General features: G+C 42.6%; 14 protein-coding genes, 1 long non-coding RNA gene and 1 other non-coding gene across 35 annotated transcripts in view; 7 read left to right on the top strand and 9 right to left on the bottom strand.

Moving 5' to 3' along the window:
- Positions 1 to 6697: 6697 nt before the first annotated feature.
- Positions 6698 to 29959, bottom strand: LOC136050103 (uncharacterized). Its single transcript, XM_065738721.1, has 7 exons — positions 29914 to 29959; positions 17741 to 18732; positions 12854 to 12905; positions 12651 to 12753; positions 11268 to 11431; positions 7891 to 8136; positions 6698 to 7432 (listed from the first exon to the last, which is right to left on the bottom strand). The coding sequence occupies exons 2-7, from the start codon at positions 18697 to 18699 to the stop codon at positions 6698 to 6700; spliced, it is 2259 nt and encodes a 752-aa protein (XP_065594793.1). The 5' UTR covers positions 18700 to 18732; positions 29914 to 29959.
- A 12238-nt stretch (positions 29960 to 42197) lies between these two features.
- GOLGA3 (golgin A3) lies at positions 42198 to 66232 on the top strand. Of its 3 annotated transcripts, none has more exons than XM_065739028.1 (24): positions 42198 to 42288; positions 43638 to 43990; positions 46891 to 47049; positions 47999 to 48111; positions 48408 to 49102; positions 50217 to 50328; positions 50852 to 51158; positions 51739 to 51941; positions 52298 to 52435; positions 53037 to 53198; positions 54258 to 54626; positions 55807 to 55884; positions 56795 to 57058; positions 57543 to 57637; positions 58241 to 58457; positions 58898 to 59041; positions 59602 to 59799; positions 60268 to 60384; positions 60881 to 61020; positions 61815 to 61947; positions 62111 to 62233; positions 62603 to 62767; positions 63630 to 63784; positions 64762 to 66232. In XM_065739028.1, the coding sequence occupies exons 2-24, from the start codon at positions 43858 to 43860 to the stop codon at positions 64967 to 64969; spliced, it is 4428 nt and encodes a 1475-aa protein (XP_065595100.1). In that variant the 5' UTR covers positions 42198 to 42288; positions 43638 to 43857; the 3' UTR covers positions 64970 to 66232. The 3 variants fall into 3 exon arrangements, with proteins under 3 accessions (XP_065595100.1, XP_065595098.1, XP_065595099.1); XM_065739026.1 differs by having other exon boundaries at positions 46891 to 47172; XM_065739027.1 differs by lacking the exon at positions 42198 to 42288 and having other exon boundaries at positions 43153 to 43990; positions 46891 to 47172.
- Positions 66233 to 69318: 3086 nt separating this feature from the next.
- ANKLE2 (ankyrin repeat and LEM domain containing 2) lies at positions 69319 to 84328 on the top strand. Its single transcript, XM_065739049.1, is given in 14 exon segments — positions 69319 to 69349; positions 69352 to 69675; positions 72542 to 73018; positions 74142 to 74333; positions 74892 to 75085; positions 76048 to 76236; positions 76510 to 76632; positions 77000 to 77066; positions 77741 to 77922; positions 79007 to 79113; positions 79922 to 80115; positions 80570 to 81296; positions 81854 to 81985; positions 83787 to 84328. Coding segments are annotated over 14 exon segments (3177 nt in total). The 3' UTR covers positions 84025 to 84328.
- Positions 84329 to 87897: 3569 nt separating this feature from the next.
- Positions 87898 to 92903, bottom strand: PGAM5 (PGAM family member 5, mitochondrial serine/threonine protein phosphatase). Of its 2 annotated transcripts, none has more exons than XM_065739062.1 (6): positions 92650 to 92903; positions 92004 to 92182; positions 91727 to 91852; positions 91241 to 91329; positions 90847 to 90980; positions 87898 to 89001 (listed from the first exon to the last, which is right to left on the bottom strand). In XM_065739062.1, the coding sequence occupies exons 1-6, from the start codon at positions 92901 to 92903 to the stop codon at positions 88851 to 88853; spliced, it is 933 nt and encodes a 310-aa protein (XP_065595134.1). In that variant the 3' UTR covers positions 87898 to 88850. The 2 variants fall into 2 exon arrangements, with proteins under 2 accessions (XP_065595134.1, XP_065595135.1); XM_065739063.1 differs by having other exon boundaries at positions 90847 to 90977.
- A 13528-nt stretch (positions 92904 to 106431) lies between these two features.
- On the bottom strand, positions 106432 to 187964 carry ZDHHC8 (zinc finger DHHC-type palmitoyltransferase 8). Of its 2 annotated transcripts, XM_065739055.1 has the most exons (12): positions 187794 to 187964; positions 126489 to 126610; positions 122118 to 122275; positions 119274 to 119446; positions 118523 to 118625; positions 114875 to 114966; positions 113524 to 113568; positions 113071 to 113203; positions 112428 to 112545; positions 111617 to 111726; positions 108174 to 109210; positions 106432 to 107209 (listed from the first exon to the last, which is right to left on the bottom strand). In XM_065739055.1, exons 1-12 carry the CDS (start codon positions 187895 to 187897, stop codon positions 107038 to 107040), a joined length of 2367 nt encoding a protein of 788 aa, XP_065595127.1. In that variant the 5' UTR covers positions 187898 to 187964; the 3' UTR covers positions 106432 to 107037. The 2 variants fall into 2 exon arrangements, with proteins under 2 accessions (XP_065595127.1, XP_065595128.1); XM_065739056.1 differs by lacking the exon at positions 113524 to 113568.
- A 2952-nt stretch (positions 187965 to 190916) lies between these two features.
- RANBP1 (RAN binding protein 1) lies at positions 190917 to 198014 on the bottom strand. Of its 2 annotated transcripts, none has more exons than XM_065739078.1 (6): positions 197899 to 198014; positions 196395 to 196531; positions 195129 to 195286; positions 193111 to 193239; positions 191953 to 192018; positions 190917 to 191053 (listed from the first exon to the last, which is right to left on the bottom strand). In XM_065739078.1, the coding sequence occupies exons 1-6, from the start codon at positions 197911 to 197913 to the stop codon at positions 190935 to 190937; spliced, it is 624 nt and encodes a 207-aa protein (XP_065595150.1). In that variant the 5' UTR covers positions 197914 to 198014; the 3' UTR covers positions 190917 to 190934. The 2 variants fall into 2 exon arrangements, with proteins under 2 accessions (XP_065595150.1, XP_065595149.1); XM_065739077.1 differs by having other exon boundaries at positions 190917 to 191056; positions 197899 to 198012.
- Positions 191760 to 191892, bottom strand: LOC136050435 (small nucleolar RNA SNORA77). The gene has a single exon (XR_010622387.1). It is a non-coding gene; the product is annotated as a small nucleolar RNA SNORA77 (small nucleolar RNA).
- Positions 198015 to 198260: 246 nt separating the features above from the next.
- On the top strand, positions 198261 to 205220 carry TRMT2A (tRNA methyltransferase 2 homolog A). The gene is made up of 11 exons (XM_065739060.1): positions 198261 to 198775; positions 199190 to 199298; positions 199804 to 199985; positions 200817 to 200931; positions 201188 to 201303; positions 201843 to 201954; positions 202553 to 202675; positions 203591 to 203666; positions 204166 to 204282; positions 204494 to 204590; positions 204804 to 205220. Exons 1-11 carry the CDS (start codon positions 198321 to 198323, stop codon positions 205090 to 205092), a joined length of 1791 nt encoding a protein of 596 aa, XP_065595132.1. The 5' UTR covers positions 198261 to 198320; the 3' UTR covers positions 205093 to 205220.
- A 3922-nt stretch (positions 205221 to 209142) lies between these two features.
- On the bottom strand, positions 209143 to 223671 carry DGCR8 (DGCR8 microprocessor complex subunit). The gene is made up of 14 exons (XM_065739057.1): positions 223566 to 223671; positions 218191 to 219202; positions 217580 to 217742; positions 216236 to 216378; positions 215210 to 215492; positions 214584 to 214781; positions 213641 to 213742; positions 212565 to 212663; positions 211253 to 211335; positions 210889 to 210989; positions 210324 to 210430; positions 209989 to 210116; positions 209461 to 209574; positions 209143 to 209235 (listed from the first exon to the last, which is right to left on the bottom strand). Exons 2-14 carry the CDS (start codon positions 218911 to 218913, stop codon positions 209152 to 209154), a joined length of 2328 nt encoding a protein of 775 aa, XP_065595129.1. The 5' UTR covers positions 218914 to 219202; positions 223566 to 223671; the 3' UTR covers positions 209143 to 209151.
- A 6372-nt stretch (positions 223672 to 230043) lies between these two features.
- TANGO2 (transport and golgi organization 2 homolog) lies at positions 230044 to 241378 on the bottom strand. Its single transcript, XM_065738675.1, has 9 exons — positions 241302 to 241378; positions 239575 to 239692; positions 238509 to 238597; positions 236693 to 236812; positions 236401 to 236515; positions 231771 to 231841; positions 230641 to 230794; positions 230432 to 230536; positions 230044 to 230339 (listed from the first exon to the last, which is right to left on the bottom strand). The coding sequence occupies exons 2-9, from the start codon at positions 239628 to 239630 to the stop codon at positions 230219 to 230221; spliced, it is 831 nt and encodes a 276-aa protein (XP_065594747.1). The 5' UTR covers positions 239631 to 239692; positions 241302 to 241378; the 3' UTR covers positions 230044 to 230218.
- An 871-nt stretch (positions 241379 to 242249) lies between these two features.
- Positions 242250 to 445836, top strand: ARVCF (ARVCF delta catenin family member). Of its 5 annotated transcripts, none has more exons than XM_065739053.1 (18): positions 242250 to 242476; positions 304121 to 304186; positions 373013 to 373171; positions 381235 to 381842; positions 388921 to 389420; positions 395887 to 396070; positions 406066 to 406183; positions 407243 to 407414; positions 413599 to 413670; positions 431029 to 431156; positions 432081 to 432231; positions 433592 to 433784; positions 434410 to 434521; positions 435108 to 435198; positions 435741 to 435791; positions 440714 to 440805; positions 443301 to 443414; positions 444703 to 445836. In XM_065739053.1, exons 3-17 carry the CDS (start codon positions 373046 to 373048, stop codon positions 443400 to 443402), a joined length of 2700 nt encoding a protein of 899 aa, XP_065595125.1. In that variant the 5' UTR covers positions 242250 to 242476; positions 304121 to 304186; positions 373013 to 373045; the 3' UTR covers positions 443403 to 443414; positions 444703 to 445836. The 5 variants fall into 5 exon arrangements, with proteins under 5 accessions (XP_065595125.1, XP_065595122.1, XP_065595123.1 ...); XM_065739052.1 differs by lacking the exons at positions 242250 to 242476; positions 304121 to 304186 and adding exons at positions 325659 to 325727; positions 325764 to 325791; XM_065739050.1 differs by lacking the exons at positions 242250 to 242476; positions 304121 to 304186 and adding an exon at positions 318383 to 318598.
- Positions 445837 to 453295: 7459 nt separating this feature from the next.
- Positions 453296 to 473356, bottom strand: COMT (catechol-O-methyltransferase). 7 transcript variants are annotated; one of them, XM_065739067.1, is made up of 5 exons: positions 473338 to 473356; positions 460040 to 460322; positions 458317 to 458510; positions 456811 to 456942; positions 453296 to 454487 (listed from the first exon to the last, which is right to left on the bottom strand). In XM_065739067.1, exons 2-5 carry the CDS (start codon positions 460320 to 460322, stop codon positions 454308 to 454310), a joined length of 789 nt encoding a protein of 262 aa, XP_065595139.1. In that variant the 5' UTR covers positions 473338 to 473356; the 3' UTR covers positions 453296 to 454307. The 7 variants fall into 7 exon arrangements, with proteins under 7 accessions (XP_065595139.1, XP_065595136.1, XP_065595140.1 ...); XM_065739064.1 differs by lacking the exon at positions 473338 to 473356 and adding an exon at positions 472596 to 472661; XM_065739068.1 differs by lacking the exon at positions 473338 to 473356 and adding an exon at positions 472596 to 472661 and having other exon boundaries at positions 460040 to 460133.
- A 414-nt stretch (positions 473357 to 473770) lies between these two features.
- TXNRD2 (thioredoxin reductase 2) lies at positions 473771 to 505167 on the top strand. Its single transcript, XM_065739061.1, has 16 exons — positions 473771 to 473846; positions 474520 to 474576; positions 474829 to 474973; positions 475269 to 475343; positions 476166 to 476244; positions 476912 to 476974; positions 477317 to 477387; positions 480741 to 480760; positions 481128 to 481219; positions 483354 to 483528; positions 492594 to 492730; positions 497958 to 498053; positions 498288 to 498380; positions 499648 to 499719; positions 501545 to 501642; positions 503679 to 505167. The coding sequence occupies exons 3-16, from the start codon at positions 474888 to 474890 to the stop codon at positions 503800 to 503802; spliced, it is 1281 nt and encodes a 426-aa protein (XP_065595133.1). The 5' UTR covers positions 473771 to 473846; positions 474520 to 474576; positions 474829 to 474887; the 3' UTR covers positions 503803 to 505167.
- A 10545-nt stretch (positions 505168 to 515712) lies between these two features.
- LOC136050057 (uncharacterized) lies at positions 515713 to 521218 on the top strand. Its single transcript, XR_010622370.1, has 3 exons — positions 515713 to 515958; positions 517836 to 518011; positions 519797 to 521218. It is a non-coding gene; the product is annotated as an uncharacterized LOC136050057 (long non-coding RNA).
- Positions 521219 to 526542: 5324 nt separating this feature from the next.
- Positions 526543 to 556720, top strand: GNB1L (G protein subunit beta 1 like). Of its 3 annotated transcripts, XM_065738673.1 has the most exons (8): positions 538606 to 538621; positions 538730 to 538834; positions 540661 to 540828; positions 541051 to 541176; positions 542920 to 543082; positions 546441 to 546539; positions 551140 to 551355; positions 556058 to 556720. In XM_065738673.1, the coding sequence occupies exons 2-8, from the start codon at positions 538803 to 538805 to the stop codon at positions 556322 to 556324; spliced, it is 1071 nt and encodes a 356-aa protein (XP_065594745.1). In that variant the 5' UTR covers positions 538606 to 538621; positions 538730 to 538802; the 3' UTR covers positions 556325 to 556720. The 3 variants fall into 3 exon arrangements, with proteins under 3 accessions (XP_065594746.1, XP_065594745.1, XP_065594744.1); XM_065738674.1 differs by lacking the exons at positions 538606 to 538621; positions 538730 to 538834 and adding an exon at positions 526543 to 526558; XM_065738672.1 differs by having other exon boundaries at positions 538611 to 538834.
- A 9932-nt stretch (positions 556721 to 566652) lies between these two features.
- The window catches only part of TBX1 (T-box transcription factor 1), an 8548-nt gene continuing 1408 nt past the window's right edge, over positions 566653 to 573792 (bottom strand). For 2 of the 3 annotated variants that reach the window (XM_065739021.1, XM_065739019.1), the window contains 7 exons: positions 572721 to 573180; positions 570134 to 570235; positions 569050 to 569221; positions 568729 to 568884; positions 567866 to 567933; positions 567660 to 567760; positions 566653 to 567378 (listed from right to left, as the gene is read on the bottom strand). In XM_065739021.1, coding sequence (XP_065595093.1) covers positions 566960 to 567378; positions 567660 to 567760; positions 567866 to 567933; positions 568729 to 568884; positions 569050 to 569221; positions 570134 to 570235; positions 572721 to 573180 — 1478 coding nt within the window. In that variant the 3' untranslated portion in view covers positions 566653 to 566959. The remainder of the gene's footprint in view (positions 567379 to 567659; positions 567761 to 567865; positions 567934 to 568728; positions 568885 to 569049; positions 569222 to 570133; positions 570236 to 572720; positions 573181 to 573792) is intronic. The other variant, XM_065739020.1, reaches the window with a different exon arrangement.

Below are 573792 nucleotides of genomic sequence, written 5' to 3'. Positions count from 1 at the left end.
AGCTCAAGTGGGACCAATTTCTCTCTTTCATTGTACTTAGAGTGAAACAGAATGAGAAGAAAGCATACCACGTTACCTCTGTAGATACCACGTTGTTTTTAAGTATGCCTTATTTTGTGAGTAGGATTTATCCTTCAATATTGAAAAGTGTACACAGCTATCTTGTGTCACAGTGGAGCACAAATGATGCAGCACATCGTGTCTACTGGTGTCAGCAAGTTACTATTTCCAGTAATGCACATCTTAATATGAATGCTAATTAGAATTATGCATTTATGTTTAGACTTTTATTTTTTAAAATAGCTGCCGCAAGGATGGGTCTGCTGACCATGCCTGTATGCTATTAAAAGTACACTTTCATGTGGACTTCTCTTCCTAATCTCTGGGCATTTCTTCCTGTGAGTAGGATTGAAATTGGATCTGGAATAATACTTGAAACTTTTTAACAACATTGCGTTTCTGTCTTTTAGTATTATTAACAATGTTCTGTTGCTTCTGTATTTGTATTTTGTGTTTAGATTTTTTTTTAATGGTTATTGTTATCTTCTCAGGACAACCATTCCCAGCTGTTTTTATCTCATTTTTCATCTCTGGCTGTGCATGTAGCAAAACGAGTGCAGTTGTGGAGATCAAGCCTTTGCACATCATATGCAGAAATGTGCTTTGCGTTCTTATTCACCACTTCCCACACCCCAGATGGGCTTTCAGCATAGGCTTGTCACTGTGCTAGTGTTCAAGTCTCTGTGCTGAGTTGGGTTTTTTAGTCCAAAATAGTGTCTGCAGTACTGTGTACAACCTCGCTTGCACTTACTCAAGTTATGTTTATATGAGAATATATTATGTGACAAAAAGAATGAAAAAGAAATTGAACTCACGTACTTAACATCTGAACTACGTGTGCATCAGAGGTTCTTCAGATTCCTTTCAAAAAACTCTTTTGTTTTTGCTGTTACAGATAACTGATCTGCCTTTCTATGCATATAGGGTTGCAGTAGTGCAATGGAATGAAGGGATTCTTTTGTCATTTATATTGTACCAGGACAAGATGAGAAACTAACTTGCAGATGGGGAGGGTGAATAAATCCTGATCTTTATATGCTCTTATGTAAGTAAGAGTATTTGTCATGGGTATTACATACTCTATACATTAGACCTTTTTAAATGTATGGTTACCAGATGATAGTTAATGTGATAAATGTATGAACTATGCTTGGTGTAATTGTTTAAATACTGTAAAGGTGCAGCATATTTTTTAACCTGTCTAAAGCACACCCCCACCTCCTTTATAAGAGATACTTGGAAGCTGAGCAGGAAATGTGGTAGAATAAGATGCTGTGGAAGCCAGGGTGGTTACGATAGGGTTTGACCTAGCAGTGAGTGAGGTATGTTGTCTCTTTGAGAGAGCTCTTTTATAAAGAAGGTGGAGCGTAGTTCTTCCAGTTCTCTTTGGGTTTTTTTTCCTGAACTAAAAAGTTATTAATTAAAAAAATATTAAAAAAAAATAACTGGAGTAATCTGTTTCTTTTGTAGCATGTTCTCTCACCATGGACATGGATGTGTGTCACTTTTTCTCATGATGGGTCCAGGGTACTTGGATCTTTTGGGTACTTAGATGTTGATATTTCACAAGGAAATACCATCTTTGAACTTGTAGTAACTGAAAATAAGGTTGTTGGTTTTTGTCCTTCACAGTAACTCTCCCAAGATTTACAGATGTCACATTGTATTGTAAAGGATCCTGAGTCTATCTGTGGGATTTATAAGGAATATTACCTCTTTAAAAGCAGTACCTCAGTATTAATAAAAACACGTTCTCTTTTTTTTTTTATTCTAATGGGTACAACTGAAATGCCTACAATACTGTAGAGACCAAAGTGACAGCATTATATAATGTGACTCATTTATCAGCAGGGTAGAGAAAATGTCATACTGGGTTAATCTTTATGCCTCCTGTATTTTCAATGATCTAATTTGTATAAATGATAAGGTTTCAAATAACTACTATTAATAGTACCTTTTCTTACAATTTTTTCCTTGCTGATAAAATAGGATTTCTCTGTACCATCATTCTGTCTGATGCTGCAGACAGTGAGGCTGGAACAGTTAACCTTCAAATTGCAGCTTAGCATTCCAGGATTTTTTGCACTGCTGCTGTTCCTGCAATTGAAGCAGGATATCCTTTACAGCTGTAGTCTCATCTGAACAGCCAGCTGTCTTTTATTCTTCAGACTAAATGTAAGAGATTAAAGGTTGTGGTTCGGTAAAACAAAAGTGAAAATGTTATACTGTTCTGCATCTCGTGACAAACCGATAGACCTTACAACTTGTAGTAGTTTGGGCTTGTCTTGCATTAATATTGGTGGATTAAAGTGCTTTATACTCCAGTATGTCACCAAACTACCTGTGACTGAGTTAGTATGAGGAAGCTGTTGATTTTTTGACTTAATGCCCCATCAGTTGTCAAAGCTCATTCATTTCAACTTGCAAGCAAAGTGCATTCATTTTACATCCATCTTTAACTTCTGGTGGAACTGTATGGTACAGATGGCTCAGGCTACAGCAAGAGCTTAAGGAAGTGATTCAAGAAAGAGTTAAGAATTTGAGAAGAGAGTACTCCATTCTAAATTATGCTCTGAATGTTTTAATGGCTTCTTACAAAATTATTTTGGGAGGGGACCTTATATTTTGTATGGTCTGCCCTAAAAACGAGTTACTGGTGGTCATAGTACTGGAAGTTAGGAGAAGGATTTCTTGATTTTAAAAGAATGTGTGGGGCTTTTGCAATTTTTCCACCTATTTTATTTAACTTTATTTCTGCAGGATGTTTGGAACTCAAATACCACTTACACAATTCCAAGGAATAACTTCTGAAGAAACTAATTATACTATTTCCCATAGCAATGCTTAATATGCAAAGATTGCTTCTAAATCTGCTTTTCAGGTCACTCTTCTTTTCTTCACACTTCACCATTTTGACTTTCAATGAGGTAATTTCACCCTTAAGCTCATTAGTTTCCATAGGAAATGAATTATAAAAAATGCTAAGTGTGCCATATGAGGTTTAACATCAAAGACATTTCTAGACAGACCATGGATATATGTTGAAGCTATATTTGGTCTCTGTTGGGTATTCTTTTCAGTCCTACTGAGTTTCAGTTGCTTTCATTAGGTGAGTGTTGGCTCAGGACTTGCATTTTTTCCTTGCAATCCAAATTAATCTTTAATGATTTAGAATAAGATCTGGTAGTTGACTGTACAGAATAGTTGAATGTTTAGTTACAGCTCACGTGCCCTTCTCATGGAGAGGGGAGAAAACTGCACAATTGAGAATCTTTTGTAACCAATTCCTTTTAAAGAAAAAGTGAACTTCTGAAAGGAAACTTCAATTTGTGTTTCTGTTAGCAAATTACAGATGTTTTTTTTCCCCTCTAATCTACATAGCAACAATAGTTCAGCTGCTACCTAAACCAGAGATGGTGCTCTGCTTTAATCAAACTTGCTCATTGCTGCTCTGTATCCTAAAAATTAGGATGCATCAGTCATTCTGGTTGTTCTCCCACTGAGCCTCTGCTCAACCATTCCAACTACCTGGCAGTCAGAAACCTAGTGCACAGGATTCTTGATGAAGCTATACAAACCAAGCTTTTATTTTGAAGCTCTGTATCCAACAATGAAATAAGCAAGGAATGCCCCTGGTCTTGTTTTGTTTCCTTTTTAATGTCCTATTCAATCTACATAACACACTGAAGGGAGTGGCCAGCATATTCCAGAATAATTATATTTTTAAGTAGTGTACATTATTCAAATCCAGTTTTACTGAGATTGCTCCTTCTTTTTGTTTTATTTTAGATCTTATAACATCTTCAGACATTTTTTCCCATGCAATAGTGATTGAAGCTTTCCTCTTCTTCAGCAAGTGTTTAGCATGCTTATCCCATTTGCTGCTTAGTTACAGTATGCAAAGGAGCACAGTAAAGTTACTGTTTCACCACAAAGGTAAAACTGAATCCGGAGTCCATGAGCTGTGGGGTTTTCTATCATGAAAAGAGTGTGATGTATCAAAATAATACAGCTGTTAGGAACAAGAGCCATAGCAGCATTTCATTTTAAGAACTAATCCTAGTTGGTATTTACAGGTGGGACTATGAGTGCACTCAGATCTTCCATTTTCAAGTTGTGAAGAATTTCAAAATGGAGGAAAATCTCTTTCAAGTTCTTTGAAGGTACAAAACAAAAGATACTGACATCTTTAGTGGTGAATTTTAGTGATCTGCATAAAAAAAAATAGAAACTTCAAAAGGCGAGTCAGGAATTCAAGCTTAAGTCTCCCATGTGCTGTGCTCCTGGCTGTTCGTGGTTGACCCGGAGGGAGGGGTTGGTCCTCTGTGCATCTGCAGCATCAGGCATTAGGCTTCACTATCTTTCAGAAGCATAAAATGTCATCTTTGAATACTTCAGTATGTCAGCTGTATGAGTTCATACTGCATACTGTTCAGGACCTCTCACCGTGTATACGGTGGTTGGGTGATACCCAGTGTAGTGTCTCATGTAATTGGCTGTGTATTGCTCAAGCAGGCAATGACAGCAGTGCTACCCATGTGAAAGGAAACCCAAATTCTTACAGAAACCATCCTCTAGCAGCACATTTGGAATTCTGCCCTTTGGTTACAAAGGTACGTAGTAGAGAAAGTCAGTGTGACAACCTTACTAGCTAGGTTACTGAGAAAACCATGCTCTAAAGCATAGATGTTTAACTGAAAGCTGTAGTAGTGGCACTGGTGTGCTGTGACACATTCTGGTGCTCTGGGACAGCATCTGTACTACCTAGTATTTCACTATTTCAATAAACTGTCATTACATTGCAGAAATTAATAGTTAAACATACTTTTATTCAAAAAAAGACACTTTTCCCAGCCCATCACATGTAGGTATTGTCAGTAATTGAACACAATTGCTTTTCCAAAGTAGATTTTAGTACTTTGATCTCTAGAAGTGTAATAAGTAGCATAGCATTGACTGTGATATACACTGTGTATGAATTGAACACAGTGGAAATCATTAGAATACTGCAGGCTTCTAAATATCTTTTTGTCATAAATATATTAATTCATCCCTCTGAATTATGTTATATTAATTAAAAACGAAGAACTTAAAGACAGACTTGTATGCTTCAAAACTATTCAGCACAGTCTGATAATAATAAATGCTGAGATTTGTCTGCTGTTTGTTTTTGAGTCAACTGGTGAAGGCATATGTTTTTTCTGCCACTGTTATTAGGTGCAAGGCTTACATCTGTGTAGGCACACAAAATATTAGGCAAAACCTACAATCTTGTTGTGTATCTCAGCTGTGGTGGCAGATGGAAGCTGTAATAGCAGGTGAAATCATAAATAATTCAGCTATATATTCCAGGAATCAGATTCAAATGCTTTAACAAAGCAGGATTAAGGTGACTCACTTCTCATGTGCTGTAGCTAATACAGGAGATTTGTATGGGAGATTTCTTCCTGGCACCTGTTGTATATAATTTGCTTTAAAGTAATATCCTGTGTCAGCTGTAAAATACAGCTTCCTATAGAATGATCCTAAGCTGTGAGTTGGATATGCAAGATTCTCTTGCAAAGACAGGAAAACATCACCAGAAGGTAATTAGAACAGTGATGGGATTATTAAAGGCAGTAGGACAAGCAAGGCTTCCCTTTGGTTCAGTGCTCCACTGAATGCCCTGGATTTGTAATCAGAGTGGCATACCTATTAATTTTCTTAAATGAAAACAAAAAAACAAAACGGAGCACTCTAAGTTTGCCAGACTTAATCTTGTCTTTGAAGTCTTGCCTGCAAAGGAAGGGGAATAGTTCTGTAGTCAGTGTGCGTTACCAGTAATAAATAGTTGGTGGATATAGGATCAGAGCAGCTGCAAATATCCAAGTGTCGGATGCTGAAGACTATTCCTAATGAGTATTTCAGTGTTTTTGTACACATGTTCCTGTTGCCAGGAGGAGTTGCTTAAAAATGTAGCAGACTGAGGCACTGTAAGCTTAAGTAGATCTAATAAAAATAAAGCCAGGTCAGACTTCAGAATTAGCATCCAGTATAGTTTTGTTCAGCTTGTCTGTATTCTTCTTTAATGAGTTAGTATATGAGATATTATTTGTAATATTAGAGATGTTAATTCTCGGTAAACTTTGTGCTAGAGTGCAGAAGTTATGAAATGTTTAGAATTGTTTACAAAACAGTATGCAAACGTGCATGATAAATTCTTACTTGTACAGGCACACCTACGAGCACAATTTAACTCATAACTTCTAACAGAAAGACTGCAGGGGTACCACAGCAACAGAGAACTGACTTACATTTCAGATATAAACCATGATGTAACCATCAAAGATAACATTCATATCTCATTCCAGAAAAGATTTCCTGCAGCGTGAAATACTTTTTTGGATGCTTTCAAGGGTATAAAGCATGTCCAAATTCCATGCAGAATAGGTTTGAGGTTAATGAGCAGGAGGGAAGATGGTATTTGTGCTGTTCTGTGGTATGCATAGCTGTAATCCCTATGGTGAGGCGAAGACCACTCTTAACAAAGTTGTGTCCATATATAGCTGTCACACAACAGTTTGGCACTGCTTCCACTCCATTCATGTGCCTGTTGCCTCTCTTTTTGTGAACTGGTGGTTCAGTCTTTCTGAAAGTATCACTGGACTGAAGCTTGACATAGTGTAGGAGCAGCTAGGGTATCAAAGTTTGGTGAGGTCTCACTAGTGTTAGCATCTACAACTGACAAGCTCTGCTGGTCCCTGGAAGAGTTAGGGACCTTCACCTGACCTTTGTATAAACCAGGAGATTTTGCCCAGAGTGGAAGATTTGCTGTTAAATTGGCAGAACTGTTACCTTCAACAGTCAGAACTGCTGGCTGTTTATCTGGCACCGCTAGAGCATACACGTTTTGTTCAGACAGATGATCTCCACATTGACTAAGATGTTCAGCTAGGACCAGAGGCTGCTGATCGTCTCCTTCTTCAGAAATGACAAAAACTGGTTTGTTTTTATCTGTTTCTCCCCCGGGGTCCTTTGTTTTTGAAGCATTGGCCAAATTGATTTTCAAGGGATTGGAGCTCTCTAGGGTACTCTTGGGGCTTTGGCTGTTAACTGGAGATGCTGCCCCTAGATGTCTTGAAGGATCCAAGGACCTCACGCGTTTATTGTCAGGGGAACCAGCTAAAAATCCAAAGTAAGGGTTTCCAAACCTGGATTTCTTCAAGTTGCAGGAGCTTAGCTTCCGCTGCCTTTGTCCAGACAGAGTGAGTGGGTATGAGGCATTGCTGGCAGATGAATCGGAGTAAACTGTCTCTGAAGCTCCCTCTATCTCAGTGGCTGAAATCACCTTTCTGGTTGGAACACCTTGGGTTCTTGCAACTGTAGGAAAACCCTGCACAAAATAATAATCAATTAGTAGACATGCTTTGAAAAGCGACTGTCTTAAGAAACATTGATCTGAAGGGAACTAATTAAAAGTTTTAATTCCTTGTTATGCTACAGGTAAGGTATTTTCTCTTGCAAAAGCCTGTTATTACCAGAGAACACAAGGAACATCCTCTATTAGCTTTGTAGCAAGCCCTAAGCCCTGATGCTTTGATGATAATGGTCAGTGAGACCTAGATATACCTCCCACACCTACAGATTCCTTGCTATGTACTAAGGAAGAATAAGTCAGAAAACGTAATGGATGCAGCTCCTTAGCACTTCAGGAAATGACAATACAGTTAGGCAAAACAATTTCCAGTACACCAAGCAAGATGAGCTAAAATGTGCTTTGCACCTGCAGATTAGAGGAGCAAAGCAGGGGCACTGAAGCTGACCACCCCATGCTCTTCTAGCAAGACTTACGCTGTTGTCAGCCAGCTTTGTGAAGGGACTATTGGTGGTCCAACTGCACCATTTTTTTTGTAGCTGTGGTATTGGAGCCAGGAAATCATGGAAAGTGCGGGCACTCCACGTGCGTTGTCTGGGATAATGATTTTCCATCTGGACATTCCTCTTCTCAACAGTATCTGCTCCTGCAGCTGTGTGACCAGAAGTCATCCAGTCCGACACAGAGCCTGGGCTTGTGACGCTTCTTTTTAGATCTTTGTCCTGAAAATAGTAAGAAAAAAAATACATATATTATTTGCAATGCCTTTTGTCAACAGGTTTTAAAAGCACTTTTAGTGGCCTTTAGTGCAAGTGACCAATTTCCTCAGGGATTCTTTTTTCAAGTCAAAGCACAGGAATGCAACTTGTATTTCTCTTTCAACATGCTGCCTGGGAGCCATTGGCTTCCCTGGCCACCAGTTTTACCTTGCTTCTTCCATTTCAGGTTTTACACTGAATTGGGAAATTGCAATTGCATAAGAAACAGAATCCTATTGCTAACTGTATGCATTGAGTAGCTAGAGCTTCATTATTTTGGATATATTTGACAGATTACAGTACTGACTTCACTGTGTAAAACATAATTCCTCCTCTCTGCTTGGCTCTTGGAAGGCTCCAGCTGCACCTCTCTAGGGAAGCAAAACACCACAGTGGGGGATTGAGACCCACTGAAAGGAACAAAACTGTGAGACTTAGAAGCCTAAAGAATGTGTGATTCAAGAAGGAAGTCTGAAGCAAGTGGTGCTCTTTCATCTCAGTTTGGGAAGAGCTGAAGGAAAAATAATAAAAAGAGGCAGTAATCTGTTCTCAGTGTCTGTGGTATAAGGTATGAGAGGCACAAGGGCCAGAGTGGAGCCAAGGGGATTTTCAGTTCACATAAGAAATGCTTCTTCAGGTGGAAAACATGCTTTAGCAGGAGCATAAGATGTCTAGACAGGTGTAAAATTGGCATCATCGGGAGCTGAGCACATGAAACCATTCTTACCAGCTCTGTGTATGAGGGGAATTGCTCTGACCTAAGAATGAACTATGGCCAACTTGTGAGGATCCCATGCATGCTTACTTTATATGTTTTTATATTGAATTTAAAATGACAATTTTTCTTCTTAATGCATATGTGGCTTTAGAAGAAGAAAAGTTAAAGATACCTCCCTGCCCTATGAATCTCCTGTGCTTGCTAACACTTCACCTGTTGTTAATATAAGCCCCTTGTTCCATAACTCTGCATGTATTTTTAATTTTCAGCTGTGCCAATACAGCTGTCATGAGAAGAATGCAAAATCCACATTCCCAGAGTTTACACATTTCTTAAAGAGAGCCTGAAATAAATCTCAGTGTCCTGGATTTAAAAGGCCCGAGAGACCAAAAGCTTGTCATTTCTTAGTTCTGATAAACAGAATCTCCTGAGTTTCCACAAATCAAAGAAACCATTTCCTTACAATGTCATGTTGGAAAAGGATGGGCAGAGAGGTGAGAAATGAGCTTCTCTCTAGGAAGCTGGAAGTGGTTCTATTCAGGCTCTGGATGAATTTGTTTTGATATTAAGTTCTTAGTCTCAGATTTGATTAAAGTAGCAATCTTTATAAATATATAGTAATCCAGCTGTCTTCTGAGAAGCCTCTTCAGGCAGTCTTAGGGATTATTATTTTGATGGTTTTGAGACAGATGTGCTGGGTGCAACTACTGAGATTAATACAGTATTTTCTAGATTAAAAAAAAAAACATTTTCATAAAAAACATGTCTCAAATGCTCTCTTATTCTTTACCCAAAACCTATTCATCTGACACTTGTCTGGATAGGAATTGGATCACAGTTATAGCTTAGCCAAAGACTGATGCTGTAGAACAGACAGGACATGTAACTAATGGAGAATGGAAGCTCAGTTGTGAACAGAGTTTTTTTTTTATGTTTTTTTTTAATGCCTAACATTTAGGAACTCTCAATTAACAGAGGCAGTCTGAGTGCAGGTGTGTAGATGTCCTGCTGGGCCCAATTTCCACCCCCTCACAGAGGATCATCTGCAGCTGTGCTGAAAGAGCCAGTGCTTCTAATGGAGCCCCTTCACCCTCCCCAGGTATGTTTTTTGACCTTTTGGGAGTGTAGTGTTGGCTCCTTGTATGCAAAAAAGGCATAACTGAGAAGGAAAAACCTTCTGAGTTAATACAGTGATTAATCACTTTCTTTGGTTATGTGGACTTAGAATAGCTTGAACACTATATCATATGTGTATATATATATACAGATAAATTTGCTATTCTTTTGTGTGGAAGGCATGGTGTAATAGAAATGTTTTGCTTTAAGCGTTTCTTCCTTCTGACTGGTGAGAGGAAGAGGAAGGAAAATGGGATTTTCTTTGTCCAGAAGTTGTATTTGTAAGTGGCTGCCACCAGGTGAAGCTCTCTCCACTGGAAACAAGGACCTTGAAGTAGAGGGGATCAAGGGTACCTGGTCTGGGTGCTGACACTGTGTGTGCCCTGCTCCTCAGAAGGCATTGTACTTGAGTCAGGCAGGGCACTAGAGCTGTTTCCCCCTATTCATTTCCTTATTTTCTGTTAATCAGTATGGTTGACTGAAGGAGGAGTTTAGCACATGTCCTGCACTAGTAAGGGAAATTTCTAATCAGTCCACCACCATGGCTAGCTTACTAAACATCTCCAGGGATACAGAATGCAGTTGCTCTGTAAAATGTGATTAGAAACATTATGTGGACTGTCTTGGGGTTGGCAAGTTCCTTACACTGGTTCTTTCTGCTCTTGTGGGAAAAAAAAAAGAGAGAGGATTTTGGGCAGTGTTGACCTGGAAAGGTTTTAACGTAGACTTGGAAAGGACTCACACTGATAATCACTAATCTGTGATGAAGAGAGAGCTCAGAAGTCTCAGATCTGGCCAAGATCGTGTACTTTTAAGTAAGTAAGTGATGAGGAGTAAAGAGGAAAGAGCTAAAATAAGGAAGGTTACTAAAATGATCTAGGTTTGTATGTGTGTATTTGAAAGGGCACCAATGTTTTCCCTTAAAGAATTTGTTTTTTAGAATAAATGTTAATTTTTTATGTGAGCTGGGGAGACAGTGACATAACTTTCTGGCAAACTGAGGAGCTGAAGAACTTCCTTTACCACAGTGGTCTGCTGTCAGGTCCAGAAGTCCACCTGATCTTATCCAAGCTGAGAAGACGCTGGCTGAGGGATCACAGCCCACGTGTTTTTGTAGCAGCTCTGCCTGATGGCTGGGAGAAATGCCTGGCTCAGTCACTACTACTCTTGCAAACTGAGCAGCAAGCATGAGTGAAGGAAGGTGACAGGTGCTGTCCAAGTGGCTTGCTATGCTTCCAGAGGTGTCCAAGAGCATTCCTACCTGTATTCTGTAGGTAGTAAAGCTCAGTCCACTGGCTCCAGGTCCAGCAGAAATAATGAACACTTCATCGCTCCCTGTCTCGGTGGTCACTGCAGAGGTGGAAGAGGGCACATCTGGGTCGGTGTCCTGAGGAGACTGTTCTGTGCTGCCTCTGCAGGAAGTGACTGAGAAAAGAAAATCCATATAGGAACAGCTGAGGAGAGCCCAAAACATCTGTTCCCAGCTCCTCCATGACAATCCCCTTTCCCTTTCTCCCCAGACAAACTAGATTGACAAAATTGTCACACCAGTCGTATCTATGCTCTGGCCAACAGTTTGCTCACCTGAATTTACAAGCTTTTAAAAATAAAACAGAAGGCAGTGAGGGGAAGAAAGGAACAACCTTGGGTCTGCTGTTTGATAAGTTGACAGACCCAAACTGAAATGCCCCATACTAAATGCACAAGGTTTTCCTGCAGATCAGAATTTTATTTTTAAAATCCGTATTTACTTATTCCTGTTAATGGTGAGCTCTGCTTTTTCCCTGAAGTGCAAGCATTTTCTGCTTGAACCCTGCCAATGCTGCTCCCACAGGCAGCCATGCACCGTAGGTGTGTGCTCCTGCTTGCATCCCCAAGGCCTGCCTCTCTGGTCCAGGCCCAGAGAGCTATGCCTGTGGCTCCTGGCTGCAATCTCCTCAACGATCTCTGGCAGCAAGTAATTACCTTTTGTGGAAGAGATCCCTGTGAAAATGGTGTGTAAAAGCTGATGGTGTAGTGGGAAACTGGTGGTGTGTAGCAGTGTACAGTGGAGTGGCTCCTTGTTGGCCTTCCCCCAAAAGGAGTGTTAATAGAATTCATTGGTTGTGACTCAAAATTGCAACAAGTGATGTTTTTATCTGCAGCTTGGCTGGGGGACTCCTGCTCTTGTTTTGGAAACACACATCTAAAGCTGTCTCACTCAAAAAGCCCTTCAGAAAGTTTGCTCCAGCAGTCAAACCTGTCCAAAGCCAAAGCAAGCATTATACAACTCATCCTTTTCCAGGCAAGGTTAGACACAGGGCAGATGAGCCATCCACAATTTATGGATGATTATAAGCTGCACTCGCAGCAGCCTGAAGCAGACACACGAGCTTTGCTAACCCAGAGTCTCTGTGTGCTATGACAGCCTCAGCTGGCAGTGTCCCGAAGCTGTGCCCGCGTGCTCCTTGCCAGGGGAACTGCCCTCCCAGGGAGGGGGGAGCGCAGCAAGGGATATTCCCACAACAAAGCCCTTCTGCTGTCAAGTAGCTCTCCAGCTGTGCATGAGAGAGGCTGGGGGGGGGGGGGGGGAAGGTGGGGGGAGAAACGGTCTGATTAGCAGGCCGGGGGCCCTGACCTGCTCCCGGGGGTGCGCCGTGCTTACCCGCCTGCTCCCGGCTGACAGAGTGGTTGTTGTTTTCATTCTCCCGACTTGGCACCACGAGCTGGAGCTCATTGATATCAACAGCGGAGTTCTGGATCCCATTCTACAACTCAGAACATGCCCCAGTAAACATAGTCAGATAAACAGTGCAACAGCCAATATGAAAGAGAGAAACAGAAATTGCTGAAGCCATTAGCACTAACCTCCTGGTCACTGCATACGTTGGATGAGCTCCTTTTGGGGCACGTTCTCTGCCTGAAAAGGAGAGACAGCAACAACAACAACAAGCCCACAAGTGAGTCAGACCCAGGGAAGGGAAGGTCTTGGCTCATGCAGTGGGAAGTCAGCTGAAGAGGAGAAGGACCTGTCTTCCTCCCGTGATCACCACAAAAGTGGGAACAGAGTTCAGACCTCTTTGACATCCTACCAGCCTTCCATCCATAGGGAATAGCACCTACTGATGTGCTTTTCCACACTTGGGAACTAAATAGCAGGACTGAAATCCTTGCTTTGCTCTGAGCAGTGGCATCATTCTTACCCTGTTATACAGAGTATTTCATCTCTGTAGTCAGGATTGCACTCTGCAAGCAAGCAAGCAGAGAACATCGAATGTTCATCTGCACGACTGTTTTATTAATGAGAATGGTTATGGCAGATGTTTACCAGCTCAATGTGCCTGTTGGACTGAAGGGAAACATATTCTTCAATTTTCGTTTATTTTTTAGTTTCAATAAACATGATATCATGAAACAACAAGAGTTATTTACATATTGGATGAATACAATGTGAAGATGTCATGAAGAATAGCCGAATGTGGTCATGACTTAACAAATGATTACTGACTCTCAATTGAATTGGGAGAGGAAAAAAGACAGCCCTGATGTGTCTCTAGGACTATTCCTAATGAATATGGAGGAGGCTACAGAAAGAGGAGAGCAAGTTCACACTGCAGAATTTAATCCAGAAGGAGCTGTCACTGTAGGAGGCATCGACTGGGCTAAACAGGGAAGGCTCTTTATTAACTCAGGGGTTGGTAGAGAGGGAGCAGAGATATTTCTAGGGAGAAGAGGTCTTTCCTCATTGGAGAACCGAATTAAGCCAAGTAGGAAATACTGCACAAGTACAGTAGAAGGATAGGAGAGAGTTCTGTACCTCTCGAAGTTTAAATGAGGATAGAAAAGGGTGACAGGTTGGAGTGTCCTCTTGTTAAATTTTTATTCCCTCATCATTGTTCAGGCATTGATTCCACTAAACAGTTTGATTTGCTGTCATTAACTACTAACTCATATACTCATGTAGTTAGTACATACATAATGGCTAAAGTTTTCTAGATTCACCCCAAAAAAATTTCCAGGGGCAACATGAGATTTGATTCCTTCTACTCCGAACTGCTGCCACAGTGTCTGGAGAGATGCTGTAGTTTGTGGGACTTGGGCTCCTGGACTTCAGCTCTCTCCAGCTGGACTGCATCTCCTATAGCATGCTGCAGTGCCTGGCTGCCAAGGAGGGCAGTGATTTATATCAGTGCATAGCTCATGCCTATGAAACACCCAATGTACAAATATTCTGGTTTCTGTCATTTAAAAAAAATGTGCAATTTAAAAACAAAAATTACTTAAACCTTCCCAAGTAAAGCAAACATTCAAGTCTGTTGAAAGCTTTGTGAAAATTGCCCTGTGCTCCCAAGCCCACTCTATCCATGTTTCCAACTAAACTACCCTCATATAGGTAGACAGAAGTGGAGAACAGCTACAAACAGGCAGATAGAGGCTTCTGGGTTGTGCCTACCATGGGGATGGCAGAGAAAAACTCTCTTTTTAGCCAAGAAGTGACTATAATCCTCTAGGAGAGCTTTATGTGAGGAAGGAGAAGATCAAGCTGCCTTGGTTGTGCCTAGCAGGGTGGCTTGTATGGAGCAAAATGGCATATGACAACTTGATGAAACAGCTGTATGTGTAAAGGGGTTGTAATTGGAAACAGGTCACTGGCAATCTATGCAGATGTAAAATGCAGTTGCAATCCACAGGTTACAGCCATCAAGCAAAAGTCTGGCTGCATTGGATGGGATTAAAATTAAATCAGGTGGACGTGTCTCTTGTTCCTGAGGCTTGGGAAAGAAAATAAAAAATACCCCATTGCTTGAGCCAGGCCTCATGGCCAAAAGTAATTAGAATTATTGGCCAACTAACAACTGAAGCTTTCATTTCCTCCCCAAACAGCAAACAAAAGCAGCAGTGTGGCAGAGACTTGGAGTTTCCCCAGAGAGCTTTGCCCTGGCTGAATGCAATGAGCCTGAGCAGACACTGCTGACGACTTGGTGCATTGGAGTGCAGCAGGTGCCAGGCTTGGCCCAGGCCATTTCTAATCCTGGCAAAGCTAGCTCCCTGCTACTTTTAGCTGAGCAAGAGCATCAGATAGAAATGGTAAAAAACACAGCTAAATGCCAATGTGGTACCAGAGGAACAAGCAAAGCAAGAAGAGGAAAAACTGGGAGGCAAATTTACAAGGCCAGGAGCTTGTAGTTTACTCCTAGCATCTTCTGGAGAGGTCTTCACTGCAGTGGCACATTCCAGCCAGGGCAAGAATTGTCATGCCTCAGAGAGCCAGTCCCATTTCTGAGTGTGCTGTGCTATTAAAACATCTTCACTTCTCCCCACAGCCCACCCCTTGCAGTCTTGGCATTTTCAGCAGAAAGGCTGTGGCTAAAACGCACACAACACATGACTTCAAGCCTGCATTTAGGGTAAGAAGTGTAAAATAGAGCTTGGTGGGCTCAAATTGAAAGTTGTTTCACTGTGCTTAATGCTCCCTGCAGCCTTATTCTCAGCTGCATTTTTGGAGAACACGGCTGGACAGTGTAGGTGAGTTCCAACCAGTGCCACTGGTGCTACAGCCAGAGAGCAATATCCTCAAAGTATCAGAGCAGGAAAGATGGAAAAAGAATTTTCCAGTGCAGCCTCAGTGAGGCTGCTCAGCACAGGGCATGGCATTGCTTCCAAGCACGTCAGATCTCACATGCCTTAAATGTGACAAGGAACAAAAGTGTAATGTAATCGAGGCCTCCCTAGAATAGTGCACAGGGAATACAGGTAGCAGGGTTAGCAAAGGACCTTTCATGGGTGAATGTCTATGGACAATCTTCTCTACATACACTCAATATCTAATATATCTCCCTACCAAAAAAATGTGGCAGAGCAGTGAAAGGGCAGGCATGAAGATGTTACAAGAAGTGAGCCTGGCCCTGGTGCTGAGCCATGGTGACTGTGGCAGGATGTCTTCAGTGAGCAGACCGCACATTTGTGCGGGGTGAAAAGGCATTCAGTTTTCTGTGTTGGTCAACAACAGCAGAACATCACTATGCTTTGTAAATATCTGAGAAGCAAAAAAGCAAAATTGTACACGCGAGCAGCATGGCCTGACTTTCTGAGCAGTCTGCACAGAGCAGCTTTCAGGCAGTGGAAGCTCAGACTGCTGTGTTCTTCAGTTTGAATAACATGCATCTTTGTGGATAAGCTGCAGTGAAATTAAATGGCAAGAACTGCCTGCTCAACGTGTGCATCAGTCCAGGATGCTGCCTTGCAAAGGCAGAGTGTCTCTGCTGCTTTATATTTTGGCGAGGGCATAAAGATAATTTAATGTCTGGAAGACATTTCCTACCAGACATTTTCCTTTAGAACTAGCAAAAAAAAAAGAGTCGTTTAAATTAGTGTTCAGCAAGGTCTTTAAAAAGGAGGAAGGTTAGTCAGATGTAGCATACAAAAGATTAACTCTTACAACTATGAAAAGCCTAGACTCTGAAAGCAGGAATTTCTTTACATAGGAGTTTTTTACAATGTAAGGTTATTAAGATTCTATTTAGGCTCCACCACCTCACTCATGTTTTCTTACTCCCAGTGCAGCGATGGCCTATATTTTGTGTTTATTCAGCACAGCTAGAATTGCAGCCACCAAAATCATCACATGGAAAACAAAAGTTCCTTTCTCAACCCAACCTCAGCTATGAGGAGTTGCTGGGACACTCTGAGAGCTTCTGGTTTGGAGGATGCAGAAAGAGGGATCAGGCCAGCTCAGTGGTGCCACTGAGAAATAAGAGCTATCACAAACAGCCAGTCACCCCTGCAGAGCCCTGCAAGGGGTGCTGGTTATTTCAGTTCTCTGATGCTCCCATTGCAGTCAAAATATTTGGAAAACACTGCTTAACAAAAACCCAGGGAGCTGCTGCATTGGTTTGAATGCGTTAGAAGGAAAAAACAAAACATTTTCACTAGAGTTACCAAGAAAAAAGCAAACATGAGCTGGGGCGTGGAGAAGCTTTCTCCTGATAGATACCTAGATACATCAGGAGAAAACAAATAAAAGCAATTGACTGGAGTATAATGCTTTTGTTACTGTCTGGTTGCAGCTGTTCAGCTAGTTAGCATCCCCCTGGGCTGACCAACCACTCACTGGGCTGAGTCCTTTCAGATGACATATGGGGACAGGCATGGATAGCACAGCACCATTCCCAGCTTTTCCCTGGAAGGGACCAGGCTCTGCAGATACCTGCTCACCTCATGAATTAAAATGTCTGCACAGCCTCTTGGGTAAACCTTGCTTCAGATTGGAAAACACTATTTAACATAGGTAACCACATCTTAATTCCAAGTGAGAGCATTTTAGTGACTTATTTTTCTGCAGACCATTAGTGATGGTTAGATTCGAAGTGAGAAGACGCAGTGACTGTCAGCTTGGCCTCCCTGGGAGACCAGGGGAAAGGTGCTCTCCACCCTGCATTTATCCATTGGCCACTATTGGCCCAAAACTGAGAAACAAGTATTGAAACCAAATAAGGACCAAAAAAGACCTCACCCTTCAGGAGTTTCTGCGGGGGGGGGGAAGTAAATTTGAGGTACCAGAGCTGTAGAACTGGGAAAGAAAACTGTGGAGCGTAGGGCAGGAATAGAAAGTGGCTTTGGTTTCCTCTGTGTCCACACTACTGCACCAAAAGGACAGCAAGAATTAGCAAAGGAAATGTATATTTGTTTTCTTGTCTTTCCTGTCCTGCACAGATAATATCACATGCTTCAAAGGCTCAGAATTCATCATCTTACCTGCAAGCTATGCAGAGGGCAGAGAGCAAAGCAAGTGCAAAGAAGACAGTCCCTGTTAAAACTGCCAGCATCATCATGTTTTCCATTCCCTCCTGCCTCCTGGCATCTATGGTGTTGGGTTCCGTGATATTCTTGTATTCAAAGAGCATTGCAAAGCCTCTTCCCCGGTTGGTGGTGGTAATTAGTTCCATGATAACCTCAACCATTTCCAGAGACGAACCAAAGACCATGGTCTTGTTTAAAGGTGAATTTGGTCCACAGAAACGAGAGGAAAATGTGATGAGATCTGAAACATACAACACATCGTGTGGACAGACATCCACTGCCGGCTGTTGGCTGGACATTTCCACTGGCAATATTGTTGTGGGAAGTGTCCAGCTCTCTCCCAGACTTTCATCTCTTTCACTAGCAGCTAGGTGTGCAAACAAAATATTGCCTTTCCAACCTTCTTTTGTTTCTTGGCTGCTAACATTTTGTCTCTGTGTTGCAGCACCATCAGACTCAGGGAATGGCTGTTCTTCTGTTTGAGTCTCCATAATTGCTTTGGGTTCCTTCATCTGTTTTGACTGTTTTCCTTCAGATGTCTGTCTGGTTTCATCTTTCTTTGAGGCTGCTCCTGGAAGTTCATCCAGGTGACCAGGAAGCTCTTTTGCCTGATCTCCTGTGCTGCTCAGATTCTGAGCTGCCTTTGACACCCAGCTCTGAAGAGATGATTTTGTAGTCTGGAGAACAAAGTCCAGGTTTTCCTCAGGAGGAGTCACGTCCTTATTTCCTGTTATTGCAGCAGCTGGAATGCCATCCCAAGGGGTTGGAGTCTCACTAGAGCTTTCAAAAATGTCAAAGTCAAAAATTTCCAAGATAAGATGTGTTCTCATGGGAATGAAAAACTGCCAAACACAGTGTGTCCCTGGGTAGTAGTTGTTTGGAAAACCCGGTGATAAAATCAGGCCTCTTTCCATTGACTCCACCACTGCACCACAGGAATAATAGACCTGGGAAATAGAACAAATACACTTACTTCTTGCCAGAGACAGTATACAGGACGCAGCATGCTGGACTTACAGAAGGTCCTAGCCCTTCCCTACTGTAAAGTAGACTTTTACAGGCTTCATGAATTCCGAGTTCTCGAGGCTATCTTCTACTTTCACATTTAGAGCCTTAATCTCTCATACAGACAGCCAGTCTTAGAGACTGTGAGAACATGTACTGAATGCACAGCTACTGCAGAAATATAATCCAGACAAGTAATTCATGAAATTCTCATTTTCTATTTCACTATTTCTATTATAATAGCGTCCCTTTCTGCTTTTGGCTAATGCACATCCCCAGCTTATTGAATCCTGAATACATTTGTTGACATACAAGTCTTCACTGCACAAATGTGTCATCCTAAACATCTTGTACTGTGATAAAAACCTTCAGCTGAAGAAAAACTATGTCACTGCAGCATCTTGAATTCTATGTTAATTTCAAAACAAAAGCACTTTTTTTAAGTGCAAAAAGGCCCTTGCCCTGATGGTTATCCATGAATCATCTGTGAGGTAAATAACTCCCAAGGACGGTACTTCACAACAAAATAGTATAGATTATAGTATATTTTGGGTAGTTCTATATAGATGGGATACAAATAATACAAAAGAGAAGATGGCTCACCTTCAGGATGACAAGGCTCACAGGGGACTCCACATAGGAGGGATCTCTGAGAAGAGAACCTTCTCTGGTGGTGGTCAGCCCTTAAATGGGGTTTGGGAGAGGTGGAGCCAGGCTCCACCCCTTCCACTCACACAGGTATATCTCCTTCACCTGTGGCCCCATGGCTGACTCGGTGCTCAGCTCAGGTGACCAATCAGTGGTTCAGGCTGTGATTCAGCAGTTCCTATACATCATCCCAACAACTCTTGGTTCCAGAGATGTTCAGCCTTATTTGCTTCAGTGACTGAGGCGGTTTTGATTGGGTACATTTTCTCTTCAAATGCAAAGCCTCTCGAAGTAGTGCCAGTAGATCCCCTCTCCCACTGGTCAGCTAGCAATCTGCATGCATTCTGCATAACAGTCATAGCCCTTTTTGAAATTCATTTCTTCCTTCTCCATAAATAGCCTTCACAATCCAAAGGGGAAGAACTCTGTACATGGTTGCACTACTGACCATTCTGCTTCTTCTCTAAAGGCATGCGAGACTGTTTTCACACATCATATTTACGACAACCTACTCCCAGAAGTATGCTCCCACAGCCCTGCTTCCTGATCCTTTCCATCAATGCAGAGGGAGCAGAGCCCTGTCTGAGCCTGGGGCAATGGTTTTTGAAGAGGAGAAAAAATGTCAGAAGTGCTGAGGCCACAAGCCTTGTCTAGGAGCACGTGTTTACTATCATTAATTGGAAAAGAAAGGGAATGCTTCAGGGCTTTGTTTTTATTTTTTATTATTATTTTTGGAAATTATTAGTCATCTCAGTCTGTTATCTATTTAAACACAAAGGAAGCTTGGCAGTAGAACAAACAAAGTTTATTAAGTCCATATAAAGCCACAAAGATCAAAATACTCCAGATCTTTTTTCTCCTGGTCCCTCCCCGTCTCATATTGAAATGGAAAGAAAAAAAGCAACACCAAATGTTAAAAGCCCATAAATAAAAACAAAAAGGCAGAATGTTCTGCAAGGCATTAGCTTTGCTTCCCAACAGGTGCTTTTCATATTCAGAGTAATGTCAGGGTGGATGGCAGGGCTGCAATAGGAAAAGACCAAAACAGTGCTGGAGTAGAAATTGTTTTCTGTACTCCAGATTGAAATCTGATCTTTGATTTTTAAAAGTGCCTCTTAAATCTCAGGTTGTGCTAATTATAGGGGAATGAACTGCAGGTTTCTCATTTAAGGCATTTGAAGTCTTGGTATTTTATGGCTTGAAGTCTTAAGTGAAAAAGAAACCATATACAGCTGCCCAAATTTTCTGTCTAATCTGTTGGTGCTGTGCAGCAAGTAATGCCAAAATGGATAAATAGAATGCTACAGATCTTTTCCCCAGGAGGTAATTTGTTGTTGCTGTTCTAGTCCAAATCAGTTCATTCAAGTAGAAATCCAAAGGAAAATGCTGTCAGTTTAGGAGGGTACAGATCCTAACTTTCATATTTACATAAGAATTATGGGTGCGTTTGTTGTCACATCATAAATGTTGCTGACAACTAGCTGGTTTCCAGCGATTACACCCTTTCTTCCCTTAAGGAGAAGGCTACTCTGTGATTTCCCTCTGTCTTGGGGTGTCCATATTGCCTTTGTTTCACAGCAGTCTCTTGAGCTCACTCTGAAGATATCAGTGTAGTGAGATGCAGCACGTAATCTCTAACTTTCCATTTAAAAGAAGCATCCAGTTTTGGAGCAAGAATGTGCACCAGAATTGTTGCTGTTGAAGGGTACTTCTCCAGTCTGTAGGAGGATTTTGTGTGGGCCCAAACTTCCTTAGTTAGCACTCACTGAAGGTTGAGGTTTTGTTTGGAGGAACATGCCAACTGATGGAGTTCTCTTTTTTTTCAGATACCAAGAAGGCAATTGGAGGTGTTCACAGCCACACCTCTCCTACCAGAAGACTCTGCGACCACCTGAAAGCAGCAGCTGTCAGCTCAGCAGCTCTTACACTGAATGGGTAAGTGCATCCCTATACATTTCTCAGCCCTACTCTCAAGTGACTTACACGTTCCTGCCTTCACCTCCACCTGAATCTGTCACCTGTATGGTGTCTGTTGAATCATGGTCTAAACCACTGATGGATCACCTGAGGTGAGCAGTGAGTCAGCTGTGGGAGCACAGGTGAAGGCAGTTCACCTGTATGACCAGAAGGGGTAGAGTCTGGCTCCTGTTCTTCTAGACCCCATTTAAGGGCTGATCTTCTGGAGATTGCTCCTTTGGAGTTTTCTGCTATGAGCTTAGGATACAGGTGAGTATTTTTCCTTATTTTTTTTTTATTGTCTGTCTCTTTCTAGAGTAATAATCTTTCTAATTATGCTATCTGTAAAGTATCTTGGTTATGATACTATTTGGCATTATTCATTTTGTTAACTATGTAGTCACTTCTTGAGCGGAGATACTGTGCAGACTCTGCATGCACCTTGAGGAGCCTCAGGTCCAGACTCAAAGGCCTTTTGCTCCTCAGGAGCCGTGTGGCTGCTAGCCATGCAGTGTTTCACTGAATCCTAACAGGTAGCTGTGCCTGCATGCGGGGATGGGGGGGTCGCACAACTTGTGCATTCCAGAAATACATCCAACAGTTCATGGCTGTAGGGTGGCTGTTCATTTGTTATGGGCTGAGAGACTGAAAGCATTCAAGAACTGCTCAGATAACAGGGAAAAAAGCACCCAAGGGATGAGAAACGTGAGACAGGTCTGAGGATGAGGGAAAAAAAGACTCCTGATAAGTTCCTAATCCTGAACTGAATGACTGACAGCACTGTGTAGTTCATTTACATCATCCATTTCATAATGGCTGAATTTCATCAATTACATGCAGATGTTCCCTTCCACAGCAAGTGGTATATTCATGGGCTTTTGACAGAGGCATGCAAGCAACTTGGCACGTTGTAATCTTTGCAAATGATATGTTGTTGTTTGTTTGGTATAAACAACAGTTTTTACACCAATTAGCTCAATTATGAGCAGGGTGGGGATTTATTTATTTTTCCTTTTTTTAATCTCTGAATAAGATGACTCCTTGAGAGTGTTGACAAGAGGCACGGTGAACTTGTGTGGGCTCTGAAGGGATCTCTTTAGAAGCACGTTGGTTTTGGAAGGCAGCAAAGGTTGCAGTTTCCAAGTATGCAAAGGGGTGGGATTTGGAATGACTATGGTAGTGAGATGTGAAATACAGTGACCTACTGTAGGAAGTCATAAGGTGTGAAGAAAGGCTAGGCATTTACCAGGCAGCAGAGGCCGTTGTTTATGGCACCTGACCCATGGGAGCTCTTCAGTGATGGGTACTGGTCTGCCCAATCACTGGAAGCAGGCAGGGCTGAGTTTTTTAGGCTTGTCTGGCCTGCCTCCAAAAAATGGAGTGCTTCTGGCACGAGGTGGGAGCCTGGAGGCAAGGTGGGGTGGGTGCTGTTGCAGGTAGCTGATAGGAGGAGGTGACATGGTATGTGGTTTGTCTTGTGAAGATGGGAAGGGCCCTTCTGAAGAGGAGACAAAGGGATGGAATGAACTGGCTAGGGAAACCCTCAGACTATTCAGGGTCACAGCTTTTGCTGCAGCCTGAAGAGTGCAATATTGATGCACTTTCTTTATTTGTGTTAATGCTGGCATGAGGAGCTGCTGTTTGCAGCACCCTGGAAGTTGCTGTCCTGCCTGTATCCCGTGCACAGTCCTGAAGGCATTTTCCTTTTGAAGTGTTTGTTTCAAAGAGAAAGGAGAACATTCTGTTTTGATGTTAGTCATTCCTCTGTGAGCACAATCTCAGATTCTCTGCCTTGGGTCCTGCCTAGTGTAGTTTGTTTTCTTTTACAGTGTAGTCACCCAAGGAATATCAAGCTGTCTTACCATGCACACACAGCCAGAGTGAAAGCCTCAGCAGAGCAAGCTGGAGGCATATAGCAGAGCCACTCAATTTCCAAGACATCCTCAGGGGCCAACCCACGTACTTAACAGAGATACCAAGTTGCAGGCACACAGGGAAAAGATGTGCAAAGATCATAACCTACTTCTCCCTCGTTCATGCATTATGCACATCTCGATTTCTGTGCATTTCTCACATGTACTTCCAGTTATAGGCGGACTTAAAAATGTCACTTCCACTTGTCTTTAGAAATGCCAGAGAAGGAATAATCAGCTACATCTCAAGCTGACTGAACATTTAAGAGCTGCTGCATTTATTAGTGTCTTAAGGAACCGATGTGTATTATCTCCTCATCCAAGTTAAAGAGCTTTTTGGTCTCTGCTTGAAGGCTGCACTAGAAAGATTTAATATTAGTGTAATGAGAGAAGATGGGGATAGAAGTTGTTTATGCAGACCTTAGGCATCACTCTTAAGTCAAAACACTGGGTTATGATCCTGTGCTTATGACCAAAAGAGCCTTTTATGTTTCGTCTTTTCTTGTAAAATGTATCCACTAAATAAATGATACTTCACTGATTATTGGGGTTTGGGAGGAGGGGCAGCAAAAAGAGAACTCTTCTGCAGGTAGGTTTTTCGCTTTGCTTTGAAAGCCTAATCCCCTGCAGCCACTGGTGCCAAAGCAGGACTCCAGGCAGTACATGGTCCTTCTATAGAAGCCTTATCTTGTCAGCCTCCAGCTGACTCCACAGCAACCATAGTGATATGCAATTAGCTTTTTGACAGAGATGGATGCGGTCTTAGAATCCAAGACTGTTCAGTCTGGGTGACTAAATTTAGCCATCTGAACTCACCGTGGTACGAGAGGAGTGAAAAGCCAGCAAGCCTTATTTAGGATCTCTCACCCTCCAAAATTAAATACATCTTATGTCCACACATGCACCCACATGTGTGTTTCTTTCAAAGAGCTGGCAATGCTTTAACACTACTTCAACAGCTCCTTCACATTTTATTCTGCCCCAGGGACCTCTTCAACAGCCTCAATCCACCAATCTCTGCCTTTGCCTGTAACATGCGGAGGGAGGTAAGGAATCTCAGTTACTTCCCCCTACAAACACAGGAGGTTCATTTTGAGTTAAACATCACTGGGACTCACTGGGGTGACTGAACAGAGCTGGCCACGTGGGATGTAATACCAAGTGTCTTGAACTATCAGCAGAGCAGGAAGAAAATGCTGAACTTCAGACTTTAGAAAGAAAAAAAGAATAGAGGGAAGAGGGGAAGTGGCCATTCCCTTATTTGAGCTTAAGGGGGGGGAACAAAATATAGACAAGCCTGTACTTGCTGACATGGCTGGAAATAGCTGCAAACTACCAGAAATACAGTTCTTGTGGTTCCCAGCAGAAGGCCCAAGTTCTCCTCTCACAGTGTTTCCAAATTACAGCAGTGTGAGCGTTTTGGATGCTCCTCAAACACAGGATCTGAGGGAAGACTATCGCAAGAGTAAGATACAAAACTCCAGTCTGGTGGTTTAAGTGACCACATTTACTTTGCTAGCTGACTGATCTAGAGATCAAAGTTGGTAGGGATTTTTTTTCCAACTGGAAGAGAAAGTTAATCGGAGGCTTTATAAAATTAGCACTCTACTTAATTTTGCACTTTCAGGTCATCCCTTCATGAAAGGTTTATTTTCTTTCATTAGAATGAACTAGATATAGCAGCAGCAAATCTAACCTATTTTTCCTCTCGGCATAATAAGAATTTGTGGAAATGCCTTGAAAGCACCATCCTCCCCACTGAATTGCCTTTGCTCCTTAAAGCAGGAGATAGCAGCAAGAGGAGAATCTTGTTCTATACCACAGCAATTCTTCAAGCAATCTTCTTAGATTTAAGGAGGGAGTTGTCCCTGTCTCCTTTTTCCAGTTCTTAACTGTGACTTTGTTCAGACTGATCCCCTAAAGAGTTCTTAATTTGGAGAGAATCTCCTCTTCTGAGGGGACTCCTCTCCCTCCCTTTCCCAACACAAACCTGTCCAGCAGCACCCACAGCCAGCACTCCTGCCTTGTGCCCTGGGGAAGCTCACAGCAATGAGCACTGTACAGGACTGGAGCGTAGGACCCTGAAACCAGACCAAGCACACATTTGCTTCTAATACAATTACAGTATTGGAGCAGTCATTCTTGTGTTTTCAAACAAAGGTCCAGAATTTATTGAAATGAGCACAACCTGCAGGACTTGAGCAAAACCAAGGCTACATTTTTTTTTAACAGATGCTTTGTTATTTCAGCAGTACTTCCACCACATGGATGTGATTATAGATGTGACATTTCCACTCTCCAAACTTTTTTTCCAGGAAAGACCCCATCTTGTCTTACATTCCTACTTGGCACACATCGGTTTTGCAGGGCCCAGTTTTCATGCCAAATCACCAAGATTTCTATTGTTCTTACTGGATCACAGGATGTTTGAAGAGAACCAGTGTGCAGGTAGGAAGGGAAGGGGATTATGAAAGCTGTAGCTGCAGGTGGTGAGAGAAAGAAGACTTGCCATGGGAACAGAGAGGGAAAGTGGGAATGCGGTGAAGAAATTAAAGCAAAGAATGCAATTTCTGAGCAAGGCATTGGGAGTTAGAGGCCTGACCATGCCTCACACTGTAGGCGTGCTATTTTCTCTTATTCTTCCCATATGTGACTTTGGTGCAGCTGAATGCTGAAAATCTGAAAAAGCTTGCTGGGAAGGTGCTGCTTTATTTCACAGGACAGCAGACAACCTTATCTTGGCTTTGTGGGGGGAAAAAACGTCAGTGAGGTTGCAAATGTTTGTGTAACCTTGGAAAAGGGCAAGTAGGCTCTGTCAGGATGAAAAGAGTCATCCTCACCTGCAGGCAGGTGTCAGCAGCCAGCTCCCAGTACCTGCCTGGGGATGCAGCTTTTCCTGCAGCACAGTGCCAAACTGCTGGGCAAGCTGTTGCCACAGCAGATCTCTGTGAATCAAATCAGCTGCAGAGTAAGTGGCAGGAGAAGGTCAGTGATCTCACTAAAGCCAGGAGGCACAGGCCCTCGACCACTGCAAGGTCCTGGCTTCACAGCTGTGGTGTTTTGATACCTGTACTCAAACAGATATAACTGCACTGTGAGGTCACCATTCCTCCTTTGTGTTCCTCTCTGAGAATGGGAGGTGGGGGAAAGGAAAATCACAAAAAAAACCAACAACAATAACCAACAAATATGGGTACTCAGGCAACCACCAGACACAGCAATGCACTCCAGTTTCTGTGGAGCACAACAGACCTCCTCATTTGACTCCAGAGATGCAAAGCCTTTTTCTGCTTACAAAAAAATGCTTGTTTGCAGAGACAAAAACAGGGGCTGTTTCCTGAACAATCACCCACGGAACAGTACAGCTTTCCATAGCATGATCAGCAGCATACACAGTCTGTGCATACATTGTAACTGACATTTTGTACTGCCTTCAGAGCTGCCCCAGAGAAGTTGATGCTCTGCTTCTTTTGAGGTTTTCAGGTGAGAAGCAAAAGTAGTTCCTCCTCATTAGGCCTGAGATTTCAACCTGCACATAGTTGCATACAGTGGGCAGAAGTATCTAAAGCTTCCCAGGTGAAAGCTGTCAGGATACTGAAAACACAGCAAAATCAATTACTGCTCCTTTTCTTAACATCATGAATGTGCAGAAGTGCTAGCTCTCCCCTTCTAGTTCTTTATTTCAGATTGATTTGGATTTCCCTTCAAGAGGTCTTTCAAGTTATAGCCATGTAAGTTGGGCAAAGCGGAGCTCTTTCTCCTTATCCAGTTCTGTATTTTGCTTTCACTTTTTTAAGGCTGGAAGTTCTTATGATTAACAGGTGTTGCTTTTGTGTTTTGTTTTTATCCTGGACTTGACAGTAACCCTGTGTTTTGTAGGTACTCATACTACTTGACTATTACCCAAGCTGAAGTTACTGCTGTAGGAGTACCCAGCATTCACTCAGTACTTGCTGGATGCCAAGGTGGAGAAATGCTCATGAAATAGATAAAGCGTTGGTAGGAACATGAAATACAGAAAGAAACTCTGGAAGAGGCCTAGATCAAGGCACTGAACACTTCTGATTGTCGTTCTTGGAACTCTTACATCCAGGCATTCTTACTGGATATGAAATGGCAGGTTTTACTCTGAACTCTCCTTCATTACCCACTGCAGACCCACACTGCAGCATTCATGTATTTCTCACCTCCACCTGAAACTGAAGGTGCTAGGACTGCTCTTCTGTGAAATTATTTGAAGAATCTGTTTGAAACATGCAAAGCCAGTTGCTTGGGAAGACCTGCTTGAATAGGCAGTCTTTCCTTGGGGGGAACAATTATACTTGTAAAGTGGAACTATATGCAGTAGAAATTTGTCATCAGTACCTCATACATTTATTGCTGTGTTCATGCAGCAAACACACCTGAAATACTATGAGAGCTGTCTGATTGCTGTTTTCCTTCTTCCATCCCAACATCTGCTTTTCTGGCTAAGGAAGCATATAACATAAGATAACATCCAGCAAGGAGTGCTAGGCCTCACATCAGCAACCAGCTTTTTCATGTAAGACATTCCAGGTGAACCCCTGGGGGCTGGAAGAGCTAACTCTTGTGACTGGATGCTCCACAGACAAATAGAGATCCTGCCATAGAGATGTGAGATGCCATATCAAATAAGATCCTACATCCATGCAAGGCTGCATTCTTGTTTTTCTTCAGAAAATACTCTCATTCAAATGTACAAAAAAAAATGTAAAGCTTTAGAAAAAGAAACAAAGGAATCATTTACAGTGTCTCCTCAGGCAAATAATCATGAATACGGTGGGAAGCATCGTCAATAAAAGTAAGGTTGTGTAACAAAGAGTTCAAGATGCCATGGCCATTTGCTTTGGGGTTTTACTAGGTCAGTAGAGGGCTTTTTTTTTTCTTATAGAGCAAGTTCTCATTAACAAAGCATACATGGTACACCATAGAAAGAATTAACAGTGAACGACAGGACTGGTGGGAACGCACAGGGGTGGCAAAGGAGTTTCCAGAAGATCAATCTGGTTTTCATTTTCTATAAACTGAACAGGCCAAAGAAGCACAAATTAAAGAGTAGAAAACATACTCAGATTATGTCTGAACTGCTTGGTAACCAGACAAAATAAAGAACAAAACAAAAGCTATAGCACTGCAGTAAAAATTTGCTTGCAGGGTTCAGTAAAAAAGTCCATTCAGCAAGTTATGCGTGCTCATAGGAATCTGTGAAACTAGTGTTCCCAAATAAACTTTATATACATATAAAAACCTCCCGGATACTTGGGAGAAATTTGAATAATGAAATCCACATGCAGCTTAGGTGCTCAAAAATGCTTTCTTTTGTTGGGAGTACCAAATACAGAAGAAGAAACTGGAAACAGTCTCAAGCAAGTTTTGCTGGTCACTTCCCAACAAACAAATTTTGATCTTTAAAAAGCCAGCAAAACCCACAGATACTTGTAAACTCGCTTTGCAAGAGAGAGCTGTTTGTGCTTGTATTTCCAGCTGCATGACCCTATTGTTTCATCCAGACACTTCAGATGTTCCACATGATGGAAGCCTATTCTACAAACATATGGAGAAGGAAACAGTCCAGATGTGAAAGCTAAAACCTGCTAGTATCTGGGGTCATTGCTAGCAAGCTAAAACACTGTGGGAGCCAGGCCAGGCTATTTCTCAACTCAATGCTACTAGCAGGCGAGGGGGCTTGTACAGAAGACTTGCACAGTGGTCTTCACAAAACAAAGCAGGAAAAACCTCCTCCTCTCTTTTGTGCAAAAACTTATAGTAAAAAAATATCTCTAAGTCTCTAAACGAGCCATTGCTACAGCTAAAGCTGGCCATTTGGAGCTCTGTTACGGTCTGAACACACGCTTGGGTTTTGGATGGTATACGAACAGCAGCGCCTTCCTCCACCTCACTGGTTCAGGATTAGTCTCCTCTTGTGTGCTCTGTGAAGGGAAATTTCCAAGAGCTGTCATCTGCCAGGATCTCAGGATGCTTGTAAATTTTACTTTACTGCCTACTCATAAGGGGAGATCATGAAGGCACAGCAGGGAGGGTGCGGGAGAACACAGGGAAAAGTATCACAAATACTGCAGCCAGAGGGAAAACTGAGCACTGGGTTTGTTGTTATAGGGTCCCAACCAGTGAGCAGTTTATTTTTCCAAATAAATCTGCTTTGCAGACATCCTTTCTTCCTCCCCATTCAAGTTTCAACCAGGAAACCTGGAATAAGTTACAGTTGATTTTAGAGGCAAATCAAAGCATTCAGCTTACTGAGCTTGCATTTAAAGTTAGCCTTTATGAGGAACTCCTTGGGGCCCTTGTATTCAAATAGTGAAGTCTGAGATTCACCTGAAGTGCCCACCCATACAGATCTATAACAAGGCAGGAAGACAAGGGGATGGGCAGAAGAGGCTTTAAGCCTCAGTTCTAACAGTAACAGCTCTATATTTTAAATCAAAACTAGAAAAAATAAAGAAAACAAAGCTTTAATAAATTCCTAAATAGTCATTCCAGACACAATACTTACTAACTGCCCAAGACCGGGTAGTCTGGATTTAGGCAGAATAAATGGGTTGGATGTCCAGCGGGCAAACCCACCTTGGAAAGGCTGAGCAATTTTCTTTCTTGGATTTGGATTAGGTTGGAATTTGAGAGGCATTTTATCCCATATCTCTTGTATTCAAGAAGCTTTCCTTATTCATCCTTGACACTTGACCCTTGTTAGTAGTCCTGCTACTACTTAACAGAGTAATGAAACACAAGCACAATGGAAATGGATTAGTAAAAAGATCAGTGAAATTCCAAAAGTCCCTTCTTCAGACCTGACAGTAGTTCTGAATGGAGGCTCTTACCAGCCCATTTTGTTGAGGTGGTTTGATGTTGCAACCTGGCTGCTAATATAAAGAAATGAGAGTAAAATAGTGGATGAAACTGAGATAGCACAGCAGGTTATGGCTTGTATGTGGCAAATTTGCTTTTGTTTTACCACTTTGAACACCACCCACCCCTGCTTACACCAGAGTGTAATGGTGCTGCCTGTACTCCCCCAGGACCAAGAATTTCATATAATTTAATAGTTTCTGTAATTAGGTATTTGTGAAACTGAAATGCTCTGATGAAAGGTGCTGTAAAACTATTACCAACTCTTGCCATGAAAGGACTCCACCCAACCTGGAATATAGATGCTGTCCTCAATGTACATCATTACTAATCCAAATCAGCAGTACTTGTGGCCTGATTTAAATCCTCCTGAAGTCCAAGATGAGTTCTGTGGGTTTCAGTAGGGCCTCAGGAATTCTAGAATGGAAATTAAGTCAAATCAGCCTTTTCTTCTCTCAAAATTAGGACCTCCTTTTCCTTGGTAATGACAGGAGCAAAACTACTTAAAGTCAGTCACCATTTGCTGTTGAGAGCTGCATGAGGAATTATCATGTTGTATGAGGAATCATCAAGTCTAAAGACTTATAGTTGTTCTGTGTATTAACACAAGACTCTGCAGGGCCCTGTCCCCACTCCACCCTCTTCCTGCTGTGGATTTCTACTAGAGGATTCTATTTTACATTTAGTGTTTCTCGTACTCAAGGAATGATCTAAAACATCTCAAAACACAGCTGTTAAGGTTATCTACATCCAGCCATCAGGCTGGATATTGATTATTTAATACTGATAGACCAGAGATATCAGCACAGATATCTAGACTGACCCCGTAACAGTGAAGAAAGGGCAGACAGCCATCAGCCTAGCTTGCTGCTGCTCAGTAGTGACTCTGGTACCAAACACGCCACGCGTTCTTTAAGAAGGGGAAGAAGGAAGAACATTCCACTGCCATTCCTGTTCTGTCCTCAAAGAAGCAAATGAAGGAGAGAAGTAATTGTTTGCTGGTTACTACAGGAAAGGTTGTTTGCTGGGTCTTTATAAACCAGTACAACAGGATTGTTTGCTTTCAGCTGCTTAGATATTAAAGAAACAAAAATGATTTCAGCGTTTTCATCTCAGGGATAGTTGGCATCTCTAGAGGTGCAGCACTCTTTCACCTGCTTCAGCACAAATGTTACGCACACCCCTCCAGAAGTCCTCTGCCACTGCCTTCTTTCTCTTTACCTTGATGGCATCTCCCATCGCTGGCCCTGGCAAACAAGAGAATGGTGTTTCAGCCATGCAAAGAGAGAGCCCCACGTGCTGTGCCACACTCAAGGCCAGCCTCATCCATCTTCTCCTTTCTCAGCCTCTTCGTTACTTCAGTAATTAGAATTATCAGGACTGAAACTCCGTGGACATTATTGCTGCTTAGTGTGAAGTTAACAAGAGAGCCAGATTTACAGCGTTCCAGCCAGACAGAGAATTAAGAAAAGTTATGAATGATTGCCCAGTTCCAGGGATATGTACTCCAGGATCTTATTTTGCCAGAGACTCCACATCAACTTTAGCCTCTAGGAGGAATCCGCCTGCATTTTTCTCATTGAAATACCAGTCAGATCAGTGGCAGGATACAAACAAACACACATGAAAAATTAAGGTTCAATGGCCCAAATCAATTATATGTTAAGGGCACTGCTCAGGACTCAGTAGGAAACACTTGAAACAGGAAAAAAAAGAACTAAATGGGATCATTCACTGAACTGACCTGAAAATAAGACAGAAATTTGGGAAATAAGTTTGATGCAAACCAGTTTTGTGTAGTGATGGTGGTGGATATAAAAAATAAAAGGGGTAGGGGAAAGAAAGAAATTTCTTTGACTCAAGTAGTGTTTCAGACTTCTGGGTACTCCTATGACCAGCACAGTAAAACAAAGCAATTCTCATGCCTTCCTTGCACACAGGTGTTGTAATGCAGTTTACTTCCAGAAATAACATAAAATTTTAGACAAGCAGTTTGTAGAAATCCTGAAACCATATCTTTATCAAAGCAGGACAACTACAGCTCTTCTGTACCAAACAAAAGCAGTCATTTAAAGCAAGAATATCTTCCAAGGACAAGGACCAGGTACTGTGACTGGACTTCTGATTTAAGCACACAGGCGTGAGGTGGGGAGAAACGGCTCCACCGCTTCAGGACATCAGAACAGAACTGCTTCCCACACTGGCTGCACACCCAAGCTCTCCTCACAGTACCCAGCTGCCAAGGTACGTTGTAAACGCAATAGGAACAGTTACAGCAATTCATCAAGGTCTAAAGAACAGAGGAAAGACCTATCATTTTTCTTCCCCAAAAGCACAGAGTACTTTTACAAACAGTGATGAACTTAATAGATAGTGAGCTTCTCGACAACAAAACTTTCAGATTATTTGAAGATCCCTTACTTCTCTTGACTGCTTTGGATTCTTGGGACAGAAACAGTGCTCTGTAGCGACCCATAAAGTGAGCTACAAACCCCGTTCATGCATTATGAAATAACCCCTACACCTGGCAGCTGAGATCAGAACCAGATGTGCAGCACATCCAGGCAGGAGCAGGGCTGCTGCTGTCAGCACTGAGCTGGCTGAGGGATGCACTTTTCCATCCCAGCGATTGTCTGGAGAGACTTCATCAAATGCATCTCTTTTGCCTCCACTCTTCTTAAGGCAGAGGTTGACCATGAACATCCTCAGACCTCCTGTGTGTCAGCTCTCAACACTTGAGCGTCTGCATGCCCTTTCCTCCCCAGTCAGAAATGCATATTTTGCTGCTCCAGTTGCATAATTCCCTGATTCAGCTGCATGCTTGGTTGGCCTGGCAGGAGCCTGGGACAGGCGTTGAGATTCTGGATACATTGCCAATTGTGCAGTGTGCTTTGTTGATGGGGGCCGTAGAATTTAATAGCTGAAATTTCATACACTTTACTAATCAGGCCACATTCTTTGCTAATTGAGGTGCATATTTTAGTAGTCGATTTTGTTGTTGTTGTTGTTTAATCCTTCACTGATCTTGGGAAGGATCCTGCTCTGCTCCCTCTGAAGCGAGGGGGAATTTTGCCATGGTCTTCCCTGGGAGTAAGATTTTCACCAGAAGGTTGGGATCATTGATTTCTTCTCTTAAAAGAAACAACAGAGACTTGAGATTTTTTTCAGCCAGCAAGTGAACAGCTGAATGCTAGGTGAGAGATGGCACTGCCATAGAGACCCCTTCCATGGGCACTGGATTAAGCAGGTAATATTTTATGGGCATACAGAGACCTGACATTTTGACTGTGTGATTCTTTCTTACATTCTTCCTTCAGGATAAACAAGCCACTTCTCCACACATCTTGTTCATCTGATACAGACATACAGGAGGAAACATCACACATCTTATCTTCAAACTCTCTCCCACTTGCTCTAACTCTTACTCTTATGTTGCTGCAGTCTTTAGTTGGGGGGTTCCAGAGTGGGCACTGTTTTGCTACAAAGCACCCACACAACCCTAGAACATCACCGTGGCCCTCAGCTCTGACTGCCACAGACCACCATCCCTCACACACACGGTGCCCATTCCAAGGAATCCGCTGTGGTTTTCATACTGCTAACTGCACGCCAGCAGAGAATTCATTTCTCATTTCTGCTAAACCGAACCAGATTTGAACCGACCATTCAGAGGAGGATTTTTTCCTAGCGTAGCAACACTATCAGAATGTAGCCAAAACAGATAAAAATAATGAAGCCTACAGAGCGCAGTGCAGACCTTGATGAGAGAGAACAAGTACAGCTTAGTCCAAAAAATAACAACATAGAGTGAGAGATGTGCACACGTGTCTACGTGCATGATTTTCACTGCCACATTTAAGCAGATAAGTGATAGAAAATGCCTAAGTTTTATTCTGCAAAAGAAACTGTCCCACATGTTTAGAGACTACAGGCAGTGCACGATCACACCAATAACTGACATGAGAATAAGTCATGCCTGGGAAAATGAGGGGGAGGCTGCTGCTTTTAGGAGGCACTTCTGCTATGGTACTCATGGCCAGTGCTTAACTGGTTCTGGTACTGCCTGCTGGGAAAGCAAACAGTCCTGGCTTCAGAACTAGAGATCGACAGGAGCTGGCTGGGAACTCAGGAAAAAGAAAAATTGAACATAACAAATCGGGTTTGCTGATGCATTCAGAGTGCCACCGTTGGAACTCACACCCAAGCAAATATTTGTTCCATCTCATGACTGTCCAGGCAAAATTAGAACAAAGATAGCCCAGGATGGATGTAACGACTTCGGGCAGCGAGCGGTTACACAGTGTAAGCATGCAGCTGGGTGCAGGAGTCGTTCACCCCCAGAAACAAGCCCAAGGGGAGGGAAAGCTTCCAGATCACATGTTGCAGGTCTGAGTTAAAAGAGAGGCAAAAGACAGAAACCAACAGCTGTACAGTTCTATAGATTAAAGCGCGCACCTTTGTGAAGTTGGTGCTTGGTACTTTAGAACCAAAATCATGGTTTAAGTAAAGTTCTCAGTAGCTGTCTTCACGCGAGTGTGATAAAACATCTTCCTTTGAGCCACGAAGTCGGTGTGTGCTGCTAAGTGCTGCGGCAGGCTGAACCACACCGTGCTGCTTTCCCCCCAGAAAAACAATCCCCCGCATTTCTTCGACTTATTTACACATAACTAAAGACGTACTTCTACACAATATTATTTTCTTATGCCATAGCGGCTCGTGTTTCATAGATGTGAGAGTCTCTACAAGAAGCAGGAAATCCTGCTCCTACCAGAGCCCACGGGGCAGGTCCCCATGAGGGCAGCGGGTCGGGGCTGTGTCCCATCTCGGAGCACCCAGCTCCCGTCGCCCCGCAGCCGCCCCGTGCTCCCGGCACTGCCCTGCGCTGCATCCTCACCTGCACCCCCCCCCCGACCGCCAGCGGAGCACCCTTCCCTGCCGCTACTCACCTGCTCTCAGTACCACAGGTGATGTGAACGAGGCAGGAGAGCAAAAGGAGGGTAACGCGACGCGAGGTGCTACCCCTCGTTTCGGCCGTCTTTGGGCAAGTGATCCGATTTCTGCCAGGAACGCCGATACATCCGTATCCACGGGACTTGCCCGCACCGAATCGCAATGACCCGCGGCGGACTCCCGCACGCGGCCCTAAGGAGCCGGCCACGGATCCACCCGCGGGCGGGGGCCGAGGGCAGCCCCGCCGCATCCCCGCGTCCCCGAGCCCCGCTCCCGGCGCAGCCGCCCGCCCGTCGGGTGTGTGCCGGCCCTGACCGCTGTCCGCGCCGCGAGCCCGCCGCGCCGTGCCGTGCCGTGCCATGCAGTGCCATGCAGTGCCGTGCCCTGCGTGCCGCCGGGGGCGGGCAGGGGCTGCCCGAGGTTACCTTACTGCCTCCCGCCCCGCCGAGGCAGAGCGCAGCGGCCGCCGCCAGGACGAGCTCTGCGCCGGTGAAGCTCCGGCCCATGGCGCGGGGCGCTGAGCGGAGCCGTGCCGAGCCGAGCCGAGCCGAGCCGAGCCGTGCTGTGCCGTGCCGAGCGGGGCTTTGCGGAGCCGTGCCCTGAGCGGGCGCCGCTGCCAGGGACCCCCCGAGCCCGGCCTCCCCGCCCCTCGCCCCCTCCCCTGGCCGCTCCCGGCCCCTGCCCTCCCCCGGGAGGCACCTGCGGCGCGGGGCGGGGGGACCTGGGCTGGAGGGGAGTGGGGCTCGCGGGGATTTGTCCTTTCCGGGCTCGGAAAGTGCCGGGCTGGAGGCGGTGCGGCCCCGCTGGCAGCGGCCGGAGCGGCTCCGGGGGAGAGGTTCCTCCTGCGGAGAGATGGGGGCGATGGGGGCTGCGTGCTGCTGGCGGGCAGGGCCGTGCCCGGAGTCCGGACAGGGTCAGAGGAGGGGGAAAGGGGAAAAGTGCTCGAGTCTTTTCCGGGAGGAAAAATCAGCCCGGCTTTGCGTGATCAAGGAGGGAAGGGAAGGAGTGCCACCGTGCATCGTAAGGGAGCCCAAAGAGAGGGAGCTGCACGAAAACCGGCAGTCTGCGTCCAGCAGCCGCTTAACTTCCCTGGAGGTGATGGGACGGCAGGGGACACTCCTCATTCCGCGGCATTTTGTGGGTTGCTAGCTGAGCTCTCCTGTCCCCGTCCTGCGACGAGCACGAGGCAGCTCTGCAGCCCCAGAGCAGAGAAGACTCTGTCCTCGCAGGTGCAGCAAACTCTAGCTACAGTTAGTTCTCATATTCTGCAACTAAGAGTAGAATTTTGGGTCAAAAGATTATGGTTTTTACAGAAGGCAGTGCCTTTACGCTTGGAGCTGTTTCCTGGAGCTCAGTTACACACACAGCCGTGAAGCAGTGAGCAGACCCACTGCCAGCAGCAGCAGCAGGTGGGTGAGGCTTTGGCACAGCTTGCCCAGAGAGCTCCTGTGCTGGCCCCTGTTGAACAAGGGGCACTGGCATGGCAGGTCCCGAAGTCCTCCTTCCCAAATACAGGCATTCACTTTGCTTTCAGGGGACAGTAATTAAAAATTCTCCCATAACACCTTCTGCTGGTTTCCAAGCAGGTGCACATACTGTATAACTGGGGACACTGGGAGAAAATAACAACGAGATAAGCCCAAGGCTCAGATGGGATCAGGAATGCACTCACTCCCCTCTGCACCAGGCCCTCCCCAGGGAGCCCTGTGTTTGCCGGGGGGAAATGTCTCTTCAAAGAAGGGTGCATGAGCAATATCTCAGTAGCTTAATTGGATTGTTTTTCCTCCTTGCACTGAGGGCAGAAGAAGATGCAAATAATTCTTCATCTGGTCAATTCTTATTTCACTCTTTTCTTTCCAGGGCAAATGTGTATGTGATGTTCCCAGGCTGTGACCCTGTTGGTTATTTGCTGTTATGGCTCATGTTCAAATTTACATTTTGCTCCTCCCGTGTAATATTCCTTCAAGTTACCTGTCAACTAAAACGGCATAGACAGCCACATGATGTCTGTTCTGAGCAGCAGGGAGCAGAGGGACTTTTCCCAGCAGAATGCTTCTGCCTGAAGGGCAGTCTGTGCTCTGTGGCACAGCACTGCACTGCTGTTCTTAACAGTGGCAGTTAAACCTCGGGGCAATGTCACCATAAATGCATGTTAAGCTTTGAAAAATCCCTGAAACAAGAAATCTACTTCTTCCTACATGAGGCTCAGCGTGACAGAAGTAAATATAGAGATCCCTTCTGCTCTTTCCTTATGTTAACACACAGACGTTGAGGACGTAAGGGCTAGCTGGCAAAAAAAAAATACTCAAAGAGTGGGTTTATTGCCACTTGGACAGGACTGGAAATACCTGTATGAAAGAAAGAGAATGTGCTCAAGTCTGGCAGTGCTGCACTCTTTTTAAGGATCTTACAACCCTGTTATTTGGATTCTTTTCCAGGGGTCATCTGAGTGCAGGCCCCCGTAATCCTTCTGAGGCAAGTGGGCAGTGCTGTGGGCTGTGCTGCTGCTCTGAGCTGGAGACCTTGAAGCGCAGTGCAGACACAAATGTATGCGGGTTCCTCACGTTTGTTTACTCCACTCTTGGCCCAGCCACTTCTGTCCGTATGTCTATGCAGATCTCTGCAGCACGACCTGCCTGCACAACACTCCATCACTATGGCTTAGCAATAACTTAGCACCCAGAATGAAGGACCAAACTGAGAGCAGTCTGCTCAGAAGGATTTTCAGCTCAGAGCTGTGACCCCTCCAAGCTGTAGCTTTTATGGAGGTTCTGCTCTATATGTGTGAGCTCCTTCTCTTGGCAGGCAGTGGGACACTGCATGGGCATGGTCAACTTGAGGTGGCACGCAGGATGAGAACCAAAAGATGTCTGGTTGCCTGCTGAAGGTGTCAGCCACGAGGCCAGGCATGCAGGCACAGCACTGAGGCCACCAGCAGTGCTTCCAACGCCTCCCAGGGAACATCTGGCTGCTGAGTCGGTTTCCCACAGTGTCTGGGGCACATCTGTGTCAGACAGCTGGGGTACAGCAGAGAGATTTACCGGAGGGATCAAGAAAGGGCAGAATGGTGGAAGGGTCTTTGCTTTCTGCCCACTCTTTATTCTCTATCTGATGCTTTCCTTCCACAGCTTCACCTCGCACATAGCTGGCACGCAGCCCTGCTGTGTTGCTGCTCATCTCCACCATGTGTTGGAAGGAGAGGTGCAGGTGTCACTTTGCATGTCCCTGAACAGGCAAGATCGAGCTTCTTCCACACTGATGAGATATCCTGAAGCATCCTGTCACACAAATTCCAGGCTTCCCTGCTCCTTCAGTGAGTCCTTCCAAGGACTGGCTCATGTTGCCTGCTGCACGGTGCCGTGTGGGGCTCTGGAGTCACGGAGGGAAGCACTACAGTGCAGTAGAACCATAACACTTATGAGTTAGTGGGTGCAGTTTCATTATTGTCTTAGCCAGGAGCCCCAGGCTGGAAAAGTCATTTGTAGGAAAGAAAATTAGAAACGTACTTCTTTCAGGCTGACAGAAAAATCATTTATTGTGGAAAAGGTAAGCTTAAAACTGCTAAACAGAAGTAATTTCCATCCCCTCCCTCCACATACACACAACACACTGATACATGGAAAGAGAACTTTCTGAATTAGTTTCCTTAAGTACATAAGGCATCCTGACTCCAGAACTAACCCTAGTCACCCAGGGGTGCAATATTGGAATATCCCATGGAAATTAATGAGCTCTTAGAAGTGCTGGTGGAGAAGCAGCTGCTGTAACCATAGGGAATCTGGCTTTAAGCAGGAGGGGAGGGCACTGGCAAGAGACTTTCAGTTACAAGGCCTTAAATCTGAGTTTATTCTGATTGCAGGAATCCTCATCTGCAAACCTTCCGGTTACACAACACTACTTTTTATATTTTCACAGTCTTTGTTTGTGTAGGATAGAGGTTGGTTCAATTCTGAGTGAAGCTGCTAAATCAGAGATGCCACAGTTATATCAGAGTCTCTCATAGGAATGAGTCAGGAAAGTAATGCTTCAAATCCTTATCACTGTTAAAATAGACATGCTAAAATTGTTTAGGCAGAGTGGTGTATAAATGTTACACACACATAAATAACAGATCAGTAAATAAAACACAAGAATAAAATATTAAAGCAGCCTTTCCTAAAGCTCATTGCTGGAGAGCTGGCAGCTAGTCACATGTTCTGTGTTTAACACGAAGCCATTTTTCCCTGGGAGGGAAGAGCTGGATGCTGGAGCCTGAGTGCAGCCTGCCAGTAACAGAGCTATTTCTGTGTGGTTAGCATAGGTTTCTTTTTTAATGAAGTTTTGCAGACTGAGTGACACCAAATAATAGAAAGATATAAGCAGAAAAGTATGCAATAAGCAGAGAATTGGAACGTGGTGTTGTCAGTGGTTAGAGAATGAGATCTCTGCTAAGGAAATATTTAGAAAAAACGTTTGTATTCTTAATAGCTGTAACTGGAAAGCTGCATGAGCAGCTCTGTGCTGTGCAGAGAGTGCCACCCACTGCTCCTGCAGAGCACAGAGCCCTTCTCTCCTACCTCAGCCCCTTTTGCTAGTTCTGGCACATCTGCTCAGGATTTGTAGACGCAGCAGCCGCTCCTCGGGATGCTTACGTTCTTCATGACGTCAGGAATAGGCTGAATTCTGCAGCTCTGTGGGGACAGGCTCACTGAGTTTAACAGAGCTGCTTGTCTCTTAAGAAGGAGAACAATGAGAGGGAAGGTGTTTTGGTTACTCAAACACCCTGATGGACAGGTAACCCTGCACGTGGTCTGTCTTACCCTAATAGTTGTCAGTTGTTTTTTGTCAGAGACAAAATCAATAAAGCTGCCTTCCCCTTTTAGGAGCAAGGCCTTGTTGGTTCCAGAAAAAGACAATTCCTATTAAGGTCTGAAGGAGCTCACTTGCAGAGAAGCAGCAGGACAGCCCTGCCTGGCTACACCAGCTGAAGCTCTGCATGTGCCTTCAGTATCTGAAGGGGAGAGGGGTGCTCGGAGAGGGGAATTTCAGTAAACTTTTGGAGACACCATTGGCTGTTTCTCTGCTAAAGACAGAGACTACAGTGCATGCAAATGTGTCTCCTGCACAGCCACAGGAACCTCTGCACTCCAAGGCCTCATGAGTTAGTGCCTGATGATGCTCCTGGCGCTTTTAGCAACTATGACGATTCCTCCCTGTCCTGACGATGGATATCTTTCAGTCCAAGGGCTCCTCCTTCTCCTTCAGGCAACCTGCTGCAGCTTCGTGCCTTTCTCGGGGGCAGCCCCTGAACCAGTGGTTATCCCTGGAAGTGGGGGTGTGGTGCTGTGTGGCAAAGTACTAAGATCAGAGATACTTTGGAGTTTTGCCCAAGCAATAAATTGTCCCAGAGACACGGCATCAAAGCCAAGAAGCAAATATAGACAAATATCCAGACTGAAAAACTACAGTAGTGACTCATCAGTTCTTAATTCGAGCTCCCTGTGGGAGGCAAAGGTCTTGCATTTACATCCTTACGATGGGCAAAATATGGAATGAAGATGAAACATTGAAGTCTTCCTCACCGTGCTGTCATTGGTGTCTCCTGCAGAGGAGTACTCAGGGAAGGAGAAGGCAGAAAAGCTGCTGTTCTCTGAATCCTAATAGACATTTTTCTAGATGGTTGTGTAAGTCCCTTACTATGACCGTGTTTGTGAATTTGTGAACAGCAAAAGGTGTTTCACTCAGAAAATTCTCTAAGACTGTGCTGAGGTGCACACTACAGAGCCCTGCTTGATCATGCTCCTCTCATCCCTGTCTTCGGCCACCTGCCTTGCCAGCGTCACTTAAACCCGTGCTTTCCTGTATTTCTGCTTGCAATAGTCCTCTTCCTCAATTCATCTATCATGTTCTCTTCCAACCCTTGCCTTAGGGGCTACCTCTGCACGAGGTGTACAGGAAAGTGCCAGGTAGTGCCCCTAGTAATGTGGCAGGAGCCTGGTTAGCAGCTTTGTAACTGAGTTCAACGATTTAGACTCTCTGATGATTTGGGTTTTATTGTCTTCCTGACTTCTATACAGTAAAATCCACCCAACCGACAAACAGCCCACCAACCTCCAAATGATTCCTGTGTAAGACAAGAGCTAATTATATTAACGAGGAAAAAATGCAGGGAAGCAAATTCCACCAGTTTAAAAAGAACGTGTTGCATGAAGCACTGCTTGGATGTGGCAGTTGGCAGTGTCCATGGAACTTCTGGCATGCCCAGCGCTAGGAGGAGACCCGAAACATGAAGAATGAGTTTATGAGGAAAAGCTCATGGGAACTGCTGCAGAACAGCAGCCCAGGGAGGTGGGTCATCATCCCCAAAGGTGTTTGAGAGCTGTGCAGATGTGGCAGGTGTGTTATCGAAGTCCTCGGTGCCTAACCCGGTCCATGCTGACATTACTGGTGAGCTCAGGATGACTTCTGTGTGCGTGCGTGAAGTCGGATGTGGGCACACCGAAGGGGCTTCTCTTAACATCACAGCAGGAAACAGCTGGAAGTCGGTCACCTCCTCCCTCCCGACCCACGGAACGCGCAAACCCACGGACAACGCAGAGCACAGCATGTGAGGGGACGTGCTTTCACCAAATTCTATACAAGTGAGCGAACCTGGAGAAGAAAAATTACCAAAAAGCTATCGAATAGGAGAGACGAAACCCAAACCCAAAGACGGACAGGACCACCCGCAGCCCAAGGCGGCCGGGCAGCCGGCAGAGGGCAGGCCGCGCACAGCCCCGCCCGGCCCGGCAGGAACGCGCCCCTGAGGGCGGCCCGGCCGCGGAGGCCGCGCCCCTTCCCCGCGCTGCCGGAAGGGTCCGTCCGGAAAAGCCGCCCCCTCTCCACCGGGCCCGGCGGTAGCGGTCGCCCCTCTGGCTCCCCCGGGCCGCCAAGCTCCCGCCCGCCTGCCGCCGAGCAGCGCCTGGCCCGGCGGGGTGGGGGGAGGGCGCGGCCGCAGGGCGGGACTCGTGCGGCCCTGTGGAGGCGGCGGCGGCGGCGGCGGCGGCGGCGGCGGCGGCGGCGGCGGCGGGGAGGGAGAAGCGCGGTGCACCGCCGCGCCCCGCCCGCCCCTTCCCGGCGGAGGCAGCGCCACGTCTCGGGCGGCAGCCGGGCGGGCGGCACCAGGTCTGCGCGGGTCCGGCCGGGCCGGGGCTGGGGGTGGCGGCGGGGGCTGGGGGTGCGCGGGGCTCCGCGGCGCTGCGCTCCGGCCCGGGCCTGCCGCCCTGCGCCCTGCCTGCCGCGCTCCGTGCTCGGAGCAGAGCGGAAAGGTTTATGCGGGGGTCACCGCCCGCTTCCCGCGGCGCGTCCGTGTGCGTGATCACGAATGGGTGCGCGGAAGGGCTCGGAAACCGTCGGCCTTCAGGTGTTTGAGGATGGGCCGCGCAGGAGGAGACGCTGAGTACGGAGAGGTGCCCGAGGAGACGGGCCCGGAGCCTCAGCGGGAGCGTCCCGCCTTTGTCTGCGGTTCCTCCGCCGCTCGGCGGTGCCCGCGTGGCGGCCGCTGTGGGCTCTGGCACGGACGGCCTTGTGAAGCCGTGACTCATTGCGGCGGAGCCGCTGTCCTCTCCCGTGCAGTTGTCCGTCCCGGAGCTGTGCCCGCAGCTCCTGCTGCCTCCCGAGGGCCGCCCTACTGCAGCGCTTACACGTCCCTTCATCCCGAGCGCAGCTACGCCGCTGTTTACAGCGTGTGTGTAGAAATGCAATGGAAGCAGGCCTGAAATCCCCTCTGCCACTTCGAAACCGGGGCTTTCTGCTGTTCGGTGTTAGGAGTTCAGCTGTCAGCGTGTGTTTGAACGTTTTGACAGCTGCAGTGATTGTTTGCACCGTCTTTTGTCAGATGGTGTCAGCAGTCGAGGCTGAGTACAGGTAGGAGCTGAATGCAGGACGTGGGATTTGCATTCTGTGTTTGGGAATCTCCTGACACCACAGAGTGCTGCTCTGTGCCCTCCCTGATGCTGTGTTGGTGGTGTTTGTGTGTGTGCTGCTCACTCCGCGGGTGAGTAAATGGCAGTGATGTCATTTCTGTAAAATAGCCCTGGTTCCCTCCTGCCTCGTGACCAAAGGATTTGACCCAGGATGGCAGCAGGTCCTTGGAATGAAATACATTATGATCATAAGTCCAGACTGTGACTCACAGAGCACAGTGCTGCTCTGAGTGCTGTCTGGCTTGTGAAAGCTGACATAAAAGAGATGTTCCCATTAAAAAGGACAGAGATCTTAGATCAGTCATCTTGCTGAATAGTATCTCGTTGCCTTATTACACTGCCCTGTTAATGCAACTGAAAAACAGAAGGTGACAAGGATGGTGTTAAATAGATCATTTCCTATTTAGAGAGGTTGGGTGGTTGGTTGTATTGCATTGTCTCGGTTACTGTCCCTTCTCCTGGTTCTGTTTGTTGAAGCTGATGGGCTGTTGGGTGATCTGAGTGCTGCTTGCTTTTTAACTGCCTTTTTCAAACTACATTTGTTTGTAGAGAATGCAGCTCCTTGCTGATCACAGCTTTGGCCCTAAGCTGTTTTCATGACCTGGAATCATCAGCTGCCTGCTGCCCACGAACAGCTGAAAGGCTCAGAACTGTGCCCCTGCATAACATCTTGATGCTGTTGTTGCTAATGGAGAGAAACTGGACTTGGTAGTTTACTTGGGAGCACATTTAGAAGAAATAATTACCTGCAATCTGGATTGTATTTACCATGGAATCCTCGGCCGTGCAGCATGATGTCCTGTTGGACAACAGGAGCAGCAGTGGGGCTCCTGGCACCTCTCAACAATGTGGAGACTGTAACACCAAGTCACCTTTGCCTGTTACAGGAGATGAAGTTAACAGTAAGTTATTTCATGTGAACTGCATCATTTCTAGGGCTTACAAGGCTTATCTGTTGTTTGGGTGGTGCTGAAGGACATCTTTGTCCTTGAGGTCAGGGATTTTTTTGTACAGCAGTATGTAGAAAGTTTGGTGAAGGCTGTGGCTCTGCACATGAAAAACTCTTCTGTTTTAAAATTCATTCTTTCAAAACAAACTCATACTACCCCGTACCATCAGCCATCAGCTGAGCAAGTGTTGCTCACAGTGTTTCTGTGTCTTCTGAAATTGTTTCCAGCAGTGTATATGTGAAGCTCTTCAGAACTAACGGTTCCAACAGGTCAGAAAGGGAGTATTTTATTCTGGTATCTGATGTTCTAAATTAAAACCGAAAAAGTCACTCTAGACTGTCTGCGTAGAAAAGAGATACTGGCATGTACTCCCCAGATTATCTCAAAATAATGTAGATGGGCACTATAGTAAAATAATCGTGGCTCCTCAGAAGAAACTGAAGAGTGTACAGATCTGAGTAGATTACAGAGTCATGGAAGAGCTGAGGTTGGAAGGGCCCTCCGTGGATCTTCTGGTCTGGTCTCATGCTCAGAGAATTCCTGTGCTGGTGCTCAGGGCTGCCCAGGGCCTCATCGTGCTGCGTTTTACAAAATCTCACATCAACAGCTTCCCTACCCATGCTGTCACTGAACTGCTTTCTCTGTGAGAATCTTTTCACTGCATTGGAGTTTCTATGTTTCCACTATAGATAACAAGGGATACGATATGAGAGGGGTCTGTGTGTTGCAGCTGCATGCACATGCCGAAGGATAGGGAGTCCTTATGTAAAAAGAACTTTCTGTTGATACAGAAGGGATCATGTGATGAAGCTGTTAGTCTTCAGCCCCTCCTATCTCAGACTTGTCGCCTTGACACCATTGGAAAGTGGAGTCCTAAGACTTCACGTGCCCTTATCGTTCTGCCCTTTATCAGAGTGGCAGTGTAGCTGTGTGCTGATTCATTCATCTTTTATGAAGCTGGATATCACAGTTTCCTGCTTCCTCCTGTCTTGGATGTCGTCCAGACAATTGGATTGTGGCTTGTAAATAGGTACTGTGACTCCAGTGTTTTCAGTTGAATTCCATCTCTTCCCACAGTGTTCTGACCATGATTGTATTGACACTATTGCCATTAAATTACTTGAGTTCCAGACAGCATTTGGATGCTGAGTGTCTCATGACCTCAGGAAATTGGCAGGAAACTATTCTTCCAGAATTTGGCTCCAGTACCTTTTTTTTTTTTTTTTTTAATCCATGTGTACCACTCACAGTTATGAAGAAAAAGACTGAGAATAAGCTCAGTGTGGTAATAGCTGCAGTTTCAGAGCTGTGGGCAGAAACTGCTTTTCTGCACGTGCAAGGAGTTGTTACTCATAGCACACACTCTCTTAAAAATTTACTTCTTACATTTCTAAGCTGCAGGTTTTAAAATATCTTCATCTGTACCTTATGTTGGTTGGTCATTTATAAAGCAGCTCCATCCTCTTTGCTCCTTTGTGACCTGGTTGTACCCATTCCCTCCATCCAACGAGCTGTGGTGGAGAAATGACTCGGGCTCAGAAGGCCTGCACATGTTCTCTGTGTGACAAAGAAGACACTGGAAAGCATTTTAATTCAAAGTGTAGGGAGCTGATACGCTCAGGCCACCTGCCATGGAAAGCTGTAGGTTTTTTCTGCACACTGTCTCCTCAGTGAGCACCGTGTGCTGGTGTGCCCTGCAAACATCCATGCTGGCTCACAGGAGTGTGCCCCGCAGATGTGGGGACAGATGAGAAGCAGTGCAGAAATCCCTGCTTTCTTTCCTCCCTCTCAGTTTGTCCCATATGGCTTGTTTGACTTCAGGTGTGCTTTCATGTTCACCGCAGACATGCACAGCTTTATTCTTTTTAATTGCTTTGCTTTCAGGAGATGGCAGTGATTCATAATGTAAGGGGTAGTAGTTCAACAGCAATATGGTGAAGGACTGATGGCTAAGTCAGTAATGGAAGTCTTTAATCAGTGTCACCAACTTCCTGTGTGAGAGTCTTAGAAACGCTTCTGTTTTGAGAGGATCTTTTCTCTGAATGTTTCTCAGTTCTCTTATTTTCACCACGTTGTATTTTTTAAAAAGAAAATGCAGGAAACTTTGTTTTCTCATTGGCAGCATGAGGGAGGGGAAATGGGAAGGGGAAACTTGATCTTTCTACTTGGAAACACTTGGTGGTCACACATGCTATTGTTCTGATCCATATTGTTCTGATAAGTTCTGGTTATCACAGCAATACACAGAGTGTGAGCAGAAAGACAGGGGCTGCTTCACTGCTCTGCTCTGACAAGGTATCCTGCAGAGATTTCATATATGTGAAGTTAGATGTATAGTTCTGCTGCAGCAGCAGTTCCTGAAATAGAAGTAACCTGTGATGGAGCAAAGTAAAAATGTGTGAGACATCCAAAATATAAACCTACATAGCATTGAGCTGGCTTTGAAGAAACATCTTCGTGATGGGAAAGGAGATGAGATAAAATTGGTACCAGGGTGGTTCCTTAATTGCCTTCTAATTGCTAGATTGTAGTGGGTTGCTGCGTGCTATGACAGAGGTTGTGTTGCTATATTGGTGTGTAGTGCATTGAAATCTAACAAGATTGTTGTGAAGTTTTGAAGATATTTTATGATTGCATTTGAGATCCTACTGCAAGGCACTGTATTCAAGGAAATGAGAGAGATTTCATTTTTATAAATGAAGAAATATCCTGTATAACGTGTTTTCCATTTGCTGTCTTAGCAATTGCTGTATCCGTGTTTGGAGGCAGTAGCCTTAGTGCTGTGTGTGGACAGAGCTGTAAGGATACATGCAGTGGATTACAGTGTAGCTCAGTGAACCTTTCTTTTCCAGCCACCAGTGATAACCTCAGCGAAGTGCCAAATGAAGAGGGAAGTCTGGAGCTAAGCAGCAAAGTGGACGCCTGCCTGAATGGGCCAGAGTTGCTCTTCCCTGACTCTCCCATATCTTTTGATCCCACCAGCAGTCCTCAGGGTCAAGAGTCATCCCCAGGTGTGCCTGGTTTCCATGACAGCCTAAGGAAGTCTCAGGGAACTAGTGCTGAGGGCATAGCTCTTAGAAAAGAAGCTTTGCAGTCTCTCAAACTAAGCCTTCCCATGCAAGAAACAGAATTGTGTAAGCATCTGTTTTTGATAGTGCCCCTGCTTTCCATTGCTGCACAAAGCTTTTTTCTCTGAGCCTGACTGTGGAAACCTCTACTATCATTTCAGCTTGGACTAAATGTCATTTTTGCAGTGAGCTTTTACTTTGAACTAAAATTCATTTTCTTTCAGTATATCACCCCCTGCTGCAGCTAAAGCACGTGCCTTAACATGTAGAAATTATTCTCACGCTGGAGGGGGATCTATGCTTTCTGGGATTGAAGCTGTTCTGATCTTCCTGCCTGATTGTGGGGAGTAACAGGTGAATTTTACAACAAAACAAAAGCAGGTCATTTTGATCAAGTAAGAAGAGGAGAAGGGAGAAGCCTTCCCTGTAAGGGATCTAACGCTGCACGACTTTTCAGGAATGTTTTTTAAAAGCATTCCTACTGGACAGACAGTGCGAGTTCACAAAGTACATGAATGTGTCTGTTGTCTTTCTCAGACCTTTAAGGAATGAGCAGACTGTAGGTCTGTGTCAGCTTTTCCATTTCAGTACTGCTCAAAGTGCAGAGCAGGTGAACAAGACTTGCTGTAGGATGTTTTGCTTTTCATATGTACTCAGAGGAACTACAGCACTTGGAAACTGGACAAACTGAAATACACAATCATTATCAATGCTTACACAACACAATGTTAGAAGAGAACTTTTTCAGGTGCATGCTATTGGGCTTCCCTTGCATTTCTTGCTTTAGCATGAAGCATGTTGCTGGTGGTAGAAGGGGCTTTTTCCTTTTGCGTTAGATTTGCCTCTCTTGCAGTTTTCCTTTTATAACTGTCAAGATGCCCTTTGCTTACAGGCTCAGTAGAGTCTTCCCTCCCACTGGAGAATGAAGAACAAATAAGACTTCAAGCAAGAAGACGGCTAGAGGAGCAGCTCAAGCAGTACAGGGTGAAGAGACATCAAGAAAGAGTGAGTAGCACACAGCATCTGTTGTAGCTCTGGTAGTTATTGGTTGGCTTGGAAACTTCACTCTTTCTGTGCTTGAAATTACATTTTCTCTGTTTTAAATATTCAGTAGCTTTTCCAAACTCTTAATAGAGTTGACTGCTGACATAGTTAATCTTGTTCATGAAGTGATGTGGAATTATAAATGTTAATGTGAAAGTTCAGAGCTTTGTGTATAAAGTTCTGCAACAAAATAAATCCTTGACAGTAGTTCAGGTGTCACATTATGGAATTTATGGGAGTCTCTTTGTTTCTTTTAGTCTAATCAGTCTACATCCAAAAGCCGTCCCTCCAGCACGCTAGATCCTGAGCTGATGTTAAATCCAGAAATCTTGCCAAGAGCTAGCACTGTAGCAATGACGAAAGAATACTCCTTTTTGCGGACCAGTGTCCCCAGGGGGCCGAAGCTGGGAAGCTTGGGACTTCCAGCATCTTCAAGAGAGAGAAAAAGTTCGAAGTCTTCAAAGTCCAGTAAGATCCGGTCCTTGGCTGACTACAGAACTGAAGATTCAGGCTCTGGAAGTTCTTCAGGGAATCTTCTGGCTACTGATTTACCTGGTGGGACTTTGAAGCAGAGCAGAAGTGGTCCAGCATCTGTTGTTTCAGAGATTAGCCTTCCCTTTGACGCAGATGATCGAATAGAGAATTCCTCCTTGGCAGGAGATAGCATTTCAGAGATTGATGGAAGTGAAGCTGGAATGAGACTGGATGGAAATGAAAGCGACAGCTCTACCTACAGCAGCGTATCAGGGAAAGGGCTGTATAACAATTTACCAAATTCAGAAAGCAAACAGAGAATTCCATATACAATAAACGGTCAGAAGATACATCCTGATGCAATAGGGCAATTTCCTTCCATCAGTGAAGTGCTACAGGCTGCAGCAGTGGAACACCAAGCCCAAGAGCAAGAATTTAATGGGGAAGTACGGAGCCGGAGAGACAGTATTTCTAGCAGGTAAGAAAGACCAATGCACAGACATGTGGTTATCAAACGTTATACTTTTATAGAATAGGCAGTCTATTGCTCTTCTACTAATGTTGAATGAAATTTGAAATTCTATTCATCACAATCAAATCAGCTTTTAACTTAGAGATTCTAAAAGAAATTGAAAGAATACTGAGTACCTACTGACTAAGTATGTTTTAGAGAAAGATAGTTTTGACACTGAAGGGGTGTTTTAAAAGTTCTGCTAGCAATTACTTCCATCTACATTTGCTTGTGGAGCATTTATTCACAGAATCCCTGATGTGGCATTGGCCATGAAGGCCTGAAAGTATTGACCCAAGCAGTGATTTTTATTGCAATCATTTATGTGGTCTTTCAGACCTCAAGTCACTGTAATGCTAGGAGTCCTTAATATTCTTACTGTCTTCAGCCCTTTAGTCTAACAGGCTTACGTGTGTGTGATCGGTGAACTGATCGTAGGCAAGCAGGAAGATGACTGCAGGAAGAAGCCCTTAGTGATGGAGTTATTTGTGTTGCTTTTGTTTTTGTTAGTCACTTCTCTGCAAATGCAGTGATAGAAACATTGCATACATAGCAATTTAGCAATTGCATCTTCCCCTTTCCCCCTCCCCTCTTCAGAGTGAAGTGTAGATCCCGAGACATTAGGGTAAAATCTGATTGTCCCATCACAGGCTTATTTCTCACATAATTGAGAGAGAAGATCTTGTCAACTTTCTCTGGTTTCCTCAGCTGTATATGGTGGAAAGAGAATAAGGAAACCCTTCTGCCAAATACCTTTTCTTCCTTCTTTAGCACTTCTTGTTGCTACTTTGCACTTACGTAAAATTAACAAATATACAGGTACCACACTAAACTATTTGCTGCAGATGTTGGGAGCTAACATAAAACTACAGTGTGAATGTAGTCTGTCTCTCTTTAGATGGTAGCAAATTTGCTCTGCTCTTTTCTGGATCCATCGGAATTGGAATGCAAGTTGCTAGGTCACATGGGAAGCATATTATCTTATGGAGTTGCATACCTCTTAATTTTAGCTGTGCTTTTGTTCAGTAGGGATAGTGCAGTATTCTAACCCTTGAACTGTGTACGTGATGTCTCTCTGCAGTGTATCTATGGAAAGCTCTGTCGCAGGAACTCATGATGAAATGTTGCAGGTGCTAAAGGAGAAGATGAGACTTGAAGGACAACTAGAGGCACTTTCAGTAGAAGCTAATCAGGTAGAAAATGAATGTCTGTATTTAGCAAATTATGTTAATGTCTTAATTAATTTTTCAAGAGGTTCCTACTCCTATGGAAGTGTGTTTTGTAAAAACATTGTTGAACCAGTTACATTACAAGTATGCTTAGGGAGATAAAGTCAGTAAAGCTGTTGAAAGGTTTAAAGAAAAGACAAAAGCAGTCTAGGGATGATCAAGATTTGTGCTGATGATTGTGTTGCCGTGTTTTCAGTTTGTATTGACTAATGGTATAATGTACATGATGCTTACTTCAAGTGTGGAAACAAACCTTATACACCAGTAACCATGTCAGGACTTTTAACCAAAACGTAGTGTGGTTTGTCTGTGCTGTCCTCTCTGTTCCCTTTGACAGTTTACTAGGTGAGATGTCACTTGAAAAAAATGACTTTTAGAAGAAAGCGGTCTTTGCCTTAGCCAAGCCATTTTGCTCTGTATCTTCTTTAGTCAGCCATTAGTGTATTTTCTGTTAAGACTTTGTATTTTATTTTTGTGGCACGTTCAGGCTCTCAAAGAGAAGGCTGAGCTACAGGCCCAACTTGCAGCTTTGAACATGAAGCTTCAGGCGCAGGTGGAGCACAGCCAAACCAGCCAGCAGAAGCAGGAATCGCTGAGCTCTGAAGTGGCCACACTAAAGCAGTCTTGCTGGGATCTGGAGCGAGCAATGGCAGACCTGCAAAACACCTTGGAAGCAAAGAATGCTAGTTTGGCTTCTTCAAATAATGATTTGCAGTTAGCAGAGGAGCAGTACCAAAGACTCATGCTGAAAGTTGAAGATATGCAAAAAAGTGTTCTCACCAGAGACAGCACAGGTGGGCTGATGTAAACTGTGATCTCTACAATATTTGTATTCTATAATCACTTTTATTTTGACATGATTCTGAAGTCCATGAGCAAGAAATATGTTAATTTGCATTTTATTGACATCATAGTAGCACAAAAGTCTGAATTTTAAGGTGATTGCTTTTTATTTTGTGTCACGAGTGCCACAATTTGCAAGATACTGCCAGCCTGGAGAGGGACCCATAAATCTTAAATACCTGTAGGACAATGAACTAATGGTTTTCAGAAAAATGTACAAACATTGACTTGTAATGATGAATCTCCATGTCAGGATACCTGATTTTCACTTCTATTTTTTAATTATTTCATGTTCTCTGCCTCTTAAGAAACATAAAAAATCACTCATTTATTTTAATTTTGTTCTGTTTATGGCCCTCATTTTTTAATTCTAGAATTTCTGCTCATTTGGAACAGCCAGTCTTTGTGTAATGAGGTGCATATGTTTTTGATCAAATAAATAAGCTGTGAGTGCGGCAATAAGCCTTGCAACCGTGTGCATGAAAATTAAACAGTGGAATTTGATAACCCCTTCTCTTTCCCTATCTCTAGTTCATGATCTGCGACAGCAGTTGGCATCCTTACAGAACCAACTTCAGAAAGTGCAGCTGGAGCGGACAACGCTGACCAATAAGCTGAAAGCATCTGAGACAGAAATCACTTCTCTCCAAAATGTGCGACAGTGGTACCAGCAGCAGCTGGTACTCGCCCAGGAGGCTCGAGTCAGGCTGCAGAGTGAGATGGCTAACATACAGGTACTGTGAGCTGCTTGTTGGCTTAGTTTTATCCAGGGGATGTTGTTTGTGAACTCTGATAAGGGAGCTGCTCTCTGTACACTTCAGATGGAGAGCAGAGTAGGGGAGCTGGTTTGGTTTTCGTTGTGGTGTGTAGGTTCATATTATTACTGACTCAGAAATTAACCAAAACACTTGTCTTATGTGGATGAAGAGCTGTAGTGCCATGTAAGTAATAGTGGATATGAGGCACAGATAGATTGTGAGGTTTCTTTGTTTTGTTGGTTTTTTGTTTTTTTCCCCTAGAACTATGACATTTGTTGGCTGAATTTTGGCTTCTCTTACTGACGTGTGTATTTCTTTTCCCCTTTGTTTAGGCTGGGCAAATGACCCAAGCAGGTGTGTTGGAACATCTCAAACTGGAGAATGTGGCGTTGTCTCAGCAGTTGACTGAAACCCAGCACAGATCTATTAAAGAAAAGGAACGTATTGCAGCACAGCTGCAGAATATTGAGGTAAGATTGTAGATGGTCTTCGTGATTTATGTTCTGCTTAACTTGTGTATTTAGGTTCTGCAAATGTAGTATTTGTAGTAAACTCAAGGACTTTGCACCAAAGCATTGAATTTTGCTGCTCTTAAGTTTCTTAAGCTAGAAAGGGTGATAAAGCAGCAGGTTAGCAGAAGCACCTCATCTCTGGTGTTGCTAATAGCGGTTGTGTCAAAGACAGGGACTTTTATTTCAGGGAGTAGCTACAGCATCTAATGAATCTTTTGGTTCAGAATTTTCTATACAGCTTAATGGTAGTTCTTGAAAGATTAATTTCATTTTCATCTTGTTTTGTCAATTCAGTTAGGATATGAAGTTATCTAGGAGGAATTCAGGTTCTCACAAGTATGCAAGATGCTTGCTGTGTTTTCTTATGTCTTACATACATGAGTGGCTAAAGATCTACAGGTTTGTAGGGCAGACATCATAGTGTTTGCTTGTCTCTTTCTTTGAGGAGTGTTCTTGATGATCTTCCCTTTTCCTTTTTATTCTCCTAACAGAGCATGTGCACACAGAGTCCCTACCAATTGAAACTATAAATGCTGACTCCTTGCTTTCTTCTATGCAGGCTGACATGTTGGACCAAGAAGCTGCCTTCATGCAGATCCAAGAGGCTAAAACTATGGTGGAAGAAGACTTGCAGAGAAAACTAGAGGAGTTTGAGGATGAGAAAGAACAGCTTCAGAAAATGGCAGACTCTGCAGCAACGCTGGAACAAGAGCTGGATCAGGTAGGCTGCTAGCTTCCCAGAGATTGTAAAGGAAGCAGTTACTTGGCTGAAAAGGCAATAATAATTAAATACTGATCTTTAAACTTTTCAAAATCTTCTGAAAGACTTCTGCAAAAATGAAGTCCATGTGAAAGTCGCTCTGTCTCAGATGAAAAACCCTCATTCTCTTTTTTTAAACAATCTCAGTAACAGTACCTTTCTGAAATTTTGGAGCTACTCTGTTAGAGGATGTTTTTGTTAGTGAATTCAGCATGTAATTATTCCAAGTATGGACAAGAAGCATAGATCAGTGTACAAAGCTGTAAGGCAGTCAGGATATTGTTGTATGAACTTAGTGTAATAAATCTGCACATTGCTGCAGGGTCCTGCTTTAACCTTGTGGCACTGAAAAGCTGGGGTGCCAAGGCCTGAAATGAGATGGAGTATATGATAGCTCAGTATTGTATTCCATATAATTATATAAAATTATATATATAGAATATACTTGTTTTTATCAGTAATATACATCTAGAATACTGAGAATTAATAAAGTTTTTGGTTTGTCATTCTGGTCATTGTTTTGGCCTGTAAGATTACACTTGCTGCATAGGGCAGTCAGTACATCAGTAGAACATGTTGAAGTGGGGGGTTGGACTAGATGGTCTCTAGAGGTCCCTTCCAACTCCTACAGTTCTGTGAAAGTAACAGCCTGGGAGCAGCGATAGCACTAGAGGGAATGGCTTCAAGTTGTGCCAGGTGAAGCTCATGTTGGATATTAGGAAATTTTCTTCTCCAGAATAGTGGTCAGGTGCTGGTGCATTATGCCCAGGGAGTGGCAGAGTCCCCATCCCTGGAGGTGTTTTAAGAAACGTGTAGATGTGGTACTAAGGGACATGGTTTAGTGAGGAAGTACTGGAGGTAGGTCAATAGTCAGACGAGGTGATCTTGGAGGTCTTTTCCAATCTTGGTGATTCTCTCCTAGAAGCCCAATGGTAGTTACAGTATTTTGTTTTTCTTGGTGTGCATTTGCACATACAAGATTCATATTGCGTGAATTTAATCTTAATATGTTTTCCTCAGGTCAAACTGACTTTGCATCAGAGAGATTTGCAGCTTGAATCTTTACAGCAAGAACACCTAGATCTAATGAAACAATTCACCGTGACCCAAGAGATGTTGCATACCAAAGAGCAGACACTGGATGACCTGCAAACACAGTATGATGAACTGAAGGCCAGATTAGAAGAGTTCCAAAGTGATGCTTCTTCTAAAGATGACATGATACAGTATTTGCAAAATGAGAAGATTGTCTTGGAAGTAGCTCTGCAGACAGCAAAAGCAAGCCAAGAGCAACTTGATAAAGGAACAAAACGCCTTGGAGAAGATACAGAAGTAACATCAGAAATATTGGAACAATTGAGGCAAGAAATGGCAATCAAGTCCAGCCAGGTAATAAATCCCTGAAAGTATCTTATTAAAAATAGGTGTTGCAATTAAGTGTTGCCACAGGCATGTGATGTTACACGTTACATGGCAGGAGATTTGTACAGGTGGGTTCGTATATATGTGTGGTTTCAACATTCAGCTAATTGGGAATGTTTTTAATAAGTCACTGATTTTTCTCTGTCAGAAGACTGATACTTTGTTTTGTTGTGTCATTAGAATGTTTACGGTTTCATACTGCATGATATCTGTGCATTTTCTTGATACAAGATGGGAAGATGAAGTTTGCATCTGTTGAAGTTTGCATCTGAAGTTCTGTTTGCATCTTTTAAAAATGTAATTATTTTAAAAAAGAAATAATTTTGAGTACGGAGTGTTTGGAAGGAACTTTTTTGTGCGCTCCTCTTCTTTGCCACCACAGGCCGAACATCTCCCAAAGGCATGTTTAAGTGTGCCTTTGTCTTGCAGCTGTGCAGCAGGGTTTGGTTTGGATGTTGCTGTATACCAACCTAGGCTTTTTTTCTGGCATTGAACTGGTTAACAAGATTAAGCCTAATGTGTATCCTTATTCTGTTTGTGGCTGTTTTAAATTATTGTGACCCATCATGTCACATCTTAGTGTCATAATCATCTAAGTTCTCTACCTTCTATGACATCCAAATTCCACAGGAAGGCTCCAGGAAGAGCCTGCTTATTGAATACAGCTTATAGTAAGTTCCTGGTAATCCGTAGAGGTTTCTTTTGAAGGTAACAGTGGAACTTATTAGAGTTATCACTAGAAGTAAAAAATAACTGTGGAAGCATGTATAATGAGGGTGAGTTTTTGTGTGTGTGTGTGTTTTTTGTTTTTCCTTTTAATTTAAAGGACTAGCTCTTTTCTTCATCGTGTATATGTGAACTGAATCCATATGGTTACCATGTGTATGGATTAGTGGCACGTACTAAAATCTTAATGTCAGAATAAGAGGCCTTTGTTTACTTCATGGTTCATTTTCAGATGTAAATTTATTTCTGTATAAAATGTTGGGTTATCTAACGGTGTCACAGACATACCTTGTCAGAAAGAGGATCCTCATTAGATTAGGCAAAATGTTCAACCATAGCAGAAGCTACTGTCAGTGCTTGAAGTAATGGAGAATGTGTGGTGTGGCATGTAAAGCAACATCTTTGGTTTTCTTTCTGGCAGGTAGAAAATCTGCAACAAGAAAACAGCAGCCTTAAAAAACAGGTTCAAAAAGTGAAGGAACAGTTCCTACAGCAGAAGGTAAGCAAAAGCAGGCTATTTCAGAGAATTAGAAAGTAAGAACAGATTTTCGCAGTCTGAGTACTTCTGAGAGCTTTTGAGGGGAAACTAGAATCCATTTTCTGTATCAGATACAAATAGTTTTGTGGCATAATTACATAGTTTGTCTATATTGTACAGTTGATTTTTTTTTTTATCTGCAGTTAAGATATAAGTAGATCTGCCAGTGAGTTTATGCTTTCATTGGACTTCAGGAAGTTTGCCAAATGGTCCATCATATAACATTTCTCTAGCTTGTGGATATCAAGTTTGCTTTTGCAAAAGCACTCAGGGATGTCTTCAATTATCATCATTTTCTTGCAGCTTTGAGAAATGGTAGCTACTTAAGTTTAACTCTTCATAGCTTTAAAAATAGTAATCTGCTATGTTATATATATTTCTTGCAAAACCAATATTATGGCACCACTGGTCTACTTTTTATTGTAATGCTAGCAGCTGGTGTAGCTTGTTTGGTTTAACTTTGAGAATGCTGTTTAAACTGTCAGCTGCAAACAGAGCCCCTTCTCGTGTCGTCAGGTTTTAGTTGTGTACACGGAACAGTCAGTTTTTTGCAATTAGTTTAAGTAGCATTTAAGAAGTACAGTTCCATAAAGAATATGAAGAAGAGTGTACCATACTGCTGTAAACATTCTTCTCTTAGTTTTTGATGAACTGTTGTTATTATTTATTTGGTCCCTGAGCTTGCATAACTCTGAATTTGTATGAGTATGTTATAGGAGATTTATTTTTTTTTGTGTTATTTTATATTCCTCCCCCCCTCCGCCCCCCACAAAAGTGGAATAACATCAGTAAATACTTAAGAGTAAATTACAGATTCACAGATTTAAGAGTTACAGGGATGATCATTTCCCCTTGAACTCTTGTGAACAAGGTGATGGTGGAAGCTTATCGAAGAGATGCGAGTTCTAAGGACCAGCTGATCAGCGAACTGAAAGCGACAAAGAAGCGTCTGGACTCAGAAATGAAAGAGCTAAAACAAGAACTGCTACAAATTCAAATGGATAAACAGTCACTTGAATCTGAACATTCAAAACTACAGAAGGAAGTGTCTGAGGTTCACCAGCAGATGGTGGAAATAGAAAATCATCTTCAGTCAGTGCAGAAAGAACGAGATGAAATGGAAACACGCCTACAGGTATGGCAGCTGTTAAGCTTTGGACATTGAGAGTATTACATACAGGATATGCTGCTGTTTCCATTGGTCCTGGCAACTGAGTGGCTACCTGCAAGTTAAGGTTCTTGATTATCTGCTTAATGCTGTATATGTAGTTGTGCTTGTGCCTTCCCCAATTCAGTAATTAATATCTCCAGTAAGTCAGTGGGGAGGAGCATGCTACAGGAGTGGCAGAGAAGTGGCACGGAAGTAGTTTACCTGGTCCCAGAGTGAGTGGTGTCTGAGAGTGAAGATCAAGACAGGACTCTGCATACGTGTTATGATGGCCACAGAGTAATTAATTTAGAAAGAAATAAAAAGGAGTTAGAAAGGAGACAGAGGACCTTGAAGTAGCTGGGTTTTTTTCTACAGTTTTTATTTAGAGTTGAAAATAATTTTGAAACTTGATATCTACTTCCTTGTAATCTGACATAAAGCAAATGTTTTTTTCTCCCTCCCTATCAAGTCTTTGCAGTTCGATAAGGAACAAATGGCATCTCTTGCTGAGGCAAATCAGACGTTAAAACTGCAAGTAGAGCAAATGCAAGAAGAAGCAAAAAAGTAAGTCTGTTCTTTTAGTACAAAGAACTACAACATTTATAATCGTGACCACCATTCTAAGCAATCAGACATTTCCTGTTCCTTAGTCTTACCTGGGTGAAAACATCTATTGCAAAATGTTGGTTGCATGCTAAGCAGGAGTTCCAGCTTCTCCTGATTCGCTTGTGTTATTAACCAAAGATATATGCCAAAAAGCATGTATATGAGAACATACTGTAACATGTTGACTGGAGTTAATCCTAGTTTTCCTTCAGTGACCTACAACCTCGGCTGGCTAGAATGCTGGCTTTAATGAGAACAGGTTTGGGTTAGTTTTTTTTTTTTTTTTACTAGTAATCATAGAAGAAAACTATAATACAGTAATGTACTCACCAAAGATCTCAGAGTAGATGAGACATTAAATTAGATTCTTACTCTAAAATCGGTGTATATTACATACTTCAGTATGAAGATTCTGACAAAGACCTCTTGACTGCTCTCAGAAGTCTTACTTGTTACCTTGCGAGGAACCAGAATCGTTCCGTATCACATTAAAATTAATCCTTCAGCAGTGTTTTAGGCAATTCTTGTCTTAATCTTGTTTTGTTTTTGCTTTTGCTCTAGGGCCATTACTGAGCAGAAACAAAAAATGAAGCATCTAGGGTCAGATCTGACAAGTGCTCAGAAAGAGATGAAAGCAAAGCATAAAGCCTATGAGAATGCAGTCAGCATTCTGAGTCGGCGGCTGCAGGAAGCCCTCACTGCAAAGGAGTCTGCTGAAGCAGAGTTGAGCAAGCTAAAAGCACAAATCACTCATGGTGAAAGCAACCAGATCGCTCAAGTATGTGGATGCCTTTAACATTGTTAATACAAAGATAGCACTGTTACATTATTAAATGTGTAAAAATACTATTTTACATTGAAATGATGAAAATACTTGGAATACAAAGCTAGGTAATAACCATGGTATCAGCGTTCTAAATTTTGGGAATTTCCTTGATTACATTTGAGAGAGATAATTTGGAAGCTTTGGTTTGTTTGTTTTTTTTAATATATTTCACTCATATTTTTATGATAACTGATGGCATTCCAAGGGTTTTGTTTTTTTTTTTAAAAGGCTTAGCATCTGAAGACTTCCCAAAATAGTAAAGCTCTGAGCAAAACCTTTAAACTGAGCACTAGCAGCTCATTTAATATTCGATAGAGGAATAAACTTTTTAACGAAAGGATTACCTCTGCAGGTGGATGATGCAATAATACGGTGTATCTCTTTGTCTTTAGGAAAGAATTCAAGCCCTGGAGACAGAGTTGCAAGCTGTTAGAAGCAGTAAGTTGATGCTGGAAAAAGAGTTGCAAGAAGTGATTTCACTTACCAGCCAGGAGCTTGAGGAATACAGAGAGAAAGTGCTGGAACTTGAGGATGAGGTGATTGTACTGTTACTTTCCCATGTGTCATGTAATTCAGGCAAAGTGCCTAGAGGCAAAGAGAAATTTTAGTATCGTCACTTTATTCCAATAGTGCAGAAAATCTGAACCTTATGCAGGAAATACTGTGTTGGTGGCACTTGCAAATTGTGCTGTCTTACACTGGCTTTTCGTGTTTTTATGAATCATTTTAGCTTAGAGGAAAAAAGAGAGAAGATCATTAGATACCAGCTGTGTGTGTGATCATGAGATAGTGACTGTGCATGGCTCACTGTCTTCTGGGAGCTGTGGATCACTTGGTATTGGAGTGCAGATTGGGAATGGTCAGTTGTAAAGTTGTCCAAAAAAAAACCCAACTACTTTTTTCTGCATCTGTGCAGTACTGAGAGGTTCAGCTTTCTAGGAGGCATCCTTGTCTTCCAAAAAACACCAATAACTGTGTCTATTTTCAACTATCTATTAAAGAAACAACCTGTGAAAGCAGAGAAACTTAATGACTTCATTTTTTGGAGGTAGTATCTGGAACTGTTTGTTTATTTTGTTTTTTTCTTTGACTGCAGCTTCAGGAATCTCGAGGGTTCAGGAGAAAGATAAAACGTTTAGAAGAAGTTAACAAGAAGTTGGCCCTTGAACTGGAACATGAACGTGGAAAGCTTACAGGCCTTAGTCAGTCTAATGCTGCTCTGCGGGAGCACAACAATGTTCTAGAAACAGCATTAGCAAAAAGAGAAGCAGATTTGGTACAACTGAATCTACAGGTATTTGACTTTTGGTATAACATCTTAAGAAAGGAGCTGGCTGATATGTCTGATAACAAGATGTAGGGGTTGTCACTTGTATGATGCAGATCTCCTGTGTGTTGCGTAACAGCAGTAACATATGAGACTCAGCAACAGATGAGAAATGAGATTTGGCACTAGGCAGAGCTGCAGGTGGAAGCAAAGTAAATCATGCTGAAAAACTTGCAGTAGTGAAAATGTGACTCGTTTAAGATTGAATCATGCAGACTGTGTCATATAAGGATTCACTGAGATTAACTGGTTTGTATGGCAATAGAATAGAAGCAAGTAGGAATATTGACAAAGAGTTGCCTGTAACGTGCTACCATTTGACTTGAAAGCAGACAGAAGCTTTGCAGTTGCTGCATTGGTTAATGTTTATATTTACTTTGTGATCTTCCAGTGTGACTGGACAAAATGTGCATTTGTCTCTGTAATGTGATGCAGGTTCAGGCAGTCCTAAAGCGGAAAGAGGAAGAGGACCAGCAAATGCAGCAACTTATTCAAGCTTTACAGGCTTCCTTGGAGAAGGAAAAATCGAAAGTGAAAGACCTTAAGGAGCAGGTGATAAGTCATCTTTCATTCATTTAAAAGATGATTTAAATGTAAAGTATTTAAAAAGTGGCTTTACAGAAAATTGATATTTTACGATACAGTACTATCTGTAGGATCTCTGATGTGATGGATGGTAGTTGAAACATCAGTTGATGTCTTTTCTGTTTTGCCCTGTTTGTTAACCATGCTCTCTGACTACCAAGAAAACTCCATTGTAACTTCCAATCTGAGCATATCCTGAAGTGAGGATGCTTCATTAGAGAACTTGCAGTGAAAAATCAGTCTAGCAGACAGGGTTCTTCATTACCAACTATTTACCACTAGTGTTAATAAGGATGACAACATTAACAGTGAACAAAAATAAGTATTAGCAGCAAATTAACACTGCTGCACAACTTTCTTCTTGTTTTATTTTGTACTCCCTTGGCCTCCATTCCCCATATGATTCTCCTACAGTGACAGAACAAAGAAAAATTGTTTTTTTTTTTTTTTATTTTTCTCACAGGTAGCAGCAGCCAAAGCAGATGCCGCACACAACCGCCGCCATTACAGAGCTGCTGCCCTTGAGCTCAATGAGGTCAAGAAAGAGCTACATGCCAAAGAACTGCTTGTCCAAGCCCTTCAGGCTGAAGTGGGCAAACTGCAGTAAGTGTGCTGTAGTAAATGCCCAAGCTTTCAAGAGTGTGAGAAATAAAATAAACCTTCTGAGAAACACATACGTTAATGACATTTGATTTCCCTGCTCTGGAATGGGTTATGCTGAAATGCACCCTAGCTGAGCTTGATGACAAAATGTATAGTTGGATGCTAGGCATGTATTTGCATCCCTTTGTCTCTTAGTGATCAAATTAGATTTGAAATGGGCTGCATATATGTTTCACAGTCTGTTTCTTTTTTTTACGCTTTCTACATGGATTTTTACTATTTCTTTTTACTAGTAAAAGTTAACAAGTTACATATCTGTTATTCTATTGCTCTTTCTTTCCAGCTCTGAAGAATTATGTAGAGGATGCGTTTGAGTTCTGAATGTATTCCACAATATATTGAAATTCAGCTTGTTTTGTTGTATAGAACATATTTTCTTAAACTGTAAGAAATTACCAGACCTATGTGAGGATGGATATAAGGTTAACTCTATTCTTCCTAGAGCAAAAGCAAAATTACTGACAGGTTTTTTGTTTTGTTCACTGCGTAATCTGTTGTTTGTAAGTGGAATGTTACCAGTGTTCGTGGAATGCAAATTTTTTGTGGCACTTAATGTGGTTATGCATCTGTCACATGTGACTTAACTCTTGCTGTGACTGTATTGGCAAAGACTTCAAAGCTGTAAGCAGTTGACATGTGCTGTCATGTCATTTATGATGACATAGCTAATACACTGATCTGCTTGGGCAGAGTGAGTAATTGCTGTGTCTGTTTCTGTTAATCCTGCTGTGTAGGGTGGAGGATGAGAAGCATTCCCAGGAAGTATCACAGTTTCAGCAAGAGTTGGCAGAAGCTAGATCTCAGCTTCAACTTCTGCAGAAAAAGCTGGATAACAAGCTTAATGAACAGCCTTTAGTAAACCAAGAGGTAAAAACTGCACGTTTACTGTGTTTGTCCTTATTTATGATGTGTTGTGTGATTGGTTTAGGAGGTTTTCTTGGAGACAGGAGGAGTTCATGAGACAGATAAAAATACATTAGATTTTGTGATTGGTTGTATACAGAATGCTAAAGGTACTTCTTTCTGTTAGGTGGAAGACCTCAAGTGGGAAGTAGAACAAAAAGAAAGAGAAATTGAAACACTTAAGCAGCAGTTGGATATGAGCGAGCAGCGCAGCCATAAGGAACTGGAAGGGATGCAAGCTGTCCTACAGGTATTTAATCCCATGGGTGGAGTAACTGCTATTGGTGTAGAGGAATAACTAAAAAAGTATATATTATAGTTTTAAGTCATATTTTCACTGATTATTTGAATAGATGTAAATTTATATTTTTTAATTGTTTTTCAGGTCTTACTCCTAATTTGGCTGTTAGCTTCTTGTTCTATTTAGAATAGGCTACTGAATTTTAATCTTATTTCTGGATTTCTGCCAAGGTTAATTAGTTTCATATAGCACTGTTAGGTTTTGCTGTTCTTTCTACTTTACCCTGGAAACTGAAGAAGGTGGTGAAGGCATTAGTTGGCTGATTTCGTACACTTTTTTTTTCATGCATCACATTTATTTTCTCATTTTCCTATTTAGAATATAAAGACTGAGTTGGAAATGGTGAGAGAAGATCTGTCGGTGACTCAGAAGGATAAATTTATGCTGCAAGCTAAAGTGAGTGAACTGAAGAACAGCATGAAGTCACTGTTGCAGCAGAACCAGCAACTGAAGATGGACCTGAAGCATGGCAAGATGAAGAAGGTATTTGAGCAGAAGGAATATGTAGTAGGGCCGTTAGATTACAGTACTAGAAAATACACTGCTGTAAGGAACCTTGGAACTTACTGATGTTCTGAGATTGAAGTAAAAAACACAGCATCAGATGTTTCTAGGCAGAAGTAGCTTGACTGGTCTTGATTTCACATCTTTTTCCTTAAAAATCTTTGTGTTTAGCATATTATCTTACATTTCCATTTTAACTTGCTGTAATAAAGCAAAAAAGGAAGTGTGGAAATAGTGACTCATGGGCAAATATTTAGTTAATATTTTCTTAATGCTTATATGTCTGTCTTCTCCATTCTGGTCTTGTCTAGTTTTCACAGTATCAGAAGCTAAGTATTTATGGTTCTTTGATCTCTTGCTCTTTTCTTCTCTCCAGTGATAAGTTTCATATAGAACTACTCTGTTTCATTCCTTTAGACATCTGTCATGGTATTTCATCCTGCAGGCCTCAGAATGTCCAGAAGGACTTCTTGGATTATACGTAACTGTTGTTTTTTTTTTTTTGTTCTTTTTTTCTCTCCTGAATTGTTATCTTTAACTATTCTGAAAGAACATCATTAATTTTTTGTTTTGAAAACTGAATTGCATTAAATCCCTGTGGTTTTTCTTCTTTCATAGGGTGATTTCTCGAGTAGTCCTACATGCTTTTTGTTTACTCATGAGCATGGTTAGAAGTTGACTTTAGCTTAGGAACTTTTGCTTGTGACCCATGAGATTTAACTGTATCAGAAGCGTGTTCATGTTCTGTACCAGAAGTGTGAGGCTTCATTTGGTACAAGTGAAACGCATGAAATGGATTAATTTATTTCTGTTTTTTTTGTTTTTCTTTCCTTTTATTCAGAGGAAAGGAGAGAATAATTCTTCAAATCCTGTGACTCCAGTCAAGATTCCAGACTGCCCGGTGCCTGCTGCTTTGCTGGAGGAACTGTTAAAACCATCGACAGCTGTGAGCAAAGAGCCTTTAAAAAATCTGAACAGCTGTCTCCGGCAATTGAAGTATGACCTGTTTTTAAAACTGTATTAAATATTTTTTAAAACATTTCCAGGAAAGCAGCTGCCAACTAAGGGAAGAAAAGGGATTTCCAAAATAAATTATTGTTTTCTTGGGGCTGCATGTAGGACAGTAGCATGTTCTGTTATCTTAAGTGTTTGCTTATATGGCAGTGGAATAAGGGAAGAACAAGTAGACAGAAAGTTCATCCTGAATTTCTCAGTGTTAGGTACACAAATAGACACAGAAACAGCTATTTTAGTTGTTCTAGCTAGTGGAGAGACTGCTGTTTGTGTCTTCTTGGCAGGGCTGATTGTGATAGGAGCCCAAGCAATGCATTAATGAGTCCCTACAGTGGAATTTTATTCTGCCAAGAGCGTGTTTTTGTATCTTTCCTCACAAAGATGTACACAAAATTCTGAGGAGGAAAGCTGCAACTTCAGAAATATGAGGATTTTGTATTCATGTGAGAGCTGGGCTACTAATACCGCCTTAGCTGTGATGTTTTAGGGCAGTGAGCCTGCAGTATCTGTGCAGTAAAGCTGTATTACCAAACTCATCTTTTTACAAAGCTGGTATGTGAGTACAAGTCACAGTGTGTTTATTTATTTTTCTCCGATGCCTTCCTCACTTCCACCTCCAGTGTTGTCTTCAGTATCTGTAAAAGAACCGTGTTTATCACATTGCAGATGCTGAGTGCCTTTCCTGAGGAAATGGTGCTGCATCTTGCCTGGCAACAAGCATGTGCAGTAAAGGAGCTGCTGCATTGCTGGCACTTTTGGATTATTGCATTTGTTTTTCTTTTAAATTAAGAACAGTTTCTAAGTTTTCTTTAGACTTCTTTCTAGCATATACAGCTGTGGCTCAGATAATGTTGAAGTAGGTATCAGAAATTAGAAAATTGTTACCTCTCGTTTAGTTGTTAGCTTTCTGCTTGATAATATTTGCGCTTTTTTTTTTTTGTTCCCAAAACTTTTTAAAGGCAAGAAATGGACAGTCTTCAGCGCCAGATGGAGGAACACACCATTACAGTGCATGAATCAATGTCTTCGTGGACTCAGATTGAGGAGCAGCTAATGGACTTTACCTCCACAAGTCCTGCAACTGCTTCAGAGCAGCAGGAGTGTCCTGCTTTAGTTGAAAAGGAACAGAATTGTGACGTTAGTGACAAGGAAGCTTTGCCACTATAACCTCCTCAGCAGTTGTCTTTCTTCCTATTGCTTTAAGTGTGTAAACAAATCTTTATCAAATTTATTTATTTATTTCATTTTTAAAATGGTGTTCAGAATTTTGCTTTTGCCTGTCAAATTAAAGGGCACGGTTTTGAGAAACCAACATAATAGTAAGTGCAGAATGTGCTGTTCCAAGGGTTTGTTTGAAATCTTACTTTAATAATTTTGCCGTACTGGGGACTGCCAAGTAAGAAATGTGGCTCATGTTTGGGTTGAATTAGAGGTTAAGTTGAAGGCTTACAATGAGCCCTAGAAGGCGTCTGCATCCAGGTCTGCATTTGTTTCATTTGGGTAACTTCATTAGCAGATGATGGTTGGTTATGCTTCATCTGTTTTTTGTTCTGTTTAGGTTTTTTCCTTTGGGTTTTGGGTCAGATTGCTGGTTTTTCTCCCCTTGTATAGAGCTGTGTCTGGAGCACAGGGAACAGGGACCTGCTCATGTCTAGCTCCAGGCAGTGGTTGAGAAATGACTACTCCTACTAGAACATCCTCTTTCCCCACACCTATATTCTCTTTCTCTTTAAATTTGAGAATGAGATGTCCATATTAGAAAGAAAAAAAGCATTTGAAGCCATTTCAAGTTATAAAGATGACAGAACTCTGGCAGTTTTGCCTCGGATGTTTTCTTAAGTGTCTCAGTTTCTCTCTTACAGTTGCAGGCCAGTAGGGAGTTTTGCTTCACTGCACAAACACTTCTTGCACCTTTTTTAGTTCAACTTTTGAAGTAGACATCCTTGATTAAAGGTATGCTTGTAATATATATTTATATATATATATAAAAGAAAAAATCATAATTTTCTGACTATCAGTTTTAATATGCTTATATACTGTAAGTCAAGGCTGACATGAGGGTGGTTCTTTTTTGTTATTGTTTGTTACTCTCATTGTTATATTATTTTAAGTTTGCTGGGTTTTGACATACTGTACAAATGGCTTAGGGAAGTTAGCTCCTAAAGCCAAAGCTTTTAGGTATTTAATTATTTTACTTTAAAAGATAGATTATAATGCCTATAAAATTATTATTTCAGTTATCTTCCCAACACACTTCACCCTCTCCCCTTTGCATCATCTGTTATAAGGTGTCCACTGTTGAGTGGTGGCACAGTGGTACTATCTCTGCTGAGGCACCTTAGTTAGGTTGTTGTTAAAGCAGTCCTCTTCCTTCGGGCCCACGGGACCGAGTGGCTCAGAGTGCATTGATATGCCCCTCAGTCAGAAACTGCTGCATCTAATGTGCTGAGACACAGGTCAAAATACACAGGACACTATTTGGAAGACTGAGAGGCAACTTGTGCCAGCATGTTTTTGTCTTGAAACAGACAGAAAACAAGTCAATTGTATTCACTGGAGGCTGGCATAAACGATACAAGAAAAATAACTAGCTGTTTAAAAAAACCTCTCTCTTCAGCAACTTCTTCATAATTAGCTATAACACAGTGGGAAGTTTTCCCTGTCAGTTGTCTAGCTTGATTATTTTTCTCAAGAGGCAGTGGTTCTCTGAGGAGGCTTCTTTCGGGTGGGTTTGGGTGTTTTGAGAGGAGATGGTTGCTGTTCGCTTTAAATAAGTCAAAACCAAACAAGGGAATGAAGATTGGGTGAGGGGAGCCATGTTCATTCAGCTTTAGAGCTTGTAATTACCTATTGAAGCCTAAGTCCAGTTGAATGTTGTGTACTTAGCATCTATACTGAATGACACTGTGCCCCTCACTCAGCTCCTGGATTTTAACTTGCATTTTATGGAGTCAGAGTCAAGTGATGCTAAAAGTCAAGGTTTTGAAGATAGCAAATGGAGAAATGCCTTAGTGTAACATTAGGTGCCCAACATACAGAATTACTGACAAATTTAAAGACAAGTTGGAAGCTTTTTTGACTAGCTTAAACACATTAACGTCTGCAAATGACTGCAGTCTACTTAGCAGAGTCAATGGTACTGATAATCTAGCTGCTGTCATGTCCTTGAAGTTGCCTGTATATTAAGCTGTAAGAAGAAAAAAAATTGCAGTATTGTTAAATAACAAAATCAAAAAGACATAGTGAATAATATATTCAGTACAAAAAGTTATCCGATGTTGAGGATTTTAAATAAAATAACACTTGTGCAGGGTTAATGTTGGTGTTTGTTTTGGTAAATATGTTGCCTACAGTTAACCCATTATGTTTTAATCTCTGAAGTTTGCCAACAGTTGTATAGGTAAAGCTTTTATCTGATCTCAAAGAAGCCAGGATTGTAAGGAACCTTCATAGGTCCTAAGGACATCTGTTATTTCCTTTTTGTATTGTGATGCATCCTGTTGTCCGTGCAGCGCTGCGTTTTCGCAGGGGCTCCTTATGAAGACAGCTGAGTTGATATAGTCAAGTAGTCTTCAGTGCATATTTTTTCTTTTAAAGATGAAAGGAGCTGTTGTGAAATTCTGAGATTAGATTTCTGCGTTGATTTTTCTCTGTGTCTGAAAGTTCCTGGCCGCTAGTTTTATTTTCACCGTGTGGTTTTCTAGAAACACAAGCACCATGCCATTTGTTTCACTGCACAGCAGAGTGAGGTGTGTGGGTCTCAGTGCAGTGCGGTACTAAGTGCTGAAGGCAGAGAAGTCACTAGGAAGCCTTCTAGAGGAAGCACTTGTCAGGTGAAAAAAGCAAGGCCTTTTCTGTGAAGCTTCTCATCCATGTATCTTTGTTATCCAGAGAAATAGGAGAGGCCTGGCCCTGAGGCTGAGCACGCTCACTCTACAGGGGGCTCAGGTCTCTTGCTGTCCAGTCAGTAAACAAAGTTGTTATTGGAATGAAAAGTGGGTCCTCAGTGCCTCATTAACACTGCTGTGCTTTTAGGAATTGAAGAGGTTGACTTTTTTTTTTTTTCCCCCCTTTCTTGAGTCTTTTTCAGTAGTTGCTGCCCACTTAGCGAGGCTCCTTGCTAAGGCAGAAACATTGCTGTAAAGTAAGAATGTTTCCCAGATGTTGAGAGTTGTTAAAGGCTGTGCTGTTGGTTTCCAAATGCTGTTGGGTTTTTTGGAAGCTCTGGAAAAACTGTGCATTAAAACAACAAAATCCTGCCATGGAAAGTTAGTTACTGCCGTTAGTTACTGTCTGTGATGTTGCTGAACATTGTGTAGTGTTCCGTTCTGTCGTCTTCCAGATGTCTTGGAGACAACGTGTGCACTGCACAGGGCTCAGGTGAGCCCTGCATCCACTCATGCAATAGTGGAACTGATCCCACGCTGTTCATTCAGGCAGTACCCTAGCTGAAATCTGGCATTGTTGTCACAGGCATAAAGGGCAGAGCATTACCCAAAATGAAAGTTGGAGTGCTTGTGTTCTCATGGATTACCTTTACCTCCTTAGAGGAGTGAAACACAGTGGCATGAGTGTCCTGATGCTGATTGTGACAGTGTCAAACATGCACTGGGGCCAAACAGTTATGATCAGTGCAGAATGAACTCGGGGCTGACAAGTTTGCTACTGGTGATGCAGGAGCTTGTCGTGTACGTTTTATTAAGTCTGCCAGGGAAGTGTGAGTGCTTTGCATGTGACCTGCTGTGACCAAAGCCTTGAAATACTTTCACAAGCAAGTAATTACAGTCCAAATTACTGATGCTCGTTAGCATCAGTCTGATCGTAGAAGTGTTATGCTTTATACACGATGTCCTGTAGCTTAATGTCTGCATACGCTGGATGTGGGAAGATGGGAGGTAATCACTTCGTGTTCTGAGGGGATAACCCAGGGGATGGTGGAGTTACACTATGTACTGTTGGCGTTTATGATCACACAAAGCATGTTGATTATAAAATAACGTGCATAGGCATTCCTTTAAAAGTTTTGTGCAATAAACTATTTTTGCTAAAGGGCTCTACGCTGTTTTTATTTACAAGGAGAAACCCATATCTCTTCTTGTTGAGCATTCAGAACTTTATGCTCTATAACTCACCTTTTTAAAAGGTATTGGGAAGGACTCCGCTATCGTCTTCCCCCTTGCGTTCCCGCTGTGTTTGCTCCCCACCCGCTGAGCCCCCGCGGCGCTCCGACGCGGAGAGCGGATCCCGGCCGGCGCTGGGCTGCAGCGCGGCGCTCCGCCAGCCGGGGGCGCGGGCGGACCCGCGAGGGCCATCACGGTACAGTCGGCGCTTTTGGCCGAGCGGACTCCGAGCGATCCCCGCAGGCGCTGCCGCAGCGCCTTCAGGTGCCGTTTTCCTTTTACACACGCCGAGAGCCGCGGGGATCGGCCCCGAAGGAGCGGAGGCCGGGGCGGTAAAGCGGCAGGGGCGGTAAAGCGGCAGGGCCGCCAGCCAGGCCGCAGCGCAGCGTTCCCGCCATGCCACGGGGCCGCGTTGCCGCGCGACGGACGGGCGCTGCCGTTCAGTCAGGCCCGGGGCGGGGCGGGGGGCCGGAAGCCGGGAGGCCGTCGTCTGCGCGCGGCGGGTCGGGCCGGACCGGGGCATGGAGCGCTGGGCCGGGGCGGCTGGTGGCTGGAGCTCGCTGTGGGACGGCGGCTGGCGCTCGTTGTGGGACGGCGGCTGGGGCCGCTGGCCGGCCTGGGAGCTGCTGGTCGCCTGCGTGCTCATCGGCGCCGTGGGCTGGCTGCTGCGGCTGCTGGACGCGCGGACGGGCGTGCGTGGGCCGCCGCAGGAGGACCTCAGCGTCCCGGCCCCGCGCGGAGAGAGCCGGCCTGGTGAGAGAGGCGCGGGGCGGGGGAGGGCCGGGGCTGTGAGCGGGAGCCCGGTGCGGGCACGGGCCGCCCGCGCTGGGGATCCCCCGCCCCGGGTTCCTCGGCCCTAATCCCGCAGCCCGTTCCCGGTTTGCCCGCCGCTGCCGCGCAGGGCGGGGCCGCTCTGAGCGGCGGTGCGGGGGGCTTGGGCCTCAGCCGGGCGTGTCCCGAGTGGGGGGCAAAAATGTATATTTCTGTGTATAGAAACACCCGTACAGCGGTGTTGTATACCTGTGCTGCTCGCATGCTGACCGCTTTGATACTGCGTCGCTGCCCTCAGTGCCGGAGGTTCATTCCTGACTGCCGTGGGGGACTCTGAACAGCTTTGCTCTGAGAAGTTGCATGTTGATTCCCAGCGGGGGAATGCGTTGCTGTGAGACACACGCGGGAGGTTTGGCGAGGTGCTGCCTCTGGCTGCTGGGTGACAGAGCCATCCACAGCACTCACCTCTGCGGTGCTCTTGGTGCACACAGGCCTTTGCTTCCCTGCCACCTGCTTTGTCAATAAAAACAACATTTTAGGCACTTATTCGACCAAAACATAAAATTCCAGAGAAATGGGTGCTGTGTTTTTCACTGAACCACACACCAGGGAGAGGGGTTTTGTGTGCCTGCACGTTTTGTGTCCAGGGTTATACATGTTCCAGCATTTGCTAGAGCGGCCCTGCTGGGTCTGAACCCTGAAACAGGAGCTCTTCCTCGCTTAATTCTCTAGGCTTTGTATAACCTTCAGTTATTTTCATTGAGGTGTTTCTGCTGTAAACTCTCCTGCTCTAAGTTTTTACTATTATTGGGGCTTTGAAGTCAGTCTCTGTAAGAAAACTATCAGAATGGCAATTTTTAATGTTCTCATGTGACATCATTTCTGGGCTTTATCCTTTAACTAAAAGACAGTAATGTCAAACTTTACAAAAAAAAACCACCACCACCACCAACAACAAACCAAACCAAACCTGAAGAAGATTAAGTGTCAAATGAAAGTGAGAAGGCATGTCAGCCCCTTCTGCATGGGCTTGGTGGGGGCAGGCAGGTGGCTCCTGAGCTGCTGGGGAGCAGGAATGGTGTGGGGCAGTGTGGCTGTATTCACTACTGCAAAAAGTTAGGCAGGCTGTTTGTTTTTCTATTAAAAAGGTTTAGTTCTTTACCAGCTAAATCTTGGACAAGTTAAGATGCCAAGTAGTTGTGTGCAGTTGATACATTCTGCAGTAACACTGTTGGCGATCCGCATGGGGGAAAAAGAAGAGTTAGCTGTGCAGCAGTGGTGTGAGGACGATGCGATCTGGGGATTTCTTCTGGGTTGGGATGCTGGCAGAAGGAAGGCTGTGCTGCTGGAGGCAGTCCCCTGGGACATTGTGCATCCGCTCTGTTCTGTGCAGTGGTTGCTGTCTCAGCTGCGTGTTGGTTTCCCAAAGGGCCTCGCATGTCTCAGTGCATCTTCTGATTGATGCTAAAGCAGGAGAATGCTTAAGCTGATGAGGTGTTTTCTTGTACCATATTCAAACATCTCCATGATGGCTTTAAACTGGAAGAGGGGAGATTTAGAGTAGATATTGTGAAGAAATCCTTTACTGTGAGGGCGGTGGGACACCAGCACAGGTTGCCTGGTGAGGCTGTGGATGCCCCTCCCTGGAGGCACTCACAGCCAGGCTGATGGGGCTGTGAGCAACCTGGTCTGGACAGAGGTGTCCCTGCCTACAGCGGGGGTTGGCATGAGATGAACTTAAAGGTCCCTTCCAATCCAAACCATTCTGTGACTCTATAAAATCCTTTGCTTTGAATAGAAAGGAACAGTCCTTGCTGTGTCTCTGTGTCCCAGTACAACCATGTAAATAACAGCCTTGTTTCTTGTTTTGAAGCAGTAGCTTGCTTGAATTGATCCTAAAAACACCCCAAGTGCCAGCACGAGGCAGGGCCTGGTGGGCTGGTGGGGGAAGGCCAGCACTGTGTGAGCACTGCACTGCCAAAGCCATCACTGCTAACGGCACAGCAGGAGGAAGGCACAGCTCTTATGGTTGTGTGGATTTAACACCTAATGAAATAACATTGAAGCTGCTTCTGTTACTGGACTCTCCAAATACTCTATTTTTAGTTGTGTTATTTTAGGGTCAGAGGTTTCTCATAGCAGGGAGTTGTGTTGGCATCGTGTTGTTTTCAGTGTCTTTGCTGCTCGTGCAGTAGCTGTGAGTGCATGGATAACATGGAAGGAGGTAAGCAGGAGCACCAAGTGTCATACTGGAGAGGAGGATTTCCCTGTGGAAATTGAGAGGTTTTTACATTTCTGCCCTATGTTGGGGAGGGAGACCTGGAAGGATCAGCTGCTCCCCTCTCCTGGCTGTTTGATCACAGAATGGGGCTGGGAAAAACCAAGTTGTGTCAATAGTTCCAGCCTTGAGTCATCACCAGAGATATAGTGCCCTGGCTGCTGCCTCACACGTGTGTTTGATGCATTTCTCAGCAAGAAGTTCTCCCTGCAGTGCAGGCAGTGCCATGCTGCAGCTGTAGGGCTGTAACCAGAGCCGCACTGCAGCCATGTGCCCTTCCACCCCATTTTACTCCTGGACTGTTGGTTTCTTGTCAGGAGTCAAATATTGTCTGCCATCTGTATTCAGACATAAATATTCTGGGTTAACTCTTCACAATGAAAGTCCTAATGAAACTTAAAAGGGGCAAAAGAAAACAAAATATATATTGCAAACGCACCAGTCTGATGGCTTAAACATGTTATTAACGAGTTGGAAAGCATTTTGCCTTCTCTGTACCTGCATTAATATAGTAGGAAAAGACTTTGTTGGTCTTTGCAGATCATCTCATCCTTTTCTCCTCTCCTCTAGGTGAGGTAACGATGGATGCGATATTATCCCGCTTGAAGCAGCTCAGCCCCGATCAGCTTAGGGAAGAAGTTGTAAGAGCAGGGCTGAAGTGTGGGCCCATCACCTTGACTACCAGGTTTATCTTTGAGAAAAAATTGGCCCAGTTTTTATTGGAGCAGCAGCGAGCATTGGAGGAAGAAGGGTCTGCATGGTCAGAGGAGGCTGCTGGGAGTTCCCCATCTGATGGCACCCGCACGGCTGTGAAAAATGCCACAGTGAATCACAGCCATCATGGAAGTGTGTCTGAAGACACCGACTTTGGGTACTGTGTCGGTCTGAACCCTCCAGAGGAAGAAGCTGTGATGCACATGGACTGTTCAGCTCCAGCCTGCGGGGCAGGGTATGTTGGTTCACAAGGCAGTGCTCAGATACCATCCAGAGATCCTCCGCTGTACTACGGCGTTTGCCCGGTCTATGATGACATACTGGCAAGAAATGGTAAGAGGCATCTGTGTGTTCCTGAGGTGCTCAAATCTGGCATGTGCTTCTCATATCAGTTAGCATGAGGAGGTACTCTTCTTTTTCTCAGTGATGCTTTCCATGGTGTTCAGTTGCATATCATTGTCGCTTGAGATATATAAGCAGGTGGAAACCAAATGTGGGCAAAAACATTTGCAAAGCATGAATGCAAATGATTTCAAGCTATCAGAATTGCTGTGACCCCATCTTTTTTTTTTTCTGTGAGGAAGTGAGAGGAAGGGCTAAGTGAATGGTAGCTGTCTTGCAAAAACGGAAATAATGTCTATTGTGCATGCTTTAATTGGCAGGAATTAATTATGGACATATCTGAATTAGCATTGAGATAGCAAACTTCAGGCTAATATTTGAAAGGACTTTATTTATTATTAACAAATGTATTTTATGGAAGTTTTCAGTAACTTTGCTGGTTCAGGTATGCCACAATTAACCTTTGGCTGCAGTTGCTGTGTGGTTGTTTGCCCTGTTAGCTAGGACACAGCCATGGCATTGCTTTGGTTTTCTTACAGTCCCATGGCTAATTCACTCAAGACTTTCTCGTTTAGGACCTACATTGAAGTTGTATTCTATGAAGTCTTCACAATCTCTGTTGTCGATCTGAGAGTTCAGTGGTGCTTGGGCACTTCAGTGAGGAGACAGATGTTTAAGAAAATGCTACAGAAGGTGATCAGTAGCATTAACAGTCATTGATTTTAGTAGCACAGTTACTGGGAGTTTAGAATTAATGCTGTCCTCTCAGCTGACTCATTTCAGTCACTCTGGAAAATGAGGATGGTGCTCTGGGGCAGTGGTTATTTGTTCTCATTGCAAGGATATTCAGATGCCTTTATCTGAATAAAGCAACTCAATGCAGGAGAGGAAGGAGGAGGGTTTGATTAATATTGAAGACTCTTTTTAGTGGTCTTAAAGTGGTGGCAGTGTGTATCTTGGGAGTTGAGCTTTTGGTACAGGGCAACATAGAAAGAAATGTGGGGTGAATAAGCTCCTTACCAAACTGTGAGGGTAGTCTGATAATTTTAGTCCATTTCCAGGAACAAATCTGAGATTATTTAAGTCCTTTGATTTTGTCTGTACTGTGTTTCAGAGAGAATACATGTGTATGAGGATAAAAAGGAAGCTCTCCAAGCTGTTAAGATGATTAAAGGTTCACGTTTTAAAGCATTTTCAAACAGAGAAGATGCTGAGAAATTTGCTAAGGGGATCTGTGATTACTTTCCATCTCCAAGCAAGTCGTCTTCGTGTTTGTCTCCAATGAAAACGGGATCATTTAACAGAGGTACGGGGGGGTGTTCCTCCGTGTACAGCAGATGCAATCAATTTACAGTGGAGAGAAGAACCAATCACTTCATTGCCAATGTGCTAATACTGTGCACAGTGTATTAAAACTGTACTTAATTGTTAAATAAGTTCTTAAGTTCGGAAATAAAAGGATAAACACTGATCAAATGTCAGTGTTCCTGGTTGCTAGATTAAAGTGACTCCAGAGTCAGTGTAACTGCAAAAGCAATTTCAAGTATTCAGAAAAATCTTCTTCCTTACTGAACTTCCATTTTAGACTTGGATGGAAGCAGAGTAGTGGTTGTGAAGCTATTTCTGACTTTAATTTGAACTAAAAAACTTTAATTGTGTCGTATTTTCTTCCCTCCCTGTTATTACTATCAGTATCTTAAAATGCCAGTAACCTTTGTTTTTTGTTTTTTGTTTTAAAAGAACTTCTTTACATTAAAGATGAAAAATTAATAGATAGTTTGGATTTAAAGCTTCTGCTGGTAATATGAAAGTAGTGATCACTGAAAAGAGTGCAGCTAGAAGCATGATGCTTGTGTTTGAATAGATGGCTTATGCTCACTCGAGATGGAAACGGCTAACAAGGAAAGGGCCAACAGTTACAAAAGCCCACGTACCCAGGATCTTACTGCCAAGCTTCGGAAAGCTGTGGAGAAAGGAGATATATCAACATTTTCAGAACTGATTTGGAGTAACCCTCGCTATCTTATTGGATCTGGAGACAATCCAACAGTTGTACAGGTAATATATATATATATATATATATATATGTATATATCTCCAAGTTCTGATCTGGTGATGTGAGTTTGAGGCCTGATAAGCATAACTGGAAGGGATGTGGTTCCCTGCTCTTATTTCAAATGAATTTCTTTCCATCTTTCCTCTGGTGCAGTTCCTCAGTGTCGATTGACACCAACTGGAAGCTGACAGGAGCGTGGCAGTTCTGTCTGTCCTAAGGCACCTCACAGTGACAGCTGAGAGTTTGCTTTGCTTCAGGAGAGCTGAGGAAATGGAGTGTGTGGTTCTCTAGGGAGAGATTTGTTATAGCCAGTAGTGAAGAGCAGTCTTCTCTTCACAGAATATTGATCTCCAAATAGCAGTGTTTATCAGTGAGGTGGTGTTGTGGAGCAGAGGAGTGTCTGTGCTGAAGCTAGCTGATCCTGCAGCACTGCCCATCCCAGCACCACCATGCTGCCATTTTCAGAGCACACAGAGCATCTCAGATCCACTCATAACCTGGCACTAGCAAACACCGACAGTCTCGCTTCAAAAAGTGACTTCCCAGACCAGCTTTGTGAGGTTGAGATGTATTGCAGCAAACTGTATTTAATATATACACACTTGTTTTCCTGCTTTTTTATATACTGAGCTTTTTATTTCCTTTTATTACTTGATATCTTAATATACCTTCATTGCTACATTTTTCCCTAAATCTAAAACCTGACTAGAGCTGAATGTAAGAATGATGTAGTTAATTTTAAGTGTAATGTGACTGTGTAGATAGATGTCTTTACAATATTGTCTCATTTATTGCATTTCTGAATGGTTACTATTTTGTAAACATATTTTCCTACGATAATATTAAGAGAGAAAAATCTCCACGTAAGACAGAGTGGGCAAACCTCTGTTTTCCCCGTGAAGTCAGCGTGTGGGTGTAAGCAAGCTGTTAGGTTTCAGTTAGTTCTCTTTTTTTTCTTTTTCAGGAAGGGTGCAGGTACAACGTCATGCACGTTGCTGCCAAGGAGAACCAGGCTGCTGTCTGCCAGCTGTTGTTGGACACTTTGGAAAATCCTGAATTTATGCGGCTGATGTATCCGGACGATGACGACACGATGCTGAAGAAACGCATCCGATACATTGTGGACCTGTACCTTAATACACCAGATAAAGTGGTAAGGCTTGGAATGTGTGAGAGCTTTGTATTAGGAAAACTGCTGAAAGGCATTAAGGAAGCATAAGGGAGAAGAAAAGAGAGAAGGGACCGTTTCCAGCAAAAATTAACTGGTTGTGGGTTCTGTGGGTTTTAACAGTTGTTACTGTACAGTACCATGGGAAAGGACCTATTTGAGTCCTGTTTACTTATCCTAGCTTCAAAATAAATAATGCAGGATTGACTTTTGTGATATTTCCAAATACATCTGAGTTTTCTCTCTTTAATGTCACAGGGATTTGATACTCCGTTGCATTTTGCCTGCAAGTTTGGGAATTTGGATGTTGTTAACGTGCTTACCTCACACCCAGCTATTGTTAAAAACCCAAGGAACAAATACGATCAAACTCCAGCAGAAGTAAGTCAGCCCTTGTCCACAACGAGGTCGTTGTGCTGAAGCAGAGTTTTTTAACTTTGGATGTTCAAACTGCTTAGTTGGCAGGCTGAGCCACCAGCATCCTGAATAGAGTGCAAATCTCCAGAAATGTTACAAAAATTTTGTGTTGATTGTATCTAGAGCAAAGTTCTAGATGTTATGATTGGCTGCTTTTTCCTTACAACCTCCCTTTTATGGACGAGTATATATTGTAGCAGTCATAGTCTGACTTGAAGGAACTGGATGAGATGGGTGGAGGCCATGATGCAGCTGTTGAGAAACACCTGGCAGTTGATTGGAAATTGATATCTTTTGTTTCATTAATAAACAACTAATGCTTTGTTAACAGGTAGTTTGTGAGAGAAGCAAGAATAAATCTGCAGAATTGAAAGAAAAACTGAGAGAGTACTTGAAAGGTCAGTATTCAGTTTGAGCTACATATCAAGCATGTAACACTGTCAGACTCTTGCTGCTTTCTGTTGTTGGTTTTCTGTAGCATTCCTGTTCATAAGTGGCACTGTACAGTACTGTAAACATAAAAAGGAAGCTCTAAAACTGCCAAACACAGAAAACTTACTGTGTCTTTTAAATTATGTGGTTGGTACTCTTAACTGTATGGATCACAAGGTTTTCCTCATAGCTCTCTGTACCGTAGGCACAGCCATCATTTTATTCAGCATGTCTAAAGCAGAAAATGTTTATCTTAAAGCAAACAAAAGGCCTCTCCAGGGCAGGAGGTTTCTTGGTCATGTTTGACATTCGTGTCATTTCCTTGACTTGAAAGTCTTCCCTGTTTTGTCCCATGCAAGTTTGGGCATCTGTAGAACAGGCTTTGAAACTGGGTGACAATCCTTCAGAAAGCATTGTGTGTATCAGTTTGTGTATTTTTGCATTTGAGACAGAAGGGAGCCTGGACTGAAATAAAGTCTGCAAGCAGCCAATAAACACTGAGACAGTGAATTTGAAATATGTAGTTTTACTAATTAAACAAGGTCAGATGGTTAAGTATACAGCTGTGTTGATATTCTAGGTGGAAAGAGCAAGCTGATGTGACATCAATTCAAGAAAACTTTGTATTATTTTATTCAAGGTCGATACTATGTACCACTTCTGAGAGCAGAAGATAATTCCTCAGCTCCTGTGATTGGTGCTCCATGGTCACCAGATCAGACAGATGACAGTCCCCAGGCAGCTCTACCTAAATACCTGGGCAGCCCCAAAGATCCAGTATTGTCTATACGAGCTTTTGCAGGCCCCATGAGTCCCTCCAAGGTAAGGATCTAACAAGACCTTCATATGACCTTCAGTGCCTGTTTAATGGAGGTGTAGCTGTGAATGGGATTAAAATAATTCTTTGTCTCATTTCTGGAGTGTTTACAACAGATTGTCAACTTTATTTACTGAATTCATGTTAACATTTTTTTTTTTAATGTAAATAGTGTCAGTCAAGTAGTAGGTATTGGAAAGTTCTGGAAGAGTTGTGTTTGCATAGTAGAAAAACAGTTTTTAGGAGGAATACTGGAGTACCAGTTATGTGTGCTATAAATTAGCAGGCATTTCTTTGACTCATCTGCTTAATATGAGCATGCTGGCAGCAGCACAGCTGTGGGTACAGTGGGTATGTGAGATGTCATGTGATGTTTGAGCTCTTCCAGGACTGAGTTTCACCACAATGCTGGGTGTGTTCCTTTCTCCTGAAGATGCTCTTTGGTCAATTTTCTGTTCACCTGTGAGGAATGTAAATATATTTTATACTCTGAAAAAAATTATGTTGTGTAAGTAATGCACTTTTTTGTTTGCTGGCAGATACTTCTAGTGTCTGAATATAAAGGCATGAAGTTTGGGAGTTTACAAAAATCTATTAGTTCATTCCTTTTAGGAGTTCAAATTCAAACAGCAGGGGTATGTTAGGATTACTGATACCAGTCTGTGGAACCATTGATACATGTATACAGACACCTCCTTTGCATCGTGGAAAGTGTGTGTGTCATGAATTAAAAGTACGGTGTTGTAAGACGTGCCTCTTACTTCCCACTGCACGCAAGTGAAAACCAGTCAGACTTCATGTCTGGCCAGGTTACTTCGAGGTGGTTATATACCATCATCATTCTTTCATTAAGCAGTTATGAGACCAAGTGAGGTAAGGATGTACCAGTAAACGTACGGGGAGGAGTATCTGTCTTCACATCCCAAGTGAGATTTTTCATAGTGAGAGCTGAACAGTACTGATGGCAGAAGCTGTTAGACTGAGCACACCAGAATGTTTTCTAGACCTGCAGGGAGACATTTAGACTGAGATACTTCTGTGTTTGGGTGGAGTTGGGTGGGTTTTTAAAAATGATTTCTTTTCTTAAAGGCTGAAGAATTTCGCAGGCTGTGGAAGACACCGCCCCGAGAGAGAGCTGGCTTCTTTCACAATGTCAGGAAATCTGATCTGGAAAGAGGTGTTGAAAGAGTTGGAAGGTATCTAATGGAGTATCAGTATGGCAAACTAACAATAGAGTAATTAAAAGCAGAACACTTGTATTGAGTTGCATAGTAAATGTACTCTTTAGGCAAAAATTAATTGTCGGAAATATTTTTGGTTAAACTGTCTAGAAACGTGGGACCTGGCATTCCAGCACTGGAAATAAAAAGATATTTTAATTGTTAGTGATGATATATATAGGATGTTTTTTTCTCAAATTCAGCTAATTTGCCAAGAGATTTGAAACTATGCACAGAGTACTTGCTCTGTAAAAAGAGAGCAGAATGGAAAGGTCCCAATACAGATTCCTGCTTTGCCTATTGGTGTTGTTGTGTCCTTGCTGTTGAAATACTTTGTCTCAGCAGCACATGTAGAAAACATGCCTTGCTACAAGTGCCTTGCATTTCTTCTTCTAAGGTCAGCCCTTCCTCCTACCTTCTCCCATTCCCAATTAAAAAAAGCTGGTGAATGGAGTATTGTTCAAATCACACGTTAGCGTGGATTAATCTCTGTCTGATGTCTGGATGCAGTCAGATTAAATGTGGCAATATGTACACTGCTAAATGTGAAAACAGTAGAAAAAAAATTGTGAAATATCCTGGAAAAAATAGATTATACTGTGCTTGCTAACAGTGTGAATGTCAGCAATGTGTTTTTGCAGACTGTTGATTGTTGCAGAATTGTGTTGCCTAGTTGCACATTTATTTTCCTGCTAATAGCTGATAAAATGTGTTCAGAAAAAAGTTATTGTTGAAATAATATTCATGTCTTCACAAATGATTCGTTTTATTTTATTTATTGCAGGGAGTTAGCTCATGAACTGGGGTTCCCGTGGGTTGAATACTGGGAATTTCTGGGCTGTTTTGTTGATCTGTCTTCCCAGGAGGGGCTGCGAAAATTAGAAGAGTACCTGAGTCATCAGGAAATGAGCGAAAAGGCTCAGCAAGGAACAGGGGAAAATGAAACCTGCAACAGACACAGAGCACCACATCCTTCTGGTGAGAAGAGGGCAAATGTTACAAACAACAGCATGTACCTAGGGAGAAGAGGGAGGGGGAAAAGCACGGTGTCCTGGGAAATTGTGTTCACCTGTTGTGGCTGCTATTGTTGATCAGTAATCCAAACAGTCTGACTGTATTGAAAAAGTAGCTAGTGACAGCATTGGATGTAGGGCAGTATGGACAGCTCTCAGTAGATGTTCTTTATGTGGTTGTAGCCCCGACATGGAATTCCCATAAAAGCTCTACTTGCAGTATACTTTTATTCAGAGCATTTGGCAATTCCTTGGGAGAATATGGAATTCTGTAATCTACAGATGCAGAATAAGTAGCTTCTTAAAATAGAATAGTTCTTTACGCTTCATGGTGGAAGGTGTATATTTATTCCTAGTTTATTTGATGGGAGTTCTATTGCAAGTCTTCTTACATGTCACTCTTATTAAATTCTTTACAGGCAAGAGTAAAAAGTGCTGCAATTCTATTTCTGTTGGAGCGTTTTTGGATGAGGATGATGATGACATGAGCTTAGAAGAAATTAAAAACAGGCAAAATGCAGCACGGAATAACAGCCCAGCTGTTGTGTTGAAAGAACCCAGCATTAACACTATTGGGGACTCTGAGTGTGAGATCTTGTCAATGGAGCATAGCAGAAACATCATAGAAACATCTGCTCAGCCCAGGCACTACGAGAAGGGGGGTTCTTCCAGCAAAAATGGATTTTGTAATCCTGTGGCCACTGAAAGGATAATTGGTGACAGAAAGCATGTGCGTGATGGAGGAGATTGCCTTGTATCACCTGTTTGCAGTTTAATGTCAGAGTTTGAGAGCTTAACGTTCCGACCACAAGCAGATGCAGGAGAATCAAATAACATCAGTGAAAAAATCAGGAATGAGAGAATTCTGCCTGAAAGAACAAGCCAGGGTAGAATGCCCAAGGGCCGCCAGGATAAGACCTGCTATGCAGCATCACTGACAAGTTCTTCTGAGCCGAGTGTTACAGGTAGACCTCGAGAGACCAAGCTAAGGACAGAACATAAAATGCCATCAGAAAGGGAGAGATTGTCCATGGAATCTGGAATCCAGACTAATGAGGCACTGCAGTGTCAAGAACCTCCTTCCCAGAAATTTCTTTTGAAGACTTCACCCACGAATGACAACTCTAAGAAATTATTTCTGCTTGGGTATGAATTGTCTTTTATTTGTCCTTTGTTCCATATATTGAAAATGATATGATTTTTGTAATGTCGTTGCCAGCATGAGTATTATTATGTGATACTAAGCAACAGTTAATCTAAGTACTCCAGTGCTCTTACAGTAGCCATATAGTTCTCTTGCAGTTAATTACCTAACCCTAGCTAAAACAGGAGGAGCAGAAGAAATCTTTGTTCCCCAGTCACAGTTTCAGAGGACTGTGCTGTGTACCATTCACCTGACAGGCTTGGAAGCTGTGCTGAGCCTACCTTAGGTTAATGTAGTGTTCACTACACTCCTGGGATGTCTTCAGATTACACATTCAGAACTTTTTGTGTTTCTTTTTTTTAATGAGGCTGCTGCATAATGACAGGCAGTCATTTACAGCTGGGCCCGCTGGGAAAAGGTCATGGGAAAGCTGAGGAAGTGCAGAGAGTATCACAGCTGATTTGTTTGCTTTGCCAAAATAAGCAGTGTTTTGGAATTGGGGTGTCACTGCCTGGCTGATGTGCAGTTCTCCTTTCATCTGGTTTTGTGTTGATTCTAGGGAGCGTCCATCAAAGCTGGACAGTGATGTCTTAGCAGCTATCGAAGCAGTACAGATTGATCCTCAGAAGTACCCTGCTGTTTACGGATGGAAACACGAGGTGCAGTCCTACTCTTCATCTGACAGGCAAAGGTATTTCTGCAAAGTCAAACAAATGAGCTGAAATGTTGTTTTTAGTGGGTTAACTGCAGGATGGCTCCAACAGGATTTCAGGCCTCGCTACTCACAAAAAATTCATTTAGAATACTCAACTATAGTAACTATTAGTGTGCTTCAGTAATTAGTCACCAAATGTTTTTGGCTGTTATCTGTTAGTAAGGGAAGTTTGCTGGTTCAGTCAAAATCCTTCAGAGTACGCTGCAGATCCATAACTTCAGCATCTCTGTCCAGGCTGTGCAGACAGAAGGCAATGCTCTCAGTAGCACAAGTGTTTTCTAGTTGGCAAAGGTGCCAAGTTGCTGATTTATTACTTAGGTCCATGCATTAATGGTGTTGGTAATTCACTCCATTGTGGATGCAATGCAATAATGTTTTGTTTTCGGGGTCTGACACGCAGTGGGGATGTTCATTTAGTATTTTCACACATCTTATTTCCATATTCTATTGCCCTAGTCCAAATGAATTAATATCAACTACAGAATGTGCTCAGGTTTTAGAGAGAATGTCACTCTAAGCTACACAAATAGTGGTAAAAATAGTTGGCATGTCTGAGTAGGTCCTGTGCACATCTATACATTTTATTTTGAATGCAGTGGCTTTGGGGTGCAGATGAGGAGCAGGAGGAGCTGCCTGTGTGCCGGGCTCGTGGAGATGAGCAGCAGGGCTTTGGCTGTGTTTCAAGCAGCGTGCTGAAATGGGAGCCACTAAGTATTGATAGGAAAAACCATCAGACTAGCCAAGATTCTTCTGTGATTTACTGTGGAGTACAGATAGGCCTAGCAAAATAACTGCCTGGGTGATGCATTGTCCTCGTATCACTCCTTCACTTTTCAAAGTCAAATTCTCTTGTTCCCCACCTGCTGTGATTAATTTTTTTGAAGTAGGCTAATTAATAGGCTGCTTTTCCATTCTTACTCTACTGGTTGAGAGATTCAAAGTGTCCTCCTAAGTGCTAAAATCACACACAAGATTTTTAGGTGTAATCACTGTTCTGTCACATGACAATGTTTAAAAACGATACCTTAATTATTGGCAGTGCCAAAGCTCTCTGTCAGCCTCCTTCATTGTACAGCAGTACCTCTGCCTAAAGCACAACACAAAGACAGCAGAGCTGTCAGATTAAAAAAAAATACTTCAGTAGGTTTTAAAGTAGCTGTGTTTGTGCAAATTATAAACCTTCATGTATTTTCCATAGTTATCTTAAGAAATTGCCCCACATGGCAAAGAAATTCAGCAGTGCTGGAAACAGTCTTTGGTCACCGTGCCTCACTGCTTAACACTAACATGATAGAAAAAGGGTTTTTTAATCTAAGAAAGAAAATATTTAGCTCTACTTGCAAAGAAATGTCAAAAACTAGTTCTTATTCATTTAAGAAGACATCTGGCTTTCTCTTACATTGGCTGTGTGGCAGCCACAAGGATAACTTGACAAAAGTAGGCGGGGAGAGATTGATATATGGTACCATGCTGGTAGCTCCAGTGCTAAGGGAGCCAAGGTCAGCACTGATCCTGAGGCCCTTGAGCTGCTTCACAAACACACACCTATTTCTTAATTTGCTTTGGAGCAAATTACTTCTCGTTAGTTAAGCAATGTCTAAGTAAATGTCACGTACCGTGCTGTCGCTTTCTCTTCTCAAACCCATCTACTACCAGTTGTGATTGCTTTCTGTGTACATGTTGTTTCTAAGATCTTCACAAGGGATTCTGAGGGATGTTACTGCTCTTCTCTTTGCCACTCTTAATGAAATGCAAAATGACTTTGTCTTTCTTTCAGTTGGCCCAGTCCAGCATTGAAGGGAAGATTCAGGTCCCAAAGCACAGCTGCTGGTCCTCCAACTGCTTCAGTGTATTCTAGTCCAGGAAGAAACAGTCCCATGCCAGGAAGTCCAGGGAAACATGGCAGTGCTGCCTCCTTCTCTCCAGACCCTGGGAGCCCTGGCCGCTACAGTCCTGCCTCTGTCAACCACTCTATGTTAAAACTGCGTTACTTCTCAGAGCCTCCTGCCCCCTAAACTATGGTTCATTTTCCTGAAACTTCTTTTAATTAAATTATCTTTGTTAGAGTGAAGGAAAAAAAGTTACAATATTACTCAAGTGACACGAGGTTTGCACTTGGCTATTTATTTTTCCTCAATTGAGGACAAATGTACGTTACAAAAACTGAATATATGTCTTTATGTCATATAGGAGATGACAGATTCCTGGTGATATGCAAGAAGTAGATGAGGGCAGTGCAGTTGTCCAGTGGCTGTGGATTCTCCCTTCTTGCCCATAGGGCAGCGAGCTGAACCTTTCCTTAGAGCTGGTGCTATTACTAGCAGCAGTTAGCACAGGGCTCTCGTTAGCACAGTTAGCCCTCAGCAACTTTTCTTTGCTTGGATAGGCTGTAGGAAGCACATCACCAGTAAAACCTTATAAGAAGAAATTAATGGCAAGATGTAAAATGTTCTTCCACTCACAGGGGGGATGTGCAGCTGGAAAAGCCTACAGCAAAGCCTGTAGTGACAGCATTCCAGGGCAGGGTACTGATATGCAACCCTTCAGAACCAGAAGGGTTGTGTTACAGGCTGCTCGAGACAGTGGGATGCACACACAGGTATGCACACATACTTCTAGAAGTACACATTTACACAGCAAACCTTGAGTCTTAACCTGAGACTGTTAACTAACACCATGATGTCGTGAGTGTTTTAGTCAAAGGGCACTGTAGAAATACTGGTAATCCTTTCAGTGGTAGTTAGTTTGAAGATATAAGAAAACCAATAAAATGAGTTGCTTTTTGCCCACAAAAGCTTTTATCATAATGGCTAGCTATTAGAAGCACATCAGCAATAATTTCAGCAAGTTTACCAGCAACCTCCCTTAATGGTCAGTCTGTAATACACTGCTGTGCTCCCCTGACTTGGGATATGGTTCTGGTAAGAGAGGGCAGTGAGCCTGCAGCTCTGAGCTGTCACTGGCTCCAGTCAGGAGTTACAGCACTCAGGAGCATTATTCCTTCTTTCTCCTTCCAAGGGAATCACTCTGACTGTACACTGCTCATGTTTCAAAACTCAAAGAGAGCTTTCTGCATCAAGCATGATGTTTGTAATGCTGCCTGAAAGAAGGCCTCCAGGAAGAGCTCTCTGCTGCTGGCAGTTGTTAACATTTATAAACTGATGGAAAAAAGAAATCCTCACAATGTAAAGCGGATTAGCAAAAATTAATTAAAACCTGCCAGGGGTGTGATTGATAGTTAAAAGGATGTGTTAGGATTCACTGGTGCCACCGAGTAAAAGCAAGCAAGCATCTATAACCTTGGACTCTGCAACCTGAACACACAGCTGAGGGTGCAGCAGCTCACTGCAGGCAGCCACACACACACAGGGCTGAGCCACACACTGCCAGCTGCAAGGGGCAGCAGTGCTGCAGCGACTGCTCCGTGTACCCTAAAACAAGCTCCTCATTTGGTAGAGCCCTGAACGATGCACTTAATGCTCTTGCAAGCTTAATTGTGCCTTTTGTAACATATGTTTTTAATTACACGTTTGTTCTTTTAAAATCAAAGCTGTGTTGTCCACTTCCTTATGGTGAGGCACACTAAGTAGCTTTCCTTCTGGAATTTCTGAATTGAAGATAGATATTTTAACATCTCTTTCTAAGTTTATTTGGTGCAACACTGTGGAAGAACATTCCTCTTTTAGAAATTAACCGTGTTAAGAAAATGCTTTAGAGATTGTTCTTCATCATCTCAGTCTTCACCCAGTGACGTGGACATGAGGAAGAGCCCTCAGCTCAGTGGTGCTCTCAGCACACAGCGTGGCTGGAGGGGCACTCTCAAGCAGACCATACTGCAGTGCGTGGCTGAGTGAGTTCACTGACTTTCTCCCCATTTTTGTGTTGTTTGATGGCTCTGCACACACTCCTACAGTTTTAGTTTAAAAAAATGTTTGGGATGGGGTTGGTTTGAGAATGAATTCAACATGAATGTCACTCATCATGGAGGAATTTCTGAGATGCTAAAGGGAAATGATCACAGGACACCGTGGCTGAGCCCTGCCCTGCAGAGCCCTGCACCATCTCCATTCCTCAGAGGGCAACACTGCCTGTGTGAAGGTGGTCAGAGCCAGGAGACCAAACACAGCAGCACTTCCTCCTTTCTGTCCTTTTTACATTTTTTATGCCTTTTCTTTTTTAAATACTTTTAGATGTTTTCCAATGTCTATCACTGCAGTGTGCGTACACCAAACCAGGGAGAGGCACACCCCTCCCCCTGCCTTCCACTTTGCCATTATGTTCAGTTCAGCCCAGAGAATATTTTTTACCCTTCTGCAGTCTGCACTGCTCCAGGTGCACTGCATTTTAAGAGGCAGTTTTTCTAACCAACGATGTATTTAATTCAGCTCTTTTTTAAAGTAGCAGATTATGTAGCGACCGATCACTCACAGTTGTGATGAATGGAGACACTGAATCACATTGGAGTTGCTTCAGTTCACTTCTAAAGGTGCAAGAGATGAGGGCTTTCTGTTTGTTCATTGGAATTAGCCAAGTGTTGTGTTAAAGGTACAGCTACCTTGCTTTCTATTCAGAAATAAATGTGTGCTCAAAGCATCCGACTGTGCCTGCTCCATGGGATGAGACCATGTCCTGGCAGCTGCAGCTGTCCAGGGCTCACTGACATGGCCCACGTGTGTGTGTGTGTGTGTGTGTGTGTGTGCGTGCACATGTGACTGTGTCACTGTGTAATATCAAAATGCTTAAGGAAATCTAAATACATTAAAAACTAGGCACTGAGATGTAACACACTCCCCCCCAACACCTCAGCCAAAAAGAAAAGCTGCTTACCTTCAGGAGGGCTCAGGTATGCAGGGCTCCCCAGGAAGATGAATTCACCTCCACTGCCAGCCCTTAAATGAGGCTGGGAAGGGGTGGATCCCTGCTCCAGCCCTTACAATCACTGGGGTACATCGCATGCAGCTGAGCTCCTGGGCTGGCCCTGCCTTCCCACCAGGTGCTCCAGCACTGCTTCAGGCTGGGACACAGCACTTCCACTGCAGTGTCTGATTTCTGTAGGCTGTGCAGCCTGTCCAGGCACCACTGAGGGCTGGGAAGTGGGGAGGACACCTGTCCCACAAGGCTGGAGCAAATAGAGAAGTGCCCAAACTTAGCACTGACCCTGAGGAGACTCTTTAGCACCTCTGCAACGTTTACGGGTTTGGTGCTCCTGATCCAGGCAGCAGTAACTGACACAACACTTCGCTATTCAACCGGAGGGACAAGGAAGAAAGACAGACCAGTTCTTTTATTCAAAACTTTTAAAAAGTTAATAGACAAAAAAAACTGATAAATTATTCTCATTGCATCAATGAGACAAACAGCACAAGGGTTTCCTGCTCCCCACCCAAGCTGCACCACAACCATCACTGATTCCCCGCCAGCCCCAGCTTCCCTCAAATCATTCTGCAGCAGCAGTCCTGTAGGAGACAAGATGCTAAGCCCTGCCTGGCCGGGTGCCTGCCACAGTCACACTTCACACAGCTGTGACAGAGGCCAGCCTGGGGTTCCTTGAAGTTTTCTGGAGATAAGAACAATCTACAGACACGTAACGCCTTATTTACACCCACCGTACTGCAATGTGTGCACAACCAATCACCACAGCAGACCATGCATGCGGAACTTCTCAGTATCACAGGCATCGTGAGCTAAGCAAACACTGCTACGATGAAACGCTTCCCAGCCCTCCTCAAAAATGCTACCTACCTCTCAGCCACCTGTGTGCTTCCTACACGAGCCCAGCTGTGCCAAAGCCACTGAAAGGAGCACTTAAAGCATCTCCCTGGTGGTTGCAGGAGGCCTGGAGAAGCCAGCCCAGAGATGCCCTATCGCTATTTGGGCAACTGCAGTTGTGAGCAGCAGCTTGCTCCAATCCTGCAAATTTGTGACCTGAAGTACTACTGCCCTGAGTTCAGCACTATTTCTCTACACCAAATGCAAGGTAACCTCAAAGAGAAATCCATGGGAGAAAGCAGAAGGAAACAAAATACTCCAAGTACCGAGAAGTACGTGCAGATAAAACTGCTCTACATTGCTTTTGTCTTACTGCTACAAATCCCATCCCTGCATCCTTCTACAGATCAAGTTTTAATGGAAGGCTTTATGAGACTGAAAAAATAACATTCAGAACAGCCTAAAGTACTTCCTGAGGATGGAGAACACTCAATGTAAGCAGCAGTTAACTCTAGCACCACAGCTCTGAGGTTTTCTCACCCTCTTTCTGCCTACAACCTACACCCTCCAGGCACTGTTCACATGAGCTTCACACGGCAGAGTGGAACAGTGACACAACAGAACATCCTCAACAGCTTACAAACACAAAAGCCTTAACCCTTTCTCCCTTTAACAGCAGAATACCCTCAGTTTGTCACTTCCTCAGTAACAGCTGAAGCAAGCTGGCACATCTTCAGCTGCAGTGTGCGATACAAGACTCGTACAGTTCCCACAGCAATTATTTTCCTGCACGAGAAGAATATCCATGGGAGCAAGCTTTGGTTATAGGAATTCACAGGGGAATAAAAAGTTGGTGCTCTTGCAGCTGCTGAGCACACAGACATTCACTGTTGTTGTATTCCACAGCTCAGCTTTGAGCTCTGAGGAATACCTGAGGACAGGACAGCTTCAGGCTCAGAGTTCTTCTCTGGACTGGAAGGCAAATATGAGTGCGCATGAAGGAGGTAAGGGGCTGAAGGACATTTTAAGACAGCATCACAACGAAACAGATAAAAATCTAGTGGTACTGTAGCTGAATGTACTAGTGCAAAGAGTGCAGAGGCAGCTCAGGGGCAGAAAGCACCTCCCCTCCTCAGGTGCGTGTGATTTTCTCTGGAGGCATGAACCCTGTGTCACCCAGCGTTCGAAGGGCCACTCTCCCATTTGGCCGTATCACCAAGTGAGTGATGCTGCCATTGTTCAGAGACATCCGCAGCCAGCCTTCAGGGGGGAACTGCAGCGCTCTGTTGTGAAGGGGAACAAGAAGGAAAGGAAAACATCGTTACATATCAAAGCACTGCTGATACTGCTACACTGACTGCGTTGTGACAGCATCACTGTCTGATCCAGGTAAGAAAAAAACCCGTTGGCCGTTCTGCAGTTTGTGTGGAAATGCTCCTACAGAGCCACATTTGGAAAAAAAAATAATTCCTGCAATTAATTAATACGTGCAGCTCTGGTAGCTGGACCAGCACCAACCATGTACTTTCATAAGCAGATTCCAGCAGATGGATGCGATTAATGTAGACAGGATTAATTCCAATTGACAGAAGGTAGAAGGTGTAATGTAGTCCGGATGCTGGGAGTGCTCTGAGCAGCCTGGGAACAGATAGGATGGCTGATGCCACAGGTTCAGCTCAGGTGGTCACTCAGCCAAACCACAGCACACCACTGCTCAGGGCAGGTAGAGAAGATACCTCACTTCTCCACAGTAGGTCTTCCTCGCAGGCCAAAGGCATAAGCAGCACTACTTCTGGTGATAAGACTAAATCAATGTAAGAAAATACACCAGAGAAGAGGTAGCGATGCCTAATCCATAGCTACCAGCATGTGCTGATGGAAGCCATTCACTACAACTACTTCCCATCAGCTGCTGTTCCCCAGATGTGGAGAGGACCTTGTGCTTCCTGCAGGAACGCAGCCTCGCACACCTGCCCATCTCCAGCTGTCCCGAAATCCCAAACTGAACGGCCTCGGGAGTTCAACCAATCACAGTGAACAGCTCAAGAAAACATGAAGTTGACTCAAACATTACAATCCAGTGCCAAGGAATAACCTGGCCTTGAGTCTACAACAGTCTTTTAGAAAGGCTAAGAAAAGAGATAATAGTTACAGTTGAGCTGGACTCAGAAGGAACACTGGATTGTATTCAATTGCTATGAGATGCTCTGAAATGGCAGATACAGAAAGCAAGGTGAAAAGAAGATGGAAGAAATAGCAATGAGAAAAAGCATGCAAGTATTTCAGAAGGCGCCTAGGGAGCAGAAAGACAATCCCTTTTGCCACAGAAAAGAATATTCTGTGTACCTGATCAATAACTTTAAGTACAGCAATTTCCAAGGGCTCAAAGCAGTCTGCTGAACAGACAGGGCAGCACATAACGAGCTCAGACAAAAAAAAAAATTAACTGAAATTGTTGTAGCTATTGATCAGATTAAAGTTTAATCACCTCTGTCCTGCTCAAAACACATTATCTCACAGAAAGCGTTTTGCTGATGAGAAAGAGGAATCAGACTGGGGTGACTGGATGTGGAGAGAGCCAAAGATGCAGAGCTAGTTTCTCCTTCACAGGCCACGCTGTCGTCAGCTGAAAGATGCCCTTTCCCATCCAACCCTACACTTGATGTTATTGCAAAAAGTACACTAATACCACTTGTACATAATGCAGAAACAACCAGTAAGGGATTCCCCAAACTACATCAATCTTTCTTTAAATAAGACAGAATTCATATCTCCCCAAAAAGAGACAGCCAGGCAGAGGCTCTCTCTGCTGTCTTTCCCAGCAGCATACACAGGTATGGTCCTCAGGCTGCTGTGAAGCAGAGGCACGCAGTGCTAAAGACACTGCTGAGACACACCAGAGGGCACCAGGTCTCACCAATTTCACTTGGAAGTGTTCTCATTTTAAAGTGCTTCCTGCATCTCCAAATTCACCCTGTGGTGACAGGACCAGCTGCTCCCCCTGCCCTCCTCCAGCCACCCCTAACACAGCCAACAAAGGCCTCCCAGCTCAGCAATAAATACACCAACTAATTCAGCAGAACTCCACCTTACAGAGAACACAGGTGAGCACGCAGCCCCCCACGCACCTGCAGACGATGTAGCGGATCACGTTGGCGTGGCAGACAAAGATCTCATAGCTGTCCTCCTCCTGCTTCACATCAGCACGATGAATGAAGTTTCGAAATGCGGCCTCAATTCGAGCTCCATCTTCGTAATACTGCTAATGGCACAGAGTTCAGATTTAAACGCAGCTCAGGGCAGCACGTTGGCTACATCTTCTAAAGATTTCCTCTTTACACAGATGCACGCTCGAGGCTCAATTAGCACACAGAGAATTTAAGTTATTTTAGGGCCTCAGTACATTTAGCGAGGAGGAAAAAGTACACATTTATCTAAGGTCTAAGATGAAAAGCATCAGCTCACCACAACTTATTGCCATTGTCCACATAAAGGATGAAAAAAGTGTAAGTGAAAGGTTACCACAGCTTCTGGTTTCCAGTGGGAGACGGGAGGGTCTGGTTCTATAGGTGCTCCCTCTCTCAGCAGATCAGTGCTAATTTTTTTGACACCTGAAATATTAAACACGTGTTCAGAAGGGAGATGTCATGTCACATGCTCCTGCAAACAGGCCCTCAACTCTACGGCTGACACATTGTTCGTGTTTTTTTCCTGATGATCTGCAGATTTATGGATTGCATAAGGGAAGCACAACCAGCAGAGCTGCCCTATGCAGCAGTGTCTCACCCAGAGGGGTAGCTCTGCCTTCATTTTTGAAGGAGGAAGTGGAACCAAGCAGAAGAAGGGCTGCCAGCTTTACTGACATATTCACACAGGTCTACCAGTCAATTACAAACAGCTCTGCTAATTATATATATATAAATAACCATTACTCAAGGACAAGCTCAGAATCCTACTGGAAGCAGTTTGAAGGATCAGACGGTACTGAGAAATTAACAAGTCACTTACCTGGGAGGTATTTGCTTATGATTTCAGTTGTTTCAGTTGCTCTGGTCATGGAGGAGTGGATGATCTGATTAAACTTTAACCCCAAGCTTGCCAGCCTGTGTCCCGTCAGCTCAGCCTGCTCTCGACCTGAAGGACATAAACCAGCAAATCAACAAACACAACCCATTGGTGAATGAGAACTCTGCCTCAAAGGCTGTCACAGAGCTCTGTTTAAGACAAAAGCCACAGCCAAGGGAAGGTGCACCGAGCAGGACCTACTGCTTCCAGGTGGACGTACCGAGCGGGGTCAGAGTTCTGTCCTTATCAGCACGGCCGTCCAGGTTGTACTGCGAGTGGCGGATGAGGAAGATGTGTCGCGTGGCCCTGGCCCTGCAGTGCTCCAGGCGGGAGCTCAGCTCCTCCTCCCCCGTCTCCTCGTTCTTCTTTTTGAGGTTGATGAGAGCCAGAGGTTCGCGCCTGGAAGGGCACATCAGCATCAGCAAGTTTTACTTTTGGCTCGGCCTGCCGTAGTTACACGCATCTAAAGCACCAAAACGGACTATTTAACCAATTACACCGCCGAACGGATTGAAACCACAGTGCCGGAGCTGTCAATAAAATCCCGCGATAAAAAAAAAACAACACATTCGTCCCACAGCTCACGGTACATAAGCGGCAGGTAAATCCAATACGTGAGGCGACAGCCACCGCTAAACGCATTCCCCGGCGCAGCTCCGGCCCGGGCCTGCAGCGCTCGCTGGGGGATGTGCGCGGGCTCCGGGCCCCGCTCCGGCAATGGGCGCTGCGCAGCACTCGCGAGGAGCTCCGACCGGAGGGCGCTCCGCGCTCCCCCCCCCCACAGCCAACCCCTCCTCCGCCCCGGCCGCGCCGCTTCCTCCTCCCCCCGCCCGGCCCCGTGCATTCCCTCGCGGAGCCGCCCGCACCGGTCCCAGTTGCTGTCCCAGAAGCCGCCGCTGCCCGCGGGCCGCTCGATCCAACCCGGGCCCGGCGGGCAGGAGGCGGCGGGCGGCAGCAGCAGCAAACCCTGCGGCGCGGCGGGAGCGGCGGCGGCGGAGCTCCCCGGGCGCGGCTCGGAGTCCCCGCGGGCCGGCTGCTTGCCCACGGCCACGGCGGAAAAGAGCACGGAGCCGCCGGCCAGCCCGCAGGCGGCCACAGCCAGGGCGCGGCGGAACGACATGGCGCGGGCGGCCGCCGCGTGCCTCGCTCCCACGCACCGCCCGCCCCGCGCCGCACCGCCCCGCCCCGGACGGAGCGCCGAGTGGGGCAACATTCCCCGGCACGGCACGGCGCGGCACGGCGCGGCACGGCACGGCGCGGCACGGCACGGCACGGCACGGCACGGGCCCCGCAGCCTCCAGGCCGCCCCGCCAGCGCTGTGTCCCGCACGGCTCTAAGGAGACGTCCCGCGTAGGTCAAAGGAAAAGATGCTCGCTAACGGCTGGGCACGGCGGAGCATCTGTAACACCACCGCATGATGTACCTCGCTCCTTCTTCAGGCTTCCTGCTTGCTGCTTTCCCGATCAAGAAGGAAAACGAACTGTCTGTCATCCCTGTTCTCCAACCGATGCGCTCCTCCTGTATGACTTTATCAACATCTCACCTTTAGGCCCCACGCCAGAAATACCTCTGACACAGCAGCAGAAGAGCAGCTCTGCGGAGCCCACCTGCACAGACACTGCACCGTCACTGATGGCTGCACACCCCCAGGAGCCATAGCGCTGTCCAACCTCATCACTCGGTTCTCATCAAGAGATGAGAAGAAGAAAAGTTTATTTTCAAAACCTCGCATCCAAATCTCCACTGAGAGCACTCTTCTCTTTCCCCAGCAGCTGACGGAGGTGTCTGTGTGCCCCGTGCCATCCCCTGCCTGGGGTCAGCCTGATGCCAGATGGGACAAACACTGCAGTTCCTTAAAAAATATCTCCCAATTGCTTGAAGTCTGAAACCATATGATCCAGGTCACAGTGTTGGTGTTATCACAGGCGTATGGATTGCACAAAATCCCCAATGCGAGACCAAAATCCCCATTCCCACAGAGGGAACTCCTCCAGGAGCGCCTCAGCCTCACACCAGGGCTGTGCTCACCCCCCAGCAGAGCTGGGACACCGCCTGATCACCGTTGAAAGCAGCAATCAGAACTGTTTTCTCAGCAAAAATGTGTACTGCTGAACACCTGGTAAATCTCACTGCGCTAGAAAAGAAAATGGGTAATAGGATTGCTCAGCACCGTGCTGCATTTTGGACATCACTCTTCATTGTAACACTTCACCATCAGAAATCTGCTCTGCAGATGCTCACACTGTGGTTCATTTTTGGTTGCTTTAGGGACTATCGCACGCTTTATGTGCAAAAATCTTTTGAAGTTATCTTTGAGAGTATTATTTTGCTCAGTAAATCCAAAAATACTATATTTAATTTGAATTAAGTTTACCGTTTTGTGAAGCTTGAGTTCAACTAGGTTGAAAAAACTCATCCAACTTGTTGCAGTGACAGCACAGCTCGGACATACCATCCCGCGTGGCATCAGTAGCTCCTTCTCTCCATGCTCTCCATTTGTGTCTTTGTTTTAATATTCACGTGACCACAATTCTAATCCCATTTCATTGTGTTGTGTTTCATCTGTGAGCAGAAAATCCCCCTAAGAGGATAACAATGTCCTGACGGTACCCACTAATGGCATTATTCTGTTAGTCCAACTGCAGCACGCTTGTGCTACTGATACCCGCAGTGTGCTACACAGGGATGACCCTGGTGGGGCCATCCCACTTCTGTGAGATGCAGAGCTACTCCACACCGGGTGCTGAGGGTCGGCTGCTCTCTGGGCTCTGCTGCAGCCAGAACAACCACCAGAAGTCAGAAGCTGCTGTGGCTGTTAGAAAAGCTGGCACAGATGCTGTCTGACAAGTCATAGAATCACCAAGGGTAGAAAAGATCTACAAGATCATCCAGTCCAACCGTCCACCTATCACCAGTAGCTCTCATTAAACCATGTTCCTCAACACAACATCTGTATGTTCCTTGAACCCCTCTGGGGCCGGTGACCCCACTCCTCCCGGTGCAGCCCATTCCAGCACCTGACCACTCCCTCAGAGCAGCACCGTTTCCTAACATCCAGTCTGAATCTCCCCTGGAGCAACTTGAGGCCATTCCCTCTCAGTTACATGAGAGAAGAGGCCGACCGCCAGCTCAACCTGCCTTCAGTTAGCTTTAGAGAGCAATAAGGACTCCCCTGAGCCTCCTCTTCAACAGGCTGAGCAATCCCAGCTCCCTCAGCCCCCAGACACAGCACTCATGGTGCTGCTTTCTCCTGGCAGGAAGCAAAACCTGATGGCAACAGTGGGAGCAACGGCAGCTCTCGGTGTTAACTTCACTGCATAAGGAGCACAAAGAACTCCCGTTTCCTGCAGCACTACAGAGATGAGTCAGTGTTTGGATGTTTACCATTAGCTACAGGGAGAGCAGGTCTGCAGCCTACAGCTGGCACAAAAAACTATGAACTTTCAGGCTTTTTTTTTTTTTTTAAACAGAACCATTAGAGAAGTGAAAGGACATTTGAAATGAAAAAAATGTCTTTGAAAAGCCTTTTCTACCACCCCAGAAACGTTTACTCACAAAATATCATCTCCTGTGGTACAATATACAGCTGTAAATTTATTAGCAAAAGAGGAAAGAAAGAAAAGGAAACATGAGGTCATTGGGTCCACACGCACTCAGGCACACGCTTACTGCTGGCCTTCAAGAAGGAAACACTGATGTCATCTTGGCTTGCTTCAGGCCCAGCACAATTTAAATGATTCTCCAGTTTAAACTATTGGGTTATAAAATGATGTCTACTTCAGCTCATTTAATATGTGCTTTAAAGAGCAAGAAAATACTGCTTTTAAGCATCACTGCTTTGTATGATTTGACAAGCTGAAAGAAAAAAAAAGATTTGGAAGCTGTGTTATTGGCTTTCTGACCACATCTGACTGCTCACTGAAGAGTTTAACACAACCATGCAAGTACTGCGTTGGTTAAATACAACATACAATCTGGGGAGATTTTGGCATGAAAGGAAGTCTACACAAATCCATGCCAGAACTGATTCAGATCTTGAATTTAATGCAGGTATTGTGAGTCGTGCACTCAAGGATCCTTCAGCTTTCCTTTGGCCATAAAAATGAGAGAGAAGCTGACGTAGGATGAACGACTTGCCCTCTTCCCCAGAAACCCTCTCCATAAACATACTTAAAGTGAGGTTTCACCTTATCTAGGGCAGAGAAAGTCAACCATGAAACACTAACCCACTTCTGAATCCGGAGCTCACAGTCACCATCTTCCTGGCTGAAGTAGACTGGAAGGAAATGTTTTAGCAGTGCTACCACTGGTAAAGAGAAGTATCTCAAATGGAGCTGTGAGCAACCGAGTGAGGCTCTCTTTCCTTTCTCCCTTAATAAGGAGAACCTCTTCACTAAATTGAACCAGCTCTTCACTAAAGCGTGGCTGATGTCTCATTGAGCTGTCTCACTGCAACTCTGAGAATTAAAAGTGAGAACTTCCCTGGGTCTCGTACTCCTCAGATCATCCCCAAATGGATGAGACTACAACAGCAGGACAGCTCCAGCATGGAAGTGTGTCTCTGATGGAAACCATCAGGAAAGAGTTGCAACACGGGGCAAAAACAAAAACTTGGCAAAAACTTCTTGGGAGTTACCTGCCAGTTCTTCAACTGCTCTCAAATCACATCGCTGAGTGCCTTCAACACTACAGTGCATTGCACATCTATGAGAACAGATTCACTCCCATCACACAGAGAAACAAAGGACCCTTTCCTGCAAGGAAAGCTGAGCAGGCACATTTGTGTTTTCAGATGTAGGCACTGAGCAGTTTCTTATCAGCTGGTCCTTCTCAGCATTTGGCCATTTAAAACTCGAATGTTTGTGTTTACACACAAGCAGGCAGAGTCACAAATCAACAAGCCACACCAAAAATGTTGGTTGTGAAAGACTAAAAAGAACATTTCTGAACTGGTGAATTAATTATACTGATACATTCTCTATCCCTTTCATTAAGGAAAGGCATCCAGTTCTGCCCCTGAAGTCACACTCACGAAATAAGGGTTTATAACAAACAGTAACGCTGCGTTACCTAATGCAATGCTCTAATAAATAATGATGCATCATGCCAGAAGGGTTTCATTGGAAACAGATGGTCTAAGGAATGGAAACATAAGCAGAGTACTTTGCTGTAATCACTACCCAGGAAACAAAAAGGGATTTGATATTACTGCCCCAAGAACAGCTCCTTCCCAATCCTTTTGTCTTAGGTATCAGTAAACTTTGATTTTGTTAACAAACCATCAGCACTGCGGATATCTCACAGCCACAGAACACGGCTCAGGCATTCCTCTCAACCCTGATTAGCAAAGTGGGACTCTGGTTCTGCAGAGTTCAGCTGATCCCTCTTTACAATCACTTCTTTTTCTTGGCTTACAAAACAAAATGGATTTGGTGTTGTGGTGAATTTCCCAGGGTTGCATTTGATAAAGCTGCTACAGAGCCGTCTGTATTTAGGTCCTAACCCTAGCTCTGAGTTCAGGTGTGTGAGTAAACCACTGCAAGACTTGAGATGTGACATCAGCATTAGAATGGGAGCACTCTGCTTGCAAAACCATTTTAGGTGCTGAGACGTACAGAATTACACCGTTTAGGGGATTTCTAGTTTTAACAATCCATTAATACTTAACAAAAACTACACAGGCAGAACTCCAGTAACCCCAGGTGCACGTTCTTTCCTACCTCTCTGTCCAGAGCTGGTTCACAGCATCCCTGCTTCCCTTCATGACAAAGGTCAGGTCTGAGAGCCTCATCAGCTACAAGTCCAGAGTAGCTGAGCTGAATCCTGTGGAATTATTTCAAACTTAACTCAATATAGCTGAGATCTGTCTGTCCTACAGCATAACAACCCACCACAGCCCAGATCTCCCACCCGGCAGCAGCACGTATTGATGCTATTTCAGTGGAGGTGCACTGTTCTTGTTGCATCAACAAGGAGAAAATCACAGAGAGCAGAAGTACCACTCCACATCATTCTTCTGTCTCCTTCCCAACTCTAATAAGTGCAGGACCTCATTATTCCAATTTATAAATAACTTTCCTCATCCTATCTCTGTCCAGCAGAGTTCTGGCAGGCCCCCTCAGCAGGGGATTTGAATCATGTCCCTGCCAAAAGCTCTTGCTGCTGATGAATCACAGCACACACAATTATGAGGCTGTGGTTCTTATTATGCACATCCGCACACACACATATATATGTACATTTGTGCACGTGTGTGTGTGCAGTGACTCGGAAACTCTATACAGCATTTGCCAAATACAGCCAGCATCAGAAGGAGCCATCTGGCTTCAAACTGAAGGTGTTCCCATCCATCTTTGCTGGAATTACTTTACTTGAGGAATTCATTTTACAGTGTATAACTGTGGGATTTTTACGGTGCAGGTGACACGTGGAATTGTTGGACTGGTTGCTGCTTCAAATCAACACATGCATTTTATACAAAATGCCTCTCTCAAAGTAATCTGAATTGTCAAAAACAAACAGCTCTCCTGTGAGGACAGAGCTTCACTGGAACTCTCCCCTGCTGGCTTGTCTTCTACCCCAGACAAATGCTTTACAGGGCTCTGAAGATTTATGTTATTACGCTGCCTCACAGCCCTGCCCTGGTTAAGGCCCTGCCTACGTTATAACCTTCTGACACTCTGAAATATAACAATGGGAATCCATCTGGAGAGGAAGAAGAGACCTTCTATGTACTTAACAGCGTGCTGCCTGACCCAGCCAATCCTTCACGCTGATAGAAACTGGAGGAAACTTTTCTTGCCAGCAATAAAACCAACTACCCTTTGCTCTCTGCTGATACTGTATATTCCCTTTCATGTCAGCTGAAGGTATTTCTTTTCTCTTTTCTATTACCTCTTTTTCCAGCTCTTGCTCTGTGTTGTGTGCCATCACAGCACACTGCAACAGCTCCACACTATTTTACTGTATTTCTGCTCAGCAATTTCCATTATTATTATTATTATTATTGTATTTATGTACAGCTATTGCAACAAGCAGGCAGGGAAAAGCTGAGTTGCTTGAGGCAATCAAGTACCTGATCCCTTGGAATGAAGACAGTGCTGTGGAGGGTTATGAAGAGGGTTTGGATTCTAAGGATTATAGAGAAATATGCAAGAGGTCAAGGGAATGATCACAGCAAGCATTTCTATCATACCTTTACTAAAACTGCCCTTCAAAGTCAGCACTAAAGAGCAAGGCTCTGTCAGCAACACCCATCACACAAACACCCAAAGACTTCTTCCCAAGAATATGTCCTGAAATGATACTTTGAGGTTAAATATGCCCCCAGTCCCCAATCTGCCCTTTTGCTCCTGTGTACCTGTGGGATGCACCTGCTTGGCTCCAGCCACACAGGCTGCAGGATGATGGGATTTGAACCTCTCACAAACACAACACATCTGTGAGGCCAGGAAGTCACATCCCCATCTGACACAGAGCAAAGAGGCACAGAAAGACGTGCAAGGTCAGCAGCAGTTGCCGTGGAGCCAGGAACTGGTGCCAAACTGCCTGGTGCCCATTCCCATGCCTTAAGTGCAGGCAGTGCTTCCCACTGAACACCTGCCTGCTGTGGCTGGTCCTGCAGATCACAGCTCAACACCGGGAAAGCAGCAGCAAGGCAGCAGCACAATGTGTGTGCCTCTTGCTACGGAAGATTGTGGCCAACAACAAAACCACCAAACAACAGCGACAGAAAAAAACCTTTCAGCACCTGTTGAAACAACTGCACAGGAGGGAAAGCTGAGAGCAGAGCTGTGCTCCTGCTGAACCACCCGTGCACAGGATAAGAAGCAGGTGATAATGTTGTTTCATGCATTTCCACAGATTTCTCACATCCAAAGATCCCCACGCGCTCTGCATCCTCATGGCTCAAAGAGGTTTTTGAAACATATGCTCCAAGAGAGGTGTGCTTTGCAAATGGCAACAGGATCCTTCCAGCTCAGATCCATGCAGGAAGAAACCACTGCCCAGGAGACACTTACCTGCACGTGTGGGAAAGGACAAGCCAGAAGTACACCCACATTGCTCCTTGCTGGCTGGCACTCAAAAACACATGCACGAAGACATCAAGGTTCTGTTAGCAGGGAGAGAGGCTGCTTTAAAAATAGAGCTGGCCAAAACATTGGATTGTGTTTGGGAAATACTGGGAAAGCTCAGCACAGCCCACACTACTCAGATGCTGTCCTCCTCAGGCCAAAATTTTTATGATCCAATACCGTAAGGGTAGAACATGTCAGTCCTTTACATTCCCCGCAAATAAATGGCCACACTACTGTATGAAATTCCACCGGAAACAAAATGCACGTCTAAAGGGCGAACAGGATGGCAACAAAGCATTACATAATTTGTATGAAAAAAGCAGACTTTTCCTTATTCCCCTTACCCTTAAATTCCCCTTAAATTCCCCTTACATTGATGAGATGCATCTCCGCCTCAGAAGAGACTTCTCTCTCCCTCGATAAGATGCACTGTCTGAAGCTTTGCCAAAGTTCCCATTCTACATCTAGCCTGTATCAGTCACAGAATCAGAGTACCACGTGCCTGCTGGGAGTAAAAGCACTCAGCAGGAAGGAACTATTTTGCCCATCTGAAAGAACTGGTGGATCAATGCCAGTGAGGCTGAAGGCTTCTTGCTGCCAAAGCTGGCTTTCCCAAGGCCGCTTGTTTCAGGCAGTTTCTGACAGTTCATCTGAGCTCTCAGCTTCCCCTGGAAGACAGCCCACCCCCCACTTGAGCTCTCTTTTACAGCTCTCAGCTCTGGGGTGCTCACAGGGATCCCTCACGCTCTTACAGTCCCCACGGACAGGCCCAGCTCCAGGAACACGCAGGGTCACCATCTGAGGCAGCTACATGGCACACAGTGAGTGTGGGGATAGCAGCAGCAGGTCAGGGCACCACGGTCTTCAGGTCCCACAACTGAACTGATGCACAGCTTCAGGAGAAAAAGCAGAATTCATCACACAGAGGGCAAATTCTCATCACAGAGCGCAGATATTAAAAGAGGGGCACAGTGCCAGGGTGAAAGGAAAGCTCTCCGTTGTTATCCACATTCTCCAAGCTTCCAGCAGAGATTTCTCCTCTCTGAATATGCCTTAAATTAGTGGGCATACCTACCAGTCTTCCACAGCATGGAACATAACCACTGGCAGAAACACTGTTTTCAGTCTGTTTTATTTGCTAACGCTTTAATAAGTATTTTTGGTTTTGTATTTTGGTGCTGATACAACCATTTCTTTTTTCTATCAACACAGATCAGTTCCATTTAAAATACACCAGACTGGGACACCTATAACTAGTTTTACTTGAATATATGTACAGTTATGTATACATTATATACACATAGGCATTATATATATATACATATATATATATACACATATATATAAGGCACTGTAAAATGTACCATCGCTTCTCTGAGACTCATTTATTTGCAGAAGTAGATCATATTTCTTTATATAATTTGAAATGTCTAACCAAGGAATCTTTCAAATGTTTCAGGGTTATACAGATATCAGCTGTGAAATAAGCCTTACTTTAGAACTCAAGTTATTGTGACAAGATGAACAAAACCTATTTTGACAGTAACCCTAATCCACTTATTATATAACTGCTTCTCTCTTAAAAGATAGAATCACCTGTATAAATAGTTTCCTTTGTCTCTCCTTATTATGTTCCAAAATGTGAACCGAAACTCATCCTGCATAATAATAATAATAGAAAAAAAAATAACAATGATGGAGAATTGAATACAAACGTGGATAATTTATCCATTACTTAGAGAGAGGAAAGCCAAGATCTCTGTAAGCCAACATGTCATTAAATAAAATGTACTAAAACAGATCATGACCTTACATAAATCTATTTGACTCAGTCAATGTCAACGGAGCCTGCTGATTAACTTTTTGGACACGCAATAAGGTAACCTCTGCCTCTACAGCACACACATATGATTGGCATTTATAATGAACACATTTGAATGAGTTCCTGCTCAATATAATTAGTCCACATATGCAAATTATAGCATCAGAAATCCTGAAGCAGCTGCTATTAGGAGAGTTTGGCAATTGTGTGAATTATAAGCCAATCTTACACATCAAATGGATGTATTTCCAAAGAGTAGAAACAGATGAAGACACATAGATGAAAAGTCATACATCTTTGGGATGTATAAATCCAGATATCCTGGATAGAACATTATTTTCCCACACTACTCTGTAGCAACAATTCCCAATTGTGCTGGACCACAGGATTCCTATTAAGTCCCACAACTTTAACAACAGACACGAGGAGAAGCTTCATTTCGTGTTGTCCCTGCACTACCTGCTGTGGCCCCAGAAGCACGATCTATTGGTCACAACTAGGAGGCACTTTTTAAAAGGTTCTTATTTTCTACTCAAAGCACCTTGAAGATGAGCACCTGCAATTACTTGGTTTAATATTCTGACACCCATGGGTTCTGCACTGGAACTGGCCTGCCCAGTTCAGCTGTTTCAGTTCATATTTTGCACAAGCAGAAATGAAAAGGGGCAGCACCCCACGAACTGACTCCGCACACGAGGGGATGTCAGGCACAATGCACCAGGGACACCGGACACTTTAAAATACTGAAGTGACTCAAAGGTTTAAAAATATATATGTATTACGAGAGCCACAAAAAAGGTTACAGACAGAGCTCCACAAAGCCTGCACGGATACATTCCAACAATTCAAGGTGGCAGAACAGGTGAAATACAGACCATAGAAACGGTTCAGCATTAACTTTCCAGGCTGTCAGGGACAGCAATCTTAACCTCATCTTTCCCACATAAAAATAAAAATCGAATATATATATATATATATCTAGTCTGGACCACAGATATAGTCCAAAGAAAACCACATTGCAATTTCCACATTAGGCTTGTAGAACAGGCATTACCCCAGGAGCACCACGGTAACGCCCAATGGGTGATTATCTCAGGCCAAGCTGATGTGACGTTATGCCTCGTTAGCAATTTCAGAACAGCAACACAACACAGTTCATTTGCTGCACATGGCTACTAACACAGCTCTGTGCAACCCTTGGAGCTTTTGCCAAACTGCAATTACATCTGTTTAAATTTAAAAAAGAAAATGCAAATGCAAGATATCGGGCAGTTCCTCCTATCACCTTTCTTTAAGATTCGGGACTTGAGGACTTCTTTAGTGTGCTTACTTACAGACACAGCACTCAGACTGTTCTAATGACCTCCAGGAAAAGATGCCACCCTGAGGTTTTTTCCCTTGTTACCTTCAGGTTATGTCTGCGTCCAGTTTTGACACGGAGGCCAAATGCGTATCAGTGCAGTATTTGGCCCAAAGTTTCAAAGTCTTTGTTATTCAGACTTTCCTATGAGGTCAACAAACAAAGCAGTAAAAAAAAAGAAAATATTAAGGCTTCAAGTAAAAATATTTCCTCTCTCTCCCACCCACATAGTAAGGTACATTTAATTTCATAATGCTCAATAGATTATACAATTAAAGATACAGAGATCCAACTTCTCAAGGCAGACTGCACTACAATGGAAACCTGGAGGCTAAATGGAAGTGTATGAACAGGGAATGAACAGCTAATGAGATGCAATATGCAATGAACATTGATGCATAAACTAAACAAAAACTATTGCTGTTTTTTTTTTAAAGTAATACAATCCACAGCTAAAAATAAAAACACGTTGAAAAATTTTAAGACTTCTGAACATGAAATAAACATGACAAAATTGAGAAGCTACTTTATAATATGTGTTAAGTTGTGCTGGATTTTCATAGCTGATCTCATCTACTGTAAATCAGCATCACTTACTTAGCTTCAATGGAGCCACAGCAGTGTACACCACCTGAAGATTTGGCTGTAGCGTCTGTAAAAACTGAGGATTTGGGCAGAAGAAGAACTTGGTTGTAAATCTGTAAACAGTTTGAGGGACAATATTTTAACGAATTCTGCCCCTGAATCAGATGCAGAAAGTAGGCCCCCATTCGTGCAATAGGAGCTACAGACACAGGAGCTCACGTCTAAGAGAACGGCTGTAGGTTCAGGGTGGGGAGGAGGCTGGATTGGCTGCATGCAATCTCCTGTCAACAGTTCTGCTCAGCTTATTCAGCCAGAAGGTTTGAATGATTTACTCCAGGCAATGAGCACTGACTTATATGCAAAACTCAAATTAAAAAAAAAAAAAAAAAAAAGACTTTGGTACCATTGTAAACCTGTTACCAAATCCAATGCGTCTTAACTGTGGCCTAAACTACTCACAAAATACATAATCCTACATCTGAACCTGTACTGACACAGTGCATTCACCCTTTCCTCCCTTGCCCCTTCTTCCAAAAAGAACCCTGGATATTAGTGCTTTATACATGCACCGTGTTCAGTCTTACTCTCATGAACTAAAGCAGTTAACTTCAAAGGCTCTTTGGCCCTTCAAGATCCTCAGTAGCATTTTCTTTTATAAATGCAGGAGAAAGAAGGATCAGAGCAGAGCATCACTGGGATGCAAATCTCAAATACAACACTGCTGCACATTCTCAGCTTTGCTTGGGCGTATTTCATGTACATATTCATAGGTACATAACACGTGCCATCATCTAGATGACCAGCCCAAACTCTCTGTCCCCATCCCCTCTTTCTGGCTTATGAGTGGCAGACACGACACTAACAAACTGGTAGTCTCACTTTATTCTATGCCCCAGACTGAATTCCAGTCCTTGAGGAAGTTCTGCACCTTCCTGAGGAGCCAACATCAACGTAGAGTTGCAGATCAGTAACAGAAACAGAAGAAATCTGTGAGGCCATGGGGTGTAGACCTCGGCCCCTGCAGCTTCACCTTAAACAGAAACTTCCTCTCATCATGTGTCTGAATAAGGTCTGACTGCCTTCAATCAGCAATCTCCAGTATTCTGCCTTGGAAGATTACTCCCCTTCCCTTTCATTATCATCTTGTCTCCTCCCTCTGAATGTAGACAGGTCACTGGCTGCTGGGAACGACCCCTTGATTCACCTTTGGTTTTACCTATTTAAACTAACATATCTGAAAAATTATCATACTCAAGTTCCACATCATCGCTTGGCCAGTGATTTAGCTCCTTAAATCTTCCTGTCAGACAGCTTGTCCAGTCTTCTACCATATACTGCTCCCTCTGTACCTGATCCAGTCTGCCAGCATTTTTCTGGCACCGCAGTGCCTCCAACTAAAAAAGATATTCTCCATGCCAGCAAACAAATCTGCACAGAAGGACTACGGCTCCCCTGCTCTGCAATGCCCTCACAGCAGTCATTTAAATATCACCGAGGCCATAACATGCACACTGATTTCTAGTAACTCATAACTTTGGCTTATTTCAGCTGCTCTGCTCTCTAGATTTCTCCCCTCAGACAATACAGAGCTTGATGCATAATTACGTTCTCTTCAGAGAACATATGCAATACAAAAAGGAACACATAGTAACCGTGTATTGCAGTAATGTCAACATTTATCAAATCAAAAGATCAATTTTAACCAGGCAAAACTGAGGTCAATATTTGCCTTCTGGAGTAATTAATCTCGACATATATGACCACAAGTAAAATGTTATTGACACATTCTGAATTGCTACCAATTAGCAGGAGAATTCTCCATTATAGTCAAGGACTGGAAAGGGTTTAGCCCCTTGAAAGAAATATCCTGCAGAACAAGGAATTCAGCTCTCTAGTCAAAATTATTTACCAGGAGAATGAGGTGGGAAGTCGAGGTTTTTCTATGCTGCCTGGCTCAGTGATAAATAATGATTTTTACTGACTTTGGCAACAGTCACTCAGGATATCCTTAACAGAACACATGATCTGGCTACCTGGCATTGTTTGGACCTCCGTACTTTTGATAGCAAACGAGAAGGAAAAGGAGATCGGGAATGGAGAGAAAAAAAAAAAAGAAATAAGTATTTGTCCCAAAATTAGAGTTAGCAGAGTTCTGATTTCTGAGACAAAAAATAACGTAACTCTTTCTTACGTTTTCTGTTTGTTTTTAAACAGCAAAGTTGTCTTTAAATCCAACAAAGCAAATGTAGTTTTCTGGAGAAAGGGAAAGGAAACCTCAGAATGTTAAATACATTTGATTGATACTATTTTAAAAAGTTGTTCCCCAAGGGAAAGAAAATTCAAAAGCCAAACAGAAAAACCCTTCGTTTAACAGTACTGAAGACCAGAGGGAATGTGCCAGTCATTAGGCAGACACCAAATTTATATCCTATGGACTTACACTTGGCTCAGTTACACACTGTAAATTCAACAGCTCGTGCTAACACTGCTGCAGGGCTGCACAGGCACCGTGCTGCCCAGATCCAACAGGGAACAGGGAGGGAGGGTGCAGGGAAAGCAGCTGACGACTCTTTAGAATGTGTTCCCATCTGAACACTTCATTCGTGTCCACACAGTTTTATTTCTGAGTCAGAGAAGCCTTTAAAAAACTGGGATGAGAGGTGAGAGTGGAAGCTCCTCACTGGTGGTGCGGTCCTTTCCATGACACAGATGTGCGGGTGCACACACGTTTTCACACGTGGGAGAACAGCAGAGCAGGAGAAGCTGCTGCTGCCCTTTCTCCTGCTCCCAGCTGGGGTGGGAGAGCAGGGAGCCTTTGGAAGATGACACAGTGTCCATGGCACAGGGGGCCCTGCTCCACTCCTGCCTAGGAGAACCTGATCTGCAACGCCCAGGAGATGCAGGGCAGCTCTCACACCTGTAGACCGCCCAGCACAGGGAGCATGCTCTCCTCGCCAGCAGAAAAGCAGCAGCTGGACCTCTGCCTCCTGCTGAACACGTGGCTGGCCAGAAGAACTGGGAAAGGGCACAGGAGAACAGAACGATCCTGGACTGACCATTTTTTCACTGCACTACTGGTACACAATGTTGGACAGACAGACGCACAATGGCTTTAGCACTCTCCTGCATTAAAAAAACCCGCTCTGTGGTTGTGGTGGTGGGTGGCAGCCAGTTCCTGTCTGTTGGTTAAGACGAATCTGATGGACTGTACAATTTTATTCCGTTGAGCATAAGGCTGCAGCTGTTTATCTGGCCAAAAGATAGAGATGAAAACAGAACGAATCCAAAACAAGAAAAAGAGAGTGGCCGGCTGCTGCTGCTCCTTCTTTGTTGTTAACTGAGTCTTCACAGTGCTCCTAGCTTCATGGCTGGCTGAGTGGATGGCTCTTTGTTTTCATTTAACTTTGTTTTACACTGAAATTTCATAGGTTGTTCCACCAACTCCAGACACCTTCTTAACATTTGAGTGTCTAGCAGGGCTGACGGGTGTTCCTTGGGAACTTGATGTTGAGCCCAGCCTGGATATTCCTTTTGGCTGTCCATTTATTTTACTGTGCGGTGTCTTCATCTGTATGTCATCCCTGCATCAAAAGAAATAACAAGGTGTAATGCTAGTGAGCAAAGTGTGATAACGGAATGACTTTATTCAGGATGAACAACCACCCCTGTCAGTCTGAATCCCTCTGATGCCAAATATATGAACGTGGGAGCAACTTGGTTGAAGCCAATGTACTTGATGAAAAGCCACTGAAATGACAGAATTCACTTGGCCATTAGATGAGTGGATCAGACTGCAATAATATTTGTTAAAATGTTCATTTAATTACTTGTTTAGATGCTTTGTTGAACCAAACTGATCACAGAGCATCTGCAGGAGAGTTTAACAGTTTTCACTGTTGACTTTAACCCAAACTGTGATTACTTACAGAATGCCCTGAAACAACACTTCCTAGTTAAATGTTCGAAGTTAAACAAAATTATGTTGCTCATCTCTGAAAGACATAGGAAAACTGGAGTGTAGAACTTCTTAATCATAGAAGACACAAACTGAATCAAGTCAGGAAGCACACTATGATGCCTGCTAATTAAAGACCGTATTTCTGATCACCTCATTCAAAGAACTTCCTTTCTTATGACCTACTGCCAGGCTGAACTGACAACGGGCTTTTCTCAAAAGACCTTTTAAAACTATACCACTATGCTAAAACTTATCGTGTCTCATCCCCAGGACTCACCAAGCAATGGGAGAAAAGACCTCATGTATGTGCTGGAAGTGCCAGATTAAGAAAAGACAAAGAGCTTTTCACATTAGCATCTTTCCTGTAGCAGCAGCTGGCACATTCAGGGCTCAGAGAGCAGAGAAGCAAGGGAAAGACAGTAGGTCTTCTTTCACTGTAAGAAACTCACTTAATGCATGTAAGGAGAGGATAGCTGTCCACCTGCTAAATGCTAGCTCTTCTACCAGTGGACAAACCATAACAACTGTAACTCACTTGAAGCTCACTTGTGCTCTCACTTCTAAGCAGCACCATAAGCAGTACTTACCTTTGTGCTCCCACTGATTGCACCTCTGTAATTTCCACAGTGTTTACAAATGAGACAGCCTTCGGGCCTCCATAAGAGGGTGACCTAGGCATTCCTGTGGGGGACGATGGGACCTGGTGGCCTGGTGATTTGTAGGAGCCGTTGCTCACCCTGCCTTGTAGTGCTTGATGTGTCTGGACATTGTTATTGGCTAAATCAGCTTGCAGAGAGGTTGTGGAAGTCCTTGGTGCTCTAGTCATTGCACTTGAGAGCGAAGACACTGAGGACTGCAGTATAGGGTTCCTTGTGCTAAAACTGGTAGCAGCCATCAGATTGTCTCTAGATCCATATCTCATTGCCATGCTGCGTGGGTCTTCAGAGAGCGTGCTGACTTGCTGTAGGCTGTAAGAGCTGGGGGTGTCATAGACACCTGAGTCTGCAAACACGGAATCAGGGTGCGAGTGGAGGAGCTTCTCTCTCTCTTCCATCTCCTTCCTCTCCTGAATGGATGCCATAATGGTTTTGGAGAGGTTGTCATAGCGGACTGGAGAGGGGTCTCGCTGATGTGGAGCTGGGCCCCCCAGCACTGGGCTGAAGCTCTGAGGTGGTTGGCGTTGCAGCTCACTGCCCCGCAGATGGCACATTTTGGCTGATAAATATGGTGAGTGGTACCCGACAGAGCTGACTGCAGAATGGGTGACACATTTCCTCCCCGAGGGTGACATGGGGTTTAGCAAACTGTCATATGATAGACTCCCATTTCTGTTTGACAGGGAATTGGGAGAAAAGATGCTTTTATATGGAGTGGAAGCTGCCCCTTCAGACTTCATTGGATGAAGGGGCACCTTGTCGGTCCCTCTCCTGCCAGCAGATTTCAGGCTCAGGGATCGTGAATTGATGGCAAAGGAATCTATCTGGAGTGGGGAAGACTGGTAGGTCTTGTGAAGGGAGCTCTTCCGGTAGCTGGGGATGTCCAGGCTGGGTTCAGACTGGTAATCAAGGCTCCTGCCATCCTCTTCTATCAGAGCCCCCTGGCTGTGTCCCTCCTGCAGGGTGATCTAGAACAGAGGTGAATATGAGAAACAGAAGCCTATAATAGACATGTACAGATTTGCTCTTTGTGGGGGAGGAGATAAAGATAGGAGGAAATGAAGTTGGACATCTCTCAGAGTCACAGCCTATAACAAAGGTTTATTATGAAGAATCTCTTAATTCTTGCTCAGCACATGGACAGCACCTCAGAATCAAAGAGTCAGTCACAGTAAGTGCTAAAAAATATTGACTAATAACTACGTCAATACATGGACACAATGAGATAACTTCTAAACTGAAACTCTGTCAAGGTAAGTCAGATTGTAATCAGGTAATAATGCCCTTGGAAAAGCACTCTGCTTCAACTTTTCCACAAATAGCTCTCGAGTTGAGTGATGTCTGGTTTTGAGTGCTGAGTCAGACATCCTTCAGGCTTCATTTCAGCACACTGGGGACCAGCACACTCTTATTCACTTTACTCAGAGATATAAATATTCAACAATTCTGAATATCAGGTCACAGGTCTTCAAAATCAAGCATCTAAGATTAATTAAAGCAGAGAGGCTCCCTCCCACCATTTAAACAGCAAAGTAAAGTATCTACCTCAGAGAACGAAGCACGGGCCAGTATTTATTTATCTGCATTGAAAACATACAGGGCTTCCCTGTGTTTTTATTCTATGAAAGATTGCTTACAGTTCTGTTCACTTAAAAGACCATTATGTGCTAAGAAATTTGTTTTGGCTTCTTCTTTCAGCGTTTGTCATGAAGCATAATAAATTGGCTACACCATCTCAGCAAAGAGTGATTATCAGCCACACGTTTAACCACAAATGCAGTCAATGCACTTTATTCTATATCTAATTTATTTTAAAAAGCAAATTATAAAAACAGCTTAACTAGCAAAAACATGTTTCATTCCAAATGTTTCTTCAGGTTTTGGTCTTTGAGCTATTAGACAGGAAACTATGCAAAACAGCTCACTACCTCTAGAGCATGGTGCTAAATTTGTCCTTCTCTGGAAAAAGTAGACCAAGTGACAGCGTGTAAAGGAGGAGGAGAGAGAAACGATGCAGCTTGTAAGAGTACTTGTGGTACTTATCCTTGTGCTCTGATCCTTCTTCCTTACCAGCTTCCACTGCTCAAAAGCAGAATTACATCAACAGGCTGAAGAACTGATACAGAAGAGATAACATGACTCACACAAGCTACTCTCTTTGTACATTATACGTAGGTATGGCTTGGCAGACAAATACATGTAATCTTCTCAGCTTGCCAAATGAACTCTTTTTTTTTAAATATTTCCACTACAAGTCTACAAAACCCTTTGTATGTTTACCAGTCAGCCTATACTCACATCACCCTTTGAGGCTGAACTGAAAGAGCAACCCTCAGGGTGAACATGCTGAAGCCAGTTACCAATTCATAACACTACCTGGTGTCCTGGCTTAGTCAGAAACTGTCCTGGATCCACACTGCATCTGTGGCTACGCACCTGATTGAATACCACAAGCCTGTCTTCCTGGCTCTCTGACTTTCTGCATCACGATCCAAATATCATCTATTGCTTACACAGCTCAAAATTGCTAGATGATGCCTGTAAATACAGTATTTTGAATTGGATAGCAAGTCATTTTTCACATAATAAATTGAAGAAATAGGATACTACACTTTTTGCATACAGTGAACACACTGTTGCTTGCATATTCCCTTTCATATAGCAATCTTTGCTTCATTCAGTGGACAGATCCAGCAAGTAAGGCTTATGATTATTGCAGTAAGGCTGAAACCTTAAAGTTTTGGTATGTGGAATTCCATCATTCCACCTGTGTTTTCAAAATGAAGAGGATACTAGAAGAGTTTTCCTCATCATTTAAGGAACATTCTGTCTTTTTCTCCAACCCAAATGCTCTCAGGAGGTGCTAAAGTAAGTCAAACATAAGGAATTTTTCATTAATTTTGATTTTCTCTAACACATCTTTTGGGATGCTATTCTTTTTTTTCTGTTTTTCAAGCTAACATATTAAGGAACCACTGAGCATGCAATCTCGTGGCTAAAGGGTCTGATCCAGAAAAGCACTAAGCACACCCAGCTTCTACTGAAGCAAATGGGAGTTGGCAGTATGTCAGGAGAAGCCAATGGGAGGTGACACTTCTCAGCACCTCAGGATTGGGTCAAAACACTGGCAAAGCAGCAGTGCATGCCTGTCAGCAAGGCAGATGCATCAAGCTCAACAAAGGAATGCTGCAAGAGTTGACATTTCCATAAGAAGCATAGTGAAAATCTACACTGTCACAAATGCTGTTGTTTGTTTTCACACTGTTTTCGCACTGTGACATTCACAAGACCCCCGTAATGAATTTTTTCCTCAGCCTCAAGCTGTCTGGAATTAACTGGGAGTAGATTCTGGCAGGCTACAGCAGCTCACTCACCTGCTCAGCTGCAGCATGGTAGTGGACTTTGGGATTGTTGCTATAAGCCGGCCGGTACTTGTACATGGCAGGTGTGGGAGGGCTGATCAATTTGGGTGAAAGGCCACTTTCTGGATAAAGAAAAAAAATAGACATTATCTTGGAATGTGTGGACAGCATACTATCATTCCTAAGTTCTTGCCATCCATGCTGCTCTGCAAAGTGAGCTCCATTCTATAAAGAATGGAACTTGTGCTATTTTTGCGATGAATTCCACCAAAATCAACCAGGCCCCATTGTAGAAATAACAGTGCCTGTGTCCAGAACAATAATCTAAAGAGAAGAAGAAAGAGTATGCTATATAAAGTGGTGTGACATATTTTGGTGAGTAGTGTTTTTGCTGTACATCAGATTACTGGCTATTTGGGTTCAATTCAGCAAGTAGTTCTGTCAGAAGAACGGAGATTTCTTAAACAGTCTCGAAGCTTTCATCTTTTCATAAATGAAATATTTGTTTCTTATGACTAAGCATTTTATGCTAATATTTCCGATTCCTTACTTCAAAATGACATTTTTCATTATTAAACTGATCAAAAATTTAAGAGGGCGTTTAAAAGAGTTTTAAAACTCTGCAAAACTGAAATATCCATTTGAAAGAGGTACTGAAATTTTCTTTTCCTTTCCTGCTGTTTATTGCTCTAGCTCACAACTCTTGTAAAAACAGAACCCTTCACCCAGATCCCCTTAGTGTTCTGAAAGAATACTATAATATTTTAAAGATGCTAACATATTTTCATATTACTACAGATAAAGACTGATCATGCAACTATACCTTCACTTGTCCCCAGCTGTCCTTTTAACTCAGAGTATTTGCTTTGATCTCCTTTGGGTGGGAGTGGTGGTTGCACATCCATACCTTTATCCTCCAGACCTTCCAGGCTAATTTTGGACTGCAAATGACCAAAGAATCAGTCACTACCCACAACAAAAACACAAAAAAGCCCCACAAGAGAAATAAAACAGAGAAGAACTCAACTTCAGAACTCATCAAGTTCTGAAATTTATCTTCTGCAGTCCTTTCACTGGGCCACAAACCTTTCTGTCATCCGGAAGTTCATAACTTTCCTCAAAGTACAACAGTCAATCTGGTGGTCCAAGGGTTCCCACAGTATAAGATAGTTAAAATTAATTCAAACACAGATGTGGAAACTCTTGGGACAAAAAATAATGAACTATTGCAAAGAATGACCTCTTCCAAAAGACGCCCATTGATCTGCTAATAGATCAAAAGCTGCTGCTACTGAACCTGGGTTACTTTCAGAAGATAAAGTATAGGACGAGGACTCAATCTCCATCAGTTTCTCTGAGTGATGCATTATCTCAAGGAGATTTTCTATGACAAAATTATTTGCAGGCATCAGTTCCATAACGCTCAGGACATCCTCTTCAGAAGAAGCGCCTTAAGAGTGCCTCACCTTGCTCCGGTTGAGGTTGGCTTGGATCCCATTGTCACTGATCTTCACAGTGATCTGTCGTTCAGATAAATCAGGTCGGAGGAAAGGAGGCTTCACACTCACAGCTAGCTTCTTCTTGGGCTCAACTATGTACCTGGTTAATTGTTCAATAGTTATCGTTAAAATAAAATATAACCTAAAAATTAGACATAGAGACAAGACAATCTTCCTACTTGAGGCATGATTTAGGGATGTGGTAGAATCTACATAAGTAAGCTCCATTTATTTCAGTGGATGTCAGCCCAAGTAATAATTAAAAAGCAATAAAAAGATCACTGGGGTTTTTAGTGAGCAAACCAAGAGGATGTATTAAAAAAATAAAAGTAATTTCGGAAGCACTGATGAACAAGAGCACAAATCATGTGAAGAGAAGGAGAGGCCTACCACCAAAGGAAGCAAGTTACTAGAGCTTACCTAGTTATCATGAAACAGCTTCCCTGCAGTGGAAGGTGGAGGAGACTGGGGGAATAAGACCCAGCAAGTGGGGAATTAATGTGGAGAAGAAGATGCACTGACAGTTATAGCATACCACATGGTGACTTGTTTCTGTAGTGTGTTTAGTGTTAACATAAATGGAAGTAAAAGAAACAGGCCTGCAGCAAACAACAAATCTAAAGGGAAATGATGACTTTAGATGCTTAGTTACTTTCCAGTGGACCATGATTCTCTAAGTGCAATCTGGTAATGGCTATACAGCACATAAATAGCACAATACATGAGCTTTCTCCATTTTATCTAGTGAAAAGGACATTCTAGTAGTGATGGCTCAGTGTCTTTCAGTATTCACGAAACACAAAAACATGGCTTGCTGAAAATCTGAGAACAGCAATGGTGACTTTGCTCATACACCTCCCTTAACTGGAGTACCTCCCAGCTTCTAAAGTCCAGCTCACTTAAAATATCTTGACCTGATTTTTAAGTTTTGGTAAGCTTCAAGCAGCTGTTCCAGTGTCTCCATTTTAATAAAGGTAACATTACTAGAACCTATTTGTTGTACAGCAAATTAAAAAAAATAAAAATAGACAAATTACAGTACTGAAGTCTGGGATTGGTCAGCATCCTGAAAAGGCCCAAATAAATCTCCTGGTAGTGATATTATTAATGTGTATATAGGCAAGACAGCTCAGAATCTGGGATATTTATACTCCACCCAATCTAATGCATTAAAATCCTGATTTCAAAATGTGAAGGGATAAATCAATTTCTGCAAAAATAGAAAGTCATAAATAAAATCCAAGGCTCTATGATGTAGACGTGGTTGAAAATCTGTTTTATGATAATGAAAGTGACAGTGAGATTAAAAACTACAACTGCCTTAAATTAGATTCAAGTGTCAAGGGGAAATGCTGATTTTAGATTCCTTCTTCATTTCCAGTAGGCTACAATCCCTCACCTATACTTGGACATTGACTGTACAGCATAAAAAGTCATGCTGGAAGTATGATAACATACTGAAAGTTATTACTGAAAGCTGCTGGATAAACAAGTTGGTGAGAGAAAGCTATCAGCTCTTGATATATGTTGACTTGCTCATTTCAAATACCTGTTTCTGGCATGGGGATTATGAATTATATGAAGAAAACAAATTGCTTGGGCAGGTTACAGCTATGCAACAGTGAAGCTGCTACCATAGTGCCTTCTGGAATGTTTTGTTTTAGTTCCCTGTTATTTCGCCAACGGTTTTTCTCTTGTGAACCCAACCAAGCACATTTTTTCCCCCTCTTTACCAGCAACTCCTCCACTTCCCTCACTCCCTTTCTCTTACCTGGGAGCCAAAGGACTGCAGAGCACATGTTCCACATTTCCGCAGCATCCACGGGTAAAAGGATTCACTCCCCCTCGAAATTTACCTGTCACCTGGAAACATTCAGGACAGTGCTCAACATCTGGTTTTGTAAAAGTCATTGCCCATCCCTTAGAAAGGCAAGGACAGTGCTTTGTTCTAACAGTACTGTCTTGCCCAAACAGAAGACCACTGTTGTTTGAATGCCACTCTTTCCCCCGCTGCTCTAATACACCCCTTCCACCAGCTACCATACACAGCAGCAAACAAGCCTTTCCCATGAGCACCATCAGCTCAATATGAGTGCATTTCAAAGCTGCCATGTCCACCTCTCCATGCTGTTCCTGCATGAGTTGTGCCTACTGTCAGCCAGACATCCTGTTTTGATCTCTTTCCTTCCCTGGTAATCTCCACTCCTCTACCCTGGTTAAGTCCCCTCCAAACAAAAAGGAATGATAGTTCTTAATGCTGGATGAGATCAGTGTTTCTTCTGAATCCTCCTCCTGCCCCTAGCAGCGATCAGCATGAGCCACTGCCTCCTGGGGAGGGTGCCAGGAACTCCCCAGTGATTACCATGCTTACTTGGAAATCAGCTACTTTAATAAAAGTCAAGTCTTATTAGACTGGCAGGATGTAGTCAAAGCTTCAAAAACATTATAAAGGGTTTGTACTTAGCAGGCAGATACTTGAAAGTAACCATGTGGGGATAAATACCAATAAAGCCAGAGAGATTAATAGTGGTTGCCAATAAAAGCATTATGTTGCTTTTTGCAAGCAATGCATTTTAATCAACTCACAGTCCTGATCTAGCACCAAGAGTTTAAAGAGTACCAGAAATACATTAATTACTTGGACATAAAATAACAACGATTAAATGATTTTGCAGTATATTATGCTGGCCTATTTGTTATTACATAAAACTCTTTAAAAGGCCAAGAGAGACATGTTGGCAGTTCTGAGTGTTGGAAGAGTAACCTGACAACTACAGCACGGACCTGGGACATTTGGCACATCTGCATTCATTCTGGGGCTTAAAACTAAAAAGCTGCCAGATACTGGCAAAGCACTTCATATCTCTCTTTCCAGCTTCTCAAACACAACATGAAAATAACATTTCCCTAACTCACAAATCACATTGCTAATTACAGCCATTTGGTTTCCAAAGAAGAAGGGCTGCTCTGAAAGTAACGCCTCCTATTTTACAATGTCGGCCAATGACATCAGAGGTGAATGTTGGTGATATGGCAGCAGAGGTTGAACCTTCCCACCAATATCCCACTATGTTTTGTTGCTGTGTGACAGATGGCAGCAGAGGGGCACTCTGACAGAATGGCACCTGACGTGAGAGTGTGCGTGGAGCAAAGGTGCATCACTGAACTCCTCCATGCAGAAAAAATGGCACACACTGACATTCATCAGTGCTTACTGAATATTGATGGAGACCCAACAGTGGACATGAGTACAGTAAGGAGTGGGTGGTGAACTTCAGCAGTGGTGACAGCAACAGTGGGTCACCTCCATTAGTGCAGACTTTTATGAGTGCAGTATGATGGCTCTTGTCCATTGCAGGCAAAAACGCATAGCTAATCTTAGTGATTGTGTTCAAAAGGAGATTTGGAGCTAAGAATTTGGTAGAGCAAATGATGTTATCATGCAGTTTGTACCTGTTGCAATTTCCATGGAAATAAATAGGAGGCATTACTTTCAGAGCAACCAACACAGTCTGAGATACAGATTGAAAGCAGTCTCAGAAGGAAAGGTATTTATTTACTCCATCCAGGAACTAAAAATACCAGGCTATGAGCAGATGTTGGTTATTTTGGTTCCATAAAATACTTTCAGAGGCACTCAGAAAGCTCACAAGCATCTGCATTAAGCCACCATGCACTCCTAAATCACAATCTGCCTTCTATGAATGCCCAAAACCTATGAGCTCTGGAATGAACAAACCCCAAGAGTGTACAGTAAAACACCACACGTCTGCACCACTGGCCTACAAAAATGTCATGGGAAAAGGGGACAAGTGTGCTGAGCGTATTGCAGCTGGAAACTTGACTGCAGATAACAAATAGTGTCAGAAAAGAAAATCAATACTAAGACTACAGGAGAAAAGGGGACATTTTAAAAAGCAGATCTCTTATCTATCAGTGCTGGTCTGTTGTCCTAATTACTTAGATAAGAGTGGTACCTGAAGACTGGGAATGCCCATCCTCTGGTTACAGCTATGCAGTACATAGGACTACACACAAATTGAGACATTATTGCATTTCATTTTCAGAAAGTAGCATGGAAAGACAAGTTAATCTCAAGTGGTTTGGTAGCTCAAGAAACTAAACCAACCTAGGATGTCTTTTTCAACAGTTATTTCAGTCAGGTTAAATGCAAAATTCTCAATTTATCTGAATGTCAATGTAGCCAAAAACAGAATAAGATTTTTGTTTGTTTTCTGATTGTTTAAAAATGTTCTCCTTCTTCCTCAGCCTCAATTTTTTGTGGACAATTTTAACCCCTGCACAGAAACAAGACTCAGACAGAACATGATTTCTGCTAAGAGACTAAAATGCCTTGGGTTTCATGTTACTATTGTTAGCACTATTAAACTTAATACTTGGCCAAAATCAATTTTAAAATTAAGACCAGCTGACTCCCAGCAAGACTAAGATAGGCACAGCAAAGCATTTAAGGATTTTCAGCTACAGTAAGTAAGCCTGCTTTGTTCAAAGGCCATGTTAGGCAATGAGTCAGGATGACTTCAGATTCTTTGCCTATGTTAACTTCTCATACTATTCATGGATTTTATGCATGGTTTTATTGTCTCTTGCAGGATAGGAGACAATCTCATCCCAGTTTACAAAGACCTAGCTTCAGACAGCTTACTGGCAAGCTGCATGCTCCAGCTGAGCCACCCCTTACAAATGGCAGAGGCATGCTATTGATCCAGTGACTAGATGTCTATCAGCTGTTTCATGCCATCAGTGTATGTGTGCATGTATATATGCAGACCCCACACAGGGTCTGAACATTGTACATATGTGAGTAACCTCAAGGAAACTAAAGTTTTACAGGTTTTTTGGCACAAGATGCTGTGTCAGCACTTGGTTTGGTAAAGAAAAACAAGTTAGGTCCAATAGTCTGTGTGTGTGTGTGTGTGTGTGTGTGTGTGTGTGTGTGTGTGTGCATATGCACATGAGAACAAAGGAGACAAAGAGAGAGAGACAAAGCTAGCTCAGACCTTATTAAGAGCATGTGGGTTGGCTGGGGGAGTTCAAAATATCAGGAGATAGGGCAAAGACTTGATTTAATCTTTTCTTTCTTTCTTTTGTTCACTCTCATGATTTGTTCAGTCTGACTCATAAGGTTTGAACTTCTGGAGCTGACAGTACTATTTCAAGGACATGAGTAGATTTTAAATGGTAAATAAGTTTTTGTGGTTAGGAGAAGGGGGACATCTGTGCTTGTAGTACATTCAAGAAAAAAAAAAAAGAAAATGCAAAATGAGGCAATCTTCCTAGACTCTAACAAAACCCTCAAGAAGAGCGTTAGTTTTTTAATTTGTCCAGGCTGACTTGCTGACTTTTCTTTCCAAATCAACATCTTAGCTACAAACACAGAGAAAAGACTGCTTCTTACCTGCTCATTGGTTGTGCGTCCTCGTGCCACTAGAACAATATGGAAACCAGTGAGACCAATGACTGGAATAAAGAATAACCCAGCCACACACATGACAGCCATTCTGTACCCAGGAGTTAAAGAAACTGAAGTGAGAGAAGGGAAAATTAAACTATGAAGAATGAAGAAAGGAAAAGGAGAAAAAATCTGGAAATACGGAGCATATTCCTCATCATCAGTTAGGCTAATTAAATTCTACCTTAAGTCCATCTATTCCTAGCAACAGTCCTTATCATTGAGATTGTCCAAAAATAAAGTGAACTCACTGATCCTGACTCCAACCATCTTGTAAAGACTGTTCTGCACTAAACTATCAAAGGGAGTAGCAATCCTCAGAGCCAGGGGTTAGTGTATTACACTGCCATGAAGATGAAATACCTCCAGGGCAAACACTGCTGTATCATACATTTAAATACAGAAAAAAATACTCAACAGTGTAGAGTCACACCAAACTGGAAGTAAAATTCAAGAAGGCACTGTATATTTCTGCTGTGTGCCTTAGCAATGACTGAGATAGACAAAAGACCAGGCACAGTTTTGGGGGCAACCAAAGTTCAGATGAGTAAGGAGGAAAACCTGTCCTAAGCATTTACAGGGGAGGAGCAATGGGAATCAGCAGAGGAGTAAACCTGCACCAGTTCTAGGAATTCATATCCACTCTTTCATATTTTCCTCTAGGCCACCTTGTGTCTCCGAAGACCAAGAAGGATACGTGATGGTGGTGTGAGCTGCTCCCAGCTTTTCCATGTGGTTCAATACGAAAATCAGGCCAAAGGTGAATACTCCAACCATGTGCGTACTTAAGGACAGCAAGAAGAGAAAAAAATAGCGATAGTTCCTCCGTCCTATGCAATTGTTGACCCATGGGCAGTGATGGTCAAAATCCTTGTAAAGAAAGGGAGAGACAGGGAACAACATCCAAACAGTGAAAGGAAATAGCTTTTCTTAGAGATAAATCTGACCACTGTCATGTAAAATCACATCAAGCTAGTTCTGAGGCTTTACAAACCAGGCAGTTCTCTTTATAAAGCCCTTCTTAGCACCAAATGGTTTCTTTATATATGAATGAAGAAGTATTTGAGAGTTTACAGAGTTAAGAGAACACACTGCAACATAAAACAGGCTATTTATCTGCTGGCAGCTGATGCACTGATTTCTTTTAATCATCGATCACGTAAGGAGTCAATTACAATGAAGCTATCACAGCCTATAATATTCTGAAGATGCAGTATTAGCCGTAGATTTCTTTCCCCCATGTTTCTGTATTTATATGTAGCTGAACTTTAAATAGTGAGCCCCAAGAAAAATACTTTTCTACCAAGCAGGTCCCCACAAATTGTTATATTTGTAAGTTCTGCCCAATGTATTTACCAAAACTTTACTAAATAGAAGAAATTGATTTGTTTTCTCAAAGCACATCAGAAAATGCCAGAGGTGATTTAATAAAGATCATTTCAGGCTATGCTTGAAATGCTGACATAGCACATGTCTGTGATGGGAATCTGGTTGTACACTGCCTAAAATATCTACAAATTATGAAACTATATAAATGCCCACTGTGAACACTTCAGTAAAGAAAAAGATCTTTCCAGTTTTGTCATGGATCTATTTTTTAGTCCATCTGGTCACAGCAGGCTTCGGGTTTCAACTGATTTTATTTCTGCAAGCGTTGTCATTTTTTGTTGTTAGGTTATTTTTTACCAAACTGGCCCAGAAGTGTTATATTCAGGCTAAGAACTTTCATAGCACATTCTAGACTGAAAGAGCAAAGAAGTGAATTCCAACTCTGAATGGGTCCCACACTGAAAAGCCAGCAGAGCCACTCATCACTGTCTTCAAGCTTTTGTAGAATGGACAGGTGAATAGAAATAAGCATACAAGAATCGATAAAGTATGCTGTTTAAGATCACTGTTTATTGATTCATAAGTTATTAATGCTCTCTCCCTACATTTCTTCACAGCAATCGTTATTTAATTATATGAGCAGAGTTTCATTCTTGCCCACCAGAACAGTAAGAAGCACTGAGCTGACTATCAGTAAACCCCCTTGAGAAGAGGGCAGTCAGTCACCTTGCGTTCTGCTGGTTTATTTGGGTTACTTTTGGATTCTCTCCCACTTTCATTTCTGCTGCAGATCTGCCTCCCCTGGAGGCCCTATGGCAGCATGAAATCACAAGTGTTTATACCACTGAGTTTTGGGCAACCTTTTTCTGAGAAAACTTCATTTCTCAAAAATGAATTTTCATGCTAAGCCACTGGGGAGAAGAGAAGAAAGAAATTCCATGGGATAATTGAGAACTGACCATCATCTAAACAATCCTTGGAATCTAGAAATAGTGAAAACATTGGTTTTAAAACTAGGAATATATGACTCAGATTTTCTCCAAAAAATCCAGCTCTATTTAATAATACACAGCAGTCTAACGAAACTGTGTGATAATGAATGAATAATTGTGGCTATTCTCCTCCACCCAGGGACTTCAGTAGCTCCTTACTCTCCATCTTCTGAGATCCAGCATCCTCCCTAAGGATTTCCTTCTGAAGGAGAAAATGACTGACAACAAGATAAACCCTGTCAGCCTTTCCCACACAAGCAACTGTGCTGCTTTCTTTGGGACTATTCCCTTGTTTTTGGCAAGGAGGATTAGGACAAAGAGGGTGTACACAGCATTCTAGCTGATACCAGTATTTTTTGCTTTCTGATTAGCAATTCCTTTCATTTTAATGGCACAGATGAATATATTTTAGACACATTGAAAAAAAAATCCTCTTTCTATTTTGGAAAAAAAAAAAAGACCTTGCAATCAGAAATGATCCTTAACAAGTGGAATTTTTAGCTTAGCAATAAAAACTCCCCCCAGGCAACACAAGTACTGTGGATACAGCACTCTGTACTCAGAATTTTAGGAGATGTCTGTAGCCCAAAAGCATGCTTTAATGTTTGGGGGTTATTTTTAAATATCCTGTGTGCTTTACTAAGACCTCAGGGTTATTAAGAAATATGAAAGCCCATAATTCAGAGGGACTAACATTAGAAGCATGACTGAGTTCATGCTCTAAGCTGAGGTGTTGACGTAAATGGAGAGCCCTTCCACTGAGTGGAGAGCTACATACAGAATTCTGATTTGGATTTCCACGCATCCCCTCACTTAATTTCAAACAAACTGGTGCCTACATTAGTGGACAAACACATAAGCGAGAATAGTTCATCTGGGATTTCCTGCTCTCTTGAACTGTCCATAAACTCTCCCATCCACCTTTTTTTATATTCGTGATCCCTTAGCTACTTCCAGGAAGACATAGCCAGGATTATAAACTTTTCACCCTAATTATCATCGGCAACAAAGCTGGAATCAAACAATATTGCATATGTAATATGCATCATAACAGAAGGCTGTGATTCAAATGGTACTAATCAGCAGAAGGCCATCACCAAGGTTAGAGCTGAGAACTTCCAAGAATTGACACACTGGGGGAAGGATCCAATTGCACATTTCCTATGGTACATGCATCTCCATCACTGGGCCAAAGCCAATACAATCAGCAGCACTGTTACCTCAACACAGTTGTCACAGACACTGCAGTGAGAGCAGCGTGGAGGACGGTAGAAGTGGCAGGTGGCACACCATTTCATCCGTACTTGGATTCCTTTAATCTCCACGTTCTTGTAGAGCGGAGCTCGGAAGTCATCGTCTTTATCTTCATCTTCATCTGCTGCTCAATGCAAAACTAAAAGTTATTGGAAATAACAGAGGGTAATGATAAAATATCTAACCCAGTCCGTGCCTTGGATACAGGGGCACTGCATGTGCTCTTGGGCTTGTCAAAGAAAGAGAGCAGTGGAAGTGATGGACTGTCAGAACAGGTTGTCCTGGCTGCAGAACACAGCAGTGATCTGAACTTGTTTCTGAACCTGAGGCAACACTCCCTTGGGAACACCAGGCAGCCAGTCCAGAGCCTGGACAAAGAGAAGTGTTTGAGTCTTATCTTAGCCAGCAGTTACAGACAGAACAGATGGGGTGAGATGCAGACTAGAGTCAAAAAGGAGATGGAAATAAAAAAATCATCCAAGCCCCTGTTGCGATACATTCTGCTGCATGCATTTCAGATGAAATCAGTGCTAGCCTACCAGCACACAAACCACAAGAAATTACATTAAGAGAAATTAAAATAAGGTTTTGTTAGCTCAAACCCCCAAATCAAGCCAGATGACCTTGTGATAATTTGTCCAGCACTTCAGTGCCAGCCCACCACCATCCCAAAGTCCTTTGCTCCTGGGAACTTGATGGCATAGTGAGAAGCAATTTGTGTGCTTGCTATGAGCCCTGGCACCAGTGTCTGCTTCCTTATAGCATATCTCCTGTTCACTTTTCCATAGCATATCCTGAATATTCTTACTTTAAGAGCAGTATGTAACTGGGATGATCTCACTTCTCTAAAAGGCAGTATAATCTAGTGATTTGAGCATGGGACTGGAAGTCAGCAAGTCCTATATTCTGATTTTCTTACTCTGGGACACTGGGGTAAGTTGTTTAGCCTCTCTTTGCCATTAGTAAGATGGGGAGGACAGTATGGCAGAATCATCTCACTAATGACAACCCCGTGGGTGGATGGCTTTTTTTCTCAACCAGGTGCTGCCCTGTTTAAAATAAAAAGGCCATTTAAAAAAAATGCAAAAAATAAAAGCCAGTCTAGAATGGACAAATGTACCTCGGGAAGAAAAGGAAAGAATGAGAATGGTGCACACAAAAACTCGTCTTTTGTTCTAGATTCCTGTAATCTTTATTTGTTTCCTTTTGATAGAGAATATGTAAGTAGTTAACATCTACTTAACACCTGGTTAAACAGTGCAGTGCAGCTGGCATTGACAGACTCCAAATTAGGTGGAAATTGATGATATTATCCCAGTGGGGCATCAATAACTGTCATGTTATTCTATATTAAATCTTCTCTACATGTGTTGGTCCTACTAAAATGATCTAATTTCCACTGACTTCAGAAGGAGCTTTTCCCTTCACTTAGATGAGTCTGGGATCTGGCTCAGCTACAATATTTACCTTGCAAGAATATTCTCTGGATTAATGTTTGTGCATGGAAGCAGACTGCTGTACTGGCACCACTCCCTACAGTTTTCCTTCATACATGATCAGTGACAGTCAGTGGGAGCCAGACTCTAAATCCCTTAGGGCATTTCTATTAATACAATCTTTGGGGTCCTTCAACACTTCAAATTAGTCCATGCTGTACAATACATTGTGGGCATAGGACAGTAAGACACTGGAGCGGCCAAACCATTTAAGCTCTTGTAAAAATACTGACTATGCAGTCAAAAAGTCAGTGTTGTATATACTTACATACACTGGTATATGCTTGCATAAACACATTTGTCTGGCAGAATTGACAGACAATTGAAGAGTATCTATCAAATATTCACATTAAAAAATACTGGAAGTCAGCTTGTAGTTGGTGTTTATAATTAGCCAGCAACAAACATTGGTGAACTCAATTCAGATTGTAAATTAGATTTGTCAGTTTCAGTGACTTAACACTTCCCTTTTTTCTCATTCATTTTAGTGTATTACTGGCAGCTCACTTGCACAGAGCAAGTCCTGATTCATACCAGGATCATTCAGAGAGACAGAAATGAAAAAAAAGAATCAATAAATGAGCAACAGATTTGGGAAGTTAATTCAGGCCCTGTTCAATAATACAAGAATAAGGTGGGTTTACTTCCCCCATGTCACAGAACCTGTAAGCTGATATGATACAGAAAAATCCTTATCACCAACTGTAGGTGATCGGAGCACACGAAAACATTGTTAGAGGTGGTACCTTACCACTCAGATTCTCTCAATATTATTTGCTGGCACATGACAACCAAATCTCCTGGTTTATAACATTGCATGATTTTTGGCAGTTTCCTTAAAGAAACTCTGAGCTTTCTTAAGACTCCGTTTCTGTTTTTTGCCTTTCTGTTGTTTTGTTTTTAAAGTAAATTTGTAACTATCAGAAATGTGCTAAAAAGCTCGAAAATGAAGAAGATTAAATCTGTAATTTCAACAGCAGAAACCAAAGAGACCCATTTTATATCATTTTAAATCACTCCTACAGGTTTTGAACTCGTTGGGTTGCAGCTCTGTGGGTGGCGTGGGGTGGTGATAGCTTTTTTAGCGTGCACTGTGATCTGAAGTAACATCTGCTCCCCTTTCCTCCCAGCACTGGTATTTATAGTCTTCTCCATCTTTTCCTTATCAGATTGCTTCCTTCACACATCTACACTTTTACCCCCTCACTTTCTCAAAGTATGACTCCTATCTCTTCTTGCATTTTCCCCACTCCCAATCTCTTCCATACCAAATACACGCACGGCACAGAGACATAAGCCTATGGTCACAAGTGAACAGAAAGGCAAGGTGAGCTATGGGACACTCCTCTTTGCTTTGCTCCTGATTCCTTTGAGTGAATGGAAAGAAATTGATGAGAATTAACTGATGGTCTTAGCAGTCTTTCCCAACCTTAATGATGCTATGAATGTTTCAAAGTTTCCATTTGATCTCCATATCCTTTTCTCCTTTAAATGCAAAGTCCAAACTAAAGAGCTTGCTGGCAAGAGGAAGTTGAAGAAGTTTAAAGGAAGGCATGAATTTACAGAATGCTCCATCCTGATCACACTCAGGGCTGCAAGCGTCCATCAGCAAGCCTTTCTTTGAGGAAACCACACTGCACAAACATATTAAATTCCCAAAGTGAGATGTTCAAAACTGAACAACATTGTGACAGCTCCCCTCCTACTGAAGGCAAAGAGCATGGATGCCATCAATAACCTCACACTCACAGCATATTCAAAGCATGGTTATCTCTGATGAGAGGGAGGAATAGGAAAATGTAGGAAACTAGATAAAAGCTCTATGTGCTCACCTCTTTTGATAATCTCACCAGCATGCATTTGTACCTTTATGCACATCATTCTGCAAAAATGACTGAATACTGCCTCTGCACACAATTATTTCCTTAACTGAAGTGCTGCAGTACTTGCTCAGGGGTTCAAAAGGCTCAGCTGGAGTGAAGGGCAGACAGATGCTCATCATTATGCCCCACTACCTGGAGAAATCTGGCACTCGCTATTCAGGGAAGCTGGCAGGACAGGTACCTTGTTCTTGTCAGGTGCGATGGCAATTCAAAACAGCTTTTATATTCACAGAATAGAGGTGGGCAGGAACACATTGCAAAGAGCACAGATCCATCGGTTCAGCAAGACTGACTAGAGCAGTCTCTGATGCAAACTGCATGTGAATAATTACTGGAAGACAGATAAAACGAGGTGATAATTCTCTCATTAGATTGTGTTAAAAGAGAGAGCTCCACCATCGTTCCTATGAAGTGAGCCATGAGCAGAATGATCTTTATCCTATTTAATCAGCTGTGTATCTATGCTAACTTAAGCAGGGATATCTTTGAAATGTATGCATTTTAGATGCTCTAAAGCAAGACTTAATCATTACCCTTTCTAGCACTCAATGCTTACGCATTTGTTTTAAAGCTTTTTGGAAGGAAAGTAGGCTATGATTAAGACGTTTCAGACAGTTCAGCCTCTCCCTTCCACCACGTTCAACTTTCTACTGTGAAGAGAGCAACTTAAATCCAAAGTGCCAGCATGACACAGGGGATGGCAACTGGAATCACATCAGTGAGGAGAGCTGCACAAAGGAGAATGATTCTGTGCAGCTCTGTACCCTCAACTGCCAGCCCCAGCAAGTGCAAGGGCAACCGACACTGCCCAGCTCAGAAGCTCTTCACTACTAAATCATATCTACTGCCAGCTGAGGGTAAAAGATAATTCATGAACAAATTAAAGTCTACAAGAAAGATAATCAGAATAATAAGGAGGGGGGAGGGCGGGGCACCCACCAGTCCCATTTTCTGTTACCTCGTGGAAAAACTCCAGGGTCCATGAAAGTTGCCATGCTGAAGTTTGCCAGCACAAACAAGAACACGAGCCCATTGTACACCGGGATGGCTGGGGAGATGGCTTTTGTCAGCCAGGGGCACCTGTGGAGGAGAAAAGTTATAGGTGAGGGCTCTTTAGGCTGTATCAAGCAGTTTCTTCCCATTCACCAATGTCATAAAAGTAGTTGCATCTGCTCTCCACCAACCATTCAGCAAGGCTGAATTCACAATTTAACATCAGAAATGTCAACTGCCAGTTTCACAGTACACTGCAGTTTTACAGTACACTGCAGCCACCCTTTGTAAAGACACACAGCACAGAAAATACCAGCTGCTCACGTGGATTTGTGATCCTATTGCTTTATTTGCAACCTGGCACTTTGCTTCTCTGCATAAAAGCTGCATTCTATTGTTGCACTTCTGTTTGCTGAGTATACTGCCTTGTTACAGCTGGTGCTCAGCTCTCTCTGGCAGAAAGCAGAACAAGATTCTTACATCCTTGATCAACACAGCAGGTACACTGTGAAGGACATTCACCTCCCACAGCACATTCCCAAATGGTTTTCAAGTCTAAAACAGCCAAATCCAACACTGCAAAACCTCTCCCCAGCAGAAATTTGTTCAGGGCATGAGCTCTGCAGGTGGCTACAGCATCTGGGAATGCTGAAAAGAAAGTGAATGGCAGCTGCCAAGTGAGTACTGTTCCAAAATGCTGAAAGATGCAGCACATGTAACTGGAGGGGACAAAAGGACAAGGAAATAAACAAGGGGACTTTGGAAAGAGCGTGGACAAATGCCTGTTAGTTACAGGACAGATGCTCTAGCTGCAGAGATTATTTCCCATTGCAGAGGAGAGCAGGACCAAGACAGATAGTCAATTCAATAAAGTGCAGCATTTACCCACTCATCCATTTACAGCCTCTCTAAAGCTCACCTCGAAGCATTGCACTAAACTTATTACTCTTTCAGTTGCCACCTGCCCTGCCAGCAGGCACCCCAGCAAACTGCTCAGCCAGTCAGCAGCAGCACCTTGCTACTGCATGCACAAACCAAGCATGAACCCACGCATTCTGGATCACATTTTGCCCAAGTTTCATCTACAGCCGAATCAGGCTGTCTGCCAGGCTGAAGCCTGCAGAGAGCAAAAAAAAAACAATGCACACCCAACCTTCTCCCAGATCTAATTCGTGCTGCTTGTGCTACTGATGCACTGTTTTGAACAGCTGAGAATGGTGTTACTGACCTTGAAGGGACACTGTTGAACACGTGTGCTCTTGTGGCCAGCACTAGAAGGACACTGCATTTTCTTCCATTTCTTTGTGAGCAGGCAGGAAGACATTTTTTCTTAAAGACAGCTGCTAATTCACAGAAAGATTACATGAGACTCCCTCAGATGATTAATGTAAGGAGGAGTTAATGTTCTCATTTGTTATCTCCTTTGCATCAAAATACTACAAAAAATTTGAGCCATAAGCTAAACTAAACAGCTCATTTAATGGGTAAATAGTATGTCTGAAAATACTTCATGGAAGCTGAAACAAAGGATAGAGTGAGTCACTGTATGTACTAGCCAGAAGGTCTGTGCCCCATCCTTCCACTTTTCTTTCCCACAGTGTTTATGTAGTATTAGATACTGCCTCAAATGTTAGATGGGTCAGAAGAGGCCTTATTTGTAAACTGGGCTGACTGATAAAAACAGATGTGAGATCAAGTCCTGACTCATAACTGTAAAACGGTCTGAAAATCAAACCACTAACAGGACTCAAAAAACATGACACATCCTCCCTATCTCTCTTCTCTAATGCACACAGATTTAGCCAAAAGCAACAGAAATTGAAGTCCAAGTCCGGCAGGCTGGTTCTGCCACTAACCCATCCAAAATGGATCCTGAACTTCTGTACTCTGCCCCGAGAAGGAAGCTGCAGGAACATGCAGCCAGCCCTACAGTGAGCTTACGTTGAATACTTCCTCCCTCCTGGAGAGCTGCTTCCAGCAGCAACAACACTCATCTCTGGGACAAATCTCGATGAACCTTTCATAGGCGTTTCTTAACAGAAGCTGTTATGAATTCAGATAAACATCGCATGGATTCAAAGCTTTCTTTGTGTGGCTGGCACATCCAAGGTTTCAAGAGGCTATGTTTTTGTGTCATCAATGCATCTCATCATGGGACCACACAGCACAGAGGGTGCCAAAAACTTTACAGAGCCAACTAAAGAGCCAAGAGCAGTGTGCAGTCCCCTCACTGAGTGTATGCACCTCATTTTTGAGGGAAAAACAACTCCGGGTAACCACGTTAGCTCTCCTCAAAGGAACTGCATCATCATTCTAAGTTAATTTAGACCCTTCAATGGAACCAGGAGCCCTGATGGACAATACTGCGATCTGTGGGGGCACGAGCCACGCTGCTCTGTGCTACTTATGTAAGCACACAGGAGAGGAACCTTCCATGTTTTTGTTTGCTGCAGAAATGAAGAGCCAGCACGCGCTGCCCTGGCACGTTGCAGATAATTACAGATCTCAAATTCTTCTGAATGAAGCACACAATTACACAGGCAGCTTTTTCCTCATAATTATACTTCTTCGACAGAGTGAATCTGCTCATAACTCAGAGGAGAGTAATTCAGGGTGACAGACTTAATCTCATTTATCCTATTTACTCTTGAAACTCTATTCTAATAAAACAGAAAGTTAAAAAGATTAACAAATAAGATCACAAAACTTGCTGGGTGTCCGACCAACTCATGCATCATCAACTGCCTTACTCTGCTAAATTAAACAACAAATAATTCTTTCTGCTCTTTTGCTTGGTGCTCTGGAGCAGGACATATCTGTGTGTTACAATTACAGTTCACCTACAATTAAGTAACTGAATGGGACATTTTTCTTGAATCCCGCTGCAAATTATGGTTTGGGTATTTTTTCATTACAACAGCTGAGCAACTACTAATGCTCAGAGAAGTGTTAGGACACAGAGGATGGAGCTTGGGATTTCAAGAACTGGGTTTCAGCCTTGACACTGACACTGCCTTGCAGAGGGATGGAAATCCATCTGCTTCTCCTCCCCACCCTGGTTCAGCCTTTTGCAAATGAGACACCAACTACCAACAGCTCATCTTCCTAATGCATGAGAGAGAAGGGATCACATCTGATTTTGCAAACCTCAAAATGTGCCTCGTACAGCAAAGACGCCAGCCCTGCTTGGCATCCTATGAGCCCAGTGTAAGGCTCACTGTGTGAGGACGTCCATGACTCACACAGGGGATGAGGCAACAGTCTGTTTTATACAGATATTTGTGCACACAGGGCTTCCAGGGTCCTCCTGAGCAGCCAGAGACACGAAGCAGAATGTGCAGCTCCTCTTCATAGCAGAGAGATGGTAAGATCTGCCTGCACAGGGGATGAGGAAGACATGGGAACCTCAAAAGTACAGACATCCAAACTTGGAATACTTACTCACACTTAATAAGAAGACTCCAAGGACTGCTCATTTAATCACTCAGCAGCATCTGATACTGACTTCAGTATGCTGGTACGCAACAAAACTATGTCCACTCAAATCACAAGGCGTGGGCTTATAGCATGAAAAATAAAGCACCTTTTAACTCAGATCATCTTCTTGTACTATTAGGTAGTTACAACGGTAATATGAACTTACTGATTCAGCACATGCAAGAAGAAGTGGAAACTAATTAGGTATGAGCAGACAACAAGCAAATATCTGTCTAAGCGCTGGTATCAATGTCACTGAGAACTTTCTGTGTTTTTATGTCTGTAGCTGCCTGCTCTTGCTTGATACCTCTCCAGGTCAGGTTTACATAAAGAGGCATCACTAGAGACTGTCAGGAGAGAATGCATATGAGTGTCATAACCGACATGAAAGAGATTGGCAGGTCCTGGGAAAGCAGAGGAAGGCTCAGGCCACCAGGTCATTTCTCAGTTCTGCCACAGCAGATTTTGATAAATCATATGATTTCGCACTGCGTCTTACTCATTGGCAAGATCACAGCTAATACTGTTGCCATAGCACTACACCCTCACTGTGACTACAGCAGTTGTACTGATAGAAAATGATATTAAAGTAAAGGATAATAACTCCAAATGTTACATAAAAAAAGGAAGAGGAGAAATAAATACTGCAGAATTTACCACTGAGAAACAGAAACTGATGAGAGAGGAGTGCCACATGGAGCAGCTCATGCTGGTAATGCATGGGAGATGGAAAAACATTCACCCTAGGTTGCCAGATGCAGTTATCCATCACAGGAGGCCAGAAGAAGACCCATAAAAAAGCCAGTGAATTTCATGAGCCCATTCCTCGTGAAATATAGCTGAACACTGGAGCCAGAGGTTCAAATCCATCACCTGCTTAACTGTGTTTAATTATTCACAAGAAATGTGCTGGGCTGAAATTCACTCAGGTTTAACAAAAGCTGATGAGGTTTCAGTGAACTTTCCATTACACCCTGGACTTGGTCCAAAGGTGAGTGGTTCGTGTCTGGCAAAGTACAGATCAGAGGAGCTAAATCAATTAAGAATTCAACCTGAGATATAATGGCTTTTGGTGAAAAGTCTTATCTGGGCTATATATCACTCCCAGAATAAAATATAGCTTTTCCACAAAAGGTTGAAAGCTCTTAAGTGTGTTCCTTTCCTCCCTTCTTGAATGTCTCTAAATATCTAAGAAAGGCCACTAATATCATGTGAACTGCTGAGGGAGAATTATGGAATAGGAACAATACCAATAACCAACACTGAGTGACATGACCACAGGGACAACTAAACCACCACCATCTTCAAGTCCGGAAGCTATCCAGTCATCCCAGGCCTACAGTGGAGGCAGATGGACCTAGCAGCCAGCTGGATGGACATGTTCTAATAAGCTACACATCCAAAGCGACTTTACAGCACAAAGCTGCTCTGTGCAATGCTGAATCTATTAAAGAGCCTTGTACAAAGGAGGGAAAGGAGAATCCTGTGAGGCAGTTACATTTCTTTCATGACTTGAGAGAGCTGTTCAGGAAATCTGCAGCTAATTTAGACCAGAGGTTCTTGCAGACTTGTCTGGATCATGTATTGCCATTGAAATCTGGAAACAATACCTGCCCGTGGCCTGAGTAACATGTTTCAGAGCTGCAGTGCAAGCTCTTTTATCTGTACAACAGCTTGCTTGTGCAGGGAAGGAAGCCAGTCCTATTCTGAGATCTCATCTGAAAATTTCTAGACACACATGGCAGAATTACAGCAGGTATTGAAAGGTTTCCCTGTATGAACTAGAAAGATTAGAGACTTCATATTCTACAGAAGAGGTGAACAAAACCAAAGACATAGAGGTATCTCTACAGCGAAAAGATAAAGAAGATAGGGTAAAGAGTGTAAACATTCTCATATATCAAATACAGGAACAGACAAGTAACAATAAAACAAAAGTCTCTCATAGAACCTCATCGGTAACTTCTCTCTGGGATGCCTTCCCAAAGCACTTTTATGGAAACATGAACTGGGAGCACGACATTTATACACTTTATTCTCACTACACTGAAAAACAGTATTTACATGGTTGGTATAAAGTGGCCTTAAGAAATGAAGAATTCAAGAAAAAAATTACCTGAGCAGAGATTTAATAAAATAAAAATTAAAGACAACTTCTATGTTTTAGCCTAGAAAAGAAACTATTGTGGGGAAGGAAGCTCCCTGTGGCTACCTGCTTTGGGGTGATTTACTCCTTCCCAGGCCAGCAGCTGGTACCAGCCACCTTTCCAGGCAGGACATCAGAGCAGAACCATCAGTGAGTCAGTCTATTTTGGCAACACCTTTAATCCTCAAATCCACAGACCTAACAACGGTGGTCAAGGTAACAAAACAGAACAGGACAAGTCATCCAGTTCAGCACCCTGCTATCACAGACCCCGTGCTCACCATCTTGCCTGGCCATGCACTGTCCTGAAACTAAGCAGCATTTTATAGACCAAACCTCCATACACCACTTATTTTTTTTTCCTGCCAAATGGATGCCAGTAACAGCAGGGCAGAACTGGGCCGCTTTCATACCAGTACACAGCTCCTTCCATCTGCAGACTCAGGCTGCCTGGGGGCATGAAGAAAAATCCTTGCTCCTTCCAGCAGAGGGTGATGGGACACACAAGCCAGCAAGCAAACATACAGGAATATACTGAAAGCAACAGATCTGTGTTAAAACAAAAAAAAACCTCAGAGGTTAAAGCTGAAACCGAGGGTTCAATACCAGTAAAGAAACAAAGCAACACTGCTCACTGCAGTGGAACAGTTACAAAATTAAATGCATTCTTCCATCTGTATTCACCAAGATGAAGAAACATGATATATCAGCTGTTCTTGTTATCTTTACCCTTTCCCAGTAATATCATCAACTTTATTCCACTTTCTAGTTTTGGGAAGGGAGCAGCAGTGTCTGAACAGCCTTTGTCTGCACCTCTCTATTAGAGGTCTGCCTTCTCTTTAAGAGAGCTGCTCCCCTTCTCTGAGTCTCCCAAGAAGTCACAATATCTTTCAGGCTCTATTTCTTCGTTTCTCCCTCCCATTATCCTGCAGCAGATTAAGAAGCTGAGCAGCAAAATAAGCTTCTCTGTGTAGCAGAAGTCCCCAGTGCAACTGTTACTGGATGCAGGAGGTTCACAGCTGCTCCCAGGCACTTTTGCAACAGCAACCAAAGAGCCACTGAGGTAGAAGCAGAGCCTTCACAAATTATTACACAACTGTGTCCCTTAGTTTAGATTACAGATTTCCAGTTTCAGCAGCACAAGCTGAGCCTGAGCCTGGAGCTTCCCCTGTCCACGCATGCAGCAAGGCCCCTGCTCACCTAACAGCATTAGGGCAGGCTTCTGGCAGCTTCTCCTGCAGGTAAAACCTTATTACAGCACCTGGCAAAGACAGAAATGCTTTGGAGGAGCAATAAAAAACTAACATACATAGTATTTGTCATATTAACTGTCTTTTTTTATTCTAAATGATGAAACACAGCAGCAGCATCTGAGGCCTAAATGCTTCTGGCAGCATGAGAAAGACATAAAGGGAGTCTTCCAATATTTGGTTTGGTGCACAGGTATTCAATTCAGGTTGACAGGAAACAAAATTACTTGGCTTGAAAAACATCCTAAAAGATATAATCTTGATTACAAAGACAGGGGAATGGGATTCAGCCTGGAATACAGATTTGTTTCTTGACAATGCATTTTGAAGTGCACCGATGTAGGGAATTTCAGCAGCAGCCACAGATGAGAAAATAATTTGCGCATTATTTTCTCTATCCTAAGCTCCATCATCTCCAGTGACAGAGGAACACACTGTCACACGCTGCAGTGGACACTGGGTAGCTGTTCTGTCATTTTCCCTGGTAATACTTCAGTTTTCACTAAAAGCCTTTGTGTTTGTGATCTGGGGGAATGTTTATCCCAAAGAAGCACAGAATTATCAGAAGAGGTGACCTGAATGCACTAAAAATGTTCCAACTACGTTGCCATCATTCAGCAACACAAGTCAGGATTACAATTACCTGAGATGCATTAGTGTCACTTAATATACTCCTGAGCCAAAATAGGACAATTAGCAGCTCCTGTACCAAAATAGAAAAGTATGTAAATGGCATATGTGTCACCATCTGCTAACAGTATGCTGCAGACAGACCAATTGAGGAAAAAGAAAAAAAAAAAAAAGGAAAAGAAAAGATAAAACTTGTTCCTATTTCCAAGAATCAAATTGAATACTCAGCTTAAGCATTATACTTTCCAGATTCCCAGCTGGGACCAGAATGAGAAGCGTCAAGCATCTTATGATTTAACTGTTGAGAAATTTCCAGGCCAAACTGTTAAGCAAAAGGTTTGGATACAGATCTGAATTATCAGATGATGTTGTGTCTGTGGAGTTCTTCCACCACTTCCAATAGCAATAGCATTTGTATGTGTACTTTATAAAAAACCCCTTGTTCCTGAACTTTGTTCAAGTTCATCCACTTGTTTTTTGTTGGTGTATTTTTTTTCCCCCTTGATTTAATTTAAAGAGTAGGATACATCATTTAACTCTTCAGGAAAATACGAACATTTACTTCTTGCTAAACAGCTAACACAGCAGAATGGAAATAATGAACTGTTTGGGCTGTTCTGAATTAACCCCTAATTCCTCCTCCTCTTCCTCCCTCCTTCCAGTATTTCCTGAAAAACACATGCCCCAAGCAAAGTGGTTCTAGCTTATACCAGAGAATGCCCACAGCTCTGGGATAGTTTGACATTCCTCTTCAGCAGCGGAGTACACCATACAGACCAGGGGAAGCATCAAGCTGCAGATCACAGGAGAGCAGCCACAGGGACATCTGTTTACATTTCACAGTACTTACTTAGACTTTTGAAATAGTTTGGATTCTTCCTTTTTCTCCTCAAAACGGAGTGCTGCCCACACAGGCACTTTAACCCTGAACTGCCTCTTTAAAGCATGAAGCAGGTCTCACTGCCTTGTCTCCCACCCCAGAGCCACCGAGCTGCTGTGGTCTGAAAGTGTCCCTTCCAGCCATGAACAGAAGCCATCATCTTCGCTGAGTTAAAAGACACTTAAGACTTGTTAGTATTTCTGAATTGCAAAACTCACCAAATGCAAACAGCCCTCCTTCAAAAGGTTACTGAAAAGAAAAGCAGAAGTGCCAGATTGTACCAGATGAGGAAGTACATCTGCTTGTGGTCTTTGGTAATTGATATGCAGCACCTCCTTCAGCGTTTCCTGCTCCTCTCAAATTCATGTAACCATGGCTTTCCTTTCTCAAGGACTTTTTGTGAATGTCATGGAAAAAAAAAAAAGGCTTGAGATAATGAGATGGTTATCCTAAAGATACAGCGCACACAGCTGAAGAGAAAATGCAAGTATTCCCACTCTGAACAACAGATGTCAATAGAGCAAAAGCCCGCCATGAACTTCACCATTCGTGCCAGCACAACATGGGGTTCATGTGAATGAAGAGCATTACAACAGCTCCAGAAACAGCCCCAGGCCTGTGCAGGGAGCAGGCTGCCTGCAGCCCGCAGGCTGGACCTGCTGGGGTGCCTGGCATCACCCATCTCTGCAGGCCATGGCTGTGCTGGTGACACGGGGAGGGCCGAGCAGCAACTCAGGAAGAACAGATCTGCTTTCCACCAGGATTTTGTTCTCTGCACGTTCGACTCAATTCCAAACACGCCTTCACAAACATGCAGGCATTGAGTTCTTCAGATTACGTATCATCTCATGTTGCTCATTTACAACAGCACAAACAGTGACAAAGAAAAGCACTTCCAGTGCTCAGCTCCCTTCAAACAGAAGAAAGCCCACAGTGAGAGGCTAGAGGACTGGTGATGGGCGTTTCCCCCACCCCAGCACGCACACACGCTTCCAGGAGCACAGCACACAGCTCTAAGCAGCCTGCAATACAGCGAAAGCTCAGCCCCCCACCCTGAGCACAGATCACGAAAGGCAGAACCACTCTGAAACATCTCTCCTGCAAATTGCTGTAATTTCCCATCTGTCTTCAGCTCGGTTGACTTCGCCGGGTCCACACGGGATGATTTACAGCATTCGTTTTGGATTAAGGGTTCCTAAGGATTAAGGGTGACTCGGGCAGCAGAGTAAGTGATCACAGTTCTCCCACAAAGGCACACCATGCAGTGATACCATCCCACTGTGGTTGTGCTAGTGGTCCCAAACCAGCCTGACCCCCTAGCACCACCTACTCCAAGCACTGAGGAATCAGTGACTGAGCCACACTGGTTTGCAAGCAGAGAGAAACAAGATTTGTTCTCCAACCTCTGTCTGACAAGGACATTTCTTGTTCAAGTGTTCGAATGCAGTGAATTTGCTGGCTGAACAAAGCAACAGAACACTGTTTAATTACTGTCGGTCATTTGCTTTTGTGTTGGGAGATACCTGTAATGCAGTGTGTGCAGACGTTATCACACAGAGGTGCATCTGCCCTCACATCCGTTGCAGCCGCAGCATGACTGCACAAAAACTGGCACAGGCAAACAGGCAAGATGAGAGCTGCGTCTGGATCTGAAGGGTTTATCAGGAATGACACTTATTTGCTCATTATTTCTCTGGCGAATTCTGAGTTTCAGAAATTTCTGTATTTTTCAATGAGCACTTTTTTTCCCCAATTAAATAGTAAAGGCATATTTTACTTCTTTTTTTTTTCTCCTTTCTTTCAATAATGATGGCATTCTCTGTGTATTCAGTGAAAGGCAAAGAAACAGCACTGTACCTTCCCTCCATTTTCAGTTTCTGTACATTTTTGGCAGTCAGTTATCACGGCTACGCTGTCTTCAGAGCTGAAAGAACCTTTCTGTATCTGCAGCACAGATCCATTCACCTATTCAGCCAAATACATGCAAGTATTTTCATATCAATCACAGATAGCAACCATTCCAGTAAACTGCTGCTCACCTTCTGCTCTTTGGAAGGTTCCTCACAATCTCCCCTAACTCCCCTAAAACTCCCAACAGAGCTGAATGGCTTGGGTCCCCGCTCTGGGACAGCTGGCAAATTCTGTTCAGAAACCCAGTAAATGCGTTAAGCAAGATTTTGGGCTCTTGGATATCAAGAAGACTTCCTTGTGTAATTCATCTAACTTTTGCTTTGAATTTTCCTCCTTCAGCAGAGCTGCCTATTAACTCTGCATACTACTGATGCATAAGAAACATTCCCCATGCATGGAGAACGTACATGCTGTCCAACAGGAATCTTTTAAAATCATTCCCTTTGGCCCAGAAAGCAAGCTGAGGACGAACCCCCATGGGGCATAAGTGGCAGTGATGGTAAAGCAGGTGTGAAACACTGCAGCCATGAAAAAGAAGTGAGCTGGACACCGAAGGTGTTTGGAACATACATCAGGGCCGGATCAGAACAACCAGTTGTTGCTGTTACCTGCTTAATTTTCTCTTGTGTGGAAAAGGCAGTGAGGGAATTCTTTTCAGCCAACGCAACTGTCTAAGCCAATGTGACCATTTAAGCCAATGCCCAAGGCAAGTAATACTCTAAACAATAAGGCATTTTAACTCTGCTATGAATACTGTATTTGCAAAGACAGCTGTTTGCAAGCAGTTTCTTTCTGCAATCTCTATTCAATACTTTATATTTACATAAATGCACAACCATATCTGGTCCCACCCCTCCCAGGTCTGTTAGGCCTCTGAGGCAGGTGGGGAGAACTGGTGGCTTTACATTTCAATCCTTGAGACATACAACAAGGCTGCTTCCTTGGGAGCTGCCACACGGTGTCAGTTTGAAAAGTGACACACAACCAAGGCATCACAGTGTATGAGATGCACTTGTCCACTTCACTCTTGAGTTCCTGTAATCTTTTCTCAAGAGTATCAACCATAGCACAGTTTCCCTGCAGATGGATCTTTAGCAGAAAATAACGACAGAAGCAACTCCTGAAAAATGGGTATTAAAGCCAACTGCAAGCCAAGACAGCAACCTGAAATGGCTTTCAAGGGAATCCAGCCTTGACAAAACAGCACCAGCATCAGGCTGTTCCATACAATGGCTCTTGATGTTTTAGCCGACACATTATTCATACTTTAGATTAACTGATCATTGCTTACCCCATCTACTGACAGTAAAAAGCTGATAAAACGCAACTTCGACTGAAAACAGCACGCACAAATCTGTACCTCTAAGGTGAAGATACCAGTATAACTATTCCAACTCACAAACAAATCTTAATCTAAGGAAACATTGCCCTGAGGGCACACTTATCTTTCTCCATACACTGTAAAGTTCTATCATTTATCTTTAGCAGCAGTGACCTTAAAGAGCACAAAATTCATAGTGTATGGTACAGATTGTAGATAGATGAGAGTATATCTGAAGTTTCAATATAAGTAATAATCCCCCAAGCAGCAGGTTCTGGAATTTCACATACCTTACCCTGCCAAGCAGAACCATCCGTTCTTACACCGAGACCAAACTGCTATACTGCCTGCACTGCCTTGAACAAAGATGAACAAACATGGTTGCTTGCTGATATTTTTCTTCCACACAAGTCCTCATACCTATGATCAGATTCCTGCATAGTGGCAGAGAACACTGGGATGCTCATCCAGTCACAGCTGCACACTGTCTCAATCAATCACCATCCTTCTAGGAAAAAAAAAAAAACCCTGCAATTTTTCTTACACAATTCAGTGCAAAGCACATCCTCTTGCAGTCACTGTGTCCGGAAGGATGAGTACACGTCTTCAACTTGATCTTGATCAACTGCCATCTCCTTTTATAAACTAACTTGCATACAGCCTGCCAAGCACTAAGACATCTGAGAGAACCACAGACCATTAACAGATTGGACCTAGAACTTGAGAACTCAGGTATCTGACATGCTGTTGAAACAGTCAGTGTCGAAAACATGGAAGAAAGAAAGAATATGATCCCCAACTGCAGATCTTACACCCGGGTGCCTCTTGATTTCCCTTTACCAGGCACATGGCCCATTCATTGACAAGTGTGTTTTCCCACTTTGGTTTCCTGGGAGCCCCTATTGGCTGTGGATCCAGCCAAATGTTCTTTTTTTGCTATCAACATAGCCAGGGGGCTCAGAGATGCTAGCCAACCCTTGTTCAACTGGTGTTACTGTTTTACAACATGTCACGCTTGGTGATACTGAAAGGAAAAGACAATAAAAAGAAAAATTAATCTTGTGATTAAACACAGCACTTTGGATTGCTGGCTGCTGCTGCTGGCACCATGCCTCCGTCTCTGAGGACAGAAAAGAACCTGTCTGCTGTCTTCAACAAAAGGATTTTCATACAGCAAGGGTCTCTTGCTACAACTGATCAAAATGGGCAGCTTGGCAGGAAGACTTGGCCAACCATCAGTTACAGCTTCGTTATACCCCAACTTGCTGTCCAGCTCCAGACTGAGATGACCATACAGAATGTTCACATGCTGCGTAATATACCGCCACATTCACAGCATATAGAATTTAGAGCAAATTTATAAGAGTTAGAATATTTGATTTTAAGATATTTGCGTATGTCCACTCAGAGTACAGACTGTTTTGAAAACTGAATCCTCAGGGCTTGCTAAGCACCTGCTCTCTCAAAAGCAGGCTTATGTGCCATTGAAAGATCTGCAATGGCTCTTTGGAAAAAGATTAATTGCTTTTCCGCTATGAATATTTGCATAGGAGACTGTGTTAGTTATGCCAAAGTCTCTGATACTTGCACTCTAGCATATAGTTTTTGTGATCAGTTACACAATGTTTACTTTTATAAATGTTGAATGCTGAAGTTTCAACTAAACTCTGCTTACAAAGTTTCCCTCAGGAAAATTCAGATACAGAAGTCTACCCAGCTAAAACAAGAAAGCTCATAAACATGGTCAAATCAGAATGCATTTCTAAACCATTTCTTAGCATCACATGCATGGTTTGTTAAAGGAACGTGGCAGAAAGTGCATACTTTAAGCAGGAGGATCTGCTTTCTATGTTATCTCCAAATGGATCCCATCACTCTTTCCACACATTCTGTAGCTCAACCACAAAATATCATCACTTCAGATATGCAGTATATTCATAGAGCTTAACAGTGTAAGTAATGAATGGTCCTCCCTGTTCCAAAATGCTACTACCTGTGGCATAACATGTGAACGACCAACTTAACTACTGTCACCAGCAAAACCACCACCAAGATCTTTGTACAACGATATTTAATGAAAAAAATGCAAACCCGAAAGATTCTAATGTCTCTGATCCCTTATTTTGGTTTGGTTGCTGATGGCCCACACATCAAATCTGGTAGTGTCAAGGCCTCTCAGTGCATCAGTGTGATGGATTAAGCTGCTTATAAAATAGCTTTTAGAAAGAAACAGCTCTGTGCACCCATTGTATTTGGACATCTCCTGATAAGTGCAATGCTAAAGATACCACTGCTTCCCAAAACACACGATCTCTATGAAAACCTCTCCATTTGTATATGTGTCATCACTTCTAGCCATTCCTAAACTGCATCAAAGGACTCACTGGGAAGTCGCACTGAGATTGTTGTGAAGACAAATATTTTGATCAGAAGAAACCTTTGACCAAACCTTTGATGATGGATACTAAAATAGCAGTTTCTGAAATCAACAACTCAGGCTTAAAATGGTTGTGGCAGACAAACACAAAAGCGGTTCTGAGATATAAATCACATCATCCCAAACAGAGTATGACAAGACTGTTTGTGCACTTTCGTGATGAAGTAATTGTGCAGAGCTGTTCTTCAGCTCCCCAGGCAGGCAAAAATGTGTATTGATAGAAAGGGTGTGTTACCTAATGCGACGAAGTGATGAATAACCCTCATGCTGATGCAGCCAGTGAGGAGATGCTGTCAGACCATCGAGCACAGCCAGGAGACTTGTCAGTGCTCAAAGACGTTGAATTTCTACCTTCCGCTTCCAGCCTCAGGCTCCTGGCACACACACCTCCTCCAAAGCCACTTTTCATTACAGCCTGAAGAGCACATTTTTCTCTCCCTTCTCCTATTCACCTTAAAAGTCCTCCAAGTTTCCAGGGATGTTTTCTAGCTCCATCTCTCCTTTTTCAGAGGCTAGCTTCATGCACATCCATTTATTAGAATGTTTAAGTTAACGTTCTGGACCGTGATTACCATGTTCCTCTTTCTTGGGAAATTCTTTGCAGCTGCAGTGACTGATTTGCAGCCATCCTGCATGTGGATTTAATCTTTTTCGCTTGCTTGCTTCCTCTTGTGAATATAGACCACAAAATACTGCATATACATGTTTTATATGGATCAGCAGGTTGGCACTGGATTAAATCCTGTTTTATCAGATTAGTTCCATGAGCTCAGATTTCATCTCTGTTCTGCAACACCTGTGAAAAATCTCCAGCTTAGTTCTGGGAGAAAAGCAGCAACTTACAGAGTCATATAATCATGAACTTGTGAAATAGATGAACAAAACTAAACAAAAAGGCAGAAGTGAGGAGCACTAAGGCCATGACAAATGGAAATAATAAAAGCACAGAGAAGCATCAGGAAAGCTATGCTATAGTCTCCTATGGCCGCTGTGCTATGACTTTGTTAAGTAGGATTGCAAGTTCACACTGATGTTTTTACTAACACAAGCAATTCTGCTTGAGCTATTAAGTCTGTGCATATTAGCAACCTGGCAGTGGTGTTTTCAGCTGACAGTTCATGGTCTAATCCCTCAGATACAAGCAAGAGAGTAATCGAAGCATTGTTTGTATTGTTCACAGGGTAAGAGCTCTTCTGATCCATCTCTGATGCTTGAACTGGTCCATCTCTCAGGAGACGAGGGAAAGACACCAAGATTATAGTGTGGGTAAAGGGCCTTCAAAGCCACAATAGATAGAAAGGATTTTTTGCACCTTGAGCAACTAAGCTCACTTCTGTTGAAAAAATCCACTTCTAACAGCTAACATTTTGCATACAGAAAATACAAACCTGAATAGGATCTCCTATGACACACAGAAAATCAGAAACCCTTCAGTTCTCAAGCAAAGCCAGCTTTGTGCCTGCTCTGGGGAGGGGTGGAGACTGAGCTACCCCATTTTTAATCTCAAGTGTTTGCTTTCCTGTAATTTATCAGCACCTCTACACTGTGTTCATATCACTTTGCCAATGCTCCACAACACAGATTGGCCAGGCTTTAGGACAGTCGAGAAAGCTAAAGTGCAAACTGCCTAGATATGCTTGACACCTTGTTTTCAGGCTGCCTGTCATGTTGGTATTAACAATGCAATGGCAGTTCTACTGTGGAACAAATCCCTTATAAATATGGATTTATCAAACTGAAATGTCTAGGTAATAAAAATGGCTGAGAGACACAAAACCCACAAGCAGAATTATATTTAGGATATTGCAAAATACAGCCATTCTGATAGAATATAACATTTTAACATCTTCATAAATCTCAAACATGAAAAATAAGTATTTAAATAATAAGGCAGAGGACAAAAGAAACATTAAGAAGATGCAAATGAATGAGAGTCGCAGATACATGAGCACTGCATTTTATTACTGCGCTACATTTTCAGGTTGCATAAATAATTGTACACAAATTCTGTGGCTGCACTAAGCCACTGTGACAACTCTGACCTTATTGTGGCAACAAAATGACAAGAAATCCCCAGAGATCTAGCAATATTTTGACACCACAATCCTGCAGCTATCTCCACAAGCAATTAAATGAAAATGCTGCCCTGCATCCTGCTACATCCCAGAGAGCTGCAGCCAGCAGCTCATCCTGCCTAAGAAAACATTGAACATGTATAACCAGTGGCTGACAGCTGCCAATCAGACCCAACTTACTCTGTGCAGCTTCTTGAAGCAGTCCAGATAGCTTTGCAAGAAAAAAATCTATACTGTATTACTCCAAAGGTGTTAAAAAAATTCTCCCACATGGGTTAATTTTCCTGAAATGGACATTTATATTCTTTCATGTGAAAAAAAAACAACAAAACAAAACAAGGTGGAGCTGCGGAAGATGGCAGATTGCTTTCTACGTCAGCCCTTCTTGTAACCCCACTGCACGCACAGAAACTGGGACACACTGCACTGAACATGGCAGCAACCACCAAGAACGTCCCAAAGGGGAAACACGCAGGTGAGGCTGGCTGGCCTGCTGCTCACTGTGACTGCTTGGCTGGCAGCACTGGGAGGCGTGCAGCCTGCTAAAACCTGTTGGTGATGCCATCTAAAAAAGCTCTGGGAAGAGAACAAGAAGAACGTAGATGTTTCCCAGGGAGTAAAGGAAAAAAAAACCAAAGTTATTGTGGGTTTTGCCTCTTTTCATCGTGCTTTTCTACTACAAGCAGAATCACTTTCCGAAAGTATTCAGTATGCAGTATGATTTATGCAGGCACCAAATAAAGCAGTGCCTCATATTCCTGTCTGGAGGGCCTATGCTATAGCATTTATAGACTCAATCAAAAGGTAAAGTGCGCTGATTGACAGCCAGCCTTTTAAATTTCATTTGCTCAGACCATACCAGAAACATCCAGCGTTAATACAATTCTAGCTAACATAGCAATTATTTGTTTTGCTTTACAAAGGTCACCAGACATCAGTTTATATCTCCCACTGCTGCCTGTTTGCCAAATTCCACTTTCAGAAGACTCACTTCAAAATGTGCTGGGCCTAATTTTTTAGAATGAGCTGTCAGGAACTTTACATCTTTCTTCTACTCTAGGAAAGTACACTAAAAAGGTATAAGCTTTTAGATAAACACTGAGCTGTGCTCCTTTACTACATCAGAATATCAACTTGCTCTTATCTTGCAGCAGTAGTTACGAGGTAACAGCAGTGATACCTTGTCTAATTCAACAAGGGCAGAGAGATGTGTATTGTGTCTCATTTATACATGGACATTTCCAGCTTTCAAAGGGGAAAATGTGATTTAAGTATGCGATCAACTGCGAAATTCCTCAAACGATTACAGATGTTTCTTACATGTCTGACCTAAGAAGACGGACTGTTGAAACTGACTTAACCTAACCACCACAATTTCCTCTACAAGCCGTCCATCCCATAGTAGAAGGACAAGAGGACATTTAGTTTTATGGGTTATGACACGAAATTATAAATCATTGGTCTTGTTTTACATTTTGGAAAACATTCAAGCATGGAGTTTGTCAGACCAAGTAGTACTTCAATCATGTGCTCCACTTTAATGGAGCAGAAGCAACAATTGTGTTTCCCTGCCTTAATGTATGCTTATCTCCTTTGCTCAGTGCCAGCAGCTGCAGCAACAAAGCATGTAGCCAAATTTGCAAAACACTGAAAAGCAGTGCTTGCAGCTGCTAGCACTGTAAGACAGAACAGCCCAAATGAAGTACCCTTTCCTCTTCACTTTAGCTGCAAAGCTCCCAGCACAGTTCCACTCTGGAACATTAACTTCTGCTTCTGCATTCTCAGCAGGGGAGCACCTTGCATGGCAGCAAGAGGATGGCTATTCACACCCCACCTGCAAGACACACAAGGCCTGTACTTTGTAGCAGCATCAGTCAGAGTAGAGAATGGGAATCAGTTTTTACCCTTGTTGTCTGGACGGTGTGCTCCGATGTTCAATTTCTTATTCAGGATCAAATTGCCCCAAACTTGCTTGACAATTCCAAGACAAAGAACCTACCCTCTATTTCATATAAATTAACCAAAACTGTACCATTTTGAATGACTGCTCTGAACATGATTTTCAAACTTTGTCATAAATTTATCCAGTATTAAAAAAAAAAAAAGGAAAATACTTCTCATTCAATTAAATTCCAGTACCCTCATTACACTAATGCTGATAATGTTTTGCGCCTAAACTTCAGAAGGGTGTTGCCACTGACATTTCTTCAGACCCAAACTTTTCATCACATATTATCCCAATTTTTTAAAAATAGCTCTAGCTTGTTCAAAATGCCACTTTTTCAGTGAATGAGCTATTCAAAAATCCTAATCAGGGATCCATTTTGTGAGGAGCTGCATAAACACAGCTGCTAGGAAGGGTCCAGCACAGACAGCAACATAATGGTTTCAGCTCTGTTCGGAGAAGAACCTTGCACTGACCACTTAAACACACCAAACATGCTTCTCTGACCCCAAAATGATATGCAATGTGGTTGCATTAAGAATAAAATGAAATGTAACACTCAAATGCAAAAAGTGCAACTGTGATTTAAAAGTTAGGGTTTTTACATGGAAGGGTGATGGCACCCGAGTCAGTGGGGATTAGCAGCCGAGGAGGAATGACAGGTCTGAGGAAAGAGGAGTGAAAATAATCTGAGACAAAACCAGAGCCAAGGAGTCCAGCTCTGCATACCGGGGCGCTGAAGTAACTATGGAACCACAAATGCTGAAAGGAGGCTCCCAGCATTCAGCAGCTCCACACGGAGGGCTCTTCAAATTGTACTCTGCTTCAGTTGTGTCATTTTCCTTCAAAATTATTCACTGCTTTCAGGGTTCGGCAGAAATCCAGCGTGGAGCCAGAAACAGATGGGAGAACATTTAACAACAAGCAGATTGACTCAGGGCGAGGAGAAAGCCCAAAGGCAGTGGTGATTCAGAGATAAGGCACGCAAGGCTACAGTCTGAAAGTGCTGAGAGGACTGCTTCAGGTGGCTGCTTCAACAGGCTCCTATGGATGCTGTAGGAAAAGACCAAATAATGGTTATATACAGTTTGCAGTGCATTTAACAGTGGTGAGGGGGAGGAGGCAGCAGGGGAAGACAGGCTGATTTAAGTGCTCAACTATAAAATACTTCACTGTTCCATTTACAGACAGTTATAATCCTAGCAAACATTTTGGTGCATCACAAAAATATATATCTGAGATAGTATGGCTTCAATTTAATCAGTATATACAAAAGTGGTAAGAAGTCTTCAGAAGAGTTGGAGGTTGGACTGATGGACGTGTAACCATTTTGGTAAGTGAAATGAATTCCTCAAAATAGTGGGGCAAACCAAAATGAATTCCCCTTAGCCAGGGAGACAAAAGAGCACCCCAAACTTTTTGGAATGCTGTAGCTAAATAAGCTGCTTACCTTCTTGCTGGATGCTGAATTCGCATTCCTAGAAAAGAAGAGGAATACATCAGTGCTGTACTGTCAGACTGAGGCCTCAGGAGCTGCTAAAAGAATTTGCCAAAATAACTACTCACCCAACTCTGTTCCTCTCAGCTGAAGGTCACTGTGCTTGTGGTGCCATGCAATCTGAGGAACTGGTGCTGGCTGCTGCAATTGAAATTGGTTATGGCACAGTAAATCTTCTTGCATGGCAGATGACTTGTATCCATTGTCAGTTCCTACACAAAAGAGGGCAACATTCACCCAATAACCAGGTTAGCTTGTTTGACTGGAAGTTTTTCTTGGCACATTTCTGTTGCTTTCTCAAACTCCTGGTTCTGTAAACCAGAAAATGTTGTGCAAATCTCACAACAGACTATAGCCTTTTCCCTCCAACATTCTACTTCCATTAAAATTTGCAGTCTTCTCTTGACTTTCCTTGCTGGCAATCCAACAAACCACTGACTCTTCTTTGGATCCTTTTTTGCTTTCTTCATTACAAAAAAAAAAAAAAAGAGTAGTCTGGTCTTTCTAATCAGTTGCACCTGCGTGAGATTTTTCCCAAGCAGCAAAATCATTTCCAGGGAACTATTCTTTTGTAACCACACTCCTCAAGCATGATCTCCAGGATACACTGACCAGGCTGTGGTTGTTAGCATGTTGCAGATTGACAAAATCCTTCCATGAAATCGAACCTCTAAGTCTTGTTATGAGGATCCTTCTCCACGGGACTGACTTCTGTGTTAATTTTCTTATTGTAGAGATTGCTGTTTCGGAGGCAGAGATCACAGAAGCTGAGGAGAACAGCCGGGATCAAGTCCAGGTCAGGGGCCACGTCACTTGGTATGGCAATGAGGGACACCCGTGTTTTGCAGTAGTACACGATTGGTACATCATGCATTGCATTAAAAAAATAAACCATAAGAGCCACAAACTGTGTATTGTGTTCCATTCTGGCAAGTTAAGTGGGCTCCAAAACCCAAACTTATTAAGAGGAAGCTTACACCCTATGTCTGACCTATCTTTGTTCATACACAGCCTCTCTTTGTAGCCTTACCCACACACTCTGGATTTCAATTATGTGGCTCACTTTCAGATCCCAGTTTTAGCAGGAACTACCAGTTCTGACAGAGGATATCTTATTCCTGTGCAAACAGTTATCCCAGTTCTACTGACATGAGTCTGGGAATTCCATAAACAATGACAACAGTTTACTTTGCAGCTTTGCTAAGAAACAATCAATGGATTTCTGACTTCTTATCACGCACAGCTGAAATTACTCTGGATCTTTAAGCAAAGTAAGTTTCAATTGCAGTAATAGTTGTGAATCAAGAAATCGTTTTTGGTAATCTTACAGGATTGCTTACAAGTCAACTAAATGTCTATAATTACTGATAAATGCATATCTGAGATTAAACTTAATTAAGATTTCAGTTGATTATCCAAAGCCTTGGAGACTTCTTAACTATGCAGAATGTGTTTATTACAGCTACTGACAGAAATCAGTTTATCTTGAGCCTATTTCACATAATTAAATCCTCCTATGACAGATGTTGCATTTGTCAGAAGTGTCTGATGCACAGTTCTGGAAGATCTGTTTTCTTCAGTGCAGTTAAAACAGCCCTACGTCCAAGTTCCTCTGCTGTGAGAATGGATGTTTGTCCTTTCTCTATCATTTTTCTCTCTTGAAGAGCCTTTGCATGCATTCTCTACCTCTGCCAATTAAGGCAGTTCTTAGCTTAACTGACAACAGTCCAAGTAAAATTCAAGGCAGTAGCTTAGCTGTGATGAGACTGCCCTGCAAGAAGGGTTTTCAGGAGGATAATGAAGCTGTTTGCTCCAAGATCCACCACTGATTGCTGAAAGCATGGAAGCTTTCTGGACTCAGCCGCTGACACAGCATATCCAAAAGCTCTGGGGCTGTGTGAGCCTTTGGTGAAACTGGAGAAGACAAGCTTAAATCTCTTTTCTGATGTACATCTTATAATTGATCTTCTATTTTGATTACAATCAATAAAGCTATGGTGAAGAAAATGTACACTTCCAAATAAGGAAGATGAAAAAGGTTTCTTCTAAGAAAGCTGATTTCCCTATCAAAATTAAAGAAAAATTCTTGAATGAACCCTTCCATCATGACTCCAGCAGTACCTGAGCTTTGTCACAGCACAGACAACAGCAAGTCTCAAGATTCATCAAATCTCAGTTTTGTAGCATCCACACCATCTTACCACCTTGGCTCATAAACTGAGAAAGGGTGCACTGAGGGTTCATTGTAAAAATGCTTTCCAGGTATGAAGGTAGAAGGCATAAATCTAGCTTAAAATGGTTGTAAGCTGACTCCCAACCCTGAGATTTATGTTTTGATGCTGAAAGACCTCAGTTCAAATCCACAAACTTTTTTGGTGTCATTGAAGAAGTGATTTACATTTTCAAAAGGCAAGAAAAGTAAAACATTAGGTCCAATGATGTGTTCTGGCTTTAATAAATTACAATACTCAAAATCTATGAATCACTCTCCCCTTCCTGAGTCAAAGCTTCCCAGAATCATCCCAAATCTCCTGCCTTACTCTAACAGAAACCCCTGGCAAAATGAACAGAGGAAACTCAGTGCTTGTTTGCAAGAAGTCTTCCCTCCCACAGTGTTTTTCCACCCTTTGAAAAATACTATTTCCCTTCCCTGGATGGGGCGCCACATTACACAGATACCCCTCCATCTGAACAGGCAGAGGCAGGAATTGTTCTGGGGAGCAGGACAGCCTCGTGGCATGGTAATAGAGCCTGACACAGCAGCAGGAGAGCGTTACCTGGGGAAATCATCAACTGTGAATGGACATTTAGTGATACACGTGCTGGAGCTGTGCAGTACTCTGCAAGGTAATTGTGCAGACCGTTTCCCCGGGAAGTGTGTTCCGCACAAGCACACACAGTCATCTCCTGGGAAACCTTGTTCTGCTTCATTTCTGATTGCATCTGAAATCCTTAACAGAGTATGTGACCCAGCCGTAAGACAATGAGACGAATCAGGTGAAAACATAGAAAATGGTTACCAGAAACGTATCCTTTTCAGCCCTTCTCTGGCAGAGGACTAGGCAGAAACAACAATAAGCTTTAATAAGTTTGAAGATGTCAGGGAAAATCATCCCCAAGGATTGGAGAGGAGCTGGAGTCATAAAGGAATACAGATGGTAGAGGATCAGAAAACCCTTTGCTGGGTTCAAACTCCTTAATTAACAGTATATTCTGATGCACATTAGAAAGAGACAGTGCTAAGATAATCTAGCTGTTCCCTTCATGAGCCAGAAACGATCTCTCAACCTTGTTCAACCTTTCATAATAATCACCTGAGGAATCACTCAGGTCCATCACAGAAGGAGTATGACACCAGCCCCGCTGGGCTGCACATGATGGATTTTTCCCACCACTGCTCTCTCTTTGCTCCAAAAGCCAGCCCATAGCATTACAGCTCAGTACCGAGTTCCTACAGGGGTTGCAGTGGATTTACAAGGCATACACTGTGGTAAGTCTGAAACTATCTGCAGGATTTTTTTTTTGTTAAATTTTAATTAATTCTTGGGAAAGATTTTCGCAATAACTGAGAAGGCACAAAGCCCTCCATGCATCTCCAGGTCATTGTGCTAAGGATCTGTCTCGACATTTGGGCATCGCTCCAGAGATGTAGCCAAAAAAAATGAAGCCAGGAGACCAAGGTTGTCTTTTGACAGTAGTAAAGAAATGCAAATTTAGCATATGCTGCCAAGCAGATGTGAGCATCGAAGATAAGGAAAACACCTACAGCATTTCAAATTAGGGCTTAAAGAGAAAGAGCTTAAACTAATTTCCAATTAAGTCACCAGACGCAGTGAATTAATGCTGGCTCTGACACTATGACTAAAGGTATGTGTGCAAAATCAGCTGGGAAGAGAAGCAGGGTTACACAGGTTAGCACAAGTTAGATTACTTCTGCAATCTACAATTAATCTTCAGGCAGCACGATCAGTGCCAAGGCTCCACGTGGCCAGTCTGAACTGGGGAAAGAAGCCAATAAGGGAGGACAGCTGTCCAAAGGGAGCACGAAAGTGGATTCCAGCAGCTTTGCTTGCGGGCTCTGTTCACGCTGCTCAACTCCACACAATGCAGCCTGGCAGCACTTGCCTGACTGAATTAGCAGCGTGTCCCTAATGAGCCAGGCTGACAGTTCAGTATGCTGCCATTAACCAAGCAGTCAATGAGACCTCATAGGCTTCTCCCCACCGCATGCTCAAGTGACACACTTGTCCCTCTCTCTGCTGTTTCCTTATGGACAGATTAGTGACCCATCACAGACGCTTGTGGCTTTCTTTTTGTGAATGTTTCCAGAGGAACTACAGCTTTAAAATGAGGGGTAGGGAAGGGAAAAGTTCCCAAATGCTCCTAGATTTGCCACAAGTAATTCTCATTACTTCTGTCTGAAGAACTGTGCTGAAAAGGGCATAGAAGGGGAATACCACAGAATTCTGCAGTCTACCTCAGTGCAGCTCTTTCCTCATCCACGGGTGCTGGAGTGCTCTTGAAAGCAGTGCTTTCATGAAAACCAAACCATCAGCCTAAATGCCATTCCAACATCTACACTTCCAAATCTCCCTGAAAGTGTAACTAAAATGCACAACACAGCATGGGAAGCTTTCTTCCGTAAATGAGAAATCACTCGGGTTGATCTCCAAAGAAGTTCCAACACAGAGTGCAACCTGAGGTTTTCACTGGGTTTCATTTGGAAAGGAGAAGCACAGTCAGTGCTGTGACCTTTGGTTGCTTGAGGGAGAGAAAATAAGATATACCCCACAAGACACCCTAATGAAACCTTTCTGAATTAAGAATTCAGATAGAAAGATGACTTGTTTAGCTTTCTGTTTTGCATGTAGCCAAGCTTGCTTTAATTCCTGTCCATTTTACTAACTCTTGCAAAATGTACAACTCAGCCCAGTGTGGCTAATCACAGTGCACTCAAAACAAACCACTACCTGAAGTTATGGCCAAATTTACAGCTCTGCTGTCCAGTTTAGTTAAGTTCAGCGCTGCTATGAAGAAGCACAATTAAGCCCTGGAGAAAATCCAGACTTTAGGACATAATTCCCACACGGAGACTTTGGAGAAAGACTGAGTATTTTTCCTCCAATACACGAAGGAATTCCAGTGACAGAGCATAGTATTTTTTCCCCTTCAACCTGATACAGCTTAAAATGGAACACTGCTATTGACCGATGGGAACCACCCCTTCCTCCGGGTATTTTATGTATAATGTTTTGGAATTTATCCAGCTCCAATGTAAGAAAGCATACAGAAATAAAGAAAGGAAAAGAGTATGAGGAGCTCCAGACAAAAGTGAATAGCACCTTACACTTGTTTTTTAAAATTCATCCCATTTACCACCACACAGCTGGAAAACCTCTTCCTTCCCAAGCCCCAGATTCTCCCTGTCCCATTGCAGGTTGCCATTCAAGGCCAACGACTCAACACTTCAACAGGGAACACAGTCCAGGCTGAAATTCATACCCAACAGGATGGGAGAATGTTGAGCTCGTAGCAAGGAGGAAGGAAGGCAAACCCATTAACAGGCAGAAAGGAAGCACATTTCAATGAGGCTCTTTTGTCTTTAGAAAAGGGAAAGCAAGCAGAGAAACACATTCTCCCTTCTACACTGTTGTGTTTACGTAGCCTTCTTGCTCGGAAAAAATCTTTAATTTCTGTAAGAAAACTATACAAAGGCAGAAAAATACGTAACTGCTTAAGAAAATAAACCTCCAAATAAGAAAAATAACTCAGATCTGTTCTGGAAGAGATCTAAATATTTGCACCTTTCAAGCAAACAAGAGGAGTCCAATAAACAATATAGAGACACATTGTTTTAGTGCATCTCTTGAGCAATGACTGCGCATCAGACTCTGCACGAGTGGCTGGACACAGCTTGGCTGCAGATCCTCTTTTCTGTTCCCAGCACGTAAGAGCGGTATCCCAGAGGTTTCTCTGGCTGCCTCCATCAGCTCACAAGACCCCTTTGTTATGCAGCTGGTCCAGCTTGCAAAGGAGAACTCAACAGAGAGTAAGAGGGTGCATCTGGAGAGGATGCAAAGGGAAGCTCACCAGGATAGGGTCCTCAATGTGCTGCACAAACACAAGACTTAGTCTTTGATGCATTTGCTTTCCCCAGATTTTAACACCACTCCAGCAAGCCGGCACACAGCCCCAGGAGGTGTATGCAGTGCCAGTGGTTCCTCTCAGCAGCACCGTGGGCTGTGGGGCCACGCGCCCGTCCACACCTTGCAGATCATCACTGCTGTGCTGACATCCCTGCACACGCAGGCCTGGAGAGTTCTTCAATATGGCAGCACCTCCTGCAGCTGTGCCCATCCATCTGTTCCCTGCTTTCGCTGAACACTCAGCAGCTTGGCTGCATGGGATTTGAACCTGAACAGTATTTCTTTTCCTCTCTGCCCCACTCTATAAGAAATTGGGCATTTAAGCGCAGCTATCGAGCAAGATCACAGAAGACAAAGTATTACGGGTTATCTCAGATTAGCTCCCTTCCACCTGACAGCTCCAGGAATAGGAGCATGATGCAGCCAACACTGAACAAAAGCCGTGGTGCTCTGTGCTTCCATTCATAGGTTTGAGGCAAGGAGGCCGTGCACGAGCACCAAGCAGCCACACCGGGTGTCCTGCAGAGCACCTCCGAGCACACTGCGAAGGCAGCTCAGCCACCGGACACAATGCACCCTTCAGAAGAGCACCAAACAAAAGGAGATTTGTGAGATAATGCAGTGGAGCAGAGCTGAATACTTAACATTTTGAGAAAGGCAAGGGCCAGCGAGTGGAGCAGGGGCACATGCTGAACAAAACCTTTCAGGACAGCCTGAAGCTGCCCACATTACCAGCTACAGGCCTCCACCGCCAGCATGAACTGAGGCTTGATTGTGCAGCACAGATCAGAGGCTTTTGCCAGAGCCTGGCAAACTGAAAAGCTTTTTAAGTTCACAGCAGCATGAGTGTTCACTCCTATGACCTCCACAGCCTCCCCTGGAACAAGGATCTTCAGGAAGAAAAGTGGCAGCCTGAAAATGCAATGAACAGTGGGACCAGCACTCCTCCAGGACCAAAACAGCTCCTAACAGCACTTATTTAGCCTGACTACAATCATTATTTTTATATTAGAGTCATCCCCTTTCAATTAACCCTAAAACATATTATTGCTTGAGCTCAGAGAAGCAAATTCTCCTCCCAGCCTGATGCTGCAGACTCAGCCCTGGCAGAAGCCCTGCGTGTCTGCCATCCTTGGGTGATAAGGATATCACTGATTTTGGAGCACTCTGGACCACTGTCACAGGAAGCAAGGAGAATATTTTGGCCAGCATCCTCTCTGGCTTATTGCAACACTGCTCTCCAGGCAACTGCTACTGGCCACAGGCTGAGACAGGATATAGGGCTACATGGACCCGGTACAGCTGATAGGACAGTAGAGAAAAGCACTACAAAAGGAAGTATAAATAATCACCGAATCTTTTATTTGTTTATTTTGGTATCATGTTGAGAATCATTTGGGTTGCAGAAGGTTGGCAATGAGGGCAGAGGTGAAGCATGCCCAGCTTCCAGATCTGCACTGTGCAGTGGAAAGCAGTTCTCACCAACAGTCTCTCACCAAAGCTACACGCACTGCTCTTCGGTCATTCAACGTTAAATATTCTGCTCAGAAGTTAAACCATTTTCAAGCTGAAGTGGAGCTTTTTAAATTGAAAATTATTTCTAAACCTAATGCAGTTTGGCTTAAAGCAGTAAGCAGACAAAGTTCCATCTGTATTAATAGATCAGATTAGTTCCTCACCATTCACATATCCATCTGCTTAAAAGGTGCACTTCTCATTGATACCTTTGTAGAGAAGAAAAGAAACTTTTAATTTCTCCAAAGACTTAAAATGAGTATAAACTAAAATTAACAGCACTCACTTGCGTATGACTTCACTCGATTACCTGGCATACAAACCTCCATTCTGTGAGCAAATTAACTTGGATGACAATAAGAATGATGGAATTATGCAGAAGGGTAAAGAAGAGGAACAGGAAGCCTAGGGTTGAATTTGGGCCATCTGATTCTGAACAGCTGGAGCCCAGCACACACCTGCAGCCACTCCTGCCATTGTGCTGTGTGCTCCCTCCCACCTCTCCAGCCCTTCTGTGTGCATTACCACCAGGGCCCAGGCTGGAGAACTGAGAAACAACGAAAGGCTGAGGCCCCACCTTAACACTGAGGTGCTCATCAGGCTGGGCACAGCTACATGTGTGAATTTTAAGGGTGGTTTTAAAGTTATTTTTAACTTAAAGCTTTCCCTCTGGATGCAGAGCCAGCTCCAACTTGAGCTACTGCTATTCCCTCTTAACCAGTCAGATTAAAAATAATACCAGCATCAAGAAAAACATTTACTTAATGCTGTAATCTTCTCAAGGGCAGCTAGGAAAGACAGGCAACGAGGATGCATGGGGGACTGCAAGCAAGCAACTGCTCTCCTGAGCCTCCTTGCAACGCACCCGCAGCCCTGGGCACACTGCCGGCTGCAGCACTTGGTCACCCCCTCGATGCAGCAAACAAGCCTGCAGCCACCTCTGTGCCTGCCAGCAGTGTCATCTGCAAACTTACAGATGTGCCTGCTTAAAAGCATGCTATAACAGCGGCTCCTCAGAACACTGAGCTGCTTTACACCTTCTAAGTAATTCCAGCTGCCTGTACAGCAGAGATGCTATTTGTTATCCCATCCTTAGGGATTACAGTTGAATTACTATGCAGTATATCATCCTCCACCCAAATATTCAGAATCACGCTGCCTGCTTGTCTGTGCAGGAAATAAGAGCTTCAGCTGTACCAAAGAGGAGGGAAATGCAAGCTGTGTGGAGGCTGACCCTCCTGCAGCTCCGCTCCCCCCACCCTGAACTGCGCCATCTCCACGTCAGCGCTGCTGCAGCTCAACCAGACACCCAAAGCCTGCTTAAAAACCGAGCAACGGAGATTAGAGATGGAGTGGCTTAAAACTGAAGTTCAGCAAAAACCTTTATGCATTTATCATAAAAGGATAGGCTTCGTGGTCTGTGAGGATATTACTTGGAAAACAATCTGCAACTGTGATGGATTTCCTTAAGCTTCTGCAAGCACAGGTCTGTACAAAATGGGATTAATTCAAAACCTTATCAGCAAAAATTCACGCGGCCCACTTTTTGGATTCTGCTTTACAGGGTTAAAATTTAAGCTGTTTGGCATACATGGAGGAAAACATTGTTTTTATAACCACCATTATGATCCCCAGCATGCAATTCTACCCTTAAGCAAGCTTGTTATTTCATTGTTAATAATGAAGTCCTAAAGGAAAAGTCAAAGGAAACAAAAAGGGGAAAAAAAGGAAACCTCAAACTATTTTTGGTATTTATCTTTTCTGCTGACATTTCCAATTCACCAAATAAATATTTATTACATTCCTTAAGCAAAATGATATTTAATCTATGGTTCAATTTTTGAGATACTGTGGATCTGAGTTCCACCCCTCTCTTTTAGCCACAGGCAAGAATACCCTGAACAAGTGTTAATTTTGTTGCTGGTGGAGGAAACAAAAAGATCCCCACGGAGGCCCAAGCAGCAAAGCCCAGCAAAGCCCAGCAAAGCCCAGCAGGCCATGTCCCCCTGCCTCAGTGCCATGGGCGGGCACAACGAGCAGCGCTCACAGCATCGCTTGGCTTAACCCCGCCGGGAGCAGATGGCTGTCCCTCCCTGTGCATGGCTGCTCTGACAAAGACATCAGTGACAAGTAATTCCAGTTCTCTGAAGCTCCACCAGAAGCATATAAAGGGCACTGAGCGCTTCTGAAATTACAATTCAGTGCCGTAAATTTTCTAAGAGAAAAACCCTGGAATATTCTGGGTCCTCTTCAGTATTATTACCTGCATTCATTCAAAAGAACACGGCAAGGCACTTTTTATGGCTACCCTACTTCACCTTACATTTCCATTATGAAGTTTCAGTTCATAATTCAAGAGCCAACGCGAGCAGTCAGGTTTTGCCTGGGGACGAGCTAATTCTCAGCCTTCCCTTGGATGAGACCCAAGCTCTAAAAAGGGTAAAAAGGCATTTGTTCTATTCAGGAGTTTTGAAGGCCTGTGAACATCACAGATCATCACATCCTCTCTTCACAAGGTCCATTCACATGATCCACTGAGGGGTAATGGAAAAGGCTAAAGCTCAAGCCTACTAAGTTCAAACATTTATGAAGAGAAGAATTCAAGTTTAATTGAACAATAATCCCATAAGTATAATAATCTATAATCCATAGTACCAAGCTTAACTGTAAGAACAATTTCAGATATTCAAACTGGACATTTACACAAGTGAAATCTAAAGACCATTTGGAAACTTAGATTGTAGACTTAGCTGTTCACAGTCCTAAATATGGTACGCATAAATCTCGCTCCAACCTTCTTCCATAACCAGTCACGGTTATGTATCTCTGATTAATACAATTGTTTTCCAGAGTTAAAGTTAAGAATGAGCACTGTGCTTCAGAAGGTGCTGTGCTCTGAACACAACCCCTTTTTCTGCAGTTCACAGTTCTTATTGAAAATACAGCATGACTGATTTGCCTCTCATTTTCATGGACATTCCTCAGTACACAAGCATGATAAAGGATGAAAACATTTGCCAAAGCTGCCTGCCTTCCTGAAGGAGAACAAGAAGAAGTGGTACATGGCAGACAGGAATGATGTGCAGACAGCCACCAAACCTTTGGTCAAGGGAGACAACACAAATGTTTTGCTTACAAGACACAGTCCTTCTCCTTGGCTCGTGCAGGATGCATTACAGCAATCCTGCCATGTGGGGCTCCCCTTTCTACCTCCCCTCTGCTTCAATGGGAGAGGAATTTCAGAATTCCTAAGCAAATAACATTTGTATTAAACCAAAGCACGAGTGCAGCAGGCTCGGCTTGCTGTCCCTAACAGCAGCCAACAGCAGATGCTTATAGAAAAGTAAGGATACTCATTCATCACATTTTATCTGTTCTGTCACTCTTACGTCACTGATGGTAAGGCTCAGGGCAGACATCTATCAAGATCATAATTTAGAACCAACTATAAAATTTTCCATTCACATTCACAGGAAGTCTATAAGAAATTCAAAGCAAGACATAAGAAGAAGGGCAGGTACATCTATCAACTGTGCTTTTGGTTGAATGCACTTTTTTCATAAGGCTGGATTTGATGACCCATGAAGTTCCTCAGTGCAATAATATCAAATCACAGAGTGCCTCATTTTCTTTAAGTTCAAGCAGTGAGACATGCCCAAAGAAAAACAACCCAGGGGTCAGAGCTATATTTCAGAGGAAATTTTCTTCACGTTTGAGGGAGCCTCTTCACTTTGTCACTTAGTTCCACCTGACATCCTCAATTATTTTTAATATCTCTTAGTATACATTGTTTTAAATACATATGTGTGTGTGTGCATATTTCATGAATAAAGAGAAAATATGACAAGCGTTGCAGGAAAATGATACTGTATGTCTCCTAGCAAGCTGAAGCTGTATGAACTAGAAAATGATACTGCTAACGAATCAATAATCAATCATACTTGTAGAGATTCATCTACTCATGGGTGGACAGAAGTGAGCTGACTAAAAGCTAGCACTGAAAGAAGTGTGATACAACTTCTGACTCAGAAAATGACACACACATACACACACACACACACACACAAAGAAAATCACTTCCACATGCAGCGAAGGGAAGATAAGTGAGTGCTGTTAGCAACCTCATTTCATAATCACACTCTAGTAGATTACACAGACCAGAACCGAGTTATTTACTCAAACAGGGAAAATGAAAAAAACAAAACTAAAAATGCCTTCACAGGCACAAAAGTGAATAACTTCCTATTTTGCATCCCTTATCCCCTCAATGTGTTCACCCCTTCCTTCCAACAGCTGCACTCCCCCCTGAGCACTGGCAGCAGTGCATGCTGCAGGTGGCCCCGAGCCCCATGGATGGAGATGACCCCAGTTCACACTGCCCAGCCCGCTGGTCAGCTGCTGCCAAGCAATGTGTAACAGCTGGGTGCTGCCCGCTCACTGCCTTCCTCTGAGCAGAGGCATTAATTTATGTTACCTTATTTCAATGCTTTTTCAGGCTTCTAGCTCTCTTTTTGAACATAGTTAAAGCTGACCAGTGAATTCAGAAGTTATTCAGCTGACAGAGCAGTCACAGAAGCCTGGCATTTTCTTGGGAAGCAGTCTAAAAAGGGCAAAGAGCCATACACAGTACTTAGATTCAATCTGGGTATCTCTTGTTTGAATACCAAAAGCAATAAAGGCAGATAAAAAGTTGCCCAACACACATGATTTTATGTCATCTTCTTTGTATGCTACTAATCAGGCAACTTTATCATTCCATTGCACTTTCTGTAAGGTCTACTCCTACCACGCATCAGAACTAAAAGCTCACTGTTTGCAGGCAGGAAGGCAACGCAAAGACTGCAGCAGATGAGGCCAAGCCCTCCAGTGCTGGCTGCCACTGACCAAGCACTGCTGCTTCCAACACCTGAAACAGTGCAGTGTTGTCTGGAAAAGGCCCTCCTGAAGGAAACTGCAGGGAGTTCACACTGACGGCTCTGCTCTTGGTTCATCACTTCAGCAGATGCTATTTGTACTCTTTTCACTGAAATGGAAGCAATGGGAGTCACTGCTAAAGCTTAGAAACATTTAGAACAACCACAGGCCCCTGTGCCAAGGTTCACTTAGGTCATTTGCAGAGGCTTCAAATACCCACTGATACCGAGCACTCAGTGTTGCCTTTCACTGCCTTCCTACCAAGAGGGTGGACAATGAATACCAGATGTGACCTCCAGTCCTGCTGCTTGCTATATCAGTTTTGCATAACAGAAGGGAGAAGCTTTCACAATTAGTTCCATACTTAGTTCCCCACTGCAAAACTGAAGGCACATCCTCACTCATCTGAGTATCCCTGCTGGGAAGCCTTGGATGACACATCCACTTTGTAGAGCTTTCTACAGAGAGTAGGAAATGAAATAATCACCATGTGATTAAACTTAGTCATTAACAATCTTTCCCGTCTCCCACCAAATCAACATCCCAAGCATCACTATCAGTTGTATTTCAGACTCAGTCTCCTAGCAGCAACATTGATAGAATCAATTTAGAATAATCTTCAGTTTTGTTCTCACCAAATGCCACAGACTGAACTTCCAAAGCTAGCGTCACACAGCCACCTATACTGGACCTTCCTCCCAAGAGTTCAGCAGCCAGCATAAGAGATATCAGAATTAGCTCAAGGAGCAGCATTCCCATGAAGTCGTACAAAAGATGGGAGTAGGAATGTTTCACCTTGATTACAAGCTGAGTACCCAAAAGAGGCACGTATTTTTGACAGTGAGCCTATGCAACTGTAGAGATGTTCAGGGATTGCCTGGTTTTACAGAGCTGCATCTAGAATTAAAGCATCTAATGCTTTAAATCTAATGCTAGCGTGACGCCTTTGAAATTAAAAATATACAAATGCTGACATATTTTCAAACTTGTCACATCCCATCTGGAGCAGCACTCACTCATCTCTACCTCCAGCTTTTAAAAGCTGCTCTCCTAATGGAGGAGCACAATGTACACAACCTTGAGCCACAGCCCAGGGATGGGATACATCCAAAAAGGTCAGCAGAGACAGCAACTACATCTGCATTACATTTAGATACACCATGCAGAGAGTGATCAAGAGGGACCTGAGCTTCTCCTGAGCAGGTCTGCAATACTGTCTTCCAACGGATCTCTCACACTAACTCCCAATGATGTATGCTCCAAGCTCTATAGACTTTAAGTCTTCAGGAAGCAGTGTACAACTGGGATACTCATAATTACAGGCACTTGCTAATTAGACAATTATAAAAGACTTGCAGAGCTGCTTCCTTCCCTCATAGCTTTTAAAGTACCCAAGCCACTACAATACTGTCTTTCCTCACAACCTAAGCATCTTTCCCATAGTCTTAACCATCTACGCTTGCTCAAAACCAGCATCCCTTCCTTTCAGCACCTTCCTTTCAGCCTGATCCCCTCCAGTTCTACCACACTTGCAGACCATTTATGGCAGCTAAAAGCATACAAAGACCTTACTGTTCTCTGAAGCAGTCTCTGAGCTGCCTTTCACCTGCAGTTAAGCATACAGGAACTTGGTTTCCAGAGACTCACTCAATTTCCAAACCCCCCACATGTGGCAAAGTTCCCTTCTTCTCTATGTAATGAAATATTTGGAGGACACAGTAGCCAAACTATGGGGTTTGAGAACAACCGACCTGTAAGCCACACAGAAACTCCAATTACCCAACACCACCAACTCTGATAATATGGCTTTGACCTTTACAACTGGACATTACTCCTACATGGAGAGACACGATATGCAACAACCATGACTAAAAGGTTTACACTTTGCAGGCAAACTTCTTGGGAAGAGAAACAAGGAATTGGGTCTACCATGTCCCCACCATGCTGCCCCGGAAAGGAAATGGTGGGGTAAGATATAGCTAGGCATACTGCACTGATCATAGCTGAAACTGGGTGGTTCCTTAAAAACCAAAACTATTGTGATTAGGGAGATGGGAACTGCAGGTTCAGGATGTAGGCCAAGCTTTCAGTTCTTGAATGCTAAAACAAGCCACTCTGTTCTATATTGGTTCAGGTATAAACTCCCAAAGTAGAATATTCAATTACGCCAATGACTGATCCTTAGTGTCAAAGAAAGCCCATCAGGCACTGTGTGGCTTTCAAAAGCAAATTTACAGTCAGTTAGAAATGAAGAGTTGAGATACAGATCCTCTCTGCAGAAACAGATGAATCCTCTGAATCCTCTGAAGACTGAGGCACAGAGTTCAGGACATGGTTTCGCAGTGCCCAAGACCAATGGTTAACAGCATTTATTTAGCCCTTTTCTGGAGCTGAAGTCCATTGTGCGGGGAATACAAAAACACAAGTTTTTTTATGGGTCAGCTTCACCCAAACGCACAAAGAATATTACGTAGTATTTTGCCCAGACATCCTGAGAAATGGAAGTTTTGGAAAACATTCTAAAAGCTCCCTCTGAGTTGCTTTCAAAGCTTAAATCTCTTTATTTAAATATGCTGCTAGCTAAACAAGTGCTAATCTGGGAGTTATCCATTCAGCTCTGTACCACCTGAGATCTCTCACCACAGTCTCTGTTTCTGCAGTTGAACAGCAGAGTCAGAGCCTTTAGTCTGACTGCATTGCTGTGCCTGCAGGATAGCAGCTCAGCACCTGGATCTAAGTGCTTGAAAGAGACCTGAACAACCCCACTTGGCCCAGCAGTTCAGATTGCATCATTTCCATTCAGGGAAAAGGTTTAAATCTGCAGTGTTTGCAATGGTTTACAAAGACAAAATAATTACCGAGTCCTCAAAGGACCAGAATCACTGCAGAGGCCCAGAAACCTATGCAAGATTTTAGTTTGCTCAACTGTATTAAACAACAGATTGCACTATTCTGTTTCTTGGATGAGATTTTCAAGCGTTAGTTCTGAGTCGGCCAAAACATGCAACAGGACTCTTCCTAGGAACTTCAGCAGCAGAAAGCCTGCCACACCTCTGGGAGCACTGCCACCCACCCCAGCATGAGATGTACAATAACCCCTCTGGCTTTCCAGACATCCAGGCAGTGAGAGCTGTACACTGAAATCACCGTATAACCAGAATGTGATTGCTAACACCACTCCTCCCCAGCCAGGAAGTAATTCTCACAGTAAAACTAAATGCTAGCAACGAAGCTTCAAGGTTACAGTGATGAGCTTGTTAAATCCCACCAGAGTTAATGGCTCTAATGCATGCCAAAAACCTGAGCAAACTGAAGCCAGAGGTTACCAGAAGCACGAGTATTGCAAGGGCCTTTCTATAATGCAGTTTTTTCTCAGGGTGCTGTCAGCCTTCCAGGGCAACCTTAGCACACTGACTACAGAACAAGATCTGCCTCAAACCCCACCAGCAGAATTGAAGACTTCAGTTCAAAGCCTTGGCTACATCAGGGATTTACAAGAGAGAATACATGGAGTTTCTGAGCTGTTTCCAACGAAATCTGCCTTTTCCCCAATTGATCTCAAGTACTTCACATCTGCTTGAAACTGTTTCAGCTATTGCTTGAATAAAAGTACTCTTGTGAAAGCAGAAGTGATAAGTCAATTTTGTATTTTTCTCTAGCTACAACTTCTCCTGCTATAACCATTTCCCTAGTAGTGCCACCTAAAATTACCACTCATGCAGCAATACTCTGGAAAAAGGCACTGTAAAAACATACACAGTCTTGAAGTGTTTTAGGACTCATTATAAACAATTCGAAGCTCAGTCAAGAGTGATTCTCTTCAGCATTCCCTTGCTTACTTGTACTGTAGCATCTCGCATGCATGGACTCTCCTCACAAGCATCAGGGGAATTCTGTCACCAACCAAATACTGAACGTGGGCACAAAGCTCAGTGCAGCCTGAGAAGCAGCCTGGAACAGCGAGCTATCTGCTGGAAAGTGTTAAGGCTCCTCAACCAGAGCAGGGAAAGAGGAAACTGAAGCTTTTTTGTACTGCATCTGCATTTGCTTTGCTGCCAAGACTTCATCATGGCTGAGTTTGGGTTTTGTTTTTCTCTTTGGAAGATTAGTGTCCAAGCACACAAATATATGTTATATCTTTTGCTGTCCAAACACAAATATCATGTGTTTCATCAAGCAACACAGTGCATTTCAAAATTCATCAGAAATGGAAGGCATAATGCAAGCTAAACTACACGTTGAGTAGGCAGCAGTCTGGGGCAGAATTTCTGACTTTCAGCTCCATTTCTAAAAACGATGTATACGTTTTAGACCCAGCCAGAAAGTACTGATACATTTTTTTGCTCCACTGTTGTTTGAGATCCACTCAAAGTCTCCTAATGCACGTTTTCTTTAAAATTTTATCCCCATCCATATTAACAACTTTCCCAAAGGGAAATGACAATGTGAAGAGGCCCCTATATTTGCTCAGCTTATAGCCTTTTATTAGCTCCCCATGTGCATGATGCCAAAGGCTCTTTTTTTGCCAAGTCTCTTCAGCCCCAGCTTAAAGCAGAAACAGATGATGTACACTGTCAGCACAGAAAAAACATGCTCTGATTTAAGCCACCCTACCCTGTTATTTATAGGTAATTTCAGTTCTTGCAAAAGAGGACAAGAATTGCCTGGGAGTCCAAGCTGCCTTGGTGCCATGTCCCCACCTCACCATGAAATATTCCCTCCAAACCTACATGGCTGCCCCAAACCAAGCCCTCCCAATCTGAGAGTAGAGCTGGGTAAATCGTTCATCAGGGCAGAAGAGGATTTCCCCTGCTAGTCCTGCCCAGACTAATTCACTTCTTCCTGCACTTCTGTTAAATGTTTGGCTAAAACCCTGTCTTTATACCAAATATTGCATAATTAAAACAGAAGGATGTTGCAGATAAGGATTGATTGGAGGGCAATAAGATCTACCAGACGAAGAATACCACTAACACATATTTCAGACCCATGCTTTCCTCTGCTCTTTCTTTCACGTATACTTTGTTCATGCATGCTAAAAATTCCTAAGTGTAGGAACTCTTTCTCCTCCTTCCAAAGTGATTTCTCAGTCTTTGTGCTGCCCAGCCACGATAAACAGCATGCGTCACTCCTCAAGGACACAAGAAGAGCAAGGACCATTCTTTTTCAAATGCTTCAAAATCCTGTTGCCAAGAAAAGCCTGGAGCTCCCAAGCCAGCTGCTGCAGCCCCTGGATTAGCAGTTAACCAGCTCCCAGCCGCGGGCAGACAGCTCCATGCATATACTGCCCCTGAACCTTTCTTCAGCCAGACAGCGTGTTCACAGCACATGCTCACTTGTATTTTACATTATTTCTTCTTACTTCCTATACGGCTCTCATTCCATGATGCTATTAGCTAAACTCTTAGAGAATGAGTATTTTAATGGCAGCATGATCTCTAACAAGAACAGTTAAGAAACATATTAAAAGCAGTTATTGGCTATGCCCAATAACATCATGACTGCTAGAAGGAAAACTGTTTGCTTGTCTGAGTCTCCTACCCTGAATATTGTTCCAGCATCCACCAAAATCCACATCATCTTGTACTCCTCTGGACCAAAGTCAAACAGTATGGTACAAAGCAAGAGCCCTTTACACACCTGTAGAACAAGCATGGCCTCACTCAAATGTTTGCCACAGAATCAACTGCAGCGTTTCAGTTGCCTTAGCATAAATCTCAGATACACAAGTTTGATGCCCAGGTCCAGAAAAGAGAGAAAAATACAAATGCCCTTTTCCAAATCACAGTTCTAGAGTAATTTCAGTACTATAGTCAAATACACATAAAGTTCAAAGCACATCTCCTGTTTGGACATGGCTTTCAGTCACATCCCCGAGTTACTTAAATGACCAACTGGCTGCAGTGAGAGAAGTGAACAATAAGCTGTGCAGAATTAACTAGTCATGGAAAAAAACAAGAGCAGAGAGCAACAGCAGCTCCGTGCATAATGGGTTTACACTGTACACAAGATGAGGAAGAGATATTAAATTGCTGACTCTTTTGGACAAGGTACAGTTGTCCTATCTTGTTATGGGTTTCCTCTGCATTTATTTACACCAACACGTGTATGTACATGCTAGTGGAGCACAAACCATTGAAAACACTAGAGAGGGAAACTGAATTTCCTGCTTCGCATCCCAGCCACCTTAAAGCCTTACTCAAGTGTCTTACAACCTCCAGAAACCCAAAATAGTATTTTTTCAAGGGCTGTGATTCCAGAAATGCTAATGCAAGAAACTGGGTTCTACTCATGCCTGTTTTAACTCACATCAAGGGGTCTAGCACTATTCTTTAAGTGATATATGCCACAGTGAGAGACAGGATCACTCCTTATCTCTTAGAGATACTGAGGTTGCTCTGCAGCAGCTTATTTCAGCTGATGCTTTATTGGCACAGCAAGCTATTTAAAGGTTTTGATGCTTACAAATTTTGCAGTAATTTTTCCCTGCAGTATTTTCCAATATCTGTAATCTTTCCCCTTCCTTCCTACCTCCATCCTCCAAACATCCCAGCACCTGAACTGCAAGTGGATCACAAAATCACACACTTCTTACACCTACCTAAGGGACTCCCCTGCGAGTTACTGAGAACACAGAGAGGCACAGACAATCACCTTCAGCCACATAGGGCAGTGGTGCTTATGCAACAGTTTCCCCCCCTTGAGAGCCATACATAAACCCACATTCACCAACTCTCAGCACTCAGTGCCTGTCAGCAGTTCTTGGTTCCCCAGTCCAACAACACATCTATAAGCTAATTTTACACCCGTGCCTGCTTAAGTCAAGTGCTGTGACACGAATGGCAACAGACACTGGTGTTCCAGCACCGCCTCTGATACCTTGTGAAATTCCAATTTTCAGATGCATTTTGAAGACAAGCACTAACTCAGACCCAAGCCATCAGACCCATGCAAAGAAACTGCTGGGAGTATGAAATTGCCCTGGCTAATCAGTCCTACGCAGATAAGAAAACATTTTCCTAAAACATGTCCTAAAAACATACTCCCATTTACGACATACTTGCAAAACAATCTGATATGAAGGAAAAGGATGAATAATTCCCTCAACATAGCAACTGGGCAGACTGTTTCATAGCTTTCTTCCCAGCAAGCAAGTAAATTGCCAGTTTTGTAGCTACATCTGTGGTGCTCTTTGTTAGAAACACTCCTCCACTATCTCAGAAAAACAGCAATAATCTGAGACACAGGAGGCAGATGTTGGCAAAGACCTCTCACAAATTTAATAGAAGATAAACATACAAAGAAATCCACAACAGGCAAGTTCTGGCAGGCCTTGTTTTATACACTGGTACTCTGTCCTGTTTATTTAATGATGACTGTTAAAGAAGGGAAGGATGCGAGTAAGAAAAACACCAAAAGCCTGGCCACAAGGAGCAAGACTCAAATCTGAAATGAAGGAGGGGCAAGCTACAAGAAGACAGATGCTTAACTGCTGCCTTTCAGCGCTGTCTGTTTGCTAACAATACGTGCCAGACCCTTAAAAAATGGCTGGAATCCATTCAATTAAATTCAATAGGCTTTGGATCAGATCTTTAATGGGCCAAAAGCAAGCTCAGGATTCACTGATCAATGCCAAAGCACAAGATGTGAGAATTCGTACTTGGGAGGGGCACATGTTCCGAACGTCTTTTGAGTTCCTACTGAAGAAGCACCAACCAAAGCACACAAAAGAACTTTGTGTACCTTTTCTTTAAGTGTATTTATTCTACTCTCATTAAATTGAACCACTGAATAAGAACTAAGGCAAGTAATATTTCTGTAAAAACCTTTTTGATTAGTAACACTTGGGATTGTGAAACATTTTACCAATTGGTAACTTTGACAAACGTTCCACTTTTAGCACGCAGCGTTGTTATTTGTTTAGAAGGTCTGCCAGAGATCCCGGACGGAACAGCCTCCCCAGAATGCACTATTCACTCCATTTACTTTCTTTTGCACCCGTGCCCTCTGTGCTCCCGTATCTAAATAATAAGGTATTCCTGTAGGTCGTGAGCGCCCTAGGAAGGAACTGCTTTATTTCCAATGCAAAATAAAGTGCCAAAGACTAGACAAAATATCCTCCCAGAAAAGAAAATACCATTTAACTCCCCTAAGAATGCAGAGTGAACTTTGTTACCAACCAGCTGACAAAGATGGACACAGTGCTACTAACACAGAGTCCTCAGTATGAAAGTTCAGCTCGCTCTTCCAGTGGATACTGAACAGCAAAGCACTGCACAATCTCTACTCCTTTCCCTGGAAGATAAATAAATGTTTATGTAAAATTTCATTCCATTCTTTTTTTTTTTTTTAAATACACTTTAAGAATGGAATCTTAAACTGTCTTACTGCTACAGCTCTGCAAGAGCAGCTGCAAAAGCACATCCTATCGGCAGAAACAAAGTGAAACAAGCTGCCAACTCAATGCATCTCCTATAGGAAGCACGTCTAGTAGAAGGAATTGCCTTCAACACTAACTTCAAGCTCAAAAAGGCAATTGTGCCAGTGTACTTCAGCCAGCTTCTAAAAGCCACCATCAAACCCTTTCCACACTTACTTTATTGAACAGCAGTACAAAGCAAGACACATCATTCTCTGGCCCTTTATGAAGCCCTTCACTAGAGATACACTGGAAAGAAGTAAAGAAAACTGCATGGCATTCCTTTTGACCAAGAAAATATTTTGTGTTTCTCTAGACAAAAGGGTCACCAGAAATGGCCCGAAGTCTGTCACACACCTCTATAAAATGGTCCAGCTGCCTTCTAGTAAGGCAAATCCTAAGTGGAAGGAAAAGATGAGCTCGCTTCGGCCCACAGAGCTTTTGGTTAAAGAAAAAGTTGCATCAGTTAATCTACAGAGCAGAAAGAAGCTGGAGAAGGGGTAGGGGGTGGATGGTCCATGAAGCATAGCCCTGCCAAGTTTAACTTTTCCCTAGTTCCAAAATACAACATTCTCCAGAGTTGTTATAAGAATAATTCATTTCAGATGAAGAATTGCATTGAAGCATTTTACAGTCACACCTGCACACCCACTTAGGGGGGCCATTTTCTGCCTGTCTACAAGCACTGTATGGCTCCTCTTTTTTTTTATTGCTCTACAGATAGTATTTTTACACTGACGGTGAAATGAGAAGGAAAAGATGATTTTAAAAATAAGAATAAATTAATATAAAGCTTTCAGGTTGTTTTTTATCTTAAATAGTAGGTTGGGAGATTTCTGTGATTTACAGTTAGGTAGCACAAATGCTTAATGCAAAGTGTCATCTTTGCCAAGGGTTAATTTTATGGTCAAGCTGCTCCAAGCTTAGGCATCTACAGAACATGCAGCATTACAGAAGTGACAGCCATCATCCAAAATACTACACAGCACCCATCAGAAGCTACCTTCCAGGTATGCACAAGCATCTTTTGCTTAATTGCCCCAGCGCCCGCATACATCACCAGCCTACATTGCCAGCCACTCATAGCTCTTGAAAAGGAAAGTGGAGGGAATCCACAGCTGTGCTGGGACACTGCCTCTGCCCAGCAAGTGCCTCTGCTGAGCGGGCAGGAGCCCGGAGTCCAACTGCTTCTGGACAGAGCAAGCATGGTTGGGAGCTGTACGTTGCCTTACGGCTGGAAGTCTGGAGAGAAGATCTGGGCTTCTTTTACACTTTCATCATGGGAAAAGGGATTTCTCATGGACACGGATGCATGAAACGGCTTGGCTGCTGGAAACAACTGATAGAAGGATGGGCACTTAGCAGCAATGGAGGCCCCCACTCCCTTGATTTTAATGTAGAGAGATGGTAACCACAGTCAGATCAATGCCATACAATTGCACTTAACCTCAAAGCAGTTGCACTGTTTCTGACTCTCTATTTCAATCACGATTTTTTAATTCTCTGCTTAAAATAAAAAAGTGGCTTAAATTAGCCTTCTAAAAATGCCAAATGGACATAGCAAACATAGCTGGCTTCTACATTTCATTTTATCTACAACGAATGAGGAAATGGGGCTGATCCACTACGAACAGCAAGAAAGTCCATGCTAGCATGTTCTCTCTCCTGTGCAAATTTTGCAGGGAAAGGATTTTAGAGGTGTAAGGATTTGGTAGGTGATATCAGCATAGTCAGCAGAACTGAAATTTTGGCAAAAGCAATAAATTTCATGAACGATCTCCCCATTAACGCTATGCTAAAACAGTTATTTATCAATTCTACCAGCTCCTTCTGAAAATTATTACAAAGAAAGAAAATGCCACAGGAAGACCTTCACCACAACACAGCTTTGTGCAATGCTGTCATTCTCTCCTCCTTCCCCTTCCACAAACACGGGACTCTCAAGTTGATCAAATTCTATCAGACGTGGCTCTACATCAGGTTATCTGTCCATCATGGTTTAAGCTGAGTTAAGGCACAGATCTGGAAAGCTTTCTTCAGGGAGATTCTCCTGCAGCTCAGCTTCCCTGGGATCTCGGCATCGACTCACCAACCAGATGGGCTGAAGCCCAGAGCAATAGATGTAGGAAAAGCACATTCCACAGGTGGCGGAACAATGCACAGTCAATACAAGCACCCTCTCACAAGCCAACTTCAAGTTGGATTTTATATCCTTTCCTACTTACTCCAGCTGGTTAGTATTAGCTGCCTTCCCTAGCTATAACCAAAGGAAACCATTTCAGTAACCTCACTGCCTTCACAATAAAATCTGGCATGTCTTAATACGGTTCATCCCTTATGCTGCTCAAAGGTCTTTCCTCCTAACTCCATTACTTGGAAGTGCCTCCAAACCCAGCTCCCTTCAACCAGTCTGAGTTGAAAAATACCTCAGCTCAAAATCTGGGCATAAATCAACCACACTTTGGACCCTTTGCAAAGTACGACAGCTTTTATTATCATTTTTTATTAAGTTGGAGGCTTCTTTAAACAGCAGGCAGAAAAGCGTTATACGTCAAGCTGGTATTTGAGACCCAGCTCATATTGTTTTGAGCAGAAACACACACAGTTTCTTTTTATTCTTACCCTCCAGCATTGCTCTGTGGCACGAACAACTTCTCAGCCAAAAAGTTAAACATTTCCATTTCCAAAGCTGCACAGTTTCCCCTCTGGATGGCCCACAAAGAAGTTCACAGAATAAAAAGCCTTTCTATATGCCAGAGGAAGTGAAACACGAGCCCTCCCTTCAGCCATTCTACACAAAATTCAATAAAAGTTCACTACTACACACACCAAGACAGTTATTTTAAAACACAGGGGTATGCCGTTGTGCAGTGGAAAAAGCCACGCCATCCTTTGTGCATTCAGTAGAAGCTCAATGATTATTCCAGGCCATGGCATTTTTACACTAGGCGTCCTGGAACGAGCACTTCTTGGAAGCAGAAATTTGCCATTTTTTTCCCCTCAAGAAAAGTGATGTTTCCCTCAGCTGAACCACTGCAGGACTGCAATAAAACACTGGGGCGTGGTGGCAAGCTGCCTCATCAGCACCGCACCTACGAATGAATGAAGTCAGTGGGTCCCAGCAGAGGTTGGGTGTGGCCAGATCGGACATCATCATCATATCCTGCTGTGAACGCTCTCTTAATAATTAAAAAGGCACAAAAAGGGGTCAGGGTGGTTTAAGCACTGCCAAACTTCAACAGAGCTCTGCGCGTGCTGTACACAAGGCAGGAAGCGAAGGAAGCAGGCAGAGGTTCACCTGCACGCCTGCATTTGCTTGAGAATGTTAAACCTTTCTCAGAGAATCCTTTCCAAAACAAAAAGCATGCCGACTTCTTTCCCCTTCTACTCTTCCCCTGTCAAAAGAAGTCAGTATGTTTTCTTTGATGAGATGATACAACAGATACTGGACTTTTACACTGTGTAAATTACATTAGGGAGAGGACAGCAAGCAATAAATACAATAAACTATTCTGAGTCTTTTTGAAGTTAAGGCAATGCTTCGTTTAGTTCAGTTTGGTATTGAAGATGAGGACAGTAACCAATTCTAGTTTGGTTGTTTTTGCTGAAGCAAAAAGAGGTTTGAACTTTGTGACTCGTATGAAGACTGAGCCCCAGACGTGCAGGAGGAAAGCCAGAAAGTCCCATGTCTATCTGAACAGGGCCTTGGCTTCTTACAGTATTTGGTGTTTCATTTGGGAAGTCCTCTTTCCAAGAGAACAAAAACAAATTTCAGTACATTCAGAGTTGTCTCATGGTAGAATATCCTGTCCTGCTGCACATTGACCTTAAAGACTTCAGACTCAAAATTCAAACACTTTACCCATATTCACACAAAGAGGAGACCCATAAGAGCGAGTGTGATTTAAAATTCAGGGCTGCTTCACAACAGATATTCTTAGTCTAAATGCTCTTTTTCAGCATCATAACAATTTTCAGATGTTTACATTCAAGTCAATGGAATAGTGTCAGTTTTTGAGGGGTTCCTTACAGCAGTAATTATCTTTCAAACCAAATGATCACAGCATTTTCTTCTGTTCTCTGGAGAATTAATAAAGCACATGGTTTGTTGTTCATGCAACTAGGAGACTTGGAAGCAACAACCATCAATCCAGGCAGAAACCCACAAGCCTCTTAATGCAAACCAACAGATGCTGGGATACACACAGCTCTGAGTATCAAACAAGTCCATTTCTTGGCATGCAGACTCTTTCTTGCAACAGAAGAAAGAAATGTTGATCACACTATTCTAGATGGGCACAGTAACCATGCTCCCAGCAGCATGTCCTCCTGCCATGCTCCAGCCCTCTGCTCCCACTGCTGCCAGCAGTGCCCAGTTAAAGCTCCTGCAGGAGGAACACACCGTTCCACGTCGATTTTTAACAGATTTGAATTTCATCAAAACCAAAATCTGGGTCATTTTTAAACCCATTTAGCCTTTTCACACGCAGTACTTTTTTAATTTATTTATTCAAAACACCTTCCTGAAGTTATTTTTCAAAACATAGGATATTATATTAAGTCAAAAAACGTAATTTTATCACACAGTCTGAGAGAAATAGAGCTTTGGCTATACACACACATATATACATTATACATATACAGGGTTTTCTTTGTTGTTGTTGTTGTTTTGTTTTTGCTAATCTTAGTGAAAAAGATGAGAAGGGAAAGAAAGACATCGGCACACCAGGACTTCTAAGGCACAATGCCCTCCTTGCTTTATTGTGCCACAAGAACATGGTGATTGCTTCCTCCCCCCTCCTCCATCAGGGACTGATTTATTTAGCTGATGAATAGCTGTGCATGCAAGAATTTGAAATCTCAGTTATTTCTGTCTCAAATAGTTGCTATGCTTGTAATTATTTCAAAGGAATAATAATTACTTTCACTCAATCTATTTGAAGATATAAAAAACCAGCATCAATTTTTGAACTCAATTCTATAAAAACACAACTTTATAAAGGCATAAAGGATTAAAAAAATAGTCAAGCTTGTAAAATATTAAACATTCATAGAGAATGCATGGAAGCCTACGGTTCTGTTCCTAAAATATACGTCTGGTGAATTTATGATACTGCCTCTACATCACATGATCCCCTTTTTTGGAAGCAAGAGATGGAACTGCCCAAGTTAGCCTTGCAGAAATGTGACCACAACAAACCAAAACCTATAATTCTATTTGCAAAAATAGGCTGTGTACTGAGATGAATAGACTTCACTGTAATTCCTGGGGAAGCAAGCATTTTTCCTAATATTTCTGCATGGAGTAACGTCACTTACTCAGACTCAGATGAGCAGTAATGACTTGGAAAAGAAAGTGAAAAAATGCACTGAAACAACTTAAATCAATCTGAGGCAGCCCAAGCCGCTGAATAACCTTTATGTTTTCCCATTTTGCAGATATAGCATTGGATTTTTCACCTTCCTCAAACTAATAATTGACTGAGAAAAAATTATGAGCAGTATGGCCCTAAGCTCTGGGTTTATTTTTGCAATGTGACACTGCAAGTTCATAGTTGTCATATTTTTTGATATATTAAAGTGACAACCCTGACAACTGCTCATAAAATTGGACTGCCACAATAAAATTGTCCGTGAATCTTTAAAGTCACTTGTGTATAACAAGAGGACCAAATTTAATCTCTTTATTGCCATATCCCCTGTAGGACTGCTGCTGCTTTAAGCACTGATGATGCTTGCTGAGCAGGTAGCTATTAAATATTTCTTTTCATTGTACCCAGTCAACGTGTGGCCTCAGGCCATATATGTTGCATGCTATGCACATTCTGTTCTCAGTATAGAACCGTTTTCCTTCTGGGATGTTCTGTTATAATTAACTTCATATGAATGCTTTGCTAACATTAGCATTTATCATTATGACACCCCTAGGAGTTGCAATCTCTCCATCTTAGTCTGATTTTGCAGATATGAACCCAAAGTTTCACATGCCCCTTAGAACCCAACTCCTTGGGGATCTTGGCATTTTGCAGTTCATGCAAGCTGCACTGCAAACAACATGAAGCTGACAAATCCCAAGTACACGACATCCCAAAAAACGAGACTGCAACCACTACAAGATGAACTAAAAACAGCTTTCCTGGCTTTTTTCTGGCTTTTCTCTTTCCCCACATTGTGCTCCCTAACTGCACTGAGAAAACGCTTCTGCTTTTGTTTCTGGAGCTGATAACATCCAAAGCCCGAGAAAAGGGCCTAAGAGAAGTGTACCCCAACTGGGGAGGAGTCCCTGGGGTACTCTCCCTGAACATGAAGTTTCCTGTAAACAAAACATTATTCCCTAATATCAATCTGTTTTCACCTAAGCACACAGAATCCCCCAGGACAAAGGAGACTACCTGACCCAAATGGCTAGTTTCACCAAATTAAAAAGTGAGGTCTTATAATGGAAATGTTGTGGATAATTGTGATTAAGGTAGCTTGTCACTGCAACCTATAATTTAAACCACAAAATACAGTGCCATGCTGCACATGGAAAACTCAGGACACAGTCTGACAAAAGCCTGATCCCAACATCAGTGGCAGCTACAGAGAGAGTGGTCCAACACTCTTCGTTCCCCAACATACAGCATATTGGATCAGGGAACACAGCTGGATAGAAACCAGCACCACCGTGCCACAGAAGGACTAGTGCCAGCAGAGGAAAGGGCTGCAACAAGGAAAAAGGTATAATACCTTTCTCAGAAGCACTCAGGGTAAAGACCACTCTATGCCATTACCTGGGGATCTGTTGCTGTCACCAGAGCCAGCTCTAGATTCTTAGCTGTGGAGAGCAGAACACTGGATCATGTTTGCATGCCACATGCACTGAGAGTGCTCTTCCTAATGATGACTTCTAAGGAAGAGTTAGGTGAGTTCAGAGTTAGGAGAGACAGAGTTCCGATGCTATGAACAGATGAATATTTAGACTTCCTTGTTACAGAAAGGTTGTAATGGATATAAATTTGAGAAGTTTCTCAAATGTTAAAATCCCATTTTTCAACATCCTAAGCACTGTGTGCTATAACAACACGGCCAATACCTGCAGACAACATAAAGCAGTACTGCCAGAGAGATACTGCTGCCCTGTTCCCTTCATCTCCAAAATGCCAGCCCAGCATTCTGCACATCCATGCAGCGTGCAGGAAAGCTGACTGCCAGTCAGGCTGTTTGTGGGGTTAGTTTTAGAGCAGGTCCCAGGTACTGCTAAACCAATGCCTGCCAATGAAGCTGCTCTGTAGTGTACAATGGCAACTGGTGAAGTCCTACCCAAAATGGTGAGTGAGGATCCAAGGTTTCATGAAAATTGCAAGCTCTTTATTTTAATTAAAAACATGCAGATCGATAGTCACTCTTCTAGGTATACATAGCATCTACTTAATTAAAACAGTTGGTTCTTTTCAGCAATCAATTAAAATCAGTTTCATTGATTAAACCAAAAGCATCCTGGCTCTTAAGATTTTACTATACCATGAAAGCTCTAAGGGACAAGAAAGGCTCAGATGAAAGGTCAGATTGACCTTTTTGCTCTCTCTTCCTAAGCAGGTTTGCTCTATTGACAGCAAAAACAACTTAGATGAGTAATAGCCCCAACCAGACAGTTGTTCTGTTACAGAAATCCAGCCAACACGAACAAGGACACCTTCCCCCCTCACTCTCCAATGAAACCTCTTAAACAATCTTCAGCCTGTTAATAAAGAACTGAAATGCTCTCCAAAAGCAAAAGATGAGTTTGCTCCAATAGGATTTTTATGCCTTGCTAACAAATTATTCCATAAGCCAACTAGACTAAATATAATCAATTTGGGCTTCAGATATTCAGTATATCCCTGGCAGCCACTTTCCTACATACCAAAAGAGCTACTACTCCACTTCCAGCTGTAATTCAAAAAAGTAGTTGTCTAGAACACTGTCACAGCATGATACCAGTGTTTTCAAAAACTGTGAATCATTTAAAATGCCTACACTGTGTTGAAATTCAGAAGGATTTAGCTACTACTCACATTAAGCAGAGCTGGCCAAAGTTTGGACAGAGAAGTTGTCCCAGACCCTAAATCAGTTCTCTTCTCCAGCAAGCCTAAAGAGATCATAACTAATAGGGGCTTTTTTTTTTTGTCTGCATAACATTTAAAAGTAAGCATGAGATTTTGGAGACACACTGAAAAACACTCAGTTCCTTCTAAAATGCACTGAAGCTGCCTTCTCCTTACTCTGCCTACACAAGCTGCACCAACAGCAAAAAAAAAAAGTTAGAATAAGGCTTCTGCAGTGGTTTTCAGACTTGAGAGTGCAAGGGAAGAGAATGTTAAACCTGTCAGTATCATCCAATTTCAGGGAGAAAAGCTGGCAAGTTCAATGGTCTGAGCCTGGAGAAAAAGCAAGAGTGAGCACTGACCCCTGGCAACCCAAGGACAACTGGATCAAGGGGATGTTCCAAATGGCAGAGAGAGCAGATGCTGCAGCACAACTCTCACAAACATTTGGGAACCAACTGTGAACAACAGGAAGCAAGGATGATACAAACAACTCCACGGTTGCACTGCTCAATGATCAGCACAGTTGCTGTGTTTCAAAATACACTTCTATCTCATGGTAGACTGGAATACCATCCCCATTTAAAGGGGCAAGAAAACCTGCTGGCATGCTGAAGAGCAGCTCACTCTCACCTCACATACATTTGGTCCAGGAAGGCTTGTAACTCTATTCCAATGGAAATAACACTATTTTCATATAACTATGTTTCTTGCATCTAAAATATTAGCCAGCCTCAAGGCTGACCTGGAATTGGTAATTCACAGGTAGACTGCAAACTGAAACATGTTCTCATTGTGAAGTCATCAAGCTTAAATACCAGTGACCTAATATTAGTAGTGATGTTCACAACACAGAGAAAACAGAGCAGCTGTTAATGAATCTAACTGCTGCAGAAGTCAATGAATGCTGCATTAACTAGGATCATTCTCTATCATATGTTCAGGAACAATTGTTGCTCAAACTCTTAGTTTAGGTGGCGATAGGCAGCTCCTTACAGCATTAACTGTTAGTGCAAGCCAGCATCTGACATTAATACATATTCAGAGAGCATCAGCTTTTTCTATCCAGCTATGAGGCAGTGGAATATTAGAGACAAGCCTCAGCTCATTAGACTGTGCTGTAAACATATTTCCAGAAGTCTGTACACTGTACCAAAATAAATACAAGCATTAAAACAGTTCTTCTGTATTTTTAAAGGGGCCCAAAAAGGACACTCAACTGGGTTTACACGATTCTTCTCACTATACAAGCAGGAGATCTGTGAACTTGTCTATATTAAGATGAAACAACATATTTCATGCACAGATGAACAAATGTCTCTCTCAGATATGCTTCCTGTGTCCTTGTGTAACACCATCCCAACCCCCACTGCAATCACTGCTCATGGTTTTATGACGTTTTCCTTCATTTATTTCTTCTGTATGTATATATACATGTTATATCCTCTATCAGAATATTATCTATTACTCCTGAAGAAACTCTTCTTCCAGTTTCCCTTCATGTCCCCCTAGCAGCTCAACAAGGAAGAACACAGCAGAGGTCTGGCTGAACAGTCTTTCAACAAGGATGGCAAACTTGAAGATATGCCCAGATTTATGGAAATGGAATGGAGAAAAGAAACTATTAATTATTAATATTAATTATTGCCCTATGTTCAGGGATCAAATTTCTTTATAATCTTAATGATTTCGGTGCTATTACTGAATTTGAAAAAAATAGGCAATGGATTTACAATTTTAGAACAGAAGAAATGGGCAGACAAACTTGGATAACGAAGTCTCATTTCCTTAGAAACCAGGTTAAAAAAAAGTAAAAACAGTGTTCAAAAAAGGTCCAGAATGCCACAGCAGGCTTTCCCTACTTTCCAGAACGTTTGTGAAGAAGTAGGTATTTTCAAGAGGTATATAGGTACACGAGGTGAATCTGGCTATAGACAACAGTCGTATTTACAGAAGTAAATCCTGATGAACTTCAGAGCAATAGGATCCCTGCATATGTTTTCCAGTGAAAACCAGCTGAGTAACTATCATTAAAGAGATGTTCAGAGCAAGCCTGCAAATGCCTTTCTCTAATAGTTGCTTTTTCTTGGTACCACATAAACTCACCTCAAGCAAGGATAAGCTGTCTACAATCAGTCCAGCTTGTGCCTACATACAGACCATAGGTTTTACAGACAAGTGTGCCCATTGATTTCTACCCCTGCCCAGAACATTCACACCAGAAGGCTCTGGGCAGTCCCACCAAGTCTCCTGGCATCCAAGAAGACTTGCTCACATACCTATGCCAGGAATGCAGAAATCATTTACAACCTCATCATGGGGGAGATCAGCCAAAGGGAAAACAGTTAAAATACAGTTTGGCATTATCTCTACACTGGGAAGAAAAAAAATCTGGCAGGCTGGGACGAGTACGAGAGAATGGACACGTGCCACCTCCACTTTGACAGGGTGGAACACACCGCTGTCACACCTACCCAGTTTGGAGCCCAACAGTGTCAGCTCCTGACAGGTGTAGTATGAGCAGAGGCAATTATGATGGAGTGCCTCAGGGTAGGAAAAAAGAAAACAAAAAAAAACAACCCTACAGACTAAGCTGAAGCTTTAGTATTTCTGCTCTGGAAATTCAGTTTTTCACAGAATTTTTGAGCTAGCCAGTTTTCCTGACATTAACTGATTACTACTCCTCCTTGTGCATTCCTCTACACTCTCCAACAGCAGGTTAGAGCTGCCAAAGCTACTCAAACACACCCCCAGAAAATGTGTTAATTATTTCACATTTTGTCCCTCCACCCACACGGACTCTGCTGCTCAGAGCCTCCCAGCTTTCAGCATCGTGCCCTTGTCCCCAGAAGGGAGACAGACGTTCTCTGGGAGGTTTGTTTTCCAGAGTTCAGCCTTGCCATTGAAACCCAGCATTCAGCAGGCACTAAGAAGAGAGAACAGACATCTGGTTACGTCTTGCTCCTGAAGGAAACGGCCAGCTTGGATGACAGCAGCCCCCAGCCCAAAACAGAGCAGTGACTCGGGAACCCAGGCACAAGGAGGACACTTGAGTCACATCTGAAGAAGTCACATTTACATGACTCACTGAATCACAGTGTTAGTGCTGAGGAACTTCAGAGAGCTGTGAGCCATCCCTGCACAATCACATTAGACAGTTGCTCTGAGGAGAGTGTTAAGAGCTACCAAAGAAAAAGGTTAATTTACAGAAAGAATTAAGAAAATTTGGTTTCCTCCTTGTTTGACTGACCTGTATGACTCCACTGAGGATGAAGAATGCCAGAAGGGCTTTGTTTTGTTCTGCCACTCCCATTGCCTTGCTGTCTCCTTCTGCAGATAAAAATTCTTACAAAAATAGAACTATATTACCTACAGTTAACTTCACATCCCTAGTGCTCTTCTCTACAAAGGACTCTGAGCCTTATTCTGTATGTTAGAAAAAAGCCCACACAGGAGCAAATTCTCCCGACAGGAACTGCAGCCTGAGAGAGCCCACAGCAGAGCAGGGGAAGGTGTGAGAAGCAATGGAGATGAACTGCTGCGGATTGACTGCAACCCCTACTCCCCTTCCTCTTGTGCTCCTCAGGGGGAAAGGAGGAGGCAGAGGTGTTGGGAATGAAGGAATCAAGTAGAGTGTACAAAAAGAAAAAAAAAGAGGGATTTGAGGAACAGCACGAAGCCCTGACACCTGCATTACACCGATGGCCCCAGCACCTGGCACAATCCAACTGCAGAAAACACATCAAGAATCTGAGGCCATGAACTAGTAAGTCTACAGGAAACATTAAAACCTGAGCAAAGGTGCAGGTCTCAGGCTGCTGTCATCAACAGCTCTGACCTTCCAAGCTTTCATCCTGCCATGTATCTTCCTTGCAGTGCCATACTGAAGGTCAGGACGGAGCAGTAACACACATAGCACTGAGGAAGTAGAAATTCAAAAGCTTGATGCTTAAGAACAACAAAAAAACCCAATATATATGATCTTACCAGAACTTAGCCAGACAGATTCTACTAATCCTCACAAGATTTATGAAGAACTGCTACTGTGCTTCCTTGCATAGCTGTTGCCAATCACTGGCTTAAAACAGAGAAGCCTCATAGAAAGCAGTGTTACAGAAAAAAAGCAGTTAAAAAGAAGTCTAATTGTTTTTCACTGGCTTTAAATTCGTTAAGATGCTACTTTTAAAAATAATTTGGGGAAAAAAAGGATTTAAGAAGAAAAAACAAAAAAATGCAAAAACTTGAATTTTCTTTGAAGACTATTTACAGTATTTCAAAGTGTCAGTGACCGTAAAGTGAACAAAAGTGACAAAAAATAACATCGCTGTATTCAAGCACCATGCTCCTATGGGAATACAGAACAGCATCATCTGTTGCAATGAAATGCTTTAGTTGATCATTTCTTCTTCTTGGCACTCTGCTGACACACTTTTTAAAGCTTTAATTAAAAAAAAGAATCGAGACAACACTACAAATTGGATAGACTCGTGCCCTACAGTCGCTTCTGACCACTAATTTGTGGAGCTGGGGCTCAGCCAACTTCCATTGAATCTGTGGAGAGTTTCCAACAAACTATCATCGCAGCGGGTGCAGCTCCTGATGGGTGATCATCCACAGCAAGGGGAGCGATGCTGAACTGCCACCAAACAAGCCTGCTCCAGGGTGCCTGAATTCTGAAATAAGTTGTGAAAGTTAGAAAGTCCAAACTGAAAACTGAGGAACAAAGAGAAGCATCTGAAGACTACCAGCCACTGGAAGAACTGATGAGAGTATGTCCAGGCATCTGTTAGTGGCACAGCGTGCAGATCTATAGCAATGTTGTATGATATATTCCATCCTGAATCACTTTGCTGAATTAACTATTGGACTGAAGTCTTCCAGTTAGCTCTCTCCTCCAAGCAAAATGTTTCTTTCTCTTTAAGGTTTTAACCACAATGATTCAGTTATTTCCAAGAGCAAAATTCAAAAATCTTATTTTATTTTCTGTTGAAAAGTTCATCATCCTGTTATGGACCTTGGGCAAGAAAGAGTTCAGTCCTCTTTCAGAAGGGTAAAGCTCAGGAGGAGCAGGATGACAGGAGCAGACGAAGCAATGTGGTCAGCTGGGACAGTCAGCAGCCTTCACAGAGATTTAAAGCATCTGAATATCCAGGAATAATCCCTTTGCAGTGAGATTTTAAGTGGCATGTCAGGAGATCAGAAGCAGGTTTTAATCCCATCTTTTTAATTCTTTTAATACACTGAGTGTCTAAACAGGTATGGTAAGAAAGAGCAAGTAAGGGAGAAATATGAATTAGAAGCAGTGTTTAATTAACTAGCTCAGTATAAACTCATTTTTTATTATGTTATAAAAATCCTGGTACATCACGACTTGTTCCATAGAAAGGTCTTACAAAAGATGAGGCCAAACTGCGCCTAAATGACAGACATTAAAACCTGAAGTTTTGTAACTGAAGCACTGGCAGGACTCACAAACATCAATGCCTCATCAGACATGCAGGAATCCACCCACTGTGCACGCACAGTACGCTGTTCTGGAGGCATATTACAACATATACCATGGCAGAGCAGCCCAACAGAACAGTAGTTCTATAGGAACCAAGAAGAAAACTGGCAAGATGAGATGCTTTTTCTCAAATCAAGTAGGTTTATACTAAAATAACTTTTCCTTATTTGCAAAGCAGTTAAAGCAAGAAAAATAAATAACATCACTCTGAAAGAAGCAAACAAAAGAACAAGCACGTTCATCATTAAAAAAAAACTGCATCACTCCACTGAACAGGGCTCCTTTGCATTCAAGGAGGACAATTACTTGGCAAATGGATAGACCTCTCTTTCTCTACTCACCAGAACAAATTCCTCTTGCTTTTCTGGATCATGTGAATTTGGACTAAGAACACAGAATTTAGTGGAGAGGAAGATAGAAGCCTTGGTCAGTCCCTTTGGAAAAGGCAGTTTCAACACGGAAAAGCTGTTACATCAACCCACACAAACCATCCCAGCTCAACAGAGAGGATCAGATGTGTAATTGTATTTCATGACCCTGAATCCTCTACTCTCAAAATAACAGTAAAAATCAAGGGTCACGGCAGCCATGTGCTACAACAGCCAAGCAGTTTGAAGCCAGATATCACAGGGAAAAAAAGCTCAAAAGATAATGACAGATGACAAAAATGTGGGTTGGGCAACCTCCTCCTCCATCAAGCAGCACTCGATGGCTCAGGATTCACACCCCAACATCCTCCCAGGGATGAATTAAAAACAGCACCACCACAAACACCCAGCTAGTAAATGGAGAGACAATGGCTAGATCAAAAGTCCATTTCTCATTTTACCAGATATGAATTATAGAACAAATACAGCAGGCTAGAAAAGAAATCATTAATTTTTCAGTTCTAGTAGGACAGATTTAGCTGTATCCCACTAGAACACAGCCTTTGGAACACGGTGCAAGAACTACTTTTTGGCAAAAGGAATTACCCATGTGGAATGACATACAAATGAAAGTTAAAGCAGGACAATGTAACCATTAAGCTTTTAAAAGAGAGCCAACCAAGCTTCAGCACAACTACCTCCACCTCCTGCAGCCCAGCAGCTGCTAGCCCAGTGCTGGGTGTGAGCCCTGCTATGGCACGGGGCGGGCTGGCTGCTGGGGAGAGAAGCATTACCTACAGGTGCTCAGCACTCCTACATCACAGCACACCTACTGCCTACTGCGAGGGCACACAACCCTCAGAGAAAGCTAAGCATGCAAAATGAGATCCCGCTCGTGAGAAAAAAAAATTAATGATAAATAGCTTATATACCATTAAAATAATCCCAAATAACTTCTGATACTAAGAAGGAAAGGAAATGTTTTTCCAGAAGAAAACACCTGCCTTGCCCCCTGACAAATGGGATCAGAAGTTCTAAGTTGAACCTTCCCATTTCAAAGCATTTCTATGATTGATCTGAATTTAAATTAAAATGATAGTTGTTTATAAAAATATCCAGGCATTCTGTATTCCCAGCACTGTACTTAAGTTGTGTTGATACAGATATTGCATTGGATTATTTCCTTGAAGACATGAAAGAGAGCTCATGTAAATGCCAATTCAGTTTTGAGAACTCTGGGAGAGAAAGGCTTTGTCTGACTTTATTTGTGAAAGCCCTTATAATTTTAAGCGGTTTCGAGTTTCCTTTGTTAGGCTCCAACTTACACATTAATTTGTTCACTTAAGACCATTCTGCTATTAATTTAGTCTGAATCTGTGCAGAGGTTTCCTGGAGAGCAGTCACTGCAGAGTGGCAAACATGGACCTTCTTTTCAAGACACTCACTGACTGGTCAGCTTCTATGAGCTCTTCCCCTCAAGAACTAAGGACATTTCATATACAGCTTGAGAAAAATCTCTTTTTCTCATATTCTCATATTAGTATTGCTACCTTGCTCCACAGAACTTGCTATCCAGTTGCCCAAAGGGCAGCACTTCCGAATTACGTGACTTCCTACAGGATTAAAGAACATTAAAAAAATGGGACACGTGTACACTGGCTTTGGCTTTAGATGTAAAATTCAACCGTTCCTGTGCTCTGCACAAGGCTCCACCACCCCTTGTTACTGGAACATATCAAAACACAGCAGCATGTGTTCATGAAAGGTATTTCATACTGCTTTCACATTTGAAGACAACAAATTCTGTGCTTACAGGTTCACAAACAGAAAACCATGGTAACCACTGTGATATCTGCATTACTGTACTGTTTATTCCATAATATCCACTCTGAGAAAGAGTCAAGTACCCACTACTGCTTGTGTGATGGGCTGAGAGCTCAGAAGTTTGTGAATTTTGCACAGTTTTGAAGCAAATATAGCTAAACTACATTAGTAACTGCAGAAGAACAATCAGAGATTAAGAAACTGTCTTTCTGGATGTAGATTACTTGTTGAAGATTAATGCAGCATACACTGCGTTGTGGTGTACTCACTTCAATGACAAACAGCCATCACCAAGCTAGGATCCTCAAAACTGCCTTTTCTAAAGCAAAACAGGATCCAGACTGACTACAGTTTTCCAGACTATAGCATTCTCTGCAAAAGAATACAGAGTTTCCACTAAAAGCAGCAGCATGACTATTTCAGTCCCTGTGCCTCTTACTTCCATCTTCATTAGCACTCCCATTGACATGATAATTGATGGCAGCTCTCTGGTGGCACAGCACAACTGGACATTACCTGTAGCTGAGTGAGGAAGCAGTCTTCTATCTGCTGGCTCAACTCAAAGGACAGTAAATCAATGTTTCGCTTTTGTAGCATTTACACAAGTGTACCTGTTTCAGCTATGAAGGTGCTTCTCCCCATTCCAGCACACACCTGTTCCATGCCTTTGACCAGACCACACCACCGTATTATTTACTCCAGACATCTTCCGCTGCAAGCTAAACAAAATCCATGTTCTCTCTTTTAGGTCTCGTTCTGCTCATCCATCACACATCCCATGAAAACAAGTACAGAGATCCCAATGCCACAGGGTCCTGGAGTTGATTTCAGCTAAGAAGCACTTCCTAACAGAATAAGTTGTCAACAAAAAAAGATAAGTGTAAAATTAGCAACCGCCTCAGGTAACGAACCTGAAAAATCACAAGTCCAAGGTCACAAAATGTGTCTGTGTTTCCATTTCTATTTGTATTTGGAAGAGTAGCATCTCTCAGTTTACACTAACAGCCAAGTAAGCTCCCATACCATCTGAACAATTTTGTGTATCCTTGTATAAATAGAAGCAGTCTCTACATGCGGCATATTTGGATAAACACGGGCAGCATTTAAAGCAGCATCTCAAAAAAGACCTTAAAGCAAAACAGAAAACCTGGTTGCACGTTCATGTACAAAGGCTGAAAGGCCTGCCCTGGTCTAACAGAGGCAGCCTCTCATCGCTATGTCCATACACCCACATCCTCCATTTCTGCTCAGCAGGAAAACCAGACAGGACGTTGCTACGTCACACACACTGACCGCAGCCGTGGGCAGCACAGGAGCAGCTTTCCCTGCATTACCTATTCGGGCTTCAAATCTCGATCTGCACTCAGTGTTCAAACAGCACTGAGTCTGCAGAGCACACAGAGTGCTGCCCTGCTGCAGGCACCCAGCCACGCACCGCCCGCAGCGACACGGTGCTCCTCTCCCACCCAGACTGCAAGGGGAGAGAATATTCCTGTTGAACACAAACATTACTTCTTCCTCCCTTGAGGAACAAATTTTATTAGCTTTCAGAAGTGTCCTGTATTGTCAGCTCTGCTACTCCCCACGGAAGCGAAGATAACAGATTCTCCCAGCTATAGCCAGAAAACCAAACTCTCTTCCAGCATTAGGAATGATTAAAAAAAGGCTTTTCACACATCAGTTAAATGCATTTTCCCATTGAAATTGCCTGTTTTTTGTGTTGTCTTTTTTTTTTAATCTTTCATGACAAGTTTTAGATACAATATAGAATAAAATTATATATCATGATTAAATTGCCACAGTCTAAAAGGCCATTTCTTTGTCACTGGAAGAATAAACATCCTTTCAGCAGCTGATAGAATGGCAGCTGAGACAGCTCAGGTCAGCCAGTAAATCCTTATCTCTTCCAACTTGCAAAGATGATGGGAAAAGTTAAAATATCTCAGGAAGCCAAAACCCCTCCGTAGTTTTACGTTTTAAAAAAATAATAAATAAAATTATTTTAAAAATAAGCCACAGTTTTTCCTTAAAATCTTAGGCACCTACACATGCAGGTATTGCAACTAAGCCAAAATGGAGTGGTTGCTGGAAAGGGAAACAGCAGCAAGTAGAACAATTTGAACAAGTGAAGGGTACCACTGGCTCCATAATCACCGTTCATCAGGTGAAGTTAGGCTTTATAGCACGATGCTCACATACAATTAAGTTGCAATCTGCTAATACTGCAGTTACCAACCTAAAGTTGGAAAGCAAAGTTGGAAAGCTGACAAGACATGCTTCTGTGGATGAACACACCAACGCTTACATCACAGCAGCCAGCGGTCCCAGGCAGAAGAGCCCAGACTGGGTTACACTATTATCCTTACTGAAGATACAAAGGAAAAAGGGTTTTAGAAGAAATAAGCTCAATGTGCTGCAGCTGAATCACTCTGGATTCTGGTAACGTTCAGCAGAATTGTTCTTCCTTCATTATGCCATCTGATTTGTTCCTGTAAGTAAATTAACCTAATTATTATATATAGCGTTATTTATACATTCATTTGCAATGCTTACAGTTAATGCACATTTGCTCCCCTGCTGTGACAAACCAGACCACCTACTCACACAGCTCTGTTTATTATTAGAGGAACGCACATGGGGAGCTGAGGGCCCACAGCACACCCGCTCTCAGACACTTTTCCAGGCAATGCTGTGATAGCTAAGTAGCTTAGTTCCCCCTCACAGAACCAGAAGGAATACCACAGAGGTACAGTGAATGCTAAATAGTCAGCTGAGGAAAAAGAATAGAGAAGCATCCCTTGTGGAACCCTCCCAAACTAATGCATGAGTACCACTGGTCAACACTGCAGTGACATCACAGAGCACACCACATATTTCAAACACCCTTTAGTGTTACTGTTTAGCAAAGTTGTTTGGACCACAGCTAAAAATAAAGATTACGCTGCCTAAAAGCCACCCCTGGCCTCGAGGAGCTTCCCACCCAACACAAGGCCCTCACGGAGCATGGCTGAGCCCACCGGCAGGCCTAGGGAGAGCACTGAGCTAAGACAGCTACTGAGAAACGTGCTCAGTGCCCACAGAGCACGTTGTTTCCTCCTCAGTAAGCAGTTTTTGAAATCATTATTCACTTTTTCCACATATATTAACATCCATTACTCAGTTCCACACGCTGAATTTGGCCGAGTCCATGACATCCCACGGAGCTGATCTGCACCAGAATCTGCTGCAAGAATCCCATCCGTTGCCTGTTTCATGCACTTACACACAGATAAGGTCCTCAACAGACAGAGCAGCCTCAGAGCTCAACGACGCAAACAAGAAACAAATAGAAACTCAAGCAAATCATCACCTGGTAAAGTTCCCAAGCTGCAGCCAGCAAGCTGGCTCGTACGAGCAGCAAAGCTTGAAGCAGCAGCAGGCAGAGCCTCCTCTGCTGCACCACTCATCTGTGTACCTACAGGAGCAGCACACGTTGGCACCCAGGAAAGTGCAGCCTTGAGTAACAGATGACAACAAAAGGAAAGACCCACCACGAACAGATGCTACCGGTACTGCGTGCTCTGCTCACAAAGACAGACACGGCTAAAACTGCTCATGACAATAAAAAACCAACAACAAAACAAAACAGAAAATCTGTGCAGATCTGTCCAAGTATTTCTGAATGGACAGGACATCAGAGACTGCCTGACAGCAGTTGCTCAATTAAGTGTAATTTTCATCACAGACGCAACTTGGCAGCAGCACGGAGAACGCGTCTGGGACGGTCCCCGACACTGTACTAACACTCTGAGATGCACAGGCCAAGTTACAATATGGAGAGATTCTAAAAATATCTCATTTTGCATGTAATTATTCACTGCTAACAGAGTGTGGAGTTAAGCTTGAGATTTGGTAACAGACTACAGACAAACTCTTCCCCTGTGCAGTGACACGTTCTGGCAGGGACATGCCCGCTGGCATCCCGCTGAGCCGGAGCACGGTGTTCCAGCCCCGGTGCTGCACAGCAGCACGGGTCTGCAGCTGCACGCTCAGAGCATCACGTGAAAAGCGACATGCAGCTCCTGAGACAACCTCAGTGCGCACCCATCCATCTCTCCGGGTGCAGGAGAATCAAAACGCCGGCATGAAGGTCCCTTTTTTTTGATTGTGAAACCACGTGAACAAAATAAATGCAGCACGGTGTGAGCCAAGTTCAGGACAGAAGGCAACTTGTGTGCTGTATGTGCCAGAGCGGCCCCAGCCATGATGAGAAGCCCAGCGACGAAGGATGGGTTTATACACGTACCAGCTCCTCGTGCAGAAACGCTGCGATATCCTCAAGGGACTCAGCGGTCCCTTCGCATCCAAGGCGTCCAAGCCAGCAGTCAGCAATCACACCACGCTAAGCCACGAGCACTGCTCAGTGTCAATCGCCGCTCCGATTTAAGAAACCGTTCGGCCAAACGACATCTGCATTTCGCTCTGAACGCTGAGCTGCGGCACCCTCGTACCAGCAAGCAGCGTCTTGAATTACGTTACGGCGGAACTTAAAAAGCTAAAAAACACGGACACACCGCCGCGGAGCCCTCGGCTCCTCCAGCCCAGCGCCGGCCCCGCACCCCACGCACCCCACGGCCCTGCGCGGGGCGGCACTGCGCAGCGCCGCCGGACCACCGCCCCACGGCCACGGGGCGCTGCGCTTTGCGACGAGGGGACGGGGGGAGCGACGGAAAACGGGGGCAACAAAAAGTTTCGCCCCCAGCCCCCCCACACCGCAGCCATTCCCTCGCTCCTTCCCACGAGCGAAATCTCAGCGCGCCCGTCGGCACCTCGGGCTCCGGGGGTTGGTTACATAAAAAAACGCACCGAGCGATCCGCGCCGTGACCCGGCCGAGCAGCGACGGAAAGGGTGGGCGGGGGGGTAGGGAAGGGGGGGGACGGTCCACCCCGCCGCGGTACTTACGTGAAAACAAAAAATAAAGTCGTCGAACCCACTAACAAGGCGGCCGCTGTGGAGACGGGGATGTATTTGGTCGGTTTAAACCTCTTGCCGGTGCTGCTGGGCATCCTGTGGCTTACACATCACTGAGTGAGTCCGAGCCGGGAGGAGCGGCCGGGAGGACGCGGGCACGGCGGGGCCGGGCGGCAGCAGCGAGGGCCGGGCCGCGGCTGACCTCCGGCACAGGAAATCCCACCCCCGGCGCGGCCCACCCGGCGGATGTCGGCCGCCCCTTCAGGCGGCGCGGGAGGAGCGCGGCGCGGCCGCTCCCTGTGCCGGGGCCGCTCCCCGGGCACCGCGCGGGGCGGCGCTGACGGCCGCTCCGAGATCCGCACCGACGGCGGCGCCGCGCGGGGTCGGGCCCTCTGCGCTCCGTAGCGCCGGGGGAGGGCGCTGCGCTCGGCCCGGAACGGCCGCGCAGCTCCGCGCCGGCTGACAGAGCGGGGCCGGGGATAGCGGTGCTTCGCCCCGCGCTGAACAGGTCCGGCGGCTTGAGGCTGAGCCGAGCCGGAGCAGGGCTGTGCTCGGGCAGCGCTTCCCGCCGCGGCTGCACGCCGCTCTCGTGGAGAATGTGCGGTACCGCCTTTTAGGAGCGCGTCGTGGACAGCCCCTCCGCGAGTCGGTTCTGAATGAACGTCCCCAGAACAGTTTGAAGGTTTGCGCTGCGTGACATAACGTCTGCCGCAGAGCTGGGCCAGGACCCGCTCTGCCCAAACAAGGCTTTCATTTCAGTGAGCAGTGTCCACTGGGAAGGAAGCGGACGAAGATACTCCGTGCTTAAATTCACATATTGAAAAATCACACGAAAAATTGCTCCCCTCATCTCCCAGCTCTGACAACGGTACATGGTCAAAGATTTCAGCAGCATAAGGGAAGGACTGGATTTTTTCCCTCCCTTCTATTTTGAAGCAAGAGTAATTTTAGCTAAGCCCCACTTTGAAGAACTTTGTAAACCCACCAGACCATTGACTAGCCACTTTCAGGTTAGAAGACCAGAACATTCTTCAGCCAAATGCTACCTAGAGAAATCGTTTAACCCTGGGGTCCTTGTCACTTGGCTTCTGGAAGCTGCAGACTCAAATTAACGACGCTAGTGATCCATGAACAGTTAACATGGACCAGTTAACATCAGCAGGAAGGGAAACACTTTGAAATCAAAGATATATGCGCAAATAAAAAGGGGGAAAAGAGAAAGTAATGAAATTAAGCAGACTGTCAACATTAAGATATTAAGACAAGAGCACTTAGACTACTAAGGCAAAGGAAGTTTCCTCCATCCTCTGCACATGGCAGTGAAGCCAAGCCCGCCGTGCTGCCCCCTTCACTGCAGTTTACCCCACAGACTAAAAACACGTTCCCAGTGAGTTAGCTCAATGAAAAACAAATCCTTTAAATGAAAATTTACATTTATTTTGAAATCTTTATATGTCATTTCTATCGATTTAGACACAGTTTGACATCATCAGATCAAAGAATTTACAGTGACTCATGGATAACAATTTGGCTTTTACATTCAAATGCTAAGTACTTCAAAAGAGCTTTGCTCGGTTATTTCCAAACCAGAAACACTAAAACACTGCATTTTGCCTTTCGACCATCTTTGTTAATTAACAGGCCTTTGATATCTGCTGCACTTGAAGGGGAAATGTGTACAACACTAAAGGAAATACTTTGTTCGAATGAAGTGAGTACCTTAGTGACAGTGCCACAGTTTGGACTACTGGTTGATGGTAGCATCAAAAGGCAGCACTAAGTAGAAATACAAGTCGCCCTCTTTTGAGAACACATTTTCCTCAGGCAGGTCGCAGAGCCCCATCTACTTAGCAAGCCTTTTTATGGAGATAGAGGTCTCACTATCCAATATTAACACCATACAAAGTTTAGCAAGTTTTGTTCAGTTTTCATACTTTTGAGAACAGTAATATAGAATCCCATTGCTATCTAACACTAACCTTGTATTAGTGGTTAACAACAAAATTCAATTAATCTATCCAACTTAAATTGTGTTGATTTTAGCACTTAATATATATTTTCTCCTACTCTCTAGCAGTAACTTGAAACCAGGCAAGCAATAAATGCTTGTAGGAAAGAGATTTTATCAATTTGCCCATTACTGGCAAGAATAGTGCCCCCTTCAGTGTGTACATCATTAACTGACCTAAGAGAATATCTGAATTTCTCCCTTCAAGAGGGACAGACTCCCAGCACTCATCCTGTAAGGTCACCACCTCTCCAATTCTTAAAAGCAATGTTAAGCTCCAAGGCCCTGAAAACAAAAATGCTTAGAGAGTATAACTGTTACAAATGCTGACTTGGTACTCCAACATTTAAGACTCCTTTGAACACATCTTAATATAAGAGACCAATACTGCCTTCAGTCAGCAAGAAGCACGTTGTGGAAGATCTGGGACCACAGCTACAACTTTGTGCCAGGCTCAAGCATTTCTAACATTAATAACTTTCGTAAGCAGTAGGGCTGAGATTTTGTTTTCTAAAAGGAAAGTAATACTCAGGTCTCTCATAATACATCTCCTCCCCACCTTTATTTCCTCTGGAACATAGAACATCATTAGTAGTGTGCCCAGAATGTTCTACTGCCTGATATCCCAAGTGTGCTGTACTTCAAGAATCACAGGCGTGCTTCCCCCCTCTCAGGAACAAAGAGCAGGGAAGAACATGAAAGGATTGTTACATTAGTTTTCATAAGCCATTAAAAGACAAGTATGCCATCCTAATCTTCCCTGTTCATAAAGTCTGCTCCTCTAGTTAGCCTGGACAGGACTATATGCATGTCAGCACCCAATGAAACAACTCTATTCATAAGCATCTAAAGCACATAGAAAACTCAGTTCTATCCTCTGATGCTGTTTCAAGTTTGTTTTATTCACTCTTTTGGATGACCATAAATAAGTGTTTCCACTATGGAAAAGAAAGTTAGCAACAGTACATTTTCGTGACTGGGGAATGGATTTTCTGAAGATATCTTCAAAAGGGCAAAAGCTTAGAAAAAACAACCTGAACATTGAATTCAGTTCCTTATAAAGTCCCTTGTAAAAATAAAAAAAGAAAAAAAATATAAAGAAAAACTGCAAGGCCCAGGATGATTTATTGCTTTTCTTCATTTTCCTTGGTCTCTTTCTTCTCAGCTTCTTTGCTCTCTTCCTTTACAGAAAGCTCTTCTAGTTTTTCAGCAACTTTATCGGCACTATCATTTTTGTCTGTGCCTGCTAAGAGATGGATGAGGGGAAAAAAAGTTACACACAGGAAGTAGTCAACTCTCCTGTAATGGGGGAACAGGGAAGGCAGAAGGTGAAGAGGATAGGGAGGAGAGACAACCTGCGTTTAGAATAAGAGCAAAAGAAATCCTCCACTGAGCATTGGAGCGACTCATTCTATTTCTAATTTGAAAATTCCTTCCAGTGTCAAAATTGAAGAAACACCACTTGAATATTTTAATCACTAGATGAGCATCTAATCATACTGATGGAGAAATACATCACATTTGACCAGTTTTCACACTACCAGTAACAGACTCCATACAGTCAAGTAAATCTCTCAAGTCAACAGCTCCTTGTCTATCTCAAATGAAAGCCACCCTTCCCAAGACCCCACCTCCCCAGTTTGAAATTGGGACAGACAAGAAGTTTTTAAGACTGAAGGATTTTGACCTAAATATCAAGATTGTTTACTGCCAACTACTTGTAATCTGTACTTTTGGAAGACAGAAGTGCTTATTTCACAAGATATGCTATCTTGTAATAGACAATAAAACAAGGTAATGCATTAAGCTATTCAATAAAGACATGGGAAGAAATGCTACCACTTTAAATATATTAACAACTCTTAGAATTGAACATTCTATTACATGATTATGTATTTGTGAAATTTGGGATGGGAAACTGGAAAGAGGAAATATCACTGCAGTTCGAGTGCAATGTCCCAGTAGCAATTGTAACAGCCTTCCACAAGGAAGACGGCATTCATCATGCCTGTGAGTGATTACTCTCGCAGACAGAAAAAGCACCTGAACTGAAGAGTGCAGTTCGGTACAGAGTGAGCCTGCTCAAGCACAGCAATACACTGTGGGCTACAACCACTCCAACATTTAAGACTTAATCCTTACCTTTTTTTGCTCTCTTGTCTACTTCGTTTCTGCATTCTTCAAACTTTGCCTTGAATTTCTGTGCATCTGTTTTGATAGAATATTTTTTCATTAACTTTACCTCCTTGCAACACTGCAAGTATCTCAAGTATCTTCCCTCAAAAATCAGATGTATAAACAAAACTTGAAGGTACTAATAAAGTCATCAAGTTTAAGAACATACAGAATGCGAACATTTTTTGTCCATTCATTTGTGCAGATCTCAAGCAGCACATCTAAGAAAGCCTCCTCACACTTACAAAATATTTGAAACAAGATTCCAGAAGGAACTACTCTGTGGTGAGTCCAACTTCTGCCTGTCCCTGCCCCACAAAAATAAGAATACAACAGTATTCTAACAAGACTAGATGCAGAAGACTGAGGATTAGCTATGAATTACAGTCCTTCTCCACTATATTACACCCCAGAAGGACTCATAACCATACCACAGCTTAGGGTATCAGCATCAAGTGCTAAAGATAAAGTTTGCCTCACTAGTACAGTATCCAAAGACCTAAACTCAAGCTTATCTTGACTACAAAAGCTAAGGAAATATGATCTTTCTTACGTGTTACCATAAATAATGTTGATACATGAATAATACAAGAAACAATAGATTTCTAATCTAATCAGTCAAGGTAACTTCTTAACTCTAGAACCATAGAAGCAGCAATCTGATACATCAGCCTGGTATGACTGACCACACGAGGTCACTGTCGCCCCATAGGAAATTCAGAAGCCACTGAGGAGCTAGTTCAAGAAATATTAAGTCCTTTTCAAGCATCTCATAAAAGATAAATGAAGGGCTAACTTGTGCCTGCTCACCCATCATCCGCTTAGTCAGTACTGCAAAGGGTAAGCAGGATTTTTTTTCATGCAAGTGTAGCACCAAAGTTTTAAAAGTTCCTAGGGCACAAAGCTCCATAAATATTACTGAAGACCTAGCTATTGCACAGGGCATCATGACATCCAGTAAAACACTTAACTGATTTCACTAAGTTAACTTAACTGATTTCACTAACTTTTCACTAAGTGAAATCAGTTATCAGCTAATGCTTCCAGGCAGCAGCATGATACCTTTACACACAGAGTATGACACACAGTGTATGATCAACACAAGTTCAGCAGCAGTCCACTCACTTTCCGCGTTTAAAAACCGGATTGCCAGCAGCTCAGGCTTGGGGCACTCATCTGCAAAGTCAGCATGTGTGTTCCAGACCCATGCCCTGTCGCTCCCAGCATTAGGCCTCAGCTCCATTAAGGGCGTGACTGAAAAGCAAGCATTAAAGAGATACAGAGCACAGCACTACATTTCCCACACCAGCCTTCATAAACCTGAAGGACTTGATGCTTACATAAAGCATTTTATAGAGAATTACTGATGGATAAATTAAAAAAAAAACAAAAACAGTGGTGTCCAAATATATTTTTCTTTTCACCCTCCAATAAAATGATGCAATACCATTACTGTATAAGACTGCTAGATTCACTAAGGTGAATCTTAACTCTGCTTCCAAACAAATGACTTCTACACTTACCCTGAGAGATGCAAGCATTAAGCACAATCCTAAGGAGCAGTCAAATGGTTTAGGAAGAAAAAGCACTCAGAGAGGAAAAGACCATTCTGCTACACACTGAAAATATTGTATATTATAAGAAACTACTCAAAAACTAGAAAAAATATTTATTCCTACAATTAGTCATCTAATCAGGCTCAGTACTCTCTCACTTAAAGCTCTACTACAAGGGATTAAGACATTTTGCAATGCCATAAAACGTGTCCAGCAAATTTTTAGCCCATTTGCCCCATCCCAGAAATAGAGCCCTTTCCTTCCAAGGCACTAAAATTACTTAACCCAACTGACTGGGGGAGTTGGAATGTTCCTGCTCACACCACTCAGCCTTCTTCCACTGCACGCAAAGTCTGAGCATGCATATTCCTTGCTTCTGTCCAAATGCCTGGCTCTTGAGTTTTGATCAGAAGAACACTAAAGACAGTCAACTCACTTTGCTTCTTTTTTTCCTCTCGAATTTAGAGATGGGATTATTTCATATAATGCTTGCAAAAATGAAAAGGATCCTTCTGTCTGCCTGCTCGGCACCCAAAATTCAGTCAAGAAATCTATATTGCAAGCGGTTTTTCCAGGATAAAATATCTGTTTATGTGGATATTTTCCTAAAGAAAAGGTTGATTACTGTTACTGGACAGTGACTGTGCTACTTTTGTATTTGCCATTCCTTCTACCCAAAGCTAGTAACACCTGCATTCTGATTGTTTGACCTTCTGTAAAGATTTGCCCATAGAAAAATAAACACTATTGCTTCTGTTCTCAGATTTGTGTTGTTACTTTAACAAAGTATTCCAAACAACCTACACATAGCTTAACTCCATAGATACTATGTATTCCATAAATAACAACTAAAGTACCACCAAAGGCACCAAGTAGACTAATGTGGCATCACTTCATGTTGTTAGTTACACTGACTTTCAAATTTTCTCATCCTTTCATGTTTCATTTAAAAAGCAAAGGAGCAACCCCTGTTGTTCAGGTCTCACCACACCTTCTTTTGAAGAAGTTAGCTGAACATACCTCTTTCCTATATGTTTCTTCCAGAAGCAGAGAAACGCAGCCAGACTAGCTCAGCATCTCAGTATCTGCTTTCTAATGGTTAAACAATTGCTTTTACAACTCAGCCATTTAAGTAATAACTATTTAGCACTCTGCAGTATTTTCTCATTCTTTTATGAAAAATGTCAGCAGACGTTCCTTATAATGAACAGGATTAAGGCCTACGTTTTCTGCAATCATTAAAAAACAAAACTGAGGTAGATGGATACAGTGAAATTTCAAGGTGTCTCCAGAATATCATCAGTCTTAAAAGCAAAAAACTTTCAGACACTACGTTACAAGCTACCATCAAAACTACAGCCTCCCCGAGTTCACAAAAACGAGCACTCATGTTCTGATACATGTACTTTTGTGCACAGAGCAAGAAATGAACACATCTACAGTCTCCTGTGAGTTGGACGCTTGTTTCAAGAGGCAGCAATTCTGCAGCTACTGCTAAAAGCCACTGGGCTCTTAACTTCTAATGTATAAAGCTCCATCAAGCTTAATAAAAAGCCACAACAGCAAGGACAGCAATGCATGACGTACTGTAATGGTTCGCGCAGATTTTTAAAGTTTTGTCCCTCCTCATGAGGAGGCGAATTGTTCCCTTCTCCTTGTGCTTCAGGAGTTTTACATCACCAGTTCCTCGTTCTTTCCACTCTGGAAGGTCATTCTCAGAAGCAAACCGGAACAGCTTTGCTCGCCTTCAAGAAGGAAGAACATCAGAAGTTAGCCTGCATGTAACAGTTTACTGAAACAACACACCACCTGTATGGTACAGCAGATGCTTTTTAAGCCAAAGAAAGATGTTTTAAAAGAACCTTGGGCAGTCTTGTGTGGAGCCAGGGGTTGGACTCCATGACTCTTGTGGGTCCTTTCCAGCTCGGGATATTGTGTGTGACTCTGTGACCTCTGCTTTATTCAGCACGCAGTGTTACAAACTGATACATAACTCAAGGGTCCTACCAAGCTATGAGGAATTCTTTAACACCTATCCTCGAGTTCACTTTATTCTGGACACACTTTGGAAAGGGAATGCACCTGGCATTTTAAATTAATGTATAAATAACAGGTTTTGCTATTCATCAGATTCCTATACTAGCAATAAAACTGCTACAGCCAGCAGTAATTTTAATTCCTGAAACTACTCTTGTATAATTCCAAGCTGTGTCTGATCTACTGTTAAGGAAGTCCTTCACCCTGTAGTACCACTCAGTTCCTTCTAACTCCCAAACCCTTGTTATTGCTGCTCTTCAGTTAGGTACAAAGGAAGCATAGTGCTGCACTGCAGTGTTCTTTAGTTTTTCAAGGTACCAGTGTACCAAAGGAGAAAAACAGGAATAGTATGGGAGATTAGTCAACACTCATCACAGAGGTAGCTTGAAGAGCTTAAGACACTGCTAAAGGAAAGGAACCATCTGCTCAAGAGATACTAATTCCAAATAGGCACATCCCAGACAAAACCTTAACTTCTGTGCTGGTCTTCCATAACTTCTGTGGTTTGCGTTTTGGAATGCTACTGCACACCTTCAAACCTCTACTTACTACCCAAGTTAATGTTTTCTTTCAGGCTAAAAGAGGCAATATTAAAACCAAATTATTGATGATGTCAGCTCCTTCATGCTGTTCCAGACCTTAACCAGTTCCTCAGGGGCAGTGCTGTCAGCCCTCCCCAACTCAACCTCTGGCTCTACAGCAAACACCAGTCAACTTACACTGCCACTTCATACAGAGATTCCTAACAAGTTACCCAGCTTCCTCAAGCTTAAGCATAACAAATGGTTAGAGAACGTGTAGAAGAGTTCTACTTACATCTTAAAGAGCTCTTCCTCATCCTCTTCCAGAGTTTTTATTTCTTGCTCAGGAAGGGAAACTATGGGCTCAAACTGAGGATCATGGTTGGAATCGTCTGCATTTTCAGTAGAGGTATCATGCTCCTCGTGTGCTTCCTGGAAGGGGTGAAAAGCAAAAAAGAGATAAATTTGCTGTGCACTTAATTCACAACTATTCAGTAATTGAATCTCAGCAACTGAAACATGCTGTAAAAATAATTTTCAGCTGTGAATTTGGTTTAATTGCTTTATGTTAATGTGCATTAAGACTAAGAAAGAAGCAGCCTCGCACTGGTTTTGTTCTACTGTACAACTTTTGGCTGCTGAAAATTCATTTCTCCAATCAACTTTCCTTCACAATGTGTTTGATAATAACATGCTACTTCTTTGTGGCTAACAGCCTGTAGATAATGGGGGGAAAAAAACAGCACGAAAGAAAACACCTCCAGCAGCCTAAGGACATCAAGACAGGCAACAGAAGTTCATTGTTCTCATCCTACGTGACAGAACTCCCCACAGTTACAGAGATTTTCAAAGTACAGTTACAATGCTCATTATTTAAGTTCCCTTCCTTCAATGCTATGCTCTTTGAGGAACCTCGCTTTTTAATTGGAAGGTAAATGATCAAGGTAAGACCTCCTATACAGGGCTCAGGGGTCTGCTTGCACAGTTGCTAGGCCCAGGAAGGCTCCAGCCAGCAGCTGGCGGGGAGAGCACCGCACCATCACCGCATGGCACGCAGGTGTGCTGGCAGGAAGCGCTCGGTAAAACAGACTTCAAGGGAGAGCAATCTGCAAGCTTAATGAGGCCACAAACAGCGGTCCCAGGTGGAGAAAACCGATTCGCGTCTTTCTGTTGCTGCTACTTGAATAACACAAAGGCGGAACGCATCCGCACGGTGCAGACACGGCGCTCCGTGCTGGCGGGGCCTGGCTCGGGGCGAAACGGAGCGCTCTCATTTCGCGGAAAGGCGAGAACGGGAAAAAAAAAAAAAAAAAGCTGCAAAAAACTTTCGGTTCATCAACGACCGCAGCGCTACGGCCCACGCGCGTCCCCGACGGAGCGGTACATCCGATAGAAGTGGGCCGCGATGCGGAGCGCCGTTCAGGACAGAGAGGAGCGGAACGGCCCCGCCGCCATCCCGCAGCTCCGCCCCGCGGCACGCCGGGCCCCGCCGCCACGTGCGGGAGCGGGCAGGCCGGGATCGGAGCAGGCCGGGACCGAGACACGCGGGCACGTGGGCTGCTGCGGGCCGCGCCGCGCAGGAAAGACGGAGACGGCCATGAGGAGCGGGAACGACCACAGAGCTCCGCCCGAGCGCGGCCCCCACCCCCGGGCAGCGCTGCCCAGGCCACCCCAAGCAGGCCTCGGCCTCAACCCCGCGCGGCCCCCACCTGCTTCCGTTACCCTCCCATCCCCCACCCCGGCCCGCTCCACCGCCGTTATCCCCACCGCCCGCCGCTCCCCCGCTCGGCGCCGTTCACCTTGGTGTCCGCCATGGGGCCGAGGCTCTCCGCGCTCCACTCGTTGCTGTGCGCTTCCTGCCGCGCTCCCCCGCCCCTCCCGCCTTTACCTCATTCCCGCAGCCCGCGCCGCCGCGGGGCACGATGGGAAACGCGCCCTTCCCCTCCGCCCCGCCCCTCCGCCTCACGCGGGGCTCCGTGCAGCCCCGGCCCCGCGTCTCCGCCCAGCAGCGCTCAGCCCCGGCCGCGCCGCTCTCCTCTCCCCTCGGCCGCGCCGTTCCGCCCCGCACCGCGGCGGTCGGGCCTAAGATGGCGGCGCTGAGGGAGCGCTGAGGCCGCACGGCGGTCACTGCTTTATTTCGTCTCGCAGTTCTGCGGGGTGTCCTCCAGAAAAAGCGCATCGCGGGCGATCGCTTTTGCTCCGTTTCTCCGAGCGCGGCACTATGGAGGCGGCCGAAGGCGGTCCCGACGCGTACGGGTACACCCGGGCGGACCTCTTCACCTCCGAGATCTACAAAGTGGAGATCCGCAACCTCCCGAAGTACATCGGCTTTAACGACGTGAAGAAATTCCTTGCCAAGCACGGCCTGAGCCCTCACAAGATAAAGCTGCTGGGCAAGCAGACGTTCGCCTTCGTGACGTTCAAGAGCGAGGAGCAGCGGGACGAGGCCGTCAGGCTCCTCCACGGCGCCGCGTGGAAAGGCCGCGCCCTCAGCGTCCGTCCGGCCCAGCCCAGGGCCGACCCCATGGCGAGGAAGCGGCGGCACGAGCCCGGGGCCGCCGAGCCCCTCGGGAAACGCATCGCCGACGTGGTCACCCCGCTGTGGGCAGTGCCCTACGAGCAGCAGCTGGCCGGGAAGCGGCGGGACTGCGAGCAGGTGCTGCAGAAGCTGGCCAAGTAATGCCGGGGGGAACGCTGCCCTCGGCCTCCAGCCCCGGGGCTGCCGCTCCCGGCTGGGGCTGTGCCGGCCCCGCTGGGCTCTTCTTAGGGATAATCCCGTCGGGTTTGAAGTTTGGGCTTTGCGGATCAAAGCGTGTATAGCGTAGTTTCCCTTAGTCTTGTAGATAAAAGTGCTGCCCGCGCATTGGGGATGTATGGCACATAGCGTTGCATCAAGTCGTGTCTTGGGGCTGCAGGTCTCAGGTTTGTGTGAAACCGTGGGTTTCCTCCAGAAGAAGAGGTTTTCCTTTGACCGAGCACTATCTCGTCATACCTTCTGTAGGCCACAAAAGGGGAAAAAAGAAAAAAGTCTCACATAACCTCGCTTTCTCCAAACGTGTACTTTTAAATTGTTGTTTCTGATCTGGGCAGGGAAATTGGGAATACCAACAGAGCACTGCTGCCCTGGCTGTTCCTGCAGAAGCAGAAGTACGACAGAATGTGTTGCCCGGTGGAGGGAGTGAAGGCCTCACCGCTGCAGGTAAGGGAGCACGGGGCTGGATTGGCTCAGGGAGCTCAGCCTTTAGGAGGGCGTCATAAGAGTCACTGCAAAGACAGAGGGTTTTTCTTCCGCTCACAGTTCATCATGAAGCATATGCGTTGTTGTCTATTGTCTAAATGCTGCCTGGAAAAGTTGGCAAGGAGGAGAACAGTTAATGGGCTAATCTACCTTTATGAAGAGCATGCTGTCCCCAGAAGCGTGTTGTAGGCTAACATAAACGTGGTGCAGTAAGCACAGCAGTTTCCTCTTGGAACAGCAAGTAAGCACAGCAGTTTCCTCTTGGAACAGCAAGTCCTGTTTGTGCTTTTTCATTTTGGCCGTTTGTTCCCATCCACCAAAGCCCGGGAGTACCTTCCATGGGAACTGAAATGTCCCTCTGCCCCTTATGAGCACGTGTAGCCATATTGGAGCTGCTTCAGGATGAACTTGGCATATACATTTAGGTGCTGTATAACTCTCTTACTTAACTTTATTTTCAATATAGACCGAATATCGCAACAAATGTGAGTTCTTGATTGGGATTGGTGTAAATCAAGAAGACAAAACTGTGGGTTGTCGTCTGGGCAAATACAAGGGCGGGACGTGTGCTGTGGTGGAGCCGTTTGATACCATTCACATTCCTGCTGCTGCCAAAAAGGTCGTAAAAGCTTTTCAAGACTACATAAGGTGAGCAAAAGTAAAATGAGTTATCTGTGGAAGTTTCGATGTCTCAGATACTCAAGAATACGCTTAAAATTAACTATGATCAGCTTTCTGTGTTTGTGTATAAATCTGAGGTGTATCAGTCTCATTCTTCAGCAGCTCTCCGACATTTGTTGTGTGTAGGTCGCTGGGTGTGTGTTGCTTCCTCAGCTGTTCTGAGGTGGAGAGGCAGACACTGGCCTAAGCCAGCCTCGCTGCAGGCTCTGAGATGTGTAAGTGCTGGTGCTGCTTCCTCAAATAACTGTGGGACAGCTTCACCCAGAAGAATCTGTTAAATCCCAGTAACAAAAAGCAGCTGCTTGCTTGGCTGATTTGGAGAAGAATCACTCTGCAAGACAACTGCAAAATGTTAACTGGTGAGCAGTAAGGCTTTCTTAAAAAGGAGCCATTTCTTTACAAAGCACTTAAATCGTCAGCAATTGAAACCTCTGAGTAACTGTGAAGATGGAAAGTTTCAACTTGCCATGGAGCCCTGAGGGCACTTAAGAAAAGTTGTTTCATTTTCTGAATGTGGTGAGAGGCTGCCTGTACTCTGTAACTTTGGATGATTGAGGAGCATGAGGATTGTGGAATAAACTGGGGCAGATTGTTTTGCAGGGGCAGATAGAATCTACTTCATCAGCCTTTCTTTTTTCCTTAAGGAAATAATTTTCTTGACAAATCAGCGTAGCTTCTGCTTGTATTTAACACTTTTTATCACTTTGTCTGCTGAGCTGCTTTTATTTCAATAAACTATTAAATGTTACTTCCCCAGAACAGTCCTTTGTTAATTAACTGAGCTTCTGAACGTGGCAGGTCAACCCCTTACTCAGTTTACAGCCCAGAAACCTACGAAGGTCACTGGAAGCAGCTCACGGTGCGCACCAGCAGGAAGGGCCACATCATGGCAATCGTTTACTTCAATCCTCAGGTATTTGAGATGTATAACATGCAGGCATGACACACAGCTTTCGTTTTATTTTCTGAACAGTGCATGTCAAAGAGAAATGGGATAGTTACTCGGTACTACTTTTCCATTTAAAATGATCCGATCCATGTAAACGAACGATTAATTTACATCACTAAATGATCACTGTTATATATTGGTACAGTGCAGATGGCATGTAGTGAATCGTTTCTTTTAAGTCACAAAGATTATTCTCCCTCCTTCCCAATGAAACCTTTAGAAACTGAGTAGAGAAGAGCTAGCTGAGCTGAAAGGCGCTCTGGCCAAACACTTCACGGAAGGGGCAGGGAAGGAGAGCGGCATTACCTCTCTGTACTTCGTGGAGGAAGGCCAGAGGTATGGGACTCAGCTTTGGGGAATTGGGGTGGGGGTGGAGCTTTGTTGTCTTCAACAGTAAAGTAGGTGGCACTTCCACACCCTTAATTTATCTGTTTCTAATTCCTGAAGGTGCCAGCAGCATTACTAATGTGCTGAACAGTTACTTACCTTTTCCACAAAGCTCCTCAAACTCCCATGTTCCTGTAGTGGTGCCTGTGTAGAAGGAGCTGGTGTTCCTATGGGTGAACCCACTGCTAGTTGGTAGCTGTCACACTGGGATGTGTGTGCTGCAGGAGATGGCTGTTTGCTCTCAACAATTAAGTTCTGCCTCTTTTTAGGTACAACTGTGTATAAATGGAACAAGAATTATAAGCAAAAAAAAAAACCCAACCAACCCTCCAAGAAGACAGTCTCTAAGTGAACACAGTTGATGTTGCACACTATAAATTCCAATCTAGTATGTAGCAGTGTAGTTTTTAAGATGACTTCAGTTTGGGGAGGAATTGCAACAAATGTGCTTGTCTGCTTTTATTTCTTTGTTTCTCCCTTTCCCCCAGGAAATCTCCCAACCTAGAAGACTTGCCTTTGGAGCACGTGGCTGGTGATAAGTACATATATGAAGAACTTCTTGGCTTAAAATTTAGAATTTCTCCTCATGCATTTTTTCAAGTAAGGATATTACTGAGCTGCTGATGTTACTGGATTTGGATTATTACCTTCAAAATGGGCTGCAGCTGTGTACCAAGATAATATATACGTAGGAGATGCATAAAAAGTTACGTTTGCTGTGATTAAATACATTTGAGTATTATGTTCTGCTGTAAAAGCTCAATAAATGAGCACAATGTCAAAGGTAGCTTTTATTTTTCTGCTTCAGGATTTTGCTATCGTTTGCTTCCTGGTGAGTGGCATTGTACAGAATGTGCAGTAGCAGTTCCATGATCTTTGTAGTTCTTGGTTCCTTTTCCCAGAGGTGATTCTTCCCCCAATACTTTTAATCCTGACCGAGTAGTGTGTGCTTTTGAAATGGAACGTAAGTGCTGAAGCAGAAGGAACATAGAAACCAAAAATTACTTCTCTGAACTGAATGAAACTTTTGTAATGGTGTCATGACTTGGGAGTCAGCACGTGTGACTTTTAAGTTACACATAAACATGACTTGTTTCTTAGAAATGAGGAAAAACAGAACAAAAATAAACAAAACCTGTTCTCATTAAAACACGTTTAACTCTTCATGAAGTAGACCAGTTTGATGTTAATTTCCCAGGTAAACACTCAGGCTGCAGAAGTTCTGTATGCTGCCATTAGGGAGTGGGCACAGCTGAGCCAAGAGAGCACCGTGCTCGACGTTTGCTGTGGTACTGGAACTATTGGGATTTCTTTGGCCAAGGTAAGTAACGTCTCTTCCTGGATATAATCTTTCAACAGTCAGATGTAGTGGTCTGTGTGGAGAGAGAGGAAGAGGGATGTGTATTGTAGGGAAATACAATGGCAGATAACCAGTTCTGAATGACCCAAAAAAGGTTGGTGGTCGCTGTCCAGCTAAAAAAAGAAAGACATGCTTACCCATCCCAAGGATCAGGGCCCAGCAAATGCTCCAGGAGGGATCTCCAGGTAGGGATGCTTCCCTTGTGCCTAGCAGTCCTTCAGTGCAGCTTAGGGAGGGCTGGAGCCAGGGTCCACCCCCTTCTGGTCACAGCTGAATTGCTTCCACCTGTGCTCCCGGGGTGGGCTGTGTGCCTTCAAGTGCTCACTCATTGGTTCAGGCTGTGACTTAGCAATTCCCACACACATATATATATATAATGGATTTCTAATTAAATTCTTTTCAGCTACTAATGAAAGCTCACTCTTGTGTTGAGTGCCCTGAATTATCTTGAAACTAAGAGTCAAAAGAGGCCCTAATTCTGTAGGATATCTAAACTCAGTAAAAAAAAAAGTATCCATTGAACTTGTCAGAAATCTTTGGGTGTGAATAACCAATATTTCTTCTACTTGCATCGTTGTTTTAGGGTAGAACTTGCAGGAGTGTTTGAAGAAGTCTGCAGCCTCCCCCAAAAAATCAAACCCCAGCATAAGCAGAGTCTGTTGCATACAGGCTGAGATAAATGCTATTCAACCCCCAGTTTTAATGTTAGAAAGCCCCCATTATTTGCACAGGTTTCTCCTCAGCCTTTTCAGGCTGCAGGGCAGTAGCTCTCTAGCCAGGTATTACTCCAAGTTCCCGTTAGTTAGTGATGCTATGGATAACTGCTGCGTTTATGTATCATAGGCTGATCCTGATCCTTTTCCCTTTGTTTTGTAGAAAGTGAAGAAAGTGATTGGAATTGAACTGTGCCAAGAAGCTGTGCAGGATGCCAAAGCCAATGCCCAGATTAACGGTTAGTTAAGCTAAAAGGTAAAGTCCTTGTTTCCTAGGAAGCAGAGGAGTTACTCAGCCAGTGCATTGTGTCCAGGAAGCTCATCATTACGTATTGCCCATAATAAGCTTGTCCATTTTAACTGTACCATCTCTCCTGAAGACAGGAGTGCACAATGGTCTGTATGATCAGTTTTCCTGCTGGCTGACAGCTAGCTCTGGTGTGTTTTTTCACAAATACAACACTTCACTGCAAATGTGACGTGAAGCCACAGTTACCCTTACAAACTAAACATTAACAGAGCTATTTTTCGTGGGCTTTTGCTGTAGTTTAGATAATGACACAGGAGTAAGTTACTGCCATTTAAACAATTTGATGTACCAGTCAGCAATGAATTAAGTTTCTGGTTGATGAAACAATTTGTAGTTGTAGGGCATAAGGCCTGAACGTTTCCAGGGTTGAAACTTGGGAGTACTGAAAGGTGCTGTGACTAATAACGTGTATTTAATTGTTTTTATAGAACTGAGTAATACTGAATTTCACTGTGGGAAGGCTGAAGATCTCGTTCCTTCCTTAATTAACATGTTAGCTCCCCAGAACCTGATTACTATTGTAGATCCACCTCGAGCAGGACTGCGTAAGTTCACCTCCTCTGAGTTTTAAGAGCATCGTCCCAGTTGGTTTTTGGTGGGGTGCCTGAGAAAAACAACAGAATAAATAAAGTGGGGAAACTGTGGGTGTGACTGGAAGCAGTGGAGCACTGCACAGCTTTTGTTTGTGACAGTGCGTGCTGCAGTCTTTGTGGTTTGCTGACACACACCTCCTGTCTCTTGCTTTTCATCATCTAGATTCCAAGGTAATTCTCGCAATTAGAAGAGCTGAACAGCTGAAGAAGCTTATCTATGTGTCCTGCAATCCTAGAGCTGCGATGAATAACTTTGTGGAGTGAGTAGTGCCTGTGTTAAGTAGAATAAGTGAACATGGGAAGAAGAATAAGCTGTGCTGCTGGGGAGGGGGGCGAGGTGTTACTTTTGGAGCAACCTATGTACAGGCATGCTGACAGCCCAGCACAGCACGAGGCTCGGGGAAGAAAAGCAGTGATAAACAGCACAGTAAAATATTAATACAGTTCCTCCTCCTCCATCTTCCCCCGTCAAGTCTTTGCCGGGCGCCTTCCAACCGAGTGAAAGGAGCCGCCTTCCGTCCCGTCAGAGCGATGGCTGTGGATCTCTTCCCCCAGACCAAGCACTGTGAGTTACTGATACTCTTTGAAAGGGTTGAATATGCAAACGGAAGCTCTGCGGAAGCAAAGCCTGATGCTGCACCAGGCACTGCAGAAGGCAGTGAGTCAGAGCACTTAGATGGTACCAACCCAGCTAACACTGGTGCAAACCAGGAGGCTTCTGTAGCTACAGAGGCAGCGTGCAAAGAGCAGGAATCAGCTTAACACCTGGGAGAGACTTTCCAGAAACTACTTTTGTGTGTTAACTGCTTCAATAGTATTACTGCTGTAAGACCTAGGTAATAAATCCTTACAACAGAGTGGTTGCAAGGCTTCCACTTATTTAATCATAATGCTAACTTGAATTTAGTTTAATTATATCCCATTAGGCCAAATCCAGGTTCTCTCAGCCTGCCCTTGGTAGGGGAAACAGAGGTGGGTGAATTAAGAGTGGTCTCTCACTGAGAGGTGCTGTTCCACAGGACGTGGAAGTAGCTGACAGCTGGCTGGCTGTGTGTCAAGAGTGGGTGCTGCTGAACCACAGTGACTGAAGAATCCAGGTTCTGTTTTAAAATACCCTGAGGAAGCGGGGGAGCAACGCTCCCTTTCCTGAACGTGCTTAAGTTGCCACAATACTGATCACACTGCAGCATTTTATAATATCAAACTTTATTGCTCAAAACTAATTGTCTGAAAAATACACATGTAGTACTCAAAGACCAAACACAGAGGCTTATATGATTGTGCAGAAAAAAGCAAGCAGAGGCTCATTGAAAATGAGGCTTTATAGTTGTACCAGTTTAGCACTGGCATCAAGCAACTGCACCCACTACAATTCATACAGCAACCTTTGTTACCTACTGGGCAATAAGGACAATTTGCTTTTTCCCCCGCTTCCCCTTCTCGGATACACATCAGAATACTGTAACTGAACATTTTATTTGGTTAAGAACAGCATGGCTTCTTGCACTTCACCTTTCTTCCTGTGGAAAGTTAGGCTGCTACCACTTCCTGGATTTACTCCAGAACCAAAGTACAGTCTAGAGAATTATTAAGGTAATCATGCTTTTAAATACGTGGATGTTAAAAGTATATTTGTATAAAGCCTTAACAGCAGCACAGGGAAGTTCACATACAATAGTTAGGTTTATGCATAATAGTCTTTCCAAACATCTGAGCACCCAACTGCTGGGTCAGTTTTGTTTCCAATAAATACTGAAGAGCTGAACGCCGGTGCTGGGATGGGAAGCATCTGTCTGCTCAGCGCAGTCACAGTTTTCCATCGGTACCATAATGAGCTCTAACCCTTACAGTCCGTACAGCACATCACGTGCACAGCAACAACTGCAACTCCCAGAGGGAACAGTTCTTAAAAATACACTCCGTTCCTACAAAAATACCCATCCTCCTCTGTATAGAAGGGATAAAGAACAAACATCAGTGACAAAAGCAGCAGTTTATGCATTCGTACAATCAAGATCTAAACCTGCACAGCTGATTAGCTAGGAGACACACAAGTTACGATACAAATTTAGGATACATCTTGAACCACGCTGTAAGTGTTCATGCAGAAGCTGAAGTTAATGCAGTGATCTATCCTCTATCAAAGCAGCTCGTGCTTATGTGCAAATGCAAGACTGTTACACTCCAAACAATAGTAAACATTAAAACACAAGAATACTTCACAATGACGATTAACAGCAGTTAAGTTGTTTGTTCCAGCAGTTATTGCGCTATTTTCTGGACATCTCTCCAGTCAGGCTGCAGCAAGGTCTAACACCACCTTTTTTGTTTTTCGTTTAGAATGCATAATATACGTTGTAGGCTTTGGTTCACAATGAAATCTCTGGATGTTTTAATTAAGGGCGACGGTCACCGTGTGATCTGATAGTGGCAGACTGAGGTAATACAGCAGTCCTCTTCAAAGTAACAAAATCAAATCTGAGTGAGGCATCTACGGATATTCTGCAGGTGACCTGCAAAGACACTGACATTCTCAGAACAAAGGATCTGTGAGGGTGATTTGTCTGACAGTGCTGTCCACGTCCAGGTATTCTGCTGAGAACACGCCGAAGTAAAGCCCACCTAACGCAGAAACACACTGAGGCAGAGAAGAGAGAAGCCCTGTCGTTATGAGAAAACAGACATGACATGAATCAGAGACAAACAGCAAGCCCTGCTTGTCACTGCTGCACCGATGTCACCTTCCAAAGAAAGACAGAGATGGGTCAAAGCTATGCTGCTAAAAATAATCAAAAGCAGCAGAGGCAGTACTTTCTGTTTTTTGTTTTAAGATAGGCCACTTCTTTAAACCATAGTTTCTGTATAGTCCTCCAACTACCCGTATCCTGACAGCACAGCCTTCAGCCTGCGGGGCAGAGCCAAGCGGGATCAGCACAGCGAGCACATCCGTACTTAAAGAGCTCTGAGTGCACCACGGGGACAGAAAGAGGCGCAGCTCCAAAGCTCCTGTTCAACCCCAGCCACTGGAAGCCACGTCGAGAGAACGAGAGCTTCAGATCAAAACTCCAGTCCTTGTAATTCCAAAATAACAGGTGTGATGGTCTGACAATACCAATGACACAACATTAAAATCCAGTAGGCACGATATTCATTACACTGCAGCATTCTATACGTAACGCAGTGTTAAACAATAAAATAAAGGAAAAAAGCACCAACAATCCAAGAACATTCCACCCCTCCCTGCCCCAAACCCCAGACCACTGTCCAGAGAAGTACCAGGAGCTGCAGCAGTCACAAAACTGACCTCTCCACTCCGGCAGGAGCGTAAAGCAGAGCAGGACAACTCCCGGGGAAGCAGCTGAAGCCCTACCCCCATTTTCTATTCTTTAAGAGCAATCCAAAGAACCCACAGAAATGGTTCTAAGAGAAGAGACTGCAATCATCCAGCAAAGAGCACCAAAGGAAAACACCTCACACAGCAGTACGTGCACTGCAGCCAAAACTGAACCCCGTGCTAAATGCCAGCAAGCCTCAGCAGGCAGTGAGCAGCTGGGGCTGCTCTGCGTACTAGTTGCATATTTGTGGTTTTCCTATCCATCCATACAACTCTTATGGTCTCACATTCTACTCATCACTGTGTCATATTTTGAACCTACATTCTAATTTTCATTGCAGAAGTTACACTTTCTCCTCAAAAACTAAAAACGCAATTAAGAAAGTAAAAACAAAGCTTCTTAAAACAACTAAATTGCTGCAGTTAGTTCAGATTTCTCAGGGTTTTCTTCAGTCTTTTTTTTTTTCTCTGTGACTTGAAGCTGCAAATTAAGACTTAATTTGTCAAGTCAGATGTATTCCGACTCCAAACAAATGAGACTTCTTTCTTGCCACGAGAAGGAAGTGGGACATCTTCAAACACCGCACTGGTGAAGTATTTTCAGACTGTCAGCCACCTTCAGTTACAATTTGGCTCCAAGCTTTGCAAACAGCCTTTCACATTCCTGTTTTCACTTTAATCCTATAAGAAGGGCCTCATTTTTCCCTTTCAACAATCTGTAAACTAACATTGGCTCTTTTTCAATTAACGTAAAAGACAATTTTGAATATCCAGCCTGTTGCTCTTAACACTACCAGGTATACTTGTTCTTTTCAAGTAGTTAAAAAAAAATGAAAGAAAGAAAAGGTCTGCATACTGTGATCTTGAATAACTAAGCCTGGCAGGAGACAAAATAAAACAGAAGAAACAGCATTACTGGCCTAATCCTATGGCATTAGGAACATTGCTCACCATTTTCATCTATTTGTCACCAAAGTGTCTTATCAGTGCATATTATTATGTGCTGAAATGCAACAAGACTTTACACACAAACAGTTCTAGGCATGTTCATACAAGACGTGTACATATGTTTCTTGTATATATACATATATATGTGTATATATATATGTAGTGTCAGCTTTAACCTGTATATAGATATTCTGAATTTCATCCTCAGAACGCATCCATTTCAAACAACACGGATGGTTTTCAGGGAAAAAGTGCTTGCTTGACCATGTCCTGTGTGAACATGCCTGTCCTCTGTGCATGCTGCCCAAGCAGAGATCTTTATGATCAAACCTTGACACAGACGTATCGTATCTCAGAGGTATTAAAAAAAAGGAAATAAAAGTAATATTGCCCTGATGATGCAAAAAGAACAATGCATAACTGAAGCAGCTTGGATTTTAGAAGTTATCTTGCATTCTGCAGCAAACACATTTCTAAACAGCTGTTGGAAATGCAGCTCCTCCTTTTGTGTTATTGCTCCCCACTCGGAAATCCTCCCGCTATACATCCACAGTGCACAGCGGCTCGCTGCCGGGCTGCGCCGACTCCACGATGGTCATCTTGGGTTTCTTCCGCGTCTCCTCCTGAGGAAAACAACACGAAGAAAACAGATGAAAACCTCTCTAAAAGCAGCCCTGTAAAAAAAAGGAAATCGGGTTTTGAACAACTCCCCTTCCATGGGATGCTGAGGAAAGAAGCAGGAATTGGAAGACCCGTCAGGAAGCCTGACCTGCAGCATCTTCTCATCTGTAAATCCAATCCAGTGAGAACAGAGAGAGGAGGAAATCAAAACGAGGGCATGTACTCACTCTTTCTTGTGCCAGTTTTTTCATTTCTTCCTGTAACTTGTTCAGGATGTGCAGATTTGGCTTGTTCTTTTTGGCATACTGCTGCAGCTCTATCACACTTTTATCAGAGGTTTCCTATGCAACAAGAGCAGAAGCAACAACACGTGAGCTGTTCTGATTTCAAAATAGATACACACACAACAGCAGAACTTTCATGGCTGACAGCTGAATTTTCTTAAGTAATAAGACAGATTTACATGAAGTAGCTCCATATTACAGAGGTTAGATGGTTTCTGTCTGGCAAATAAAAGATTAACAGAACTGTCAGTGAGAGCATCACACTGTGGCAGCAGCGTGCTATGAGAATCACCAATTCAGGAGAATTGAGAGTTGCTCAGCAGAGGCACACTGCCCTTCCTGTGACAGGAGCAAAAAGGTTACGCTGAAATAAATGCCACCACAGTTTTGTTCTGAAGAAAATAAAAACCAACAACAAAACACAAAAATACAATTGCAGTGTAGATCACGATTAAACGAAATCATCTTCACCTGTTTGACCATCTTGCTACTCTCTCTACCATACATACGCAAAAGAGAGCCCCAGTTTTTCACATGTGGATGCAGTAGCTGTAGGATTTTCTGTGAAGCTAATTGCTTCCCCACTCTTTTGTTTTTGCCTGTAAAAACAATCATGAAAACGTGTCACAGCAGCACTTCACATCGTTAAACACCAAGTTTACTTGTGTCATTCAGAGCTGAGATATCAGAAAAGAGTAGAACAATAATAAAACAAGCTAGGAAACTGAACAAATGCCTGCAGAACTGTTAATAGAGGACAGGAAGAAAAGGAAGGTATCAGAGGTCACACTAGGTGCTCTACTTACACCAGCCTCGCACTGTGTGCTTGCCACAAGTCATGACATATTCACTCTTCTGATTTTTACCAGGAATCACTTCAAATTTTATGGATGTGTCACCCATTCCATGGTTTCTTGAGCACAATGAATAAATAAACCAACATCATATGCTAAGTACAATTGCAAATAAACAAAGTAATTACAGTTTCTTTGTCAGTAACTGCTGTGATACTAGACACAGCAATAATAAGTTTTAAGGCATTAGTTGTTAGGGAGTTATTCCTTACATCAGTGACTTGAACAAGAAAGGAACCCCACATAAAGGAAAAACAAATCTATGTCCCATGATTATATCCTAATCTGGGAATTTTTCTTCTGAGAAGCAAAACCACAAAATATTAGCTAATGAACCATGACACTATGAACCAGTTCAGACTGGGCCAGCTCTTACAGGCAGTGAGTGCAGTAAGCTTGGCCAGCCTGCAACCATCCTTAAGTTACTGAGGAACACTGTGGGCAGCAGCATCCCAGCAACCCCTGTGCCCTGACTGAGACACACGTACACAACAGAATCCTCGTGCTGTGGCCTTACCTTTTAAGGCACTCATGGAGAATCTGATATGGAGACAAGAGCCCAGCTTTGCTGGTCAGTTCATATACCCGTGAGTCCTCAATACTGATATGGTTAAAATACTACAAAGAAATTGAAAGAGGTATAAAAGCTTTTGTGCAAATGAAACTCAAATACTGTTCTCAGTGCTCATCTCTCCTGCATAACATTAAACAAGTCCTGTTACTCTGCACCAAAAAACACCAAAACCTTACCAACATTGTTAAATTGCCACCCAACTTAGAAAACAAGGCTATGGAGTTACAGCACTTTTTTCACATTGAAAACATAACGTATTTAGAAACTGGACTCCAATAATCACAGCCATCAGGCAAGAAGTTGGTACCTCAAGTTCTTCACTGTCTTTGGGCTTCTCTTCAGAGGTTTGTTTAACAAAGTCAGGAATAAGGATTTCCAGTGTAGCTCGAGCTGCAGAAAATTATTTAATGTCTTGATTAGCTATATTAAAAATGACAACTGTAAACAGCAGCAGAATGAAAGCACCACACATCTAAGAGAGCAACTGAACAGGTAAGATGAGCATCTCACTCATCCTACTGCATCGAGCATACCTGCTTGAACATTGTTTTTGTTAAAGAGCACTTGTTGATAAGAAACACCTCACAACTACTGCACCAAGAAATGGCTTTTGTCACATGCTTATAAAAGCAGAAAAGTAAAAATCTCACTGTCAAATCAAGCAGTGTCTCTTTAGGACCTAAAGTCAGAAATATGTCATCATCCCTTCATTGTAAAGGTACAACCTTAAAATTGTACCATTAGGGCACTCACAATTGCTTCAGTTATCCCAACAAAATACCTTTTTTCCCTGAACAAACAGTTGTGTGATGGCTTTTTACATTTGAGCCACATTAACAAATTCCAGCAAAGCACCAAGAGCCACACCACATGTACATTACACACCTCCAAATACTGAGATATCATTTCCCCCCCAGTGCCTGTGCTGAACACATTCCAGTCTGGAGATCGGTGAAGAAGTTCCAACATGCAAAACATTATTCTCTAGTTATTCATTATGAGCACATTAATGCCAGACAGTTACAACTCTTGACTAATTTTGTTTAATCCGTTAATAGAGATAATTACTTGGAAATCAGTGTAAGTAATAATATAATTCAGTGCCATTTTTTGTCACCAGAAACGGGACCAGCTCAACCAAAAGCTCAGAGGTTTTGTTCTTCGCTTTGTTCAGTTTTGTTTTGGTGGTGTTCTGATTGTTGTTGTTCTTAGAGAGGGGTTAAGAATAAACTGTAGTACAACTCGTGGGGATGGCACTCATGCAGCAGGGGACAGCAGCAGGAGCTGGACTAGATGGCCTTTAAAGGTCCCTTCCAACTCTATGGATTTTACGATTCTCAGCATTATAGAAAAACCTCAGCATGTACACATTGGTGTGATAACTGAAGCAGATGTTTTTACAGCACAAATCAGAAATTAACTTCTAAAGCTTCTCCATGGCTTTCTATCCCAGCACACTGTTGAACTTTGGTACTTTTATAAGACTACACGAGTGCATGTTTTGTAAGCGATTATCAAAATTATTCCTACTTACTATTGCAAATATGGTCATCTTCAAAGCAGAAATGAAAACAGACAAACAATTCAGCAGTTGGCATTAAGAAAGGAAGAACCATTACCAGCTTTATTCTTGGCAAGCTTTTTGCTGCTGGCAGTTCCTGCCCCGTAAGTTACTCCATCAATAATCACAGAGGCTCCAAAAGGCTCACTTGGGTTCTCTGAAAATGGACGTGAGAAAAAGAAACCTTCAGAGAAGTCCCCATGAAATACCACTAGTATCAGTATTTGTTTTCTTCATTTCAGCTTCGTGTAGGATGGATATTGCACATTCTTCACAAAGACTGAATACTCCAGCACATGAACTCCTAATGGCTTTCACTGCCAGACACGTTTTAAGAGATCATTTAGGATCTGCCAGAATTCAAATGTTAATTCCAAAGGCTTTCTGCATCTCTGCTATGGTGCCAATACAACATGCTGGTGTTAAACACTCAGTCACATTACGTAATGCATTTATAAGAACAGGAACTATAGCTTCCACACTAACATAAGGCACCTGACTTAACTCTTTGGATGCTGACTGCAGGGTGCAAAACTGCTGCAATGGTACCACGCTTCTTCTATCATTTTCCAGAGAATGAAGAGATACTGGCCAACCAAATGCCTCAATACTTTAAGTTCTGTTGCTGTGAAGCAAAAACCACAACGAACATGCACCATGTAAAGCAGAATAGAATAAGCCCACAAAAATATTGCAGCTTTCAGAGAGAGTACATACATCTCTGCAGAAATCTTTCAAATCCTTAAATCCTTCCTACAACTAACAATTCCATCGCTTGTCTTCAATCAGATTTTTCAGGACATCATTGGCCAGAAAGTAAAGCAAATACTCATTGTGCATAACCAGAACAAGTATAATCGCCCACACCTCAGTGTCACACCCTTTTAAATGTAAGTAAGTTACTTCAATGCATTTTCACTTAGGCACATTTTTCCAAGCAAAAATCTACGCTGTTATTTTAACTACAAAAGGTCCCTGTCTGAGATGTGCAGAAAACATTTCCTAAGTAGAACCTGGCTCCCAGCACTTTCAAGACATCCCCTAGGAAAAACGCCCATTGCTTGGTTTTATTTCACTGTGAGAGGAGCTCTTCACAACAGCACTGTGCTCAGTTTAAAACCAGGACAGACTTACCACATTCAAAGAAATTGTAAACAGGGCGAACCTTTAGGACCCGTTGCATATACTCATGCAATATGCAAACTTCAGATTTCCCATTGGGATTAATGACGAATTCTACAAAAGAGAGGGGAGGGAAAACAACAGCTAGTTTTGGTCTTAAGAGAAAACTGCTATGAAAAACAAAGTCATAAATGGCTGCTCAAATCATATGCAAAGAGTTTTAAGATTACCTGCAATAAATAATACACGTCATGTTCTACTCATCTCATTTATGTGTTTCAAAAACAGAAGCAAGAGCTCTCAGCTTTTACGGCTCATCGGTAATTCCAGTCCACAAAACACTTCAGTTTTACAACTGATTCCTTACTTGACAGTTTAGGAAAATAGTTCCACTAGATCACCTTCTAAGCACCACTTCTTCTACAACTACTCTTAACAGGCTTACATCCAATTCTCACTAACAGGCAGAGATAAAGAAGCCACTTTTACAATAGAAAGGTTTTCATTTTAGTATTGAAAGCACCATGTCTGTCTATTCTTTCACCACCATGTAAAAAATGTACTAATAGGATTATAATATATATGTTAAAGTAGTTTAGATTTGCATTTTAATTTACAGGCTTTAATCTGGATCAATCTGGCATTTGTAACCAGTCCCTAACGTGGGACAGGTTAGAACTGGTGTAGAACTAAGAAGGCAGCAGCAACCAGAGGTGGGCTAGGAGGGTTCTCCATAAAGACCAACAGTAACAAATAGGCAATGGCAGTCACTGCTACCAGGACTAAAGCCTTAAACCAAAATTCTTCTTGCGTAGTATTTTTCCTTTACTGCGTTGTATGGTGGATTCAGGAACACGGAACCCATGGATTCATTATTTTTTCTTCCCCTAAACAAGCTTAGAACTGTAACAAGCCTTCCACGTCAAATATTTCACCTCTCAGTACACAAACTCACCTTTCTTTGTAGGTGCATCTTGCACAGACAAGGTAATGAGTTTCTGGTTGGCAGGCAGAATGGGTCGCTCAGATTCCGCCTGCTTCCGCTTCATCTCACGATTGAACTGCCGTCTCTCAGCCCAGGTTCTGAACTTTTTTACAGTAACTTGTTCAAAGTCAAAACGCTTCTCAAGGTAGCGTCTAAAATCTTCCAGATCTAGGAAGCAAGCAAGTTACTCACTGCAGCTGACTATACAGTAAAAGCACTTAATGCAAAAGCAGCACAAAAATTCACAGCAATAGTGACTCAGACTGACAGAACTGATTCTTGGACTGACATACAACTTTATTGATCACCCAAATTTTCCAGATTTTTGTGTGTAAAGTTTGCATATCAACTCTCACACATCTCCAGCAGGAATTCCTACTCTATGTTTCCCTTCATGTTACAACCAAAACTGATGTTTTAAAACTGGTTCTATTTTTTCAGATCTCTCCATAAGAAAAAACTGCACAAAACAATAACTTACCAATGCATCTCAGGTCGGGTATGACTCAGTTGTCAAGTCAGCAATAATAGAAAAGCATTCCAAATGCCATTAACCCAACTCCAGCCAAGAAAAGAGTCCCAGTTCCCATACCTACCTACAGATTCATCTTTACATACTTCAACTTTGGCCTTAACTTGTCCTAAGGCTCCTTGTGCTGCATCTCCCCCTGAGGTCTCTTTTTCATCTAAAGGCCCAGAATCAGCAGCAGTGGAATCTGGTTCTTCTGTTTGGCAGTCCAGTTCTGAAGACTTATCTATGTGCTTTATGGGTGATACTTCCCCGTTTGGGGTTATGTCATTATTTTGTTCCCTCTCCTCATTTTCCTTCATTTTTTTATAATGCAAGCAGGGAATGCTACTAAGGGGAGGATCATGTTTCTGCAAATATAAAATAATATATATATATTATAAAATAATATATATTATATATAGAATAAAGTTTCAGTACCCCAAGGTAACCAAAAAGCAAATCCAAAACTCACAAGATGTCATCAAGTTGGAAGCTACTGTTACTTAGCCTGACCTCAAGTTGCTCTTAGGTTAGCAATCTTACTCTATTCCAATCTAAGCACATTCATTCGTACAACATCCTGGCACTGTGTTAACACTGACAGTAACCTTCAAAGTGTGTTTCCCATTTTAAGTCCAAACGATATTCTGACTGACTGCAAACAAATATTACGTGCTTTCATAAAAATCCCATGAGCATTCTTGGGGTTTAAGTCCACAATATTAAACCCAGACTCTGCAGATTCCTCTGGTTTATGAATGCCACACATCTCCTGTAAATGTGGACCATGAACCACACCTCAGGTTAGGTTATGGCTACAAATAAACAATCTGATTGTATTTCATGGCAAAATAAACTTAATGTTTTGCAGTAGTATTCTAGAAAAAGAAGGCACAACACAAGTCCACCTCATTTGCTTTAACTGCCCAAACTCATTAATGAACAATTGAAAAACAAAGCACTGCAAGAAAAATTATATCACACTTCAGAAATAGAGTAGTTTATTTCCCAAGTGCTGTAATAATCCTGCTCAAGCAGAAAAATATTCAACCTTTTAAAGGAATACATCCAATTCTTAAATACCAGCATAAAAATAATTGACCATATTTACCCTTATGCTTCCTGTTCCCAAGAAATAAGGTCTAGACCAGGTAACAACTCTAGATTCTCTGTGCAGATATACAGGAATGCCTGAGTTATGGAATGTCATGATCCATCCATCTGGTAAAGGTTCTGTAGGAGGGCGGCCACGACCTTTAAAGCAAAGAATGGCTTTAGATCTGGAATAGTCAAGGGTTCAACAGATGCTGAATTGTAGCCTACTCCTAAACTCCATGTCACCAAGTATTGTCTGTACCCAGACCACCTTCAGTGCTGTCTTCTGCTTTCTCAAATAGTCAAGGATGGGATAGGTGGTCACTGATTCCTTTGTTTTGTACAGCTGGTGAAGATTTCTTGTGATTTCAGTCTCTCACTGCTCTATTTCAATGCAGCTTTTTCTCTAATAGGAAGTCAGTTTCAAATAAAAACGTTTATTATATTTTTCAAATGAAGTATAATACAAACCAGAATCAAGTCTGCAAGTCCTCGTACTTCAACATCTTAGCCATCAAAAATACTGCACTTCCACAAAACGTGAAATTACAAACAGTAAGCCAATATTGGTAAAAGGAATAATACTTCAGTATCATGCTTGTGCTCACATTCAAAGCAATACATGGCTTTACTTATTTCTACTCTTGACACTAGAGTAGTGTCGCTCCCTCCTACATCAGAAATCACCAAAACAAACTCCTTTTAGCCAAGACCTCTGTGGGAATCCCGTGGTAGCATGAAGCTCTGGAGGGAAGAAGCATTTGATTTCTTACTTCAGAACAGAGCAAAGCTGTCAAACGCTCTTCCAGAACAGGATTAAGGCTTGATTCTGATACAAACTGCTTGCACTTATGCTTTTCTCGACTGGGTCACATTCTCAGCTCTTTTCTACTAGTAGTTCATAAGTATGAACACCTTGATAAACGCAAGTCATGGGCTTCACTAATAGTTTGCCTGGTACTGCATACATTAAGACTTTACATATAAATTTCAACAAAGCAAGTTATTTAACTTAAGAAGGAAGAATTCCACAACCAGTCTTCACCTATTTCACAGTATCAGAGAGAAAAAACAAACCCTTGTTCACCTACCCTCTACTGAGGTAAAATTCTTCCTCATATCCATGCACCAAAACACTCTCTCATCCCATGCAACAGATGTAGACAAAAAAGCACTCCCAAACATAGTCTAGCAATATGGAAAAAAAAAAAATCATATTTGATACTAAGAAGCCTTCACACAGGATTCTGTAACAGATCCACTGTTTGACCAAAACTGTGACATGACCTGCTCACAGACCTGCATTCAACGTACCTACGTCACACAAAGATTTAGAAATATTTAACAAGTGTTGACTTACTTTTAAGAACAGTTTTAATTTTGGTCATCATTGGCTGCACACTTGTTTCTCCATCAGACTGGTGATCACTTTCACCACCGTATTTCTCATTTTCTACTCTCCTTGTTTTGGGTGCACGAAGACCCTCTTCCAGCAGAGCATCCACATCGTTATCAAAGTCATCCTGAAAGAGATGTCATCAGATACTATCCTCCTGGGGTCTGCTAACTTCCCTTTCCCCTCGGAAAGAAGAAGTACACATTATCTCTATGTACTTCCACACAGAGGGAAACTAGACATTTCCAATGATTCCAGTAAAATGACTGAAAAACAAGACAAGTTTCCATAAGTGAACATGGGCATTTTTCAAGACAAAGCGAGCTTTATTGTGTAAGGAGCCTTTTTCATGTTATTTTTAAACTAAATTACAAAAGGTACCACACAACTCAGAATTTTCACCAAAATAACTGTGAAAGTTTTCAGCCAAAGTCCATCTTCAAACACTCTGCATTTTTACCTCCAGTACTGCAAATTTCTAGGAGAGACTGTGTTTAACAAACAGCTTTGTTGTTTTGTTGTTTTCTAACTACTTGGAATCCTCTCGCCCACCAAAAATCTCAGCATTTACTTACCTCGTAGGAGTAATTCATGGTTTCTTCATCCACTTTATCCCTTTGAACGATTGCTTTAGATGTGAACCCTCCTCCTTCTTCATCTATTTCCATCAAGTTGTCGGCAAAGTCTTCTAGCTCATCCAGAACTGCATATTCCACTCTCTTTTCCTGATCAACATCATTCTCATCATCCTTTTTGTCATCATTTTCACCCCCTATTCCTACAGCTTTACCATTGCTACCACCAAAAGGACAAGCATGCAAATCCCCATTGACATTATTAATACCAAAATCTGCATCTGCCTTATAATCCTGCTCAATTCCAGTGTACAGAACTTTCCTATCTTTGCTTTTGCAGCTTTCTGTAAAGCTAACACTAATCTTTACATCTTTCAGTAACTTAAGATCTGGGGTGAACTTTCGAACTGAAGGTGCATGACGAGCAGTTCTTGGGCTTTGGTCACTATTGTTAGGGTCTATTATAAGACGACTTTTGTAGCAGGCAGATCCCTTTGTGAGAAGCTGTGTTCTGCAGATACTGTGCGTGTCCCCAGCAGGGGTATCTGACTGTCCATCACCACCAGAGCCAACGTCCATTACCTCTGCGTCACTGGACGTTTGCAGGGGAGGTGGTGGAGGCTGTTCGTTAGGCGGCAGAGGTGGGGGACAAGTGTGATTCTCCACATTCATTTCTCTTGCAGGTTCTTTAGGGAGGGGTGGTACATTTTCGTATTTCTCCATTTTTTAAACTGCAAAACTACTGTTTTAAAAAAAACCACAATGCTTTCAGTTACTGCTTATATCTCTATTCCTAACATGCGTAAGTCCATCAAGATTGGGTTATCATGTCCTATTCAATATGCAACACTGATGATTCAGTTAAGCTGACTACATTGTTCTTTTCATTAATGTAGACAGCTTTCAGAATCACTGTCTCAATTATTGGAAATCACAATGCATTCAGCTTAAATAGCTGAAGACTAAGACTGCATCTTCACTGGACAAGCAGGTCTCCTTTTCTTCTTTCAATCTACAAGAAAAAAATATATACATATGTCACAGAAAAAAAATGGAAAATGTTATCTGAGGCAAAAAGAAAAATAAGTTACTCCTTCCCACAATACATTTCAGGTAGAAAAAAGAATTACATTTTACAGGGAAAAAAACAGATTGTCTCAATACTGTTCTGCAGACTGAGATGAGGCTGTTGTCACAACTCACTGGTCTGGATGTCAAGGTACAAGAACTTGCTAACACGTTTACCTGCTCAGTTTATTGACTATCCCCACTCGTTTGTGAGCAGGGCATTAAGCACAGGTATTTAGGGGGTCTCTTCCACCACTTAAAATAACCTGGTATTCAAGCAGTACTTACCTACAAGGCAGATAATTAGCTGATACATGCAATGCTAGCATGCTTTTAACATCTACGCTTCTAGAAAACACGTGTCCTTTTGAAACTTACAGGTGTTCTTACATCTCACTGGAAGTTTTAACAGGAAACTTAACCTGATAAAAATGCATGCAAAAAAATATCTAGATAGCCAGATATAAAGCATTTGGTCCTGTATTCCATGCTGTTATGGGACCACACACTTGTTATGCCTGAGGAATTTGGGTCTAGGTATGGTGTTAAACACAATTCTGGAAGGCATTTAGCAGCCAATGTTTAATATAATTAATCCTGGCAAAAATAAATAAATAAATAAAATAATAATAAGAATATATAATATATATTGAGAAAAATCAAATATATATAAGAATATATATATATATAAAATATGTATAAATTAACCTATAAATATATATATTTATTTAAGCCTCCAGGCTTAAATCCTCCTACCAGCTAAGAATAAGGTAGAGTTGCTGTGCCAGAAACAAGTGTCTCAGTCTGCCCTGTTCCAACTATTTCCAGGTGGCACAGATAGTCTACCCAAACACTCTGGAAAGTTTCAAGTCCTTATGGTCACAGCGTAATATTTGAAGGCACCCTACTGAATGGAATAATGAGTTTGCCATGAGGGACTTAGAGAAGCCAAATGTAATTCTCCAGCATATCTCTACGCCTGCCCAGCCAGAACAAACATCAGTTCAAACACCAGCTGGGGCAAGGCAGGGAGCTGGGAACCAGCAGTTATAAAGGATTATAATAGATTGAAACTCTGCATCATACGGGAACCACCTACCTGGAAGCTGGAAGAACACAAAGCATACACGAGCTCAAACTCTATTTTAGTCATTTGCCAGTAAGAAGAGTTTTGCTGAGGTGGTAGAATTGTTCTTTTTTGGAGGGGTAGGAGAGTAACAGACCCTCATGTTAAAATATGTAAAACATTGAGCCTGTCACGTGTAGCAGGATTACTGAGGAAAAAGACTATTTTGATAAAAGCTCTAAAATCACCCAATCTTCCTTGATATCAAGATACCTCTTTCCACAATGACAACCAGCTCATTCACTGCTAAGACAAGCATTTCTATAAACTTAAATCCATTCCATTCTAAAAGATACAATCATTACAAGAGTGATCAATTCGTTTTTTTAACAGGGTCTGAAACATTTCACGTTATACAGGTTGCTTCTAGAAAGATATTTATAGCTAAGATTCTTCAAGGTAAATACCTTCAATTAACAAAAAAAAGGCAAATGACAAATTATTAGGTTCTTCATAATTAACCGTTAGCATCTTTGTTAATTCTGAACAAGGGTCAAATGTCAGAGTACCAACTCAAATCCTAGACACTGAGTGCAGGTAATGGTCACATTCATTCTTAAAGAACAAACTGAGGTAACTTAACACCGGAGTGTGATCTTGATGCTGTATTTTAGTACCTGACTGAAAAGTACATCCCACGTAATAAATGAGCTACCACATCCAACTGGAGAGACTTGTTATGAGCAGCCAGAAGACAGGATCACAGACAGTCTGCTCACCCCCAGTCCTGCTCCTACTCAAGAGATCATTTTAACATCTGCAAATCAATCTTAAAACACAAGAAAATAATCTTTACCTAGCCAGCCAGCTCTGGCAGTCTCTGACAGTACCACTGTGCTCTCTGCAGAAAATGAATCTCATTATTACATTCAAGCACTATTAACAATAACATTCTTACTGTCTTTTCCTTCTTGCTGGCCTTGAAGTTATGAATAGCATACCAAATCACTGCCAGGGATCATGTGCCAGCCCATACACACACTGCAGCCAGAGGAAGTACCAAACCAAGGCTGGTTTAAACTTGCTTTTGGCCACAAACCTGCCCCATCCCTAGGGTAACGTAACAGAGTCGAGCAGCTCTACTGTTACAGAAGGCTACAACACAATTTGGTACAAAAGAAAGCCCCCTAAAAGTAGGAAGAAGCAGAATAAGAGAGATCCGATTCCCATCTGCTTTGCTGCAAACTGATATTTACAACGTGCCCTTTATGTTAGAGCCCGAAGAAAAAAAAAAAAAGGAAAAGGAAGATTTTTTGATGAAAAAGGAGCAAAAACAAAAAGGAGGAGTTGCATGACCCTGTAGGTTAAAAACAGCCATGTGGAGCTCAGACAGGACAATCAGAAAGCCATTTACGGAAACAGACTTAGCATAATAGGTTACATAGTACCAGAAGACAACAGGAGCTAGCTCACCTACTGCCATGCTTAACTAACTCACCCTGAAAAAACACCTTTTATTCACCAAGGCCCCATGACAGTTCCCATACAGTCCACTTACAGAGATAAGGAGCATTATGGAGAGCTGCAACAGGCAGTACAAAACATTGAAGGAACTCTGGGTGAACTGCAGAAAATAAGAATTTTAAATGAAGTTCTGCAGATCACCAATGAATGGAAACACCACACTTTTCACTTACATTTATTCTCACTCTAGGGCATCATTTGTAAAGGCTTCACAGAAAAAGTAAACACAAAGATACATATGTGGTGGATATTATATAGCAAACTGCAAAGCAGAGTGCTGCAGGACTTCCTCTTGGCTTGGTTGTGTTACAGATGTTCTTTGAAGACAGAAAGAAGAACATCACAAGAGCAAATGACACCCACCCCCTCAATCAGTACTGCAAGATCGTGGAAAAAACACACAGAGAAAACAGCAACTCTTTTCAGAGGGAAAACCAGAACGTTAGCATTTGTAACCAGCAGTGCTCAAAGACAGACTGCCTTCCAGAACAGCACTGACGCAGCCTCACAAACAGGTTCAGCAAACACGTGAATACCTGTAGCTGCAAGTCATCAAGGCAGTGAAAGAAAAGTCAGGTGCTTGATAGTTACCACCAATGCCAAATCCAGGCAAGAATAAAGAACCTCTCCAATAGTGTCCCATCTCAGAGCTAGCAGAACGATGTAAATTGGGATAAGTACCATCAGAAATGGCAAACAAGCACTGCTTTGATAGCTTGCCCAGTTTTCTGGGAGTTTACACGGTTACAGTTAATGGTGTGACACTGGAGGTATATTAGTTCTTAAATCTGCAATTTAGGGCCTAGGAAGGAAGAAAAAAAGAAATATCCTTCCAATCACATCATCAGAGAATTCTTAGAAAGTAAACCAACACAATTATGAACCAAATTCACACCCTTTAACATAAAAGCAGTCCTGGCAACAATCAGAAGACAATGCTACAGAGAACACGGGTGCAAACTTTACAGTCTGAATGCAAAACGGGAATAAACATGTTTAATCATCTCAACAGAAGGATAAAGAGGATCGCTCACAGAGGAAAAGTCAAGGGCCTAACTCCACCACCTGTGTCCTGCCGAGGGGACTGAAGGGGCGGGATGGGCTCACCCCACTTCAGTAGGGCGTAATTGGCTCCCGGACGTTAGCGGCCCATCCCTTCAGCAGCTGAACACTGCAGAAATAACCGCGAAGCCTCGGGAAAAACGAGGAGCAAAACAGAAAGATTCACTTCCCCAGGAGAAGAGGGAAGTAAGAAGAAAGTTTAAAAGTTCTGGAGCCTAAACCTTCCAGAGACCGAATGAGAGAAAAACCGTAACAACACAGAGCAGGAACGCGTGCAGCGGAGCACGGAGAGCGTCGGAAGGACGCGCGGCCTCATCCCCACCGCCGCACACATCGGCGGAGGCGGCCGTGCGCGCAGCACGTGCTGCCCCGGCGCGGCCCACGACGAGGAGCCGTGGCAGACGCGGCGCTGCCCCTCCTCGTGCTGCAATGAGCGCGACCCGCAACCACAGCGAGCAGGGGGAGAGTAAACGCTGACGCAGCTGCGGGAGAAGGCACCTGAAGGCGGTGCCCGCCCGAACGGACGGCGGTGCTGCAGTCCCCACGCTCGGCCGGGCCGGGGCCGCCCCGCGGCCTGGAGGGACCGAGGGGTTACAGCCCCGTGCGGGGCCCGCTCCCGCACGCGCTCCCCGTTCCCCGCGGGGCTCGCACCCACCTGGGCCATCCCCGGCGTCCCGGCCTCTCCTCCACGAGGGGGTGGGGGGTTGGGGGGGGAGGGCGAGCTCGGCCGCCTCACGAATGCCGCCCCCCGCTCCGAGCAGCATTCGCCTCCGCCGCCATCTTTAAACTCCTGCTCCGAGCGGCTCCGCGAGGGCGGGACTCTCCCCTCTGCCAGCCAATGATGCCTCCCGTCTCACTCGTGACGAATTTGAAATGTTGGTTACCATTGGCAGATTTGCGAGCACGTTAAGTGGTTCGACCAATAACGACGCAAGGGGCGCACGCTCTTACCAAATCTGACCAATGAGAGAGAACAGGGGGCGGGACTGATGCGGCAGGCGGGCGCGGCCGGCCGTGACGGGAGCGGGGCCTGCGCGGGTTCCTTTGTCTGCAGCCCGAGGAGCCGCGCTGTGCGCGCCCTACGGCCCCGAGCCGGAGCGCCGCGCCGTCTCCATGGCAACCACGGCGGGAAGGAGCGCCGGCAGCGCCCGGCGGTGCTGGAAGACCCCGGCCAGGGCCCTGAAAGGCGACCCTCCTACTAACAGTTCCTATTTTAAGATCCCTGATAAAAGCCCACTGCCGTTGGAGCCCTTATTCGAGAGCAGCTTCTGAGTTATGACTGCTCTGATGAATTTTAAAACAAACCGCTCTAGAATCAATACTTAATAGACACCCAGTAGTTTGCTGAACAGCCATTTAAATCGTGTTTCAGCCTCCAAACCACATGAAAAATAAAAATCTGATGATCAAGTACAGAATTTGTTGTTGGCACTTGCTGTAAATGAGCTCCATGGCACCGCCTCCCCCATAGCTAACATTGCGGCAAGACTGCCCCTTTCAAACCTGCCAGGAAAATACATGCATCATGACTTATTTGCATCCAATTTCCATATCCATGTACAGGAAGCACTGAAAAGAGTATTGCTTTCTTTTTTCTTTTCTTTTTTTAAGGTACAGCAACATTTCATTTCCTCCAGATCAGAGGAAACAAATAGGTTTTGGTGTTGAGAACAAAGAATGTTTTGGTTTGAAAGTCAAAAAACAACTGGTACATTAGTTTTCATTGTGCATCTGTTTTCAGGGAACCATAGCACTATGAATTACAGCAAAAATGCAACAGCTGATGCTTTGAGACACTGCTAAAACAAGGAGCTGTACCTCTCACTTATCATAAGTGAAAGTTTAAACAATCCAAAAGCAAAACAATGATTTTATCAAAAACAATTTTATCCATGATTTTAACATTGTTAACAGATCATAACCTTTGAGACAGAAAAAATAATAACAGTCAACAGTAAAGCTGCTTTAAGAGAAGACAAATTGTTTCTACCAACACTTCTACAATCCCAATACTTCCAGAGACAACGTGGAGAAACTTACCACTCGAGGAAGGGTTGGCCTCTGCCTCTACAAGGCCTACTTGCTGCCTTCCTACAGTCCATCCCCCCTCTGCTGGGAGTAACATAAAATCCCTGTCAGGTACAGCATGCTCACGCAGGTCATCTGTACACAACTAGGTTTCCAACTTCAATTCTCTGCACAGCAGAAGCAACTGAAGCACAGTGACCTCTTGCTTCTCTGGGGTGACTGTGCTGCCTAGGGGAGATTTCAGTCCTGATCAGACAGGATAAACAATTGCTGTCAGGACTAGACACTGACAACTATGATGAAAATCATAATGAAAATTACTGCCAGCTTCCTAAAAAATTTAATAGGCTGCACTCATTGCAATGAAAATTAGGTGGAGTCAATGTCCCATTCTCTGAATGAGTGTCAGTAACTGCAGCACATACTGCGCAGTTTTAGCAGTTAAATCTACCATAACATTCTTTTTTAAACTCAGCCTACATTACTTTTATTGTAGTAAAAAAGGTATTTACTTCCAAAGATACTCATTATAGAAAAATTAGTATGGCTTATCTTTAAAAATGCACTTTAAACACTAATCAGAGGCATAAAAGAAATTTAAGGTATAAAACAGATGTATTTTACAATATGTGTTTTTAAGCAGATGGAAACTATAATGACCAGATTAATGGAGCTGAGTCACTCTAGCTACAGCCTACAGCATGCTGTTTTACACTCAAAGATCTGTAGTTTCTTTAAAAAAGATATCCTTAGTAATGATACTAAGATGTTACAAATGTTATCTGTGCACTACTCGGTGATCATATACAGTATTCACATTTCAGCTACATTGGACAGTGAGGGGGAAGCAAGTTGATTCAAGATTAGCTGCAGCTCTGTAAAAATTAACCTTTGAACTTCAGCATAAAGATGCTTCCATGCAGACCGTTGCCCTGGCACCTGGGCCAGAGTGCAAATGACTGAGGCTTTTCTACTTCCAAGTAACACTCCAACTGCAGCTACATAAATTGGAAGCCTGGAACAGCTCTCAAGCATGGAAAGTTAAATATAGTGAAATTAAGAATATAATCCACAAACCAAAAATAATTAATTCCTATGAAATTATTTTTGTACAAATGTAAGAACTTAAAACTATATACATATGCATATATACACACTTGTACTAGGGGCAATTTGTAATATATCAGTATCTAATAGGATTCACTGCACTGAGTTCAGTTAGATTTCTCTCGGGGACCAAAGATGAATCTGAGGAATAATTTATGTGCCACAGAGGCATCTAAACTAACACAGTTGAGTTTTATTTCTAGTTTGGATCTGGTCTGAATACAGCCTGTGCCAGATCAAGCATCCAGTTCCCAAAGGAAACAGTGCAGACTTCATCTAAAAATCTTCAGAAGGTTCACACTACATAGCTTCAGACATCTAATTTAGTTTGCCTATAAAGAGAGAAGCAGCTGCTCCAGTGCTCAGAGAAGTAGGTAAGGCTCCAACTTTGATTCCAATAAGAGTTAGCCAAGTGAGCAATCTGAGCTCTAAGTTACATTCTCAAAACTGAAGAGGTGGCATCACAGGACTATGATTTTCTCCATGTTTTAAGAAAAGTTGTCCCGTTTGCTGTAGAACCATAAATCCATTAGCTTAAAAATGGAGACAGCAAATGTCACACAGGAAAATGGGAAGCACCAATACATATTAGCTAAGACAGAATTAGGTGTGAGGGAGAAAAAAAGCCACCCAAACAGCTATACCTGCTTGCACTATATATTTTGTCTTAACTTTTGCTGAAAGCTGAATTCCTTAATCTAACCTCTATCAATCATCACATGACAGCTATGGAAAGGTGTCAAGTGGGCTCCATGAGTAAGCTTCAATAGTCATCTACTGAGAAAATAGGCAGTTATTTGCTACAGAAGATAATCTCAATAGACATGCTCTCTCCAGTTCCACTTGGACTGAAAAGTCTAGTCCCTGAAATCTGAGGTTGCCCTGTAATCTGAAGTTCAGTCAATAGGGACTACCAGAAACAGTATGTTAGAAGTGTACTTCTATTCCAAACTGAGTTACTGATGTAGTCCCTCTCTAACTGAAAGGGCAGTTCCAAACGGAAGACATTCAGATGAGATGGGACAATCAGGACACAAATGCACTTGGCTAAGACCTTGGCTCTCATGTTATGTCTAACAACCATTCACAACTGAGCTAGTGTACCAAGAGAAAATATTGTTTTCCCACTAACTTTACTTCTTGGAAGAGCACATTCTCATAAGGAGAGGTAAAAGCCTGTTATTGAATACTGGTTATAATGTTGTACTACACAAAGTGACACTCTTAGCTCCACATACTCTCAGCTTATTATTTAATCTATCTTAACACCTGAAAAGTGATGTGGTTTTCTTCACTGAACGGAAGAAATCAATATGTTTACACCATCTGATAAGTTACTGACTACTGCTGGCTTCGTGCCTGTCAGGGCTGAAATATCAGATGAGATATGAATACACTTCCTCTGCCACTAGAGGACAGGCTTGTAAAGCACCTTACTGCTACCCGAACGTACTGCCTTCCTCAGAAAGCACAAAGCACAAGCTCAAAAATAAGGTTTAGAGAAGTAGATCCAGAAGGTTTTACTGAAAAGATTTGATAATCAGCATGTTCTTAAAGGTATGGTGAAGTCCCATCAATTCAGATTATATTAAATAAAGACTAAAATGCTTAAGAGCTTATTTAAAGGCCAGCTTATATATATTGCCAGAACTGTTTTCGAAAGTTGCAGTTACATAACCATATCTGCAGAGACCAGGTATACAGTATCATTGCATTTCATATTAATTTTCATAGACAACCATGTATACTGAACAAATTACTTTCATAATTATTTTTATGCTATCAAAATTATCTAGTGAAGTTCAAATTGCATAAATAACTAGTAATCACATCCTCAGTAGACATTTTAAATCTGTGTCCAAGGCTTTTCTTTAGATTTAAAAGCAAACAAAAACCACTAAATACAACATCACCAAATGCCACTTCTGGCTTAAACTCTTCAGGAGAGAGATCAGAGGTTCACATGGACTTCTATAATGCTTGAATATAAATCAAAGTCTTCCTGGGAGAATTATGTATTTAATAAGGCAAATGAAGCAGTTTTAGTAAGTACTGTGATAATTCATACTCGTATTTAGTAAAGAATATCAATCACAGAATGAGATGGAAACACAACGTGTGCTGAAAGAAATGGCACTTTATCAAAGCTACTCAAAATACGGTGGTTATGCTTTTTTGCTTGCCTGTTAATCCTACAGCTTCCACTGAAGACACTATCAAGGATCCTTTAATTTCAGTCCCATTTGTGGGGATTTTGCCTGTTTGATCCCCTCCCTTACCCTATGTTGTGACCACTTTAAAAATAAACACTCCTAAGTAAGACATTACATGAAGAATTCTGTAGAGTGACCTTTTCAGCCTGGTTGAAACAAGTTACACTGCAACAGATGCTCCATTCTAAAGGTGGTTCTGAATTCTCTGTCACTTTCTGTTACAAACTTCACCTCCACTGCAAAGTCCAGGTATCCAGACCACTACAGTTGTCTCAAGTTCATGTAACCCCACTGATACTGAGAAATCAGACATAGTGACTTGACACAGCAATATGTCAAACAGATATTCCCTTTATTACAGCGCTGGGTGCATGGGGGATCTCTCCACCAAACATGCACACCAAAGAGAGAAACAACTACACATTTAAAGGCATAGCACATTAATATTCAGATTAATAATCAGATTCCAAAGATGGACAGAAATTCCAAAGTAAGTGATATCTCTGGTGGAGATAGGATTAAAGCTAAAAGTAAATTTCCAGATGTTAAGGGGATTACGTTATGTCACCAGCAAGTCTGCCTCCTTATCTTCACAGACTTCCCCACTGAGTTACAAACAGTAATTCCACTTATCTTCTCTGGACCATCCATTGTGTTGTAAACAACCACCCTACACACCATCGTGTTGTCCTTACCTTCATAGGACCACCCTTGTATTGAGTTGCAAACAGCAGCTCTCTTCGGCAATACCTGTATTTCTATGGTCCCTGAGTTTCTTCCTAAAGTTTCCTGTTTGCTCAAGCTATGATGCCTAGTCTAGATTCAATCCAATTCAATTCCTTGATTCACCATATTCAGTTTCTGTTTGCAAGCACAATTATTCCTTATCTGTCTGCTGGGGAAAGAAAAAAACCACAATATTGCTAGTGAGATTATCAGGAAACTAGATGTCATAGTTCGTATAGCTGTACTCCTTTCAAAGATAACTCTAAACTTCTGAGTAAAACTGAGTAGTGAGAACTTAATTCCTTCATTGTAAAACTAGATTTGAGAGCATTGAAGATCTATTGCTGTACTGTTTACAAGTAAGCAAAACAAAGAATTCTCCCCTTCCCACCCTCTCCAGGCAGAACAGTGCACCATAGCACAGTGAAAAGTTTGATTATTAAAGCAGTAAAGCTACAAAGAAAAGCTACATTCATTTAATATACATAATCATCCACACAATCTTAAAATTATATACTGAAGGGAGAACAGTCTTGTAAAAAACAAAAGCAGCAATTCTCCTACGAATCAAAAGTAAGTTTAATATTTCTTTAAAACATATTTAAAAGGAAAAAAAAAGCAATGATTTGTGTGTTGGGCAAAGACAGCCTTGCCCTGGAAGCAGGTGCTATACCAGGTGGCCTCATGATCCCTCTGAACTATGTCCTATGACTTCAAGACATTGGTTTCAGGCATCATACAGTATGGCTGTATCTGAGCAAAAAGAAATTAGAGGAACCTGCAAAAGGAAATGGAACTGCAGCTGATTTCCTTTTTTTCCATTTGCAAATATAATAGAAAATTTTTTTTTTTGATGGTAAAAGTTACCTGAAGATAGATTCTCCAAGAAGCAACATATTTTTATTTCAGCCAGAGCTGAGAATATAAGTTCTATGTGAGTCACAGTATCCTGCTGGTACTTTCCATTGGAATTTACAGTGCTTTAAGCTTAGATGATAAAACAAAGCCACATGGTCAGAAACTTTTTTTTTCCAGGCTGCAACTTAATGTAAAAACAGTAAGAAACTTGGTTTTAAGCAAAGGATTTGTGAGACTGATAGGTCATATGAGCTAGTCAAAACAACTTTTGCTTCTCTTGCTATTTTTGGCTTTTAGAGGCTGGCAGAAAACATTTCCCAGAGCTTAACAGCTTGCTTTCATTGCTTTTATTACAATGCATTCAAATGGAAAGTTGTTAGGTGTGCAGTTTGAATTCATAGGTGCTTGTTTTCCACTGGCTGACATCCTCATTGATCATGGTGCGCTCCGTGAAAGTAACATTTCCTTCTGAATCAATGAGAAGGACTGTGTTTGCCCTGAAACAATACAAAGGCAGAAAAAAGCATAAAAATATAAAATAGAGTTAACATTTATGACAACATCCATTTCAACTGAGATACACTTTTACCTTGTTCCATAACCTGGGCAACGAACACACACAGCTGCATACTTGTCCAATATAGGACGTATGTACTCCTTCCCTTGGTTTTCAATTGCAGGGTCAGGCAATTGACTGAAAAAGTTGTAGAAGAAATTATTTTTTTTAATTCTCCATCATATTATCTCTTGCACTAAGCTGCTTTCTGTGAGGTTGGTCTCTCAGTATTGTTTTCTTACGGTTCTTGATTATTCATCACTGTAAGGAGCTCCTGCACCAAGTCTTCTTTGGCAAGGTCTTGACTTCTGTTGATTACTTCTGTGAAAAGCTGTTTCCCATACTTAAGTTTCTTCCACGGTGTATCCAACAAACAATTACTCAGTCCATATATTCCTATACATGAAAAAAAAAAGACATGCAACAATAATAGAACAACTTAACCTTTTCCCAGCCTGCTGTGGAATGCCAGAGATTCCCCTCCCAGAGTGCAACACTAACAAACAAGGGTATTGCAAGTCTCAACACAAAATAACTCAATCCACTAGAGTATTGCATAGTCTAAACACAAAGTAACTCTCAATCATTACATTGTTGGCTTTATTTCTGTAAAGCAATTCCAATCCTCCAAGCTTCATATGTTAAGGAATTAATAAAACTCAGACTCGTACAGCGGCAACATGATCAAGAAGTGACCAGATTTTTGTTTGTGTTAAGATCTGTTCTGTGCTTGTAGTTGTACAAAAATTTAACAGCTATTTCCAAGAATTTATGGTATAACTGGTAGAGTAACTATGTGCCTATTGGCAGTAAGACCTGACTGTTTTAAGCAAGCAAAAGAAGCCTTTATATAATAACACACCCTTCTTCACAACTGCTATCAACCAGCTAAGGCATTCTGCATGTCCCAGTCCATTTCCCTTGCTTTCATGGTGATGAATACTGGAGTCTCCTATATCTCTGGCTAACAGAGGACTGGATTTTAAATCAGTCCACTTAATTTCAAGATAAAAGTTCACTATTTTTTAAAGCCAACTCTGTCCCTAGGGGGACACAGTCAGATTACTTTCTTAACTCTGCAAGATAAGAAAAGTTACCCCCGACTTTGAAAATCCCATTCCTCAAGACAGACCTTTGTCCCCTGATCATAATTAAGTAATATTCCAGTAAGTGCAGTGGAGATTGGAATACTGATAAGGACAGAAGCTGTTATAAGCTATTGACATGTATTACTAAATACTTGAATGAATTTAAGCATTTATTTTTAAGAATGCAAGGAAAGTTAGCAAAGATGATGCTTAACCAGCCAAAATACTGAAGCTATATGGTTATATTCTGATCCCATTAAAGTAACAGTAATATTCCAACCCACCAGGATTTAAGAAAACAGGTTCTGTTTCTCCTTTGTTTCCATAGTAGCAAATTACGTCTCCTTTGGTGGTACTGAAAAATACAAACAAGAATTTCTCCTTGAAAAACTACCAGCTTCTACAGTTGATTACATGCAAATTTCACAGTCTTCAAACACAGCAAGACATTTCTGTCACTGTTACTACTCTGATACCACAGCCCAGAGATTAACTGATGAATTTCATTACTCTCCTCCTCTGAAATAACGTATCACACCACAGTCAAATCATAAAATCATACGGGTTGGAAGGGACCTCAAGAGATTGAGTCCAACCCCCCAACCAAAGCAGGTTCCCTACACCAGGTAAATGATGTTACCATCATTTTTAAACACAGTGGTAATGCCATCCAGTAAAACCCAGAACTGCTGCATGGAAAGCAGGCAGGTATACTGTAAATAAGAGCAAGCTCCACCTCCTGAGACAATAAATATTCTTTGAATTAAAAAGAAAACATTGCAGAACTTGCAGTTAAGGTTAAAATTGGATTGAGTACGATAAAACATAATAGCAGAGATACCATTTCCAGCTTCTTATTTTTTCATGAGCTAGAAGATCCATCTTTGCCTTGATGCAAATAAGAATGTATAGATACAGTTAATGATGTAATAAAAGCTAAACTGATGTCCTTGTTAGCACCCACTACACAAACCATATTAACTGTAAAACCATTCTGAAAGACATCCTACAGCAACACTCACAAGACAGTCAAATGAAGAGGGAAATATTAACTTATATAATTAATAAGTAAGGTAAGGCAAGAAAAGAAAAAAAAATCACTGTTCCTCTTCCCAGATTTTAGACTCCTGGTGCCATGCAAAAGATGTCCAATTTTTTCAGCATATTTATAAGACAGTACTATTAACAGATAGGATTTACATATTGCTTCTTCCTAAGAAGCTCTAAGTAACCTAGTTTTGCAGTTTATCTAATCTTTTTCTTCTGTTAAGATAAGTAGTACAGACCCTTTCATTTTCTGAACTTTCCTCTAATGGCTTAAAGGCATTTGCTTTCCATATCCCTGTTTTCTTTTCAGCACTGAGGTCCTTGCCCAAATTTACCTTATAGTGATCTCAGCACTGCTTCCTAACCCCTTTATAGAAAATTGCCTAGGTCAGAATCGTGACAACTAGCATGCTTTAGTTTCAGCCAGGCACTGAATACTGATCATTCCTTTCCTGTAATGGTCTTAATTCATAGGAAGACTTAGTCCCTAAATTCTACGCTTCTCATTCTACTATATTACATAAAATAATCTAAAACGCAAAATAAAGCTAAATCAGCCTTACTCTAGTCCAATTCCAGTTTCTCTCTTTCCTTAAAAATTTTCTAGGAAACTTTCTGGGCAGGATGGACATCAGTAGTAATAAACACTTCAAAGCAACCTATAAGCCAAGCAGAGTTGCCAGAATTATTTCTCAACATGAATCAAATATGAACAATGGCCTTCCACACCTTTGCCCTGCTTTAATTTCAGTGCAGCTCCAAGGCACATTCAACAAAAAAAATAAAGAAAAATGAAAAGGGAAAAGTAATGTGACAGTAAAGGTCTGCAGTGTATGAGCTCTGATCTTCCAGCAGGTGAATTTTTTTTGTTTTTAACCAACAAGGACATTTGGTTATTTTTATGAATAACCTTTGCACGTATTTTATTTTTCTGCAAGTGGAAAAGATGAAGTTAGCAGCTTGAAATGCATGAAGAGCAGTTTAAACTGAGTGTCATGGTTAACAGATCAATTTTCTTCAGTGTTAGTGAGCTAATCTGAACACTTTCTGTTCTGAAAATTGGAGGAAAAAAGCCAAACCACCAACTATAAAGCTCAAACACTTCTATATTTTCCACCCATCTTCACATAAAGTGGTGAGAAGTCTACAGGTGGATCCTCAAGTAGGCAGCTTGAGAAGTCTGCCTTATAACAGTATTGAGATTTTGACATCAGCAAGCAAACTTACAGAACACTGTGACAACTTATCCATTTACAGTCTTTACACCACAGCAATCTGAGCGTGTCGCACTCTTCACAGGAAAGGCTCCTGTGTCACATAGCTCAAGAGCAACCAATCCCTCCCACATACTCTCATTCTGATAACCATGCTAGAAAGGTCACATTGCTGAAGTCTGGCAGCACTGTTGAGGTACTATAGTCTTATGAGGCCCTGCAACATTGATGGTTCAATTCACTCTCTTCCCCAAATCCTCAATTTGCACTCTTTAGAATTATTATTTAAGAAGAAAAGGATCTTCTTCTGCACCACCCTATAGCTGACTTGAGGAATAGATGAATTGTCCTTTATAAGTCATGTGGAAAGTGATTCGCTGCTATTACACAGTGACCTTACTGCACTAAAATAATATAGGCTCCACCTAACTACCTGTCAAAGATTTTAAATTTGCTAAAAGAGCAACAAGAAGCTGTCATTGCAGCTTCTCCTTCAGGACAGTCTGCATTACACTTGGCTACAACTCATTCATGTTCAATATTCCACAACTCTAGACATAACTCTCTCAGAGATAGCCACAGACACCTAAACAAGTGCAGCAAACAGATTTGCTGGACAAAAGCACAAGTTTAAAAAAAATCGTTTTCCTCATCATCAAATTAAGCAGTTCACCAAAAGTTCAGATATTACAAAAGGAAAAAGAAGGAAAATTGCTCTGAATTCTAAGTGGACTTGTTTTAGAGATCCAGTTCAGCCCCCAATACCCTTATTCCTTTTTAATCTGATCCACTGATTGCCAGAATTAGAGGAGCAGCAGTACTGCCTTCTTCAAAGCTGATTTTGCAGCCACAAAAGTCCCCAAATAGACTCCGTCTGCCATACATGCAGCACACAAGTACACTGAGCCTACTGGGGTAAGTATTCATGACTCTCAGCATGTAAAGCAAGGTGATAAACTGAAGGAGAGGAGAAGAAGAAAAATACTGTTTTTTTTTCTTTTAAAGATGTGTTCTGACTATAAAAATAAATCAATAGTATGAGAAGCCATAGAGCAAATGAATTACACTACAAGCACCGAAGAACATGGTTGTTAAAAAAAAATCAGTCATCCAAAGCTGTGGAAATAAATGACCAGATTTCACAACCCTTATGCTGGTTTCCAGCTCTGTTTCTCACATCACTGTACCTGTATCACATGACTGTCATCATAGTAATACTGAGAGAAAATAATCTGTTTTCTTGAATACCTGAGAACTCAAACATTGCAAACCTCTTCAAACATGCCACCTACAGACAGCAATATCATATACTGATATATTCCTTCCCAACAGTGCTTCATATACACTTTCAATTTGAGTTCCCTCTCCATTTCATGCCACTGTAACAGAGTCAATCACTGTTGTTACACAATAGATGAATACATTAAGAATAGGCTTCAGCCTCTTCTTTGAACAGTAACATGGTTCAACAAAATAACATCAGCTACCATAACATTTTTTCTATTTACACAGAACTTGCATTTACACACCACATTTCTCTCAGGATTATTTCTAATTTCCTAAGATGACAGGTTTATATATTTTATAGAAATTGCTTCGCATCATTAGCTCACTAAGAATTTTATTTCACAGGAGTATCCAAGGCTGAGGATGTCACAATGGAGAATTAATCAACACATACAGCTTGCCAAGTGATGCCCAGCATGAAATCATGACCAACATCACCACAAAAAGGACCACTGAACTGAGCAGACAATTCCCTAAATTCCCTATCACCTTAGCACAGAAGAAAAAAAAGTCAAGCAAACTACACAGTAACACATGAATCATTGTTTTAGTAAGTAATGTCACCCAAAGCTACTTCAATATCATTATACTAATGGACTTTACAACTGTTACACATACCTAAATTAAAATGAAGGAAATCAAAACTATTTACTGCTTACTACATCAAACATCCCAAGTATCATGCTTTCTTAAAAACATAGAAAAAATATATTAGAAGAATTACTCTAAGTTAGAGACAGCCTTTCAACATATGAAAGGCAGCCAGGCAGTAACATGTGGCAGAGAGTACAAGAAGTCCTCTGACCATGATAAAAATTAACATATAGAAAAAGAAAAATTATTGTGAAGTCTCTGGTAGGAAAAAACTTCGTAAAGGAGAGCAGCAAACACTAACTGCCTGACAAGCTGATAGATTAACATTCTGGAAGCACCACCTATATGCTTGTTTTAATGCAGGAAAAAACAGAAATATATGCAACCTCCAGAGATAAGAATATCTGCCATTATAAATCCAGTTTAGTCTTCAGTTATCTGTGAGTTTCATTTCACTTTCCCACCATAATACAGTAAATTCAAAGAAGAAAAAAAGTCAGGCAGAATTTGAAATAAAAGCCTTTCTTAAGGAGACAAAGCCACACAAAACATTAGAGAAGCAGCAGCAACCAACTGAAAATAAATAAGATGAAAAAACAAAGGAAATTTCAACTAGGGTAAATCTAGGCTCTTATCTGCCAACTAGCAAAAGAAACTGAAGTGAGAGCTCTTCTTGTGACAGGCTTCTATATTACTATACTCTCGTGCTAATAAATACATGTACTTCACTACTACTATCTTTCTCCCATGACACTGAAGTTTGTAGACTTACTTTAAGTCAGCTGCAATTAAATTAAATCCATTATAAAGATGTCCTTCTACTGATACTTTCTTCAGGTAAGAGTAACAGTCCAGATCTGAAGTCAAGAAGGTTGTAACAAGAGCACCTAAGAAAGAAGAACAGAGCAACTTGACCACCTGAACTTACCTGAAAGGCTCAAGTAAAACAAACAGTAATACAGAAGGAATCTTCCAACAACAGGATGTAACAGTAAGCAAAAAAGAAACATTCTTTCATAAAAGGATAAATAAAAATATCATATAAATAAAATATCCCTTCATACCTCTTCCTTTTGCATTTTTGTCAGTTGTCGGTTGCAGATAGTTTGTCAGGGCTGCCATCCTGCCTTTCTTACTGATTCCCAGCCATGTCCCTCCTTCTTTTCCCTCCTCCATATCCAGACCTAATGAAGTAAACAAGAATTAGGCTATTACATTCATCTTCAAAAATCTCAAGGTTAAGTGATTTCTTAACACAGACACTGAATAAAATGCAGTAAGTACTGTCTTTTTGAAGAAGTATGCACGAGGGCAAGTGCACTTCTATTACCCATCCACAATTCTGAACTAACAAGTTACTGCAATAACATATGATGGAGAATGATGAAGTTAGGTGTAAAAGTGAAATTATACACTATGCCTGTAAGTAGGTTCATAATGCATTTTGGCCTAGCATTCTATGTTTGTTAGTTCAAGAGCAAAATCTCAGAAGATCAGCATGATTTGCAAGTTTGACTTTAAAAGGAACCAGGAGAATTCAGAGTTATTTAGGTAACTGCAGAATTCTATATTCTGGGAACAGTAACTTGCCTTGGAGGTGTGGTGTGATGGTTGTCAGCAGCTACAAGAAGGAAGCCATAGCCAAGCCTTTTCTATGCAATATAACATGCATACAGTTGGAAACCTTTCAGCTCCAGATCTCAGAGAACTTTCATTAGAGGATAAAAACAAGTCTTGAATACTCATTCAAAAACTCCTTCCTTCCGTCTCTAAAATTTCAGTATCAAGTTGAGCTTTGTCACATCCTCACACAACACTTCATTAACACTCTGAACTAAAAGGTACACAGACCAAAACATACAGCTACACCAATATGATAAACAAATGAAGGAAAACAGGAACTGCATGAAGTGCAAAAGATGTTCCTTAAGTCATATAAAGTATGAATTTAATGTTTTTGTCCTCTGAACTGCTGCTTTTAACAATTTTAACTCAATGGGTGTGTGTTGATGGGCTCTCCACAGACAGACCCACTGAATTGAGATATGTGTTACATCTAAGTGAGATAGCAGGCTTGAAATACAAATACAGTCAGAGATGAAGGTGTAAAAGAAAGTTGAGAGCTCTTCAGTTTTCAGGGTAATTATTTGTTTTTAAAATGCTATGTCACAAGGGAAGCAGCATCCAGAATGTCTGGCACAGCAGTAGAATGTCAGCCAGAACTTGAGCAGTACAGGAGCTGCAGTGCAGTGGGAGTCATTTATCCTCACAGCTCTCCCTGCCAACGACAATAACACACAATGTGTGACAGTAACATCTGTGACTTTGCAAACACTGTTCACTGTCTTGGATCTAAGCATTGCTTTGTCTACCTAAGCTTCATTGCTGTTTCTGAAAAAAGGGAGAAATACTGATCATAGAAAAAAAAAGACTGTAGATAGATTCCCTACAAAGGAAAACTAGGCAACTGAATAACTACATTTTACTGAACTGATTGTAGACAAAACCTAATAAACTAATGGATCAATAACTAAAACCACTATGTAGCCTATGAATTACTGATAAGTCTGATAAGAAGACAGAAATTCACTTCCATGAGGCTTGTTTTAATGATTTCCAGGCACTAGTACAGACAATAAGTCTGTAGAGTAACTAACTCCATCTATTTAAGAAAGCACTTCAGCAGATCTGCCAAAGCTGAAGCAATTGTTTGTGGTGGACAAACATGTTAAAATATTTCCATTGCAGTGCTTGGAATAAAGTCAGTTATAAACACAAATGGGAGGAAAACCACTACACTATATTAAAACACAAATAAGACAATAACAGCACAACTCACCTTCTAGACAGGACAATAAGAAATACAAGAACATTACATACCACTAAGGATTTCATTGCTGCTGTCCCAAAAATCTGCTGATTTGGATGGTCTGCTGTAAAATTCATCTCTATTAGCTGCTAGAATAAGTCTGTAGAACACAAGAGTAGCAAGGTACATACTTAGAAACATGAATTTTATAATACAGAAAAAAACAATGTTTTTTGCCACAGCAACATGTCACTGTAAGTATTAAACTACTCCTCATCTTAGCATCTCACTCCTCAAACAGCATAGAGAAGTTGAATGGCAACTAACCACAGCTTTCTCTCACGTTGTCCTGAGACATTTAACAACTCCATCCTATGCAAACAAAGCTCAAGTACAACATCACACGCAGGAGCTGTCAGGAAAAATACACTTAGCAGTAAACCAGTACAGAGAGGTCTCACAGCTAAATACTGTTCATAGAACTGGGAAGATTGGGCAACACTTCCAGCTGATATTTATGTTCTTCAGAAAGAAGAGACAAAGGTTAAGAAACTATAGTAAAAAAAAATAAAAGGAAAACAAGTACTTAAACTTTCCTCCAAAGAAAAAGATTTTGCTAAGAAAAAAAAAAATGGGACTGAAGTTAATCTTATTTCTTTAATCAAATGTATAAGATCAGCCATCAAGAACAACACAGTGCAGTGCTTACTGCTGACAAGCAAGGCTGAATAATTTATTACAGAAGTAGGGAGTAAGACTCTACTTAAAAAGTAATGAGAAAATTGAAATTAATTAAGCAATTGATGGTTCATCAACAACTCCCCTTGGTTTTAGGGATACAAGTGAAGACAGGATTTTGGAACTCAAGACTGCAACTTCTGAAGGATGCATCCTACACCACATGATAGATCACCATCCAGAGGTCCATAACTAGAGGCTGAGCCTTCAAACAGAGGTGCAAAACAGCATACGTAAGTAACCCTTTGAGAGCTTTTCAAGTACTCACATGGAGAAAATTTAAGTTACACAAGTATAACTGAACACCAAATACTGACTTTCGAGTTCGTAATTCAATCACAGGCTACAAGAAATTGTATTAAAAAGTAACAGGAACAGATCTCTTTCAACCATCTTTACCTGTATGCATTTTTTGAGACTGGCCGAGGATCAAATTTGAATAGAATGATACACATTGAAGAATGATTAAGTCTTGTTTTTTCTACAAGGGCTCAGTGCAAGGTCATTCTGTAATAACCTACGAAGAAAACACAGATCATCTGTTAAGCCACAAATAATAAGATAACCTTGCCTCTAGGGTGGAGCTTACACATTGCAATGCTCACAGCCACACTTACTGAAAAAACTGGTCATCAACAGACAGAAGAACAAACAAACACAAGACAGAAGCTGAAGAGCCATTCTTGGATTTTGATGAACTACATCACCTTTGGGCTTTGCTACTTTTAAAGTCCTCTAACATACTATAAAACATAATAAAAAAAGTTTTCTACAGGATTGTTACTCCAATAAAGACAAAACAGTAATGAATAGAGCACAGTCTCACTGTTCATGCTGTGATGTTATGAGTTCAGAAGAAATAACAATTTTATGCCACAAATCCTACAGAGCAGGAAGATTGTTCTAAATGATCCCTGTGTACTTCTCATTGTTCTGCATTTCTCTTTTCTTAATATAACTCCAATTTTTTCATCACAGTGTTTTACCTTATATGAAGCTTAGACAAGACTGCTATTAACAGCTATTGTTAGTTGCAGGAGACAAAGCAGTAAGAAATGATGATTAGAGACACTTAATTGAATGCCTTCATACATGTGTCATTCTTTCAAGCCTACACTCACACGAAAGAAGGTGCTGCAATCACTGCAAAAACTTACTGCCTTTCTAATAATGGGCTTTCAACACATCTAGTTTTATTATTCCTAATCAACAGGCCAAGAATTTTCAAGCATGAAATGATAGCAATGACCTCTATTTCTTTATTTCAAGCCTGCTATCTCACTTAGATGTAACACACAAACCAACTTGTCAACAATCAACAAGCATCCTGTAATTAAGCAGCAGTTAGAGGAGGTAACAGGAGACCAAATCATGATAGATCATACAAGTTCTTCTCATAGGGCTCTGCTATCACCTGGTTGATTAGAAGCAATTAATCAACAATAAAACCACTTTACCCTTAAGATCTCCCAATAGCAGCCTTTGGAAAAAAAAAGTGATTTGTTATGTATTTTCTTTTCTCAAATAAAGTGCCATAAATAACACATCAGTTACCACAGCAATCTCAAACACCTCTCAGCTGATCCAGAGCTGTTCTTTAGGCAAGCCTAAAAGACAGCCTGAAGATCATTAATCACTTGGTCCCGACAGGTTACATACCACAACATGAATTCCCAGTCAGAGCCTACAACTGGTTTACTGCTGCTTTTCAGTTTGCTACAGGAAAGTGAGTACTCAAATCCTCAAAAGCTCACGAACAAAAAAAAACAGGATGGATATTCTTTCGGCATTACACTGAGTTTCTCAGGCTGAACCATAAGAGACATTGAAAATAAGGTAAGTTTCACTGCTTTTTAAAAGAAACGATTCTTTTTTTTTTATTGCAGCCAGTGAAACATCACGTCAGCTCCACAGCACAGGGTAGCAGCGACAGCTCAAACACCAACACACGTATAACTACAGCCAAGCCGAGGCACAGCCACAGCTCTGCCCCACCCCGGTCCCACTCAGCCGAGCGCCCGCCAGGCCCTGCGGGAACACCCACCGCTCCTGAGCTCCCGCAGCCCCCGGGAGCAGCGGGTCCGGGGCGGCACCGCCCGAGGCCGCGGACGGAGCCCCGCACTCACCCAGCGCCCGCCGAGAGCACCTCCACATCCCCACCGGGCCGTTTCCGGGGGCACGGCGAGTTTAAAGCGACACCCGCCCCGATTGTCTGCGGGAGCCCCGCCCCCAGCCGGCTATTGGATAACGGGTGCCCCGCCTCTCCTATTCGTGCTGCCATTGGCTGGCTCCTGCGCCGCTCAGTGCGCGCGCTGAGGGCTGTTGCCGCGCAGGTGCTCCCGCTGCTCCCTCCGCGCGATTTCTGACTCCTTCGCAGGTGGTAAAGGGCGGTGTGAACTCGGAATGCTTTGTGCTTACGCCGCCAAAGGAACAGCAGAAAGGCCGCGACTGCTCTCCTCTGAGAGTAATAAGTTCTGCGTGTACTAGACAACGTTAATGGAAAACAGAAACCTTCCGTAGGTGTATGAGTACATAACGCGGCTTCTGAGGCAAAACCTCTCATCCCGACAGCACAAGACTTGCGGTCAGCTGTCAGCACCGCCCGCGGCCTCGTGGCGTTAAGCGCATCATCCCTGCAGCCCTGCGCTGCTTCCGTTCGCTGTCTCCATCCATAGGTGGTGACACGAGATCTTCAGTGAAGCAGCGGCTGAGCGGGCAGTTCACGTGGCGGATTTACCGACACAACCACCTGACGCGGCGTTAAATCACCGCAGCCCAATGAAATCCGACAAGCCCACGGGACGACGGCTCGCCGCTCTTCCCCCCCCCCCACAGCGCGGGGCTCCGCCGCTCGGATGACGTCACGCAGCTCGGACGGACGGCCCCGTTATCCAACGGCGGTTCGGAGCGGTCGGGCAGCGAGCGGAGAGCGCCAATGAGATTGCGGTTGCTGGTTGGGATCGCGGAGGAAGCGGCCAATAGGAAAATTCGCGGCGGCGGCGGAGGGGCGGGGCGAGGCGGGGCCGGCGGCGGGCGCGCGGGCGCGGGGCCGCCCCATCAGAGCCGCGCACGGGGCGGGAGGGAGTGCTGCTTCCCTCCGCCCCCCCCAACGCGAACCCCGCGGAATGATAATGCCCCGATTAAAAGAATAAAGAGTTGAGGGGTCCGCGTCAGGGGCCGCGGTCGGAGGAGCTCCGCGGGCGGTCGCTTCTTTTCAATGCGGCTTCGGAAGGGCCCCGGCGGCAGCGAGCGGCAGAAACGCCCCGAGCCGCAAACGTCAGCCTAAATCCGAACAGCTGAGGTACACGCGAGCAAAGGGTTAAAGATCCCCTCCGCCTCCCCTGGGGGTAACGATGGTCCCGGGTACCCTTCGTAGGCAGGAGCGGGGCGGGGGGAGGCGGCGGGGGCCGCGGTCCCGGGGGATCGTGGAGCTGCGCTGCCCGGCGCTCCGCTCAGCACTTGGCGTGTCTTCTCCTTTCCCCCGCACACCCGCGGCACCGCCGGGTCTGCAGCGGCCGGGGGAAGCGGCCCAGGGCGGGAGATGGTGAGCGGAGCAGCGCACGGATGGGGCTCCTGGACAGCTCCCGGGGGGGGGGGTGCGGCGTCCGGGGAGGGTTTCACATCGCGGTTGCGGTGCAGCCGCCTTTGTTCGCCGAGCGTCGAAGCGCGGGGTACGCAGGGAGGGGTTGATGTATGCGAATGGTAAAACTGCGTCTGCTGGCAGCCCCTGCGCGAAGCGGCGCCGCGATGTGCTGCTCGTGTCATGGAGGGCAGTCGTGGCCCGGGTTGTTTGTGGCATGCGTGCGAGGTGGCTGTGGCACAGAGCGAACAAGAACATAGCGCTTCGCAGACCTGAAACCCATCGCCAACTTAGCAGCCGAACTTAGCTGCTTGCTTTCTTTTCTTTCCCTTTATTTTTTTCCTTTCTTTCATTTCCCTGCGATGCTGCCATGCATGATTAAGATGTAATGCTTGCCGAACTTGAATGCAACTCTTCACAGTGCTCGTTTCGAGAATATGTACAGTGAAGACTGTTTTTATCCTTTTATTTTTTAGATGCATGCACTTGCACGTGTGGAAGGGGTAATTCTTACATACCCTCTGCTTGGTACTGCTGTGCCTTAGGCAGGTCACAGTACAGCGTGTGGTTCTTAGCATGTAATAAAATCCTTGGCTGGCAGATTTAAGTCAGGTGAGGACTTGCTTCAGTGCTGGTCATATCAGGTACAAGTTAGTGTGCATTAACAGCACCGCTTGTGTTAATGAGAATATTTATAGTAAAAATCGTGATTCTGGATGGTGGAATATTGACATTGCTTATTGCATCTTCCTGTGGGTGAAGTGCTGCAGTCTGCCCTAAGTGCACCGCCCCTTTAAGTATCCGTAATTTTCAGCATATTTTGTTTACACAATTGAGGGCTGCATGGTGCAGCGTGGAGCAGTGGCTGTAGAAATGTAATGAAGGACTGCAACAGAGAAAACTGCAGCTTCACATTAAATCTGCTTGGGAAAAGATGTTTTGTTATATTCCATATAACGGTGTGTACCCGGTGGTTGAAGGGACTGAAAAGGGCTGGGTAGCTCGAGTTGATGCAGAAAAAATAAGTTGTGAACTATGCAATGCTTTCCATCATGCATGCTGCTTGGATGGATGGCTGTTAAATTTATTTAAGCAACCTCTCTGTAAACGCTTGTCTAAAATATTTAAATTACGTGCTCCATTAGGCAAATGGGTTTATCTTGCCTTTGCTTGGCTGAAGGAATGTGTTAGGAGTGCGAGGTTCAGAGGAACAGTGCTGTTACACTGCATACTTTCACTGCGTAGTTTATCCTCGTGTATTGTCCAGAGGTGCTCAGAATGCATTTTATTTGACATGTGGTCTTTACGAAGCTGACTTTGATTGTATTTTCTCTGCCATAGTTGTGGTCAATGTGGGTAACTGAAATTCCATTAATGTAACCTGCTATCAGATTTGACCTGGCATTCAGCTCGGATTGATGACAGTTCTTTACCTCTGATTTTCATCTGTTCATTCTAAATCCCTGCAGTGGATTTTAGCCTCAGCAATTCTTTAACATGGGAAGGACTGGTAAGAGTTGCAAAGGGAGATACGTTTCCAGTACATTCAGTTAGGATGTTGCAGAGAAAGGGCAACATTCCTGCACACAAACATATCCTTGGTACAAACATATCTTGTGCACCACGGTTTAGAGTAGGTGTCTTATCATGAAGACCATCTGCATGCACGTCAGTTATATAAAACTAAACTTTTATTTTTATTTGGTTTTATGCAACACAACACGTGATTTCTGCAGTGCTTTTGGAGGGCTTTTGTTACTGGCAGAATTGATGCGCTGTGAGGGAAACCTGTTGAGAACTCTTGTGGTACCAGGTTTATAATTTGTTGCTCTGAATATTTTATTACTTGAGTATGAAGCACTGACACAAACGTTGTAAACAAATGCTGAAGCAGCCAAGTGTGGGATTTACAAGCATTTAGCTTTAGTCTTTACACTTGAACCAAAGCGTGTCAGTGTCTTGGCCAGTCTGAATGTGTTTCCTTTAATGGCCATCAGAGGAATCATCAAAGGTGAAAGGTGAGGTGAAATTTTGTGCTTTCTTGCTGGAGTCTGTGGAAGAGAGAGGATAAAAACCACCTCAAGCTGAATCAGTACAGATTGGAGAAGGATTTATCGATTCAGTAAGATTAGTTGGACATTGAGTCACCTGAAACTGGAGGGTTTCTTTTTACTTCTTTTTTTTTTTTTAAGAATTAAACTCCCCACATCTTTTCAAAGAGGTGTTCTTCCCGTAATGAAACATTTAGGATATGCATGCAACTTGATAAATTAAACTTAATGAAATATTTTTTTCTCTTGTCTAATTGGTGTCAAATAAACAAGGCCACCAACCTGTGGTGAGGGTTTTTCACTCACTGTTGGTGCTTTGTGCTCCTGCCTACTTCTGCTTTCCTTGCCATCCAGAACATGCTAAGGACTGCTGTTGGTCCTTTGCGTTGATGTTCCAGAACTCTACATCTTCTGCATTAGCTTAAGTCACTTTAAGTGTTATTCCATTTAAATAATATGCAAGGCAGATAAGTTGCCTCATTGTTTTTATGGTTCTTTTATGTTGTAAGAATAGGAGGCTCAATAAGGTAATAGCCAATCTTTTGAAATGCTGGACGCCAGGCTTAGGGCAGCCATGTGTTCAAGGAGCAGCATTTTTGGCATATGCACATGGAATCATTTAATAGTAAGTGGACAGCATCTATTATTCATCATTAATTTGTACACACTACATCAAACAAAATGGCATTTGAAAGTAGTGATTAAACTCATTGATTGCCATGGTGTTTTGGAATACTCTGATGTTTTGACCTATCATAATACATGCTTCTCTGCATCATCAGTAACTTGGGAATAGGAAATGTACAGGAGACCCACTGGAAATATATGCATGGGTGGTGCTATAAAATATTGCACCTACTCACTGCTCTGTCCTTCTGAGAACACGGCCGAATGCATCCTAAAATAGTTGCCATGACTGGGAGCATGCCACCATTGAAACAAATAGCCTCTTTGTGAAAATTATGGCTCTTAACTGAACAAAGCACTGTAATTCTCCTAAAACAACTGGATTTACGTATTTCCACTGATTTGTATATTCAAATTCTTTAAAAATTGATACTGTTCTTTTACTTTTTTTTTTGCTATCAAGTTGTATTTTTGTCATCTGGTCTACATAAAGCTGATTAGTGCATAAAGTTGCACATAAAAGCCATCTGAGGTTGGTTTTAGGAGGTTAGCCACCATGTGTGTAAACGAATCTGCTCAATTATATGTTCCAAAATCCCTGAGGAGTTAACATAGGAGAATCAGTGGGAGCTTTGGTGGATACGTGAATCTGTGTTTTCTCAAGTGTAGACGTCTTGCACAAGCTAGAAATGCTTAGCAGGAATGACACATTGAGGAATGAACCTGTGAACCAGAACATGGGCAGTTTTGCACCTCTCTGAATACCTCATTGAAGGATCTATTAGTCGGATTTGGCAAGTCTTAATCCTGTGCAGTCAGCTGATATCAGTTACAGTGAAAAAAGTAATTTTGAATGTTGAGTGTATTTGGAAAGACCAATGTTGTAGTGCTTAGATCACAGGTTCCAGGCTGGGGAGCCCAATGAAGTAGTTTTGTCCCAACACTTGCTTAATGGCTGTTACTGCTGTAGGGAGCTGTTAGGTCAGGGCTTGAAGTGGTGATGGAGCACCTGCTGAAGGGGTGCGTCTGGCACAGTGAGCTCAGGCAAATGGATTGCACATGTGCTCCCCACCTGAGCAGAAGTGGTGGAGTCACCCTGGGCTCTTGCTAGAGCCAACTGCTGAAGGGAGAGCAGTGCTTGGATGTGGACTGCTTCCTGAGAAGGAGTGCTGCGTACCTGGAGAGCTCCTTCACCCATCGGGTGAGTTCAGCTCTGCTTTCTGTGCACAGCTCTTGGTTTACTCGCTTTACCTGATATTGCCTGGAACCTTTCTGAAGTAATTCTGCTTCTTTGTGGGTAGAACAGCTGCTATTCCATGTGGAGATGTGGACTGTGGAGACATCAATATTGGAAGGATCTGGAAATAATTACAAGGTATTTGGTTAGGGAAACATTCATCAGAGGGAAATGTTATTTCTAAATGGAACATCTTTAGTTCTTCTTAGTGATGGCACTGTGGTTTTGTTTTCATTTTTCACAGAAGTTGTGATTATGAACAGTAGTGGCAGAAATCTTGTTAGTGCTGATGGTTGTTGGTTATTGCAGGCTGATTTGTGTCTGGGGGGTTTGCAACGGGAAACTAACTTTGGTCCTAGTGCTGGTGGTGATATTGTGTGATACCAATAACACATTGCAGGTTGTTCTAGGCTGCTTCGCTCTTCAGTTTGTGTTGCCTCAGGAAGAACTCGCTGTGTTTCTCACATGGCTGCAGTCTGTTGTCTGTGGATAGGACAGCTTTCTTGGTCAATTTGCAGTTTTTGTTTCATAAGGTCCTTGGCTGCAGTCTTTTGTGCGTGCTTCATTTGATGTTATTTTACATTGTTGTTTTCCTGCATCTCTGGACTTGAGTTTTACTTCAGAAGCTGCAGCTGGATTTCCATGAGCAGCAATGTGGAGGTGTGCTAGTGGCACTCCTAATCTATTACCTTATGGTTTGTAGGTCAGGGAGAAATTGAGATTTTGCTATCTAAGCAGTATCATCTCTTTGCTGCTTCAGTGCTTACATGACATCTCAAGCTTACTGAAGATTAAAAGGATGCTATCAAGGTATCTTACACCATTTAATTTTTGTTATTTGTTTGCCTTCTTATTACTTTCTTAAGCCCTTGGGAGATTGAAGTCTAGAGGTTTGCCAAGAGGTTTTTGTCCTCCAGAACAATGACTGTTTAGCTATATAGAGTTTAAGAGTTGTGAGGTATTTTCTGTCTTCTGAAATACATTACTGAAGAGTTACACCTCTTACATTACAAGTGAGAAAGAAAAAGTAAACTGGTTTGGGACCAGACCTGACATTGTGTAGTTATAGTGAACTCGAAGTATTTCTTTTCCTTATTTCTTTCAGGATTTAGTAATCTGCCTGTGTCGAATTAGACACCTGTGCTTCTTTTGCACAGGACTTCCCAGGGGGCAGTACCAAGATGTCTCATGCTCAGCTGGGTGTTTTTTGACTCAAAGTACTCTTTGTAAGGGTTCTTACAGGTGTGTTTGCACTGACTTTGAAGTACTGGCCAGAGAAATCAGGATTTGTACTGGGTATCATTATTTTCTAAGCATATATGCATTTTTTTTCTTATTTTGGCTGTCGTGGAAACAATGATTCTTTAATTCCAAAGAAAAAGTTATCTTAATTATTTGCTGTAACAAAGTCAAAACTGAGCTGCCTTTGTTGCAGTGCGGAGTTTATGAAAGCAGAGTTATTCCTGACAGTAATTTATTGCTTATATTTCATATGCTCTGGTGGTGTAATTTCTACTTGAGTCCGAAGTGTTGAAGTATAGTTCCTGCATTGCAGTAAACTTGCTGTATTCAATTTACGTAGTGATAAAAAGCCAAGTAACTGCTTTTCAGGACTGTCATGGAGGTATTCGCTCAGGTTTTCTATGGATTATTTCCATAGCTAAGAGACTGTATTACATTGCTTAATCTGCAGTGGATGCTGGATTTGATAACGTTTTGATTCAGTTTAGGATGCCAGTAAGTGTACCCAGTAACGGTCCTGAGGTATGAAAAGCACAGGTTTGTTATATGTAGTGGTTCTGAATTTAAGAATTTTCCAGTATGCCTAATCCAATCTCTTCTGCCTGAATAAATCTTCCATTTGACTTTATTTTATCGAAGTAGTGTCTAGTGAAGTATCAAAAATGAATCCTAACTTAAACTGGCAGTATTCTGCTGCTTTGTGCCACAGGCTGGGTTGTACCGTGCTGGTATAACTTCTCCATGTACTTTTAGCTTGGTAGTCCTTTAATTCAATGTGACAGTACAAATGGTGGGTTATTGATAACAGCTGAAGTGAGACCATTATGACTGTAATCAATAACATACCTACATGGACTAGCAACTACTTACCAGGGTTGTATTTCGTGTTGATTCAGGAATTTATGCTGTTTGCACTACCCCCAGACTGCTACTTCCATAATTTATGTCATAAAAATCTCTACTTTAGAGGAGCTGTTAGTAAGTTAAATACCAAGAAATGATGACATGATGAATTCAAGATGTAAATTACATATTGAAGATTTTACTATAAGCAGAAATAGTGCTTGCTAAGTTCCTGTGGGTTCTGATTCAGGACCAAGGCACTTCCTTACTGCAGGCTGAAAGATAATGGAAGGAAAAAACAATTTTCCTTCTTCTGAGGCAGTATTTAGAGGTGGAGGTAAGATGTTCTTAATGTGATTTAACAGTGGAATTCTATGGAGTTGTCATCTGTAAGTTTGAAGCCTTGGTAGAAGTTCTTTACCAGTAACAGTTATCCTTACTGCAGTTTTTAAACTGGAATGTAATTGTCTCTTAACATATTCCTGTCTCTCGCTAATCGAGGAGTGTATTTTAAAAGATTGATTCTATCCCCTGATTTTCTGAGCCTAAAGTTGGTAAAAATGGAAGAGAGAGTGCAGATTATTATCAGAAAATTGGTAATGAGAACATTCCTTAAAAGTAATACCTGGCTTTGTGAGGATTCTTGCTGAATCTCTTTCTTACTACATCGCTGTACATTTTGTTGATTAGATGATTAGCTGCGAGTCCAGTGGAGAATTACTGTATATGTATGTTGATTAAAACCTTTATTAGGTTTTAAGTACTGTAAGAAAACTTTAACAGTATGTCACAAATAATCTTGGCATGTGGAGCCTATATAAATCTTTCAGTGTAATTACTTATGCAGGCTGTAAATCTTGATTTGAATGACAGACAAATGTAAAATGTGCAAGTACTGTGTGCTCTAGCTACCCAGATATGCAGCCTTCTATTTCTGATGGTGTTACCATCTTTATAGCCAAATTTATCTACAGTTTGTCAACAGGTGTAATATCAGTGTAGTCAAAAGAAATATGAATGTCTTCAAATTTACTGTTGTTCAGATTATTACATGAAGTCATAATACTTGATTAACTTGTGGGTTTTTATCTATTGTCATTATACAATTTTAGTGGTGTTACGTTTGGATATCAAAAGTTGTCTAGAACGAAGTACTTGTGTACTTTTGTGATACCTCATTAACTACTGAAATCATATGATCCAAAATCTTTCAAATCTTAAGGTGAGCATGGACATTCTGTGGCCTTTTTCAGCATGCATGTTTAAAACTGCACTCAGTTTTGAAGGCATTTAGTACATTCCCAAACTGAGTAGAGTAATTCAGGGGTACTTGAAATGCAAGAATTTTGGAACATGAAGTTTCCATTTATACTGTTGTAAAACTGCATAACTAAGCCCAATCTCCAGTAATTCAGAGAATATTGAACATCCATGCTTGCTTCAGGCTGTGTAGTGGGCTATATTGCCCACAATTAAACAGATGAATGCACAAATAAGGACAGGCATCCTCTAAACAGTTCTGTCTGTATTTAGCAAATTCTTCTCATTTCCCTCTCTGTTGGAGGGTACTGATGTTGGTAACTTTAACATTGGCTGATGGAACTGTGAGTGTTTTGAGCTCTGTCTGATATATTTTACTTTCCTATATTATTTTGTCCTTGTATTCTCTCTGTTTCTTTTGGATGAAGTCTCTTTATGTCTGAAGTGAGAGGCTTGCTTTGCATCCTGTCAGATTATATAAATAAGGGGAAGCCAGCTCTTTGCACTGTGGAGGAGTGGGAAGAACTTGGGATTTTCTCAGGATAAATGTTTTGGAATTTGAGGAATATAACCGAGGCAGAGAATGATGCAAAATCTCATTTTCCTGAAAACCAAAGCTATAGGATCTGTAACTTCTTACCTTGTTTTAGACACTGATACTTGAAGGACTTCAGTTTGTGTTGTCATCAGGAAGTTGTTTAACACTCATTTTATAGTGATTAATTTTTCCTTGAACTTGCATCTTATTTTGACATCAGTGAACAATGTGGTAAGAAATTCTTGCTGCAGTGAACCTTGTAGAGATGGCTCAGAGAAGAGAAACTATGGAACTGAAGTGATGGAAGACAAATCGGGGAAGTCATACAGTAAAGATTTGTTAGGTCATCTAGTCCATTCTTTGCAACCTTTGTCCATAAAACATACAAACTCTCTTCTTCCAAGTGGGATGTTGTACAGAAATCCACAGTCTCATTCTCAGTCATAATTTTCTCTTTGCCTCATTTTCATGTCCCTGATTTCTCAAGGTTTCAGTGTGCTGAAGGCAGAGGCTGTCAGGAACTGCTCTTGAGTCGATGAACTAAGTGCATTACTTGGTGATGTACTCCTTCCTTACCATAGCATGTGTGAGTGACTGAGTTATGCATCTGAGCTTAGTGGGTCTGGGACAGTAGGCTGAGTGTAACACTTCCTTCTCCTTCTTACACTTAGGGAAAGTAGCATTTCATTTTCTTTCAAATGTGTATCTGTACAAAAACCATAACCTCTGTGTTTCTATACCTGAGTACCACTCTTTAGTTATGAGAGGAACATAATACATATGCAATACATAATAGTTACATCTGAAAGAATCATCCTCTGAACTGTGAGGATGTTACAGCGTTTGTTTTTCAGTTTAGAAACCTGAGCTGTACAGTAAAGCAAATTATTTCACTGTTTTAACTGTGTGGACTTTTCTCTGGACATCCTGCTGCTCATCTGCCTTCACAGGCATCCTGCTTGTAAGTCTGTTTCTCAAAACCTCATTGTTCTGATGGTCAAAAATGTATCTGTACTTCAATTTATTTTTATTAGAATGTTGTTTATTATTAGAAGCACAAAAAATTGGCAGTTTGTGCATGAATAAAACTGGCTATTGTCTTTTTATTGTATTTGAGCTACAGGCTCAATACTTGTGGAATAATGAATAATTACTACTCTGTTTTGGGAGTGCTGTGTTTTACTTTATTAAACAAATTGACTACTGATCCCTGCAGTGAAAGAACTTCCAGGTGCCAAATGCAGTTCTGTCTGCTGCAATAAAACAGCTGGGAAAAGGAGGCTGTGTGCTGGAGATTTAGTGTGTTGTGTGACTGTGCTGCATGGGTCCAGCAGTGATGCAGAAAGCCAGGCCTGTGAGAAAGCTCTGCTGTCTTTAGTGTAGTTTGTCAGGGTACCACAAAGGCAGGGGAAGACTAATGAGGACTGCAGGACAAACACAGCTATTTCCTGTTAATCTATGGGAAAGCAGCTGCTTGAGCAAGGGAGAGATTTCTTTTAATTTTTGTTCCGAGTCCAACGTTGTATCTTGGTATCTTCAAGGATGTATTTTAAAGAACAGTGTGATTGTTCCAGAAGGATTGTGTCTTCAAGGGGTTTTTGACTTTGGTTAGATTCATAAGTATGAGTGATGTAGAGGTTTCAGAAGCTTTGCTGACAGTGTAGTAGCTCAGTTAAGAAAACTAGAATTTCCATGTCTGATTTAAATCAGAGCTTTTTGCTGTCTGTAGATCTAATAAGGGTATCTGCATGTAGACATGAGAATACTGCACAGAGAATATAGTTGTTTACCATTTCGAGATTGTTGTGAATGGAATCAATACCCGTTACTTTTCATTACTGAAAGCATCTGAAATGTTGACCAACTTTTTATCTTACTTGTGTCAAAGGGATCACAAAGCCCTTATATACACACCATTTGACTTAGCAGGACATCCTTCAAAGAGCTGTCAGGCTTAGACTGTCACTTGCTTTCTGACTTGAGGAACTGAAATCTAATTAGGAGGATCCTACAATACAGATCACAGGTGCACACAGTGTGGGCAGTCCAGAATGGAAAGAAAGGTTTTAAAAAGAATCCCAGAATAGGCTTCCTTATTTTAGGAAGGCTGATTATTTAGTGACTGTAGGAGCTGTGCAGATGAAAATATTGATTGTGAGTTGGCAAATGCTAATGGGGAAAAGAAACCTCTCCAGATATGAATGTAAAATAGGGAAGGAATTATGCAGAAATTGAACAATTGCTTCGTTTTAATATTAGTGATTAACGACTGGATGCTCTTTTCTCTTTTTTACACCAGAGCAGCTTGACTCAATATACCTGAATTACTGTGTTTTAAGAGGGGAACTGTGGATGGAATTGATGGTTCCTTAGGAAGTATATGGCATTTCTCTGCCTGTTAATGTAGTCCTTCTTACAGCAGACATCACTTGGGGCTTTTCTAATGAAGAAGGAAAAACAGAAAAAAATCCAACACTGAACTTGTGTATTCTTATCATTTCACATCAACTCAAGTGACTAATTTCTGCTTCATCAAGTTTATACAGATTTCTCCCACTTCAATCTCATATTGTTCTCTCACTGTGTTTTGGAGGCAAGACAAACAAATTGTAGCTTCTTCATGAGAAGTTAGGTATTTACATGTCTTTGATATTATGAACTTGAAAGGAACTTGCAAGGCATGCGGAACACCAAGACAAAATCCAACTGTTTGAGAGTAGGTGTAATATCCAGGAGAAAAGATTATGTGCATGTTTTGTGTGTCCTTGGCTGACTGGGGAGTTGGAGCAGTTGCTGGAAGATGAAGGAATCCAGCTCTCTGCATTATTGGACCCAGAGGCCATACTGTGTCATTACTAATGCATGCAGGCGTGTTCAATAAAATTCATGGTTATACATCTCATTGTCATTTTCAGAGCTCATTGATTTAAGTAGCTCTCACCAATACAGAATACTGCAACAGGCATCACAGCAAAATATGCCAGTAGGTACTGAGTGAAGAGCTGTGTTTCAATTGGAAAAAAACAATTAAGGGTGAACCAAGTGTTGGAATGGGTTGTCCAGAGAGGCTGTGGAGGTTTCATTCTTTGAGGTTTTCAAAACCTGCCTGGAGGAGATTGTAACTTGCTTAGATTGACTCCGATTTTAGGAGGGAGCTTGGATTAGAGGGTTTTCTCTATTCTGAGATGGGACCTTTCCTATCTCAATCATCCTGTGATTCTGTCAAAAGGAGGCATTTATTAATTGAATGTTCTTATAATTATTTTGTCTTTTGCCAGAGGAAATAAAGTTGCAGTGATCTGGATGGTGCAAGAGGCAGTCTCCAGCAGATGTAACCCGTCTGTGAATCTCTGAGCAGGGGCAAGGAGTGTAAGGGGAGAGCAGGATGAATAGACCTGTGCAGTCAGATGGGGATGTGGCTGTGGTTCTGCCATAGCTTCACTAGCATCAGCATTTACACAGCCCCATTGCAGGGACCAAAGCAGCTGTCTTTATTTTATTAATTGCTGTTTTTACATACGTATTTTTAATCAGTGTAATTGTACCTGCAGAGATTATACCTTAAGCTCCAACTTTTAGTTGGAGTTTTAAAGAAGTTAAAAACCTTTAAATGTAAAGGCTTCTGCCCTCTCTGCGTGCAGCTAGTTTCAAAGCAGATTGGATACAATCTTGATGAGGTTTGGGCTTTATGATGAGATGTGCTTTTCTTCTGTGGTTTCTTTGTTTTTATTTGGTATTTTGTACTTTGAGTAATATTTGCAGCGACTTTTCTACAGAAGCATGTTAGTATCAGCAGCAGGAAGCCACAGTTAGCTCAGCTGGAATGTCTTTGTCTCTAGAGTTCTCATTATTGCATTGAGAGTAAGAAATATGCCTGCTTATCTTAGCAGCATTTTGATACTATTCTTCCTCTCATCCCCCTTTCTTGTTCAGTGTTGTTTTATTGGTTAGATTTAAGACAGATGCTAGGAATAGTAAATCCAAGTTGATTATAACAGATACTGTCTGGCATTGGCATGTTTGTAACTAGGAAGATGAAAACAATGAGTGGTAAATATTTTGGACAAGCTGAAAGAAGTTGCTAAAATCATTCATCATTATCTTGTCTGCGAGGCTGTATAAACCAAACAAATCATTTCCTTCCATTTGTGCACGTTTCTGAATAGCCTCAGAGCTGTTCTGGTGGTGGTTGGAGTTATTTCTGCTCAGCACTCACTGCTTTCTGTTGATGTATTTCACGTTCCCATCCCTGAACTTGGTAAGTGCAGTCCTCTTATAGAGGATGTGGTGCTGTGACAGTCCTGGGATTCTCTGTGCTTCTCATCTCTACAACTGGATTGCATGGAAGCACCTCAAGGACATATCTGTAACGCTGAATAACAGTGCTTAGCCTTTGCTCAAAATCCTGTATCTGTGGGACCGGGTTACAAGATGAGCATGTTTTACTCATCTCATGGGGATGAGACCCAAGTTGTTAAATCTGTGGCAGCAAAATGAAACAGTTTTGGAACCAGGTCATCATTTTCAGCATCGATAGAAGGTCATGCTCTTGTCAGGCAGCATTGGTTCAGTGTAATATTCCAGTCAGAATTGCCTGTGATGCCTGCAGTTGTTCTCTAAGAGTCCTTCACCTTTTGTTTGGCGCTGCTGATGTGGTGAGACTGAATATTTATAAGAGATGTATTAAGAGGGACTTCCTGCAGTCATTGTGTGTGCTCGTTGGCTCTTAATAAGGGGTGTGGCAGAAAGAAGCTTCTAGAAGCTCATTATAAGCTCCTAGATCAAGTGCTCTTTTCCCATGATTTTTCACTCTCCTTGGTGGTGTTTAAGCTGTGATAGTACTTTGGCAATTTCAAAATACAGTTCTACTTTTCCTACTTTTGTAGTTCATGTGCTGGTTTGGTTCCTGGTTAAGTTCAGATCTCTAGAGATGTGGAGATTGACTAAACTTTTCTAATAGTGTAATGCAGCAAGCCTAGCTTTCACTTATGGCATTGTGTTCCCTTGGTTGACTTGCTGAGTGTTTTGCTCAGCTCCATTGCACAAGGATTTCTGAAATGCATTGCATCTACACCACTTGCAGCTTGAAGGACATGTGATTTGGAGAGGTTGGGGGCATGCTTTAACAGCACGTGACTGTCCTTGTAAGTCATGCTAGTCTTTTCACAGTGTGTGCTTCATAAGCTTGAATTTCTCTTCTTGACAGCAAAATGCTGAATGGTGGTTACTTTTTAATCAGGTGGAAATCACCAGCATGTAGAATGTTCCTCTTGAACTATATGGCTCAAAAAAATTGAGAAAACTGTAGATAAAAGATGTATAGTGGAGTTACATCAAGATTCCAGGAAGAATTAATAATTTAGGTGATGTCACTTGAGTTGCACATCTGGGTACTCTGCCTGCATCTTGAGTTCCATAGTGAGAACATGAATTAAAATGACTTGCCATTCAGCTTTTATTTTTCTTAATCACTGAGATTCTTAGTGATGATTTTAATTTTTTAAATAGGCTGTTATTTTTAACTTTTTCCCCTCTCTGGGAGCAGGATCTTTTAAAATGGGTCATGTAGAATTGCTGTGCTTAATTATAAAATAATAATTTTAGAAGAATAGTCCAAGTAGTTCTTGACTTTTTTGAATTTGTAATGTTATGCCCCCTATATCAGCTTAATGCTATTTCTGCGTGGTTTTGGTTATGGCTGAATGTAAAAAATTACTTTTTAATGGAGTAAACAACAGCAAAATTCTGCTTCTGAGCTCCTGATTAAGTGGGTCAGCAGGTGAAGTCTGAATTGCTGCTAACAGTTCTTCCTCAGTGTCATTTTTGGGTTGGTACCTGTTCAACGCTCTTCTGACTCTGCTGTCCCTCTCAGTGCTGCTTCTGGAACAACATGACTCCTTTATTGGAATTGTATTTTGTGACAAACTCAATTTCCATGCCTGTGCTACTTGGTAGTATGCTTTGTATCTGTGATGGGATTTCTCCTTTGTTCTGCCGTACTCCAAATCATTTTCCTTATTGGAATTGAAGGTAAATAAAGCATCGTGTTTACCAATTAGATAAGCTTTCATCAGATGTTCTCTTGTAGGCACTGTAATTGTTGTAATGACAGCAGGCTTTGCCTTGGAACTTTTAAGTTATGAAATAATGTTTAAAATTTACTGTGGAAGGTGAAGGTGCACAATGGAAGTCACATGGTTTTGTAAGGCAGCCAAATGCTGACTGCTGGACCAGAACGGGGGAGAGTAAAGTCTCCTTTCTTGTGCAAACCCAATCCTGCACACTCATCATGTCCTGTGCTGGGCAGAGGCTTAATTGCTGCTTTGCAACAGAAGTGTAGAATTGGATGGATTCCTGATTTAGAGACAACGGCAGGTGAAATACTTGGTGGTGTGTGGTCTCTGGTGTCAACACAGATGTGCACAAAGAACAGTTGATCAAGATTTTGTCAAGTGTAGTCTGAAACGGTGCTTGTGTTCCCTGGAAATGATTTGGTAGGGCTTGATTTGAGGAGCTGTTCAGCTTCCTTTTAACTTCTGAGAATGTATGTTTTGTATGGAGAATATCACTGTATGTACAGAGCAAGTAAACTGAACCACTGTCATCTCATTTATATTGATCAGAAAATTACAGACTGTCTTCCTTTTAAAAAACAATTGCTAACCATGTAGGTGTGAGTAGAGACTATATGATGTTTACTGGGATCTTGCAGCATTCTATATTGTGGCACTGACCAGTGATAAAGAAGACACTGCCATTTTGTTTCATCCATGATTTGTTCATGCATTTTGTTTCAGAGATGCTGATTTATCTCTCCTGTAATAAATTGACCTTAATATAATGAAGCATGTCAAAAAGATTGGATTACTCATAACATAAAGTTAAACCTTTATCGATCTAAGACCTTTGTAAATATGGCCAGAGTTCATATACTAAATATTTATGCAATCTTTGACAAATGAAAACAATTTTGCTTGTGCCTTCTATTCTGTGTCTGTTGCCCAGCTCTTCTAATGTGCTACAAAGAAATGGATTCTAGTTACTAAGAATCACCACTTTGTTTTCAGTTTACCTGTAATACAAATACTTAGCTATTGAAATAAAACGTGATCCAGAATGGTTTTATTGAAGCAAAGAGATTGTAAGGAGAAACATTTTAGCTGTTGTACTTTTTGTTACTGTAGACTTAAAGCAAATGATTTTGTGAGCGGAGGCTTTCAGTAGAAACGTGTTCCCTTACGGGAGCATTGAAACCAGGTAAGGGACTTCTGGTGTGAATGTGGTCCCCCAGAAGCAGCAACTTTGGAGGGTAATGAGTCTTGTCTTAGCTATTAGGACCTAGGGATAGCAGTGCAGAATTGAGAAGCTGCTCACAGTGGTGTCCCACCATTCAGGTCAACACGCTGTGAGTCACTTAGATCTGTAGGTTTTAGGCAGTTTGATCAGTTTCTCATGTTTTTCTGAAATATCTGTAACTTTGATTTCTGCTTTATGAACAAGAGAAGGGACTTAGCAACTCACTGAGAAGAGTGGTAAGAACTAGGATTTCATTACATTGACTTCTTTTATTAGCAGCATATACTCACGACTAAAAAATCTGGAGGGCATAATGGTGACTAATTCAGTTCTTGCTGTTTACTGTTCTAGACAGTCTCACGATTGTCACTCTTCAGGCACAGTAAAATGATGAAAGACTCATTCATTTTTTAGTAATTGTCTTTAATAGCTTTTGTCAAACAGTGGGGTTATTGAACTGAATATGCCTAGCACAGGCAGGAGTTTTAATTAGTCCGTTTTGAATAGCTAACTATCCTACAAAAACAATTGTCTATATAGTCACAATGGAGAATAATTAACTGTATAACTGTATATAATATAGCCTCCCAAACTTCATAAATGGACTTCTGCAGAATGTTTTGTTCTACTGCTGTCCTGCTCTTAAGGCAGGAGGTCTGGCTTCCAGTGCATGTACTGCCAGTACAGTTAAAGACCCAGTAATGTATAAATTTGTATGACCTGGGATGTCATGAGAAGCTGCTCCTGAGAAAATAAACCAGACAGATTTTTTCATACAAGGAAAAAAGCACCTACAGTGAGATTAATGGATATGGTATATAAAAAGCCTTTAAAATTACTATAAACCAGAAGATGACTGACTGCATTTGCTTTGATTATTTGAAATCAAATAATCTAAACTTTTCCAAGCTTCAATTTTTTCCAATTTAATTTCTTAGTATTCTCTTTATAACTTTGTTTTAGATAATGTAAATTTTGATTGAAATATTGGAATTATGTTAACAGAGTGCAAGAGATATTAAAAGTTGCTGGTTGTTTCTTTTCTAAACAATAAAGAAGATATGGAAAATATCTTCGGAGAATTTTCACTGTAATGGTCATCCAGAGGTGGAATTTGTAGTATTTAGAACAAAGGAAAATAACTGCAGAGGTGGAAGTGAATGAAGTGACAGGAATTATCACTCCATAGTTAACCAAACAGTGTGTCTGTTCAAAACTAGGCAGGCTCCATCCACTGGCAGTTGACTTAGATGCTTTGTGTGGAAACAGGAGCAACCTATTTTGATTGTTCTTCAGCATATTTGTGATGCGCAGCTCTGAAAATGTTCCTGCTCCTTCCACATTGAAGAAACAGTAGTAATTGTGCTATCGTTATCAAAGACCTTTTCTGTGGAGTTTGTGACTGAGACTGATTTGCTTGATTCAGAAGGGAGGTGGCCTCTGTACTCATTTTAAGAATATGTCACCTTTAATCAGATGTGCCATACGTTTTCAGAGTGATGGTGCTCTCAATTTAATGCTCATCAGCCATGGAGATTGCTGGATAATTCCTTTACAAGTGCAACTTGTGGGCTCAGATTGCTTGTATGTATTTTTAGGCTTGTTTTGGTTAACTATTTGTTCATGATTTATAATAGAACTGTGTATTTCTCAAGCCATAGACATCTCTGGAAAGCTGGGGCTGTTTGGAACTATTCTTATTCTCACAAAAGTCAGCAGTAGAATTTGTGGCTTTCAGTGAGGGTAACGTTATACTGAGTGGGAAGAATTTTCCCCTTCCCTCTGAAATAGCTTATAATCATTTCTTAGGGTAGAGTTACATGAAATCTAAGTAACTGTTGTACTGTTTGATTATGAAATCTTCTGGGAAGTGCAAGATATAACACAAAAATAGCATTTTGACTTATAAACATTTGCAGTACAAAGAAGCATGTCCTGAGTAATTTTAGAAAGGAATTTCCCTTTCATGTAGTGCATATCTTATGTGGATGTTAATTAGTGACTTCCATGGGTAGCTCTCAGAAACTATTTTTGTCTGGTAAATCTTACACCAGATTTATTTATTTTGAATTTAAACTAATACTGTTTCTGTACAACGTAACTTGCAAATTGTCTGACTTGTTCCATGTTGGATGTTTGGGTGTTTATCTCTTTACGTGATTGTCTTGCTGAAGATCATATAAGCTTCTCAGATTTGCAGCTGAGTCCTAATTTTACCTCGATTATTATCCATGAGTCTCATACCCTTGGTGATGCTGAATGGATGTAAGGACTGTTGAATACTGCTGTACAACATCTGAGTGTTTAATTTCATTTCACTTATTTGTGACGGAATTATTTTGAATGATTTTGTAACTCCTAATTAGAAGTGGTTACTTGGTGAAAACGCGGGGGGATTTACTTTGCTGCTTATGACCTAGCACAGGTTATTGATGACTTTGTGGTGCAGACAGCTTTAGAGTTGAACTAGTGTTAACCTGGATGAGGCAGTGGCAAGGCACTGCATTTGTGGACACTATGCCTGTGTTCACATGTGCCTTCTCTGAACCTTCTGTCTGTGCTGTGAGCTGTCTGACTGGGACTCAGTGAAGCAGAGAGCGTGGGGGGGATTCCAAGTGTGTCATACAGTTCCCATTGCTACAGGAGCATTGTGACTCATGCAATTGTGAATTAGTCCGTTTATTGTTAAATGGAACTAGAGTTTGAAATATGTCAAAGCAGTCTGTTGTAGTTCATGCAAACAAAGGAGTTACTACAGACAGAAATATAGCAGCAGCCTTCTCGTGTCTCACGCTAAAAGGAAAACATACCTGGAGCTAGGTACTGCAATAATTTGAGAAACAGAAAACATTTCAATGCATAAATCATGCATTTTCACCAAAGGGGGTGGGGTTGAGGTTGGGGAATCAAAACCTGATGTGGGGTCCTGGGATTTGGGAAGACATGGAGAGTTGGCCTTACAGTTTTTGGAAGAATATGTGATTATGAATCCCCAAGGACCTGTTGGAAGATGCTACTCTGTGTTTTGATGTCATAGCAAAGATGACAGCAGCAAGAGCTATCCTGCAGCAGTAGTACAATGGGCAGGAGGCTGTGGCTATTCTGTTTCTTTCAGTTCATTGTTTGTGGGGCTAGCTGTGAGATAGCACAGGATAGGGTGTATTGTCAGAAATATTAAAGTTTGATAATGTGGCATTTTAATGAGTCATAATTAACTTAAGGGAGCATCAACATCTGCAATACTGATTAGCAGTACAGGTGGGTGTTATTTTTAGTTGTGCTGTTTAACTGATTTATTGGAGTGGTGTCTGGCTTGTCAGCAGTGTCTTGCAAAAGTTCTTAATCGGTGTGAAGTAGTTTCATGGAATCATATAGGTAAGGCTGGCCTTAGAAGTGGAGTTTCATGTGCCGAAAGCTGTGTGACACTTCATGACGTGCCTTCTTGCTTTCTACTTTGTGGTTTAGAGAAAACTTGCTTCATCTAAAATGCATTGGTCTTCAAAAATTGCTGTTTTGGACCTGACAGGTGCAGTCTGTAGGCACTGTGTGCATGTGGGTGTGCACTACTGTGGGTCTGTCAAAAAGTCACACACTTGTGTATGCTGGTATTGAAAATAAACATGGGACTTCTCACCCTCACACAGTGTGAGTGCTTCCATTTTAGTTAAACATGCAGTTTAACTCCTCTGGGTTATCCTTTGCTGGCATATCCTTCGTACCCACACTGGATTTCATCATGTTGATTAAACTGAGAGATTAAAAGTATAGGATTTAATCTGCGCTTCTGTAGCAGGAGTCATGGTGGTCCTTTTTAGTATTTGTTCCATGCTGTTGGAAGCATCTCTCTGGTAATGCTGGAGTAAAATTGGTCTGGTCTGTTAAAACTACAATGAATAAAACTTTAAGACCCAATTTCTTGACTTATGTTTCTTACAGCAATATATGATTGAATTAGCGAGACATAAATGCTAGATGAATTTTCTCTTTATTTAGCTCCATTAAAATCACTTCCAAGCAGATAAAGAGATTTAATTGATGAGAAGAAAATTAAACAATAAGTACAAGGCATTATTTAGAAATGGCTTTGAAAAATATCAGATTATCTCCCACTTCAGAGACATATCCTCTTCAATTAACTTTAAATTCCAGAACTGATACAGATGGAGGTGCAGCCATTTTTCCCCAGCTAAACCATGCACTACGTAAGTCTTTTAAATTTATTTATTTTTTTGCCAGGTATTGCAAAGTGTGCATCACAAAAAGTGGCAGGCAGTGATATTTGTCTTTGCTACTGTCTTGATGTTTTGCAGTTGTTGTATTATTTTTGTTGTAAATATTTTGAAATTATCCTGGAGAAAAAAAGCCTTGTGTTAAGTGTTGTTTGTATGTTGCCTTGTATTTTTTTTCTCCTCCACTTAAAGCTATCTGGTGACGGTGAGGTGGTGATTGTCCTCTTGCAGGTGACTAATGACAGAAAAAGAGCCCACCAGTGGCCCCAAGCTGTGCCAGGTTGGATACTAAGAAAAAACTATCCTTGAAAAGAGTGGTAATACTTTACAACACAGAACTTAGCTAGATATTTGTGGTTTTGAATTCAGAACTAGTTAGGTCATGCTGGCACAGTAAGAGTAATCTAATTGAAGGCAACTTTGGTTATGGAAGCAATGTTTGCTGAAGATCAGAAATGAATCCTGCCATTTAGTTTGAAATTGAAGCTTTCATACAATCTGCATTATTATGTAATTATTGTAAACAGCTAGTCCTGTTTATTGTATGGGAAGTATGATGGAGCTCACCTTTTTCAGTCCATCAGAGAGATGTGAAAAATTCAGCTTGGCAGGGTGGTACATGAGATAATAAAAGCTGCATGGTCCTTGACAAAGTCAAGAGCAGGAGAAGCTGACTGACAGCTGTGATGCTCATATCATTCAGCTTGTATTGAAGCTGTGTTGGAAAAGGACAAATACTGAAAACATTCATTGTCTTTAATCTCAGCAGATATACCAGTGGGAGTTCTCAAATTTGGGAGAGCTTGCAGTAGATGTGTCATGTCAGCTGGTGTTCAGGCTGAGCGAGTTACTGTACTCAATGGGGTGCAGAATTTTTCATGGAGGGAAAGAGTTATGTACAAACTAGAGACAATGAGAAAAACGACTTTGGTCACAATGGAATTTGTCAGGCAGACGTGTGCGTGCCGTGGAATTGTTTGTGCCCATAAATGGCTAATTGGCTTCCTTGCAGCTCAGCTTAGATAAGGAAGCTTCTGCCTTATTTTCCAGTGTAAAACACAGAAGAGAGAGTGCTGCTGCCTCATGTGGTGTGCTTGGTGTCTCACTTAGTGAGCTGCTCCTACCCTGCTTAGGTTGTGAGAACAGATGACTTGCAGTGTAGCACTGTTTATCTTTCTGCTGGTGGAGGGACCCAAAGAGCTTATTTCCTAGTGTACAGCAATTAGAGGGGAAAAGGCTACTTGGCCTTCTGAAGATACTCATCAAAAAATAGAATGCTTTTGCTTTTTTTCCCTTGAATAATGTGCACAAATTACATTTTGTATCTTGGTCTTGCAGCGATCAACTCTTTATTATGCAGAAATTAGCAGAAGTTCACATATAATGCAACTCCTCGCCTCTTTCAGAAGGCAGCAATGGAATCCATAGCAGTGGCTATAGATTTTGAATATTTTTTAATACATATTATCTTGGTGTAGAGACTGATCAGAAACTGTTGATCAAATGTGAAATAAGTAATCAGACTACATTAAAATGTGACTAAAATTGTTAATTCTTTATATTCATCTAATACTGTAAGTGTAAAATAGTAGAAGTAATTTTATTTTGGTCCACTGAAGTAAAATTAATTGGAAGAGCAGCAGTGCAGGAGAGAGTGGCATTTTATTTGTTATACTGTGACTACAATGTACTTTGGAATAGTATGGGTTTGTTAAGAGGCAGTTCTTGCTGGAAGGGATAAATGTGGGATTGTATATGTCAATTTATAATAGGAAAGGAATTTCATTAGCACTACTACTCATTTGTGTTGTGGGAGGAAGAGTAAAATAGATTCCCATTGACTTAAAATGTCACTGTCAATTCTGGCTGCTGGAATTCTCAGCAGTTCGGTGGTTGAATATGTGGAAGAAAATAGGACTGTGGATCAGCCCTGTTCTCTCTAATTAGGGTCCTTGGGGTTTTATGTGGGCTTACATGTTTGTTGAATAACATTGTTTTCTCATTTTCTCCTTATACTCAGGTACTCTTTGATTTCTGATAGTGCTTTGTTTTTATTTCTGTAATGCAAACTGCACTCTCAGCTGCAAAAATACAGTTCTAGTGCCTATATTCCATACCTTCCTCTTTCTGTTCTCCTGGAAAGTCCTTGACATTTCTTTGCTTGCTCTTTCCTGCATAATGTTTGTTATTGTCTTCTCTGGCTGCTGATTGCCCGTTCTTTAATATTTCTCTCCAGCTTTTGCTTATTGTATGTTTCCATGAGCTGTACAACAAATGTATTTTTTTTCACCGTTCCATCTTTTGCTCCATTTCTTTTTCTTCCTCAGAGTTTTAGTGTAGCCCTTATCTGGCATTGTTGGAAATTGAAGTCTGTGTACTCTATCAGTTCCAAAGGCATGGAATTACAATCTGGTATAGCATACAGTAGGTATAAACAATTAAAGGTATTTGATCTTGCTAATTTCTGATTACTTTGTAATAGCAAAGTCTTAACACCTTAACACTTTCCATTTTAAATATGGCTTTAGATTCTCAAAATATTTCCACTTATCTCTGAAGTCATAATTACAACATTCATTGTGTTTGAATATAATTTCTGCACTTAGCAGTCTCTTCATGTGTTGAACTTGAGCAAGGCATTCCTCTCAGCTATTGCTTTCCCCCCCCCCCCCCCCCCTTTACTGGAATCTGCAATTTTGAACCCCATCTCCTTTATCAGTTAAACTGTAGTGTTTCTAATGAGACTCTCCCATATGTGTAGAGCAGCTCTATTCGTTTAGAACTATATGATAACATCAGTCTGTGCCTTTTTTTGAGTGTGTGACCCATTGATGGGAATGAGTTGAACATCTTCGTTCTAAAGTAGGTGTCTTTAATTTTGTCTTGATTAAAAAAAAAGAGTTGCTAAGCCTTTTCTGTCACAGCCATGATGCTTAATGTAATTACAATTTCATGCTTACTCCTAAGAATACTTTTTATGTTGTTTTTATGGTATTTGTGTCTTGCTTTGTTGTTATGAGTTGGAGATGGCTTCCAAATGCTATACCCCTGATGGGTAGGTAGAGTCCTTTTTCTGATTTCCACCAAAACTAATAGCAAAGATAGTCACTGTTTCCAAAATAGAGACTTTCATACAAGAAAATTAGTTAGGAACAAGATCATAAGGTTCCATTAAAATTCTTCCATCTTTTCTTGGTCTCTGTTGAAAAGAAATTGACTTTTGGATGAACTTGCCTTCTCTTCTGTTACTTCCTTACATGACATGCAGGATTGAGAACATTGCGTTGATGCTGGTGAGCCATCTCTGGGGCTGCCTGCTTTGCTCTTCAGTGAAGCTCTTACTGCAAGAAGTGAAGAATGTGCAAATGAAAGATGGTGTGGCAGAAGGGGCCTGAGGCATTTGTGGAGCTTTTCCCTCTAGCTATCCATGCGAACTGGATGGATGCAGTGTGTTGTTGAGTACAGTGCTCTTTAGGGCTCTTTTAATTCTATTTTTTTTCTTTTCCTCTTTATCAGTCTTTCTACTGGGGCACTCTGAAGTTTCTTAATGTTTGGAAACTATTTTATATTCACCTGAGGAAGCATTTCTTTTCTGAAAGAGTGGTCAGGCACTGGAATGGCCTGCCTAGGGAGGTGGTTGAGGCACCATCCCTAGCGCTGTTCAAGAAGCGTTTAGATGAGGTGCTAAAGGACTTAATTTAGTAGTTGGGTAGAGATAGTGATAGGAGGATGGTTGGACTAGATGATCTTATAGGTCCTTTCCAACCTTATGAACTTATGAACTTATGAACCTTATGAACTTATTTCCACCTGCAGCCTTGCTGCTGAGCAATTGTGGTAATGCCAGTCCAATTTAGCAATATTTCTAAGAGCTTTGGTCCTTGATTGACTTGGAGAGCACAAATTCAAAGAGCATTTGCAAATTGGCATCTGTGTTTTTAGATCTAGCAGCTTTTCCTCTTGGCTGTGTTGCAGATTATAACTTCAGAAGGGGGGGGGGGGGAGAGGAGGGTAGATGGTCCATAAGCCTTAAAAATATTTGAATACTTAAATTCTGGTTTGAGTATTCATATCTATGGGTGTGGGTGTTTAAGACTTTTAAGTGCTCAGCAATAATCATTTTCCTTAATAATCTTAGGTAATGCTTTTAGGTAGTGCTGAAATGACAAGTGAGTAGCAAGGATTTTGTGTTCTCTTCATGTGTCCCTACAATTTTCTTACAATTATTTCATCACAGAACCTGTTTTGGATTAATTTTATTAAGCACAGTAACGAGTGGTTGTTTTGTGAGTAAAACTTGGGCCTGCTCAAGTAATGATCCGAAGAAGTGGAAAGCATCAGTTCTGTCAGGTCAGAGTATATCTGAGCAAAATGGTAACATAACGTAGGATCTGTATGTTGTAGTGAGAATCTGTGCCTTGACACATCAAATAGTTGAACAGATTTGACTGGTGCTGTCTGTGCTATTCATTTGTCTAATATTTGGTATAATGTCCATGTGTTCATGAAAAATAAAAGGTAGCTGCAAGTCAACATTTGCACTCCTCTTTGAGAATAGCTGTGGGAAACCTAGAGGAACAGCAGAATGGAGAATTTTAAGTGCCAGTATCTGAAGACCTGTTTGAGCATTAATCCTGTCTTCTGTAATAAAAAAACGTGTATGAAATGTTACGACTCATAAATTGGCAAGCAGCAAGCAAAGAGACTTGCAGAGTGATGAATGGATGACATGGTGCAAGACTGAAACTGTGTTTTATTCATGGATTGTGAGGTCAAGAAGAAGAGCTGCTGGGAAGGGGATGGCAGTCAAAGGAGGGGCAGAACCCAGGAGCTGGAGAATCCAATGAATGACAGTTACAATGAATGACAGTTCTTTTTGACAGTTACAACTCTGGCTAATAGCTTTTACATGTATTTCATTTTCATGAATTGTATCAAAAAGCCAAATAAAAATGCTTGTGGAAGTAGGTATCTTTTGTGTTTTGACCCACATGGAAAGATTTGTATAATCCTTGTTACTGATATACTGTAGGAAGTTTAATAATTGAACAGTTTTATTACTGCGTGTATCTTGGTTATGGCAATATAAATCTCCTATGACAAACCTGAGACAAAATCCTATTAATTGTGTCCTTCTTTTGGGTTCAGATGAGTCATGTCCAAGTTCTCTGACAAAATTAAATATGAAGGAATGGAAAGAGGCTGCTTGTCATGAGTGTCTGTAGAGACAGAGCTAAAATAATTCAAAATTGGGGTTAAATATACTGATGCTTACTGCAGAGAAACAGAGGTGAATAGGTATCGATTCATTTGACTTTTTTATGATTATAGAGTAGACAACACTTCACATATAATTAGCTTTAATGCTAAAATAAAATAACATAGTATATTACTTGCAGTAACTGAGCTTAGCATCACGTAGCAGGGAATCCTGTCAAGATGACCTGGAAGGCAGAGGAAAAACAACCTTTATTTCTGGTAGCATCAGCTCATGGAGATGAGTGTGGATCTCTGCTCGGTGTAGGTGACTGCGGAATGCCAACACGGTTGCCTTGTGATGCAAATGGCAGGCACTAATATGAAGCTTTGGATAGTTGATTTGTTTCTGACCGCCAATGGCTTACCCGTGCTGCACTATAATGAGCTTACTTTCCATAGTGATTGTATGCAGGTGGGGACAGCACTGAGAAAAGAGCAGGAAGGATTATAAAGAAAGCAAGGGAGGTGATTTAAAGTCCTTCCTGTGGAAAGAGGGGCTTAGAGATGGCTCTTTCCTCTTTTTTTTTTTTGCAGCATGCTTTCTTAAATTTGGGAGTGTGCAATTAACTAGCTGTGTTCCAGTGTCCTCCAGGAGACAAGCAGGAAATGGCACCAACTGAGAAATGTCACTCACAAAGATTAAAATTTGGCTTCTGCACCATCTGGTTATTTTGCTGTTAGTGTGGTAATCATCCTCCCTGTGTAAATCACTACATGCTCTGATGTGAACTGAAAGCTCACAGGACAGCTATTTTTAACAGCAGTATTAAAAGTTACAGTAAATTATTAATAAATTCAATATCTAATTTGGCGAAAGCTGATAGTACTCGCATTAAGTGTTCATCAGCTACATAGCTGGCTGTTGAGGGAATTAAAGGAAACAATAATAATCAGAAGTAGTAGTTTTCCTTCAATAAACTGTTATTTACTGTCCTGAGCACTGCTATTAGGGTGTAGATAATCATCTGGAGCATCTTGAATGAAAACTTGGGGTGAGTGTGGAATAGCTCTTAGTTTTAATTTTCCATTTGCCACTGCTCATTAGGAATAGCTCCTTTGCTTCCATACACTGCCACTCGTGAGAGTATCTGCAAGTTCCTGTGGTGCTCAGGGGTGTGGTTTCGTGGTGGGTTGTTTTAGGTTGAGGTTGGATGTGATGATCTTGAAGGTCTTTTCCAAGCTGAGTTCTTTACGAATTCTATGATTAATAAAGATAATGTTTAACGCACTGCAGAGGTTGGACCTTGTGGCAGGCAGATCTCAAATGGGATGGGGCAGCTCTGGGTTGCAGGACTCATGGCTCTGTAACAGCCTTGTACATATGATGCTTCTGACTGCTGCCTTCTGTGTCTTGTTTTGGGAAAGCTGAAACCTCGAGTTCCCGCTGGGAGGGTTCACCTTCAGATTTGCAGTGCTAACAGTCACAATTACTGTTGTGTGTAATGTGATGTCAGAAGGCACAGACTGTGACCATGATGGTGCCACAGTAAATCTTTGCAGTCAACCAGGGTGGACTGTCTGTGTCCTCCTGAAGACGTCTCCTGTATGGAGATGGAACTGTCTTTGTTGTATTCATTTGGTGACCCCAGGCCAGCATGTGTGTTGAACTCTTGCAGCAATTTAGGACTGTGGCTTCAAGCTATTTATAGTGGGATAGGAGGGAGTCAGCTATTCATAGCTGAATACAACTGGAGAGAGATGTAGGGAGGCAGAAATGGCATTTGGATTAGGATCTTATTGGTAGGCAGTGACTTTCTAGCTTTCTTGCTCGCAGTACTCATGTTTATAATAGGCTTTTCATTTCCCTGTATCTTAACTAGGATTTGTCATCCTGTCAGCAGTCCCTTTGTGAATTTTCTGTTCTAGTTTTACTTTAAGAGTCTTCTCCCTGCCTGTCTTATTCCAGCTTGGTCATTACTTTCTAGGTTTATGCCTATTCCTGTTTCTAGTTCAATCCCGCAACTTCACTCTGTGTTTTGTGGTCAAGGACTTTTTGACAGCTCAACATGTCACAGGCTCTGAAACATGCAATATGTTCCTAGTTAGAGGATGTGTTTTTCTGTTGTTGTTTGCCTTAGGTTGATCTTTTTTGTGAGGAAGGGAAGGTTTAGGTGATAGCAAGCCTTTCTCTCCCCATCCCCTTTTCCCCGAGTGATGATGCTTTTGTTGTGCATCATCAGATGCATCTGCCTCCATCCCTTCTAAGTACTTACATTGAGATTTCTAATCTGTGGGGAAGGAGGAGTATTATACTTTTCCATGGAGCTCCCATAACTATCCTGAATGGAGCTGAGAGCTTAATTAAAGCAGTAAATGCTGAGAAAACTGTCCTCTGTGGAAGCTGGGCTTTATGCTCTGTTGCTATTTGTGCTGTTGCATAAAGCTCTGATATAACGTTGCCATATAAGATGATAACATTCCTTTACAGATGCAGCTGGGAGATGCAGCCAAATAAGAGCCTTGTAAAGCTTTCTGTTCTGATTTCATTTCTAGGGTCAACTTAATAATTGAGATCTTTCTAGTGGAATATTTCATTTAACTGAGTAGGAATTCTGGAACAATTTCAAACCTATTTGAATAATTTAATAGAGCATACTTCTGTACATAAAATTTCACAGATTTGATGGGGGCAATTCATAAGTGTGGCCTTATTCTCTTAAATTCTGTTTTTTTTTTCTTTTTTCCTCCCATGAGAAGTGTTTTCTTTTCACTTTGGTTTTCTCACTCTGTTACTACTCATAGGAATTGTTAACATTCCTGGCATGGAAGAGGTCTAAAAATTTTATCTAAAGCACTGGAAACAGTCTTCAGTCTTCCTTGTGCTTTATCTATTTACATGAAAAAGACTGTGTTATTGACACTGTATCATATTTATTGTAGGCTCCTGGATCTTGTTGCCATAGTTACATCTGGTAGTCAGGAAGAGTTTTGCTGGGTTCAAAGTTATGCTAATTGACAGTTTCTTAAGGAGAGAGTAATCCTCATATTTCAGACAATAATTGCTCTTTCTTGCTCTAAAACTTGAGAAACTTTTCGTTTCCTTCCGTGAGCCCTCCTAAAACAAAATCTACCAAAAGAGTGTGGTACTGTGAGTATTTAATTTGTCTCATAGAATTTTTTTGCTTCAATGCCTTTTGCTGTTTGATCCATTCTCCTCTTGCCTTTTTCTAACCTTCCCCCAGCTCAGAGCAGCCGTTTTCTGATGCTCATACAGATTCTGCTGGAAAAATGACAGTAACGAAATGTCCCTCCAACTCTTGTGTGTGTGTAATGTAACTCATAGTCCAAAGGAAGATATACAGGTTGAAGATGTGGGAATCCAAGATTATTTATGCTGGACTATTAATCTTGTGTGTGTTCTTGAAGTAAATGGACTTGCTCTTAGAACAAACAGAAACCCAAAAGTACTAGGAACTTAATGTTTGTCTCAAGCTTTTTCTAACGTGATTATCAAGAAAAGAGAATCCACATTGGTTTAACCCAGCAGAGATTTTGTATTGAAGATTTATTGTAAGCAACCTCCATGTGTAAGTGGAGCCTAAAAGGAAAGCTGGATCTACAAGATTATTGCAAATGCAGAAGACAGGTTAAGCTTAGAACTTGTTTATTTAAACTATTTGGAGATGCAATCAAGACACATCTACTGTGGGTTTCATCTGATCTCAAGCAAGGACAAATTATGCCTCTGCAATTTCTCCCAATTGTGTGAAGTTAAAATCCTTTTAGGGCAAAGGCTTTGATGGAGCAGATGAATTTTATAACGCTAGTTTGTATGCCTTGAACTGGTGTTCCTTGGTAGCTAGAATAGAGAGAAGAAACTGCTGGAACTGTTGGTATGAGGGACAACCAGAACCAGAGAGGTGACTGAAAGAGCCTGAGATGTTTTCAGGAAATGATGGATGGGCTGCGTAAATCTTGTTTGATTAATTTTATCTTTCCTTTAAATATTAGTAGGGATTCTAGGAGGGTACTAATGTTCTTAGGAGATTTCCTTTGCCAGTGACTGATCTGCTCTCTAGGCATTCCTGGGTTGTGCGTTTTCTGCATTGAGTCCACCCCGTAGCTCCTGCAATCCGAGTCCTCCCTGGTAACCTTTTGTTCTTACAGGATGCTCATTGGGTACTCCTGACAGCTTTGGAATTTGCCTCAGAGGAACCCAGAGAATGCACAAAAGGTTGGTTTTTTAATTTAGGGCTTAGTGTTTAGCTAGGACTATAAAATGCAACTTACTGAAAGCAGAGACATGGTCTAATGAGTGAGATAAAGGATTTTACAACTTTACTACTTGGAGGTCTGTTTTCTATGCCTAATTTTTACATGGATGTGCTGTAATGTTGCACAGTTTATCTTCATGCTGCATGAGCCTCTAATTATGCTTTTTTTTTTTAAATAAAGGGTGTGCAGGGATGGCAGTAATAAGTGCCATGTTTAATAATGGCTTTTGTTTTTTTTAAAGTGTTTAAGTTCTTAGGAAACCGACAATCCTCATCAGTGGAATTGCTATATCATAAATACTGTTCTTGTTACATTTCTGTGATGGAAAGTGATACACAAGTGCTATCTTTAATTTCCATGTTCTGAGTTTGAACTCAAAATATAGTGTCTCTATTGTGCCCAAAAGCTACGGTTGATTTTTTGCTGTTGTTAGCAGCTGTTGTATGCTTGTCTCCTCTCATCACAATCTCTGACAGGCTGCTTTTTGAAAGTAGATGAGATATTCTTAAATGGAGTGGATTATCAACTTAAACCATGTGGCTTAGTTCTGATCTGTGTGAATTTACATTTAAAATAACAAAATATCAGGCATTACTTTTGGAGCAGTCCTTGTGGGTGCTCTGGCTTCCTGCTTTGAGCCCTCCTTCTCTGGTACCTGCAGGATCAACAGCAAAGAAACATGAAGTGCTACAGCCATTAACATAACAATGCAAGGAGCAAAATTATTTGACAATAGTTTCAATATTTGTATATTGCAATATGTGGCTTGATTTTCAGAACTTTGTTATTGTATGTAAATACTTAAGACTGCTTTTTTCCCCATCTCCTTTTTATTTTCTTCAAGAATGCATGTGTATTTATTCCTTTATTGCAGAGGAATAGAAAGCAAATCAAAACATTAATCTGTCTTACCAAATAAAGATGTCGTGCTAATAATGTTCTTAAGATAGTGTTTGTGCATGGTTTACTACCTGGATTTACAGCTCTGTTTCTTGCTGATGGTTTTGTAACCCTGCAGTGAAGCTTGTGCTGCCTGCTGGAACGGGGCTTTGCTGCCTGCAGAACTGTGGCCTAAGTTTGAATTACAAGATTTTGATTCACGATGGTGTGGTTATGCCATAAGGTACAGAGTAATTATGGGGTCCCATTCTGCAGCACCTATGATGATACCGAATGTGGTACTGTGACAGTGACATTATCTGTTTTGACTTCCAAAGCCAATTTTTAATCATCTTAAAATATTACCAGTGTATCGTGACTGATACTGAGAACCTGACTTGCCCTTAAGTTGAAATTTAAGCTTAGGTTTTGGGATCACAGTGTTGGTCTGAAAAGGCGCATGCTGAGGTGCAGGGCAGTACTGCTGGCTGCTGCTGCATGCTCACCTCTGGGCTTACAAGTTGTATGAGGTTTCTGTGCACGACTGTTTGATACTTTCTGTCTAGCTAGTAAGTGAACTAATGCCATAAATACTGGAGGACGTAGCATCACAAAGTGTTCCATGGGCTATTTATCTTCACAAGTGTAATTTAATTTTAATTATTTATGATTCTTCTTGTATGCTGTGGTATTCTGTAGAAGTAATGAAATCTTCATAGTAGTAGACCTTTCTGCAACTAAACCATTAATTTTTTTGAGAGCTATGGTAAGAGTGCCAGGTTATTAGTGAGAGTTATTTTCTGTTATGCGAATTGCATGGCTCTGAACAGTGGTCTGCTTTTATTCTGCACGCCTTCCAGAACGTCACCACTTCTGGTTGGCTGGCTGTCATCTGCCACTATACTTAATGGAATTTAAGGTACGTGCCCAGCTTGAGTGGGAATGGACTCCTCTGAAAGAGTGCACAGAGGAAAAGGACTGTGTACTGTCCTGCTGGGGTGATATGCAAGCTCATGATAATGCAAGATTGCCTTCAAGTTCTAGTAAAACCTTGCAATACAACTCCATTGCTTCATGATGTCTGTTATTACTGCTGCCCTTAATACTCATTTAGCACTTTTCTTTGGAAAAAAAAACAACACAGTAACTATACTGGGCTTTCTTTTAACTTAGACTGCATTGAGAGCTGTGGAAGTTGAAAGTAGACATACTGGCTTTAAATGGAAGATTGTATTGCGTGGTGCTTGGGGAGAGCCACCAAAAGGTGTTTTGTTGTGGTTGCTTAGTGAGTGTGACACATGCACACAGTGAAGATTTAGAGGTCAAACAAATACAGTTTTTTACTGTTCTTTCTTGTATAGCCATAGCTTTAGAACTAAAAAATAATGCCCCAATTATTTCCTTGTCAAATGTGATGTGTAATACAAGTATACACATAGATAGTCAGAAGTTTCTTGTCTCTAATGTGGTATTTTTATGAGCATGTGCATGCTTCAAGGAAACACAACTTGAGTCGCATTCAGCAATGTTAAATGTATTGGTGTTTAAGGATGAAACTCTCATTTGGAAAGCAAAAAGTGTTCTAGCTATATAGCACCAAACTAAATGGTTGTTTTTTCTACTTGTCGCTTCCAGGAGTATTTTTTGACATTGTGAATGTGTGTGTACACATCTGCTTACTTCATACCCTTGGTTATCTATGTACCAAATAACATAGCTGGCTGCATGCTTCAGGCATTTGTAAGTCACTAAAGGTGAGGATCTTTTTCATTGAATTTGTTAGTCACACATAGTACATATGTGCATGTTTACAGGGGTAAATGATCTGATTCTACATCAGATGTAGAAACAAGCTGAAAGCAGGGATTTTAGAAAGTAGAGTTTGAGCAAAAGCAGGAATATATTTAAAAGTAATCATAATTTGAAGGTGAAAGGGCAGTGCATTATTTTAAATAAATCCACATGTAAGAAGAAAAATGTTTAGCCGGGTTTTGTAAATGTTAAGTGTGCAGTTATGTGGAAAAATATGCATAGCTAATGTGATTGGGATTTAGGGATTTGTTATGTAATAGAACTTGGGGATCTGTTATGCAATATGTGAATTGGATGTGCTCACTGCTGAGAAGAAGGTGGTATTTTTAAACAAGGCACACAAAAGCACATGTTTTCCATTCTTTTCTTTGGTAATCATTTCCAAACAAAATTGCTGACGATCAATGAAGCCAAATAAATTTTTTTTTATAATTTCACATAGTTCAGTTTTATCATAATAACCTACGTGACTATAGGGTGCGTGCTTTTATTTATAGTTCAAACAAAATTAACTTAGGCTACACTGACCCTGAAGCAGTAGGTTGTAAACACAAGTTGTTCAGAAATGCACTGACTGTGCCTTGTAAGTAGATACCAGACTTTAGAAAGACAACTTCAGCCTTTGTGTTAACTTTCACTGGAACAAACCTACCCCAAGAATGGCCATGTCAACCTATGGATGTGCAGCCTGCACAGTTCAGTATGTGTTGTCTCATGGTGTGAGTTGAAATCTCAGGTTAGTTGTTTCTCATTTGTTATACTGAGGATGTATTGCTACAGAAAAGGTCTTGGGTTGGTTTTAACTCAATGGGATTTAGGTTTATAGGAGAACTTACTGAATTTCAAATGAATGAGTTTTGTCTACTGTATTTGTTTCCCATCCTTGCACAGTGTCCACGTGTTATTGGTTTGATATGATTACACTCCTGTCAGATTGTTTCCTAATTTTGGAAGCAGCTGTAATCCAATACAGGTATGAGCATTTGGGTTGTTTTCTGTGCAATTAAATTCAAATAGATCACATCTGGCTTTCTTTAACTCTTCAGTGCAGAAAGTTCTGCAGTGTTGGAGTCCCAGGGCTTCTCATGCTGGTTAGGTGTTCTAAGTTGTAGCTTATCTGGACAGTCCACAGTTACACCTGGCCAGGGGCAAGTGAGAGTTTTCCATTTGCTCTTGATTCCAAACAAGTGTGGGGTTACTGGGACTGCTTATTTGCTCACCAGAATTCAGTGGCAGTTGGTGCTAATGAGGGGAATGCAGCTCTGAACTACCATGGAATCCCCTGCAGTTCCCCTTAGGGTATTAATTACTCGCTATACAGAACTTGCTCTTGCTCGTGGCACGGTGCTGGGAACAGAGCCTTAGGGTGTGTTTGTACCAGCAATTAGACCTTCCCTCCCTCTGAACAGGAGCAAGCTGTGTGGCTGCTTCCACCTGGAGAGCACTTCTCTGCCATCCATTCTGACTGTGCTGGGGAAGGTTATGGCAGAGAAATGCTGGAAGAGCATTAGTCTGTTTCCTAACTGTCGTGCTTACCTCTGTCCCAGCTGAGCAGCAGAAGTTGCTGGTATGCTTGCAAGCCCAACCTTGAGCAAGTGTACAGACATCCAAATAGGAAGTGAAAATGTGATTATTTGTTAGGTAGGGAAAAAAAGATAAGATGTGAAGTAATCTGTTTTTATGGGATAGTTGGCAGGAAAACAAAAGATTCTGATTCTGCCAAAGTACTTGACTTTGTTAGTCCATAGTGGAAAACAGCAGTGAAGTACATACTACTTTAAGTTAGAGTTACTTTATTATTAATCTCTCTTCTGCTTCTTATCTGCATAGTTTTATTTCTGGAAAAAACATCTCATGCCACTGAGCAGTGGATTAATTTAAAATAAATGGAGCATGCTTTTGTTTAATGTCCAGAACTTACTTAATACAGCCTACTGTTCTTGGAAAGCATAACTCAAAGTATTCATTCCAGTTCCCTTTCAAATATACTAAAGCATTTAGAGGGTAAACAAAACAGCTCTGTGTATTCTTTTATTGTTGTGTACTACAGCCATCATTAAATCTTGTGCATCAAATACTAGTGTTACTGGAATAAAGATGTTTACTGTGTTTTCCATTTTGGCGTGTTGACTTATGACCTGTGTTGAAGTGGAATCATTAGGCTGCACTCATGACAAGCTGTGTATCAGTGTTGTACTGACATGGCTTCGTTTCTATTTGTATAGAGAGAGCAAGAGTACTAAGTGTGATAAGGAGCTGCAAACATCTGCAGTAGAACCTGTTCACTTGTCTGGGTTTTTTAGATTCCAGAGAAGTAATCCAGCTGTTTGCAACCTCCAAACTTGTAGATAGATCTGATAGAAAAATTCAGTATGATATTGCTGCAAGCTGCATCATGGATTTTGTGGCCGCCTGGCTGCAGGTTAATCATAGCAGTGCTGCTTTTCTTCCTACTGATGCTTCATCAGGTAGAGAGCAAGCTTCAGTTCTGATGTTCTGAACTCATGATTGCTTCTGATCAAGAATTAAGATAACAAGTAAAATTAACTTCCTCTAATAGAAGTATTTATCATTAAAGAACAGTGCACTTGTTTTCTTATCATTTTTGTTTGATTCTGCAGAATCACAGATAATTAGCTAAAATGAAGGTGAGTTTCCATGCAGTACAAACTGTTTGACATCTGACATTGTTCTCAGCATACAAATACCAAATAATAGGGTGCTTCATCTGACCTAGTTTGTTGGCTCTGTTGACAGAAGATCTCAGCTGAAAATTTTTTTTCCTTATTGGCTGCTTAGCCATTCTTTTTAACCAGCTCAGATGTGTGTTTCAGGATACTTAAGTAAAATGAATCTCACTTTTTCTGTCTTTGATTGTAGAAAACTAGTATCAGAGCATTATTATATTATAGGAAAGTAGTGTCACAAAAGATATGTGAAGTTTTACCAGGGAGGCAGTATTACATGAGGATCTGAACTTGCATCCTGAGCCAATGCTTTTGGACTCGAGGTATTTCTACTAATAGCAAATCATAAGTAGCTTTCCCTTGTAGGTAAGTAATATTTTCTTACTTTGCAGCATCTCATGAATAGGACTCTGATTCTTTAGTCTTGAATTATTATTTCAAAAGTTAATATTGTTTGTCAGATGCTTTGCTTGAGCAGCACTAATGAAGAACTTTGCCTCTATTTCTTTTTTTAGTCTGGTAATTGAAAAACAGTGCAGGAGAGGTAGTATGAAGTCAAGGTACTCAGCTGCTTGAGCAGATGGGAAATTACCTTTTTGAAATGAAGAGCTGACCTCAAATACCTGACTGCATTTGATATAGACAAAGTAGTTGTTAAGAGGCAGGTAGACATTTCAGGCAGATACAGGGTACAGCACATCTCATAGCCATCTGGCAGTCAACATTAGGGCTTTTTTCCATCCTTAGCACTCAAGTAAGGATCCTAAGCATAAAATTATTCCAATTCTTCATTAATGTACATCAGTTAGATATGAAAGCTTTCTCTCTATGTGGTTAAGCCAGTCTAAATTTGACTGTACTCTCACTTAGCCACTTAGATGTCTTTGCAGCTCCATCTTTTTTGTGTGTTCAGTAATGTGAAGGTGAATTACCTAAGCTAGAAACTCGAGATGATTTCTTCAGAAGCATTTTCCATTCCTTAGCAGACGTGCCTTACTAGAGGTTTCCTGATTTAAAGTATGGCTTTATAAAGCTTAAAGAAAAACAAAAGCTAAATTTGCTTGATTATGGCTGTTGGTTTGCTGTTTTAAGTACAAAGAATAAACCTATGGTACTCTTCACTTATTTTTTTCCAGACATGTTAGAAACTTCATTTTCCTGATGACAGCTATGGTACTTCCAGGTCCTTCTTGTTCTTGACTGCTGAGTGTAAATCTTGCCTGATGGTTTCAGGCAAGTTCTGAAGCTGTACTCAGGCAGTCTGCTCAAAATGGAACGAGCAAATTTAAGAAGGCAATCCAATGAGTTCCTCTGCACAGCTAATGAAGAGGGCAGTGCTTAACAGGAAGAGAAGGTTGTGCCAAGTGCTTGTCTATTGTGGGGTTAAAACTGTATGGGAGCTGGTGAAAGTAGAACCAGTGTAGTTTTGCTGGAAATGTAATTCTATGCCGTGTATGCCTGGAAGAAATTCCATCTAGACAGTGGAGTGAGTGCTCTGGAATACTTGTCTATTAGGTAGTAGAGGAGGAAGAACATGCTTTTTTCTACTTGGCAGAAGGCTTTGGGCAAAGCACTTTACAGTGACTTTGAGCAGGGAGGATGTTGGAGCACTGACACATTCATGTAGCAATGGCAAGGTCAGTGGTGAGATCTGCAGTGTGGCACAATCAAAAGATTAGAATTGTATGATTATTTTTAACATGAAGATAGGATAATTTTAACTGGCTGTGGAATATGGTAATAAAGATTATGAAATTATAGGGCTTGGTTATCTGTCAAGTTTTTAATGAGAGATCACATTTAACTGATAAACAGATTAAGTCTTGTGGAAAATAACCTTTTTTAATTGTAAAGATTTTAATCAGAATAGGTATTCCATATGAAAAATTAAAAATTAAGCTATCCTTGTCCTGAATAGTTCTATATTTAGAAATATTTATCTTAATTTTTTCCTAACTTGTAGAAATGTGTCATGGTAAGTGTACCTAACTTTGGACAGCCTGTCATTCTTGTTCTGCTGCTGTTAATTTCTTTATGGGCATATATGTGGTATCTGCAAACAGTACTGCACTTTTGCTCTGTAATTGAGTTTTTGTCATAAAACCAATATCAATAAACAAAAATTAAGCCACAGAATCAGTATATTCCTGACAAAATTTAAACTTTTTTTGCACAGTATTGTTCTTAAGACCAGCTTGTCTCGTTTTACAGGACTGTGTTTCCCCCTTAACCACAAACTAATGCATGCCTGGTTGATGTTAGATTCTCTGGGACATTGATCAGTCCTTCAGGAATCCAAGTTGGTCTCTTCTGCTTCTGAAAGCATGTCATGACCTCAGACTGCCCTCAGGCTGGCATAGGCAAACATACACTAATGTAGCTATGCTTTATCATTTGGTATTTTACCTGGAGTGCTGTTCCTTGATATGCATCCCAACAGCTGCTTAACAAAAGACTAAGCAGTGAGATGCAATGCTTGTCTAACATAGTTTTTTGAGGTAGAAATTCATTATCACTTACGTTGACCACAAATGAAATACAATTCCAAACCAGCCAACCTAGACAGTATTGTTCAAAAAGATGCTGGAGGAAGTCTTTTAAGGCTGGAGCTCTGAAGTGTACAGCTAAACCATGGCATAGAGAGAGAAGGGTCCTATGTAGGAGGCAGTATGGTTTTTGTTGTGGTTCTTAAAGAGCAGCTGTGCACTCCAGAGGAGATTTCTGATGATGTGCTGGTGGCTGTTCTTCTCCCCTTGTTTTGTACTTAAATAATTCAGAAGTAGTTGCCCTATATGTTGTAGAAGCTGAGGGTCGGGCTGATAGAAGATGAACTGTTTGCAGTGAGGAGCCCAGTGGTGCTGCTTAAGCTAATTGTCTGCCGTGTAATGGACTAGGATGTGGCTGCTGTTCATACCTGCCTATGGAAGCTGCTGCTCTGAAACACCTTCAAGAGTGCACGGAGATAAGCTCCCCTCCCTTCTACTGCAGAAGGGACAGCAGGAGGCCTCTGCTTGGTTCCAGAATGTGGATCTGTGACACATAAGGGCTCTGCCATTCTGGCTTTTATGGTGTAATTCCTTAGGAGGAATATGTGATCACCAGCGTAACAAATATGCAACCCGAGGAGTATTTTTAGCAGTACTAACATGGAATTCCAATTTAAAGAAGCATACAATTTCTATAACAGTCATAATTAATGGCTGCAAGCTAGGGTAAGTCTAAATATTTGACTGCAGAATGGGATGCAAGGGAGTGAATGCATACCAAATTGTTCTGGTGAACAGAAATTCCTTTCTGAAGTGGCGTGAACTTGAGATGACTTCTTACTGTTTGTGTTTTGCTCTATAACAGATGCCTCCTTTGAATTGTAGCAAGAAAAGGGGGGAAAATGATGATTTTCAGTGAAGCCTGGTTTGTTAGGAGGTGTGAGCATTGGGATAAAGCATTTAGCTTTGTAAATGCTGAGAGAAGTGGAATCAAACTCACTTCTCACCTGCTGTCTGCTTCATGAGCACTGTGACTTTGGAGGAAACTCCAATTTCTGTGGTTGTGTTTTGTATCTGAAACTGCACATGTGCTATATCAGATATTCTGCATCTATTTTAGAGCAGGTTATTTGATTTGAACCAGCTGAAGAAATTTTTTCTCCTGCAAAGCTAAGCACGTTGCTATAGCTACAGAGCTTGTTGGTTTGGTGAGATTTTTTCATCAGTTTCTAAATGTAATTGTTAAAGACGGCTGATACCATGCCTGGAACATTCTGATGTTGATTCAGTCTGCTTTTTTTTTTTTTTTCTAGTTATCTTTTTAAATTTAATTCTACTGGTATTGAGAAACAGGCACATAGGATTTTATACAAACATGCAAAGACATTACATGAGGAAGTGAGCACGTGGGTTTTCTAAGACTGCTCATTTCAGAAAGGTTTTCTATTCCTCTTCTGCTCTTCAGCACTTAGCACAGGATGAGGTAGTGCTGAACATGCTGGCTGCATGAGCCGTGTGCTGGAACTTCCTTCTTGAAAACGATCTTTACTTTCTGGTGTACTACATCCAAAACAGATGCTCTAGTAAAAGAGCTACTGCTAAGAATGCTTTGCAGATATTAAGCGTGGATTTTAAACATGTAGAGAGATCTTTCAAACAAGATTTACCCTGTCCTCTCATTTGCTTAAGCTGCTGCCCGTTCTTGAACAGTTGTTTGGATTCTCTGGGATGAAATTACAGCTGTTAAGAATGTTATCATTCGTTTAAGTTACCATATGTCCTATCATTTTTAATTCTCAGATTTTTCCTCCATACTTTTTTTGACATTACTTCTGAGAGGAGATCTCCAGTCCCCCGACATACACGTATTTGGAACCTCCTTGCAGGGCCCGGCCTCTACTTTGTTCCCTTGATCAGCCTGGCTTGTGACTTGTCTGCATTTACAGTACAGCCGGAATTTAGTAGCATACTGATGTTCTACCAAAACAAGCATGGGGCTCAAAGTTGACATGGCTTTTATGTGTAACTTGTTTTGTGCAGTGTCATAATCCATAATGTTACTGGTGTACTGCTTGCTATGTGGGTGTCTGAAGGCAAATCTATATGGTGCTTTGATAGGGGAGGCAGCTGGATGGTACAGGTTCCTAGCTAGAATCCTGGCAGCCAAGGTTTGCAAGGCACAGAGCCTTGCCTATGTAACCTGAGCTTTGCTGATAGAGCTTTTGGTCAGGATTTCTTGCTGTTGTCTGTTTAATAATGGAATGAAATGTAGTTCCCTGTATTCTGATTTTTAGGATCTTCCTTTACTCTTCTTCATAGGATGCATGGTATATTCAGCAGCCTTTACTGCTGGAAGCACTTAATCCTTTTTGTGGAGTGTGAGGATATACACCAATGTGCTTATAGAGGCTAGATGTGACCTAGAAGTATAATTGAAACTCTGCTTTTGAAACTTGTACTGATGTTGTAGTGTTTCAGTTTAATGAGTGAGAGAGGTTTATAAGGCAGCTGTGTATATAAAAGCTAGCATGAATAGGGTGACTACAGAGTTACTGGGCAATAAGCATACTGCACTTTGAAGGGGACATCTACCGGAGGGTTGAAGGAGTTACACAGCAAAATTTTTTAATTGGAGATTTAGAACCCAGAGGAAATTTAAATGGAAGATGCAGATGGAAGATTTTTAATGAAAGATGCAGGGAATTTGTCAAGAAGGAAATAATCCCTACAGGTAGGGTTTATTTTCCCACTCTTAACTGTAATTCCGCTTTTCAAGTACCTGTTACTGCTACTGATTGTCACACCTGTGTGCACAGCCACCTTTACTGCATTTCAGGTACAGTGTATATTCTGGAGGTCACACGTGAAAATGAATGATTTCATAGAATTAAGTGTAAGCAGAACGATAAGCGTAATGTTCACTAAGGATTGGGTTTAATATGCAGAGTTTTAATTTTGAATTGGTGACAACTGCTGCTGATGAAACCTGGCACTTCATCTTGGACATAGAAGAGTTGCAATGTCCCTTATTGATTTTCCTTTTTTTTTATTTCCTCTAACTCAAGGTTTCATTACAGTAAAAGCTGATGTGTGACAAAGAAAATTATAGCAATAGATGCTTCTGGGGCTCACATACCAAGCATGCGATAATTCTGTGCCTCGCTGAAATAGTTGCCTAACTCCAGATATAATGATACACCAGAGAAAGAAATCAAATCCTGGTCAAATCAGTACCAATGTGTTTCTTGTAATCAAAAGATTATATTCTTGCTGCAGAGCCAGTTGCTAGCCCCAAGAAAAGCTGGGAACTCCTGCCTGGCCCTCAGAAGCATTTCCATGCAGGCCTGGTTTTGCTGGATGCATGAAGAGAATATCATCTGCCTTGGGATGGTGGAGGGACCGTGTAGCACAGGGTTCCCAATGGGCTGCAGAGCTGTCTGGCACTTAGAAGTGCTGGAAGCCTTTTCTGCTGAGAAGTAGGCTATTGAAGCAAGATGCCGATGCAATTTGTCATCTGTATTTGCTATCATCTCAGTACATCCTGGCTATTGCCTCTGAGGATTGTTACCAGACTATCTTCTTCCTATCCCCATAAGTCATTAATGACTTGTAATATAGCATTCTTTACAGCCTCCACAGGCTTAGCTGGGATTTCGATCACTGTATGAAGATGATAATTGGCTGCTTTCTCTTGTTGTCGCTTACAGACTCTGTAGATGTCCTTGTCTTTCCTCCTTCCTGAGTTGCATGGTTCAACAGCCTTAAAGGCAGGCATTTGTGAAGGCTCGGACATGGTCTTAGAATGTCTCATCATGTACTGTGTTATTTAGCTTGGTCTCCTGGCCAGTAGCTAAATTTCCCACTGTTAGAGTAGGACTGAGACAGGTGGAAATGGGAATGGTTGTGCCTGGGAGGTGGCTATAAGAAAAAAATTGCTTATTTGAAAGCATGGAGTCACTATGTGAAGGTTCACAACCTGAAAAGTTGTGGAGCATCTGGGGAAACGTTGTGCTGTGAGGCTCTGGTGGAGCAGTTTCCTCCATCCTTCTGTATGTGCTGTTACTGTGAAAGTACTGTGAACGATACTGGAGCTTAATAAATCATGGTGATGTTTGTAGGTAAGAGTATCTATTCCCTTAAGACTTAAAACCAAGTAACAGAAAAAGGACTTTACCTTTCCTGCAGTGCTGGATGAAGTCAAGAGCAAGACTGTTACTTCACATACAAAATAACAGTAACGTTTAACTCATGATCAGATCCTTCATTCTCTAAGTTTTTTGTTTTGTTACAGTATTTTCCCTTTCAGTGTTGTCACAGTATATCCCAGCTATGCAGGAAGTCCTCTACACCATTAATTATGCAGTGAAAATACAAAGAAAAATGTCTTGTTTATCCGAGATGTATAGTGTAGCTTTACAATTTTTTTGTATTATAAGATGACAGGTTTTGAAAACTTGTTTCAAAGTATGTAGGACTTTTTCCTTCTCATAAATAGAGCCCATAAAAGAGTGACCATACACTGTCACTGGACATTGTTTAGGCAATTATTTCCTAGGCTTCCTTTCCTGTAAACGACACAGTGACGTTTTGTTTGTCCATTGAGGGAGCTGTTAAAAATCAGCAAAGGAAGCCCTCTTCTTAGGTGTTTTGTAATAAAGAACATAATGTTTCAAAGGAATGAGAGCTAGCAGTTCCCAGTGCTTCCTAAAGAACAAGCTTGCTACATGAAATACAGTTCTGAGCCAATAAGCAGCCCTTAAGTGGGAGCCAGGGATTAGCTTTCTCCTGTAGAGTTTGCAGAGCAGCAACATCTTTCACAGTGATTGGTCTGAGAGGCTGGAAGCATACTCCTCATCTCAGTGACATGGGTCCTAGCAAGTCCAGAAAGAGGATCCCTTGTTGCATGGATTGATGCTAGAATCATTTAGAATAGACATCTCCCAGTTACTCTTCGTCCCCATTCCTTGCAGCTACACACAGCACTACCCATGGAGGCATTGTGTTGGAGGCAGCAGGGAGAATTTGTTGCTCACTGGGCGTAATTTCCATACAGAAACCTGATAAAAGGATGGCAGTGTAAATTGAAATGAAACATGCTGTTTGTGCACTGAGATTGCAAAAGCACCTTCAAAATGCACACTGTGCATTAAAGATTTAGTTAATTAGATATAGATATCAGTTAAAGGTTATCAGGAAGGACTCTTCCTGCTTGAGGTGTTTTGTGTAGGTAGGCAGGGTCTTGGAGTGATGTTGAGGTAAGGTGGCCAGCCCTTAAGCATGCCTGTATTATTGTGTTCTGATTCTGTTGGTCAGCAGTAAAAAAAAAAAAAAAGTGCTTTTTATAAAGCCACTGAAGGGATGAGAGGCTGTAATTTCCTTTGACTTCACCAGGAATTGCCAGTGCCCAATTTCTGACAGCATTTGACGCCCTGAAAATTCAGAGGAATAAAGCCTGAGGGTGTACATCCTTTTTTGAAGGTTGTTGTCTTGCTACATAGTGCATGCTGTCGCAAGCCAGAGTGGTTTTAGTCTTCGAATCACTGAATAATTTATGTTGGAAGGGACTTTTGGAGGTCATCTTGTCCAAGCCCTGCTCATAGCAGGGTCTTCAAACCTTTGATGACATCCTTGTAAGACTGTGGGTGCATGCAGGTAGTTGGAAGCTTTGTTAGGGATGACTCAGGGATAAACCTGAAGCCATAACCATTTTAGCTTTAGCTAAACAGTGGGTGGAAAAACTCACCTTGGAATTCTGCACTTGATCTCTAATTATGCAGAACGATGGGGATCTCTAGCAAGTTAAATCCTAAGTTATGTAAATGTAAAGAAAAGGAAACAAATGGCACTCTTAGATGACTATCTTTGTTTAACATTACCTTCACTTTATTTATATGCGCTGGTCAGATAGATAGCACTGTGTAAGCTCATTCAGGTTCAGTGACTGATAGTGCATTTGTTTCCTCTGAACTGTCATGCCAAGAAGAGAATGTGAGCATCTAAATAACTGGAGTCAGGAATTTGTGCTTAGCCCTCACTGGGTAATCAGTCTCACAGGCTCAATAGGAGGCATGCTACAGAAATAGCAGGCAAGAGAGTCTGAAAAGATGTAGGATGATTTCTTTAGCATAAATATGGTTTCGTGTCACTTTATTTCCATGACTCACTATATCTAATATAAACAATACAAGGCAGAAGAGGACTGGCTTTCTGAGGGTGGAATCAAATATGAATAAATTTAACAGGGCTCTAAGCTGCAGAGAGCTCCAGTGGAACTTTTTTTAGTCTGACACTTCTCTTGTCATTAGTAGCTGAAAAAAGAATGTTTCAGTCTTTTTATTCAGCAGTGAGTAGCAACAAAAAGATTTTAACCCTCCAGCCCACTTAATGTTGTTCTTATTTTATGGTATTCCTGGGGTGTGCTAAGCACCTGTCAGAACAAATAATAAATGTAAATTCTATCCCCAGTGTTACACAGAGGGGTAACAGATGCAGGAGAGAGAATGGAGGATTAAGCAGTAAAAATCGAGCTTAATTTTAAAAGTTAATCAAGTCATGCTTGGTGCTGTTAAAGTGATTTATCTTTGCATCTTTCAAGCTGCTTGCTAAAACTGGGGAGTTCACACTGAGCACGTCACCTTGCTCATCTGGTGACTGGGTTGTGCTGGAGCCTGGGGGCCTCAGCTGGGATTGAGACCATACTGTGCTTGGCACAGTACAAATGAGGAAAATTAAGTCAGTCCTTTCCCAAGCTACTCAGCTGCAAAAAATCTTGCTGTGATGATAGTTGTGGTTCAGTCTCTGTGGATGCATATTAAACTGAAAAAAAAAAAAAGAATCAGCTCCTGTTATTGAGAATATACAGTGCAAACAGTCATTTCTGGTTTTTTTCTGCAATTGTCTTTATATTGATGTAGGACAGAAAGACAGCAAAGTAATCTACTGCAAAATATCCACACACAGAACATGCTTATTTTATTGTTTGGCTTATTGATAGTGATTGTAATTGGATTTGTTTTTATCTGGCACTTACTACAGTCAATTCTCTACGCATGTATTTTGTGGGTTTATCTGGCGAGGCCTGAAACTCAGGAATGTGTGTGGGCTTTTTTATTTGCCTCATCCTCAGCATTTGATGGGAGAGGCAACTGCAGTATTTTTTGACTGTTGAATCAGTCAATGCAGGCAAAGTTATTCCTCTTGATATTTGGCTCTGAAATCCCACTGGACGCCATCTCAGCAGTGCTTTAACTTCTGAATATTGAAACCAGCCAGTATGATGAAAATGAAATATTTTAAACAGGAGAATTCTGGCTCTGTGTGTGTTACATGCAAGAGAATAGCTCTTTGAGAGCCACTCTGGGTTACAGCCATTCCTGGAGAAGGAACTGGGACTTGTTTTGTAGTTTCCACATGCCCTACAGGATGGTGCCCAGTGGTGGAAGAAAGCAAACTGAATGATGTCTGGGTTGATAATTGCACTATTAAGATGGGATGGATCTACTAGGGTTGCCTCAAAAGTAGCACCTCCTACTTTATTATGTTGGCCCACAACATCAGAGGTGGATGTTAGTGGTATGGCAGCAGAGGTTGAACCTTCCCACCAATATCCCGTTACATTTTGTTGCTGTGTGACAGATGGCAGCAGAAGGGGCACTATGACAGAATGGCACCTGACATGAGAGTGTGCATGGAGCAAAGGTGTGTCACTGAGCTTCTCCATGCAGAAAGAGCTGCACGCATTGACATTCACTGATGCTTGCTGAATGTTGGTGGAGGCTGAGCAGTGGATGTGAGCACAGTGTGGGGTGGGTGGTGCATTTCTGCAGCAGTGACAGTGGGTCACCTCTGCTGGTGCAGATTTTTAAGAGTGGCATGCATGTCTTGTTCATAGCAGGCAAAAATACACAGCTAATGGTGGTGACTGTGTTGAGAAACAGCATGTTGTGGCTGAGAATTTGTTAGTGTGAATAATGTTGTAGTGCTCTTTATATCTGTTGCAGTTTCCATGGAAATAAATGGGAGGCATTAGTTTCAGAGCAGCCTCCATAAGTAATGTGGTTTGGCTTGACAAGGGTGTAAGACAAGAGGCATTACTCAAAGGTGGCAGTTATGGGTAGAGAGTCATATTTTAGTGCTGTATGCTGTATAATGTGGAGATGATTATGCTAAATGTGCATCCTGTTAGACAAAGTTGCTGGCTATAATATGATCTTTATTACATCGAAAGGTTTTTTTGTAAGTAAGTGTGACATTCAGACAAAAAGAAAAAAGATAGAAATGGCATGAGCATATAAGTAGGTTTGTGTAGGTCAGGAAGGCAGCAAGGTGTCTGATCCTGGGCTCACGGATGAGGCAAAGTCCCTGAATAACAGCCATGCATTATGCATGTTGTAAAAGAGAAATGGATTGTGCAGTCCAGAAATGAGGAACAAGGTGTATCCTTTATTTTTTGATAGAAAAATGGTAGAAATTGCTGAGTAGTATCTTTTCTGCACAGTCAGGAGAGGCCACCTTGGACGTAGGGTCTCTATGGGGAACAATGCGAAATGTGATATGGAAAGTAGCAGCTATGATTTTTTTTTTAAGGGCTGTGTTTCTCTTCCATAGGTGGGCTGTTGAAATAGGCTTTCTTGAGCAGAGGAAAAACCAAGCACAGCCTAGTAATGTTAGCAACACTCTTCTTCTGAAACATCTTTGCCAGCTGTCTTAATGAACAGAGAAACTCTTGTTCTGCCAATAGAAGCTGTTTCCTTGCTGCGTCTTCTTTGCTATGTGTTATTTCTCTGCATATTTACCTTGAACTTGGAAATAGGTTTCTGATGTTTGTCTCAGTGGCCTCTTGTTGCTTTATTTTCTTTTAAATTGATTTATAAGCTTTCACTTGTTTCCTTTTTGCATGAAGATGTGTGGGGATAAAGGGATTGAATCTCTCCTTCCTTTGCTTCCTCCCCTCCTGATCCTGAGCATGTCTCATGCAACACTGACCTCATCAGCTGTGTTTTTTAATACTGCAAATGGAGGAGTCCTCTAATGGGAGTTGAAAAGCAATACAGTTTGCCTGAATGACTCATCAGCTAGATAAAGAATCCTGACTACAGAGCAGCAGTGCCTTGGTGCTTGATTGGTGCTAACAGCAGCCATGAGACTTGCTGCTCTTCCTGCTCGCATCCCCCGCGCTATTGGAGAGGATTTCCAGTGCAGTTCAGTAGATTTGACCTAGTAAGCATAGTGCTGGGTTTTGTAGTGCTTGACATCAAAACCAAAAGAAGAACAGGTCAACATGGATGCTTCCCTGAATGTACGTGGAGGGTGGGGGATGGGGAAGCCTGGAGCATGTACTTGCTCATCCCCTACCTGTGTGCTGCCTGCCAGAAGTGGCTTAGTCTCTGTACTCAGCACAGTCTAAAGAGTGTCTCTTCCTAATGACTTTTACTGTGGAGCTTATTTTCCTTTGGGAAATCTCAGACTGTAGGCAGGGCTGATTTCTTTGGTTAGTAAAAGCTATTCTCTTCGAGTCAGGGCTCATGGAACTGGTGTTACATGCATGCCTAGAATATATGGAGTGAGATAACATCTTTAATGGAGTTCAGAAGAAAGGAGAAAAATATTCCTTTGTTTAGTGTAATTATATCTTTTATATTATTATTATATATTATGTCATACAAGATGTAAGTTGCTTTGAGAAAATCTTACTGGCAACACTGTTGTTTGTATTCTTCCCCCCCCATGTGTAGTGATGTAGATTCTGCTGCCTCAAAGCCATGAGTTATACTACATATGTAGAAGCTGTAAACAATGGGTCGAGGTAGAACTTTCTTTTGCAGAGAGAAAGTTTGAGACTTTCCTGGATGAAATTAAAATCTGTTCATGAATCTCAGGGGAATGATTCTACTCTCCTGTTTTAAGGAAATCTCCATATTCTTGGCTCTTTAATGCATGCACGTGGTAATACATCTTATGGACACAGAACTTGTCTGAGTCCTAGATCATGGACTGAAGGATGCTAGTGGATTGATTACATTCTCTGTTATAGCAGAAATTTAGCTTTATGGTTTTTCTTTTAGATATCATTGTGATGATTTACTAAAACAGTGACAAAAGACACCTAAAGTTAAATCCATTGGATGCTTGATTTAGTTTGATGTAGATCGTGTCTGGAACAGAACTCCACGGAGTTCATAAGATAATATTTAAAATACAAAGGTCATCAGACATCACTTTCCAAAATGGGATACGTACTCTGATTTACTGTCTGAACAAAGAAGTTCAGCTCCAAAAAGCTGGTAATGCTGTTGGTCTGGAATGTGAGCTTTGTTTGACTTCATACCTGGGAGATTGCTATTAAGCTGCGGTACTGATTTTAATTTAAGTTAAATGCTGAAAATTCCTCGTGGATTTTCACATCAGGGGACTTATGTAAAGAACTAAATTAGAAGGTTTCAATTTTTTTTATATTGACAGACTAAATTACCTCAGCAAATAGTTAAGTTTTTGTTATGTTACCCATTTATTGATGGTGGTCCCTCCTTTCTGGGTCCATTATTAATAAAAAAAGATTACAGTATAAAATAAAAAAAGATTACAGTAAAACTGTACTGTTAACCTTCTCTTCCTGCCTGCTTCATTCCATGTCATTGCAATCTGTACCACAGAAACATAATTATAATATTGGATGACTGGAATTTGAGATGATTTAGCTTTGGGAAGTGAATTTGTTGTTTAAAATATGGGGAGCCACGTGAGTGGCTGAGAGCTGCATACCTGTGGCATATGGTGAGACAGCCCTTCCCTGGGGGCTTTGCTGGGGAACGTGGCTGATTGTGCTGCAGTGCATGGTGTCTGATGGTTGCATCTCTTAAGCTGCTGCGTTAATGTTTTGTATTTATGTACGTGCATTACCCAAAAAGGTGCAAACTGTTCAATTGGAAAATAAAGTCTACAGTGTCTACTATGAAATGTGTCTGCAGAATCTATTTATAGGCAAGGTTTGAACTGATGAACTTGCCTTACGCTGCGCCTCCCAAACAGATGCTGGAGACAGTCAGTGCAGTTATAGAGATGTTATAAAGCTGGTGCAGTTTGAGGTGTTGTACATTTTGTGTTCTTTTAAGTCAATAGCTTTAAAAGCGTTCAATGCATTGTGCTCAACTTGGGTGGCAGAAAAATCTAGATTTAAAGCCTGGATGGATTAAGGGGTATTCTGGATTTGTGACCATTATGAAGATGAAACTTTAAGCCATTTTTTGTTCAACGGAAGAAATGTCATACTCACACTTCATACTTTCTATATTTTTCAGGTTAATATGTCTTACAGACAGCTCTGAATAGCTAATTAATTTAAGTTTAATCTTTTGAGGTTGACTTGGTTTCCTATGTCTATAAGTCAAAACAATTGATGTCTGACTTGTTTTGAAGTTCAGACATGGTTCTGATGAGCATTATGGCTATGGAGCTCTGCAACAATGTGAAATGGGTGAGGTGAAAAAGATTTCTTCGTTTTCATGTTTCCTTGGGGAAGAGAAGATGGAAATAGGTTTATAATCCTCACTTGATTTGGTGAAATGGATGGGTGGTATGGATCCTGAGAACCATCTGGAATGAGACATCTCTAACCATGGTGGTGACCTAATTCCATGCTGTCTTGGAAGTAGTGGGAGGAAAGGAGGGACAGAGAACAAGAAGCACACAAGTTGGAAGCAGAAATGACACTCCAGTAACACTTAATGATGCATTATTGTCTGTTAACTGCAGTGTTTGCAGCGTGTCAAGTTAATAGTAGTCCAGCATCCGCCGGAACCAGTCCTTGCCGTGCTGATTCTCAGAGCAGTATGTCCCCGCAGGAGTGGATTCATTTTTCATTTATGTTTACTTGCTGTAATTCCATATTGGGGAAATGTGCAAACATGAGAGATGTCCTTGAGGAAAATACAGAAAGGCTGTAGGAGAGGGGAAGTATGAAAAACTGTAGTGTGTCTGAGATTGTGCCTTCTATCTCACAGATCCTACACAAGGCATGGCAGTAATCCAACCAGGAGGGAAGGTGATGCATTTTTTTCTTCTATACTTAAAATTTGTTTCATATTTTGCCCATTTCCACTGTAATTCCACTTTCAGAGATCTTTAAAAATCTTTGCTTGGATCTCTTTGGCAAAGTGTGTACTTTAATCTTTGGAGAGATCTTAAACCAAAAAGCCTTTCCTTCCTGGTCAGTCCTGGCAGGTTTTTTTCCTGTTGAAGTCTTACTTCCTGAATCAAACAGTGTTATTAGTTTTTGGATTTCCTTATCGGATTAGAGTAGACTTGCGATGTTTTTGGCAGTGAATCACATTTATCCACCAGTGAAATGAGGAGGTGCAAAGGCCTCTGTCCTCTGACAGTTCATCCCTTTATTTCTTCTAGGGAACATCTCCATACTATTGTCTCAAAGTCCAGCACTTCACGTGTCAGTTTGATCTCTCTGCTTTAGGTGTTAGCAGCTCTGTAAGCCCAGTCCTCGAAGGGGGGGGTGGTTTCAAAGTGGATCTCCCTGGGTTTATCAGGTTGCCTGGTAGAACCTACTTCAAGGCATTAACCAATGGACCTGTGCTGTTCAGTGTTAAACAGCAGCTTTTCTGTCCTGTCCTAACCTTTTCTGCTTTGTCTGTCTGCTTGTGAGTGACAGTTAGGTAAAGAAAAAAATGTAGCATGATTTTCATGGAGGAAGTCCTTCAGTTTAGCTGAATGAATACTGAATTCAAGAGTAAGAAATCTGATGGAAATCTAAGGTCTGTGAACCCTTTGAAATAATACCTGTTGTTAATTAAAAGTATCAGAACTGAGACAAATCTTTCTGTGATTCTTCATTTACTTATTCTGTGTTCCCCCACACTCCTTTCTTGGTTGCTAATGGATATTGTGATGACTAAGACTTTTTCATAGCCTTGGATTTCCCTGTCTGTCCTGTAAGGCCGGACCTGCAATGAAAACACCAGGGTTATTTGAAGCACAAGTATTTGGTATGTTTGCTATAGCATCAAGAAAGGTGAATGGTACATGAAAGCTTAATGAAAAGGTTGTAACAAAAGCACTGGAGTAGAATGCGTTGGTACTAGGGGCAGGAAGGCTGTGTTTTCCTCATCCTGGCATGCACTAACCATGCTGAACAGTGCTTGGATCTGCCAGGGGAGGGCACGTGTTCTCCAGAGGAGGACAGGCTCCCTCCATTGTCCCACATGCCTTGGGGAGCCAGGGCTGGAGCCGTCTTGGGCATTCACTCAAAGGAAGATTGAGATTTTTGTTATTCTCTAAAGTAGGCCGTTTGATCTTCAGGGCTAACGTTCTCGTGGCAGTTTGCCCAGGAGATGTTAAGTGGCCTCCATAGAAGTGAGGCCTTAAGATTTGCTGTGATAGTTTAATTTTCATCCTCCTCTGTTTTAACAGGCTTCCTGGCAGTTCTGTTTCATTTACTTTGTGTGGGGTTAATGGCTTGATAGGTACTGGGATATTAGAAAATGATTCTTAATTACAAGCCATGAAATGCCGAAAAAAAAGTGCACAATATTTTATGAAGAGACAACACAGCTAGCCTACTAAATCAAAAGGGATACAGTACTAATTTGCACAGTAAGATATTTTGAAGCTACAGGGGCAGGTAACAAGATTTGAACATCACTGATTTGTGTGTGAGCAGAACTGAAATACACGCAGTGAGTTCAGTGAAGTAACCTGCTGGTGTGCCAGTCAGACCTACCCAGTAACCGACCCAAACAAGTGCAGTTCTGCTTTTGGCATTCAGTGCCTCTTTCTGTAGCAGTAGCTCACTTCTACTAGACAGTTCTCATGACTAAAGTGTACAGGGAGAGTTGTGTTATGTGCCTTGATGATCTCAGTTTTAGAGAAGGAATAAGCAACTAGCAATCAGTTTTAAATGAGGGGCACAAACAGAACAGAAGTTCATAGATTGGGGTATGCGTTAACCTGCCTGAACCATAACATCTTGAACACTGCCTGTGATGAATGTGTTGTATGTGTATTTGTGTATATAGATATAAAAACAGGTGATTTCATGCACAACAATCATGTGTTTTTTTAATCCTCCTTCATTTTGTTTATCAAAATAGGTATGAAGTCCTCAGATAGATAAGCACTCCTCCTGCCCTGTCATGGACCAGAACTGCACTTCGATTGTCAAGGCAGGGGTTTATCACTGAATGCTTAATATTATGAAGTTATTGTGAATGATGAAAGTTGAGATCCAAACATAATCTGTCAGTGTAATTAAATTAAATCCTTCTGTCTTCCTAGAAACAGGACTTAACAATACTGAGATACTGCTACAGGAGAGTTTTTTGATTTTAGCCGTGGTGAAGCGTGCAGCAGTTGGGCTTATGCTTAGAACTTGGATTCTAGTGCCTTATGAAAATCCCAAGTGATGTTTGCAGATGATGGCTGTGAATCCTGGATGACTTCCAGAACGAATTAACAACTGTGGTTGCAGGCAAAACAGACACTTATAGGAGATGCATCTGAAGTGCGAAACACAGAAAAAACAAGAACTGTCTTGGGTTGTTTAAAAGAAGAAAAGATAGCATTGTGTTCAAACATCAGGGCCATGTGGCTTAGGCCTGCTTTGCTTACTTAAAATATGGAATACTTCAAAATCTGCCTCAGATTTCTCTTCCCAATCTCTGCGCTTCTCTCACTGTCATGGAGGCTTATGACAATACTGAGAAGATTACAAAGATAGAAACGAGAGCTCTTGGCTGAACGCTGTGGAATGGAGGAAGGATGAATTCAAAGACACTTGGCCAATTTCTCACTGAGAAACCTAATATCACATATTATAGGAAATACACAGAAAATTAATGCCTTCAGTGCTCAAAAGCGTTCAGTAGCATTCCCATGTTTCATAATTTCCAGTCCACTGTGGCTTCTTTAGTTCCCTGCCATCCCTTTTCAGAAGGGATCTCTGGGTGGAAAGATTTAGCATTCGAAGATCTCACTGCAATTGTGTGGAGTTCAGCAATCACTTGCTGTGCTGTTCTGTATTATTTGGCCTTTGCTGTAGATGCCTTCCACCACTGTAGCAAAACATCTAGCTGAGTTGTTCAGGGTAGAAGCCCACATTCCTTCTGTGTGTAATGTTATCCTGAGAAAGAAGCACTGTAGTTTTGTCTGTGTTTTTCCTTGGCATTGGTACTGGCTGCCATTCAAGTAGAAGTCTGGAGTACTAGAGTAGCTGGAGTAGTTAAGGGCAGTCTGAAGTTGAATTTGTTCCAATTTCTATGTATTTTTAGATACTGTAGCATGAAATTTCATGCCCTCCCAGCCATGGCCTGAGGGCAGCAGCACTGGCATGGCAGTTTCCTTTACTCCTGTGGATCTAATAGTGTGAATACAGAGCACGATTCTGCATCGGTTCTTTTCTTTAATGAAACTCATTAACTATCACAGCTAGTTCTTCAAAGTAAATGTTGTCACAGTTTATACACTTATGCATAAATTTTACACAGATGGGAATTTTTCTGTGTAATGAGAGTCTGCAGTGTAGTACCTGTGTTCCTGGGCAGTATGTTTATTAATAGAGTGGGGAAATTTAAGTCTGGGGGCTGCCTATGGTGAACAATTCTGAGTGAATGGGTACAATAAACGGGAAGGAAAACACAGCACTTAGTGACATTTTCAGCTTTGTTCATGTGTTTCTGTATAAAGAGGATTTTTTTTAATGATCTGATTTCTTTCTCAGTTGGACTCAGAAGAGCAGTTTTATGTGCAGGAGGAACCAGGTGGATGTTTCAGACTGTTACAGTGGATGTAAAGACTCAGTAGAGCTGAGTGGTGGGGGAATGGACTCTCAAGGTTATGGCTGGGTAACTTATATTGCCAGATATTATTCAAGATGAACACTGTGTGGTTTACGCTATTTGATTTAATCACCTCCTCTCTAATGACATGGAAGCATAAAATGATTGTGCTTTCAACTGAGGGCATTCTTCTCCAGGCAGTGAAGAAGTATTCCTCTGCCCCCTAAAATTAGTTTAATGTTTTCCATTGAACTGTGATTTTTAAAAGTCACACATATTTGGGGATGGCTTGGCAGTTGTGGTTGCTTTTATTTTGCTCTAATTTCCCACTTCCCTGAGTAAGATTGTGACCGTATTTCATTCTACCCCTTCTCACCTCTGTGCTTAATTCTGTATGTGGGTATTTGTCCTCACAGCCTTACCTCTGTGTGAAAGTGGGGACGAAAAGATGACCGTGTGCATGTACCCCTACCCAAATAACCACCTGCCCATGCCTGTTTCTGTACTAGATAGCATTCCATCTATTTGTGTGCTGCTGTCACATTGCTTTGGTACACAAAATGTTAATCCATTTCTTACATTTTCAGTTTTCCAGAGTTAGCCTGTATAGTTTCTTCAACCTAATTGGTTTATAGCCAGTTAACAGTCTTAATTTCTTAACAGAATGAGTTGATGCGATCTTGCTGTTTTATGTTAGTGCATAAATTAAAAAGAATATTGTGTAAATTAAAATGGAGTAGCTGAATTTAAAGGTATGTAGACATCTTTCTCTTCTAAAATTACATATGGATTCTGCATTCCTGTTGAAGTTTGAAGTGCAGTCATTAATGTAAGCCTGTGTCTGACTGCAGTTGTTACTCTAGATACAAAGAAGTTGAAGCCTTCGTGCTGTTCCTGTAGTGCTGTGACTGCAGTCAGTTTTCACAGCTTTATAAATCACTATAAGGGTGTGGGAACACACCCGGTTGTGTGTGTGTAGGAAATCATTAATCCATCACACGTTCCATTATCTCCAGGTTTTGAATTTTAATGGATGCTTTTCAGTTTTCTTTTGAGCTACTTTGGCTCTTAGGATACACACGAGGATCAAAGCATAGCAGCATGGGTACTGAAGTACAAAAATTACTTCTAATTCCAGGTTTTGTGTGTGCTTTACACTTGACACATTACAGCATGTTGTCTGTTACAATTTCTGATGGTAACTTCACTTAACCTTGTAAAATACCTTGCAGTTACTTGTTGAGAAAGCTGCTTAAATATGCAGTATTTGCGTTGTGATGTTAATGGTGAGTTCTTACTGCTGATTGGATGTCTGAAAACAAAAATTGCTTCTTCTGTATTCAGATTTTTAGAGCGATGGCAGCTAAGCGTGTGTTCCTTGATTTGGGAAAGCAATCATGACCAAACCACTGGGACTGTTTTTCAAAATCACCTCTCAAACGTAGCAATAATCACTGTGATTACCCTGTAGGAATCTGCAGAACTTGTCAAAGCAGTGCACGAAGCCTGAGTGGTCTTGCTTATGCCTTAAATTCTCAGTTAACTCAATTAACCCACCTAGTTGTGTCTGTAGGCAGAAAGTATGCTGGGAAAAACAGACAAAAAGTATAGGAGTCTCCCAGGATGAAGCACACCCTGTAAAATCATACTGTCTTAGATACAATGAGAATAATACTTTTTTCCCACACGAAAAACTAAATCCATTTAAAGTCTTGGCAGTGCACAGTGTCCAGCAGCGTGGCCATTGCTGTCATTCCACTCAGCTTGATGAATGCAAACCAGGCAGCTTCACTAAATTGCAGCAATAAAACTTGTGTTTCAGCAGCTGAGTTAGTCTGACTGTTCGTTGGGATGACTGCTTCTGTGGCAATTGGATGGAGCTTACGATTGGCACACGCACAATTAAAATCTGCCCTTCAAAAGTGTAAATCACAGAGACTTAATGAAAGCTCAATCATATTCTTAAACAACCTCCCTAAAAAGTGACTGTGAATTGTACCAGCAAAGATAGTGCAGTTTTCAGTCTCAACACCAGTGAATGCAATGGAGTACTATTTCAATTGATTCTGGCCTCAGCCATAGATTGATTCTTCCTGAATGTGAGCTTTGAATCTGTTTGCAGTTTAAATTTGCATAGGATCGTTGATTTCTTTTAATTAACATCTAGCCTGGAATCATGCAGTTCTTGGACAATCTGATTGCTCACTGCTGTCATGTGGAGCATGGTTAACAGTTGGAAAGATTACTGTGTTTTGTAATAATGCATATAACAGCTTTAGGAGAACATAGCACAAAGCTATTGCTTTACAAAAGTATATGGACAGTAGTATTCAAACTTTAGTGCTGTGAATTAAGTGTGTTAATAACATAGAGTGGAGGGTGGAGACTCAGTGTTTGGACAGATGGAAAAGGCTGTCTTCCTTTCTGAGGACTGCTACGACCCATCAGAGGGCTGGAGGGAATGGCAGCTTGTTAGGTTTTGTCATGGGGACGTGTTAGCCTTCAGTGGGCAGCTTAATGCTCAGCAGCTTTGCAAAGTTCTTTCAGCCTGCTAAGGATGGTTACCTCTTGCTGGCAGTGAGCAAAACACTGTTCCTTGATTACAATAATTCTAATGAGTTACTGCCATAAGTTTGTGTGCAATTTTGCGTGGCTGATTCAGTGTCACATCTGATGTGGTATTTGTAGGATCTGTTTCATATCTGTACGTTTTCAGTCCTGAGAAGCACTTACAACCTGTTGTGGCTGGCAAGCAAAATATCTTGAATATTTCCAAGACACCTTCATTTATCATTTTCTAGTAATGCGTCAAACTAAGGATTTTTGAGCCTAGAATTTTGGCCTCAGCTTTTTCGCTGCTTTTTTTTAATGCTACAGAAAATGGAGATGTCTCTGAATCATTCAGAAAGATTAATATAATTAGAGAGGAGAAAATGAGCATCTGAGCAGTACTGGTCTGCCACAGTCTTCTGATGCTGGAGTCAGACTGGGAGCTGGCTTCCAAGTCCCCCAGAACTGCTGTGGCTCTGTTGTGTTTGCAGTCACTTAGCTGCCTGTATTAAAAGGCCTGCATTCAGACTAACAGCAGATGTACAGCCATACTCTCTCTTAAATCTGAGGATTATAAACATTTAAAACGCAAATAAGACGTGTGTGGTAGAGCTATTGTTTTTGTATTTTTGTCAGTCCTTGGTTCCTGTTCCTTGGTTTCTTACATTTCCCGCTTGTTAGGAGAAGGCTGTCCAGGCTGGCGGAGATGAAGTGAGGTCTGCCAGCTTGTGGTTACCCATGTCATCTTGCTTTCCTTTTTGCCTGCTCTGTTCTGTTGTGTGGAGGGGGAATTAGAACTGCAAGCAGTGTGCTTTGACAGAAAGGTTCTGCAGGACTCAGTACCTCGATGACATCTGAGGTCATGAGGACAGAGGGCATTGTGCATCCACGGTTTGGGACGCATCTTGTGCCCCTTTTGTCCCTCTGATTTATTTTGTTCTTGTTTTATTTCTCTTTGTTTCGGGAGCAAGAGTAGACGCAGCATGATTCGCATTTTTGCAAGTTGTTCACCTGTTTCTTTCTTATATTGATGTATTAATTACATTATGTATTAATTGCATATTTCCCTTGTCTTTTGTAGGTATGGACTTAGTGTGTGCCTCCCCTTATGACCGTACTTTCCTTGTTTCTCTGCTTCCGTGTGTGTTTTCTTGGTTGTTTTCCCCCTTCTGAGGAACAAAAGTTCTCTGCAGTCTCTATATCAGAAATATTAATCTCAGATGTCTGTTATTACCTCCATGCCTTCTAGTATTTATGTAAGCAGCCACCACAAGATGAGTATGCTGAGAGTGAGAAACGTAATTATCCAGGCGCTTTCTGAAGCTCCTGGCTGTAGCTCCAAATGCATTTTGGCATGTGCCTCTATCACCAGTTTGCAATTGGCACTGCTGCAGCTGATTGCACTGGATGTGTTCATCTCTCAAGTGCCTTTTTCGCTGGTTCTTGTATTCTTCCCACTCACCAATTTATTTGGGGTCAGCATGTTTCACTGCTAGGCTTTCTTGAGTGTGCCATACTCTTCCATTTTGTGGCCACTATATTTAGTGGGTTACTGACCCACCGACATCTTTTATCTCTCGTCCCCACTATTAACAAAATGCATTATTTGGAACTGCGTAAGGTCAAGCTGTCACTGAACTATAGATTAACTGATTTATTGTAATAGCCAAATTTCCAGTGATCAGTCTGCCCTCTCCTTCCTCTCCTTTCTTTTCTTCTGGCTTGTGTTTTCTCTGAATGTTTCTTGTTCAGGCTTTTTCTCATACTCCACACCACAACATTTCTTAGAAAAAGCAACAGGGAAAACTGTTCACAATTAGAAAGATGATTACTTGCCAGTGTTTTAGAATATAGTTTAATCTCCCTTCGTTGACCTTAATGATAAATATAAAACTGTGCATTAGGAAATGGCTTCAATGTCTTTACAGCAGAATCATAGTAATTTTTTCTATATTAGCAGAGAGAAAGCAGTATGTGAGGGGGAAAAAAAGATGAGAGCAGTCATAAAAATGGAAATAGCATGGCAAATGAGATAACTGCTCAAGTACTGCCAGGATAACCAGATTCCCACTGCTGTCACCCCTGGGCCTTTTTAAAGTAAGAGCCAGAAATCTTTTTTTACTGTTTAAAACACAGATAATAGCCAACAAACACAACTCCACCGTTCTTATACCTATTGAATGGAAAGCACCAGGGAACGAGACATGTTAATCAATGTGTTTGGCGTGCATCAGCTGACTTAAAATTATAGGTACTTGCATAATCTTTTTGTGAATATGGAGACATGCATTTCTGTGAGTTAACACTACTGTATAACTGCTTTTTCTTGTTCTGGAAATTGGGGGAAAAAAACCCAAACAATTTTGCTTGACAGAATGTCTGGTAACTGTCCTTCGCTCAGCACTGAGACCTTGGAAGATCAGTTGCTGAAGCAGAGGACGTTAACCTCTGGCAGCTGGAGCAGTGTTGTTCACCTTCTAGAAGGATGTGGGACGGACCCAGAGATGTCTGGCGATGTTGGCTGCAGAGTGCTTCTGGTTCTTGTAATTGCAATGGAACTGTTACTGCCCTGTGCTGTTCTATCGCAGCTACTCAGATCGTTCTCGTACAGTACTGCAATAATTGTAATTTCAGTTTTCATTTTTGAATTAAAATTGCCCACAAAGATTGACTTTTTAGAAAGTCAGTGGAAAGTGAGTGAGTTTAAAACCTGTTAGAGTGACACACATGCATTAAACTTATCTTTTTCTTTAGGCAACACTTTTCTTCCTTACATCAAAACGTTTTCAAATAGGGGCCAGATGGGAAAGCTTAATTTCTCTTTGTTTTGGTCTACTATTTCAATTAAACATAGCAGTGAATTGAATAGCTTGCCTGAAGAAATGTAAGTACAAACCTTTAGCTAAATTCACAGCTGGAATCTGCTGAATTTTTTTCTCTTGAAGACAGTATAGAACTTATCTACTTACAAATTAAACTATTTTCTTCCTTTTCTTGTCTCTTCCTTCTGAGATCCATCCTTCCTTATTTTTTCTCAATCTCCTTCAGGATCTTATCACTCTTCTCTGTCTAGCTTGTCCCCTGTGCAAAGGCAATGACCTGGAGTTAAGAAATGAAGCTCTGAGTCCGTTTCCCTCACTCTAAGTCTTCACTGGACTCTTTGATGGGTTGGGAAGAGCTGTGTAAAGCTCAAGTCTTCAGTAAGCAAAGATCACTTGGCTTTCTGTGATGTCTGGGTTGGGGTTGACTGGGCTGAATATCCACACTTCTTAAACATTCTAATGGTGTTTACATCATTCTGAAATGTTAAAATTAAATCTGGTTACGGTAAATAAATGGTGTAGATGTAATTAACAGGAACAGTTATTTTCTGCAAAGCACCTACTTTTCAAATCCAAAGTAATTTTTAACCTGACATGCAAGCTTAAGTATAATATTATAACTTGCATTTGGAGTTGTTTATACAAGTTGGTAAATGTAATGCTGGAAAGAAAAAAGTGTTAGCTGTTAAAGGAAGTGAAACCTAGCTTGTATCTTACATAATAGTAAATTAATCTTAAAGACTGACTTTGTGTCAGAATCTGTATTGACTGCAGTATTCTTCAGCAAATGCATTTGAAAGAAGTCCTGATTTTTTTTCATGGCCAAAGATGAATTTGGTTACCCCCATGAAAAGCTGTGTTCAATAGGGATATCCTTACTATGCTGGAGAACAGCATCAGGTGAATTCAAACTGTGTGTTAGCATGTTATGTAATAAGCTTCCTTTTTCAGATTTGCATAAAGTGATCAAGTGTTGCATTTTAATTTAATTGGATGTGATGATTCTTATGCATATTAAGCTGTAAAATTTTAAATTGAATTTTTTAAGAGGCATTCTGCTATTTTTAGCAATGTTACTGCAATGTACTTGAGACCACGTCGAGCAGTTCTTGTTCTTTACACGTCATGTAGAGTACAGCAGCCTGTGTGCTGTTGTTTTGTGCATTCCTACCTGTCCTTTGCTTCCTCCATGTCCGGTGAGAGTGGTATGATGCTGTCAGCAGCATCGTGGTAGGGAGATTAAATACTGTTAGCAGTGTGTAATTCATGGCTACCTGGTGGATTTTGCTCATCTCACCAGTTGTGCACGTTCACTAATCTGTATGACCTAAATCTTGAAAGTATCATCCTTTAGATTTTTGACAATTGAGAAATTGTAGTTTTAATGCAACTCTGTTCAGAAGAAATCCTAGTCTTATATTAAATGTTGTCTGGGCTTCTCATAAATACTAATGTTCCAAATGCACAAAGGTTTATGACACGTCCTCCAGTGAAGGATCGTACCATGCTGAAGTGGTCACCTGTTGGCTTCTGCTGTGTGTGTTAAATCTTTGCTATTAAAGATGTGGCACATTTAAAGCAATGTACTGCAGGAGATAGGTGCAGATAGTTTGCCAAAGCTAGTTCGACCATCGTTACCCTAGTAAATAATTTACACCACTGTTTCGCATGTCACCATTTGAGTGATGCTTCACAGCCTGTGGTGGTTTCAGTTCTGACACTTTAAAAATGCCACAGATAAGAGCTGGGGCTGTCCGTGTACTGATCCATGGGCTTTTTACCTCTTTTGCAGTATTTATGTACAGCCTGCTGGCAGCGACTGTTATTACCCAGAGCATCTGTTTTGAAAGGTCTGTGTATCTATCTGTGTTGACTGAGCTGCTAAGAGGTTTTTTTCTGCCATTCTGGGCATTTTGCCACTGCTTCCGTCCAAACTTTGTGTTTTTATCAGCTGATTTAGTTAATGGTTGCTTGCTTGATGTTGATCCACTGATTTACATTATAATTAAGAATGTGTAGGAGTTCATAAAGGAACTCCATGCTCGTATGTAACACAGAAATAAGGCTGTTTTAAATGAATTTCTAAAGACAACTGAGTGTAAATATTGGAATATCAAGGAGTTGGTCATTCACCTCTTTGAGTGGAAAGACTTAGACTGGGTGTTGAGTTTTGCTTTGTTAAATGTGGCACCGTAGCTGTGTTTGTGTCACATCTCCCAGCACAGAGCTCATGCTTCCATGGGTGTTTGATATGTCTGATGCAAGCTGTGGCAGACGGCGTGCCCACACGGAGCCGTGTGGTGGAGGTTCCTCGTGTTTCCTGTCTGGCAATTCTATATAAGCAGAGCTATGTTGTCAGTCAGAGTCATCTACGTTTCCCAGAGAAACAAAACAGCAGTTTGTTAAAGGAGGATGGAAGGTGAAAGGAAGAAGGGGATTAGGCAGGAAATTCCTTCTGCTCGTCCCCCTGTCCCTTGGTTAAGAAAAGCAATTCACAACAGGTGTGGAATACAGCACAAGGAATGCAGCTCAGCTCTGCCTGTACTCCCAGTGATGAAGTCCTTGCTGAGGCAAATGCAGCTGGAGGGCTTCTTGCGATCAATACAGTCAAGACATTGACAAGTTTAACTCTGAACCAAGTGACTTCTTTTCCTCTGGTCTCATTTCCATCTGTGTAACTGCTGTTAACCAAAATTATGCTGTCTGCATAATTATTACTTTAAGTAAGGGAAATACCAGATTCTGGGCTGTATGTTTGCAGTGAAGGTGTGGGAACAATGATTCTGCAGGTAGATTGTTTTACCATGTACCCACATCAACCACATTCTGTATTCTGTCACTCAGGAGAGGAGAGAACCTTTCACAAGTGGTTTTGTGCAAAGCTGTCAGTAAGCAAACTGAGGACAGCAGGGAGCTCTACCTGTCCAGAGAGTGCACCTGGAGCTCAAACAGAAGAAGAGGTCTTGAGAAGTGTTGAGTTCTTACTGGTGAATTTCCTCCTGTCCTTATTTTTCACATTTCCTACTGCTAAAATGTCAAGCAGTATGAGATGTATTTATGTACCCACAGTTGACATTTTTAGAGTCACTAATTGGTATTTAGGCCTGAATGACTGAAAGTGCTGTGGTGTGTGTTTATGAAGGAAACATTTTTTGCTTTTGAATCTATGAATCAGTGGCGAATTAAATGCACTTTGAATTAAGTGCTATGTTTAGAACTATTTGATGCATGGAATGTTGGTGGTACGGGGACAGAGATCAAGAGGATTGGAAGGGTATCTTAGCTAAAAGCACTTCCTATTGAGCTTATGTTCTGTACTCCAGTTGTGTGGGATCTTTGAGGCTCTCGGGTGATGGTGGGATAGATACCTGAAGAAACACAGGAGTCTTGTACACCAGCATGACTCAGGGAATGGAAATCAAGTGAAGCCAAAACTAACAGATTTCCCCTGTACACTGTGAATAGTATCATTTATCTAAATATACTCCCTCCCTCCTACTCTCCCCAGATTTAATAAGTGTCTCTTTTCCTTTCTTTGTTTCTCTGACAGAATTATCATCAAATCAAGGGAGAATTTCCATTGTATAGCTGCTGCAAGAAAAGAACGCTATAAAAGGTATCGTGTTCTTTCAGTTGCTTACCCAGTGTCTCTTCAGTAATTTGCTGCTTAGTTTCTATGAATGTTATTAAGACATCACACTTTTGGTTTTTTGGATTATCTTTACACTTGTTGGAAATACAGTAGTTTGTAGGCAATTAAAGGCCAACTAAAACTGGCTTTCAAGTAGTGGTAGGATGGCAAATGTTAAAAATATGAAGCTGAGGCTGGAACCTTTATAGTTCTGTTTTGTGTTCAGGGCTCAGGCACTGAGAGTAAAATTCAAGTGCTAGGTAAGAAAATATCTTTGATTAATGGCGAGATGGATGGCTATGGTTTGTTTATTTGGCTTCACACTGTCTCTGATCCTTGTTTCTCCTCTCTTTCTACCATCAAAATTCTCATTTAGTTTCATTCTAACCCTCACAACACAGGAAGCATCTCCTACTATGGGACTTCCTCCTACAGCTGCTTTTACAGTGAGTGGACTTGAAGCATTCCTTTCCTGACCTGCTACTTGCTGCTTGTTCTCCTACTTTCCTGAGGTGTTTCTGTATCTGAACAAGCCAGACTGATGTCTATGACTGTTTGCACCCCTCCTCTTTTTGCAGTAGGGGTCACACTTGTGAGATGTCTTCCTCACTATTTTCACACCCTGCCAACTATGTCGAAGCCTTTCTTGAGATCAGAAGGCCTGTCCTGTGGTTGCTTAGAGGATGACTACAAACATTTATGGCTGCTGTGGATTCACATCTATACTTTGTGTCTGTTTTAAACCTGGGGCTTCCTTGGTGAATAATAGGATTAAATATTGCAGTTCTCTTTTGTTTGCTTTCCTGAAATATCACTCCTTTCTGTGTAGCATTTGATTTTTCTCAGTATAGGTAGATTGTGGTTTTTGCCAAGCATTCTTTTAAAATAGACCTTTGAACTAGAAGTATCATGTTTCTGATTTTTTTAATAAAGTTTTTTATTCTCTTTTAATTACTCTTACATTAAATGTTGTCATGCTTATAAATGTCAAAACTGAAGGTGTGTACTATTTCTAGTCTCTGTGGGAGGAAGGTTTCTGGGCAGAGATTACATTGCCCTTGGTGTTTGAACTGTTTGCTACTTATCTCTTGCCTCTAGAATTTTAATAAAGTTGGAAGTGTTATAGCTGGAAGGCATTTCTACTTGGTGCAGGATTTTGATATAATAGAAGGAACTTGTTTAAACTTTTGAAGTGGGCAGACAGTTAAAGCAAAACTATTACTTTTCCCATCAGCAGAATGTTTATTAAAAAGGGATGTTTGAATAGAAAGTTGTTTCTTGGAGCAGATATTTAATGATCTGGAAGTATTTCTGCATCCAAATAACTGTAATTAGGCAATTGTAATAAGTGCATTCCTGGAAAGAGGAAATAGTACTGATTGGCAACATAAACTACAAAAAGCATGAAGATTTCTTCAAAGATACTGAAGTAGAATTGCCTTGACAGGAATTAAGACAATATCTAACTTATAGCTCTCTGGAAGAAAATAACCTTTCCAAATGACAATTGATATTGATGCAGTACTTTTCCCAGTTCCTACTGTTTTTTGGATCAGGGTCAACCTCATGCCAGGATTCAGTCATACCGAATGCTTGCTTGAGTCTGTGTGTCACCAGGCCACAAACAGAAGGACCTTCAAGTGCAGCACTTGAATGCACTTGAAAGGCTTTGAAGCCAAGGTGCACAACTGTTTCTGCTATTTTAAAGAAGAATCAAATGCAGAGATTTCTACCGCCTCTACTATCAATATTTTCCCATGTCTGGTGCCGGAGTGTTCAGTTGTAACTACTGGATTTCTTGTCTTGAATTAGGAGAACAGAAAGAAAATCTTTACTTATTCAGTGTGCCATTAAGGAAGTTATCTGTATCACTTCTTCCTGTGACTGATTGTTTTTAAAGCTCTTTGGTTCTTTTTTTGCTATGATAGAGAAGAATCTAGTGATAAAGATATTTGGAATCTCAATGTTCAGAAATATAGGATATGCCTGTAGTTAGGGCTATCTGTAAGACTTCAATTTATCTTCTGAGGGGCTAGTTATTCCATTATATTACATTACCTTTCATCTTCTCCCTGTCTCAGAAACTCACTTTTGTTTTGCTTGGATGCCAACAGCAAAAGCATGAAGCTTCCTCCTGGATCTGCAGTTCAGAACAACCGAAGTGTCAGCACTGCAGTAGTAGTCTAGATGGAGTCTTATGATGAGGTAGATTTTTATAGGGAGGGAAGGAGGATTAGGAAAGAGGGAGATCCTTTGAGGTTCAGTGTGGTGTTAAAATGTTGGTGGTTGCAAGGTTGTGGTGACCTCTGCAGCCTCTGAGCTGCATGCAAAGCTGAACAGAGGCAGCATCCAACACCTCTGCACTGTGCTGGCAGCTGTGGGGTTGCTGATAGCAAGTTGCTTGACCCTGTCTTCTGAGCCATTACTGGAAGAAGCACGTGCTTATTTTTTTCTTAGTCAAATGAGAGACAGTCAAATAACTCTAGCTAAAGCTCTCTTAAAAGAGGAAGTGAGCCTGAGAGAAAGATCTGTCAGGGAAAACTTCGGATGTTCAAATGATGGTAGTTATAAGCCAAGGTGTTTTTGTTTTACTATGTTTTAATTTAAGAAAGATAATCAAATCTTAGTTGTGAGAACTGTTACTTGCAGTGCTGTCATCTTTTTTGATAAACAGATGAATGTAACAAACACTATGCTGTGTAAGAGCAGAACTGCATTTCTGTTCCATGCAAGTGAAAGCACGAAATGATTAAAGAACATTAGAATGTGCACAAGTCAATGAGGTTACTATGGCTTCTTGATCTACTCAGCAATATGAACATGTCATGTCCTGAATGTTACTCTCTGAAGGCTATTTTGGCTGCTGGTATAACCCTGAAGAAGACAACATGCTTGGCTGAAAGAACAGAAAATGCTTGTGGGTGATAAAAGATTCCTGCTTTGAAGATGAAACAATGCCTTGCACCTGAATGCTGAGAAGTAAATCAGCAGTTCTCGTGGTGGTGTTTTTGCCCCTCAGACACAAGGCTGTGGAGGAAGATGTTTTGCAATGTGTAACAAAGACTGTTCTGTTGGCAGTGTTAGTGATGTTATGTGCCAAAATCCATCATATGGAATGATGAGAGTCTCTTTGAGACTGTCATTAAAATGTATCTGTTTTTCCTGCCCTTACATGTTTATGCATTAACTGAATGACAATTCAAGACATAAGGTGAGCTCAATACTTCTATTTTGCTCAGATATTATTCATCAATTCTCATATGCGTGCTTGTCTTGTAGCACTGAAACATCTGTGGTGCTAACCATGACAAACTTGAATTTCAACCTAAACTTATGGGGGTAAAATGAACTTAGATTGCATTTTAAACTTACTGATATGAAACAGCAGAGGGTCTATCTGAACCATCTTTATCTGCGCATCCAACTGCAGAAAACAGATCTTCAGTTCTTGTCTGAGTGGGCTTACTTAGTGCCTCAGGCTTCCATATTTAGCTTGGTGGAAAAAAAAACCTCACTTGATTTAGGATGAGACAGATGTTACTGGAGAGAATTAGAGCTAGTGGGCCTCGTTCTGTTTCTTCCCTCTTTCATATTGCTTTAATCTCCTTTTCATTGATACTGGTCCCGATTTAAAGCAGTGCAAGGTCTAAATCTGGCTGCTTTTAATGAGAGGTTGAAATGTGAGTGAGTAATGCAGTAGCATTCATTGGTAAGCACCTAATAATATTCATTTGATTTACCAGCTTCAAAAATTAAACACGAATGTTGGCACTTTCTTTCCTGTCTGTACAAATATTTTCAGTTTCCTTCTGGGGGGATACAGAAGCCACACAACCCACCAGACATAACAGTGAGAGTTAAACAAGATGCACGCTCAGAAGCAAGACAGGAAAGGTTTGCTGTTTGTTTTTCCTCCTGAAAGCCATAAGAAAAGAAAGATGCTTGCTTTGAACACAAGGCCTGTGAGTTTTTTTCACTAGCAATGACAGATTATCGGAGTAAAATGTGATGTGTTTGATTCTGATGGGTTAAAAGATGTTTCTTTTTTATGCATTTATTTGCATTAATCTTAAAAGCATTAATGGGAAATGCCTTTATAAACCTTGGGACTGGAGCCCTGGATTGCTGAACATTGGTTATTACCCAGGAATGTAGCTGTGCAGTTCTATTAGCCTTTCTTCTACTGTAATCTACAGATCTCATTTAGCTGCTTGCAGCCCCGTTCTTCCGAAGCATGGAAGAAAGGAAATCTTTCAGTAGCCTGAAATCAAATTATCTCTGTGTTAATCTACATGTAAAGCACCCAAGCCCACTTTTTAAAGGGAAATAGTTCCAAAGCGAAGCTGTACAGTGTGTTTTGGATGCAAGAATGATCTGTTTGGGAGGTGTTTTTTTTTGTGGCTTTGGCCTTTTTTTTCCTTTTTTTTTTTTCTTCAGAGCACTATTTATAACATCAATTAATTCCTCCTGGTTGGGATAAGTCATTTGACACATCTGTTGCTGAGCTTAAAGTACTCCCTGCTTTGTGGGGCCACGCTTTCATTTTTTCCTCTTCCTTTTCTTCTAGTGGAAGAACCGTTTTCCAGTGTCAGCTGATTGCAGTGTGCTGTCTGCTGCTACTGTAGCGTTTGGAAGCGATAAAGCAGCCTGCTATTCAGCTTAACTGCAGAGCTGACCCGATCTTTGTTGCTTGCCATTTTGTTATTTTATCTTTGTTAGAAGATACCACAGTAATATCTTTTATGAAATGATGATCATAACCATCTGCAGGATTTTCCAGCCTTACTGTAACATTTCAGTTGTTCCACTTTATCAATGAGAAACTGGTCTGCCTATGGAAATTGCTGCCTACCACTGCCTCTGTGCTCTTGCACTTCAGAAAATGGGGATTTGCTGGTTGTAAACACGGCTGTTCCAGCTGCAGGAGGCATGCAGACAGCTCCAGGTAGCACTGCTGTCCATAGCATTTCTTTTAAAATGGGAGTGCTTTTACCAAAGTGCAAAACATCTGAAGGCCAGGAAAGAGGAGGGTAGGATTGTATTGTGTAGTGAAATCTTTTAAACGTTCTGTGTAAAAAGAACTGCGTAATGTTATCACAGTTTGTTCATGTGATTATTTATGGCCAAACATGATTTTACATGAATGGAGGCAAACCCTAATGTGCTAACAGAAGGCCTGGAGAGTGAAGTTATGAAATGCACTGCTTTTGATCTAGTTATCTCTCTTTCTCATTGAAATAGCTCTATTCTAAGAATAGACCTATTGATTTTTGGTGACATTGTTTGCAAGTGTAGTGTGGCAAGGCAACACAGCATGGTAAGGAAGTATTTCTGTTAAAAATGGATGAGAGCAGGTCTGTCAATACAGTCCAGTGCTGATAGCAGTGCTAGTGCACTGATAGTTAATGTGACATGGAACTATCTTATTCACATAGGCTTCATTGCTGGAGAGCTTTGTCCTGGTTGTGTGGAAAGCAGTACTGCAGTGAATTGGTAATCTACTGGAATTTTCTGCTTTCTGGTGGAGCTTTTTGCTAGGTATAAGTTGATGCAGATAGCTGCAGAGGGGCTAATGCATCCTGCTTCAGCGAGAGCCAGGCTGGGGTCAGGGCAGTGCTGCAGCTCAGTACCTATAGCTTCTGCTAGCAGCAGCTATAAGAATACTTAGGAACCTGAATATACATGAATGAGAGGGGCCACAAAGTGCAATCCATTTTCTAAGTAGAGCTACTTATTGATTTCAGTGGGGGAGAGCTTTGAAAAATCAATGGTATGCAGCAGTTTTAGGATGCACTGGCATGTGTTATAGGGTGTTAAAGTGATTGCCCTGTGAACTAATCAAGCCAGCAGCAATCATACTTGCAGAACTTCAAGCCACTAAGAAAGTGCGTCAGAGGTTTGAGAAGTAGCAGATATGCTTTTTTGTTTCACAGAATTGGCTTCTTGATGTGGGGAGGAAATAGTGCTCTCTCTCAAACGCTACCCAAGTTAAGTAGATAAATAGAAATTAAGTTCTACAGACCAGTGATTGTTTCTATGGTGGGAATGAAAAAATGGATAATGCTAGTGTGTTTTCATGGTCTTGATTGAGTTTGGTGGAATTAGCAGTCACTGAGGTGGAACAATAGCCGGGGATTTGAGCTGTCACATTAACGCTCTGCAGACTTGTACTGAAGTCAGAATCCAACCATCTCTGCACAGTTCCATCTTTTGATACATACGTGGTTTCTAAAAAAGTGTTTCACCTGAATCCTCATTTACAATACAGGGGGAGGATGTGTTTGTGCAGAGAATTTACAGCACGCAGTGTGAGCTCAGAGTCCATCACATACTCCATTAAACCTTAGTGTGGACACTTAGTGTGAGTGAACACGATGCCACTTTGCTGTGCTGTTTTATGCTTAATTAACACTAACGCTGATCTTTGAGGGAAGTGTGGCATAACGAATGCTCTGTGATTGAAGACTTGAGTGTACTGAGTGCAGACAAGTTCTTAGGGCCCGAGGAGCAAGGGCTGTGCTTCAGGAAGGTGCTCTCATGCTCTTCTGGTCTGTGAGTGATAAATTTCAGAATGAAACGGAACTTTGGGGTAGAACTACTCATAAGCTGAATCTACTTCATATTTGAGATATCCTTACAAGGGTGATTTTTGTATAATGCTCTTCTAAATTATTTATGTTATGATATGCATGTGGTTGTAGAGGTGTTTTGTATTGCTCTAATTTATTTTCCTCCCCCTTTGGGAGTACGCTGTAGCAACAGAAGCGTATCTTAGCAGGGAGACAGAGTGGCACTATAATTAAAGCTGTGTGGGCCTGCTGTGTCACCAAGCCCTGAAAACACTGTGTGGGATTCTGGAAGAAAATCCAGAAGAATTCCAAGTAGCACATTCCTATGAAGTGAGGAGTCATTTTCCAAGGGAGTCCATGGAAAGACCATGGCTGGTGTCATTTAAATGTGCACCGATGAATCAGGAGAGATTAGGTAGAAGATCTGTATTTAGATGACAGATGAAGGTGGAAGTCTCACTGCAGATTTCTGCTGACAGTGGGAGGCATTGGTAGAATTGTAGGATTTGCTTTGTTTTGTGAACTTGAAGTTGTGATTGAAAACGCAGCTTTGCCAGCAGGCTGTATCCATGCTGGGAGTCAGTGTGCTGTTTTTATATATGAGGTCCCAAGTACAGGCATGATGATGCAAGAAATGCTTTGAATTAGTATAATTATTATATGTGTCCTACATTTACATATATTTGTATATTAGTATAATACTATATATTATTAATATTATATACTTATATAAAATACATCAATATATATGTGCTTAAGTATGTATAGAAGTACTACTCAACAGCTTTTTGACTGAGGCCGTGATGTTGCTTTCCAAACATGAATACTTGTCACATGAATTATTGTCCCTATAGAAACCATTCTGTGTTATCACATATGTGTGCAAAAGGTTTGTGTACAACAGTTCTCTCTCTCTCTGCCCAAAAAGAACTAAAATCTGAATGCCCCCTCCGCTGTCCCACACACACGAGGTGAATGCTCCTTTATGAAGATGTTTGATGCTGTGATTATGAATTAAACTCTGTTTTGCTGGGAACTGTACCCTTTGTAAGGCAATAAAATGTGGTTTCAGTCATTTTAATTAAGTTAATTTGAGTATTTTTTTTTAAATGGCTGGGGAAATGTAAGATTAAGACCTGAGACTGGCCCTGCTCAGAAGTATGAGACTGTTCTGTAGTCAGTGGGAAGCCAGAACAGCACAGAGCATGCAGCAATGTCTGTGTGCCCGATTGGTTTTGTGCACGTTGCCAAACCCTGAGTGGAGTTGGTTCTGTAACTCTGCAGTTTGTTTCTGTGAAATGGTTCCTGCTAGATGATGGTGAAATCTCTTAGTGATGTGATTCTCAAATACTTTACACTCGCATTTTTCTGCAGCGATGGAACTGGCGAGCTGTAGTGTTGGTTGCTGTGCTTTCAGATGCAAAGTTCCTTCTGAAGGAGGTGTAGCATCTCTCTCCTCTTGCCTTCTCCCTGGTGGAAGCCTTGTTTCACACACTGCTTCTGTCCAAAGAATAATAATAATAATAATAAAAGCCCTGACCAGCTTTTTTGTTTCTTTTGATGCCAACACAACGTGTCTGCCTGTGCCTATGAGGGAACTATATTGAAATAGCTTTCTTTGTGAATTCCTCATTGCTATTCATCGGTGCAGATTGTCACGTGAGGGTCAAATTAGAACTCACTCAACCAGAGCAGCAGTGAGAGGAGCCATGCAAAGAGAAATTTTGCCATCTGAGAAGCAGTTTATTTGGAGTTTGTTACATGCAACATGCATTTGTTTTTGCAAAGTATTGCTCTTTTGTCTGTAGAAACTGTATTATGATTAATTTATTTCCCCTGGTCATTTACTTCAGCATTAGTGTTTCTCTCACTCTGCCTCTTTCCCTTCGTGTTCGGGCATATCCTTGCAAGTTTTGTTATATCTAGTCAGCCTTGAGCACAGCATTTACTGCTGTTAGTTTAAGGAAAATTAATTGTTTCTCTTTCACATGGCAATTCCTTGCCCTGTGAGACTGAATCAATGCAAAGGAAGGATCCTGTTTCTGGTAGTTTGGCAGGAAGATATGAAATAGCGTTTATTCTGGCTTCAGGAAGGCAGGCGTTACCTGGTCGAGCATGAAGTCTGCTGGGGCAGAATTACTCTTTGAAAGTGTTCTGAAATATCTGAACTGGAAAAGTAAGTTTGTACTGGCGCTGCGCTTCATGCCGTGTGGTTGCTGCATTTCTGCATGGTGGTAGCTTGAAACTGGATATGCTGCTTCATGGAACCGTGCCTTTGTGGAATGGATTCTGTTCTCTACATTTTCCAGCAAAAAAACGGACCACAGCAACCAATGACCCAGAGAAGTGTGGTGCTAAATGTTTTATGTCAAAACAGGTCAGATTGACCAAGCTACATAAAAAATCTAACAGCCAAGAGCTTTCACTTGGGTTTCCTATAGGATTAGGTTACAAACGGAGTAAAGAAAGTGACTGTAAACTATTGTGCTGCATGCATCTTCTAGAAAGGAATCTGCCCTCTCTGATGGGTATCCATGAAACAATCCTGAGCTGTTTGGGGTCTCATACCTTAAAAATGAGACCCAGAGTTGTGTACCTAAATAATCCCTATTAATTAAAGGGTGTGACATTAAATTACTGATGTAAAACGTATTGTCTACAACATCCAGTTCTGTAATGTTCAAACTCAGTGCTCCAGTTCAGACTTCCCCAGTTTAGCAGACTCTCAGGATCTGCAAGTATTGACTGCTGATGACAAATCACATGAACTTTTTTATTATTATTATTTTGTAGTCTTTTGCAGTCTCAAGATTTCTTCCTTTGAATGTTGTTTGTTTCTTTTTCTTCCAAGTTAGAAGCAAAACAGCATTATAAATAATTTATTCAACATTCTAAAAAGAACTTAGGGAGTGACTGTATGCAGAAGAGGCTGTAATACTTCATTAACTAACTCTTTCTTTTCTTTCCTCTCTTATAGCTGGTTCTGCTTGAGGCTGCTGTCCTACTTTGTCTGTACTTTTCTTGTCTTAGCGAGTGATGTCACAGCATCTTTGACATTCAGACCCCAGTAATCCACTAGGTGTGTATCTTGCTTGTTTTTTTCTGCATGCTTTGTGATATGGCATGGGGGATAACAATCATTTTGAGCTGCTCATTTCTTGTAGCACTTCAGGGTGAAAACATAATTAGCATGCACTCTGCTTCAGTTTTACAAATTATTTTAGCTCTGCTTTGCTTTTATGCTGACAGTTTTCCTCCCTGTAGAAGCACACAGCAGCTGTTTCCATGCATGCTCACAGGCTTTCATGTTTGCTATTACAGCTGTCAATTTGCTGTATGTACAACCTTCTCATTTCTCATCATAGTACCATTTCTTGCTAGCAGGAGCTAGAGGACTTAAACTGGGCTGGGAGAAGAGCTATAGCAGTGCTCAGTACTCTGAAGCTGAGACATTTCCTGTGTGCTCTGAGTGGCACTTCCCCTCTTCCCAAGAGAGGGTTCTGTGATGCTCTGTGCTGCCCCCATCATGCACAGCTCATTCAAGAATGCAATTGCTTTAGAAAATCAGAGCATTTTGAGAAATATTGGGATTTGAGCTTTTCCAGGACTGTTCAATTTAGGTGCTCAAATATCACACAAACTGATACCCTTTATCAAGGGCTCTGGCAATTCTTGACCATTAGCTACATCCTGCATTACCAAAATGAATGTGCAGAAGACCAAGTGACCCTAGGCTTGCCAGTGTCTCCAAGATCCTTCAAACATGAGCACGAGCTGGGGCATTAGCAGTGTATGGGCCCCCCATTTTTGCTTCTCTGCACAGGAGTGATCTTTGTCCCTACTAAACGCTTAAGCTGTATTGACTCATAGGTGGCCACTGGGTGCGCTAATTCTTTACGTGAACAGTCAGAAAAAATAGATCCTCTTACTTGGCTTCAACTCTTAACACAGTGATGTATTTTGAGTCATATAGGCAGGTGGCAGAAGATTTGCTGCTGTCAGCATAGCCTTTGACACCTTGTAGGAAAGTGTTTGCTGTTTTTAGAAGTGCAGCCTAAGGAATAAACTTCACCTGGCTGCTATAGGTCTAATATTTTCATTTAGTCATAGGCTCTTCAGTGCACTTTAATTTAGCCACGAATTGCAGCAAATTGCAAGTGGTGGCCTGAGTAACTCATGAGTCAGTACTTCTATTTTCCTCCTCCAGTCTATAGCCTAGACTGCTGATAATGTAAATTGTTGAAGCCCCGAGTAAATAATTGGGAGTGCAATCAAAGGTAAACAAGTATTTATCTGCTAATAAATCATTAGAAATGCAGAAGTCAGTCTTTGTCCAACTGTTCTTAAAGGCAGTTACTGGTCCTGCTGCTGTTTCTGCATAGCAATTAGGAATTTTATGGTCACTAATTGTACATCTGAAAAGACGTTGTTTATTTTCAGCCTTATGTTTTTCTTTGTGCAGAGAAAAGAAGCACTATATTTATGGCTGGAAGGAAGTTAATGTTATATTTTCTGCATGGAGATCTCTACAGCTCTCTAGAGATTTGTACCATTTGGAGAACCCAGAGTTTCTGGGATCTCTCATGTGTAGCATCAAGTTCTTACAGCTCATTAAGAATTTTCAGGATGGGATCTTTGTCACGTTCTTTGAATGTGACTTGAAAGTTATGTCAGCAAAGTTATCAGATGTAGCTTCAAGTATTCAAGCTATTACTGCTTCAGAATGTGTAGCAGAGGAGGTGCTTCACAGTTTTATGTGCTGCTCTTGCTAATGCCATTCTTTAGAACAGACACTTTCAGTACATATTTTAAAGGGAGCATGCTTTCTGAATTTAGTTACTGTAGTTTACATCTTGTTGTCTTCTTCCCTTGGTCCTAATTGGTTCATGTTTTGAAGTTAGCTCATAGACCTGTCCAGCTCATGGGGCTCCAAAAGAGAATGAATATCCTATATCATGGTCATATGTGAGGAAAAGGTGGTTTTAGCTGCAGACAGTGAATTCCGTGAGTAATCTGATGGTTTTACAAAGGAGTTTTGCAGTTACATATTCTCAGATGAGGTTCAGGTGTTGTTTTTTTTTTTTTTAGTAGAGAGTCTTTTAAACCCAACCTCAGGTTAAGCTTCATTTTGAGGATAATTTTTAGTGCATTTTCTGCTTTAAAGATGAAACTCCTGTCTCCGTGAAGAAAAGCAGTGAATTGTTACAGCACGTATGATTAGCTCTACAGTGATTGCTTTCTATTAGAGCTCACTTCTGACCTTCTCCTGCAGAAAAACCTAGAGGAATGCTTAGGACTCCTATAGTTTGATTCTCCTTCCTTCTGTTGTGTACCTGTGGGCTTACCATTATAACATGTAAGCCAGATTTTGAACCTGGAACAGAAATGTTACATCCTGAATCAGATTTTTGTTGTTTCATCTGGGATGGATACATCCAGGTTAAAACTCTGAGGAGTCTGTGAGCATGTCTGTACTGCTGGGGGCACAGCCATCTCCATCTGTGCAAAGGAGGGAAGCACAGAAGTAGATGTATACAAGTGGCTGCACATGAAACAGCTTGGGTCTGGAAAGTATGGCTGTGTGTATGTGTAGGCTGTGCTGGGGCTCAGTCTTGCTGAGGTGTAGCAAATGAGCCCTGTAGTGCTGTCCTGCCTTGCATGGGCTTCCTGTGAGTTCACTGTCCTGTTGGATGGAGATTCTCCTTTGCAGAAACCTTAATGCCCCCGATGGTTTTATGGCCTTTTAATAAACAAACATTGTAAAATAAGATTCTTAGTGGAAGCTCTCTGAAGTTGACAGCATGGTGTGTGTTTGACCAGTATGTGGCATCTGGAAACCATTTGGTGGTTTTTGGTTTTCCTTCAGAATATCAACAGGAGTTAAATCAATGCATAAGTAAGAACAGTCTTTCTATTATGTTACATTTCTGCCTACTGATCTGAAAGCATGAGAAGCTGAAATCATGATGGTAAACTTTGTGAAATTAATACATCGTAGTCCTTACATTTTCCAACATGATTTCTTGATGCTGAGATTCTGTTCAAAAGCAACTTTTTAGGAACTAATGTTGAACCACAGAGCTATTGACAGATTGATTCCTATGAAATCAAGGTGTATCTGCTGTTGACTTTTAGTCAGCTACTTCTGCTCCAGTGTTTTGTGGGCCTTTTGGATGGGTTCAGGAGAAGAGAGAACTGAAGGTTATTTATAAGTTCCCAGCAAACTTGTGTGATAATGTGCAATGTAATATCTGCTAATACCTCTCTTTTGGGAGTACCACAGAATGTTGATGTTAACTGCTGTAGATTCAGCACAGGAAAAAGACCTGATAAATGTACCCGACATGGAAAAAGCATCGATTTCAAATCATGCACAGAGCAATGAAATGCTCAGTTTCTGGAAGCCAAGCTTTGTAATCACTAGTGCTCATGTTAACTGTTGTTGATAGGTGGGGAAAGCAAATTATCCCTCTGGTTGGAGGAAGTATTGCCTCTGATACACATGAAGGAACCATTTCTAGACAGTGTAACTCTTGGCACAGAGTTATGAACTTCACTTGGCTTATAGGACCTGAAGTGTGCTCTGCTCCAAAGTGCAGCAGGTAGTGACTAGGACACAGTACTAAACTAGTAATGGTTTAGCCTTAGTGAAAAGGATTCCATTGAGGCCACCACTTAAGCTTATGTTCTGTTGCTGATTTTATATTGTTATGAAAACAACTGATGTTCAAATGATAGATCTGTGGAATCGAGGGGGAGTTTTACAGGTGGAAATAGGGTTTAAGTGAAATTTGTCACAACTCCAATACTGAAGACAGAAGGCAGGATGTATAGCACAAACATCTAGTTCATCTCTGAATTCTTTCTCCTGCACTGAGGGAGAAGCAATCCTGTGTGTTTTCCATTGAAGATGTTTGATTTAAGCTTTTTCATTTACATTATTAGCAAGCAGCTGCATGAAGGACTGCTCCATTGGCTTCATTGGCTCCCATGCTGAAATCATCAAGCACGTTTCAACTGCAATTGTGCTGTCTGTATTTAAATATTTGTGTTACAGCATACTCCTGTAATTTAAAATGGAAGGCTATTTTCAGCTGCTGTCTGCTAAATTTGAGGGGCTTCCATTCACTTGGAGAAATGAATGCAATTGTTTTTCTTGTACTTTAAAGACATTAGACTTGTCATTTGTTGTTCAAGTCAAACATTCCAGGTGTCTGTGGTGAGGAAGGTGGTATTCCTCACCCCTCCCAATCGTGTCTTTTTAAGTCTGCTACTATTTGCATAGTGAAATTAGTTCAGTAAGAGGGAGGAATATCCCTGTCAAGTAATTTTAGTGAAAAGATCAAAGGAATTAAATATCAAGTCTCACCTTGGAAAGCGTATATTTTTTCTTCACAGAGAAGCACTGGATTAATTACTTTTGATTGAAATTTGAATCAGTGAAAAGGAAAGAAGCTTTTTCAAAGAGTAGTAGAATGAACGCAATTTTGGTACAGTTACTAACAATGTGCATTTTTATTCTTAACCTCTGACCCATGTCCTCCCCACCCCTTTACCTAACCCTCTCCATTTGCCCGTGTCAGTTAACAGGCAGGAGCATTTGAAAACAATCATGGATGACTATGATATCAGGTCTGCTGCCAGCATTTTAGCATCTGTTAAGGAGCAAGAAGCTCGTTTTGAGCGGCTTACCCGTGCACTTGAGGAAGAGCGGCGCAATGTCTCCTTGCAACTTGAGCGTGCCAATCAGCCAGCAGACCGAATGAGCATTTGCAACATTGGCAATGGTCAGCCACTGGCAACCGCCTGGCAGCAGCTTGTACTGCAGGTAACAGCCTGCTCATTTCACCTGTTGCTAGAGTTCACCTACTGCAGAATTTTCCATTCCAGAAAGTTGGGTGCATCTTGTTTGTCATCAGCATTTCATTCCATAGGTTGTCTTCTGATGTCCCAGAGCTGATATGTTTCATTGCTTGTTTTGATAGCTCAGATTTCAGAGCCTTGGCATAGATGGTGCTCCTGCTTCCACTTAGCTCGTGGGATGTTGGTAAAATGTGTGCGTCCTAAAGTGAGATCCTCTCAGCTTTCTTTAAATCTGTGCCCTTGCTGTAAGTATGGCAATGGTCTGGTGACTGCAAAACATGGCTGAATCATGATCTCAATAGCAAAGAAAATTTCCATTAGAAATAGTTGGGCTCTGAATAGGGAGGACAGCATGAAAAGCAGGAATTTCCCTCCTGTAAAGTCTCATTGTGTAAGGAGCACTTCATAATTTTTCTGTGTTTATTGGAATGGTGGACATTTTTTTTAATGGTGCAAACTTAAGCTTTGTCATAGCTTTAGTTTTCCAGATACTGTTTTGTCTGATTTGTGTTCTTTAACTGCAGCTATAAACTACTTGCATCTTCAGATTACTTAAACTAGCAAATTACTCTGACGTGCAAGGTAAGTCATGCAAAAGCATTAGCACAATTTGTGAAGGTCTTTTTCCTGAGAAAACACTGTTCAGTTCAGAGTGACTCGAGGCTACGGGCGTTGTAACGGTGGTTTCTCAGTAGTGCCAGGCTACAGCTGTGCCTGCACTGAGCTGCATTCAGGCCAGCACTGACATTGTGTGCATTAGCATAATGTTCCTATTAATAGCTGCCATGCCTCTGTACGCATAGGTGCTTGAGTATGGGACTTCACTTGGAAGGAGTAGCTGCAGTGGTTAAGCTAAAAGTGTGACAATAGCTGGTAGAAGCTGGAGGGGTTGTTATCCTCTTGATTAGGAGGGATGGTGGGAGTTGTGCCTTATTTTTCCTTATAGGAAAGGAAAGCTCACCTTCATTTATTTACTTATTTTTTGGAATGCCTTTGTGCAAGGTGCCTGATTAATAGCTTCAGAATGCAATTCCTCAACCACAGAACTGATGAAGCATGAGTTTTCTGCAGCTAAGGCTTAAGGCCTATAACTACTTCCTAGAAAACTTGAAAGAGTTGAAGTTACTGAGGTCTATGTGACTCTTAGGGTGACGCAGCTCCTGGAAGTGACACCAACCTGCAAGTCCCCTGCTTCCAGTACTGCAGGAGGAATGTGAGAGTGCAAGGCTAAAAAAGAAAAATTTCAGCTACAACTAAGAAGATTTGACCAAATGCATCAGAACCTGTGAAGTTCCTTCCAGGAGGGATTGGACAGGGAAACACCTAACCCCTGCTTAGGGTTATTTGAGACTCAAATCTGTTGGCGTGCAGCAGAATCCACTGAAAATCTGAGACATTATCTGAGAAATGTTTAAAAACTATGTCAGCAAGTGTAGTTTGAAAAGCCAATCTCAAATGAATCCCCTATTTTTAAAAAGAGAACTGTGTGGCTGAGGTAGATCCTGTCTGGTAAAGGAGGAGTTATCTTCCTCTTTCCAACAAAATGATATGTTTGTTCAGAACATAATTACATACCATTTTATATTTTCATATGGGCAGGCTGGGAATGCGCCTCTTAGCCCCAAGATGCCTTTGCAGAATATCTCATCTTTATGGTCAGCAGTACCTCACCTTCCTGGTTCATGCTTCTCCAAAGTACGTGCTCTGTGACTCTGTATGGCAACTGCTGAATTCCAAAGTGCCATCTAATGTCTGTCAGCAGGAGAGCAGCTGAGTGTGCGGAGGACTATAAAAAACAATGACTGCATTTTCCCTAATGGTTTCAGAAATATTTCTGTGGTTTCATTGGACTTGGAAAGTTTCAGCTTCCTTTGTTTTGGGGGATTTTTTTTTTTATTGAATGAGGTTTTGGAAGCGATTGAAAGGCAAGGGCATTATTTTGTTTGCCAAGATGTGTGAAAGTGAGAATAATTTGCTGCAACTGTTAATCTTTTTTTGGCTTAGGATGTTGCCAGATTTAATTTAAGATTTTATTGGAATGAGGAATTCAGTTTCATAATAATTTCCCTTAATTTTCCATTACTTCATTTCTCTTTGCTGATAGAAATGTTTTCTTCTAGAACTGCATAGAAGAGGACCACTAAAAACGCATTCAGCTTGCAGTGAGCACCGATTCTTTGCGTGATGTGTGAGGTCGGTCAGTCCGGCTTCTGAGTGATTATTAAATGGTCTTTAGAATGTGAACATTAAAACAACATTATCAGGTTTGACAGCATTTCCTAAACAGATTTTTAGTCACGTTTGCCACGTGTGCTTTTCGTAATTAACATGAAATCGTTACCTTTTAAAGTTTTGCTTTTTGTTTTCTGCCACTGGTTTATTTCTTCACTCAGCAGAATGTGATTAATTGTACTCACTATTCAAGATCTGTATTTCTTCCATGTGATCGTTCCCGAGCACAGTTGTGTACTAGGATGGGTCCTCCTCTCAATTCTTTGACAGGACTTTGCTGCTGGTGTGAGCTGTGATGTGTGCACGTGCTCTCATCCCCACCAGGCAGCACAGCCAGGGCAGCTGGTCCCTTGTGGATCCCCGTGTTGCAGCAGGGGTGCTTTGTGCAAACCATAGGAATAACATGCAAGCAGAGTTGAGGTTTCCTCCTCCCCTGAGCTTTGGACCTGAAGGCTTTTAAAACCAAAGGTTTCCTTCAGTTCCAATTCTGCTGTCTCTGGGTGTCTGTACACGTGATAATTTACACTGAGAAAGGGCAGCAGTTGGGTTATGATGCTGCTGATGGCTGTGCCTTTTGCTATGTTAGGCCATCCTGTTGTTGGCTCCATCATGAGGTCCTGCTTTGTTGTGGCTGTGGAGTCGCTGAAGTCATCAGAGTGACTGAGAGCAGAGCGGTCGGAGATGGCCGTGGGCAGCCCGAGGCTAAGTGCCAGCTGTAATTATAGCCTTCATCTAAATGAATGTCAGAGTTTATGCTTGAGGTGTGTGTGTATATATAGATATATAGAGATGTGTATTGAAAAAAGGCTGCTTCCTGTTTCTAAGCTACCAAATTACAAGCTGAAGAGGTTATTTTTTAGCCACAGTTGTGGTGACTGGGAGTGCTATAGGTTACTGCCTGAGCTCGTTTTAGGCACTGAAGCTAAAATGTGCCTTTAGCTGCTGGCAGAGGAGCGTTCTTAGAATTCTGTAGTTAAAAGACTGAAAAGATCTCCTGTCTCCTTGTTTTTAAACCGGCTTGATTGGCTCTTTTTCCTACTTTACTCTATACATGCAAGAATTTCAAATGCAAGAATCTTCCCCTGGAAGAAAATGTACACAAAGACCATACTTCTCTCTTCAGGAAAAAAACACCCAAATGTGTTCAAGTTTTGGCTTGAGGAAGGCAGTAATTAGTTTGAAAAGGATCGTAAAAATGAGTTGATTGTATTGACATCTATTGGTCCTGTACATTAATGAGAAAGCAGGTCTTTTTTTTCCCCCTCTAAATGAGAGAATGCTGTGCGTTGATCCTGCATCCTCTGAGCAAGTGACTGTAATGTTCAGCCTGAAATACGGCACAATTCATCTGGAAAATCTGAGGGCAGGGAGGGGAGGAATAAAGCTAAGTCTCGGGAACAGAAGATGGTCAGCTCTGGGTCTTCTATGCTTTCCAGTGTCTTTGTTTTCCTTTCCAATAACTACAGTATGAAATTATGGCCACAGTCCCAACCTTAAATCTGATTTTTTTTCCTTGCTGTTGTCATTCCATTATAAATGGAATGCTATCTTAACTGCTTTCTTAAAATTGGATGTTATCCTTTTCTATTTGTAATCCTGTAGGATGTAGTTGATTGTGAAGCTGCTAGGCAGAAACATAGGTCATTCATTTGACTGCGACCTATATGCGGTGACATGTAGCTTCCTTTGTCCTTTACTTCTCATGTAAGCAGCGCTGTCGCCAGACCGTCCTTGTTCTCATGCTGTCATATGACAACTTGGATGAAATGGAGTTGACTGATTAGATGTAGCAAGATGGAAGCAGTTTGTTGTCAAGTGATGATGCTTTGAACTTACTGCAGTAGCTCATGTTGCCCTTTACAGAATGTGGCTGTTGCTTCTCTGTCATATTGGTCTCCAGCTCTGTGATGTTTTAGATCTTCTCTTTAGCACTGGCTTCCTGAAGCAGAACAGTGTGTGGAAGTGTCCTCCATCTGAACACAGCCTCCTCCCTGACGAAGGCTGTCTGGTGTCATCTCCATTTCCAACCTTGCAATATAAAAGGAAAAGCATTCTCAACAGTACATTGATGAAAATGTTACAAGTGTTGTGGTGGATCTGTCTTGGTAGAGGCACGCAGCAATTCTGGACCAAGTGCTTCAAAGGGATTAATGTAGTTTTTCAAACATTAAACAGTGATGGAAATAACAGTGAGAGGTTCCAAAATGTATGTTGGAAGTATAATTTCTTGTTTTTGTTTGCCCACATAAAAGTAATCACAGTGTAGCTCAGTGACACATCATGGTGTCCTGTACTTCAGTACTCTCACTTACCTTGTCTGTTTGTGGCGTGGAATTCCTGGAGAAGCAATAAATGTAACTTGGTGTATAAGGAGCCCATGTGAACATGAGCTGTCTGATGCTGAGAGCTGCAGTGGGTGCTTTTGTGCCTCTATGGTTAGCTGGGATTGTTGTGATGTCTCGCTCAGTTGGGTTTATGGAGGTTGCATATCACCAGAGCCATATGTTATGTTTCCAGGCAGAGCTGTAAACCATTTTGATTTCAGTGCCTCTGAGAGCAGATCCATCTGCAGTGCAGCACTGCTGAGTTAAATTTCTGTAAGGGTAATGGGAGGAAATAAAAAGAACTTGGCCCAGGTACTGTGCCTGTCCATCTTCCAGAGCATTAAAGCTCTTCCTATTTGTGTGTTTAAAAAAGGGAGTGAGGAGAGAGGGGATAGCTTAGGGGTGTAGTCAGCAGTTTGACACTGATGGAGGATGTTTGTTGCCAAAATTTGGGAATTCAGCATCACCTTAGGGATCTAAGCCATAACTCTGATTTAGGTAATTAGTTACTTTGCTTCAGTATTGCCAAATCCCAGCATTCAGAAGCATCTGAGCTCCAAAATATTGCAAGCTCCTAAGAGATAAGGGGACTTGAAATGTGCTTTGCTTTAAAATCTTTGTTTTTGAGTGGGAATGTTTTAAAAATTCATGTGATAAGGCCTCCCAGCTTCTGTTGTACGTTTGAGAGGAAGTTACCATTCTTGAATTTAGAAGGCAGGACTTGAAAATTCAGTGCTGCTAATCTTGCAGGGCTTGCAGAAATAGTGGTGGGTTTATAGTGTGAGAATTGGCACATCCATGCAGGAAGGTCTTCAGCTTCATGCTTCTGCATTCGAGAGGAGCTGCCATAGTGCCCTATGGATATGGACTTGGTAATGTTTTATTCTTTGACAGTGTAAGGAGGTCTGGCACATGTCCACGTACATGCCTGAATTCAATGGTGCTTTTCTGTGCCAGTGTGGCCTCAACAAAAGTTGAGCTCTGTTAGTTAACTGAAGAATAGCTGGGGAGCGGAGGGGGAGAGCTGAACAACTGCAGGGCACTTGGGCAAAACGCATTCCTTTTGCTTTGCCTTTTAAGTATTTTATTAAGGGTTGCTACCAGTTGCTTGTCAATTATTTGTTTTTAGGTAGGCTTGGATGATTTTCCATCCATTATAGCAAATACTTCATTTCAGCTAAACCTCACGGGACGCCTACCGTTGCTTTTGTCAGTCTTTGTAGCATTGGAGCAGATCAGGTTTGGGGTTGAGGTAATGCAGTTCTGCCGTCTTTTGCCTCTAAAATACAAAACCTTGGCTCCAATGTTGAGCTGGAACTTTGTCATGGGCTGCAGCAGGAAGGCTGAAATGAGGATTAAATGGGTCTGACGCATTCCTGCCCATGTTAAACACCACTTTTTTCATGTTTATCTTGTGAGATTTGTATTAATTGACACGGTAATTGCACTGACACTGGAAGCACGCTTTAGAATTCTCAGGGAAGCCGATGCTTGGATGAAAAAACTCTTTTATGCTAAGGTGCCTCTTGTGGGAGTTAGAGAACTCCCTCGCGCTCCGCCTTCCTTTCATTCTCATGGCTCTGACCAGCCCTGTTTTCCAGGGACAGCCTCTAATTTGATTCCAGTAGCTTTCAGTCCCCGATTACCCTTGTTCAGCCGCCAGCTGTTGCGGGCTTGGATTTATTTATTGCTTTGATTTGCTGCTGGAGCTCGGTATAATAGGAATGAAAACCAGCCCTACCTGCGCTGTCCCTCCGCTCGGGTCCGGCTGAGCTCGCCTGCCCCGCTCTCGTTCGTGCACCGCTCGATGTCTCCGTGTATTTATCAGTACATCTCCTCTCCGCGGTTTCTCAGGAAAGGCAGAACGAAGGGCTCCGGCCCAGGGCTGGGCGCTGGGGACGGCTCTCTTCCATCTCCGGGCTGGGAGCTGCGGGCAGTTGGGCGTGGGGCACAACGGGGCGGGGGGGGAAGGTGCAGCACCTCTGGCATTCATTACGCTAATGAACGTGGGGCAGGTCTGCGCTCAGGTGAACCATTCTAAAGAACGAGGCTGGCTGTACTTGGAGCTGTCGGCCTCGCTTTCTGTGCAAGACCCCGGAGGGAGGACGCTGTGATTGCAGATGACCTTTCTGTGCCGCCGATGCATTGGGAATGAACGGCGTTAATCTCCAAGCGAGGTACGAGGAGCGAACAAGCCGCAGACTTTCCGTTCTTGCGCTTCCCTGTCGTGGAAGAGCCGCTGCTCTCCGAGCAAGGAGCTCGCCTCGTGCAGACGCTGCTCCCTTTCCCCTTTGTCTCGCTCGCACAGTAGCGGAGATCCCCGGCGGCGGGGCGGGCCCGGGGGACGCGGTCGAGCTGGGGGCCGCCCCGCTCCCCACGGCCGGGCGCGGCTCGGTCCCGCCCCCGGGGCCCGGGCTGCGGAGCGGAGCCGTGTGAGAGGGGTTCCCTCCCCTCGGGGCGGCGGCGGCAGCGCTTCTCCGCGGGGCTGTTCGCGCCGGATGGGCTCGGGCCGCGGGGACGCAGCCGCGGGAGGAGCGGGGCGCGTCTGTGGCAGGGGCGGTGCAGCCGGCGCCGCGCATCCATGCCTGCGGAACTCGGGCAGGTTAGTGCGGGGCTGCCCGGCGCGATCCGGAGGGGTTTGGGTTCTGCTGCTGGCTCTGTTGTGCTCGCTGGTGAAACGCTCGGAATAGCCAACTGTTGTGGTGGGTTTTGTTGGTTTTTATTTTTTATTTTTGCCCTTCTCGTTCTGCTCAGTAAATCTGGGGGAACTCTTTGACGTAGAGCGGCTAGAAATAGCGCTTTTGAAAAAGGAAAGCTTGGCTATTGTGCTTGTGCCAAGTGTTTGCTTTTCCCAGACAGCGTGCTGCGTTCTCTTTGATTCCCTTGCTGAATGTAGCAAGGAAACAACTTCAATTTCTTACTCTAAACGTTACCTTAAACAGAAAGTCTTCTGTAGTGCTCTGCTGTGGTAATAATGAACTTACAGCTTGGCAGGAGGAGATTTCGCATGTGTTCTTTGCCTTGGGTTGTCGTCTGGCCCTGCAGAGTGAGGCTGTGGCAGGTTGATGGGAGCCCAGCAGGCTCCTGTGCACTCGCTGTGCTGACCCCACACCTCCCTGCTGGCCCCAGGCTGCACTGTGAGCTGGAGGTGGCTGCTGCAGGCTTCTTTAAATATCCTTTTCTTCACCCCTTTTTTTTTTGTCCTTAAAATAGCATGTTTTGGGAGAGGAGTGAAAAACACAGTTAGTGCTTCTCTGCATTTAAGTTCACTTCAGTGGTGAAGTGAGGTGTTTGAGCTCGGTGTAAGCATGCTGCTCGTCCGTCCCAGCAGCAGAAGGCTGAATTGTTTCTTGATGCAAATGGGGTATGAGTTTCTCTTCAGGGAGAAAGCAGCCCTTTCAGACGGGCCTGTGTGCTCACTCCCTTGTGGATATAGTGGTGGTGGCTGCCCTGCCTGCTTGGTCAGCCACAGTGCATCCTATGTCCCTGTGCCCTTTGGGGCAGAAGGCCCTGAGTTGTGCAGGGCCTGCTGCTGCTGCCTGCCCTGAGCTGTGCAGGGATGTGCCACGAGCTGTTCATTTGGTGTACCTGGATGGATGGCAGCTTTGGTGCTTTTTTATTCTCTGAATAAAAGAAAAGAAGTGAAGTAGGGAGCAGAATGCTGGCAGTATGTTTAATGCCTTGTGCTCTGTGCATGGAGCTGTGTTCTCATCTTCTGGGCTTCCTGTTTGGATAGGAGGAGAAGCTTGAGTGAGTGGAAGATTACTGTTAATCACTTTTGGTCATGCATTGCAGTTAATTTGTAAATTCTTCTTCCACATCAAAACAACCAAAAAAATGCCCATGGTTTTAATTTTCATGCTGCTTTTGCAGCTGAGGGTGAGACAGAGATGTGTTAGTTTATCTTTTCTGGTGGAGGATGGGCTCTTGATTTATTCTGAGGCCTTTCTGCAGCATAACTGATCGAGTTGATGCTGCAACAGCATATTAGAGAATGGTTTGCTTAATGAAAGGCAGCGCTTCTGAACTGCGTTGTCAGAGAAATTTATTGTGTAGTTACAGAGCCTTTAGAAAGTAATTTTTTAACTTTAACTATCACAATTAAGTGAAATTAAGCCAAATGGATAAATGGTTAAGGTGAATGGCAGTCCTACGCAATCCCTATGCACAAAGGCTGAAGCGATTTCCGTCACATCAACTGAAGACTCAGTGCCTTTAGGGACTCCTCACATCTAAAACACACACCAAGATGATGGTTGAATTGTGATTAAAGAGGACCAGGGGTGACTTCCAGCTCTGTTCTGTATTTCTGCTGGGAACAGCCATACTTCCTGAAGTTCTAGGCTGCCAGAGCAGCACTGTGCCTTGGAAGGCTGGTGGAGCTAATGCACGTGGGTAAGCCAGTTCTCGTGGCCATGCTGTGAGGGCTGGTGTGTCCTGTGCTCTGCCTTGGCTCTTCCCTCTGCTGCTGAGCTGACTGTGGATGGAGACGGCTGAAGCTTGCCCTTAGTACATGCATGCTTGAAATTTCTCGGTTTATCAGTGCGGAGTTCGTGAATTTGGAATTTTTTTGGAATCTGCATCTGCTAAAATGTGCTTGGAGTACTGTACCAAGTGTGGTTTTGATCCTGAAACTTCAAATGCTGGCTTACCTTGGGGCTATGGAGTTGTGAAGGGGAAAGGAGTCACCTAGTGACTTTTGCTGAAAACTGTTCAGTTCTGTTATTTCTACTTCAGAAAATACTTGGCAAACATGACTAATTCATGCCCTGAGTGCGGGCGGCTGCCCTTCCCCAGCTCCTGTCCCTGGAGTGTTCAGCTGGAGGATGATGCTGATGTGAGCAAGTGTGGATGAAAAATGGAGCAGCGTGTTGATGACTGACCTGATGGGCTCTGTATCAGCCATGGAAGTCTTATGGAAGATGTGTTCTTAGAGGCACGGTTCATGGCAGCATTGTCACTCTGGGAGATGGGAACTTAACTTTTACTACGCATCGGTACTGATTTCTTTGAAACGTGCTGATGTGAGCTGTAGGCACACAGGGTTTATCACGCCTGGTTTGTGTACGTGTGTGAATGCAGCTTGTAGCAGCAGAGCACTGGTGCTGCCTCCTGGGGCTGTCACTGAACCACCTGTCCCAGGGGCCATGCGGGGCTGACCATGAGTTTTGCTTTGGATGTGCTGCAGCTGCTAAAAATAAAAGATTAAGGAGAATAAAAAAAAAAGTATGTGCATGAATTGTCATTCATGACTAAGGAATGTCTGCTGTTAGAGATGGAATGGGCAAAATGTGGTGGTCATGGGAAGCTGCCTGTGCAGGCTGTGTGTAACCTGTGCAGTGCCAGGAGCTTCTCTGGGGGTCTGGCTCTGCCATGGAGCGTGTTGGGGCACTGGCTGTGACGGCAGCACACTGGCTGGTTCCTGCAAAGCGAGTGGAGAACGAATGGCCATTGCAGTGCCTTTAGTAACAGAGCTCACATAGAAGGAGGTGGTGTTTGGTTTACATTGAAAGGTTTTGTTTTCAGTGAAATGACTACTGTGAATGTAGAATTTTGTTCGTAGGTTTTCTTTGGTTTTGTTTTGCCTTTTAAGGATGTGGGGAGCTGCTGATTCCTCCCCATGTCCCAGCTGCGGAGTAAAGAGCAAGAGTAGCAGTTTAAGAGTGATTGGAGTCCCCTGAGTTAAATCCAGAGCTTAGACAGTGCTTTGAATTACTAGTTAAAGAAAAACTGGAACTCAGATAATTCTGAATTTCACAGTGTCCTTTGTGTCTCACGTATTTCGTTAGGTTGTGGCCCAGCTTTGTTTTTCTTTTATTCGTTTGTCTGCATGCCTGAGCAGTGAGCAAATGTAACTGTACCTGGGAGAAGCTTTATGAGCACATAGGAGCTAAAGCCTTGCTTTCTCTGCACAATTGTAATCTTGTATCTACAAATGGGCAGGCGTGATCTCTTCTGTCCTACTGAGGGTGGTGTTTGCATGGACTCGGTGCTCCCTGTGCACTGCAGCAACGTGAAAATTCATTACTTCCAGTGGTGTTGTCTGCCCCTCTGATGAGTCAAACCCACACCTGCCTACAGGAGGAAACTGAAACGCCTGAGTTCTCCCCTTTGGATAATCCCACGCATCTCTCCTTCTCATCGCAGTCTCCACTTTGGTGTTCAGAAAATAAAGTGAATGCTCTTCTGAGTAGACGTGGGGAGTATTTGAGCTTGGGAGTTTCTGCCTCTGTAAGCTAAATCACTTGGCACAGCTCTGAACTTTTATTTTTAGTAAAACTTCCACAGCCGAACTATTGTTCAGGGAAGGAGACGTTCCTGAAAGCCTGAGATGGGACCAGAATGCAAGGGCTTTCTTTTGTACTGCAGAGAATGTGTTTGCTTGCAAAGCTGTGCCTACAGCAATGCAATTTGATTTAAGCAGCATTGCTTTAAATGCACCTAGTGTAATGGTGCTCAGAATCACGCTGAACATTCAGAACGTTTTTCAGCTTACACAGCACCGTGTGGACCTGAGCTGGTTTGTTTTGTGATGTGTTGAACAAAGCACACTAGTGTTTTCTGTTACTGGCATCATACTGGTTATTGGCTCATCTGGAAAATAGTGGCAGCATGTTCTGGGACACCAGTGCTGCCCAGTTGGGCTGTTTTGGTGATGTCTTTGCTGTTTCTGATGGCTCCTAACGTAGGGATTTTGCTAGTTTAATAGTGCAGCTCCTTGTAGATCGTTTTGATGCCCTTAAGAGGCAATAATTAGACGTAATCTTTTTCTGGGTTGTGAAAGATTTCAACTTAAATGCTAAATGCTGTGGATGTCAGGAGTGGCTTTGTAAGTGGTAGTTCTTATTCCTAAAAGTACTGGTACTGCTTATGGATGTTGAGTATAGTTCTCACTGATTCCACAGCATTTGGCTGTGGGATGTCCCTTTGAACTGCTAGATTGCTGGTAGACATTTTTTTTTAAGAGTAGCTAATAATATTAAGAGTTGCCTTTAATTAAAAGGGAATGGTTATTTTGTGCTTGTAACTCAAAAGCTGTGTGGTTTTATTACTTCTTCTAAATGCTGCCTGAGTGTTGCCATGCCTTGGTTGTTTGCTGTTGTGTTGGTAATATTTTGAAATGATCTGGTGTGCTGCAAAAGAAATTCTTTACTGCCTGGTTGCTTTTTCCTTTTATTGCTGCTAGACCTTATAAGTACAGCTATATATCAGTACCGGAGGAGAGATTGTCCTCGAATCCTATGAGTATTTGTGTTCTCTGGTGACAGTGACAGGACCTGAGGGAGCAGCATGGAGCTGTGCTGGGAGCATCAGGGTGGTGTTAGGAAGGGGCTGCTCCCCAGAGGGAGGTCAGGCCCTGGAGCAGTGCTGGTACCAGGCCGCCATAGTTCAAACAGCATTTGGACATTGCTGTCAGACAGCCTCATTTTTGGGTGGGCCTGTGAGGAGCCAGAAGTTGGGTTCAGTGATCCTTATGGGTCCCTTCCAGCTCAGGAGACACCCTGATTCTTGAATGCTGGTGAGAGAGGTCTTCAGGCATCATGGGTGAGGTGTTTCCTTGTTGGTATTCTGATATGGGTAAAGAAAGTAAGCAGAGGAAACCAGAAACCATTGTCTAACACAGCAGCTGAACGCTCTGCTTCTGAGCAGCAAGTTTGTAGCCTTCCCGCTTCCTCGAGGCAGCATCACAGCAGTTCTTGAAGCATTCCCAAAACTTAAATGTATGAGATATGCTATGAGCATGCCTTGGTTTGTGTGTGCGTGAGACCTAAGTTGCCGCAGTGAGGCTGTTGAAAGCACTCACTCACTTTGCCTGCTGTTGACAGAAGGAATGGTGCCCAGCCAGAGAAGTGGAATAGAGGGGATCAGGAGAGAAAGTGGAGTTGTGTTTTGCTGTGGGAAGGGGAGGCAGTGAGCAGGGTTGTTGGGAGCAGGTTCTGGATAATGCTGCCTGGCTAGGGGAGTTCAGTACGTGCATTTCTGGATGAAATTTCAATGAGTTTGCTATGCAGAAAACTTGTCCTTGCTTTCTCAGCTGGCAGCTAAGTCGCTAGGTATTTAATAAAATATACAGGATCTTTCTGAGGTCTTCTAGTTATGGCATTAATTCACTTCTGCAAGGTGACTGTGCCCTAGCAATAGCACTGTATCAGAACCGGAGCTTCATTCCCCATCTCGATTCCTTTTTGTCATGGTTTCAACAGGGAGACTGAACTTTCTGGCTCCTAATTCTGCTCTTTGACCAAAAGGAGTGGACTATGATATATTTACAAGGCTTCTAATAAACTGAATTCCACATGTTAGCATATGTAAATATAACCAAATTTATGTAAACATATGTATGCCTGATGAGGAACACTTCATGTTTGTCCTTAGCAATTTCATCTTATCTGGGTCATTCTTTCTATCACACGTGATGTGATGTTGTTGTTACCTGAGGTTGGAATGAATCTTGGTCACAGCAGCACATTTGTCTTGTATTTTATGGCATGATTTTATCACTTCCCATTTCTCCTCTTTTTATTCAGCTTTTCAGCCATCAGCAGCAGTCGTGCCACCCGCTAGTGGCACAGCAATGCTGGGGCTGCACACTAATGTGCACCTTCAGCAGTTTTGAAAGCATAATGTTGTGCTTCTGGGGTGCAATATTCTTCTTAGCAGAGGATTTCTGGAGGGAAGAGACGTTTGTTATTACATAAAAAGCGGCAGCCATAGCTCATTTTAGATGTAGGCAATGAGGAAAAAGGGCTTCTTTGAGGAACATCCACTAAATAAGGAGCAGAAAGGAGGTGATACTAAGTTCTCTTTGTCCACAGCAGTGGGTGCGAAGAGGCACTGATTTGTTTTTTGTGTAATAGTGACAGAAAGAGCTTTGCATTGGCAGCTGCAGCTTCTATTTAATCTACGGAAAGTATTTTCCATCAGTTTTATGAAAATGCAGAAACGGAGAGTGTTGTTCAGATCAATTGTTGGAAATGCTTTCACTCTTTCTAACGGATTGGATTTTAAAGTATATAAGCTACTCCGAAAGCAGTGCCTCCTGTTTGTTTCCACAGCAATGGCAATAGATGCAGAGAGCACAGTAACACTGTTTGGTGGAGCTGAAACACCTGACTGCAAGGTGCTTTTAATTCTAACCTCCTGAGCTGTTCTGCTGCTTGGTTTTGGGACTCGGGTCAAAATCATCTTTCTGCTTCCACTGCATGGGATTCGTTGATTTTTATTTTACTTTCTTTTACTATTCTGACATATTACAATCTCAGCTTTTAATAATGCTGAAGCAAAGTTTTCATAGCTCAAAATGTGAGTTTTCTCCCCATGCTGCATTCAGTGTGAGGTGTGGCAAACTGTGCCGTGTCTGCAGGATGCTGAGGGAAGGGCTGTGCCTGTGGCAGCTGGAGCAATGTGTGTGTTGTATAAATATGCTGTAGATGTGTGGGTGTGTTTTGTGAGCTGTTGTCCTTTGGATTTTCTTGTTTTCAAAGAATCTTGGTGGAGGTGTGTCATGGGGATACTGTTTTGGCAAGTGGAGTTGCACACATTTTTGAAGTCTATTGGGTTCTTCGCCCATGCGCTTATTCTTCTCTTGCATTTAAAACTCCCTGAAATTCTGTTCGTTGACATCCCAGCTTTTCTTTTAAAGGGACAGAGAAAAAATTGCTTTTTCCTGTGGATTAAAATACAGAGAAGTGCTTTTTTAAAACGTCTTTTAAAATCGGCGTTGGAGGTGTGCCTCTGCAACACGTGTGCTCTTTAAATACATGATGTGGATCCTGATGGCTACTTTAGGTAGACAACAAGGTGGGAAAGGGCACTTCTGTTCTTCCTGAAGACTGCACTCCGTGTTGTGCTGAGGAAGTAGCAGCAGTTCAGGCCCAAAGGGCTCTGCCATCCTTTGGGGCTGGGTGAGCACTGCCTGTTGTGAGCTGGTCACTTGCACTGGAAATGAAAGAGTTAAGAATCTGATTGTAGGGCTGAAATCTATTTGAACTTGTGGTCTCTTGAAAGAAAATGCCATTCAGCACCGTTGCACAGAGTTATTTCATTCTTAATTTTAATTGACGTGTCCCAGAATGCAACCTGCTGTTATGAATCCTTACAGTACAGAGATGGTTTGTGAGTCTGCGTGTCCATAAAGTGTCATTAATTCCTCTTTTGGTGCTGGCATTCTTTTTAGTTAACTTACTCAGAAGATGTATAAAGTTGGAATGAATAAATAAGGTGTTTGCCACTTGCAGGGATTGTGGCTTGGTGACCTGGGGTGCTTTTCCTCTCCCATCCCTGTGTGCCCTCAGGGTCCCCAGCTGGTGGTGATGGCTCCTTCTGTCCAGGTGTTGCCACTGTCTTGAGGCGGGGGATCCTGTGGAGCAGCAGTAACAGGAATGGAATTGTTTTATTCGTGGTTGTAAAAATGGTATTAACGTGTCACCTTTATTAGGAGGAGGAAAAAAAAATTAAGCAGAAACTTGTGCTGGTGTAGCATCAATTTTTCATTCGTCTTCTGGGTTTAATTAAAATCCAATTATTTCTGAAGCCAGTGATAGCAGCAGAGCTGTGCAGCTCCGTCTTTATATAGTTGTGGAGAGCAGAGACACTTCCATGAAACATTTCTGAATATTTTATATCTGCAGGATTGATAACATACTTAAAATAAATTGTACCACAGTCCCGTATTGGGTTTATCCCAGAAATTAATGACTGCCTAGGCTGATGCTGACCTCATAAGTTCTTATCTAGATCCTCATCACATCTCTCCATCACTAGTAAGCAAGCGAATTTCACTTCTGGTGTGCTGTAGAGTGTGTGTGTGTGTCTGTGGAGCAGTATGTGGTGTTGGTCATCTGTGACCAGGTGGTTCTCAGTTGGAGGTACTGCTGCTGGCTTCTGGAGGATGAGCACAGCAGCAGTGTCTGCCTGGCCCAGCTGTGTCCCTGGGTCAGTTTGGGAATAGCTGCTCATATCTGAGGGAGTGTGTGATTCAGAAGGTCTAAAATTCTGGTTTGTCTGTTTCCACTTACACCTAGTTTGTAGGGTAGGTGGGCTTGAAATGTGTAAGCTTTTAGCAGATGCTTGATTTTAGACACGCTTTGCTCTGAAAGTTCTCTTTCGTTGTGCTCAAATGACAGAGCTTTGAGTATTAAGAACCTTTTCTTTCCTTGTGTTCTGATATCTTGTAGCTGTGGGAAGGTTTCCTTGTCCCCTAGCACCTCCAGCATGGTGCAGAAGCAATGGTAGGATAAAAGATGAGGGCAGACCTTAAACACTGCTTCAGTGCAAAGTTCTATTAGAGTTAGGTGGGGAGATCCTGGGAAATCCAAGTCTGCATAGAGTACAGTAGTAATGTTTTGGGCACATGTCCCCAGAATTGAAGATTCTGGTGCTCAACAGTAACAAAGAAACCTGTAAGAAATTAGGGAAGGGAACTGGGCTGTTGCTGCACCTGCTCCTTGAGCAACACCATCAGCAGCAAGATACTGTCACCTCCATAGCTTGCTGTGGGGGCCAAGCAGGTGCTGGGAGCTGTGGGCACCTTGTTCTGCGCAGGAAAGGAGAAGCACCTGTGGTGCCATTCACATTCCAGTAAAACCAGTGGCTGCTCTTCCACCTGATGTGCTTTCAGTATGACTGCTGGCTTGGATTTTTAAGGTGCTGAGGTTGGCTCACTTTCATGCTGTGTTCCTGGGAGTTAGGATCACTGCCCCTCTATGAGCAGCTCTCACACTAGGGCAGAGTCCAAGGAAAAACAAGGAACTGTTGGAAATTCTTCCAGTCTCAGGGAGGACAAAGGCTTGTGCTTTCTTTTTCTGATCCTGTGCACTGCGGAATACAGTTGTGAAGTATCATATTCTGTTCTGACACAGAGTGGGAGTTACTCGACATCTCTGCTGATGCTTTGCTTGCCACTTCTCTGATGAAGTTCCCAATCGAGTATTACAGAAATTTGTAGGAGCTTTGTCACTAATCATGACAGAAATGTGTGTCTGGACCATTTGTGGCTCAGTAGACCTTAAGACTCCTGGGTACCAGCTCCCAGTTGTCACTAGTAGTGATTATCTCTGGATTTTTTTGTCTGCATTGCACTTTGTTCTTATTTGGGCTAGTGAAGAGCTAGTACTTGTTATTATGGTAGGGTCACTCTGAGGGTAAGAGAAAGCAGCTCATTGTTCAGGTTTGAACTCCAGACTTCTACAAGTCACTGGAGACAGTGGTTTTCACTTTTCTCCTTTCTACCCATCCAGTCGCGTTCAATGGAATGGATTGTTTCTTGGCATAGTCAAAGTTCTTCTAGGAATGTCATTATCTCTGAAGGCAATTTAATTTGCAGGAAATGCATTCAGCTTCTTGAAGCGGGTGCATCAAGAAAATTTGAGTAGATAATTAATCCAAGGAATGGAGAATTAATTGAGAGGGAAATTGTTGCTTTAAAGATGTGCTAAATAATCACCATTTTACTATATTTAGTTGTCTATTAAGATTTAGAGGAGATAAACCTCTCTGTCTGGTACTCCATATTTTGGAAGAGCAGTGCAACACAAACAGCCAAACACTGGATTTTCTAAGTGCAGACTGTTAGCTGTTGGTTATCAGGAATGTGTGAGAGTTGTTGGATGCCTGCCTTCTAGCATGCTTTTTAGAATGTCATTTTTCATTACGACTTTCCAGCATTGGCAGTCATCCATGTGAGCACCCAAGTACTTGGGGGCTGTGGGGCCAGCCTGGAGGTTCTGCTGTCCTCAGGTTCAGCAGTGGGGTCTGAGGAACGAGCTGAGGTAGTGTGACCCTTCAGGAAAGTCAGAGGTATCCCTCTGTACTGTTATTGGGAAGCAAAAGAATTGGCAGCCTCTGTTTCTGGGCTCACACCTAAGGGGTAGAATATAACGGGAATCATTTGAAGGTTTCCTTAGCATTGGACATAGAAATGGATGCTGGTGGTAAGCACCTCTGGGTGTGCTTTGCAGCCTGAATGGCAGTTACTGTTAGAAGCATGCATGGTATGGTAGTGCTGTTTAAGGCTTTTTGAGGAATTAAATCGTTTGAAAACACTTTTTTTTTTTTTTGGTGTTGCATCATCCTAACAGTCCAAAAGGCCCTGTAGGCAGCTTACATGCTACAAGGCATTAGAGTAGATCCAGGCTCTGTGTTATCTCAGAGGAGCAGTGAGCTGCTGCCAAAACAATACCAGCAGACTGTTGAGAGGAAGGTGTTGATAGCTCAGCAAGTTATTTTTACTGGCGCTGAGTTGAACTTTCAGCCAGCCCAAATTCAGTCCTTCCTTATTAGCAAAATTGAATTGAAATGTGATGAATGAAGATTGTGTGTCAGTTGCATTTTTGTGTCTGATGATGTCAAGGATCAGTTTAGTGAGAAGCACATTAAGGTATACAGTGACTTCTGATTTAAAATGTAGTTGAAGACCTTTTTCCTCATGAAGTGGCTGTGAACATCAACATATGAGATGTAATAATATGGGGCAATGTGTTAATACCACGGAGAGAACCTACTGGAAATAATTGTGGAAAAGGATGATGTAAAGATTAAAAGTGAAGAAATGTGTTGGAACAAGTATTAGTTACATTCTCCAGAATATATTGCAGACTTAAGAGCATATAGGTGAGAACAGCCCCTTAGCCCACAGGTGGGACCATGTGGTTCACGGTACCAGATTTAAGGGTTTGGTTGGTAGGACTGAGGCATCTGAAACTTGTCAGAATAACAGAATGGTTTGGGTTGGAATAGACCTCAGAGCCCACTCCAGTTCCAACTCCTGTGCCGTGGTCTGGCTGCCCATCCCCCAGCTCAGGCTGCCCAGGGCCCAGCCATGGCCTCGGGTACCTCCAGGGATGGGGCACCCACAGCTCTGGGCAGTGCTGGGACCTCACCACCCTCTGAGTAAAGAATTTCCTCCTTGCATCTGATCTAAATCTTCCCCCATACTAGTTTCAAAATCATTCCCCTTGTCTTATCGCCATCCACGTAGGTAAAAAGCCAGTCTCCATCTTCTAAGTTCTCTTCAAGTACTGAAAGGTGCCCGCATAAGCAGTAAGTCAGGTCACATAGGCAGAGAATGGAGAAGGTTTGAAATGATGATTGATGAAGAGATGGATTCTAAGGAGCTTTTTGAAAGAAGGATTGCAGAGTGTCTGTTTGCATGCTTTGGCTTCTTAAAGCAATCGTGTTAGCAGGATGTGAAGGCGTGCAGAGGCAGCTTCTGCTGGGCCACCCAAAACTGACGGGGAGAGTGGAGAGGGAGCGGGCACGTGTGGGGGAATCTCAGCTCCACTGGTTTCCTGCTGAAGGTGACTTAGGAAAAATCCTTCTGCTCTTTCACCCAGAGGAATGCACTCTACAGGCATTGCCTACACTTGGTTAGTAACAGCAAGGCAGTTTCTGGGTACTGTGCTGGGAAGAAATCAAGGAGTGTAACTTCAGGATTATCTGAGGGAAAATTGGATGTTTATGGCATTTGAGAAATTGAACTTTCAGAGCGTACCTGGAGGTGTATTGAAAGAATTGGGATATGCTTTAATGTGAAATGTATTCAGGTGAATTCCATGTTTTAGTCCATTACACTTCAGATTGTGGCATGTTGATGTAGCTATTTGGACAGACGTGTTGTGGGTTGAGTAGATATCTGAAAGACAAGCCTTTACAGAGAGTGTTCCAGCCTTATTTTTAAATCCGTACCTGTCTATCTGGTGGGCAGAAGGAGACTCATGGTCTTTTTCTGTCTCAGTCAGGGAAGCAACACTTGCCTTATTTAGCCCCCAGTAGAGATGCTAATTACTGCGCGAGCATTTATAGCTGCTGCGGTTTCAGTGTGGGGGAGGCAATTCAGAAAGCCTTTGAGGTGGTGGTTTTTTTTCCTGTTGCTTTGCCTTAGGGTGGAGAGTGTCTCGAGAGGAACTGAAACGCAGATTTGCACTTTCAAAAATAGTGGGATGTATTTTGGTGGCTAAAACAGGATTGCAGCTTGGAAGAATTGCAGGAAGTAACATGGGCACTGCTGAGAAGAGCCTGGCTCTGTCCAATTCTCACTGTCCCTTCAGGTGGCTGTAGGTGAGGATGACCTGCTTGGTGAGGCTCCTCCAAGCTGAGCAGCCTCAGCTCCCTCAGCCCTCGCTGCCAGGCAGTGCTGTGTGTGCAGTGCCTTTGCCCTCAGCTGGACCCGGGTGGGAAGCTTGCTGAGCTTCTAGTGGAAGTTCCTCAGTGTACTGCTTGGAAACTGTATTTGCCAGTTTGAAACAGTTGAAAAACAATGCCCCGAGCATGCCAGAAGAGCTGAAACATTTCAGACATGGCCTATTTAAAAAACAATACACAGACCTTTTTTTTTTTTAAGCTTGACTGACATTGTTAGAAACAATCAGCTGTTTTTTTAGAAGGATGCTTGTTTATTTCATGCCACTGGAGGCAAACAGTACTGAGTTTTGTAGGGGTCTGTTAGTTTCCAATATAACTCATTCAGTGACACCTCAGTAACTTTGCTGCTGTGTGGAAGAGCAGTGAGATAGGAAGGTTCAGTTGCTAAACTGAGAAAACAGTGTGGTTTGTTTTAATTCTTACTTCTTGTGGGATGCTGATAATTCTTTCTTCTCCGTCACAGTTCAAAATAAGTACTTTGAACGCTGTCCTTTTAGACTTCAGGAGAAAGGTGCCAGTGAGTGAAGATGCAAAATGCAGACACCTGCCAGCTCCTTGCACGTTGGCGGCTCATAGAGCTGCATATCAAAGCTTGGGCTTCATTCTTTATTGGTTAGTTTTATGGCTGATGCCACTTCCATCAAGGTGACGTATAATTTAATGTGGAATATTTTTCTCACTTTGCGTACAGGACACCAGTGTGTGTATTTTATCAGTTTTCCCATCCTCCCAATTTAGGGATGAATGTTTATGTACTCTTTTAGAGAATGATAAAAAGAATTTTAATTGGGGTTTGCTACTACCGAAGTGAGCTGGAAAACAGCATTGAGATGTTGCAGTTGGAAGCAAAGGCAGAAATCCCATCAGAATCCTGCATCTGTTTTTAGTGGCAGCAAGAACTGAGAGGAGAGGGGCCTTGAGTTTTCAGCTCTCAAGCAGTGTTACTGACTTCAGAGTTTGATTTAAATCCGTGCTCAGAAGTGTCTTGATTAAATGAATTGGTGCTGAAACTGGATCAGAATTGCTGTAGGTTTACAGAGGCAAACTTACAACGTTTAGTAAACTGTTTTAGTTCATAATGTGTTGCACTGAGTTACAGCTCTTGCAGGCTTCCTCCCTTGCATCTGGTGAATGCAGCAGTGGAGGAGCATCTGTGCAGAGGGAGTTGTTGAACAGTAACTGGAGAGCAAACATTTGGTAGCTGAGCAGTGAAGCTGAGTGCAAGCCAGCTTTTAATTGTGGTGTGTGGATCCTGCTGCTGTTTCCAGAGGTGTTTGGAATGGCAGCAAGTAAGTTAGCCAAGTGCAGGAGGATCCTTGCTGTGGGAATGCTCCTGGTGAGTGCTCCAGAGCTTAAGGGAGTGACAGGTGCTTTGTCTGCCTTTAAAAAGTGACAGATGTTGATCAGGTGGAGAGATGCTGGGCTTCTTTTGTTTGTTCCTTGAACTGAGGTGAGATTTCCCTTCTGGAAGCAATGAATAATTCCAGCTCCACGTTTCTCATCTGATGTGACAAGTTTGCAGTGTGATGCTGATATATCAGTAAGGTAACCTGAGTGCACCATGGCTTTGGAATGCAGTCGTTGACATTGTTACCGCCCGGGTTCGTGTCCTTGATTGTCTTTGCTGTACTTGGAAGGTCTACAAAGCACATTCAGAACTTCCTGTGCCATAGAGCTCCCCGGTTTTATTTATTATTCTAGAGAAATAGTTGGAAATTTTTCCAGGGCTGTCTGGTTTGTTCTCCTGCTCTCTTTCTACCCTCCATGTTGCATGTCTTCTTTCTTTTTCTTGCTTTTAGAGCGATTTTTGCTGCTGAGAGTTACTGGGAAGCAAAAGGGTTTGGTCTTGGTTCTCATCTTGGGGAACCCTGCTCTGCTGTGCTGCTTGCAGAAGAGTCTTGTAAGGTGGCAGTGGGGAACGAATTCTATATATTTGTTGACCAAGAGAATATCAGGAAAATGCTACCTTCAGGAGTGTGGGATAAATTAAAAAACGTTGTGCTCTTCTTTCCCCAAGCAGCATGATTTTCACAGCATTGGCAAAGGCCTAAGTGTGCTGGCTTAAATTCCAGATAACATTCTAGAATCCTTAGGTAACACAAAGAAATATGAAGAGAGGGTATATTTAGGTATCCCATGAGGTCCCCTTCAGGGACCTGGCTTGTCACTTGGTCACATTGGTAAACATTGCCCACAGAGCACCAGCGTATGAGCTTTGCTTGCACGAATGGGTGTCACATTTATTCCCCAGGCAGCTTGGAGTCCTGGCTACCACAAACATGCAGTCGGAAGGAGCAGGCAGGAATGAGACAGAAACAGTAGGGACAGGAGTGAACCTGGTGAGCAGAACCTGGCAGTTCCTCTGTGGTTGTTAAGGAGCTTTTGCATTGCAGCTTCTCTTGCCAGGCTGATAGAAGACAACTTCCCCTTTGAACACGATTGCTTCTCCTGTCAGGGTCTCAGCCCTCTTTCTCTGCTGACTGCGAAGGGAAAATGTGACCGTATGTGACATGCTAAGGGAACTGGCAGAGAGGTTATGCATCTTGGATAAGATTCTTGCCCCTTAATGCTCTTTGCTACCAAAAACCTGATGGCAGCCCATGTGAGAGAGGGGACTTGTCTGGCGCTGTGCAGTTCAGTTATTGGAGGATGCTCTGGAGCTGTGAGAAGGGGTCATGTTTCTGGAGATCTTAGCTATGATGAGTTGTAATTTAGAAGTAATGGAAGGGAGGATGAGGGGAAGCTCTTAGCAAATGCTCTCAGCTTGTTGCAAACAGAGAAGAAACTATTTATTTTACGTGAGACTTTTTCATCCTGTTGCATAATTTCTGTCATTTTTGTGTACTTAATTTGAAGGAAAACAAGCAAATTTGGTAAGCAGTTTTCTCCCTGTGGTGGCATTCCAGATTGTTTCAAAGATGTGTCCTCGATGTTTTATTTCTGGTACATGTAGTAAACTTTGCTGACTGTTGGGTGGGTCAGGGTGCTGCTCTCTGGGTAGTGGCAGGTCAGCACAGTACGCTCTGCAGAGCTCTTGAGTGGGACTGAATGGAAGTTACCCGAGTGAGAATTTCCTGATGACACCAGAGCTTGAACATCAGCATTGTGCAATGTGTGTGGTTACAGTGAAGCAGCTTTACTGGAATACAACAAAAAGTCCCTTCCAGCCCAAACCATTCTGTGACTCTTAGTAAGAAATACAAAATGAAGAGAAGTAGACTTGCCTGTTTTCCTTAGGTGATCTAGAAAGCTGAGTTTTCATGTAGAGGCTATTAAAGCATCTTTTTGAAATCATTGTAACGCGTAATTCTTGTGCTGTGTTAATAGTCATCTCAGGGAGTGCACACAAACTAAAAAGCATTTTGAAATGTCTGCATCAGTGCTATTTTTGCAGTAATGAGAGAGCCTGGGTTTGCTGGAATGGACAGACTTATCTGTACAGCACATAAATGGCTGCCAGAGGAAAAGCTAGGAAGAGCCTTTAATAAGATGGCTGAGACACAGGAAGAAAAGATGGAATGATTTCCGAGTCTGACTTTTTTTGTGATCAAAACCACGTAGGAGGAAGAAGCAAATCAGAATCCCTGGACAATGCAACAGTTGGGATGAAGGGATGAAGTTGGTGCAATGTTTTAAATAAATGAAATGGGAATAGTTTATGGGAAGTACATATAAACCATTGTATCTCCATCTAGCCTAAGGGCGAAGAGGTGGGATTCAATAACCAGTCTCTGTGGGGATGCATGTTATTGTAGAGGACAAGTCCTGCTAAATTGGGATGTGTTTGATGTGGAAGAGTCAATGGCTGCTTGCATACTCTGTCTCTGAGAGAATAATGATATGTATGATACCTCCCCATCTTTATAGATACGTTTGTGTGTATGTATATAGTTGTTGAATCAGCTTAAATGTAGCAAACCACTGGGCATGGCTTTGTTTCACAGGAATGCACCTACCTTTACATCTGTTGGGCTTTGTTTTGGAAGCACTGTTGTGGTTTGTTTAATCATAATGTGAACAACAGCAGTTTTAATTTTGTGTGGTGGTGTAATGGGATAGTGTGCATGCAGTTGGTACGCCTTACACTGGCTGTTGCACTGGGTAAGGTCCATGGTACTCAACGGGGCTGTCAGGTTATGGGGTCTGGGCCCTTCCCTGTGTTAAATGTCTCCTAGTTCTGTTGGCGTCGTTTACCATTTTTATATGTTCTTGAGAAATTTGCTTGCTTCCTTGTCTTCCAGATTTGTCTTTGACATTGTAGTTGTTTGCAGACTTTAAATAGCTCAAGCTTAAGACTGAAACAGTGTCACAATTCCCAAAAAGACTGGATGACTTAAAAGGAAGCTGGAAGCTTTTCTTTCATCAGAATGATCAGTGGTTTTGAAAATTCAGTGTTCTTTTGTCTATATGTGGAAATAAAACAGAAACCTTCTATTGGAGAGGTGATCTTACATGGCCCTTGAATTCCTGGCTTGTTCTGTGAGATGGGCAGAAAATGTCAGTCCTTGCTGCTTTGTTGGGTAGCTCTGTGTGGAACAGCAGAGTGCCTGAGATGGAAAGGAGCAGATGTCTGAACCCGATCTCTTCCAGCAGGCTTGGCTCTTGCCTCACATCTGTCTAAGGAAAATGAACATCAGAATTTATATGATTTGGTTCTCCTCATTTATTCCTCTTTAAGATCCCTTTGAGTAGATATAAACTGTGCCTTTGGGGACAGTGATGTCAAGAATTGGGAGAAGTCTGGAAGTCTTTGTGTTTGGTAGACTCTTGCAGATGCTAAAACATTAAATCCTGATGAAGGTCCAAGGGGCTTGTTAGCTGACAGTGCATTCGGGTTTCAATCCTTATGCTTAGAAATGGATTGGTATGTGCAATCCTGTAGCTTGCTCAGGTTGGAATGCTCTGCTCATATTTTTATATATAGGTGCATGTAAGCTGCTAGTGATCTTAGAAGAGGAAAGAGACCATAAATAACTTGGGTTTTGAAATATACATGCGTGGTTTGCAATAGAACTGTGCTTGGGGAGCAGCAGCAGTGTACTGTGCCATAAGAATGTAAACTATCAACAGTTTATGGTTTGTTGGGACTTTTTCTGTTTAATTTTTCTTTTTTAGCATAATGAAGAACTGTATTCGTTTGGGACTCAGTGGGCTGTTGCCAGGCCCTCCACATTTTTGATGACGTTAATTTCTGTATGTGTTTTAATTTGGTTTATTTCTTATTCTCTTGACATGCTGATTGATTCTTGTATTTTCCTGCAACTAGCTCTCATTACTGAGTAGGCACGAAGGACAACAGGATTCCCTGCTGCCAACAGGCTTTCTTCTAGCAAGCTGCTTTTTTTTCTCTTGGAGCAGATGCATCTTCTTTGCTATGTCAGGGAAAGCTTTGCAAGACCTCTTCTGCTGCTTTGACCAAGCAACTTCCACTGCTGAAATCTGGAAACCAGCCAGTGATCTTATGAGCATCAGTGTTTTCATGAATTCAGATGCCACTATGAATTTCACAATTCAAGCAACAGTGAAGCTAAGCCCTGGAGTTGGTGACCCATCTGGAATTATGTGCTCGGGGGATTGTTGTTGTCATTAGCTTGATGATTTGGTGTTTGCCTCACTCGGAGGCCTGACTCTGTTCTTGTTCTCACAGATCAAGTGAGAACTGGCTTGGGCTGGTGAGGAAGTGCTGCGTTTTCTTGAGCTCCAGGAGACTGTTGGAAAACAGCTCACTGCCCCATGGGACTGCAGGAGGAATTCCTCTGACAGTTCTGTTGGGGTGCAGAGCTTCCATGGAAAAGTATGGATTTCTTTCCAAAACAGAATGGGTATCTCTAGGGCTGAAGCAATGTGTCCTACTCTGCTGGAGCAGAAGGGCTATCACTGCTGTGCCCTGGTAGTAGGGAGACAAGGCTGTCTTCATTTTCTGATGTTTAGCTGAGCTGTACATCTGCAGCTCATTGCTGTGCCTGTGTAATACAAGTTCCTTCAGCAGGCAGCTTGCAGAAATGCTACCCTCTGCTTCTGAGACTTCTTGTAAAGGAATAGGACCCACTTTAAGTTAAACTCCTTAACTTTTAAACATGTTTTTATTCCCTTTTGCTTTCTGTCTTCCTTTCCCAGAGGTGGCCCAAGTGTTTTAGAAACAACATAGTCAACTGGAGTTTGTTGAATAATTCAACTGTTGCCTGAAGTGATAGTAAAAAGAGGACGACCCATTTAATAAATCAACCAGAGCTAAAAGCTCTGTGGTTTGTAAAAATGTTCATCTGCCCTGCCTGTGAACTGTCTGTATTTCTCTTCAGAAGCTGTTTTTTTTTTAACTTCCCTGTTCCAGAGGAGTGCCTTCCCACCTGAGCCACCCATGGCCTATCCATGTAAGTTGTTTCTGTTCAACAGATCTATTTCAGAGAGCACCAGGGGCTGTAGCTTCAGCAGCATGGAATACTGTGACCCCTCCTCTCCATCCACACGGTGCAGCTGTCCTCTCCTGTCATTGCTGTATAGTGCTCCCTGGTAAGGGCCTATGAGGTCTCCTTGTATCAAAGCCACTGCTGCAGCAGGAACTCCTCCAGATGTTGCTTGGGGGGCTCCTTGACCACTCTTACTGCGAAATGAAGCTATCTTTTGAGCTACCAAGGCATGCCTTGTGGAGTGAAGGGAAGCATCCTTTTTTTCTCTTTAGAAGAGAGAAATTCCTAAGTGCTCTTTGCTTCTTACTTGTTCGTGTTCAAATGCAGAATGCTATCTGTAAGGGAATTGCACAGAAATATGAGTATCTAGTTAGTAAACCTCTTCTGCAGAAGACACTTTTGTCTGTGTCAGCCTTTTCGTTTAATCTCTTTGGACAGGGGCTTGGCAGTACTTCAGTGCATTGCTGTCTAAGTTGCTCTTTTCATTGTTACTGTAATTGTTAAACAATCCCACTGTCATAGTCACCCAGCGATGACAGTGTTATTTTTCTGCTGGGGTGCAGCATTTCATGGGGTGCTCTTGATCCCGTCCCAGGTGATAAATGAGCTTCTCAGTTGTGGCTTGGTTGAAACACTAGCAAAGTGTTCACTTAGAGTCTTGCTATGTGCCTTGAAACATCATGTGCACTGTGATTTATTGGTTTTTTCCCCCTTTTTTAGTGGTCCCTCCTTCAGTCTCTGTGTCTGGGCTTGCACTAGCCACGTTAGCCCTCTGAGCATTGTGCTTCAGAGGCTGCTGGGGATGAGTGTGTGAATGCTGATGTGTGTAACTAAATGATTGTAGGTCTGAAATCAAGGTCTAGGGATAAATGTGACCCATTTGTATCCCTTGCTTGTTTTGACTGCAGACTTGAATTCCCAACTACAGTGTGTGCTGCAGTGTGTTAAACAGCACTGGATGGGAGGCCGCAGTAAGGCCCTGGGCCAGGCTGCTGGGCTTAGTGCCTTTCAGCTCTGAGCCTGGGGCAGGCTTTGCTGGTCCTGCTGTAAGCAATGGGCTGGTGCCTTTTGCAGTAACGTTTTGTGCCTTTTGGAGCATCCCAACCCTCTTCCTTAATCAAGAGAGAGCAAGGAAGCATTGTGCCTGGTGGTTTTCAAGAGCTTTTGGCTATGTTTGTACTCTGCTGTGTATATTTTTTGTAAGCAATTTGATTGCTTTCTCTCTAGCTGTAAGGCAGAGAGTTTCCTATTGCAACACAGGGCTCCTTCCCCACCTCCTTCTAGCATGTTTATTCACAATTAATAAAAAATAAACACTGGCTATTCTCATTTGTTTCTCATGACGTGCAATTGAATTCAGAGGGACATATTCCAGACTTAAGCTGGAGAGCAGCGTGTCTGGGTTTTATTGTGCTGTCCCCTCCTCTCCATGCTGAGTTCTCCCGTTGTGTGTTGGTTCATGTGTCTTGAGAGTTCAGAAATGCACCAGGTCGAGTAGGAGCACATCATAAGAGTTACGTGCTTAAGCCTTTGAGAGTTGATACATGTTCTGTTTTTGAAGCTCTCACATCCCATCAGGGTTTCATATAATTCAAGAGTATATAACCTTCCAGTTGCAGTGAATCACTTGGGCTCTGACCGTGTGAAACCCTGACTGCACAAGATGTCCTTGTGGAAAAGCTGCTGGCTTCCAGGCTGTGTGATGGGAGGGATTGGGGAAAGCACAAATAGCTGCACAGTAGAAAGCCAATGATTGCACGTCTGGGGTTTGAACAGACTTCTTTTGGCTTACATGTGCCCACCTTGCAAATAAATCAGCATCTGCCCTCACTCCTTATCACCACATCATGGCTTTGTGCACGGAGGCAATAAATGAGACAAATTGACGTGGGAGGCAGTGCAGTTCTGTCAGTGGGTGGTTCTGAGTCCTTCTCCTTTTGCTGATCACCTTGAAATGTCTGAGAAAAGAGCAAGAGTACAGCTCTTTAGCACTCCTCCTTGTGCCTACCACTGGTCATGGTTTGGAGCCCAATTCTCATTTAAGAAATTCTGTTGAAGTAAACATGGCTGATTTGGAGGAGTTTCAGAGCGTATTTTTCTAAGAGAGATCAAGGGTTTAATTTGTTTTTAAGCTTCATTTAAAGATAACCTGTCAGTTTTTACTGATCAGTGTTAATTTAATTTTTCCCACTTGCATACTGGGAATGAGATATCTTATCTACTTGTATGCCCAGGCCAAGTCAGTAAATTCTAAACGAGTCCTCAATTATTTTCTATCTTGCACATTCTTATGAGGTTATGGAAGAGCTCATTTGATGCACACTCAGATGAGCAGAGGAAATTAAACTGTTTTTCCCTTCTTCCCTCCCCATAATATGATTTGACTTGAAATCACAGAACACTCTTTTAAGATCTCTGAAGTAGACAGTGGAATTGCTCTCAACTATCTTTTTTCCCAAGTACAGGTGCTAAAAGTGTGTTTTTTTCCTCATTTATAAATTGCTCTGTTTATTCATTTGGAATCTTGCTGTGCTGCTAAGATTGTCCTGTCCTAATGTGAAGGAGTGCTTCATGCTACTACACAACGAAGTTGCCAGGGTGTGATTTTCCATACTGCGTCATCTTCATGCAACCACGTTGAAGTCACTGTCCTCCCTACTGTTTTTGCATAATCATATTGAGGAATCTGGTCGCTGCAAGGCTGAGAGCAACAAAAGATGACTGTGTTTAGTAAGTGCTCTGCTGTTGTATGTGTTCATACACAGGTTGGCTCAAGCTCGAGCCATCCTTACGCTGCTGCTCCTGGGTGCCAGCCACATTTCTTTGTGCATGTGAATCACTGAGGGCTGCTGCTGTGGAAGCTGACTCCAAAACTCTGCTCCATCTCTTATCAGTTCCTGAGGCTGTGGTTGCCTTGTTCATACCCTGTGTCCCGTGTGTAGGAGACAAAATCTCTTGTTCCTGTAGGGTTTCTTCAGTTACTTGTTGCAAGCAGATTAACCCTTTTGTATTGAAAAAAACAGTATTCCTTACAGATGTGTGTCTACCAGCACTACTGGGAGAAACAGTGGGCATCAGCAGGACTTGTAAGGAGCTTGGAGCTTGTAAAAAATGTTTCCTGACAGATTAGAAGATGGGCTGGTAAAACCAGAGCTACCTACCTAGTGACTATTACATCTGTGTCACATTAGTAGCAAATCAGAGAAGTTTTGTGTGCATATTCATTTCTCCATGCTGAAATAGCAGAGTGATTTGAATGGCTCAGTTGGTGACCAGCTGCCCTGTTTTTGTGGAAGAAGGAGGTAGTGTCTTTAATGGAGGGCTGATGATGGGCCAGCAGCTCCTTGGCTGCCCACTGTGCATCCTACCAGCAGTGCCTGTGCAGGAGCCAGCCCCATCGGTGCAGCAGATGGCAGGACCAGCACTGTGCTGAGATGCTTAATAACAGAGATTGCTTGTTATGAGCCCTGGCTATTGATTAATGAATACAGAAATCAGCAGTGAGGATGCAAGGAGGAAAAAAAGCTTCCCCCAGAAGGATTAGTGTAAAGGAAGGGCAGCAGTGAGCTGGTGAGCTACAAAATTAGCCAGAAGAGTCTTTCTTAGGAGCAGTGTATGATTGCAGTATACAGCTTGCAGGCAAAAAAACTTAAGTAGTGCTGTGTTTTCCAGCTGTTTGTCTGAGCAAGGTTCGTGTTCACGTGACTGGAGGAATTATCCAGGCTTGGTATTCGTTATGACAGCCCCACTTTTCTTCATGTCCGTGTGAAGAAATAGCATTTGAGATTTGACCTATGGGAGTGTAGAGTTGGCTTCGGTTTGGAGACTAGAGAACTGTTTGTAGTTTTGGAGGAAAAGATTTTTGTAAATGCACATAGATGGGTCTGCAAGAGGAGAAAATACTTCAGAAATTCATCACAGTGTGGAGATGGAACTGCGGGATTTTGATCCGATGGAAAGATTTCTCTTAGTACGTGGGAATAAGAAAACTGGGGCAGGGAGTGTTTCTGAAATACCTGATCTACTGTTGTAGAAGCAGTTTTCATTTGCTTGCCAACTAAAAGTGGAGAACTTTTCTAAAGCTTCTCTGAATTATGCTGTTGTTTCCTTTGTTGTTCATTTGCCTTGTTGTGAGCTCGTATTAAAGCATCTTAAGAGATGATTGTGTTGATGCTTCCCAGGAGGAAAGAAGCTGTTATTAATAGAAATGAGTTTTAGCAAAAATTGAGGTTGGGCTTTGTGGAAGTAAGACTGCAGATTGCTGAAACTTGATCTTACAAAGAAGATAGGCATGTACATTTTTCTTTATAAATGCCAGTCCTTTTCTCCAGGCTGTTTTACCGCTGGTTGAGTCTGGTGTCCTGCTTCAGCTTCCTGTTCCATATGGTTCCTAGTGAGCAGTAGCTACAGTACAGTGGAAGGAAGACCTGGGTACATTAAGAGTTGTTGTGATGGGCAGCAGTTCTGTAGGAGTAAGTGGCATGGTTTACTTTGGCCCGGTGCCTTAGATTGAATGTGGGACCATTAATAACTGTGCAGCAGTGCTCCTTTTGAGTTGTATTTGATGTTTATAAAAGGTTATTCTGAAAGGGGATGAAGGGATGGCTCATGTTGGTGTATTAGTCAGGCAGCTGGCTTTTCAGAGATACTAAATGGGAAGCTTCAGGCGCGTTCTGGAGGAGGTAGATGCTGAGCATCAGTTACTAAGGTGGGATGGACAGTAAAGAAGCAAAGAGAATGGTGTTTGAAAACATTGAGGGAGATTAAAAGTGCTGTTCTCCAGAAAGGGTAGTTCATTGAGGATTTAAGAAAATCAGCTCAGTATGAAGGACAGCAAGTGCTTTGGTGTGGGGAATGCTTAGGAGAAGTAGCAAAACTGCCTGAATTGTAGCTAAATGGAAGGGGGTGTAGTGTGAGGGGAAGAGAATGAGATAACAAAAGTTTGGGGGCCCTAGGAAGCATGTCCTGCCAGACTGCGGAGGACCTTAGAGTTCTGTGCTTTGGGTGTTTTGTTACATGCTGGTACGTTCTCATTGCTGTGTGAGGGAATTGTGGCCAATGTTCACGGGAGTTCTGCAGTTTAAAGCCCTGCCTAGTAAATCCTTTGTATTGTAATCCAGCAAAGTTTTGCGTTATGGCAGCAGCCTAAAATGATAAGCAACATCTGTGTACAGCATTGCTGAAATTCCTAATAAATGAGTTCCAGAGACAACCTTCCATTTGTGGGGTGTTTTGCAAAATCTGCCGTGCAAAAGGAATGCAACCAACCTAACTCTTCAGTGACCTGAAAAGCTGCAGAACTGGAGTCTAGATTTGGAAGATAAGAGAGGGCAGAGGCGGCCTCTGCCGTGAGTCCTGCTGCCAAGAGCTGATGTGTCGTGTAAGCTCCATGTAACCAGGGGAAAATCCATCACCAGGAGGTGCCTCAGTTTCCTCTTCTGTGGAGTATGTACCCTTTGAAAAGAGTACTTTTTGAAATTTTGAAATTGGAAATGCGGAGAAGGTGGTGATTGCAAACTGTAAAATGCTGGCAAGTTGTTGAATTATTACAGGTTGCACAATATGAATAAAAGCAGGGCCTTTGTTTGCCTGGGACGTCTCCCGCAGTACCAGAGAGCTGTTGCTGTCCCTGCTTTGTAGCAAGGTCACTTCTGTCAATACCATCCAGATGTGTATCCTCAGGGTTTGTCTAAACATGGTTTTCACTGCATGGCGTTAATAGCTCTTACGCCGGCAGCCAGCAGGGTCCCACCCTCCTGCTTTCACCTCCATGTTTATCCACTTTTACTACCCTCCCACTGCGTTCTGGCTTTTTCCCTCTCTTCAGCTGTCTTGCTTAAGAAGTTTCGGGGTCGGGGGGCAGTAAGTCTTCTTTCCTCTTATAGGAAAGAAAAAGATTTTCTTTTTTCCTTACAAAAAAGAGAAGCCAGCCCATTACAGCAAAACGATGCATTGGAACAGATGTGAATGCTTCTCTCCCTGAGAATATTCCTAGTAGCAGAGGAGTGTTGTGAAATTTGGAACAGGTAAATCAGTTCAAGGTTAACCATACTTTAGCTATCTCATGCTAAAGTACTTGTGGACTGATGGAGATGATTAGCAAAGTGTTCTGGCAACAAATGGGAAGCCAGGGCCCAACTATGCCTGCTGCGTGGTGCAGCCTGGGCAAGCTCCTGCAGTGTGGGAGAGAGGATCGGAGTCAGAGCAGGCACGTGCTTGCTCTGAGATGGCACTGCTGTGCTCTGCTCTTGCTCCTGTTGACAGCTACCAGGTGATTTCTGGTCCAGCTCAGGAAAAGGTTATGAAAGATTTCTTCTCTTTGCTGGCGGGTGAGTCAAGGATGCTGTGCATGTGCAAACGAGAAGGGATGAAACCAAGCACATCCCGTTCAAAATGTGGAACGCGATAGTGTCATTGCTCAAGGCAGTTAGTACTGAAGTCAGCGCAGGAGATAACTGCTTCAAGCCAGTGTGGACATAATCCAATCAAAACTTCATTTATTTTTTATTTATTTATTTTTTGCCTGATTGTGTTGGCCCGAGCAAGTCAAATGTTACCCAATTTTCTGACCCAGTTCTGTTTTGTGCCTCCAGGACAAACTGTGATATGCTTCTGTCTTTTCAAATATGTTTTTCAATGTGTTTGTGTGAGTTCCTGAACCAAGCTGGAGTTCCTGAACCATTCCAGGATTAGAAAGAAATGCAGTGCTAAAGAAAAAAATAAAAGCATCCAGTTAAATGTAGTGTTTTTTTTCCCCTGATTTTTATTTTCTTCTAATGGATTTTATCCCCAGCAGAAACATTGTGCTCCTGCAGCTGTACTGTTGTGATGATAGAGATGCAGTGGAGCTGTGCCTGGTGTAGGTAAAAGCTCAATTACTGTCTTGCATCACTGTGCTTTCTGCTCAGGCTTTTCATCCCAGGACATCTGTGGTGATACTGCCCTTAGTTGGGCTGTCTGAAGTTGCCAAAGGACCTTTTTAAGCAAAATGTTCAGAAATACAATGAGTTCCTGAGAGGAAAACATTGTCACGGATTTAACTGTGCCAGTTGTGCAGTTGGACCCACGTGGCTGTGTCAGCGTGGGTTTGCCTCCTGTGTAAATCCCCAGGCTAATGTCCGAGGTGCCTGGTAGAAAGAATGGTCTGCGTCATTCCAGGCACTGAGTAAACAGTCAAGAACTGTTTACTGCTGATCGCTTCCTTTGCTGTTGCTAAATGGAAGATGTGGTCTCACTGCTTTTTCATGCTCTATTTCATTATTACCTTCAGAAGTTATTGTTTCCAAAATGAAAGAGTGGCACAGGTAACTGCACTGTAATTGTGATCCCAGTGGTATGTATTCACCCCTTCCTAGAGCACAAGTGATTCCGTGGCTTAAAACTGCTACGTGAGGAAGGACAATTAAAAGGAGTCTGTTCAAATAAACAGCCAGTACTCGAGGCTTGGGCTGCCCCTGCCCTGACTGCTGCTTGGAATCGCTTCCTGAAAGCACCACTCCCTCAGCAGGAACTCAAGCATGAGTTGGGCTTTGTTCCCATCGGTTTCAGTTGTGTTTTCCCATTTGGAGTGAAAGCCAATGTGGATTTGTCCACTAAAAGGCTCGTAGTTGCTTCACTTCTGTTTTTCTCCATGCTCCGGGTGCTGCACTCTGCCTGAAGATCAGGTTGCTCCTCAGCAGTGGGAGAGGATGGTGAGCTGCTCGTGCAGCCTTAGAGCACAGCATTTACAAACTTGAACTTCCATCTCCAGGAGAGGATTAAGTGCCCTTCAAACTGGGGCACTTTCCCATATGTGAAGATACCGAGAAATGAAGTAGTTGTCCTCTGAGCCTACATGAATGCCAGATGGAAGTGAAGCGCAGGAAGGTGAAATGAACCTTTATTGTTTGTCTGGAGGAAATCACAAGTACTGTGCCCTGTGGAAGGGATGGGTGGTGGATGTAGCGGAGAGCAGGCGGGAGTGCCATTGCAATGCCTTGTTCGCTCTTGAAAGTGTTCTGCACTTGTTCCCCAACTGAGCTCTGTGATGTATGTTTAGAAACCCTTTTTTTCAGATGATTTCTTGCTGTTGTGGCTGTATGCAAAATACTGAGCTCAAAAGCAGTGGGTGAGGGGAAGGAAAGTGGATTGATAATTGGCAAGTTTTCTCCTTCGGGTAATGGTGTCTTTCATGATAGAAGGCAGCTCGTTACCCTGAAATGAAATAGGTTTATCAGGGTGACCTACCCAAAAGCACACACAGAGACTGTGAAGGAGCTGATGGTAGAGCAGGAAGAGGGGTCTTCCTAATGCTGGGTGGTGTGTAGCTGCAGCCCCGTGGATCAGACCGAGGGACAGACAGCAGTGAGGCTGTGGTGGAGCAGGTGCCTTCAGTTCCTCTGATCCAGCATGCAATGAGTGAGTTAGTTTAGATGGTCATAATGAATGAGATAAACAGGGAAATAATTAACAAAGTAGACACTTAAAATGGTTATTGCAGGTTTTGGAGCTGATGTTATTGAGACAAATGAGGTAGTTAATTCTACTATTGGCTACATACTAGCAAATAGGGTGAGTTATTTATTTATTTTAAACGAATGAACGCCACCAATGCAGAAAAATAGAGTGGCATTTACTGGAAAGACAGCAGAGTGTTCTGCTTCCCATGGGCAGAGAACATTGGAGACTCTTCGTGACTTGCATGCCATTTGTGAAAATAATTTCTTGGTGTTTTAGATGCAGAAAATTTTCTTGTACCTTGATACAATAGCAGGGATGTATCGTGTGTCGGTATGTAACATCTGGACAGTTGGTGCCAATAGAACAGGTTTACTAGGTGCTGCTTCAGAGTACTGGTGCAGGTATGTGACCAGTTGTGTCATTCTCTGAGCTCTTATCTGTGTTCCCTGGAGCTCCAGCTCCTGCTGGAGCGGTCAGTCTGCAGAGCTGCCTACACCTGGATGCAGCTGGGGCCTGGCTGCTGAGCTGGGAGTCTTCGTGCTGGGATCAGAGCAGTGCTTTAATGGGTCTGCCTCATCAGGTCTGTGTTAGTTGACATAACCAAACCTAATCGTCAGCCCCATTGTGCACTGAGTAACTTTCATGATTCCTAACTCAGTACAGGTAACACTTGAGAGCCACTTAGTTTAACTTTCATTCTTTTACATGCACCACTTGTAGCCCACTGACTTTCCCAATGAAAAATAACAGCAGCAGTGGTGAAAGCTTCCAATCTGACCCCAGTTCTGCAGCTTGTTTCTTTATTTGCTGCAGTACAGCGTGCTTCCTACCTGTGCAAGATCTATGCATTGTGCAGTAATGCAAGGGAGTTCAGAGGAGTAGCTCAGGTTACCGCAAAGCGGACTCACTTTCTGACACTTTAAGGTATGCAGCAAATGTGATCTTTTCCCTTTTTAGAAAGTTTTCGAAAGAACAAGGGGACCAAAGAGTAAAGAAATTGACTGCAGGAGCAGATGCTGCTGCATGTGCTCTGCTTGTGGTTTGGTTTTCTTTGTAAAGGTGCTGTGACATGAAGCCTGTCTTGGGAAAAACAGTACTGGTAGATCCTTGACTGCAAATTGCTTTTGAGCTGTGTTAAATCAGATTAATCAAGGTGATCTTATTTCTGTCTCTAATTGCATGCCATGTGTACATGTTCAACTGACTCCTTACTGAAACAGTCCTAGTATGCTCTCCAGCCTTTGCTGTTCAATATTCCCTACACATGCAGCTACTTTTTCCTAAGATTATCTCACTCTGTTCCCAGAATGTCTTGGGAAAGCAAAATGGCAGCTGGAGGAGTGGAGCTCTGTGTCAACTCATTCTTATGGGCTGTTGCATCAGGAGGCAAACTTCAGGCAGGAAACAAAGCATTGAAGCGCATTCAGTGGCATTGCTGTTTGATCTTTTTTGTCTTCTGATTTTGGTGTTGATACCATCTGTTGTCTCTAAGTCAGTGTTTTCATAGACAGAACACATGTGGAGCTGTGGAAGGTTATCTTGTCTTCTCCAGGATTCACCAGGATATTGCAAGTCTTTCTCTGCAGGCTTGTCCTTCTGCTGTTGCATTTGGGGAATGCTTTATACTAAGGAAATATTCTGTGAATTTGATGAAGACAAACAATGGGATGGCTCTGCTCATCTTTGTAGACCATGTCAGCATAAATGTTATACGTTACAGGTGTCCTTGCATGGATTTTGTTATCATTAAAAGTGGCTTCATTCCAGAATAATTGCTCTGTTTTACCAGTGGTTTAATTTTATTCCAGAAGGGCTCTGTTTTTCCTTCAGAACAGAGCATTTGCCTCAGGAGTTACTCTGAGAATCCGTAGATGTTTCTTTCCTTACAGACAGCTTCTAGGTAATGCACAGCTACAAAAGAAATCAATCCTCTGACAGCCTGTACTGTGAAGGAAAAGCTGGAGTCGGAAACTTTCTGAGAGTTGTTGGTTTATTTATATCTTGCAGTAAGTCAGTTGCTTTTTGTCTAGGTAGATCTCTAAGGGAAGTTCTTTTTACCTCTGTCTTGAAAAGTCTGAACAATATTTTTCTTCTTCAGAGCAGAGACAGATGGAGGTAAATCTAAATCAAATGTCTTGGTTCCACTGACTGCACAAATCATGGATTTATAGAGAAATGGAATTATAACTGTGGCTGTCTCCTTTTTCCCTAATTGGTATTCCTTCCCCACCCCTGCCTGCTTTGTTGGATGCTTTCATGCTTTGGCAGTTGCAATGCGTTAGCTTCTCACAGACTGCTTGGGTTGGTTTCTCTGAAATTCCTTTAGAGCAAGAGCTGTGTATTAGGGGCTGCGCTGGCTCCTCGCACAGTGAGCGTTACTTCTGTTGTCAGTTGCTTTTTGGACTATATTTAGCAGTTCCCTGGAGCTGCGTTGCAGACATGAGAGAATGAATTTGACGTTTTGTGAAGGACTGGGCAAGGAGTCATGCTGGATGTCATCTTTCACCACCACCTGGTTGGTGTCGGGGTGCAGAGCCTCCTTCAGCACGGACCTCGAGGCCCTGCACTCCCTCCTTTGTGCTTCTAGGGGTGAGTTTGGTGGTACAAATCACTGCTTCACATCTTTTATCTACTCTGATTCCTTTAAAACCCATATAAAGGCATGTTTGCAGTTTAATCCACTGTATGGTGGTAAACTTGTATGATAGAGGATGAGAAGTTGGAAGGAACCATCTTCTGTGATTTGAGCTGGCGCATGCTTTGTGTATGCAAAGTCATTTGTCCTCACCCACAGTTCTTGTTGAGAAACATTGACTCCTCAGCTGTTGTACTGCAAATGAGAAACACTGCTGTTTTTGAGTGACTCCAGCTGGATCTTACACCATGTTTCTATTCCTTTTACTTCAAAGAAAAAAAAACAGTGAAATGGTAAATTCCAAGAACAGAGGGTATTTGATTTGCTTGGAAATTAATCCTTGGTGAGCTCCAGGTGGACGGTGTGTTACAAAGCATTCCCTGCTTGCACAAGAGGTAATGACACAAAGCGTAGTGATCTGCATGGAGGGGATCCCATGGATCCCAGGTCCTCGCAGAGCAGCACGTAGTTACCCAAGGAACAGCTCAGGCTGTATGCAAGGGGTTGCTGCAGTTACCCTGACTTAGTGTTGTGGGTTCTGTGGTTGCCACTTCAGTGCTCTGTGTGGGCTTGTGCTGTAACAGAGCGGCTGGAAACCAAACATTTATCATTTCTCTTGTCTTCCGCTTTCTACTAGCACCTGAAATAGAAATACATGCTCTTAAATGAAATGTCAAAGGATTTAATCATTGGATGGGGCAGATACTTTGACGTGAAGAGGAGCAGCTCATAGCTTTGGGGAAGATATGCCAGCTTTTGAAAAGATGAAGTGCTGCTCCCAGTTCCATATGGCGTGTTGCAAATCTTTCTGAAGCTCCTCTCTCAGACAGGAGGAAGCATCCCACCTTGTTATTTGCTGCATTACTATCCACTGCATTGCACCTTGATGTTTTATACTGATTGCTTCACAGGTCTTGCTTGTCATAGGCTCAGGATAAAATGTTGATATGCTTGTTGGCCAGGTCACACGGATCCTGCTGACTCTAATTTGCAGCCTGCTTCAGAGCAAAAGTTATCTGCTGAAGCCAACTTTAATTATATAGGCATATGATGGCTATAAAAAATAAAGAAACAGTTATTAGCAAGGGCTTTTACTGAGGTGATTTTAAGCTTCTACAGCCCCTTCTGTTTCTCACCAGCATGACCCAGTGGCAGCTTCCTCCATAGCAGTGGTAACCACAACTCTGTTTGGGTAAATGGTTTGTGGTGGGCTTTAAGCTCCTTGTTGGAGCACCTGCCGTGCTGGGCCGTGCAGTGAGCGAGGTGGGCCATCCCCACACTTGGCTCCTTTCAGCAGCATCTGTAGGGCTGCGGTCTTAGAAACATGGCAGAGCATATGGAAACCCACTAATGGAACAGATATTAATTAATAATCAGTCGTCCTCTGGGGAAAAGCCTTTTTGCATGTCTGCTCCTTGCCCCAAGACTGCATACATGTGTGCATGGATGATGGTAAATGTGCCTTCCCGGGCTGTCACTGTTTCTCTCACAGCCTGGGAGTGCCTTCTCTAGACTGCTGCTGCCAGCTCCTAGAAGAGCAGGCTGCCCTGAGTGCAGAAGCTGCCTCAGGCACCAGCTTTATTGCATGGAACTGTTGTTAACACATGCTGGTTTTTCACTGTTGCCTTATGGACTGCTTAAGCTGAGGTTGACTGCTTCCTGGCAGTCTGTGGCCTCTTTGAGGACTATGCTTCTCCTATTCACCTGGAATTGCCAGCTCTGAATAGAACTATTTTATGTGTTAAAGCACACACATATGCTTGCAGTAAGGAGCTCCTCTGTGTACGTGTGCCTTCCTGTTGATACCAGACAGCATTGTTTGCATCTCAGTGTGGTGCTGTTCTGATATGAGCATTGCAGACTGAGTGGATAACAGACATGTAAGGCAATTGAGCCAAGTTACAAACCTCCATTTAATTAATCTTCTTTTAGGAGAAAAATGCATTTATCTATCACTGACATCATACAGCTCTAGTAGAGAGAACAACAGAGTAACACTTGTGTTGTGGTGTGTGATTGGCATACCTGGTCCTAATTAGTTCTCTTGTGAATCTTAGCAGTCACAAGATGTTAAATGGTTTACAGAATGTTTACTGCTGACCATTTGAACTTGCTTGATTGGTGAAACTGCAGATGCTACGAGCAGTGGATTTCAGTGGTCGTCCTGATGTTGCTGCAGGTGCAGTTTATTGTGCTTGAAGCAATTTCTTCAGTGATTTGTTCTGAAGGTGTTTTTTTAACCATGTGAAATTCTATTAAAATAATTATGTGGTTTCCTATCAGTATTTACTTATCTTCTGCTTTGAGTAAGGATGGAAACCTATTATTGGGATGCAGATATCCTGTGGGAGAAGACTGCCTTCATTGTAATATACAGCAGTGCTTCAGATCCGGTGATGTTCTGGAGGTGTGACCTGACTGGCAGGGGATCTCTGCCAGAAATGGTGAAGGTGATCTTCCATTTTGGCTCCTTGTGTTCTTTTCATTACATGAAATACTGTCTTCTTTTTTTAAAAAAACATCATGTTTCTTCTGTACAACTCTGTAAAGGAGGAGGGGTTCTTCATGAAAAACTGCAAGGAATGCAGCGGTCTGCTGCATGCTCTCCCTCCTACTTGATGAAGCTGTGGTTAAAACATTAATGATAACAAACCTATCTTATCAAATGTGTCTTTTAAAGAGCAGTAACGTTTCAAAAAGATTAAAATATCCTGTTTGAACTTTGTGTGTACTCACTCATGCGTGCACTTATATGGCTTTTGTTGTAAGCTTTTTTTTTCAGAACTTCCATGCTTGTTTAGCACTGCACAGCCCGCTCTCCTATCACAGGTCCAATGAGTTGTGATTCTGACTGTTCTCCTGTATGGCAGCGAGTGGCAGAGTGGATGGTGGCAGATGGGAAGAGGCTGATTTCCAGTATCAGCCTGATGTGAGCCTGCTCCAGCACACGTTTGGAGCTGCTGAGTGACCTGAGCTCATGAGTACAGTGGGTTGGAGAAAGCAGGGAGCTCTGAGTTAAATCGTCTCCTGAGGGGCAGCAGGCATCTGGGTTGGAGAAGGGCTTACTTCAGCAGCTTGTCAAAAAGTTTGAAATCTATGAAATTAATCAGTTGAGAATAAAACATCTTTTGTTAATGTTTGAGTATCTGCATTTGTGTATAAATCAGTATGGTAGAACAGCTGCTGCATGTCCCATTTCTCAAGCAAAAGCTCTGAATGCACTTACAGTGAATAGTAAATAAAGAATGATCTGGTTATTTCAGAATGTGATTCTAAGCAGTGCTGTGCAGTTCAGTCACTTCTGGGTTGTTCGTCTGCTTTTCACTTTTTAATGGAGGACCCTGGTTTTCATTAGTATAATTTAGTTATAGTGTCTTTATGGATATAGTCAAATACCACCTATTAAAATATCACCAGTTTGTCAGACATGTGTATAACCTTTCCTGCTTAATATTTGCAGCCTGGGTTCTTAGTAGGGAAAATCATTAAGCCCTGATGAATGCGGCTGAAATGATACATGAAGTCAGCAGAAATCTTTCTAACCAGTGAGCCAGCAGAGCGTGTTTGTAAGCCAGCAAACTGCAGTGCTTTGCGAAATATTAGGAATTCAAAAGCGCAGGGAGTTGTGTCTACAAGGTTTACAATGCTAGAATTAAGAATAGCTGTTAACATCTACTGCTGAGTGTGTATGGAGCAGTTATCTGATGTATTCTCCAAACACATTTTAGATGTACACTTGAGAGCAGACTAAAATATGTTGAGTGACTTCTGTTTAGTGAACGATACAGTTGTCCTTAGGTTTTCACATTCTAAATGGAGCTGTACTGGATTTAAATGTCTTGGTATTTGCACTGCTGTATTTAATTTGCATGATCTGAGCTGTTGTTAATCAATTTTTCCTTCAGAGCTAGTTGATGTAATTTAGGCACCTAAGAACCAGTAACTGATGGGAAGATGTGAATACTGATGTGTTCGGTCCCTAGTAGTTGACTTTTTGTATTGTTCTCTTTCCCGGGGTGCCTCTGGATCCCAGCATTGCTTTTGGATCTATTTTCTGCCAAACTTGTTTCCACTTATGAGCTTCTTTTATCTCTTGGTAACTGTGCTGCCCCTGATCGATCAGCTCAAGCTGTGGAATATTATGGATTTCTGTCAGACTGTTACTGAAGATGTCTTCATTTTTTAAGATCATAGGGACAGTGGGTTAGTCCAAATGAAACAGATCTGGCTCATTGGTTCAGCAGTACCTATTGGAGTGCCTATTGTCCTGCTGGGGACTCTAGGAACACAGCGAAGGGCACTGCACTTCTCTCAGAGCAAATCCAAAAGCTAGAAAAATTATAGCAAGCCATGCTGACGTGTGTTTGTTGAGAAACTTCATGGCTCAGAGTGAGTCTTGGAGGCAGGAACCGCGTTCATGGCCGAGTGTTCATCGCTGCTCTGTGTTCACCACTGAATTGGTACTGAGTGGATCTGTCCAACTGTCCTGTAAGGGTGGGTGGGATGGCTGTTTACTTTCTGATTGCTTGTAAAGTGTTGAAAGGAAAGTGAAACTATTTTGTTTAACTCAAAGAGACAGCTGTGTGTAAAGCTGGTGTCAGAACTGCTCGTGCTTTCCAGAGGCTTTTCCTTTCTGATTTGCTTCTTTCAGCCAAAATATTAGTGGTGGAGGTGGGCTGTAGGGGCACATCCTTTTATTTAATACAAAGAAAGCAAGGCACCTGAATGCTGTGTATTCTGCAAGAACAGATGAAAACAGCGTATCCTGTACCATCCTGGGTAACAGAAAAAACATAACAGAGTAAGCTTATTGGCGCTGAGGCAAGGCAGTCCCTGCTGCCAGCTTGTGCATAGGGAATTATGCACTTTGAACAGTTCTGGCCAGCGTATGAGCAAGCTGGCTAGGATGCTAACACTCTGTATCCTGTTTGCAGCCCCAGCTTTATAGGGTTGCTCCAGTAAATTAAAGATTCTCTTTCCTGGCACAAAACCACAACATGGAGTGGGAGTAGAGTGCAGCTGGCCTGTTCCCGGGTTGTAACAGCAGCGCTGCAGCTTGTCTGGCCAAGGGAGTGCAGCCTGCAGAGTGAGTCTGGCTTTCTGATGCCAGTTATTAGCAAGTCCTTTATTTCATCTAGTATCATCCCCTGTTGTTATCTGTGTGTTTCATGGAGAAATAAATCTCTGAACTGTTTGAAACAAGTGACTTAGATCGCTGGCTCTGTATTTTGTCCTGATCTTTGTCATATTTGAATTCCATTGTGAAGTGCCAAATGTACACACAACAGAAATAATGGTTAAAAAAAACCAGCAGACATAGTGCATATAATTGCATGGTTGGCTAACGTGATTGGATTTGACAGTTAAATGCTTCAATCCCAATCCAGGAGTGTTTCCCATGTACACAGTTCAGGTAGGAGTGGCCCCATTGGCAGAAAGCATGAGGAGCACCCTAACCAACCCACCCGGCAGACCCCGTGGCGTAGGCGTTGCCAGGGAAACGGCGGGGGGGATTTAAAACGATCAGAACCCGGAAGTACCACTCAGTCCTCGTGATCAACTGCTTTGAAGTCGGCACAGCCGGAGCTGCAGTGGCTGATTGAGGTACAGGGTGGGTTTTCGGGAGGTTCCAGTCTCTCACTCAGTCCTAACGGCTGTTCTCGCGTTAACGAAGCGTTTCACTAACAGGGAAGGACTAGTAGGGGATGTGAAGGTTGGAGATTGTCTTGGCCAGAGTGACCATGAAATGGTGGAGTTTGCTATTCTGGGTGACGTCAAGAGGGTGACTAGCAAAACTATTACCTTGGACTTCCGGAGGGCAGACTTTGACCTGTTCAGGACACTTGTTGCAAGGGTCCCTTGGGACTTGCTCCTGAGGGGTAGAGGGGTCCAGGAAGCCTGGATGCTCCTCAAGATGGAAATCTTAAAGGCACAGGAGCAGGCAGTCCCGGAGTCCCGTAAGTCAAGCCGGAGGAGAAAAAGGCCAAGTGTGGATGAACTGGGATCTTTTGTTGAGACTCCGAGAGAAAAAGAGAGTCTATGTCCTCTGGAAGATGGGTCAGGCTACTTGGGGTGACTACAGAGAACTGGCCAAGATCTGCAGGCAGAAAATTAGAAATGCTAAAGCCCAGCTTGAACTTAGACTGGCTACTGCTGTAAAGGAGAACAGGAAACCCTTTTACAAATATATTAACAGCAGGAGAAAAACTAAGGAAAATTTCCCTCCTTTACTCAACGAGGCAGGGAATGTAACCACAGATGATAAGGAAAAGGCTGAGGTTCTCAATGCCTTCTTCACATCTGTCTTTAATAGACAGAACAGTTGTCCACACGGTACTTGCCCTGACCTGGAAGTCCGGGACGAGGCGCATAATGCACCCCCTGTGATCCAAGCAGAGACGGTCAGAGATCTCCATCTGAACTGCCACAAGTCCATGGGGCCGGATGGGATCCACCCAAGGGTGCTGAGGGAGTTGGCAGAGGTGATTGCTGAGCCACTTTCTGCCATCTATCAGCATTCCTGGTTATGTGGAGAGGTCCCACAAGATTGGAGGCTTGCCGATGTGACTCCCATCTACAAGAAAGGCCGTAAGGAAGACCCGGGGAACTACAGGCCTGTCAGCCTGACCTCGGTATCAGGGAAAGTTATGGAGCAGATGATCTTGAGGGAGATCACACGACACGTCCATGGCAATAAAGGGATCAGACCCAGCCAGCACGGGTTCACCAGGGGCAGGTCGTGCTTGTCCAACATCATCTCCTTCTATGACTGGGTGACCAGACAGGTAGATGAGGGAAAGGCTGTTGATGTAGTCTACCTGGACTTCAGCAAGGCCTTTGACACGGTCTCCCACAGTATTCTCCTAAGGAAACTGGCAGCCTGTGGTGTGGACAGGTTCACTCTTCTCTGGGTGGAGAACTGGCTGGAGGGCCGTGCCCAGAGGGTAGTGGTTAATGGAGTTAAGTCCAGCTGGCGTCCTGTAACGAGTGATGTCCCCCAAGGGTCAGTTTTGGGGCCCATCTTGTTTAATATCTTTATTGATGACCTAGACGAGGGAATTGAGTGTACCCTCAGTAAGTTTGCAGATGACACAAAGTTGGGAGGATTTGCACTCTACCACTTCCTGAAGGGGGGTTGTGGTGAGGAGGGGGTGGGCCTCTTCTCCCTGATAAATAACGACAGGACGAGAGGGAATGGCCACAAGTTGCGCCGGGGAAGATTTAGATTAGACCTGAGGAAGCATTTATTTTCTGAAAGAGTGGTCAGGCACTGGAATGGCCTGCCTAGGGAGGTGGTTGAGGCACCGTCCCTAGCGCTGTTCAAGAAGCGTTTAGATGAGGTGCTAAAGGATTTGATTTAGTAGTTGGGTAGGGATAGTGATAGGAGGATGGTTGGACTAGATGATCTTGTAGGTCCTTTCCAACCTTATGAACTTATGAACTTATGAACCAAAACTTATAGAAGCAACCCCAACCCACATTTAACCAAAAAATAATTGGGAGCTAATATACTAATAATCCAGAGAAAGTATTTACTTTGGAAAATGTGACTTTCACCTTAGCTTATATGACTCACATTCATCATGCAGTAATACCAGTCTGTGCTAAATTACCCAACTGCAAATATTCAGTGTTCTTATTTTGCTGCTTGAGTATTGCCCATGGATTTCCTTGGTGGCAGTGTCTCAGGTAAATAGTCCACTTTTCTTCTTGGCAGTTATCCATTCCTGCTGCTCTGCAGTCATCTCAGTTACAATGGAGCAACAGGTTTGGGGAGCTGTGTTGTAGCCAGCAAAAAAGGCTGGGGAATGGGATGGACATCATGCCTTGGTGACTTCCATTTCTCAGCTGAGTTTCTGCAGTGCTCTGGTTTGGTGCTTGACCTTATTTGCAGTGCTGCTGGCGTGGCTGAGATGGTAGTTCCCTGCCTCACTGGTGAGAGGAGAGGAAAAACCAGTGTTGACTGGGACCTTCTGCTTGGCTGGCTGATAGCAGTCTCTTTATTGCATTTTAAGTATGATTTTTCTGAGGGTGAGGGGGAGGAATCCTTAACCAGCTGTGAATAATTTGCTATTAGGCTGAATAATCTTCAGAAGGGTGTAACAATCAGGTGTGCTTGTGTGCATACACCTGAGCACCTCTCCATTGTCAAGTTTCTGATTAAATAGGAACTAGTTTTTTAATCCTTAAGTAGCGAAGATAATACTAGCATGACAGTATCTCTTCCTTGCACTGCTCACTCTTGCTTTCTACAGCATGAAACAAAAAGTATCCTGCAAGCCTGCAGCTTCCTGACAGTGGGACTAATTGAACCTTTACCTGTGAGACTGAAGGGTTCTCTTTGAGCTTTGTCTCAGTCCTTGTTGTGGTTTAACCCAGCAGGTCCCAGCTGAAGCTAAGATACTCCTTTAGGCACTTGAACTGTACTCAGATCATCCCTTGACCTTCTCTGTACAGTGAATTGCTTGGACCTTAGGGCTGGACAAGAGCCTTTTCTGATCTCAGAGCTGTTCTGTTCTGATCTCTCGTTCCTCTTCTGTCAGCTGTGTTTTGGAGCTCTTGCACTGTCTTTGCATCCTTCCTGACTGTGGATGCAGGAGCTGAACAGCCTTTTCCAGCAGTGGCTATGCAAATAAATGCTAAATAGCATTTACAGTGATGAAATGTTCTTAGCATTCCCCCCGCCCCCCTTGTTTCTTTCTTTATCTACTGTTTGCTGCTAGTTTAGCACTCACTTAGCAAGCCTCTGCCACTTTCCCAGTCTGTGTGAAGACAGTCCATGTACAGTTAAGGCTGTAAGCTCAGTCCTAAGAAACACAGAGAATGTGTGAAGTAAACAGGCTACTGAAAAAAGCCATCGGAGAGCTCTCCTGGGCAGCTGAAATAATGCAGCAATGCACTGCACTCGGAAAGCTTGCCTTTCTGCTGGAATCTCTTCCATTTAGAAGATTTACAGCAGATGCACTGGCCTCTGGCTTTGTTGGTTTGTTTGTCTCCTGGTGTTCAAATGGACTTGTAGTCATAACAGGACCTCCCGCAGAGTTTCTTTCCTGCTGTCACATTTTTGGTCTCTGGAGATGCATAATACCGAGAGCCAGACCTGTGCCAGAAAGCAGTTTGCAGATCTCCTGCTGTGTTTTGGTCAGACCACAGCCTATGATGTGGGGCTGGAAGGGAGGGAGGAAGATGCCAAGGGAAGTGGAACGTGATTTGAAGTAGATAAGCCTCCTGGGAGCTGTTTGGACTGAGGCAGTCTTGATGCCAGGCAAACCTGCTTTGATGCCTCTTAGTAGGAGACATTGACAAGCGTGTTCCTATGAGATGGGTGATGAGATTTACCGTCAATCACTTTGTATTCCCTAGAGTGAGGAATAATTTATTTAAGAAATGACTTCCTTGGAATTCAAGCTTTGTCATCTCTGACCCATTTGTAACTTCCGTCTCCCTTAAGTTTATGAAAGTAGTTTTTTTTTGTTTTTTTTTTGTGTTGTGGCCATGTGTTTTGCCACAAAAGCAGCTTTCTTGTTGTGTAGTCCAGTTCTACAGATAGAATTATGGTAGATGAGGAGATTAGTTAAATTTAATACTGATCACATATGGCAGCTAGGACACTAAAACAGTGTTCCAGTCCTGGTCATAATTTAGGTAGGGAATGCAGAGAGAAATTACATCTGCCTGGAAGGTTAAAATGCAGTTCTGGAAGGTATTGCTGTAGCAGTGCTGAAGCTGGCAGGCTGCATCTGGCAGATCTTGGTTTAACACAGTGGTGGTGTGTTTAGGTGGCTGGGGTAAAGTCTGGGACACACGGAGTGTGGAGAGAAACTTACTGTACCCTGATGAACTGACAGTTCTTTTTTCTGTTGTAGATGAAGGGCCTAGCTTGTACTTCTGATTCCTGTGTGCATGTAAGTTTGTGGTCTTGGTATCCAGTAATACATGCACCGGTTTAATTTATGACCAAAACTGTGTGGGGTCAAGGAGAAATGAGAGCTGAATGCCTGTCTTGCAGAAAGGAATGTACAAATGAGTCATCCCACACCACTGTTAATGCCAGCATTGTAGAGGCAGCAGGTGGAGATGGAGGAAAAAGCTTACTGGAAAATTGTAATCCGTGATGTAACTTCATCCCACTAAAAATCTCCCTAATTTAGACTTGGTTAGTTCATCTGAAAGACTCCAGAGAGGAAGCAAGTCAGTGCTGTTCTGAGTTTGGTCAAAGATTAGACACATAGATTTGCATTTTCCCTGTCTTTGGGCGGCGGATTGACCTAAAAAACTACAGATCTAAATTACAGCAAATTGCATTGAATTCTCTCTTGGTGAAAAACAGTCATTACCCCCTCATTTAGTATGGTTTCCTGCTGAGAAAGCTGTCCAGATGAGCGGTGTTGACAGCTAAGAAAAATAAGGCTAACCCCAACACTGTATGTTCCAGGTGTGTGTTTATTTTATTTATTTTGACTGTGTTCATATTAAAAGTGTGGCTTCCTTCTGTTTTACTGCATGGTCTTGCCAAGAGACCAGGGATGCTCTCATCCAATTTTGGGTTTCACTATGTGTACTCTGAGGCCTGGGTTCTGTCCTCAGCTTTAGTGCTTGTCAAAACACCACAGGTTTGATGCGGTTCAACAGGTAATTGGTGTCAAGAGCTGGATGTGTACAAGATGACTCAGTCTGTGAGATCTGAATTGTTCTCTGAAACTCCAATTCTTTTTTTACTAGAGAGGAAGGAATCAAGTTGCCTTGCGTTTCAGTACCTCGTTAAGCTGCTTGAAGATAGCTGCTGCAGGTTTGAACCTATTGTGTATCCCTTTCCCTACCTGCAGGATGTCTTCAGTGTTCCCTCCTGGGAACTGTTGAGGTCAGCAGACTGCTCTGTCAGAGTGAAGTAGGACTGTCCTTCTGCAGTGCATGAGCTATTAGTGATTGCTTTGTTCTGAAAATCAGTTGGCATTCTCGATTTGCTGAGCATTACTTTTATTGTAGTGGGATTGTTAACATGTAATTTTAAGTATATATTATCACATCTATTGAGGTTGATGTCATTGGTTAACACCCAGTCAATCTGAAGCAGGGCAAAGCAATACAGAGCCCTGAGAGATGCCTTACTTGTCAAAGTGACAAATTGCCCTTCCTGACTCAAAGGACCAGCTTGCAATTCAGAGCTATGTAGCTACAGGGGAAAGGGGAGGGGAGCATGGGAAAAATACCCTATTAGTTTAGGTCTTCCCCAGTGTTTTTTGTTGCATGTTGCGCTGAGTTGAACGTCTTTGTTTTCCTCAGTCTAAAACAACTTCTCAGCAGGTTGAGAGGAGCAAGGCCCCTGGGACTCTGCATCTACCACTTCTCATTCTCGTAAACTGTTTACAATCTCCCTCAGTTTTCTAGCTTTGTATGGAAGAGTTCAGTGGGTCAGCTTTCCCTTTAGCTTCATCCATCATTCCAGTCAATTAGAAATAGTTGAGGGCCAATTGCCCGGTCTTCCATTAACTGAGACACTTCAGATTGTTTAGAATAGCATAAAAGCTCTCTTTGTTGACCGTTGGGCTAGCACTGTGCTGATGGGCAGTTACCGTGTGGCTGAACAGAACCCTAGTGTATTTGGCACTGTTTGGGGGATGAATATTACTACTGCAGGCCTTGTTTGGGTTTGACTCCTTCTCCTTCACCTCCGCCTCTTGCCTTCCCTGAAAGGTGTGATGCCTTCAGATGCTGAGTTGCCAGCCCTGCTTGCAAAAAAAGCTGCATTGTGATTTTTCACAACTGCTGTAGTAGGGGGAGGTGTTTTTCAGCTGCTGAAAAGTTCCTTTCTAACCTCGGTGCTTAAAAAGCTCTTGGCATTACTTGTTAGTTACTTGTTGTGTGTGTTTCTGAAGGACAAAAGAAGTGTGTAAGCGTTCAGGAAACAGCTCAGGCTGAGTTCACTCTGGTACCCGTGCCAGGGCAGCCTGCTTTCAAGTAGAGCTGACGTTTTCCTGCAGAGGCTTGAAGCTTGCTACAGGTTGATGTATTTGGGTTCACGTTGAAGCCGATACATCGTTTTGTTTCATATTATGTTTAAGCAGAGAAGTACGTGTACCAAGAGGAGATTAGCAGCGAAGTAAATACTTAAGCATTCTCATTTTGAAATCATTGCCTGTCTTGCAAACTCTTTCCAATGTCATACACTGCTGAGGTTTCCGTATGGCCCAGTCCATGTGCTTTTTGTTGTTCCAGAGCTCGAGCAGCATATTGTCAGTAGGTCCTGGCTGTACAGTAGTAGTCCTTTGATTGTGAAGAGTCCTGAGAGCTGTGAACACATGGCCATGCTTGGGGCTGATGGCCTGGATGCTGCTGTGTCTCTTGGAGCTGGAGGAATGCAGTGCATGGCAGCCCTCAATTGAACATAAGGCCTCTGTGTTCTTCCAGAAGGTGCCCTGCCCCAGAACTGGTGGGGCTTACATGTTCCTTTGTCTTCTCATTCTGTTCCAGTCGTGTTCCAGGAGCAGTCTCCTCTGTGGCTGCTGCTCAGATGATAGAGGCTGAGCCATGAGTATGTGCTGCCAGGCTTGGATTTCAGCTCTTGAACTGTAGAAGTCCACAAAAGGCTCTCTGGACAAATCGGGACTGAGGGCATGGTAGGAATGTTTGGTTGGAAAAAAGAAACAACAGAGCTTGACAGACAGGAGAATATGATTATCAATTCAGATTCTCAATCCAGGAACGTGGTGATGTTGTTGCTTTTCTTCCTTCTTTATTCCTCCACGTACCCTCAGCAAATAACAGCCCGAGAACGTCAGAGCTGGAATTGCAGACCTGAGTTAGATGGGGAGCAGTGGGACTGGAGCATTAGTCTGAGACCCAGCTCTGACAAAACCAATGTTTCCCTGCTTTGCTCTTATAAGTTGTCTAATGCTTTGCAGAAAGGGAAGCTTTGATAAGCGATTTAAGCAAAGTATAAGAAGAGTAGAAGAGAGACTCCCTATTTGATTCAATTAGTGCTCGTGTCCAGTGCCATTAATTATGAGCAGCCTTCTGATGTTTTTCAGAGGAGCTGATACACTTGAGCTTTGTCTGTGCTGGGGCCAACCAAGGACAAGTATGTCCACTGATGTAGAATCCAGCTTTTGTGCTTTGCAAAACCCTTCATATTTGGTATCTAACAGTAGCCTGGAGTAAGCAGTAGCCTGAATAGTCTGCATTGCAGTCTGCTGAACAAAGGACACGTCTGGGAGAATGACGATTCAATGTACATGTTTTCCTTGTTTTTGAAGAGGGACTGTTTTAGTGGAAGTAATAATCTCCTGCAATTTAATATTATTTCCAGACTCTCTTAAATGGTCTCATAGGCAGAGAATAAAGAACTTCGCTTACTGTTTTAAAGTCGAATGTCTGTTCCTCCTAGGGGAGGTTATTCTTTTATTAAGGAAAGATAGAAAGCAGCTGCTTTGATGGCAGTGTAACTCCAGGAATTGAGATGGTGATGATTATAGAAGCTGTAGTATTCTAATGCAAAATAAGCCCTAGGAGATATGTGCCCTAAATGGTAAATCACTCTGTTTTTTAACAAAGCAAGAATTACTATTATTTTGTTTCTTGCTTATTTTACAAGGTCTTTAGCTGTTTCATCTGCACTTAACTTTTACAGGCTGGGGAAAATTTGGTGGTTGATGTTGTTTTGCTATTTAAATAGCTTGGCATTTTTAAAGTGTGCTAGAGATGTAAGCAAAGGATGGGATTCATGTGGCACTCCGAAAAGCAAGGAAAAAAGCCAAGAGTGCTGGTATCCAGTGCTCTAACTGCATTAGAGTCTGATGTTATAACTTAATGTTCCATGGTTTTCATGGATGGAGACAAACACCATTATTTCTAGGGGACCTCATGGGTAATGCTTATAAATTTTTGAGTGTAGCACCTTGGTATATGTTTGTTTATTGCAAGAGGACTCCTGCTGCCATTTTAGAGGCACAGAGAGGTCCTTCAGGGCAGGTAGGGTGCTGATAAGCTGTAGGGTCGTGTCTGCAGGAGGGAAGGGGGATCACTGTTTTGTTTTCACTTTGTAAACCCCAGCGAGCTGAACGAAGGAGAGTGTTTTCTAAACTGGAATTATGTGCCTTTGGCAGGAAGGGAGTTACCAGTAGGATTATTCATTAGGGGTGTTGTATTCCAGTTCTAATTTATGCTTTATTTTGAATAATTAGGCTTAGCTGCCAAATGTTTGGAATGTGAGGTGCTGAGATGTGTTTAACAGGAGCGCCCTAGATACAGGCTTAGAAGCTGAGCGCTGAAGGTGGATGAGAGGGCTAATGTGTCCCAGTTTTAGCAATTTGTGATGACCTAAAATCCATAATGGAGGAAAGTAAAAAACAGAGAAAGTCTTTGCATCTTTTTCTGTGTTAGTGCTGTTTTGTGACAGCTGTGCTTTCGTGGTGAGGAACAAGTACTGGTTGTGGAGATCAAAGAGCTGCCTCCTTAAGCTAATTCAGAGAAGAGCAAGTTGGATGGTGTTCTGTCCTCTTTGCTCACTGCTTTTTTCAGTAGCTCACACATACTAAGAGGGAAGTGCAAGAAAATGCAGACTGGTTAGTTATCTGTGTTAGGATGTCTACCTTGAACTTTGGAAGCTTTTGTTTCTGACGCCTAGGACAGTCTCATGCTAACACTGCTCTTCTCCTGTAGGAGTGCAGATCTGTACCTGAAACTTCATTTTATAAGCAGCCTTGGGATGAAATCTGTCTTGTTTAAAGTCAATATGCTCTAGTTTGCAATTCACTCATGTTTAAGTGCCCAGCTTTAAACTATTTCTTTGCCCACAGGCAGTCTGAATACAAAGGGAGATGTTTTTTTATAAAGTTTTGCAGAAGCACAAGGAGCAAAATAGGGAAGGTAGTCTGAAATATCTTCAGATTTGTTATTACAAAGCAGAATTTTCCTCTGAAGAACACAGAAGAAAAACAGATGAATTCATGGCATCACCTCAGTGTGCAGCTAGAAATGATCAAGATGGGTACATCTATGCACATATACGTGCAAAAGGAGTAAGTCACACCTTGAATCAGGTCTGGTATTTGATGCCACATAAATGGCAAGGAGATTTACTAGGACAAAGTGTAAAGGAAGAAATGTATGTGTTAACTGATGTCTTTGGTTGTGGTCAAACTTGGATTGTACAAAGAAAAGAGAAAGTTTTAGGCTCTACCATATTGCAGCACTGTGGAAGTTCTTTTATTTGAAGGGAAGCTTTGCAGTGGGCTGGTGAGAGCTGAACTGCAGCTGTAATTTCATAGCTTTGGGATAAAGAACAGATTCATGTATTTGTCCCAGGAGTTCGTTTGCCTCTAGAAGCTATGGGCAGAAGGCAGAATCTGGCGTCTGAACTCTACCATGAGATGCTAAGTGTGTATCCTGAGTTGCTGGATGTTGAATGGGGTGATTTTTGGTATGATTTCAGAAGCCTTACTCCGGCTGGTTATTTCCGTTGCTCGGGTTATTTTTGGGTTTTGATAGAAATGGGAGTGGTGTCCGCTTATCTCATCTCTGATGGTGCAGCACACGCTCCATTGAAGGTTGTCTGTTCTGCATCTCCACCGAGATGGCTGCCTGAAGCTTATTGCCATGGTTAGGGGTTATCATCATTACTTACCTGGAATTGAAAACAACTGCCTTACTCAAGTCCAAATTTTGGAATGTAAGAACATAGCTGTAAATAATGGAAACTGATCAAGGGCATTGTGGCTTGTGTCAAAGGGAATTACTGCTCGCACAAGGATTAAATGGTACATTTTCCCTTAATGAGACCTCATTGCATTGCTCGTGCTCAGCAGCAAAAAGTTGCTTTGAAGGATACTGTCCTTCGTGGCTGACACTGAACACAGCACAGCCAGGTGGAGGGCAGGCCAAAGCCACGTCAGGACAAAATGCATTTCTGTACCATTTCATTTAGAAAATAGCATGTTACAGCTTTCTGGTGCAGAGGCTTTCTCAAATTGAGAATATTTAAACATTGGTGCAATTAGATTTGGCTCCTGCATGACAACAGTTTCTTCCCAGTCATTTTGTTTTCCTGTGATGTGGAAAGGTACATGGGATTTGCCTATGGAGTTTTCTTTAGAAAAAATGCATTAACTTTGTAAATTAAGGTCCTGTGTCATTCTTCTTCATTATTAAAATATACGTACACACATACACATATATAAATGCGTATATTCCTTAATGAGAGCTTTTCTATGTCTGCCTGTTTGACAGGATGTGCAAAGCTTTGAGGTCTGAGTAGCACGATAGCTTCAGGGATTACAGCGAAATGAACAGTCTGCCATTCCGTCTCGCGTAGCTGAGGATTCCTCGTGCTGGAGAAAAGGCTTGTTGCTCAGTATGGAAGCCAATTCTTTATTGGCCACTTGCTGTGAAACTTCTAAAACACGTTCATATACCAAAGGGGGAGTTTCTGATTGCTGTGCTGAGACACAATTGCATAAGAGAAAGGAAAGTTCAGATGTTTGTGCTGTGAGAGACAGGAACGCTCGCTTTGTGCAGCAGCATCCTCGCAACAACTGACCTTTGCTCTCATTTCTTTCTGTGCACTGTTTCTGTACGTTGTCTGTTAACACATTTTAAAGAGCTTATAGCTGTGTAGATCTGCACTTAGCAAGAGGAGATGTCGGAAGAGCAACAGTCCACGTAATTCAGCAGTTAATTTTCAGCTATCCTTTTTAGATTATCATTGTGTTGGACATTTCCAGGCAGGTGTCTGTTTGATAGTAGGTCTTGATGTTTTACAGCCTCCTGTAGTCTGAAACGGAGTGTATATTATCAAATGGAATTAAACTTTGAATGTTGCATAAGATAAACTGCTCTCTAAGCCAATGGTCTCATTCAGTGCAGAGCAGAAAGGATGTTTTATGTACAAAAATTCCACTCCTCCTACACTGGGCGTTGGAGAGGAAGCTTAAGACAGGCTTAAATATGAGGCAGTAGTCTGTAGTGGGTTGCCCATAAATACAAAGGTCATTACAGCACACTCGTGATTTCCATTTACTAAGTTGTGCTCAGCCATACTTGCTTAGTTGGGTTTTTTTTTTTTTGAGACTCTGGATTCTTCTTTCTCTGACTCTCTATTTGCAAGTTGTTGGGTAAAACATATTCCATTGAAAAAGATGGGATCAGTAAGATATGTATGCCGTGATGGTAGAAGGGAGAAATTAATTTTTTGCTTGCTTCTTTAGGAACAAAGCCCCAGTAACCAGACATCTATAGCAATGATGCAAGAACCTCAGGAAATGGTGGAAGAAACAGTCACTGTTGAGGAAGACCCAGGCACTCCCACTTCCCACGTGTCTATTGTCACTTCTGAGGATGGAACAACGAGGAGAACTGAAACCAAGGTGAGAGGTTAATAACCAACAAAGAAAATGGGAAAATGACAGTTACTCAGGAAGAGAAAGAAAGCAGTGTGAGTGGTGAGAATTGTGGTACTGTGATTTTTCATGTGCTCCTTGGCAGCAAAGCTGAGGGGTTTTTTTGTCAGTTTGTCTGGTTTGCTCCCAGTCAGTGCTGATACAGCTGTTCTTGGAGCTGGGAACTGAGCAGGAACAATTACCTAGGTTAACAAAAAAAACCACTAGCACCCATTCCCAGATTGCTAATTATTTTAAGGTTTGCTTTATCTTACTGATACAGTTCACAGCATTGCCATGCAATCACATACAGAACTATGGGAGTTGGATGAGATGGAAGGGCATGGAGTAAAAGATTTCTGCTCCTGGGGAAAATGTGCTTGGAAACATGTCTTCAAATTAATTACGATTTGTAATGATAATATGCAGTTATACTTTATCTTCAGAACCAGGAACATCATATTTAAATAAAGCTACAGTGTTTACCTTCTACAACATTCCTGTGAGTGGGATTTTTCTCCTGATGCATAGGGAAAGTTAGTTGTGCTCTCAAGTGACCTGTACCTCAGATCACAGATCTGCGTATCTTCTCCTCACACATTTTTTGCTCCCTTTTCTAGCCTCCATGTAAGGTAATTTTTTTATTTCTGCTGAGCAGATAGATGATGTACATTTGTGATTGCTTGTGGTATTTCTGCAACAGTATTACAACTTGACGTTTGGGCCTTGGAGGTTGAGCTGACCCCTTTGTTAGGTTTTGGTCCCCTGGAAGATGGAGGACGAATGCTTACTGAAAAACTTCTGAACAATGGTGATTTAAAGAGAGACCTTCCAGCTGCTGCTCGTGGTAGGAGGTGCACAGAGGTTGTTGCATAAATCAGTGTTCGTTTTTCTGGCATTCTGGAATTGCAGCCATCTGAGGTATCTGTTGAGGACATCAGAGTCTCAGGTCACAGTGAGTGACCGTTGGTGTTCTGAGCTCAGTGAGTTTGCACATACTGGTATACACTGAGCATCTGTTTAAAAGGTGTTCATTCAGTGATGTAAGTGGAAATTTTCTGTTTGTCAGAAGGAAATGGTAGTCTTAAGAAACAAACAAACAAAAAACACATTTTAATTAGTCCTTTCAGATGTGACTTACTTGAACTAAATTCTGCTTTCTTTCTAATGGCAGCAACTGTTACCTGCAGGAAGGAGGTGGTAAAATTACATATTTTTAGGATGCTGTTAGTGCAGCTATGCAAAGGAATAAGATAGAGTGGAGGCCATGTAGCGTTCCCTAGATAACAGAACTGCATGAAATAGTTTGAAATAGTTATGCTACTGATAAATCTGTGTGCTTGTCATAACAGAAAAGGTGCAATTTTCTCCTGTGCAATATTCCTGCTGTTTTCCATCTTCCCAGAGGCGTAGCTCCAAAACAAGCCATTGCATCTGAATGTGGGGAAAACATGGAGGAATGGCTAATCCCTACAGTGTCCTCTCCATCTCAGAGAGCAGCGTTTTCCTCTCTTAATTGTAGTTGGTTCCAGGCCCTGAAGTGCTCTAAGAACAGGGAGAGAGTGCATGGCTGTCTTACTCTGCTTCTGTGTGGTTTCAAATAATTCTGCTGACCCCTACATACACAGAGGGCTGCTCCAGAAGTGGTGCCTCGTGCTGTTGTGTGGGCCCATGTTGTCAGAGGCACTCACCAGTGCTGACTGAACTTTGGTGGAGACCAAGCAGCAGCTGTGAGCATAGTGAGCCGTGGTTGGTGCAGCAGTGGTGACTGTGGGTCGTCTCCACTGGTACAGATTTTTAGGAGTCTGGCATGCAGCTCTTGCTTGTTGCACAGCTGATGGTGGTATCTGCTGCCTGGAGCTGTTCCCTAGTATTTCGTTGCTACAAAGACCAACTCTATATAAATACAGATTTATGCATCTGTATATCCAGCTGTTGAGATATCCTCTGAAATGTCAAAGCATAAATGGGGTTGGCTTAGCCCTAACTGTTGAAAGAGGCCCTGAGTCTTTGCTGAAGATGTTGCTGTTTCTGAATGGTTTTGTTGTGACTTTTCCTTGCTGTGATAATATGACATAGTTTTAATGGCTCTTAGATATGAAAACAAGATCATGTTTTCTTCATATTTTTATTTAATCACGTGCTTTTCAACTTGTGTTCAATGTTGGTAGCAAATGTGAAAATGCAAACTGTTGTCGTTGGGAGAACATAGCATTGGTTAAGTGTCCTGGAGTTAATTGGCATTGACTTACTATCACTTTTAATAGGTGTCATCGTGGTGTGTTTTATAGGTCATGCTATTATGTGTTAGTGCCTTGCAGGGAAAATGAAACTTTTTGCACCTTCTCTGTGGTGACAAAATTCTGACCTTGCTGTTCAGGTGAGGACAGTGAACGAGAGTTTCTGTGCAATGTGATACAAATCCGTCCCCTGGGCACAGTGTGCTGCAGGAGCAGTACTCCTCCTCTGATGAATATAGGTGGGGCAGGGGCTCAGCCTGGTCAGTACTGTGCAGTGTGGCACTTGCAGGGGTACTCGAGCAGCTTCCATCTCCTGGGCCATCTGTTTCTTGTCTGAAGCAGCACAGCAGTCAGGGTGTACCCACTAGCTCTGCACTGGGACCTGCTGAAATGATGACCTTGAAGCTTGGCTGTCAGGTGTATTAAGTCAGTAAAATACATCCTTAAGGCAGAGATTTCATCCTTCCTGGTTTAGTATCTGCCCAGTAGAGCAGGTAATTGCTGTTACAATTGCTGCCTTTTAGGACTTAATGATGGTTCATTTGTGTGGCTGTATGCATAATGGAGCTCAGTAACAGGTGGGACAAGTTGTGGCCTTGCTTGTGACATCCGTGCTTTTTATCTCTGTAGAGGAGCAGCCTTTCCTATGACGGGAATCCTCACGCCTGCTTTCAGCAGTAACTGTATCTGTTACTTCATGAGGGGGATAGTTTATTTGAGCTTAGTTACATTTGTGCTTATGTGTTTGCCTTAGTAAAAGTTTTGTGCTTCACTGTTGCACTTGCTCTATGCATCTTCGGAGGAAGGTTTAGAACCTGCCTTTGTTATCTCTGTAATTAGGAGCTTCTCCTGGACAGTGGCAGTCACATTTTCCAACCTTGTTTTACAAAGGAGGTGGGTACCACATGTTGCTTCCTCTGCCAGAGTTAATAGGCCATCTTTTTAAGAGACAGGAGGAATTGCCCAGGTATGTGCTTTCCTTGCTGCATACCCTGTGTGCAGGTTAGTTAACTCCATGTGGTTTGATGTGTATTTTTGGACCCTGTCAAAGAAAGCTATTGTTTGTTTCTGCTGCACTGTACACAGTAATGCCTATAAACGATTCCCCTTGAGCTGTAGCGTGGCAAAAGCTATAGATGTGTATGATCCTTTATGCTGATGTTCTTTGTTTTTCTTTTACAAATCCCCCCACGTTGTTTGGAAACCATAATGTACAGAGGTTCCTTTCTCCAATAATACATGCAGTAAACCACTAGAATGCAGAAGCATTGATAGTTTGTGCTTTCCCCCCAAATCACTGATGCCTGCAGCAGGGAAGCGAGAAGAAGCATAACAGAATGTAATATTTGACATATTTTAAATAGAGAACATCTGCCTTCTCAAAAATGAGATATCTGAGTAATTTTCCCCAAACTGTTATTATCTTACTACTGTGCTGGCTAAGTCCCTACATAACATTCACTGCACAAAAGATGTATCACATAATGCTTCATTTCAGCTCTATAATCTCACTGGAAGCCAAATACCTATCATGCTGAAACAGTGAAAGTCACCTTGGGGAGAGGGCTGCTGCTGCTCGTCGGGGCTGGGAGGCTGACGTGTCGGAGGAGCTGAAGGTTTAGAAGCAGCTGAAGAGAAATGGAGTAAAACAAACAGGATTTGTGTGCTCCTGTTAATGCTTGCTTTTTTCTTTCTTTAGGCACCTTTTATATTTATTGTTGTTGAAATGCAAAAAGATTTGAGAGCTCTGGGTCACTTTTATTCATTGAAAATGATGTTTTTATGGTGGCAAACTGTAAAATCAATCAGTATACAGAGTTGTTTCATTTCCAGGCCGTCCACTTGCCTTGTCTTCTCTAATACTCAAGAAGTCCAGGTCTTTCCCAGCAGTGATTACTGCTGCTCTCCCTTCCTAGCAGCAGTAACTGGAAGGCACTTGTGACTTGAAATCCTCTGTTGTGTTGGTGCCAGCTACACTGAAGTGCAGCTCTTTGAAACTTTGCAGAAAATTGGAGGGGAATGAGGTAATGGAGCTGGAATGGATTTCTGCCCAAGTTGAGGGTCCTTTGCAAAAGTGAAGCACTAAGCTTAAAATTGAAGAGCAAAAACCTGAGCTGTTGTTTTGAAAACCTATGGGGTGAGTTCTTGCACAGTGTTTAATAGAAGGGTAATATCTTACAGCCTGCTTGGGGTGATGAATTTTTACAGTCCGTAGTTGAAAAATGAGCTCTTGAAAAAACATCAGAACACCTTTATCCTTTCACATTCTTTCTCATCTGCTTTTGTTTTACGGCAGAGTTTCAACAAAATTTTTAGCCCGGTCAGGTTTTATGAAGTACTTAATTCATCAAAGAAAGGGGAGCGGTGCTGGGGGGGATACAGAAGTAAAAACAAAAGCCCTCCAGAAGGAGATGGAAGGTGGGAAGTACAAGTGCTTGTTAAGATGATGGCATTTGATGGTGTCAGCACACTTCCACTGGAAACTCAGTACTCTTTCCCCCTCTGTCTCAGCACGGTGCACTGGGAGGAGTATATATATGTGTGCCACTTGTTCACGTGAGCAGGAAGCCCAGTCCTGGGTTTCCTCAGCTCTGTTTCCCTGTCACTTTAAGACAAATAAAAGGTCAAGTAACAGAAAAATACAGAAACAGTTTAAAATGTATATTTCCCTTGTATCCTGTAGACAGATGTCTTTCCAGGAACAAAACTAATGACAACATTATCGTGAGGCTTGTAGGGGTATTATTTAATGAGCAAAATTATTGCCATGTGAGGTTGTGGGGAAACTGTGGCACAGTCAGTGAGCTCTCAGTGTGCTTGTATTCCTGGCTGGGGGCAGAGGAAAGTGCTGAAGGCATGCGACTGCTCTCTCTTTAACAAGATGAGTGATGGCTGTAGGATTTGGGCTCCAGAGGGCTTTAGAAACTTGGAATATTGGAACTTGTTCTTTTTTTTTTCCTGTGGTTGAAACCTCTATTTAGTTTGCAGGAAATAGAGAATTGCATATATGTATTTTAAACACACTCAGGTAACCTTTCTGTAGAGGTGGTTGGGGGCTCATGTCTGGCAGTGTGGTGGACTGTAGCACTGAAGCAGCTGAGCACCCTTTGATTTGTAATCAGCTGAAAAAAAACTCTTCGGATGGATTGTCTGCAGGTAAATGGAGGAAGGCAGTTTGCGGTATCTCTGAGTAACTTGTATCTCTAAATTGTTTGCTGCAGCATGTCTACAGAGCAGAGTTCATGCTAATAAATTGGATGCATCTGGAGGATCAGGTGGCAGATAAGACAGCCTGCTGGGTCTCCCATTTGGAATTGCTTTGTTTTCTCTGGCTAATGTATTAGTATTAAGGAAACCACAGAAATGTTGGGAGAGAAGATTACTGTGCTGTCAGCTATCCAAGACTGCCTCTCCTTTTAAGAAATATAATTGAAACATTCCCTTGAGCTGGATTTCCTGAAATAAAGGTTTATTGTTTTCTTTTGCTTGGAAGTCTAATAAATGGACCTTCCTCTGTGTGCTGACTAATTGCTTCCTAAAAGCTCCCCTTTATTGTCCTGTAGGCAGCAACGTCTGTTTATCACATGATAAATCTTCTGTTTCGGTGCCTAACCCTGACAAATGAGGCATAGTGCAAATACTCCCTCTCTCAAAATGTGAACAGACTCGATTTGACACCGTTCTCCCCCACCCCCCAATGCCTTTAGCATTATTTGATGCTTTTGTGCTGTGAGAGTTGTGTATTTTGGTGCTAAGGTGAAATGTTCCTTTTTCTGATGAGGGTTTCTTGATTGTGCTGATCCCTTCTGCTGTTAATTGTGGGAACACTCAGCAGTGTTAGCTGTGCTGACGTTGTCAACTTGTTCTTGTGTCTGCTGGCTGATGCCAGGGCTGTCTGACTAGCACAGCTGCTGAAAACTTGTCTGCCCTCAAATATGCAAAAAGGAGGCAAACTGGGGGAAAAAGTGCAAATGAACCTTGCATTCTGTGTTCTCTGCACTCTGTAGGGTACTGGAGCATGGTGGGAGAACTCTCCAGTTTGATTAAATGTGAATGTGAAGTCACAAATCCTGTAGGAACAGATTTTCCAAATGTTCAGGTTTTCTATGTAGTCGTTTTTGTATGTGTACCAAATATCAGTAGACAGCTGTCCTTGCCATGACATGACCATGGTGTGTTACCCCATCCTGCTTTCTGGAGAACTGTTGTTTTTATCAAAGGGAAACAGGTCAGAGTGAGCAAGTGTCCGAACTGGCAGCAGAGGTGGTGGCTGAAGACGTGCTGCAGTGACAGCTCCCTGCAGAGCTCTTCTCCAGGGATTGGGAAGGTCAAAGCTTGTTCCTTTTGTGCTGTTGCTGCAAGTGTTCATAGTGTATAGAGTATCTTGCATTATCTGGTCTGGAAAATCTTGTGAAAAATGGCACGTGACAAACTGTGCATGCGTTGCAGCATATGCCTTGAGGAGGAAAGCTTGGAATTCAATTTAACGTGTCTGGCTTCTGTTGAGTAGTGCTGAAAGAAAGAGCTTTGTGTGGTTACACAAGCACTCTCCTTGGCAGAGAAAGCTGTTTTTTTGTTCCTTATTGTGCAAAAGTATCAGTTTCTGATTCATCCAACTGTTGAATTCATGCAACCTTTCTTCCTGTTATTCACCTTAATAGTTCACAACCTCAGGAATGTTGAAGCCCAGCACTCTGTATCCAGTTTTGTCACTCTTTTGCAAAGCTCACATGTTTCAGGGCTGAGAATGTTGCCTTTTCTCCTATTAGAAGATCACTTCTGAGCATCCTACTTTGAATAAAACTTCTGTTTCAAACTCAGTAGGAGAATGCTGAGCTGTGTTCCATTTGTTTATGTCCACATTACAAAGAGCTACTGTAAGCTGCCCCAAATCTTTTTCATCCCTAAATGTCCAATTTCATAATTGCCATGGCAGCAGTCATGCTGGTGTTGAATGGAGAGTGGGAGTACAGTGCTCAGGTAATGAGCAGAAGCCATTTTTGGTTTCTGTGTCAAAAATGGATTGGCTTATAGCTCTTAATTCCTTTATTTTGGATACTACAATATGCACTTTTAATTAAAAGATGGTAGGGGTGGAAACTAGCATCTTTTCTGAAGCTTACTTACTGAGGAAATCCCTTTGAGATAAAGAGGAAAATTTTCAGCTGTGGCCCAAATTAGACACTGAGGTTGCGTTGGTACCTGGCTATGCTTTGTTCAGCATTGTGATGCTGCTTAATTATGCTGTTGGTGGAGAGCCATTTGTGCTGCTTGCCATCTCAAGGCAAGCCTTTCATTAACTCATTAGCGTGAAGTTTCATTTGCTCACAGATGTCTCTAGGAATAGAGATGTCTCTAGGAAAAGAAATACTGTTTGGGTGAATTTCTCATGTTTGGAGTTTCCTTTCACCACAGAGATGTCTGGAGCTGCTTCAAGAGGTGTGCTCTGATGGTTTTGTCTAGTAGCAGATTGTCCAATCTGGTGCCAGCCTCTGCATTTGAATTGGAGGCTACAGGTTGCAATGTCTACTTGGGCTCCGGAGCCACTGAGCAACCCAGGAATACATGGTGTTACTGTTGCTCTTGGTGTACATGTTTCACTCTTCAGTTTCTGTGAAGATGAGCATTATTTACATATGCCTATTTCTCTCTCGTACTTGCATTGAAAACCCAGAATTGCCAACCTTTCTGTTGTGTGTTCTTCCCAGTGTGTAATCCACTTACATGTATTTGTTTACTGTTCTAGCTCCCTTAGTCTCATTACATTGTTCATCAAAGAGAAAATTAACATCTTTATTTAATACTTCACAGGTTACCAAAATGGTCAAAACAGTCACCACTAGAACAGTACGTCAGGTCCCGCTTGGACCCGATGGCCTGCCATCCATGGATGGCTCATCTCCCATGGGCAGCTACACAGATTCAATAGACAGAAGGTATATGAAGAATGGGGAGCGGTACATCACACCACAGGCATCGTCCACGTTAACCAGATCTTACAACAGCTACAACGATTCCTACCCTGACAGCCACGAAGGCCAGTATCGTCCTTACATCAGTCACGATGGTTATGGAGATCTAGCAGATAACTATGGCAGCTTGTCACGTGGTGTCAACTACCGTCCTCGCTACGCCTATGTGCCAGGAAACAGTTACCGGCCGGACGATGGGAGCTTCACTTTGCCAAGCAGAAGGGATAACTATGGTCCTGTTGCCCAGCCTCAGGTCCCAGTGGGCAGCAGTGTTGACTTGAACCGCTCTCAGCCAGAACGTTTCCAGCCAGAGCCCTATGGGCTGGAGGATGATAACCGCAGTCTTGGAGTGGATGATGAAGGATATGAACTGGATCCTGATTATTCTACTGTGAACCGAAGGACATCTGCAGGTGTGCCTGAGAGAGGAAGACCTCACAAAGGAAGGTAAGAATTCACTTGTTGCTTACAATGCTATCTGTGGCTGTTTTCCTGAGTTGAATGTCTGAGCCCTTAATGATCTGGTTAGGTCACAATTATTTGTCAGAAAAAAAACCAAAAACCAACAGCCCAACCACTGGGTTGTGGTCAGCGTAATTGTTAGAATGAAATAAACATCTTAAAATCACATAAGTGGGGAAAGTTGAGGGATGGAGGGAGAAAAATCTTACATAAGAGACAAAAAATAAACCAGTTTGGGATTGCTGTGTACTTGTGATTTTGGCTAGATCAGCATTTCTCAAAAGCAACTGTAGGCAAAGCCAGCATGTCCTAAATATAGGACTGGGAAGAGAGAGAGTTCACCTGCATGGAGAAGAGGGGAGCTGCCCTACTGTGGTGTGAACAAGGTAGAATGCATCACTTCATTAGCCAATAAATAACTAAAATGCATATGAAATGCAACAGAGAATGATTATAGTGCTCAAAATCCTTCTCAGTGTGTTTCTGGACCACTTCATTTAAGCTGAATTAGCAAGGATGAGATAATTTCCTGGAAGAGGGATGGTTTTTGTCTTCCTCAAGAAGAGGTGTGACTGCTCTGACTTTTCCTGGTGCTATCTCATGCTGGCAAGGTGAAAAAGGATCTTGTAATCTTAGAGACTTCAGGTGGGTCTGGTTGTGTGCACATCTGCCAAACAGTAATTTTGAACAGCTGGTTGGCTGCAGATGAGCTGATAGCTGGTGATGAAGGGATGCCATGTTATCGAGAAGCTGTCTGGTGAGGTTCCTGACAGCCTCAGCTCCTGGACCTGTGCTTATCGTACACCCTCAGCTGTGCGACAAGGTTGTGCTGAACCTCAGTAAAGTACTTCAGCATTTGTAAGATCAGATTGTTATTTTGTCCTGTCAGCCTAAATAAAGGGGAGATAAGAGCATCCGTGTTGAACTAAATGTAACTGAAGAGACCAATCACAAATTACTTCTGGTTCAGTCCCCTTCCAGGAGACGTGCTATTTTGTGCCATTAGTTGTTCGTGCTGTGCTGTCAGCTCTTGTGTTGGGGCTTGTGCCTGGGGCCTCCTGCACGGGAAGGACGTGGAGCTTTGGGAACAGGTTCAGATGGAGCTCTGCTGCTTGGAGAAGTGACAGTGCTCATGGTTTCATTCATTCTTCTGTAGCTCTGTTTCCCTTCATGTTTCTGGAAGTTCATTTCAAAAGGAACCAAGCACCTGCAAACTAATCTACGCTTAAAAAAAATAGTAATAAAGAACAGAATGACAAGGCCTATCTGCCAGAACACTTTTGAGGTCCCTTCTGGCATCTTTTCCTGACAGCTTACAAACCATTGGGACCACGTCGAGGTTTCATGGGGCTAAAGTGAATACCACCAGGTGCTGAGACACTGATCCCTTTATCAGACTGCTGTATCTGCTCCTCTGCATCTGAGCAAAGTTTGCAGTTCTAGTTGAAGCAGTCAGGCAGCAGTGCTTGTAAAGTTTTATTCACATTCTTCAAGCTATATTCATGATAAATAATTGAATGCATTCTTAGAACCTGTCCATTTGCATTTTTAAAGTATAGTTTTTAAGCATCCCTTTGATTTATTGTTCCTTGCAGTTTAGATAGGACCAGTTTACAGTTTTTGTTTTACATTTCTTTTGTTGTGAGTTTTTCCATATTTAATATGATCAAGAGGATTTGACAAGCAATTAGCCTGACTGCAGCAGCAACCCTTAGCTTTGAGAACGTAAGGTTGTATGAGGGCCTCTTCAGATGTACTGCTTTCTGACATTTCAAAGAAATACTTGAGCAATTCAGTATACCTGTGTTTCAGAAATGCTACTGATCTGCCAGAGACTAGTGATAACAAGTAGTGCATTGTACTAGATGAGGGTAATTACTGCTTGATTATCTCTCTCTAGTTTTTGTTTGGTTTCTTTTGAACAAGGTTATTACTTGAGGATGTGATGAAACTAATGTGGTAAATTGATGGCACCTTTGTTTTCAATACGTTGGTATGTGTGGAGTAGGCCTGGTAGCTGCAGGAACAACTACTCCTTCTTCCCTCAGAGATGTTTTCCTCCCAGTATGCTGCTCTCATTTTCTCATGGATTAAAACAGGATGAGTGCCCTTCCTGTCAGTTACTAGTGCTGGTGATGCTCTGTCTCAGAGGACAGAATGGCCTTTTCTTATCCAAATCTGAGGTAGTGAATTCTGGACCCGAGTGTGATAGGCGTTGTCTGTAGGGGATCCTAGTTGAGTGAGTTACAGCTGTGAATTGTTCTGCCCAATCTGTTGTGCTCTGTCTGACTGGTCACAGAGATGCCTTTCTGTTGTGCTCCTCAATTTAAGCTACCTGTGTTTTGTTTTGAGCTGGGAAAAATTGGGCATCTCCACACACAGCTGCAGTCCAGACAAGTGCAAATGCTGCAACCGTTTGGTCTTCCGTGCCTGTGGTGGCTGGGTTTATTTCTCATTTTCTTTTGCATTGAGTCTCTGCTGTAACATTTTCTTCTGAAAGAGAACGACAAATTTTGGTAAGGAAAAGGCATTTGAGTGTATTATATTGATCTGATAGTACTCAGATTTATTTGTGAGTGTTGTTGCATAGCTTTAATTAGCTTTTTCTTCATTGAGTAGGTTGTCTTCATTAAATGATGGTTATTTTTATTATTGTTTTTAAAGATACATAGTCCTATGGTTTTGCTGGGCTTTTTGTATATTGCCCTTTTTAAAAGAGAAGCAGGAATTATGGGATATTTTCAATTCACAAAAGGCATCCCAAGTATTATCTCTATGGTTTGTACTTGTACTAGCATTCGTGGGATTTGTTTTTCCCTAAAAACTCGGGAGCAGCTATTGCTGCTGTGTATTCCAGACTAGACAGGATGTGAATTTTTAATTTTAATGGAATTAGCAACAAGAAGGCTTTCTGCTGCTCAATTTTCTATGGCAGAAGCCTGATTTAAGAGACCAATGCTACATGTTGCTGGTTATTTCATGATCTAAGCAGCTGTCGCTGGGAAATGGGCCAGGTTGTAGGTGGAGTAGTTGTAGCATGAGGTCTCCCTTGCTTTGTTATGTAGAGACAGCATGGGAATATTGGTATCACACATTTCTTTTTCACATTCTACTTCTGTTTGCAGACTAGCTTTCAGTTGGCACTTCTGGCCTAACCACCTGCATCGAGTCTGGTCTCCCAGCAGCACATATGCAGGGATCCTTAGAGCTGGGGAAAGGTCTGTCCCTGGAAATCAGCCTCTTTGATTTAGCAGCCAGATGTAAATGTAGTGCCATGGTGTAGTTAGAACTGGGATGCTGGGCAGTTCAGGGCAGGAGTGTACAGATGTACCTGAGCAGAATGGAGTGAGGCCAAAATGCCATCAGTTTGGAAAGCATTTGTTGTTGTTTATTCATAGGCTTCTCTGTAGAGTGAATTGAGTTGTTATGGGTTAGTTGATGTGGATGCAGTTAGCAGAAGACTGATGTGTGGCTGAGTTTTTGGTGGCAGTTTGCAGCCCAGGTTAGCTCATCCATTCGTAGCTGTTAAGTGGATCCAGATGAGGTGATTTCAAGTGCTTTAACCACACAGCCATGAGAGCAGACTTACCTGAAGAGGGAATTCAGTCCAGTTTTTGAACCCCCATGCATATCTTCCCATCAGGGAACAGGGGCGGTCAAAAGTAGGACCTCATTCTGCAAAGTCTTTGCATCTCCTCTTCTTTGGCACAGAGCTCCCTCCTGAAATCCCAAGCCTTTCTGGTCTTGTATCCTAAGCAGACACCAGCTGCAAGCTGTGATGAGTGTAGCTGTTGTGTAAATTGATGGGGATTAAATGTGGAAATCCTTCACCTGTTTACTCAAACGTGCCTGTGCTGAAGCCACAAGATGATAAATCCATAAGCACTTTCCCAGATTTTATCTGTGCTGGGATACGTTTTGATCAATTCCCTGAGGCAGGTGATTAGTGAGACCTACAGCATCCCAAAATCTCAGCTGACTTGCTGCAGCAGATGGAAGGCAAGATGCTGGCAGTCAGCAGCCCTGGCACACCTCCAGTCCTGAGAGTGAAGAGCCTGTGGCCTTGTGAGCATGGTGGGCTGTTCCTGGTGAAGTTCTCGTCGCTCCTCCTCTCGTGCCAGGCAGCTTGCCTTTCCCAGAGAGCACTCAGCTGGGGTGCAAGTGAAAAAGCTTGCCTGGCCCTCCCAGTTGTGAATGTTTCTGATTTTTTGATTTCAGAAGCTGGATGTGTTTAACCCCTGCTAATACTTGTGTGTAGCTTCTTTCCCATTGTCCATTTCTCTGGCCTCAGCTCCTTTGCTACAGGAGAGGAGATGAGGCTTAACCAGAGCCAGAGCTTCTCACCAGCACTAGGAGCAGGGATCCCTTTGTGTCAGGTCAGCCCAAGGCTTTGTGTTCATTCACATGATGCTGCTATGCCAGGTACTTCGTTCTTTGCCTACAGCCTGCGTTGGTAACCTGCTTCCTTCCCTTCAAGGCTACTGAGCAATGGCAGAGTTGGCGTACAGTCCTTCTCTTGCAAAATACTTCAGGATTCTTCAGTTTGGATTGGGTGGTGGTAGTGTTTTATCCTCTCCAGACTTGATTGCTGTATTTAGTCACGTGAATCTGAATTGGTGTGGTACTTGCTTCACCAAACTTTCTGTTCAGCCATCTGTTTCTAGATACTTCTTTCTGGTGTTGAAGGGCCAGGTATCCACGTGTTCACTTTGCTGCCTCATGAAGCTGTTGGGCTTGTAGTGTACACTTTGACCAGTGCTTGGTGAGCTCTTAACACTGTATTCGTACAGAGGTAGTTGGAACCTGACGTGTGCAGGCATGTTTTAGCCACAGTGTTTCCTACATTAGACCTTTCTATAAAAATGTTTGAGAGACACTGTCCATCCTGTTTGAAAGTAGTTGTGTGGGTGAGCTAAAAAGCTCCCATTAGAAGTGTTCCTTACAGATGAGATGGTCCTGCAGAATCAGGCTGAGATTGGCAGAAGAGCTGTGTATGTGAGCAGTCCGTGGGGAACTGGAACTGGGTGAGAACTTTGTTACTGCTGCTACAGGAGTTACATTACACTCTTCTGTCTTAGCAGCATTTAAAGTCCTAACGTGAAGTTTTGCTTTAGCAAAAGTAATGGAACCAGAGAGCTTTGAGTGGTTCAGGGGAGAACAACATAGGAGAGTTGGGCTCAGCTGTGCACTTCTGCTTGTCAGGCTTTGTATGGCAGTAATGGAAGTGAACTGCATCCCAAGACAATAATCATCTTTGTGTATTGCGTGGATTTGAAGGAGAGGGAGCCCTAATTACGCAGGTGTAATTGAGGTAGCAGACAGTTACTGTGCAGGCAGCTCCGAGGGCTGAGAAGTGCAGTACTGTTGGGTACCGAATCAAGCAGCAGCTGTGCACAGGACAGTTATTAATCTACTTTTATGCAGTTGCAAAGACTTTAATATAAGGCTGAGCATGAGAAAAGTTTGCTTTTGTTATAGTGTTAATGCTGGTTGTCCCAAATTTGTACGTGTATAAACAAAAGATAGCGCAGGGGCTTTGTTACTACTTCTGCCCTATGTATGTGCACAAAAGTAAATATTTTCAAGTTGTTTATTTGTTCTTCTATGTCCAGACGTGGCAAACCACTGTGCAGAGCAGGTAATGAATTATACATACACAAATAACTGCATCAGTAGAAGGGCTCCTCCAGATGCATTCTGAGTTCTGGATACCAGCCCATTTTATCCCCTCGTTCAGCTCATTGCATTTAACATCAGAAGCATTAATGGTCCGATACTGAGTTCAGTCTCCTCCTCCAATCATGCTTCTCCCCGGGGTCCAGTTTAAGTAGCAGTCCCTTTAGAGTTACAGTGAGCTCTGTTTTCTTTGAGTTCTGGTGCTCTGTATTTCATTCTACATGACATCTGTGACTTCAGTAGCATCAGCCAGTGCTTAAAACAGAAGTCTGTAAAAATGTTTGTGTAGCAATTGAAGGTATGTACCTGACTGAGGTAACTGCAGTGCTGCAGTAGGAGCTGTCTGCCCAGGTTAACTCCTGCTGGTCAGGAGAAAGGCAAATAACTGTGCTTGCAGCTGGGAGTACGTGTGCTGTGCTCATGTTTAAAACCTGTTGGAAAGGATGAGCTCTTCTCTTCTGTAGGGCTTTTCTAAATAGTTATTAATTCTTCCCATCTGTTAGCTTTCCTGAGCAGCAAAAGAAGACATAAACCTAACATGGGAGAAGTCAACTTACCTTAGCATAGGATGAGAGCAATGGGACGGGAGGAGGAAAATAAGAATCTTCTGGGCTTGAGGTTTATAACTGTTGAGTGAATGGGAAGTTTGACTCAGACCCATAGCTGCACTCAATGTTCCCCGTCCTCTGGTGGGGGCTGAGCCTCGAGGCCAGGCCTGGGGGCATGGGACTGGGGCTGCCCCTCACTGCCAGCGGTGGTCGCTTTGCTGCCCTCAGGGACACGTAACAGAGACAAAGCAGCAGTTTTCTGAGGACCAAGAGGTCACTGTCAGCCAGCTGCAGGCTTCCTCTGCTCCATCTCCTGAGCTTAGGTGGCAGCTCACAGTGGGTGCACCCCACATGCAGTGCATTTGTGTGAGCACTGAGTCTTAATGAAGTGTGGTGGATCTTCTCTGACTCACTGAGAACTGTCTGTGGTCCCTTTCTGCCCGGCCCGGAGCACCTTCAATTAACGTTTTGGTTTGTTGCAGAAGTGGTGCATTAATGAAGCTCAGTGTTTCCTACTAGATGTAATCCAATGCTAACATAATTGCTTTGCTAAGTGACCAAAATGAAAGCAATCTGTTTGATGTGCAGCTCCTGTCATCGTTTCACTGCTCACCAAACAAACACCGTGCTGCAATCCCATTGCTGAGTGCTCAGCTATGATTAATTTTCCAGTTTCTAGAAATAAATAATTTGAAAATGTAAATATGTTGTCCCTGATGATGTTCGTGATATTAAAGGGTTTGATCACAGCTGAAATCTCCATATTGACTCAGAGGCACAGAGTGTTTAAATTATATATATTTTTTCTTTCTTTCTCTCGGGGCTGTTGCTTCTTACAGGGGCTACGATGACCCCATTGAGACAGAGATGGTGGAAGAGAGGATCCCATACCTCCATGGTGGCTACGCGGCACCGCTGGCACAGCCGGAGCGAGGGAGCATGGCCAGCATCGACCGCCTGGGCAAGCGCTCCCCCTCTATTGACAGCATTCGCAAGGACCCCAGGTGGAGGGACCCTGACCTCCCTGAAGTCATTGCCATGCTCAGCCACCCTATCGATCCGGTCAAGTCCAACGCCGCGGCCTACCTGCAGCACTTGTGCTACGAGAATGATAAAATCAAAAAGGACGTGAGGCACCTGAAAGGGATCCCGATCTTGGTGGGTCTGCTCGATCATCCAAAGCCAGAGGTCCATCGCAAAGCCTGCGGGGCCCTCAGGAACATCTCCTACGGGAAAGATAATGAAAACAAGGTGGCTATAAAGAACTGTGATGGGATCCCTGCTTTGATCAGACTCTTGCGAAAAACAAATGACATGGAAGTCAGAGAGTTAATTACAGGTCAGTGTCTCTATTTTCTTTAATAAATTACTCTTTAGAGGAGTTCTTCTAGTTTCAAGAACAAGAATTTCTGGAGAAGAGGAGGTTGGATTTAGATCACTGGTTGAGATGTGAGGAAGCCTAAGGCTTATGCCTCCTTTAGGAAGAAATCACAATCATCTGTATATGTAGCACACTGTTTTTCCCGAGTGCTTCGTGGATGTAGCATGTGGTTGAACAACTGAAGCTTAAAGGAGCTATAGCAATGCCACTGACAGATAATTTGTACTGCCCTTGGCTTCAGTGCGCATTACTCATGAGGTAAGATATGCTAATCTAAAACTTTCTACCTTAATCTTTTCTGAAACAATCCTGCTGCCATATCTCAGCTACTTTGTATTGATAGGTCGGTCTCAGCAGTGTGTTCTGCCCTGGTGTGCCCATCTGAGGCTATGTATAAACCACAACACAGCAGAGTGAGGAGATGCTCTGGTGGATGTGTGGGTTGTTCATTACAATTGGGAAAAGGGAGAATTATATTTTTAAGATACTGGGATCTTGCACGCTTTCCAGGGATTTTTCAGTCACTTAGGACTCCATTATTCAGCCTATTTTTATTTGAACTTAGTCTTGGATGTGGTCCAAAAGGAGTTATAAAGTATATGCCAAGTTTCAAAGTTCAACCATTAAGTGGAGGAAGGTGGAAAAGTATGTCAGCTCTTAAACTGAGGAGAAATATATGGTTCTTCAGTCTCCCATAACTCGTGAGGATTGAAATGGGTTTCTCTTTCTTCTCTAAGAAGCAGCAGGGGAAACCTGGACAGCTGCAGTGGATTTCAGTGCCAGAATTGAACGTTTTGCCACTAAAAATGTGCCCAGGACTGAAACTGTTCAGCTACCTTATCAATGTAGGACTGTCCAAGCAGACCCTATTGCAGATGTGGATTAAACCATTTGAAGTAAACATCATAATTCTATAATCACCTCAAAAACATGGCAGCTGTCCAGGTTTTTACTGGTAATCGTAATTCTCTGAGATGAACAGTGGCTTTGGGTGTTCCAACTGTTCTTCCCCTACCATTTATAACATATAAATACAGTGCAGGCTTTTTCTCCCGGTCCTTTTCCAGAAGCAGTGAGAGGAGAGCTCTCAGTAGCATGTGTTGCTTTGATTGCTCTGTGTGCTTTGTCTCTTAAGGTGGAAACTCTGTAGGTAGCATTTATATACCATTGGTTGCACTCATTCAGTATGATGACTTTATTTAAATTTAAAAACAAAACAGTTTCTGTTTATGTACTGTTCTAGTTTACTGAAAACTCATTTGTGGAGTGCTGGGAAGGAATGCATTTATTTCTTCAGATTTGAGAAAGGAGAAACCGGTCTGTAATTTACTCTGAAGGAACATCATTATAGTGCTAAGTGGTAATCAGTCACTTTTGAGACAGCAGAAACAAACTGGTCGTTTTCCCTTTTTATTCTAAATGGCGATTGCCTCAATTTCCAGTTGATTTATTACATCTACAATTTGAATAAATTTGGTTTGACAGCACCTCCTGCTAATTAAGTATAGGACTTTTGTCCCCCTCCTTTTTTGCTATTTAAAACTTTTTATTTCCATTTCCTGACAAGCACCAGGAATATTGAGGGCCTTAACCTGAACAGATGTCCAGCAGCAGATGATACGTATTTAATCTCCACCTAACCAGGAATGGCTTCAGTTCACTTCTAAAATGACATCACCAGATCCGGTGTGAGACATTCAAGCATCAGTATAGAAGAGAAAAGTATTCCAACAATGCCTCTGTAACTGATGCTGGAGTGCCTTGCAGTCAGCATTCGAACCCCAGCTGATAGCGTGGAACCATCCGCTCAGAAACCAGCTCCAAGAGGCAGCATGTCCAGGCTTGGCGTGGGCACACTGACTTCTCCGTGTTTTGCTATTTCTCTAACCCAACGCTGGCTGCTTTTTGAAAGCTGAATTAGCAGCAGCAAGTTATCCCAGATATGGACGACTGATGAAATAATTCTCTTTTCTGAAGAGATGTAAATAATTCATAAGCCCGAATGCAGAGCTCTTCCATCCAGTCTTGAGGTTTTGGTTCTCTGGGCGCTGCCTGCAGGACTGGAGGCACATGGCAGTTTACCACGGGGCTCATTCTCTGCAGCTGAGGAGGATGATTTCTGGCTGAAGCGTGTGTCACTCTCTGATCTGTGAGTCCCTGCTTTTTCTGCAGCTCCAGAACCTCTCATTAACACGGTGGTCTGATGCAGCAGCCACAGCTGCGCAGAGCAGTGTGAGTGGTGGCAGCAGCTGGGGCTGCTCACCAGCTAACGGGCAGAGAGCCAGAGCAGCACAGTGCTGGCAGGAGAGGTAGAGGAGTTACAGGGCAGTCTGAGGAAGGAGTCGTGTGTGTGCTGCTCACTGCACGGTGCATGAGACTTAGTGTGTCAGAGGTGTGTTTGCTTGACTACCCAGAGTATGCTTTTTGGAGAACATAAATATATTGATGTGCGAGTTTGAAAGCAGACTGAGTATAATGATATGGCACTGCTGTCAGGTTAAGCACGTCTGCAGCACTTCTTTCTTTCAGATAATACACTTCTCAGTGGAGGTGAAATGTCTAGGTTAATGCCACAGCTGTTTTACCAACTGTTCTTGATATATCTGCAAATGGCACTGAACCATGATGTCCATCCAGATCACACAAATACGTGAAGCATTTGAAAGTGCCCACAGAACTCAAGATAGAATCATAAAGTACCATAGGTCTCACTTGGCTCCATCTACTGCCCTGAGGAAAGCTTGTGTCTGCGTCCAGAAGTAAATCATGACTTGTGTTGTGATGAGAAATGTTCTGCAGAGTGATGCCATGCTGTCCCTCTCTTATTTTGGCACTATGCTGCTGAATTCTCAGTGGATCATTTTTGTGATAACTGGAGGAAAATGAGGATTAAGCTGATAAGGAATGAAATCTGTTCTGATTGGGAAAGCTGTAAGCGTTTTTTATCTTGAGTGATAAGGGATTTTTTTTCCTGTGGAACAAATGTTCCTATCAGATATGCAAGACCAGAATTCTATTAAGTTGTTTGAAAAGCGATCAGAGGTTGGTGGCATTAATGAATAATTTTGTTCTTTGTGAGAAAGTTGAAAGTAATTTTGTTGTTTAATGACATTGCACAGATTTTAAGTGGTGCAGAACATGATTTTCCTGATGCTTTGTGTTGCCAAGCTGGTTTTAATTGACAAATGATCGACCTTTGAAATGCCGTGTGAAGGGTATGTTTTGGTCTAATACTATAATAGCATCTTTCAGATGGCTTGGCTCACACAGCACTCACACCTGATGGCTGCTCCTGTGTTAAGGTCCTGGTAGCTGATATGATGTTAGTTTGTTTTTGAAGTACTGTGTTGTCTTGAACACGAATATCACATTTTCTGTCAGGAGAATGCCCCATTAGCTCATGTTGAGGTTCTCCCTTGCCCAGTATTTAGCTCCAAGAAGTATTTAGCTCCACCCTTCAGCACTTGGAATGACACAGGCAGGTCTGTGTGTGCTCAGTAACCACTTACAGAACCATCGTGCAGGTCTGTGCTGAGTGTAATGGAGGGTGCTGCTTTTCCCACAAATGATAAATGATTCAGTATAGACCATAAGGTGTTTTAACTCTTCAGTTGAGCTAATTTCATGGTGACATTGGATTTTTGCAAGTAAGCAAGCCCAGCAGTATGAGATTTGCTTTGGATTTTGGAAGGTAATAGCATCATTGGTACTCTGGCACAATGTCTTTAGAAATCTTCTTTGCACAGTTAGCTCCAAGGAGGCAGAGATTTAGGAAATTGCCTATGGCCCTAATCACTCCTAATATGACATGAATTGTATAGCTGTGTTTATAGCTTATAGTACTTTTGAGATGTTTTTATTAAAAAAAAATATATATCAGAAAAATGTGTAGCTGTTGTGCCTGCTTGGCATGCTGAAAAAGTAGAGGTAATGATTGCAGATAGAAATATGGAAGTATTCTGCAAATAGTGCTTAAGAATATAATAAAGGCTTTATCGTGATTGTGATCATCTTCTGAAAAGCAGTAATTCACTATCAAGTCCTAAAATTCTTCCAGTCTCTGGTCAAAAAAGACAGATCCTCATGAAAGCATATGGAAAATTTGATAACGTTCTTTCCCTTATGCTGCTTTGTTAAGTGACTTCATTGCTTTTGAATGCTATTTGCTTGAATTGATTAAACTTTGGGTTTTAAAAACAGTGCTTCTAGCTTGTTAGCTCATTAGTATGTTATACGAACAGAGGCAGGGAAGGATTCTTACATGGCGGATGTCAAATTTACAGTTGGGTTTTTTTTGTTACACTGATTTTTCTTACACTATTAAAATGGACAGTGTGATCAGATGTACTGTCTGTTGTAAGTTTCCGTGGCTGTCCCTGTCTTCACCATGTGATTTGTTACCTGGAAGGACACTGGGATTTACACCTCTTTGTTCCATAACTGAATCACAAAATCTGTACCCCTTCTTGTGGAATGTTTTCCCCGTAGTCAGCCTCAGATCTGACTTCTTTCCCATCTCTGGATCCTCAAGGCTCCCTGGTCACTGTTGTTTATCTTGGGCTATCTTTCTCTCAAGTGCAGTACGTTTTCCTTCACATTTTTCATAAGATGGCATTCGGTTGTTCTTAGTTTGTTGGTATTTTCTGTGAAATGATTGAGAGGTGGGTGAGGAAATGGCAAACTGTGATTGTGTCTTTGGAGGGGGCTTCCTTGGGAGGAAAGGCTTTCTGGGTGACTTCAGCCCCCGTAGCCCTTTGAGGACAATGAGATTGACAGCCAAAATGCATCTGCTTCTGACTGTTCTATTGCGTCAATTGTATCCAAACTTTTAGTAAGAGTTCTGGGTGAGTATATATAGGAGATGCTTTCATAGATATGTGGGGTCTGGATGGTGTCAGTAACATCAGTGGGATTCAGTCATGTGGTTGTAGGTTGGCACTGTTGTGGTGTTTCAGTTTTACAGTGCATGAGAATGCTGCTGGAACACAGTTGGATTTTGGGTCTTTGAATAATTAATGGAGAATGAGAGTACAGAAGAGAGGGAATACAGAGATGACAACTTTATTGTATAGGTTTGGGTTGGAGGTACTAGCACTGAGATATGAATCTCTAAGTGTGAAAGTGAACCAAAGATTTGAGCATGGAAAAACTCCTGAATAGTTTCTATAATCAGAGCTTGTGGGAAGCTTTGTAGGTATTTCTGCCTTTTTAAGTATGTATCTGCTTGATAGTTCTTAGGCACTGAAATCTGCTTTTGTAGTCTCATGATAAAGACAACAAATTTTGTCACTTCTTCAGGGAATAGGAAAGGGCAGAATCCCATTTCAGATGTAGGAGAAATGTGTGCGTTTAAGGACGGAGCACTTAAGTACAAAGAGCTGTCGGTTTTTAAAACTTTTGCATAAATAGATGAACTTGAATCTTCACGTTGCTTCCAGTTGAAATGTGCTCTGTTTCAAAAGAAAAGAAACACCGGTGTCCTTGTGAGCGCTGCACTGGTTCCTCAGTTACTGCCATCTTCTGCTGCTGCCATTTCCAGAGCATTGCAAATACCAAATGCTTCATCCACCACCCACCAGAGGATCCCTCGTTCATCCTCTATAACTTTCTGGGACATATCTGTCTCATTCAGTGCTGGATGGTCTCATTTTGACCGCTGTCAGTCCTAACTTCGTAAGCCTTAACAGTCTGCACAGCAGTGCATGTCTGCTGGAAATTTGCATCCTGTATCTAAAATGGGATGTTTTTACAGTTGTAAGGCTGTTGTGTCATTTCTGTGCTTGACATCTGTCTTGAGCTCTGAAGTGAGGTAGGAATGGGAAGGCAGCAGAGCAGCTGTGATTATCAGCTCCAAGGAATTTTGTGCCTATGGCACGTGGTGATTCAAACGCAGATATTGCCTCTGACAGCAAGATGTGAAAGCAAATAATAGAGAGGAGACTTGAGTGAAATAGTGTCTTGTGCAGCGAATAAGTGTAAGATCAATGACCCTCCATAAATTCAGCTGTATTTAAGATGTACTTTTAAGACCTGTCTGCTTCACTGGATCAATTTTTGCTTTTTGAGGTATAGCTAGACTTAACAATATCAAAATCTGTGTATTGCAGAAATGCCCCATTAATCTCCAATAGCACATCATGTTTATGTACTCTGTAGTAGGACTTAATAAATTGAAAAATATCCATGTCTTGATAAGTGCTTCCTCATCTTTGGAAATTCTTCCATTGCAGCAGCTGGGCAATGTTCTCTAAGCTGTATGCTTCATCTGGCCTCTCATCAGGTGCTTCTTCCAAATATCTTTATTAGTTTTATCATAGAGTTTTCTAGCGATTCTCTGTAAACTTGGTGGTTCTATTTAATCTAGAAATTTAAAATCATTATTATTTTCTTGTTATCTGTTTAATAATCACTTTTTCTCCTGAAGGCACTCTATGGAATTTGTCTTCCTACGAGCCCCTGAAGATGGTCATCATCAACCACGGCCTGCAGACACTCACCAACGAGGTGATTATACCCCATTCTGGCTGGGAGAGTGAGCCCAACGAGGACTCCAAGCCTCGTGATGCTGAGTGGACAACTGTCTTCAAGAACACTTCTGGTTGCTTACGGTGAGCTAGAACTCTGGAGTATTAATCTGTTGTTCATCATATCCTGTGTATAGGATTTTCTTTATTTTAGATGGAGCTATAATTCTGCTGAGTGCAGAGTAAGCACCTTCCAAGGCAAAAACTGTACCATAAGTACAGACAATCACACCTTCATTTAATTATTGTATGGGACTGCCTAATGTTTGTACAAACTTTGAGCATGTTCTTTGTTTCCCCTGATGGTGGTGGTGTTATTTATTTTGTGTGCTTTCAGACCAATCCCTTTTTCTTCCTGAACTACTGAATGTTTCTAATACTTCAGGTATTTCCTGGAAAGGAACTTTTTCTGATTAGAAATGTTATTTGAATTTCTGAGAGCACCATGAGACTCATACAGTACATGCTGGTTGCTGTGGTCTGGAGGAGTCCTGATGCAGTCAGAAAAGCCTGGAGAACCAACATTCCCTAAATACCAACTCTTGCACTTGGTTTTTCTCTAAGATAAAATAGTGGAGATGTCCTGTTGCATTTTTTTCAGCTTCATGCTCGAGTCGGTCATTTTGAATGCAGCTAATGAAGATTTGGCATTGTTCCTTCTGTTGCTCTGAAGTATTCTTCTGTTAGATTTATACTGATTAATGCATCTTCAGAAGTTGGTTCATATATGTTTCTTGGCCTTCAGTTCTCTGAATTGCAATAACTGTTCCCCTGAGTAACTTCACAAATGAGGAAGAGTAATGAATGTGTTCTGCAAGGGCCCATTACTGAAATAATTTGCCATCCTACTAGAGTCCTTTAAAGGAGGTCCTTTAAGGAGGTTCCAGACAACACAGCAGCAGCCTGTAGTCTCTGCTGTTGTAACCGTGTGGGATGAAGCACTTCCTGGTGGAAGAGTTGAAGGTTCATTCAGATGATGGGCAAAGTTGTTTCATACCTGAAAGTAACTGCTCAACTTAAATGGGAACTTGATGGCAGGTTAGCAGGGGAAGATAATCTGTAAAAGGTGGTTTATTTGCTATGCGGTGGAGAGAGAACCCCTTCTGTATGGGAAGAATGGCTTTGTTGTTTCCTCGTTATAAGAGAAAGTAAGATTAAATGAGTCTGGGACAGCAGACAACGATGTGGAAGAAGGGGAGAGATGAGCTGCCTTTCACTTGACTATATTTCTTATTACATTATGGGTGGTATTACATAGCTTTTGCAGAACCACTTCCAGGTATAGGGATAAAAAGGAACATATCACCAATAATAATCATTATTACTGTTGTTGGAAATAATTTAGCATTGTTTGGAAACCTGCAGCTCACCCTTAAGAGTATCAGCAAGAGAAGATGACTAATGCCAGCGGAGAATATATTTTTGCAGCCATCTCTCAAACAGACAGTGTTCAGCAGACCCTCTGCCTGCTCCTGTCTTTTTCAAACAATAGCAACTCTGAGGAATTCAGTTTCCACCAGTTGCACCATTCAGTTTGCTCACCAGTTTGGTATTTAGTTGGGAGGTTTTTCCTCCTGATGTGCCAGCCTGCTTTGTCCCTTTTGTGAGCAGTCCAAAAACGTGCTACGTTGTCATCCTATAGAACTGACAGCGTCTTTGAACTCGTGAGTTTTCAGATGTCCTTACGGATTGGATATCTGAACATGAGAAAGGCGTTATGTGTGGGATTGCTTTCATTTCAGTTTACTTTTTGCAGTAACTTTATTGAAGTTTATCAACAGCTGCAGCTGTGTTGGCTTCAAACTCGTTGGCTCACAGTGTGAACTTCTGCTTAATCATTTGTCTGCAGGTATTTAACATTGCTTTCTGATTTTTGCCTTGCTCTTCATATAGGTCTCTCATTTGATAATATAGAGTCTTGGGAACACTTGTTTCAAAATAATTGAAAACAATCTTTTAAAAAATAAATGAGAAATTACCCTTAGCATGGCATCATCCAGAGTGCCATTCAAATGCTGTCTCTTCCAAATAACTCTTGGATTACGTTTACGCTGTCTTTGGAGCTCAGCTATTATTCTGCAGGATGCTCTTAGTCAGGTCCTCTGCCAAGACAGTGGCTGTGGTAGAGATGGTCTGATCGTGGTATCATGTGGAAGCTGACAGGTGGGTTCTGTTTGCGATCCCACTCTGCACCTCACATGTCAAAACTGTATTTAGACAAATATTTTTGGAGTTCTGTATCCTCTGAAGAATGGACTTGGCAGCAGGACACATTTGAAAAGTACGATCTAGTAATGAAATTCATTGTATGCTTTGTCTGTAATCCTTACACAATGCTGACGTTTTCGGAGTAGTGTAGATGGTCTTAATTTTGTCTCCATTCTCATCCCCAGATCTAAAAACAATATTTCCTTTTTCAGTGCTCTGTTTCTTTTATAGGGGCAGACCTAATGCGGTCAATGGGTCCGCAGTGCTCTTAGTAATTTTAGTACATAAAATGGTCATGTGTTTTGGGGTGGATGCTACCTTGGGGCTACCTTGGGGTAACTGTATAAAATAAAAGCATTCTTACATTCCACTGAAGCTGTTGAGAGAACTAGGTATGCAGGGAACCTGGAGCGGAACAGAGAGGGAGGGAAAGGGGGAAGAGAAGCAACCACTTCCACCCCAAAAAAAGCAATTCCATGGATAAAATCATTGAAATCAAGTGGGGTTTTGCTGATGGAAAAGTAGGAGTAGAGAAGAAGTGAGGAAGACATTTGCTAGAAGAATAGTTCACTGTACACAGATGTTTCTTTATCTTATTTGGAGTACAAATGTCATAGGATTTTTATTATTGTAATTTTAGATAAGTAGGGAATGTATCTTCCAGTTACTTTTTTTTTCTTCTTGATTTAATCTTTAAGCCCCTGAATCTCTTTTGGGGTTTGCAATCTAGAAGCATTCACGTGTGCTGGTTGCTCCTGGTGTTCCACTCTGCTTCAGTGCTGGTCCGTGGGCTGGGGAGCACTGCTGCAGTCACATAACTTTTTTGTTTTCTGTGTATGTCCACCATAATTCTTAGTTTTCTGGAAGCAGTGAAGATTTAACGATTGAAAAGTTAAATTCATTTTGGGCTTAATTGCTTCTTCTGCCTAATTAATTTCAATTCAGTTAGATTTTTTTCAGTTCTAAGAGGACAGAGTAGAACTTAGGCTAGAAAGCTGGCAATTTAGGAACTGATTCCTGCTCCAAACTGACCTGCTGTCAACAAATGTTGAATGAATTAATTTGCATAGTAAACAGATGCAAAGTATTCTTTTTTTTCCAGGGTACCATCTGTGGTTGCAGCATTTCTTGTCAGTTCTCCAAGTACACAGAAATTCACGTTCACGAGTAGCCCCGAGGTTCCGAGACCTGGCTGTGCGTGTACAAACACAGCCTGCACCCACTTGACTTCCACTGAACACACATTCTTCAGGTTGAAGTTGCAGGTAGCAGCTTGCTTGACATCAGCTCCTGGGAAGAGAGGGGTGACCTGTGCTTAGGGGAGTAACAGGGGACTTGGAGAAAGGTGGATTTAATTGCTGTTCTGACATAACTTCAGCAGGATCAGCTGTATAGACGTTTTTGTGGTCTGATTCTTAGTATTGCTGCTGCCTTCTAATTTGGGTGACATTTTGGACCCCAAAGCACCTGAGTTGGAGCAGTTTTCTTTGCTTTTCTTCCCTTGGCTTGAGATTTGCTCTTCAGCCTCAGCATCCCACAAAGGTGGTAAATAGCAGGAGTTCAAATATTGTCAGGTGCTTGGTCCTGGAGACAATAATGGGGAATGAAAACCTCCAGTAGACACAAATAAAAATGCTGTTCTGTGAAAACAGGCTGAGAGCTGTGGCAAGTGTGAAATGGTGTTTGCTGGCATGAAGTAAGGAATCAGTAGATCGGGAGCAGAAAACAGGAATCCTCACTCTAATGTGGGAAGTGGTGTGTAAGTATGTGCAGTTTCTAGTTACGCACATTTTACTTCAGGGGAAATAGGGCCACAGGTGCTTGGTGGTAAATGGTTAATGTATCGAATGTAGTGTTTTTATCTGAGGATGCTATAAAGCTTTTCTGAAGAAGACAATGTTTAATATATATGCATGTGCTTTTTTTTTAATTCTCAGAAATTGTGAACAGAAACTGGGATCGGATTTCTGTATTTCTATGGTGTTTGATATTTGCTGATAGACACCGAAGAGGTGAAGAATGCATTCGGTGCAGGCTGCTTTGGAAGTATGATCCATTTAATTATTTACTTAAACTTGTCTTTGTTGGGTAGAGAACAAGAATCCGCCTTGGCCTGCCAGGGACAGCAATAGGAAGGCAGCCAAGCACAGCCTGGTTCTGAGCAGGAGTGAACTAGGGGATGCCTTGTGCCAGGCAGCCCTTCCTTGGTACCCAGAGGCCTTCCTGGGACCTAGTACAGCCTCCCCACATGAGGGATGGGAGCAGATGCTGCTGTGTTCCCACTCCCTGTGACTGCTGCACTGGTGTCTGTCACACGTGTGTGCCAGCTCTGGGCACCTGCTGGAGCTGGTGGGGCTGTTGGTGTTCTGTGGTGTAGGCACTTTTGAACTGGGATTTCAGCAAAAGAATAGTTATCAAAGAGATAAAAACAAACAAAACAAAAAAGTAAAAAAAAAAATTGCCCATGAATTTGCATTCTGCAGCACAGAAGAGGAGAAGCTTATCTGCCTGACCCAGAGTGGAGAAAAACAACCTGAATTCAAAACCCACACCTCTTGGTAGTGAGAAGCAAGCGAAGGCGGTTTCTTAATTAGCTTACTGATGCTGTGCAGGATCACAGCATATGGCTGTCCTGGGGCTTATATGCTGAGCAGAGCGTTTAATTCGTGCTAGTAAGGAGCTGTTAGGTTTCCTCCTGACAGTTCCTGATGTTTAGCTGGTAATATAAATAAATTATGCATAGATTTTAGCAGCAGAGACATAACCTACTTACATGCAACCTTAATGCTTTACAGTGAAATCTGAGGTATAAATTCAAAGTTGTGCATTTGCTTATTGCTTTCTGTCATTCCTCAGGAATGAATGTAGGTCCCTTCCCCCTGGGCTGCCAATGAGGGGAACCTACAGAAATGTCTATTGCTGTAGTGTGATGAAGAGATGGAAACGGAGCTCCCTGCAGAGAGTGTGGTGACCATAGTTTGCTTTGGAAGGCACATGAGCTGTGATCCTTTGTTAGATAAATAATACCTCACTTTTGTTATTTTTGAAATTCTGTTAGCATTGCAGCAAGTGTATGTGATGAAGCAAGCAGAGCCTCTTAGCCTTCCTTCCAAGCAGAGTCGGGAATAATTTGAAAGCTAAGTAGCTGCTGGGTATTGTGGAATTCTTCTGTCATGCATTTCTGCATGGTTTTGCATTACAGGAGAGCGAGAGAAGGCCCTCCAAGTAGGTCACGCTGGAGGTAACCAGTCAGTGTTTTACTAAAACAGCATTACATGGCACCTTGGGTGTAGAAAGCCCCTAATAACAGAAGCTGGGATACATGTCTGTGTCATTCAGCTGTACTGCTGGTGTCTGAGCCCTCACTTATTGCTGGGGGATCTTAGAAACATCTGTGGTGATTCTCGGTCATGATAGTGTTCCTTAGACCTAGTGCTCCACACTGATGCTTTCTTGGGCAACATCTCTAGCTCATGAATTTGGTTTTCAAGGGTGGCGTTTATGTCCTCTTAGAGACATCTGGGCAATTGAACAAATCCAGTCTCTCTATTCAAGTAGCTGGAAGGGGGGGGGTTGTATGCAAGGCAGTGAGAGCTTCTGCACTTCTTACTTGGATCTCACTGGTAAGTAGATACTTAAATAGAGCAGAAATGGCAGTGAGATCACCCAGATGCGATACACAGCTGCTCCTGCCAGCATCACCATCAGGAAAACTCCCCACCTTTTTCTTCCACTCATTTTGCTGGGACTTTGTCCCTCTCTTTAATTACTGTATGCTTTGCTTGATGTCTGACTCAGCTGTCTGCTGCCAAGCTCTGTTCTGTTGTCTAGGTCTCTTTCAGCAGTCAGGCCTGGATTAGGTTATCTTTGTGTCACAGGCAGCTTCTTGCTTTTACCTCTCTTATTTTCAGAACAATGAACTTAATACCAATTAAACTTTTTGGTATTTCATGTGAACTGAAGTATGGAATTCATTGTGTTTCTGCATGAAATGATGGAGTGATTTTAAACCTCTCTATATTCCCCCTTTGGGACATTCAGTAACTCAAAATGCACTTGGAGATAGAGTACGTTTGCTGCAGCTGTGACTTATCGATCTCCTTTGGCTGACATCCGAATAAAAAATTCCTAATAGTGAAGCAAAGCGTGGGTGTGGAGGGGATTTTCTGAAGCAAGGATTTGGGTTGCCAGAGAAGGTGGATGTAACAAGTGAAATATTTAAATTAGACATGTGAAAACTCTTCCTTTTTTATTCCAGGAGTAATGTTGGTTTGGCTGAGGCAGCTGAAGTGGGGTTGGTATCAGGGCTTAGTGCTGTGTGTGCTGCGCCAGCTGCCCCTGAACCTGCTGGGGAACGCTGGTGGTTGGCACTGCAGTGCTGTGATGGAGGGCATCCTCTCCTGTGACAGTGCTGAGGGGGCTGTGGAGCCAGTGTTACTTGGCTTAGCAATGGAAAAATCACTCTTCGTTTGTTTACAGTTGTAAAAAAAAAGTGGGGTTACTTTGGGCTGAGGCCCTGTAGTGCAGAGAGGCTGCTGAGAAGAGCTTATCACTGACCCCAGCCACAGCTTGTCTGCATCTCCATGCTTCTTCCAGGGAAAGCTGGAGATCCTACTGGAAAGATATCTAAAAAATTTCCGTTTTAGCTTTCTATTTATGTAAAAAACAAAGTTAAAAACAAAGTTCCCTCAGTCCTCAACCTGTTGTCTTTATCCCCAGCTGGGTTTCTAAAGAGTGCTTTTTACTCCTGCAGATCTGAAGTGTGTTGGTAATGCTGTAACCTCTGGCCTTCGGTTGGTGTGCAGCAGTGACAGCAGCAGGCTCTTCACAGCCCAGTGTTACACAGCACTGAGCTCAGAAATGCTGCCTTAAGTGTCCAGAGGAAAAAACCCTCTCTCACTCTTTGTGTTTTGGAGTTTCTCTTTGTTGTGTTTATTTGGTTTTGGGTTTTTTTGCTCATTGCTAGCTTTTGGGTTTTTAGAGAGAGCTCAGAGGGGGCATGATTCGTATTAAGTCCTGCAAATTAAGCACCTTGCATTTAGTTACTTCTAAATCTTTTCTCTTGAGAATTACTTTGGTGTGTGGCACCGATAATAGCAGTGTCTCACCTGTCCTGGGGGTGAATACCAACTCTGTTCTGCAGATGTAAATGCTGCATTCAGACTTGCATTAGGAGGACTACTTGGTAGTAACCTTATCCAGAGTATGAACAGATTTCTCACGTTTCCCATCATTTTCTATAGTCCTTAATGCTGATTGGATTCCTGGTCTGATATGTTTCCCTGCTGGTAGATATTTGCTTTCATTTAACATTTACTTAGCAGCCCTCTGTTTTGTTTTCCCAGGGAAAGCATACATTTAATCATCCTTGCAAATCCTCTTTCCTTAGTGCTGTCTACAGGCCGGACTGCAGGAATTTGAGGAATCACTGTGTGAATGTTTTCGGATCCCTGGCTGAGCTGTGTGTTCACTCATGCAGTTGCTTTCCATCCTACGCCCTTAGAGTATTGCAGGCAGTAACTTGGTGGATTGTGCCTAGAATTGCTCTTTAGGGTGCATTGTGTATATTAATGGCACTCACACTGGGAAGCTTTTTGTTACCCTTTGCAGAATGATGCAAGAGAGATACTATTCTTGTTTTTAACGTGGCTTTCTCATTCAGTGGACTCATGGGATGTATTCAGAAGCAGGTGTCAGGGAAAGCAGAGCAAGTTTCTCCTGGTGAGCACACCCCAGGGGTGAAAGTTCCCCCAAAAACTATGAGGGGATTCATTTTGAAGACCAAAGGAGGCCATCAGGGGATCTGCTCTGAGCCCTTTATCCTTTGTAATGCAAGGAGTCCTGCAGGAAGGGTTCTGCTCCCGTCTGTGGGTGCAGCAGGAGGTGTGCAGTCAGCATGGCAATGCTCACAGGGCCTTCCTGCACAGCTCTGCTCTAGGGACTGCCAGGTGACTGCTTATCAAAGCCCACCTTTCCTTGGCACTTAAGGGCAAACTTGTGCATGTATGTGAAATGCACGTGTTCCCGTGGGAGCTGTGTGCACTCAGAGCAGCAGCAGGAGCTGTTCTCTGTGCTCTCAGCCTCCCCAGGGTTTCTGTTGCCCCGACTGCAGTGGAGGTGAGGGATGTGAGCTGAGCTCTGCAGCATGTCTGTGTTGCAGTGACAGACAGGGAAGTGGATTCTGTTGTTGCCAGGTAAATCCCCAGGAGGACTAGCAAAATCCTGAAAGCATTGGGCATTTGCAGAGCAGATGGTTCTGCGTGAGGTACTCATAGAGATATGTTTCCTAGCATGAGTTATAACATTACTGCTGTAAAGTTTGATGCCTTACAACTTGGCCAGAATATTAATTAGCTATTTATTTGACCCTGCAGAATTCTCACGCTTATTTATATTTGATACAGGTGTGACTATTTTCTTGTGACATCAATTTTCAGTAAGTTTTTCCATAGGTTAAGATAGAGCAAGAGAGATCAACAAGCTGCGCTTACTAATGCACTGTAAAATATCTTTTCTGTTATATCAGTGTGTACCTTAATGTTAATCCTATGATAGAAGAAGAAATAAGTAGGGTACAAAGTCCTGTAGTGCTGTTGATAACCAAAGGTGTAAAAGCACATGAAGTTCAGTGACACAAATCAGACCACAGAAAAATGTCATGAGTGGGCTGCAGCGGCAAGAAAGGTTAAGGGGTATTTTCTGAAAGATTTGATGGATTTATCTTTCAAAGTCTGCAGTCATTCCTCGTGTATTTTAGTTTGCTATTTCTAAGAATTAATGAGGGAATAGCAGGTGTGATGTGCAGCTCCAACAGACGCTTTTTAGAGCGTTTCTGTCACTCTCAAGCGCAGTAATGTTCTGCTTCCAATAAATGCACTTAGAGGTGGAGCATCAGTTGTTTATTAGTCCAGTACTGGACAAATACTTTAGAGAATTTGTATTCTACTTCCAGTTTGATAAAAACTTTATATTAAAATTCACATTTAGGCTTTTAGTACTAAAGCAATAGAGCTGGAGATGAAGAAACCAGCACATGTTCTCACTTCTGAATATCCTGTGGAGTCGTATTTGAACCAACACTTACCGTGCCCTGTGTCAGCCGGTGCCAGAGCTGAGACTGTGGTAGGTGTGGAGGAAAGGACCTGTTCATCTGTTGTTTCTTATGTGTTTTTAATTACAGGTGTACGTGCTGTAGCAGTGCTCAGTTAAGTGTCTTTGGGTTTTGAGAGGTCTCTGAGAAAGTGTTTCTTCTGTAGTGATTTGTATTGACATGGCAGCCTGTCTGCGTGGTGAGAGTACGGACTACGACTGAGCTGTTAATTACTTTGAGATTGGCAGTTCCCTCAGTGAGAGAAAAATTGGCCTCACTGTCCTGGTAGCAGAAGTTAATGGTTGCATCCTGAGCTTCAGAAAGGTGACCTTATGTGGGTCTGCAGAGCTCAAGGACCCTGAAAGCTGAAGTGATAACTGTGGTGGTGTTTAAATCAGTGTGTTTCAGGTGGGAGATAATGTCCATGTAGGCTTGCTGATGAACGCGCTTGGGAATTGTTTTGTCACTTCATTCTCTCCCAAAAAATGGGTTATGATGCATTGATCGTACAAGGACTGCTCCAAAAGTAATGCCTCCTATTTCATCACGCTGGCCCATCAGAGGTGGATGTTGGTGGTATGGCAGCAGAGGTTGAACCTTCCCACCAATATCCCGTTACATTTTGTTGCTGTGTGATGGATGGCAGCAGAGGGGCACTGTGACAGAATGGCACCTGACATGAGTGTGTGTGGAGCAGAGGTGTGTCATTCAGCTCCTCAAGCCTTCAGCCTTGTGGTTGAAGATCAGAGGGCTGAAGTTTCTTTTAAACCTCTCTTGTTAGGAATGTAAGTTCAGATGGAGCAGAAGCACGCAGAAGACTAAGAGAGTGTGATGGCTTGGTGGATGCCCTCCTTCATGCCCTACAGTCTGCAGTTGGCAAGAAAGATACAGACAATAAGGTGAGCTTGAGCATTAAAACTTGAATGGTGTTTCCATTCTTTTAGTCTGAAGTGTTACACTTGATCTAACGTTTATTTTGCTAGTTTTAGCATGGGGCTGTGCTTGCTTCTTTAAACACAATAATTGCCTTCCTCTCATCTCTGTCATGATACTCACGATAGTGCTGACAGAGAATCAGTGTGCTGCATCGTTACCTTGCATGGCTGTTGAGGTGAGCAAAGAAGGGGCTGTGATGGGTGAGGAGAGTAGTCCTTTCCAATCCTGGTGGCATTATTGCTGTGGTTCCGCATTATTTAATTAAATTCTGGAAGTGCGGTTTCCAAATCAGACTTGAGTCCAGTTGCATTGTGCTTTGCACAACATCAGCAAAGGGGTTAGTTCTCATTTTGAAGAGTATTTTCAGTTTTACTTTATTGTTTTTTTTCGTCCTTCCATGTGATAAGAGTGTACAAGGGAATTCTAAGGCCCTGTCACTTAATCAGGTATCTTGGAAGTGGATTTTGTAACCACCTGGTGGCTTCCATTGCGACCTACAGAGCATTGCTCATGTCAAATCCTGATGTGCTGTGTGTTCTGAATCAGCTGTTACTATAGAGCAATGTGTGTTCTCATTGAACTCCTCACACAGCCTTCATTTTGACTCAGACGAAATTTAATAAATGGAATCTCCTGGGGATTGTAGAGCTTGGATGTGTGTGAGAGACCCTGCATTAAAATGAGAACCTTAAATGATGGCTTTCTGCTGTGCATTTGATCTTCTGGTGTATTTGTATTCTTTGTGCACGATCAGACTGTATTCTTGAACAGAGAGTTTTCATGTTGAATGAGTACTGTTTATCAAATACTTCACTTTTGAAGAAAAAAAATGATTTAGAACAATGATTAAGAACCTGAAATTAGTTTGGCTTTTTGTACTAATTCTGTTCAGTGTGCCATTCTTTTCCTGGGGTGGGTGGCCTTTTTTTTTTTTAATTTCTTCACACTTTCCACTGTGTAATATAATAGTTTGCAGATAGAGGGATACAGTGCTTGTTTTTAATAATTTTTTTTTGTCACAGTCCGTGGAGAATTGTGTGTGCATCATGAGGAACCTTTCCTATCACGTCCACAAAGAGGTCCCTGGAGCTGATAAGTATCAAGAACTTGATGCTGGTCAGACTACGGGCACAGGAGGCTCTCAGAAAAAGAAGAAAGATGATGCTGGTTGTTTTGGTGGAAAGAAAGCTAAAGGTATGTCTGTCACAGATATCCAAAAACTGGAAATGTACTGGGGTGAATTGTGCTGTTTAGTTCTGCTCTTGCGAGCCCTTTCTTCATGCTAGAGTGATGCTGTTTGCAGAGGTACGTGTCTGTAGTGGCGTGGCACGTGGTCATCTCTCTTGCTGCGTTACTGCTCTGTATCTGAGACCTTATTCCACAATTGCTATGCTTCTGTTTGGCTTTATATAGGAGTGCTGCATGCTGCTGTATGATGCTGCTGCTGGATAATGGTGGATATGCTCTCCCTATCCTTTTCTTGGCTGTGTTCTTGCATCTGTCGGATCTGTGCTTATTCTGCTTGCTTGGCTGCAGAGCATGTGCTGCTGTCTCTGGAAGCCAGCACGTGTCCATCTCCATGCATGGGAGTCCTGTCTGTGTTCTGTGCCTTCAGTCTCCCACACGTGAAAACAAACTGGAAGACTGTCCTCTCACCTGCAGCCAAGGCATGGGGCCTCCCAGTTCTGTCACTCACTAATTTAAATTGCAGACACGATTTTGTAGCTTTTAATTGTCAGTCACTTTCAAACCTGCTCTTTCCTCTGGGGCATGAAAGTTGCAAATGAATTTCATTTCAAGTAAAGATTAATAGTCTCAGTAACCCTGCTTCCATCTTCCTCTTAAAAAGAGACAGTGAAGTGCATTTGAGTATAAAAGAAACTTGTGTTTCCTTTGGTGTTTTTGAGAAATGGCTCTTGTAGACTGAATTCAGAGGTAATGAACTCGGGTTCCTGCCTGGGCTCTGTTCTCCACGTTGGTGCACAATTGCATCCTGGTTTACTGCTCGTGGTCAGGATCTAAGGAAGGTTTTGGTACTGAAAGGGATACATGGAATTGTTTGAACTTGAGAGGCTTGTGTTCTGCACAGGGGTCTTCCTTCCACGTGACCTGTACATGTTATGAAAACGTTTCGTATTTCTGTATGTGTTAAAAGAAGTCACGGGGTGAAGGCACATTTATAGAGCAGTCTGTGAGCAGAGATGGTCTGTGCTTGAAAAAAACAAAACAAAAAATGAATTGATGGGAGCCTTCTAATGACTTGGGGGAAAAGTGAAAAAACAAACTGAGTCTGTTCTCATAGTGAATGACTAAAACTTCACTGTGATATCCTCTAGAATCCTGGGTGCGTGTTGACTTGAGCCTGTTTCCTGCCACTTGTCACCGTGTTGTTTGGCCGCTTGAAAGCGACGGTCGGTGGGAGCGCTTTATGTATGTCACAGTGTGCGTGGTGGAGGAGGGGAGCGTAGGGAAGAGCTGTCGTCATCTTCTTGACGACTGTGAAAGGAGAGCGCTCTCAGGTGGCTGTGCTCTGCCCGGTGCCCGCCCGGCCCGCATGTGTGTGCTGCGTCAGTCTGCCTGGACAGCTTCTGTTCGTCAGACGCGGAACCTGGCCGTGTCTTTTTGGATTAATTGCTCCCAAAATCATGTGGCACGAGGACGATCCACGGGCTGCAGCAGGGGGTGCTGGCGCTCAGGGACAGCTTGGGCTCGGCCATGCGTGTGGATGTGCTTTAAAAGTCAGAAGTAGAAAATTCCTTTTCCTGCTGTTAAATTTATGTGAATACCTAGGATGAAACTCTCTTAATTGTGTTGGCCGAGGGCTGGAAAATAGGTCGCTTCAGTTCCCTCCCTCTTTTGCTCACTTAATCTTGCAGTGTTTCCATATTTATTTTACTTCAGTTCATGGTCATCGATCATAGCATTTCAGAGCCATCTGCCAAGGGCACCGTCCCCACAGTGCACTGAGCCCCTTCCCATGGGGGGAGGAAGATCTGCAGGGAAGGACTTTTCTCAGCAGGAACAAAGGGAAGACATTGGAAAATCCTGTTCTTTTTTGTTTGTTTGCTTTTTGTTTTTGCGGGTTTACTTACGTTTTGTTTTTAATCAATGAAAACTCGTAGTGCTCTTGTAAGACTCAGGTTTTAAACCTGTTTTGTGAGACTCTGCCTCTTTGTGACTGTTCCTTTGTATTTTCTTCCTTCCTGTAAATTCTTGTTTTTCTTTTGCTGCTTTTCTGGTAATTAGAGGAGTGGTTCAATCAAGGTGAGTCGTTGCAATACTTTCTTTTCATCATCACCATAAACTACATTGTTCAGCTTTTACATGCAAGGCAGAGAGCTGAGATTAAGGTCCTGTTCGTTCACCTTCTCTGCTCCCCCCCATGCTCTGCTCCCTCCTCTTCATTCCAGCAGGCATAGAAATCCACTGTGTAATTGAGAGAGTGTTTTCAGTTTGTTCTCACACTAAGAGAAGAAGAAATGACACATTTTTATTCAGTCCTGGTATAATTGATTTGCAACTGGCCTAACAGTCCCATGAGGGAGGGCACAGGTAAGTGTGCAAGTTGCCTTGCTAAGCCTGTCATATCATAGTGTAGCTTTGCTAGCTGACCTGGGTAGCAATAATTGTAAAGGCTCAGCAGTTTGGAATTGTACTCTTAGAGCTCATTTTGACAGCTTGGGAATGCGTGCCTGGGCTTCTGCATCTTCATTACTGACATTCAGGCTAGCTGGATGAAGATAGCTCTTACTCCTCAGCTGGGAGTTTGGTTTGGCTGTGCAGTGCCCTGGAGATTTCCACTGATACTGACTGGGGAATAAAGACAGGGTCATTTTTCAGTCTGTGACACTTCAGATCAGTGGGTCCTGGGAAAGTCAAGCCAAAATAAAAATGTTGAAAAAATTGCTCCACCCAGCAAATGGTGCTCATGAGCATTCTGGGAGATGCTGTTTGCAGGCTGGCTCATGACCTCTGGAGGTGGGCATGCAGTGAGGCAGAGCTCAGCCCTGCCAACACCGAGGGAACTGAGTGGCAATGGAGTGTATTAACAAAACTAATAAGCACAGTATTGACTGTTGTGGGGTGTCATGAAGAATCTCTTTGCTATCGTTTTTATTTTTAACCAGAAGTATATGGGAATTAATCTTCCAGCAAGAGTGGTCTAGCTGAATAGCTGTATTGATTATCCAAGAAAACAAAATGATATTTGAGGAAGATGGTAAACAGCACTATTGGTTAATAACACTGGGTTATATCTCACAGTCCTTATTAAGTTTCTGACAGTGAGGATGCCAGAGGTCATGTTTTGGTTGTTTTTTACATGAAAGTAGTGGGGGGAGAGGGAAAGAATTTTAATCCTACTGTTTCAGAGACTGTAAATTGCTTCTTGTACAATCAAGTCTCATGTCAGGCTGTTTTCCCAAAGCAGATTGCTGTGCCAATTCCTTCAGCCAGGTCTCATAAAACAGACCTGTCAGCAGGCACATTCAAAGCTGTCTGTCTCTTGGCCAAGTCTGGAGCTGTGCTTTCCATCCAACAGCATAATCTTTTCTTTACTGTTCTTAGTGCTGTAAAACTTGGGGAGGAGGGAGATGTATAGAAGGACAAGAATTGAGATGTCCAAAACACATGCATTAAGCTCCTAGCACAGTCATTTAAACATCCCTGTGTGCTAACAAAGCTGCAGGCTTGAGTGATATTCAGAGCTGCAGTGGCTGTCAGCGAAGCTGGTTTTCTCATGATGTCATTCAGGGTAGGTGATGGCTGAGAGGTCTGTAATTCATAGGCTCTTGAAATTGCTGAATGCTGTCACCTTGTTAGAAAATCCAAATCAATATTGTGGGTCTCATGGAAATCAGATGGGAACAGGAGCAGCTGCACCACCTTTGCCTTCTGGATGGATTTATTTTGGAGTCTTCTTACAGCTTAGTTCTCGTGTTCCTCATCTCCTTCCTATAGGAAAGCCTTGGAAATGGGAGGTGCTTTGGGTATTTCTGAACCTGGCCCTTGCTGAATTGGATTAAAAAAGCAGAGATCCCGTTGGTCAGAGATCTGTCTCCTGCATTTCTTCCACTAGTAAGCAGCTGGCAGCTTCTGTTTTAAAGAGTTGTGGTTTTGCCTGACGGCCTTATTAGTTTCTCTGAGGGACAAAACCAGTAAAGGCTTCCTAAAAGATAGCTAGTACATGCAGTCTGACCCAGAAATTGAGACTGTGACTTAGGATCAGAGAACACAGGGTGGAAAGATGGCTTAATAAATAGCTGCTTCCACATTGCCAGCCCAAAAGATGCAGCAGCCTGTGCTGCTGTCCTGGACTGTCTCTTCTTTAACTGGTTGTGCATGAGTACGTACAGCTTACTGAACAGGGCACTAGGCTGAAGGGATCCTACTTCTTTCTGAACCATCTCAGTTCTGCAGGGCTAATAGAAATAGCAAACTCATATCTTTATAGAGGGAACTACTGAAATGAGTGGTTACACTGATTAAAGTTTGTCTCGCTGCAGTTATTCTGAGGCTTTTAAACTAGCTAATGCCAGACTTGAAATTTGGGGGTGTGTGAAAGGAGTTAGTCATACTTGTAGATAGGATGGAGTCCCATTTCTTGGTCTGTTCCAAGTCTGTAATCTTTCATAAACAGTGACTTCCTCTTCAGTCCTTCTGCTCAGACAGTGCACGAGGGTTTGCAGCCACCAGCAGGGTTCAGCTGTCATTATGAAATGTAGTGTCCTTTGCTGTTTGTTTTTTTCTAGTATTTAGTTCTCCAAGCAACATGTTTTTGCTCCATGAAAGAACCTGAAACTAGATGGAGAGCTGCAGTGTTAGAGCCGAGTCCTGTCCTTTCCTCTGGGAAGGATGCCTTTCAGAAGTCTGGCATGCTGTATATTGTTCCATGACTTCGGGGCAGTTGAGAAAGATGGTCTTTGCCATACTTCAGTCAAATGACTTCAGATGAGCAGAACTTCCAGATGAGTGTTGTGTTTTGTATGGCCGTTGGCTGATGCTGTGTTGACACTTCAAAACTAAAGAAAAAAAGGATGGGGATGTAATGCTGTCTATCCTGAGGGCTCTTTTCTCTTACTGTTGTTTCTAAGTGTTCATGGTGGTATTTAGAAGCACAGTTTCTCCTCTGTACTGTGTATGTTTATTCATTCATCAAGAAGGCTCATGGAATTCATGGTGAGAAACTTCCAGCTTCCTGCTATAACAGGACAGAGATTGGCCTCTCCCATTTTGTGACCTGTTCCAGTCAAGAGCCAGACCAGTTTCTGTGTTGTATTTTTCAAGCACTGTTGTTCCTGTTTGCTGTTAAGCATCCTGACTAGTGGAGCTTTCAGCCCTTCCTGCAGACCTCCCTGAATAGTCGGGTAGGGTCTCTTCAGAAGCCACCCCTGCTAGATAAACTGAATGTGAATTCAGTCCATCATTTACAGCTGCAGTTTCTTCCTATGTTCTTGAGGGAGAAGGACTAAATGATCCCCTAAAGTAATTTGGGATGGCTAAATTGTATAGTGCTGCCCTCAGAGGCCATGTAGATTCCTGCTCTTCCTTCAGAATCTCTTATTTCTATTCCAGGACTTCCAGTGGCAAGGTACTTGGTTATCCTGTGGGGTTCATGTGTGCTTACCCAAGGCAGAGTGTCTCCGTGATATGGGAGGAGAAAATTACCACTTCTGTCCCCAGCTGCACACATTAAATTGAATCCCTAGCCTAAAACTGAAGTCAAGGCGCTGTTTCACTTTTCTGTGTAGGACTGTTTAAATTAAAGGTTACGTAATGGTTTAGAGCTCTCTCTCTTAGCAAAAATACAAAATTGTTTCCATTAGTTGCCAATAAATAGCTGAAATCGCACTGTTGATTGGAAGGCAATTCAAGGTTAAGCTCTTGGCTGCTGTCTGTAGGATGTATTAAAGCTAGGGCTTCCTACTGGGTGGTTGCAGTGAGGACAGATGCTGGGAAGCAAGCCTGTTGTATTTTGCTCTGCTGCTCTGCTTAAGTGATGCTTCAGGTCAAAACTTCTCTGTTGAAATAACAAGGAAATAATGGGCATCCAAGGGAGGGCAACAGCTTTGCAAAGAAGAGGAATGGCTTCACTGTGAAGATTTTAAGCACTCCTAAGGCCTACGGAATTGCTCGTGCTGAGCATACTAGCAAATCAACCTTTCAGTTGCACAACTTTTTTTTGGCCCTAAATTGCTCAAGCTAACTCCACAGCTATGCAGCTGGACTGTAGGTCACATATGTACAATTATTCAAATACTGGTAATAGTCTGTGATTTATATTGAGTTTATATCTTCTTTTGTAGGTGCAAATGACTGTAACTTACCTGACAGCATGCTGATTGTCTTCACCATCTGTTGTCTTATTTTGTTTGCACAGGAAAGAAGAATGGAGATTTGGACAGGAATTTTGATACACTTGATTTGCCTAAGAGGTCTGAGACAGCAAAAGGTAATGTTAATTGAGGTGCTAAGGGATTTGATTTAGTAGTTTAGTGGGTAGGGATGGTGACAGGAGGATGGTTGGACTAGATGATCTTGTAGGTCCTTTCCAACCTAATGTATCTATGAATCTATGAATGTCTGTGCTTTTGGAATTATCAAGTAGCATGAGAGTTGGAGGCTCTTCCAGGGGCTTGAGACATGAACCTATCAGATTGACCTTTATTTTGTAACTGGTTAATTGGAATAATACATTTGTCAGTGCCTTTTTTTACCCAGTAACACTTAACACAAGCAGCTTTTGTATTAAGCTGCTAAACGCTTGGAGTCTCGTAGAAGCATGCCTGAAATAAGGGTTGCCAAAAATCAGGGAAGAAGTAACTACTAAATCTGAAGGCTGTGGAAGACTTGTTATATTTTGAATTCAAAAAATTGCTTAGAATTTTCTGGTTTCTAATACCATATAATTTTCATCACACCTTTAATAAGGCATTATACCAGAGAGCTGGGAGTAGAGAATTCTGTTCTGCCCGTTGGTTTATTTCCATCCTGAATATGTAGTGCTATCTTTAATCGAATGCTAGATTATCTGGGTCTTGTACTACTTACAGCATTGGACACAGTGTTTTGAAACTTGTACAAGTTTTTGTTTGAAGTATGTGCGGTATCACTGCAGTTCTATTGTCATAGCAACTGCTGTGGTGCTACTCTGTTCACTTGGCCTTGCAGAAAAGCTCTCCTGCAGCACCCTCACCTTCATGATCTGTAAATAGAACTGAGCATTCTTCAGAATGTGAAGTTGAAATTACAGGCACCTTTTACAGTGGTTACAGTTTCCAGGCTGTTACTGTTTCTAGGATGTTATCTAAACAGTGGTTTTCATTTGGTGCATTATTACACTGATACTAATGCACTCCCTAGAGGGTACAATACCATCATATCTTGGGAGTTGCTGGTCATACCTCATAACCAGCTTTTGCTTTAATGTCATCAGTTCAGTGCCAGGCACTGACATTTCAGAGGAAGATGACTTTTTAAGGATGATAAAAAAAAATAAAAATAAAGAAAGGCAAAATATAGCAAGGACCTCAACTCTTACATTCCAGTCATATTTAGACAACAATAAAGGTGCCAGTGAGGTTTAGGGGAAAAAAGAGATCAAGGTTTTCTACAAGGAAATGTATCCTGCATAACTTTCTTTAAGATTAAACTCTTTGATGTGCCTTTTTCTAATTGTAGAGGTGTGGCATTTTTAGTGGGAGCTACATCTGTCTGAGCTTATACAGCTCATTAATACATTCAGTATCTAGAATTCACACACTTGGAGGTATTATTTGACAATTCTGAGTTGCTCTCATTTAATCTAAATGGAATAGATTATAATCTAATGACATATCTCATGCTAGATTGATTAATTCCACAGTATTTTGGAAGAAGCCCATTGGCAAGAGAACTATACATTAATGGATTCAAAGAGGTGGAAGAAAAACACACTTAGGATGCTTTTCTGTTCTTTTTTTTTTTTTGCCAGCAGTTTCCTGCAGGACATCTAGTTTAAGTGAGAGTTGCTGAATGTCATAAGATCACTAGGAATTTGAATTGTACAGTAAGATAAATAAAATTGCAGTCCTAAAACCTTTACAAGCCTGGGTCAGATCTGTGCTGTAGAGGATAATTGGCTCTGATGAGATCAGCTCTCAGCTGAAAGAGATCCTCATAACCAAGGCTGGAAAATCAGGCAAGTTTTAATGATCAAAGGCTCTCAGTTTGAGTGACACAATTAAGTGCTATTTCAAAAATCAACAATTATAGATTAATCTCTTTCATGTATTATTAAAGTCTTATTAAAGTGAGTTTTCAACTAGAATCTTTCTAGGCAAGTGAAAGTGCAGTAATAAGTTTTTTTTCATGCCGTGCAGCGACTGAACATGGATGTAGTTAATGGAACGTTGGGGTGCAGTGTTGCAAGTTCCATGTAGTCCTGAGTCAGCATCTGTGGTGCTTACCTCGTTGGTCTGATGAGTGGCTTTGGGAAAATGCCAACGAGATTTCTTTCAAAAATAATCTTAGACTGAGCTTCTTTGGTGCTCTGTTTCTGATCCTCCAAACTAGAGTCTGCGAACCAGTTCAGGTTTGATGGGAAGAATCATCTTTGAGAATTTTGTTTAGTCTCAGAATTATTTTAGCTACAAAAATTGTCATGGAAACCAAAATGAATGGTGACGCTATCACTTAACTGAATGTAGAAAAGCAGAAGCTTCCAGTTGGAGGGGAAGGAGGTGGGTGTGTTTGTGTCGGTTTTGGTGGCCAAGGCTTTTTCAGTCTCTGTTCAGGATGGGCCACGGACACATTCACATCCTGAACAGAACAAAGGGAACGTGGGCTTGTTACCATGTTGAAAATACTGAAATTCAAGTGATTTTTCTCCCATTTGTTTTCTTCAGATAGGAAGGAATGAATGAAAGGAGATCCTTTATTTTTTCAAATGGGTGCTTTAAATGATCCCTTTTCTTCTGGTTTCTCTTGCTGTTTTGTTTCCTGTTGCTTTTATTGGATATTGGGTTTTGCTGCAGCGTGGCATTTGAGCAGCCCTGAAACCATCTATGCCTTTAGTAATTTCACGTGCTAGGCATTCTGGCAGGAGAATGCTTCCAGTTCAGGGTTATCATCTGTAGCAAACTGGATAATGTCAGATGAGAGATCTTGCAGTGCTTTCAGAACCTGTCTCATCTGATATTAAAAAACAAAGTATACATGCTCTGGCAGCATCCAGAGTACTGCTGTCCTCGTGAGGAAGGACTGTGAAAGAGAAGCATCTTGTTTCTGCTTTGTTGAAAGGGTATATTTTTGACAGGGAGAAAGGATAAATTTGGGGGAAATAGGAGCTTGCAGAGAGCCATATGAGAAGGGAACAGCACTAACAAGGAATTACGAATGCTGTCCTTCGGACCTCACTATATTTAGTACTTTCAAAAATTCCTTCTTCGGTGAGAAAAAGCAGCCTTGCTGAAATCCCTTTCCCTGTGTAAAGTAGGTCAGTGGCAGTGGTGTTGGCTCTCTCTTTTGCAGCCTGTATTTCTGCACTACCTTGGTGTGAATGTTGATTTCTCCTGTGTGCACATTAAATACGTAGCATAGCACAATTCCTTGGCTTTGTTAGCAGAGTCCTTATTCCTGAGCAAGAGCAGTTAACAGGAGACCCATGGAGTAGGGGGAAGGACAGGGATTAATCATATCTGTGCAGTGGAAAGCAGTGTCTCAGGTGGTAGATTATGAGATAAGGTTTTCTGAAAAGAATCAGCATTGATATGTGCCAGCCCTCTGAAGGCGTAACCAAGGTTGTAATGTTTAATCCTCCTGATAGGAGGGTGCAGGATTGTTCACCTCTGTTCATCAGTGCTACAATGGGGAAGAAAAAAGAAGAGCAAAACTGCATTTTGTGTGTAATTGGTCAGTTATTCCTAATTAAATCCAAGGCTGTGCGGTATTTGGTTTAGACAAATCCCTTGACTTCTTGTGTATGCATGCAGACATCCTATGGCATAAAAGAGGATACTCTTAAGATGCTTTGAGTGTTGAACTTCAGCTCTGGTTTCAGTTCATCTCATTCAGAAGTTGAGTATTTTCAGCCATGAGGTATTGTGTTCAGGTACATTTCAGCCCAGTGGGTGAGCTAACTCATTTTCTCCTTTAAATCAGTTACTACAGTGTTCATTAATTTTTCCTTTCGGTTTTGATTATTTAAGCTCACTTGCATTTTGATGGGGACATAAGCAGAGGAGAGAGTAGTGCAGAAATACTGCACTGGCAGTAGAGCTGCTCATAGCTGAACAAATCCATTTTGTTGTAGCAGGGACCTGACAGAAAACCTCAGCCTTGTGGATACACTTACCCTGATCTTGCCCTGATCAGTATCCTGTGTAGGTAGGGAACTTGTCAGGGGGTGAATTTCTTCTGTTATCTCAAGTACTCAGCCACTTTTCATGTAGCCCAATGCCGATGATAGATTTCCTATTCCAGAAGGTGAGTGTTTAAATTCAGTTATAAATCTTTGTGTTACTGCTCCAGGAAATTAGACTTCCTGGCACTGTCAGGATAATGACTTTAACTTAGCAGATTACAAAAATGCTAGCAATTTGTCTTCAGCTAAAGGCAGTGCTGTAGTGGGAGAGAGACTTCACCGAAGCTTCTGACTTTGTTTGTAATTAAGATTAGCTTCTGTTCTTATTTCACTGCCATTTTTATTTGCTTTCTTAAAACTTTACAAGTTGACTCTAGTGCTTCAATCATTAATTATGATTGCTGTATTGTGAGTGAGTAGGATTGATTGGTAAATGGCACCATCCCACCCCTCCTGTGTGTGCTCGCCGAGATTGAGAGACTGACGTCTGTGGGAGCAGGTAATGTGATCTTGTATTAAGGTGTTTTAAGTATCTCATGCATGGTGTTCAGAATTAAGTATCTCTGATACCTTTTCCTATACTGAGTGTTCTTCTTGGTCCCATGTGTTCTTTCTTGATTTGCAGAGCAGTTGAAAGAACTCTCATCTGTCTTCTAATGCTTTGAATCGGAGCAGTTACCATCTTGGATAGGAAAATTCCCTGACGTGGCCTGCCCTTGCAGACCTTTCTCCAGCCTCACACCTGTAAATTCTTTTTCCCTACATCTGCTAGGAATTCATAGTGGACACCAGTGGGTTTCTTCTTTTCTTGCATGCTCACTCTTTCTGTAGTTTCTGTTTGCAGAGCAGAAGTCCAGTTATTCTGGAACGCTGTGCTCTGATTTTCATCATGTTTTACAGTTCTTATGTTGAGCCACTTGTTTGTTCAGTGCTCGTGGACTGCTTCCTGGTCTTCTGAGATGTACTCTACAGATGGAATCACTTATTTGTGATCTCTATGGATCTATCAAATTAAATTGTACAGAACATAAGCTTTAGGTGTAGGGCTGAAACTGAAGGGTTTGAAAAATTGCATGGGGAGGTGCAGCTGGAACGTGGGTTGGAGCTCCAGGAGTGCTGCAACATTACTGTGTTTCACCTTGTTTCTGCCCTGACACATCTTTCACCAGTGCAAAGAATGAGTCTGAAGTAACTTATTTTCTGGACATGAACAGCTCAGGGAACTTTTAACTAATACAAAGTGTTTAATTTTAATTACCTTAAGTACCCTGTCTGCAGCCTTTAAAAGCTGTAATGCTCATCAATGCACATTCAGGGTTTAGTGGCTACTTTCTTAGCATGGATTTTCATATTCTCCTCACAACCCTTTTTGTGCATAGTTTTCTATGTGTCTCATTTAACATTCCTGTTCTATAAGCAGTTCTAATTCTAAACTCTGAAACGGAACGTCTGTTACTACAGAGCACAGCTCATTATACAGATGCTTCTCAGGGACTATTAATAAAATGAAAATATGCCATGCAAATGTGCCAGGATTAAAAGCAGAAGTTGGTGAGGAGGTGCTTACCCCATGTGGCTGGAACCGCTTCAATTTGGGATTTAGTCATTTCAGTGGAAAAATTCTATCTGTATGCCCGTTCCAAACTGCTGCATTATGTCAGATTTGTGCCATATCACTTCTTCAGTTTCGGTTAAGAAACAACAACAAAGAAAGCTCACAGACTTTTTCTCCCTTCTGGCATAAGTGCAGAAGATGAGATGTTATACTTTGAAGTGGAGTACAAGTCAGAAGGTTATCCTGATTGCCTCCGCCGTCTTATTATGAAAAGCAAGAAAGAAGAATCCAGCTTTGGTCAGAACTTAGAAATGAGATTTCATGTAAAAATCATTCACAGAAACCTAGTTGCACAAAGTTACAGTTGTTTCTGGTGTCCATCAAAAGTACCGGAGCAAGGTTCTGCTGACGAAGCTCCTTAACAAGTTAAGGGAACAGCAGGAAGTTTCAGAACAGCTGAGGCAGAAAAATTGTATAACGTGGATTTAAATCCCCTGCCAGACTTCCAGAAATAGTGTGTGTGCAAGGAAAGGAGGTCATTACAGCTCCACGATAGTGTTGTGAGGGCAGTGCTGTAAGGAGTAACAGGCACGTGGATGGCTTTCTTAGAGGACTGCATGACTCAGATGCTTTCTGAACTCAGTGTTAGACTGATAACTCTCAAATCTTGCTTAACAATCTGTCTTGGATGGACTGGCCACCTGCTGTAGTACTCTTGCACACAGAAATGCAGGTTAAGCATTGGAACAGGTTGACAGAGGCTTTGAAGAAGGCTCTGCCATTACTGGAACTCAGGACCTGGCTGGACAAAGTTGGAAATAACTTGATCCAAATTCAGTGCTGAGCCCACTTGGAGCAGGAGGCTGCCCCGGGGACCTCCCACTCTCAGCCTAATTTTTCTCTGACGCTTTTTTTGTAAGCGATGATAATGTCAGCCAAAAGAAGTCTGCATGCAAAGAAACAGCAGATTTTTCTTTTTATGAGAAACAGGAGGCTTTTTTTGTTTGTTTTTTTCAAAATGTCTTCATCCAGGACAGCTAGCTAGGCAGCTCAGGAGGGAAGAATGTGAGAGTTCATTTGACCAACGAAAATGAGCAACGAAAATGAAATACTGAAGTAATTCTGAACTAACTGCAAATTGAGGTACTTGAGATCTATGAAGGTTCTCATAGAGTCATAGAATGGCTAATAATAACACAGCCCATACAGGAGAAATACAGGAAGTCTCTATTATTTTTCCTCCTTTGCTTGAACAGTACTTATTAGAGTTAATGGAGAGCGTTAATCATGGAGTTAATCTCAAGATTAAAATAAACTAGAATGTCATACACTCTGTGCATTCTAAATTACAGAAGTGACTGGTGCTGAAGCTGCAGATGTGCTTTGCAGATAGGCAAATAAAGAAACTCAAAAAATTAAAAATTCTCTTTTCTCAGCATTAATTTCCAGCACGTTTACCTACACAGCTGCTGCAGTCATGTTATTGGACTCATTACTTTATAAACCACTTAGAGATCTTGAACGTGAAAGCTGTGCTACAAAGCCATATTTATTTCTATAACCCTGAGTGCTCTATGCAGGCTTAAAAGCTCTCCCATCTCCACCGTGACAGGGGAATGATGTGACTTAATGTGCCAAATACATCTAGCTGTGGAATGAAGAAAAATGACCTTGAACTGTGAGGCAGGCATTTTACATTGTACAGTAGACACTTAAATTTACCTGTCAGCCTAGGATGAGTGGGGGAGAAGGATCTTACCCCTGCATGGTCTGGAAAGCAATGTCAATCTAGCTGTTATTTGCTCTGAACCTATGGAGAGCTTGGTCGCTGACCCCCACATTTTCAGATGATCAGTGTGAATGTTGATCAGTATGTGGAAGGAGAACATTTTTATTTCAGTTTCTCAGGCAATTTCTTTGAGCCCTGAATTGTCTCTCTTAATGATGTTTTAAAAACTGGAAGTCTACAATAGCATGAAATCTTGTTTGTCTGTTTAGGAATACACTGTGGTTCAGGCTTATCTGCAACGAGGACACAAAGCAATCCTTCCATCTCGTGTCCACTTTAGCCATTCTTTACATGTCTTGAGATCTTTGTTACTCAATGTATCATTGCTTTTGTAGGAGACAGAGCAACTTCATAGTCTCTAGCCACCTGGCATTCACAGTCTGTTTTGACAGGCCGGCTCTTGATAGACAAGACGGTGTGGAAATGTAAGGAGAACAGACTGCTGAAGTGAACTGTGCTAAGTTACGGAGCATTTCAGTGGCAGAGATCATAAGAGTGCTGAAGTTATTGGATTCCTAAAGCAGTGTATTTTCTGCTGGCTCATGCTAACAAGCCAGGTAGGCAAAGCCACTCCATTTGGAAATATCAGGTTTCATGTCCATCTCATACAAAGTCAGGAAGAACATTTATGCCAATGAATTCTGTTTAGAGATTTCCAAAATTACAACCAGGAAATCTGTAATCATAATTGCATCTTGTTCTGCAGATAGCTTAAAAATGTTGAGCAAGAAAAGCATCTCTGAAGGTCCTCTTCAGAATGATCCATGGAGATAGAGTTTGGCTGAAGGGAGAACAGTATCCCCTCAGTCTGCAACTTGGTGTTGTGCATCCTGGCCCAGCTGAGGGAGGAGCAGCGACATCTGCTCTTGCCTCTCACCACCTGTAACCCCACACTGGAAACGGATGAGGTTCTTTGAGGATTGTTGGAAAATCTTTGTTCCTGTAGGCATTAAGGCTTCCATTTTACGCCAGATTTGTAAGAATGAACTGCCCAAATACGGTACCTTGAAAACTTGGGCTTCAGCGTAATTTTTTTATTAGAGAACATGGGGGAAAAAAATTCCTACTGCTGCCACTCTGGCCTGACATTTAGTCGACACTGAAAGAATGGAATTCTTCTTCTTGGATGCTTGGGAGATGTTTGAATTGCCTGGCAGTGTAGTGACTATAATTGAGACAGATTATTGGAGGCACTGGGCTTCCTTTGGGTGCATGTGGCAGCTTTCATGAAGTGGAGAGAGAAATTGAAACACATTTTTGACTTCAGAAGCTGCAGCAGGAACTAATTAGCAATTTCAGAACACAAACAGGATTGAAGGATGTCTGTGTTTGCGTATAATAAATTATTTAATAATATGAGTGTGTCTTTCCATCTGGTAGTTGCCTCTAACGTGCTTATAAAGAAAAGATTGTAGGACTCTGCCTGTAATGGACTGAACAGGCTTCCAGTATCAGTCCTGATGATGAAGAATCACTGACATTTCATTTCTCTTGGCTGAGATTGGGTCTCCAAGCTTCTTCTCAGCTTGGATACTGTTAACCTTTTCCCAAGAAAGGTTGGCTGTTTAGATCCAAATATTGTCTTACTGGAGAGTATTTTGAAGTAGTTGGTATTTCTGTGAGGGTAGATACACTGGAGAATAAACAGATTTTATTCTTCTTTCTTATTAGAATAAGTTGAGCCAGACAGTTCTTCTGCCCTCACTGCCTTAAGCAGACAGCCCTCTAGCAAGCAACCAAACTGATAAGAATAACCAAATACTTGTGTAATGGCTTATGACCATTTATGAGATCTTTATATAAAAATCATGATGAGAAGTGAAATTATAAGTAGACCTAGTGAAGCATGAGTAACGCAGAAGTAAAGCTTTCAAATTGCCTTCTAAATGTAGTTCAGTGTGTGAGCTCTGAAATATATACATACACATCTTTCTTTGATTTTTCTTTCCCCTTGGCACTGAAGATTAAGCTCAGACTGTGAAAGGGAGAACCTGACAGGTACCAGCCCAAGTGGAAATAGGGTCTGTCAATCCCTGTCTGTTGCAGCTCTGAAGCAGCACCCAGTGCTGATGCATCCAGCCACTAGTGTGTCAGCAGCATGTGTGCTTTCAAACCAGAGCAGCAAGTCCCTCGGCAGCAGGATGGTGTTTTGAAGTGCAGTCACTGGAAACCTCTGTAGTCCCATATCTGACAAAGTAGTCTCATTTCTGTAAATTCCGTGGTGATGGAGGATTTGTTTTTGCCTTGCTGCTCAAGATCCGATGCCAGCATCCACCGTGCTTAAAGGAAGAGAAGACCTGATTGCCCCGCATGCTCTGGGCTGCCCCACACCCTGACCTGCCATGGGCCTGGAAGAGTGAGTCAGGGCTTTGATGTCTGTGGCATTCCTGTATGTTCTTGATTTGTGTGTAAAACTTTAAGGACTTATATGTTTTCTGCTCATGTAAACTGGCCCAAATGCCAGAAACCAATCTGACTGGGCAGTGTTCTAATTTATAGCTTGATTGTGCAGTCCTTGTAATTGCTATCTATGACAGAATAGAAGGGAGACAAAATAAAGCTGTTTGGTACCACACACAAGGAGATTACCCTCAGGACATGTGAGCAGTCTCCAAGCACTACCATCTGGGTCCTTTCAGGGAGGAAAAACTTAACAAGTCGGTCAGGTGCAATTCTGGATGTCAATGGAGACAGGAACAGACTCATCAGGAGCACCCGTGGTCAATCATGGCAGCATCTCTGAGATCTGGAAGTATAAGCCTGGACGTTTGACCTTGTCCACTGTTGTTCTGATATTTCTGTTATGCAGCAGATAGTGTCTGGAAATTCAAGTTTTCCCTCTAAGAGAAACATAATGTGATCGATGGTCTGCTTTGTATTGATCTTGTATGCACAGGCCAAATTGCTGTCTGATTAAGAAGTCCCCAGTGCCATGTGCATCAACCCTGTGCCCTCTGTCCTTTTGGTATCAGCTGTTAGAGGCATTTGTCCAACCTGGTAGCTTAAGGAGGAAGCTTCCCTGGAGGCAGCAATGAGGATTGTTTGCATCCAGGAGTATTTGCATTTCTGTTTTCCTACAGTATTGATCTGCTGTCAGTGAGATCCCCAGCGTGATAAGCCTAATCTGTCTTGTCTTCAAATGCTGTAGCATTTGAGGCAGGAGTAAACTGCAGCCCATAAAACTACCATAATACACAGAATTTCTCCAAGCAAGAGCATTCACTTATAGCTTAGAGTCCCAGGTGTGCCTGAGCTACCATGAGTATGGTACCCTTGCAAGAGTAGTGGCTTCATGCTGTGAAACGTGGCAGACCTTTGCTGAGAATTCTGTTCTTATTCTCTTGCGTGTGTGAGCCAGGATTTTGATCCACATCTCAGTTTGAGATTTGGAGGGCTTACAAACACCGTGGTAAGCAGGTTGTGGAACAAGGGGAACCTGTGCTTTCAAACAGATTGCTTTTGATGTGTAGCTCATACAGAAAAGACTCCCAACATTTGCGCTGTGCATGAGAGAGAGATTGGTGTTCAGTGTGTGATTTTAGGGAATAAAGTATCTGTCCTGTTCGCTTCAAATGAAAATGCACTCTATTATCACTGAGAAGTAAATAACAAATAACTTTGGATCAGCTGAGCACCTAAAGCAGTGTTAACATGGCCTGTGCCATACTTAATTCTTCAAGGACAGATACAAGTCCTCGAGGGCTGGGGTAAAGGAAGCTATTTATAGGAGCCATCCATTTTAATCATTCAGCAAAAGGGTTTAACGTTTACTTTGGATCCACACCATTGTAGCTTGTAATAATGGTGTTTCTCAAAAATACCACTAAAGGTGACCCACAAAAGCTGAAATGTGCCACAGTTCAGCATCATGCCTGCTACTGCCTCCAGTGGAGACCTTTAGCAATTCACTGTTCTCTGCATCAGACTTGCTGCCAGGTGTTTCCTGCCCTTTAGCAACAGCTTTTGGGGGCATCATATTCTTCTTCTGAACTGGTGGCTTGGGTAGTGCTCTAGTTATCTGCAGCAGCGTTCAGATCCTTATTAAGCATTGGTTCTCCAGAGCTTTCTCAACTGAGTAGAGAACTGAGAAAAGAGAGCTGTTAACTGAACCATCTCCTGTTGCCAAGAGACTTAGCTGCACAGGCTTGAAAAAAGCCTTTGTTATTGGGCAGTGCATCAGATGCTGATGGGAGGAACTGCTCGCAGGTCCTTTGGAAAGGGAGAGCTGTTTTAGTCTTAAAATATTAGCTCACAGAAAGCAGAAGCCCTGGAAGTCACACAAGGTCAAAACAGGTTGGGTTTTATTGAGCCATCTCTTTGTTAAATTGCATATTCTTTGATATGAAATGAAACACAATCGGTTTTATACAAAGTAATCTCTGTAAGAGGAAATACCCTGACAGCTTGTGGAGCTTGAGAAATGTGAAGAATAATAGAAATAGCAAAAGACAATTTTCTTAGGGCTCCTTGTTTTTCCTGTACTGCCTTGTACTCCCGTTCTCTTTCCTTGCTGCTTTTGTGCAGCCTATAGCTCGTTGTTGTTTTTTTTTTGCATACCCCCATGTTTTGTAGTACCAGGGATGTCCTTGCTACATCCTTGCAGTGTGAGGGGGCTGCTTCCCCTTTTAGCAAGCGAGCTATTGCTTTTTGCACTGTTGGAGTAGGTGGTGAACTGGGAAGCATTTATGTAATTGCAGAACTGGTGTGTGACTTGGATCAGTTGGGGAGGTCGCACATTACAGTGTTCCTTTTCTAAACAGAAAATCTCTTAAACATTCCCTCAAGCCTGATTTGAGTCTCATGTGTCCCATATTATTCTGGTTGTTCTTTTCAACACTGTCCGCTGTCGGAGCTCCTGCTCGGTGCTGGATGCTGCATTCTTGACTGATCTCTGCAGTAACAAAACCCATCCTGCCTTGCACTGTACGTTAAAGTGAAAGCTACAAGGACTGCTCAAAACCTTCTAACTATTCTTGCTTCCATTGAACAAGTTTATGCCTCTGTTGTGTGACATTCAGTATGCTTATATGCATCCGTATCAAGCTGCATTCTCCATCGATTATTGTGAGCATTTGGCTCTGTTGGAGCTGGCTGTGCTTTCACTATTGTTAAGCCATTCAATTAGAAGAATCTTGCAAGTTGACGTTGGCATTCAAGCTGTGCACCGGGTGCTGAAACGCAGCATACAGATGGAGTGGAGCTGATGGGCGTTATTGTTTGTTTGTTTTAATATCATTGTTTTCAGGATCTGATTGCTGTTTTCACAACACTAACCAGCTGCCTTCCCCACTCCTCCTATCTTTTAAGCGTCCTGCTGGGTGAGGCATTCCTGGAATGGGAGGTGTTGAAGTGATAGACTGATGGGGCTGCTTACGTTCTGGAAATATTTCTGTAGAAAAAGATTCTGAACTCTGGCTCTCAACTGTTTAACTTGCAAACAGTGAACTGCACGGTTTGTAACGAGGTTACAGCCTGCTAGCAACAGGGGGCAGGAGCCCAAGATCTGTGAAGCATTTCTTTCACAATCAACTTGTTAGTTTCTTTTAGAGACACGATTCTTCACTTCTTTTGGCTCGTAGCTTCCTACTTGCTTAGGCAGCTGTTTTCCTTTTTTTGTACAGACTCTATATTAGTGTGTGACCTTGCAGAGAAGTTGCGGTTTGGGCTCTCGCTCCATCTGCTGGTAACTGTCACATCCTGTGCTGAGTTGGCCAGCACAGTGAGTGAGCACATCAGCAAGTAGTAGCTCTTGAACTTGCTCTCATTCCTTGTTAGCACACCCTCGATGCTGTCCTGGAGTGCATCTGTTGGTTTAGTTTCATCCCAAGATGTGTCCAGATGGTGCTGCGAGTGCTGTGTGCTGGAGCTAAAGCACAGCGAGTACAGGCAATAGGGAAATTTGCTTCAGAAGTGGGCTGAATCAAAACAGTAATGTAAGCATCACAGTAAACACTGCTAGAACAAGTAACTGTCAGAGTTCATTTAAGTGACTTTTGTTTTTTTTGATCCTTGGCAGCTATGCTGTTTTGTTTTGTATTTCCTATGGTGGTCCCTGTATCTTTCTAGCTTACATGGAAATTGTTTTGAAACAGCAAGCCAGAAGCATCACATCTGCTCCAGCAGTAGGACTCTAATGTGACCAATATATATCCCATGCCTGTAGGGTGATAATAAATCCTAAATCGTATGAGTTGTTAAGGGGGGGTAAATTTAGTGACCTTGCTCCAAAGAGAGATGCCTAAATGTGGGATTAGGTTAGTGTGTCAGAGACAGGAACCTGATGAAATAGTTTGTTATTGCCAGAATGTACCTAAATATAGGCACAGTGTCATCATTGCTAAAATTAAAGCGAGTGAATTTGTGAGTGAGGAGATCCAGGAACTGCTGCATCTCTCTGCGCAGTGGCTGAGAGTTGAATGGCTTGGGCTGGCTCTTCAGTTCATTCCTCAGGTCTTCTACCTTCAGGATTAAAATTGCAGTCTGTGCTGTTACTGTTCTGTGGGCAAACAAAGGATGCTCCAGTTGGTAGCACTTGGCAAGGTGGACATGACACAGAACTAATCCCATTGCCAATTTTGAGCAACTTGGATGCAGAGAAGTCCATCTTCCTTTTGTCTTAAGGTTGAGACCACAGCATGTCGGTGAAGGTGTGTTTAATGTGAAAGATCTTTCTTTGTATACACATTTATGCCAGTGGCTGAGGAGAATGCTTAGATGCTGTAAAACATCCAACACAGTGACATCAGTGTCTGAGGCATTTTCCATTTATCTAAAAGGGAAAAGTTAATACAGCCAAATGGGTTGCTTTGCATTTTACAGCGGAGTCAGGGAGGGAAGCAATAAAAGGTTTATCCCCATGCTTTTACAGAAGGAAACAGTATAGATTGCAACTCAGCACAAATCTGTAACTTAAGGAAAAAGTCTCATTTATTCTGGGAGAAATGATCTTTTGTAGGGCAGTGCTGAATCTGGGCTATAACCGTAACACTTTCTTAAAGGAAAAGCATCTCCTATTTTTTCTCATTTGATATATTGCCTATTTCTAACAACCCTCCTTTTCTCTTTTAAAACATGGATATAAGCAGTTAGCTATATATTGCACAAAAGCAGCGTTACCTGAAAAAAATAATTAAGATGATCCTGAAATTAAGGAAATCAGTTTAGAAGAGAAGCAGGTGTTTAATGGAGGTGAGACCAGCTGTGCTTCCCAGGAACATGCTTGAAGCGCTTTGTGGAAAGATGTGTGAGGCCTCCAGTGCTGGAAGGAAATTTAGAATAATTCAGACAAATTGCATCCTATAAATAGCAGAGCTGGACTCATTAGGGCAGGAGGCAGATGGAGAAAATGCAAAACTTGTTTGTTTCTTTTTAAGGGAGTGTAATGCTTATGAAAAGTGCCAGCTTGTTGCCAATGAGGGAAGAACCCTCTGGTGGAGAAGTACCTTTATTGCTGTTAGATCCTCATCTCTGCTAATGAGCAGTTATCCATGAGAGTCGTTGCTCATACTTTGGTTTAGCACTCCTGCCTGCAGTTTTCTGGCACGGTTTATGCAGTGCTGGAAGCGTGCAGCAGGTGGGGGGCCCCCGAGGTGGGGAATGACACAAGGGAGGAGAAGGTCTCACCTATGGTGTATAGCACTTATTAACTCCTCTTAGAACAGATGTTTAATGGAGCAGTGTAGATGTAGTTAGAAAATGGGGTTGTATGGAATGAAGTGGGAATCACTCACAGCAAGAGCTAAGGGATTACAGCCCAAAGCAGAAATGCATTGGAGATTGGTAGAAGAAATGTTATGTGCTATTGAACAGGGGTGGGGGACATTTTTGAGATGCTCTTACATTAGTAAGTTGGAAAAAGGAGAGGCTTTCATGCATGAAGAGAAGTAATGACAGAAAGTGAGCAAGAGGTGCGTGATGGGAATGCAGCTCTGTCCAAGTGGAGGTGAGATGGTTATTGCTCCTGTGTGCATCTCAGCATTCATACCCAGAGAAGGAAGGAAGGAAGGATGCCCAACCAAAAGGGTAAAGAAAGGGCAAATTTTAGACTGCAACTGTTCATGCTTCGTGTATACATGACTGCAGTTTTTCTAAGCATTCAATACGGAGGCAGTGATTGCAGTACAAGAGAAGGACAGGGGAGAAGAGGAGAGAAAGTGGTATGGATTGGCAGGATGCCTTTGGGGATTGCCAGCTGTTGCAGCTTGCACTTATCTGTAGGTGTCATGTAACAAGCAAGTGGTGGCAAAGCAGTCACAGGCCCACGTGGAGCAGTCGACTATCCAGCAGTTCAAAAAGAATGCAGCTGTGAAGCTGGACAGGGAAAGTGCAAGACAGCACAGTGGAGCTCGTGGATGCTCATGCATAGCTCAGTTTTCTGCTATGGAGCAAAGAAACCCTTGGCTAATGATGTGTGATTTCAGTGGGGTATATAAGTCCTCTACATCCAAGGCTGTTAACACGGCCTTGTGTTTATGGTTAATATTAGACTAGGCTTAGAGTTGTGAGCCCACAGCTACAAGTACAGCAAAAAACAGAGAAAAGTAGAGCTGAAATGTAAGGCTTTCATTTGAGAAGGCTTTTCAATCTTCAGCAGCAGAGGATTTCTAAAAGAAAGTTTTTGACGGTATATCCATTTGATGGAATAGCATTGTTCAGTTTTCTTGTTTCTAGGTTTCATTTGAGATGTCCAAAATACGATAAAAATCTATATTTGAGTAATAATTGATTTGTGAAGAGGCAGTATTGAAGAGAGGGTGTGATTTGTGTTTGTAGGTTTGCTGTCTTGCTAGTGGAAAACTTGCTTTGAGTTACAGTATGCTCATGGGATAGCATCTTGTTATGTGAGAAACATTCTTTTTATCTGTACAAACAATAAAAAAATCTTCTATTCAAGACAAGCTTTACATTTCCTGCTTCCCAAGCTCATTCATACCTTCATGCTTGCTTTCATGCCTTTATTTTTTTTCAGAAATGTTTTCACAAGTAACACCTGCTTATTGCAAACTCCTCAGAAGCCATCGACTCAGAAATGTCTTACAGCTGCAGTCACTGTAGCTGTGTCTCTGTAGGTGGTTTGTGCCTTCCTGCACTCATCAGAACAATTCTAGGGAAGTTATTTTGTTGTTGCTGAAATGCTCTGAACAGCATTATGATCTCCTGGATCCTGTTTTTCTGGGAAGTGCTCTAACTGGATGCTTGCATGTTCTTCCTTCATCAGTTCAGTGTTGTAAGACACTTAGTGATGAAAGATAAGTAAAATTGCTTGAAAATATGCAACGATTTGCTACTAAATTGGAACTATGAGACCTTGTCTAAAGCATTGCCCCACTGTACTGTGGTTAGATGGATAAACCCTAATCCTTTGAGAAGAGGAAATTGAGACATGGATGCTACTATCAGTTACTCAGCATCACAAAAGGAAATGTGTGGCAGAGCTGCAAATAGTTCCCATTCCTGACATGCTTAAATTGCAAGGCTGCAGCAGTGACACTGGGGATACTTAGTTGATAGTGTCTGCTGCAGTCTTCCAGTGTCACATGATGCTAGTGTACTTCTTTGCCTAATATTTGAACTGGAGGCAGTATTTCTCCCTGCTCCTGCCAGTTTGGAATTCTAGTCATTTTGACATCTTTCATCTTTCTTTCCTCACATAGATGTGAGAAGGGGGTGGATGATGGAGTTGCAGCTTGCTCTCTTTGACCCTGGTATTGGTATCTGAGACAAATTGAATGGAAGAAAAAAAGGCGTGCAAGTTGACTTTACGGTCCAATTTACAGATGCAAAATAAGAATCACTGCAGACAGCCATTGTCTCATGCCACCTTGTTGCTACATGCACTACACACACTCAACTTGCTAGACAGTTATATGGCATAGCACAGACTTCAGTGATCAACGTACCGACAAGCACAGACACCTTCATTCCAGCTGAATGTCCTGTAGATGAGTTCCCACATGCACTGCATTCAAGAGTGAAAAAAAATAGCCTGAATATGGCAGAAGCTCTTCTTTCTGTGGCACAGCTTTTTCTTGACTCTTCTGTAATGTAATTAAATAAAGGTATGTTTGTTCACACGTGCCTTCTCTACTTCTTTTGTTTCCATTGTCCTCTTCCCTACCTGCAGGCTTCGAATTACTGTACCAGCCAGATGTGGTCCGACTGTACCTCTCCATCCTCACCGAAAGTCAGAATTTTAACACCCTGGAAGCTGCAGCAGGGGCTTTGCAGAATCTCAGTGCTGGCAACTGGACAGTGAGTGCAATCTTCTCTTTAGTCTCTTCTTGGTGTAAGTAACAAGCAAAGCTACATCCACTGTACGTGCACTGTTACCTTGGGCATTTACATGCCCTTTAAAAAGGAAGAAGGTGAAAAAGTTATTTCCAATTTATTTGCCCACTTAACATGCTTTGCATCTTCTGAGCAGATGGTGTTTATGTGCAAATGTCACTGAGCTTATGACAATTTAACCATGAGCTGGTTTTACTACTTAAACTACTTAACTGTTGCCACATCCCTTCAGGAAAGCTTGTTGTTTTACATGGTCGTGTTGTGAATACTTAATTCATTAGGCTGTCAGATTGCTCAAGAAACTGTACTCTGAAGTGACCTCTGATTGTCTTTCTGAGCCATCCCTAGTACTAATCAGGTAATTCTCAAAGATATACCTGAACACTTCTAGAACTGTATGGCAAACCTGGGGCGAGCAGGAGCCTGAAGATCAGCAGGGTGGTGTTTTGCAACTGTCCTGAATACTTACTTTAAAATCAATCGTGAGACAGAGTAATAGCATAAAATTGAAGGTGGAGGAAGATAACATGCTTTAGATGCCTTACTGTTCCCTCCAAATGACCTATTTTTCCTAATCCAGGGGAATGTGTTTTCACACTGTAATATGTACAGAACAGATGCTGGCTGGGAGATGAAATTCCTTCCATTTCTGTCCTCTTTCTCCATCAGCTTACTAAGCTGCAGGCTGAACCTCCACATTGGTTTTTCTTTGGTGCTTAATGAACGTGAGTGATAGGTGAGGTTACAGATGCATCAGCACACACAACTTTGTGTTTGGAGAAGACAAGAATGAATTACAGCACTGAAAGAATTTCCAAAGGAAAGAAAGAATGGGTGTACGAGCTCACAATACTTTGTGTTGTTTCTTTTTCCTTGTGTTTTGATCAGTGGTCCACATACATTCGTGCAACTGTGCGGAAGGAGAGAGGCCTGCCAGTGCTTGTGGAGCTACTCCAGTCTGACTCTGACAAGGTTGTAAGGGCTGTGTCAATTGCCTTGAGAAACCTTTCCATGGATCGCCGCAATAAAGACCTCATAGGTATCATCTGAACTTCTCTTAGCAGGCTGGAATATTGGATGCTCTTTTAGAGACATCTCATCTTTGTCACTTGTGCTGAGGAATCATTTTGTATGCAGTTTCTATCAGTGCTATCCAAGATTCACTTGGTGGCTACACAGAATAAAGGTTTTCATCTCAGAATATATTTTCAGCCCATTCAAACAAGCCATGGTTTAAGGGAGATCCCTAAGGACTAAAAATAAATTTAGATTTTTGCAGGAGTGGAGAGCATGTGTATGTGCCCAGACAACTGGTTAGGTTAACAAACTGCTCGTCTCTTTGTTAGCTCTAGCTGGCACACTGGGCTGCTAGTTGCCTTACTAATAGGCTGCTAGAGGTTACTGATAGGTGTGTTCCTCCTTAGGCCCACTGTTGAGATTAGAGTGGCAGTCCTGAGCTTGGTGTGCTGAGCGTGCCTGGGGACATGAAGGAGAATCTAAAGTTGTCCCTTTTTTTCCTCTCATGTCCTCCTTCCCTGTGGTAGTTACTGTAGAAGCAGCATGACAAACAACTTACCGGAGATGTAGCCTTCAAATTGTTTTTGTAGTAATGCTCACTAGCTCCTTTCCAATGGGGTAAATATGTGTTTGTGTGCACGTAATCAGGAAGGTTCAGCTGTGAGTTGAGTTTTCCTCTGGATGCCTCTGTGTTTAACTGATGTCTGTTTAAACTATGACCTTGTTAGGCTAGGAAGTATTCAGCATTTGTTCAGGGCTATCATTCATTGATAGCCAAGTGGAATTCTGCCCTAACACATCAAGTTTCTCCTTTAATAGTTCAGAGGTGTTGCTAGGCGAATGGTGCAGACAGACACCTGAGAGTGATAAACTCCTGGCTCCTTGGTTTTTCTCCAGTACTATATGGTGTGAAGGCTAACTGGACCCAGGAGGAAACACTTTATCTTTGTTGGAGGAAGGTAAAAAAAAAAAAATGCATGGCTGCACACCTTGCCCCAGAAGGCCTATTAAAAAGCTATGCTGAGTAAACCATGTGCATATATTAGCACGAATGTGTGGCTATAGCAGCAGCTACTGGATGCTTTTTGCCTCAGGCATTGTGAAGTATGATAGATGCTGGCTGTAAAATCACAATAAAGTCTGCATTTTTTCCTTCTCTGCCTTCTAGTATTCACGATGAAGGAGTTTTGTTCTGGATATCAACTCTTAATCACCTTGAAATAATAATAAATGATAAATATGCTATAAAGTTAGTCTTATTGTTTAAAACACTTGCATTATTAAGTTTTTTGACCTGGCAAGCACCCTTGAATTTTTCATTCAGGATGTGAAGCTGAAAGGATTACTAGGGCTGAGCAGTCCTATCTCTTCCACTTTTCCAGGTAGTTATGCCATGGGTGAGCTGGTTAGAAATTTGCCCACGAGGCAGCAGAGATCTGCAAAGAACCTGGAAGAGGATACAGTGGTTGCAGTGTTAAATACAATTCATGAAATCATTACTGACAGCTCAGAAAATGCAAGGTCTCTGATCCAGACACAGGGCATCCAGAAGCTGGTAGCTATCAGCAAGTCAAGGTAAGTAACAGTTGAAAGCAAAATGTATGAGAACCCACTGCAAGCTTGAAAATACCACAGTGCACAGTAGGCTTTTTTTGTTTCTGGTTTTTTGCCATTCTCGCCTTTCAGAAGCTGAATGAATACATACACAATGAAATGTCACACTTTCAGAAGATCTGTAACTTCAAAGAAACAATACTGAGTGAAAGCCTGTTAGGATTTGACATCTTAAAGTATGTCACTGATCCCTTAAAGGATTGCTATTGATGAAATCTTGTTTTAAATAAAATGGTTAAGGATGTGCAGTAACTGCTTTGGCTAAAGGCAGCTCGGAACTTTGTGTGTGTGTGTGTGTTCGTTGTTTTTTGGGTTTTTTTCTCTAAATAAATCCAAGCAGAATGGAATCCATCTCTTCTCTGTTAGTGACAAGTACAAAAAGAAAGGAGTGCCCTGGCCTCTGTGCTCACCCAGGAATGCAGTGTGAAAACAAAAATCTGCAGTTTGACTTCTTGGATTCTTTTGTCAGCAAATACCCATTTACATGAAGAAGTCACTAAATTATTTCACATACATCTTAAAACTCATGCATGAGTAGTTGTATACTGCTTGATATTTAACATTCTAATTTTATTTTGCAAATCAGCCAGTCTCCTCGAGAAACAAAAGCAGCATCTCATGTTCTTCAGATGATCTGGAGCTACAAGGAGTTACGAAATGCTCTGCAGAAAGATGGCTGGAACAAATCACACTTCCAGGTAAAGATGCTGGGTCTCAGATTGAGTGTAGTTATGGAAATATCTGAGTGGAAGGTGTCCTCAATTAGTGTAATATTAATGTTTGGTAGATTACAGGCTTTGATTCTGTTCTTGTAGGAAATAGAGCTATTCAGTCATAGCATCATGCACTCCTTCATGGATGAGGTTTTCCACTGGTCTATGAAACGTAGCTTTTTAGCTTTTGGAAGCATGCCATGTTGTGTAGGCCAAATGTGTGTGCTTTGCTCAGAGAAGAATTAGCATGTCATTTCTCAACTGTTTTTTTTTTTTTCCTCTCATATAACATTTATTTCAGGCAGCAGCCCAGGGCAGCTGTTAGTTCTTGACTGCAGCCTCCCTACCTTCCCTTCCGAAAAGGCTGAATTCCTTTTACATACCAACAGTGCAGCCATCTAGATATTTCCCCTAACAAGTCTATATGAAAATGAAAAAAAACCCTCCTCAGCCATTCTATCAACAAGAGGGGGATTTAGAAGCAATATGTGATCTTACTTCATACTGTTTATTTTACTTGTTTGATTTCCCAGAGCAGCAGTTTCATATTTACTTAATTCTTGTTTTGAAGTCTGTTTCTGCAACTCCAAAGAGTTCCAAGGGTACTGCAGGCCGGGCTGGCTACGATGACAGCACTTTGCCACTGGTGGATAAAAGTCAAGGTCAGTTCTGCTAGTTACCACTTGTTGTATGGTGCTTTGCTTGCTTGCTGTATCTGCCACAACTTTGTTACAGGAAGTGAAAAGGAGGGCAAGATATGAAGGGGTAAATGTATTATTTATATAGTGCTTTTTAACCCACAGTAACAAAGTGATCAGTCCATTTGTCTGGATATGGGTAGTTTTCCTTCTCTTGCAAAATGTGCACTGCCAATACTGCATACAAGTCAAGAAAGCAACCATCAGTTAAAATAATCTGGGAAAATTTGGGATAGGTGTGAGATGGAGCTTAAGAGAAGCTTGTCCAGGGGTACTTAGTCCAAAGCACAAAATAAAGATTTTGTGTGCTGCCTGGAGAGCTTAAATTAAACTTTCCTTTCTGAGTGGATAGCAGTTGAATACTTTTTTTGTTTTTTTTTACTGTAGGTCTGCATCTAGTACTGTAAGGACCTCTCTGGTTCTGTGACTAATTTAAAAGTACCAGATACTGAGAAAAGCAAATGTAACTCAAGTAGTTACGCTTCCATGCTTCTGTTTTACAGATAATGAGAAAACTGGGAGTCGTGATATGATTCCTATGGATGAACTTGGCCCAGGTAAACTCATAGATCAAACCTTCTGCCTGTTTCAGTAAAGCATGGTCTCACTTACAGGAAAGTTCAGCTATTTCTTTCAGTGGTGCTCTCCCAAATGGATAAAGCTGACGTTGTTACCTTACAAAAGGTTGGCTGTTGCCATTATTTTTCTATTTTTTTCCTCTTAAATGACTGTGCAGCACACACACACTAATTTATTCACTACTTTAAGCGTAGTACAGATACATTTTCATTCTAGCCTCTGTCCCTTGAGGCAGCTGCATTCTGTGTTACAGATTTGGAAACAGGAAAAAGAGTTGAGAAGTTACTTCAGTATGAACTTTTAAATCTGTTCTTTGTTTTCTGTAGGTTACAGCCAAATGTTAGTACATACAATATTCCCAACTACTTTTCATTTACCTTCATCTAACTGAGCCAGACTTGTCCTTCACATGGAGAACTCTCAGCTACTGCCAGTGTCATGTTTTGAGACTGATAAACTCTACAATTTCTGGCTTGCAGAATTGTGGGGTTTTTTTCCTTTACTGAGGTAGATAAAGGTACTGCCTGCTCTCTTGGGAATTTTTAGTTCTTCCAGTTGGTAGTATTTTTTTTTGTAATATTTATATTAATGCCTCCAGATCAACCTGTTAAATACACTGCTATTTGTGATTGTAGCTGAAAAGTTAAGTTAGAACCAAGGTGAATAACAGATACTGATTACCTTTCATATTCTTGGGAAAAGGAGATACCACCTGCCTTGAATCACCTGTCCATATGTATTTTGCCTAAGGGAACACTGAAACATTTGTTCTCACAATGGAAGAAAATTGAGAAGAGAAGATTGCATGGCAGGATAACTGTGTGCAGGCAGGTGCTGCACTGTGTGCAGTGCTGAATGTTTGTAGTCTCAGGATTGTTTCCTCGTGCTTTCAGGAGTTACTGGTATATATCTCAGTACCAAGAGAAATGCAGATTAACAGCATATATGTGATACAGGCAGATGGCCTGGGCCATTCTGTTCTGCAGTTCTTTCATCACTGTTAGAAGATGAAATATGTTGAAGTTTTCCTGAGTACTTTCATCTCCAGTATGGCTATAACTTTCTCTGGTTTCAGCGGTCAGCTGAGAAGGGAGGGAGTACATGAATTTGTCTACTGTCCTTAGTTTCAGGACACTAGAAAAACAATACTTCATCTCTCTCCTTCATGCTCTTACAGATGCTACTTGTTACATATCTTATGGGCATATTTACAGGAGGAAATGATCTAGAATATATGTTATGATTTTAACTTCGTTGTGGATATTGTTACATTCTGGAGGATTTTTTGTTCTGTTTTCCACTCTGGAGTAAACTTGCAGGTATCAGGAACAGAACATCATTAAGCACGTTCCTGGGTTATTGCCTCCAGTGAACATTGTTTGTTGGCATCTCCACACGTTCCTTACCGAAGTTCTGATCCTCCAGGAGATACTGAATTCACTTACATTTACCAAGAAAATGTATGACCAAATATCAGACCGTTTTTCAGCATCCCAGCTCATGTCTTTTCAGTTTTATTGCTGAAAAGTCCTGTGCCCTGGTTTTGGTGGTGGTTTTTTTTTTCACTTGTCTTTCTCTCTTTCTGACTTCATTTGCCTTAAGATCTTTCTACTGTATATTTCTACTGTAATTATCAGCTTCCAACTTTGTGATGTTCATTTCATTTAATTCAGATGCCCCCATGTTTCATAATTACCATGCTGGTGTACCACTTTGAGGCAATGTAGTTTGGTACCATACATGTCAGAATGTGTCACATTCAGTGTGTTTCTATGCTGCACACATTAGAGCTGCCCATCCATTGAGCCCAAAGTGTTCATCCTTCTCCTCTTTAGTTTAGAAGACCTTGCTTGTTCCAGAACATCATTATCTTTTGACTGCTCCATTATTGCCTCTTTCATCAGGGCTAAGCCCTCTGGGTACCTGTCCCTTTACTGCTAAATCCATGTTGTCTCTTTTCTAAGTCTGCAGAAAGAAGCATGCTGTTGTTATCTGTTTGCCAGTGCTGGGAAGTTATCCTTCTCAGTAAAGGAAATTAATTCATTGTTAATGTGTCTAGAGATGCAGAAGGATATGTTCCTCATTGATACTGCTATAGTACTGGACAAGTCAGCTTCCTATTGTGTGGGGCAATGAGAGCACCTAGGCAGAGCTTAGTTATCCTGGGAAATGGAAAAACACATTTTATAAGTTACTATGGGATGCACTATGCAGCCTTGTGCAAAGGGAGCTCTGCTGTCAGACTTCATCAGCTCCAAACAAGAGACTGCACAGAGTCATCTGAAGATGGTTGATGCTTACAGTCACAGTGCTGCCTCAGGGTGGGTGTGACCCTGAGCTGCCTGCAGAAGCAGCACAACTATGATCTCAAGGCTGTGTGTGAAATTTGAGTTCTCCAGAACTGTACCTGTGCCTTAGTTAAGCTGCAGTCAATCTGCCAAGAGCATTAGAGAGCTGAGAATTGTTGAAAACAAAGATGCATGGTTCAGAAGTTCCTTTTATACCTGCGTATCTTTAGGCATAACTTCTCCTTTTTCTTCCTTTCCTTCTTTGTGGTCTTTGTAAGTTGAGAGATGTATGAGGGCATAGATGGATTGACACTCAGAAGGCATTTGGTTTTGTCATTTGTGATGACATAAAAATGTTGCTGCAGAATGAATGGCAGATACTTGGTAAAGCAATACAGAAGACAAGGAGAAAGGTGAGAGAGGAATAAACAAGCCAAGAATGCTGAGTGCCTCTACTAACCAACAGTACTGTCTATAAACTGGGTATGGTCCTTCAGACTGAGGTATTACTTTTCTGATGCAGCCTTCTTCAAGACATCACTCATTTTATTAGGTCCAGTCATGAACTTCCCATCTCTGCTGTGTATCTTGACTGAGTTGTAGCACAGTGCTTGGTTCTCAGAAGCACATACACCATTAGCACTGATGTGTGTGACACCATTCATGTGTGGGCCACACAGCAGTGGGTTGGACATCTTGGAGTTTGGATACAAAAACCAAAGTTCTTGCCCGTTCTTTGTTGTCAGATTCCTGTCGAGCATGGGGTTTTACTTTTTTTTTTTCTTTTAAAGTATTGAAGAACTGTCTACTTGAAGTTTTTCATGATTAATGTCTTTATTCTGACCTTGTTATCTGGAAAATATTACAGCTGCCATACTTCACCTTAATGGCTGTTGCTTTCTGGGGGTGGGCTAAAGGTTTCCCTCTGTGTCTGAGGAATTGATTTGAAAATATTTGGGGGGTCACCCTTGATACCAGTAAAGAAACACAGAGAGATCTGTTACACCATTGTGAGTACAATTAAAATCTGACTGTGAAGAGCCACTTCAGTTGAGTGTTTAAATTACTGGGAGTCAGCCTGTTTCCATCATTCCATCACGTATACCCAAGTGAACAATTTACTCCTAAATGAATGATAAATCTTGAATATATAACTTAACTAATAGTATTCATGGTCGATGTTCAGGAGATAGTTATTGATTATGCATTATGATTATGCACAAATGCTGGCTGGGTGACTGGGTGCAACTGGAAGGCTTTGGGCTTTACTATCTTCAAAAGCAATAGCCAGTGATGTTAACTTCTTCGTTGGCAGCAAATGCTTGTGAGTGAAGTTCTGTGTAGCAGTGCTGTAAAATCTCTGTACTAAATGTGTAACGTTTAGAAATTCTTTAGTTATCTTTAGCAGTGTGGTGAAGTAATGTTACTACCCATGGTGTCATGGATGCTAGCTCAGGTCTGTCTGCACATGAGACGTGTAGAAAACTGGAGCTCTTTTAAAATCAACTTCACTGTGACCAGAATAAACATCATTTAGAACTGTGCTGTGACTGTTTGGTACAGGCCACTCCAGCTGCTTTGTCATGGGGGCAAACAGAGCCTCTTTGTGCCAAGGCAGCCCCACAAAAAACTTTTTTCTCAGTGATGTTTTGCAGGCAAGTGATATGCCAAGAGATGAGCATTTTGTGTAGTTCCCTAAGAACTTTTGTGGTCCTCTAAGAGCCCGGTTTGTCAGGATGTGAAAACATTAAGAATCCCTCAATTACACAGGTAAAAAAAAAAAAAAAAAAAAGCCTATAGGAGTTACAGGTATTTGAGTGTCATTTACTCCAGATTATGATGCCACTGAAGCAGAGCAGGAGATGATTTATTTGTAACTGATAATGAGGGAGATCTAATGCATCAGGAAAATAAATTCAGATTTGTGTTGGCTGAACTGATTCAAAGGAGAGGTTCTGAAATATTTAAAGCTATTTCTTTGTAATACTCTCTCGCACTGTTCCTCTGTGTGCTAATCATAGTTTCTTAGTTGTCAGGAGAAAAAGCACTATCAAGTGTTGTTTTGGAATGAAAGGCAGTCCTAGCACAGCAGGGTTTGCATCAAGATTTCTTCCAGCTCAACAGTCTTCCTTCCTCAATCTGCTGAAAGGGGCTATTTCAAATTACTGTTATGTCCTGTTAATAGTCAGGCTCAGGAAGAGTGGGAACATGCTGCAGAGCATTCAGGGAATGAACACAGCCAATTAATCAGGCTGCTAAGCAAGGAACACAGGATTTGAGCTGAATTTGGAGCTCATTAGCCACAGGACTTGAGATGACAACTTGCTGCTTTCCTTAGGCACACTACAGAACTGCAGTAGGTTGGGATGAAAACAGTTCTGCTTGCTAATGAGTGCCAGCATCTGGCAGTGACACACACACACACAAAAAGAGCTTTTCTATTTTAAACTGGTAAAATTTCAGAGCTGGAGCATATGTGAGAAGCAGGCTGCCAGCGTCTTTGGATTTTGATGGTTTATTTTCCTGTTCCTTTGCTGAAGAATACTGCTAGCATCAGCTCTGTTTTGCTCTCAGTTTGCTTCGTGCCTAACTGCCATATTGTTCCTCCTTAGATGGGTACTCCACCATCGATCACCGGGACAAGGAGCGCAAATACAAGACCAGCGATAACACAGCGGACGCCTCAGAGAAAGAACCCTTAAAAGTGAGATTCCCCTTATGGCTGAATGCTAGTTAGTGCCTTTAGAAGAAACAGCCTTGTGTTCTCAGCAGGAACAGGGTAGTTACTCACTAGAGGGCTGTGAAGTTTTTTTGGTGCCTGTTTTTCACTTGTCTGATATTAAGATGAAAGCATCATTTCCTAACCTAGCATTGGCTGACTAGAAATAGAAACAAAACGCTGCTTTCCAGTGCAGAAGTAAATGCAGGCAATTGATATATTCTTGTAAATGAATGAGGTTGTAAGAAAATAAAGGTTTTGTTCTGTCATCTTTGTGCAGGCAGCATTCTCTTGCCCTAAAGTGAATAACTGCATTCAGTCTTCATTCTGAGAACAGTCACTTCAAAACATCACACTGCTTTATTGTTTTCACTGTGAGAAGTACGTGTCAGCTTGTGCATCTGTCCAGAGCAGTGTGGTGAGCAGCATTCATTTCACCAGCACTCACTCAGAGTCCTGACTGCAGACAATGGGTGTGGGTCAAGGAGGTGGAGAGGGAGAGATGTGCATTCTTCTGAGTGTGTCCCTCCTAAAAACAAATTCAGACCATTTTCTAATTTAACAGCAACAACAACAGCTATCTTTCTTGACAAAGCGTTTTGCCTTGGGGGCTGTGTGCAAATGTGTCTTAGTGGGTTCTGTTAATTTCTGTTTCATTGCTATGCCATTTCAGTAGATCTTTTTATTTAAAAGTTGCTTAATGCTTCTAACAATGCTGTGGCCATAACTTCTCCCTGGCCTCAAAACGAGCTCGTATTTTCCCCTGGATAGGTCATTTCTGAGGGGGAAAAAAGATTCAGTGAACCAAGAATCAGTGACAGGAAATACTATTGTTAGTCTGTAAATAGCTGTCTTTAATAACCTTCAGCATGTTGCTGGTGATGTCAGAAAGTCCAGGGGATTTGTGTTCTTTGGAAACAATTAAACCTGAGTCAATTGAAAGAAAAACACTATATTGAAGAGAAATTAAAATGCGATTTGCAGAAAAAGCTTCCTGTTTTTTGTGGACCAGGAAAATATCCTTCTCTATCAGTCTGCCTATGTTAACTTGTCTGCTTATGCATTCCCTACTGTGCCCTCTTTTTCTCTGAAGGTATACTGTGGATAATGGCTTAAATCCAGCTGCAGTTTTAAGCACCGTTCATTTTGATTTGTCAGTTCTGGGCATCTTGTTGGGGGCTGCCCAGTTAAAGTTTTTAATGTAATCAGTCATTGCCTTGTGACAACACTACAGTGCCAAGAGAACCAGTGAGCCCTGAGTAAATGGTCTAGAGTAATGTGGTTAATCTGAAACACTGATCTCTTAGATTCAGCAGGTAGCTCACTTCCCACCCCTTTTCTCTTTCAAACAGTTCTAGAAATAAGTGAATATGATGGCTGTAGATTGTTTAGGAAACCTCTGTCATTCAGAAGGCTCTTAAAAGAGAACAATCATTACAGTTTTCCTGTTCAGTCACCCTGCAGCTTCTTTGCTAAGCCCAGACGTGTGGTGACACCTATTAAAGTAATCCACTAGTGATCACCTTTATGTCTAAACCTTCCTACATTTCTGCTTGACAGGGTCTGGTGAAGACAGGAAAGCACAATCTCACCTTGTCCTTTGGAGGTGATTGTGCTCTTTCATTCATTTTTTGCAACTGATATAACCTGATCACTGAATTCACAGTGTGCTCCCTCCTCCAGTGCTGTTCTGAAGGGATAAGAGATGGCCCAGCTTGAACCAGCATTAATGGTATAAACTTTCTAGTCTCCTCATAACACTTCTGATGTGCATTATGAGGATGCAGTGAGAACAGGTGCATTAAGTGACATCAGTATTTTGATCAACACAAACTTTACAGAAAATGTCTTTCCAAAGAAAAAAGGGTCAGGCAGAAAATTTAACAAATATTTCTTAATTCTGCCACTCGGAATTCATGTAAGTGATCTTCTAAATCATGTAACTCAGCCCAAATTCCCAGTGTATGTCTGAGATGAAGCACAACCCAGAGTTCCAGCTGCTTTGCTTTTATAGGAACAGGATAAAAAATATTCCACCTCAGAAATGTGCACACTGCAGTCTATGCTACCTCCTGGTTTTAAGGATAAAGGGTTTCTTGAATTCAGCCTGCTATATGCCTCAAAAGCAGTCTCTGGTGCATTCTCAGTTGGAGCAAAGTCTGTCTAGCTGCTACTTTTCCTTTTCCCTATCCTGTGAAAAAGAACTCTGGGGTCTTCTAGTTTGTAAACTGTTCAGTAACCATTGAAGACTGTAAATAACCCTTTGAGGCTCAAGAGTGGCCAAGCATTTTGAATAATGATGGCAGGGAAGTGCAGCCTTTGGCTGCTGCAAGTGCTCTTGTTGGTATTGTGCCTTTGCTGATCTTGTTTCCTTCTCCACAACTAATTTTCCCTTGTGCTCCTTCGAGCTGACTTGTTTGGTGGTTTTGTTTTGATTAATCCGCTCTGTTTTGCTTTTAACTCCTCACCCTGTGCTGCAGAATGACACAAATAGGAAAAACATTAACAGGAGTAACAGGGCTTCGGTGAATCTGGTGGATGCTCGTGACATTAAACCCCAGCCTGTTGACTCCTGGGTCTAATTTGCATGCATGGTAGGTCATTTTAATGGTAATTGGTGCTAGTGATTAACTTATCTTGTGCATGGTCTGTATAGCTGTGGAATCTCTTCAAGGCTAACTGCTGAGTCCTTTCAGAGACACGAAAATACATTTGGAAACATGGCATTTATATTATTTATTGTGTCTTTAATGGAACGTAATCAAGCATTCCTGTTTGATTAAAAAATAATCTGTCAAATAACTACACAGCAAAGTAGTATCTTGAATGATTGGTTGTCAGCAAAAATGTGAAAGATTTCTCCTGGTAGACCATGGGAATGAATTTAAATAGTGTGTTCCTACTTGCAACCTTTTTTTTTCCCCTTCAGATTCATTATAAGGATTAGCCTGAGACTTAAAGGAAAAGCGTATCCTTCTATTCATGAACATCCCTGGAGGTTCCCTACAATTACATGGCCCTGCCCATCTGCAGTAAAGCTGCTGCCTGTACACAGTTAACTTTGGCAAGGGAGATGATTCTGATTACACAATAAATGTTACACCACAACTCCCACTTCCCAATTCTTTACTGTTGTTAAAGAAAGGCACCTCTTTTTGTTGCATTCTAGCTCTCTGCCTTTGCCACCAGCCAAGTTCCTTAGTAATGTCACTAGCTGTTCTTTACTCCTGCCACTGCCAGTCTGTCTCCCACTGTCTTGCTAAACAGTCCTCTACCCTGGTTATACCATCCATCACTGGCAGATTTGATGCCCCATTTGGAATGGCAGATTTTGTGGCCCTGGCTGACTGAAGGAACACCTAAGAAATGATTGAGAAGGCACTGGACAGCTTTCCCATCAGTATGGATAATAGGCCTTTTAGGCCCAAACTCCAAAATGTGGAGCTTTATCCCCTGTCATAATTAGGCTTTTTAAGATTCTAGTATAAGTGCTGTAGATTGTTTCTCTTCCCGGGTTGGAAGTGCTTGGCCAGAGCAGTCTTTAACCCCCCCCTGGTACCCTGTGTAGCCACGCAGCAGGCCCCAGCGCCGTTGGATTCATGCACTGACACACTGCTGTGTAGTCAGCCTTGTTGGCCCAGACAGAGGGCAAGGATAAACGTGTGCCTGTATGCCTCCAGTCCTGCACTCTTTTTAGCAGTGAATGCGTATGGGTGGGATTTTGAACGAAGTCTGTATTTATCTTCTCCAGTCAGACCTTCCCACAAACCCTACTGGGGATAGATTGGGATTTCCATTCATTGTCGTAGCACTAGGTGATGGAGATCACCACCAGTGTCATGTTGCTTGTTGGTATTAATCAGTTCTGGCTTTATTTTGCAGGGCTAGAATCCAACCACATTTTTTTTTTAATTGAGGGGGAGAAAAAAAAACCATGGAATTGACACCAAGGATTTCATCAGTCACCACTGCCATTCCGACCTGGAGGGCGCTGCATCACTGACAACGCTGCGGATTCTAAGAGAATGCAGGGAGAAAACACAACTGGCTCCATTGCCAACCCCAGAGCACCATGCCTTACAGCAAGACAGTTTTTGTAAATCAGTTACATTCCCACCAGACATAGCCGCCCCCTGCTCCCTCCCACTCCTGCAAGAATAAAGCAAGCAAGGGAAGAGAATCCAATTTCCATCTGGTTGGCCGTATTTGTAGGTGACTCTTACGTGCAGAAGGTGCCAAGAATGAGAAGCGAAGGTCGTGCAGCAGCAAAGAGGACAGCTTCACAAGTGAAACTGCAGAATATTTGAAACGATACCTTAGGTGTAGTCATGAAGATAATAGCACTTTTCTGGTTTGGGTCCCATTGTTTCCTTTTGTTTTTGTTTTGGGGGATTTATTTTGAACTGTGAATCTAACATTTTTAAAGGGTTTTTGAAAAATGTTGAGGTTTTCTTCATTATTTCAACAGGAATTGCAGGAACGTTGAGTGGGTTTATTGAATTTCAACGAAGAGAGAAAATACAGAACAAAAAATATAAAATGCTGGTCAAACGAACTGGAGAGTAGATAACAAAGTTGATGCAAGCTGTATAAATCTGCTTTTAGAAGAGTAAGCTGTATCAATCACAGTGCTATATTACCGTTATAATCTGATGTACAGTCCTTCTGCCTTTTGAATTCTGTAATGGCTCTGCTTTTATTTCCACGTGAAGGTTTTAGTGTCCCCAGTTCAGAAATGTATGCTGAGAAATGGAGGTGGCTGGCTTTTTATTTTCTTATTCTCAAAGATTACAGTAAGGAGCTTTTACGCTTTAATTGTACCAGTGATGACAGTTAACAATTTCTTTTGCCTTAGCTGTTAACGTGTTGGAATAGAAGCTTCACCACAGGATGTCTTATTTTGAACATACTGTACATCTTAGATGGGTCTGTCATTTATGTTTGATGGTTAATTTGTCACTGTTATCCATGTTTGCTTTGGGCTGTAGATTGCGATGAAAAATGCCATAAAGGGTAATGGGTTTTGTTTTGGGATTACATTATTTTAGGTGGTGTAAAAATCATCCATGTGCAAACGTTCTCCTCTTAGATGCCGTGGCGTGCTCTGGATAAGGCCGAATTTTTACCTCATGAGGACAGAGAATATGCGCCGCATATACAGAATCTGATAATGCCATGAAGTGACTTCAGATCACTGATTTTCTCCAGGCATTGGTCAAGGGAGGGCAGCAGAAAAGAATAGGAACCAAATATCTCACTAGTAGCATCAGAGGGCTTGTGCTGATTTTGTTTGGTTGCCACATTTAATTCTAAGTAAGCTCCTAAAAATGGTGTGACTGGAAAGCGCGTTTTTGAGCTTAGCAAACATCATTTGGGGTTTTCAGTGCCTGCTGTTTCCTTTGTAATTTAAAAGGGGAAATATCCAACAACCTTGCCTCACCCAAAATATTACTGTAATAGTAAATGTCTGAAGTTTTTGTTAAAAAAAGAAAAATTAAAAAAAATACACACAAAAAAAAAAGCAAGTACCAAGAGCTTTCTATCTTCATGAGTATATTAAAGAATTGACATGAGTACATATATATAAATAAATAAATCTATATATCTATATATATATTGTTGTGCAGAGGATAGGTTAATAACCATGTAAAGTAGTTTGCAGGAGAGGGAAGCATTTGTTGATTCAGGGAAAGACTGATGCCAGAAGCTGTCAGTGATTTGGATGATACATATGCTCCTTCACCCTCCTCCCTTTTGACCCTCATCTTCTATGTACATTGCAGTAGTCACTTCTGGATCATAGACAAGGTGAAGTTGCTCAGAGCAAATTAAGATAGCAAATATTTATGGGGTTTTCACCTGCATGAGAGTCCTGTTGGACCAAAGATGCTCAGCAGATCAAGGGAAGCAGAGATGCATCTGTGATTATCAACACTTGTGTCAGGGGCAGTGTCTCTCTATGTGTAGACATAAAGTGTGGCAATGAAACCAGATACATAGTCTGACTGTATATTATATCAATGGTGCTCTTTTCATACTTGTTCTGCCAATACGCGGAGACCCTTTTAACCAAGCTACACAGAAACGTTTTATATCACTTTTGGTTATGTACTTGGTGTATTCTTTTTGTATATGAAAGGATTTTTTTAAAAACGTTCAGTAATTAGCAATGGAACCTGCTTTGTAGCTAATTAGAACAGTGTAAGAGAAGGGCCATGCTGTCAGTCTGTCCCTGATCTACTTCATATATTTACCAAAGGAGTCTGAGCAAAAGTTCATTTAAAATAAAGACCTGACTGTTGAGTCTCTGCTAAGACTTTGTGATTTAGTTGTTGTACAGATATTTCGAAGCCAGCAAGAGGTTAACAGAGAAAACTGCAGGAAGGGGGAAGTGATATGACCAGGGGCCAGTTATGTCCGTGAACTCCTGTGCCAGATATTGTATGGCTCTCAATGGGGTGCTACCAGGACACTGAAAATCAGGATGGCTATCTACTTTGGTCTTTGTCATCAGTGAATCAAGCTAAAAACACTAAGGAAAACTTGAGAAGCAAATTCAGACCCTGTCCAACTTCCCCCCCTCCCCCCAAAGACCTTTTCATATTTATACTGCATCCTCTGTCAAGCAAACCTCCCTGTCAGGTTAGGTGGAATTGGCTGCCCAGGCGCATTGTAGCAAACTGTTCTTCTTCCTTTTCCCTGGGATAAAGTGTTCTTGGCAGCCCCGATACTTTAGAGTTGAGAACATGGTTTATTGCAACAAAAAAGCAAAGGGTAGTACAGTAAAAGGTGAAATACCAAGTCCATGTGCCAAGACATACCCCTAGGAAATGACATCTTACTTTTGCCCTTCTCATGCCTTACAGTAATGATGAATTCCTAGGTATGTAGCAATAACCAATAATGCATCATTTACATTACTGAGTTTATTCTTTTTCTTCTCACCAAGCTGTTGTTTGGATGATGAGGAAGGAAAATGGATTGAGAATGACTTGCATATGAGACTGTCACCTTGTACTATCAGGTCACGAGCCAAAATCTCTAGCAAGATGCTTTGAACTTAGCTTGGTGATTTATCCAATGTCCTTTTAATCTGTGGCCATGTGATAACTTCTGGGATGCATTGGTGGGATGTGTGTCCACACCTGCCCTTACCTCTCCTTGTTGATGTGTGTCTGGGCTGGTTGAGCCGTTCTGGAATGTGGGTAAATAAACTAGTAATTGTTTAGTTTGTTTTGGCAGCAGGGACAGTACGTTAAGAAGGGAAAGTGGCAGTGTGTGTAACTAATGTTGCAGTATGGTCTAGAGGCTCCTGCTCAAAGGCAGGCAGTGCTTTTTAGGGCTCAGGTATGTGATCTTCTCTTTTCCTGTTGGCTCCGCTGTGAAAACTGGAGGCACTCTGCAAAGAGCTGGGCTAGAAGAGATGTATACCTGCAGAAATTTAAGTGTGAGGGGTGGTTCTGGAAGGAAAAGATGGTGTTGCAAGACTCCTAATAAAGAGGAGGAAGAAATCTGATGGCCCAGTAAGAGCTGAGATAACAGGGGATGGAAGAGATTTCTGATGACAAATAATTACTGAATTCTCATCCCAGGGAGATGGCTTGCTCACCGCCCAGGCACATTCAGTAGGCTGTGGAGATTAAACAAAACTGAAAAACAAAAAACAACACCGTTGGGGTCACTTAACATTGTGTGTCAGGACTGCCAGATAAGCATCAAGTTGGGCTGTTGAGTGGATGAGCAATTAATCCTTCCAACTCTAACGACTGTGACTCTGTTTGTGCAGCATTCAGCAGAAAGGCAAGACATGAGGACACTTTGTTTCTGCATTGGAGCATAAAAACAATTTAGCTGTAAGTGTAACTTGACAAATCAAAGATGGTTGCCAGCTTGAAATGTTACCCAGGGAGCAGCTTGGGCAGCCAGAAGTCCGGATCTCCAGAGTCTTATGGGCAGAACACCTGAGTGTCCTGGTTTTACACTTGAGCACTCAGACCTACAGATTCTAAATGTGTATATTAGGAAAGTAAAATCTTGTCTCCTTTGCCAAGACTTCATAAAAGGGATTGACTTGGGGACTAGGAACTGACTTGTTAAGTGATGCATTAAGGAAGTGGGGGTGGCATGTTTGCTAGAGCCAATTAGTAAGCTCTTGCCAACTCAGAGGAATAGTATTCAGTGATGATTTCTAATGCGCACGGTTTATGCTGGGCAAAGCAGTTTTTACTCTTAGAGCAGTTTTGTTAGTTTGAAGGTGGTGAGTTACTTTCTGTTACTTGCCTTAAAGTTGAGCTTATAGGCTCAGCTACTTAGAAGAGTAAACACGTGGAGTAAATAAAGCTTCAAGAGCCACGTGAGCACATTACAGACTGGTTACAGTCCCTTCTGCTGTCTAGCTGCTCACTCAGTGTAAACTATAGTGTGCCAGTAAGCTCAGCCAGAAGTTCTGTGCTGTTGGGGTTGGATTATGCTCTCACAGTTTTTGAAGGTGTTTATATAGGCATAGTTTCTCACAGTGTCTTTGTTTTAATGCCCATAAAATCTGGTGTTTCCTTATCTTTGTCAGAGAAATCCTCTGATTTACTGGTACAGTAACTAATCTAGTGTATTTAAAGGAAAGTTGTTATGAATCTCTTTTATTCTGTCTTAAGTTTTACATCGGGGTAGGATGTTAGGAAGTCCATTTGCAAATGAGGAGGAAGATAGTGCAGATACTACAAGGCCTGCCAATCTGGTTCTTACTTTTCAGAAAAACAAAGTAACTAGACTAAGAAGCTTACTGGTAATTAGTAGCTAATGTGTTTGTAACTATCATGTGCCTTAAAATTTTCATGGTAGGAGAATAAAAAACAAAAATAAATCAACAATGTGTTTTCTGTAATACTGCTCAACATTCTCTCTGTAGTTTAGACTGGTGGGGTTTTGCATTGTATTTACACTGTACTATAAACTGAAACACTTAGAATGGTTTGATTTTACCAGTATGGAGAGGAAAAAAAGGTGGATTATGCTTTTCATGGAACAAATGTTACCGTGACAGAATGTATTATTATTATAGGATCTTTCCATAATGCAGACAAGTAGAATGCTTGTTAGAAACCAGGTATGTAGGATAACAATTTGGTGTGTTTTCAATAAACCATGCCTGGAAAGAATACATGTGCCATTGGTCATCTTTTTGTCATATCAGGTATCTCAAATATTCTTTTGGCTTCACAACAGCGATTTTCTGTGGCAGGGAATTATTCAATACTAGCTCAGGTCAGCACTCTGTGTTAGTAAAAGGTCAGTGGTAATGAGGGCAATTGGAGTATCCTTTAAAATAGTATGCCTGAAAATGTTTGATTTATTGCCATGTGCTGTAGTTGTAACATGAAGTCCTGTAAGGGCCTTGGACTGTAGGTCATGGGTTTTTTTTCCCCTTTTTAATGTACAAGCCTATTTCTCTGAGGAAGATATCTCAATCACTATTCAGAGAACTGCACGTTTGGAACCATGAACCTAACCTGCTGATGTCTTTTCCATTTGAGAAGCTATTTAACCTCTCCCAATCTGGTTGTAAAATTCATGTAAATTTAAAGAGATTTCCTATCTCTGAAATGTCTGCAAGTATTCTTAAAAATATAAGTGCAAAAGAACAGAAAATCTTTACGTTCATCATAGCTACGCGTGAGATTTGATTTCATTGTAGACATGTTATTTTGGAGATGACCCAAACAATTTACATTTGTTACTGTGTTGGGGGGAAAACACCCTATACTAAAAGTCAGTATTTCAAGTAACAGCCAGTTACTGACACATTTTTTGGGGGTAATTCTCCTGAGGACTGCCTCTCTGTGGAACATTCAGCTGTACTGAGTCAGTAGGGGCAACACCTAAACACATCATACTTACTGACACTCGTGGAATGTGACAAAACCCTGTGAGTCTTGATGTGAAAGTTATGCAGGGTCTTAGAGCTCAGGTGAGATTTTCTGTGAGTTAAAGGTTGATGAACCATTGCTGACCACAAGAGTTTGCTCTATGTTAATGCCTGATTGTACCATTCACAGCACTGTAAGGATCTGTTTACTTGTGGATGCTCACTGACAGCATTGGGCAGGTCTTCTTCAGCTCACCTTCCCTCCTTATTTCAGGTGTAATGCATGCATCCCCAGGAATTTTGTCATCTTCAGATTCTGTTTGTGACAGGAGGACCTGTTTTCAAATGTGCTGTGGTAAGATGTGAGCTCCTGAGCTTACCATCTTCCTCCAAAGTACCATCGGTGTTGTACTGAAATGCAAAATCTGATGATTTTCTTTTTCCTCTGGATGCAGTAGTATGATAACAAATAGCAGATGTTGTAGGTAAGATACTGAGCTAAAACAAATATGTTGTTCCTACAACTGACCTTTTATTGCTGTCAAAGTGATTTCATTTTCAGCTTATCACAGGTTGGGCAAATGGAAGCGAGTCCTGCAGGTGAAAGGTTAACCTGGTAACAACAGGCAGGAAATATCACAGCCCTCATCTGGTTCAGGTTTTGTTGACAGTGTCCTGGGGGAACACTGTGTCCTTAATGCTCTCTTCCTCAGTGTCTTACTGTAAAGACCTCTGTATAATTAAAGAGCAATGGTAGAACCTCATTGTGGTACAGGCTGATGGCGGGTGACCTGTTACAGTGGGAAGTACAAACATATAACTGCTATTTTCTCTGGTGGGTAATTTCTTCCGTAAGGATTGCTACATGGGTGCTGTTATGCTCAATTTGGTATTAAAGTAGAAACCAAAAAGAACCACAGCTGGGTTTGACTTCCTCATGAATTCTCCACTTGAATATGGATTTAAAGAATCAGTTCAATATTTCGAAAGACATCCTGACCCTTTGGGGTAACAGAGGTTGCAGCAGAAACCAGGCCTCAATTTAATGTCTTGCCTCAATCACTAAGACAACCTGAGAGCAGCTGTTATTTGCAGAATAAATTAATTAACAGCACTTGGTGACAGGAGTTGTGAGAATTGGTTAATGGCTGTGTGTGTTAGGAGAGTTCTGTCAAGTGGAACTTTTGTGGTTGGTATGCTCACAGCAGTCTTTAAAGACATTTCCAGGTGCACCATTCCACATACTGCTCATCAAGAACAGGCTGTGTCTTCAACAATAGGTTGATATTGCAGGAACACTATGACTTTATTTTACAAAGTAACCCTTCTCCCTGGAATATCTCACGTTTTTAATACTGTGGCTTGAGATCATATTTGCTTAACTGACCAAAAGCCTTTTTCCTAATTGCCAGTCCATCTAATCAGGCATTTTCCTTTTCATCCTTTGTCACCAATAATTACTAGCATTTCAGAAGTGCTGTCAAGCAGAAAAAATGATCCTGGATGTAAAATTTTGTAAATAATCTGATGATGCACTGTTTGTTTTCTTTTTACAGCTTGTCATGTGGGGAGTATCTTTACACTACACAGTGGCTGTTACGTTTGCACACATACTGCACATTCCTTGTCTACTGATGCATTTTCTGAAATATCCAAGCTAACTCTAGAAGATCCCTCCTTCCCTAATTTTCTTGATGGACTCTTAGACAGTTATTTGGGCCTAACTAGCAGTAGGAATATATTTTTTGGATTCTCTGTTGTGAAAGTGCAGAAGCAGTCTATCCCTACGTAGGTACCCATCAGCATGCATCTCTGAGACTTTGGTTTGCTTACCATTATGTGTTCAGCACCCTGGTTTGGCAGGCGTGTCTGTTTAGGTGCAGAAATGAAAGAAGAATCTTTGAATACATGAGCTTAGGTGCACAGAAAAAGAAATTTGGTCGTTTGGAATCACCTGAAAGACTTTGACCCATTGATGTTGAACTGACCCTCAGTGACAAGAGGACCTGCTGATAAGCACATTTACAGAATAAACCACTGACTTGTTTCATAATGTGAAATACCATAGAGGTTTCAGAACTTGGGGCCTGCTCCTTAGCAGAATAAATAAGTTACAAGGAGGTGCTTCTGTATTAACTCAGTAAATCTTGTATCCTTCCCAAGTGTGATAGTGTAAATTATTAAGAAATTCTGATCATGTTGTTTTCTCTTAACCCTGTAAAATTTGCACATTATATGCTGTCTGGGTCACCATGGCTTTCTTGGTCCACTTCTGAACTGTGTCAGGCCCTCCTGTTAATTTTTTTCCTTTTATTCTGTGGGGTACTTTGCTACAGTGTTCATTACTGATGTCCTCAGGATGGATCTTCTGTAGCACCCAGGCCAGGGCAGATACCACTTCAGTAAGGTGAGCTGTAAAAGTCTGATGAAATTGACAAGAGATTACCCCTGATTTTGAACTGTTGAGTGTTTCTGTGGTTGTTCCAAAGCTGGAAATCCCAAGTGCAGTGCAGAATCCGTGGAAGACAGAGGAATTCACCTGTCTTCTCTGCAGTTGTTCAGTTTTTATTCATAAATGCAACCACTGACTCATCATTTAATCACAGCAGGACATAGAAGGAAATGACAGTGGATTTTTTTATTGTTCAGGTGAGTTAAGAAATTTCAGATTTGGTTTTATAAATCTTCTCAAGAATAAACCTTGCCATTCAGTGCTAACTACAACAAACAGGATCACCAAGGTATGCAGGGCCCACCTTGTAAGACCCATTCTCACTAAACATATGCAACACCTACAAGTAAGCAATTTTTCCTGCCTCTCAAATGCACACACTATGTATATACAATATAATAAGGGAATTGAGTAATTGTGCTGAAGGGACAAGTAGTATTTTCTCATGATCTCAGTAATTTTGTCATTTTGGTATTCTGTTAGAAAGATCCTGTTTTTTGTTATGTCTATTGTGTTCATTTTAATAAGCTTCCTTCTTCAATTATCTCTGCATGTGCAGATATAGTATTTTTTCCTTTGTCTAATGCATAATTCTTACATTTTCCCATCACTGTGTAGCTCTTCCTTCTTTCAGTATGTGCCCTTCTCTTCAGCATGGAGATAATTAACATTTGCAGCCATGCAAAAATGCATCTGACATTATTATTATAGGAACCTTCACTGCTTGAAGTGGCATGATAATAACTCAGCATAACCAGGGTTTCTGAAAAGTTCTTTTCTTGCAGCATGCATGCTTTTTTCACACTTGAGAATGATAAAGACTTAATAGCTTTAGAACGTAAGTTTTAAGAAATTGAGTGATTTTTCCCATGTTACCCTAACCTTACCAACTGTGGTTGTTCAAGTTTGAGCTCAAAGTTACAGACCATGTTGTTCAACAGTATGTTGATTACCTTGGGTTTGCTGAATAGCATGAAGCAGTGGAATGGGCCTTCGAGTGGATGCCCTACTTACTCCAAATCTTGGTTCCTATCTGGTAAAAAATGATTCCCATCAGAGCTTGTTTTAATGATAGGCACCGAAATACAAAAAGCAAAATATAAAGCACAGTCAAGTTGACCTGTGTAGTTGCATTTATGTCATTTGAAACAGACTGAGTATGAATGGCTGTCTTCATCCCAAAAACACAGCCTTTTCCATAGCATCCTGCACTTTCATATATTCCAGATGAGATGGGTAGGTACTGCACTGGAAACGGGGATTGTTGCGGATATATTTAACAAATTCGGGAGCTCCTGGGAAGATGATATTGTCAGCCAGAAGAACTGAGCCTTTCCGCAGCAAGCTGCATTCCTAAAAAGAAGAGAAATTGCTTCATGGTGGCTGTTAAGCTGATGCTGGCTTGAATGCAACTTGCTTTGGTATTAACCACGTCATGTTAAAGTACATGCATCAAAAAAATCCATTGATTTGGAAGGAAGGAAGGAAGGAAGGAAGGAAGAAAAGACATAGGAGAAGCTGAACAATTCTCTATCCAGTCCTTTGTTGTCATGTTTAAAATTCTGATTTACTTCTGCTAAAACAATTGGTGGAATGTTAGAGATGCTGATAACGTTGGGTCATTTGGGTTCTGAGATAACAAATCACATGCAGTGGAGGAGTGCAGTTTGCTGCTGGTATCATTTCCAACCACATCTACATGATTAATAGGACGGTTCTGTTTTGGTTTTCATGCCTAAAGTTTGACACCTTTTTTAAATATGGCATTAAAATGTAGTAGCTCTTGAGCTCATCTGAGAGATTGGCTTGTCCTGGTAAAACTCCAAACCCATTAACACAATAAATGAGATGTTCTGAGCTTGTTTTCCTTTCACCTTGTACAGCTTTCTGCTGCTTTGTTCAGGAGCTGGGTGTGAAGCACAATTTGTGCACAAGGAAGATCACTGACAGATTTCCACAAGACTTAATTATCTTGCAATATTCACTTCAGGTTTATCCTTGTTAAACCTACAAACCTGATTTTTACAGGTATTTTTGTCTAGTAGAAATTGCTTACTGGAGATTAGCAGCTCTTTTAGAAGAGGCAGTCTGCAGTTTATCAGGCCAGTTACTATCCTGTGGTAACAGGCACCAGTTGTAGCTGAAACATAGGGTGTTTTTGTTACTCCCAGCATATTAGACAAGTCCTGGTGATGAGTGTGCTGCTGAGGCTGTTTAGTTTACTGCTTGTGTCCCTGATGACTGAACACCAGTCAGCACACAGAAGAGATTTGGCAAACATCCTCTGGCCTGTTTCTATTGTGCAGCTCTCAGAAGCCTGCAAGTGGCAGTGTGTAGTATTTCCCACTGGCACCAGGACCTATTAATATGTTTGTGTCAGTCTTTTCTGGACGTGCATGAAGAGGAATGCTGTCTGGGCCATCCGAGATAGATGATAAAAGTGAGAGTTAGAAAGCTTTTAACATCTGAGAAAGACTGGGGATTTTTTCTTCATCTTTCTCCAATGAATTTTCTAAGTTTTTAAGCAAAGCAACTTTGTCTCACCAATGCACCAGACAAAATCACAGATCTGGAGGTAAATTTTGTTTTGGTTGTGTTGTGAAGGTTAAGTTCTGATAAGGACGCAGCTATCCCCTCCCAGTGGGAAGACCTCAGTTATCATCACACAGCCGGTTTAAAAGAAAACATTCCCTGGATACAAAATAACTGAAGAGAGGAACGATTTCTTCAGCTACTGGTAAATTCAATACTGGCAGTTCATAACACCAAATTTCCTTTCCAAGCAGCTATCAGGAAAACAGGGATGAAACTGAAAAACAGGAGAGCAATGACACTTCCATTCAAATAAGCAGTTCTAGGAAGTTTTATCAGTCTGCAGTGCCAAAGCTAGGAGTGTCTGTGTATGCTGTGTTCGTCAATACAAATGTGAATCTTAGTTGAACACCTGAAAACATCTTTCCATCCATAAGCACTCTAGTATGTAGTTACCTCACTTCCAGTGTTACCTATTAATGCCTACTGCTGTTAGAGCCAACCTGGTAATGCTAATGGCTTTTTTAACATAATTTTTCCACATTCAGGGCTGCAGATAAAAGTTTGGCAGAACTACCCTAGCAAGTGCTAGGGGGCAGTCTACATTCTTCTCAAGGTAGCTTTAAAATCAAATAACTAGGTGTAAAAAAGGCTCCCAGAAAGATGATATCCAGATGTGCTAACAAAATAGTATTTTGTCAGAAGATCCTGCTGGCACCACAATCCTAAGCAGAAAAACATGTACTGAGGAAATCAGAGAGGTAAGTTAGAGCATCAGTATGCAGGTCCTGAGTCTCACCTGCTCCCATGACTGGGATGTTTTTGGATCATGTGTTTCATTTAGAGACCACACAGATATCCAGGGTGCACAGGATCCACTCCCTGTACTCCTCCAGTTGAGATTTCTAATGCAGACCCACTTTTTGTGAAATGAAATGACTCAACAGTATTTGGCAAGTTCTGAGCTGTGTTTTGTGAGATGATGTCCAAGATAAAAGTTTAAGATACTGTCCCCAATACTCATTTTTCAAACAGTTGCTATTTTGGCTGTCATTCATTTTATAGGGGAAGTTAGAATACATGTCTCACAAACATTTAGGCATTTGGTACTTTACTTTTTAAGACTGGAATTGCGTGAACTGACCTGAAGCAGGATGGTATCTGGTGCATATCTGTCTTTCCAGTGGTCCAGGAAGACAAAATCCAGAGTATCCACTTCATATTTTTTCTTCAGCTGGGGGATGATTACCTCTGAAGGGCCTTGTAGGAGTTTTACCTGAAATGCAAATCAATCTGATAAACTGCAAACCATTAAGAACATGACTCTACTTCATTTTAAATTGTGGCTGAACATCAGTGATCCTGCTTATCGTTCAGTATAGCTTCAGATGCACTATTTGGTAGAGTTGGGTCATGTGGACTTTTTTTTTTTTTGACAATTCAATTCACTTATGTTCCAAAATATTTTTCTTCTTTATTATTAAAATAGGATAAAATAGGGGGATAAAAAAAAAAGTGATCTGTAATTTTTGTTGGATAACATGGTTCTTTAGTGGAAAGACAGGAATATTCTGTTGAAGACAATACTTTTATTACTTTTTTTGTTGTATTTCAGTTGAATCATGTACTTCAAAATGAAGCGGAAAATACAAATACGATTCTTTAGAATACATCTGGAAGCTACTGTATATAAAATAGATGTAGCCAGGAAAGGAGGAAGGACAGAGCCTATTGTACCTCCCTTACAAGTTTATAGGTGTAAGTACTGTGAAGCTGGAAGAAGTTGCTGCACACTGATCTGTTAAGCATATTCTGTAAGTGGAAGAAAAAAGTAGTAAGGAAATCTGTCTGATTTATGACTCATGGTTCATCAGGAGATAAAATCAGATGGGGGAAAATGCAATTTTAAATGTCAATATTACTTCAGGTTCTCATCAGGAAGTTTTAAGAAACACCTCTGAAGATCTAATCTTCAAGGTGGGATTTATTTCCAATACTTTTATCATCTCTGTTGAAGTTGTTGGCTAGTTGACAGAGTGACACTTCTTGGGTGTGAATCCTGTGATGTGCTGTACATGTCTGCCTGGGGCTGAGGTGGATTACAGGGATGAATGTATCATATCTGAAGTATGTTCACATGTCCTTTGTGAACATTTGTAAAAGAACAGGCTATGGTTTAAGTTCTCTTGATGCTGGCCTGAACCTTGTTTTTTTATACAGAAAACCGATAGTCTAGCTTTTGGGAGGTAATATTCTGAAGTCCTCAGTTGTACTTCTGTGAGAGATCAGGGATTAGTTAGGCACAGAACTGCATTTAGGATCTGTTGATATAACAGTAAAGGAAAACAAAATGTCTATGAATAAATGTGGGATAGAAATTCTAGAAAGGTTCCTGGTTATCAAGAGGAGGAGTCTGTGGGCAGTCTAGCATTGCAGTATAGCTTGCCATTTTGCAACAGTGGTTGATAATGTTATGAAAAGGACTATGTGTGGTGCTGATACCTTGTGACTATAATAAATGAAGTAACTGACTGAGGAGCCTCTTTCCAGGCCCACGTTCTTATAGTCACCACTTAAACCCATTAATTCTATTTCTGTGAATAAGTTCCCACTCTCTATCTATTGTTTCCCATGGACAAGTGGTATTTACCTTATCTTGTACTCCAGCAAACTCAATCATCTGTTTAGCTATAGCAGCAAACTCGGGGTTGAACTCCACAGTGAGAAGACGAGCACCTGCTTTGAGCAGCCGAGCAATCCTAACTGCTGAGTAGCCGCAGTATGTTCCCAGCTCCAGTGCAACTGAAGGATTGATCTCTTCCACTGTCTTGTCTAGAATTACACCTGAATAAAATGGAAGCAGGTTTTGAAAAAATGGCCACTGGAAGATTCAAAATGCAAACTTTCATTAAAAAAAAAAATCTTAGTTTCACAACATGCTTTTGAGTGAGGAAGTACTTGAGTTAACTGAAGTATTTTTAGTGTTACATGGGAAAAATGCAGTGTGTTTTTCCAGAACTTGTTGCCGAAATTGGAGATATGTGAAATACTAAATCCTGACTCCTGAGTGCGTATTTGTTGCAACTGCTACATGCAGTAGCCTGATACAAAACATCTCAATCTAAACAGCTGTTTTTAAAAGGAAAAAGAAGTCTCGTCATAAGTTGCAAAATATGTGAATTTACTAAATGAATTTGTGGGATGGAAAACAGTCAACTGTAAATTAAAAAAAAGTTGCTATCAGAAAGAAGTGATGGTGTACTGCCACTATACATTCAGACCTTTTGAAAAACTGAATTTGTTTTTTAAAAACTGTCTCCTGTTAGTTACATGGCTAGAAACTAGATAGCTAATCCTAGAAAGTGTCTGAAAGGATCTTACTCTGAGCCACGGACTGCCTGAATGGCAGTTAATGGCAGGGTACACATTTCATTTTCTGATTTCTTTCCTAACTGTAATTTGTTTATGAGTAGTGTGGTGATAATACTTGGATCCTGAAATCACGTGCTCATTCTGAAAATCTTCAGAACTGAAGATACAGTAACTTTGATGGCTCTGATGGAGAAGCCATTTTCTCAGAGCAGAACTGGAGTGAGATATTTAAGAATGTAATCCCAAATAGTTCTGAGAATTCCTACCCAGCCACTGCCTACTGTTCTGTTGCCATAACCACCCTGCCTGGTATGCAGAGGAGCTACTTTCACAAAATGTACCCCTTACTGAGAAGCATTTTTATTACAGTGCTTACAGTTGTACTCTGTAGGTTATGTTAATCCCAGACTCAGCAGATTTTCACTGCAATTCCTCAGTAAGAGGTGTTTTTGTGTCTAACTCACAAGGGAATGTGTTAACATTTTACCATCACAGTTTTTGGAATAAACTGTAATTTTCCTGCAGCTTAGAAAAAGAAATCTTTTGTCCACATAGCTTAGGAGACAAGAACAGGATTATTTACTTGGTCAGTAGCAACAATGTCTGATAGCTACTTTTGTGTATTCTGTGATCTTTTGTGATCTCCCTTCAATTTTATGCTTGCAGATATAAAACTTAGTTTAAAATACTTCCCTCTTTTTTTTCTTTTCTTCCAGATCCAGTATCTTTCAGTTAAGGATATGAAAGTGCTCAGTGTAAGTAATGATGCTTCTACCCTAGATTTCTCCCATCTCTTGTCACCCTCTTCTTACACACTCGCGCACAAAACTACACTTGATTCTTTGACATCCTGGATTACTCACTAGATCCTCCTCCTCTAAGATGTTTACAGAACTACTCTGCTGACCACGAGGCTGTGGTGGGATTTTTCTGTAGCAGAGGGATGTGACTGTGTTGTGTTAGTCCTGAAGGAGCTCCGTGCCGATCCCCGCTTCAATTACCTTTTACATCGCCCACATTCATAGCCCACTCTTTCTCGGAGCAGTATTTATCTATAGTTTCCATCACACTACAGGGGTCCCCTCGGACTGCATTCTGCAACACAAAATTTAAAATCCTCTGTTCTTTGCTCTGATTCATGATGAAATTGGTTATTTTCTCCTTGATTATTTCATGCCAGATCAGGGCAGCTGTGCCATTTGTCCTGATGAGTACCACAAAGAGCAACAAAATGAAAAGCAGAACGAAGACAATGAACAAAAGGACTGAAGAGCTCTCCAGCATCTGGAAAGAAAGAGGAGAAAAAAAAAAGCCCAGAGTTAAGGTGGTCCGTGAGAAGAGCTATAATTTCTTACAAATACTGACCCAAATCATGCACATATTAATCATGTTAAACAGCAGCACACACAGTTTAGTTATGATACTGTATTGAGTTGCTGGAAATCACTCTGTCACTTGGTAATGGATGGTGTTCTGTGGCACTCCCTTTAGAAGCCAATTTTACATGCAGTCAACAAGTAGCTTTATTTAATGCTCTGGTCCCTTCCCCCACACAGCTGCTCAGTCCTTCCTCCAAGCATGCCGCTGCATGAGAAGCCTCTCTGCATTGAATGTGTTCTGACTGGTTTTTAAAGGATTTAAAATCTTAATTAGAGTCTGCATGTGATCTCACTTCACTGATTTCTGAACACTGGGAAACTTCTAAGCTTTAGTAAGAAAATATGAAACTTTTCGCCCTTTAATTTTGAGCCAAGGATCAGCAGACACTGGGCAAAGGTACTATTCTGTTTGAAATCAGTCCCCAGGTCAAGTTACTGGGCACACAGACCTTGCAAGCACTGCCCTGTGTGCACACTCTGCAGAGAAGCTGAGCTGAACGTTTCTGAAGGACTTCATCTGGCTCCTTCACTTCAGAGGCTGCAGCAGAGGGAGCCAGGAGGGGTGGCTCACAGTCGATGTAACCTTTTTCTTACTTAAGAAACTTCTGATGTGAACCAACAATGTGACCCTTTTGAGAACTATATGTATATATTTAATAGCAGAGATGCTGAGTTGCTTTCTCACTGGTTGTAAAAATGTAATTCTAAATCCCTGAAACAGTGAAGAGTCTAGGTTCATGGAGAATTAAAAAAAAAAGTAGTAAAAGGGCATATGCTATTGCTGTGATGGGCCAGCTAAAATTACCTGATGGGTCTGTGCCTGTTCTTCCCCTGATATTCACTGCCAGCTGCAAGTGCCCATGTGTGCACAGCATGGGCAAAGTATGTGTTTCTGTTTGTGAGTTTAGGACATGAGGCTGAACATGAAGCTCAACAGATGGGATTCACATCACCCTGTACAGCTCAAGCAATAAATCCCATCAAAGCCATTTATTGATGGATTTCAGACAAGCCAGTATAAGAGAAGTGGCATTTATTTCCATGCAGGAGCCACGGAACAAAGGATCTGGTGAATGTTCTTTAAGCACTGATTTAGCCTTTCAAACGGTGCCAAACTAAGGACTGTGATTTGCCTGAGGCTTCTCTGCATAAGAAGCTCCTCACACACCCCAAAGCACACCTCATCTCTCAGGACATAGCTTAGAACAACACTGCTGCCCACAAGCAGAAGTTAACTAACAGTTTTACCAGGAGGCAGCACAGGACAGCAAGGTGCAGCAGTGAGCATTAGGATGACTGAATGCCAAGTTCCTTGCTCTTGAAGTCTGATTTCACATTCAAGCACAGGTTAAAAGGATTTAGAAACTATTTTTTAACAATGGCATGCTCACTTAAGTTGTGCTTTTTCTTTAGCTGTTATTTTTAAAACACTCAGCTGTTGTTAGTCTCTGCTTCTATTATGTTTCTTCCAGCTTGCTAAAAATCGTTACAAGCTTCCACTTCCAAATGCATTAATGCAGCAAACCACTACTGCATCAGAACTGCAACATCCTCAAAGAATTTGCCTAAATTGTCCAAGACCAGAAGGTGTTACAGGACTAGCCAAACATTCCCCTAGATATACTTGTTCTCGCTTCCCCTGGAACTGTCTCACAAAAGTCCTAAATGTTATGGGTGGTCAGACCGCTGTTCTGCTGTGGTTTTCAGCACACATACATTACACATGGGAAAAATCCACACCACTGCATTAAATTTTGAGTCACCATGCAGAACGCATTTTGAGTTCAGAAGCTGACTGAGTTGCTATGGAGACGTGCTCAACGTACAATACAGCTGATGTTTGTTCACCCATTTACTTATCTTAGTTGCACTGTGAGTATAATTTGGAGCAGCTGAGGGTGTTTATTTCAGGTAGTCACCAATACTAAAGTTTTCCTTTACAGTGCTTTCCTTGCAAAGACTGACCTGAGATGCTTCCATTCAGGGCTCACCAGCACCATTAGCACACCAACACCTCCCTTCTCAGGCTTTGAGTTTTGCTTCCTAGCTAACAGGAAGGTTCTTTTTCTTAACAGGATCACAAAGACTTGAATGTCAAATTTTCTTTTTTCCCTTCTATGCACTAGCAGTTTTGCTGACCAGCCCTAATTGTGCTGTGCCTTCAAATAGAATTGCTATTCAGGAAGGATAGGGCTACAAAGATAGGAAAGGGTCTAGAGGGCAAGATGCATTAGGAGCAACTAAGATCACTTGGTTTAACACTGTCACTGAAGACATGCTTGAAGGTAAAAACCTGGCCCTTAACGTCCATATTATGATTTAATGAGTTTCCAAGTACATAAGCTAGCACTGCAACCTCTTATGCACATTAGAAACACCCTGATAATGCGATCCATCTGTTTGAAAACTAAAATCAGAAGTGGAAAATAGCAGGCAATATGAAAAATGGTGGAAGGAACAGAAAACTGGATGGATAACATCATGGAAAAGGATGAATAACACTTACAGCTAAATCTATTTTCACAAAGACAGAGTTTAAAAGAAAGAGTATTAAAATTTCACGCCCAGACCTGCCAAACTACTGGCAAGTCTTTCAAGGCACTGGGTTACTTTCTTATGCATCCTAATCTCCCTCATTTCATTGGCTTCATTAAATCAAATCCCAACTTAATCAAGTGGTTCAGTAGCTTTCCTTGCCAACTGTAATCAAACTATTAGCATTTAAATGGGAGTACCTGTTTCACACTACAGAGATTTAAAAGCACACTTTCACATAAAGAAGCATACAGAAATGGCAAGAATTTGCTATTTCAACTTAGCTGCCTATTATAATATATCAGTCATTTCAGTGGCTATGAAACAAGCCTCAGGAGGGTGGCTCAAACCTAGGCATTTATTACTATGGCAATAGTTGTTAAGTTAGAGGATTCCTACCCATGTTACATTACTTCTATAGCATCTCCAATTTCTCTAAAAATATATACGTCATGTGATAGAGCACAAAACAATGCATCCTGCTTTATACCTGAACAATCCTGTACAGCTGACTCCAGACATTTCACCACAGTAAAGGCCTTTCAGTAAAAAAATCTCTTCTACAAAGACATTTGACTACCATTCTCCAACACTGTAATGAGAGTAAACTTTGTGACACCGAGTCAAAGAATTTAGGTTTGAGTCTATTTTTGGCAATAGTTATCTGATCTGACCTTGTGTGAGTTGTCTTACCTACATCTTCACTGCCATAAAAAAGTTAGCATTATTGTAAGTATTGGGAAGCTGAATTAATTTTTATCAGAAAAGTCCTTGCTATGGAAGAACAAAGTGATTTTATCTGTGTTAGACAGATGGATCCATTCCGGGATATGGAGATAACAAATACCTACATGAAACCACTAGTCCTGAGTTTATGAAAAACAAAAACAATGTAGAAACAAAGACTGCTTCAAATACTTTGCGTGATTTCAGCCGCCTTATTCATTAGACCTCTGAGGAGGGAGGATGTTACATTCAACTCTGCCTTAATTTTTCATGCATTTGATCTAACTGCCAAGTGCTGGCTGGTTGTTCAAGAGTTTATTATGAGTCTCCAAGAACCCACACAGTACTTCAACATTCTGATGCTAAGGGGCTTAGAATCTAATTTAGACTTGATTAGCTCACACAACCTGGTGAATGGGAAGCACTTGATAAATGTATACCCTTTCACTTTTTTTTCCACAAAAGAACCTCTCTATCAGTCTGATCATGTTGATGGGAATCAAAATGGATTACAACGGTGGAGTGCCTGGGGACAGCGGGGCCTGAACTCCTTGCTGAGGTGATACTGCTAAGTCTGTAATAACAATTTTCTAGAGGTGTTCTAAAAGGCCATATAAATTAACATTAAACCCTCCAACACACATCTATGTGAAGGATGTATTGTACCCCCTACCTTTAGAAAAAGATTGAAACTTAAAAACTCGGGCTGGAATTATGTCTTTAAGTATCTCATACATTAAAGTACATGGAGGACTTGCCTCCCATTAAGGCCGTATTAGCTGCTTAAGAAGCACTGAGAAAACAGTGCAGAAGAGTTGGCACATTTCTAGGCACACGTGGAAGAACATCTGCTTCCTGCAGGAGGGCAGAGATCTGTGCCATGACTGGGACAAAACTCCTGACTCTCTGTCCTAAGCTCTCTTGACTGAGGCAATCACTGTTTTGTGACATTTTGCTTTTCTTGATCTCTTTCCAGAACACAAGAGGCAGAGTATTTTGATCTGAAAGTTTCAACTAACTTCTGCCAAACATATTGTGTTCTGTTGCTGTAGGGAAAACAACTGAGCAGCTTCATATTTTAGAACTTAAGTAAAAAAACAGTAATCTTTTTACCTCTTATTCTTTCATTATTGTTTACTTGCTTTCAATTGAGTGCAACACTGTGAAGAATAATGACAATATTGCCAAAAGTAAATAGCTTGTTCCTCAGTGGAAACAGTCTGGGCATTAGACATTCAGATTTTCCACTGACATCACAAAAGCAAGCTGAACACATTTTATATGATTTTCACTAGGTATTTCTTGCATGAAATCCAAATTTCCTCTCTTCTTAAGCTTTTCCAAACTACTCCATCTTAGCGACAGCAACTACAAAAAATTCAGACTTCTATAAGTGCAAAATTCTGGCCTTTTTTCTACCCTAGCCCTTTCACCTTCATTTTCCTCCTTCTTAGGTTGAAAGGCAAACAAATACAAGTTTCTTTTTACTCAACAAAAGTAAAAGAACAGAAAAGTAATCGCTGCCTACCAAGGAGCCCCAGCACCTCAGCCTCATTGGAGTATTTAAGTCCATTCTCCCTGCATAGATTTCAATTAGGGTAATTGCTACGCACTTAAAACTTCCTTTGCAGTAACTGTGGTATGAATGATAATCAGTACTGTCACCCAAAGGGAAAGGTTTACATAATGGTTGTGTGGCTGGCCTCACAGACAGGCATCTCTATGCAGCAGGCAGGTCCATGTGGATCTGTAGAACTGTAATTCAGCCTGCCCTGATAAACACTGCACAACTAAATCAAAGCTTGGGGAAAGAGAATTCTTTAAGGATAAGACAGGCACTTTACTTTTCAGGACTGAGACCCTTTCAGGTACCCCTAGGAAGCATTTTTTTCTGCTAGTCCTCACTCCCACTCTAGAATCCTAGATGTGTTTGTACTACTTGCCCAAGTGTTTGAAGCCAGCTGATTAGCACAGCTCAGCTGACCTGCACAATTCCCACCTGGCAGGCAGTGAACCCTGGAAAGTTCAGAGTGCTCTGTCCTGCCCTGTCAGCCTGGGAAAAGTTTTCCAGCTGAGGTTTTCACGTTCCCCAGGGGATTAAACAAGCTCCTTTTGAATGACTCTACCCCCAAAATGGCAGTAGAGAGAAAAGGCTGAAGGAGAAAAGTCTAAACGGTTGCCCTAAGATTCATTACCTGTGACAGACTGCTATCATGCTCTCTCTTTGTATCACAGAGACCAAGGGCTGAACCCCTAGTATCCCAAATCACCACTGTGTGGTCCTGACACACTTCCAAGGTTGCAAGCTAATCTACTGCAAATCTGTCTCTCTCCCAGCACAGCTCTCCACTCTGCACAAGCTGCTCTTTGGGCCAGAGAGAGTGAATGATGGAAACGTGGTAGCAAAGACATTCACCAAAGGCTCTGAATGAACATGAAGGAAATCTCTGCTGAACTGAACATTTATCTCTACGAATATAAACTGCTCCAACAGGCCAGGCAAGGTGGGAACTGCCACAGCACAGCAGGTAACCAGAGTGCTGCGTGGAAAGCAGCAGCCTGATTCAAATCCTCGGGAAATGCCCTCCCCAGAAAAATAGCTGAAGTGGGTGTAGAGTTTCTTATGTTTTAGCTAAACTGCTTTTTGAGAAATCCCTCCTGAAAGTTTTAGCAAAACTGGTTGGATGGCCTTGCACAGTAAGTTTTGGTTTCAACGACCCCTGCCAAAATCATGTTTTTTTCAGAAAATTCCCCATCAGTTCTAATTCCAGTGATCCTGAAGGAATGCTTTAAACATTGGGGACTGGCAGAGATAAAGATGATGGCAGCTCCGGGCTGCTAGGAAGTATTGTTCAACTTGAGTGACAAGTAAATTGTTTGCCGTGTTAATGTGGATAAGCACTTTAGCAAACTAAAGCTGTACATAGGTAATTTTTCCTCTACAGTTAAACACTGCAATGCTGTGCAAACGTAGGAGATTTTGAATCTGAGCCGAGGGCTTTGTTAGAGCAGTCTACGGCTGAGTAAGCAGTAAGCTTATGTGCAGAAATTGTTACAGCTGATTATAAAGATCACCAGTCTGATGTGCAGCTAATAGTGTAAGCAAATCAGAGTTTGTCTTTTAAAAACAGAAAGTAAGGGGTGCCCATAAAGGGCATCAGAGAGATACTCCATAAGCAGCAATAGGGCTAGCAGGCACAAGTACTGCCTGCTGTCATTATATTTCTTCATGGATGTTTTGCTGAAACAAAATTCCTGATTGAAAATGAAAATTCCATGAAATACAGCTGCAGCGCCACGTTTATAAAAGCAGCTATTCATAGTCAATTATGAACAAACTGAAGCTTGACTTGCATTCAGCTTTTTCTCAAGTACAAATGAGTAGCAAATTCTAGCAAACTTACAGCCATAAATTACTCTTCCAATTTAGGCAGGGTTATCTCACCTCCTTCCTTTCAACTATCAAGGTTTGCAATGCAGTAGAAATGCACTACCCACAAGCATGTCCTAGTCCTCCTCTGTGAAAGACAGCTGCCTGACACTGAGTACCAGACAGAACGTGGAAAATGCTGCTTCTTTCATATTCAGTACAGTTTAAAACAGTGGTATTATCTAACAAAACAAATTGTGTCAAGTCTGAGAAATAATATATATATATATATATGTACCTTTCTCAGTGCAGCAGAAGCTGTTCTCTCCAATCTTTTCCTGTGCTGTTCTGATGTGTGCTTTACAGAGTAAGAGTCCACAAGCCCGCAGCACTCAGTCACATTCAATCACATCAGAGGAAGAGCTTATCAGTTCTGTTACACGGACTCTAAAAGGAGCGGCGTCCTTTTTCCCAACTCCTCCTTTCACAGATTTCCGCACTCCTTAAAGGTGCTCAGTGCTCTAATAATCCCAGAGAAAGCTATTATCTGTTCTCGATGACAGGGTTCTGTTACTTAGTTACAGCACAGCCAATGCCGACAGAGGCAGGTATGAGCCAAATCTGCGCTCAGTGGAACTGCGCTGTGCTCAATCAAGCAACTCCAGGAATGAATGTGGCCCAAGGGATTTAAGTATGCACGGCCAGTGCAGAAGTGGTAGAAACAAGACCCAAGCACAGGGGTTAAACAGAGTACTGCTGAAGGGGAGGGGACATACACATAGCAAACTGCTTAACAGCACTTACAGAAGGAAGGGTAATCAAGATAATTAGTACACCTGAATTTCTAGTTGGAAAAATATTCTGCAGTAAACAGCTCTTCTAAAAAGAGACCCATTCAAATAAACTTTGTACTGGGCTTGACTGTCTATATTGTTACCTTTACAGTGGAAACAATACAATCAAGCTGGAAATAAATCAAACCATAAATAAATAAATGACACATAACTAAACCCAGCACTACATGATCAAAGCTCTCCACTGTATTCTCACTACAACTGGGACCAAGTCAGCAAGTCTAGAAATCTTTAAAGAATTCAAATAAAGGGTAATAACGGCAGAAGCTGCAGCTCAAGAATTAAAAACAGGTTTTGTAGTATGAGGACAAAGGTCCTTGAAAGAATTTAGGGGCTACTCCAGAGCATAGAACAGAAGAATAATAGGAAGTGGATGAAGTGAATAGAGATTTATAATGCTAAGAAACAAGTGAGGCTCAAGGTGTTTTTAGTCACCCTAAACAAAACTTAATTAAGACCCTGCAAAATAGCACAGCACCTGGCGTCAATACAGAACAATTTGAAACATCTCTTCCACATATAACAGAGCTACAGATCAACAAATATTTTCTTATAATCCAGACATCAAGCAGAACAAAGAATGAAGAAAGCAACAGTGCTCTGCAGCTCCACCAACAGTACTTTACTGTCTGGCCAAAGCTAGCTTGAAAAACATAACAGGTTGCCTCTGCAAAACCCCTGATGCCACCCACAGTTAATTTTCACTGAGAAGTTCTTTTACTGATGGGCTGTGGTGAAAAAAGCTTAAAGCAGAAAAAATTATTCTGTATACTGACCTAGCCCAGCAATCGTACAGCTTTTTTGGGGAGATGTCTTTAAAATAACTCTAGCTAGTTGCGAACTGGTGAATGGCACAAGCCCATCCTCTGATTTGCAGCATAAATAAGTGCCAAAACTTACCAGACTGAGCAGTGTCCCATGGCAACACTTCTAACGAACTTTTAGCTTTGAGCTGAATAATCTTTTTCAGCCTAGGAGCATGGGTGGAGCAAACGTGCTTCTGCCAGTCCACAACTGTTTACTTGCACAATAAAGTATGCCTGCAAAGTAACCCTTTCTACAGCAGACATTCCATTACATTAGTAAAAATTGTGAATGGACAGAACTGCAAAACTAGACAAAGCTATCAGTTCAGTTAGTTATGCCACACAAATAATGTCCATAATCTGCTTCCAAGCAGCCTTTAACAGAAAGCAGAAATCTTGTCACAGGTCACTACAGGATGATGTTTTCTATAAGAGAATTTTCTTTGATATGCTGTTTGGACATTGGCTTATGCCTTTAATTTACCTTTTTGCCCTAGGCATGGCCAGTACAGAAACTATGAGTTTTGGTAACTTTTTTTGCTAACAGAGTAACAACACTACAAACCCTAGAGTGCATAGCTACACACTATATGACAAACTTCTATAGACCGTAAAAAAATGTACCCTGATATAAATACATTGAAATTAGAGAACTGCAGAGAACTATAAGAATTGTATTATTCTGATGAAATCATGTAGGGGCAAGACTTTTTTAAAAGACAGAATTGGTATCGTAGAACATTAGGATTCCTGACTGACAGGACGTAACTATGAGAAGATGTAGACCCAGACGCAGCGACACATGAATGCAGCAGGTAAGAATAACTGGCTTGCTCAGAGAGACAGAGATGAGCTCAGACCTGTCTGCACAAACCTGCCTGGACTTGCTCATGAACACACTTCACAGCCTCTAAGGGAGGCTATATGGTTGCAATCACATGATGCATTGTGGCAGCATTATTCCCGCGTGCAAAGCATGGAGATAAAGCTTTTCCAGCAAATCCATGCCTGGCATAGCAACAAATGGCATTCCCTTCTTCTAATAACCCTGGCCAAAGATCTTTTTGTAAGCTGAGACAAAAGGTGACAGGGGAGTTAGCACATCACAAGCCCCAGAGATCATGTGAAACACTGAGCGGAAGAAAATTGTTCTGAGCTTGCATTTTCAGAATAGCAGGATGGATTTGCTTTTATGTGCATTTGTTGTTTTCCACAGTCAAATAAGTTGCATGTTTCTCAGCAAGATTAAAAGAGGAATTTTGAGAAAGGAAGCACTGTTGTTGTATGAATCATGAAACTGCCTGGAGATATGCAAAATAAGAAACAACTAACAGAAGAAAGAGGGCCAGAAAAGTTACAGTCTAGAGTGACAGATAGGACAAGCAGTTGGACTATTCTGCTTCTTAAGGAGTTATCACAGACTGAAAAAGCCTCTTGCTTTCAGCAGCTTTATAACTCCTCATAAAAGCTTCAGTGCTCTGTTAATTTTACCACAATTCTGTATTTTCTCCCTATACTTTTTTTGTAATATACACTGAAGCATTTGAATGAAGTCAAGAACTTAAAACTGTATCTCATCCTGCTGTTTCGGTTTTGTTTCTTTTGTTGCTTGCAGTGAATTAGTTGTTTAGGACAAACTATAGATGTAGGACTCTGTGGGGTTAAGGAAGGAGGAAAATGGCAGAGTTGAACCTCAAACAAGAAGTCCTACTCTAAGTAAACTCCTGAAAATAAAAACAGAAAGGTAAAATAGCAACAAAGCTGAAATGTTAAACCAATTTTGTTGGTCTATGCACAAATGCTTCCAGCAGTGGAAGCACTGGAAGCTGAAGGATGTGTTATTTGACACAAAATGTCCTTTGGGGGTACTTAGTATATATCAAAATGCTTAGTTTTCTTTTAGAACATAATTTTAAAGAGCAGTTTACATTATGACCTGAATTAGAGTAACTTTTCTCAGCTTTCTTCTTAATGTATTTGTTTTATATATATATGTACATCTTACATAAAAGAAAAAAAATAGCTAATGAGACATGATACTGTCACATCTTAGCAAAATGCTGGAACCTCTGCAGACTTTGTATGGTCACCTGATCATCACCTTTCTTTCCACTTTAAATTCCCTGCAAATTGATTTGTCCAAACTCTTAAAAGCAGAATCTCAATGAAAGATATCCAGGCTTTTTTATTTTCTTCAAGTACAGTGGAGCTTGAATTCAGGAAACACCAGATTCCTCTTGCCAGGAACCAAACAAACTAAAATTCAACTAAAAATAGTATTGAAAAACCCTTGCTACATGAGTCAGGTAAGAGAGGACATAATTGTGGCAGTTGTGCTTGTTGTTTACCCAGGATCTGTGTCTTCAGACACATCCTCACTTGTCAGCACAAAACCCATGTAAGTTTATTTTCCATTTACGTAGCAATTTGACTTGTGCAAAGGTCCAACCTGGCTTTGGACAAAGTCAGGGGACAGCTAACCACCCCTCCTGTGCCCCCATGTGTTGTGTCTTTTTTGTAGCACTATCATACGGTTCTCTCATTTGCCTGAGGCTACGCCACCATTTCCACATCTCTAACCACGTGCCATGCCTTTCTTCCTCTGCGCTCTCCCTTCCCTGCCAGGACCACATTAACAATAAATGCACCACATCACAAACCAGCAGAGGATAAACAGAAAAAAAAAATGGGGTAAAGGCAATCACAAGATACGGAAAGAAACCAGAAAGTCCTACCTTGCTGTGGAGGCCTCTCAGTTCAAACAGTGCTCCAGTACAATTCACTGACACTACTGTAAATGATTCATTAGTTCACGCCACAAGATGAAGCCTCAGATATAAATTATTTTCTACTCCACCCACTAAAAATGAAAAAAAAGTGGTGACTTTCAAAGATGGTATCTGCAACCTCTCACTTTCTTTCCCAACCTCTAATGTGGGAACATTAAGCAAAAAGAAAACCACTCCAGTGAAAGATGAAAGACAATGCATTTGAGAAGTCCACGTTTCTGTAGTGTTAGGTAGCTGTTTTATCCTGGTTGTCTTCATGTCATGACTTCTTCTTCATGAGGAGCAATTAAAAGAAACCATGGGTAAGCATAACAAAATTTACTTCTTACGAAGAAAAATAGAGAAGTTGAGAAGTTCAAGCTTTTCTTAAAAGAAATTCAAAAACCTTTTTCAAAAACCTTCCAAACCCTTTAACAATTGAACTTGGGATAACGTGTGAGAGCAGAGCAAGAGCATGGAAACGTTATAGTTTCCTGATGGGGAAATCTTTGTCTGTGGAAATCCAGAATGCTTTATCATGATCTGAGATGCAGTCAGAGATGCATGCTGACAGCAGCAAGCATCAGCTATGGATAGCTCTGTTTCTTAGACAACTTATGGATGCTAAGTGGCAGCAGCTGACTCACATCAAGCTAGAAATGAGTGGATGTGATTGGGAAAAGATATACACCTGAAGGAAGCTAGACTCCCACCACCGCTGCGTAGGCTGTGGTTCAGGGAGACTGAGCTCTAAAGCAATGAAAGAAGCAGCTGTGCTAAGATATGACGTGGTTGTTGTACAGGGCACTTGGCCGAGATTCCTTCCTTCAACAGTTTAGAAGCAGTACTCAAAATCTATCAGCGTTCCCTTCCCAAATTTCCTCTGATGCCGCTGCTTTAATCAGCATTAATCAACAGCTGTGCCACACCTGAGGCCTCCCCTTATTAGTAAGGTAAAGCTGCAGGAACACTCCTCCGTAAAAGCTTGCTTGGTGTTAGGGGTGATTTAACTCTACCCTTCGCACATCCAAACCAAACGCTGTGCAATGAGCGCGTGCTCGGCACCGCCCCGCCGGATAGCGGCAAACTGAACAGCAGCCTCAACCCACGTGTGCTTACCTGAAGAGCTTAAGTGATTGCTACGTGAACGCGCTCGAGCTGCCTTTCACGTACAGGTCCGGCAGCGTGCGCTGCACGCGGCTGCGGTGACATTTACCACCGCAAGCAGCAAGAAGCGGCCGCACCCCCTCAGCACCGCGCGTCCTCGCCCCCTCAGGCGCTCAGCCACGCGGCACCGCCGCGCTCCGCTCAGGCGCTGCTCGGCCGCCTCGCAGGGGTCCTGGCGGGCGCGGAAGCCCTTTGCCGTACAGCATGGCGGCGCTGTGGCGGCGGGGAGAGCGCTTCCTGAGGGTGCCGGGGCTGCGCCGTACGGCGCGAGCCCTCTCAGGTACGGGGCGGCCGCCGGGCTCGGGCCGAGCCTCTGCCGTACCTCGCGGGAAGCGGGCCGCCCTCTCCTCCTCCTCCCACCGCGCGGAACTGCGGCGTTTCCCGAAGCGTTGCCGCGAGGCCTGTGGGGGCCCTACGCGAGCTGCCACTGTCCCTCAGCGCCCGGCGTGCAGCGGCTGTCGGAGCCGCGGTCGCGGCGTTCCTGAGGAGAAGGGCCGCAGGTGGCGGCACGAGAGGCGGCCGGGCCTGTGCTAATCCCCTACGTGACAAGGGCTGTCAGCCCTCCCAGCCTGAGTGCCCGCGCGGATCCGCTGCGCGAAGTCCCTGTCCCAGGGCAGCAGGGTGGCTTGGCTGCCTTGCTGCTCTGCTAAAGCCCTTCTGCCCCCGCTGTTAAAAACAAAAAGTGATTCCCCACCTTTGCTTGCACCTCGGTTCTCTTCGGCCGCTCCGAGCCTCTCTGTGGCAACGTGCTGAGCGGCGGGGAGGTGAGCAGTGGAACAGGGCTGCGGGCCCCGCACAGCTGGGGCTTGGTGGCCCCGATAAGGGGGTGGAAAATCACTCGCAGCTGTGTGAGCAGTGCAGGAAGAGCTATTGGGGTTGCTGCACAAAATGTAGTTTTTTTCCACTTGTTTTGGATGGCTTTATTTCCTGTGTTTCGTTCGCAGAGCTGGACTTGTTCCTACAGTGATTTTTTTGTAGAATGCATTGGAACAGTGGAGAAACACAGTACTTTATTAGGAAATCCAAATCAGCAATAATCAGTTGTAAAAAATAGCATTCCTTTTTATATTTGCCTGTAACATACCTCTCCTGTCTTTCCTGCCTGTTTCTTTTCCTTTTTTTCCCACAACCTCTCCACAGGAAAGGACTATGACCTGCTGGTCATTGGTGGTGGATCTGGAGGCCTTGCTTGTGCAAAGGAAGGTTGGTATACCCAGATAATAAAAGCTTTGTGTTAGCTTAGGTGGTATGTATGGAATCTAGGAGAAGCAATACAGAAAACATTAAACAGCTCTAAGATACTGCACACAATCACCTGCATGTTAATCATTAACTCATGTCCATCAAGAGAATCTGAAAATTAATTCACGCCCTCAGGTGTGATGATCTTGTCTGGCTTTCTTGATATTCTTATTAAAAAAACATTTCTTCTGTTGCCTCCAGAAAGTTTCATGTTTATTTCATTGTTTCTCAGTGCTTCTGTGGATGATGCATTTGTCTTTATTATGCTTTTCCTATGTATCAGTTAAAACAGCAGTTCATTCATGCTATTTCTAGGACCTGTCTAACTTCTGTAGAGAATCTTCTGCCTTTTGTAGCATATTACCTCTGTGTGTTCAGTAACCCACAAGGTCCTTAAATATCTAATTTGGCATCAAACTATTGTGTTTATGGACCCTAGTCTGGGCTATTAAGTGCCTTCTGGAGAATATTCTGACCACATCGGCAGCCTGAGCTCTTAGTCTGATGTCCTGAATTAGAATAAACCACCAATTGTCATCTCATGTACTCTTCACCTGTGCTTCTGCTACTAAATATGTATAGGTTTCTGTGTTTCTCAATCCTCTAAATGGGTTTTCCTGCTTTTTGTTTAAAGCTGCTCAGTTTGGGAAGAAAGTGGCTGTTTTGGATTATGTCGAACCTTCTCCACGAGGTATGGAAGAGAAATACTAGCATGGTATTTGGACATGTGTGTGAAACCTGGTTAGGTGAGCAGGCTGATGCAGGCAGCAAAGCAGCCAAAGCCAAGCTGCATGCTTTGCTTGTAACAAAAGATAGTAAGCTCTCTGTTGTTTCAGAACTGTTAAAACTAATCACATGAATAAATAATTCTCTAAATAACCCAGTTGCATTGTTAAACGAAACTGAGGTGGGTTTTTTGTTTTGTTTGTTTGTCTGTTTTCAGGAACGAAGTGGGGACTTGGTGGAACTTGTGTAAATGTTGGCTGCATTCCTAAAAAGCTTATGCATCAGGCAGCCCTCTTGGGTGGTGCTCTTAAAGATGCCCAGCACTACGGCTGGAGTACAGCTCACCCCGTTCAACACAACTGGTAAAGAATATTGCCCCTGTTCTCTCCTACGTTCTGCAAATGTGTAAGAAACCATGCTGTTGATGTCGTACAAAATGATTTTCACATAAAGCTTTTTAGACTACCCCTCGTTTAAAACAGAACTGCAATCGCTAGTTTATGAGGGCAGCTGTTGTGTTGATTTGGATTTTAATTCACTTTCGTAACAAAGTATTGTAGAACTTTAATAATTTCTAGCAGTTACCTGGATGTTAGAGCTATATTGTCTGAGTTTGTAATTCAGTGATCTCATGTTCAGTTTCTTGCTTTGTGATAGGTCCGTGATGGCTCAAGCTGTTCAGAATTATGTGAAATCCCTGAACTGGGGACACAGAGTGCAGCTCCAAGACAAGTAAATATGACTTTGAAGTTCATATTTCATCCCATAATCAGGGAGCTCTTCTTGTAAAATCGATTAATTGCCTTTGGAATTTCTCATTTGAGCTAATATTTTGACTTTTTATGCCCTTTCTGCTCCGGACTGTAGATGCCCTTGCCAGTGTGAGATATTCTTTTCCCTTCTTTTTCTTTTCTGGAAAGTAGCGGTTGAAAGTGATCGTGGCTGAAGGGTTTCTAACAGCGTAGGAATATTCTTTTGGATCTGGAGAGGTTTTGCTTTAATAAGTTTTTTATCAAAAATACAGGTTTTATCAAAATAATTTCAGGCTTGTGCACCAAGACTTATGTGGCATACTTAAAGGCCCACAGGTAACACTGTACTAGAGCAGCTGAATTTTTTGCTTTCTGAGCAGAAATTATTTATCTAACATATCCAAGTTTTTTAGCACGTGGTTCCTTTTGTAGAGTAATATTAACTTAACAGGTACTAGTCTTATGACTACTGCTGAGTCACTTGTGTGTGCTCTCAAAAGGGGATTCTATTAGTAATGTTCTAAATAGCAGTGCTATGCATAGTGGAATGTATCATTTGAGATCAATAGCCTGATACCAAAGCATGTCAGAGCATTGGGGGCTGTATAGAGAACTACGATAAAAGAATTAAGTGACAGTTGTAGCAGAGCTGCAAACAATTTGATGATATAAGATGCTTCCTTTTTTTTCTTCTATTCTTGATTGCCTTTTCTAGTGCTTCAAACAGGGGAAAAATAGCTGGTTTTCATCCCTATTCTCCTTCACCAAATGGGCATTTTTGTTGTTGCTTTCTCCCAAACAGGAAGGTGAAATATTTCAACATGAAAGGACGTTTTTCAGATTCCCATACAGTCTGTGGTTTAGCAAAAGGAGGTAAAGAGGTGAGCTGCTCTACTGATTTCTGCAGTGTAGTTCACTTCAAGCATTTCAGATTTTGATGTGTCCAACATCTACTTTCTGCTCTAGATATTAAACCATCTGAGATGTTTCAGAAGAACTAGCTTTCTAATAGAAAATTGTGTGTGGGAAGCAATTATTTGAATTTGACTTCAAACAGATGGGTTAGTTAACAAAATAGTAGCTATTTCTGCTTATTTAACAAAAGACTGAATGTGCATTTTTAATGCTTTTTTTGAGGGCAATTGTATAATATTACTGGTTAATACTAACCTGAGAGAACAAAAGTTCTCAGGGGGTGAATGCCTAGCATTGTCTGAAACTGTGCCTCTGTTGAAATATTTTAACTCTAGGCCTTAGAGATGAGAGTCACTTGGTGTGATCTCTCTGTTGTGTCATAAGCTACCATTTGTGCACAACTGTTTTTCCAAGTAGTCATCGGAATCTTATCCAGCATCATAACAATTGTATGGTGAGTGTTAGTGACAGAAATGTACAGGAGAAGCCTTCTGCCCGTATCAATTTATTTTACCTCTGACCTTTTTTTAACATTTTGCTGGTTATTATGTCAGATAAATAATAGATGAGAGTGCCAGCTTTGTCTCATGTTGCTCATTTCAAATGCTTGATTTTTGTGTTTTTTGCTTGTAGACTACTCTTACTGCAGAAAAAATTGTCATTGCTACTGGAGGAAGACCAAAATATCCTACACATGTAAGTTATACTTGCCATTTTGCAACTGCAATGACTTCACTGTCTTTGTCTTAGGTAATAATGAATGAGACATTTCTTTACTTTTGCTATGTGTCTGCACTTAGAAGTACTTCTGTACTTATGCCACTGACCATCTTCAAGGCCCTCTGCTGTGCTGTATTGGGAGGAACAGAACTGGATCCACTGTTTTCAGCGTGGTTTAACTAGTGCTAAGTAGATGAGAGTAATTGTTCCCCTTGATCTACTGGCTGAGCATCTGCTAATTCAGACCAAGGTGGTATTTGCTTTCTTTGCTGCTAACAGTTGCGTTACAAATTCAGGATCTTCCCTTTGTGTTTGTAGATTGCAGGTGCACTGGAGTATGGAATCACAAGTGATGATCTGTTCTGGTTAAAAGACTCTCCCGGGAAGACGTAAGATACTCTAAAATGCTTTAATATGTCCTGGCATTTGTACTTTTTCTGTACAGTAAAGTGAGAAATGTTCAAAATTGCCTCTTATATTCCAGTTTTTTCTCTCATGTTTTCCTTCTGAGAATTTTACTATGCAGCAATATCCCAATATCAGCTCTCATAAGTAAATAACACAGATTATTTTTTTTTTCCATGCTACTCCCTTCTAAAATGAGATTAAATATGAATTTTCATCATAGATTTAGGTGACTTACTTGCTGTGGCAAACTTCCCCATAGAAGCCACAAGAGGGCAGCATGAACTTAAACGAAGGCTGTGCCGTACCAATTCTTTGCGATGGGTTTTTGTGACGCTGGTTCTCAGTTAGGTAGAAACTCCAACGTAATTTTATGCTCTATCCACACAGCACTCCAAAACAATTTTGTGACTCAAATAGCTGTGGTAAGAAATGTACATTTGCTGGCATGTAAGTCAGCTGGTACTATTTTTGCTCATGTTATGGTTGTGCCTGAGTCCCCTGTTCAACATCTTCACATAATTCTGAGCAGGGAAACTATATATTAGGAAGATATTTGTAACAAATATAATATTAGTGGTTTCAAAGGACATAGAGTTGCTGTTTGGATTGTGACTTTCTAATGCAAAAATGCAGTGTATGTTAAGCTAAGCATCAACTAGATAATTGGGTCATTGGTACAGTTTAAAAACAACTAAATGTGTGATTCTTTGCATTATATCAGTCATTTCTCAAACTTTGAGAAGGAAATTACAAAAAAGAAGAAAGGGGGGAGAAAAAATAGAACCCCTAAACATAAGGCTTATTCTTGCAAGATGTTTCTTTGAAAATGTGGCTTTTGTCCAGTTGCTTCAAATACGTGTTGTAACAGTGTAATATGGGAGTCTAGTGTTTATATGTTGCATTCCTAAGATTTAGTCAAAATAAGCCCTCAGGGACTACAGTAGCATTTCTGTACTTTATCAGGCTCTGTCCTAGCAAATGAAGAAGGGAGTTGCTGAAGGTTTGTTTCTGATGGATTTGTTTCTTTTATAAATACTCCCAAGGTTCAGTTTAACACTTTTTTGGTTTTTTGACTGAGCTGTGTTTTACTTATTCTTTCTTTTTTCCTCCTCCAAATGCACATATCCAAGCTGCAAATGAGTATGGCTGGGAGTTGTAGAACTGTTAGTCCTGTAGTTCGTTTTTTTTTTGGTTTTTTTTCTGAATGCAAACTGTTAACTAAATTAAAAGTCCCTTAGATAGACAGACAAGAAATTCTTGCACTGAGATGAAAGACTTTGACAGAGAGAATTAGAAAAGGTGGCTTGAAATATGTTCAGAATGATTGAGAGATTGAACAGGTGTGGCAAAGGTTAGGTTCTGCTTTTGAAACTTCAGTTTTGATACTGACAGTGCCCAGAAACCCTCTGGTTTGTAGAAGAGATGGTGACTAATGTGTGGATGCCAGCTGCCAGATATTTTTCATTTGATGAAAAAGAACAAATGCGTGCATAAATTGCAGATATTCCTACTCTATTCCCTGTCAATCTCCTCAGATATTTCTTTATGTGCAGTGTGTGGCTTTTTGCAGCACTTCCCTGAAGCTACAGGCTGAAAAGAGGGGATGTTCATCTATCCACAGATTAATCAGATAGTGTAATGCTAGAAAAAATTATTTCTCTCTGTGTTAGATTATTTGCCAAACTTAAAACCTAGACTGGTAGATTTCAATCTGTTGGATATAGGTAAAAAGATGTGGTAAGGTTCTGTTTTAAATGCTTGTACTTTGTTGCTTTTGCTCTTATAATTAAATAGCCTACTTAAAATCTGTGATAACGTGAGCTTGTGGTTCAAGATCAAGTAAATTTCTGAATTTAAGTAAATTTCCAAAATCTCTAGCTTTCCAAAATGCAATTAGCCTACTTCTTTCATACCCAGAAACTCCCAGCTGTTTTTAAACTTTGTACTATGGCAGGGAGAGACCTGCATTATAAAAACAAACAAACCCAGAAGAACTCTGCCAGTCATTCCTGTGGATTCTGATTCACAGTGTGTTTTTCTCTGCCAAGTGGTTGAAATTCTTTATAAAGCATGTGCTTCTGTAGATGAAGATCACAGTCAGGAAGAGTCTTAACATTCTGCATAGTCCTTGTAGTGGTAATTAGAAATTTTGATCCTTAATGATGCTTTTTTCCTAATTGAAAAATGCAAGAAAGAGCTTTGTTGTAAGTAGAAGTGTTATTTGGAACACGTCTCTAACCTGTGAGATTTTTACAAACCTGCATATTGTGTGAGTAACAAAGAAATGTGAGTACAGCTTGCCCAGAAGCTGCAAGTCAGTGACCAGATAGACTCACTTCAACCCCCAGAACAGTGACTGAACTCTGTCTGCTGGGTACCCAGCAGATGTGGGGAACTGCAGGTATGGTCGAAAGAGAGTGGTGATATTTGTGGTTGGAAGAGTGTAAAGTACAGGGAGACATGGGAACTGGAATCTTATTGAAGATCTAGAACGGATGTGTTTGATTCATAGTAATCCTGTTAAATCTATAGTTTGAACTAGATCAACTGTAGATTTAACCAGATCACCTATAGCTGTGTGCATGAGCTTTTAAAGACGAGAAAGACAAAATATTTATTTGTCATTTGGATAAATAAGATGATGAAAAAGTAGATGCCTTCAAATCAAATTGAAATTTAGCAGTTAGTAAAATCTCCAGTTCTCCTTTTGGGAACTGTAATCTACTTGATAAAAAGATAATGAATTTACTAAGTCAATCAGAAGCACATACTAATCAGGATATCTCTAGAGATTTTGAAAAATACTTGAATTCTCATAAGACTGTTGATTCATTTATGTGTTGTGTACTGTCTCAGAAGCAGTGGTGCTAGGAGACCCTGAAAACGTGAGCTGTCAGTAGCAACAGACATTGTGTGTTTGGGGGAAAAAGTGTCGGTTTCCACTCCAGATGCTTCCAACTGAGGAGTACCACAGAGCACAGATGAAATATTTGCGATACCTCTTAACCATGTTAGCTGTTCTGATTTTTTTTCTGTGGCTTTCTTCCCTTTGTCTTTTAGAATATATGTTTAAATATCTCTTTACAATACAAAAACACTTCCATGTGTCTTGTATGCCTGCTATATTTGAAATTCTTAAGAAAGTGACCTCACTTGTGTTAGTGTTGTCTGCGTTGGAGTTGATGTGCCACGCTTTCTTACCACCTAATGATATCAGATTCACTGCTCAAATCTGTGATCTTGTAACCATACATGCTTCAAAAATAATTGTTGTTCATGCAGAAGTATGCACAAGTTCATTCCACAGCTTCCTTTTTTCTTTTTTGTATAACAGGTTGGTTGTTGGAGCCAGTTGTATCCTTTGAAAATCAGTGATAATTTGTGGCTATAAGCAGTGTAGTTGCCTTTCTATGAAAGCTTAATTTCCCAAATTCTTTTGCCTGTGTTTGATATAATAGGAATAATTTTCCTATTATTGCAGTAGTGTCATGGGAACAAAGGTCAGTTGGGGATGAACTCTCAGGATCTGGAACACAATCTTATCTCTGAGGAAAGTATTCCAAGGCTTTGGATTTTTATACTGTACAAAAAAAAGGAAGCTAAAGATGAGTGAGGAGAACTAGGTATCTCTAAGTAGAAACACCCACCTGTATGCTATCTTTTCCTCTGTTACACTGATACGAAATTATTGTTTACATTTCTTTAATTGATACTTCATCAGATGTTTCACTTGAATGTGCTGGTTTTCTAACTGGTGTTGGATTGGACACTACAGTCATAATGAGAAGTATCCCGCTTCGTGGATTTGATCAGGTCAGTGCAGAACATCTTGCATCTCCTTGTTTATCAAATACAAGATGTACTTTATTATTTTTGTCTCCATAAGAAAAGGTGACATTGGCTTTTCTAAACCTCCTTGATACATGCTTTCTGAAGAGTAGTTAAATAAATATTAGCTATGTTTTACTATCATATCACTTGATATGATTCAGAAAAAATCATTTTTTTTTCCTGCTTAATTGAAAACAGGATTGAAAAGATTGGGATTTAGAGGAGGGATATGGATTACGCCGCTGCTGAAAGTATTAGATGATCTCTTTAAAATAATCTCGAGATGCTAAGCATTGCAGATAATGATTTTTAAAATAAGTTACTGGACTTAACATGAAGTAGTTCAGTGTGGAGTTCATTACGAAGAATGCAAATAAATCACAAAGCTAAAAACTTAATGATATGAGAACTGGAAATCATGACTTCATGACTTTCATAATGGTGACAATTACAACTAGATTAAAAAATAAAGCGTATGTATTACATGGAGAGAGAGAGTGATTTCAGTGGAACCATCAACCATAAGATGGAGAAAGTTATAAGCAAAAGAGAAGTTTAAAGTGAAGAAACTGTATTTTAAGATTGGGAAAAAGTGGGAGTGATCACATCTGCACTGACAAAACAAAAAACAGTTTTAGCCATAATTCCCTTCCTGTTTAAAAAGAATAGAAATACAGTTGAGAGGGGGAAAAAAGTCAAGGGGGGATTTATACAGACATCATAAATACAGATTTATTTGCTTAAAGGAGCAGTAGTGGTAGTGCAGTGGGTTTAGGTTAAAGACAAGTTCTTGGACCTTGTAAAGGCACTAATTGAATGTGGTTTTGTAGTGCCTGCAGGGAGAGTAATTTAAAGGTAATTGGAGATCTTCTGTCTCTGCAAGATTTGATGCTAGCATTATCTTGAAGGTAGTTTGTGTAGTGTTCTTAAAACAGTAAGAGAATTCTAGGTTTTCACTCACACTTGCACTGATTTTTTTTAAAATGTGTAACAGCACAGTTTCTATGAAAGGAAGGTTGTTAGAAGAAGCAGTGATAAGTACCTCTGCAGGTAATGACAGCTTCTGTTTGTACACCAGCCATCCTTACTTCAAAGTCTTTTCCTTAAAACTTGTGGAGCAGAGTTTGCAAAACATTGTATAAGGATGTGTCTTGGGAATTGCACTCATAATGGAAGAAATCTGCTCTAGGAATGACATCAGATCTGAGTGAGCAGGGAATATTATTGAACGTATGTGTGTGGCACTTTATAAAATACAGCAGGACTTTCTGAGAACTTGATTGTCTGTAGGCAGCAAGACGCAATGGAAATTTCAGAGTTAAGTAGGAACAGATATAAAACGATTACATTCAATCTGTAGCCACACTAAGTCTGATGGAAACTGATTAGTGAGCTGTCATGTCTTTAAAGTGATATAACGCTGTTGTTGCTTTCCTCTTCATTAACTAACTTCAAAAATAAAGTTTTCTAAGTCAAGACCCTGCATGTAGGTCTTCTGTGTGAGTGGTTTTGCTTTAAGTAATAAATATATCCTTTGACAAAGTGCAACCTGAATTACTGCAGTCAGAGCAGTGACATCTTGGATAAACTTGTCAATGTTATGCTTTACTCATTAGCTGTGGTGTGGCATTATTTCAAACAAGCTCTTAGGACAAATGCATTATTTCCTTTTTGTAGTAGAACTTTTCAGGAAATTTTAGTGATTTGTAATTATTGCAGAGAAATGACAGGTGTCATGGCAAAGGGAAGTATTTTTCATAAGTAGCATTACCAAAGTGTTTAATTTCTGCCAGAAAGCAGCAATTGTGGTAATGTTATACTGAATTTGCTCTAGATGCTATTTTTGTATAAAAATCAAATTATTTACTAACAGGCAACTTTCTACTCTCGTTTTAAAAGGCAATCTGAATATTCAGATGCAGGTCCCTCTTGGAGCAGAGCTGCAGGTCATATTAGCTCAACAAATCATCACGTGTTGACAACACACAGTAGCGGAGTGACAGAATGTTTGAAACGTGTGGTGTATTTATTGGATTTCATAAAGGCAGCTGAAGGGGAAGTTATACATTAAAAAGGTCATATCTAAGAATAAATGTTTTTTCCCCTTACTCAACAGCAAATGGCATCTTTAGTAACTGAACACATGGAATCTTATGGCACAAAATTTTTAAAGAAATGTGTCCCAACGAAAGTTGAAAAATTGGAAAGCAGCAAGTTACAAGTCACCTGGAAAAATACCACCCTGGGCACAGAAGAATCGGATTCCTTTGACACAGTGATGTGGGCAGTAGGTAAATTGATCATCTTTATGTTTATTTGTAATGCTTTGCTTTCTGAAAAGAAAACTTCTTGTTCTATGGGGCCAAACCTCTTTTTAAGATTTAGCATCCTAAAGGTTGATCATTTTCAAATTCATTTCTTCCACACCTGACTTGTTCACTTACAGTCTAAAGCCACATGAAGGTTACAGTGAATGAAACAAATCCATAGTAATTACTTACGTATGGGAGGCAGTGAATGGGATAGTTTAGTCATCACACATTCCCAGAAGGTGAGAGCATGAATGGCAGCAACCTCTGTGGTGTAGTTGATGTTCTCTTAAGTACATACTCAGACTTATTTGTGGAGCTACTCACTCTAAGTTTGTTTTGTTCCTGCCTTAGAGGCTGTGTTTCTTCTAGAGATTTCTTGTTAATACAGCTGTCATCCTATCAGAGAAGTAGAAATAATTATCTCTTAAGTAAAATCCAAGCTCATTGCAGAGAGCCTTGTTACTTTGGAGATTTTTGCAATCTGTTTCAGGTCCTTCATATGTCTCAGGCTCCTTGGAACTGATACACAATGCCAAAATCAGAGCAAATAATTTTTAAATAATTTTGTGACAAATAGCTCTAGGGGTAATCACCAAACACAGGAATTAGATCTATTTTCTGCCTCCTTTGAGTCAAATATTACTTCTTGTAAGTGTTAATATGCTAAATGATGTATGTTACGAGATTCAACAGGAACAAACACTCTTGTTCCTCCTTGCTTCTCCAAGCTGTTTGTTTCTTGCTCTTATGAGATGGCTCTCAGTTCCTGTGTTAGTTCTGATGGATTTGTAAGCCAGTTGGAATAGGATACGTCTTGTTTTCTCTTCTTACGTGGCCCCCTGAATATCTGGGATACTAGATATATAACGAATGGCTGAAGGTAGTAGTGGTATTTAGAAAACAGATGGTGAGCATAGTGAATAAGCTTAAACTTGCTGCCCAAAAAATCTGTTTTGATGCAGAATGATCAGTTTTACTAACAGCTGTAGGAACTCCTTTTTAACTATTCAATTTTTATGCTATCCTTTTTCTCTAACATGACTGTTTTATAGAAACAGGGGAAGCATTACTTGTTCCCTTGTTAAACAGATTTAGTGAACTCACAGAATAGATCGATTTATAGGGTTTTGTGTTTTGCCCAATGGACTAAATCTGTTCTCCTGTTGGCCCTTTCCCCTGGTTATGTCTGCTTTGGATCTTCCTAATACTCCAAAGAGAGAGCAGGTTGTGTGTTATGACCAACATCTTCTTTGGATTACTTTGATTACTGTTTTCTTAGAAGTGTAATGGGCTTATATACTACAGAAACAACATTTGATAGTGAATTATACTCACCAGAACAAAAGATGCTTCCACTTCTGAGAGCAAAAAATCTTGCTGATGAGCAAAAAACATCATGCTGTCTGGGATGCAGAAAACTGAAGAACAGCATTTCTAAGCTGAAATGAAGCCTTTTTATCCTTTTCTATTTTTTCCCCCCCAAAAATCCTGTTTCTAAATGCTATCTCTGACTCTCATGCAGAGCCCAACATGTGAAATTTCATGTCAATTTATGCACTTTTGTCAAGGATGTAAAAATGAGCATTTAAATTGATACCATTAAAAAAAATCTTGGTTTAATATTAATTATAATAAAGTTGTATTCTCTGCTATTACAACTCTAGTTGCAATGTTGCTCCACTTGCCATTTTAATACAAAAGAACTATATGTATTGTAATTTCTGTCATAGATCTGAGTTATGATCCACATGTAGAAACTGAAGAATGAACAGTTTGGGCTTTTTGTGGTTCTTCTGGTGTTTTTGTGGGTTTGGGCTTTTTTTTTTCTTTGTTGTTGTTGTTGTTGTTGTTCAATTTGTTTAAAGTGTTCCAGTTGGCACTCCACCCTTAAGGATTAAAAACATTACATTACAAAACATTAAAAACAGTTAAAACTGTTTAATTGATGTGCAGTCAGTATGATTCATTGTTTTTCTCTGTATCAACACACCCACACCAGGTGTCTCAGATAATAGACTGGGAAACTTGGTGGTGTTGAGGATTTCCTGTCTGCAGATGTGCCACTTACAATACTGATTGAAGAAAGTCAGCTTGTAGAGTTAGTTCAAAAGCAGCCACTGTGGTTAACTAATTGTAGCCTGAATTAGAGTTGATCTTTCCTTGATTTTTGTGAACGTATCTTGGAATGTTACATAGATTGTTATGATTAATAGGATTCATGAAAAGTGTTTACTGACAGTGGGATAATTTGGGTTTGGTAAGCTACAGTTTTGGTGTCTTAACATGTAGCCTTGGGGGAGGAGAAAAATTACGTTGTTTCTACAAAAAGTTTTGTTTCTGTCTTATTGGAATGTTTAATTCCCTTCTAGTATGAATAAGCCATTAAAATCAGACTTGACTTTACTTTTATAGCAGCTTTTTTGAACCAGTCCAAATTTTTGAGGCAAATAATATTTTGATAGATTTTTAATGTAATCTAAAGATTTCAGTCTCAAGCTTTTGTGGGCTACTACTACAAGCTTGTGTTACTTTGCGCAGCGACTGTACTCAGCAAGGAAGCAGATCACTGGAACAGCTCTTGCTTGGCCTTTATTTCATTCTGTCATGTAGTGTCCTTCTGTTTTGCACTAGTGCTCTGTCTACTTCTGTGAGAATTAGCCTGAAAAGCTTCTAAGATATTGTTTTTGTATTGAAATATTATGTCATATTAAAAGTTAGATATATATATTACATCTGCTGATAAGGACACCAAAAAAACTTTTTATGATGAGTACCTGATGTACCTGAGCTACAAAACAACAGTATGTTTGTGCTCGTACAGATGGAACATTGGGTATTTGTCCAAAGAAAAGGGTAAAGACTGACACATTTAATAAAAGATGCAACTGCTGATCTGCAGGGCCAAGCTGCAGGAGATGAAGCTCTGTACAGTGCACTTTTTTAAGCTGTCGGAGGAATGAAACCTGTGTTTTGAGTTCTGCAGATGCAACATAGCTAATATATAACAGGAAAGGACAAGTTGTATTTCAATTTTAATTTGCAGTTGATGGCAAAACATTACTGCCATAACTGGCATTTGTCCAGATGATTCATAAAGACCTTGGAAAAGATACTGAATTACTGTGTAACTGATGGGAATCTTATTCTGTGGAGGAGCAGCTCTGAACTGATAATTAAACTAAGCAGGTGTTTATCAAATATCCTGGAGTTAGTTCAACAGGGAAAGTGGGATAGTGTACCAGTAAATTGTTATTAGAAAGAGTGATGACCAGCAGCAGCTTTGGTGTCTAGCTTTACAAAAGAGAGTTGTCTCCCTGGTGAGCACAATGGAACAACCGTCCTCAAGTGCCTTTGCATTCATAGGTGTGCTCAGAGGAAAGCCACTGTGTCTTTGAAATAATATCATCTTTTCTATAAAAACAAATTATGCTTTTAGCTCAGTGATAAGTTGAACAGGGATCTGGTGTTGCACATCACATATGAGTGAAGTGTATTGTTCTGTGTGTAGTATTGAATGCTTGACAGATTGATTTTGTAGCACAGTAAAATAAGATTATCTCTTTTGAATGAAGGGAGTTAAGCGTGTGTGTGTGTATATATGTGTATATTTATTTTAATTAATATATACTTTTTTTTCAAGTTTTATAGCCAAATCTGTTTGGATTAATTAAAAAAACAGAAATGATTGGAGATGTTCTTTGAAAAGTACCATTGTTGTGATTTAAAGTGAGTACACCTTAGCCAGCCCCAAAAGGAAGAGGAGGGGCTTTAGGTTCCTCTTTGTGAACAAAACTTGGCCTTCCAAACCTCTGAACTGTTCAGTGAAAAATACCACACCTTGGTTGACCTCTGAAAACTGTTAGTGCCAATGTGGTGTGGTTTACTTCTGGGTCTCTGTTCTGAACTCCATGTGCCTCTTTCTCATTAATTTTAATCCATTACTATCTTAATAAGATGTGATTTCTGCATTCCTTATGAGAATAGTCTCTCTTGTTACATCAGACAGCGCTTTTAGTTTTTTTTCCCAGTGTATAGTTTTTATGGCATTCAGTCAGACTTAACTTCTACAAAGCTATTTTTAATGTGCTGGTAATATGTTTGCATTAAAAGGGATGCAAATGTGCGTTTTGCTTAACTCACTCATAAACTTTTAATGTAACTCTGTGTTTTGTGCTGCTCAGCTCATAAATACAAAATTAGCTGCTTCATTCTGAGGAAAAACTAAGTACTAAACTATGCCTCTAACTTGCATGTTCAAAAACGTTTTGGAATCTGAACTATAAGATGACAGTTGATCTGATAAGTGATGTCTGGGCCTGGGCAGTGGTATAAAGAAACAAAAAAATGTCAGAAAATGCTCCAAAGTAATTTCGTGTAACCAGTGTAGTTAGTGTGACTTTTTCTGCTGAATGTGGGTTTTGTTCACCTGTAAGTGTGTAGGAGATGGAAGCTGATGACCTTGCTTGGCAGTGGTTGGTGGGTTCTGGTTTTTGAGACTGCAGCACCAGCCTTGAAGGGTGCAGAAAGCTTTGGTTGCAGGAAGCTCAATGTGGGAGAACTGATGTAAAGGTGAACTATGGCTTTCTTCTCAGGAGGTGTTTCCAGCACACTTTTCCTTGCACTAGACCTTGAGAACAAAGCAAATAACAATTGTTAGAAGTCAGCCCTGTGCTGTAAGGTTTACCTTGGTTGCACAGCATTTGGAGCAGGCTTTTTTTATTGCAGTTCAGTTAGGACCAAAGTGACACGGCCTTGGCATTTTGTTGCCAGGTGCAAGTAAGTTCAGATGTATGCTGGATGGCAATGCCCAGCCAATGACTGGATGCACTGTGGCTGCTAGAGACTTTCTTCTCTGCATAATCATTATTACTAATCAATGCTATTAGAAATGGTACAGCCAGATGGACTTAGCAAAGAACCTAACTGCCCCAGTGCTGCCTAAGAGATGCTTGGGTGTTTTGTCACCCAATTCTGTCAGGCTTGGTGAAAATCTATCACTATGAAATGTCCAAAAATGTCCTTGTAATATTGGTGTACTCTGCTGTCAATGTGTAGCCAATATTTTCTTGCAATCTGAATATAGCTTCTGCTTTGTTGGTCTGTATTAATCATTATCAGCTGGCTGTGGTCTATTTAGGTATACTTTTAATCTGTACAGTTTTTAGGAGGGTTTCAAAGGAGGAGAGAGCAAGGATCTTGAGAGTGTTCTGGAGACTGAGTCAGGCACCCAGAACAAGATGAAAGAGAATACCAAGACTGGGAAGACAGATGAGATTTTCACTCAGGTTAAACCCTGGTTGGGTTTGCTAAGGTTATGAAATGATGTGTAAAAATGCAAATATATAAGTAAGAAGTGGAGAAGACTTGGGCTTAGGTTTTATGCCAGAAAATCCATCCGGCCACACTGCAATATCCTGACAGCGGCCATCTGCATGAAAATGATTGGTTGGCTCAACTTGGAATTTTTCAAATGCTAGGGGCAAAGTGACATTCCAATTTCTGTGATTAAGAAACTGCAAAAGACCTATTATAAAACTTTAGAGTTGCTGTCAGCTGCACCTTTATCACCCTGGGAAATCTTAGTGTGTGCAAGAGTATGCTGTCACTCAATTACTGCTCATACTTGACTATGGTTTCTGCTCAGTTTAGCTGCTTCAAGTTCTACCATTGTAGATTCTGCACCTGGAGGTCGCAGCAGCGTGGCATTGCCTTCAGCTTATTCTGTGTCTAAGTTCAATTACCAGAGCCACTCCAGCTATGGCTTTCTTCTCAGGAGGTGTCATAAATGCTGCATCAAATATTGCCAGCCTGGTATGTGTCTGAGATGTGCTTTGATGAGTCTCTTATCACCCGCTGAAGCTGAGCTGACTGAAGCCTCCCAGAAGCCATGTTGTTATACTCTGTAAAACCATTTCAAAAGGCTGTTGGTGAATGAGGGCAGACCCTGTTAACTGGGATGTGTGTGATTTTCACAGCTGTGTGGTTGTTGTGTTAGTCTATTAAAGATGAGATTATGATTTGATATTAGAAGTGCAGGAGGTGAGTAACCTTCTTCAAGGGTCAGAGTTGAATTTACATCATTATTACATTCTCCCAGATGTCTGTCATAAAACTTGCCGTTTTGAATAGAAGATAAAGCTAATTGTATGTCTTGCAAAATCAGACACTCTTTATTTGGGAGTTTCAGGACAGTGAGCATCTTCAAACTGAAACTGCAAACTGGATTCAGAAACAAAAAGAGCCATCTCTGTTGCCATCTGGATCTTAAGAAAGAGCTGCAAACTTAGCTTTCTTGAAGCTATGAGTATAAATAAATGTAAGAGTAAATAAATGTAATAAATGTAAGTATAAATAAATGTAATAAATGTGAAGCAAATCTTATTTTCTTCCAGTATTACTGAAGAGTGCTGAGAGCTGATTCTATAATACCACGTAACTGAATGTTGGGAAATCTCTGAATTTCCTGAATTTGGCATTAAAAGTTACCAAGCCACTTCAGCTTGTCATGAAGCTACAGCAGTAGATTTGAGATGAAGCAAGATCAGGATGTCTAATTTTTTTTTTTTATGGAGGTGATCCAGCATGGGGCTGATAAAGGCTTGGTTTAGTTTTTAGTATTCTATTATATCTTTCAGAAATAATATTTAGGCCGTCAAGTTCAGAGAGAAATTTCACTGAGTAGCAACACACTTTACCTTGTAGCTATTTATACCAAACGGTACACATGTTAAAATAGATTGGAATTGAAAGGTTAAATGTTATCCTGCAGGTTTGATAAACCCAGCCGTTGTTGTCACAAGTCTTTAAATGACTTTATTGACAGTTTTTCTTTTTTTTCCCCTTTCAGTGCTTACCATTGCGTGCTAAGAGTTCTCTTGGCTCTGCCTGGCAGGAAAAAGGGGAAACTAGAAAACCCCCATTAGCTGTCCATTTGCAGAATATCCAGGCTTTACTCTCAATTCACAGAGAAATACAACGGTAGGAAGTTGTTTCACATCCGAGCCAAGATAAGGTCCTGGAGGTTTATTATTTTTGTTGCCTGATAACATCAGGACTGGGGAGCAGGGGGCAGAGAAGGAACAGCAGATCAACATCCCATGGGGACAACAGAAGGGAAGACAGACAGATAGCCAAGTGCCGACAGCTTCAGTCAGTACTCCCAGAGGAAGTGTTGGTTTCACCAGATGAAATTAATACACAGAAGTCTTTACAGAGGCATTCAGATGTGACATTGTTTGGGGGGCCTGGCTATGTGACAGATGTATAAAGCAGTGAATCATATGTTTACATATAATTAGGTCTGTATTGACAAGCCAGGTTTTCCTTTTGTTTAATAATTTCCTACATTAACATCAAAGAGCTTGTTTTTATAATGAAAACACATTTCCCTTTTTGTTTTGCTTTGCTACAGCTCTATATTAACTTCAAACGCAAAATCGTGACTCACACAGGAGAGAGATATATGTAGATATGTCCACATCCATTTATAGCTTCTAAAAATGTATGTGATGTTATAAAACTTCCTTCATTTGGATATAATCAAGTAATCTCTTCTGTATGATACTGTGTCCCTAACAACTCGTGAGAGTATCTGATAATTTCACTATGCTTATTAACCTTGAAATATGTTTGAAATACCTGTTAGGTTTTAGGATTCCACTTCTGGATCAGGAATAGCTTTGCTAGATACTCTGTACACCGCTCAGCAGAGCTTGCATCAAGACATTTTTGGTAACTTAATGCAGAAAGCACTACAAAAATGTTTTTAAAGATGAAAGGTTGAAAAGTCTGAGGGCTGCTCCAGAAGTAATGCCTCCTATTTCATTATGCTGGCCCACAACATCAGAGGTGGATGTTGGTGGTATTGCAGCAGAGGTTAAACCTTCCCACCAATATCCCACTATGTTTTGTTGCTGTGTGACAGATGGCAGCAGAGGGGCACTGTGACAGAATGACACCTGACGTGAGAGTGTGTGTGGAGCAAAGGTGTGTCACTGAACTCTACCATGTAGAACAAAAAATGGCATCCTCTGACACTCATTGACACTTACTGAATGTTGATGGGGACCCAGCAGTGGCTGTGAGCACAGTGAGGGGTGGGTGGTGCATTTCGGTGGAGGTGACTGTTGCCTTTGCACCACCTCCACTGGTGCAAAAGTTTATGAGCGCTGCATGCAGCTCTTCTTGGTCAGTAGTGAAAATACATAGCTAATGGTGGTGATTATGCTCAAAAATAGTGCTTTGTAGCTGCAAATTTTCTCCATCAAATTTTGCACTTTGTATCTGTTTTAGTTTACATGAAAATAAATAGAAGGCGTTACATTTGGAGTGACCTATATTTAGAGAGATAAGAATCATATGGAAGAGGTGTAATTTGGAAGAGGAAACTAATAAAATCTAGGCTCTGTATAATTTGCCTCGTTTGTTTTTAAATCCATCAAAACAATAGTTGTCAATTCTACAGAATTGGTTTTACAGAGTTTGAGCCAAATGTTAAATGATTCAGCACAAAGGGGTTGAGAGCAGAGTTGATAAACTTTATTGTCCAAGCTGAGGGAACTAAGGAGGTTTTAATGTAAGTAGTTTTAAAGGAGGAATCCTCAAGTGCACTTCAGGCTGATTGTTAGTACTGAGTGCCATTCAGTTACTGTTTGTTGGAAATCTTCGGTGTAAAAGTTGCTTTGTTATTATGTGTATATGTTCATTTTACATTAGTAAGCTAATTTAGGATGTGAAATACATTTTAAACCATTTGACTTCAGCTTTTTTTTGCAGTGGATGATGTTCTGCATATTTTTTGAAGGATAACTTTCTTTCAAATATTCTGAACAAAGGCAATGGTAATAGAGCTGCTTTCACAACAATTTATAGCTATGTCTGCTCTTACAGATTTGTCAGTATCGGATGTGTCTCATCTTCTTTCTACTTGGACTATTAAATAACACAAAGCTGTTGAAACTCTGCAGTGAAGAATGCCAGCTTTTTAGATTAATGCTACTAAAGGTTTCCAATAGTTTTTACCTAAATTCATTCTTTTTCTTTAGGCCGGGCCCCTGACACTGAAGCTCTCAATTTGGAGGCTGTTGGAGTGAAAACTAATTCTGAAACTGGAAAGATCATTGTTGATGCCAGCGAAGCTACTTCTGTTCCTCACATTTATGCAATTGGAGACATAACAGAGGTACTGAGTCTACATAAACTGTTGTACAATAACAGGAAGCCAGCTTTGTTCCTGACTAATAACTTGTCCCCAGATGTCGTCATGTTCTAGCATATATCTTAGTGTTTTGCTCTTTTTCATTTTGTACAGCTGTACTGTTCATGCTTGCCACCTGGTTGAGTAATTTCCTTCATATGGATCTTGTGAAGTGTCTCAGCATTGGTGATTATTACTGATGTTTATCAGGGAATTTATCATTGGTCAGAGACTAATAATAATGTCTTTATCTCTTTAATTATCTTTCTAATCATGTCTATATCACTTCAGATGTATGACTTCATGCTCCCTGTGAAGCTGAGTGAAAGTATTTCTTACCTTCTGGAGTTGAATACACTTTTGGGGAATGACTACAACAGTTTCGTTGAGGTTTATCGTATGATAGCATTTCTGCTTCCTGGCATAAAATATTGCTGACTAAAATATATGCCTCTGAAACAAGAAAAGAAAAGCAACATTTCTCCAAATACTAAAGCCATTTGACTTCTTTAAACGATTCACATGATTTGTGAACGTTTTGACCAAATATAAGTGCATATTTTTATTTTTATTTTTATTTTAAAGATTTTTTTATTTTAAAGAAGGAAAAATTAATAACTTCAGAAAACATTTCTTGCTATAGGTGCAAAACCAGAATTTTGTGCTGTTGTTAATGTACAGTTAACTGTGATGAGAATCTTTCCTGATCAGAGTGCACTCAAATGCTTTTAATACCTCTGTTTTTAGTTCACAGAGGAACTCAGAATATCTCCTCTAAGCTGGGCACCTTCAAATATGCTATCTTCACAAAACACAATGTGTATCATTCTGAGCTGTACACTTACAAGAGGATGTCTTCCTCGACTGCTTGCCGTTCCTGAAGAACTTAGGCAGTAATGCAGAATATAAAAAGTGGGCATTGCAAGATACTGAATTTTCTTTCCTCCCATTGAACTTAATGGAAACAAGCACATCCCTTCCTATGAAGGTTGTTTTTGATAGTTGAAGGCTCTTCATCTTTATGAAAATACTGTAGTGATCTCCAAATGCCATATATGGTGTAATTTGAGATGTCTTTTAAATATTTCTCATTCTGCCATCTGTAAGCCCTACAGATGCTTCTGAGGTTTTGAAGAGGTGACACATGTCTTGGAATTGCCTGCGTGTCCCTGACTGGACACCAGAACAGTCAAAGGCACTGAAATCTTACGAATCTGTTAGTCATTCCTGACCTCTTTCTCTCTATGTAGATATCTGTTTCTTCCTGTCTACCTCCATCTTCATGCAAAAGAGTCACCATTTCCTTTTAAATTGTGTGAAGACTCTTTCTTCCTTAATTATTCCACTTTTTTTTCTTTTTTTTTTTATTACTCTCCATGATTTCAGTCACTCAGAGATTTGGAATTATGGACAACTCTTTTCTTCTCTCTTCAAACAGAAACTCCTCTCTGTGCTGCTTACTTCTTGCTCTGGAGTATTTCCTGTAGTCCTATTGCTACTCACAGTGACCTCTAATCTCTGCTTGCCCTTGATACATGTCTTGGTTAGGCCTCCTGCTTTCCGAGCTATTCTTTTTAATTTTGTCCAAGAAGCAGTTGTTAGAGGCAGTGCTGCCAAGGCCTTCAATCCTGTTGCTCATTTTTGCAGCCAGTCTGACATGTTATTTTAGGCAAGTCATTTCCTTTTGGGTGCTTTTTGTCTCCTGCCCTTTGAGGATTTTGTTAAGCAAGAAATAGAAAGTTGGAGGCAGGATGCTCTCATCTTTCCTACTGTGGATCTAGAAAATCAAGTCTTCATTTACTGTCATTTTCATTTTGTTGTTAAAACTTGGATTCCCTTTTCCTGTTTTGTCCTTATTAGTACAGATTTTTGAATGTGAGTTGTGTAATATGCACTTATAAATGTGTGAAGAACAGCAACACAGTTTTGTGCGGTGTCCAGTGTACTGATGGGAAGCACTGGACAATTAAATCAGTTCACTGTAGAAATAGTGTCTCAAACTTTTATCTAAGTATGGGCTAAATATAGGAAATATGAGTACTATACTGTGATTACTTCTATGTTTATAATAGAGTTTAGAGATAGGAGTTCTTCTCTGATGCCATTACAATCTGAGACATAATTTCACTTGCTGAGCATTACAGTTCTTTTGTTTGAATATACAAACTTTTGTTCTTCCCTTTTTCTTTTATTTTTTAAGCAAAATGAATTTAGATAATAAATATTACGTGGGAATCATCAGTGTAACAAAGTTCCCGATGCTGCATTGGTGCGCAGCTTGGCAGGATGCAGGATTCTCTTTAAGAATCATGAAGCTGTGTAGCTTGGTGTGTGATATCATCTGTGTGAGACTTTTCAAGGAGCAGGAAGGGGAAGCTTGTACCATGTGAACGAATATCAATGACCCCTAATATTGTTTATAAAAATAGGATTTTGTCTCCAGTGTCCCTGATCAGGATTTCTCTTTGTTTTTCTCTCTACCTGTTAGATTTTCCTTGGTACCATGACATGTTAGTGCTTATACTTCTGTGAGTAGTTCTCAGCCCATCCTCCCCCCTCCTTTACTAGGCCACACTGAATAGATACTAACTTGCTACCAAATAGCAAGATCTGTTTTTTAAATTCCGTAAGCTGATTGGAAGGGAGTGAGATGGGAAATGGGAGCTTCCTGGTATGGTCAGAATGAGTGTTTTCATTTGGGAATCATACCCATCTGGCATAAGTGGGAAACTATGTGTGCATGGGTGTCCTGTTGCACCCTTGTATGAAGAACAGAATCCTAATGTTATGCAAGCTGTTCATTTGGAGAAAGGGAGGAAAAGAAAACTCCAGAGGTCGGTCAGTTTGTCTATCATTTAAAGAGTTTTTCAGGCTTTGGCAAAATGATGTTTTCAACTGATGGGTAAAACTGCTTTTAGGCATTTTTATTTTCAGTAAAATAAAATGAAGGTGAAGATTACCAGGCTGAAATTTTAATATGAATCTTTTTTTTTTTTCAGTGCTGATATGAGCCCTGCCTGTTAATATCCATCCTCCAGTGGTATTCTTGTTGAAAAGCATGGCACACAGTATAAAGAAATTCTCTTAGTAGGAGATTTATCCTATAGGCACTCCAGTGTACATCTGATGTTTTTAAAAGGGTGTTATAACAAAGATGTGTAGAGAAGATCTACAATATGTTGCTTTGAATAGAAATCAGACTGAAAAAAAGAGCCGTGTTAGAACAAATACACAGTACTTCAAAGCTTTTTAAACCCTCTTAGGAGACATCTTGTTTGAACATATAATACACTGGAGGATTCTTATGAACAATTTGTATCCATAATAGTCATCAGGGTAGTTCTACACATGACTGCAAAGTGAGTGTTCATTTCAAATATTTACCAGGGAAGGTCTTTAAGCTATTGTTTATGAGAAATAGGGCTTTATCTGCATGGATGTTTTAGTAATTAGTTGGGTTTTATGGAATGCATAGCAGCGTTTTCACAATTTTATCTTTAGTTCCAATCTTCTATTCTTTTCTGGAATGCCAAAACAACATCTGTATTTCCTGCTACAGAAATGATTGGCAGCCATGTTTCAGGCAAATGTGTGTAAGAAAAAACAAATGGCAAATTTCATCTGGTAAATGACATTCACAGCCTTGAAAGTCAAATTGCTGGTTTTGAAAAAACATGACCTGATGGATCTTAGGGGGGAGAAGGGATATATGTTCAGTTTTGTGATTTGCCATGGGCTATGGGGAAAAATTAGTTTTTGTCTTTGCAAATGAAACAGTATTATCTGTTAACAGCTTAGACACAGCATTGTTTCGATTTATTTTTGCAATAGAAGTGTAACATAAAGAGGATATTAGTACATAGAAAAACATAAATTCATATTAATATGCAGATAATTGCTTGGGGCGTGTAATGAGGTAAATGGGTAGCTAACACTGCACAGAACTTGTGTGACGTACAGAAAAGAAGCTGGAAAAGAGGATGACTTCCAGTAAACATTCAAAAAATGTTAGGATAATGAAGAAACAGTGGAAAAACTCCAGTGTGTGTGTGGGAAAATCCTTATTTTCTGCTGAAGACTGTTTCCAAGGACTTCCAGCCTGACTGGCACCCCCAAATGGGGCTTTACAGGAATATGGCAAGAGTTGGGTTGAGACAGAAGCTGTATGAAGCAGGATCTCAGTTCTTGTAAAGCATTCTACAGTGTCCCACAAAGGTGTTGATTATCAGTTGTGGCAGTTTCCACATCTTTCCCTCTAGATTTCTGACTTCAGACAGGCATCCTGATGATGCAGTTTTGAATGTTCTTAAGTAAGCTTTTTTTACTGGAATGATGAAGTCTTTTTAGATATTATTAATTTAAATAGACTGTTCTTCCTCAAACTTTAAAGGAAAAAAAAATCCTTTGAAATTACCTTCAGTGTGCAAAAACTTCTGGCTTCTTAAAATTAGCATTGGAGCTCTAGTGCAAATACCCAGTGGTATGTGTCACAGTTGGAGTTACAATTCTAGCCTATTATTTGTCCTGTTTGGATATAAAAAGTACTTAGCACTTGTAACTTAAACTGGAGCGTATCTTGGTCTCCTGTTATGTCATTTCTCAGTTGCAGGAAGTTAACTTTTGCTAGCAGCAGTTCTTTTCATGCCCCTCTCAGAGCCTGAGATTAAGACCAACTCTTCCACTAGGTGGTTGCAGTGCTGGGAGAGCAGTGTTTCATTTCTTCAGTCCCGGGCCAACACAGAAAGTCAGTGCCTGCAAATAGCAAAGTTTGCACCTGTTGAGTCTGTGTTCTGTAAAACTATCGGACAACTTTCAAAAAAGTTCTGGTGGGTTTGAAAGCAGTATTTCTTTATACTGTTCTTTTCTGCTGTAAAAACGCCATTCAGAAAACTTACTGATAACTTTCTATGGAAAGAAGGGGTGAAACAGATGGTGAATGTGTGAATATCCTCTGCTTTTGAGGGAATGACATAAGATGTAAAGGGTTTTTTTTACACATTCACTACATTTCTTCCCCCATCAAGACAGATACTAAGCTGAGCGACTTAAGAGCATGTTTGGACTGAAATTATTACTGCCTTATCCATTTGGAGCATTAGCTGCTAGACTGGAATTCCAAAGATTTGGCCTTCCTCTGCCCATTGTCCCAGGAGAAGATGTTGGATGCCACTTCTCTTTTAGTTAAAACAAAGCTTTGTGCTCTTTTTCTCAGGGCCGTCCTGAACTGACACCCACGGCAATAGCTGCAGGGAAACTGCTGGCTCGGCGTCTTTTTGGCCAGTCTTCAGAATTGATGGACTATGACAATGTGAGTTGTCGTTTCTTCTTTCTATAATAAAACCAAATATTTCTCTCTTTTCTATTTTTTTTTATTTTTTAAGAATATTTAAGTAAATAGTGTTTTTCCATTTGGAGTCTAGTTTTGACAGCAGCCTAAGTGTGGTGGCCAGTGTGTGACATGGCTATCCTCCCCTGAAGTCACATCTACCCTACAGATACTTGATGTGTTTCACAGTCACACTTTCTGTTTCCTCACAAACAGGTACCTACTACAGTTTTTACTCCCTTGGAATATGGTTGTGTTGGACTGTCAGAAGAAAAGGCTGTGCAGTGTTATGGATCAGATAATGTTGAGGTATGAAAACATTTTTATTTATAGCTGTATCAGAGTTGTGCTATGAAAAGATAAGTTTGACTGTGGTATTGGACTGACATTTTTGGTCCCCAAAATACTGTATTTGGTATTTGCAGCTAGATGAGAGCTGTTCAGAGGAGCTCAGACTTCAAAAATATTGCAGCATGTCACAATGGAAACCATTCCATCGTGGGTTTAAAATTATTGATAGTCTGACAGTTTCAAACTAGCTGCCATTTTAAGAAATTATATTGCACAACAATATATGGTTATATTGCCTTTAAGTGTCAGAATTACTGGTCAGGTTCCTTAATCTAAGTTTTTGGGATATCCATGGAAATATTCACACAAGCTATTCAGTGTTTTCTTTGTGGCTGAAGTAACTTGATGTGATATGCCTGGGCACTGCTTGGTGAAGAAATCTATTAGAGTACATATTCACAACCTTCTGATAAGAGGGATGACATTAAGGTACTTTATGATGAAGAAATTCACAATCATTATCTAATCAGACAAAATTCAAACAACTCACCCTTGAAAAGGTTTATTTTTATTTTTCTTTATTCTCTTGTCAGAATGTCTGTCAGTATATGACTCAGTAAACTATGGAAATAAAAAGTGCAGTACTCCATGTTCAGTCAGTTATCAGTTCTGAGTTTTCATGATTCCAAGATACACTTTATACTTCCTCAACTGTTCTAGAGTTATCTCAGTTCCTGGGTGTTGGTGCCTGTTAGAATGACAGAAATTACTGTAAAACAAAATTCTTGCCTGCTCTAAGGCAGGCATGTGAGGCATAGAATGATGATGTTCTGTACATATGGAAGTTCAGCTGATGATGATTTTCTTGGATTCTCAGGCAAAGTCATTAAAGAAAATAAAAATGTTTCTATTCATACTGCAAAAATGGTTTGTCTTGTATACATAGTTATAAACATGGAAAGCTTCTTGGATTTCGTATTCAGGATAAATAAGTTATTACTTCAACTATTGGGAGAAATTTGAAGAAACAAAACAAATGTAATTTTGAATTTGTGGCATTGATTTGAGTAGCGTGTTCTGTGGGGTTTTTTCAGTTTTTTTTAAAGAACCATTAGGTGAAAGTTTTGTGTTCAACTGTTTGCTCTCCCTATTTTTGTTTATAGTAATGAACATGAGTGATTTTTTTTCATAGCATTATATATGTATAGTACTGTTAGAGATAATTATATAAAATAGCATTTTTTAATATAGTAGTGCATTCTAACAAATACTATTTCTTTTCCAGGTATATCATGCTTATTATAAACCCTTGGAGTTTACAGTGGCTGAAAGAGATGCAGCTCAGTGTTATGTGAAAGTGAGTGTTGTGAGCTTTTAACGTGCTTTTAACTTAATACAAGATACACAGTGCATCCAACTTCAGGGAGGTGTATTTAGTGGGGAAAAAAAACTGTAGATGGTTGTGATCTTTCCTTGGTGACAGTCTGTTTCTCTAGAGTATCTTAAAAATGTTTAATATTCATTACATATCCTGCTGCATCCTGAAAGTGTTTTGCAGGTAATAGCATTTCTCAGAGGTGGCATTGTACTGATTGGTACCATCTATGGACTTCTGTTATAAGGTTCAAGGAAATATTCTAGATTCCATAGAGGTCAATTTCTGCTTCCCTCAGCAAACTTCTTAACTAGTTACTATGCTGTACTATACTGTGTATTATTAGTTATTAGTTGAGCATCCTTCTCTTGGGAAAGTATACTGCTGTCAAAAAAAACAAAACAAAAGTAACCATAAAGCTTACAAAACTGTTCTCTGTTTTAAGCATGAAAACAATAACCTCTCAGTTTAGACCAAAACGTTAAATTTGAAGTACTTCTTGTCCCAGAGCAGTCCAGTTGCTTCACTCTTATAAAGTTTTGTGATACACTTGCCAATAGTAGAAAATCTTAGGTAAGGTAAATGTAACTATGATTGGTAGAATATATCACAGTTTTCATTCCTTTTTTCCCAAATATCTCATTGGAATAAATGTAACAACTTCTGTAGGTCCATCACAAATTAATATGCTATTATTATTGCATTATGTAAAGAATATCCGTTGTCATAATTGTAACCAGTATTTCTAACTATATTATGTCACTTCTGACTCACGTAAATAGTTTAGCAGCTTTGCCTTAGTAATCCCAAGCACTACTGCAGCTAAGGTGATGCTAATTTTTGTTAGCTATTCCCCTTAAATTGTGTCAGTGAAAGTGAATATTTGAAGACAAAATAGTAATGTCATAGTAACTGTTGATTGGTGTTGAGTATAGTTGATATGAAACACTCAAACCGTGTGAACAAACATTAAACTTACAGTTTAATACTGTAGTGCCAGAGGGGTTTTTCTTTAAATTTGTTTTTACAGTATCATGTTGGAATTGCTGCTGTTCTTTGAATTCCTAAAGAAAAATCCAAGCCTTTACTGAGTAGAGGATCCTAATAGATTGGTGACAGTGATGGGTGCACAAGGATAGACTGGATTTCTTTTCACAGTGATAAGCATCACGTCCTTAAAGAAGCAGAAAAAGTTCTCTATACATTCTCTAATGGAACTGAAGTGTATGTTCACTCAGGTCCTTACAGATGCTTTGTTGCCTTTATTGTTGACTACTTCCAAGACTTGACTCCTATTTAAGTTTCATGGTTCATGTGCTAAATGGATCTCATTAAACAGGCTTCTGTAAGTGTAAGGAATTACAGAGTCACAAAATGTACTATGATTGGTAGTGATCTTTGGAAATACTGCTGATTAGGTGCCAAGAATACCTGCAAAAGCTTGGAGGATTGTTAAGGTGTTCCTTCAGTGTCAAAATGTCTCTAGTCTACCATTCAGACTAATGAAGGTATTTTTAAGATGTTATACAAACGACAAACAAGAAAGTATTCAGTATATCACAAACTGTGGTCAGTGGCTCCCTGAAGTCTGAAAGAAATACACTAATAAAGCTTTGGTTCAGGGAAGTGCTCAAGGACAAACGTGGGGTCTATTGAAGTCAGCAAGATTTAAGCAAGTGTGTAAGTTCTTGGCACAGTGGGATTCGACAGCTGAACTAGGATCTTGGGGCACTGCAGTTTCATTTAATTCAGCTCCATGCCTTATCTTCAGATGTTCTAAGATTGCTATGTAATGTATTGTTTTCAGATGGTGTGCTTACGAGAGAGAGAGCAACGAATCCTCGGCCTTCATTTCATTGGACCAAATGCTGGGGAAGTTATTCAAGGATTTGCTCTTGGAATCAAGTAAGTACAAAAGAATGTCTCTAGCTTCTAAAGCCTGCTTTTAAAGTTATTGTAAGATTATAAAAGATAGCTGCCTATTTTTGGCAACACTATAAAGAATCCATGCTTTTTGTTACTTTTATGTAGTATTGCACATATTTTTACTAAAAATACTGCAGTTTTTCATTAAGATATACTGGATTTAGTTATTGTAATACTGGATACAGTTAAAAAACAACTGAGGAATATATACTGTTGGCTTGATATCATTAAAACAAAAGAAATAATTGTGTATTACCTTAGCAATCTTCGCTTTCTCAGAGTGAAGCTGCTTTTGCTCTCTATACACAGGATAGGAAATCACTATACTGTTTTGCAAGTCCTTTTAAAAGGATGTTGGTGCTTTCCATAAGAAACTTTCTTTCACCTGCTAATCATTTCCTTTCGAATCTCATGTTTAAATGTGCAGTCATTGCTCCTTAGAAGCTCAGCAGGGACATACATAAATTTTAAGCTTCTAGGTATAAACTAAACAGTACAATGGTGAGGAAGCAGTGTCTCTGTGATGGTGAGAGAGCAAGCAGTCTGATGATTGCAATAATGAATTTACCCAAGTAGGTAAACTTTTGCTTTCTGTGTGTGTTCAGATTCGAATAGTAGTGCATTTTCCTTGGCTTGTATTTTCTTTGTCCTCCCTTAAAAAGTGTAAGAAATGATTCTAGATCCTCTCTGGTTAAATGGAGCGTTTCTGCTATCATACTTGTGTGATGGATTTGCTTGTTTTTCATTTGCTTTTTTATTGCTTGTTCATGTTGTCAGAAATATCGATTTCTAAATCATTCCATTGCTAAATTACAGTACTTTAAAGACTTTTAAGTAATCTTGCAACACAGATTACTTAAAAGTCCTCCCAATTAGGGTGCTAGCTTATTGTTATAGATATCATCGCTATTCTTTTGCAGTTTTAGCTTTACTAGCAAAAATTAAATGCAGAATGATCAAGAAGACAGGACCTCGATTTCACATGAGGAGTATCTTGGAAATCACTGATTGCAGTGTACCCTGAGTACACATTTTCAACATGTGTTTGTAGTCCATTAATTGCCAGCAGTATAGACTAGAACTACATTTTTTAGGATGTTGTTTTGAAGTTTTATCCAAAATAACCAGTGAAAAAGCAGCATATGAAACTGGAGTGCTTTTCTGCCCTGCCTGAGGGAAATTAAAACTTTAGCCACAGTAAGAGGTTTTCAGCAGGTCAGACCCTTGTATTGGTTTCTATTGTATTTCATAAATCCTGAGTTTTCAGTGTACAACTCCCACTCTAAAAGTTGCTGTTCTCCATTCTCAAATATTAGTTCTTACTTCAGTCTCTCCACAGGTGTTTTTTTTCCATCATCCATCTCCACTTAGTGCTCTAGTAGCACAGCAGTGGTTTTTGCTTTGGGTGCCTCCCTGGGTTGTGTAGATGGGACACCAGAAGACTCCTGTAGCTCTTTTTGTTATATTTTGTGCAGAGATAGAATGCTATGCCATAGAGAATTTGAAGTAATTTTTATGTTTAGGCCTATTTGAGCTATTTTAACAGCGTGACCTACCAGAGATAGCTGCACAAAGGAAAGTGATCAAATCTCAGAATGTTACTGGACAAGAGATTAGGCTAGCGGGACTTTTAGCTCAACTTTTTTTTCTTTTCTTTCTCTCAAATGGCAGTTTTTTTTTTCCCAATGCTTATAACATTGGTAATTTCAGTGCAAGCATTAGATTGTGGAAAAATATCCTGTTATTGCTTCCTTCAGCAGATTCTTGCTTGCAGTCCTAATTAAGATCATCTTCCTCTGTGTGTGTGCATGTGTTTCCATCTGGAGTTGCTGAAACACATGTATGTACACAAAAAAAAAAAAAAAAAGCTGAAAGCTGCAGTTATTCTAGTGGTTTTTGCAGGTTTTTTTCTTTTTTTCTTTTTTTTCCACAGGTTCAGTTGTGACTTGGGATAAATTCCTTAATTCTCTCTGTCTCAACTCTTAGGACAATTCTTTTTTTCTTTCTTTTGGTAGATGTGGTGCTACATATCCTCAGCTAATGAAGACAATTGGCATTCACCCTACCTGTGCTGAGGAAATTACCAAGTTGCATATTACAAAACGTTCCGGCCTGGATGCAACAGTCACAGGTTGCTGAGGTTAAATACCATCCCTGGAAAGGAGGAAAAAAAGCACAAAAAATATCTGGAAAGAAAAGGGGCACTTGAAGTTAAAACAGCTTTGATAGTTTGAGTTCCAGAAACCTTTTTCATTCCCCCCATGCTTTTGTAGTTCACACTGTAACAAACACTCTCTTTGAAACTGGATATAGCTCTTTTTCTTTCTGAGAGCTAAGGAGTAATTGCAGCTTTCTGTACAAAAATATATAAAAAGTCACTAACATCTTAGCCTTCTTAAATTTAACTAGTTCCCGTTTGACTGCCAACAGAAGTGTCCTGCACTGCTTTCGTACAGATGCCGGTCACCAGACAGAGCCTTCCTTAGAATTTTGGTAGTTGTACTTTCTCTTAAGTGCTTGAATGGTTCACTACTGATCCTAATACTGAACGTTAAGATTTGTGCTCACTGGTAGAAGATTCCTAACAGCAGGTACACAGTCACCCCTTCTTCTGCCCCGCCCCTCCCCTTTAAAATTTAATACGTAATTACTTGCAAACTTTTGGAGTGTTGACCAGAGTAATAATTAAGCTATTGGAAGTTTCTTGTAGTTTTCCTTCTGTCCACGAGAGGGAGATGCTGGCTAATTTGTGGCAATGGAGAATCATTAGAAATGTGATTAAAGTTCTTTTGCAGAAGGAATAAGTTAAATATGTGTAAGTAGCTTGACAAAGGCACAGTACAAGGCATGTAGAATTTCAAGCCAAGTTGCAGTTGCCAACGTTTTGATATGCACAGTCACTTAATTTCTTGCAGCCTTTACATTAGAGTTGCATTTGTAGAAAAGGGAGAGATCAACTTCAGGTAAAACAAAATGCATCCTTTTTGTAATTAATCTGTACAAGTGTTTTTGCATGTGTAATCTGATATTTTCATAGCTGTCCTACGTTCCACCTGTTACACGTTTTGGAAGAGCAGTCTGGTGATCATGTACACCTTTTGTTATTTTTTCTCTGACTGTTTTGCTGCTGTAGCCTGCAACATGGATGAAGATTGTTGGGTTTTTTTCAAGTATGAAATGTTTCCCTATCATGAGAACTGTACTTGTCAGAGAAACTATTAGGCAAAAATGGATCAGATGTGGTAAAATAGTCAGTATTGATCACAGTTGTTTACACTTGAATACTCTGGTTTCAAGGATTTGTTCTGGCTTAAAAAACAACAAAAGAAATACTAAATCCTTTCTCTTCAAAGCTTTTTGATTCAAGAAGGTGTGATGCAGTTTGACTGTGAGTGGTTATTCCCTTTCAGATCTGCTGATGTAATTTTTCATCTTTGAAATCGTCAGTAACCTTGTACAGAAATATTTTGAGTGGTAATGTAGTCATAATACTGCTTGAATATTGCAACTTTTAGAGGAACTGGTATCAAAATGTTATATCTGCACATGTGTACCTGCACCTTCAGAAATTTGTTTCCTTTCATTGAGGCCCGGTGAGAATGATAGAGCCAAAAACCCTACTGGATTTTCTCAGCTGTAAAATATTTGCAATAAATTAGGATTTGTAAGATATTTTACTTACTATTTCAAAACCCTGAGGTACAGATCATCTCAGTCTGCAGAGATTTTGCTGAGAACATCCCACCTCTGACTGCACCGTAATGTGATGTGTGCAAGATCTTTTCCCCAGTGATTACTTATTACAGTTCATTTTGCTTCCATGAGTGAAATCATCAGTGTTCACTCATGTGAAATGGCTTCTCCCCTCCGTCATAGTAATGCATCCAGCAGATTGAACTGCCTGTCTCTATCAGTGAAAGTTTAATTTCATTCACTGCAAAATCAAAAATTATTTGGGACAGCCAATGAAGAGATCTCAAGGAAATGTGTCCTGAATATATTTAGTGTTTGAAACTGAGGCCTGTAAGTGTCCTTCAAATTATAGAAATCTCTTGGTTTTACAATTGCTGTGTGGACTTCATGAAAATGGATCCTGTATTATGTACCACAGCCTAGTTCTACTCCCCATTTAATGGAAAGTGTTGCCACCTGAAGTAAAACTTCATTCACACCCACAAAAACCTAATCCTGGTATAGACTGCAAGGTAGAATAAGGAAAGTAGTGCGATTTGTGCTTTTTTTCCTGCAAGATTCTGAAAGTAACTTTCCGGGATGGTCCTTAAGAACTGTTTTTAAAAGCCTGACTGATGTCAGCTGAGATGGGCTGATGTATGCCACAAACCACTGACTATGTGTGAAAGTTAAAAATAATTGAGTTCTTTTCTCTGGATGCCAGCTGATGACGGCTTGTTTGTCAAACCACACCGTGGTGCAGACAAGTCTGAGCATTGCTGGGTCCCTCATGTATTATCTGATATTTATTGCGTTGTGAATGAACAAAGTAATAAAGAATGTATTTTTTAGTAAATGTTTTTTGTTGTTGTTAATTTTGCACAGATCTTCAGCTCATGTATTTACGTTTTTTAATGCTGCTTCTTATGATAGAAATATATGTGAAGGAAACTAGACAGATTGATAAGGAATGTTGGTACCTGGCTGCCTCTGATGCATAAACTGAACAGCCATTATTCCAGGCTGGGCAACCTTCTAAATTGTTTTAAATTTAAAACAACTCTAGATGAAGTACGTATGGTCTCAAATACACCCTGATGTTAATTGCTGCTAATGAGGTCTAACAGCTGTGTTCACAGTCCATGTGTGTTGACATGCTGCATGAGGACTCCTCGAGACCTAACTCAGAAACTTATTGAAATACAGTGCAGAGTATTGTGCAGGCTAAACTATTCCATATTTAGCTATTTGGGTTTTAGAATGGAAAATATGGTGGAAAAAATACCTTACTACAAGACCATCTGGTAGCTGTGGTTGTGGCTGATAGGTAAAAATATTTTAAAGAAGTTAATTAAGAAATGCTAGCAACGTGTTTAAAAATACTGAGAAATTTCTATCAGAAAAGGAGGGAACTGCATTGATAGAGTTAATCTCAGTTTATTTCTTTACCTTCACTTCTTCTGACGAGAAGTTCCCATTAAGTTGAGTGATACTGAGCTTCTGGAACAGGCTGTTTTAACATTACCTCGGTACCTTTGCTGGGTTTGATATTGGAGAGGAAATATTGACTTAATTGCAATTAAAGTTATTTTTTAACAGTTCCAGTTTTTTAACAGTTCCAGTTTCCTGGAATATTTCACTTCAGGTTCTAATTAGAATAGCTGGGAACACTGGCTAAAAAGCGAAAAAGGTAAGCATTGCTCTTCTTTTTTCCTCTTTGTTTTCATACACCTTTTAATCGTGCTGTCAACAAGAATAACAGACAAGTGTATAGACAATCTATAAAATTGGGAATTGAATATACTGTTTAACTTCTAGCTAATGATAGCTTGTTTTTAATGATGAGTTACTGTCTATGTTAAGTTTTGCATTTTCTCATGTAAGCATGTACTGCTTTCTGTGAACACCTCTTATAAAATGTTTCTGCAGCTGTTATTATTCCTCCAGACAATGGGTCTGTTTTCATCAGAATAACTGTGCTAGCAAAAAGGTGCATTTCTAACCAAAACATTTAAATATTGTGCAGTTCCACGTTTGCAGCTTTCTCTCTTCAGAGGCTGAAGCTTATCCAGTGAAGTCGGCAACTTTGTGCCCATCTATGCTGCTGTTTGTCTGAACCCCAATGGAATCAATGTTAGCCATTAATTTCAGTGGGTTGCAAGCATGTGTCTTAAGTGCTTTGTTAAAGTGGAATCAGTATAAGCATATGCCAAAATGTCTTTCATTATTACTGTTGGGGAACAGACTGCTATTACGACTCAAAACAAAATAGATACAATAGACATATATGATTAGGCAATGAAATATGCCTTTAATAAGCATAGTGCAGACAGTTTGTTTTGCAATAAGTAAACTTATATAAAATTCATTGACCTTTTCATTCTTTCAGATCTATACACTCCCTTTTAAGATAAGTTCTTTAGTTTTATACACAAAGTTTTCCTGATGTTCTTCCAGGAGAAAGGCTGGAGTTGCATGCATTTATTCTAGTGCCAAACATGAATTTTACTAGGAAAGGAGGAAGCAGAAGAGCAGACTTTTTTGTGTTGTGGAGATGATGGAGTGGGGTAGGGCTTTTGTTTTTGTTTTGTGGGGCAGCATGAAACAGATTTGGTTTAATTACTCTGATTTAAAAAAAAACAAAAAAAAAAAGGAATATTTCTGTCCACTGCATGTCAAAGAGATAATTATGTTTCTGTTGTGGCACTCAAAGTCAATATTGTCAGCTCTTCTTAGTTCTAATCCTTTACATTGAATTTTGATGGGCTGAGTGAAATGTTCTCTTCAGCACCTTATTGCAATTCTTGTCAATCATCCTGCCATGAATATTGCAAAGACTTTGGCAACATTGCAACTGATTTCAGTCTTTAATCTTTTATATACCTTAAAAAAACACCATCCCAACTGCTGATGTTCTATTTGGGATGTGAATGGGATTCTATTTGCTATGGAGAAACAAAAGAAAATGATAAAATCTTTAAAGAATAAAATGTGACTCTTAGGCTATTGTAGCATGAAGGCTTAATATTGTACCACTGATCCAGGAAGAAAATAACGAGGATGATGAATTAGTGCAAAAGTTAAGCAAAAGATTTTGTGTGATTAAAAGAAAATGCAGGTGTCTATTCATGACGTGGATGTAAAATGTCTCCTTTCAAGCACTACTGGAGTGAGGAAGTTTGTCTTATTTTACCTGTAGATTTTCTCTGCAAGGAGTGCTGTTAACTAATGTCCGTTTCCAAACATGGTTTGAGTTACTTGTCTATGCCATTTTCTTTGGTGTCATTTCTTACATACTAGACCTAGCACACCTAGAATGTTCTGGTTCTACAATGGAAAATTAGCATCATCCCTAACGAGCTGGAATAGAAACTAATAAGGCTTATTTCCAGAATCCAATTGCATCAGTCAGATTGGTATAGTATGAAGAGAAAAGTGAATATTCCCTGGGGGGATTGTGTGGAGACCAGTCTTGTTTGAACAAGGTGCTCTGCATTGTTAGCTAGGTAGAGGTGTTGGGAGCTGCAGCCTGTCAGAACCAGCATCTCCAAGGAGGGGGGTGGGGAACATTTTTTCCAGGCAAAAATCTCAGCATTTTGTGATCGAGTGCATCCGATGTATTAATACTTTAATTTAGGGAAACCCCCAGTGCTCCATAATAGATGAACACACTTACCCTTTTGGTGCCTCTTCCCCCTTTTATTTCAGAGTACACAAAGACCAGAAGGACTTTTGCAGGATTTTTTTTCCTATCCTTCTTACCCTTTCCATAACAAAACATGGGAACCAGGCTTGTTATTCCTTGTTTTGGCAGAAAATAGGAGAACAGCAAGATTATTCTTCTTAAATCTTTCTCAAGGGGACTCCTTTTTCCCAAGGCCATGTTAGGAGTTTGTACGAGATAGATGGTAATGACTCTAAATAGGATTATGGATACCTGCTCAATCTATGTCCCTTAAAATATTATTTATATAACTGTAGAAACATAAGCAAATAGCTAGCTAACATTTTCTAAGATAACAAGGGGAAGAAAACAGTAGAAAAAAAGACAGCTTTTAGGCTTTACAATTGGAGGGGGAAAAAAAAGAAAGAAAATACATAAATACTTTTTTTCTTTGCAGTGTCCCTGTGAGACAAGGCTCATATACATTATTAAACTGTGTACATCTATGGAAACAGAACCAGAACTGAATGCAACCACACAAGATTTTATTTGCAGTGTCAGAACAGCAGGTTTTCTAGCACCTTTAGCTTTATGCAGGAGCTTGAGCTATCTTGCATGATATCATTCCTTGTGTTTCCAACACAATCAGTGATACACAGAAATCTTTATTTAAACACTTGTTAAATGGGGATTGAGCTTTGGCATTTTTATTAAATGCTGATAATCTTCCTTTGTCTCAGAGGATGAAGAGGGAAGTACATCAATTTTAATTCAGTTTCACCTGAAGGCAAGTTGTACAAACAGCTGAAAACATCCAAAGAAATGGGCATTTTCCTTAGAGAAATGGAGTCAGTGAATGTTCTACTGAAAAGACTCCTAAACAGTTGGGAAGATGTTGTTAGGCACAGCAGTGTGGGCAGCAGTGCACTCATAGCACTGATAAGTTTGGCTACCTTAGGTGAATGATTCCAGATTGCAGTAATGTGGAAAGCAGAGGTTTACTAACTGCAGGCAATTTAAAGAACACAGGCTGTTTGGAGTCTTAAGAATTGGTTCTCAGAGTATCAAAGGATTTATTTAATTTGCATCAGACTGGGATCCAATTAAATCATGATAGACCTTTTGATTTTTGCCTCTTTGGGTTCTCACTGAATTTATTTCATAGGAATATTTCAAATGCAGGAAAATTAGGGAGGATTTTCTCAACACTTTATTTGCATTGATTCTTAGCCTTGTTCTTTCTGCATATATCTGGGATACCATCGAGTTTTTGGTCAAGATTTTGATTTTGTCCTTAATTAGAGTTTTAATTGTGTTCCTCTCAACTTTTTTCACGTCTGCTTTTCTGCAGTAACCTCATTCAATTGTACTTAGTTACATTTTGCCCTGTGCAAGTGTTAATGAGTGAATTCCCTTTAGGTGGGGTAAGAGTCCAAGGTATTCCTGAAGGAGCATTTCAGGGCTTTCTGTGTGCCTTTTTGTTTGACTCACTCGTGCTTTCCAAATCTGGAAATGCCACAGCACCACAGAAGGCAGTTCTAAATAAGATTTCTCCTAAGCTGTGGCGTAATCTCTATCGAAGAATAAGAGATCAGATATTTGAGTGTTTATGTGAGGCCTTTCTGAAGGGCATCACCTTTCCTTAATGGCAAAATACATCAGATTCATGGTTCGTGACAAGAGTGCCTCGGGATTTGCATGGCAGTGGTAGAATGGAGTATCAGATGAAATTTGCTTGTGAAATGCAAGGCTGTCTTCACTGTCACTGTGCTTACTCAGAGCTCTGAGGTCTTGCTTTTTTTTTTTTTTTTTTTTTTTTTGCATAACGTAGCAAATTGTCAAAGCACAAAAGCTACTGGACTGTCATAGGATTGTGTTTGGGGCTTAAACATCCTTCTGAGCCCACCTCATTGCCTTGCTCTCTAGTTCTGGAAGTCCTAATATTTCTGAAGTTCATAAGCTGGATGCACGTTTGCTTTAAGCTATCGAGTTGATATGTAAGAACAACGGAAGAGGGTTCTCGCTTGGGTCTGCGTTATTGATTGAAGCGCTCTCCCTCACTGTACTTCAGTGAAGTGTAGCCAAGAACAACAAGATAAGAATTAATAAAAGTGACAAGGGAGTTTCTCAGACGGTGCTGGTGCGCATTAGCCTGGATGAAGAGAAAAAGAAGCTGATACTTGAGTCTTTTGAGTCGTGAAGGGTCTGGTCAGTCCTTGAAGGGGAAGTACATGAATGGCCCAGTTGTCATCGCATTTTATTTTTCCTCCAACTTTGACTAATGGTGCATTTCCTCTGGCCTCCCACAGGCTGTCCATGGCTGACTTGCTTTGTCACTCTTCACATCTAGTCCACTGCCTTTACTGTCCACCCTGTTCCCATGGCAGGGACCCAGTGTCCTCAAAAAAAACGCACAGGCACAAAACATCTGTCATTCTTCCCACTCCTCTTTCAAGCAACCACTTCCCATATTGTGTGGCCTTGCAAGCTGAAAGCAGTCTGCCTCCCCTCTGCGTGCCTGGAGTACGTGGTTACTCTCTCCACTTGATAAGAGAACGCCAGCGTTCTGCCTGTAAAAATAGTAATGGGCATCTCCCTGTTGATAAACAGCTCTGCCTTTATTGTGTTCACGGGGTGATAAGTTGTCTGGATCAACAACCTGTTGTCCGTTTTACTTCTTTGCAGCCAAAGTTATTAGGGTCAAATTAGGTGTGAGCTGTGAAATTAATCATTACAAGCACAAGCAACATAGTGTGCTATGGACAAAGGAAAAAAAATAGCTTAGAAGTGGAAAATATTGTAAGGCATGAAGAACCAAAGCAGTCAGGAAGGGGAGGAAAAGAACAGCTGGTAATGCTGAACAAGGTTGCTTATCTACGCCTATAGGCTGTGCTGGATTTGTTCTCCTGCACCTGTGGACCATGAAATCCCAGAACAAGGTAGTTCTTTAATGTCGTTTGAGAGTCTCAATTAATCCACATGTGATGCCTCATAGAGAGAGGAAGATGCCTGCCTTTTCTTTGCACAAAAGTACTATTTATGGTGCATTAATTAGTCGATGGTGTTCCTTGCACATATCCAATGTGGCCTCACCAGAAGCGTATATTTATTCATTATTTGTTCCAGGAGAATCTGCATTGCTACTGGTGCAGACTGAGTTGTGCCCAAGCTGCATCTGACAAGAGGGCAATGCGCACTGTTTAGTTAGATATACATTTGTTTTCAAATACTAACTCAAAATAACCAAATTCATTTCCAAATGTTTAATACAAAAAAAAATTTTTTTTTTAGGGACTGGTTTTTGAAGGTAGAATCTAAATCACTAATCTGAATTGTGTGGATCTAGTTCTCATTGGAAATGAAGTCCAACAGATCCAAGTTCTCAGGTGGAATTTCTAAGATGACAATCCAGTCCATTCTTCTGAGGCAGCACTTGACAATTTGCATATAACCTATACCTAGGAATTGTGTCCTATGAATCATGCTCTTTCCTTAGCAATTGCTAGGAAAGAAATCATGGTATTGACTGGCAACAAAAGAGATTATGTGAGAGTATGTGTCGTGGTTTTGTGTTGGTTTTTTTTTTTTGTGGCAACCATGACAGTATGTTATGTTTCTGTACCGAATTCTACCAAATTCTACAGAGCCTGGTACAGTGGGAAAAAAATAGCATTCAGAGCAGCGATGGCCTTCATCTTTGCCCTAGTACAACCACTGCTCAACAGCTTTCTCAAAGAGCACTTTTTCAGACAAGCCCATATTCTTGCGTTTCAACCCCATGTAGTTGTGTGCAGGGTCAGTCCCAAAGACTTCAGCCCAGTGAAGCATCCATAGGAGCTTCTCTGCATCACCAAGTGGAGTCATGCTGCAGCTGGCTTAGGTGGCTGCTGTGTTGTCTGACCCAGGTGTCATACATCAGAGCAGAGGCTGTGCTAAACAGCATAGTTCCAGTGGGTTCTCTTGAGCTTTTGGACAGTGAGATTCCACCTAGTTTGCCCAGATACAACAAAGAGCACCGTGTGGACTCACTGTGTGGGGACACAGCTGCTCAGCTGGGTCGTTGCCAGGGCTGCACACACAGCAGTATTTAAGCAAGTTGATTAGAAGCAAGCAATGGTTCGGGTTATGCTTATAGACAACACTACTGGCATGATCTTTCTAATCTTAGTTTCTATTTCAATTTTTCCAGATCCGTTAACCGAGCTTGGAAGAAGGAGTATGCGGTTCAGAGGTCAAATGTATTAAAGTAAAGCCTACTTGATACAGCAAGAGCTCTTTGTAAATTTGATTCTAACTTGAATTCAATTCTAACCTGAGAAGTTAGAGAGCTGTGAAGGAGCAAAGGGCAGAGGAGATAATGCAGCACCCACTGAAACACTTCAATTTTGTTTTCTGAGGTGAGAAGCCTGAATTTTGTATTTCAAATATAAGCTGAAGGTGTGCTGGATTTGCTTGGAAGTGCTGCAAAGCTGTTCTCATTTCCTGTAACTGTTGTAAGGTTGGCTTTTTTCCATAGCTAAACCTTGGTTCTTAGCTAGCCGGAATGAAATGGCAAAAGAAATTCCCTCTCTCTTTCATCTTATAATATATCTAGCAAGGCAAGAATCAAGACTTTGAACATTAATTCCTAAGTCTGTGGCTTGATTTCCTGCAGTAGAAACTGTTTTAAGTGTTTTGTCTTCTCTTACCAAAGCTAATTGTTAATTGCATCTTCTTTTCTTTAGCTATTGCCACAAGGAAGGACTGCCTTCTGTGCCGATGACAGATCTGCCCTTCTGTTATCAGACACTGCTCTTTTGCTATCTCAGTTCCATAACAATTACCTCTGCCTGAGAGCTAGTGGATCAGCCACATTGGGCAAAGCAGTCCTCTGAGAAAGAGAATGATGGATGATAGTGATTCCCTTCAATATGGCTGGAGCACTGAGGTTGTGTTGATCTTTTTTTTTTCCTCTGTCCTTATATCCCCCCCATCTTTCCCTGCTCTGCATTCTTAATATTATCAATCACAATATTTCTGCATGAACAGCATGCATGAATGTAACTTAAAAAAAAATTTATGGCACCGTTGTGTGTCACTTTTATTGAAATTGTCAGGAAAATAATGATTGCTACATGTGGCAGAGGCTGCTGGATGAACATCATGAGGTATATAAAGGGAAAAATAGACTGCCTTGCCAATTTTCTAGTATTTACACCAGCAGTACTGCTTCCTTTCTTCCCCATGATGCTCACATATCATTTGCTATAGCTCATGTACTGGCCTCCCTCATCTGCCCAGAAAGGGAGAGGGCCTGGTGTTCATACTGTGCTGTGTTTCTGCTTGACCCTAACATTGAGTCTGCAGTGATGCGATTTTACTAGCACGGAACTTGGAAGATGTTGTACCGGAGCAAAACAAAGAGTGTCTGGAAGCGTCTTGCCCTAAAAAACATCTGTAGGCAGTACGGGTTTCCTCATGGAGATTGGTTCTCATGACTGGATCTCAGCTGTACTGAGTATCAGCTTTGTATTCACATCCTTCCCTGAAACACTCTCTAATAGTTGATTTAGGCAGTCTTTAGCTGAGATCATATTTCTAGTTTGGGATTCCCTTTATACATCTTTCATTAATACAGGGATTCTCTGCAATCAGAGACCAGCACCGCAGAACAGCTGGATCCATTTTGTCTTGACAAGGGGCATTGGGCATTTTTTTTTTGTACATTTATATACTTATGGCTCTCATGAATGTTCAGAATGCTTTTTATATATATTAAAAATAATCAAGGGTTCTGGAAAGAATTCATACTGCATTGCCATCATCTGCAAGAGTTCTTCCATCTTCCTCTAGAATATGTATTACTAGTTGACACTAGGAACTAACTGGTCCAGTCTGTGAATTTCTAGCTGCAGCTAGAGGAAAGGGAGGCTACAAAGGGAATTGCTATCTCTTGATCATCAGAGAGAGCAAATATAATACAGGCGGCAGTCTGGCTGCCCCTGGAGCAAGTCAGAAGCAAGAAGCTTTCAAACAGGCACCTCGGAAAGTTCCCCAGAGTTTTGCTCTGCCTGCTGCACCCGCTGTGGTTATTTGGTAGGTTACTTGCCCTGCTTGTCTTGAGGTGGCTGGAGTTGAAGCATATGTTTTCTATTTAGAGCTTGGAGGATGCCCAGGTCTGACTTGGCATGCAGTCTGCACTGGGCATCAGCAGTACAGATGTGGAAACCACAAACCCGATTAATATGAGCCTAGGGTAAAAACTCAAATAAGCTTATAAATAAAACCAGACTTGCAGATTATTTGTTTCCATATTAGTCTATAATAGACCCTACTTGATATGTTTGTTTGGTTTGGTTTGGTGACCGACATAGGTATTTATATTTCCAATAAAAATTTAAATCAGAATAAAACAGACCAAGTAAGCTTAAATTATTTGTGCAGAAGATGATTGCAACTGTCTGAAGCGTGTAATTACTTACATGAAACGTTAGCCTGCTTTGAACAGAGATGTGACAAATTCCTCACCATTTAATTTACTGTTCCTTCATGGCTCCAAATCCTACATTTAGATATAAAAATGGACTCCTGAACACAGTCTAATCCTCAGTGAACAATCCTGAGGTGTCAGATGGCTTGGTGGGTCAAATTATTGATGCAAACACCATCTGTGTGATCTTGGGCGAGTCACCAAACAATGCCCGTATCTTAGCTTGAAGTAGTGATCATGTGTTAATGGCAGAAGGTGTACAAGTACCTACTGAAACTGGCGCTGTTTTTAATCCTGCCAGCCTCCTGCTCGGCTCTGGATGCACTAGAGAGAGAGCCCCCGTTGCTCCTTCCCACTGCAACTTCAGCTGCTGCACTGGAGCTAATGAAACTGTTCAAAGTGTTCCAAGGAACCATCTGAGGAGGTTCTTCAGCAGTGCTGGTGGGTGTTTCACTAAAAGGCCCTGGGAGCTCCTGGCCCTTTATCCAAGGTGAGATTGACTTGATTCAGCTCCACTGAAGCATGCACAGTTCTAAAGAAAAATCTATGGTTTGGCAGGAGCAGGACAATGTAGTGTATTCTGCCTTACTAAGGCACTTAGAATGGGACGTCTAACCCAAACGTAACAAGTCTCTGAAATTAGACTTGTTGTACCAAGGCTTTGTATGCATCTACGGTTGTAGTACCTACCAGTGACTGGCTTTCAGACTGTATCAAGGGGATGTAATTGGAATTATGCTTCTGTCTCCCAGACCTCCTTAACAGACATCTGAGGGAAATAAGCACTTCCACATGCTGTTTTGGATCTCATGTAAGCTATCAGGGGAGCATGTAGTTCTTGCATCCCAGACCTGAGCCTTGTATGAGTATTTGTGGTGGCTTTTTAATGCTAGTATGGCCTTAAGACAAACAAATAGTGCTTTCTTCCTATCTTCACATTACAAAAAATAAGGGGAAAAAGCTCTCACACCATTTGTTAGGTTGTCGATGCCAGAGAAAAGACACCAGCAGATATTCCATTCAAATCTCCAGTTTTTGTTTCCAATTGTTTCTCTGGATCCCTTTTTATTTTTCTCCTCTTGTAATAGTTGAATGATGTCCTCTTTTTAGGAAACAAGTTTTCAGCTTTACAACGGTCTTGACTTCTCATTGTTTGAAAGTCAAGAGGGTCACTCAAAGTAAACTGTGTTGTGCTGGGAAATGTTTTTCCACATGGAAATATTGGAGGGTCACTCTGTGCTCTGCCTGGAAAGGCCAGAAGATGCCTTCAGGTTCCCCAGGTGCATCTGTGTTTGCTTTCTAATGTTATTGCACAACAATATAATTAGTATTATGTCTAAACGTTGTCTTTTTAAACAGAGCGAACACATCTAAACTAATAGGCAGGGAGAAAAGGAGTGGATTAGTCATCACAGTAAGGAATTAACTCTTTCTGTTGCCCAAAGATGGTAGAGGTGATATCACCTTCCTAAACTGCAGAAGGACATTATTGTTTTTGTTCTCACAAAGGAGTAGAAATGATTTCTGTCACTTAGGCAGTCAGAAGGAAATGCAAGGGTCTGTGTCACGTGAGAATCAGACAAGACTGGTGAATTTCAAGATACAGTTCTCTTTCCTGTAGCACGTGCCATTGAAGGGCAGGAAGTTTCCCTCCTGCTCACCTTTTTCTTTGTTAAAACCTCCTTTTCCCTGTAGGCTGTCTCAGGTACTGTGCTAGGCTTGGCACGTAGACACAACTAGAAACGCAGGCGAGACTCCGTGGAGCAAAGTGTCCAAGTGCTGAGCGAGCGCCCAATGGGCCGTAGCAAAACGCACAACCAAGTCAAAGAAAAATGGAAAATACTGCATAAAATTCATCTTTGCATCCCTTTTTCCTCTCTTGATATACGGCCTCTTATTCACAGCTGCCCGGGCCCCGGCCTGTGTGTAAATATGTCAGAGCAGCAATGAGACGGAACGCGGGCACAGAACCGCCGGCGGCTGCTCCAGATAAAACGCCGAGCTGAAGCCGAGGCGTTCATTGTAAATAAAGATCAAGGCAAAGCAGCAACGTTTCTGTTTGACTTCAGCCTGCCAAGGTTACTAGTCCAACTCCTTTCACGACTACCATATGTCCACATGCATTTCCCCCTCCAGAAAGTGACATGTTCCTCTTATGACAGCTCTGCAGCCATTGCAAGTTCCTCGATACTTTCCACGTGTTGTTTTGCAATAACCTGGAAACGCTGTTGGCAGATGGGCCAGTGGGTGCATGTGTATACATGCACAGGAGAGAGACTGCCAGCCATTCAAGTCTGATACTGCTGTACCTTAGCAGCAACTTTGCAGGGCCTGGGAAACATTAATGGTCTTTTTTGTTCTTCTCAGTAGAGGGCACTGGATCCTGTAAACAGGCATTGGTACTGCGCAGCTCAAAGGGCCTAACAGCTTTAGCAGATGGACTGATTTTTTTTCCCTCTGGATCCTGGTGATGTGGAAGAGAAGCCTGGCTCTGTCTGCTGTACGCCCACTGACAGAGAGACATCCAATGGTGTGTGTTGCAGGTGATGTACAAGAGAAAGACACAACTTTGTTTTGTTTTAATTAAAGTGGCAGCTAAAAAAAATTCGTTCACTTGGAAACCAGGCTGGTTGAAGCACTTGCCATCTGGCATCCTTCTGAGCAGCAACACCAGCCAGCTGGCACAACTGGGGAAGATACAAGCACCTACAAACTACAGCCTGAACAGCACAGGCTGGCATGAAAACTGCTTGAACTGTACAGGCTTGTTCCTACAGTCCATAGAGGAACTGCAGGAGTAGTCTGTGAGGAGTTGTCTTAACCAGGGAATGTAACCTCTGACATAGCCCTTCATCCAAAATGCCCACATTTTCAGTACATCATTTCTTCCAATGAATGCTTTGTTCTCAGTAATACCCAACATGTACTGTCAATATGCTGCACCCTCTCCTTCTCGTCCCTCTGTGCTGGGGTTTGTACTTTCCTAAGTGGTGGCTCAGATGATCTGCAAGCTGAAGGGACTGAGGAAAATATTAGAAACCTTGCATTTTTGGGTGACTTTTAAAATTGATTTCACACATGTATGTTGTAACTTAATTATTTCAGTAATGAAAGTTTTAATGCTAATCAAGAACATACATAAAAAAACTTCCTAGACCTTCATCTGGCACTAGGCTAATATCTTGAAAATTTGGCACAATTAACTCATATAATTCAAGAATAAGAAATTATTCATTTTCCATACTTAACAGGCACTGACCTATGTTCTTGAGCTGACATAGAATGCTTCACTGTAAGTGACAGCTCCAAATGCTCTGTTAGGCAAGAAAATTGATTGCTATCACAATACATGCTTTACCTCAGCTGAAGAAAACTGGAAGGCCATGGTTTTTCCAATGAAGCAGCTGGTTAGTTATTGAGGGGTTCATGCTTCAATAGCTGCACATCTCACCACACCCTAGCAATTGCCAGACATGAGCTGGAACTTAAACGTGCTTGAAAATGTGGCTGTATCTTACAGCATTTACTGATTCCTGAGCTTAGTGGGACTCAGGCATGCCTGGTCTCAGAGCAGGGAGAAAGGGGCAGCTTTCCTTTCCCATATTCTCACAAGTCTGAGCTTTTGCCCTAGCAATGCAATATGATTCCAGAACTGCCCACACGCCAAGGCTGGCCCATGGCTTGTAGTGCCGTGTGCTGTTGTTCTCACTTAAATCAGGTAGAAGTGATTGCTTAGGGTTCTAGGTTTGTTCTCTTATTAAATAGCAGGCCATAACAACTGCTAGTGATCTCCAGTCTAGAAGAAGAGTGACGAAAGGCCATATTATGTCAAGCACTGTTGTATCTTTTCATCTGTCCTGCTTGGTACGGCATGTTCCAGGTGGAGTCTGGCAGGATGCTAGTGCTAAAACTTGCCCTCTGGTTGAAATAGAAGTGTCCTAGCTCCTCGTGCCATGTTCAGATCTCAGCTCCCTTTGACTGCCCTAGAATGTACTGTTCCCATCAAAATCCTTTGATGTGTGGGTGCCCCCTGACTTGAGCACTTCACTATTCTGAGAAGGAAGATCAGTATCTTCAAACTTCTTTACAAATATATCTGCTCTCCTTATAGTCTGTGTTAGGCTGGATCAGATCTGTATTTGTACCCAACTTCACTTCCTGCTACAGAAGGATGCTGATACTGCATCTTCATTTCTGGTACTGTAAATCGTTATTCCTCTACACCACACAATACAGAAACAGGTAGATGATAAACTTGGCCATAACTTGGTTTGGTAGTAACTTTCCTTAGCAGTTCAAAAATGTGATTATTAATTTTTTTTTTCCAGGTTAATGAGGTGTATGGATGGGAGACTTCAGCTTAATCCCTTGGAACCATGACAGTCTGAGGTGTTGCCTGGCTCAGCCTTTAGATGGGAAAGGAAAGAATAACTTGAACCTCTCTCCAGTCATTTCCGGATATTTGCTGTTAGAGAGCAGATGTGATTCATTCCAGAGGACTGCTGAGTGCTCCCATGTATCTGATCTACTAAGCAAGGTTGGTAGCACCAGCTCTCCATGAGATTTCCCTCTCCTGAGGAGAGGCTGGTGTCAGCCCAGCTAACTCTCAGGGGCCTGACATCAAACTGGTTGGAGTTCTGTTAGAAGCCAACTGAAAACGTGTTGCTGTTATTATCTGACACTGGCTGAAACAAAAGCCAAATGTTGATGAATGTCTGATCCTAAAAGTAAACAGTTTGATTTTTTTTCTCTTTGCAAGTCAGGGGCCCTCTAGGGTTTTATCTGATTTTGGCAATCTGTTGCACGTTTTGGGGCCTGGAGCATGGTTTTAATTGTTACATCACAGAAGTTGCCAAATAATGTTGAATGCTCCTTAAAAACTCTCAATTTTATGGAACTTCTCAACGGCTTGACTAATACAATAATTGCTGGAACTCTGCTATGTTGCCTAGTGGCAAATGGAATTTTTTCATAATGATACTGTCTGTCATTAATAGCAGGATTTGTTCTTTCTCTCAGTGGGAGAGAGGCCAGAAACCAGAGGTATCTGTCTTTTTTAATGACAGCCAACAGCAAACGGATAAAATAATCAATTACATCTACAGCTAGGTAGATAAAGTATAATTTATCATGTCAAAAACAAAAATGTTTTTAATTGGGCTGTTAATCATTTTGTAATTTTAACTAAAGAGATGAGAGCGCTATTTTATGCTCAGACATCACTAATATTTCATACAATATTAACTGATCTTATTATAGTTTTAATAACAGTGTTTACTACTAACTGACAAAATAAGAAATACCATTTCTGCTGTCATTAGCTGCAGCCTTTGCAGTTACAAAGGACTGCCATTCTCTTTTCTTTTTCTCCCACTGGAAGGATCCAGGAGAATAAAAAGGTCCAGCTGACTAACTAGCTCTAACAGTTTCTAAACTACTCTGGTCTGTTTGATTAGGAGTGTGCATACTTGTTACCACCAAACATGTTACTGAAATGGTAATTATTTTTTTAACAGGAAAACATAAAAGCAGATTAGTATAACAGCAAAGGCTGCAAGTGAGGAGTTTTGATTTCTAGCCACACCTGTGTTGTCGTGTGGGAAGCTGGGCAGATCACTTAATCCCTCCTAACTTGTTCTCCCTGTCTGTAACATAAGCATTAGGTGCTTCATCATGCTTCTGTGGAGGACGTTAATGGTGCAAGATTCCTAAAAATTTGATTCAAAAATGGCAAACATCCGGGGAGCTGGGGGCCAAAGGAAGGAGAGGAAGGAGATAGGAGCCAAATCTTCCCCATACTATAACTGAAAATCTCCTCGTGATGCTCATTTCAGGATCACTGGGAAATCATCTACCAGAAAAACCTCCCAGCACCAGAGTACTTTGGCTGCCTACTCTTTTGTTATTACTCATATCAGTCTCATGACTAGATAACACTGTTTAGGACAAGATCTCTTATTTTACCTATAAAGTCCACATTTACAAAATTCCAGACATGCAAGGAAGAAAAATGTGATTCTTGAGAGCCCTTTTATTTGATGAGTTTAAATTTATATCCACAGCATCTCTCAGTGTTGCACGTGTCACATACAGGTAGGACTGCCCTTCTGCTAACTGGATCTTCCCTGAGAGTGGGGGGAAGTATCAGGCACTGGGTTTTTTATAGGTCTAATGGCAGTACCAAGGCAGTATTTAGACTGGGAAACAGGGAGGACAGACTCTGGGGCTGAATTCCCTGAGCATAAATAAATTGGAGGTACGTGAACATTCAAAAAATTCCCAGAGAGTCACATTGCACGAGTTAATGGGCCTGGTGCCCTCACCTGTGCCAATTTTATGTGACTCTTAACTCTGGCATTAAACAAAAACGAGACTTGCACTAATGACATCCACAGCCCATGGTGAAGAAAATATGTTGCTACTTTGATACAGATCCCCTTTTAAGGAGGACACAATAGACAGCCAAGGCTTTTTCCCATCTGTTAGGTGAATGTTACAGTTCCTTGCCCAGAAATGTGCTCTCAGCAACACCCCTCCACTTTCAGTGTTACACTAGATAATTTTTAATAAGAAAATGGTTATCTGCTGCCCCTGTGTCTGACACCTTGATTTTACCCTCCTTCTCCATTACTTGAAAGGAGGGAAAAGGAGGACCTGAGTTGGCTGGGGGAGGGGAAGCAAATAGCGTGGGGAGGGTGTTAAACAGACCAGCTGCTATGTGCGAAGTATCTGCTTTCTAATTGCTTCTGTTGGAATTTAGGGGATAAAGGCACTGGCTACACTTAATTAATAAGGCAGGACTCACATAAACTCCAGCTGTGAGCACAGGACTGGTCTTTAAAGGATAAGCTCAGGAGGTGAGGCAGAGAGTTTGATTTCCTTGCATGAAATCCCACCGCACGCTGCTGGTACTGTGTGTGTGTGTCTGTCCACTTCAGCCTTTTGGGCTGAACTAGACATGAGGTATCTGTTGCTGTCTGTGCCCCATCCCAAAGAAAACTGATCTGTCCTCACCAGGAATTTCCCTGAGATACAGACAAGGCCCCTAAAACTCATATGAAAATGTGAATGCCACACTATTCCCCATTTGTTCCATTATCGCTGCCATGGGACACCCCCACAGCAGTGCAGGGCCCTCCCAGACAGATCACAGCAGCACTGGGGTCTGTGCTGAAGCCAAAGGTTTCTTCTACTTCTGTGGAGTGGCACCTCTGAATTTCAGAGCTAGTTGTTTAAGTGTGTTACACTAGGAAACAGTGGAATCAGAAACAAAGGTGGAGGGGATGTTCCCATGTAGTTGAGAGCCTGTTTTTCCTCACTGGTTGCATAGGGAAATGAGCTTCCTGCTTAAGGTGAGGTGTCATTTGCTGTCCTGAAACCTTTGTGTCCTGGCTGGCCTGCTCCTTGGGGTGCCAGCAGCCAGGGCAGGTCTGTTCCATGTGTGACTGCTCTCCCTCCCAGGCCCTCTCCTTTCCTGCCCTGTGCTCCTCAGGTGAGTGCTGGGATCAGCACTAGAGGGAACACGGCCACATGGCTGCAAACAGGCTGGGGAAGGAGAAGTGCTCTTTTGGCATGGAGAGCCCCTGGGTGGGCCCCGCTGCTTGTTCTCACACACCCTGCATCCTTAGGCTGCTCTTCAGTGAAAAGCTTCCCCCTGACATTTAATCTAAATCTTTGCTGCTTTAGTTTTAAGCTATTCCCCCTTGTCCTATCACTATCTACCGATGTAAAAAGTTGATTTCCCTCATGTTGATAATCTCCCTGCTCTCTCTGAGCATCTTTGTGGCTCTCCTCCAGACCTTCTCCAAGATCTCCACATCTTTCCTGTATTGAGCACCCCAGACCAAGATGTAGAACTCCAGATGGGGCCTCATGAGGGCAGAGCAGACGGGGCCAATCATCTCCCTGTCCTTGCTGGCCACCTCTCTTCTGATGAAGCCCAGGATACCGTTGGCCATCCAGGCTGCTGGCTCATGTTCAGTTTTTCATCAGTTGGGACCCTTAAATCCTTCTCTGCAGGACCACTCTCAAGTTCTTCTCCCAGTCTGTATACATATCTGGGATTACCACAACTCAAGCACAAAACCTTGCACTTTGCAATGTTATTATGTTCACATGGCCCCACTTTCTGAGTTTATTAAGGTCCCTCTGGATGGCATCCCTTCCTTCTGCTGTATCAACTGCACTCCATCACAGAAGGCCACCAGATTGGTCAGGCACGACCTTCCCTTGGTGAAGCCATGCTGGCTGTCTCAGCTCACCTGCTTGTCCCTCATGTGCCCTAACATGTCTTCCAGGAGGATCTGTGCCATGATCTTCCCACGCACAGAGGTGAGGCTCACCCACCTGTGGTTCCTCCTTCCTCCCTTTCTTGAAAATGACAGTGATATTTCCCTTTTTCCAGACCCCCAGGACTTAGCCTGACAGCCGTGACTTTTCAAATATGATGGAGTGAGACTTGGCACCCATATCAGCCAGGTCCCTTAGGTCCCTGGGATCTGTGTCATGTGGCCCCACAGACTTGCACACATTCAGCTTCATGAGGCAATCTTGGACTTTCTCTGCTCCTTCAGCGCTGGGGAGTTCCTCCAGTTCCCACCTAGAGGTCCAGGGATGTGAGAAATACGAGAATCCTGGCTGCTATCTCATTTAAGGATGAGGAAGGGTGTCTTTTTTTCTTTTATTTTTAAGTATGGATCAATCATTCATGTATGAAGATGAACTCCCACTCAGCCTCCCTTGTTCCCTAATACTTTCACTCTTCTGCTCCTCATTATTTTATGGTTTTGTCCTTGACTGGTAACATCTCTCTCTTGTTCTTCCTTACATGCATCATTAAGAATGGGAAGAACTTATATTAAAAGCTCAAGCCTCATGTAGATCTTAAGCTGTAAATAATGTTTTATACAGATTCTGAGATTATTAAATCCTTCCAGTTTGCCTCCCTCCTACTTTTACAGTTCATTTGATTAGAGTACAGATATTCTTTTGAAAATTAACTATTTCTGTTTTGATTTTGCAGGCAGCCTTGAGAAGGTACCGTCTGGCTGTATGCACTGTTAATCAGAAGATTTGCCATAGGAATCCAGAAACACTGCCTTCAAGAGAACTGACTGTTGGCAAAGAAAAAAAACACCAGAGAAACCCTGGAATTCTGAGGCAGTTGACTTTCTAAACCCAGGCAAGTTGCAATTGAAATCCAGTTATCTGGGGAGAGAAATGCATTCAAAGCATAGTTCTTTGGAGGGGTCTGGCAGGCACATCACGAGTGAAAGAAGTTAGTAATGTGAGGAGATAGTCATGCTCAAGGATCAACTCATTTTGGACAGCTGTAGGAGCATTGCCTCACTGTAGTTGTTTGTCCTCTTTACCTTGATACCGAGGCCAGGCATCACAGCACCAGGCCACTGAAGCATAGCTTCTCCCTACAAGTGCAACCAAACCAGCTGCCACGTTTTGCGGAGATGCTGACACTATAGTGCTGAGCTGCTCTTCGTTCCACTCGATGAAATCTGCTCACATCAGCCTGTGTATTAGGGGTACGGCCGTCAGTCAGGCTGTGCTGGTATGGAGCTGAGCAAGGAGAAATATCCTTACCAGAGGTATTTACTGAAAAGCCTCACAGTAGACAGCCTACACAAGGAAACTATCTCCTCCAATTAGTCCATGGTCATCAATGAGGTAAATGTCTCTGCCTTCTGACCCAGACAGGGTGGAGTTTTAATAACAGACATAAATCTGTTGTGCTTCTCTCCTCATGACCTAACATACGCTGTCAAGGCAATGCATGCCTCAGAGAAGGAGTAGAATTTATGTGTACAATAAAACAATAGAGCCTCAGTGCTATCAGCTGTTTGATGAACTTTAATATACATTTGCTATAAAACAAGCAGCAAGTACCAGAATGTGATACCCAAATAAAAGCCCTTGATCCATTTGCATGACAGATCTTCAGCTTACTCACATTCACGTGAGAGACACACATAAAAACTATATTCACGCTTAAATTCTCTTAGAAGCTGTCTGAAATACCCCCCAGTTGCAAGTGATACTGCAGTACTTAGCTGATGCTCATGTTTCGATGGCTTTGCCTTCATGATTCTTCCAGTGGTTCCTTTATGTTTTCTGGTATTTTGCCAAACACCTGTGTATCGGTGCACAACAAGTATTCTTGCCATTTAATTTAGACTTGCACAGAGAGCTGCAGACCTAATCCCAGACCTCTAAAGAGGTTTACGGCACTCTGGTTTCACCTAATCCCGAAACCTAAACCAGAATCATTGAAAACCTCCATGACACCATAGGAATGGGCAAATAAAGGGCTTCCACTATGGAATTATTAAGGGGACACGGTGTATCTTTTGGATTTGCGACCCAAGGCTTTACCTCGGAGCCCACAATACGGCGTTTGTTTTGAAGACAGGAGGTTGAAAGCTTTCCTTAACCGGAGGGCCGGATCCCTCCCCACACCCAGAAAGAAGAGGGGCGATCCCTGGGAGGAGTGGGGGATGGGAGGAAGGAGGACCCCGCGAGCCGCGGCGGCAGCGGGCAGCAGTGCCGGGCAGTGCAGCAGGAGCGCGGTGCTGTGCGGTGCTGTGCGGTGCTGTGCGGTGCTGTGCGGTGCTGTGCGGTGCTGTGCGGTGCTGTGCGGTGCTGCTGGGACAGACATCGTTTCTGAGAGCTCCAAAGGGGGCGGTAACGCGACTTCGAGTGACAAATACTGTTATGGCACTTAGATCTGGTATTAATCCGCGTTCAGTTCATCGGATTCCGTCCTCCCTGACTTCCGCTTTGCCCCGCTCGCTGGCATTGCCTCTGGCAGCGATCGCCGCGCGCGCTCACGCACGCGTCCCGAGCGCGTGCACGCGGCTCTCCCTCACGATCCTCTCAGCGCATGCGCAACGCAGCCGCAACATTTCCACCCCTCTCCCCCCCCCACCTCGCCGGTGCCACGAGCGGCCCGCGGGCATCGCGGGGGTTGGGTTCGCTGCCGCGGCGCTGCCGGGACCCCGGGAAGCGGCTCTGGGAACAGCCGGGGAGCGCCGTGTCACCGCCGTCCCCACCCCCACCCCGAGGCGGAGCGGCGCTCGGTGAGAGACAGCGGGCGGAGGGCGGGAAGCGCCGCTCAGCGGCGGCGGTGAGGGGGGGGGGGGTGAGGGAGGCGGGGAGTGCGCCTGCGCGGGGCGGTGCCGCGGCCGCTGTGGAGTGCGCGTGCGTCGGTCCGCGCGCCGCACGAGCCCCCCGTCAGTCCCGAGGGCTGCGGGGCCGCCCCGATGAGACGGGAGCGGACGAGCTCCCGTAACAGCCGCGCGGATCCGGTGGGCGCGGAACCGAATCCCGAATTTCGGGGCCGGGTCTCCCCCCGCCCCGTGCGCAGCGCTGCGGGCGAATAGCGCGGCCCGCACCGAGCGCTCGGAGCCGGAGCCCCCAGCGCCCCCTGGCGGCACCACCGCCACCAGCGGCGGCCGCGGCCCCGCGCTCCTCCGCAGCGCTCGGGGTACAATAAGACGGTGTGAGCGGCCGCAGCCATCCACTGATGGGCGCGCTGCCTTTGGGGCCGCTTTGCAGAGCATTTCAGGGCGGTTTCTTTGCAGCCAGGTCCGCGTGCGGCCCCGCAGTGCCCCGTGCTGTCACTGAGTGTGACTCAGAGGGAGCAGAGATCGCTTACTTATTTTTAACTATTACCGCGTTTTAAAACAACCGCTGCCGTCATTTATTTCTTTTCATTAACTGTTTTGACCCGTTTTTGTACTGATTTCTATTACCGTTTTAAGTGCTCCGCAGGCAGATTTGTTTTGTTCCCATTACTGCAGCTGTGATCAGATCTGACCGGGTTCATCCCAGCTCAGATGTGCCGTCACTGATCATGGCAGTTACATCTGTGCACACACTGGGGCAGCCAGCAGCGTCTGGTTTGGAGCAGACACCGCGGCCTTGGTCTTGGTTGATGGGCTGAGATGCTTTCAAGCGTTAGAACTTATCGCAGCAGAGGCGGATCTGCTGTCTGCATGCAGCGTGCCTTTCAGAACCCGTTGGTGATTTTGCAGTGAGAGCCGTGAACCAGCACGTCGCTGCTAATCACCAGGTATGGGAATTTAGTGCTGGAAATGGTCACTTCCCAGCGCGTTAGCTCGGATGCATTGTCTTCACTGTGGAAAGCAGCTGCTCTGTGTCACACGTGGTGCTGTGGGACGTAGGTTGGATTAGAGGCACATTTACATTTCTGGGGTTGAGAAGACAAACGTAGTGATTAAAAAAGCAGTTGTGCTTCAGTGTTTGAATGCCTTTTCTCAGCTGTGGGACACTGTGGAGTCTGTTGCTTTAGTGCAGGGTTGAAGCTTGGTGCAGTGCTGCGTGGCTGTGAGCATCTTCACACAGGAGTTCATAGCAGTAGCAGCACTTTGATCCGAAGAAAATCAGTGTGGATGGATTTGTTTCCTTTCTGTGAGTGCAGTTTGACTCTCTGCAGTGTGCTTCGTAGTACGAACAATGGGTTTCAAACCAGCAGCGGCTTGGAAACTTAAGAACTGCTGCTCTGTGGGATTTGCTTTTATTTGTCTCATAAGGAGTGCTCACAGGGCCAGAGAAACACATCTACAGAAATACCTGCGTGTTCTCTGCTTCCTTCTGAGCCTCGTGCTGGCACTGCGGTGTGCTAAATGGAAGTGGGCTCTGCTCTTCCTAAGCACAGTACGTGTGTGTGTGTGTGTGTGTGTATGATTCACGACTTCCCGTGGCTCATTCTGTGCATGTGCAGCTATGGCATCGCTCATCCTTCCTAAAGCAGTTTCAGTGCTGCTCATGGGTTGCTGTTCGTGTCCTTACGTTGAGTGGCTGTTGGAAAGAACTGCAGCTTTGTGCACATCAGGTTTGCTGTGCTGTGAAAAGCAGCTCATTTAAGAGGAGGTGCTAATGATCAGGAGCAGACGCTAGGTCGAGGATAGGTGGCAAGCATTGCAGGTTGGCTTAAAGGCGGAGGCATTGGGGGGTACTGCTTTGAAAAGCACCCTCGGCCTCAGCTGATGTCAGAGCACTCAGCTGGAGCGGTTCGGAAGCGTCTCAAACATGAGTCCGTCTGTTCTGCGTCTCAGAAGTGGAGCGTGCAGGGCAGCCCCGTTCCTGCGGGCAGCGCTGGGTTTGCTCTCACCACTCCTGGGAGGGGCGTAGCATCGGAAGGTCGCAGTGAGCGCCGAGGAGTCCCGGCACTGCAGTCCCTCCAGCCTGCAAATCCTCTCTCTCCTGATTTGTTTTTAAAGGTTAAAATGTTACAGTAAAAAAAAAAAAAAAGTAATTTGTACGCGAAGACCTCTTCAGGTGACACTGAGCCCTGAGCTCTGCCTTTGCATTCCCGGGGCTGCGGGCTGGCTGCTGGCTGTGAGGTGAAGCTGGGCAGGAGCTGCTTGCAGAGAAGTGCGGGACAATGTTCCACCTTCACGTTCTCGTTTTATTATTATTATTTTAAGTTACTCCATGATTTTTTAGTGGAAGTTAAACTTGTTTGGGAAGGATTCTGCTTTAAAACATAGCGGGTCGGAACGTTAGGACGGGCTTTTCGCACCCGGACAGCTGGAGCAGCTGCGTTCCCCCCTGAGATGAGAATGCTGCACTTTGAGATTTGGAGAGGTACGAAGTGTGACCGGAGCACTCAATGGGACAGCCACATGACACCAAAAATCAGCCCTGTGTTTGCTGTAAGGAAAATCCGAGTTGTGGAAGGGAAGAAATGAACTTGTTCCACCACTTTCTTTTTTTCCTCGGGAGAAAACACAGTATATATCCTAGGTAATAAATCTGTTTTATGGCTCACATGAGAAAGGGTGGAGAAACTCCCATTATTTTCTTCCCAGAAATTGAAATGCACATGAGCTAACGTGGAGACACTGGGATTTTCATCCAGCGAACGCACAGCTGCCTCCTGCTTTTATTATTTTTCTAAGCCTAATAATTTTTCATGTGATTAGCTGGTGGCTGACAAAGCTATCGCTCGCTCAGTGTGTTGTATGTTTAGCAGAGTAGGTGTAATGCAAAAAAGATCATGTAATACATACCCAGAAGCATAGCTCGGCACGTTCTTCTGGTGAAGTTTCTGCTTCCCTGTCTTTGAGATGCCAGTTTCTGTAGTCAGGTGTTGTCTCTGAGAGTCAGAGCAGTAACTGTGTGCAGACCAGAGGAGGACTGTGTAAGCATCCAAGAAGTCACGTTTTTACATTTGCATTATGGAATTGTTACACGTTCACATGATGCTCTGTAGAAGGGACGGGCAGCAGTCCGGCGGAGGTGTGTGGGTCAGCCCCTCTGTGTGGAGGTGCTGAGGGTGTGAGGAGGGGAAGTCATGGTCAGTGGGAGCAGGTGGGGCAGGAGGAGTGCTGGGGATCTCACGTGGCACAGAGCTGTGCCGGGTGGGTCAGTGGGTGCTGCAGAGTGTGATGCTGGAGAGCCATGGGTGTACTGCGGGGGAAAAAGAAGCGTGGTGAGACAAAGCGACGAAGGGAGCACACATCCGTGTGGGATTGAGCTCCATGGGAGCCAGGGCACACATTTGCAGGTACTGCTGTGGATTCTCCATTTGAAATCGGGGCGGAGAATGGCCTGTCACAAAGCTGCTTTTGTGTGCTCTGTGAGGAAGGAAGACACGTTGAGGGACCAGAATCCTGGGTGGTTGTTCTCTGCTGGCTGGCCGTTCCTGGGCACAGCTGCTTTGTCTTGGCCGTGCTTAAAGTGCTGGGTGAACAGTTCAGCACTGTCCCTCCATGAGGAGCAGGGGAAGGGGGATGTGCTTCTCCTCCCATTGCTCCGTGTTGTCCAAGGTGCAGCTGGGCGGCAGCAGCCCTCGGAGCAGGCGTGGTTTGCCATGGCAGCTCCCACCATTTGCACTGTGGCCTTTCCTTTGCACGCTGAGTCCCAGGTGCAGGGGGCTCTGGCTGGCTGGCAGAGGGTTGTTGGACTGGGGAGAGTCCATAGAGCTGTGTTGCAGAGGCACAGTGGGATCCGGTGGATCTGCTGGTAGCAGTGGACCCGATGCAGCGTGACTCTCAAGTTCAAGAACAGCTGGGAAAAACGGGGGACATTCATGACTTTCATGTTCACTTCTTTTTTTTCTAATGGTGCACTCAGGTCCTCCTCCTTTCGCTCCAACAATGCAGGGTGTTCTCAGGGTGTTGCTTCCTCCCGTGTTTGTGTCAGATGAGCTTTTTATAGTCACTGTTCCAGTGGTGCCGTGTGCTTCCTCCGCAGCCGCGCAGCACGGAATTCTGCCCCCCCTCACAACCAGTCACGTTCATAGGAGACCTTCGTTTGGTGCTTTTTTTTGTTTGGATGGTTGCGGGTTTTGTGCTTTTTTTTCTTTTCTTTTTAGTGATAAGAGCAGAGCGATGGGGTTGTGCATGGCCACTGTTCTGCTTTGGGCCGCTGGGGCGCTGAAGGGCCCGACGCTCATTTCCTGCTCTTGCACCGTGTGATTGCTCTTTGGAAATGACAATTTAAGGGTACTTGTTTATTTTATTGCTCCATTGCTGAATTATTATAATCAACCGTTAGCATTTAATTATAGCAATTTTGCGCTGTAAATAGCGCGTAGTGGCTGGTGATGTAATTGGACATTTAATAATATCCGTAATTTAAAAGTAAAAAGGGAGAATCTCTGAAATGAATGCCTTTGTGCTCGTGCCCATTAAATGTGGTTATTGTCCTCTGGTGTCAGTGTGATCTTCCTGGCTACAGTTCTCTTTTGTGCTGGTACTGCCATCGTGCTGGATCACCCCCGTCCCTAGAAGAACCTCAGGGTGGGAAACAAATGTGTCCCGTAGGGCCTTCTTAGCTGTGAGGTCTGGGAATGGCAGCAGCAAGGGTTGGAGGCCTTGCTTCCTTCTCTCACTCCAAGCAGCACTAACAACAGACAGGCACAGCGTGTGCATTTGGCAGCTGGGAAACACTTGGGAGTGCGTTCCACAGAGAATGCAGTGACATTATTTGTTGTCCCATGCAGGAAGGGAGCCAGGCAGGAGCTGCTTCTGAGTCACCCGCTCCTGGAGCACCTCCTGGGGCGGTGCTGCCCGCTGCAAGACCGAGCCTGAAGGCGTCACCTGGCTGCCTAAAGCTGTTCTGCAGAAGTCTTACTTTCTGGTAACGACTTTAATATGATTCAGTGTTTTCTCTTTTGCCTGATCTTGTTGATGAGCTTTCCTGCCTGATCCTTCCCCCGCTGTCGTGGGAGCAGGACAAGTCTTCCCATGCCAGCAGTGCCATTCCTGCTGGGTTCGGTGGCAGCACCGGGCGCGTTGTGAAGCGTTGCTGGCAGCAGTGCTGTTTCATACAGCAGACCAAGACTGAGACCTTGTAGAATAATGACCCATCTTGGAGCGGGTCTTGCAAAGCCTTTGTAACTCCTAAGCTCGCTCAGACAATTTGCATAGAGCAGTTTGCAGAACTGGGGTCCTGGGACTGTTTGCAGTCATTGTGACTGCCTGAAATTAGAGCTCCCGAGGCAAGTGTGTGTGAACCGAGGCCAAAGCACCCAGTGCTGAATGGGGAACGGACAGGATTTAGGTTCCTGTGGGTCACCGACAGCACCAGAGACTGCTAATAACTGCGAGCAGACTCATTCCATTCCCACATCTCTGGGGTTTTAAAAATCCAGCAGAACCAGCAAAATACCTAAAGCTCAGCCAGTGAAATCCAGCCAGATTTTGTAAAGATTACCGTGCTAGTTTCAATTAAATATAAACTGTGCACTTAAAACGTACGGTTTGCTTAAAGGGAGGTACTTTGCCAAACCGTAAATGTACCAATTACTGAACTAAGAAAGAACAGTTTAAGGAATCTACGTTTATTAGGTTGAAAAAAAAGCCTTTCAGGTATTTTTATTGCTTTTATTTAACTGTGTGATTCATGTTTAATCCTGATCAGACTTAATTCATACATACATGTCTTTATAGCAGCCTGTGCGCTTCTCTTAGGCAAGTGCCTGCTCCATGTCTCCACATTTGTTCAATGAGGGGTGGAGGGGGAGAGAGAGCACAACTCAGTCACGTCATCGTATGTATCTATGAGAAGTCTGTCTCGCATTATACCTGCAAGAAATACGTGGGTGCTCATAATTCATATCATCCCATAAAATGTAGAAGAGCGTTCTGAGACTGTAAATGAAGGTAATTTATGTATAAAACCTCATCTGTGAAGAATTTATTGCTATAGTAGGTATAATGTGCTTTGGCAGTCTTCTTCCCTGAGACTAGGACTTGTGGATTTGAGAAGGGAACTTACCTTGCAGGCAGAATTATACCTGGTTGTATAGAAAACACTTTATGATGAAGTTTTTTGTGTTCGAGGGAGATAGACAGCTGCTAGGTGAGTGCTCCTTGGCTGCTGCTCACTGATGCTCATCATGAGTAGACGCCTTAAAATCTGTTACTTCAGTGGTGCTGCTCTTGTGTAAAATTATCGGTGTGTTTTGGGCCTTAGTGGGAACTGCTTTACCACTGAAGAAACTGCAGAAATACATCTGCAGTTATAAAATATCCTTTCACATAGGTGCATATGGCTGGGAATGAAGAGAAAGCCAATAGTGAATGTTAGAGGGGTTCTGGAGGCTGTAGAGCTTATCTGCATGGGAGTGGACCAAAGCTTCGAGGGAGGATAAGAGCACGTAGGACCTTCACCATCTTCTCTGGAAGGCAGACGGTATTGTAGGGAAGCAGTGTGTTTGGCATGGGTGGGCAGAGAACAGTGCCTCTTTGCTGGGATTCAGCTAGCAGTTCTAGGAAGCATATGTGCTTTGGGAAGTGCTATGAAAAATACTGTGCTCTTTCTTCGGATGCAGATTTCTGGACAGTGCTCTCACACTTGGCTGTTTCTCTGTTGGCTTGGCCTGCAGCAGGAATCCTCAACTACTGACAGCAAAGACAGCTTCCTTTGCCAAGTGTGCTAGCTACACTTGTATCTACAGAAGAATGGAGTGATTTCCCTCCCGTGGTTCTGAGGTCAGTGAAGATTTATCTCAACAGGAGCGTCACCTCCTGACTGCTGCCTCAGGGCCATCAGTGTGAAGTACTGTTTTCAGTTCTCTGCTTTTCCAGATGGATTTAGTGCAGGTAGAGGTGGCACTGAAAATGACAGCTGAAACAATCAGGGGAAATGGAACAGGCATCCGCAGAGGAGAAGTTAAAAGGCCGGTGCTCCTCGGTTTAGAGGGAGAGATCTACCTCTGGGATTTAAAAACTCATGGCAGTGGTGGAAGAGCTGAATGTGAGACCTCCAAGTGCCGCAGTGCAAAAGCTGGAGGGCACTCAGTGGAGCTGGATGGGGATCAGGTTTAAAACAGGTAAAATTGAATGCTCCTTCCTCTTCTGAAACTTCAGATAGTGAACTTGCTCCTGCAGGAGGGAGCAAAGGTACTGATATCAGCAGGTTCAAAAGGGGTTAGGCAATTCCATGGGCAGCAGGACCACAAATGAATTGTGAAGTTACAGTGCCTTGGAACACCATTAATGTAGTGCTTGTGTACGGGTGAGCTGGGGGGGAATGGACTACAAAAGCAGTCAGGCTTCTGTCTTTCCCTACACAGCCTTTCTAACCAGCCCTGTGCTGCTGGAAATGGGATACTGTGCTGTGTGGATTGCTCGCCCGACGCTGTGGGGCATTTCTTCTGCAGTGCTGGAAGCGTGCGGTGCTTTCCTTTGAAAAGCTCTGGCTGTTAACGTGCAGAATTCTTGTAAGGATAATCAGGAAATAATAGGTAGTAAGCATGTTAAACTGCACTGCTGATACTGGAAGTATTGTAGTGTTTCAGAGCCGGATCCATTGACAGTCAGACCCTGCCTGCTAGCACGCTGCCGACGTGACATCTGCTTGGAAAATGTGCAGATTGGGAAGTGAATTTTGTGTGTGTTTATTGATTCTTCTCAGCATACATATTTTTAGTCACTGCTTACTGCTTGCAAATTTACCTTGATGCAAAAAAAAAGTTTCAGATGTATTGTTCTCTTAACAAAGATTTGTGCCTCATCTCTGCAGGCGCCGTTTCACCGCGGTTCCTTTCGGCCTTTAGCTCAGTGCCGCTCTGAGCGTGCAGGCAGCAGCGCAGCGCTGCTGAGTGAAGTGAGACGCGTGTTTTATACCACGGGAGTTCAGGGAACAATGCGAAGGTCAATCGTGTTGCTGCTGTCCTGTCACGTGGTGTGGGTGTGTACACGAATGCATCCCTGGAATTCCACTGTGGGATTTGCATCTTTGAAGCTGCTGCTAAAATTACTGCCGAGGCTCTTCCAAAGGCGGATACTGATAGAAGATTCAATGAAATCGAAGGTCGCCAGCCTGGGAGGCGCTGAAAGATACCTGGCTATGATACTATTTCTGATTTAATAATGCGAATGGGAGGCTAGCCCTTTGTAATAATTAGGACTAATTACTGAAGAGGTGTTGACAGATGGGCTAAGAGGAAACAAACTGCCTTTATCCAATGGCTTAGAGTCAGATTACTGCTCTTGTGTTATCTGTTCCTCAGAAAGTAGAAGCTTCAATCATTCACTAAGTCTTCAAAGGGAAAGGGATCCCAACAATATACAGGATTTGGGATGGAGCTATGAAATGCGTCTTTGACTCAAAATGGCTGAATTAATCCCCTTTCCGTAAATTATCATACTTCTAAAGTTTGAGTTACAGACAGAATCTGATTATCGTCCTGAGAAAAGTGAAGCCCATGCGGAGGCCGTCCCGCGGTGCGCAGTGCTCCCGCTTGGCCCACACCAGGTTCCTTGCTCTGTTCCTAACGTAACCATTCCTTTGTTTTCATCTCGTGCCACGCTTGTTATGCACCTGAAGAGGAGACGAGAGAAAATATGCAGCAATCTCCCCCACTGTGTTGTGTGCAGATCTCATGTCTGCTTATGAGCAGAAACAGCGTCTGCAAAAAGACTGCAATTACCTGCTTAGGAGACAAGGTGATGGGCACTGTAGGAAGAAGGTGGGTTACCGAGGAATTGCTCCCTGGCTGAGCGCTGCCTTAAAATATTTCTTCTCTCCTTTTGGAGTACAACTGCATGAAGTGATGAACTGCATTGTGTGATGAACGGGGCAGGCTGGGATGGACAGCATCCTGAAGGCAGTGATTCAGAGGCCCAGCAGCTGTGCCTAAGCCCCATATTTTTCTGAGAAGAGTGAGGTAAATACGATTGCTTTTAATAGCATTTACCAGAAGAGGTGGCTTTCAATTATTGATTTACTTTTTAACAAAAGAGGCCTTTTAATTAGTGTTTAAATATTTATAACAGTTTTATTGTGCTGTAAAATCGGTTATACCTTGATCTACATTTTCTGCTTTCAAATAATAGGACTGGTAAAGGTTTTCCTAATGAATTTGGTCAGAAGATGACATTGTGTGATTATCTGGTGAGAGATTGACACTTCAGCCCCCGGCAGCGTGGGTGCGCGGTGCAGGGGGGGCTGTGCTGCTCTGAGTTGGGAGTTCAAGTTCAGGTGCTGCCAAACCCTTCAGAGCTTCCCATGAAGTGTTTCCCTCTGTGATGAGTGTGTTCAGGTAACAGCATCATCTTTTTTCTCCCTTTAGTGAGTGTGCATGTCGTGAGGGAAGTCCATACTCTCCTTTCTCATGCTATGACATGTGATCCGGGCAATTGAACTGAAAGGAAATGTTCTGGGAAGCGCTGCCCGAGCTCAGCGTGCAGTGCTGTTGAGGCGGTTGCTTACGTTGCTGTCGGTGTGGTGCAGTCATTTCCTCAGTAGTAGGAAATCATCACCCCAGTGTGGGCAGTGCTTTGAGGAGAACCTGAAGTGCATTGCTCCGCTGTGTCTCGCGGAGACGCTGCTCGGTGCCTGCTCACAGCTGTGACTTTCAGGGACGTTCATGGACTTCAATCCATATTTTGTTTCAGGTGTGGCCGAAGCGCAGTAAAAAGCACTACTAAATCTGTGCACATTTCTGTTTTAGTGTAGTTAGGCTGCTTGTGGAGGAACAAACATCTTAGTGACACTTACAGTAATTTGATGCAGTTAAAACGTGGCATCTTGTAAAACTCACTGAAATATTAACGTTAATGTGGTTTGAAGATATGTGTGGAAGTGATCTTCGCCCCTTCCTCCCTCAGGAGGGCTGTGAAGACCAATGCTGAGCAGAGACTGATGCCCGTGGAGGTGGCTCCATTCCTGGCAGCTCCCGGCTGGGTCCTGAGCACCGGGAGGGGATTGGGTCGCGGTGTGACACGTTCTGGCAGTGCAGGTTCATTCCCTACAGCTTCCTTCCCTGTAGGGAACACTTCCTCAATCCCGCAGACTCTTCGCTTATAGTTCACACTTTGAAGAAAGAAGTAGAGAAGGCAAAATGTCGTCTGCTGTGCATTGTGCTTCCTGTGCCCTGTGGGGGGAACAGAAAAGTAAGCGAGCAGAGCAGGCGGACGCAGGCGGTGCCGGAGCTGTCGTGACAGACGCTGCTCTTGCGCCACGGGACTGCAGTCAGTGTTCTTGTCTTTGCTGGTCACATGCCAGAGCAACAGCATCATGTTATACAAGAGTAGATTAATTAAAGTAATTATAACAGAATAAATTAAATAATCAACAAAGTTTGTCATGGGAAAAATATGTGCTTAGAATTAATTAGTTTTCAAATAAAGCAATACTTTAATTGTGTGGAGTTACAGAATCCTTAATTGCAGGCACATAATTCCGGCTCAAATAACTCCAGTTGCTGTAACAACGTGATACATTTCTTCTCTGTCAGTTCTCTTTAATAGTTTGTTACTAAACAAGATTATTGCAGGAAATGTCTGCTGAGACGTCTGGAGGTTTAATTAAGCCCATGCTATGTGAGGACATTCTCAGCTCTTGGAAGCGGAGGCCGTGCAGGCGGTGCTGCCGAGCGGGGACGGCGCGGGGCCGTGGGGCAGCTCCACGCTGCTCCGTGGCCGTGTGCTCTGCAGCATTGTGCTGGGGCATGGTGTTACCAGCTGCTGTTTGTCTGCGGTCTGTTACTGTGAGGCGGTTGTGTAAATCTGCATTTCCACCTTCTCCAGATTTTCTGGAAGATCTGCCCTTGCCATCGCCTTTTTCCTTTCTTGCACTCCCTGTCTGCAGGGTGTGTCGCAGAGAGCGACTCCTGCGCTTTGTGTCCTCATCTCACCTCACCGAGTGGTCCGTGGTTCCTCCAGTGAAATGTAGGGTCTCTCATGTGCAGCGTGGAGCAGTGACCGGAGCAGTGATGTCTGGCTGCCGTCAGCGTGCTGGCTTCAGGAAGGAGTGTGGTGCCCCAGAGCTGTAATGGAGGCAGAGGGCAGGCAGCTGACGGCGGGAGAACGCGTCAGTGTGACAGAGTATAACAACGATTAATGTTTATGTTAATTGATGGCTTTTACATATTGGTCAATAGCTTTTTGTTTCAGTGACCAAAATGTGTAAGTGGCAATGAAATCCATACGCTAGCCCAGGGTCTTTCTGATAGTTACCGTTCTTTTTCTTCCCATGATGACTGTTTTCATGTGGACAGTGGACATATATATGGATGTGCTCTTATCGGTGCTTGTTTCTGTGTCTGCACACAGCAGGCATACCGTGTCCTTCAGGGATCTGCAGTAAGAATGCCATGCTCAGGCTGCCTGGCCTTTAATTCAGGTTTAATCTCTGTTTTTCCCTGAGCATTTTGTAGGGGCTGACTTGCTGCTGAGCATGAAGGGCTTTCCTTTGTTCAGCTATTTCTCACCCGGGTGCAGACATCCTTTTATAAGGCTGCCTTGTGACATCTCTTTGGTGCTGCCTTTGCTGTCACACTGTACTGTCATTTTTTTTTTCACTGGTTTATGCAAAATGAAAAACTGGGTGTAAAAAATGGCCACGACACATCTCACAAGAACTTGTGCACCAGACCACGTAGCGGCTTTCAGACCTTCTGCTGTAAATACAACAGAACAACTCACATTTGCTGAGATGAACTTCAACTTGTTCACCTTGCACAGATTTGTGTGGCATCCCCAGCAGCCGTGCAGCACTGCTGCACGGCCCCGCAGTCATGTCTGCACAGCTGCTGCTGTCAGCCCAGGTGGGTTTGCCAACATGCCTGGAGAGATTTATTTCACCCGTACCTGGGAAAGCTCTCATGCCGTGGAGCTCCACTGCTGGTGAGCACAAGGAAGGACGAGCATCTTTGCCATGTCTGTGCTGGAGCTGTTGGTATTGCAGCAGAACTGTGCGCTTTGTAGGGGGAGGAGTGTTTGGATGATATTTTAATAGCGATTTGTTTTTGCCTCCATGTGTGACAGAAATCCCAGTGACAGCAGTGGGAGCAGGAGAGTTGCTGAATTCTGCTGGAATTTTTCCTGTGGGAATGTGTTAATGTTTTTAATTCTCGGAGAGATTTGTCCAAGGTAATCCTTCTGGCGTTCACATACTTTAAATGACTCTCATAAAATAAAAGCTTGGCTTTTTTTTTTTTTTAATATATGTGTACAAAATGTGGGAGTGATGAGCGTGGAATAGCGCTGTGCGGAACTCAGGCGGTTTGAGGAGCGCTCCGCAGCCGTGCAGCGTCGCCTTTGAGTGGGCCGTTAATGGGAGGTGTTCCTTATTACAGAGCAGTTCAGTTGTGGTGTTGTGGTGCTTTGCGGGAGCACGCTGTGGGGCAGAGCCCTTCCCTGTGCCCCTGGGGCCGTTTGCTGTTTGGAGCACTGATGTGCACAGCTGGGTTTTCCTCTTGTTGCTCTCTCAGGGGTTCGTTCGGAGCCCAAAGCTTTGCAGTGCGCTGTGAGAAACACCTTTGGGTGTTCATGTCGTACAGAGGTGTAGCGCAGATCCCGAGAGGTGTGTTACTGCAGCACAGGGAGGGCTGGCAGACAGAGAGAGAGAGGAGCACCTTTTTAAAAGTCAGAGAGGTGGTGAGGTGCTCCTCCTCTCACGGGTGATTTCCTCCTGCAAACAAATAATGCCATAAGCAGAACAGTATAATTCGGTGTCATTTTGTAGCTGGCAGGAGTCAGGGCGTGAGGATGGCTCAGAGAATAACATCAGACGCCTTCATATGAACTCACAGCTCTTGCTGCTTCAAGCCCCTGGGCCAGGTTTTGATCTCAGGCCTAAACGCTAAGCAAATCGTTTAATTAAATTTCCCCAGTTAACGAGAGCAGATTGGTCTCCCTGAGGCTAAGCGGGGTTAACGATAAAGTAAGTGTTGTGCTAATTAGAGAACTCATTTTCTGACACCTGGGGTAAAACTTGAAGAGGTCCTAAAGATTTCGGACTGTGTGTTCACCTGGAACTAAGCCTTACATGTCAGGGTATGTCCCAGCTTTGCCCTGAGCGTGGCTGCCACTGTCCGCTGTGTCAGTGCCCGCGCTCCGCTACGTGTTCATTACCTGTGTGAGCCCCTGGTGCTGCAGGTACACTGCCAGACCGCCGGGATGCCGATGTGTGTCCACAGGAACCTGCAGATGCTTTTAAATGGGCCCACGTTGAGCGATGCCTTACGTCCTCATGGGACGTACATGGGTGCGCAGCTGCCACTTCTGGTGCCCTACGAAGCGTTGCTTTGAGGACACAGTGCACTGCTGCACTGCCTCGAGGTGACCTGTGATGAAATTGAGGGTTGAAGCACAGGTGAAGCGTGTTCCTGATGGGCGTCCAGGAGCCGGAGCTCACGTCCCTGCACAGAGCCCAGTTAGCATGAAGCGGCACAGTTCTGCTCCAGGTAACCACACGTGGAGCCGGGAGATGGAGCACTCGGGAGCAGTGGCAGTCACATAGAAATGATTGCATCTCACATCTTATCCCAAGTGCTTTTCTCTTGACATACACACAGCGGTGCTTTTCTGTAAATGGTTGAGGTTGGAATGCACAGATATTTGATGGAGCAGAGAGGGGAAGACTTTCTAAGACCTAAGTGGAGTGATGGATTGTTTGCCCGCTGAAATTCTGGATGTGCAGTTTCTTGCATTCTCGATGCGTTCCTTTTTGCAGCAGGGAGCACAGCTGAGCACTTCTGTACTTGCAAGGGGCTGTGTGCACACGGCCAGCTCGGCAGCCACCTGGCTTAAAAGGAAACCACTGCCTCGTGTCAGCGTGCACGTTTGGTGGATGCTTGATCACTCAACGCTAAGAGGAGTTACGATCCTTGGAAAGTATGTCTTATTGCCAATATAGGATGTTATTTCTAGGAAGAGCCAATGTCTTGATCTAGAAATGTTTAACTCTGCTTTAGGCCGCCCTGCCCTCCACGGTGTCTGTGCCACGTTGCTGTCCCAGTTGCTGGGATGGCTCAGCCACCTCCAGATCCACAGTTTGTGCTGAGAGGAACCGGTGCTGCTGTACACGCGCTGCATTTTTCCTGCGGAGGTGAAGAACCCGATGTCCCCATTCTGTTCTCTGGGTAAGTAAATCAGGACTTGTGGCTGAGCTGTGCATCCTACACACATCTCCTTTGAAAAAAAAGTATGTTATTTAGATAAACAAAATGCGTGGCTGCTGAATGGTGACTCTGTTGTCTTTGTACACACAACTTCTGTCTGGGGGAAAGAGAAGGGGAGGAGGAATCGGAGTGTCTTATCAGATTGCATGCAGTGACACTAAAAGCATCTGTTACTGCTGCCAGGTCTGAGCACGGGTTTATCCATGTCTGGAACCTGAAAACTCACAGAGTGGATGCAGCACTGGATGGCCACGGAAGAAAATCTGTCTGCTGGTTGGAAACAATGGATGGTAAAGACAGGCTGCTCAGGTCAGTGATTGGATAACTCATTCCTGTTGTGTACCTAAGATTAAAGAAAACCCATAAACAACAGGAATCTCTTACTCCTGGAGTCACGGAAGGCCTCTCCAACACGTACAGAAAGTGTGCAGAAGTGCGAGTACCCACAGTTACTATGAGTTGATTTCTTCCTGACCCACGTGACTGCATTGCCATGTGACTACACGTGTATCATAAAGAAATTAATGCTGCCATTTTTCATCATAATTTCATAGTGTCCTTATTACTGCACTGAGGTCAGGCAAAGCTTCTGCTTAAAGGAAGTGGGTTTGAAGTTAGGTGCTTCACAGCTGGCTCTCGGGGAAGATCAGATCTGGTACAGTATGTAAGTTGGGCGGAGCAGATAAGGGGAAGAAAAGAGCCAGAGATGGGAGAATGGTGCAAAATGAGCAGGAATGCTGAGCTGCACGACCGTGTTGCAAAATGCCTTTGTGTCCTCATTCAGGAAGGGAAGGCTGGGAAGATTTGTGTACCTTGGATTAGACAGCTGATCTGGAGTGGATGCCAAAGTGTCTGTATGAGTAGGAGATGTTCTGACATGTTTATCTAGAGAAGACATCTCTTATAATATATGGTGGAACTCATTAGCATTTATATTTGTTATCTACTTAAGTACAATTATCAACACTCTCCCCCATAAAATCCTATTGAATGAGTATTGTTTGTATAATTACAGAGCTTTTCGTTACCTCTATTTTTGGTGTATATTTCTAACAGTTCACACAGCAGAGTGATTTTAGGGCAGCATTTACCTACATCTTTTGTTATTCTGCTCTAAATCACAGCAGTTTCCTGCAGTACCACCACGTTTCTGTACTCCTGGTGCTGTTTTCAGTTTGTCATTCAGCTGAACAACAGATGGGAGTTTCTGTACCGATGCTGAAGAAGCCCTAAGTTGGTCAGATCTGCATCTACCTCTGTTTCGTTTACATAGTTCTGTCAGGTGATACTGCTAATTCAGATGAGGAATGGATGAGGAATTTTTAACAACTCCTTCTCCCAGGTGGTAACAGGATGGGTATCCTGTGCTGCTGTAGTTTGTGAACACAAAAACTGCAGCTTTCACACAACAGTGTTTTGTTGCAGAGCAGCTGGAGCTGTGTAAACGTGTAGCAACCAATGCTGCATGGCCTTCCCGTGTGGGGGCATGTGGATGTCCCTGGGATGGAGCTGTACATGAGCCTGCTTCTGCTCGTGGCTGTGGGAAGCTGAGTAACTGCTGCCTTTATTGACCTTTGTGGTCCTTCTTGTGTTGCTCTTTGTCTTCCAGGTGTCAACAAACCTGATCATTATATTTCATTGTTAAGGTGAAAGAGTGTTAAATGTGCTAAGGTGTAGTATTGTTATGAAAATGTTCAAATCCTCATAAAAAAAATCGTAAATAGTTGCACATACAAATAGTATAACTGTGTTTGGTCGAGTCTGACCTGGTAAGAAAGCAGGGCTAGCTGTGAGGGCCGTGTGTCTGACTCTCAGCTCCTCTCCTGGAACCTGCAAAGTTGTTGCCCGGTTTTGCAGCAGTGGAAGAGCAGAGGTCTCAGTGACTCCGAGGTAGCACATGTTTCATAAAAGATCCTCTTATTATCCCCACAGAAGCTGTACTAAGCTCAGTCCTTATTATGTACTAAAGTCCCAACTTTGAGATACTGAACTACAGGAAGGCAGGTTTCCTCAGTCCCGCTGCTCACAGAACAACTTGCTTTATTGTGAAAGTCAAGGTCGTGACGAGAGGATCTGCGTGTGGGACTTAGCAGAGGGACGGACATCAGTGACGGATTCTGTCTTCACGGAGAATGTGGGATTCTGCAGATGTTCTCTGTTAAAGGTGGCACAGGGACGCTGGCTGATGGCCACGGCAGCCAAGGCCCTGGAGGAGGTAGGGATACTTCTTTTTCCGGTGCTTGGAACGTTGCTTTTGTTTCTTAAATAAGGAAGTTTGGAAGGAGAAACATCAGTGCTTTCAAATACGCTGCTCAGGAGGGGGCAGCACAAGGAACCTCCGGGGCTTCCTCACCAGTACCTGCCAGAAGCGTGGCTGAGATGCATAACTCATGCTCTGATAACAGGGATACCACCCCAAGTTTTGTGTGACATTTAAGTATTTGCAGCTGTTGATGGTCTTTCATGTGCAGCAGATTTGAAAGCTCCTGTGGTGCTGCTGCTGAATACTGTTAAAAGGGGAAAACAGTCCTTGTGGGGAACTAACAGTCAGAGTCTGTCATCAGATGGCGGTACTCATCTTCCACTTGTGCTGGAAGAAGTGCATGGTGAGAGGAGGGGAGCTGCAGGTGATTTGTAATGTGACACGTGGTCTTTCACCTCAGGCCAATTCTTTAACTGGTACTTTGGCTGGAAATGGTTGGGTTACTATTAGCAGTGAGAGGTTTGCTCCGTCTGAGGTGCTTGTAGGGTTCATTTCAGTTCCTGCTGTATGAACCCACATTGCATCCCCACTATCGCAGCAGTCACCGGCTGACAGCTTTGTTGGCATCTTCCACTTCTCTTTTGTATGAACAGTGCTTTTGTTTTCTTTGAAGTACTTGAGGACGTGATACAAAAATAAACTGATTCCAGTCCCAGTAAGTGAAGCCCTTCTCAGCACATACACTGTTCTGATCAGACAGAGAACTATTTCCACTTCACAGAAGTGCTCAACAATATTGAACTTAAACCTGAGAAGTGCTTTCTTGCATCAGGTGGAGAAGAACTTGTTTCAGGAGGTGTGCACACGCGCTCTGTTCACGAACAATTAACAGTCGTCCAGAGAGGGGCTGCTTTGCCCCAGTGTCTCTTGCAATTCATCTCTGGTTTACATTCATTTGTTCGCTTGGGCTTTGCGAGCTGCTCATGATTTGGTGTCTCCTGAGGGAAGAGTTCCTCTCTGTGTGTGAAGCTGACATTAGAACTGTGTCAGTTTCCAATGAGTGCACATACGCTCCCATAATATAGAGAGCTTCCAAATAGGCAGCACTGTGAGACACAGCACATTTGCAGCTTATGATTAAAATTAAGACTTAATAAGTGTTTATGCTTGGCTGGTGCCCAAAGAAGAGTAATTTTGTCTTAAAGCAGGTTCAGTCCATAAATAATGAGATCTGAACAGGCATTTATTTGTTCATGATTGCATTTAAATCGCCAATTATGAGTTACATGCACTTTTCTTGCCAATTTGCCAGAAACATGTTAAAAGCTTTATTAATGTGGAAAAGAAAAAGGGCGTGTTTCCTTGTGGCCAGTTTTAGCCACCCAGGAACACTATTAACCTCAGGCAAAGGAAAATCTTTCTCCTATTAAGTAAAACCAATATAAACACAGAACTTCAAGTTTTAGGTTACAGATGTCAGAATCTATGAAGTGGTATTTATTTCTAAGGCTCGGTTGTCTGCAGTGCAGGCGATCCCTGGAACTGTCAGCCTGGCACAGGCAGCTCATGACTGACTGCCTTCTGCCCAGAGTCCCTCTCCTGTTTTCCTCCGTCCTTCGCAGGCTCAGCCACAGCCCTTCTAACAGGACTTTTCTTTTGAATCAAGATAAAAGGAGGGGCTTTGTAAAAAAATTATTTCCAACCTGCAGAAATGCATTTGTCCTGGTGTGTTTATCTTCCCTTGCTAACTAGAAGTTACAGCCCTGGTTTTCCTGTGGCCTAAAAGGCAGTGCCCTTTGGGGAGCCAGTGATGAAAGGCACAAGATGAGAGCGGGTCACCTTCGTATTTACAGCTGGTTTCCTGCAATAGCTAACTTGGTCGTTATATTGATAGCAAGAAAGCTGCCAAGAGAAAAGAATCTTTTGTTAAGAGTACAGCTCCAAAGAAGCAGAATTCCCAGATGCTCAGACTTCGGTCTGCGCTCTGCATGGCTCTGCTGTAGCCTCCATCTGTCAAATGTGGAGAATAGTTTCCTGCCCATTGCTCACTGGCTTTAGAAAACGCTCAGTATATTGTGTTTAGTACATCGTTGACTTGCAGTCCTAGAGTGCAGCTGGCTTTTGGCAGGCTAGTTGACAATGTCTAGAAATAGGAAGATGTTCTGGCAAGCTTTGAACTGAAGGTATGGGATTGGAAAGCCATTGCAGCTGCCGTGGGCTTGATTGATGGCTCCCAGAGGAGCCATATTTGTTTAATACCTCATCTCAGATGCTTAAGGAAATTCACATGTCTTGGGCTGTCCAACAGCACTATTGGGCCTTCGCACATTCTGAAATAATCCAGAGTGGCTGGTGATGCTGGATTTATCAAATAGCTGAAGTCCTTTCCTTTTATGAGATAATGTACACTGTTGCTTATTTAATTAAAATAAAAGATCACCTCAGTGATTAAGTATGTGTCTGAGAAAGAGCAATATGAAAAAAACCAAGGTATCAGAAACTTCCAAAAACTTGCTTCCAGAAACGTTAAGGTCTTTCTGCATAGTCCCAAGGCCAAGAATCAGCCCAGAGTACATCACTTCTGTGTCCGTCAGGAGACTACAAACCTTCCAGTGCCAAACTGCAAAGGCACAGCCCCTGATCTTGCCTGCCATCATCCTGCGGTGGAAATAAGCTACTTCTCTGGCAGAAGAAAGTCAGTCTTTTGCCCCACTTTATTTTTATTTTAAACAGATCCTTAAATCATTATCATTTGTGCAAGCGAAAGTAGGGGCTGCTATGTAGACAGAGAGCAGGTGTTAACACAGTATTACCTGACCCTATTCAAAGCAGGGGCAGACAGATGAGTCGGGGCTGAGCAGATGATGCTGGGGTTTAAGTTTTGGAGCACAGTCAGTCAATAAATAGAAAGTCCACTTGAGGTTTAGCCAGGGGCTGTATATCCACACAAGCTCTGTGTTACCGTGCCAGGACAGAAGAGATGATAGAAGCGTCCACAACTGAATGTAAGAAAAAAACTTAGCAACAAAGATGGAGAAAGGGGAAAGGGAGAGGAAGCAGGGTGTGTTTTCAGACTCAGCAGTCTACATCCCTACCTGTTGTAATGCACTTCATCTACTCTAAGTCAGAAGAGCTAACAGAACCGTGGAAGATGATGATGTTACATTCGAGCAGTTCTGTCCGGTCCTTCCTAAAACTAAAACCTGTAGATTCCCCCACAGCTCCGACTGAACGGGTATTCCCCAGTTTCCTCCAGACAGCTTTTACTGGGAGTACTTACACTAGCCTTAATCACCTTGAAAGATTGTGTTTTTAGCAGCAGAATTCTGACCTGGAGGGTGACCAAATGCTCTTGTTTTCCTGATGTCAGGTTCAGGTTTTGGAGCTGCCATCCAAGACGTCAGTCTGTACCTTGAAGCCAGAGGTGGGTGCCAAGCTGGGCATGCCCATGTGTCTGAAGTTATGGCAGGTAAGGCAAGAGCGCCGGCTAATTGTGAAATGTTTTCCCTGTGATTCATTTTATATGAAGCACATGAATCTTTCTTCACTTGGATTTTGATTTATTATCAAACCAATCAAGTAATTATACTATTAAAGGGGGGAAAGATTTGTGAACATTGTTAATGTAACTTTCGTAGCTCTCCAAGCTTTAATGGAAGATTTGCAAATACTTAGGAAAAGCTTTATGTCCTTAGGATAGATACAGTTTTTGCATCAATCAGGAGGAAAAATGAGTGACTTACTGAAGCCAGTTGTTTGATACAGCTTCTCACTGTATTACGAATGATGAGAAACGATTGGGTTACTTAAAAGTAGTCATTTTAATGGTAGGTTACATTCGCTTTAGTGCCCTCCAGATAAGGAAGCTCTCTGAACATTTCTGTTTCTGGCATACAATAGCAACAAATATTTACGGTTGCATTGGCCTTGAACTGAAAGGTAAATAAAACAGCTAATTAACAACAAAACAGAAACAAAAAGCAGTCAACAGAAAAGACACATTTGCAGAGCCCTTAACCAGTAATGCTTATGGGGTGTCAACTGTGAAAGGCAATTAGCACGAGAAGGCAGCAGTGGAGAAAGGAGTTCGAGGGATGGGCTTTAAACCCCCAAAGAATTGGCTGCAGTGCAGATTCCCTCGTTCACTCCCACAGTTACAGGTCTGCAGTACCTTCTGAGCTGATTTCAGCTACGTGATTCCCCTCAGTGTCATCTGGAGATCTGTATGGGTTTCAGCTGCAGAAAGTACTCATCAGCTGTGCATCTGAAGCATTGGTGTCTTCACTCAAGGCCCTGAACGGGGCGAAGTCCAGAGGAACTCAGTTGCTGCTTTCAGGGGAAAGTAGGAAAGTTTAAGTCCCGTGTTCTAATAGCTAGGGGAAAAAAAGGCAAATTAAATAGATTCATTAGGTTTGTATTAGACGAAGTTTGTTCTAAAAAGGCAATCAGTACTTAAGGAAACAGATGTGGCTTTCTGTGGCCTGGACATATTTTAATAAGGTGAAGATAACTGAGGAAATGTAGAGTGTACAAAGTGCTGTTGCCTGTACACAAGTTTTCTTTCTTTCCTTGTTTCCCACATGCACTAATGCCACTGATCCTCTAGGAAGCAGAGTGGGTGCAGAGTCTTGTTTTCAAGTAGGTTTTAATTCTATTGTCGGTAGGGATAAAGGAGAAGACTGGGAATTGGGAGAGGTCAATTACTCCATGCAAATTGTAGCTTTGGTACGCTACCACAACTTCCTAGGCTGCAGCAGGCAAGGACAGATCATCCCTTACAGTCTCACAGCTCTATTTATTCTTTTTCAAATGTGTTCAACTCAGTTTAAAGGTGTGGGGGAGGGCAAATAACTATTGTGGTATACCAGAGTGCTGCTCTGTGTTCTGTTCTGTGGTTTCACTGAGTGGGTTGCTGAGTAACCCTGTAACCATAAAAGCAGAGCAGCAGCTAACCCAGCTGCACCCGTCCCGAATCGAGCAGCTCAGGCTTTCTTTGCACATCACCACGTTGGGCAATGTAGACATACGCAGGAGGTGAGCACTCCCCAGCCCATCGCTTATGGGCAGTATGTTGCCTAAGAGATTACTTGATTCCGCGCATGGCACAGCCAGTTAACAAGCTGGAGCACACACTGACGTGGAGAAAGCCATATAATGCTGTGTAGGCTGCTGTTCAGCAAGAGCTTGGTGACTGTCAGAGCCATGGATCATATTTTTCTGCTTCCCCTTCTTATGAAGAGAACCACATATCAGGGGAACAGTGCTCCTTAGCAGCAGCAGTGAGTCAGGAACTCTCTTGCTTATGTCACACTCATGGATCAAGCTGCACTGGCTGCTTCTGAGCAGTTAAAAAGATATCAACATTTTATTTTGTCATTCTGAAGCTTTTTCTTTCCTCTCCTTTGAGCATAGGTCCGTCCTTAACTTTATTCACTGTGTGCTTGTGTGATTCATTTTTTTTCTTTTGAAGGCTCATAATCTGTAATACATTGTTCCTTCAGCTTCACACCTTTCTGCTATTACTAATTGGGTGGGGTAAGGATTTGCAGGAGTAAATATAGTCTTCCCTTAATTTTTTTGTACTCTTTAGGGAAGGCATCGTGTTGCGTAACGGTGCAAACAAAATAATTCAGCAGGAACAATACATGTAGAAACTGGAAATGCAGAGTTATTACTTTATATAAACTATAGCAATTATTCTTGTTGAGCTGACAGCAGATCACCTTCTCTTCCTTCCTTGACAGTTATCCAAATGCAACAACAAACTGCTCTGTTTGGGAGGAATGATGATTTATAATCTAAATTTTCCACTGAAACCAGAATGTGACTGGCAGAGACGTTCTCCAGAAGTGTCCGTTATTAGCAACTGAAGTAAATGTGCCGTTGTGAAGCACTGCCTGAGAAGTGCAGGCATCAGGCTGAGAGCTCCCCTGATCTTTCAATAGCTGTTATTAAATTCAAGTATATGTATTCATTAAAATATGACACGCTTGAGCATGTCAGGGAGGAGAAGTATAGGAAGCCTTGACTTCACAGAAAACAACACTTGTTTTTAAAACAGACCAATCTTAGATGTCCCCTGCAAATTCTGTTCCTCAGATGAAACTGAGATACCTGCAGCAGAAATGTTTCTGCTTGGCATTGTCTGTGATGCACCCACCCACCACTGCCACCTCAGCGAGGGCTGATAGGTGATGACAGCACTCGGCCATCCCGTGTTGAGGCAGCAGTCCCAACTCTGCGCATCCCCATCGAGTTTTCTTGGATAAGGAAAGTCCAACCATCCACAGAGCCCCCAGCTTTGAGAAGAGTAATGTGCTCATGGAAGAGCAGTACAATAATAGTTCTTTCAGTTTTTCTGCCCAAGCTGGGGGCTTTTTTAGACTTAATTGAAGTGCCTATGAAATCCTTTGTTTTTTAAATTATAATTCATTTAGATTCAGATTTTTATTCTTATTTTTCCCCAGTATTTTAAAAAGCACTCTCCATCCAAAATACCTACTGATTGAACACTTGGAACTGGCACGTACTTGACAGTTAGTCATTGCCCCAGTGTTATATTATTTTAACAAATAAATAATGGAGAGATTGTGCCCACTTCTGGCCGAAGCAAGGTGCCTGCCTTTTGGAAAGAAAAGGAGCCTTAAAGTAAGGAGTGAGACTCATACAGGATTTGAGGTGTGGGCAGTCCTGCTTTGTTTGCTCGTTTCAAGGGGCAGTTTGGTTCCCCGCACGGTGAGATTTATTCCTCATTTAAATGGTTATTTGGGCTGAATAAATCTGAGAAAGAACACTGCTTTTACTCAGCAGTCTTATTTCCTAGACCACCCATCTCTTGTTAGTTTAATTTCCCCTAGAACAAATAATATCCTGTGAGGGAATGGGCTGGACCATTAACGGAGATGGGGAGCCCTTGGTCAGAGCAGGCTTGTATCATGCCACGTACAGCTGGTCCGTTTGAAGAGCCTCACTCAGTTGTGTGATGCCAGTAAAAAGTATCTTTCTTATCAAGGTCCTTAAACTTGAGTTTGTTTTCAATGCTAAACAAAAATCCTGTAGGATCAGGCTGGGTTGGGAAATAATGGGATAAACTATTGGACACATTTCTTATGTTGTGGTGTTGCTGCAGGAGGTGGTCAAAATCCCAGTGTCTATTTGGTGGGTTGTTTCTCTCCCATTCAATAAAAAAACTGGCAACAGATGCTTGTTATTTAGTTGCTTTTCATTAGGGATTTGCATCTTTACTCGCAGAGCCAGTTACTGCTTACAGGGTCATTAGTCTTTTGGCTGGAGCAATGATGAATATTTTCCTTAAGTGTGACATGTAATCCAGTAATGTTCCCCTCTTTGAGTTATTTCAGAGGCTTAAATAAATTAGGTGTCTGCCCAGGGTGCCATGCCCTTTGGCCTGTGACATCATTAATCAAAATAGCCTTCAGTTGGTTGCAGTGGGACTCGGGCGCCTGTTAACCCCTTGGTGACTCACGCAGAGATCCCTGAAGGTTGGTTTGGTGTTCACCTCCACGCACTGCAGTGAGCGATCCGTGTGTGTAACCCTACTCCTGGCAATGTGCAGCTGCACTCTTCCACGTGGCACTTCTTTCCGTGGCCGTGTGGCCTGGTGTAGCTTGCTGCTAAGATCACTGCTCTATTTTTCTTACTTTTATTTTTAAGAATTGCTGTGAACTTCAGGCCATGAATTAAAGCTTTGGAAAAGTCAGGCAGCCTTTCTGCAGGTGATGTACAGGGCTGTAGGTTGGACTGTCAGTAATCTTCCAGGTGTGTATATACACGTGTGCATTAGATATATACACCAGATATAAAATGTTGGATGATGATCCAGAAGCCATAAGTGCTTGTCAGCAGTAACGCTTTGACTAAAAGTGGATGAGGCACTGAGATGTGTCCTTACTGGTAGCGTTGGCAGTTAGACTTCTAAGCTCTTCACTATTACTCCTGTCAGCATTTTCATTTATTTTCTCGATGCCTGAACTGAACCCTCTTTGGAGGTGATAATTTTACCAGCAGACTGCTCACTTTGCAAACCATTTTATTTTTCTCCTGATCAGGTCACCCATGGTTCACAGCCGTCGCTTCTGGCTGGCTATGAAGATGGATCAGTGCTCCTTTGGAATTTGTCAATGGGAAAAGTGTTGAGCCAACTTACTTGCCACCAGGAGCCGGTGATGAGCCTTGACTTTGACTCAGAGAAGGCCAAAGGGATCTCGGGCTCATCCGAAAAGGTGCTCAGCATCTGGAGCCTCAATGAGCAACAGAACCTGCAGGTCAGTGCCACTGGCCCTCCGGTGTCATTTATCCCACTTTGCACTAACAGTTTGATAGACTAAAAAATTATTTAGTCATGGAGAGGGGTTGTTGCAGAACTCTAACTAATTAATCACAGACAGGTTAGAATGCCTGTGCTGTGTGCCTAGCCTTAACAAAGGAGGGTGAGGATTTAAAAAAGCCAACAAAAAAACGACCAAAAAAAGGCACTCTCACATGTTTCTGGTTTTACCAAAGTTGCAGCAGGCGCGCGGGCCTAGCATTTCTCAAACCATTGCCTCCATGTCTTCATTTATCATGTTAGTAGTATCCAGCTCTCAGAATGTCTTAAACATTATAAACGACTTCTAACAATGAGACACAAAGGACTGCTTTTCCAGAGGTTCTGCCTGAACGGAGAGAGCTTTCCTTTTGCCATGGAGAAAGACACTGTGCCATGGAGTAGCTGACAAACTGAAAGAATACGATAGCCTGGCTAACAGCAAGAGGACAGGAGGTGTAGGCAGCTGGCTTCCCTTTGCTAGAACACTAGCTGGAGACAGGGAAAAAAATAAGTTAATTGAATGTATCGGTTTGCATCTGAACTATACACACCTGGAGCAGCAGGTTTGGGAGTAGGTCTTGTAATCACCACCAGCCTGGTCTATGCTAGTGAATGGCAATAAATATTGCTTAATCTTGACAACTTAAGCGAGTGTTCCAGCAGTGCCAAGGGGTTAAGGAGGTTTTAGCTAGGCGTGGAAATAAGCTGTGTAAACAAAAGCTCTCGAAAGTGAAATTGGTCCATCCATTGCCCATCCACTGCTGAGCGCTTTCATTTATTTTTTTTTAAGTGGCAATTGCTCCCTGAATACACATGGCTTCTGTGTGCCCCTGTATTGTTCTGAAGAGAGCTATTGGTGTACAGATTCATGGAAGAAAACAACTGCTCATACAGCTTGCAGCTGTTGTGGAGATTTCTGTAGGTAGTGTAGTGAGTTAATGCCATTTTCTGAACAGTTATAAGAAAAGCAATTCCTGGGGCATTTGACAGTGACATCACCTGGGGACACAGTGAGGAGCTATGAGCTGTTGGGCATCACCACAGAACTGGCACATACACGGGGATCAGCACAGCACAGGGATTCCAGTATGTGCTTTATAAATACATCCAACTGAGATGAAGTCTGGAGGGCACAGAGCTCACCAAGTGATGAAGAGAAAGTCAACTTTAATATGCAGTTAGCCATAAAATAGGAGAGAGACTAGGAGAGACTCTGGATTCCGAATAAGAAGCAATGAAGTAGCAAGTGAACGTGATTAAAGAAGAGTTTAACAAGTCTGGTGCATAGTTGTCGTAGTTGGGTCCCCAGCCCTTCTGTCACTCACACCCACACCTGGAGTCCATAGCTCAGGGAAGCTGTTGGAAAACGAGCAGGTAGCTCTCAGTAAGAAGCCTGGTACTGGGACTCGTTTTGTAGAAATCTGACACCACAACAGTTTCTGAAGGAATCAAATACTTGTGAAGGAACAACTTCCCTTCCTACAGCATTAATTACAGCCTGGCATTCAAAGAAAATCATGCTCTTCACAGCACGTTGCTCTTAGGAGTTAATTGTAATGCAGAGTAGCACTCGGGGAACAGCACAACTGTTCTCCAGTCGTTGTCTTCCACAGAGCGTTCTCGCTCCCAGGAGCTGCACGGTCCGTTTCAGCTTCAGCACGTCGCTCTGAGACGGTCATTTTTCTCAGAAAAAATTTAAATGCCAAATGTTATAACCCAGAAGTAATGTTTCAGTGCTTCGTGCATAGTGTGAATTCCCTAATAAAATGCATCTTTCATATGAGCACTATGGACTGTCAGGGACATAGATGGTGGGGGTTTTTTCTCTACTATTACATTAATAATAAAAACCAGATGGAGACTTTTCTTTTTTGGCATTCCAGTTACCTGAGGTAATGGTAGATGGTGGAAAGCCACTCAGTGGCACATTATTTTTATTCTAAAAGGTTTTAATAAGTAAATGTGGTGCATAGTTATCTGCTGTTGGAGAAATAATGACGCAATGATGGTACTTGAGCTCTGTTTTCTGTGGCAGTGTTCCAGTGTCAGTGAGTAGATGATGAAGGTACTCCACCGTTTATCACTATGGGGAAAGTGGCACATTGTCTTCTACAAGACAATTGCTGAAATCATCTCTGTCAGCAAATGACTGGATTGGTTATGAGCCTTCTGATTTGGCTGAGATAGTATTAAGTGATTACATTTGTGATAGAAAGTAGGAGGTAAACAGCTTCTACAGGTGAATAAATGAAGCAGAACTAAAATACAGCCTTCAGAGAAGCGCCCTACGGTGTACATGGCAAGGAGGAGATTCTGTGAAAGCTGTAGTGAAAGGAAGCACGCTAGTTCTGTTGGTTGAGTTACTGAGGTTTTTCCCTCCAATGCTAAAGCTGAAATCTTTGCTGTATCAGCTACTTTTTCTAAAAACGTGGCTTAAAAACATAACTTTGGTGTAGGAGAGAAAGATTTTAAGAAGCAAAATCACAGATAGTGTATGCTGAGGACTCAGCACATCAACATTTCTTAATGTGTCTGCTAGTAGGTATGAGTGTCCTTGGTCATGACTGGCTGAAAGAAGCTCGCCTGTTTGTGCCTTTGTTTGCTTAATTCTATGTTCGCTTTCTGATTAGGAAATAATGTTGGTATGTATTTGGCTATGGTATTCGCCTGTTACTGATGGGATGGACAAATCCTGGCAACAGGATTTCACCCGGCTGCTAAAATCTTGAGCAAGTTATTCTTTGTTTTTCCTCTCTCACCTCCTGTATTTGCAAATCACGCACAAATGCCCACTGTTCCCTCATGTTCCATAGCCAAAAGGCATCTCCATTATAGGCTTCATTTTCAAGTTGTAGCGTGCTGCTGACATGCAATTTCACCCAGTCGTCCTGATTTTGCTGTATGGATCTTACCTACATAATTGACAGTAATGATGGGAAGCACCACACCCAGGACTGGCTATAGCCATTAGCTAATAATCTCAGTTACAGAGTAAGACCCATCTTACTTCCAGCTGCCAAGCTGGTGATGTAACAGCTCCTCCCCTTCCAATAGACAAATGCCAACAAAAATCCCACTGAAGCTGTGAGACATTACTGCAGCTGGGGAGTTTGGAAGAAAAGCACCCATCAGCAAAAAGCAGACATTCTGCAGGAGCAGCGCTGCAAGGAGGCCCACGTACAGCTGCCCGCTGCTCAGCAGGCTCAGCAAGACTTGCCAGCCCCTGTTGGTGAACTGGTTGAAGACACATTTATCGAGTCTTGTTTAAAAGAGAACTGTATGGGGGCAGTGAGCATGTCATGTTTCGTTGGGCCTTTTCCTCAGTGAACCTGCGTGTGTTGCTGCTCGTGCCAGGCAGTCGGTGCATCGTTGGGAAATAACTGCTTCTAGCTTTGCTGCTGAGAAATGCCAAGATGAGTTCAGTCTGAAAGTCACTCTGACCACCGTGTCTGGAGTTCCAGTTTTCTGAGTCCAATATTATAGCTAACACAACCTGCAGTTAATATATGCTCTGTAATCCTGTACTGTAGTCCTGGAACATCATGGAATCGTGGAGTGTTCATCACGAAGGGAAGTTACTCAGACACAAATGTGCTTTCCAGTGCCTTCTCTTTCCATGAGAACAGCAGACAACACGCGCTGCATTACATTAAGCTTTGCTTCAGGATGGTTTAGTCTTATGTAGACAGTAGCATGAATGTGTCATTTCCAAATGTAATCTCTAGCTGTGCTTACAAATACCCATATGTCAAGATCAGCATACACTTACTTAAAAGGTGTCTCCCCCATTGTGACAAAGCTAGGCTATTTCAACACATGTTGCATGTGTTTCAGGGACAGACTGCTGACTAATGTAAGTTATCTGAGGTGAGAATAGCAAAAATGTATTACGTGGGGTTTTTCTGGTGTTTCAGGGGAAGTTCATGACAGTGAAGTTTTCATTTCAAGAGCTGTGCCCAGTGTGTCAAGAAGGAAGCTCAATACCTTCCAGTTTAATTGTGCCCCTCGGAAACTCATGCTGCAGTAGTCTGCAAGCAGAAACAAAAGCCTTCCAAGGTGGAAATTAATAACTTGCTCGTAATCCCCTTCTTGGAATTTGCTGTAAATAAGTCCCTTGGGAAGAGGCACTAGAACTACAGATTTCCTGACACTGTAACGTAATTCCTGGAAGCATTCCTTTCTCAAGGCTGTGGTAAATACTACCACAGCTTACTGGGGCTTTCGTGAGGGGTTACAGTAGTAGAAATAGTAGCAGGGAGTTTAAATGCCAGTTCAGAATCTCAGCATGGGAATAATGCAGGAGAGGGGAAGATACTCAGAACATTGCTGCTCATGCCAGAAGAGCTGAAGGGCAAAGCTGAGCAGTGAGATTCTCAGTGTCAGACCCCTGACACAGAGCTTCACCTGTGACCAAATACAAAAAGCTTTAAATGCAATGCAAACTGAAAACGTACAAGCATATTTTAGGGAATGGTGCTGGAGATGGTTAAGCTCAAGTTAATTTTCTCGCTAATGCATTATCTGCCACACGGAGAAAAGCACTCATGTGATGCCAGTGTGTGTATGGGTGGGTACTGTACCTCCTAAAATCCCAGAAGGTCCCATTTGCTTCTGCTTGTTTTAAACAATTCGAGCTCATCTATAACTTTCTCACACAGGTTCAGCAAACGCACAGACTTGTCAACGCTGGCATATCTGATATCACCATCCGTCCGGACAAGAAGATTGTAGCAACGGCAGGGTGGGATCATCGCATCAGGATCTTCGGCTGGAAAAAACTGAAGCCCTTAGCAGTGCTCGACTACCACACAGCAACTGTCCATTCAGTGTCCTTCTCAGACCACAAAACCCCCAGCGAGAGGCTGCTGGCAGCTGGTGCAAAAGATCACCGCATCAGTATCTGGTCAATATATACTCAGACGTGATACGTTCTGCGCTGCTGTGCACTAGGAGAGGAGGATCGACGAAGCAACTCCTTATACTGTAACTCAAACCTCGATCTGGGGAAGTAGTAGAATGTTTTTCCAGGCTGAGGTGAGTCCCTGGAAATTGCCAGATTAAGTTTTTTATGCTGCTTGTTCACAGGGAAAGTTCTGTCTCCCAGAGAGGGGAGTTGACTTCTAAAATTTATAACAAGCGGAGCAAGGCCAGTCATGAACAGAGACAGAGCACACGTCCCCCTGAGCTCTGCTACAGGTTTTGCAACAGCTTTCCTTTGGCATGTTGCTAAAATAACTTGGGCCAATTTCTGGAAAAAGAACTGGAATCTCTGAGACTTGTGTGGGGGCAGAACATCTCTGTTCGTAAGTCATTTACGTATGTAAGAGTCGGTGTCAGCGCAAAGTATCACTCTTCTGTGAGAACTTATACCCATTAAACCACCTCCAGTGCTTTTTCACTGTCAGTTACTTTTTCTTCCCCGTAAGTGAAAGGCTATCAGAGCAACCTTGATTTGTTCGCACTTCTGTCAGTTTCTAACTTAAACCAACAGCCAGGAATGTGACTAGGGACGGCCTTTGGCATTTATGAATTTCATTATGTCTCCTGTCACCTCAAGTCTCACAATTAATCACAAGAAGAAAAGGGGAAAAATAACCTTCCCCTGCACTGCACTGCAAAGCTATGTAAAGCCTTTTACAGAGCCAGTGCTAAATCCTTTCCATGGACTGACTAGCTGAAGGATTTAAACTCGGCAATCCAATTAGCGCCTTCTCCTTGGAGAGTTCGGGTAAGTTTCAGCATGGCAAGTCTGGGATTCAGCCTCACAACTCACATTAACGTGTAGGGGAATTTCATGGATAAATCCTTATCCACACGGTGCAAACGGATCCATTAACTTGTCATCTCCGTGGTCACGGAAGCTGAAATCCTTTCACAAAGGGTTTTTTTGACTCGTGACACATTAGCATTCTTTGACTACAACAAGGAGATATCTGTGGACAGAGTGCCCCACGTCTGGTACGTTTTGAGTCACAAAAATGCTGTTACAACTGTCTCACAGAAGCACTTGCTGAAGCCAGGTCATGGAGGATGCAATTTTTTTTTTACAGTGGAGGTGTCCTATAAAACTATCTAAAACTGACTATAAAACTCAGCTTTACAAACAGAAGTGCTTTGTGTCATGCAGGTTCTGCACTGTTGGTGTTTTATTGGAAACGTTTTCTCTGCGTTGTTACAAGGTTGGTCAGAGAAAGCCTCACCAGAACTGCCGTGAACTGCAGCATCAAAAGATTCCAGAAACAAAAGCCTGACCTAAGCCCCAGGCTTGCTGCTATCACAGAAGCAGCACACTGTTTTACCAGCTTTTCTAACGAAAATTTGGTCTTGCAGCTTTTGGAGTGTGATGACACTTGTAATAATTCATTTCTTCAAGCGTTTCTTTACTACTGGGCAGCTGCTCAGATGAGCACACTGCAGTAAAAAGGTAAATCCTAATTTTGAGCGATCCTGAGTCAAAGGGTGGTGCTGGTGTTCATTACATCTATCAGATAGGGTTGCATAGATGATAATGGCTCTATCTCCACACATCACCCACCTCCCACACAAAGGAGGGGTTGCCTGTGCCATACAAGAGCCTCCAGGCCTGGAGCCATATGGAGGAGGACAGGGTCCTTCCACACAGCTGCTGCCAGAAGAACCCCCTTGAGAGCACCGACTCCTCCATTTCAGGTGTGCTCTGTAAGCAGAATTCATAGCAATTCTGCTGTATGAGAACAATCTCACAATCAGTTTTTAAAAGGACATAGCCAGGTTGTAGACCCAGGTCTCAAAGTAGTATGCAGAGTGTGGTTTTAATGAAGGACCTTGCAGCCACAGTAGAAAATAACTTGATGCAAATGTTGGCACAGAGGCAGCAGCCACCCACCCACCCCAGGAGAACAGACATCTGCATTAGAGTTAGAAGTCCTATTAGCTCACAGACACAGATAGAAACTCTGAGTACATTCTTCCCTCAGAAAATGCCACTTGCTGTCTAAATCAACTATGAAGGGACACAACAATTTGCTGCTAATGGGTCTTTTTGAACATACACTGTGTGCCACCACATCAAAATCACTGCCTTTTGCTAGGGGTTACATATTTATCTGACTAGACAGGCATAAATTAAACTCAATCATGCAAATACAAATAGAGAATGAGAGCACAAGCTGTATCTGTATTCCTACTAGCAGACTGAAGAAGAGGTGAAGAGTTTCCTTAGCTTTGAGAGGAAGGACACGTACAGATCCACTTGCAAGAACAGATCCACCCTACAGTTCACTCGTTCCTTTTGCCTTACTGAAGCACTATCCATACTTTACCACTGCAGATCACTATTAATTTTTTTAAACAGTAAAGGGGATTTTGAGTTTTTTCACATTACAGTTTCCTTGAAATGAACTACATTAGTTCAGACTACATTAGTTTGGTGTACAGCTGAGTCTAAATGCCACAGTTTGAACTTGAGTTACAGTTTTCTTGAAGTTTAGTTGCTTAAGGAGCAGACCTGGACTTCCCCAAAGCTGAATAATTTCCAACAAGAAGGACAGTCTATGTTTATGTAGACTTTGAAATGCAGATATCTGATAGCTACTAGAAAAGTAAAATATTTTTGGAGGGAAGGGAGGGGGGGAATATTGCTAAAGCTCTTCACAACTGTAAAACAAGCATGGTTATCTGTCCACATTTCAGCCAGCAGGACTGAGTAAGGAGCCACCTTAAGCTGCTGGAATTAGCTCTGGAATATCACAGACCAGAAAGGAATAGGGCTAGCCTGTACCTGGCCTGGAGGGTTTTGTTCGGAGTGAAGGTGATGACAGCTAAACTATTACAAAGGGCTTCCTCCTGAGAATCACTGTCTTGGCACTACAAGAAGGAAGAAAGCAACCAGCATTCATAAACTAATAGAAATAAATCCCAAACACTAACGTTTGTTCAGCAATTACATGGGATATTTATCACCACTGGAATGAATGGTGATCTCTGACCCCCCCAATATTTTTTGCAAATGAATCCATTAGTTCCAACCCCTTTCTCTTATCACTACATGGGCCATAAAGCATTGCAGTCTTAGGCGTAGATGAGAAAGGGAAGAGATTAACTGTATTTCTAATAATGAGTGAAAAAGGAAGTAGGGTGAGGGCCTGCAACAAGGCAGCTGTTAAATGCAGCCCTGCGCAATGCACCGCGTGAGTACACTGAGAAATTACTCTGTGCAGCTTGACTTGGATTGTATTTTAAGAACATTTTTATAGTTAAGACAGTGTTGGTTTGTGGACTGTTTTGGTGTTTAGCTAAGATGCACCTACAAAGCCAACTTCTTAAAATTTAATAAATCTTTCCTTTAATTCAGTCTGCCAAGAACAAAGATTGAATGCCGACTACTGCAGGAGACACTGTAATGATGCAAACCAAAGGACGAGGGATTAAACAAGGATTACTGAGCACTAAATCAACGTGTTTCCATTTCTGGCTGTATGTATGTGGTGTGAAAGTGTGGATGATTAAATAAAACATGGCCCATGACTATCTGGATTAACACTACACCATGTTAAAGCAGTGCTGAGACAGAAGGTTTGATATTTAAGCACAACCATTCTTGGTGTGTGTGCTACCAAAAAGTGATGGCATGAATAAGAAAAAAAGAATGGCTTTTTCTTTGTAGTAGTCTGAAATTCCAGCCTGGATCCCCACGCTAGAGTAACTTTACAAGTAGGCCTGGCTCCATTTAATCCATGCACTGGAGGTTTATTTTATAACGTGAAGAAAACTAACAAGAATTAAGATCACAGTGGTTTTTGGCAGTTCATTTGAGGATCTCACAGTATGAAATTAAACACAACAAAAAACGTGCTGCCCTATCAGATACAGCAGGCAGAAATGGAACATTTTCAACGGACTTAAAATTGAAGCACACTTGTTCTAACGACTTGCCAACACCACATTAAGCACAGAGCAAGTAGCCAAATTGTTTGTCCCCTGACCACACCACGTACCCACATCCTTTTTGGTCAAGACACAGCCAGCATCCCGAGGGCACAAAACTCAAGTGGAAGCAGCAGCGTGCCCCTGTCAGGGTTTGGTTCTCGAAGAACAAAGACCCCAGAAGCCAAGCACCTCCAGCAAGGTGCCAGAGGCCCCGTAGGAGAAGGATGGCACAGAAAAGAGCACCTAGACTGAGCAGGAGGTGAAGAGATAGGTCTGTCTTTTAGAGCCTGTAAATCAGCTTCAGAAGTGCTTGCTGTCACTGGCCCACCATCCTTGTTCAAAGGGGTTGGACCATTAGGAAATCCTGTAACCAACCACATGCACCTGCAAATAACCCCGTGCTCACCCAGAGATGCACTCAGCAATAGCAGCAGGAGGGCCTGGGCTGTGCAGGCAGCCACACACTGCACCAGCCCAGAGCTGCACTAACTCCTTACAGCAGAGTGACACAGCAGTGCAAACACTTATTCTGACAATTGTCCAATTAGAAATTCTAATTAAAAAAAGATGATACATCAAACTGAGGTTACAGCTGGAATGCTATTTCCTCACATTTTATTCAGAGTGCATAAATTAGAGCATAGAAAACCCACCAAACGAATCCTGTGGCAATTTTCAGACAGCCACAATCCCTCCTACTGTCTGCGGGGATGATTGATCCTGACTGCATCAGGTCAGAGGGCGCAGGGAGCACCTTGAAATGCTGAGTGAGAGCAGCTCTCCAGCTCCAGCACATCACGCTCACACATTCCAGGCCCCTACAGCACGGCTTGCTGTACAGGAGTTCTGACACAGGTAGGAGGAAGGTGAGTGCACTGAGACAACGTAATAACATTCAGCACGGCAGACAGGAGAGATGTGGTATTTGTCTTAATGGTTAGCTTAAAAAAATTGCTATTAAGAAATCTCAGCGAATTACGGATCCGCCGCGTTCTCAGGAGCAGGCAGACTGCTTTTAATGCAACACTCATGGTAAGCACTGTCTGTGCAGGTATTTTTTGCTCAGACACTTTGATGGCACGCAGACTTAGTATCGTGCTAAATAGAGACATGGAGTCTCTAGAGTGCTATCACCTGAGCCCGTCTGGTTTAAAGCAGATGACAACAAGCAGGAAAGGGAACAGCATGAAAGACCCACGTCACGTTTGCAGAAATAAACCCAAGGCAGTGCTCAAACAGCATCAGAGCAGGAGAAGAGCTGCTGCATTCCCTCTCACCATCCTGCCCTGCCCTCTAAGATGTTCAGCACAGGAAGGTTTGGCCTGCACACCCCCATGCTGGGTACTGGCACCCAGACCCGCTTAGAAGGGGCACTTACTTTCTCAAGCTGCAAGATGGGATTCAGGCTTCCTGACTTTACACCACAGAGCCTTCAGAATGCACACATTCTCTTCACCATCACAACGCTCAGTATCTTGATAGAATTAGGTCCTAAATGTGACTTCTATGGCTTTTGTTCTTTATCACTTTGCTACCGGCTCAAAGTAATAATTTTAACCAGAATAAAAGTGAGTGATTTATTTTAATTATTTTGTATAGGCTGCTCTTCATAAACTTTTTTTAATCTGGAAAAACATTTAATTTCCCATATGGAAAGAACACATTTATCATACTTTACTTGGATATACTTGGCCGGCTATTGCATATATATGCAAAACATATGTGACATATTCAAGGCTGAATTTCATAAAACAGAAATGCTATGAAATGCGATATAATAAATATATTACACAGACATATGTGGCCAATTTATAAAACTATAGTATCTTTGGTAAATTCACAATAGGTCATTTCCATTAATGGTGGGAGTGAGTGCATTTTTCTAGCATATGCAACACATGCAGTGCTTCACATACACTTCCTGATGGAGGGGGACCTCTGAGGAGCAGCGTTTGACACACACCCACACAGCACATGTGGGCACTGCCAGATTATTCAAAATGAATGTACACCTTCCAACCCAGCTCCTGCTCCTCACCTCAATCACGTGTACAACACGCTGCACAGATGAAGTATGAAATACTGTGCATGGAGATCAGCAAACCTCATACACCAGTGAGCTTCACACAGACCGTGGGTGTATGCTGCTTTAATCGAGAGCACAGGACAGAAGCACGTGCCCTACTTATGGACGGCCATTCATAGCAGCCTCTGGACATGGTTACCTTCACCTGGGGTCACACACTCTTGTACATTAGATAAATCAAGGGAATTAGAATTATTATCAGGGGAAAAAATCCTATGTTTGAAAAACCCATGACATACCTACTATCCTCCATGCTATTTTGATTGGGCATCTCATAGCAGAGGCTTACAGCTACGGCAGAGTTACTGCAGGCTCAGTACCCTCACATGCCATCCCTCGGGTGACTCCACTTCCTTATTCTTGTCTGTGTGCTTTAAAGTTCACGTCTCAGGTTTCCAAGCCAAATCTGTATTTTTCTCTCAGATTGTATATTTGCAAGTTCAGGCAAAAGTTTTAAGGGCTCATTTTCCAGGTGTTAATCCACTTGGTGCGATGCGCAGCTCTTCCCTCTGGAGGGAGCTTGCTCTTCGGGCACGGCCAGAGGCACAGCAGTGCTGCAGGGATGCCCTAACACTGCAGCAGCAGCCTCGAGACAGGCAGCCCCGCGGGCACTCAGGCAGGGGGAGAACTGGGAAGTCCCCAGCTCAGGCAGACCCTCCCTGTCCTCCAGAACACCTGCCCTGGGTGGATGGGAGCTCCAGAGCAGAAAGAAACTGTCAGCAGCAGTCCAGAAATGTTTACCTGCTACAGGCACAGAATCCAGGTCACTCTGCACGGCTGCTCTGGGCCTTGGGCTGTCCCTTGCTGCTCACACAGGGGGCTCCTGCTGGAAGCGGTCCTGCAGCACTGCCCCCCTTGAATTCCCTCCCTAGCAGAGCAAGGCACAGTGGAACCAGAGAACAGAGAACCAGAGGCACAGAGAAACTGGAACTGCAATGCTTCCCTCTGTGCCAGCCCCCCACCAGTAGGCTACAACCCTCATCTCTGCAAGGAGAACACCTACTGCTGCTTGAGCTGTTTGTCACTTCTTTATCTAGGGGGAATGGAACAGAGATGGGGGGGGGACACAGAACCAAGGAACACCATCAAGGGTGCTGCATTCCCAGCACTGAGGTGGGGGGGGGGGAGGGCTGTACTTCCTGGCAAAGGATGCAGAGTGACAGAAATGAGACATCCAGCAAGAGCCACGACCTGCTACGTGGCCAGAGGTGTGGTGTGTGGGGGCTGGCTCTGCTCATGGGGAGCAGACGTTTGGACATAAAGATCCCCTAAACACCAACCAGAATCCTATTGTATGCAAAAATGATTATGCAGGTGAATATTTGTTCTCTGTGACCACAGAGGTGGATCACAGCCACCAAACCAGGCTGAGAAAAAGCCAACAGGGCTCAACAGCTGTACAGAGCAAGCAGTGACAGAAGCAGATGCAGCCATATCCTGACCAGCCCAACGGCTGCAATGACTTCTACTACTTACTGCAGTCCTGTGCGCATGGGCACTTGAAATGACTGAGACCCCAGCTCCCTGAGTGCTGAGAGGCATCTCCTGGTGACCCCCCCAGTTCCACCCAGAGGGTCAGCAGGCTGTCCATGAGCAGGACAAATTGAAAAAATAAATCAGTACAGTGTGTAAACAGCATTCATGAATACAAAGTACTGTTAAATCTCACCCCGCATTTGTATCCCTACACTGAATTCAGTCAGATCCTCTAGCAAGGAAAAACAACAAAACAAGCTCCCAGAAGCCTGGAGTACCCCCCTGTGTTGTGTAACTGATCAAGCAAAGACCTCCCTTGTTTCATCTGTGAGTGCCTAATCCTCTATTTACCCACTGGAGCAAGCAATGCGTTCTTCAGACTTTTGAAGCAACCAGAAAATTCAGCCTGTACCTCTGAAAAATGGAGCCACATGGCTAATTTGTTCTCTAGTAATCTTTGGGAGAAACAAAGGATGCTTGTACCCCCGGTGCTCAGGCCTGTTTTACCAGCAGCTCTTAAATACACAGCACTATGTGCAACTTGAGGCAACCGTAAGTGGAAGTATTGTCTGGAAATGCTGCAGGTTTCTTTCAGGTATGTGCCGTGGGTCTCAGTGACAGCAGGTACTGAGTGAAGTTTAAACATACGTGTAATCAAATCATACAAAGTCATTTTTCAAATGGAACGCATAAATAAGGCACAGGCTGTGCACGATATGCCTCAACTAACTGGCTGGTGGGTATGGTGGAATTAAAGCACTGCAGCTTTTCTGTAGTTTTCAAAAGGTTCCCACTGCTCCAAGCACAGCATCGTGCACTTCTGCACGTTTGCTCGCTGTAAGTGAATTTTCTGTTATGACAAAAATAATCATTCGTGTTTTTTATACCTGGAACACTCTCACCCAGCAAAATGCAGACATCTCACAGGAAGAAATCCTGGTGAAAGTCCTCACACAGCCTGCTTGAAGGGCTAAAGCAAGGTGCAAAGCAGACTGCTGGCAAGCCTGAAACTAACGTGGGAAAGCAGCTTGCAAAATGACAGTTAAAAGCCATCATCGAAAGGGTGGAAACATTTTAACACTTAAAACACAGGCTTGATACAGTTTCGTGTTCTCTCCTTCCCATTCCCAGCGGGGCTCCCTGCTCCTGCAGGACAGCACAGAGGACCGCCCAGCGCCCTCAGCCATAGGTGAAAGTTCTGCGATTGCCTTCCAAAGGAGATACACTGCTCTTCCTACAGAGTCACCCTCTGCAAGAGCACAGTTTAGTCCTGACGTCTTGCGACACTCAGTCCTCTCACCGCTTGGGAAGCAAAATGCAACTGAAAAAGAGCGTGGCAGTGAGAGCCAGCAGCACCTCCTGCTGCACTCTGTATGCTTAAAGAAAGCAGGTGCTAACGAACATAAAGAGAAGCATATCATATCCACTCAACATAAGACCCCCACCCTGCAAGCTGCTGAAAAAAGGGGAGACCACCAGCAACTGGGGAGACAAAAGGGAGGGGGCAACCACCTATGAAGATCCACTGTTTGCTCAGCATAAACAACTCCTGGAGCCCCACTTGAGCATCCCTCATTTCACGGCCTCCTCCTGCAGGGGAGGCTTCAACTTCCGAGCAGACAAACTGATCAACACGCAGAAGTAACAGAAAAGTAAAGAGGAGAAAGAAGAGGAAAAGCATTTATAAATGTCAATGTCTTTTCAATTTAAATGTAACACGATTATCTACATATATCTACAAATATCTACAATTATCTACACTGTTTGCAGATACAATTCTTTGGTTGTCTTCACTTTTCCCTTATGTTGCAACTATCAAGAAAAAAATGTTTGTATAATCTTTGAAAGAAATAATAAATATAACAACTTCATTAAAGGTTTGACCAAAGCTTTGGCACTAATCCGTTTACAGATAACAATTCATAACTGAAAACTGTGAAATAACAGCAGCAAAGCAACAGAGCACATCAGAGAGCTAAGCACAAAGCTATCTTACATCAGCCTTTCTGAGAACATTAATTACGGTTTTGTCAGACGCTAAGAATCGCAATTCACTGCAAATGGCAAAAAATAAAAATTAAAAAAAAATACATATTTCTTGCACAACTCTCTTTCATGGATCCAGATATATTTTTTTATATCAGAAAAAAAAAAATACATGACACGTCCCCGTTAGCCTGCACCCCTTCTCACACCCTTCCAACGTTTCGGAAGCCCAGTGCCAGCTGCCAGAGATGGAATAAGCATTGCTGCTATCATTGCCACCTGCACAACAGAAGGGTTATCCTCTAAAAGACACCAGTGAACAGTTGCAGTCTGAAGTGAAAACACGCAAACACGGACAGAGGACTCCAAAAATAATAAGGATAATAATAACAATGACCCCTCTTCATAGCGGAAGAATCAGGAACGCATTTATAATACTGTATACCAACACGGCCGAGGTGCTCAGTACCTTCTCTGAACACAGGAGGACTGATGGCCGGAGAGCTTTGGACAAGAAACACAAGCCAGCTTCTCAAAGCACGTCGCTGGCGAAGTGCGACCAACAGGCTCTCATCTCCTCACCACCGAAGGAGGAGAAACTTCAGGACAAGAAGTACTTACCAGCTTCAAAAGGGGAGCGGAGCAAGGCGCGGACAGGTGCTTTGGGACCGCTGCAGCCTGGGGCAGCCAAACGGGAGTGGGGCACAGGGAGGAAGCGCCCTACGGGCCCCGGGGTGGGGCAGCACCCCCACCCCCCGAGCACAGGGATCAGCAGATCCCTTCCCCCTCCGCCGCTCCCCGGGGCTCTGTCCCCGCTCCGTCCGTCACCGCTCCCCGTTCCCCCGCCCTCTTCCCGGGATATCCCGGATATCCGCCAGCCCCAGGGAGCGGGAGAAGGGAGAGAGCGGCACATGGCTTTGTTTCTCAAAGTGCAGCCGCGGGGCAGCCCGCCACCTCCCTCACAGCCCGGCGGTGCGGGATTGGCCGGCGCGGACGTCGATCAGATGAAGCTGGCCAATGGGCTCGCTCGAGAGGCGGGACAGAGGGGAAAGGCGGGAAGGTGGGGTGTGGGGATGGAGGATGGTGACCGGCGGCGCGAGGCGCGTTATCGCGGCCCGTAGTCGTAGTTGGCGGGCGGGGCGGGCGGGGAGTACACGTTGGCGGCCGCGTTGACGTGATGGTGGTGGTGATGGTGGTGGTGGTGGTGGTAGCCGTGCCCGCGGATGCCGGGGAGCGGGTAGGGCGCGGGCCGGCTCTTCGCCCCCAGGTAGTGGTCGTAGGCGGCGGCCGGCGGGTACTTGTAGGGGTGGTGGTGCAGCGGCTCCGAGGCGGACGGCTCCAGGCGCAGTTCGTGGTGCGGAGGGCTGGGGCGGCCCCCGCCGCTCAGGGGCACGAGGCCGCCGGCACCGCCCGGCAGCGCGGGGCTGAGCACGCGGGACATGAGCTGCTGGTGCGCGGCCTCGGCCTGCAGCGCCGCGCCGCCCGCCGCGTCCCGCTCGTAGTCCCGGCGGCCGTCGGCGGCATCTGCGGGAGCACCGCGTCAGCGCACGGCGAGGAGCGGCAGGGGGACGGGGACGGGGACAGGGACGGGGACAGGGCGCAGCACCGTGAGCACCGCCGCCGCGTAACGCTGCGCGGGGGAACAGGAGCGGGGCACCGCACGGACGGACACAGCGGAGCTGCCGGAGCGCAGCAGCACGGAGGGGTTTAGGTCTGAGTGGGCGCGGACGTAAAGCTGACCGCGCCGCTCGGGACGACGGGCGGTAGTGCCGGCGGACGGCAGCGCGTCCCTTCCCGCCGCTCACCTTTCTCTGTCCCGTTCTGGTGTGCAGGGGACGACACCGGGTTCCGGGATCTGGCGAAGGCGCTCATAAGGGGGAGGGCCCCGGGCCGGTGGTTCCTGGGCCTGGAGGGAGAGAGGGAGCGGTGATGCGGGGCCGAGGGTCGGCAGCCGGGCCTGCATGGCACCACGCGCGCACTGAGCACCGTAACAGCGGTGCTGCGGCCTCACCAGTCCTCGGGGTCGCAGTCTCTGAATCCTTTGGCGAAAGGGTTGCTGGCGATCTTCAGCTGCGTGATCTGCAGGGAGAAGCAGGAGGTGGCTGGGGGGGGGTGGGGGGCACACGCGGGTGGGCTGCGCTGAGGGCGGAGGGGGTCTGGGGGGCACAGCGTGTGTTTCCCCTCCGTGAGGGCCCGCAGGCTGAGCACTGCCCAACCTGGGTTCAGTGCTCGGGGAGAGGCGGCTGCGCCAGTGCACTTGTCAGAAAACGCCACGTTACATGGGTCACCAGCGGAGCAGCTAAGACAAATCGCTGGATAAATCATACTTATGTATTTATTTAATTCGCCGGGGAGAAGGCGGGACATTCCCTATATTTAAGCAAATCCACGGATAATGAGATCGTGAGTTTCCGGAATGGGTTGAAAAACAAACTCTAAGCCCCTCAGTGACAGTTCCAGCCTTAGAGGTCAAACTGATAGAACGCAGGAGAGAAGGAGCAGCTGTCCGGAGCCGTCAGGCAAATGCCAGCCGGGAGGGGCTCGGCGGCCCTTAAAGGCGCAGCCCGGCCCCGCGGGTGGCACGGGGACAGCGGCGGCGGAGGCTGCGGGATCCCATCCGCCAGCGTGAGCCGGACTGCCGCTCCGTGCGCTGCGCCGATGCGATGGGGCGAAGCGATTGAGCGGACCGGTGCCCCGATGGGGGGTGGCCCGGGTTGGTTTTAAAGCGTGTAACAGGATTCTGAGCGGGGAACTCGCGCGTTTCTACAAAGTGCGAGTGATGCTTCGCACCGCGGAGCCCGGGATCCCGGGGGCAGCCGCTCCCCATCCCCTCCCCTCGCCCCCCCTCCCCGCTGCCCGGTCCCGCCGCCTCACCCGGTGGTTCTGGTAGGCGGTCACGGCCGTGAAGCGCGTCTCCTCGAAGACGAAGGTTTTGAAGTTCTCCTCCGCGTATTTCTCACTGTCTTTCCGGGGGTCCACGTAGACCACGTGAAAACGCGGCTGGTATCTGTGCATGGAGTTCAAAATGATCTGAATGATAAAACGAGCAAGGAGACAATAACTGATCCAGGCGGAGCTTCCAGAGAGCCGAGCGCGGCCCCGGCCCCGCCGCCTGCCCGGCTCCGTCGCTGCGGGCGGAGGGACCCGCGGAGCAGAGACGTCCCGGGCTCGTCCCCTCCCCTCGGGAGCGCTTACATGTCCGTTATCATCCAGCAGGTTGTTGGTTAGTTTGAGCTTATCGAAGGAGACGATCTGCTTCATCCATTGCGCCCCTTTGGCCGGGGAGTCCGGGTGGTAGTGCACCCTGCCGGGCGTGGCGGGGTCGGCCTTGCCGGCCACCAGCCAGGAGGAGCTGTGGAAGGCGTACCTGGGGAAGGGGGAGGACTGTCAGCCGCAGCTCCGAGCCCCGCGGTCCCCCCGGAGCCCACCCGCAGCCCCCGGCCCACCGAACCGCGGCCGCACTCGTTGCGTGGGGAGAAGCGGTATCCGATGGGGTCCGCAATGGGGCGTGGGGAACGCGTCCTGCGGGACGGGGCAGTGCGCGGCCACCTGCAGCTCCTGGAGAAGGGGGACCGGCAGCGCCCTGGGCAGCCCCGAGCTGGTTAGCAGCGGGAGCGGAGCTGTGCGGCCCCGCTCCATTCTTTTGAAAGTCCGCATTCAACAGTAACGTTTAAAACAGAGAAACCAATCTTCTATCCGCGTGTTTACTTTACAGCCCGTGTTTGCACAGGGGGAATTAGACACCATTGGGCTCAGCAGAAACATTACTTTTTAAAGATATACTCAATTGGATGTTATATATCCCACTTCCCTTGACAAGCAAACATTTCTAGGACGCCCTGAGAATTTGGATATCTGTCCAAATATTTATATATCGGACCCTGCGATTGCTGCCTGCTCGGCGTCCCGATCTGAAGCGAAATGCATAATGTGCCTTTCACCGCTGAGCCTTCCAGGGGCTGCCGCACCGCGGCCCGTGCTGCTCGGCGAGGCCTTCCCGTGCCGCCGCTGGAAACACGGGCAGGGTCGGGGTTCAGTCAGCCGCTGCCATTCCCGAGCGCTGCGGGAGCCTCGGGGGCATTTCTCGGGCACCCGAGCGTTTCCCGCTGTGCACACGGAGCGGCAGGAGGGGGCTCTGGGCCGGGCACCGCGGGGAGACTTGTCCTCCACCCCGGTCGTGCCCGCACAAATGGAGGGAAGGGGGGGAAACACCACTGCCAGCACAGAGTTCGTTATAACGGGGGGTGGGAGGGCTGGGTGGAGGGGAAGGGGTACTTGCCGGTAGCGCTTGTCGTCTACGGGGACGAAATCCATGAGGAGCATGTAGTCAGCCATAGGGTCCATGCCGAATATCTTCACCTGGAAGGTGGGGAACATGCGCCTGCCACAGAGAGGAGAAAACTGAGCTTAAGGCTGTGGGGAGCCCCGAGGGGTCGGCCCGGGGTGCAGGAGCCCCGCAGTGTCCCCGGTCCTTCCCCTCGGACTGCCCCACGGGTGCCCCGGTTGCCGCTCGCAATTAGAGGTGGGGGCTGCTGTGTTCCCTGGCGGCATCCCGAGGAATAAACGCGCTCCGGGTTGTTATGAACACCCTAAACGTGCAGGGAACGACGAGAACCACCACTTCCCACTTTGCAACAGGGAGACACGGTTGAAAATATTTTTTTTCCCGATGTTTCACCATGTTTTCAAGTGAACTGGCTCGAGGCTGTTGCACAGCCAAGCCGGGACAGGGACCGGGCCCTCACATACGTACCCCTCTGCGGGCGGCCCCAGGGAACTAAGTTCCCCCATCTACCCTTCCAAAATTGGCCAGTTTTATAGAAGCGCTTACAACAGCGGCGCGATCCGTGAGGCCGAAGGGGGAGGCAAACGAAGCCCTCAGGCCGGCAGGAACGAAAGGATAACCGGGGTCCCGCCGCGAGCCACCCCCCCCCCCCCTCTCCCCCCCCGACTAGGCTCGGCTGCGCTGCCCCGCCGGTCCCACTCCTCAGCTTTGCGGGGCGAACGGATTGCGGGACGGACCCGACGCTCCCGAGGCAGTGCGGGGCGGCCCCGGGCTGCCAACGCCGCGTATCTCCGCGCGGAGCCCCGCGGACACGGCTGAGCCGAGGCCGCGGATGCCGCTCCGAGGGCAGCGGGGATGAAAAGAGAAGGGGCCGGGGCAGAACCCCCCCCGACCCCAGCTCCGTTTTCACACCGGGCCCGGCCCGCAGCGCCTTCGGAACGCGCCGAAGATGCGCCCTCGCGGCGGGGTTCGCACTGCTCCCGTTCTGCTGGATGCATTTTCTCCCCGGATAGGAATCCAGGAGAGCAACAGCGGGCGGCACTTCGGAGAAAAGATTTGCAGTCGTTGAAAAACCGAACTCCGAACACCCCCTGAGATAAAGCCTCGATCCGACCCGGCTCTCTCCCAGGGCACACGGCTGCGCTGCCGAGCACCTCCCGAGGCCGTTCTGGTTGCGGGAGGGCTGCGTGTCCCCGGGGCCCCGCACCCGGCTCCTTCAGCGCCGCGGGCCGCGTCCCCTTCCCCGTAACGCTGTGCGAACTCCGGAGGCCGCTTCCAATAGCTCCCTCTGTTATTATTATTTTTAAAAGTGTAAAAGCCCCCATTAGCTCCAGTTCCGGTGTTTCTTGTTTTAAAACGAAGTTTTTAAAACAAACACCCCGAGTCGATAAGAGCCACCTAGACAAACAGCGGGGCCGGCCGGGAGGGGCTGCACAGAGCGCGCTTCGCAGCGCCGTCCCCGCGCCTCATCCTGCCGATTTCACCCCGATTTATCCTATTTTTACCCCCCCCCCCCCTCACCCCCGTCTGGAGATTTGTAGTTGTCATCAACTAAACGAAGAGGAGGAAAGCCCGGGACTCCAATCGAGTTCGCTCCTTTAGGGGCCCTTTTGGAGTCTCCTATTCGCAACGGTTGTCCTCAGCGAGGAGGAAAGCAGAGCGGGCGGTCCCGCCTGGAGCCGGAGCGGCCCTCCCCGCCGCGGAAAGCAGCGCCGGGCCCGAGGGCTGCGGGGAACGCCGGCGGATCCCTCCCGGCCCGGGGCCGCTCCTCGCCGGGGCGGGGGAGGTTCGAGCTGAGGCAGTTACAAAATGTGTTTGAAATGCGCGACCACGCACATGAGAATATATTTACATTTTTGCATCTTTAGCACTCCGAAATCGCCGCGAGGAGAGCAGTTTCGAAGCCGTTCCCGGGGGCAGCCCGCACCCGCTCCGGTTTCCCTCCTGTCCCCCCCTCCCCCCCTCCCGGGACCGCACGCCCCGCAGGAGGCAGCGCGCAGCCCTCCGCAGATCGCAATTAACCGAGGTGATTAACAATCTGCATCGGGACTTCTCCCTCCCCACATTTTGCCCGTTTCGAACGAGGCCGAGGCCTTTGTTCCCGGCCCCGGAGCGGAGCTGCCGGCGGAGCCGCGCTCGTCATTCGATCCCCGGGAAACGCGCTCGTCCCGGAGGCTTCAAACCGCCAGAACCGGGGGCTGTTCGCAGTCCCCGCCGAAAGAAAAGGATCTGCCCGTACTAGAAACGTACTGCGGCGCGGGCTGGTTCGTTCGTTCTGTCTTTCTCTTTTTTCTTTTTCCCTCGCTCTCCTGCAGGGACGCGCTCAGATCGGAGCCCCGCGGGGTACCCGGGGCCGGGGCCCTTCGAGCGGCGGCGGAACCCCCGCGCACAGCGCGGCTCGGCACTGCCCGCCGCACCCGGAGCCTCCGGGCCGCGGCCGCCCCGCGCTTCGCCGCGGGAGAAGAGCGACGATCGAACGACGGCGGCCCCGCGCCCACCGCCCCGAGCGAGCCCCGCTCCCCCACACCGCCTGGCGAATGGAAGAGGCTCCTGGCCGAGCCGGGCGTCCCTCCGCACTGACCTGCCGGCCTTGGTGACGATCATCTCGGTGCCCAGCTGGTTGAACTCGTCCCACAGCGCCTTCATCTCCAGCTGCACGCTCACGTTGGCCACCTTCGGGTTCTTCTTCACCGGCGCCTTGGCCGCCGCGGCCGTCCCCGCGGAGCAGCCCGAGACGGCGGCGGGCCCCGCGGCGGTTCCCCCGGCGCCCTCGGGCGGTTCGGGGCCCGGAGGCGGCGGGTTGGCCCCGGCCGCCGCCGCCCCGCCGAAGGGGTAACCGTGCTGCGGCTGGGGCGGCGGGTGCGGGTGCTGCTGAGCCGTGCAGGGCTCGTAGTGCGGCGGCTCATGCTGTCCGTACGGGTCCCCCGGGGAGGGGGAGAGGTGGTACCCCCCGGAGGCGTTCAGGCTGCTCAGGCTGTTGGCCGTGAAAGCTGCAACATCGCAAAAATGGGACAGCTGGGTGAGCCAGGGGCTGGAGATAGCTGAAATCATTCCAAAAACAGGCGGTCAGGGCTCCGCTCCGGCTCCCGCGTTCCCTCCGGCTCCGCGCCGCTCCGCGGGGTGCCCTCCGCCTCCGCGCCCGGCCCAGCGGGGCCCTCCCCCTTTCCGCTCCGCTTGGCCCCAGCCCCGCTCCCCCCGGGGCAGGCGGAGAGCTCGCTGCTCCCGCTGCTGCCGCCTCGGCGCCGCGTTCCCCCCTTCTCTTCTTCTTTCTATTCTGTTTCTTTGCAAACCCGAGACATCTGCCAAGAGCCCGCGTTATCTCTGCTGAAGGCCTCCTTCGCCGCTCACGAATTGGGACAAAAAAAAAAAAAAAAAAAAAACCTCCCACCACCCCTCCAAAAAAAAAAAAAAAAGAAAAAGAGAAAGAAAAAGAAAGAAAAAAGAAAAAAAAAAAACACCAAAAACAAAAGGAGGGGGAAAAACCCAAAGAAAGAAACCGGCTCTTATTTCCGTGTAGCGACGCTGCTTCAGGTAACGTCCCTGGCTCAGCAGCAGTGGCTGCCGGGGGCAGCGGCTCTGCTTTGCGGCTGTTTGCTCCCGGGGGGCAGAGGGGAGCGGGGCAGAGGAGCCCCACGGAAGCACCGAGAAACCTC

This window comes from Cyrtonyx montezumae, unplaced genomic scaffold, assembly GCF_038088225.1.
Source record: "Cyrtonyx montezumae isolate F1298 unplaced genomic scaffold, pur_monq_1.0 scaffold_23, whole genome shotgun sequence".
Taxonomy (NCBI): Eukaryota; Metazoa; Chordata; class Aves; order Galliformes; family Odontophoridae; genus Cyrtonyx; species Cyrtonyx montezumae.
Note: the sequence above shows the minus strand (reverse complement) of the source record. Positions and strands in the feature narration are given on the sequence as shown.

Excerpts from the sequence above, each read along its gene's own strand:
- LOC136050103 (XM_065738721.1), bottom strand. The coding sequence starts at position 18,699 with ATGGAAAGAGGCCTGATTTTATCACCGGGTTTTCCAAACAACTACTAC. Across the intron at positions 12,754-12,853 it reads ACGTATGCAGTGACCAGGAG|AATGGGATCCAGAACTCCGC; the intron begins GTTAGTGCTAAT and ends TCTGAGTTGTAG. Across the intron at positions 8,137-11,267 it reads TTACTACCTACAGAATACAG|GACAAAGATCTAAAAAGAAG; the intron begins GTAGGAATGCTC and ends TACTATTTTCAG.
- GOLGA3 (XM_065739026.1), top strand. The coding sequence starts at position 43,858 with ATGGAATCCTCGGCCGTGCAGCATGATGTCCTGTTGGACAACAGGAGC. Across the intron at positions 48,112-48,407 it reads TGAAGAGACATCAAGAAAGA|TCTAATCAGTCTACATCCAA; the intron begins GTGAGTAGCACA and ends TGTTTCTTTTAG. Across the intron at positions 59,042-59,601 it reads TGCTGGAACTTGAGGATGAG|CTTCAGGAATCTCGAGGGTT; the intron begins GTGATTGTACTG and ends CTTTGACTGCAG.
- PGAM5 (XM_065739062.1), bottom strand. The coding sequence starts at position 92,903 with ATGTCGTTCCGCCGCGCCCTGGCTGTGGCCGCCTGCGGGCTGGCCGGC. Across the intron at positions 92,183-92,649 it reads TGGGACAGCAACTGGGACCG|GCGCGAACCTCTGGCTCTCA; the intron begins GTGCGGGCGGCT and ends GTGCCCTTCCAG. Across the intron at positions 90,981-91,240 it reads ACTGGAAACCAGAAGCTGTG|CAGTATTACGAAGATGGAGC; the intron begins GTAACCTTTCAC and ends CTGTGCCATTAG.
- ZDHHC8 (XM_065739055.1), bottom strand. The coding sequence starts at position 187,897 with ATGCCCAGCAGCACCGGCAAGAGGTTTAAACCGACCAAATACATCCCC. Across the intron at positions 118,626-119,273 it reads GCAGCTCACACCACCATCAC|AATGGCTGTCATGTGTGTGG; the intron begins GTATCCTTCTTG and ends TCCTGGGTACAG. Across the intron at positions 113,569-114,874 it reads TGCAGTCCTTTGGCTCCCAG|TCTCCTCCACCTTCCACTGC; the intron begins GTAAGAGAAAGG and ends TTATTCCCCCAG.
- RANBP1 (XM_065739077.1), bottom strand. Across the intron at positions 195,287-196,394 it reads GAGGAAGAGCTCTTTAAGAT|GCGAGCAAAGCTGTTCCGGT; the intron begins GTAAGTAGAACT and ends TCCTTCTTGAAG. Across the intron at positions 191,057-191,952 it reads AGACAAGAGAGCAAAAAAAG|CAGGCACAGACAAAAATGAT; the intron begins GTAAGGATTAAG and ends TCCATCTCTTAG.
- TRMT2A (XM_065739060.1), top strand. The coding sequence starts at position 198,321 with ATGGAGGCGGCCGAAGGCGGTCCCGACGCGTACGGGTACACCCGGGCG. Across the intron at positions 199,299-199,803 it reads TGAAGGCCTCACCGCTGCAG|ACCGAATATCGCAACAAATG; the intron begins GTAAGGGAGCAC and ends TTTTCAATATAG. Across the intron at positions 201,304-201,842 it reads TTCGTGGAGGAAGGCCAGAG|GAAATCTCCCAACCTAGAAG; the intron begins GTATGGGACTCA and ends CCTTTCCCCCAG.
- DGCR8 (XM_065739057.1), bottom strand. The coding sequence starts at position 218,913 with ATGGAGAAATACGAAAATGTACCACCCCTCCCTAAAGAACCTGCAAGA. Across the intron at positions 210,990-211,252 it reads AAGACAGTGAAGAACTTGAG|TATTTTAACCATATCAGTAT; the intron begins GTACCAACTTCT and ends ATTTCTTTGTAG. Across the intron at positions 209,575-209,988 it reads GTAGCAAGATGGTCAAACAG|GAAACCTCTGATAAAAGTGT; the intron begins GTGAAGATGATT and ends CTTGTTGCATAG.
- TANGO2 (XM_065738675.1), bottom strand. The coding sequence starts at position 239,630 with ATGTGTATCATTCTATTCAAATTTGATCCTCGGCCAGTCTCAAAAAAT. Across the intron at positions 236,516-236,692 it reads CAAAAATGCAAAAGGAAGAG|GTGCTCTTGTTACAACCTTC; the intron begins GTATGAAGGGAT and ends CTTCTTTCTTAG. Across the intron at positions 230,795-231,770 it reads ACCTGTTTTCTTAAATCCTG|GAATATATGGACTGAGTAAT; the intron begins GTGGGTTGGAAT and ends TTTCATGTATAG.
- ARVCF (XM_065739050.1), top strand. The coding sequence starts at position 318,383 with ATGGATGACTATGATATCAGGTCTGCTGCCAGCATTTTAGCATCTGTT. Across the intron at positions 389,421-395,886 it reads AGTCAGAGAGTTAATTACAG|GCACTCTATGGAATTTGTCT; the intron begins GTCAGTGTCTCT and ends TTTCTCCTGAAG. Across the intron at positions 435,792-440,713 it reads TATGGATGAACTTGGCCCAG|ATGGGTACTCCACCATCGAT; the intron begins GTAAACTCATAG and ends GTTCCTCCTTAG.
- COMT (XM_065739067.1), bottom strand. The coding sequence starts at position 460,322 with ATGCTGGAGAGCTCTTCAGTCCTTTTGTTCATTGTCTTCGTTCTGCTT. Across the intron at positions 458,511-460,039 it reads GAATGTGGGCGATGTAAAAG|GTGTAATTCTAGACAAGACA; the intron begins GTAATTGAAGCG and ends CATTTTATTCAG. Across the intron at positions 456,943-458,316 it reads TTGCTGGAGTACAAGATAAG|GTAAAACTCCTACAAGGCCC; the intron begins GTAAATACCACT and ends TTTGCATTTCAG.
- TXNRD2 (XM_065739061.1), top strand. The coding sequence starts at position 474,888 with ATGCATCAGGCAGCCCTCTTGGGTGGTGCTCTTAAAGATGCCCAGCAC. Across the intron at positions 475,344-476,165 it reads AGAGTGCAGCTCCAAGACAA|GAAGGTGAAATATTTCAACA; the intron begins GTAAATATGACT and ends TCTCCCAAACAG. Across the intron at positions 476,245-476,911 it reads TAGCAAAAGGAGGTAAAGAG|ACTACTCTTACTGCAGAAAA; the intron begins GTGAGCTGCTCT and ends TTTTGCTTGTAG.
- GNB1L (XM_065738672.1), top strand. The coding sequence starts at position 538,719 with ATGTGTGACAGAAATCCCAGTGACAGCAGTGGGAGCAGGAGAGTTGCT. Across the intron at positions 541,177-542,919 it reads GGTAAAGACAGGCTGCTCAG|TCAAGGTCGTGACGAGAGGA; the intron begins GTCAGTGATTGG and ends TTATTGTGAAAG. Across the intron at positions 546,540-551,139 it reads TGTGTCTGAAGTTATGGCAG|GTCACCCATGGTTCACAGCC; the intron begins GTAAGGCAAGAG and ends TCTCCTGATCAG.